Source organism: Python bivittatus, unplaced genomic scaffold, assembly GCF_059951505.1.
Source record: "Python bivittatus isolate LINGU-HERP-01145 unplaced genomic scaffold, Pbiv_v1 ctg000000_np1212, whole genome shotgun sequence".
Taxonomy (NCBI): Eukaryota; Metazoa; Chordata; class Lepidosauria; order Squamata; family Pythonidae; genus Python; species Python bivittatus.
The window spans coordinates 5,386,603-5,860,732 of record NW_028277028.1 but is presented as its reverse complement, the minus strand read 5'-3'; the positions used below and the strand labels follow the sequence as shown (position 1 = coordinate 5,860,732).

General features: G+C 38.3%; 13 protein-coding genes, 1 long non-coding RNA gene and 1 other non-coding gene across 37 annotated transcripts; 8 read left to right on the top strand and 7 right to left on the bottom strand.

Moving 5' to 3' along the window:
* Nucleotides 1-1,717: 1,717 nt before the first annotated feature.
* DCAF7 (DDB1 and CUL4 associated factor 7) lies at nucleotides 1,718-27,458 on the top strand. The gene is made up of 7 exons (XM_007424440.4): nucleotides 1,718-1,992; nucleotides 4,181-4,339; nucleotides 17,359-17,470; nucleotides 18,721-18,839; nucleotides 19,247-19,456; nucleotides 20,099-20,216; nucleotides 25,141-27,458. Exons 1-7 carry the CDS (start codon nucleotides 1,855-1,857, stop codon nucleotides 25,311-25,313), a joined length of 1,029 nt encoding a protein of 342 aa, XP_007424502.1. The 5' UTR covers nucleotides 1,718-1,854; the 3' UTR covers nucleotides 25,314-27,458.
* Nucleotides 27,459-30,158: 2,700 nt separating this feature from the next.
* On the top strand, nucleotides 30,159-77,907 carry MAP3K3 (mitogen-activated protein kinase kinase kinase 3). 2 transcript variants are annotated; one of them, XR_015796133.1, is made up of 18 exons: nucleotides 30,159-30,445; nucleotides 50,498-50,619; nucleotides 53,103-53,192; nucleotides 55,144-55,184; nucleotides 56,899-56,998; nucleotides 58,066-58,179; nucleotides 59,699-59,819; nucleotides 61,340-61,473; nucleotides 63,211-63,284; nucleotides 63,694-63,761; nucleotides 64,189-64,281; nucleotides 64,968-65,159; nucleotides 66,898-67,046; nucleotides 68,337-68,468; nucleotides 68,836-68,965; nucleotides 70,238-70,415; nucleotides 70,698-74,130; nucleotides 77,223-77,357. XR_015796133.1 is itself a non-coding variant. In XM_007424438.4 (17 exons), exons 1-17 carry the CDS (start codon nucleotides 30,442-30,444, stop codon nucleotides 77,449-77,451), a joined length of 1,971 nt encoding a protein of 656 aa, XP_007424500.1. In that variant the 5' UTR covers nucleotides 30,161-30,441; the 3' UTR covers nucleotides 77,452-77,907. The 2 variants fall into 2 exon arrangements, 1 of the variants encoding a protein (XP_007424500.1); XM_007424438.4 differs by lacking the exon at nucleotides 70,698-74,130 and having other exon boundaries at nucleotides 30,161-30,445; nucleotides 77,223-77,907.
* Nucleotides 77,908-82,802: 4,895 nt separating this feature from the next.
* LIMD2 (LIM domain containing 2) lies at nucleotides 82,803-98,210 on the bottom strand. Of its 4 annotated transcripts, none has more exons than XM_007424436.4 (5): nucleotides 97,778-98,210; nucleotides 88,212-88,349; nucleotides 86,534-86,578; nucleotides 85,054-85,193; nucleotides 82,803-84,060 (listed from the first exon to the last, which is right to left on the bottom strand). In XM_007424436.4, the coding sequence occupies exons 2-5, from the start codon at nucleotides 88,251-88,253 to the stop codon at nucleotides 83,901-83,903; spliced, it is 387 nt and encodes a 128-aa protein (XP_007424498.1). In that variant the 5' UTR covers nucleotides 88,254-88,349; nucleotides 97,778-98,210; the 3' UTR covers nucleotides 82,803-83,900. The 4 variants fall into 4 exon arrangements, with proteins under 4 accessions (XP_007424498.1, XP_087997108.1, XP_025019997.1 ...); XM_088140982.1 differs by lacking the exon at nucleotides 97,778-98,210 and adding an exon at nucleotides 90,671-90,915; XM_025164229.2 differs by lacking the exon at nucleotides 97,778-98,210 and adding an exon at nucleotides 89,010-90,057.
* Nucleotides 98,211-113,885: 15,675 nt separating this feature from the next.
* Nucleotides 113,886-121,324, top strand: RNF113A (ring finger protein 113A). 4 transcript variants are annotated; one of them, XM_007424434.4, is made up of 10 exons: nucleotides 113,886-114,100; nucleotides 115,089-115,165; nucleotides 115,266-115,370; nucleotides 115,805-115,912; nucleotides 116,463-116,572; nucleotides 117,297-117,403; nucleotides 117,514-117,603; nucleotides 118,472-118,565; nucleotides 118,902-119,008; nucleotides 121,058-121,324. In XM_007424434.4, exons 1-10 carry the CDS (start codon nucleotides 114,001-114,003, stop codon nucleotides 121,126-121,128), a joined length of 969 nt encoding a protein of 322 aa, XP_007424496.1. In that variant the 5' UTR covers nucleotides 113,886-114,000; the 3' UTR covers nucleotides 121,129-121,324. The 4 variants fall into 4 exon arrangements, with proteins under 4 accessions (XP_007424496.1, XP_015742921.1, XP_025019995.1 ...); XM_015887435.2 differs by having other exon boundaries at nucleotides 114,036-114,100; nucleotides 115,789-115,912; XM_025164227.2 differs by lacking the exon at nucleotides 113,886-114,100 and adding an exon at nucleotides 114,117-114,233.
* Nucleotides 121,325-122,433: 1,109 nt separating this feature from the next.
* On the bottom strand, nucleotides 122,434-146,104 carry STRADA (STE20 related adaptor alpha). Its single transcript, XM_088140494.1, has 13 exons — nucleotides 145,893-146,104; nucleotides 144,197-144,284; nucleotides 141,124-141,181; nucleotides 136,661-136,689; nucleotides 133,910-134,012; nucleotides 132,373-132,494; nucleotides 131,869-131,977; nucleotides 129,153-129,276; nucleotides 128,444-128,615; nucleotides 127,961-128,065; nucleotides 127,579-127,820; nucleotides 123,987-124,029; nucleotides 122,434-122,724 (listed from the first exon to the last, which is right to left on the bottom strand). The coding sequence occupies exons 2-13, from the start codon at nucleotides 144,230-144,232 to the stop codon at nucleotides 122,572-122,574; spliced, it is 1,296 nt and encodes a 431-aa protein (XP_087996620.1). The 5' UTR covers nucleotides 144,233-144,284; nucleotides 145,893-146,104; the 3' UTR covers nucleotides 122,434-122,571.
* A 2,835-nt stretch (nucleotides 146,105-148,939) lies between these two features.
* On the bottom strand, nucleotides 148,940-195,718 carry POLR1A (RNA polymerase I subunit A). Of its 2 annotated transcripts, XM_088140244.1 has the most exons (34): nucleotides 195,530-195,718; nucleotides 194,072-194,276; nucleotides 193,706-193,855; nucleotides 193,530-193,637; nucleotides 192,305-192,390; nucleotides 192,078-192,187; nucleotides 189,566-189,652; nucleotides 188,149-188,251; nucleotides 187,882-188,044; nucleotides 186,000-186,173; nucleotides 182,005-182,127; nucleotides 181,069-181,296; nucleotides 177,692-177,946; nucleotides 176,637-176,828; nucleotides 175,291-175,440; nucleotides 174,614-174,797; nucleotides 172,955-173,037; nucleotides 172,693-172,851; nucleotides 171,453-171,551; nucleotides 171,113-171,265; nucleotides 170,832-170,914; nucleotides 170,513-170,678; nucleotides 169,292-169,513; nucleotides 167,094-167,308; nucleotides 165,901-166,068; nucleotides 164,671-164,806; nucleotides 163,645-163,802; nucleotides 162,340-162,475; nucleotides 159,064-159,171; nucleotides 156,356-156,616; nucleotides 154,474-154,674; nucleotides 153,224-153,341; nucleotides 152,337-152,501; nucleotides 148,940-149,096 (listed from the first exon to the last, which is right to left on the bottom strand). In XM_088140244.1, the coding sequence occupies exons 1-34, from the start codon at nucleotides 195,601-195,603 to the stop codon at nucleotides 148,996-148,998; spliced, it is 5,124 nt and encodes a 1,707-aa protein (XP_087996370.1). In that variant the 5' UTR covers nucleotides 195,604-195,718; the 3' UTR covers nucleotides 148,940-148,995. The 2 variants fall into 2 exon arrangements, with proteins under 2 accessions (XP_087996370.1, XP_087996424.1); XM_088140298.1 differs by lacking the exon at nucleotides 182,005-182,127.
* Nucleotides 195,719-195,720: 2 nt separating this feature from the next.
* On the top strand, nucleotides 195,721-225,047 carry PTCD3 (pentatricopeptide repeat domain 3). Its single transcript, XM_007439251.3, has 24 exons — nucleotides 195,721-195,878; nucleotides 197,185-197,234; nucleotides 197,548-197,581; nucleotides 198,758-198,803; nucleotides 199,236-199,304; nucleotides 199,766-199,870; nucleotides 201,966-202,089; nucleotides 204,025-204,128; nucleotides 204,435-204,499; nucleotides 205,388-205,475; nucleotides 205,563-205,623; nucleotides 209,893-209,975; nucleotides 211,430-211,574; nucleotides 212,160-212,210; nucleotides 213,051-213,140; nucleotides 214,568-214,596; nucleotides 215,205-215,311; nucleotides 217,645-217,723; nucleotides 217,822-217,912; nucleotides 218,462-218,547; nucleotides 221,581-221,726; nucleotides 222,818-222,859; nucleotides 224,057-224,215; nucleotides 224,675-225,047. Exons 1-24 carry the CDS (start codon nucleotides 195,772-195,774, stop codon nucleotides 224,718-224,720), a joined length of 2,007 nt encoding a protein of 668 aa, XP_007439313.3. The 5' UTR covers nucleotides 195,721-195,771; the 3' UTR covers nucleotides 224,721-225,047.
* LOC112542043 (small nucleolar RNA SNORD94) lies at nucleotides 209,663-209,807 on the top strand. The gene has a single exon (XR_003085934.1). It is a non-coding gene; the product is annotated as a small nucleolar RNA SNORD94 (small nucleolar RNA).
* A 15,235-nt stretch (nucleotides 225,048-240,282) lies between the features above and the next one.
* On the bottom strand, nucleotides 240,283-283,114 carry IMMT (inner membrane mitochondrial protein). Of its 4 annotated transcripts, XM_007440725.4 has the most exons (15): nucleotides 282,959-283,114; nucleotides 272,244-272,317; nucleotides 270,292-270,478; nucleotides 269,680-269,803; nucleotides 267,624-267,758; nucleotides 265,316-265,420; nucleotides 264,592-264,728; nucleotides 258,145-258,248; nucleotides 256,422-256,557; nucleotides 254,817-254,946; nucleotides 251,218-251,232; nucleotides 249,490-249,713; nucleotides 244,837-244,968; nucleotides 242,880-243,009; nucleotides 240,283-241,257 (listed from the first exon to the last, which is right to left on the bottom strand). In XM_007440725.4, the coding sequence occupies exons 1-15, from the start codon at nucleotides 282,998-283,000 to the stop codon at nucleotides 240,650-240,652; spliced, it is 2,283 nt and encodes a 760-aa protein (XP_007440787.1). In that variant the 5' UTR covers nucleotides 283,001-283,114; the 3' UTR covers nucleotides 240,283-240,649. The 4 variants fall into 4 exon arrangements, with proteins under 4 accessions (XP_007440787.1, XP_007440788.1, XP_007440789.1 ...); XM_007440726.4 differs by lacking the exon at nucleotides 251,218-251,232; XM_007440727.4 differs by lacking the exon at nucleotides 267,624-267,758.
* Nucleotides 283,115-287,784: 4,670 nt separating this feature from the next.
* Nucleotides 287,785-291,541, top strand: MRPL35 (mitochondrial ribosomal protein L35). The gene is made up of 4 exons (XM_007440724.3): nucleotides 287,785-287,874; nucleotides 289,442-289,625; nucleotides 290,869-291,013; nucleotides 291,223-291,541. The coding sequence occupies exons 1-4, from the start codon at nucleotides 287,841-287,843 to the stop codon at nucleotides 291,409-291,411; spliced, it is 552 nt and encodes a 183-aa protein (XP_007440786.1). The 5' UTR covers nucleotides 287,785-287,840; the 3' UTR covers nucleotides 291,412-291,541.
* A 3,992-nt stretch (nucleotides 291,542-295,533) lies between these two features.
* On the bottom strand, nucleotides 295,534-344,826 carry REEP1 (receptor accessory protein 1). Of its 8 annotated transcripts, XR_015795956.1 has the most exons (12): nucleotides 344,673-344,826; nucleotides 327,590-327,662; nucleotides 327,453-327,479; nucleotides 326,158-326,234; nucleotides 325,072-325,192; nucleotides 323,161-323,274; nucleotides 321,878-321,928; nucleotides 314,457-314,640; nucleotides 305,446-305,481; nucleotides 298,536-298,687; nucleotides 297,508-297,629; nucleotides 295,534-297,049 (listed from the first exon to the last, which is right to left on the bottom strand). XR_015795956.1 is itself a non-coding variant. In XM_088139517.1 (11 exons), the coding sequence occupies exons 1-11, from the start codon at nucleotides 344,702-344,704 to the stop codon at nucleotides 296,972-296,974; spliced, it is 945 nt and encodes a 314-aa protein (XP_087995643.1). In that variant the 5' UTR covers nucleotides 344,705-344,826; the 3' UTR covers nucleotides 295,534-296,971. The 8 variants fall into 8 exon arrangements, 7 of the variants coding, with proteins under 7 accessions (XP_087995643.1, XP_087995774.1, XP_087995842.1 ...); XM_088139517.1 differs by lacking the exon at nucleotides 297,508-297,629; XM_088139648.1 differs by lacking the exons at nucleotides 297,508-297,629; nucleotides 305,446-305,481.
* Nucleotides 344,827-356,650: 11,824 nt separating this feature from the next.
* LOC103048383 (charged multivesicular body protein 3) lies at nucleotides 356,651-400,894 on the bottom strand. Of its 4 annotated transcripts, XM_088139354.1 has the most exons (9): nucleotides 400,682-400,867; nucleotides 399,836-400,108; nucleotides 386,578-386,717; nucleotides 365,794-365,854; nucleotides 364,722-364,901; nucleotides 362,128-362,249; nucleotides 361,686-361,800; nucleotides 358,257-358,441; nucleotides 356,651-358,144 (listed from the first exon to the last, which is right to left on the bottom strand). In XM_088139354.1, the coding sequence occupies exons 2-8, from the start codon at nucleotides 400,059-400,061 to the stop codon at nucleotides 358,302-358,304; spliced, it is 984 nt and encodes a 327-aa protein (XP_087995480.1). In that variant the 5' UTR covers nucleotides 400,062-400,108; nucleotides 400,682-400,867; the 3' UTR covers nucleotides 356,651-358,144; nucleotides 358,257-358,301. The 4 variants fall into 4 exon arrangements, with proteins under 4 accessions (XP_087995480.1, XP_087995404.1, XP_025022072.1 ...); XM_088139278.1 differs by lacking the exons at nucleotides 386,578-386,717; nucleotides 399,836-400,108; nucleotides 400,682-400,867 and adding an exon at nucleotides 366,922-367,061; XM_025166304.2 differs by lacking the exons at nucleotides 356,651-358,144; nucleotides 386,578-386,717; nucleotides 399,836-400,108; nucleotides 400,682-400,867 and adding an exon at nucleotides 366,922-367,061 and having other exon boundaries at nucleotides 358,209-358,441.
* On the top strand, nucleotides 367,135-378,530 carry LOC148217209 (uncharacterized). Its single transcript, XR_015795915.1, has 3 exons — nucleotides 367,135-367,190; nucleotides 369,837-369,897; nucleotides 378,430-378,530. It is a non-coding gene; the product is annotated as an uncharacterized LOC148217209 (long non-coding RNA).
* A 3,383-nt stretch (nucleotides 400,895-404,277) lies between the features above and the next one.
* On the top strand, nucleotides 404,278-442,164 carry RMND5A (required for meiotic nuclear division 5 homolog A). Of its 2 annotated transcripts, none has more exons than XM_007427616.3 (9): nucleotides 404,278-405,414; nucleotides 407,941-408,083; nucleotides 419,654-419,788; nucleotides 419,910-420,010; nucleotides 423,565-423,731; nucleotides 424,969-425,134; nucleotides 427,123-427,225; nucleotides 436,115-436,269; nucleotides 439,017-442,164. In XM_007427616.3, the coding sequence occupies exons 2-9, from the start codon at nucleotides 407,979-407,981 to the stop codon at nucleotides 439,078-439,080; spliced, it is 996 nt and encodes a 331-aa protein (XP_007427678.1). In that variant the 5' UTR covers nucleotides 404,278-405,414; nucleotides 407,941-407,978; the 3' UTR covers nucleotides 439,081-442,164. The 2 variants fall into 2 exon arrangements, with proteins under 2 accessions (XP_007427678.1, XP_007427676.1); XM_007427614.4 differs by having other exon boundaries at nucleotides 404,279-405,455.
* Nucleotides 442,165-454,379: 12,215 nt separating this feature from the next.
* On the bottom strand, nucleotides 454,380-465,006 carry CD8A (CD8 subunit alpha). Its single transcript, XM_015887962.3, has 6 exons — nucleotides 464,900-465,006; nucleotides 459,491-459,835; nucleotides 458,759-458,863; nucleotides 457,472-457,579; nucleotides 456,915-456,951; nucleotides 454,380-456,404 (listed from the first exon to the last, which is right to left on the bottom strand). Exons 1-6 carry the CDS (start codon nucleotides 464,943-464,945, stop codon nucleotides 456,350-456,352), a joined length of 696 nt encoding a protein of 231 aa, XP_015743448.1. The 5' UTR covers nucleotides 464,946-465,006; the 3' UTR covers nucleotides 454,380-456,349.
* Between the last annotated feature and the right edge of the window lie 9,124 nt (nucleotides 465,007-474,130).

The following is a 474,130-nucleotide window of genomic DNA, read 5'->3' as shown; positions in this document are numbered from 1 at the left end:
GAATGAGATAGTATAGAAGAAGTGATTGTATCACTCAGAGACCCAAGAATGAATGCAAATACTGGCTCTTTTGTGAGCATCTGTTTACAAAAAAGTCCGTTTCAAATATGTGGTTTAAGTACAAATCTATTTATACATTCCATGGAAAAGGAATGGATCAAAAAGCATGATGATTTAAAAATAAAAAGAGAATGCATGAAGTAGTATTGTAGAGATTCTATGGGCATAATAATGATGTGTCAAAAAGGGAAACTGAAACAAATACTACAAATGTTAGTGTCCAAGAACAAAAAATTATGAAAAGAAAATAATACATATTATTCAAATGTTGAAAAGTAGAAAGCCTGAAGACATATCGGGTAATTAGAGAAATATTAATGTGTGTGAAAACTGTATCAGGCTTGACAATTGAAAGAATGCCACTAATATTCCTCATACAAAGGGAAAGATAGCAAGAGTGAATGAAAAAAATGCAGAGGGATTAATTTGTTTGGCAGAATTCTGTTCTGAAGCATACAAAAAGTGACAATGAGAAAAAATTGGGAATTGCAAATTTTTTGCTCTTCACCAGATAACTGAGTAGGGTATGAATGAGAAATGAAGAAAATGATAAAATGAATAGCCTGGAGCTGAAGGTTGGTTTCTGAATGTGGTAAAAGTAATATGCAACAGAAGTGGAAAATGGGATGTTTAGTAGATGACTCAATACTGAGTAGGGAGTAAGACAAGGATGGTGTGATGTGCTCTTTAATGTATTCATGCATAAAGTTACAAACACTTATGAGGTGTTAGAGGTATTTTGATAGGGGTACCTTCTTATGCATTTTCTTTGCTTTGTCTAACAGTGCTTATCCCCAAAAGGGAACAACCATGATGGCTTTGTACGTATGAACTGCTGCCTCCTTTTCTTTGGATGTGTGCGCTTTAGAAATCCAATACAACTACAAGACCACGTGACGGACACATAACACCGTTGAAACAGTTAGTTAGGAGCCAGTGAAGACCATGGGGCACAGAAATTAGCCAGTGATGGATACCAGGCCTCGGATCAGAACCTGGACCAACATGAGCATAATAGGGCCAATCCGGAATAATAGCGATTACTACATTGTGCCTTCTTCAAATACATAGTCAATACAATTGTTTGGATATGTTTATAGATACCTGATAATCATAGTCATTTATCCTTTACAACAAAAAAAGGACGATACACATGCAGATTAAAACAAAAGAAGGATAACAGCATCAAGCACAAGAAATTACACTTGAATTAAAAACACCACTTAACTGCTATCGTTACTGCTCTTTTTCTTTCTAAAGAATACGCTGCTACCCGTTACTACAACTGCCAACCTTGCACACCTTTCTGACTCTCTGTGAAACTTCCTAGGTCGCCTTGAACGACCCGGAAGAAACCAAAATGACGCTCAGGGGATCCAGGAATTCATATTCCTAGCTATTCGAATGCGGTTCTACATTTCTATCTCTATGTCCCAAGCGTCTTTTTTTTTTTATGGGCGACTAACTAAATCATACTTCATACGCTCAAATGTGATGGGAGAGGCGGGCTTTATCCAAGAACGACAACTTTCACCGCTAATGGACATTTTCATGATGGCCAATATGTAAATCTCCTTCGGAGGTTGAGCGAGGTGGACGTATCGGAAAACCAATGAGAAAGCTAGGGGTTGAGGAATGGCGTGGTCGAGGGCCAATGAGAAATCAGAGTTTGAACAGAGTGAATGGAGGAGTGGGGTTTGCCATCGTCGTTGTGTGAGGTGAAGAAAGACTGTCGGGAGCGATATCACGGGAGGACGTCGTGAGAGGCTGACGGAGTAAGCCTTCCCGCCCGCCATGTCTTTGCACGGGAAGCGCAAGGAGATCTACAAGTACGAGGCGCCATGGACCGTCTACGCCATGAACTGGAGTGTCAGGCCCGACAAGCGTTTTCGGCTTGCCCTGGGCAGCTTCGTAGAAGAGTACAATAATAAGGTGGGCCACCTGGCAGGTCAGTGGGCGGGAAGGGGTCACTGGAGAGGCCGGTGTGGTGTCGAGTGCTGGGGTCCGCTGAACCGCCGAGCGAGTTCCGCACTGCAGCTTTGGGCTTCGTTCAGCGCCTCCCAGTCGGTCCCCTCCGGCGGCGGCGGCGGCCCAGTTAAGCGCAGCGAGGTCCGAAAGGGAGGATGGGGACTGGAGCGCCAGAGGCCAAGCTGCTTCGGGACGTTTGGTCAGGTTTGACCCTCGGAGCGGCTCTGCTTCTTCCAGAGAGTGGTCAGACTGCTGCGTGACAAGCAGGAGCCATTGGGATATTCGGGTTGTTTTTTTTTTTTTTGTTGGCGATGAAAAGAGAAAAACTGCACCTGCGCACTTTCTGCTGCTCTAGGAAGTGGGAGGAAATGTAGTCACTTTCTATCTTCATAGCTTTAGAAGTTGTGTTATTAAATTTACTCTTGGGAAACCCATGGTAGCTACACGTTGTAAAGTTTGCTTGAGACATGCCTACCATATGTTCCTTCAATATTACAGTTACGTTGATAACGTAAGAAGAGCTCTGCTGAATTTAGCCCAGCACAGGGGCCAAATGGATTCATTTCGGAAGCTCACATGCCTGAACTGGAGGACTATAACCCCTTCCCTTACAGTTTTCTTGCAAGGAGCATGTATTTATAATTTAAATTTACAAGGCTACTCAACTCATGGCCCCTGTTTCAGGAAATAGTAATAAACAGTCATCAGTATTACAGTAGTAGCTGGTGTTAGTGTGATCCTCCATGGAACTATCCAGTCGCCTTTTCCACACCATCCAAATTTGCTGCCATTACCACAATTGTGGCAGTGAATTCTTGGGTATGTGTAACAAAAAAGTATTTCCTTCCGTTGGCCCTCAATCTTTCTGCATTTAATTTTCAGTAGATAATCACACACTAAAAGGAGAAAAACTTATCCATTTCCTTGATATTTATGCTGGGTATTATACTTCTGTTGTGTCTCCCCTTGCCCTCCTTTGTTCCAAGGTAGACCCCTGATAACTGTAATCCTTCCTCATACAGAAGCTACTCCAGCCTCCCTATTCTTTTTAGTAGCCCTTTTTTGCACCTTTTCTAATTTTATATAGTAATATCCTTTTTAAAGTGTTGTGTCCAAAACAGTAGCCAAGGTGTGGTCTTACCACAGATTTATATAAAGGGAATATTATACTGACAATTCTGTTTTTAGTTCTCTTCCAAATGACTCCAAGATGGAATTTAAAATTTTTATAGAAGTGCAAACTGGATTGATATCTTCATTGAGCCATCTGCTCTGACTCCAAGATACCCGTTCTAATCAGTGACTACTGGGTCCATGTGTGAAGGTTGGAATTTTTGTGCCAACATGCACCCTACATTTATTTACAGTGAACTGCGTTTACCATTCTGAAGTCAATTCATCCAGTGTGGAAGGTTGCTTTTGTAGCTCATCACAATTACTTTTTGATTTTACTACCCTGAACAGTTTGGTATATAACAGTTTGATGTGTTCAAACTGATCACATCAGTCACTTCACTGATCAGTCCAAATAGGTTTTATACAAGTTAAAAGCACCACCTCATTTTGCAAATCGTGCAAGTATGAGAATTGTTCATTTATTCCTATTCTCTGTTGATTTTTTTTTTAAAGTTGCCTATCCGTAAGAGCATCTGTTATTCCAAGGCAGCCTAGTTTGCTCAGGAGCCTTTGGTAAAGGACCTGGTCAAAGGCTTTCTGAAAGTCCAAGTGTAGAATATCTGTTGGGTCACCCTTCTCCACGTCCTTTTTGACACCTTCAAAAAAGCTGGAAAATTACCGAGACAATAGTTCTGTTTGGTTCCTTTTCAGCAAGACTAGTTCTTCTATCCTTCTCTGTGTTATTTTCTGTTAAAGTTTTTTCAATTTTTTGCCCTGGAATAAATTAACAGGCCTATAACTACCTTTGTTGCCCCTGAATCTCCTTAGAAAATTGGGGTCACATTAGTTATTTTCCAGTCCTTAATAACAGATGGCACCGTTTAAAAGAATTGTATTTTTTTTTGTGAAAAGATGGCAATTTCATATTTAAGTGCTTCAAGAGTTCTTGGTGGGCACCATCTGGACCTTGGGATGGGTGGGTGGGTGGATCTATATATATACATATACATGCACACAAACATTTTTTTCCTCATAGGTTCAGCTTGTTGGGTTGGATGAAGAAAGCTCTGAATTCATTTGCAGAAATACTTTTGACCACCCATATCCCACTACCAAGCTCATGTGGATCCCAGATACCAAAGGGGTTTATCCAGACCTTTTGGCAACCAGTGGTGACTACCTGCGTGTGTGGAGAGTAAGTAGACCATTTAGAAGGTAATTCTTCTATGCTTTGATTTGAAAAACCGACAGCAGCAAACCAGCTATTATGAATTACAGAGAAGCATTACACTCAGCTTACCAAAGTACAGTGGTACCTCAGGATACGAACGCCTCTACTAGCGAACTTTTCGGGTTACGACCAGCTCCAGCCGCAAAAATTTACCTCAATATGCGAACTCCGCCTTGGGGTACGGTCATTTTTCCGCCCTGACACGTGGTCCGTGGCCATTTTTCCGCCCCTGACATGTGGTCCGCGGCCGTTTTCCCGCCGCGCCGTATGGCGCCCGGCCTTTTTCCCGCCGCCCCGCGCCTGGCCGTTCTCCCACCCCTGACGCGTGGTCCGCGGACGCCAGAACGGATTAACGGTAATTACATTGAACCTTATGGGAAAATTTGCTTCGGGGTGCGACCAAATTCGGAGGGTGGAACGGATTAACCGGATTTACATTGAACCCTATGGGGAAATTTGCGTCGGGTTACGACCAACTCGGGATACGCCCAGATTCACGGAACGTATTAAGTTCATATCCCGAGGTACCACTTTATAAAAGGAATGGCTTTTGAGGCATGTAACTTGCCCTCTTTCATAGGTTTCTCAGAATATTCCCACAGTGCATTGGAATATTGGTGAGACCACAGCAGTACCTCAAATATAGCACTGTATTCATCAGACTGGAGAGCCAGAGATAGTTTTGTAAACAGTCATTTCACCTGTAAGCTCCTCAGTTATCAGTGAAAAGAATTAACTCTTCACCAGTTCACAAGAAATATGTTACAAAGAACCTGAGAAACTGCCTGCCCTAATGTAATCGGAGATGAATAGGTTCTTAGTTGGAAATCATTCAGTGCAGAAATGCTTGGAACCCTGGGGCTTCAGCTCCAATTGTGGATGAGAGGGCAGACTTGGCTTGATTACCAAATCCTGGGTGGGGTGGAGAAAGGGGGAGTTCATCTCTCAGAGATCTGCCCCCCCCCGGTTTCCAGTTTGTCCCAGTATGGAGGGGAGTGGTAGCTATTGTCATCCCTGAAACTCAAGAGATGCTATTCTGGATAAACAGGTGTGAGAATTTGTTAAGTGTGATTAGACTTGAAGGGGCAGTTGGGCTTGCTGCTGGTATATCATTCCCCCTGCTGTGCAGCAGGATCCCTAGCATGGCTGCCAAATTGGTGGTGTTGGGGAGCTTCAACCTGCCTTTCCTGGGTGAAGGGTTTGGAGCAGCTCAGGAGGTCATGGCTGCCTTGACAATCATGCACCTGGCCCAACTTACTAAAGACCCAACACGCATAAAAGGTTACATGCTGGATCTGGTTTTTGTTTTGGGGCAGACATGATCTGAAAATGTTGGGGGCTTAGCACCTTGTTGTGGATAGATCACTGTGATGGCTGTGGAGTTTCACAGTGCAACCACCCCCACCCCCAGTGGGGAAGGACCTATTAGATTGGTCCACTCCAGGCACCAAATGGACCCAGTGGGTTTTAGAGGGCCATTGGGCAAGGTTCCCAAGGATCTGGTGAGCAGTTCAGTCAAGACCCTGGTTGCCCAGCGGAACAAAGGGATAACTAGGGTGCTTGACCAGATTGCACTGGGGCCATCTTTCCCCAATCCACTGCAGTTCCTTGGTTTATGAGTAGCTCAGACAGATGGAGTAGCAGTGGAAGTGCCTAGAATGTCACTGGAGGAAGACCCATTTTGAATCTGGCTAGAGATTGATAAGAGTGCATGTCCAAGCCTATACAGTAGCAGTTCAAGCAGTAAATACATTACTACTCTTGCATCTGCTGAATGCCACCTAGCAGCTCTTTTTAAATTGACTTGTTCCCTTTTAAGGAAAGATAATCACTAAGAACATCTGAAGGGCTGAAATGGCAGATAAAACCACTCAGATTTTAATAGAGTTGGATTCTAGTTGGATGGTGCTAATGGAGGTGATTGCAACTTTGTCCTGTAAATTGCTCTGGGATCAGTTTGAATCTGTGAGTCCTGAGGAAACGAATAGGCCTCTCTCTGTAGTGTCAGCTCTGTCACTTCTCAGTTGGATCCCTGTCCCTTATGCTTGATTGAGAAGCATTGATTAATGTTTGAAGTTCAGTCTTCAGCCACTTCATGAGAGTGGCTGAAGACTGAGCTTCAAACATTAATCAATGCTTGTTTGAGTGAGGGTGTGTTCCATTACCTCTGTAAGAGGATAATAGTGCACCCCCTGCTCAAGAAGCCTTTGCTCAACCCAATTATTGTGGATTATTTAGATTTTGTGGAGTACCTCAGGGCTTTCTACTCTCTCCACTTCTTTTTGACATTGATGAAACCAATCATGGGGGTCATCTGTCAGAATGGGGTCTGGTGTCGTGGGTATGCTGATGCTGACGCAGCATACTGACGCAGCTACACATCTTGGCATTGGACTAAACTAGTGATATAGTAGAAGTGCTGATCCAGTCCATGGAGGCTGCCAGGCTCTGGATGGGGAGGAACAGATTCAGATTAAACCCCTCCAAGACACAGTGGCTTTGATTTTGTGTACCAGATGATTCCAGAGAAATAACCATCTTTGAGTCTGAATGGAGTTGTATTCCCTTGTTAAGAGATGGTTTGCATTTGGGGGGCCTCCTGGACTCACAGCTTCTACTCAATCAGTAGCAGCTATGGACAGGAGGACTTTGTACAGTTATGTTTTGGGCACTATTTACATCCATTCCTGGATCAAGAGGCCCTCCTCATAGTCACTCATACCTTAGTCACCTAGTACTTGGATTACCATAATGCTGTATACAGGACTGCCCTTGGAAAGCATCTGGAAGCTACATCTGGTACAAAATATGGCAGCCTGGGCAATGTTGGATATATCCTGATATACTTCAGTGACTCCACTTCTTCAGGAGCTGCACTGGTTGCCAGTTGGCTTCCAGAAGAGATTCAAGGTTGTTTAAGGTCCTACATGGCTTCACATAGGGTTATCTGAGGGACCGCCTTTTTCCATATTCATTTGTCCATGCAATCAGATCTAATAGGGTCAACCTCCTCCAAGTCCTGTCTGTGCAAAATTATCATCTATCAAGACCTTGAAAACAGGCATTTTTCTGTTTAAAAGTTTTAATAAAAATAATATATTAAAATGTTTAAGAGCTTTAATAAAAATTATATACAGTGGTACCTCTACTTACGAACTTAATCCGTTCCATGACTCTGATCGCAAGTCGAGTTGGTCGCAAGTCGAAGTAAATTTTCCCATAAGGTTCAATGTAATTACCGTTAATCCGTTCCGGCGTCCGCGGACCACGTGTCGGGCGGAAAAATGGCCGCGGACCACGTGTCAGGGGCGGAAAAATGGCCGCGGACCACATGGAATGGGCGGAAAATGGCAGCGGACCACGTGGAACGGGCGGAAAATGGCCGCGGATCCGGTTCGTAAGTCGAGGCGAGTTCGTAAGTAGAGGTAAATTTTGGGGGCCAGAGCTGATCGTATCTCGAAAAATTCGTAAGTAGGGGCGTTCGTGAGTAGAGGTACCACTGTATATATAAAAAAGACAGGATAGATTATAGAAAGAAGAGTAATATTAGAGTTAGAGAGAAAGGTTAAAATATATTTGTACTTATAATTGCTGTGAAGAATATTGGAAGCCACTACTTTATATCTTTTTTCTTTCTTTTTTTTCTTTTCTGTTTTTCCTCATCTTTTCTTGCACTTTTTGCTTTTTTTTTTATTTTTCTTTTACCTTTTTCTTCCTTACTTTATATTAGTTTGTGTTAATTTTTATCTTCTTGTTTTAATAAAAATTATATACAAAAAAAACCCAGGCATTTTTATTTCTATCCCATATTTTAAAATTCCCTCCTCACACCTTCCCTCCTGTATTTTAGAAGAGCATTTAAGACCTACCTGGTTGTTCCATCTAACACAGGAGGAGGGTACGTTGTGGGTGAAAGTTGGAATCTGGCAGACCCATGACTTTATGTATTTTTGGTTTATTATTTTGGCATTGCCAAATTTGTTTATAATATAGGTGGGTTTGTTTATTTTTTTAAGAGGGGTGCTTTTTATTTTACGCTGATTTTGATTGTTAACCACCCAAAGTATTTGGGAATGGGTGGTATAAAGTGAATAAATAAATACTTGTAACCCTATCCCTTTCATTTCAATAAATTGTGTTCAGGAAGATTCTGTAAGAATCTTACTTGGAAAAATTACTATCAGTTTTGTCAGCTGCCAAGAATTTGACAGGAATAAGAGAAATATGTTGAAGTTTAGGTTTTTTTTATGCAATTAAAACCAATTAATACATTATTATAATTGAAATAAATTGTATTTAATTATCAGAATGTTAACTTTCCTAGCTAGGGTTCGGTTTCACTGCTATTTTGCATTTACATGAAAATAAAATGAAAACAATGTTCTTCAAAGCAATAGTCTAGTAGTGTGTTCTTTATTGTAGTTCTGCAATAAGTATTCTTATGTCCATAGGATTGCTTACTACATTTTTAGTAGCTATACTGGCATCTTTTTGCATATTGATATTTCTTCTGTACCTTCCTACAATAAATATCTCTATATGCTTAGAAACTTCTTAGATGGCTCTTGGTACCATGATAAAATAATTTTTGACATTACAAACTTATTGAAACATTTATTTTCCAAAGCAACCATTGAATTGGAAAAGGTAGAAATACTCTGTTTGGGTTCACATATCACATTAAACCATGATGGAGTCTTGTTTGGTTTTGCCTTTGCATGTTACATAAATCCACCCATTATGGTTTTAAACCATGATTTATAGTTTAGTGGAGTGATTGAACTCAGTTGTGGTTTATTCAATAAATTAAATAAACCATAGCTCAGTGCAATACCTGAACTTCATCACTGTCTGATTTTTTCTAACATTTAAATTCTATTTTTTTATTCACACAATTTTGCTCTAGTCCAGAAATGGATTTAAAAAATGAAGATAAAGGCCCCATTCTTGTAAGCAAGATAATCAGAGGCAACTGTAGTAGCCACTAAATGCCTTTCCTAGGCAAATACAGCACTGAACTTCCCAATACAGGTAGTCCTCATTTAGCAACCATAATTGAGCCTGGCAACTCAGTCGTTAAGCAAAGTGATTGCTAAGTGAAACTGAGTGTGCTTATGATCTTACTTTGGCTTTCCTTTTCTTTACCTTCCTGCGAAGGTCATAAATGCAAGGATTGGTTATAAAGTTACTTTTTCATCACCATTATAACTGCGAATGGTTGCTAAATGAGGCAGTCATTAAACAAGAACTACCTGTAGTCCTGTAGATTAGCAGTAGCCCAGTCCAGTAGAGAACATATTTTTGTTGCTATTCCATAAGCTGCCTCTCCCATTTCTGGTATATTTTTTCACAGGTTTGGAGGGTTCACACTTGCAGTAAATTATGATTTGCTTAACCATAGTTTCATTAAATTGATTGGTTTCATCCAACATGCCATAGCATAAAGCAGGGTTTTCAAATGGTTTACAAATAAACATTTGAATCCACCGTTAATTTGATTTATACTAGAGAAATGGATTCCTTGAGTTACTGTTATCATTTGATAACAGATGACTTTATATGTATGTATGTATGTATGTGTATACACACACACACACACACACCCATACATATTTTCTCCATTTTCCCTTGGGTTCCCTTTTCTAGGCATCAAATATATGCAATTAATAATTCTATTTATCTTGATTTGCTTAATATTTATTTGCTTTATTGTGCTGTATTATATGATGTATTGTTGGTTATCCTTACATGTTGTTAATGTGAGGTATTTGTTTTATTTATTTAATTAAATTGATGTGGTCACCCAAATTGACATAGCAACTCTGAGTGGCTAATAACAGGTTTAAAAAACTATAAAAAAATAACAGCCAAAACCAACTAATATATAAAATCTATAAAGACCACCGAGGTGAAAACAGATCTAATAAATTAAGAACACCACATGGGCTCCAGCTAACCTCCTGCCCCCATGCCTGGGAACACATCCAGGTCTTTAAGACATTTTGGAAAGCCAGCAGGGTCAAGACCAATCTAATCCCAAGGGGTATGGTGTTCCAAAGAGGACATGATGCCACAGAAGAGGCCTGCTTTCTGGATCCTGCAAGATGACATTCTTTAATTGATGGAATCCACTGCATGCCTCTCCTGCTGTAGAAAAATCAGGGGGAGATGGTCCTACAAATAAGGGCTTTATAAATGACAAAGCCCCACAAAGGGCTTTATAAATGACAAACTTCTGGAAATGCACCCAGAAGCATACTGAGAGCTAATGCATCTTGCAGAATAGAAATGTAACATAACTGTCCACACTGTCACATTCTAGACCAGCTGAAGTTTCCAGATGATGTTCAAGGGCAGCCCCATATAGAGTGCGTTGCAATAATCCACTTGGGAGATGACTAAAGCGTGAGTGACGGTGAGCAGTGCCTCTTGGTTCAATAAAGGATATAACTGGAGCACAAGACAAGATTGTGCAAAGGCCCTCTTAGCCATGGCTGCCATGTGTTCCTCAAATAGCCATGAGCCCAGGAGAACCTTCAACTTGTGCACCAGTTCAGTTTGGGATAGTATAATCCCATCCAGAACTAAAGATGGAAAATCAGTGGAGCCAGGAGGTCATAAAAGCCATTTCAGTCTTGCTAGGGTTAAGCTGAAGCCTGTTCTCCCCCATCCAGGCCTCCAGACACAGAGACAAGACCGCCAAAGTATTTCTTGCTTGGCCTGGAGCAGAGATGTAGAGTTGGGAATCATCAGTTTACTGATGATACTTCGCTCCCTGCTGTCAGATGACCTCTCCCAGAGGCTTCATGTAGATGTTGAGCAGGAATGGAGAGAGTCAAAACCTAAGGTCAGAACTCTCTCCTGTACCAACACTGACTGGAATCAGCCTTGGAGGAAGGAGGAGAACCAGCACAAGGTTGTACCCCCGCTCCCAACCCCTGGAGCCAGTCTAGAAGAATACTATGACCAATGGTATTGAAAGTCGCTGAGAGATCAAGGAGAGCCAGAATGGACACACTAACCTTTCCTACTCTTGCCAAAAGTCATCCACAAGCACAAGCAGTGCTGTTTCAATTCTATATCCAGGTCTGAAACCTCACTAAAAGGGGTCCAAATAATCTGGTTCCTTCAGGATTTTCTGAAGCTAGTGTGACCACCTTCTCAACACTCTTCCCCAAAAGTGAAGTTTGGACACAGGAAGAAGTCCAGTTTGGTTGGTTCCAATGAAGGCTTCTTGAGGTGCGGGGGGTAAACCATCACCTCTTTCAACATTGGCAGGACTTCCCCCTCCTTCAGTGATGAATTCATCACCACCACCAGGACCCAACTGCACATGATTTCCCAGAAAGCCTTAGCTAAGCAGGAGGGACATGGGTCTAATACACAGGTGGCCAAGCTTACCATTCCAAGAACCCTGTCCACTTCATCAGGACTAACAGGATCAAACCCATCCCAGATAGCAGAGCCAGACTAAGTCTCAGTTACCTCTGTGGGATCTGCCTCCAGGCCGGAGTCTGGCTTGGAGTGAATTCAAATGCCTTTATCTGAAGATGCCTAGCATTTTCTTTACAGCAGCTCTGGAAGGGAACCTCCAGTTCCCCAGGAGGGACCATGTCATTCTAAAAGAGGACAGCTATCCACAGACTATTTCATCTCCTTTACCTCCATGACATAGGTCTTAATAGTGGCTGTAGTTCATGCTTGATCGGGTTTGCCCCCTCGTTGTCCTCCAGCGCTGCTCTAGGTGTCTCTTCTCACATTTTCACCTCCCTTACCTCCTCTGTAAACCAAGGGGAGGCCTGGAATACACAAGAGGAGAGAAGCCACATAGGCATGCCATGATCTGATCCCAGTCTACAGCTGCCTCTTATTCCAGGCAGTGACTGAGGCTTCAGTCAGACCGTGCACTGGCCCTTCAGGAATAACCTACAAGCTCCCTCTGGAACTGAATAGGGTCCATCGGTGCCTGGGGTGGACCATTCAAATAGGCCCAGCCTCCCTGCAGCAGGGAACAGCAACAGAGCACTCCATGGCAATCAGAAAGTGATCTGACCATTGATGGGGAGTGATGGTAATCTCCACTCCAGGGAGAGCAATTTGTCAGCTACTGTCCTGACAAGAAAATCAGATCTTGCGTATGACCACCATTATGTGTTAAACCCTTGACAACCTGGGTCAGATCCAAGACTGTCCTAGTGACCATGAACTCCCAAGCCATCTCAGACTCTGCCCCCAGAGAAGGCAGTTTGAAGTTCCCCAAGACCATAAGCTTGGGGAACTTCATGACCAGTTAGGCCATGGAGTCAAGGAGCTCAGGCAGACAGGTTGCTACACAGCAGGGATCTGTTACAGTAGCAGTAATTCCAACTGATCCCTAGAGCCCAACAAACAGGATCTCATATCCATTATGTATGAGGGTGCATCTCTGAACACCACCAGAGTATCTCACATGACATTTGCTACTCTGCCACCTCTGCTCTAGGCTCTTGGCTGACCCCACATTCAAAGTCCAGGCAGGTATATTTCCAAGTGGGGAACACTCCCCACCATGCCCCAGGTCTTCAGAATACACACCTGGTCAGCCATCTTATCCATAAGGTCATGGATGAGGGCCTTCTTCTATCATAAGTTTTTTACAGGCTAACCAGGTATTCAGCAGTGGCAGCCAAAAGCTGGGACTTTTGAAGGTCCGATGACTGGGAAATAAGGTTGAGTGTAGGAGGCTGGAACATGGCACCTGGACTGAGTTCCCTGAGTGTGGCCTACCCAAAAATTTCTCCCTCCTCAGCCCAATATTGGACCATCTCCAGGTCACAGAGTCCCCTCCACATCTCAACTGGTCTGTCAAATTCACCAGGGGAGCCATATGGGTCACTGGTATGCTTGTACACCAGCAGTCAGAACCGCCACCCATACCCCATCCAGCCATATAAGAGCACCCCAATTTCTACCTGCTCTTATGAGGGGTGCCCAATCTCTCTCCTCATCCAATAAAAAGGTGTCAGCCTGCTACTCCCCATCCCCCCCCCCAAGCAGTATCCCCACTGGAAAAGAAAATCACTCTTCATTGTCCAGTCCCAACTCCTCGTTGAAAAGTTCCAGCTGCACAAACCACAACCCCTACCCACCAAGGGAAGATAAAAATCCATGGAGGGAACCTGACAGTTCCACACCACAATGGCTGAGAAACCAGGTGGCGGTGCAAGATGGCTACCAAACCAGAGCAGGGGTTGAATGTAGTCCCAGGACCCAGCCCAGCCACAAGAGCCCTCTCTTGCTCCCATTGCTGCCAGATCACATTATTGTTGGTCACACAGTCAGCCAGATGTTTAGACTGGATTTGGCATTTTTATCCACCTATCAAGTCCTTCCCATGGACCTGGGATAGGCAGATGTTGTTTGATGGTGTTAAAGGTATTATCACAGGATATAAGCTGTTCCAAGTAAAGCAGCCTTTTGCAATTGACTGATGGTCATTTTGTCAATGCTGATGGTCTTTAAGTGGTGCTTCAGATGTTTTGGGATTGCACCAAGGTACCTATTACTATACTACTAAAGTACTAAATTACTATATTACTAAAGTACTATCTTTGCTTTCTTTTGCCATAGTCGTTCTACTTCTTTTTGCAGGTCTTTATATTTTGTGGTTTTCTCCAGTTCTTTCTCTTCTATTCTGCTGTCTCCAGGTATTGTAGTGTCCACTATCCAGATTTTTTTTGTCTTTCTTATCAACAGTTGTTAAATCTAGGGTGTTGTGTGGCAGGTGCTTGTCTGTTTGAATTCTAAAGTCCCAGAGCACTTTAGCTTCTTCATTTTCTATTCCTTTGTCTGTTTTGTGGTTCCACCAGTTCTTGCTTGCAGGCAGATGGTATTTCTTGCAGATATTCCAGTGCACCATTGTTGCTACTTTGTCATGTTGTTTGTAGTCAGTTTGTGCAGTCTTCTTGCAGCAGTTAACTAGGTGGTCCACTGTTTCTTCAGCTTCTTTGCAGAGGTGACATTTGCTGTCTATTGCTGTCTTCTCAATTCTGGCTTTGTATGCATTGGACTTGTGCAGCCAGAATAAGCCCTTCTGTCTCTTTCTTCAATTTTCCTGCTCTTAGCCGTTGCCAGGTCTTGTTGTTATCTCCTTTGCCTGCTAGTTTGTGTGTGTGTGTGTGTGTGTGTTTGTACTGGCCATGTAATACTTTGTCTTGCCATGTCTCTTTTCTGTTCTTCATTTGGCCTTTCTTATAGGCCAATTTGGTTTTTTTGGTATTCAGTAAGCCTTTATGGTGTACTAGCTTCAGTGCATCTTCTTCACTGTCCTTCAGATATTCTTCCAATGCCCTTTTTTCTTCCAGCTGTCTGGTGGACTTGTAACATTCTACAGCCACCTGTGCTCCTTGGTAGGTAGAGTCAGTCAACATCGCTGCATGGATGAAGGGCATGATTCATTGTCATTATTTTTCTGGTCTTCCTATCCAGGGCTTTTAGTTCAGCTTGAGTCCAGTCCACTATTCCATTTGTATATCTAATGACTGGAATTGCCCAGGTGTTAATAGCCTTGATGGTATTTCCTCCACAGAGTTTGGACTTTAAGATATTCTTCACTTTTCTGATGTATTCACTACTAACCTTCTTCTTGACTTCAGTGTGCTTGACGTTGTCAGCTTGAAGGATGCCCAGGTATTTGCAGTGATCTTCTTCATCCAGAGTCTTGATGTTATTTCGATAGGGCATCTTGATTCCTTCAGTTTTCACTATTTTTCCCCTATCGTTGTTGTTATTATTAATTATTTTGTACCTTTGAGTCAGTGTTGATTCCTGGCAACTGCCTGGACTAGTCCCTGCAATTTTCTCAGCAAGGTTTTTTCTTGGCAAGGTTTTTTCAGAAGTGGGTTGCCATTGCCTGCTTTCTAGGGCTGAGAGAGAGAGTGACTGGCCCAAGGTCACCCAGCTGGCTTTTTGTCTAAAGTGGGACTACAACTCATGGTCTCCCGGTTTCTAGCCTGATGCCTTAACTACTACAGCAAACTGGCTCTCAAATGATTATATTAGGTGCATATTTGAAGCCTATAATAGAAAAATTGAAGTTCCTAAAGAAGGTGACAGGGTAGGCTCCAGATAGCATTGATTAATTCATTATGGGGCAGAATTTCATAATATTAGTATGATGCAAATTTTATATTTCTTCCTAAATAATGAATAAAGATTTCCTTTGAGGAAGGCAAGACTGATTCACAATTGGAATTGTCATACTGGGAACTACTTAGGGGTCTTAAAGTTTTTGTCAGGTATTGATTTTGATTTTTTAATATCAGTTTCTTCATATTATTTGCTGTAGCTTATTACCAACTCTAATTTAGTATATTTTGAGTACCTTTTGTATCTAGATCTGTATTCTAGTAAAATTATACAAATGTGGAGAAAGCAGATTAAGATTTTAGATGACTTTGACAAGAGTATTTTAGGCTTAGTATTTTAACAATAAAAAATCCTTAGACCATTTCATGTAAATTAGGTTTCAAACTAATTTAGATTTTGAAAATGAATATTTTAAATTTGAAAATAATAATGTAATTTTTTGTGTGAAAGCATTGTGCATTAGTTGTGCTACTGGAAATATTTTTTATATACTTTTGGTTGGTAGACTTTGATGATCTGTTTAAAAAAACTACATATGACAACTGCAGTGAGATTACTGTATGCTCAAAAGTGGAAAGGCTCGACACTACCCACAATGGAGGAATGGTTGATGAAGATGATGGAATTTGCAGAGATGGCTAAATTGACCTCCTTGATTAGAGAAAAGACAACATCTACATTTATGGCTGACTGGAAACCCCTTAAAGACTTTTTGCATGAAACAGAAAAAATGCACTTATGACTTTTGGTTTTGATGATTAGAAAAAAATTAGACACTGTAGTAGAAAAAAGTGAGGTTTTTTTTTTGTAACCATAGAGTAAGAGATAACTTTGTAATCTTACTTGTATTTGCTGCAAAGAAAATTGGAAGCTTCTATTTCTTTTTTCTTTTCTTTCTGCACCTTTGTCCTTTTCTTTTTCTCTTTCTTTTTCTTTGTTTTCTTTACTCTGTATTAGTTTTTGTTAGCTTCTATTTTCGCTTTAAAACTTTTAATAAACATTTATATATATAAAAAAGATGATACCTTAAAAAAAATAGGGTAGACCCTTGAAGTCTGATCTTTGTCCATATTTCATGAATGGACAGCGAAAATAACAATATAACCCATATCTGTGCATTTGAGATTATATTCTTTGTATCTATGGTATGTAAAACCACAAAAAATGTACTGTAAGATATTGAAATTTAAGTCTCTTGCAAGATTTATGAGAGGATTGCTTACAGAGCATACTTTATAAATCAATGGTAATTCCTCCTAAAAAAAGAAACATTGAATTTATTATAATCACAATGAATACTGAGATGAGTATAGTTCGGAACAAAATTAAAAAAAGAAATCAGTTTTGGGTTAAATTATAGCCAAGAAGATCTGACAATGCAAATACCACCCCTTTTGTATGTGCAGAGTGCAACACTGTCCTTGTCATTTGCTCCCATTCATCACCTCCTGCAGACACCTCTAGCTAAATCCAAAATTACGTGAGTTGAAGTAATTTATTCATGCAATTTTCTTCTGTGCCCCTTCAAAAACTATTAGAGCAGATTTTAAGAGTTCAAGGTAGAAGTACAATTCTGCTGCTGGAAGGAATTCCCTCTAACTTAACTAAACACCTCCCTTGAATTCTATATTTTAATATAATGAAGAATCCAATAATTGTAATGGGAAAACTATATATCATCTCTGATTTTTGCTCTTTGGATGGAATGAAATGTTATGGAGAAGCATGAGACTGTGGAGGACAGCACAAAAAATGGCCTTTTCCCTAAATCTTCTATATATTGACTGTTCATATTCTTTTAAATAAGTACACTGACTCAATGTGATGACAAGCATATATTGATATTTTTCGTTCAGGTGGGTGAAACAGAGACCAGGCTAGAATGTCTGCTGAACAACAATAAGAATTCTGATTTTTGTGCTCCACTGACCTCCTTTGATTGGAATGAAGTGGATCCTTATCTATTAGGTAAGGGCCAAATACTAATCTAGCAGAATGATGACGGTAACAGAATTAAAACAACTAAGAGTTCTATTATAAATTTAGCTAAGAAAATTGTTGGTGAATATCTGTTTGAGAAACTAGCCAATGATAGGCTTCATATTATCTTCTAGATGAGAAGTAGACAATCTTTTGGTGGCCAGTGGCCTTAACAGATTGGGGGCAGTGGAGAGCCGCGAACGGATGAGCTACATCATGCATTTAAGTGAGAGGGGGATTTAGAGGAGTTTCTTTGTTTTAATTCTGACTGGGCTTATACTATAATTTTCGTCTGTTCTCAAAATTCCGAGAAACTATACTATTAATTTTCTGGAATCATGGCCAGAGGAGACTCTAAAAGGCACAGAATATGATTCTATTTATCAAGAGAATTAAACCAGACTTGGAAGAGCTTCCTCTAGTCATTGAATATGACTTTTTTGTTCAACAGTAAAAACTTCATGAAGTTGAAAGATTGTTCTTGACTTAGTAATGACATATACTGGAGAGGTTCTTTTATGTACTTGACTTGGTTATCACAGATTGGTTGAATCAACATGGAGCTGCCTGGATATTATGCAGATATTCAGCAGAAAAATGATTTGTGATTTTGGTGTTTTTCTAATTGCATCATGACTTCATTTAATAGCTAAGGAAGTAGGAGCTTCTTGGTCTTTTATCTTTTTCTCCCATTTTAATGTTTATTTGAATTCTCACTAAGGCTTTAAAATTAAAGTTTATACTAGCAAATTGTATCTATGCTTAAAATGTATATACTTATTTTCATTCTGTTATAAATTATAGTTGATTAAAACTTACTTTTATTGATGTACATTAGTTCTGTAACAGATATTCTTTATTGGAAGTGATAATACTGTTCTTTATTACATTAGTCAAGTCAAATATATTTTGAACATATGGGTAGTCATACTACCATGGCATTAAATAGAATATTGATTAACAACAGTGTAGAAAAATATGTCTTAATTTTTGTTTTAAAGCTGATAGTTTGACTTAAATGTTTTGACTGCCATAGGGGATCTGAGGATTGCAGCTCTGTTTTAAAAAAAGAAGAATGAACAGACACATTGAGGTTGTTTCCATAAATCAAGAAGGGGGTGGAGGTTTACTTTCCTGAGGTCTAGAATTAGACATTTTATATAATGACCTATATACTGTATGTATTGCTTTTAAGGAAAAACAATATATGTATTTTCTTCCCTCTCAAACTGTGGCAGGTACTTCTAGCATTGACACAACTTGTACTATTTGGGGTTTGGAAACTGGCCAGGTCTTGGGAAGAGTGAATTTAGTGTCTGGCCACGTCAAGACTCAGTTGATTGCCCATGATAAAGAGGTGATGGTGTACTTTTTTCTCTTTTTCAGTCATTATGTGCAATTACTAAAAGTTTTTTTTTTTAATCCAATCTGTAAATTGGAAATAGTGATCTAGGAGCCAAGGTGGGTTCTGTTGCTGCTATTAGTAATGCATTTATTTTCCTTTTAGTAATTCATTGATAATGGGGAATCAATACAACAAAGTAAAATATTTTACAAAAGAAACATTCTGCTCAGAAGGAGAGAGTGTTATGCCTAAAGTCCTATTTTTTGGTAAGCATTGTCCTTTTTTAGGCTAAAGCAAATAATTTGTTGGACATACCTTCTGTACTCCTGCCTTTGCATGAAGAATTACAGTGGGGACAGAAATCCTTAGTATGGGAAGCATCATATTTTATCACTTTTTTGCCATTGGTATCTGAACAGGTATATGATATTGCATTCAGCCGTGCAGGAGGTGGGAGAGACATGTTCGCTTCTGTTGGTGCTGATGGCTCAGTGAGGATGTTTGACTTAAGGCACTTGGAGCATAGCACTATTATCTATGAGGATCCTCAACACCATCCTTTGCTCCGCCTTTGCTGGAATAAACAGGATCCTAATTACCTTGCAACAATGGCAATGGATGGTATGGAGGTGAGACACTGTTCTGTGAGAATGCCTAGTACATTTTGCTTCTGATAATATAGTGAGCTTGATAAACTATGCTTTCCAACTGTGTGCTGAAAGCAAGGGGACTACAGTTTTTGCTACATGGATTACTTACAATTATCTTATTTGCACACAGTTCCATGAAGTAAAATAATCAGGTAGATGTACATGCTGATTAGAGGATACTAGTATATTATGAAGAAATGGACAGTTAGTAATCGTTATAGTGGCTTGGTGAGATGAGCTAGCCTGCCTTTGGTTGCTGTAGTATCTCTACCAGCAGAACCCATTTTTAGAAATAATAAACTACTCTTGTGTTAATTTCTCAGTTTTAAGAAATAAATTGTACTGATAGATAGCCTAATATGTGAATTGTACTAATGAGCAGTGATAGCATTTTACATTGTGATTTGTCATCTAGGCTTCTTTGCAAAAAGTGTCTATAGTCAGGAGATACTATCGTATTTTTATATTCATTATTAGAACAAATATATTTTTCAGTTACTTGGAATAAATATGCTGACTTGATAGCTCTGAGCACTTAAGAGACTATGTAATGAAACTATAAAAATAAAGTCTAAGATAACTTCTTCAGAATTAACGTTTAGAATTATTTTTCCCTCTAAGGTTGTGATTCTAGATGTCAGAGTACCTTGTACACCAGTTGCCAGGCTGAATAATCACCGAGCATGTGTGAACGGTATTGCTTGGGCACCACATTCTTCTTGCCATATCTGCACAGCAGGTAAAGATGGATTATTTGTATTCCTCCCCTCTTTTATTTGGGCATTTAAGAGGTGATTGGGATTTACTATCATTTCCAAATAGGTGAACATAGGATTGTAGTCTAAGTTCTCTATATATAGTTTGAAGGCTAATAAAAATAACCCAAAGAAATCAAAGGCATGAGATAAGAAAAAAAGGAAAGAAAATATAGCTAAATGTAATTTCACCAACACCATTCACTATACTTCTCTATTCTTGCAAAAACCCTTGCTTCTTCCACATACATACTCCTGTAATATATTGTCTTTTCTTAAATCTCTCAACTCTCTGTTTTTGAGAATCATTAACTCCATTCAGCCACAGCTTTCTTCACCTTCATTTTGACCTATTTACTCTTCCTTTAGATACTGTTTTGTAATTTGGTCCTTGTTCGTTCTCTCCATATGACCAAATCACTTTAACATATTTCTTTTGTACCCACTTTTGTAATCAACCTACATTCATTCAGCATTCATTCATTCTTTATCCTCTCTCTTCTTGTTTTACCATACATACTTCTTAAGTACTCCATTCCCATTACATTCAACTTACCCTTATGTTTCTTCTGATATACCCAGGGTTTACTTCTATGGAACAGTGGGAGTCAAAGCATGCTTTTATATACAAGCATTTTTATTCTTTCAACAAACATTCATCCCTTACAAGAGACCGCATACTATTTATTACTTTTCTGCTACCATTTGCATATCTTAACATTTCTCTATATTCCTTTCTTTAGTAAACATTGTACCAAGATATATACATTATCTATTAACTCTTGTTTGCATCATTCATACATAACTTGCAATTCTCCATTTTATTTTACCTTGTCAAACACAGTGTAGTCTTTGATTCCTTGATTTTCAGTACCATAATTCTCATTGCATCTTACTATCTAACCTACATTTGCTGCAAATAATTTGGGTTCTCAGCCAATCAGCAGTTGTTGATCGGTCCTGCACATCAGCTTGGAGGAATCTTAGCCTTTTCCTCCTTACAGAACAGCTTCAACTCAGAGATGTTGGTGGGCTTGTACACATGAACTGCCCTCTTCAGGTCCTTCCACAACATTTCTATAGGATTAAGGTCAGGACTTTGAGTTGGCCATTCCAAAACATTAACCTTCTTCTGCTTTAACCATTCTTTGGTTGTATAACTTGTGTGTTTTGGGTCATTGTCTTGCTGCAGGACCCACTTTCCCTTGAGCTTTAGTTCATGGACAGATACCCTGACATTTTTCTGTAGAATTTGCTGGTACAATTTAGAATTCATATTTTCATCAACCATCCTGGTCCAGAGGCACCAAAGCGGGCCCAAACCATGATAGTGCCACCACCATGTTTCACAGATGCAATAAGGTTCTTATGCTGGAATGCAGTGTTTGCCTTTTGCCAAACATAATGCTTTTCATTCAAGCCCCAAATTTCTATTTTGGTCTCATCTGTTCCCAGAACATTCTTCTAGTAGCCTTCCAGCTTATCCACGTGGTCTTTCGCAAACTACAGACAGGCAGCAATGTTCTTTTTGGAGAGTAGTGGCTTTCTCCTTGCAATCCTGCCATGCACACCATTGATGTTCAGTGTTCTCCTGATGGTGGTCTCATGAACACTGACATTCACCAACATAAGAGAGGCCTTTGGTTTCTTAGACATTACCCTGGGGTTCTTTGAGACCCCCCGGAGTATTACATGCCGTGATCTTGGTTGGTCGACCACTCCTGGGGAGGGTAATATTGGTGTTGAATTGCTTACATTTGCACACAATCTGCCTGACTATGGGCTGGTAGATTCCAAACTCTGGAAATAGTTTTGTAACTTTTTCCAGCCTGGTGAGCATGAGCAACTATTTTTTAGAGGTCCTCAGAAATCTCCTTTGTTCAAGCCATGATGCACTTCCACATATCTGTGTTGTAAAGATCAGACTTTGATATGAATACCCAGAATTCTGTTATTTAAATAAGGTAGGACCTCCCACACTCACACCTGATTATCATCCCATTGATTGAAACACCTGACTCTAATTTCCCCTTCAAATGAACTGATAATCGTAGAGGTTCACATACTTTTGCCACATAAATATGTAACTGATTCATTTTTCTCAATAAATAAATGAACAAGTATAATGTTTTTGACTCATTTGTTTAATTGGGTTCTCTTTATCTAGTTTTAGGATTTGTATGGAGAACAGATTTTATGTCATATTTATGCAGAAATATTGAAAATTCAAGAGTTCACAAGCTTTTAAGCACCATTGTACATGCAGACATATATGTTCATTCACATCCCTATATACCTCCAACATCAACACAAGGACTCCTTATAGATTTATCAATATATACAGTAAACACTAAGGATAAATCACATATCTTGTCTTACTCCCTGTAGAATAGGAACCATTTACTAAGCATTCCATTTATTCTCATATATGCATTTCTGCTATAATATACAATTCTTCATTCAGTAATCAGCTTTCATATTTGTGCAAAGATATTGCATAATTTAAGGCAATTCATTTTATCATACAGTTTCTCTAAATCAACAAACGTACAATACACTTTCTTTCTCACATTCATGCACTACTCAGTGACCTGCTGAAGAGCAAAGATCTAGTCTGCATAGCCTGTGTCCAGCATAATGCCTGCATCTGTACTTCCCAATTTTTGGTTATTATGATCTCTTGTACCTTTACAATCAGAATTTAGTCAACACCTTCCTGGCCACACTCAACAAATTAATTCCTTTGTGGTTTTTGCATTCACGCTTGCCACCATTTCCTTTACCGAGAGAAACAATAACGACATTCTTCCAATAGTCAGGCCCAGAAGCAGTCTTCACGTACACGTTAAACAAAACATACAGCTACACCATAAGCTATATCCATATTGTAATATATCCCACTGACACCATCTACAGTTGCAGTCTCAACATTTTTCAACATTCTCACAGCTTTGACTTAACTTCATTTTCATCATCTTTTCATATTTATAACATTCATTTCAATTCCCTTCTTTGACATATCACTATCATTCCCATAAACATCTCTAAATACGCCTTCCAGCATTCTTTTACTTTAGTTTTGTCCTAATCATTTCATAATCTTTTTTAAAATTGTCACTCTGCTTTAGGCTTCTTGTTTAGTCTTTTTCATTGATATCCAAAACATTTTTTTATTTTTTATCAAAATCACTCTGCATTTTTCTTGCTGTTTCTTGCTCCCTTTGACTACAATCTTTACAACAATCTCCCTCCTCCCTCCCTCCCCCCCATATATATATGTTATACAGTATCTTTCTTCCATCCTTATTTTTTGCAGTGGTCATTCTATTAAGTGAATGTTTTTAATCAACAGGTTTTTTTCATTGTATCATTTCACCAAGCATCATACTTTCCATTAGCATAACTCCACACACTGTTGTGGCACACTATAAAATAATTCTTCTCATTTTGCCAGAAGCAACTTCCATATCCTCTTTCCTTACATTCACTTTTTATTCTTTCTGGTAGCAGATTAATCTGTTCTCTAATCATTGCTCATGCAGAATTCATAATTTTTCTCTTCCTGCAGTCATTCCGTTTTCATTCTAGTTTTTATTTCTTATTTCTGTGATATCTATTTCTTTCCAAGATCCACCCTTGACATTAATGATCTGTTCCATATTCAGAACTTCTTGTCATCCTTATTTCTTTCAATAATACTCTCAGTCCATCATAATCAATCAAATCAATCATGCTTTCTGATTCATTACTTTTCCATATGTACATGTGAGAAGATTTATACTTTATACTTTAAACTATATATTTGAACCAACAGAGCTTTTCCTAAGCAGATACTCACCAGGCCCTGTTCTCATTAATCATGGGTCTCTGAATTGTCCATTTACTTTTTCAGTACTCTTTTGTCTCATTCCTGCTTGTTCATTTTATATCACCTAACAGAATAATTTCCCCCTTGGATAACATTTATTCAGAGTGTTGCAGTTTTTCCCAAATCTCCTCCTTGGTGTTCCATTATCAGTGTTCAGTAGAGCATAGCATGGAACTATCACCAACCAATGGATTCCTACTTTATACACTCCCACAACAACATAGATGACATTAGTTAGTACTTTTTGACATACATCATAGTCCTTTCATTCATGCTTAAGCCTATAGTTTCACTTCCCTCCTTGTATTCATCAACTCTCCTTCTTTCAGATCTCTTACATCATTCCCCTTTTGCTAAGTTTCATAGACATACAACATATTTTTCTTTATTTCACTTATGCTCTTTACCATTTATTCATTTATATTCTAGTTTGCAGTCTTCCATATACCATCATCATCATCAAATGTGCCCATATATATTGACCTTCACTGCCCATGATGGCTTTGGGAATCAGAGCTTCCATATAATGCATTATAGTGTAGGTGTAGATTAGCTTACCAGCCTTATGCAACATGGAACATTCCCTGCTAACAGTGAGGAAAATTCTGATCAGTTTTGACATATTTTGGCCAGAATGCCAGGAGTCCAGCCAAAGCCCAATTTTACCTCAAGCATGCTCATGCTATTCTGTGCAAGCTAGTGTCTCTAATCAGGGACTGCCTTGTAAACCAGCATACTGTGTAAACCAACAATAAGATATATGCACTGTACCAATACATACTTAGGATGCTTATGTTTTACTGTTCTAAAATAAAAATAAAATGTTACAATGTAATTTAATTAACATGATTTTACCTGGGAGAAATACTTAAATTTCTACCCACCAACAAAAAATACTTTCAGGACTAGCCAGATATTGTCAGTATACACATATATGATAGTAATGTCACCAATGACTACTCAAGACTTTTCCCCTCTTTTTGGATGAATAAATTATCTGCAGAGAAAACGTAACTAAATCTGTATTTCACCTTTGACAGCGGATGACCATCAAGCTCTCATTTGGGATATACAGCAAATGCCTCGTGCCATTGAGGACCCAATCTTGGCTTACACAGCAGAAGGGGAAATTAACAATGTACAGTGGGCATCAACTCAGCCGGACTGGATAGCTATCTGTTACAACAACTGTCTGGAAATCCTGAGAGTGTAAAAATAACTAGGTTATGGGAAATAATGAAGCAGGATGATAGTCTTTCAGTCTTCTAAAGTTAAGAACAAAGCTGCATTGAAACAGTGTCACTAGCTCTTATTAACTTCTTCTAGGAAGACTTACAACTGGAGTTAATGAGTATATATGATGAACTTCTACCCACCTTTTCTCTCTCCTCTCCTTCCCACTCCATGCCAATGACTTAAAAATGCAGGGATATCCTTGGTGTTTCAGATCTCAGATTTTATTAACATGTTCAATTAAAGTTATGTATATATTATGGCCATTTGTGTTGAGCATTTTTATTACAATGGCACTGACTGCCAATTTACACTCTACCTGAAATAATTTGTTATAGTTGCCTAAAAGCTATTCAAAGTTATAGAGCTATAAAACTAACTTCTATTAAATATTTTATTCTTTTCCTCTCTTTCCCTGCTCCCAGGCAATTTCTTTGATATCAATTATGAGTTTGCAAGGGCTTTCTGTGTAACTAAGTTCTGTTGTTGTTAAAATTGTTCTTTGCCTATAAGCAAGGACTTGTCCTTTGCAGGAGCTGTTGCAGAATATATTTTGCTCTTGCAAAAATAACTTGGATTGAAGCTTTAATTTGATATGCTACATTAGATAATCATCTACATGTTGCTGTCCCTTCTCTACAACTAAAGAGTCTTGAAAAGTAATAGCAGTGTATAAAACTGTGGGTATTTGGGTACATACCTAGTATCTGATTACAAAAATACATCTAGTTTTAAATTGTGTGTATGTATTGCCCTCCCTCACAACATTACATTTTTTAGTAAAATGTAGGAAATACTTCAACAACTGGTGGTTTTTACTGTTCTAATAGACGAGCATTTTCCTGAGAAGTTTTGCTTTAAACTTTCAATAGCAGTTTTTATATCATTTATCTCAGCAGTGATGCAATTATGCAAAAATAAACAAACAAACAAACCAAACAAAAATCTTTCCATAAGGCAGCATAGGATATACACATACTATAAATCCTGAGAATTATATATGTTGTTTATATGGGATGGTGCTTTTTCTGAAAACATGAAAATGATCAGATACATAAAATTTATAGTACTTCAAAATGTGCAAGCATCTCTACTATAGGTATATTAATATGCTGTCTCTTATTCCCATATCAAGCTGCTTCAATAGTGTCACCTGTATGTGTATGATAGCTCTTCTCTGATACATTAAAATGAGTGTATTTATGATTGATTCCTCCTCCTCCTCAGAAGAATGGCTTATTTAGATTTCAGAGAAGATGCCATAGTTTTATGTCAGAGAACATTTTTCCACAATAACTTGAGGGGGGGTGATCAGAAGGTCTTTTCAGATGTAACCACCAGTCATGTATATAGTGAGATCAACTGTGACAAGCCTATTGATTATTTGTCTCATAGTATGTGAGTATAGTACAGTTATGGGAAAATATAATTGATATATACATACCTGTACTGGTCTAAGGTGCATAGACCATGGGCATAAAATATATCTAGTAAAGGAGCCAAAACATGCAGATCTAACATGCAAACAGTGTTGGATTGTCAAGTGATGAATATGGATTTGTGGTACCTGTTTTAAAAGGAACAATGTTCTTAGTGTACAGGATATTGATTAATATGAACTTTTTTTTACTAACCAATTCTGAACTGTAAGATGTTATCTTATGTTGTGTACTCCCAGTGTGATGATTTCTTAAAGGTGTGAAATTTGTAGCATGACTGTATAAAGTTCCAAACTCCTTGTTCTTTCAATAAGCAATAGCACTGATTTATGTTCCTTTCCCCCTGCTCCCAGGTGTTGCATATATTTTCTAAGCCAATATCGTTGGGCAAAGTTGTTATTAATCTTATCTTTATGTGGCGGACAATGGTTAACACTGCAATATTTTGATTTTTATGGAAAAATATATGAAATGGATTTTATCTTGATTTGGGACACCCGATTTCTGAATTGTATTGACATGCTGTAAAAATTTTAACAAGTTTTTTAAAGAGTTTGAAGTAGAATGCTGGAATTTTTAAATTGTTAATCTTGCTTCCTCTGCATATTTTGGTTTGTTCCATTCCTACTTCCTTGTGTGAATTCTGCCTTTCTTACGTTTTAATAAAATGGAACATTTCTAAATTATTCATGATGGTATAAAATGGAAAAAAAAAGACATTAAAATATACAGAGTCATTTCATTTGCTGAAAATTCAGTTCTGGAAAAAAAAAGCAGTATAGAACACAGTATACATTAAAATACAGCTGTTTAGAAATAGGCCAAAATGCAAAATTCAAATTTACATTGAATATAGCTATATAAATAAAAGTTGGAGTAAAGCTTTTCTTTTACATTAAAAATAGAAATATTCCTGACAACCTAGTCCCATGTTAGGATTCAGAGTGAATTTGATAATTAACCTAACAAATGTGGGTCCTTGCCTGCAATGGAGACTAACCCAGTTTCAATTTGTATGACTGCAGTAAGAGATGTAGCAATCCACTTGAAATAAAATTTAGATTGGATGATGGGTTATTTCATCTCAACCAGAAAATCCAGCTGTAAAATAATTTATGTCACTATGGTTTTTTGAGACAATTTTTATTAGTGTGATGCGGCAGGGCTAAATGAAATTTTTAAAAAGGTCCTGAAGACCTAAAGTACCCAAAAGATCAGGGAGCCTTTGTGGGTTGGGGATTAACATACAGTTGTTTAATCTGGAAAAGTTCTGTGACCTTAATTGCTTAGGTTGTTGCGGAGCTTTCTCTGGCTCTGGGATTTTCAAACATCTGCAAGCTGCGGAACCTGTCAGGTACAAAAACAACTCCTGGAACCCCTGCTCTACAAACTAGAGGCTGTGGCATTTTTTTTTTTTTTTTACTGCATCTATAGATGCCCCTGACTGCATTGAGTGAAGGGATTTCTTCCCCTTAATCTCTCATGGAATCCCATCAAGTTCTGCGGAACTACAGTTTGAAAAACCCTGTTGTAGCTCATTTGGTTGCTTTAGCCTCAGTGGTACTATGGAGGAAGTATAATAACTCAGCTATTACCTATATAATACTTATGTATTAATACCTATATGAAAGTCAGCAAACAGAGTCTCTAGGCTGTGCTTGCCCTTTCTATAGGATTCCATGCTCAAGCAAATCTCCTGGTCCATTTGTTTGGCAGTTTCTGAAAGTAACTCAACTAGAAGCAGTTGGGAATGTTCCAGGGTTGGTCTGACCCCCAAAGAGGTCTGTTTGGTCCAGAAGGTAGCTTTGAACACTTGAGTTTAGAAGGTTTATTTCAGGAAAGCAGCCTCAGAACAGCATGGATTGAGAAGTTTGGCATAGTTGGAAGGGGACCAGAACATTCCAGAATGTTATGTGCCTGGGCCAAATTTTGCACATCCATATAATTAATAAAGAGGGTTATATCTACCTTCTAATGGACCCTTAGTTTATGAAGGCAGTTGCAAAATTCCTATCACCATTGTATTGCATCACAACCTATAATTAGAACAAGCCTTTTGTATGCTATTGTTTACTGGTGGATGATGCTCTTCCTCCTGCCTTTGATGATTTTCTATTTTATTGATTTTTCTGTAGGTTTTGGATTTCTTCATGCATCTTACAACCATTTGGACAGCTCCATTCCCAACAAGCAGGCAGAAAAAGGTTTCCAATGTAACTGATGTCTTAGTGATCGCTGCACACTTCTGACTTACTTCTGAAAAATAAATACAAGTGTAGATTGGGAAGGGAGGACTTTCCTAATACCTGTATATCCAAGGGAGCAAGGGTGGGGTAGAAATCTAAAAAAAAACAAATAGTGCTAAAGTGGGTTAAGGTGCTGCCTTAGTAAAGTCATAGAAGATTCTACATTGCTTTTCCTGCCAGGGATGGTAAACTCTAGATACTAGAGAGAAAGTTGACTGGGTAGCTTTACTTAAAGTGCTCTTCTGCCAAGCAGTGTGTGTCCCTTATGTAGTTTCAGTGCAATCATGCAGTCCTGAATCTACCAATCTTGTCTAATCTGAAATGTTTATGCAGGTTGAGGGCTTGCTACTGTTTTTTTTTTCAGTTTTGCAGCTTGGATTTTTTATTTCATTTTATTTTAACAGATATTTGAAAGCACAGCCAAGAAAAGAGAGAAGGAAGAAACAGAAATAGAAAATAATCACAAGCTATATAAAACTGAGTAAAACTTTGGTAACATTAGATTAATACTGCTATAAAAGTGATCCTGTATCAATTTAGCACTTGAAAACCATTATTAAAATCAATATTCAGCAATTAGCAAGACAGCCACTATGATAATCATCAATCAGAATAAATAATTAATAGTCTGTCCTTATCACGAATCAGGCAAGATCTTACATTTTAACCCTTAGGTTAAGAGAAACCCTTAGGTTCAAGAGAAACTTGAAAACCATCTGCGAAGTTATAGTCCATAAAAGATATCCAGGTCAGACTTGGATAGAAGACCATAAGGGAGCCCCAAAACTGTAAGCTAGACTGGGGAGTCGAACAAAATCCCGCAAAGCATTAACAAACTTTTGCCAGCATAACTACATGGCAGCCACCAGGATCAGAATTCTAGTCCATGGAGAGTTTGCATTTAAGCACTGTTCTAAGTGTTTATAATGACAAGATCCTCCTCTAGGCGCAGTTGCCCACAGGCCTAGACTACGATCCACAGAAGTCCACGATCAACTGAAAGATCCCTCCCACTACCCGCTGCTCGTACAGTAATTAGCAGCTGAGAATTTTAGTAAGCACCGCCTGTTTTTGAGAGTGCGCACGCGTGCATTTCCGCTGAGGGAATCTTTAGTTTCCACCAGAGGAACTGCGCCTGCGTGAGCGCAAGAGGCTTGTGTAGAATTTCCGCGCATTTGTGTCGCTGAAGGAAGAAGTAGGATACATCGACGGAAGGCGAGTGGAGGAGGAGCCACTTGTTTCAGGCCTTAGGAAGGAGGTGGCTGAAGCGGGCACCTGGGCCAAAGCTTTGGTATGAGGCGGCGACGGCGGCGGAGGTGGCTGCTGTGAGGGCGGAAGGAAGAGGAGCGGAGCGAGAGGAGAAGGGGGGACGGCTGAGTGACGGGTGCGCATCTCTCAACCCGCCGCCCCCCCCATTGCCAAAATGGGTAAGCGAGATGGGGAAGCTCAGCTCCGGCCTTGGCGGAGAGTCGGAGCGCCTGGTCAGCCCCGCGAGGAGCTGAGTGTCGACGTCGAAAGAGAAGGAAACGCTGCGGCGGCGGCTTGGCCCGGTTGCTGGATGTGCGGGCGCGCGTTTTTCTCTGCGGGAGAAAGTTGATATAATAGGAGCAGCTTCGTGCATAGGAGCGGTGACGGAAGCGGTATGCTGCCGGGGAGAGATCTGAATGTATAGATCTGCCTTGGGTTAGCTCCGCCTGAAGCAGTGGTAAACCACGGGAGGATCACAGATCGCTGCTGCATACTAATGATTTCTCAGTCAATCTCCAGTTTTTACTAACAATTTGAGTTGTACGTGGATGGAAGGTTTGTGGGGTTTTGCTGAATATTTTGCTTAAGTTTCAGTATATTCAGTCAAGGCTGTCTTATAGGCTTAAATATTCGTCTTAGAAAATCTTTGGAAAGCTGCAGTGGGCAGATGGGAGTTTGTGCTAGCATCCCAAAACCCATTAACAAGAAACAGGTGCAAAATTATGTAATCAGCATTAAATACTGTATGGTGCCTTTAACCTAGGGAATTGTTCTCAGAATCAGAATAGAATCAAGTTCATAATCCTTTCATCCCAAAATACATGCCAGGTCTCTCTCTTCTGAAGTCTAATTTTGGTGAAGTATTTTCCCCCTTTCTACTGTTGTTATTAAAAAGTTGAGAATATTGAAATAACCCAGAGATCTACTGGTATATTGTAGGCTGTCTTCTGCTCTATTCCACTCTGTAGATGTGCACTGTGGATATGGATGCATCAGTGTGCAAAAGAGCAGTTGTGTTTGTTTTCACATATTCTGTGGTAAAAAAATCAGTTTGTAACTTTTCCTTTATGTGGACCTGTTTTATTATTGACATGTGCAATGACCACATAAAGTCAGACATTATCAGTAGTTGCTAAGGCACTCATGGCCCACTCATAATAGCATTTACAAATTCCCCAAATTAAATAGGAATAAATTGGATGAAATCTCATAACGTAATCACATTTCATGAGATTATGATGTGTTGATCTACAATCTTGCCAGATTTTGGGGAGTACAATGAAAATCTTACAAGATTTGGTAGTCTCTTGATATTTTGTCTGTCTCTTATTTTTAAGCCCATACCATCTGTAGTACTTTCACTGACCCCCAGTGGTACCCAGACATAGATTGGAAACTTGTACTAAAAACTATAATTCATTTTATATCTGTGTTCCTTTTTAAACATTGTAACTAGAGGTATATTTTGTTCCTTAATAGATACAATGGGATACTTAGCATACAAATTTCCTTACCAGTTAGTATAATGTAGTTTAACATGGCTTGTCTGTATTTAAATACCTGTAGTATAAAAATGTGAGAAATCTGAACTGATCTGAGCTTTGGGGTTGGTATGCATTGCTTATATGCTTTTGTTTTTTGGAGTGGGGGTAGGGTAAGCCTTCCTAAATTGCTAATGGACTCTGTAAAGGGGACAGCTCTTACCTTCCATTACTAGCTAATAAATACACTGATATCTGTGGATCTTGTTTAAACATTTATGTGAAGTGATATAATCACTGGAAAACTGTTTATATCAGCGCTCAGAAAATATATTTTAGAGGATATTGAAGGCAGAATTGTATCTGCAGTGTTAGCTTAAATGAAAACTGAAAATTTCTTATAGGAATGTAAGTCTTATATGCAAAATTCTGCCCATCTTTAGAGGGTTGGTGACACAGCAGGAATAACAGCATTCTCATCTAGCTTATGATATTTATAGCTGCACCTAACTGACATTGCCAAAGTAAGGTCAGATGTTTAATGCTTGGAAGGGAGATCACCAAGAAGACCCATGCTGTAGGCTAGATTGGGAAGCTGAAAAAAATGTCCTGGAAGAAGACATTGGTGAACAACTTCCATATTATTGCCAAGAAAATTAGATGGGCAAAGGCATGTAGTCATCAGAAGTCAAGTCGAACTGAAGTTTTTATCTTTTTATATAGTATGGTGATGTTTGAATATGAACACTGCTACTTCAGTGTTGGATTTATCTCCCTCTTTGCCCGAGGGATGACATGTTTGAGTGGTGATGAATACCTCCTTGGGAGCGGGGGTGGTAGTCCATCCCGTCCTCAAGGAGCCATCCTTAGATCTGACCATTTTAGACAACTTTCACCCTGTCTCCAACCTCCCCTCTTTAGGGAAGGTTGTTGAGAAGATGGTTGCCTTGCAGGTTCAGAGGGCCCTAGATGGTGGATTATCTGGACCCCTTTCATTCAGCTTTCAGGCTGGGGTATGGGACTGAAATGGCATTGGTAACACTTTTGGATGAGGGTACTGCGTCCATCCTTGCTGTCCTTGATCTATCAGTGATTTTCGATAGTATTGACCATGGTATCCTTTTGGATTGGCTCCAGAAGTTGGGGGCACAGTATTATACTTATTCTCCTCCTTCCTCCATGGTCAGTTCCAGTCAGAGTTGATTGCAGGGGAGAGGTCTGCCCCACAGTCATTATGTGAGGTGCCTCAGAGCTTAACTCTCTCCCCACTCCTGTTTAACATCTACATGAAGCTGCTGGGTGAAGTCACATGATGACTAGGGTGAAGTGTCAATATGCTGTTGACAGTCAACTGTATATCTTCACCCCTGGCCAGCCAAGTGATGCTGTGGAAGTTTTGTCTCAATGTCTGGAGGCTGCAGGGGTCTGGATGGGGATGAACAGGCTTCAGTTCAACTCTAGCAAGACACAGGCTCAGCTCAACCCTAGCAAGGATTTGGGCCTCCTGGATCTGGTTATTTCCCATCCATAGTTCTGGATGGATTTGCACTATCCCAGACAGAACTGGTTTGCAATTTGGGGACCCTGGACTCACAGCTCCTGTTTGCTTCTGGGTGTAATTCAAGGTTCTGGTTATTACCTATAAAGCACTTATGAAGGTATTTGAGGGACTACCTTACTCCCATTGTTTCTATCTGTCCCATTAGGTCGGGTGGAAGGGGCATGCTTCACATCTCATGTACAGTATTAGAGATTGTCACCTAGCAGGACCCAGGAAGCATGCCTTTTTATAGCCACTCCTTCCCTCTGGAACATCATACTGCCTGATGGTCCTGACTCTGCTCAACTTGAAAACCTGGCTGTTTTCACAGGGATAGAGGCCCAGAGAGTAATTGAGTCCACGCTATTGGTGAATGGTGTGTTTGGGAGCTACTTGGTGTTAGTTGGCTGTGAACAGGGTGTTTTTTTTAATGTACATTGTACTTACCTTGTATTTTATTTCCTGTTAGCTGTGGAGAGGCCCATTGATGAGATGGGCAGCAATATACATCTATATAAATACACATTTAAGAGGATAACTATGTAGTTATGTGTAGAAACTGCTGGTTAAAGACAATGATTGTCAGTTTAGTTCAACAAGTGTTTGACCTTCAGATGCTAAACCTTTCTCTTCATCTTACAGGAAAGAAATATATAAATCTTAAAATCCATGTAATTTAGCATCATTCTTACAATAGAGAGTGATACTTTAATTGCTATATGAAATTCCAAATTAATACAGCAGCAATGTCTTGCAATACTGTAGTCCCAACTAGCAAAGAAGTTAAAAGATCAATACCAGCATCTTGAATTGTGCACAGATATACCTCAGAAGTTAATAGGAACGCTGAGACATGCTCCCACCTTTCAGTGCTTGTTAACAATTTGCAGCTGCATTGTGACTTTAACTGAAGTGTCTGGAGAATCTTCAAAGGCAGCACCAATGCAGATTTTGCAGTGTATGCTCTGGAGGTTATACAGCATGGCTAGTTATGCCCAGTTTCTGTCTAGAAAGGATTACAATTGGTATATCAGCTACACATATTGTAAGGTGTTGCAAACCACAAAACTCTTTTGAATCTTCAGTGGGAGACCTGGGATATAGATTTGTCCTACTTTCTTCACATCCTGGCTAATTTTATATTACTCCCCACACCAACTATCTTTTCTAAATTAAAAAAAAAGGGGGATGATTTAGCTTATACAGAAGCGACTTCAGACCCAGAATGATTTTGGCTGTCCTTTCTACATCTTCTCTAAATCCTCATCTTCCTACATAGTGATCTCTAATAGCCAGAACTGAATACATATTTCAAAGCTAACCACAGCATTTATGTGTATACAAATGATGTAATGTTCACTTCTTACAATCAGTTTGTCTTTTTAGTATTGAATTAATATTTTCTTAAAGCTAGCTGCTGTGAATCCATTTATTTCATAATCAGTGCCAATACACATTCCATTTGTGAAGATATAGTGAATTTTGTTCTAGTTTGCATCACTTAATCTTATTAATCCACTTTAGAGAAATAATCGTGGAATTCTTCATGGTTTGTTAGTATCACGGCCTGTGATTGCTTAATTTTTTTTTTCAGCCAAGCCATTTCAGTAGCACAAACTCATAGTGTCCCTGCTGTTTTTGCTTAGATTGGATGAGGTGATGTGGGTGAGGGCAGAAAGCGTTGGAGCAAAGTAGTGTTTAATAAGCATATAGCTCAGGGCTGAAGACCCATTGTGGACTCTGCTGCTTTTTCTGGGCAAACAGAGCACTGCTTCCAACTACCTGCCTGCTTGCCTACTTAGTATGTATCATATTTTTCCGACTATAAGACAATACTTTTTTCTAAAATCCTTACCCTAAAAATTGAAGGGCGTCTTATTCAAGGAAGTCAGCCGAGAATCGCGCGGTTGCAAAACTGCCCATACTTTGTTTCTGCAGAGAGGCTTCCTCCTATTGCTAGCCTCCAATCATGAGTGAAATAGCTTGTCTCCCAAACAGACTTCCTCCAATCACGAGCCTGATGTAACTGATGTCAGCTGATGCTGAACAAACCAATTAGAGGAAGGCTGTTTGCAGAGAGAAGCTATTGGCAGTTTCACTCGTGCTTGAATGTAATCAGTTATGCAGAAGAGCCTGGAAATAGAGCTGCAGAGAGACGGTTTGGACCTCCTGCCACCGAGTGTATCAGGTAAATGTTAACTAATTACTAAATAAAAATGTGTTCTGCACTATCTTTAAAATACTGATTTCTTAATTTTGGGTTGGAAAAGTGAGGGTCGTCTTGTACATGGGGGCGTCTTATTGTCGGAAAAATACGATAAGTTACTCTTGGTTTTAAAATTATTTGCTATGGAAAATGTAGAGTCCACATGATTGAGTTACATATGTGCATCTTCTTTTGCAGCAGGTAGGGATTTTTTTTAAATCTTCCCAGTCATTTTTTCTATAAATTAGATGGCAAGTAGTGGTAAACACGTAGCACTATTCTATCTACATTTGTAGCCTTGAAGTAAAAACAAGAGACCAAGAGATTTAGCATAATTCCTATTGTTTTTTATGCCCAGAGCACTTTAAACATTTTCAGTTTTGTCCTATGGAAGCATAGCCAACTCTGACTATTCTGAGAAATATTGTAATGGGACTATTTGTTCTAGGCTCAAAATAAAATGTTCCATATATTCTTTCATTTAATCAGTTATTTACTCATACTGAATTTACTTAGGAACCTTTGATGAAGGATTTAGTTAAAGGTTTTTATAAGTCAAATTGCAATAGTGTCTGCCAGATCGCTTTTTTCTTCATAGTAGTTGACATATTCAAAGAGAAGTTTAATAAGTTGGGACTTTTTTGTGGAAAGTGTGCTTACTTTTCTTCAGCAAGACTTTTCTTCTGTGGTGTGATCTTTCTGTCTTTAATCATGTTTTCCATGTTAGGTACTATTTTGTGTAAAATGATTCTGCTCATCTTGTTAGACCATCTGGAGAGGAAAGAATGCTTAAGATTCTGCCCCATGCGAAGTGCAGAGTGCATGGGATAAAAGGCAGGCCCTGTCAGTTGAGGCTTCTACACTGTAGAATATATTGCTGCTGGAGGGCTCCCTTGCTTCTGACTTTTAGATGTTTCAGATTCTTTGATAACTGATCAGAGTCACTTGACTGGGATGGTATATAAATTTTAATAAATTTATTAAATAAAAAATAAAAATGGTATAAAAATGCTGTAAGTAAATGTAAATAATAAACTTGCCACAGACAGTAAAGTTAGTTGGCCTGTAATATCATTTTTAAATATGCAGTCCTTTCAAAAAATGCTACACATGTTCCTTAATTGCAAATGTTAGCTGCTGATGAGTGCGGCTAATACACTGAGATATTCCACCTGTAGTTTCTTCATTGCTGTATGTAAAATGGGAACTCTAGTTTATTTCTCTCCAAACAAGATAATCACCCATGGTTTGTTCTGTCTGTTTACTAGTCTGTGTGTGTGTGTGTGCATGATTTCTGAAGTGTTTAATACTGGATACACAAATCTGTATATAGACAAGGTGCTCATCACATCCTATATTTATGTTCCTCGTTATCCGTTTATAATAGCTTCATATCCCTGGAGTTCTACCCCATGTTAAGAGGATGGTAGGTCATTTTTGAAGGAAGTAATCATTTGAAGATTTGTTTTCTGATTTTTCACAATGATTTGCTGTTGTCTGAAGATCGTTGTTTGCTGTGATAGCAAAAGAGCTATTCATTTTGGAGAAGGTGTCATCTGCGTAAGTCATCAGAGTTCATCAAGGTAGCCACCTGAGCTGACCTCAGAGAGAGCAAACTGAAAGCCAGGTATTAATCTGCACAGAAGAAACATGCAAGACTTATGCCCCGTGCACAGAGAGCTGTACACTTGCATGCCCAGGAATGTGGCCTTATGGCTTTCTGGCTTCACAGCTGATTTTGTCTTCAAAGCTGCTTTTTTGTTTTTTGTTTTTTTGTTGTTTTTTTAAGAATTGAGAACCTTGTTTGCAACTTGCTCAGGGGAAGAGAATATACTGCCTTTGTCACCTCATCCTGTTGCTCAGTTTTCATAAATTCTTAATTCACTTGATTGCTCTCAGTGATATGATTTGATACTTTGTCAGTTAAGCTCCTTTTAGGTTACCCTGAAATATGTGCCACTGGCTAATCAATTTCAGTTGCAGCCATTTAGGTTTGGAGGACCAAGGCACAACAAGAGTGTACGACTTAGTTACTATGGATTGCACAATTCCACAATTAAGTATTTTATTATATTTCCTTTAAGTGATATTTTAATTGTTTATCATATTGCTGCTTTACTTATCATTTGTTTTAATTAAATGATAATTCATTTATTATTTCAAATACTACCAAGTTTCTGAAGAAAATCCATACCCAAAATGATGATAGTTTGATTTACTAAGTGTTAGTGAAAAATCATATTCAGATTTTGCATTAAAATTGCAAGTTTGGGTTGGGTGTTGGGGAAAATCTCTAACTTTTCATTGTTTTCATAACTTCTATTTTAAGGCTGATAAATATGTTTCTAAGAGGCATTCTTAGTTTCCCAAATCAGGAAATCTTCCATTCTTATATTGTTATAAATCTTGATACATTGTATTGTTTCAATACAGTGATGTTTATACTGAATGATATGATTAGAAATTATTAACATTCTATTATTTAGATAGTTTAAAGTATTGAAAATAGAGAAAAGAAAATTCTATCAATATTAATTACAATTTAGGAAATCAATATTACAAGCATAAAATTATTTGGCTTTTTCATCCAAAGTTAAATATAACATTAAAAAAAGAACTGCTGCAACTCACATCAGAGTATTGGTTATATGACACTCTGGGTTCTCTTCAGATTGTGTAAATCTTTTGCCTTTTCCATTCTTATTGCCTTGCTCCTTGAATGATTATTATTTTAGTTGCAGCCCACTTACAGTACATGACAATGCTTTGCTTCTGTCCTCTCCAGTGCTTGATATTGTAACAACCAAGACAATGGCACATATTTTGATGACTCTCTATCATTTGGTTATACTTTTTTTAATAAAGCACTTAATTGTCTGTCACATTCTCAGTTAGTTTGTTTAACCTAATAACATTAAAAGAGTGTTGACTATTGTATTCATTTATTTAATAGAGTTTGTACCTTTCCTCAATTCTCAGGACTCTGTCATATGTAACAGTACAAGAAACAAACATTACAAAAATAATAAAACAAACTTTTTAAACAAAGATTAACAAATAGGATTAACTATTGATACTTCACTGTTTATTGCCTTTATAATCTATATAATATCCTTATAATTATGCTATGACTTCTTACAGTTATTCCAACAATTTTCCCTTATACAGGTAATCCTCACTTAACATTGGGACTGGAATTTCCGTTTTTAAGCAACACGGTTGTAAAGCATGATGTCACATGACCATGCCACTTAGTGACAGAAATTCTGGCACCTACAGTTTCCCCATTGACTTTGCTTGTAAGAAGCCGGCAAAGAAGCAATCACATGACTGCGGGGAAGTTGGGAGCATCATAAATATGAGGATCAGTCCTAAGTACCACATGTTCAGTGTCATCATAAGTTTGAACAGTCACTGAATGATTGGTTGTTAAACGAGAACCATCTGTAATTTAAGATTTACCCTGCAATTCTAAACATAGTTATATAGAAGTAGTTTCTTGAAATTTGGGTAGGATTACTTCTGAATTGATTTATATTTACGCTGTCAGATGTGTGTCTTTCAATCTGGCCTTTTACTATAGCCATGAGAATTCTGCTGATAAATGTGCAGTTTATGTTTGTAATAGCAGAAAATGTAAATATAGGAAGGTGTTCATATGCCAGGCATTGGGATCAGGACATTAGCAGAGGAGCTCTGGCATACATGTATGTGTCTAGTGGTTTTGTGTTTTTATTGAGGCTCATTGCAGTTGCAGTTGGTATCCCTTCCTACAAGTAAACCTAGTTGACACTTTGAAACTATCTAACCAATGTCACTCTCACTATTACAAATAAAAAGTAGCAGGATCTTCCCTTCTACTCCAAAAGTACTATCTGCTTTTAGATATGTCTGATTTCCCTCTTTTTAACAATAACTTTGTGTGATAATTTGGGCTGAGAGAGTGTCTGGCCCAAAATCACCCAGTGAGCTTCTGTGGCTAAGGGTGGACTTCAACCTGTGTCCTCCTGCTCTTATTCTAACATGTGAACCACTACACCACAGTGGCTCTCAATTTCGGAGCATCAATACTCACTCTTTTTTTCTCTTAAGTATCTTGAGGAAAAGAGAGCGTAAAGTGATCTGGCTGTGCTGATCAGGAGCACCTCACCACCTATGATTCCTATATGACTCACTCTGCTTTTTTTTTAAAACTGCCCATATTTTTTTTTCATCAGGTTTTGTTTTCATAGCAACAAGTCAATATAAAAGAGGTTTATAGGATTTGTTCCCTGTTTGCTATCTAGGTTTTTTTTTTCTTTTTTCTTTACTAAATAAAGTTAATAAAGCAAAGAAATACAAAAAGCAAAGAAAAAGAATACACAAAATGATAAAAGAAGAAAAAAAAGAAAGCTAAAAACATAAAAAGGAACATACAGGTCATTTTTTTTTTTTTTATCTGCGCTCAGTCGTTACCGACTCTGCAGTGACTGCTTGGACAAGTCCTTGCAGTTTTCAAGGCAATTGTTTCGGAAGTGGTTTGCCAGAGCCTCCTTCCTAGAGCAGAGCCCAGCTGGCGAGCTCAGGAGGCGGGGTTTCCGTTGCTTCGCGCCCTTTTTGGGCGCGTGCGGTTTTTCGCGCTTACCGGCAACTGCTCCCGACTCCTTTTTGCAAGGCACCGCCAGCATTTTTCCTTCCACCGGAGTGAGAGTACCCATTTATCTACTCACGTGAGTTTTCGAACTGTTGGGTTTACAGGAACTGGGGAGGAAACAGGAGTTCACCCTGCTAACGTGAAGGCTGGGCTCGAACCGCTGAAGCGTCGACCATTTCTGGCCGGCAACTTTCAGCGTCACATAAATACATATATAAAGTTGTACAATAAATATTTCAATAAATGGAATCCATAATTTGTTATAGTCATCCATAGCTAATCTTCATTAATCAAAACTATCTCTGCTTTTTAATTCAGCATGCAAACTGCTTGTTGACTTATTTGTCTCCAACTCTCAAATAATCCTTCCTATCATATTCTGCAGCAGAGTCCAGTTCTGGATGGCGGTGGAGCAGCAGCTTCCCTGCTGATCTCCTTATGATATTTTATTTGTTTTATCTGTTTTTACAAATAGCCTATTCACACATCTTAGTTTTTTATCTTGTTTCATTTAATAAACACATTCTCTATGAGAGAGATTTGAAATCTAAACACCAAGTCCCTAAAACATCATTAAGCTTTCAGATATGATACATCAACACCAAAGGAGTGGGGAAGAACAAGAAATGCAACAGGACAGATCCAGGCTTACAGATTCTACCTAAACCAACAAAGCAGCCAAAAACTGATGGCTACATGATAGACAAGAAAACTGAGAGTAAAAGTAATAACAAAATAAATCCTTTCCACTCCATTCCCTACCTCTAACAGTTATGATATATTGAACTCAGATTTGGAAGCAGAAATTGAAAAACAACTGCTATTAGAGCTCTCCTCTACTTTGCATGAGGAATCAAACCATCTGATTGAAAAGATTCTCCAATCTTTTTATGGATAAGCTAAGGAAACAAAATTGCTCAGGAGAACAAATTAAAATTTGAAATGACAACCAAATATAGGCAGAGGTTACAGCCTCACTTTACACCAAACAGATAAACCCAAACAAGTACAACCATACACTTCAAACAAATCAAATTGCTTAAGGGTTGCACTCAGTAGAACTAACATTGAACACTGGTCTCCCAGAAGAGCCTTCATTCTATCACTTAGCTCTTCTCTTCAATGCCAGTGTCATATGATCAGTCTGTCGAATGGCTTCCTAGCATGACAGGACACAAACAGATTTTACTGTTTTTTAATCATTCCACCATCCCCTACATGCTACTTAAAATGAAACCTTTTCTTGCTGCTTTTCAAATATACCCACTGCACATTTTCCAAGATGGAAAAAGGACTGCCCTCTTTGGTTTAACACCTCAAACAGAGACTCTCCTGCCTTGTACTATGGGCAGCATGCCAAATGATAAAAACCAGAGCAACCCAACACCTTTGGCATACCTGACAAGACACTGCTCAATAATCATACTGAGATGATGCAAGAAAAAATAGGCACTGATGAAGTTCTAGAAATAGGATTAATTTTGAATTAATTTAAATTAATCTTTTGAAGCCTTACCAAATTGCATACAAGAAGAAATATTGAGAAGACTGGATGAATTGAAACAAATGCTGCTGTTTACCCAAGTAGCAACAAAACCTTTAATTGACTGATATCTTTGGACCTCTCATCTGACACCAACTCTGCAGAAAATCATTGCAAACTCCCTAAATCTGTTGCAAGTTGTTTGCAATCAAACAATTCCACCAAAGAAGGAAAACAACTTGCACTCCAGCAAGTCCACATGTCCTTCTACTCTGAAACAGCACAAACTGATTCCATCTTGATTAGCTTCAGATAATGACAGTCTGCTCCATTCTATTCTATCTGAGGGCTTAGATCAGAAAAGAGGACAAAAGGAAGTTGCTGTATCAAGCATATATACTAACCAAGGTATCCAGCTTACAAGTCCGGCCAGGTTCAGAGATAGCAAATTAATTGAAACTAGTACAAAGTTGCTGTATGCCAGTGATTCTCATTCTGATGAGAATATAACATTATCAATATGTCTTCTTGCACTTAAGCAAGAACACAATGTTTTGAATGCCACTAATTGACTCATTCCTAAGGCTATGGCTTACACAAAAGCCACTCCTTGGAATACAGGTGGTCCCCAGTTTAAGAACAAGTTCCGTTTCCAAATCTGTCCTTAAGTCGAATTTGTATGTAAGCCAGAACAGTATTATTGTATAATACTGTATAAGTAGTATTGTGTAATTAACTCAAACCATTGCATATTTAACTTGAATCGTTGTGTATTTAACTCAAATTTTGCTACAGTAGGCTCCATTCTTAACACCGTCTGTAACCCAGTCATTCTTAACCCGGGGACTACCTATATTGCTGGGTGGCACAATAAATTGGTAGATATCTGTTTTGAACAGTACTTGTCAGAATTTGACATCATTTTATTACAGGAGACATAGTACCTGAATATTTCCTCTTCTTCCCTCCCAGGATTCTGCTCATATACCATTCCTGCTACTAAATTGGGTTTATATGGAAGAGCAAGTGGTAGGTTATCAATTTTGATTTCAGCTGATATGAAAGGAACTATACAGCAATGGGACTGGATAGACAGTGATTACATCCAGGCAGCCCAGGTAGCAAATAATGTGGGTTGATTCTTTGTATTTTCCAAAAGGACAGAACCCAAAACTACTTCATAGGGAAGATCTTTGGCTTCCCCCAGGGCACTTCCACTGCTTATTTAAGGATGGAGGTAGGGTCGCTGTTAGGATACATCTTGCATTGTTGGGGCACTATAAGGAACTAGAAAGCCTTCAAGAATCCCACCTTGCCAAACTCTGTTTTCTCCATTACACAGTTGGGAATCAGTGGATGAAATTTTTGTCACCCATCCTACAAATGTATTCCCTACCACTTTTGGGAGAATTTAGCTCTTGGAACAGAAGAAATATTAAAGATCAGATTTTTGAAAGACACTAATAAAGACGCCACTGCAGTACAGTCTTCCAAATGTTCATCTTGGTACCATGACTATAAAAACACAGAAGCCTCTCCAGTGCCTGGTTAATATTACCAGCACCTCACTGAGAAGGGCTTTTACATCCCTTCACCTGCAAACCATGCCCTCAGCATGTCTTGAAAGGAGATTTTGCAAGGTCCCTGTCAGACAATGTCTCTGTCCTTGTTATGTTGGTCAAGTGGAAGACATTATTCATTATGTCCTCCACTGCCCCATTTTCAATGAGATCAGGGCCAAATTATTGATGGTGTGTGAACCAGTATGAGGGCTCAGACCTCAAACAATTTAACTGTCTTCTTGCAGATGTGTTTCGAACTGTTAGCAACCAGGTTGATATTTTTGCTCTGCTATCATTTAAACTTAGAAAGAAATACAGTACTTAAGTTCATAAGGCTTTGGCTTTATCTTGTTTTGACCTACTTATATCTAATATTCTTTTCATTATTTCATTTTACAGTCTTACTATCCTACAAGTTATTTTATTGTGCTTTATGGTATGTTACAGTATATATTATGACCTGTGATTACGACAATAAACTTACTTACTAGTCCAGTTCTCTATGTTTCCAGTTTCAAATTTTTGATGAAAACAGTTATTGTTCCACTATGTGAAGAGGAGAAGCCTATATAACTATAATCTGAGATTGAGCCTTATGAATAAAATGGGAGCAATCTAAGTAAATATGTATTGAATTGTTCATGAACAATTCAGTCTTTTACAATTCTAATGATAAAAATGTGTTAAATTACAATAATTTCCCAGGTGCATTTAAATAAATCTAGATTTTATTTCTAAGAATAAATGAATTTGTTCATTTTTTTTCTTGTACTAATATATTGGCTTCATACTTTCTCTTCATCCAGTTCTACAAGTAGCATTTGTTAAATCTAGTTAACACTTTTATAAAACAAATAATATCTCTTGCCGCCAAGAGTCACTTGTTGAAATGGGCAGCTATAGAAATCAAATAAATAAATAAATAAATAAATAAATAAATAAATAAATAAATAACTGGTTTGTAAATGTTAACCAGAATAATAACTTGATACTATACAATAACTTTCTCGTAAGTACTAATTCCTTTTTCCTCAATGATATAAAATGGAGTGTGGCTTTTAAAACATGAAAAGCATTTCCTGGACAACAACATTCCAGCAGAAAGCAGAAATATTTCCCTAGATCTACTGAACACTTTACAAAAAAGCTGCCTCTCTGCATTGTTCAGTGGTTGCCAAGCCTTAATTTGTAGTCATTTCTTCATTAACTTTCCAAAGTCATAAAGATTTACTCTAGAAGCTGAATTAGATCATGATATTTCATGAGTCATATTCAATATATCTTCCAATTGACCTGCATAAGGAAATATTTTTTCAAAGGTATATTTTATTATGCAAATGTTAATTTCAGTTTTATATGAATCAGAAGTCAGCCAGAGCAGCTTTTCAACTAGCATCAACATCAGCACTTTCTAAAAGCATGAAATTGCATTTATATTCATAGTTGTTTAATACAATGCCAGTTAGAAAATATTTTCCTACAATTATCGTCATATCCCCTTAAAAAATATTTCATATTGCCTTGTGTTCCCTGTTTCTCACAATACGTTTTTAAAAGGTTCCGCTTCACAAATTCAAAGTCCACAGTCAAAAGATACATGATAAGTAAACTTTCCATTTAAATTAACCAAATATTAGTTAGTTACAACTCTTTTACATTTTTCAATAGGCTATATATGCCAGTTTCTCTGGATTTAGAGAAAATATTTGATCTTAACTTTCACTTTTTGCACTTGATAAATGAACTTTGCATATATCTAATATCCCATCCATTCATTCATTCATTCATTCATTCATTCATTCATTCATTCATTCATTCATTCAATTTATATGGCTGCCCACCTCAAAATCATGATTCTAAGTGGTTAACAACAAAGCTCTTGGGTTTTTTAGACTTCTTGGTGATGTTTGATACCATCTATCATGGTATCTTTCCCAGACAAGGATTAGATGTCAAGGACACTGTTTAATTAACTCCTACCTGGACAGGCAGTTCCAGTCAGTGATCCTGGGAGAGATGTGCTTGTGTCCATGGGAGTTCCAGTGTAGGGTCCTGCAAGGCTTTCCCCCATGTTGTTCAACATCTACATGAAACCACTGGGAACAGTGTTCTGTCTGTTTGGGATGAGGTATTGCCAATAGGCTGATGATGTTCAAATATACATCACTCTGGACCAAGCGAGTAGTGCCATGGAAGTCTCTCTTTTTTGCCTTTATTTAAATAAACAAAACAAAAAAGAAAAATAAAACTGGTGAAAGAAAAAAAGCAATAAAGAACAACAATTACATGTGTAAATGTTTCTCATAATTATGTATATAAAATTTTACACATTTCAATAAAGGAGGACCACATTTCTTTGCAATTGTCAACATATAATCTACATCTATAACTTGTTCATAAATTGCAGGCAATATAATGTCTTCTACCCAATCTTTACTTATCTTCCCAATGTTGAACTAATCTCTTAGTAATAAGGGCACAGTGATGTCCAGCTGTCAACTTCCATGTAATAGGTATATAGTTAAAAAGAATATGGAGATCCAAAAATATTAAATTGTCTCAGAATTAAATATATTTACTTCTTTCAGAACATAACTTTAAGACATCAAAAATACATTATATATAATGATTTTAATTATATTTCTAACAGCACAATGATTTACTCATTCTTTTCCTATAAAAATGTAATGGGGATCAACAAGTTCAAAATATTGGAAATGGAAACCTTGAACTGGTGTCTGGAGGTTGTAAGGATCTGGATTCGATAATACAAGCTCAGATTTAGTTCTGCCAAGACAGAACTGCTAGTGGTCAGTAAATATCTGGGCATTCTAATAGCACCAACCCCAGTAGTTACTTTGGATGGGGTTGTGCTCCCTCCACCTCACAAACCTGGTGATTTGGAACTTGTGACTTCTGTTTAAACAGTAGGTGGAAGTTGTGGTTAGTTGAGCCTTTGTACAGCTTTGGTTGATGCACCAGTTGAAGCTTGCCTGGCCAGGACACCCTCAGTTCTTGAACTCATGGTTTGATCACCACTCAGTTGGAAATGGACCTGGAAGCTGCTTTTGCAAAATGCTGCATTGGTTGCTGGTGGCTTTTGGGCCCGATTCATAGAGCTAGTCATTACCTTTAAAGCCCTAAATGGTGTAGCACCAAGATACTTCAGGCAGTGTCTTGCAAGAATTGAGCCTGCATGTCATTAAAAGAGATCTGATGAAAGTTTCTCCTCATGAGGTTCATGAAATGGGGGTAAGATGGCAGAATTTCTCCTTAATAGCCCCACCTTATGAAACATTCTCTAGACAAGTTATTTCAGTGTGCCTTTGGCCTCAGCTGACTGATCATAGGCACCTATTATGGATTTTATCCTTTTTTTCTCTTTTTTTAATACTGATTTGAATATAGCTATTTTAAAATTTTCCTTTCTGTTTGATGTGGTATATCATCCAGACTCTTTTGGGATTGGGGCAGATTGTAAGTATTATAAATTAAAATAAATAAATTTGACATTCTTGTAAGCAAGAAATGACTTGCTTTCTCTGTTCCTAAATTTGTGTGGGTGGAAGCAGGCATTGTTAACTAACTTATGGCTTAATTTGTCATTGAACTGAAGGGTGTGTGCAGCTTCCACCTCTGGTTTGGTGGCTACCCAACATAGCCAGAGGTTGTGGTCTGTTTATTTAGATCTGTGTGCTGTGATTAGGTGACAGAAGTAGTACGTATCATCAGTTTACATAAGAGCATTAAAACCTAAATGAAATAGCAGTGGGTGTTTCCTTGTTGCTAGTTGTGAGTGGACATTTTCCACCCTAAGATAGTAGCTTTTTTTAGCATGATTTTTTTTATCTTACAATATTGGATTCTTCCCATAGAATCTCTCTTAACTTTCTGGATACACAAGTGCCCCTTTCTAAGGCCCTTGTAGATTGTTTGAATATACACTAACTGGCTGTGTTGATAAATAAAAGCAGACAACAAGCTCTGAAGCGTAAGTGATTGAGGTAGCAATACTATACCATGGTAAAATTATTCATTTTATGTACAACTTAAATGTATTTTTTAAAAATCAGCTTATGTATTATTTTGTTATGTAACGTATGTGTGGAAACAAATGTCAAAGAAAGTAGCAGTACAAATAAACATACATAGTTAAGTATCCTTACAATAATTTTTATTACAAAACATAAAATAACACTCCAAATACATTTTAAATATAATTTTATTAAACATTGAAAACATTGCAATTAATATTCTTTTAAAACCATTGGCCTAAGGGGGTTGGGCCCAGAGAAGGGGGTTCTGCCTTTGGAAATGTCCCTACCCAGCTTTCAGATTCTCCACCAGCTGAGAGCCCAAGGGAGGAGAGGAGGGCTGGCTGTTGTCATCCGTGAGTCGTTACAGGCTTTCAGGGGTTCCACTCTGCAAATAACCATCTATGAAGTGCTCTAGTTGAATTTAGGCTTAAGGGAACAGTTGGGAGTGCTGCTGGTGTACTGCCCTCCCTGCTGCTCAGCAGCATCCGTGCCTGAGCTGCTGGATTCCATTGCTGGGTTGGCAGTAGAGTCCCCAAGGCTGTTGGTGCCTGCGGATTTCAACTTGCCATGTGGTGAGGTTGAAGCTGGGGTGGCTCAGGAGCTCATGGCCTCCATGGCAACCATGACCTGTCTCAAGTCATCAACAGCCCAACACTTACCAGAGGCCACACATTAGATTGCTTTTTGCTTCAGGGCAGTTGAGATGTGATCTGGCAATGGAGGACATTAACATCAGTCTCTTGCCATGGACAGATCATTGCCTGGCTGCCTTTCGACTCACTTGGGTCACCCCTCCCTGCAGAGAGACAGGGCCCATTCAACCGTCCCACCCCTGTCAATTGACGGGCCCAGTGAGGTTCCAAGAGAGAGCTTGGGGTTTTTCCTTAGGATCTGGTTGGTGATTTGGCCAAGTCCCTAGGTGCTGCCTGGAATGGGTGGATGGCTGGGGCCTTGAATTGTATCACTCCTGTGAGCCTTGTTCCTGTGCGCCAATTCCGGAGTGCACCTTGGTTTACTGAGGGGCTCTGGGAAATAAAGAAGAGATGCCTGGAACACTGCTGGAGGAAGACTCAAAGTGAGTCTCACTAAACGTAAGTAAAAGCCAATACAGGAAATCCTCACTTAACAACAGTAATTGGGACCAGAATTTCCATTGTCAAGCAATGCGGTCATAAAGCATGTTGTCATGTGATCACACTGCTTGACAATGGAAATTCCAGCATTTCTGGTTGCTGTTAAGTGAATCACCACAGGTCGTTAAGCGAGGACATCACATAGTTGCCATTTGTGACCTCCTGCCAGCTTCCCCATTGACTTTCCTTGTAGGAAGCTGGCAAAGAAGGTTGGAAATGGAGACCACGGGATGCTGCAACATCATAATTGCAAGCCAGGTGCCCAGATCACGATCACATGATCACAGGGACACTGTGACCAATGTAAGTATGAGGATTGGTCGTAATTACCACTTGTTCAGCACCCTTGTAAGTTCAAAATGAACAAGTGGTCATTAAGCGAAGACACCTGTATTAGGGATTACCTTGTGGCAATAAGAGTGGCAAAACATCAATATTTCTCTGCCCTTATTGTATCTGCTGATAGCCATCCAGTGGTTCTGTTTAGGGTAGCCCAGTCCCTATTAGTAGGGAGGGCCCCTTGGAACTTCTCTTGGGACCCTGTGAGGATTATTCAGGCTATCTGTCAGATAAAATTGCTCAGATTTGGTCTGAGGTGGACTGGGCAGAGCAGGTTGAGGTGCCTGGGGGATGGTCTGGAGGAGTGATCTGGCATGAGTCTGAGCTTGAGATTCTCAAGGAAATGGACAGGGTTCTCTGTACTGTCAGCTCAGCTACCTGTTTACTGGATCTGTCCGTATTATAAAAGCGGCCAGGGAAGTGACCTATGATTGGGTCCAGGCAGTGGTGTCAACCTCTCGGAAGGGGAGGATGGCACCTCCTGCTTTGAAAGAGGTGGTGTTGCACCGCTTCCTGAAGAAGCTGTTCTTGGACCCAACTTCCCACCAGTCTCCATCCTTCCCTTTTTGGGGAAGGTTGTTGAGACAGTGGTTGGTCTGCAGCTGAGGAGAACCCTTTATCTAGACACATTAGTCGATGTGGGTATTTGAGCCATCCACATCTGGAGATATTCCATCTTTGACATTGGATGGGGTAGGACTTTCCCCTTCAAGGTTAGTACACAGTTTGGTGGTTTTCCTGGACTCACAGCTCCTGCTTGAAGAGCTACTCTGCTGTTGTTTAGAAGACCTGTGACCTTCACTCAGGCTTTTGGCAAGCGATACAAGTTTAATGTTGTTGTTGTTATTATTTTGCAAAGTTGTAGTTCTACTAAATGGCAATATAATTATGTCACCATTGTATAAAATATTATATACTTTAAAAAAAGAAACCTAACCTATTATATAAAATAGCTATTTAGTGAGTGGAGAAAAAACCCTATACAAAAAGTACCCAGGGAAGAAAAAAAGGAAAACAAAAACTCTATAAAATTAAAAAAAAAAACACATAAAAAACAAAAACTAAACTACACACAACTCAGAGACAAAAAATGTGTACCTAAATTATATCTAATTCTAAATATATATTTTTAAAAAATTAAGAAAATATTTCAGGCTATTAAAATTGCATAAGCAGTGAATTAAACCTCGGTCATATAGAATCATATTGATTCTCTTTTCCTTCTTAATTCTTTTTCAGTACAAAGCTAATTCAAAGGCTGAGAGATGACTAATTTAAGCCTACTTTTAGTATTCTTCTATGAGTACATAGTAATGTTTTTCTTATCGCTCCAAGTTGTGAAGTTCTTCACAGATTGTAAGATTCCAAATTTTTGGATGTTGTATTAATATTAGAAAGCATATGTGCTGGGCCTTTGCTTCCATACCAGACCTAGATAAAATCTTCTCCAGGAGATTTTAAAGGACAGATCTTAATAGCACTGAAAAGGAAGAAGCAGTATAATTTAGTAATAGCTAGACACAATGCGAGCAGTAGAAGGGAGAGAAGTTAAAAATGGTCTTAGCTAATCTGGGGAGAGATTGGGTCACTGTAGCTCATTGGACATGTAGATATTAGAAATGTCCTTTAAGAGGGTTTTTGTTAAAATAATATTGTTTATGTTGCTTGTCAGCTGTTTTGGGAGGAATGTTATACTCTAAAGTCAGAGTATATATAATTGTAATAAATAATATGCAAAACAAAGGGAGGAAGGGGGAGCAATCTTTTCCCTCCAAAAATTGGCCACTCATTGGAAATACTTGCTTTTTTTGTTTCAGATGAACAGGAGGCTTTGAATTCTATCATGAAGGACTTGGTTGCCCTCCAAATGAGCCGACGTCCCAGATTGTCTGGTTTTGATAGCATGAAGAACAAAGATTCTCCACATTCCAATAGACAGGTAATACCCTCCTGATAACTGTAACCTTGTTTATCCTACATATGTTTGGCTGGTAGAAACATTGCTCAGGAGCTATCTCCATTCATATTACCTTTCTGCAGTTAGACTCAAGAGTTCTTAGCAATCTCAGCAACATATTTTACTCTCCCTTGGATGCTTTGGAGAACCCAAAGATTCTATCAGTACTTCCTTCCAAATGGAGGGCATTATCAAAGGTAATTCAAGAGAGAGAGATAATACTACTCTCATGTATTATGATCAAGTAATAGCTATGCCATTTCTGTTCAAGGTTATAACAGCAATTATGTTGTCCTAGCCTCCTACATTCTATAAATCTCAAGAAATTGGGAAGAGTAGATGAGTTCATAGTGGACTTATTCAAAAATTTCTGTAATTCTAGAGCAAGGATGAGCAACATTTGATAGCCAGAAGCCACACTTAATACTTAAGAAGTATGATTGAAGGCTTCAGTGGACAAGTGACTGTGTCAAGGGGTGAGGTCTTATCACATGACCCTGCTGGATTGTTTGTGGCATTTCCACCCTTCATCACAACATTGAATTCATTAGACATTGACAATACAGTTTTTTGTTGGTTTCAGTCTTATATTTCCCATCACACATTTCCAGTTAGGTAGAAGGGTTTTTGCTCTCAGACTTTATATTTATCGGTGGCTGTTTCTCAGGATATTGGGAGCCTGTTTGGTCTAATGGTTAAGATGCTGGAGTAGGCGTGAGGAAGCCCACATTCTACTTCTACCTTAGCCATCTGTGTGACTTTGGCCCAGTCACTCTTTGTCAGCTCTAAGAAGGAGGCAATGGCAATCTGCTTCCAAAACCAAGCTTACTGGTTTTAATCCTGATTATCCTCCTCTTCGCCTCTTGCTTCATTTACTTTCAGGTCTATAAGCTGTAGATGTAGTACAAGATTTGGAAGTTCTTATTGATAAGAAACTTTATTTAAAGCCTGTCATTGACAAAATTACAATAACATGTTAATTTCATCTTTTGACTATACAGAGAATCTGTTCATTTCTTACTATTCAAATAGCTAAGCAGTTAGTTCATGCATTGATGGCATCTCACCTGGACTGCAGTATTGCAGTAATTTGTTGGTTTCTGTCCTCTGATTCAGATCTAGAATAGCATAGTCTGCGTTGTCATTGACCTTTCCTGATTCATCCCTATGTCTTCTTTTCATCAATCTTGGCTTGGTTTCTGGTCAGCAATACCAGTTTAAATTACTTGTGCTGACTTTCTGGGCCATGCATATAGAAACACCACTTGAATAACTTGATTACAACTGATATAGTAAGTAAGTAAATAAGTTTATTGTTATAACCACAGGTCATAACATGTATACAATTGATATTCCTGTGCACTCAGCTCATTCATGCAACTAGGTTGCTTATTTTACCCTTGCATCAGAATGGTCATCTCTGTTTCAGATCTTTTTCCCATCTAGTTTTTACTCTTTGGGATTGACTGTCTCTTAAACTACAATTGGAGTCAGATCTCCTGAGGTTTAAAAAGGCCCTTTAAAAACTTCTTTTTGAGGACCTTTATTTAGGTGAAAAAATGTTATTTGCAGTGACAGTATTTTGATATTGATTTAGATTTTGGTAGTGCTGCAATTAAAATGTTTTAAATTGATTATTATATTTGTAATACTATATACTGTTGTATATAGTATTACATCGTATAGTATTACACTGCAGTATTTATAATACTATATACTATACTGCCTCCTATTTTCCCCTCAGCAACAACCCTGTGAGGTGGGTTGGGCTGAGAGAGAGTAACAGGCCCATAGTCACCCAACTGCTTTCATGCCTAAGGGGAGCCTACAACTTGCAGTCTCCCAGTTTCTAGCCCAACACCTTAACCAGACTATATCAGACTATTTCCACTATGTTGATTGCATTTACCTAATTTAATTTAATTGGGTTTAAACTAAATCACGTTCTGTTTTTATTGTGCCCTCAATCCCCAGTGCCCTACTCAAAGATGAAATGTGGCTCCTGCCTTGAGAAAAGTTATATACCTTACTGTAACTATTCACAGATTAGCTCTTCTTTGACTGCTGAGCCCTTTGCCTCAAGATCTAGTCAAAGAGACAAGCAGTTAAGAGAAAATGCCAACCACTTCTTGTACATGGATTGTTTTTTGTTTGGAGACAACTCAGCTTGTCTATTCTGAAACTGAGCTTCTGCTCAAGTTTTTCTGTCATGATGGGACAGTATTCCAGATATTGATTGCTCCATTCTGTCCACAAATACCTCCACAGAAATGTCCATACCCTCCATCCCGCTCTCTCTCTCCTTACTCAGATACTTCCTACCAATATACCTTTATGTCTTTTCATAAACATACCCATCCATTCTACACCCTCACACTTCTGATCCACATATCATACAACTTTGTTTTTTTCTCTTTTAAATAGATAATTGAGATATTTTTCCCCTCTCTCTCTCTGTCTTTAAGAAAAAACACAGTGCTAGCAACCCAGCTCTCCTAAGCAACCTTATGATAACAAAACAAAGTACCCATGCAGTAGAGGAAAAAAAGGCACAGGTAAATAAATTTGTTTTCTCTTCTAGTGCTGATAGTTAAATATTTATTCAAAGTCAGCTAAAAAGTCAATGCAATAGTTTACTGCTCAGTCACTGGTGTAGCAGTTACAGTATGCAAGTAGCTTTAATTTGAAAGAACTAAAATGAACAGCATTTTTCTGGATTTCTCCAAATAGAAAAGTATACCTCAGGTTCAGACCTTGTGTTATATCCAGGAGCAAATATATGAGATACTTCAAAAGAAAATTCAGTGCTCTGTCTTAATAGAACTAATTATTAAAAGAAAAATGCAGGGTTTTATTCATTCATTCAATTTATGTGGCTGCCCGTCTCACTGTAGTGACTGGGCAGCTAACATAATTAAAAACGTAATATTATAACATCAAACATTAATGACAGCCAAGGCACAAAACCAATTTACTACATATTATGCAACAACAGGCTCCAACTAACAATCTGACTCTGATCCTTGGGAACACATCCAATGGCTTCGGGGTTTTCTGAAAAGCCAGTAGGGTCAGAACCAACCTAATCTTGGGGGGAACAGTGTTTCAAACAGCAGGCCTGCTTCCTGAGTCTCGCAAGGTGACATTCTTTAATTGACAAGACCCATAGCATGCCTCTCCTCCTGGATCTACAGGATGGGTAGAAATCATTGGTGATCCCACACATAACCTGGTCTCAGGCCATGAAGGGCTTTATAAGTGACAGCCAGCTCCTTGAATTGCATCTAGAAGCACATTGGAAGCCAATGCAGCTCATGGAGCAAAAGTGTAATATGACTGCACCAAAGTGTACTTATAATTGCCAGCACTGCCACATTCTGAATCAGCTACAGCTTCTGGATGCTCTTCAAGAACTGCCCCATGCACATTGCAGTAAACTACTTGGATTTTACAAGGAATGTAAAGCTAGGGGAGCATTTTTGGAGACAATTGTTGATAGTAGTGGTGTCTTTTGCTCATCTGGCCAAGAAGGTATCAAACACTTTTCAGAGCTGTGGATTAGGTTGATGATAGTTAATCGAATCATAAATCAAAGAGCAGGTGGCAGCTGCGGCCAGGAGGGCCTTTGCAGAGGTTCATCTTGTGTGCCAGTTATGCCCTTTCCTTGATTAGAGGCCCTTCAGACAGTTACTCATGCCCTAGTCACCTCATGACTGGATTATTGCAGTGTGCTCTACATGGGGCTGCTCATCCATCTAGAAGCTGCTGCTGGTTCAAATGCAGTGGTGCAAGCAATAACGGATGCTTTTTGGTATGCCCATATGCCACTGCTGCTACGCAACCTGCGTTGGTTGCCAGTTGACTTCCAAGTGCAATTCAGAGTGCTGGTTATTAGCTATAAAGCCCTGCATGACTTAGGCCCTGAATATTTGAGGGTCTGTTTGTCTCCAATTGTCTCTGCCCATCTGGTACATTTTGGAAGAGCGGGTCTGCTTGACATCCCCTCTATTAAACATTGTCATCTTGGGGGCCCAAGGAAGTATGCCTTCTCTATCTTGGCCCCTGCCCTCTGAAACAGACACACACATGCACACAAACATCCCTGAGTTACAGACAGCATCCTCTCTTCTGGGGTTCTGGAAAGCTCTTAAAACCTGGCTTTGGTCCCAGACCTGGGGTTAATGTATTTTTGGGGCCCTGTTGTGGTTTCTTGTTGCTGTAAAAATTGTTTTAGCCTGGGCTGTCTGTATGATTTTAGGTTTTAATTGCTTTTATTAGTTTTTGGTTCTATATGCCCAGAGTTGGGCGACTAACAAATTTAAATAATAAAATAAATAAAGAATAAAGAATAATATCTTTCGACAGAGACGGGAGAGATGAGGTCTACAGTCAGTTGCCTTTAAATAAACATGTATTCTTGGAAATCCTCTTTGATAATTTTATTATAAAGTGAGCAAACATTATCAAAACGTTCTACAGATAATATGAATAATTTTTCTTTGGCAGAGTGACATCAGGATAAAGTTTGAACATAATGGGGAAAGGCGGTAAGTCTTTGGCTTTTTCTTTTTACATACCTTCTTACTGCATTTCAGATATACTTCTGTTACATTGTTTAAGCTGAATCTGATCTTTAATGAAATTCTTGTTTTTACTTTTACGATTAAAGAATTAAAAATTACATAAATAACTGAATCCAAGGTGGAGTCCCCTAAATTTCTGAAGTGATTCTGTAAAGAAACCAAGTAGAATGTGAGCTTGCTTGCTTGCTTTTTGGTTAAACTTCAAAAACACTACAATTAATATTTCTAAAAAAAAAACTTGGTAGTATTATATATACCTAAATGGAAATATGGGTATATTGCTATTATATTAACTATATAATTTTAAAAAAGAAACACAACCTGTTATACAAAAAAAGTTATATGGTGAGGGAAAAAAGTAGCCAAAATATAGTAAACTATGAAAGAAGATCTAGGAAATGGGAAAAAGGGGAAAAACCTAAAAGCAACTAAGAAAACTCTCTCACTAAAATTATATTTATATATGTATAAAAGCCCATTTAAAGAAATATCTAAATATGTCACACTATTAAAATTATTTAACTTTCTTCCATTTTTCTAACATTCTTTGTTAAAACAATGAAAAACTTAGTTCATATGGAATAGTATTGTTTGATCTCACCTCTCATTTGGTACAAAGCTGATTAAAAGGTTGAGCATTGACAAATGTTGTTACATTTAGACTCTGGGAAATAAACATTTTTCCATTATCTCATGGATCTTGAGATTTCTATTGTGATAACTCAGTGGTAGCTCATGGTAGTAAGAAATAATTTGTTTATGTTCTTTCAAGCCGCCTTCCACCTTTTTTCTGAAATTTCACATGGAGAGAAAATATTAGTGATAGGACATGTAATTCCAAGACTCCCTAGTTTCCTTTTAAATGACTTGATGAGTATGAGTCGTTTACTGCTTCTGAAAGGAATTGCTATCATTTAAATAACCAGTTGCTAGTTATCTTTGCTGAGTAGGCATAGTTAATTGTATATCTGATATAAAGGATGATCTCTCAAAACTGCCTTTTCCAGGGGACTGCCTCCGTCCAGTCTGGATTTGCTTTATAGAGACAATGTGTGAAGTATTTGTTAAGGAATAAACTGTCACTATACAGGTAGTCCTCACTTAACAACCACTTGTTCAGCAACTGTTCGAAGTTACGATGGTGCTGAACGAGTAGTAGTTACGACTGGTCCTTGAAGTTTTGGCTGTTGCAGTGTCCCCACAGTCATGTGATCTCAATCCAGGCACTCAGCAACCAGCTCACAATTATGACATTGCAGTGATCACCATTTGTGACCTTCACTGCTTGCTTCCGACAAGCAAAGTCAATGGGGAAGCCAACTGGAGGTCACAAATGGCAACCACATGACATCGCGCTTAACGACGTTGCAGAATTCTCTTAACAATAGCAACCAGAAGTGCCAGAACTGCCATCGCTAAGTGGCGCGGTCACGTGACGTCACACTTTACGACCATATCACTTAGCGATGGAAATTCTGGTCCCAATTACCGTCAATAACCGGGGACTACTTGTACAAATAATGTAGACAGAATTTATGAATATCAGCAAAGATTGGTTACATTAACAATTTAGGAGAAAGGAGAAAAAATGTTTGATACACTGTCCAAACTGTTTTGTTGCATGAACTGCGTAGAGCCCATTTTGCTGCCATAATCAGTATTTTGGTGTCCCTTCCAGAATTATCCCCTTTACTCGGCCTGTCCGCTATGAAGATGTCCAGCAGAAAGTGAAAACAGCTTTTGGTCAGCCGCTGGATCTCTACTACATGAATAATGAGGTAATAACTTGCACCAAATATTGTCTTTCTTATTCCTTTCTAAAAGGGTTAGGCTTAGTTCCAACAAAAAAATAAAGTGAAAACAATAGGCTGTGGAAACCACTCAGAAGTAAATGGTTTCATTTCAGGAGCAATCACAATATAAGTATCTTCTGTACATATAAGTATTTGCTCAGACAATGTGAGAATGTAGCCCCAAAAACCACCCCTCCATATACTATGCACAACTCTAGAAAATGGTTTGTATAGCTCCAGCTTTCTGGGAAAAAATGAACTGACCTTGACATAGTCTGAAATAACTGCACTTCCTGGTTTGCAAACAGATAACTTACTATATTTAAGGTATCTGTCAAAAACAAGGTACTGTCATTTAAGGGAACTTTACCAAAAAGAATAATTAATTTACAAATAAATAGAACAATTGAAAGGATCAATACCTTAATGATTCCTTTTCAAGAAGTAGAGGAGATTGGAATCATACGATCTACATTATGAGTCAGTTTGCAGCTGCCTTTCTGAACTGGATGTCCTCCGAATGTGTTGGGAATTCATCTGCCAGATTCCCTTCTAGCATGTGTAGCCCAGCCAGTACAGAGGGTGTCAGGTTGGAGAAGTCTGCTTCACTTGTTGAAAGAATTATAATTGGATAATACATGGAAACCAGCTTGAAAATTTGAAATTGCTAAACTGATGTTAAGTATTAAAATTAACTCCATCTCTCTTCCACATTCTTTTTAAAATAAATTCAGAAGAATAGAAGGTTTTCTGGAGATCAGTTGGGGAAATGCATGTAGAAGTAGTTTATGTTCAAAAGGTAATAATAGGATTATTTCCTACATGCAAAATAAATACAGTCTGAAATATATTTGAAGGAGTAATATAGCCTCATTTGTAGCTTATATATGCTTTCCTTACATAAATTCTGGTTAATCCAAATGCATATACAGCTTAAAGCAGTTTAAGAGTCAGTTTTGTCTTGCTCTCTCAATATTGATTCCTTTGTGCTATATAGGATTTAAAATGGAATTAATCTTTACTAATTGAGTGTCGCTGTTCATTCTTTGCAGTTATCTATTCCCTTGAAAAGTCAAGATGACCTTGATAAGGCAGTAGATCTTTTAGACCGAAGCTCAAATGTGAAAAGCCTTAGAATATTACTGCTGTCTCAGGACAAAAACCATGTGAGTAAAAGCAATGTAATCTACTTCAGTCTCACATTTATTATAACCTAGTATTAGTCATTAACTAATATCCACTGTAAGATTTTTGCCTGCTCTGCTCAAAGCAGAAACAAATATGATCACAAGAATAAGTTCCTGTGCTTCCATCCTATTTCTACTCACTGACTGTTCATCTTGAAGCTATTTGTAAATATATTTCAGGTTGCAATAAAAGAAACCCCAAGATACTGGCACTGTATGAAATCCCAGCTAGAAAGCAAGGAAAATATTTTCTACTTCAAGTATTGCTTTGATTGTTTATGTGATTGAGTGATTGACTGATTTTCAGTCCTCCTTCCCTGTTCTCCCATCATCTTCAGGGTGCATTGCGATGTTTAGTTCATACAAGCATATATATTTAAAGCCTTATTAAGTTTTGAATTTTTTTTAGATCTTTTTATCCCGCCTTTATTATTTTTATAAATAAATCAAGGCGGCGAACTTACCTAATACTTCTTCTTCCTCCTAGTTTACCCACAACAACAACCCTGTGAGGTGAGTTGGGCTGAGAGAGTGTGACTGGCCCAAAGTCACCCAGCTGGCTTTCATGCCTAAGGAGGGACTAGAACTTACAATCTCCTGGTTTCTAGCCTGGTGTCTCTTAATAATTTAATAATTTAACTGTTAATTCTATATGATGGAATGCATTGATTTGATTTCATTCATTTTTTTAAAGTGTGCTAATAACATTGATTAAGTTTGGGGCTTATGGGAGTTGTAATCCAAAATATCTGAAGGGTACCAGGTTAATTCCTCCTGTCATAGTGGAAATAATTTATAAATGCTAAAATATTTTCAGATTTAGCATTTGATTACATATCTTTCACTATTTAAAAAGGTAGTTTTTCCTTGCTATTGAAAAAATGCAATTTTTTAAATTGTAAGGGCTACAGTCAGTTTGCCAATTGCCCCTACTAGTGCTTTCCAAATTCAGATAAATTTAGAGCCTGAGCTTTGTATAGACTCTAAAGTACTGAGAATTCTGTTTCAAAGTCCTTTTGAAGTTCACTTTGAGTTGATCTAGATACCATTATATTTAGTAGAATAAAAGATACAAAGATCATGGGATCTTTGCTAAGAATATATCCCTCTTTAATTTTAATTAATATTACAGTGATGAATCCTTAGTAAATGCCAGGTTCTGCACTCAGAATGCACATGCCCCGTTGTAAAAATTTTGAGCCATTGTCTCAGCAGGTACTTGACAAGCTGTTGTAGGCTGTAACTCAGTTCAAGACTTCCATAGTACTCAAACTATAGTTCCTATTCAGTATTTGTCTAGCCCAAAATTAATATTTTGAATTTACCACCACATTATATAATTTAACCCCCTGGCACAGGTAGGAATAACCATTTTGACTTAGTTAACAGATTGATAATGCTCTCCTCTTTTCCATTGCCATTGTTTTTAAACTAAAACATTAGAACCTTCAAACCCCAAGTTGCTTAAATCTTACTGGTCTCACTTTGTTTTCAACAGATCAGTTTCTCATCCCATTCAGGGATGCCAAAGCAAGTCAGAATCAAAACTTCCCAATCCACGGGAGATGTAAATACTGCCTACCAGCCACTTGAAACCCGAAGCAGACACCTGTCCATCAGTGAGTAGTACTAGTCCACCACTGAATTAGTGACCATAAATAATACCGAGCTCTGCCAACATTTTTGATTTGTGGCTTACAATCTCTAAATTGTCCCTTGCTCTGAAATTCCTTTTCAAAAGCTATATATCAATTACTGGAGATTAAAGAATGGGGAAACCTGTTGTCTTCATATCCTGCTATTGGCTGCCCAAATGTATCTAGCTTCTGAACAATTCTATGTATATAATCCTTTTCTTACACTTTTATCCAGATATCCTGCTTCCTCCCTTGTGTGATAAATTCTGCATTTCTTTTTTCATTCTGTTTTCACATAATCAAAAACAGAGAAGTAGTAGAAATGAAATACATTAATCAATAGGGTACCGATTGCTGTGGAAGAACATTAAACAGCCAAAAGATGTGGCTTATTTTATTTTTATATTGCCCCATAAGTGGACTTTGTTAGATGCCACACATAAAATGTTGAAATACAGTGCTAACAGTAAAGATGTGATTAAATTATCTATAAGTCCTTTATCTGATAAAATATTAAGTCATTACTATTTAAATATATAATAGATGTTATTATGTCATGAGGAAACTATATTACATATTGAGCTGATTATGCCTCTTTTTGCTTCCCTCCTTGTTATAGTTGTTCAGGAGCTTAGTTCAACAATCTGTTCTATACAGTGCTGTGCTTGACAAGTGTGTCCTTCTCTCCAGAAGGCCTGTTGCAGGTTTTCTCCCCTTTCCGTTCACCCCTATTTGGAGCAGCAGAATTTCCCCTTAAATGAGGTCAAATATCAGACAGATCAGGATCCTTAGTGATACAAGGGAGGCCACATGTAGCTTTCTTTTAGCCAGGAGAGATTTGAAATGCTGTTGCTACAAATGTTTTTCTCTTTCCTTTGAATTTATAGCTGAATGGGAGAATGTTTTTTCCTCCCTACCCCAAAAAATCATATGGTATTTACAAGAAGACATTGCCGTGTTTTGTTATTCCTCACATTTTGGTCATTGAGCCCTTGAGTATTTAACAAACATTCATTCTCTATTTGATGCATCATGCTTTTTGTTTGATAAAGAAATCTAGTTAATTTACTATGCTTGGTAACATAATGTGAAAAGAAGATAGTTCATTAAGAAGTTAAATAAATACTTCAGGTCGTTTTTCATAATGGTAGGCAGAGGGTGCTTTCAGACTTTGATTCTTGTATTTTTTATTTGCGTATTTCCTCTTTTTCCATTTACAAAGTCGTGTCCCTCTGCATTGTCAAAATGTTTGCTTATGATACCATCAGATGGATCACACATACAGTATCTTTCAAATGCCTTTCTCTTATTGTAAAATCCATTATGGACCTTATTCGGGCCACATTCCTAATGTTGGTCCAAATGCCATCGGCCTTGCATCTTTTGATACTAGCAATGGTGCTTGTGTTTTGTTTGAAGTGCTTCAGCAAAGAACTAATGTATTTCTTTTCAGATGTCCTTTATCTTGTGCAGCCATTTAATAAGCATTATTAAATCTTCAGGCTCTCAGAATACAGGCCGAAGTTCACCTCCACCAGGATATGTCCCAGAGAGACAGCAGCGAATAGCTCGCCAGGGGTCCTATACCAGCATAAATAGTGAAGGAGAATTTATACCAGAGACCAATGAACAAAGTGTAAGTTTAAAATACAAGGAACTTATCAGCATAAAAATATTTATACAATATACACTTATCAATATACAAAAGTCAGATAAAAATATTCTTTAAAAAAATACAGCCAGCAGTGTCCATTAATTTCCTCAGCTGAGCTTTTTGTATGCTACATAGCAAGTTGCCTTACATCCAAACAGCTCAAGACAAACTAATAATCTATCTAGCTTCATATTGTATAGCCACTTATACCAACTGGCAGCAGCTCACTCTATATCAGTTGTACCTCTTTCTTTACACCAGTGGCTGCATTTGGCATTTGGGTAGTGTGTTGGGAGTCACATTCACTCCAGAAAGTGGATGGAGTTTGTACTAAAACTAAATTGGATTTAGTTTCATTTAAATTACTTAAATACAATTAAGATGAGTGCTTCCTGCATATTTACTATTTCCCCATTCTGTTACATTAAAAATTATAATTCAGTGTCAACTTTGGGAAGTGTCTGGAGGCCACAATCAAGTCTTTAGGAAGCCACATGAGGCCCTTGGCTTCAGAGTGAACACCGCCTTATATGGTGATGCCAGACATCAAGCATGGGACCTTCTGCATGTCACATAATTGTCTTACCAGTGAGCTACAGGCCATACCCAACATGTTTAATGTTTTCGTGCATGGTTGTATATTTGCAAATACCCTTGGGTCTATGTGTGTGTGTATAAAAGCTGTGTTTTAGAGTATTAACTTTACTGAACATCATGCTTTAACCTTAGCTTCAGGAATTGATTCTCTGCCTCCTCATAGAAGTGTTGACATGCTGGGGACCATTTGTATATTGCAATTGGGGGATGTTGGCTACATCACAACTAGGAAATCCATATGTCATTAGCTTCAGAAAAGGGAGGTCCTGCCAAGCTCTAGGTTTCTTCCATTTTCTCCATAAGCCAGCTGATCAATATTATCAATTAGAGGTAAGAATCAAAACAGCTTCCACAATTACCTATAATGGGAAAATTTAACTCTATAATAGACAGCAATATTGAAGACTCCCTTCATCCCTCTGGATGTCATGCCAAAAATGGCTGGATTCCCATATTAGGAATTCAATGATCTGCTGTTTTGCTTTTATATGTCTCCTAGTGATCCTGGTCAGTATGGTTGGAAGGGGTGGGCTCCCTCCAGCAATCTTGGACTGTATTGCTATCAGGAAGAAGCCTCTAGGTTTCTGAAGTCCACTGTCATTCAGAACCTAACACTCTGCTGGGAGAAAACGTTTCCCTCCTGTTGCTAGGAGAGATATTACTTCAAGGTTGTTGAGAGACAAGGTAAACCACCAGTCTTCTTCCCGCCCACTCAGTACTTCCGTGCAGGATGCTGGGAGGGAAGAAGAAGTCCTCCTCCTCCTCTCTCTCTCTTAGCAACATTGACTGGAAGAATGTGTGTATGTAGGAGAAATGGATGGAAAGTGGACGTGCATAAGTGAGCCCCACAGCCCTCAAACAACTGGTGAAGAAACACTTGGCTCTGGTATCAAAATGGTTGCTACCTACAGGCTATGTTTTTCTTACTTGTGATATTTCCACTAATACAATGGATGGAAATGCTATCAATTGAGCACTGATTTTGAAAAGTCCCACCTAATTACTCTTTGTCAGTTCTAATTAAATGAGCTTAAAATCTGTTTTCTCAACTCAATTTTTTAAATTGTGTCTTTTCAACAGTAGACTAACTTTAACATAACTTTCTGTAATCTTCTGTTCTAGATGTTGGATCCCTTAAGCAGTGCTGAAAACTCCATATCTGGTAGTTGTCAGTCCTTGAGCCAGTCAGGAGAAAGGTATTGACAGCAGGCAGTTTCGAGAGTATTTCTGTTTAAAGTCAGAGTTGTACAAAGATTTTCCTCTTTGATAGAAACTCTGCAGTATGTTTCAACTTCCCTCCATTAACTTTAAAATACTAAGCTATTAATATTTAAGCTTTTTGCCTATATAGCTAGACTAAAAACACAGAGGGGGGGAAATACGAGGAACAGATATGTCATAAGCAGATTTTTGAGTTCTTGTGTTTTTTTTTCTCGTACATAATAGTATAATAGTTTTATACTTTTTTTAATCTTGTAAAAAATGTAAAATGTAACAAAAACATTACACACACACACACACACACACACACGGTAAAAGTGCTTTGGAAGGCATGCCCTTGTAAGTTGTAACATTATATTCTCCTATCCCACTTTTTCCAAACAGCCTTTCTTTCCGAAAATCTTGCATGTCCAGAGCCCAGAGCTTTCCAGATAATAGGCAAGATTTCTCAGGTGAGTTGGGTATCTGCTCTGATAGTTGTTGGCAACTGGAGGGAACTAGAGAACCTTCTTATTTCATTTGTATATTTACTGCATTTATTTTTTTGCTAAAGAAAAATGTGCAGTAAATGTGCAGTCAGTATGTTTCCATCAGTTGTTAGCAGTCACCTGTCTTTTGAGCAGTAGGGTAGTAGAAATTGGTGAGGAACTAAATCACATCTGTACTTCTGATTCATTCGTCACTGTCACAGTTTGTATAGACAGATGAGTTAACCTTGAATTCCCCCATGCCAAGCCTCCCACCTCCCACCCACCTCCCATGGTGAGGTTAGTGATTTCTTTTTTTCTCTTCAGACCTCCTATGGCAAAATGTATTTGCCTGAAAGGGGCTTTTTGTATGCATGTTTGATAATGTAACTTTTTTGCCTCTTTATCCTAGATCGTGAGAATCAAATCTTTGACAAAGCTGAGAAGGGTGGGACATACCCTCGGCGTTACCATGTCTCTATGCAGTACAAAGATTACAATGATGGTGGGTGTGTACCCCCTTTTTAATCTTAATAATAGGATTACCACTTCACAATACTCTCTATAGAAGCTGTCTGCTTCACTAGTTGCCAACCCCTTTTCTCCCCTTCATCCTTCTTTAAATAGCTTGAACTAGGAGGAGGCGGCAGGGAAAAATTGTACTAATAAAACAACTTTATCTCCTTGTTTTACTGCAGTGAATTTACTCAAAAAAAAATAAAAAGGAAAGAGAGTTAGGAAAGTGGGACTATGTTAATTCCAATTGTGAGCTCCTGACTGTTCTGGGGTTATAAGAGGATGAAAGTGATACCTTAAGAGCAAATATTGCTACCTCTAAAACAGTGCTTATATTCAGAATTTATTGGGCAATTAAATTGATTCATGGATGATTCTGTGAAGAAACACATTTTTTTACCAGCAAAAAGATTTTGTTTCTTCCCTTCCCTCCCCTACACCTGCCAATACATATGACGCACAGTTAATGCAAGATTGGTCTGTACACTCTAAGGTAGAATTGCTCAGTGTGTGTTCACTTTTACTCTTCCTTTGCATAGCAAACAATTACATTTGATTTCATCTATCCTGAATATTTCATATTTCAAAATTTTAGTCCCATCCCTGTTTCGTTGTATCAAGTCTGTTGACTGGGATATTTAAGTTTCGTTTTCATGGTACTTGTTACCTATTCAGGCCGGAGGACATTTCCCCGCATTCGACGCCAACAGGGCAACCTCTTCACACTAGTACCATCAAGCCGCTCCTTAAGCACCAATGGGGAGAACCTTGGCCTGACAGTACAGTATCTTGACACCTGTGGACGTATGTGGAGTGCTGATAGTGAGAATACCCTCACTGTGCAGGAGAGAAACATCCCAACCAAATGTAAGTTGATACTCCCAGATACAGGAATATTTACTAATGATTACTGCAGGATGCTCTGTTGCTTGTATTAATAGACTGACTTTTTAACAGATGGAATAAAATTCATAGCAATAGCTCTAGAGATACAAGGATTGAGAAAAATATGCAATTTTGCTTTTTTTGAACAAACTTTTACGTGGAAATTTTGCATGGTTATGGAAAAGCAACATTTATATGAGGTGTTTTCTCTTTTGGAATAATAGATGGAAAGCTTGTTATGGAAAGGCTCTGTTCATTAAAATTTTGTTTTTGTTTTCACTGCTGTATGTTCCATAGGCTAAGAATGGGGAGTCTATTTCAGACTGAAGACCGTATTCCAGTGGGGGAAGGGGTTTTCAGTGGGAAGCATTATAGAGGTTAGGATAAAAAATGCAAGGACATTAGCTAAATAGAATAGAACATTTACCAAAATCCACTTATGTTGTGCTTACAATAAAATCTTACTCCTCTCTACTCAAAATAAGACCCTCTGGGTAACTTACTCTCAGGTAAATATGTAAAGGATTGCATAAAAATAATTCAGGCAAGCAAACCAGAAAAAATAGTAAATGCAAATCCCTAGGCCAGCCAGTGCACCAATGCAGAAACTGTTAGATAAAATTAAATTAAAGTTCAGTACAGTATTCTTTAAATTCTGTGCAACAGGAATACAAAAACAAAAAAATATTGCTGAATGTGATAATTCACTGATAATTCTGAAGTGTAGTTTGCCATAATGTGGTAACCTTGGATCGTACTTAGTGATACTCATTCAGCATCCTATATCTATCCCTCCTTTGCTTATACAGGGTGAGGCTGCAGGCCTACAAACACATAAGGGTGATTGAACATTACGTTAATGAGCAGATGTACTCCACAAAACATTTGAGAATTGCATTCCTATACAAGCTTAGCTGGGAGTAAGTTTCATGAATTACATTAGATAGGACAATTTTGTCATTGTAAACAATTATTTATAACTTATAAAATAATTTAACCTCCTCAACCTAACACCTTCTAGATGTGGTAGATTATAATTCTCATTTTTGCAGTCAGCTGGCAGGGGACAGTGAGGGTTGTTGTTCTATGTATCTGGAATTCAGTTGTGTTTGTAGTTCAGTGTACCAGGTTTCAATAAGGTTAAATAAATTGTACAGTTAATTATGTGAGCATTATAAAATAGATTTAAATTTGATAAAGAAATGCTGTACATATTTCAGTATTTCTCAAACTTTCAATTATTTCCAGGGGGAAACTCTGGAAATTTTACATCTATGGGTTAGTTTGTCTCTGACTTTTTTGCTGATAATTAAGAACAGATTGTGCCTCTTTTTTCTAGGGCAAAGCAATTGAGAATGCCAGCTTAGCCTGCTTAGAAGCTTCTTTAGGGCTTCTGGTTGTCATTAGCAAGAATGCTGAGATAGATGCTCTTGATATGGCATAGCTGTTCTTTGAGGAATATTGGGATAGAAAATTTGTGAAATGCTGATGTGACTGTCCTGGGAATTAGCAAGAATCAATTAACTGCAGCATTATTTTAAGTTACATATTTACATGTCACACTTTTCAGCTCTGAGATACTGGACTGTTGTAACTTAGATATGGGAAGCATCTCTGTCTTTCTCGCTGTTTTAGCAGTTAAATAAGCTGAAATAAATCAGTACTATTGATGTCAGTCTCAGGATGGAAGTATAAATGGAAAATGACTTGTGTTTGACAGCTCCAAGTGCTCCAGTCAACTGGCTACGAGGGAAGCTCCTCGGACAAGGTGCCTTTGGTCGGGTGTACTTGTGCTACGATGTAGATACAGGCAGAGAACTTGCAGCTAAACAGGTCCAGTTTGACCCAGACAGTCCTGAAACAAGCAAGGTACTTTAGTGGCTAAACATTGTTACTAAAATGCCTCTGTATCACCCTTTCAACAGTTCACAGTTCACACTTTCAACTTCCCTGATCTATAATAGCAAACTCTGCAACCAGATCTTTGATATTCACTCATGGCCCAATTGAGCCATTTATTTAGCATTTCTTGGGTTGTATTTCTTGTTGCAATTGTTCTCCTGTTTTTCTCACCTAGCAGTGGCATTTGGTTCTGTTTCTTCCTCTTCCTTTCCTTATACTAACTGCTGCATTGAGAGTAGGATAAAAACAGTGCTACAGTGAAATGTTTGTGAACCCTTTTTGAATTTTCAGTATTTCTGCATAAATATGAGGTAAAACGTGATCTGTTCTCCTCACAAGTCCTAAAATTAGATAAAGAGAAACCAATTAAACAAATGAGTCAAAAACATTATACTTCTTCATTTATTTATTGAGGAAAATGATCCAAAGCTACATATTTGTGTGTGGGGTTCAAAATTCAAAAGGGTTCACTAACTTTTAAGCACCACTGTATGTTGATGTGCATCTAGTTATTAAAGATGGTTTTGAGTGGATGAGGAGGGCAGCATGTGAGGCTCTCCTGTGGTTGGAGACAGAGATGACATTGATAGGGACAAGATCCCAAATTGCAATTTGCAGTTACAATGTAAACACATTTGTTGTAGGCTTTTAATCCATCCTTTGATAGTGACTTTGCAGTTTCCACAAAAATAATTACATAATGTCTTTATCTCTTGCAGGTCTGTTTTCTTTGCTTGGCTTTATTCAAAGCAACCTTGCTGTGGGGCTGAATAGTATAGCTGTAGAGAGGGTGATAGCTATGAGATAAGCATAGAAAAGAGCATATTGCCTACAAGACAGATTTGGAGAAAAAAACAGAGTGAGGCGCCAGAGTTGTTTTGTTTTCAAAATGTTCTTCACTCACATATTTGTAGTTAGGACGTTATGCCATACACAAATTAGAACGCAAAGTTGAATGTTTTGGCAACTACCTAAAAGTGACCATTTTTGCAGTTATGTTATAGACTATCCTCATTATGGATCAGTTTATAAATAGTGCTTACGTTTCCATATCAGACATGTCAGCATATTGTCCTTTAAGAAATAGTAATATTTAATTTCAGATGCATAGGAGGTGAGAGAGAAAAAGAAGTCTAATAACCCGTAATTTATTAGCCTTAGATTGCCTAAATTTTACTTCCACTAGAAAGTGGGATTTATGCAGAAGTCAATGTCCTATGGCTTTCCCAAGGTAATCTGCAGTTTTTATGCCTGCAGGAAGTGAGCGCATTGGAATGTGAGATTCAGCTACTGAAGAACCTTCAGCACGAGCGGATTGTTCAGTATTATGGGTGCTTGAGGGACCGAGCAGAAAAGACCCTGAGCATTTTCATGGAGTACATGCCAGGGGTAAGGGTTGTATGGATTCTTTAGAAAGTGGTTGTAAGCCACCTCAGACTTCAGTAGGATGCAGAGTTATTTACTTTTTAATTCCCTTCAATTTCTTTAAAAAGCCAGTTTCGTGTAGTGGTTAAAGGTATCTGACTAGAAACCTGGAAACAGTAAGTTCTAAGTCCTGCCTTAAGCACAAAGCCAGCTGGATGACTTTGGGCCACTCTCTCTTAGCCTTGGAAAAAAGTCAGTGGCAAACCACTTCCGAAAATCTTGCCAAGAGCACTGCGTGGATTTATCCAGGCAGTCCCCAGGAGTCAAGACTGATTTGAAGGCACAAATATAAAAAATATAAATATATATCTTTCCTGCTTTTTCTGTGAAGGGTTCTGTCAAAGATCAGCTAAAAGCCTATGGTGCACTGACAGAAAATGTGACTCGAAAATACACTCGGCAGATTCTTGAAGGAGTCTGTTACCTTCACAGCAACATGATTGTACACAGAGATATAAAAGGTAAGAGATCCACACAAACCCATATGGGTTCCTTTTTTCTACATACACTATTATGCTCATTTATGCCCCAAATGACAGGAAATAAATGTTGGCTATGTTTTTACAGGATACCATTAGTATCATTAACCTAATACTGTTCACTTCTTTTCTTAAAAATATTGTTAATTATCTTGTTATTGAATTCATGTGCAGACAATCCCCCTAAAAATCTATTTGCTGGTATGCTAGAAAAGTCATGAACTGGTATTACAAAATAACTTGGTTTTACTTATGGGAAAAAATAGCAACTATATATTCTGCAGTATAATAATCACATTGAGAAATGACAAATGGAAGACCTCTTGACTAGTTCAAGAAATAGCGCGAGAGTGGTGAGAAGATCTGGAAGTTATATTATGGATACAATAAGGGAGGGAGTTTATCCTTTCCTCTTGTTCCTTTATTAGTCAAAATCCTCCACCCTCCACCCAGTTACTGTCATTTGTTTCCAAAGGTATAGTTTGCAATGAATAGTATCTATAAAGCAAATAACAGCATAACAGATGGTTTTCACTGGGAAAACTGCATGATATGTTTGCATTGTTTTCCATGCTATAGTCTCTAATTAGATTGGGAACATAAGAAAAAATGGTCAGCTTTTAAGTGTAACAAGTAATTCCCTTGGTACATGCCTCATCTGACATTTTAATTTTTTTTAAAGAGTGGGGTCCATAGTTACTGTTGGAAAATAAAAATGGTGGACAGTTGCAACCTGGAAAAAAGGACAGAATCAAGCTGGAGATTGGCAAGGAGCATGGAGGGGAGAGGGATCTAAAGAATATGGCAGAGAACATCTCATCACCTTTTAAATTGGTGTTTTGTGACTGGCTACGTTAGTCACTGCAGCTATTTTATGAATAAGCAGGTTCAACCCTATGAGAGTCATTTTGTTAAAGCAAACACAACTTTCAAGGATCAGATGTCTCCACTAACCTAAAAAGGTTGGTGACTCTGTAGTTTTGACTATCTTATGCAATGTGGTATGCTGTGGGTCATAATGTACAGTAGTAAACCGAGAAAATGGTGGCTTGGATGCATCTCTAAAAAGAACCCTCTTCATCTTTGGAACTGAATATTGCAAGGTGGATCTGGTGACAGAGAATCTGTATGGAACTCAAGTCATTGTAAACTAGGTGCTAGCTGTGAAGGTTATAAATCTACACTTTGAGTTGTATACTTGAGCAGCTTCTATTTCTTTTCTTTTTCTCCATCTCTACTCTCACTTCATCTCAGGAGCCAACATTCTCCGAGATTCTGCTGGCAATGTGAAGCTTGGAGACTTTGGGGCTAGCAAGCGACTGCAGACAATCTGCATGTCTGGGACTGGCATCCGCTCTGTCACTGGCACCCCTTATTGGATGAGCCCAGAGGTGATCAGTGGAGAGGGCTATGGAAGAAAAGCTGATATCTGGTGAGAAATAGCTCTGTATAGCTTGCTTAATATAAAGGGTTGCTTTCTAGAAAAGGAAATTTTCTGCTGCAATATTCTGAGCCAATATTCTGACACTATTAATCATTTTCTGTAAATGGGCTCAACAGGCTAATTTATTTTCCCCTCTCCCCTCCCCCCCTTCTTTTCCCACTGATGCTCAGTGCTCTATGTTCCCAGTCTGTTTCTTTGGTTTTCTGCACAGTTTTGCTTGCTTTTGTAACAGCTCAGAAGTCATCCAAGCATGCTGATATCTCCTCTTAGTTTTGCAGTGGCTCCATTCTGCCAGCAGTCAACCCACTTATTATTTGAAGAGGAGGAGAAGCTGATGAGAGTTGCCGTAATCTTCTGTGTAATTGCCAAACTTAAACTTGACCTTTTTTGTCACTAAAGCATATTGTCTAATCTAAAAATAGATTTCTCTTTGTCATTAGTTTCTGCTTATCAAAGCTGCTTTTGGATGGTTGTTTTTGAAACTAAAATGTTCTAAATCCCTATCAGATATACAGGAAAAGTCTCAAAACAAAACAGCAGCAGCAACAACTCTTGCTTAGGCTTCTCTCCCAGTACTTTACAAAATCTCTGAATAAATGTGTTGTGCAGTTGCAGGGGTGGACATATCAAATATTTGCTTCTTGTTTGCTCAGTTTCCAAAACAAAACAAAAGATCCCACATTAAAGAAGTGGAACAGCCATCTTTTAATAAATCAGCCTTTAGGTGGTGATGTGATAATGGCATGGGATGGGTAAGCCATAATATTTTGCCTATTTCAGGGAATCAGATTGGTGGTACTAAGTAAAATTGGTTTATTAAATGTAACATATTTAAGAAGCAAAGCAAAGTAAGTATCTTAGTTTAGTTTTAAAACACTCAGAAATGTGCAATGTCATCAGTAAGGGCAGCCAAAAAGAAGCAGGGCCACATGCAACTCACAGGTTGCCCACCCTGATCTAAACAGTCTTTCATTCAGAAAGCCTGCAAGCTTTCTGACTGTTCACGTTTTCTCTGTTGGTTTTCAATAGATTGGGGAAAGCTCCTTTAAAATACTTTTATACAGTCTGCTAAATTGCAGATGTGTTGAACTACAGTTTCTATAATCACTGACCACATAGGACACAAGCTTTAAAAAATATCCATTTAAATTTCTCATAAGCATTTGCAACTGTGGGATAACAAAGAACCTCTAATTAACTTTTTTTATGAACTGTTTTTTTATGATCATGGTATTTAAACCAGTGTTTCAAAACAGTTCCTTTTCAGTTAGGGATTAGGACACAATGGTCCATATATTTTTAAAGACGAGATGAAGAAATTAATTCTTGCAAGTTGGTTTGACTTTAGTAAAAGTATGTATTAAGACGTATTTTTCTTGGATAGTAGTTTTTTTCATGGTTTGGAGAAGTTCTTTTGACAAAGAATAAATTTAAAAAACAGCATTATAGCATAATGTGCATTCATGTATGTATTTGTACTATTGAGTAGCATTTGTTTATAGCTCCTTTATAAACTTATTTTTTGGGATAAAGTAATTTAAAAGATAGGCCACTTTCCTTGCTCTGTGTTAGAATGCTTTTACTTTCATAACATTTCACCTTGAAGAAGGCTTGCATAATTGACTTGTGTTCATACTTTTCTAGAAACAAGACGCCATAGGAAGGCAGAGTTTCTAGGAAATAGGCTACCATAGGCTGTGTATGTGTCTATATTTAAGGTAATAGCTTAAGGAAAGTCCTGTTAGTCAATCATCCAGGGATAATCCATGCGCCTCACTCTTTTTTCTTCACAATCTCTATGCATCGCATGTATAGGCTTGCCAAAAAAAGTTCCCTGATATGTAATTGCAAAGTCTTTGGTATGGACAGTTACAATTCAGTGTCATCGTGACCAGTACCTGTGATCCTTCTGATACTGTTTAATCTGCTTCTGTAACAAACATCATTCTGGTGCTTCCTTTGGTTTTACCGACTGTGGTCTTAACTTTACATCAAGATCTTTTTCTTCCTCCACTATTCCTTACCTCCAACATTTCATTTAGTTACAATCATGGATCTTCAGGTTCCCCAAAGATGCATCCATATATCTTTATTTATGATTAAAGATCAAACACAAATTTGTAAAACATGGTTAAACTCCATGAGAGTCTGTCCCATCTAAGGCATCATATTAAACAGTCTGTTATGTTTTCAAAGCGGCCACACAGAAGTTAGCTATCCTGAGAATTATGTGATACTTCACATCTGAAAGGAGCAGAATAATATTCCTCCAATCTGCCTCGGTAATTCAGCAGTACAGGGCTAATGTATTTTAAATGCAAGTCCTTATAGGAAAGGCAGTATAATAAAATGAGGTTTATTATTTCAATTTCCCCCAATTCTCATGGGCAGGCTTTCTCGTCAAGGGGAATTTTAAACTCTTTATCTTTTAAAAATGCAAGTGGAAGAATGTTATATCTAGCCATAAAGAATTCTCCTTATAGCTCTGGAAAGGTGAGTGTTACTTAAGTAGGGTACTTAGTTTGTTGGTTCCAGGTGGAATTTTTAAACAAAGCTTGTTGTTCTGTGATATCCTGTTCACTTCATTTTAGTGTTCCATATCTTAGACTCTTTGCAGGAGAAACTGATTAGCCAAGTCATACCCTAGAGAGGTAAGCAACTCTGCCAAAAGCCCACATGATAGCAGCTTCTTACCATCTTTGGCTTTCCACTTTGAGAAATGTTTATCTGCCAAAACTAACAGGACTAAACCTGAAGGGGGAAAAAGAAGGAACTTGAGCCAAGACTTCACTGCTCTTCTGGGGATACCATTCTCTAGTCTAGCTGCACAGGATATACATCTAGGAGCAGAAAGAACACCTTTTAGTTGCACTGTGTCGATTTCCTTTCTATTCATGTAAACCCCATAAAGGAATAGGGCTAGCTATTTTGCCTGAAAGAGTTTTCAAAATGCTGGGATCAGTTTTCTTCCTTTAGAGAAGTTCTTTTAATAGCCATTGAGGATCCAAGTGTTCTTTGCTTAACATACTTGATCAAGGCCTTCCACATCTTTGTATGGTGAAAAATTATTCCCAGTATTTGAAGTTCTAGACCTACTTGATTTTATTCTTCTCAATTACCCATCTCTTTGGTTTTATCATACCATAATTTTTGGTTTTTTAAATCCTTCAATATTGGACTATAGCTTTTATGGCTCTCTTAAGGCTAGCTGGAATATATGAAATAATTACTTCACCATCAGCATATAGCAAGATCGGAGTGTTGAGGCCTGCAAGTTGTAGATAATGAAAATCTGGCTTATCTAAGGCTTCAGCCATAGAGTTAATGTAGAAGTTTAATAGTTGCCATTGTGCATCCCTGCTTTCTGGGTAGGTATTCATTTTCAAATATTATGGGTATTCTTTATGGGTTACATCTCACTCTTAGGGAAGTGTTAGCATGGAGTTTCTGAATGAGCAAAAGTACCTATCGATGAATTCTTAAGTTTGTCCCATAAAATTGCTTTTGAAATAGAGTCAAAAGTAAATTTAAAGTCTTTATTTACTTTAATGTTATATTAATATTAAGAAATAAATAAATTTTAATTAAATTTAAAAGCTAAATTTAAATTTAAAGATTTGGTTTATGAGTATATTTTTCTCTTAAACTAAAATATGGTCAGATATTGAACGTTCAGATCTGAAGCCTGCTGATTCATCCCCAGGTATGCTTTCAAAATTCAGCCAGTATTGTACCTTTTGATTTAGGTGTTTAGTGTAAGCTTACTGACTACACTCAGCAAGTTGACAGGGTGGTAGTTAACTGGATTATTGTTGTTATCTTTTTTTTATAATAAATTGGAACAATTACTGCTATGACCCAGTCTTTGGGGATACTGGCAGTACAGTTTAGATGTATAGACATAGACACATAAGATCCAATCTAGATTCCTTTTAATTAGCTCAGTGAGCACTGGTGCTTTTCTTGTTTTCAGAGAATCAATCAATTCGGTAACTTCTGATATGGTTACTGCTGTCCAAAGGAGGAGAAGGAATCATTGTCCAGTTCCTTAGTAGATGCCTCAGGGTTGGAGAGTGTATACAAAGTTCAAAAGTGCTCCTCCCACCTATACATTGGAACAGTGCTGATGCAAACAAATTACCCAAAAATCAGTTCAGCACTTCCCAACATAATGTAGATTGTGCTGCCAAGTCCCTGGCTGGAAGTAAAGTATTGAGGTCTTATTCTTGCTTATGATCCTCCAAGATCATAGCAGAAGCTCAGGCGCTTATTGAAGACTTTCACTTTACAATTCACTTTTTATTTAGTAGTAAGGTAAATAACATGTTAAATCACTCCACAATTTAGAACAAAGGTGGTGCTTTATATCCATTTTTAATCTTCAAGATCTGAACTTAACAGTTTGCATCACCATTCCAAAACATTGAATGACTTCATTTCTATTCAAGTTGGAGGCTATTTTGCAGCACTCAAACTAAAGGATGCCAATTTTAGCTGTTAGAAAGAACATCTGCTCCTTTCTTCAGTTCCAAATAGATCTGTAGTCCCAGGAGAATTAATCAGTGGCGTAGCAGTGGTAATTGCTCGTCTCAGAACACTCGGCATTAAGATACTCTTTCATACAGATGATTGGCTTCAGGTTGAATCAGCTTTTACAAACAATATTTCACATGTCTACACTTCTTTTTCTTTCAGAGAAACCCTTGATTTCTCTGCAAATTGAGCAAGTCCAACTTCTCTTCCATGTAATGGATCATTTTATAAGAGCGTTCTTGGATTTATTATCTTGCCAGACATTCCCATCCAAGGATTGAATAAAGACCATTGTAGCCGTACCCTTTGCATGCTGCTGCTAATTCTGAGCAAATTAAATGAAATGTCTTCTGAATCTCATGGCCTTGACCACTACCCTGGTTGCTTTCATATATCTTTATATGCGATTCCTCCAGTGTTGATTTGTCAGGGTCTTCGTCATCACTTGAATCTGATCAAATATCACTTCTTGTTGTCTGCCTTCTATGATGGATGTACCCAAATAATTTAAATGGCAGCCTGCCATTCATCATGTTACAGCCTTCCTGGACTCATTTCCAAGATGGGATAAGGAGCACACTGAAGAGTCTAACAATTTCTGGTCATTGGACTTGGCAAAAAGGCTAACTGCATTTAAACATATTGGAACTACCTGCAGTGATGAAAGTCTTTCATGAATTTCAGTGGTTTTTTGAAGCATGTCACACAAGTAATATCTGAAAACACTTGAGCATTTGAAAAACATAAATTAGGAAGAAACATTCTGGGATTCTGCTCTGTCTTAACACTGCATTCACCACCACATTTTTCTACTGGAAGATGGACTCATTTGTGTAGAAGCTGTGAACCACAGTTGGATGATGCTTTCTCAACTACTCTCTAGTGTATTCAACTATGACACATCTCAGGTAGTTGTATATACAGATGTTCACAACTGTCAATGTTGAACACTGAAGTTGGTTGATAAGGGATCACAATTTCACTGAAGGGTGCATTCTAGTATAAAATAATAGAGACTCTGTATTATGCATTTCTCCATCTTCCTTTGCTACCAGGCTTCTTGTCAAGCTTTATTATGACGTGACTTTGTATTACTCAACATTGTAATGTCCAAGGCAGCCATCCTTCCTGAACCTACTATTGTTGACCTGTCACCAGTTTCAGAGTCTCTTGCAGTATGAGGAACCTCCTCTCTTGATGTCAGGGCTTTTGCTTAATGGCCTTGCTATTCAGAATCTCAACTCCTATGTTTAATGGCCCGATTCATTATTAAGTCCTCAAGAAAGCTTTAAAATGTATGTTCTTACAGGGCCAAGTAGGCAGCTTTCTGGCAATTTGCAGATTCAACCAGAGTTGAATGGCTGATTCTTCCCTGCTTGATATGGTTTTAGAGGTTCTTTGTCATTAGTTTTGTTGTTGTTAATTTCAGCCTCCCACCACTGGATTAATTTTTTCCCCATCTCTTGGTCTGCAGATCCTGGATTTTCCTCTAATATTCAACTGGCCTCCAAGTCTTTGAACATTTAGCTACCACCTCACTTCAAGATGGTCAATTCCTTCTACATTTGTAAATCAATGCCATCTCGATATTCAGTTAAAGCAGCTGCTGTACTGTTTCATCTGTTTTCTCAAAATAGCAAATGTCCCATCTCCTCATAATTTCCACACATGTGATGTGGTGAAAAATAATGGTTATTTATCTGTGGCTTTTCAATGATCATGGTGCATTTATACTCTTCCACATTCCCTGCTACAGGTGCCCTTGTTTTATTAAGAGCAAAATGGTAGTATGGGAGCTGAGCAGGGTGATATGATTAGGCTATCTAGATGGAGGGCTTTCCATCATAAAGCTCAGCTGGAACATATTCCAGAATTTTGCTTGGCATACTTGTACACCCATGTATCTGAACGCACAAAATACTCAGAAGTATTTATAGCTACAGATAAGTAACCTGCTAATTTATGGAGATACCAAAATTACTCTGGAACTGTGGAGAGCAGATTTTGACCACCACCTGTGTGCCATTTCATGAATGCTGTTAAATCCCCATCTCAGTCTTTTTAAGACTAAATTTCCTTTAATCTCTCTTCTACATGCTACAGTAATGGGTCAGATGCCGTTATGAGAAAATAAATAAGACAGCTAGTTAGTCCCCTCTGTTTTCAATATCTTTTCATATCACAGTAATGATTATAGTGAGTTACAAAGGGACTTGTCACTGTGTGACTTTGAGCTCTCTTCTGTGTGTTTTCTTCTCCCAGGAGCCTTGCCTGTACTGTTGTGGAAATGTTAACAGAGAAACCACCCTGGGCAGAATATGAAGCTATGGCAGCCATTTTCAAGATTGCCACACAGCCCACTAACCCCCAGCTTCCTTCTCATATATCAGAACCTTGTCGGGACTTCTTAAGGCAGATCTTTGTGGAAGCCAGGAAGAGACCTTCAGCTGAAGAGTTGCTCCAGCATCATTTTGCCCAGCTCTCCTACTGAATTACCATCTCTGAAACAGCATTCCATTTTTAGGTGATACTGTTCTCTGAAGTGTTGTGGCCTGTATAAGAAAATCCACTCCAAAATGTTGGCACACAGATATTCTGTTTGCCTAGAAAAGTAGTATGTGAGGGCATTGCAGAAATCAGCCACTTTCATTTTGGTATCTTCATTCTGTGATTGATGCTTTACATTCTGTAATTACCTATGTGCTGACATGGTATTACAGCATGCTGTTGGCATGGGAACAATCTAAAAATCTCCTTCATTTGAATATAAATCTATCTCTGAAACTGGTGAAAATGAAAAGGGAGGAAATGGACTCTGAGAACTGTTAAAAGCTATAAAAATGTGTGTTGAGATCATGCTATCACTCTGTTTTACAGCTTTCCAGGACTGTATCAAGCCAATTGCTACCAGAGAACATGCACTCTATTTTATATATATATATATATATATATATATATATATATATATATATAAATATATATATATAATAATTATTATTATATATTTTTCTTAAGTATTCAGCATCTGAAAGTGTTCAGAAAATATTGATTTAAAAAAATATGTGAATACTATTTTACAATGATAAGCCAAGGAGCTGGAGGCAGGGTGTTCTTTCTCCTTCTCTTTAGCCCTCTCCTATATCCATGTTCCTGGATGATGAGAGAGTGGGGGTTCCCATGGAACAAAAGCACAATGGAATCTAGACAATAAAGGCTCCCTGAATGAAATGAGGAAATCAAGCTCCATTTTGGCAGGGTTGTCTAAAGGTGCAATGCAGGACTATATGTTCTGTGTCTATGCAGTAATCACGGGCTAACACAGAATTTTTATCTAGCAAAAAAATCAGTATTGTGGGGCTCAATACCTTTCTATTTTTTTAAAGCAACTTCTAGTCTTTATGGCTTCAGAGAAACTAAGAATTCATAGGGGAGATGCTCAAGCATTTTTAGAAATCAGAGGGGGTTGAACAGGGCACAGTGCTCCTAAGAATAGCAAAAGCCAATAAAAAATCAAAATGAGGAATGTATATGGAATTTTACATTATTTGCATAATTTATTCAGATTGTAGAATGTGCCATTTTATGGATTGTGTTGCACAGGATATCATGCAATAGATAGTGGTGACAAGTATTGTGAGAAATGCATGGTATAAGTGTGCTGCCTTTAGATGGTCATTAGTTGCGGCTGATAAAAAGTTCCCTTCAGTAGGGTTACACACAGCTAAGTTATTATGCCACACTTGTAATCGACATGTGAAACTATCCCAATTTGTATCACTGTGAGCCATTCAGTCTTGTATGCCTCCATTAGATAGCTTCTTCCATCCAAATCTCCCTTTTGCAGAACAACCATTTAAACATTTTGCCCAGACTTCCAACCAAAGATTATTTCAGTGCTGCCAAGATCAGTCTTCAAGGGGAGGCAAAGTATTGCTGCTGATCCTAGATAGGATAGTTCATACTGAACAGAGGTATCTTTTTCAGGTGCTTGTAATGGAGAACTTGGGGCAAGGCGAGGTGGTATCGCTCATTTGCAGTTATTCATTCTGGGTTTTCCATATGCTCTTCTAACCTTGAAGTTTCTAAAGTTTCTAAAGCTCTAATTGAGACCATTTTTTCCTACAGTTCTGCAGTCCTGCCATTTATTAATCTCAAATTCTGAACTGTTTTCTAAGAAACTTTGGATTTTTTAAGAAGCACTTCTGTCAAATTTAACTGGGGACAATCTGAGAGGTAACCTCTTGATCTCTCAAATGTTTGGTTGCCAAGGACATGCTTTTATTTTATGAAATGTTGGATTAGAACCAGATTCGCTCAGACAGGACCTCTATGAGATATATCTCTGTTACTCATTATGTAGCAAATTCATGTACACTCCAGGAGTATTAGGACAGGTGAAGGATGTGACCAACGTTCTGCACTGCAAACAGCATTCTGCCAATTGTGACACTTCAGTTTGCTGTTAACCTTTCAAAGATATATTAATCTACCCTTGCTCTAGCCAACAACTTAGGAAATTGTCAAGTGTTTGCTTCTCTGCAAAACTGAGATTCACTCCCATCTGTCATTTTATACAAAGTTGCAAATGGTTGCTTGTATTGCAAGATGGCAACCCACCAGCCTGACATGTTGGTGAAAGCGGGGTGGGGGAGCAATGCTTTCAGTTAATCACAAGTACTACTTTTAAAGTAGAATGCAATTGATATGTGGTCAAAAGAGAGCAGTTCTTTCCTCCTGTCTCCACCCTTGTAGCTGTGGCAAAGTATAGAGCAAGTATCTAGAGCTGCTTAAGTTTTCCATCATATTTCTTTAAGAATGTATATAGCTTTAGGACAAATAAAAGCCAAAGTGTCAGGGCAGATCTAAAACTGCTACAGTGATTTCCTTTTTTACCTCATTCACCAACATGTCTGTAGGTCTTGGTTTGCTGTCCTAAAACATGCACATTCTTTCTCAAGACAACAATGTTGAGTTATGGCGTTTCCTTTGATTTTAGCAAATATCCAGTAGCAGAGTTGCTCCCTCACCTGCCTTTGAGAATGTGACGTGTTGCCTTGGCTCCTCACTGGGTGGATCTGATTCGGCATAAGAAACAAGCCAAAGCATTACTCACATGGTCAGCGGTGCACTTTTACAAATGTATTTATATCACTCTCTTACTAAGCATTTTACTTCATGTAAAGAAATTGTGATGTCTCATTCTTTTTATTTATATCATATTTGTTCGTGTTTATATATATATATATGTATAGCAACTGTTATGGAATGGGGAGGGGAGAAATTGACACCTTTGTGAATTTTAAAAAGGGGAAAGAAGCAGCTGGTTTTGCAAAGATTTTGATTATGTTTATAACAAGATGTGTCAGGTCAAAATGCCTCTTTGTTTCCTTGCTGGTCTTTTTGGGAGAAAGGAAGAAGCAAAATAGAATAGCAATTTAGAAATGGCAGTTTAGAATGATAGAATGCCAGGAATGAATAGGGGCATTAGAGACCATCAGTCCCATCCTGTTACTGTTGATATTCAGTATCAACATGCAATCCTGATTGAGCTTATTGCCAGTTCTTTACAAAACAACAGCAATCTGCACAGTCCCGGTGTAACCTCATTTTAAGATAAATTTCACATATTGGTCTCACAACTTTTGTATGTCTGCATTTCTGTGGCACTTCAACCTGTATTTTTAAACAAACAAGAAATGGTTTGTTACATGCCTTATTTACGATGCCATAGTATATATAAATTGTGTGAATAGCATACAGATAATCTGAAAAAGAAGGCCATGATGTGGGAAACAGTCTTTGTAATATCTGGATTGCAGACATTGTTATATTGCTACTTGGTGTAATAAATTTGTCCCTGAAATTACATCTAGATAATTTTCACTGGAGTCCTACAATATCAAATCAAAAGCCCCCTTGAGTTCAGGGGTGCTTACTTCCAGGTAAATGCATAAAGGATTATAGCCTTAAAAATGCCGCCTTTCTGTTGTAGTTTATCTCCCATGCCAAGTACTTCCAGACTGTCATTATTTTTGCCTTATAAAACCCCTTATTCTAGGCAATTTCTCTCACAAAATTCAGTTTTGGAATTCGACTTGCAGATTTGCTTTTGGTAAAAGTTTCTGCTCCTTATCAGTGCAAATGAGACAGTGAAAGAACAAAGGATATTTTGCAAATTCTCTCACAGAACTATAACTATAAGCAAGGAAACAAAGTTGTGTTTAGGCTTGGTACGACGATTCTGTATACTCCAGCTTCACCTGCCGGCCTTCTGCTAAACAGGGTATATTTAAAGGAACTTTTTGTATAGTAGCTATCATCATGAGACAACATGTATCTCATTATCTTCCCAAATTGCCTCATATATGTAGGCTAATTTAACATATGATTTGGAAGTTTGAGAGATTGCAAAAAATATAGATTGTCTTGTTTGGTGGCATATTTCTGCAAGATTTCAGAACTAATCTGAGATCCTCTTCACATCAAATTGTTGAATTAGTATTTTTGAATCTGGTAGTATGTCTGACTCCAGTTTGCCAAAGAAATTACGGAGATTGGGTAATTAAGCCTGCAGCCTGCTGTACAGACAGTCCTCGCTTAAAGACAGTTTGAAGTTACGATAGCCTTGGAAAAAGTACTTTACAACCTGTACTTGCACTTATGACCATCGCAAACCATCGCACCACCTCCCCCGCGATCCCGATTGCAATTTGCGACCTTTTTTACAATGGTCATTAAGTGAATCACATGGTTGTTAAGTGAATTTCGGCAAAAAAAGTCCATTGGGGAAGCTGGATTCATTTAATGACCACATGATTCCCTTAACAACTGTTGTAAAAATGGTGGTAAAATTGGATCCAGTCACATGGTGACTCACTTAATGACCACCCTGTTTAATGACCAATTTTCTGGTCCCTATTGTGGTCGTTAAGTGAGGACTACCTGTATATTTACACTGCCTGTGCTTGAGCAGAAGTTTAATTCATTGAAACTCAAAAAGGGAGCTTTGTAGAATTTAACAAATCAATAGTTTGTGCCACATTTGTTATTGGATGCATTGTGTAATTTATCATCTGGACCTGGAGTGTACAGAAGACCTTGAAGTACTTGTTTCTTTCTAATTTTTATGAATTTCTATACTGACCGAGGCTTGCGGTGCAAAGCCAGGCCAATGTGTAACTTTTATTTACAATAAAATATAATTTTCAGCTAGTTGTGTATGCCATTATCTCTTGTATTGTCAGAGGCTGCTTGAGGAAGCTACAATAGCTCCATTTTGCAAGAACCTACTATGAATTCTCAACACAACCATCCTTTTCCTTTTTGGTATAGTGAAAATTGTCTCAATTGTACATTTTTTTTACCTTAAGTAATTCTTCAGAGTAACAAATTATTTCATCAGATGTTCTTTTTAAAACCCACAACCAGATGAATGAACTATACCTACGTGGCTTTGAATTGTGGGATTTGTTTAAATGTGGGAAAGGCAGTTTAACAGATGCTCATCCTCTCTCACAGCCTGATATACTGAGCACTTTTTTCTGCATATTCTGGAATGTAGGCACTAAACACTGTATCTTTTATTAAGGAAGGCATGTTTTAAAGCTGCTGAACTCATCTGGTGAGTCAGATCTATATTGTGTTGTATTATAAACCATAGTTTTTCTTATAGCAGGTAATATTAAACTGCTGGTTTTTTAATGCATAAAATTATGGCTGGATTGTTCTCCCATGCAGAATTCTTACCATTGTTTCTTGTGAGCAAGAAATCTTGGATACTGAAGCAGAAGTTGTACATTTCATCTCTCTACTCAGAACTTTCATAAAACAACATCAAAGAAGAAAGGCTCAGAAAACTTATATTACAAAAATAAGACAGCGCAACTCTGGACACAAACACCACGAGTGTGCTTCAGCTTATCACATACCACTGAAAAAGGCAGATATAAAAGATAGATACTGAATTCTTCCCCAGAGTTTAAGGCTGAATGGATAGAACAGAGCTGATGAGAACTAGGGTGCAAGGTCTGCAATCTCCTTTCAGAGCCAAGTTCCCCATGACTTTGGACTAATACATGCTTCTGAAACTGTTACACCAATCCTACCCCCACCCCTCTTAGTGTTCAGGAGTGTTTTTATATGCTTGCTTGAAAAATCCAAGAATTGTATTTTCTATTTCAACGTTGTTTAGAATTTCTAAAGCTGAATACATGCATATTCACTCCTAGACATCATGTGTATAGTCTCTGCAGCAGAAGTGCGTGGCCTCCTCATAAGAAAGGAGATTCAGGCTATATTTAGGATTCTAAGTAAATTCATTGTCAGAATTCAATGTGTTGCTGCCTATTAGCACAATTTGTTTATCCAGTTGGCCAGATATTTGGAATAGATAGTGCTCCATCTCCTTCAAAATTGGATGTAAAGAAAGAAAATGTAAGAATTGCCTAAAGCCTGCTGGAAAAGTTTCTTTGACTTGAGATACAAGAGTAAGGAAAGCAACATCCAAGTTAATCTGTTAGGATGCTGGTTGACTTGCTAAAGGGGAGACTGGTTTTATTTAACATGCTATATGGAATAATGTGTAGTCACCATAGGCTCCTCCTGGCCAAGGAGATGTACAGATGTGAAATATCACATTTACAGCTTGTCTAATCAAACTGTTTAGCTACAATCCTGATTGTAATTGCATTACTAGTATGATCCTATCCTCTTTGTAGCATTAGTGTTCCTGCTTTTGCATGAGTAGAGCAAAATGTCCCACTTTCAATATGGTCTGTGTAGTTTTTTGGGTACTTAGTTCTTTCCACAGTCCATTAAAACTATAGTTTGTTCTTGCTTAGCCTTTCCTGCTCCTAGCCATCTTGCAATTACCACTGCTCTCCATCAGCTCAGTTCATCCCCATATCAAGGGTCTCAAAGTGGGGAACTATAGGCTGTGGGTCATGCTGTATCAGTACCATTCTCCACCTCTTTCTGCAACCAGAGTTGCTTGTGCTGCTTGCGCCCAAAACCTTCATCATAGTTGCCTTTGCTCTTGAACAGCTGCTGGTAATGTGGCTTGCAGTAGAATTCCCCATGGAGAGCTGCATAACTACCCAAGCTGAATAGAAATAAAAGGAACATGTTAGGGCTTACTAGAAAAGGGCTGAAAAATGCACAATCTTAACAATGGGGAAAAAAGCTAGTATACTGGCAGTTATGCTATGAAAAAGGACGTTACAAGTTTGCTGTTATACAGGCCCTTCCTGTGAATTTGCAACATAGCACCTTTTAGATTCAGCCATCACATATATTTGTAATATGAGCATAATACCTACCCCACAGTGGAAGTGTAATTATTGTATGTACCAGGCAAGACTGTTGTGAAATCATTTGAATGTTCAAATGCTATAAACATCCATGTTTTCTTTCCATGTCAGAATGCAGAAAGAAGCCTAATTTAGTCCTGTTTTTGACAATTCCTGTGCCATGACTAAGCTTGGTCGAGTCAAGTCTTATCTGATGCAAGCTCAACATCCAGGTGATTTTCTTGGCAACAGTACAGAAGTAGTTTGCCATTACTTTTTTCTGAGATAATTTTCAGCTTCATCTATTCAGGTGCAAAGCATGTTCAATTCTGCTTAACTTTTTCTAGATCAGCCGAGATCAGCTAGGTGGTACTGCTATCTACAAATGGATATTAAGCTTTTTCTTTCTTACAGTGAAATCTCCTATTTCTTTAATTTGTTTTAACAACCTCAGCAGGCTGAGAAAGGATTAATATCCTCTTGCCCTTTGCTTTAAATATTAACAATTGTCTAAAGTGGAATCTTAAAGAACTTTGATAATGGTTGCCCTCAAAGAAAAAGGAAAATACTCCTCTGACTCAAGCCAATATATTTGGCACACTCTGGTAACATTCAGTGCATGGTACAGAAGCTGAAAAATACAAGAAGTCATATAAAAACAGTTTTGTTAGAGCTGAACCTATTCTCAGTTCCTAATTAAGCTGCTGAATTACAATTAATGTCGGGTATTGGGAATGATACAGAATCAACAACCAGGAGATTCAGCCCCTACCCACGTGTTCCCTTTACCTTGCTTCCTCTCTTACCTTAGTTTGGTGTGGCAATGCTTACAGCAAAAGCAGGAGTTATGGAAGACAAATTTATCAGCCACCAGGCGTTCCATAGGATAGACAGTTTTCTGGCAGGCGCTGCACGTCTCCTTCACCTGGGCCTTCAGGCTGAATGACTGGATGACAGAGTAAAAGATGATGTGGGTGAAATTAAGTTCCACAAAAGGAGGTGGCAAGGGAAAAGGACAATGTACAATTATCAGTGATTTAATTGTGAAGATACAGTTTCAAAGCTGTTTGAATGTAGCATGCATTGACTCATATGCCAGGCTTCCTAACTTCAGATATGTTTGACTGGTAGTAAATAAATGCAATCTTGAGAGGCATCCTGTTTTTTTTAAGTGCTTTAATAGCTGAAGTAAGCTATTGTAGCAGTAGCTTATGAAGAATGTCCCAAATCTAAGAAGTGCAGGACACTGGAATTCAGAGTGCAATATTTAGAGCAGTGTTTCTAAACCATGGCAACTTTAAGACGTGTGGACTTTAACTCCCAGAATTCATGCTGGCTGGGGAATCCTGGGAGTTGAAGTCTGCACATCTGAAAGTTGCCAAAGTTGAGAGACACTGATTTAGAGAATAGCAAAAAAAAAAAAAAAATGCTGTTGAAAATCATTGTAAAGGACTTATCACTAACCCACCTCCTCTACCATGGCTGTTCTAGCTATCCTGAGCTATAATTTCTCTTGCTTTAGCCAACATAATTACTACAAGTTAGAGATAATGGTTTGAAGAAGCCACTGGGTGGAGGAATGTTGCAATAACCTATAATTGCATATACGCTAAGAGACAAAAGACAGAAAAAAAGAATATGAAGAATAGGCTCTTTCTACTTTACTTAACAATTGATCTAATTTTTCAGATGGATGTGAACTCAAATTCTATTTTATTAGACTCTGATTATTTGTTTTTCTGCTATTTGTTTTTTAACCCCAGTGCATACTATGCCAATGAAAGCTTCACTCCTGATCAAATTAACAGTTTATAGGAAGTGGGAAGTGATTTTCACTGGGACTGAGACTGAATCTCAATCTGTAGCACAATCCTCAATCTTAATCTTCACACATTGTGGCTATTTAAAATTTTAAAACCACACATGGAAACTCATGTACTTAGTTCAACTGGCGTTCAGCTCCACCATCTGCCAGGGAGGTAACAGGAGGCTGAGCCAGGGTGGTGGTGAATGCACCAGTGAGCGAATGGTTGGTACTGTCTGCCTTATCATCCAGACAAGCTCAACCTGGCAAATCTCCAACTTCCCCTTTCGGGTTAGGTTTGCTAAGCAAGTGACTGACTAATTGTGTAGTTGAGCGATAAATAAGCCACCTAGTTCTGACCAATTGAGTGATCAAAGACAGGAATGATTCAACATGCAGCCTTAAACAGGTTATTAATTCAACAGTCACAACCTTTTGAAGTAATATTCATGCCAGAAAGAAGAAAAAGGAGTGATAACTACCTTGGATCTCTGCACAATGGATGTCCCTGTGTTGCTCTTTGCTTCCTAAAAAAAAGAGGGAGAGGGAAATGAAAATTAATGCTCATTCGTGCATGGCAAATTATATTTATAGATTTGAAAACAAACTACAATCGATCAACTGACTTATATTATAACTACTTATGAAAAATTAGCAAGCTAGTACTTTTCTTGGACTCTTTCTTTAGTTGTTTGATTATTGTTAACAATTAGCCAAGAGCAATATTAATGAAAAAAAATAATAAACCCTCAGAAACGTCAGAGAGACATGATATTGCTTTATAGAATGTGTAAAAAGAAAAAAGAAAAGAAATGGAGAAAAAAGACTACTAAATCCACAAGTTACACTGCGGAAGAACATATTCAGGTAAATCTGTATGATCACATCTTCGAATGAATTGTTTGAAATATCTGGGCAACATATATGGAATGAAATAGATACAATCCCTTCTGATATAATCTGTAACTGTTTTCCGGTAAATATATTTACTTACATAAAACTACCATTTATTTATTAGATTTATTAGAATAGAGGATGATGTCACATTTGTCCTAAGAAACAATGAGAAGCTGATAGAGATCAAAATACACGAAACAAGTCTTGAGTTTTGCTAAGCCTGTTCTGTTTTAGAACTTTATTCTTAGCTCCCTACTTTGACTGCACGTCACCTCTCAGCCAATAATGAATGGATAATGCCAAGAGTTGAGATGTGTACAGTATGTGAATCCTGTTCAACTAACATTCGAATTCATAGGATTTTTTTAGGGTTTAAATTATTATTTATTTCCAGCTCATTCACAGATATTTCTATGAATGAATTTACAGATTCATTGAATGAGAGCCAAGGAGGGATACATTCACATACACATATCAAAAGGTAAGGGCAAGAAGAATTGAAAACACAAAGGGCCCAATGGTTCTGAAATGCAAAATGTCAAGAAAAATTAAAGCTTAAAAGTATACAAAATATTTCATATTTCATATTAGATAGAGTAATAATTAGAGCGCAATCTACCTAGCATATTAAATTACAGGAGTGAGAAAGAAAGTAATGTCTCTATGTAGTTCCAAATGGACAGAAATTATTGAATTTGACATTTGAACTTCAAATTTGAACCACAGATTCCTGTCCTACTACAGGTTTTTATTACACCAATAATGCTGGGATAATACTGATAACACAAATTACTGTTGTTTTAATAAGTAATTATTATTTTCTATACATTTATGCTTTAGTTGAATAGCACTTGCCATTCATGACCATTTGGCTCCAGTTTTTCCTTTATACCCATATTCCTGCCAATGAGAAAATTATTCTTTTTAAATAGACTCCATTCCATTAAAAATCATGCCATAATAATCTTCTTGTTATTTAAGGTACCACAAGAAGCGTGTTATTTGCACAATTGATATGGTCACCCATCTAGAAGTAACATAATTTTGCTTGGTTCACACATAATGCTAAGTCAAAAGCACATCAATTGCATTATAACTTATCACTATATGTGATCCCAGCCATTACTTTAATAACCATGTGTGAAAAAAATGGTTAAAGCAAACCATGACTTAGTGCAATGTATGAACAATATTACTTCCCAATTTACTCTCTATGAAGTAGCAGTAACTCTTTAATTTAAAGGCACTGATTTCTGTACATACATTAGAAGAGGCTGTACTGGATGGTCCCTTAGCTTGGAACATAGCGCTATATTCTCAACCACACAGGTTTGTATCTTCACTTGTTTGGCTGGCTAATTCTTCAGTGTGGATATGGCTTATGGTGGACCCTCCTGATACCTGAAGAGAGAAGGGAAAAATTAACTCTTCTATACTAGAATATTTCTTCTCATCCTGAAATGTAAATTCCGGATGACTATCACTCTGATAGTCTTTTAAAAACTCTGAACAAATACAGTTAGCATACACATCCATTACTTTATTGAACTTTATTTCCTTTTCAGACTAATTGCAGTTCAAGAGATAAAAAAGATTTTGAATGCAATCTCATACATTAATGAACTTACTTCTTAGTAGAAATGTATTAAGATTGCATTATTTTTAGTATAATTGCAAACATATGAACATGAACATATTTACATCAGTATGTAACTAATTTTAATAAAGTCGCTAATAAACATATTTTACAAAAAGCAATTCTTAAAATAGTAGCTATCAATATAGTTTAACATACAAATCAATGTCCCTAAGTTCCTTAAGTCTTTAATAATTTTATTCCTAATCCATACGCACACACACACATACACACACGGATTAGGAGTAGGGAGACTCACGTTCTATTCCTCCCTTAGGCACAGGGTGACTTTGGCTATCCTAAACTGGGAAGACAATAAACATCTGTCTACCAACCTGCACTGGGCCAGCATGGAAGATTATGGTCCCTAACCTTCAGTGAAGAGGTCTTCATATCAAGAATATATTTGCACTTCAGTGACATACCCCAAATTGTAATTTCTACACCTTCTGCCATGCAGATAGAATAAAAACTTGCTTCCTGCAATTTGTCTAGCCAGTTTCCTTCTTTCTGTCCAGAAAAACAAAACCGTTGGATCCTCCTACCCAGTTTCAGTTTGCTTGCATCTTCGCGGCCATTTGAATCTCTCCTGTTCACGTACTCTTACACTTGCTAGAACACTCTGGCTTCTCTGTTCTGCAAAGCATGCATGCTACTTAAGAAATGGCCCTGATTCATTTCCGTTCCCCTCTGTGGTTGGCTTGTTATTTCCTGCTCTCTCCACTTAAGGATATGCCTCAAGTATCACATAGGTACCCATAAGTGGGTTAAAGTATTCAGGTTAGATACTAGAATAGGACAAGCAAAGGGCAAAAAGTCCTCTCCAATTTGACACGCCAGAATTCATACCAAGACAGCCACTGCAAGTTATCTGACCACTGACACTGCCATCAAAGCTATTTTGAATACTGGCAGTGGGTCAGGAATTATGCTTTCTAAAATAGAGCCAAGTGATAATTTTGCGATAAACAGTCACGTTGAGGTCTGCTATAGAGTAAACTGGGAGATTTGAAATGCTGTGATACTACTTTGTCCTTGTTTTGAGTCCTGATGTCAATTTTGTCTCCATTAGTTCTTTTCTGCAAAGCTTGTCCCAGTACAATGTAGAACTAAGTTTGTCCTACATAGAATCCAGAAAGGCACTGCTGACAAATGACTTATATAACATTGGACAAAAAGCATGTAAAGGCACCTCTAATCTTGTGTGTGTATTTGTTGAGGTATGTGATGGTGCTGTTGGTGTAGATGTGGGGGCAAAACAAAGACACAGTAGTATCAGAGCATTTCAATCTCCCAGGACACTCTATAGCAGACCTCAACATGATTGTTTTGGAAAAACTAGACTTTATCTCCACCTTTGAACAAAAGGTTGCTGAACTCAAATATACCAAAAGGTTTCAGGCAATCTCAGGTCTCAGCAAACACGATCAGTTTTTAACACATTATAATTGTTGATTGATAAGGGCTTTGTAATCTGTCTCTTGCATAACCAACTTGTCTTTCTCTCCTTTCCCTCCCCCCATCTCACCCCAGTTTAAATCCTACATCAGTTTAGCCACTTTATTCATCTGATGAAGTAGGCTGCAGCTCACAAAAGCTTATGCCTTTTAATAAAATATGTTAGTTTAAAAAGGTGCTGCCAGATTCCTTCTGACATCAGGAAGCTGTATGGCAATGCATCATCAAAAAACAAACAAACAAACAAACAAACCCCACCTTCAGACATAGTAGAGAGGCAAGGAAAACTGAGAGAATAGTGGGGAAGGATGCACAGAACTATTAATGAATATAGCAAACAAGCACTCATTCTGAATCCATTTCTCTATTGCTTTATTACATTAAAATATACATTTGTGCTGACAAACCACCAGTATTATGTATTTTATAATGCAAGGACTTTTTTCACTAAATCCAACTAAATACTACTTTCATTAAAACTAATGAAGATGGAAAGATAAAGAAGTATTGGTCAAAATCTAGGCCTGGCTAAACTGATAACACAACAGATATTAATGGATGAATATAATTTGGTTTTACACATATGGGAAAAGGGGATTCAATAAAAATCAAATATATAATGAGTTACGGTATTTCTGTTTGTCCTTGTTGTTGTTGTTTAGTCGTTAAGTCGTGTCCGACTCTTCGTGACCCCATGAACCATATTGCGCCAGGCCTTCCTGTCCTTCACTGCCTCCCTGAGTTTGCTCAGTTTCATGCTCATTGCTTCAGTGATGCTATCTAACCATCTCATCCTCTGCCGTCCTCTTCTCCTTTTGCCTTCAATCTTTCCCAGCATCAGGGTCTTCTCCAAAGAGATCTCTCTTCGCACTGTTTGTCCTAAGCTGTTATAAAACCAGCTTTCTGTAAATACAGGTGTAGTAATTTTACAAGAATGCTGGTAACGTTTATCACTTTTCCATTTAAAAACACACCAATCTTGTTATACCTGTACAGTTCTCCCTTGCATACCCCCTCCCCACACCTCCATAGGTTACTGTTTTTGCCTCATCTCTCAAACATTTCTATCAACACTCCTATCATACTGTCTCAGTGGAGCAATGAGGGCCACCCCATAGGATTCTGGGCCAATTTCTCATTGCCCTGTGAAATGGGTGATTGGGAAGCCTAAGGATAATAGTGGTGGGCAGGGTGATGCTAGTGATAACACAGAAAGCACCACTGTTCCCAACTTCCTTTCCAGGACACCACCCACCAAGGTGAAATGAATTGGATTGAGTTGCCACAGAGGGGAGCGAGCATTTTTCTTCACCTGGAGTTATAGCAGGTGATGATAGCAGCTGTGTCTGAATATCTCTGGAGTGGCTGAATTGTATATACCCATTTTAGGTAGTAAGAGATTCTCAACCAATGATGAAAACACAGAACTTGAGGTTAATGTAGAGGAGTACAGAGATAGCCTTAAAGAATGTATTGAACAGTCCTTAAGTAAATGACAATTTAACCCTGAAAGGGAGGAAGGAGTGAAAAAGAAACTCAAGATTGCCCTACCTTGATTCTTTTTTGGGAATCTTTGTCAGGGTTTCAAGATGGTACTGTTATAGCCTATAACAATAACATAGAGTTCTAGTAGTTGTTGTGGAGTCTGTTTCCTGACCTGGCCTACCTCTGAAGACTAACAGTTAAGCTGAAGCCCTCTTTTTGTTCTTTGGTTTCATTTGGGTACTCCTGGCCTCTGTGTATTTGTAAGCAGGCTTGAATTATCCAGGGTAAAATATCTAGGCTCTGGTAAGGGCACAGTGGGTGTTCTTTGCATTCTCCCTTCAGATAAAATCATATTGGTTAGCTCCTAGGTACAATTCAAGGCATTGGTTGTGAATTTTAGAGTCCTAAATGGCTTGGGACCAAGGTATCTAACAGACCACCTGCTCCCATGTAGATTTTTTCTGATCTGCAAGAACAACTCCATCGGGTCTCTATTACCCCATTCACTGAAGCATCCTAGTATCTACATGGAAACACGTATTTTAAGTGGCTACTCTCGTTTTATGGAATTCCTTACTATTTGAAACTTGTCCAGCTCTACTTTCTGAATGATAACAATGCAGGAGTGTCCATAGTGACAGTCACTGATGTCAAAATGATGGGCACAACCAGGCAATGTCCCATTCCTCTTTAACATGCATTGCATAGTTCATATTGACTTAAAAAGGGCCAGGGTTGGATCACCTGATTGCATCTGCCATTGACTGGTGCTGTGGACTTACCATGAATGTGAGTCCTAATTATTAGGAACTAGAAGACATTTACGTTGTTCAGTTATGTACATAGCTTGCATTCACATAGCTTGCATTTTTTAAATCTTTATTGTAATTAGTAAAAGCTTTTAGTTTAATTGCTCTTTTCCAGGTTATAGATTTTTTCTACTAATAATTCAAGACTACTAAAATTTACAGTAACTGGCAGCAATTTCACATATGTAATAGTATGTGGACAAATGGTCGTCTTTCCCTGATCTGCTCCTGAGTGCAATTTTTCCCAAGTCAGGTTCCACCGAGAATTTTGGGCAAAGAAAAGTGGGTAGAGGAAATTGGTAGCAAATTGTGTGTGTGTGCATGTGCAGGGTGATACTTCACTTTCATTTGATACTCTTGAATTCCAAACTAGACCCTCCAATTTATACAATTAGGGCAAGTCTAAATGAGGTTTGGATTGAAAGAAGTGTCTGTTCACTGTCATATGTAGTGTTCACTGTCATATGTAGTTTGGACTCCAATTATGGAGGCATTGGATTTTGATAAGTGGTTGAAGGTTTTCCTCTTTATAAGAAAATCATTCATTTTCTGTTCAGCTCTTTGAAATCCTAGCTTTTGTTCTAAAATTAAAGTACCAAAATCAAAATCTAGATTTTATTCTTAAAAGCAATATACAGGTAGTCCTTGTTTAGTGACTGCCTCCTACAGTGACCATTTACAGTTACAATGGTGATGAAAAAATAACTTTGCAACCAATCCTCGTATTTACCACCTTTGCAGGCCTGTAAAGCAAAGGAAAGTTGAAGTAAGTTCATAAGCACAGTCACTGTTTCACTTAGCAACTGCTTTGTTTAATGACCAAATTGCCAGTCCCAACTGTTGTCACTAAATGAGGACTACCTGTATGTGAGTGTGTTACTATCAGCCTCTTCTATTTTCTCTTTTCCTTCATAAGTTCAGCAAGGGGAGACAACATGACCTCTACCACAGTCCTTCTGGAACTCGAGGCACAATTTCCTGCTATAACTACTGAAGACAGTTACCCGATAACCCAAGGAATTCCTGTTCCTCACTACCAGAGAATTTCTTTATGCTAACTGTAGTACTGCAAAGATTTCACTTTTATCACGTACTTCTATGAAGCAGTAACTGAAAAAGTTTAAATCCAAATTGTGTTTCTAAGGACAAGACTTATACTAGCTGAATTCCCTGATCTAGCACCCTCTACATGTGTAGGTTTACAACTCCCTCAGTTCCCAGCCAAAAGCTTGGGAAAGCTCTTGTGGAAAGCTCCAGTATAGTCTCTGAACAAATTTGAATTCAAATCCAGTCTTGATTGATTAATACAACAATACTGTATATACTCACGGATAAGCCAAAATTTTTAAGTTCCAAAATACACCTCCAAAATTGGATTCAGCTTACCTGTGGACCAGAGTTCAGATTTTTTAAAGCCCATCACAGCCTTAAAATTTTGTGGTTTTATAAATGATGTAATAGTTTGTAGTTTCCCGCCTGGCGCTCTGGTTAAAAATTTGAGGTTCAGCTTATCCATGGTGACACATTTTTCATGGTATTTTGGTTGAAGTTTTGAGGGCCAGCTTATCTGCAGATGAGTTTATCTGCGATTATATATGGTAACTACTTTATATCAATTACTTGAACATTCTTCAGGAAACTTAGTAGACTGGGCTGGCCACATAGTACCCATGGATACTACTGCAGACTCACGCAGAATAGATTACAATGCCCAGCAAACAATTCCCCCCTGTGCGCATTCATGAAGTGGTGTCTCCAGTCACTTGAGACTTTCCAGGTCAAAAATTGGCTGGAGTGGAAGCCAGCCTTCCACTAAGGACCCTATTATCCCCAGAATCTTGGCAGGGGATTTGTTTTAATTGCTTTTCTAGTCAATTTTTGGCAGAGGAGCATTCTTCCCTCAATGAAAGGCTAAAGAGCAAGTGACAGTTTAGCTGTTATATGATAACTAGCCCAAAAGCTATTACGTTGACTCTCTAGCCATTGAATACAGTGGCTTGCCTAAAAAAGATAAAAATATTTACAAGTAAAGGATTACAGCTCCAAATAAATGGTACAAGATAAATAATTCAGAAGCAATGAAAGGCTGGACTATTTGCTACACCAAGAGAAGAGAAGAAATATCTCACTATCAAAGGGGATAAAGGTGCTGCTACACATTCTTCTAACAGAAGAAAGAGTTACTGGAAAGAACTATCATGCAGAGAGACTCAGAAAGTGAAGGCTTTGCTGTTTCCTCTATTTTTACCCTTTTATTATCAACAGATAATTTGAATTCTTTCCTTCATAAGAACTGTTTTGCATATGCTGAATCTCTAGACAAGCAGCCTATTCTTAACAAAAGCCAGCCAAATGCATCTGAAATAGGCATATCTCACCTAGGCAAAGTTCACAAACTAACAAACCTGATGCTTGTTTGCACTAAGCATTCAGGCCATTTGGTTATAATAATTAAATCAAAATTATTATCTCTTCCCTGCTAAGAGAGCAATAGCTACTAATAAACCAAAGCTCCTTCATTGGCTTCACCAGTGATATTACCCATAGCAAATGCACCAAATTATGATGATGTTCAAATGACAATTGTCATAAATGTTGTGATTATGTACTTGCATCCTGATATTTGATGTCATGGCACTTGCATCATGACATATTACATCATCTGTTCACACTTCCCCTTCCATGGATGTCCATGATGTTGCAAGGCACCCAAATGGAGCCAGCAAACAGTGCAGCATTTCAGCATTTCATTGGAATTAAAGCACACCAATGCTGAATTCCAAAACCCCATTCACAGCCTCAGAAAGGAGAGCCTTTCATTCTGCAATTTTCTATGCTATTATGTCATCGAGAAAAAATATAGTACTGCTAAGCATCAACACTGTCATTTAACTACAGCTGTGCTATCACATGATTTCTCCCAATTTCCTTCAATATTTTTGGAAAACCATTTACTGTAAGATAGATCAACATACACCACAGCATGTATCTAGAATCCCTCCTTGATTATTAATTAGAACAGCTCTCAGAACAGAAGTGACTTCCAAGATTTTTTTGCAGCTGAATCTTTCTAGGATCCTGTAACATCCTCTCTCTGTAAGTTATTTTCCTATAGAACCACTTTTATAGTTACAATATTTCTCTGCTTATTTATCAAAAATTAAAGTTATTACAGGCAGGATAATTTTTTAATGCTAAGTATTGAAAACTGTCAACAGATTTCTTTCATCTGCTTTCCTCTACATTCAGTTATTTCTTGTCCTTCTTGTCAGATTAATCCTATTATGGAGTCCTTGGTGCTTTCTGAGTTTGGTTGTTTGCTTGCAGACATTTCATTACCTGACTAGGTAACATCATCAGTGCTAGTAAGTGTGGGGTTTGCTCCCACACTCACTAGGGAGCTAGGGAGCTCACTAGGGAACTTGCTAGGGAGCAAACCCCACACTCATCTCAGCCTACATGTGACAGAATGATGGAAGGTGCAGTCCAAAACATTGAAGTGATACAAGCTTAAATAAACATATATTGATGCATTTTATTTATAATTTTGATTTCTATGGCTGCCCTCATACACAAATGTAAGATGGAAGTTGTTAATTCTTTTTCTTGTTGCCCCGAGAACTCACTGCAGCAAGATGGGGGCTACAAGCATTCATATTCAACTATCCATTCATCCATCCTCCACATTTGCAAACATACATTTATCCATCTCTTTCCATATTCAGTCAGGTAAGGGGCTTTTAAAAACCACCCAGCTCTTCAAAAGAGGGAGAAGTTGACTACATACAAATTGCAGCAGAGTATAAGTTTAATAGATACATAAATATGCAAAAACTTGTACACCCAAATTTTGTGAACTATCTTCTTCTTCTTCTTCTTCTTCTTCTTCTTCTTCTTCTTCTTCTTCTTCTTCTTCTTCTTCTTCTTCTTCTTCTTCTTCTTCTTCTTCTTCTTCTTCTTCTTCTTCTTCTTCTTCTTCTTTCAAATTGGTATGAGATCCATGTACCACTAGCTGATTCACGCAAAATGATATAGAGGTTAATTTCCAGATGGGGGGGGGGGGAAACATGAGAAACTTAATGTATGTGTGATCTTACAGAGTACCCACTGTGATCCAAGTTTAAGTATTGCTTTATAACCATTCACATATTGTTTTACGAGTTCTCCTCCCCTTCCACTTGCATTCTCAATACACGTATCAATTACTGTCAGTAAAAAAAAAAATCTTATAGACTTAGGAAGCTATGGGAGAAGTATAGATTGGAACCTTTCTATTTACTTGAAACTTTACATATGCCAGGAAACTATTCTGCATGGAAATATTCCACATATGAACCGTCAAAGACTGAACTTTAATTTATCCTCTTGTAAACTAAGATAAATCAAGACCTAGTCTTAAACCAAGACTAGAATTAGGGATTCCATTCCTACACAGCTTCTAGGAGTAATGGAGAGTAATAGGGAGCAGGGACGAAGAATTTTAAGTGGAATTTTTTAAAAAAGCCTGTGTCTTGGCTGAGTTCTTAGATTCCATTATTTGATTTGCCTTGTGTACCTGTGCCTTTAAAAATGCACAGATAGGACAAACCTACAAATACTCACTGAATCATAAGTCAACCAAGTGGGAGAAATGGTTCGACACACCAGGCTAAAATGTGGCTGGCCAGTTTGCACTTCAATGTATTGTACAACCACAACCACAGTACACCTTGCTCCTTACAGCCAAATCTCCGGCTCTGGGCTCGAATTAGGAAGCAGGCATTCCAGTTCAGAGCCAATGACTGGCTCTCAAGGCAAGTCTGAACATCCAGCACCTCTCTTTCCGAATCACCCACCGCTATAGCAAAATACCCACGGAGTTCTTTCTTCAATAAGGCGAAAACAGAAACATCACGAGATCAAGCTGCAGAAAGGCCAACTCCATCCCAAAGGAGCTCAAGAAGCTACTCTTCATGTCGTTGCAGTCTCCTACCCACGCCGTAGCTCCTCATTATCAACCCTGCCATTTCTCTGACTTAGACGGTTCACTTCCCGGGACAAGGACTTGAGGTCTCGGGGTGGACGCGGGTTTCTGTACAGCACCCAGCACTTTGCAGGCATTCAAGAAGCGCAGGGCGCAGCAGCCGGGGTGCCGCCATCTCTTTGCTTTGAAAGCACAAATGCAACAGTTATTCTTAGCCTAGCACCTCTCCCATCCTGCTCCTGCTCCTGCTCCACAGCGCACCAACAGGCACACCCCTCTGCGCCAGAGCACCCAAGCAGGCACGCGAAGCCAGAGTTGCCGGTCCGTTCTCCTTTTCCGGAGCCTGGAGCCCACCTGGCAAGCCTTTTGCCCCACCAGCCCCAAGCAAGGCCTCTTTTGCATCTTGCCCTCTGCATCCGCCGCGCCCGCGCGCCCGCCCAGAGCATCTCGCCGCTGCAATCGGATGCTCGCCGCTTACCAAAGGGCGCCGCTCCGCGCCGAGACCCCAACTGTCCCAACGAGGCCGACCTCTCGGCGCACCTCTCCTCGCTGCTGCTTTCCGAGGAAGGTGGGAGACGCCGGCGCTTCGCCCCCTCAGCACACAAAGCGCGGCACTGCCCGTTTCCTCCTCCGTCTCCTTTGTGTGCGAGTGCGCGCGCAGCAACCTCTCAGCCCCTCGAGCTTCCCATCCTACTTCGCTCTTTCTCTCCCACCTCTGTCGCTCCCCCTCCGGCTCCCCTGAATCCCCGCTACTTATTGCCTCCCTCTTCCTCCATCGAGGCAAGGGCGCGGAGCTGCAAAGGGAACGGGACCGGCGGTTATGTGTGAATGAGTGAGTGTGCGTGAGAGTGAGAGTGAGGGACCGCCGGGATAAGCAGTCAGCCGCCTGGGTGTCTGCTGGGGTCATGAAGACCAAATGTCCTTCTGAGAAACGGCGGTGGCGGTCACAAGTTCTTGAAGCCCAGCCCTGAATCTGGCCAATCAGATGCCCTCCCCTGGAGAAGGTCCCCAACAAGGGTTTCGGAATGGGGGGGGGGGCGGTTTGGGGATCAGAAATCGCCTGCCTCGGTCCCTCTGAACATGACGTTTCAGAGAATTTATCTGTTGACTACGACATCCAGTGGCCACTCATGTCAAGGATCCCATTAAAACGTGCGTCCGTTGGGAGTCCCGAAGCTGCTCTTAATCCTGAAGGAGGCTGGTTGAATTCTCACTACTGGAAAGAGATGGGAAAAACGTGGGGGATCAAAGCACTGAAACAGCACACTTCAAGCTTCTGGACATGATAGGGCTTTTAATCACTGCTCTGTAACTTTTTGCGTTGATTTATTTTGTTAGACTTATATTCCCACCAATTTTTTCAGGTGCTCAAGGGAGCATATGTAGTTAGCACACCTTCATGCAATTTTTCACCACAGCAACAACCCCGGGAGGAAGGTCGGGCTTGGGGAAAGTGGCTGGCCCAACCCAGTCAACTTCCATGACTGAGGGTGGGCTCAAATCTGCATCTCCCTGGTCCTAGTCTAACCCCTTTACCACTACACCACATTGGCTCTCAATGTTTTTAAAACCCAATGTTACTGTCCACAAATGTCCCCTTACTTCTAAATGAAGTCACTTACCAGCAAAAGTGAGAAGGCACAGGAGGAAAGTACAAGTCTTTCCAACATCTCTGCAATGCAAAAGAAAAACAAGAATGAAGTTCTACGTAATTTCTCCAGTATTACACCATTAGCATTGCATCAACTATGTAAGAATGTAAAATGTATTCCTGGCTCAAGAAGCTTACAGTCTAAAATTCTACATAGGAAAAAATAAGTGTAGAGGAACAGGAGAGAAAGGGAAGCAGGAGTAAATAAGTAAATGTTATACAGTTGTTTCAGTTGCATAAACTGGAGTTTATTTACAGGTTGAATTAAAATAGATTAAAATTAAAATCACCACCACCACGCCACCTAAGCTAGCACACTCCAGATCTGTTGGATTTTACTGTAATTACAACCACCTCAAATGAGCATGGTTATTGAGTGAGATATTGGCAGTTCAACAGATCTGGGAGTATGAAAAACATAAGAGGGACAAGGCAAAACTACTCAGTTGTTTTGCTATGCTGATTGAATGTGATATTCCATGAATAGGCAACTGTACCAATAAACACTTTGATTAAACACAGCAGCCCTTGCATCTCTCTGGTCCTTTCTGATCAGGTATTTGATTTAGATTGTCCTCTAGTGTGCTAGTGATTTACATGTCTTAATTTATCTTAATTGCAACCTTAATTTATATAATTGATTTGGGCTATAATTTTGCCATATCTGGCACATGCAAGATCTTCTTCCCCTTCAAAGACACGGAAACAGAATTGCAAATGTCTCTTCCCAAACCTCACAATCTCTGAAAATGTTTGTTCTGTAGTAGCAGTGCCCATTACACACACAGACACAGGTGTTTGATTCTCTTTCTGAGAGGATATCTTTAGCTAGGTGCTAGGTTTTGCCCATCCCTATACTGTATTTCCTGTAAATAAATCATCTGTCTACTATAAAACTTGCATTGCTCAGATCAAATTCCCACTTTTAGGAATGCTCACATAGAATGCCTCAACCTCTAATCTCCCCTTTTTTTATTTTAGGTTATACTTAATTGATTCATCCCTGGAAGCCAAGATGGAACTGTGACACAGACATTTTAAAATAATTTTCTTTCCCTTAAAAGAGGGAAAATTTGTTTTCCATCCAAAGTGAATAAAAGTCTAGGTTTATTAAACATACAGTTATCTTGTATGTTGGCTGGTATTCACAACAGCAATGTACTTATAAACTGTCCAGATTTGTACTGTACTTAAATTCGGTTAACACACCAATTATCAGTGAGTGAAATCCTAATATGGACATAAAGACAGTGCTTCCTAATCATGCTGAGGAAGGAAGTAGCTATACAGCTGCTATGCTGGTATCTTAGCAATCATAGCTACTAGGAAAAGAACACAACCAGGAAAAGGTACAAAAAAGATAAGATGCCTTTCTCCGATGGAACTTATAGGTCCTTACCACCAGCAAATAAATCAACACTCCCTGAAAAGGAATAGCTGCTGGTAGAATATGGGCACATCTGCTCAGTAGAGGGAACCTCCACCCTGGTATGCACAAAAGGAGAAGTGGAAGAAGGTCCAGTGGAAGAGCATCTTGGGGACAATAAGAGGAGATCCAGATGGAATATAAACTCAGCAGCTGGAGTATGTAGACACTGAATCTGGATTCCCAGTAGGAGTTAGGGAGTGAAAGAGAGAGAAAACGAGTTTAGGCAAGACAAGTACAAGTGTTCACAAATAGCAAAGGAGTGGGAGGGAGACAGTTACAACTGCTACATTCAGCAAGAGCTCTGTTCTCTTATCTGTTATTTTACCTAGGTGGGGGGCTCAGTCTGACATCTCAAGTTCTGGGGCTACCACAGTACCTGAAAGAAATATAACTCTGAATTTACAACCATCTTGCCACCTGTAAAGTAAAAGTAGAGACCGAAAATTTTATAAACAGAAAAAAAATCCTGCGCAATGCCCAACTCTACAATTTAGGTTGCTAATTCCAGCTGAAGCCAGTCACTGAGATTTTCTCCATCCAGTAAATGTGTTAACACTTAACAGTTGTACATCATATATGTATGTTTATATTATATATATCTGCAGAAACTATATTCCAGAAAAGGACAGGGCCAGAGGGGTTAAAATGAATAACTGATTAAAATGAAGTGCCTGTAGAAAAAAAGTACCCCTTTATAAAATTAATTGATCTCCTTCTGCTGACCATTCTCTCTCAAACATGCAAACTACTCTTACAAACAGAAATATGTACAAATTCTCTTTCTTCTATCAGAAAAAGGAAAAAATAAGGAAAACAAAACAGAATTGAGATGGTGTATGGAGAAGGAACAACTGCACTGGGAAGGAAAAGGGGACCCAACTGGATGCAGATAAGATGAGGCTCCTGATCAGGGGAGAAGTCCTGCTTAGGTGTTACAAAATACATTAAAATTCGTTAGGCAAAGTGCCCCACCCACCCAAGAGCTAATCTTCAGGGTAACCTTCAAAGCATCCAACCTTTTCAGCAGATTAGTCTATAATTAATTGCAGCTCTTACAGATTCCTTTGTATCCAACATTCCTTTATTTCAGTATTGTTTCTACCTGTGCTGTTATATCTGGAGTCTCAGGGTGAGATACCTTGGACTTCCAGGAACAGAGAAATATCATTTATAGATTCACATTCTTTGAAGTGTTCTGGTAACAGCTGATGCCCACAAAGTGTTCCATCTTTTGTTAAGGTGCTGTTTTAAGATTGAGTTTCATGATTAGCCAGCTAGATCAGGAAAAAAAATTGAGCCCAGCAAATCTTCAGCACTATCTGGGGTGAAAAATTCCTTTTGATCTCCAGTGTTCTGATCTTAATAATTTTTATCAAGAGATTCTGGATAAAGATACCTCGATTTTAATATAATTCAAGGATGAAACACCTGTAGAACTTCTTATTCATTCTTTCTATATGACCAAACCACCTCATCATAATTCTTTCATACTAGTCAGTCACTTTTGGATTCAATCCATATTTACTTAGCACCTGTTGGTTCTTGACACCATCTCTTCATATTTTAACATACATGTTTCTTAAGTACCCCATTCCCACTTCAAACAACTCACTCTCACAGTAACCATATATTGAAATAATCTTCCATGCCTTTTTTCTAATTGTTTATCCATTAATCCTAAAAGAAAAAGTTCTGGCTTCAATTGAATATTAATCTTGAAAATCCTCTGTATGAAAGTATGTATTTGAATCCAATTTTTTTTAGCTTTTTTACACGTCCACCAAGCGTGATAAAATATCCCTTTATGTTGTTCACATTTCCAACATACATTTGAAGTGCCTTTATACATTCTAAATAATTTCTCTGGTGTCATATACCAATGATACATCATTTTATAAAAATTCTCTTTAAGATCATAACATAATGTAAATTTCACCCCTTTTAACCACGTATTTTCCCACTGATCCATCTGTATATTATAACCAAAATCCTTAGCTCACTTTATCATACATTCTTTAACCTGCTCTTCCTCTGTTTCAAATTTCAACAAAAATTAATACATTTTAGCAATTATGTGTTCATCATCAGTGCACAATTGTACTTCAAATTCTGTCTTATTTTGCTACATACCATAAGTCTTTTTGTCCATTTTTAATCTTTCTGATAACTGTAAACGGGAAAACCATTGACAATTATATCCTTCTGCTACTAATTGCTCTCTTGATTTAATATTAAATTCCCCTTGATGGTTTTCCAATAGTTCCCGGTACATCAACCATTTGTCTTTGTCTGCTACTTCTCTTCTATGATGTGTTTCTTGAGCTGAGATTCATAAAGGTGTTTACCCCACCGTGTTCCTCCATTGTGATTGTCCCACCACGTTGCTCCATTGTGATATATGCCATCATCTGCCAGCAATGCTCCTCTGGATTCTATATAAGATAAACGAGATAAACTTTGTGCAAGTTTGACAACAGTACTCAAAACAAGGACAAAGTAATATCAGAGCATTTCAGCCTCCCAGGACACTCCATGGCAGACCTCAAAGTGACTATTTTGGAAAGGTAGGACTTTAACAGCAACCATCAAGGGAGAAATTGTTGAATTCTCATACATCAAAAGGTTTTAGATGATCTCAGAGGGTCTCAACAAATACATTTTTTTGAAACACAGCACAATATATAAAGTATTTTTAATCTGTTTTACATTTAACCTGCATCTGCATAACCAATCTACTTCCCCACCCTTCCCCCCATCTTTCCCTCCATCTCACCCCAATTTAAATCCTATACCAGTCGAGCCACTCTGCGCATCTAATGAAGTGAGCTGTAGCTCACAAAAGCATATGCCCTTTTTTTTTTTTAAATGTTAGTTAGAAAAGGTGCTACCAGATTCCTTCTGATTTCTTGACACAAGAGTTAGGGAATGGATGGTAGTTGAGAGTGACCCTTCTTCCTTTGGAAGACAGGTGGTAGCAGCAGGAGGAACTACCAAGTTGCTACTCTGAAGCAGGAGGTGGGAGTAAGGTATGGAGAACCAAAGGGCTTCTGGGAGTGGAAGAACCTCTAGCCTTCCAACCTACAGGCTTAGCTGTCTATAACTGATTAGGTGCCATCAAGTCACTGTTGATTCTTAGTGACCACATAGATAGATTACCTGACATTTGTTGCAAATCATTCAGGTTTCAGCTAACTTGGCATCATCTGCATGTATACACACATGTGTTCACACATTCAACCAACATACCTCTGACATCACTAGCAGTATTCCTTGTACATTTATCCATAAATACATTAAACAACTAAGTGAACATCACACATCCTTGCTTTACTCCCTGCTCAGTGCTGAAAGATACCATTTGTTCTCATGCATGTTTTATTTCCAACATACATCTCCCCTTCTGCATTAAGCAACCAATGTTCAACTCCATACTCACTTTATCCATGCTTTCTTTAAATCCCCAAACATGATAAATTGTTTCTCACATTCAAACATTTCTTAATGATCTGCTGAAGAGCAAAAATCTGCTCTGCCTGCCTGAAACTTAAATTTATTATCCCATGCCTCTACTCTAGGACAAGAAAGAACAGGTCTTGATCTTCTTCTGAGTTACAGTCCTTACAGGTATTTGAAGAATGCTATAACAATCCCCCTTAATCCTTTCTATCCTATGAAAAAAGATTCCTTCATAGAACTTAATGTTCAATCTCCTGATCATCATGTTGCCTTTCTCCAAACCTGTCATTTTATCTGAACCTTTCTGAAAATGTAACAGCCTGAACTAGACACAGTACTTGAGGTGACATCCAACCAGTGCAGAATAAAGTAGAACTATTGCTTTCCAAAGTTTGAAAAATCTATTTTTGTCAATGCAGCCTGAAATTGCATTTCCCTTTTTTGCAGCCGCATTGAACTACTGACTCATATTCCCTTTGCAATCAACAACTGTTCTTTTTCACAAATAGAATTACCACATCAAGTATCCTCCCTCGTCTACACCCATGTATTTGATTTCTATTTTCTAAGTGAAGAACTTTGCATTTGTTTCTGCTAAATTTCACTCTGTTATTTTCAGCTCATTTCTCTAATGTAGCAAGATCCTTCTGAATTTTATTTCTGTCTTCCAGAATATTTGCTTCCCCCAATTTTGTGTCACCTGAAAATCTGATAAGAATTCCTTTATAAGCTCCTACTCTAACATATTAATACAATGTTGTAAACTACAGGGCCCAGGACTGAACCTTGTGGCTCTGCACTCAGTGATACATTCCTGTTTGATTAGGAACCACGGATTAACATCCTGGGGGTGATTTTTCAGCCAGCTGTGTGGACTTCAACTCCTTTCTCATGCCAATAAGCCCACACTTAACTATTTTGGTAATTAGAATTTTACTCCTAGACTAAGCTAGCTCTGGACTAGCTTTCCTGACACCATTTCTACAATGATGGGTTACATGTACATTCTCTTCCTTGGTGACCTAATCTCCTAATATGTTAGATCATCCAGAGAGAACAGCCTGCTTAGGATTCTGCCTCCATGTGAAGTGTGGGGGACATGGATAAGAAGGCAGGCCTTTTCAGTTGGGGCCCCTATGCTAGAAAAAATCCTTCATCTTTTAAAACTAAGTAGAATCAAGACTGGGAAAAGCAGCCTCAGAATTATCTGACACAAATCCTAATGGACCACCTGAAAGAAGGACCCAGGAATAGCTGGGGCAGAGGGAAATCTGTTTCAGCAACAATTACCTCAGGAAGAATAAGTAAAATTGTGTAGCTAGCTATATTATATACTGTAAGATTAATTTTCATTTCTTTTTCTGTTGATGTTCAATCTACTGTAATTTTATGAAATGCCCTCTTTCTGGAGGTACAGATGGCCCCGATCCTGCTGGCATTTTGTAAACAAGCTCAGTCTGTTTTGTTCTAGCCCATAGATTAGATTAATTTAGTTTTAAGGGCATCTATTATTGGCTTTTGATGCTATTACTTTGATTGTTTACACTGAATGTTTACTTTTCTTTTTGTCTATTGCACTTTACTTTGTTATATATCCCACTCAGGGTCCACTTAGAATGAATGAATGAATGAATGAATGAATGAATGAATGAATGAATCTCAGTTACTGTATGTGAAATGGACTTCTCAGAGCCTAGGAAAGAGAATGACAGTTTGCAAAATATTATACGTCCATAATATCTGTACATTCCTCCCAGATGAGGAAAGCAAATAGTAACCTTCACACTGCTTCAAGAGTTGTTAATAAGAAAATCAAAGAATCTTCACCCTAACAAATTTACTGATAAATGGGGTGCTAAGGTACACACATGCAGTTTTCCAGATTCTCTAACCTAACCTGTTTTCTCCTTTCAGTAGATCTGGTTAATAAAACTGTAAGAATCTAGGCTCAAAAGCTGTAAATTACTACTAGGGGCTTGACAATATGTGATGGTTCTTAAGATCTCTGAGCAGCAGATTCAACCCTTGTGATCTGTCCCAAACTAATATTTCTCCTCCATAGCTTTGTATGGGAGATTCTTTTAAGGTGCTATCTGTAATTTTAGTGGCAACTAGACAACCCATGACCCGTAAGGTCATCATTTCAGAGATATTTCCTTATCTAAACAGAAAAACAGAATGACCAAGGGCAAAAAAGCAGTGAGAGTAGGAGTGACTTGTGACTTGCTGCTAGCTTCCCCATTGACTTTGCTTGTGGGAAGCTGGCAGTGTCAGAAATCCTTCCTTCCTTCCTTCCTTCCTTCCTTCCTTCCTTCCTTCCTTCCTTCCTTCCTTCCTTCCTTCCTTCCTTCCTTCCTTCCTTCCTTCCCACATACAATATAGGCTTGAACCATTTGCCCTTCCCTCATGGCCCTCAGGGAAACCCTGGTGAAGACTCCTCCTTCTCTTCCTCCTCCTCCTCAGCTGACCAGCAGAACTGCCTGCCACTTTGCCAGAGGGGAGGTGGAACAAAGGGAGCCATGGACTGTGAAGAAAACTGCATCCCCACTCCCTATTCCATGTGTCCCCAAGGGCCTCCTCCCTTGAGGGAGGAAGAGGGCTCACCTGTCAACCGCCGGCACCCCACAGCCAGCCTTACCTCACCAGCAGGCATCCAAGTCACTCTCTCGTTCTTTCCTCAACACCCACAGCCGTTGAGAGATTTCAGATTTCTGCCTCATTTCCAAAGCAGCCAATCACCACTCATCCATCAGGCCTTGCTGCAAGCTGATTGGGTGCAGGGAACAGAGGAAGGTGGGACCTGGGCTGACCATGGTGGCGCAGCTTCACAGCAGTGCTGAAGCAGCCACAGGTTCCCCAAATTTCAATCCCACGGGAGTAACAGGTCCTGGATTTTGAATGCATTCTGTAAGTTAGCCCATTTGAGGTACCTTGGTTCAACAATTGTTGCCCTATGACGGACTGTTTTGCCCAGTTAAGGTTACAGACACGAGAGTTTTAGTAGTATATAGAGAATTTTTATTCCATCCACCATTGATTATTTTTATATTTTTACACCTAAAGTCAAACATGATTTTTTTTACATGAACTCTTTTTTCCTTTTCCTAATAAAATTGATTTGAAATTATACTCTGTGATATTTTCCTGCCTTCCAAAGGATGGGGAGGGTTGACACATGTTTGAAAGCTACAAGGACCAGGAGATGATGCTATAGAAATTATTTCAGTTTTATTCACTTTTTTCCTTCTATTTGCCAGCAAGGCACATAGGTTTTGGAGGTCCTGTCTCACACACCAGGATTAGGGAGCAGGATGTCAACATAAAGGCATTCCTCTGGAAGATAGATGGTAGTAGCAATAACAAGCACACACCTACACTAAGGCAGGAATGCAAATCATAGTGTGTAAACACAAAGAAGAGGAAGTTTAAGACCTCCAACTTTTCAGCCTACAGTCTGACACCTGCACTACAATTGTGTTCATTTTATAAAGTACCATTAATTTGTTAGCCACTCAGATATTAAATGTAATAGTAAAGAATTCCGCCATTTGCAGACATGACCAGAATGTTAATGCATATTGTTTGATTGCAGGAGATGCTAGCTGCAAATGGGTGCAGCTAACCTATCCAGATAGTTCCACTTGTAATTTGTTTATGTCTATAAATAAAATGGAAACTCTAGTTTGTTTCTTTTCAAACAAGATAGTGATGTTTTGTTCTATCTACATACATGATGTCTGGGGTGTTTAATACTAGATAGACAAATCTGTATACTGTATAGTCCATGTATTGCACAAGGCTATTTTCAGTGTGCTAATCAAAACCTTTTAATGTCTCTGATGTTTAGTTTATCTGTGCAAAGTCTATAATTGAATGTTGTTATGCAACTTGGAACCTCTTCAAACAGAGTTTCCTCTAAAATTAAAACAAGATCTTTCCCATCCTGTGTTCTACTCCAAGCTTATATTGTCCTGGGTAGCTTTCCATGGGAAATTTATTGAAGACATTGCTTGTGATGTTAGCAGCACTGTAAGTTTAATTCCTCCAATATTGATTGTTTGACTACTTAAAGCAACAAAAGATAGGTTTAGTTATCTTTTTTTCCTTTTTTTAATAAATCGATTTTATTTAGTATTTATGAGAAGATTGAGCTATCCCTAAAGGAGAGGGGGCTGATTTCCCCAGTCATACATCTCACACTACTGGCCTAGGAAGTGATGCTATAGAAATTATTTCATATCTTTTTTAAAAAAAAAGAAAAAAAACCCTTGTATTTCACTGACATGCATCTGATATGCCTATCCACTGGAGTTGGGTGGCCAATACATTCAAATGAATGAATGAATACAGACACACACACACACACACACAGTACTGTGTAAAAGTTTTAGGCAGGTGTGAAAAAATGCTGTAAAGTAAGAATGTTTTCAAAAATATATATTGTAATTGTTTATGTTTATCAATTTACAAAATGCAAAGTGAGTGAACAGAAGAGAAATCTAAATCAAATCAGTATTTGCTGTGACCACCCTTTGCCTTCAAAACAGCATCAATTCTTCTAGGTACACTTACACACAGTTTTTGAAGGAACTCGGCAGGTAGGTTGTTCCAAACATCTTGGAGAACTAACCACAGATCTCTGGTGGATGTAGGCTGCCTCAATCCTTCTGTCTCTTCATGTAATCCCAGACAGACTTGATGATGTTGAGATCAGGGCTCTGTGGGGGCCAAACCATCACTTCCAGGACTCCTTGTTCCTCTGTACGCTGAAGATAGTTCTTAATGACCTTGGCTGTATTTTGGGGTCATTGTCCTGCTGCAGAATAAATTTGGGGCCAATCACATGCCTCCCTGATGGTATGGCACGATGGAGAAGTATCTGCCTGTATTTCTCAGCATTGAGGACACCATTGATCCTGACCAAATCCCCAACTCCATTTGCAGAAATGCAGCTCCAAACTTGCAAGGAACCTCCACCATGCTTCACTGTTGCCTGCAGACACTCATTATTGTACCGTTCTCCAGACCTTTGGCGAACACACTGCCTCCTACTACAGCCAAATATTTCCAATTTTGACTCATCAGTCCAGAGCACCTGCTGCCATTTTTCTGCACCCCAGTTCCTATGTTTTCATGCATAGTTGAGTCGCTTAGCCTTGTTTCCACGTCAGAGGTATGACTTTTTGGCCGCAATTCTTCCATGAAGACCACTTCTGGCCAGACTTCTCCGGACAGTAGATGGGTGTACCTGCATCCCACTGGTTTCCGCCAGTTCTGTGCTGATGGCACTGCTGGACATCTTTCAGTGTCGAAGGGAAGTAAGCATGATGTGTCTGTCATCTGCTGCATTAAGTTTCCTTGGCCGACCACTGCATCTATGGTCCTCAACATTGCCCATTTCTTTGTGCTTCTTCAAAAGAGCTTGAACAGCACATCTTGAAACCCGAGTCTGCTTTGACATTTTTGCCTGGGAGAGACTTTGCTGATGCAGTAGAACTACCTTGTGTCTTGTTGCTGTGCTCAGTCTTGCCATGGTGTATGACCCATGACATGAAACTGTCTTCCACAACCTCACCTTAGTAGCAGAGTTTGGCTGTTCCTCAGCCAGTTTTAAGCCTCCTACACAGCTGTTTCTGTTTCAGTTAATGACTGTGTTTCAACCTACATATGAAATTGATTATCATTAGCACCTGCTTGGTATAATTGGTTAATCATACACCTGACTCTAATCCTACAAGATCCCTGACTTTGTGCAAGTGTACAAAGTTTGCAAGTGTACGAATTGATGCTGGTTTGAAGCCAAAGGGTAGTCACACCAAATATTGATTTGATTTAGATTTCTCTTCTGTTCGCTCACTTTGCATTTTGTAAATTGATAAACATAAACAATTACAATATATATTTTTGAAAGCATTCTTACTTTGCAGCATTTTTTCACACTTGCCTAGAACTTTTGCACAGTACTGTACATACTGTATAAAATCTAGCCCACACACTGGGGTTAAGGGGAGGACACCAGGGAAGATAGGTGGTGGTAGCAATAACTATCAAGCAGTCTATATCAAGGGAGGAATTCTGGCCAGAGTGTGTAAACACAGGGGGCTTCTATAAGAAGTTTGGGACCTCCAGGTTTTCACCCTTTGGGCTCAGCTGTGCTGCTACAGCAGGCTTTCAGTGATTTTAATGCTTATTTATTGTTTTCTTGTATGTTTATTGTACAATAGTTATAATCCTGGTGGACTCTGGGTGGGATACAATGAAGTCAGAAACAAAAGTGAAAAACAAATGTACTTAAAACAATATCTGCACAAATTATCCAAACCATCGTCATGAAGATAGAAGGCAATTTGATTTTATGTGGGTTGTAGCATTATATATTGTTTTTGGGGGAAGATTGCCATCTGAGAGTCTCTGTTCACCACCCAGATTCACTTAAGTAGAGCAGTGTACAAATGCTGTTAAGAAATAAATACTAACCAATGAAATAAATTTGTCCTTTTTTATTTTCTGATCTTCATTAAGCTTTTCATTCAGCTACACTGGCTCCTTCTGCTGTCCAGGGGCATTCATAGCAATTTTCCTAAGGTACATGGAAAGAGTGAAAACAATGGCCATGATCTTTACCTAGGAAAATGTGCCTTTCTCCCAGCAAAGTAGCCACAGCCACCATTTTGCGCATGTCTGCCCTGCCATCTGCAGAGTCATCCTGCCCCAGCCTGCCTCCCTCCCTCCCTCCCTTGAGCAAGGTCAAGTGGAAGGTTGCCAGTGGAGAGTAGACTGGGAGGCATGTGGGCAGCAATTCCTAATCAGCACTTTTGTTACAGATAGGCTATAATTAGCGGCAATTAGTACAAGTTTTGCTTTATAGACAAGTTTCTATCACTATTGCTTTGCTGCTTGAACGGAAGTTCCGGGAATTTTTTTTTAAACTAACAGATTCCGGGGCCTGAAAAAGCTGAAACCCCTGATCTAGACAATGGGCTGCTAAGACACTATGGCTTTCTCCTTCCAAGGTTTAATTATCCTGACCCTGCCAAACATGATCTTTCCAGGAATTTCTTAACTTTTGAAGATAAGAATTGTCTCCTTCACAATAGAGGAAAACCTCTAACCCTAACCAACAGGAAATACTTAATTGAGAAAATGGAAGTACCTGAACATTGGAAGAAAATGACCCATAATGCTAGGGTTCTTGATTTTAAGGAAAACTAAATTTGACTATAATCAAACACACACTTTGGACTTCAAATAAGCAAACATTCATGTTCATGAACACAAAGCAATGACAAGTAGGATTCCATAAGGAGAGTTGCTAATGGGAAAGTAGCTCAAATAGGTGGGAGTTGTTCATAAAAATGGAGATACTGTAAGCAATTCCAATCAGACCAAAAAAAAAAAAAAGGAAGAGTGCGCTTGTGAAAGCCTCAGTTGACTAAAACCATGATAGATGGTAGAGGTCTATCTGTGAAGCTAAGAGAAAGGGAAGGATATAATGGCTCTGAATGAAGATTGTCTGATTTGTGGAGTGGAGTTCTTGAAGCTGCTTTGAACAGTGTGAGACGTATACAAGAGAATGTCACAAAAGGGTGTGGAGCTACACTAATGAACGTATGAAAAAAAGATGCTTAATGGAATAATGAAGTAAAACAGGCTGTGGATGAGAAAAGAATGCTGCAAAAAATGTAAAAGAATGCTGCAAAAATAAGAAGGCTATTATATAATGTACATAGAGAGAAAATTAAACTTGCAAAGAATGTAGTTAAAAACTGCAAGGAGCTGTCAAGATTAAAAGAGACTGAAAAAATGCAGTATGCTTTTACTGGAAATGAAAGATCATTTTGGAAGTTAATGAAAGGGGCTTATGTGAAGGAATGGGACTGAAATGAATGCTATACAGGCTAATGTCAAAAAAAAAAAAACTGATGAAAACCAAGTCATATGTGATTGAGAAAGTTGAAAAATGGTAAGGCTGCTAGTATAAATAATGTTCTTCAGACCTTGGGTGACTTTGCTGGATGTGGCTCTGTATGTTTTCTACTGAGTGAAGAGATCCCATCTTGTTTAGCTACTTTGTACTGTATTTTTATCTTTTTTTCCCCTATATTGTGAGCTGCCCAGAATCACTTTGCATTGGCCAGTGCCTAAATCAGATAAATGAAATCAATAAATAAGGATGTGGTTTGCTTCTGGAGTTGCTGCGCAACTTGTTATGTGTGAAGACTACATCTGTGTCTGACAGTTGGAACAATGCAGTTATTGTTCCCATATGCAAAGGAAAAAGTAGAAGAGTGTATGCAGAACTACAGGGGAATTAGTTGACCGAGTGTGGTAAAATTGTGATTGAAAGGCTATAAAAAGTAAGTATATGGAAAGTGCAGTTTAGCTTTTTACCATGTAGGGAGTATGCAGACAAGATGTTTGCTCATCAGCAGACCACTGAAAATGTATAAATGAGATTATAAATGAGTATGAATAATGATTTATAAATATCTATAAATGAGGGGAATAAACATTGCTTTGTTATAGAAAATTATATATTTTAAAGTAAAAATAATATTAGCATCTGCAATTATTTACATTACATATTGCATACCTTCATTTATAAACCATTTTAAAAAATAAGAAAAAATAAAGGAGGTTTATTGAACCTTTGTAGATTTAGCAAAAATACATGAGAAAGTAAATAGGCTTGAGTTATAGAATGTATGCACCAATGCAGAGGTAAAAGTTGGTTGCTGAATATGATAACATATGATGACAGTAAAGAAGGTATGAAAATAAATGGAATGCTTAACAGATGGTTCAGCATTTAGCAGAGTAAGATAAGGCCAGATAAAGATAAACTGGTTGTTTAACATGCTTACAGATAACTATATAAGTGTTTTTGGTAAACACTAAAGGACTGTTGCCTGGGGAAGTGAACGTACATGTATTTTTAATATCATGTTATTAGCTGAGAAACTGAATGGTTTGAAATGAATGGTTGGTCAATTATATGGTTAATTGAGGAGTATGAATCTGAACACTAAGATATCAAGGGCCAGGGTAATTGCATTCGACAGGGAAAAATGAAACAAATAATTGCAAGTTATACAGCAATGGCAAAAAAGTAGATGAATTTGTGTGCCTTTTTAACTGTTTACAAATGATGGAAAATGGAGACTTTTAAGGCATACAAATATTGGCAAAATGTAAGAAAAAGGTGAAAAGATTAAGAATGAAAAGCAATGTATAAAGTGGTGGAAACAAGGGTGGTTTGCAAGGATAAAACATTTGTCAAGGTTTAGGTGAAATATGTAGTGTAAACTAGTTTTTGTTATACTTCCTTTTCCTGTCTCGTACCTTGAATTTCTTTGGCATACTACTTCTTACTCCTTTTCTATGCTCTGCATAAAGGTCCTTACCCCAAAAGGCAGTAGCATAATCAGTATGTATGCATGCAATATTTTAAATTCATTTAATAATAGCATTATGATTATTACAGTAATAAAGGAGTTTACATCTCATGCCCTTTTGCTTAAACACATTTACTTGGGAATAAACATTGCTTTGTTGTAGAATATTACATATTAGGGAATAGGAACCAAGAAATTAGGGAACCAGGGAAGCCTGGGAGTTGTCCACACATCTTAAAGCTGCTGAGGTTCAGAAACATTGTTCTAGGGCACCCATGGCTGTTTGCGCTTGTAAAATTCTCAGATAAACAAATAACAAAATAAAATTATTTCCGATTGAGCCTCTTCTGACTGAGTTCTTTATCTTGGGGCTTCTCCTGAGTCTGTAACTCAAACCAAAAACTTTTCAGGTCCGGACAGAAAACAATCGGACATCCAGTCAATTGCAGAAAAAAAGAGGCCTTGCTTCTCTTTGCTGTCATCTAGAGATCACATATTTCCTACTTGGAACAGCAGAAACTTTAAAGAGAAGAACACGCCGTTGTCCAAGGCAATGAAGGAAAGCGGAGGAATCAGGCCCCCAAGTGAACTCGGAAGCACTCAAGGTGTGTTACTCTAATGGTAAATGTCTATAAGGCATTACACGATAGAGACATCGAAGGATAGAGCGTCGCATGTCCGGGCGGAAGAGCGGCACGTAGTCGCTTGAAGGAGGAAGGGTCGGATTGAGCGCGCTTCGGGGTCCTCCTTCCGCGGAGGCTTTGATTACCATGGCGGACGCTCAGCCTGTTTGCAGCTTCCTCTTCAAGAAGCGTCGCTCAGCGCCTGGGAGGGGTCAACGGAAGAGGCCGAGCAGCGACCAGGAGCCCGGTAAGAAGCGCAGCCCATCGCTGCCTTTCGGGCTCGAAATGTATTTGCGGCGGGATGGGGAGACGGCGGGTGGGCCGCGGAGAGCCTGTGCCCTGAAATCTCTTTCGAAAGCCCCTGATCCTGAACACACGGGGTAAGAGTTTATGTCGCTTGGGGGATAAGGGTCACCGTGAGCCCCGCGTTACCTCGCTTTTCCATGACAACTCGGAGTGCGGGTCTCTTTCACGGAAAAGAAAGTGTGAAGAAGAAGCTTTTCCGGTGGATCAGGGCAAAGGTGTAGCTAGTCCCGCAACGTGTAAGCATGTAGTTTTCTTTCACCTGTGCCGTTGCGCTCTTATCGCTTGGTACTTAGGACGTGTTACAGTAGATTCCGAGTGTCGGAGGGGAATATTGTCAAGATTGGAAATCCCAAGCCTTATCAGTTACCTCGCTCCCTTTTAAAACTGGGTAAATTAGTAGCAGACGCCACAGTTTTAACTACACTATGCTCCATATGGAAAAATACATTTTATTGTTCTCAGTTGTCTTAAATTGCTCTAAAGAAAGTGAACAGCTGTTACTTGAAAGGGAGGTAGCCTTGGTTGTCTTGTGGGCAAAAGTATTGAAAAAACTTGCTTGGCTTTGTATTGTCGAAGGCTTTCACGGCCGGCATACAATGACTGGTGTGGGTCTTCCGGGCTGGTGTGGGTCTTCCGGGGCACAGAGAGAACTGCTCCTGTCTGTGCTCCTGCACTCTGAAGATGCCGGTCACAGATGCTGGCGAAACGTTAGGAAACAAAACTTCCAGAACACGGCCACACAGCCCGGAAGACCCACACCAGTCATTGCTTGGCTTTGTTCATGTGAATTTGGACTTACTGTAACTGAGTATAAGGATCTTTTGCCTAATAAAGAGTTTGGGCTCTAGAGAGGCAGCTGCAATCTGCCAGTGTTCCCCTGTTTTAATGTGTTATTTTGCAATGCTGTGTGATTCCCTGTCTGCTTAAAGGTAGCAGCAGTGATGAAGGTAGCACTGTGGTCAGGAAGGAGCGAAGAAAGGAAGTTTCCAACCCCATGATTCAAAAGGTGATGTATACTGCGTATCAATTCTCCCAAGTACGTATGGATTGCCTCTTGAATATTTATCAGTCTAATAGTTAATCTCCATGACTCTCCCATATTCCAGACGAAAAGAAGCATGAAGACAAACACCTCCTATGGGTCAAGCAGTAGTGATGATGATAACAAACCTGAAGGAATTGGAATTGCGTATAAATCAACGCGATCTGCGGTATGAGTATTCTTAAAACAGAGTCCACAGTAGTATATGACATGACTTCTGATAGATTGACAAGAGCTTTGTTTCCCAACAGTTAAACAGTTGCAAGAAAAACTGGGGTTAGTGTTAATGGTTTTGACAAGTTCTTTGCCAAGGTCTGGTAGCCATTTTAAAAATTTTGTAATGTAACTCGGATGATGCATACTTATGCAAAGTGAGATTGCCATTTGTTCCATCCCCTGAACCAAAGACATCTCATTTTACTCTTCCTACCTGCTGTTTGGATTCTCTTTAAAAAAGAGGTAGATTATGTAATCCTGAAGTTTAGCCATTCATCTGCTAATGTGCAGCTTTTTGGTAATAAATCTAATAATGTGAATAAAGGCCTTACAGTAGCTGAGGTTTATTTTCCTTTCTGCCCTACCAATAGAGTTTTCACATTTCAGAAACCTGTGGGTCCGGAGGACATGGGAGCAACAGCTGTATATGAACTGGACACAGAGAAGGACAAAGATGCCCAAGCCATTTTTGAACGTAGCCAACAAATCCAGAAGGTAGATACCCAGTCAGTTATCTTCCATTTTTTCTTTGCTTGAAGTCTTTCTGTGTCTCCAAGCAAGCAATGGGTAGAGATGTCTTACTGGTTGTCTGTGTTGGTGTTTATTATTTCTTCCTTATGTCTGCTTAGAAGTCTACTACCAGGATTTTCAAATGAACTGTATCATGTCCAGCATCTCCTTAATCTTCTACATACTTTTATTTTTGTTTCCATTTCTCACTATGTTTCTGCTGCTGTACCATTCTTAAATGGTACCTGTTTTCAGTCTTGTGTAGAAGCCTGAAAAAGTTGGTCTCCTTTAACGAGCAGCATAGCAAAGAGATGCTGGGCTTGCAAGAGATACAGTGCTGCTTCTTTAATCATTTTGAAGCATACACAGACTTAGTTCATTTATTTATAGTTGATATGATTGGATTGATTTGATTTGATTTGTATGGCTGCCCATCTCACCTAAGTGACTCTGGGTGGCTGACAACAGTTAGTAAATGATCACATGAGAGCAAGAATTACCTTGCAACTGAATTTTCTTCTTTTTCTTGGTTCAGGAACTTCAAGGAAAGGAAGATGATAAGATTTATCGAGGGATTAATAATTATCAAAAGTATGTAAAGCCAAAAGATACTTCCATGGGAAATGCTTCTTCAGGTATGGTAAGGTAAGGGAGAAAATGCAGTGTTCATTCCAAGAAAAAACATGTGCAGTTACGTACCTAAGGATGCATTTTATGCTATGGGAAAGTTTGCCAGTTTAATCCGTTTTTCTATCTGCTTATCATATCTGTTCTCATTTTGAAATGGACCATGGTGTCTCAAGATGTCTTTTGTTAACTTGTTAGTTTATTCTTAAGAGTCTTGTAATATTTTATGACAATGAGCCAATGTGCACATCTCTTTGTATCTCAACATATTTTCTACATTCTAAGAAGAAACTAGATATCTCCACAATTTTAAACATGTGAATGTAAATCTCATTTGGTAAAGATGAAACCAAAGAGATTTCCTGAAAATGTTACAGAACAGAAGGGGCAACTTACATGGTTTTCGAGATGATCTAATGTGTTAAACCATGTTGTAAGATGAGAGTACACAATCTCTGGCCCCCAAGAGCCCCCTCTAAAACTTGTGTTGATTTCTAATATTACATAATATGTAAATTATAATATGTGTGTATGTAAAATAATTAATGTATTTCATTTAGTTAAATTTGCTTTTTGTCCTGTTCTCACCATTTTTTGTGATGATCTTGCTTTATCAAAAACCAGTGTATCCCTTGGCCTGAAAAAAGTGAATGCCTATTGTAAGGCCATTTTTTCCCCCATCAAACCACTGTTTATCCTCTACTGCCATCTCATCATTTCTCAAGTTTGTTTCTTATTTCAGGAAGGGACCAATCCGAGCCCCAGAACATCTCAGGGCCACTGTGAGGTGGGATTACCAGCCTGATATATGTAAAGACTACAAGGAAACTGGGTTTTGTGGCTTTGGAGGTAAATGAGTTGTTCATATACTTTCTGATTGTTTATTGATTTGGAGTAGTTGATGGCAGAAGGGAAATTGTTAACACCATTGTTAACTGTCCTTTTTTTCCCCCTTACAGATAGCTGTAAATTTCTGCATGACCGATCAGATTATAAGCATGGGTGGCAAATTGAGCGGGAACTGGATGAGGGACGCTATGGACTTAATGGTATGGGCAATCCCCTTTATTGTGCATGTAGTTCTTCCAATGTTCAGCAAATGTAACTGGTTATGATGAAAATGTTTTTCAAATCCATATATGACACGACAAATAATAGATGGCAAGGTTTTGATATTTGGTTGATTGGAAATAGGAATGATCACCTTCCCTGAGGAAAAAAAATGTTTCCTCCTGCTGAAGATTAGTGTCTCTGTGGGTATGCAGTTGTAGAGTTTGTGTTTGTGTACTGTATGTATGTGCAGCAGGGACTGGAGATTATATGCACACATTCATATTTACAGGAATCAAAAATGAAAACATTTGGAACTGTCCATGTAGGGCAGGGATAGATAATTTTCTCTTTATTTAATAGGGACTTTAATTAAGATTTCAGGTTTTTAAACTGATGATTAAACATGCATATTGTAGCACAACTACATAGCCATGTTAGTATTCTCTGTCCATCTTGTTGGATTCTATGATGTTTTCAGAGCATTAATTTTCAGAAAACTTCATCAAGAGCTAGGGCCAGTAGTGAATTGTTTTTCTTTGAGTGTGTGGGCTGCCTTGTCTTTGAAGAGATGGCTTATGTGTGTAATTTATCTCAACTATTTTGATAGCCTGTGATGGCAATAAGAACTAGGTATCTTCTCAGCAAAGTAAAGGACAAATATGTGCCTCCTTTCTTCATCTGAGAATGGTGGGAAGGAGTAGAAGCAACTGTCTTGAGTGGTTATTTTAGTAAACTTATTTTCATCCAACTTGATGATGTTACCTCTTTTGGCAAGAACAGCTTCCTACATGGAGTGGGCAGAAGATAAAGCCTACCCCATTGTAGTTAGAAGCACAATTTAGCAAATGCTTTTTTTTTATACAGATGATGAAAATTATGAAGTAAGTAGTGATGAGGATGAACTGCCTTTCAAGTGTTTTATTTGCCGAAGCTCCTTCAAGAACCCTGTGGTAACCAAGTAAGATGACTGGAGGAATCAGATTCTCTTTTTGTTAATGTTGAGGTTTCTAAACTGAGTTATGAGGATTTCATTTTTTAGGATACAAAATAATGCATTTTTGAGATCCGGACAGGTTGCCACACTTCTGTACAATTACATGGAAAAAACACCCTGGTACTATCCTAAAAATATTGATGGTCCTAACTGATCAAGAGATGGTAATGCTGCTCTTAAGAAATGAATGTTTGAAGTGTCCAAAGTGTAGGATTTCTTGAAAATGGAGTAATTCCCCCCCCAATAAAAATACTACTCTGCTAGAAATGTACTGGAATTAATTGTCTTATGTTATCTTAGGTGTAAACATTACTTTTGTGAAAGCTGTGCCCTGCAACATTATCGCAAGTCTCAGCGATGTTATGTATGTGACAAACAGACTAATGGTGTCTTCAATCCAGCCAAAGGTATTTGGCCCATATTTCATTTTTAATTGGAGTGGGTGGAAGAGGAGTGGGTGGGAGGGGAGCAATGAATGTGTAGAAATGCAAATTATATAAATTATAGGTTCCTTGTCTCTGATGTGGTTATACCTTCTTAAGGATAACATGCCAAAAAACCTCTACAGTAAATGTGTAATGGTTTGATCTGAAATGTGATTTTTTTATGCAGTGACATGTATATTTTTACTAAAATAATACATGAATTTTAACACTAAAATTATGCCTAGGAATAATGGATTAGAGTTTTCACCAATATTGGAAATGCATGTTGGTATTGTATGGTGGTGGCTATGTATATAGTTAATAAGTGTAATAGGCGAATGTTATATTTGACTAAATTGCAATCCCACTTGTTAGGTGGAGTTCTCAGTAAATAGATACAGAATTTTTGGCAAACTTACTGTGTGAATAAAAATATCAGAAATACAGAAGTTGTGCTGGAGAGAGATTGATACCAGCAAAATATGAAAATATTGTTCTCTAATGATGATAGCCAGCTTATATTTTTGTATGTTACAAAAATGCAGCTTTTAAAAACATGTACGTATCCGTGTGTGTTAAATGTACGTAAAAAAATTATCTCTGGAAAAATGCTTTAGATGTATTTCTCAAAATGTTTGTCCTTAATCATGACCTAGAAATGAGTTTAGGGACAGAAGGTCTGCATGTAACTCCAGGAGCACAAAGGATAAAACAGCAGGAGAGAGCATCTCCAGATTCCCTAAATGCTACAGTAACTTACAGATCTTTTTAACCATTGGGAACAGTACAGATCATCTTTTCTTGCTGTAGCTCTTATTATGGAAAACTGTGTTTCTAAGTTTTATCCATCACTCAAAGTGATGGATAAAACATTAATGACTGGTTTCTTCATAACCAGTGGCAAAAATCCTCTTGAGCTGGTGATCAACAGGCTTTCTGCATCTGTTATCTTTGCTAGTATTGCTATAGCCATTACCTATTACCTGAGAAGGGCTGTAGGCTCCCTTTTCAAGAGGCAGATACCTGAGGGGAGGTGGTGTTTTTTGTTTTGTCCAGTTTGCTGTAATGACCAGGCATCTTCTGTTTCCTCACTTTGTAGGGGCTATTTCTTATGCTGCAGTTACTACATCAGACAAAAACAGGGGTGTTCATTGGGAGTGGGGATGGGTGCAATGCATTTGCAGTAAAGAGGCCATCTGTGCTGATGCTGTCCCAAAGACTCCCATGATAGATACCAGGCAGTTACTCTAGAACAGAACTGGAGAACCAGTGGCCCTCCAGATGTTAAAGAACCACAGCTCTCAGCAGATCATTGGTGATACTGGGCATTGCAGTACAGGAACAACTGGACAGCCAGATTCAGAGAGAATAGCACTCCGTAATTGGTGTGACACAACTGCAAAATGGCCATATTGCATATCTCACTGAAGTACATCTGGTCATTGACTGTAATAAAGGATTTACCTCCGTCAAGACATATATTAAAGACCTTTGACAGGTTACAGTGTACAGATAACAAAGATATGCTGTTTTCCACACTGAAGTGCAAGACAGAAAATAGTGAAATTAATTTTGAGTCTAAGTGAATCTTGAGTAGCATAGCTAGATACTGTTCTAAATAATTGTTAAGTTCAGGCTGGCTAATGTAGGCAAATTCATATTTGATAATATAGTTTTGTTCTAGAAGAAATGTTTGCTTGAAAAGATCCCTCTTCAGCGGGAAGAGCAGTCCCCACTGATTAATAGTAAATCAACCTCTTTGAAAAAGGGGATGAGGAAATAGAAAAACTAGTCTTCCTTATACGAAAGGAAAAGATTAAAGTCACATTTCCAAACCTATGGAAAGTTTGCCTGACCTGTTCAGTCATTTTTTTCGGGGTAGGGAGTTGTGCCACATACACAGAATTTAATTTTGTCTCTCATCCTGTGCTAGGAACTATGCTTCCTGTGAATATAGAGGAAAGGGGTTGGATAATTTGTATGTATTGTTCTACGAAGTATCACTTTTTTGTCTCGGTTTTTGTTTTACAGAACTGGTAACAAAACTGGAAAAATGTAAGGCTGAAGAAGGTCCCCCTGAAGATGCTGGAGAACCAGAGTAGCATTTTTTTTTACCATTCTCATGTCTTACATCCTTCAGAAAAACAATTTGATTGCAGAATAAATAATTTATAGAAAAATTAGTTGATCAATCATGCTTTGTGCTTCAACATAAATTGTGAACAACTTTATAGACCAGGATATATTTATGTTATATGTAGATAGTAAGGAATATTATTAAAACAAAACAATTCATTATTTTTATTGCTTTAATATACTGGAAAGGGGAAAAAAGGACGCAAAAGATTAACAAGGAAAACCAAAAAATTATGTGTATAAAAACAGCAACTCAAAAACTCTTTGTATTTTTGAAAGTTAAAGAAAATAGTTCTTCCTTTGCCCCAATAACTAAAGGTAATAACTAGCAAAAATTAAGTCAGCTGAACATCTCCTGTGTTGCTTCTCACAACTTCTGCAATAGAGCCTTTGGTCTCCTATACCATGCCAGCAATGTATGAGGAGTTCAAGACATTTAGACAGTCCAAAGTAGTTATCTTGTGATTTTTAGTTTTTGTTTAAATCTGATTTTTATTTACTGGGCACTGTACCCATTCCAAACCAAGACCCTGTAATGAATAATTTTTACTATGTTACCTGTATTTGTTTTAATAAGAAAATGTTATCCTTCATGTTGCAGTAGTGAAGATACCAATTGAGCTTAATAGCCCTTTTCAGATGTAATTTAGAGGCTGTATTTTTTTAGTTACAGGGAATTCATAAAGGGCAGCATTTATTGCAGAACATTGTGAAAATGCAGAAATCTTTTATTGGCAAGAAAACTAGATTATCAAATACAGCTTAAGACATGAGCACACACAATCTGCAACTGCTACAGCTAGCCAGAAAAGATTTGGCTCAATGTTTGATTGAACAACAATGATTAAGAAAGAAAATTAAAGAAGAAGAATGGAAAGATGTCTTACTACACAATTTGGGACAATTCATTACAGAAAGGAGTGCCAAAGAAAATACTTTTGTTAATGATACAGATTCAAGGTGTCTTCATATTCTAACCCTATGTCAATAGGATTTCTTGCTGCTATTAAGCAATTTTAAATAGGCTCTTTACTGGGATTTTTTAAAGAGTGCATGGCACTCAGTTCCTTGGATCCACTGGCAGACCAAAAATAAGACTAAAGAGATTTTGGTTTGGTTAAAAAACTGAGCCATGCTCTTTGACTAAGAGCTGTTGGCATCTTTTAGCAGCATACACTCTGAATATTACTTTATCATGTCTTGGAACTGGAATTCAACATTAATTCCCCCCCCACACACACAATAGCCTATTTCCAGGCTTCGTTCTAATGCAAATGTCAGCTAGATCAACTTCCCAAGGAAGACAAACTGCAGCGTAATGAACAGATTGCTTTGTGACACAGGAAGGGGCTTTAAATAAATTAACCAGGTCTGTAGAAAATATTTCACAATGTTCTCCTATTGGTAACCTAGAATTCCCAATCATCCATCTCAAGCTGCTCCAGATTGGAAGCCAATCCAAATATATGACTAGGATCTTGTGTCTGCATCCCTTCAAAACTGGTAATTGGCATGACAGGGTACAGCAGTTCAGGAAGTGCTTCAGATGCACGACGTTTGATCTGGAACATGGGGAAGTAAAAAACGTATTAAAACACTAGAATTAAAAGCCTAGAAGAAATGTGGTTAGTTACAATTTGACTCAGTCCAAGCTCAGGTACAACTCCGCTGCACAGTGTCATTTTTTAAATATCTGGATATGCTTTCTGCATATATGAATAAGAGATAATGACAGCATCCTAATTATGCTGATAATCATTGAATAAATCAGAATTTTATCCTTCATTCTTTTCATACCTACTGAAAAAAATAGAGGAGGATTCTTGCCATCATCTCATTTTGATGACTTCTTTGGGTAGCATCCTCTTGCTGAGAACGCTGGATTATATTAGAGGTGTGTGCTAAACAAAAAATAGGTTGTTGAACCCCAAACAAACACTTTGGTTCTTGGAAATTCTGCCAAACTCTTCTGGATTGCTGCAATTTGACAAAACCAAACCTTTTTGTTTGTTGGGAGTTTGGGCTAAAACAATCTGGGAGGGCCTTTGGGGATGGGTGGCAAGGATGGTGTGCTGCTCTGCTGTTCTGCAGAGCCTGCCACTCTTCCTAGTGCTTTCCTTTCCTTACCTCCCCTTATGAAGTCAAGGACTTCACTGGTGGTGGCTAAAGGGAAATAAGGTGAGGAATGCCCTGGAAAGAGCAGGGAAAAGTGGGCCAATTGGATATGCTATACCTGAAACCAAGGACAGGAGTAATAGTGGCTATCCAACCAGCCTGCCCTCCTAGCACCTTCTTCCTGTTAGCTGTTCTCTCTTTCTGTCCCCCAAACTACTTCTGAGAGGAACAGGCATGACTGGTCCTTGTGTCAACTGGAATATAAATGTTTCAATCCAGATACAGATCACCAGGAACTAGCTGTTCTGCATCCGAATGGAAAATTTTGTGAGGACCAAAGATTACACTTAGCTCCTATCTCCATCCTCTACAGTAACTCAGCAGACAATAAGAAACCGAGGATGGAATCTCCAAAGTTCTCATTCACAAATGCCCAAAAGGCACTGTGCTACGAGAGCAAAATTCCTGATTTTAAAATTATATAGGCCTTGCTGCCCTCTGCTCCAAATCAGCAAAAGTTGACTTGCAAAAAAATTATGCAAATTAAGTTCAAAATTTCAAAACAGAGCTTCAGAAAAGGCCCCTTTTGTTCACATACTTACAAAAATGGTTCCAACAGCAGCAGTGCATGTTTGCTCTCTCCTACCCACTCTCCACTAAAGCACGGGCGAGAAAAGGATAAAATATGTCAAGGCTGAAACCAGCTTACCTGTTTGAAAAAAGAATGGTTCAGCAATGCACTTGCACTTGGCCTGTGTATGAAAAAAACAAGAGGTTGTACACCAGCATGTAAAAGATGCAGAAATTGGAGAAGAGCAGGAAGCATCGCCCTTCAGAATATTTAAGATTCAAATCTAGCAAAGCATGATTGAGAAAGAGAAGGATGTAATGAAGAATTTGAGCAGAAATACAGAGTCATTCTCTGTGCTCTCCTCTCAACCCTTCATACCAAAAATTGTTTTCCATCTGATTTCATACAGTGAAAGACTGAGGACATCTACTTTAGAAAATCCATATTCAGGTTATTTTTTAAAAAATGTAGGTAGCAGGAAGTTCCAACCATGGGCAATTTCTGTTCCATATGCATTCCATATGCATCCTTATACTCAGGACAAAATGGTTTTGAGTATAGCTGTTTTGGGTGCTCAATGTTTGGAACTTTATAAATGTTTCAAATGTTTTGATTCAAGCATGGAACAAAAACTCCTGCTTTCAGTGCCACTATTTTGATCATTCCCTGCTGTTCTGATATGATTGGAGTGCCTCTTGCAACTGAAATAGTAGTTTCAATCATGGCTTCAGGCATGGACAGTGAAGCCAACATTCAAAAGACAACTTAAATCAGATGCACTGTCTTGAAACTGTAACACTCTGTGCTGGATTGAGCTCTGTCTGCCCTGACACCTGATGTCCTCAAGCTCTGAAATTTCGCCTACCTCCTGTTTGAGCAGCTGCTTGAGGAGTAAGTGGCCATGAATGAGTCCGCTTGCAGCTGAGCTTTTTCTACCCTCCAGCCATTCTTCACTAGGACAAACCTCTTAAGTCTAGAGTTAGCCGTGTTGAGCTACTTTCTGTCATTGGTTTCTCTCTTAGGAAAGGTTTTGGATAAACACCATCTGAAGTGCTTGTTATCCAACAAACGTTTGTGTTTGCTGTCCTGTGTACCTAAGAATGAAGAGGATTGTCTCCCGATAGAGAAAATCTCTCGTTGTGGAAGCAGCTCAGGCAAAGGAAAGAAGACCAAATCCAGGAGAAGGGTTGAGACTGATGTTCCACCATCAGCATCAGAAGCCCGTACACTGGTTCTGCAATGGGATTTTCCTTGGTAGGCATGCCAATTTTTTTTGCATGAATGTGCCTGGAACTTTTCCAGGAAGAAAAGAAGTCTGTCTTGTTGGCTCAGGGAGCAGCAGTGAACTATTCTGCTCTGAACTCTCTGAGCAAGCCAGAGGAAAGCAAAGTAAGAGACTTCTTTCAGTTTTGGAAAGCCAACATTAAGCTCTACCAACTGTTGCCTGGCAGTATATTATCTGCCCTCAATCAGCATAATGAATAAAAGGGTATTCTCTAAGGCAGGTGATATTGTGAGAGCCCTTCATTCAGGCCCAGATGCTGATTTGATAAGCAACTTGTCTTCCTAAACATAAAGTCAGTGCTTGCTAGACATTCTTGTCCTGACACTGGAGGAAGAGTAAGGTTTAGCCTGCTGGTAGCAACCTGACCAATGTTTACCATGCATGTAAGACTGACAGTAAGGAATGAGTACTATCCCTAATTCGCCTAGCCAGTCACGGCCTCACATTAGCAAGTCATACTGATGTAAGTCCCTAGATCACATAAGCTAAGAGATGCATGTTGAGTGCAAATAAACAAGTAGCTCAGCTCTGAGCTTATCTAGTTACCAAACTACCTGATTTGTAGAGGGATTCATCTGAAAATTCTACAATCAGTGGGACAAAATGATATGCACAGAGTGCACATGCACACCTAACTTCAGCAAGCCAGTAACAGTGGATTTTTTTTTTCCCTGAAAAAATATTCTCTGTGCTGGTTGGGTTGACACTGGCTCTTGGAGCTTTGAGTTAATTTCAGGAAACAAAACATTACTATGTTATTTGGTTCTTTTTTGATATACTGGTATTTATTGCACTCTTTGGAGTCTTTTGTGAATGTTATTTGTGAAGACATCGGACTGCACTGGCATAGGGTGTGGATATCTGAGGGACCACCTATCTTCAACTGCTTCTGCCTGCCTGGTACATTCCATCAGGGTGGGTGTGCTCCAGGTCCCCTCTACTAAACATTATCATCTTGCAGGACCGAGGAAGCCTGCCTTCTCTGTTGCAATCCCCACCATCTGGAATGGCATCCCCCCAGAAATGCAGCCAGTGCCCTCCCTTGTGGCATTCTGAAAAGCCCTAAAGACCTGTCTTGGGTCTATGGTTAATGTGTTTGTGGGGCCCTTGTTGTTTTCTGTATTTGTTATGGTTAATTTAGCCCAGGCTGCCTGAGTTGTATGTTTTTAACTGTTTTTATTGTTCTTGGATTTTGTAAGCCACCCAGACTACTGGGGTGGGCAGCTATAACACACACACACACACACACACACAAAAATAAATAAATAAATAAGATTATTATTATAATAAAACCTCTGTTCATGCTGATTTGACTGCTTTGGTGTATGCATGCACATTGTTAATGCTGTTGTACACCACTTATGCAATTCATAATACTCTGCTGCAAAATCTACAAACCTGTTGGTTTGACAATTTACTGCAATTCTTCTGTTCCCTTGCTGCTTAAAATGTAAAAGGGATCCTTTTTTTATTATTATTCATGGTGATTGGGGGGGGGTTTGTTGTTGTTGTTGAGTGTTACTGAGTTTTTAAAGCTGTAAAAGCAGGCAGTCTGGACTTTTATGTTTTGTTTTTTGCTAATGCTCTCATTCCAACAAGATTTTTGGTGGGGAGGGAGGTGGGCCTAGCCATTGATTGCCTAAGAAACCTACTTTAAAAAGGGGGAAAGTTATTTTTAAAATACTTTTGAAGTAATTTCTAACTGTATGAACTGCTGAGTTCATTTTCTGCCTGGCTATGAGACAGCCAGCCTTAGAGAAAACTGAAAGAAATGTGGGAAATTAACATATGCTTTTAAAAAGAATATAAAGCCTAATTCCTCCTCTTAGTTTTTTCAATAAGCATACCCCCAGGGAAATGATGCTTGAACGTCCATGGACGTAACAATAAACTGCACCATATTTTCTAAAGGGAATATGTTAAAGTTATAAGTTTTAAAAACTTTGGTTGATTTTTCTGCAAGTTGGTTGGCTGGTAGCAGCATGGACTGCAACCCCATAGGGTGAAAAACAAGGAACCAAAGTGCTTTGTTTGCATTTCCATTATCTCCTAATGCTGAAACAATCAGAAACAAAGTGTTTTCCTCTGCATACCACTAATCTGAACCTACTCTCCTTTTCATCATTCAAGTCATTCTTTAGCTGACAAACTAGTTTTAGGTTTTATCTGCATCAGTGATTCTGACAGCAACCAATTCCACAATCATATAACAATCTTCATGTTTTACTCCACCCCAAACCATTCAAAGCCTGCTCATTTGGCATGGAGAAACTGATTTAAGCAGGGAGATAATTTTTAAGTCTTTTGTAACACTTCGCACCACAGCCACAGCTATGCTTCCAAGTATCCACTGAATGCTCTCAAATGTTTTAGCTCTGACTTCCCCACCAACACTTCAACAATAACGTACCACATCCCCTAAGCCTCATTCTTTTTTCACTATACCTCAAGTCTGGGTTCCTTTGCAGGCACTGCTCTACAAAGTTGTGAAAATAGGATGAGAAGGTACGATGGTAAGGATGCGGTGCTGCTTCACCATTAGAGGCTCTGGCACTGCTGGCTGCCATGCCTTCCCCAAGACTACTGCTAGCCCCAGAGCGTGATGGCTTCATAGTCAGCTCCTCTGGAGGAATAGTAGTTGTGTCTAGTAGACAAGGGACAGTTCCATTGAGTTTCTCCAAAAGCATCTGAAGCATGGGAACAAAATAATGTTTGGTGAAAAAAATCACATTACTATAGAGCAGTTAGTGTTATAATAATTCTAGTGTCTTTGCTGTCATATGTGCAGTCAGGGACTGAAGTGAAAGGGAAACAGAAAATCCTCTACCTGAGTTGCAGGCATATCTTTGAAGGGAACATGGCCATTTGCTAGCTCACAGGCTGTTATTCCTACACTGTAGATATCAGATTTTGCATCATAGCCTTGAAGATTCTAAAATCAGAAAATCAAAACAGTGTTCTATTTAAAATCTTATTAAATTTAAATTGAAAAATAGAGAAGATAAGCTTATCACAATTACCACCAAATCAATCCATCCATCAAACAATATTTATAAATGCTTTTATTGATGCACCCATGTCAGAGAAAAATTTTTTTCTCAAGAATGAGGAAAAGAAAGATATTGAAACATCTAGAGTCAGAACACCAAGTGGCTTTAAAAAGACACTATCTGAAGCTGTTCAGAAATCAATATAAAATAGACAAGATGGGAGTGCCATACAATTCATTATATTAAAGGGACAGATTGTTTAACAAATGGACATGCACACTTAAAAGTTGAAGAACATGATACCAAGAAAACAAACATACCTGCTGCAAGACTTCTGGACTAAGCCATGGTAGGACTTTGATGCTGTATTTGGGGAAATCATGAACTACTTTGAGACGCTGGCCATGACTGATCATGCTGAGGTTACTGCGCAAGCCAGAGAGATATACTTTTCCATCTGCAGAAATCAGGATATGACTGGCCTTCACACTCCTGCATGCAAAAAGGACAGAGAGAAAACAGCCACAAACCCCCCACCCATCCAAACCATTTTATACCTAGAAACAAAAACTCTGGGATTTGAGACAGAAGGCATCATTGACAAACTCAGCAAATATTTCAGCTGTGGCAATACTAATGTGAGCAAAGAGCATATAGGCAAGTTCAGACATTTTGCTTATACCTGGGTAAAAGACTGAAACCTTATCGCTTATTCATTCTCTCTAACTCTAGAAAAATCTGCTAAGAAGCTTAGGATAATAGTTGCTTGGGTCCAGCTGCTTGTTAATATTGTGTAATATCATGGAAATATGGCAGCATGGTTTGCATATATATACTAGTGTAACCTGCGATATAAGCTAATGCACAGTGGCTGCAAAGAACTACTGTTGTAATTGTGTGTATGTGTGTGTGTGTAAATACAATTTCTAATAAGATATTATGATGACTACAGTTTCCCAATGTCTTGTGGGAAGACAAAGCTGAAAATGACTTTTTTTACTAGTTACAATTTGCAATGATCTTTCTTACCTATGCACATAACCCATATGGTGTATATAATCAAGAGCCTTCAATACCCCTTGGAGGATGTAAGCCATAGCTAGTTCACACATACCATCCATAAAATGTGTACGTATTAAATCTTTAGCAGAACCTTCAAAAAGAAAGAATGAATACAAATATTATGATTTTATACAGTCCAGAAAATCTTAATACCTGTACCTTCCATTATCTGTAAAAGGCACAAAGATGAAAAGTCATTAAATGTGAAGTTGTGACTCTACCTCACAAAAGACTGAGGTTTCTCCTTCTTTATGAGGGCTATTTTCTACATCAGCAATGGTCGTGAGGACAGAAACTAGAGGCTTTCATAAGGAATGAGAGCCAGTGTGACATAAAAACTACAGCTGGACTGCTGAACTAAGATCAGGAAGAATTAGGTTCAAATTACTATTTAACTATGAAGCTAACCTCTGTGGATCTGGAAAAGTCACTATTAGCCTAATATTACCGTTCAGAATAATTGTTCAAATCAAATAGGAGAAGGGAAGAACCATGTACATTCATATGAGGTCCTTAGAAGAATAAATATAAATATACCAAATACATTTAATCATTTGACGTGGTAGTTCGAATATATTTTTCCTAGAAAGGTCACGTGCAGAATTCTCCCAAGTACAGAAGAAAATGGAGAAGCTGTAGTTTGTTAAGGGCATCACAAGTGAACAGAGGCCCCTTGTAGAGTATTGGACCACGGCTCAGGACCAGCTCCAAGTTGGAGAGGGTATGCTTTCCCAACAATAGTTCCACTCCACTTTCTGGACTCCTATGGCTACTCCTGTGGCTCCATTTAATTGGAGTGTAGAATCTTCACAAAATGTAAGAAAACAGCTAATAACTCCAAACCATTGGCACTCAGTTCTTGGTTACAATTATTCAAGTACAAATGTATCAATATTTATTTAGAAATAAATCCCACTGTCCTTAATGGATCTTCTTTCTCCATAGTGACAACAGAAGAATAACTCTTCTGGTTTCCCTCAATCTAATCTCTTCACCACTCTCTTATTGTCAGCATGATTCACAACCAGGAGCTTATTATTTGGATTCCCAAAATGTGACTTGGCATCTCATGTATTATAGGGCATTCTGCTTTTGCTTGCACTGCTTTAGAAATATCTGTATTTTAAAATATTTGGTTTTTCCAAAGTTTTATCTGCTAAATATGTATATTAAATTTGAATTTACTTGGTTAATAACTGCTATTTCAATAATAAATTGTAACACATGAGTTAACATAAAACTCAGTATGATTATGTTTAGACAGTTAAAGCAAAATCTAATACAGTGGTGCCTCGGGTCACGAACTTAATTCGTTCCACAACTCTGGTCGCGACCCGAATTGGTCACGACCCGAATCAAATTTTCCCATAAGTTTCAATGTAAATACAGTTAATCCGTTCTGAACCATATGTATTTTTTTTAAACCACAAAAATATGAAACAAAGTACAGTACAGTACAGTATGAAGAGAGATAATGCTAACCTTGCTTGAGGCGACTTCTGGCGTGGAGGACAGGAAGGTGGGTGGGGAGGCGGTTATTGTTTGGCAGGAGAGTCCCCCTCCAAAAGGACATCAGGGAGATCTCCTTCAGGGGTTTCCTCTCTTCTTTGCCTCTTAGCTGCAGGCTGAGTTTTGGCGAAAAATCTGTCTAATGTCACTTGTTTTTTCCTGCGCTGCATAACCCTCCAGAAGAGCCCTGTTTCATCGCAGTTGAACACTTGCTGAGCTACGTATCCTTCCGCCTTCATGAATTCCGCAAATTCTTTCTTGTAGGTTTCTGCAGCAGCCTTGTCAGAACTGGAAGCCTCACCATGTCTTGTCACACTGTGGATGCCACTTCTCTTGCGGAATTTATCAAACCAGCCTCTGCTGGCTTTAAATTCTTCACTTGCTGCACTTGTAGAGGGGTTTTTTTTGCAGTAAATCACTGTGCAATTTCCTGGCTTTTTCACAGATCATAGCTTCACTAATGCTATCACCTGCCAGCTGTTTCTCATGCAACCACACTAACAAAAGTTTTTCCACCTCTTCCAGCACTTGTGTCCTCTGCTTGGTTAATGTCATTACTCCTTTTGCCACATCAGCTCCTTTGATGGCATCTTTATTCTTCAAAATAGTCGAGATTGTCGACTTCGCCATCTTGTACTCCGAACCCAGATCAGTCACACGAATACCACACTCGTGCTTTTCTACAATTTCCTTCTTCAATTCAATGGTTATTTTCTTCAAAACCTTATTCTTACTATGCTTGCTCTGCACTTTCTTTTTACCACCATGCTTGCTCTGTGCTTTCTTTGGAGCCATGCTAAAAAGCACACCAAAAAGCTTCACAGCCAGTGTCTGTCTGCAACCGCGATCTTGCCTACAGGAAGCCATGACCACGTGTCACGGCAGGGAAAATGGCCACGGATCCTGTTCATCACCCGATGCGGAGTTCGCGAACGGAAGCAAGATTTTGCGAACGGTGCTGGTCACGAACCGAATTGTTCGTGAACAGAAGTGTTCGTGACTTGAGGTACCACTGTATATGAAACAGAAATGTAACTTGGGCCTTTAATATTCTTATTTCCACCTCATTTTTAATGCTGCCACTACTTACTATCAGTGCCTGTATATGCTTTTATTATATCACAGAAACAATCCTATCTGAAAGAGCAGGAAGACCCTTCCAACTCATACTTACCATATGCCATGAATGATGTAACAACCCACAATTCATTGTCAGCTATGAAGGCTGCTTTATATGGCACTAGGTTAGGGTGGCTGAAGAATTTTGAGACATGAAGCTCACCCTGAAATCCAAAATGCAACAAGATATTCTTGGCAAATCAGTACAGTAGACTTCATAAGATATGGAAATCCAGAGTGGATTAAAAAAAAAGAATTAGCTATAAAATATAGTACTGTATTTTGTTAGTAATGTAATTTAGTCATTCAGATTTTTAACTAGCAATTCACAATTCATGGACATTTTTAGTGACTATCAATAGAGGTAGGAGGCTGCTAGTGAAATGAATAAAATACTATTATATTTTTTCCCGGTAATATCTAACTGGCCTCTGTGGGAACAGAATGCTAGACTAAATGAGCTTGATTCACAGTGACTTCATACAGTAAATCAGGCAAACTAAGAACACCTCTAGGAGGGACAAACCAAACTAATTTGGCACATGATTGCTAACTTTACCTGCAAAAATGCTACCATCTCATTGGTGCAGGCCTCTAAGTTGACTCTCCGGACAGTGACAAATTCCCCACTTGGTTTATATTGAGCCAGATTCACAGTCATTAATTCCTCAAAACCTTTTCCTGAAAAAATATGTAGCATTGTTACAATACTATTTCAACCAAAATGAGACATACAACATTTCAAACATTTTCTTGCCTCTATCCATTTTGGGAATTTTAATTATGGCAGAATTCAGGGAAGTCATCTCCTTAATCTAGATTCTCAAGATGCATTTCTTCATCCACTGTTTTTGCTAATAAATTAAGGCATTCATTTATATATTATTTACCAGTTTTATTTTTTCTATTGTAGTTAATAATATAAGAGAAGTAGTACTTGGAGAATAAAAGAAAGTATCAATACTCTCCAAGTTGTCCACATTTTCCCCCCTATTCATTATGCTTAAATCTGCAATGAATTTTCAAGCCACCAAAAGACAAATGCCAGTGGAATATACCATGACATGATCTGACAAAAACCTTTTAGCATTTTTTTTAAAAAACAGTAAATAGTGTTTTGAAAAAGAATCTATCATGCCTCATGCACAGTAATTATTATTATTAAAGTCTCAAACTGCGCTATAAATTGACCTCAGATTAAAAAATAACATAAATAATATTATACAAAATTACAAAATGAAATGGTAAAATTATGAGATTTTAAATTCTGTAACCCAGGAAGACATTTTCCTGCTTAGTGATAATATGTACATGTTTACACAAATGAATTATATTTTGTAAAATCAGCTGCAGAATTTTTAATAAGCGTGCAGCAGGTTTTGAACACAGCAGTTGAAAGCATAATGATGAGAAAGAAGAGTCACAAGTTAGTATTTGACAGAAGGCCAGATTTTAGGAGCGGAGATAATAAAGGAAGGCATTAAAATTCCATAAACAAATATATCCACAAATATAATTGAAATTTGTACTCTGTAAATAACCAACACAAAAATGTAGGATAGCCATTATGGAGGGAATTGAGAGAATATAGAGAAGTGCAGAGATGAAAACAGCAGCTAATTTTGCAGTAAAACTTTAGGAATCCAAGAATGACAGACGGCAGTTAATTAGAATTAACTATGCAGGTATGAGGGGACTATATTTCTTCTCTGCCTTTCCCCCCCTAGATCAGAATAGGCTCATTTCCACCATGGCTTGATCTGAAACAGCATGGGACAAATGAGAATACTCAAAGGAAGGCGATCAGGTATGCTAGTATTCAAGCTAAGAGATGCAATAATGATGATGGGGCACTTGGTAACTCATCACCCCACCAGAGTTTCCATTTTTTTTTCTTTTTCCTTGTCAACTTAATGCAGGGATGGGCAACATGGTACTATCTTGATATTCTGGATTACAATTCCTACACAATTTCATGTTACTGACCATGCAAACTAGGTTAGTGGGATTAATTCAAAGTATCTAAGGAAAAACCAGGTTACCTAACCTTGTCTTCAGATTTAAAGCATGTTTGGGAATACAATGGCCAACATTACCTATTATGGTCAGTAACTCATAGCAGCTGATGTCAGGCAGGTAACTGCTCATGGTGTCCCTCTTTGGGGAAGATGTTATTGACTCTGAACTTGCCTCATTGGTCTGGAAGATAAAACATAAGATATAGAAAGATATTACAAAAATCTGTAAAATAATATTGCATATACTTGGCACCATTTATTTTAGTAAAGTGAGATAGAAAACATACCCTTTGCTGGAGGTGGTATCACCTCTAAAATATAATTTTTGGAAAGGACTATCCAATAGCTGTAAAATGCCATCCCAGTCTTTATACAATGTTTGGCTGTATTTCTCACTGAATCTGTCACAAGCAGCACTTGCTTCTCTATAAAATTATCTGTTACTTCTAAATAGACATACACAGCTTTATTATTGCTCAAAATATGAAATTCAACATTTCTAGGTATATATTTGCAACCTATAGCTTTCACATCTGGTAAGAGGGTTTTTTTCTGCTCAGTTCTGCAGAATATTTCAAGTTCAAACTTTAGCATCTCCAGATAAAATTATTAGGAAGCCAGGCTATAAAAGATTCCTGGTATAATAGGGGGGCCACTACACTCAAAGTTGACAACTCTTAGCCAGATGGATCAAAGATTATGAGTTCCTACTGTTATTTCCAAAATGTTATATCCATTATATTTTCTTTGCAATACAATTGAAAAAAAACTAATTGTCTTCTCTTCTCTTCCTTTAATATCTCTCCCTCGTTTGAAAAGCATAACACACACTGAGTGCACTTGAGAAACTATAGTAAAGAATGTATTTAAAAAAGGAAGTCAGAAAGGAAAAGTTGCCAGCAGAAGAAGTCAGGTTTTGGAGAACAGCCATTGTCTAAAAGTTCAATGTTAGTAAGTTTACTCAAAGTTTACTGAGTCCAATAGGGCTTACTCTGGCAAGTATATGTTCAATTACATGCTAAAACTCTTTAAGATGCAGGTATTCACACTAAACAAGTATGATTAAACTTTGTGCTGCACAGAATAAAAATAGCATGTTGTTATTTACAGAGGAATATAGTTTCCAGCAAATCCGTTATTTCCCTCTTAGAAAACATCATAAACTATTTTCTAAATTGCCACGCAGAAACAATAACTGCTTGAAAAATTCTATTCATGCAGAAGAATTCTACTGAAGCTTGATGTTTTACAAACATGTTAAAAAGTTTGAAATTAAAATTTTACTTGTGATATAGCTCCTTCAAGTAAATCAAATTACAGCCGCTCCCCAAGGATTTCAACACTGGATGATTTTTGGTGTAAAATGGCAAATTAATTTCTCATTTCAAATTGTTTTTAAAAAGCCAGCTTTTTATAGCATAAATTTGGTTGGATTTATGTTTTGACAAAACTTGTTTGGAAAAAAAGATGCAGTACTGTATTACTAATGCAGCTGGAAATACCAGAACAAAAGCTGGGGGGAAATGATATACTAAATGCTACTTCAGCATCATCTCTCAGTTCTCTTTTTTCCCCTAACCCTCTCATTCTCTTCCTATCATTATCTTATAATTCCCTCACCTAGATTTTCTACCAGTTCCATTATTTCTTACACTAAGATCCTTAGTCCTGACACAATAAAATGCTCTTCAGATACCTATTCCATCTTACTGTAGCCAGCATGATTTTTGTCTCATTAAACTTCTCTGTTGTTGCCACCAGCCCTGAACAATTCTGTTATTTTCTTCTGTCCTTGATCAGCATATCATATCTTCTACAGTATTGCTAGACTCTATGAAATGCATCCCTTCTTTCTTACTGACTTTCTTGCTTGAGGTTCCTGTTAATGGGCTTTATTTTTCTCACATTTAGGCTTCTTCTACTCATTGCCCTACATCACAATCTATTGCTTACTTTGCTTTTTCTTCAGCTACTGGCTTCATGATCATAATTCTGTTGTTTTCTGGGTCTTCTTCACAGCCGTCTTTATTCAAACAATTCCAACTGTTCTTACTGTACTATGGAAGGCTACTCTTGAAAAACATAATGTCTCTCAGAACCTGAAGAGTTTATCAAGATTGAAACTGAACACTTTGAAGTTTTACTGATGACATTTTTACAGCTCATCAATGATGAGTAGATAATGATGACTGAAAATAAGGCAGATAATGGGTTTATAATAAACACATCTATTCACAATTAAGTCACACTGAATTCAGTGTTGATTTCTCCCATGCAATTCTGTATCACTTATTTGGGAACAAATCTACCTGAATTCAATGGAACTTCTGAGAAGACAAGTCTGAAGTTGCACCATAATCTCTTAAATATTCCATATATAAATGGATAAGCACTATTCCTATCAGCAAAATGGAGTTTTTCCCAATCTGGCCAGAATTATGAAAAGTTACAGGGATGTTAAATTTGTTTAGTCATGACTGCCTTGGATTTCAATTTGAGTTTTTATTATTTTTCAATAGCAGATCAACTACTTCACTTTTACATTTTATTTTTTAAACAGGCATTATACCAATTACAAAAATAAAGGAGACCTGGTCAGATTAATTGCTTGAGGGTCCAAGGTTCTTGACCAAAATAAAATACCTATGAACAATTGTGCCAAACACCACAACCTTCTTTCCAGGGTGAAATCTTGTGCCCACACAAATAAAGCTAAAACATTTGATGTATAAATAAGACAAAATGAAAACAAAGTTAAAATGTCCACAAGGAATAGAATAAATTTCCATGCAATAGGCCACAACATCACAGCCTATAAAGGACACTTACTTTTCTCCGAGAATCGCCCGGAGGCTGCTCTGGAGTAAAGAAATTCATAATTCAACTTTGTTTTTAAAACAGATACCCATTAAAAATAAACCTGAATCAGTTCATTAACAAGAAAAAATAACCTCAAAAAATCTGGTTCCATATTAAGATCTGTGATTGGACAAAAACAGTAATTTCTTGAAAAATCTATAACTGTTATTTTGTTCTGCTTAAGACATAGATATACACACACATACATACACACACTCACTTTGGACTAAAAATATATAAATACAGATATACAGGTAGTCCTTGCTTAACAACCCCAACTGGTAGTGGCAACTCTGCCACTAAGAAAAGCAGTCGCTAAGTAGGAAATCATGTAACTGCAACTGTGCTTTCCAGCTGGAAAAAGACAAGACCACTCAATTTCACACTATTGGCTTTTGTTTGCTTCCTAACCACTCCCCCGCCCTTTGGAATACTTGAGTGCCTGCTTACTGTCTTGTACACATCAAAAGCAATGCGATCACACCGCAGCCTGGGCTGGTAGCCGCAGGAACACTACGCAAACAGCTTACTCTCTTGAAATCTCTTTGTCTCCAATCTCTCTACTCTGCGGAGTGAGGGGGAGAGAAGAATCAGGCAAAGGAGAGAATGCCTACAGAAATCGCTTGCTTTTTTTCTCTCCCCCTATCGCAAAGCGGAGATATTGAAGAGAAAGAGCTTTCAAGAGAGTAAGTTGTTTGCTCTTCTACGCATTGAGAGCAATGCAATCTCACTAGCAGTGAGAAAGGGTCAGGTAAGGAAATACTGCCTACAGAAATTGCTTGCTTTTTTTTCTCCCCCCACCCTCTCACAGAGTAGAGAGATTGGAGAGAAAGAGATTTCAAGAGAGTAAGCTGTAAGCTGTTTGCATAGTACACCCAGCCGCAGGCTGCCAGCACAACTGCATTTATTTCGATGTGCAGAAGAGCAAACATCTTATGGTACCCTTTTGAAATCTCTTTCTCTCCAATCTCTCTGCTCTGTGTGTGTGGGGAGCGGGGGGGGGGGGGGAGGGAAGGATCAGGCAAAGGAGAGATTGCCTACAGAAATCACTTGCTTTTCTTCACCCTCCCCTCCCAGAGCAGAGAGATTGGAGAGAAAGAGATTTCAAGAGAGTACTGTAAGTTGTTTGTGTAGCATGCCCACAGCTCCTAGCCCTGGGCGGCAGTGTGATCACATTGCTTTTGATGTGTAGAAGAGCAAACAGCTGACTTTCTTGCAATCCCTTTTTTCCCCAATCTCTCTGCTCTTCAAGGGAGGAAAAAAAGAAAAAAACACAGGTCAGGTACAGGACAACACGTACTGACTGTAATGGTGATCACATGACTGCGGAACACTGCAAAAATCATAGATGGTCATAAATGGGCCATACAGTTATTTTTTTCAGCACCATCATAATTTGAACAGTCACTGAACGAATGGTCAGTAAGTGAGGACTACCTATATACAGATACACACTCCTCACATTTTATCGCCCTTTCATCAAGGCTTGCAAATTTTCAAAGTTACATTATTTCTTTGAGGGAGAAAATAGTTTGAGGCTTCTGCTTGCAGACTTCAAACATCAAAAAGTAATCCTCATTCTTAACTGAGGAAGAAAGAAAGCTGCAGACAGTAAAACATAATAAGAATCCCAAGTTTCTGTCACTGACTTATTAGATTTTTACAAGCATGTCTGTTATCTATTTTTTGTACATACATGACTTTAGCTAGGTAGTTGGGAGGAAGCTACACTGCATCATAAAACTAATGAGGAAAAGACAGTTAGGAAGTTTGGCCAGTTCCTCAAACAACAACAAAATTATATAGGTTGAGAACTCCAAAAATTATTACATGAAAGAACCACCTCCCCACAACTAATTCTAGCTTGGTGTTAACCTGTGAAAAAACAAAAACAAGGTTAAAAAAGAAAAAGCACCAGTTGTTCCTCAGCACTTATGTTCAGTGTTATTATCTCCGAACGTAGAGATTCAACACTGCTGTTACAGTAGCCACTGATGGATTTATCCTTCAGAAATATTGATCTCATTAAGAAAATACAAATTAGTGACTTTCTATACATTTGTGGCAGTGAAATCCATAATTAATGTATACAATGAACTTGGAAACTGCTTTATGGAAGTTATTTATTCCTGTTTGTTCATCTGATTGTTTTCATCCCTGCCACTCAAGCAGTTATTTTCATTCCCTTCAGACAGAAAATGTCAGGAAGCATGCCCTTCTTCTATATAGAGAAAGTGATGCCCTTGTGGTGGAGTTTAGTTGGGATGGGCTTTTCCTTTCCAAACCCATGCTCAATGAAATCACTGAACTCATGGTGGGAGGAATTGTGCAGAACAACCTGACTCTTGCACCAAAGCTAGCAACAAATGGCAAATTATCAGAACTAAAGATATACTAGTGTAATGTTCTAGTTTTCAGCTGATGCTGGTATTTAGAGATATTTAGAGAAGGAATACAATACAGGCATGGGCAGATTTACATCCTAGAATATTAGCTGAGAGGAGGGAATTTAAGGAAATTATTAAATAATGATTATTTTAAAAAGAGATTATCCCAATAGAGATTCTTGGGGCCAATATTCTTATCATCTTTCTTTGATAGTGAGAAATATCAATTTATTCCTATTCTCTTCTATATTTTAACCAAGTATTATTTATTATTTTTTTGATTGATTTATATAGCCGCCCATCTCAGTACATGACTCTGGGTGGCTCACAACATTCAAACAAAGATATATACTAATACAAAATTAATTAATTAATCCATCCCAGGACTTATTCTCTTTTCTCATATTTGTTAAAACTACTCATAAACCTTTGTTGTCAGAGCTTATTAATAGCTTTCAAACTATATCCAAAACAGATCACCATTATCATTTTTAGAACTCTAAAAGATTAATGAGGCAGGACATCTTTTTATAGGAGTGATACTGATTTTCAGGCAGCTATTCTGTGACCTGCTTGGTAATTTCATTTTTAATTACGTTTTAAGAACACCGTCTTAAGTTTGTATAAAGACTTATTTATAGATATGATCATTTTGACAAAGTTTGACATATAAACTTAATATGAATGATAAACCAACACAGATAACAAGATAGTATAAGATACAACCTTTGATCCAATAGTTAGAGGGAATAATACATAATCCCCGAGGTGGTGGAATAGGATAAACTTGGAGCCTGAGGATTGTATGGGTTGATGGACTAGAGGTGGTGGGACAGGGAGCTGGTTTTCTTGGTTTTGATTTCATTAACGTTGTGAGCTGCCCAGAGTTGCCTTTTACAAGATGGACAGCCATATAAATCTTTTATCTAAATTACATAAATAAAGCCTAAAAAGGACTTAAGTAAGTTTTCTGATCTTCAACAGCTTCAAGTGCTCATGATTAATTATTTGCCTTTTCACAATAAACCCAGCTCAGAAAAGACTGCTAGGGGAATTTCTTACTTTAATGCAGGGGTCCCCAACCCCCAGGCCACAGACCAGTACTGGTCCATGGCCTGTTAGGAACCGGACCGCACAGCAGGAGGTGAGTGGCAGGTGAGCGAAGCTTCATCTGTACTTACAGCCGCTCCCCATCGCTCGCATTACCGCCTGAGCTCCGCCTCCTGTCAGATCAGCGGCGGCATTAGATTCTCATAGGAGCACGAACCCTACTATGAACTGCGCATGTGAGGGATCTAGGTTGCGCACTCCTTATGAGAATCTAATGCCTGAAGATCTGAGGTAGAGCTGAGGTGGTGATGCTAGCGCTGGGGAGCGGCTGCAAATACAGATTATCATTAGCAGAGAGGTTTGACTGCACAGAGACCATAATAAATCAATTGCTTGCAGACTCATATCAAAACCCTATCATGTAATGCACTTGAATCATCCTGAAACCATCCTCCCCCAGTCTGTGGAAAAATTATCTTCCACGAAACCGGACCCTGGTGCCAAAAAGCTTGGGGACCACTGCTTTAATGAGTACCACTCTTCCCTGTACTCATGTTGACCTTGTTTTAAATGACTATTTTTTCTTAAATATTAGACTACAAGTATAGATTACAGCTTCAGTATTTTCCTTACACATCCTTTTGATGACCAATCCAACACTCTACCATCTTGCAAAAATCTAACATTCAAGGAACAATATCACTGGAAATTCTTTTACAGAAATTCATTAGAAATCAATTGGCAAGCATATGACAACTAATTGAGGGATTTCTAGTGCACGCTGCAATTCATAAGTGGTATATTGATGGGAGAAACTTTGAATTACACCTACAGATTCTTTAAAACAGATACTCAAATGAGGCCAATCCAATTTTGTGTTACCTACAGAAAAAGAATTCAGGGTGGCACCTTTTCTGTTGCCATTTACCTAATTTATTTTCATTATACTGGAAAACATGAAGCAAGAAAAAAATTGAATATAGTTTAAGCACTTACCTCCAAATAGTTCCAATTCCCTTAAACCCTCAAAAATAAATTTTTCCGACATCCACCGCTGTGAAAGAAAAAAACCCAGAAAGTAATATGACATAATTATCATAATTCTACTTAATCAAAGGAAAAAAACAGCACAATCCTTTGACTTAAAATATAACAGCAGAGAAATGTTTAGAGACAATGCAAGCCATAATTTGTTATTATATGAATATGCAGTAAAGAATTTCATTCTTTCATTTGTTACCATTCTTTTCTGTTATAGTGATTCCCTTTTTCCTTTTTAATAATTTTTATTGAAGAAATTTTTAACAAAGTAAAAAAACATAACAGAAAATAGATAATAAAGAAGAATAGTAAATAGTGAAAAGAGGGAAAAAAGGAAAAGAAAGATTAAAAAGAAGTGGCTTCCAATCTTCTTGACAGCAATTATAGATACATTTTACTTTGCCCTTTTTCTCTAAGGTTACATCATAATTTCCTTCTTTCCATAAGCTACCCTTTCTAATCTTCAACCCCATAAATCACAAGTTCATTTTTCTCTTTTTTCAGCAAAAAGTCCATAAAGGGTTTCCAGTCACTAATAAATGTAGTTGTTGATCTTTCTCTAATCAAACAGGTTAATTTTGCCATTTCTACTAGTTCTGTCACATTCACCAACCATTCCTCCATTGTGGGTATTTCAGAGTATTTCCATTTTTGTGCATATAATAGTCTTGTAGCAGTAACTATATATAACAATAAACTTCCATGGCCCTTTTCTAATTGACTGTCCATTAATCCCAGCAAGAAGAATTCTGGTTTCAGTTGAATGTTAATCTTTAACATTCTTTGTATCATTATATATATTTGAACCCAGAAGTTTCTGGCTTTTTTACAGGTCCACCAGGTATGATAAAATGACCCTTCGTGTTGTCCACATTTCCAACATAAATCTGAAGTACTTTTATACATTCTAGACAATTCTTCAGGAGTCATGTACCAATCATTTTATAAACATTCTCTTTAAAATTATAACATATTATAAATTTCAATCCTTTTAACCACATATTTTCCCACTGCTCCATCAGTATATTGTGTCCAGAGTTCTTAGCCCATTTTGTCAGTCTTTCACTTGTTCTTCCATTTCAAATTTCAATGAAATTTTATACATTTTAGCAATTACATGTTCATCATTTATACATAGGTCAAGTTCAAATTCTGTCATCTGCTGCTCAATTCCAAATGTCCTATTATCTTCCTTAAATCTTTATCTTAACTGTGCATATGGAAACCACTGAAAACTAAATACCTCTGCAGCCAGTTGCTCTCTTGATTTCATCTTATATTCTCTATGTTCCTGTTCTAACAACTCTCAGTAAGTTAACCATTTTTTCTTTACCCACTGTTTCTTTCCTGTAAAATGCTTGTTGTGCTGAGACCCATAAAGGCATTTTCAGGCATAGTCTGGGTTTATATCTGTTCCATATTCTCAATATGGCACTTCTAATATAATGATTCTTAAAATCTACATTAAGCTTAACTTTATCATACCATAGAAAATCATGCCATCTGAACCTCAGATCGTGCCCTTCTAATTTTAAAATTCTCTGTTTCTCAGCAGCACCCATTCTCTCACCCAGACTAAGCAGCAGGCTGCAAAATACAATTTCAAATCAAGCAGTCCCAATCCTCCTCGTTCCTTTGCATCTTGAAGTATTTTATATTTAACTTTTGGTTTTTTCCCTTGCCATACAAACTTAGATATATCTTTTTGCCATTGTTTAAATGGTATTATCAGTAGTCATAATGGGTATTGTTTGAAACAAAAACATCATTCTTGACAAAACATTCATTTTTATCACAGAAATTCTGCCCAACAATTGTAATTTCTTCCATCTTAATATGTCCTTCTTGATTTCATTCCATGTCTTAACACAATTATTCTGTATAACTACAATCCATGTTAGTCATAGCCAAGTATTTCACTTTTTTCTCAATCTTAAAACCAGTTGTTTCCATCAATTGGGTTTGTTGTTTCATTTTCATATTCTTTGTTAACATCTTCATCTTTGTTAATTTTAAAAACAGCTAACACCCAAAAATCCTTTAGTTTTTCCATTAATATTTCTATTCCTTCCAGAATAGAAATTCTTCCAAAATTATCACCAGTCATCAGCAAGCATCTATAATTTATATATTTCTCTTTTAATCTTCACTCCAGCAATTCTTTCATCTTGTCTTATATCTCTATTCAATACTTCCAAAGATAAAATAAATGGCTATGGTGACAAGGGGCATCCTTGTCTAGTCCCTTTCTGTATCTCACAGCATTTTGTTAATTCCCCATTCACAATTATCTGTGCCTTTTGCGATTGATTTTACCCATTTAATAAAATTCCCACCAAATTCTACAGCAAATCCCTTTTTCCAATTATGGTTTAAGACAAGCCATTATTTGTTGATTTATAGCAGAAGCAGAAACTGAGGTTTGCTAGTTCAGTCATAATAGTAAAGTACATTTTGCTTCAAACACAGAAAATATTAATCAAAGCTTAACTATCTTCCAAAGCAGAAGATCCTTAGATAGAATTTGTAAACCAACCCTCCTAAACTGGCAAATTTACCACTCAGTGTTGTAAGTACCAAACAAAACTCTCCTGAAAATCTCCATAGAAAAATGTATCTAGGCATGAAATGAATGTAGACAAATAACTTTAAAAACTCTAATTGTTTAAGCTATATGACAGCACACTTACAGAAACGGGCCTTCTACAAAGTAGTCACAGTTTTGTCTAATTTGTCCACTTAAATATATATATGTATGTATGTATGTTCTACATCCAAATAATAAATGTCAATTTATTAACTCCAGAATTATTCTAGATATGTTTGCTCAAAGTAATACATTTACACCGTATTAACTGTATGTTGAGACAGTAGCCTAGTCCTAACTAATCATTACCGTTAACAGACTGGAATATATCCACAGAAAGAAATATAAATAACCAGAGTTATATTCTGTCTGCCATCCCTGAAAAGGAAAAACATGCAGGAAAACACTTGTTAAATTGTTTTGAAAGTGTTTGACACTCACCCTAATTCGTTCTGGTTTACTTACAAGGAAAGACATGGAATCCACACTTGATAATGCTACTCCACAGGCATGAAATTTTTAAAGTGACCTAATAGAAAAAGCAAGAAAGGTTATCTCAAAAAGCTGAAAACAAATAAACATTTCTACCAAAGTTCTCACCAGCTTGCTTCATTTAGCTAAGTAAATTAGCTGTATCAGGTGAACAGGATAGTTTGTACACCAAAAAAAACCAAAAAACAAAGCAAAACAAAAAGCAAAACACCAAGTAGAGCGCAATTATGGAAAGATACATTCTCCTCAATTGTAAAGTTCACCGAACACCTTAGAGGAGTTAAAAAACAACAACAACACAAACATGGTGACTTTCATTACATTTGTATTATTTACATTATTGCCCGTAATGGGAGAAGAGGGCCACAGGTGCATTCTCCCTAAGCCAACCTATTGAGAGAAAGGTTGTAGACTTAAAATCTATTCAAATTGCAAACCCATGGCCTATAAATAATGGCTGAAGAGAGTTAAAGATTATGATGGAAGCCTTTATTATGCCAGGATAGCTCAAGATATACTGGTGCACTATCAGCCATCTGTTGGCCTATCATCATTATTGATTCAACTCCACCAGAACTGGATTTAACACAGACTGGAGTGAAATTCTTTCTTTTCTCAAATATTGCTCTCACCCTCAGTGTAACATTAAACTAACTTGAGAAGCAGTTTAAAATCAAACTTCTTTCCAACAGAATTCGTAGTAAATCAGTACCTAACTGCAGCATATCCACAACGGCCTGAAAGAGAACTCACAGCTTAGGCAACAGGAACTGCAGTGCTGCTGGTTTCTGCTGCTTCGTATTGTCCAAAAGAATAAACAACCCAGTCTCTGAACATATATACAGGAACATTTTAACAATAGTTGATTCTTTTAGAATCCTGTGAATAGCAACTGTCATGACATTCTTTCACTGGAGATTTTTTAAAAAAGGACAACAGAGGTAAACAAAAATAATTTCAAAAGACTTATCAATTATTTTGCATGTTTCTTCAGTGACCAAGCTGAAAACAGTGCTAAAGGCTAAGACTGACATGCTTAACCAGATCAGGGTTATTTTGTGTATCTCAGCATGTGAACACAGTCCATTTGACTAATTTATGGTTCAATGAATTGTGCAAACTTTAAAAAACTCAGTAATTAGGTTAAATGTGTTGTGTGAACTCAGCCATTACATTTAGGTTTTTTTTCCAATAAATCATCAAGAAACAAACACGATAGAAATGTAAAGCATAAAGAAAAAAAAGCTAATCCCAGATTGCAGGATTGTTCCTATAATCTGGAAAGGGTTGTTTTGTTTTGAAGGGGAATAACAAAGTAACATTTGCGGCGGCCTCAGACGTTTTTAGAATAGACCAATTCGTGGAGGGCGATCCGCTGACAGCTAACAGCTATAACGACAAATAAAAGAAGTCCCACAGTCGGAAGGAAAAAACGGTCTCTGCCACCCCGGCCACCAACGCCGCGTCTCAAGGTGGTCATTGTTGTGATCCGAGACTCAGGGAGCCCAGTTGCCCCAGCCAGGCAATGGATGTATTCTCCGTTCAGCAGCGGCCACGGAGATGCTTTTAATGCCAACGCTGTTTTATGCCTCCGGACAAGCACACAGACATGTAAGCTCTATTAGTGTAATATGAGATATCTCACTCAGACAGGCGGCCTCCTCTAAAGAGCTCCGGAATACCGCGTCCAGAGAGAAGCAACGCGGAACAGGGACAGATATACGTTTGAAAAGAAAATTGCGCGAGACTGGGAAGATCGCGAGGCCTCCCCTCTCTTAGCCCAACCTCCGCAATGCACACGAAGCCCGACCCCCCTCGGCTCCGAGAGATTGCCCCGGCAACCTGGAGAGACGCGGGTCGCCTGCGCGCGCACCTGCTTGTGGAAAGGAGCAAGTCGTTGTTCTTCGAGGTCAACTCCGCCTCCAGGAGCCCTTCCTCCCCTCAGGCCAATCCTCGCAGCCCAGGCTTGAAGGCGGGAAGAGAATCGGAACCTCGACAAGCTCTGAGGCGGGGCGGCCAGAGAGGGAGAGTCCGAGCCAACATCCAATTGCTTGAAGGTGGGACGTCCCGGTTCTGGAAAATCTTCAGAAAACAGCAAGATACATCTTAGCTTCTAACCTAGGTTTCTTTCAGGCGAGAGAAGGTAGCAAGAAAGATAAGATTTCGTCTTTGTTTCTTACGGGAAACATTTTCAACTCATTCTTGCATATTTTGAGCAATTGATCTGTCCTGTGCTGATATATTCTGCGTGAAAAACACGGATATATTCAGCTCTTCACCAGGCAAGTTAATAAACAAGAGTAGGAAGAAGTGAACTTTGTAAAACAAGGCGAAGATTAAGCGACATCGTCTGCGCAGCGCCTGTCTAAAATGGAGTTTTGGACTATGTGAAAAGTCACTGTTAGATGTTGCTGATATCAGGGCTCTTCTCTACCTGGTAATATGCTTTCGTTCTGTCCAAAGCAAAGTGGAAAACTGCTGCTTCCACAGAGATCTATTTGCTGCACCTCGAAAACGAGTCCTGCACAGTTGTTGCTCTTACATGAAGGCGGGGGGAGAGGGCCTGCCGCTGCTGGGGAATGTGCGGGGAAGGGGGTTCCTCTTTCCTTCCCTTTCTCTTCCACCCTCCCCAAATGCTAATCCCTGCCCTTACCGTGCTTGCTGTGATGGAAAGAAGTGGAGGTAAATGAGAGCAACGTCGACTTTGGAATACTTTCCAGGGGGTCAGTATTCCTAGTGGAGTCAAATTAAGAAAAAAACTTGGCTTCTCTCCATTAGCCAAAGGACAAATGGCACTGGAGGGGGAGTTCCTGCAAGCCTGCTGCACCTCTGCAGGTTCCCAGCCACTTTCCTTCTCATGTTGGCTTATACAGAAGCTTGTTTTGTTTTCCATTGAAAAACACTACTTTCCCCTCTGGTCTTTTATCTGGCCTCAGCAGTAGGCTGGCCCCAAGGAGGAGGCTCCAGTGTCTTTAGTGACCAATAAAAAGACCAACTTGGATCCAGGGTAAGGGCGCAGTGTGGATGACCCCTTAATCTTCAGGGGCACAACAACTGTTTGCTGCTTCCACCTATGTCTGAGAATATAAAGACCAAGGTCTCCCATTTTAACCTGCACAGCAGGAAATAGAAACAAATATTAGTTTTACAAAAACTGACAATTTTGGCTGGTGCGTTAGATATGTGAATAAGCCAAATTGGGTAGAATTCCTTAGCAGTTGGAAGGAATTGGCTCCTCAAAATAAAAAACAGAAATGTAATGTAAAATAATAGAAACTTTGAAAGTCTGCTTAAAGTATATCATTTGTACAAATCACTACATTTGGCTGTAACATTTCAGCTATTTTAATACAATATACAACCGATACAACCGATTCTTCATGTACATTTTGTTCTGTTTTAGAATACTCAAACACACATTTGCAGTTCTCATGAAGTCAATATGAGTGATATAAACTTCATTCACATAATTGACTAGCATATGAACTCTTGCCTGGTCAAGCTAACATCTTCTCACCATTTCCTGTTTTTCCTGCAAAAGCTGTTCCCTGCCTCTGCATTGAGAGGCTCAGGAGATACTGTAAAGAGCATGCAAGGTTTTCCTTTAACAAGGTAACGAGCCTTTCCGCTCTTGGTAACCACAAACCGGTTTCCCATGTTCTGCTTGAGAAATGGAAATCACCCCTTGTTCCCACATGACTATCCCTATCCCAGCACATCTGTTTTGACTGACACAAGTAACAGTAACTAATTACTGTATCCAGTGCCCCTTCCCCGTATTGGATGGGGCTACAAACTACATGCTTTTTAAAAGATCCTCAAGCACCAGACTTAAGCCATGGCACATGACTTACCTCTCCCACCAATGTCTGTCACAGCAGATCAAGAGAGGATCTCCCCTACATGAGTATACCAGATTTATCAATAAAACTCTGTATACTGCATTCATTCTGCCAACTGTTACTCATTCTTCAGGATCCTGCCTGAGGCCATAGCCAGCAACAAAGAGGCATGCCTGAATACAATTTGAGTAATGGAGAGCAAATCTTTTTCCTATACCTCTAATTTACAGGGAGCAGACCAAAAAAAAAAAAAAAGCAAGAACTTGTCAAGAACTCTTATCTAATTTTCCTTTAAACTTTTGGGAATCAGCAATAGTTTTGGGACATTTAGGTACAATGGGGCAAAAAAGTATTTAGTCAGCCACCAATTGTGCAAGTTCTCCCAATTGATTTGCAAATAAATTCTTTAAAAATCAGACAATGTGATTTTCTGGATTTTTTCCCCCATTTTGTCTCTCATAGTTGAGGTATACCTATGATGAAAATTACAGGCCTCTCTCATCTTTTTAAGTGGGAGAACTTGCACAATGGGTGGCTGACTAAATACTTTTTTGCCCCACTGTACATATTCTGTTTATGTTGTCAGTTCATTTAAGATTTGATGAGCATATTAAGAGACACTGCCACCATGAAGATGCTTTTATGCCAGGTGATCCAGGAAAGTATTTCAAAACTGAACTATATAGACTGTTCAATGAATTCACTTGCCAAATTTAAAGGATGAACATAGCATGACATTTATTATTAAATATAATCCCTGAAGATTCAAAGGTGCAGGTAATTATTAAATTAAAATGGTTAATTGATGGTATTTCCAGTCAGCAAACACTAAAAAAATAAAATATAAAACTCATAGCAGCAGATTTATTCTTTGCAATAAAATAAAGGTCTTTTGTAAAAACACATCTATTTTAGAGGTTGCTTAAGATCAAACAAGCCAGTTCCTCCCTTGACGACTTTTCCTACCACTAGGCAAGCAGAAGGAGACTGAAGTTCATCATGGGAGCCTAGAACAAAAGAAATCAGAATTATATTTTGGGATATAAAATCTCTCATTTTTGCAAAGAGCATATTTTGAAAGAGGGTTATAGTCATACCTACTTCAAGGGTATTTTGGAATGTACAGGTGAGCACAATTTCACATCAGTCTTACAGAAGGATGAAAAGTTTTATCTTGATATCCCCACCACCAAACAATTCTTAAAAGGTGACTTGAAGAATATTTTCAGATGTTTAGCTGTCCCTATGAACCCTAGTTCCATTATGACCACAGCTGCCTACATGAAGCTTTTGACTATACAGAACTTTGTCTTTTCTTGTGAAACCAACTATTATCCCATCTTGAACAAGGATTTGATGCTTGGAACTACAGTGGTACCTCTAGTTACGAACTTAATCTGTTCCGTGATTCTGGTTGCAACTCGAGCTGGTCTCAAGTCGAGGTAAAGTTTCCCATAAGGTTCAATGTAAATACAGTTAATCCATTCCGCCCTCCGAATTTGGTCGCACCACGAGGCAAATTTCCCCATAAGGTTCAATGTAAATATGGCTAATCCGCCCTTCGAATTTGGTCGCACCCCGAGGTAAATTTCCCCCATAAGGTTCAATGTAAATACGGCTAAACAGTTCTGAAACATATGCATTTTATTTTTAAACCTCAAAAACCTTCCAAACGCCACAAAAACCTTCCAAATGCCACAAAACACATCACAAGCCTCACCGAACGTCTCCTTGCTACCGCGATCTCGCCCACAGGAAGCCGCGACCGCGTGGCAGCAGGGAAAATGGCCGCGGATCCGGTTCGTAAGTAGAGGCGGAGTTTGCATGTCGAGGTAAATTTTTGGGGCCGGAGCTGGTCATATCTTGAAAAATTCGTAAGGAGGGGCGTTCGTAACTAGAGGTACCACTGTACTTTCTTTTTTATCCATCTTTCTTTTTAGTGAATTCAAGACACACTTAATGCTTCCCCCTCCTGTTTTTCCCACAACCACAACCCTGTGAAGTCAAGTTGGGCTAAGACCGACTGGCCCAAAGTCACCCAACTGGTTTTCATGCCTAAGGGAGGCCTGGTCTCCTGGTTTCTATTACAGAACTCATGGTCTCCTGGTTTCTATTAACCTTAGCCACTACACCAGTCTGGCTCTCAATAAATAAATTTATTGCTGAGACTTGAATAATACTTCACCACAATCCACTAGCCATGGGAATTCATGCTGTCATGGTGTATGTTATGTGGGCCTTGGCATCAGTCCTCATTAACACATAATACCCCTGCATCCAACTGTCATACAGATAGTCCTTGACTTACAACCACAACTGGGACCAGAATTTCCATCACTAAGCAATGCGGTCATAATGTGCAATGTCATATGACTGCATTGCTTAGCGACAGCAATCCCAGCATTCCCCATTGCCGCTGTTAAGCGAATTCCACCAGTTGTTAGCCAAAGACCCACCCCAATCCAAGCCATTCTGGGTTTGGTGCCTCCCAGCCCTGAGCCTCGTTTCTTGCAAGGTAAGGGACTGCCTCCCCTTCAACTCCCCCAACTGCCTATTCCCACCCTGTCTCTGTCCTTTTGGCCGCCCTGCACCCTGCCTTGTGGGGTGGCAAGCAGTCCCAGAACCATGTGGCTCTGGGGGTGCTTGCCATGTTGCAGCTCAGGGGCTTCTTGGCATGCTGCAGCTCTGCAAGAAGCCCCTGAGCCACAGCGCATGAAGCCCTTCACAGTATAAAGCCCAGTCCCAGCCACCCCAGTCCAGTCCCAGCTTCAGTCGCTCTCGCCACCCTGCACTCAAAGGCCACTGCCACCCTGCACTCTGCCACCCAAGCTGACCTTCACCACCTTCTTGCTCCTGCTGCTGACGAGGCATGCCTGGCCTGGCCCTTCGCAAGGCAGTTACTGGCCATGTGAGGCCATCTTCCCCATGTCTCGCAAGGAAATCACCATGCATGACCTGGGGAAGAAAGCCTCATGCAGCCAGTAGCTGCCTTGCAAAGGGCCAGGCCAGGCATGCTTGGTGAAGGTCAGCTAGGACATCAGGGGCTGCAAAGTGCAGGGGGCCAAAAGGGCATAGATGGGGGGAAGATAGGTGGGTAGGTGGAGATAAAGCAACCCTGCAGTCATAAGTGCAGGCAGGCTGCCAAGTGCCCAAATTTTGATCATGTATCTACAGGGATACTGCAACAGCTGTAACTTTGGGGGCCGGTTGCAAGTCCCTTCATTCAGCACCGTTGTAACTTTGAACAGTTGCTGAACAAATGGTCGTAAGTTGAGGACTACCTGTAGTAGATGGCAGCATTTAGCAATAACTTTAACATGAGTGATGCTGTGTATCACTAGCTATTATACAGAATGACAGGCCACTCTGGCAGTGGTGTAGAGTGGAGCCCACCCTCTGCCATGATTTCTGAATCTGAAGAACATATGACTTAACATGCAGACTCTCTCCCTTCCGAAGACTCTGTTTGCATACCAACGTATGTATGTATGTATGTATTTATTAAATTTCTCCCCCGCCCATCTCCCCCTAATGGGGGAACTCTGGGTGACTCACACAGAACATTAAAAACATAAATATATATAAATACATAGATGTTGGCAGGTATGCCCCTCTTCAAGAAAAAAGACTACAGGGAGTCCTCACTTAATGATGGTAATTGGGACTGGGAACTCTGTCACTAAGCAACACAGTCATAAAACATGACATCATGTGACCATGCCAACTTACAATGGCAGTTCTGGCTGTGGTTGTTAGGCATGATGTCACAAGATTGCTGTTTGCAACCTCCTGTCAGCTTCTCCATTGACTCTGCTTGTTGAAATCCAGCAATGAAGGTTGCAAATGGTGATCACGTCACCACAGGATGCTGCAACATCATAATTGTGAACCGGTTGCCAAGCGCCCGAATCACAATCATGTGACCACAAGGACACTGCAACAGCCGCAACTACGAGGACCAGCCATAAGTCTCCTTGTTCATCGCTGTTGTAACTTCAAATGGTCGCTGAATGGTCGTTAACCAAAGACTACCTGTACATGAAACTTTCATCACTATTTCATTTGAAGAACTACCCAATGTGCATACATTGTTAATTTATGCAACTGTGGCTGCCTGGACCTGGATGCTTTTAGTTTCAGACAAACAAAGCAAAAATATGGGTATGGAAAAATAAACTTCCATCAGTACTAATAATTAAAGTCTACTATATAAACTACAATTTTCATAATAACTGGAAGGTATTTACCCAACATAGTTGCTTCCTTCAAAAACTTGTAGCTTGTCTCAAAAGTCATTTGTTGTAAAGGGGATGAATTGGACTGCATTCCATACCGATTCAAAGGTTTGTAAACACCTTCAAAGCACATGTAGTCTGACACCAAGGAGAGATGCCGAGGATCAACCACAATTCCTGTCAATAGAAAAGTAATATCAATGTCTCCTAAAAGGGCTTTATAAAGATATATACAAGATACCTCAATAAACCCATCTTCCATATCTTCCTTGAAGCCACTCTAATAAATACCAACGTTGTAAGGTTCCCACTGCTGACTCGATGACATAAACCTGAAAGGGTTTAATGGGTTCATCTGTCCTAAGGGGCAATGTTATGAATGTTCAGTCCTTGTAAGACAAGCGAATGAAGGTTACACTGCTAAGCTCTATTTGGGTCATCTGTTCTGTACAACATTCTAAATATCAGGTGGGGGGGCAGGGACAGACACAGACAATTGAGAGGTTTCTAGATTCTCTGTAATGCACTTTTTAATCAGTATAAGATATTTTATAATAAGTATAATGTCACTATACTGAATATTACTGAAAAATATAACTATATGGCAGAAAATTGTAGCTTCATCACCTGTGCTATAAAAACGTTATCTGTATAGCAAAATATATGAGAAGATTGGTATAGACCAGTGGTTCCCAATCTATGGTCTGTGAAGTTACTACAAAAGATTTTTGGATTGAGCATCAAAATGTGGCAATCCTCAAACCTTTTGATATGCCCAAATTAAAAAAAAAATAAAGAACTGCTAGTATAGGCAGAATGAGTTGCTTTCAAGCCTACAATAGTAGGCAATGTTTTATATATGCCATTAGATTCAACTAATATTATATAAATTGATGTACCATATGCAGCAAACACGTCTTTGATTTCTCTTTCAAGAATTTTGAAAGCAGCTTCAATCCCATAGGTGTTGGCCATTGCATGAATGTCATTGCAATAAAGCTTATTCATATCAAAAATCTAAAAGAAACAAATATGACAAGTGTAGGAGTGAAGCAAACTGTAGATCATCCACCCTAAGGAACTATGTTTATGAACAGCTAAGGAAAGACAGAACTGAACATTAGCAAATAAAAATATAGCTGAAGGAGCATAATATGGAACTAGACAAAGAGAACTTTTCTGTAACTAAGCCTGCAAGGTTCTAGAACAGACTCCTAAAAACCACATACATATTATTCTTGTTCACTTGCTCCTAACTGCACACACATATCTCTCTGTCAGCAACTTTAATTCAATTACTCAATGAAAAAAGTGAAAATGAAGCGAAGATTTCATAACATCCCTCAATTACACAGTCCATTCCCAGAAACCTGTGCAAACTATTTGCTTCAATTCACCCTTTTCTTTAATAAACTTTAATTGTGCATAGCAAGAATAAATGGAAAGTAATTGTAAGAATTAGATAGAATAAAACAGAAAATTACAGAGACCAATATCTCCTATTTGTGACCAGTTTACAGTTCTGAAATCAAATATCAAAATATACAGGCAGTTTTATACCAGTTACAGCTCCATTCAAATCCAAAAGCAAAACCTTTAGCAAAGTTTAAGATACAAGTAGTCCCCAGTTTAAAAACGAGTTCCATTCCCAAGGTCTGTCCTTAAGTTGAATTTGTATGTAATCTGGAACAATATTATTGTATAATACTGTATAAGTAGTAGTATTGTGTAATTAACTGGAACCACTGTGTATTTAACTCGAATCATTGTATATTTAACTTGAATTTTGCTACAATAGGCTCCGTTCTTAACTATGGGTTGTCCATAAACCAGGTGTTCTTAACCCAGGGACTACCTGTACGTGGCACTTATCCATAATTTCTATTATATTGATATTGATAGCAATATTGATTGATTTCACTGAATAAGTTCTTTTTCAGTGAAATCAGTCAAAATTGCTATCAATATAACAGAAATTATGGATAAATGCCAAGTATCTTCAACTTTGCCAAAGTATCTTAAATATGTGAACAAAACACTGCATGGCAGAAATTCAGAACAGCAATAATTCTCATGCATGGTGGGTTTCCCCACTATTTTTCCTCTCTGTGACACTATGGAAAACACAGAACGCTTCCTCATTACATACATCAGAATAGCGGAAGAGCTCAGGAAGATTTATCCCTTCTGTTTGTAAAGTGAGCACCACCTCTCCGTTCTTATTGCTGGTTTCATTTAAGAGACACCGTGTTATTCCCTTTGTCTCCTGGATGACAGTGCTGTTTGCCAGAGATGTCACAAGTGATGCAAGATCAAAGTACTCCTTTGTCAGAGAAAGCTTTAGTGAGACCTACAAGACAATTTAATACTGTACTGATTAATGAAAAGCCTTCCATCCATTGTTAAAAAGCAGTTCAATCACCTAAAACCATGACAACACCCCCTTCTTAAAGTGATTTGAAAAACCCTAGCATATAATGAGCAATTCCTTTGGCACACAAGTCGTCTGCTTTTTCTCCTTTGGATCAAATTTACTAAAATAAACATTTGTTGACATATAAGGACATTTCACCAATATTTTGCCCCATAGTCAAGTGATAGTACTTGATATGCAGGTGTGGTATTGCACAAAGCAAGTAGAATTGCAAACTGGTAATGTTTGTAGCATCAGGAAAAAGGCATGATACATACACATGAAAACCAGGGCTGAGCTCCTTAGATCAAAGATTGAAATAGTGAAATCCCTGTACTTGAGATACAATCTATGTTCCCTCTAAGGTGTCCTTGCACATACTACTCATCAGACCTGCACACATGGTAAAAAGTTGAATGCACACAAAATTAAGTTACCCCAAAATAATACTAATACATTTAGGCACCATAAAACTTCAGGCTCGCAACTCATGAGAAGTCTTGCACTGTATCATTTTTACTGTATTGTCCAAAACTATTTTCATCAGATGGACATCCCAGCTTGCATTTCTGACATGCTGAATACCAAAGTGCTAAACACCAAGAGTCATATTAGGATGTTCAGCATGTCCTACAGACAGCCTGGTCTGGAAAGTCAGCAGATCAAATTTAATGCTGCACTGATTTTACGGTATTACCTGGTATAGGTACAATGCAATCTAATAAATATCTACTCAGGGGGAAAAAACAGTTACAGTCAAATTGACATGTTCCTAGGTGAATAAGTATAGGACTTAAGTGTTCATTTCAATGTACTGCTTGATATTATATTATATTACATTACATTTATTGTAAGATTATTATTATTGCTTGATATTATATTATATATTAGAGAGCCAATTTGGTGCAGTGGTTAAGGCACCAGGCTAGAAACCGGGAGACCGTGAGTTCTAGTCCCATCATAGGCACGAAGCCAGCTGGGTGACCTTGGGCCAGTCACTCTCTCTCAGCCTTAGGAAGGAGGCAACGGCAAACCACTTCTGAAATCTTGCCAGGAAAACTGCAGGGACTTGTCCAGGCAGTCACTAGGAGTCAAAACTGACTCGAAGGCACAAAAAAAAATTGTTTGCTATTGTTTCACAATGACTTGTTTGCTGACATGTTATGTACGTATATTTTATTGGCTAGGTTTCTCTCTTCGTGCTTTTCCATGTTGTCATTCTGTTCTTTTTTAAAAACAGTACATTTTAAAAAAGATATTCCTATTCTAATTTTCATCCAAGGAGTTCAAGACAGTGTATTCTTCTCAACCACCAACACAATGTTATTTTTACAACAACCCTGTAGAGATTACACTGAGAGAAGGGTCACTGGCCCAAAGGCAGGTGAATGGGGATTTAAGTCAGATCTTTATGGTCCTAATCCAACACCCTAACCACTAAAATGCATGGCTCTCATATATAGTTTTATGATTACAGGTAATATCTGGTCTTGGTGATAACAAGAGTTAAAATATTAAACGAGCTGCCTATAGCAAATTCTAAGCTATGCTCTGATAATTTAGACACACTAGTTCTGGAACCCAACACTCTTCCTCCTCTCTATTTCAGTAACTTTACCTCACACCACAGTTCATTATCAATGTCATATGCATATTTTTCTATAGCATCATGGCCTTCCAGTACAGCATTAATTCTATGCTGTGCCATTTCATTCCACTCCTTTCTCTTGCTTCGAGCGCTTTGACTAGAGGAAGAAGCAGAAAGCTCATCCTGAGTTTCCAGTGCCTCAGGATTTTTTTCATCTGGTGCAGCCTCTTCCTGATCTGGAATGTCGTCATCATCACCCATTTCATTATCATCCTCACTCTCGTAATCAACCTGCAGAGAAACATACTTGAATCAGATTCAGTTTCACTAATGCAAAAGCACACAGTATCATTAGTGCTTATAAATCCATTCAGGGCCTTCTGCTAGGTGACTCTTTTTGCTTAAATCCTCCCCTTCACCTCCGAATTGCAATAATGCCTAATACAAAAAAAAGGGGGGGGGTTTAATGTCACAAATTTTACAAAAAAGGGGATTTTCTTAAGAATATACAAAGAAAAAAATCCAGATGTTTTGCTTTCACCTCTCTTTTGTTTAAAACCACAAGAAATATATTTTAAAATATATTTAGTGTGTTTTATATATATTTAAACAGAGAGAAAAAGAGAGATTATGCTAGAGTGACATTACCTGGGAAAATCATTATATTCCAGGAAATATGACTGAATTAGAAATCACCTAATTAGACTGACTACTACTACAGTGAGCAAGTTTTGCACTGCCAAAATAGGCAAGATTGTCAAACTCTGCAACACCTCTAAAGGAGAAGCCATATTTTCCATGGCTATTAGTCACTGCTTATTGCTAATTTGGTTGCCATTTAAAGATATAATATTAAATATTTATGGACAGACTATTATGCTTTGTCACAACAATATTATCAATAAAATTATAGATCCTGAGGAATCTGGCCTCCTACGTTTCTACTAATTTTAACCAAGCTGGTGCCCTCCAACAAGATTTGTAGATACTTGGATACTCTTTTAGTCAATACTTTGTACCACTTTCTTTGGCAGAAATAACAGTTCCAAACATCTCCTATAGCCACCTACAGAGTCTTTCTACGGTTTGCTTTTGGATTTTTTCCCACTTTCCTTTGCAAAACTTTTCTAGTTCAGAAATAGTTGTAGGTCTCCTCATACATTGCATGTTTAATATCTTCCCACAGATTTTCACTCATTCTCAACTCTGGGAACTATGAAGGGCATTTCAAAATCTTTATCTTTCTTTCCTGTAAGTATTTCCATTAATTTACTATCTGTGGAATATTAGCTTCTAGACTATGCTGGTGTTTAGTTGAATCTATTTTTTCTGTCACCTACACAATGCTTCTTGTGCCACGGGTTGCCACACAAACACAAAGCACAATAAAGCCACAGTTACAAGGTGTTCTTTTCTTCAAATGCTTCACCCTTATCAGGTTTCTGTCTGACAACTCTCCCATACAGATTACTATTGTGTAAGTAATGCTATATTGTGGACCGCTATGCCAGTGTGAGCTGAACTTTTCAGCCGGTAATTTGCAGTGATCTGTGGCTTTTAAGATTTCTAGATCTTGCCCTGACTTCAGTGTTACTATGTAAATTGCTAGCTGGAAATGTTTCAAGATTTCTTTATAATGTTCTCTTGATTTCTAAGAGTGACTTATCTTCCTTTTCAAATACTCAGACAGCTGCCTTAGAGGAGCTCATCATTGAAAGTCAACAAAATAACAATCACAATCTATAAGGAGAGTCAGAATATTAGTTTTTACCTAGCTAAAGTACATTAGACCTAACAAGTTAATAACCCTTTGGGGCCTTATCAACAACTGTACATTTAAAAAAAAAATAGCAATGAATGAACTGAAAAGTTGTTCAAACTTCTGCCTCTGGTATATTCACTTTTTTCTCATTCTGAATCTGTAAGCAATTGCACATAAATAGTTAAGTATTCATCCAAATTTGCAGAAATGTGTAGTCTTTAACTCTGTACCAATGTAGAAGCTGTGTCAACTTCTGTTCAATTTGATCAAGGGTGCCTAAATTTTTGCATTCAACTGTATTTAACAGAGATATTAGGCTTAACTTTCTGTAGCTTAAATCCACCATAAATCCTCACCTGGCTTATTCAAATCCCCTTTCCAAGTCTGTATTACCTTATACATATCAGTCTTAAAAAATAATGACAAATATGAAGTCTCTAATCAGGCTTCATAGAACATGCATAGAGAAGTCTATCAAATACACTTAACTTTCTATAACTTCTGATATCCACAAATTCTTTCTGAATAAGGTTTGTTCTTCAAGTCATGGAAAAATATACAAGATTAACATTTCTATTCAATATGGAGATAATTTCTGACCTTTCTTTTGTATGAACAGCCTGCCTACTATTTTTCACTTACTCAACTACTTAATTACATTTATATCCCATGTTTTCCCCAGGAGCATATGTTCAGTTTAAATAGCACACCCTCTCCGTTTTTTTCCACAATAAGGACACTATGAAATAGGTTGGGCTCAGAGTGAGTTTTCACAGTTGAGGGTAGATTTGAACCAGGATCTCACCAATCCTAGTCCAATACTTCCATCATTATATCATACCAGTTATTTATTAAAATCAAGTGTTGATTATTTGATATTGTTTCACTCTAAATTTAATATACATTAATTCCAAGTTCCTGTGATGGACAGATTTTCTAATGGCATCTTACTAAAACAAGGGGAATCCACCATTACCTCTTCTTCTTGATTTTCTTTTCTTTTTGTATCTGTAGCATCAGCATCACCTTCAACCATTTCACTAACAGGAACTCTGTCTTCTTCAGCTTCAGCTTCATTGTCATCCTATGTCAATAGAAATAGCAAACTTTTGACTACATAATATATTTTGGTCCCTTTTCTAACAGATTTAAAAGTAATCCTAGTTAATTGAAATGCCACAGATCATCTTTAATCTTCATCTCTTAAGAATCCAACTTCCTCAGCATGCATGGAATTCCCCCTCATCCTGTATTAGCTACTACAGAAGCATAGCGGGCAATAGGACCCTAACCCTGGTTTGAACTGTTTGATAATTTACCAAATTAACATAGTTAAGGTGAGCATGTAATACCTGACACAAACCCTATTTTCTAGAACAGTACAACTCTGCCCCTATAAAGCATCTGATTGACCTCATTTGAGAGGCCTGAATAGATAAAATTCATCTTTTATTTCCTGAAAAAAACTATCCAAGATTTTCCTTTTTATACAGTAGCTTAATTGGTGAAAATTAGTGCCTTTATCATTCAGGTTAGGAAGCTAGGAAGGAGAGTTCAGCCACTGCTGAATTTTCTGATTTGCTGGTTTCGCCCAATATCAGAGATGGAGTCTTTTGCCTGAAAGAGCAACACAATTATCCATATCTAAAAAGAGGCTTTCACTTCTCCACTTTTTATAAAATTGAGGAATTAGGAGACAGAAGAAGAGCTTACCTAATAACATCCAAACAGGAGGCCCTGATGAATACTTTCCATATTCTATACATTATATTTGCTGAAAGCTAAGATCTTGTGCAAGCAGGTAATGTGTGATTCGTTTAGTCAAACTAAGTATATTCATCTGTATTTGGAATTGTGTTGTGTGAAATTATTGCCTTATTTGTTTTCATGTATTCCCTTTTCCCAATGAATCTGTTTCTCATTTAAGTCTTGCCTATGTGTAAATCTGCATGGTCACACAACTGACAAAAGTTTTGCCGGGTTCAATATTGCCAGACTTTGGGCTTGAAAATTCAAAGCACTTTTAATTTTTTTCCCTAGAGCTAAGCTGAAAACAGAAATATTTAATGGAAGAATTAAGAAATCCCCAGGTAGAGAGATTACAAAATCTCACAAGGTTCAGCCAGACTAGTAGCTCCTCCTATCTGTAACAATACCACAGATCATTTAATAGCTTTAAACAATATTGTGTTATTTGACAAATTGCAATATATATTATTTGCTAATAAGTGCCAGTTTGGTGTAGTGGTTAAGGCTAGAAACCGGGAGATTGTGAGTTCTAGTCCCGCCTAGGTATGAAGCCAGCTGGGTGACCTTGGGCCAGTCACTCTCTCTCAGCCCTAGGAAGGAGGCAATGGCAAACCATTTCTGAAAAACCTTGCCAAGAAAACTGCATGGCTGGTCCAGGCAGTCTCCGAGAATCAGACACAATTGAACGGATTAAAAAAAAAAAGTGCTTAAGTGGTACAGTGTCACATCTTCTGACACATATATATGGGGTAGCAACTCTATGTGCTTCAGAACTTCTACACAACAGGATTTAACTGATTTTTTTTAAAAAAGAAAAAGAAAAAGTCTATAATAACTATTCATAAATAGTTGTTAAAATACACAAAATGAGATGTTCAAGGATAGAGGGAGGCATGGCATAAATAAAATATCATGAACACATGAACATCTATGGAAGACCATTTTGGCATTAGTATGTCAAGTTTCTATAGATTTAAAACTATGGTTAATTCAACAAAAAGTATTATTTCATTTCTATGGTATAAGTATGCATCTTTTAAAATAGAAACGGAGGGGTTCAGCTAATGCAGCTTTCAGTACTATAGTGTCATATTAGTTCATATGATCTGGTCACGTTCTCTAATGGGTCTCTTTTGGACAAAAGTTACCGTATTTTTCCATCTATAAGACAATACTTTTTTCTAAAATCGTTACATTAAAAATTGAAGGGCGTCTTATGCAAGGAAGTAAGCTGAGGAGAGAACCGCGTGGTTGCAAAACTGCCCATACTTTGTCTCTGCAAACAGGCTTCCTCCAGTCACGAGCCTTATGTAACTGATGTCAGCTGATGCTGAACAAACCAATTGGAGGAAATCTGTTTGCAGAGACAAGCTATCGGCAGTTTCACTCGTGACTGAATGTAATCAGTTATGCAAAAGAGCATGGAAATAGGCTGCAGAGAGATGGTTTGGACCTCCTCCCACCGAGTGTATCAGGTAAATGTTACCTAATTACTAAATAAAAATGTGTTCTGCTTTATCTTTAAAATAATGATTTCTTAATTTTGGGTTGGAAAAGTGGGGGCCATCTTATACATGGGGGCGTCTTATTGATGAAAAAATACGGTATTTCACAAATTAATTTTGCTCAGAAAAACTTACACATTCTTTTTTTCAATGGGTAGAATTTCAGTATTTTACTCTTAAAATATTAGGTTCTACTTTTAATATCCTGCTATCCATATATTTACTGTACTGTAGTAAATGTCATATACACTCCTGTTGATATTTTAGCAATGTTTTAGATTTTAAGGTACTTTTATTGTTCTTTCTAGATAATGCTTATGCTTTATTCTCTATGACATGGTTTCCTGTTCTTTGTTTTTTATTGTTTTTATGAAGTCAGCTGTTTAATTTGTTAGTCAGTGATAATAATATGGTTATCTATCTAATTCTTTTCAAGCTATACTAATAATGTGGAAGCTAAGAGGGTCACATCAGAAATAATATGGCATATTTTTATGATTACAAAAGAACAACAAAACAAGAAAACTGAAAAGACACATTTTCTATATTAATTATACAATGGTCTGAAGAACTCCCTTCTCTTTCTATATTTGAAGAAGAATGTAATTGTTGAAAGTCCCACCTGGAGGACTAGAAATCTGGACTACATATATCAGTTTATATGCTTGGTTAACATTCATATAAAATATAGAAAGTAATGTAATTTTGTAGCATGACATGAAACATTTTCAAAAAAAGGCAACTGAAAAATGAGCTTGGTCTTTAAAAAACAGTAAAAGGCGAAAGAGTTATATGATCTGAAGAGAAACCAGAGAAAGTACTCTTGAAGAATGCATACATGTAAGTATTCTTATATATTTAATACAGCCCTATAGAACACATAGAATGAAGCCAGCAAAGATATATTTTAAACATGCAAATATATCAACATGTAATTTTTTCATTCAGCTTATTAAAGCTTTGTAATGCTAGTTCAGTTAAGGGGTCTACATCTTTACCTGGTCTTCTTGTGAAGCACCAATGTCTCCCTCACCTTCTAAGTCTTTCTGAACTGCTTTTCGAGTGCTGACAGTGTTATAAGATGCCAACTTTGAACTCTTCCTTTTAATTGTTTCCAGCAAGATTTTAAAGAATCTGGGCAGGATGGATAAGAGAAACAGAGTACAGTCTCTGAATTCCAGATTATGCAATGTTACAATTTACCTTCCTGGATTCATCAGTTCAGATGACAAATATAAAGGGAAATTTCCAATCTTTTTGTAACAACATTATTCATTTCTGAAACAGAATTATGTATTTTTCTCCTGACTCTGAATTCTCCATTTTTTTCCTGTACCCCAAGAGAAAATCATTTTAGTAATACTGAAGAAAAATTATTTCAGTAATATTGATATCATTTTAAAAAGTTAGTGTTATGACAGCAAAAATGCACTTAATGTGGAAATCAAGAGGTAGCCTCGAATCCTATATACAGTGGTGGAGGGTGGGGGAGTGCAGACCTAATTATTCATTCTCTCAGAGCAAAGACAGATCGTAAGGTTGCCACTTAAACCCACAAACATACTGATGAGTTTCAAATTCTCTTTCAGCAACACAATGGTGGGTAACCCTTTTGGTGGGGCAGTATGAGGGCCACATTTAGTTTTCTGTAGTACCCAAATAAGGCCATGTGCATGGAGTGAAAAGGGGGAAGTTGATAATGGTAAGAATAAAAAGTAAGGGTAGGAACGTTCTTCCTGTGGTCTGGACTTCTGTTCTCTTTGCGTCTGAGCACACTCTGAAAGTCCTGTGCATTTGGCTTCCATATACATCAAGTACTGAAAAGATTGACAAAGTTTTGCTATTATTATTAAAATTACTTAGGACAGGGGTTCTCAAAGTTTGTCATGCCATGACTCTGCAAATTAACACATTCATTTGTGTGGAACTCCCCTCCCCAAAATGAATAATGATATTGACGATGGAGGACTGGAAGCCACCGAGAGAGCATGCCTAGGATGCCAGTGGTTACCCAAGATGATGAGCTCAGTGCCATATTCTCTTCCTGGCTCCAAGAAGGTGCTCTTACCCAGACCTGCACCTCTCCCCTTCATCAGCCACGCACCATATATGGCTCCTTCCCTCCTGACCTAGGAGTGAGAGGTCAGCAAACTCTGCACTTCTGCCTGCCTGCCAGCCCCTCAATGCTTCTGGCCTCCCAGGAATGTGTGAGGCCCCTCATGACCCCCCAGTTTCCTCCTCATTAACTGGTATATTTCCAATCTTCTTTAACAACTGGAAACTTGTCATGAGAGGATACTGACCTTGTCTCCATAAAATGTAAGATGTCCCTTGGCTTCACACATTTTTCTTCTTGGTAGCATTCATAAGGCAAAAAACTAAATCTGATGGCATAGATGCGGTGCTTGCTTAATGTCCCTTCCAAACACAAAGATTCCTCAATATCAACTTTGTGTAACACCTGAAACAATAAAAACATCTGAATGTCTATGAATGCTAAGAATTCATAATGGCATATTTTCTCACTCTCCAAAATCATCTGCCCACATCACAAAGCAATACTGGAGGAGGAATATGGACCATTTAAAAAAAAATAATAAACCTATCCTCCCACAGAATATTTACAATAATTTAACAATGATGAAACAAAAAAGACACTATGGGTTTCACACTCTCCAGCAATCTTCCTGCCCATGAACCAAATATTCAGATTCAATTGGATAGCAAAACTCATATCCCGGTGCTTTACAGCATAGCAAGAATGGAGTTTATTAGTTTCTCTTCCCCCATTTGCTTCAATCAATTAATTCCTTATTTACTGAAATGCACTCTTAAGTAGTTTAAAAAGCAAACTTTTAAAAGTATCCACTAACTATGCCTCCTTTGCACTGAGTAACTATGCTCAGTTTCAATGCTAGAAGCTTCTAAATCAGTGTTTCTCAACCTTGGCAACTTGAAGGAGTGTGGACGTCAACTCCCACAATTCCCCTTGCTGGCTGGGCAACACTGTTCTAAATAATCAGCCTCCTCCATGTTTTGCCTGACAGATGAGATGCTAAAACAAAGCTAGAACACTACCTCAGAGATGTGCACATGTAATAGGGAAGTGAGAACCAGTCCATTCCCAGACCAGTTAAGACCTGTTACTCCAAATCCCAAACAATAAGAGAAAAGCTGCCTGACACATTTTGAGAAACTGCAGTCATTCTACAAAAAGTAATATGAAGCCTATCCTATTCTTTCCTTAAACATTTTTTTAAAGATCTCAGGTAGAGCTGGTGTGATGATTCTTCCATCCATACAAGCAAGTTCTATGGAGCAGGACTTACCTCACCTAAGCACACTCTGCCAAGCTTCTTCTTGAGCCTCTTCACCCTTTTGTGAGCTTTCTTGGTATTAAGGACAGGTATGCTCATCATGGGAGTTTTGATATTAGCAGTAGCTACCATCAGAATCTCTCGCAACCTTTAACAAAGAAGTATTGCATATTTAGTAGCAAGGATACTTAATGCTCAAGAGGATATTTGACTAGGTTCTTACCTGGTCAGCTTCATTCTCTTTATAACTAGGAGAAACATTCAAAGTCTGACTCTGTGCTGCCTTCAGGATCAGGAAAACAGGGCTAAAAACAATCTCCCCAGAAGATAGGAACCCATTATATCTAAGCAAGAGAACTATCAAAATCTGAAGTAGCAAAATAATAGCAGCAGCAGATACTGGGGATATCCTACTTTTCCACTAAATAAACTCGAAGCAACATACAGTGGTAATAAACATGAAACAAATAGCCTTTTTAATGAAGTTCCTGTATACCCTCCTATGCCAACTGTAATCAACCAAATTAAGTGACTTAATTGACTGTAATATGCAATTAAATTTTTTATCCCACTGTGCTGAGTGTTTTTGGGTAGCTTCGGTAAGTTCCAGCCAGCTAAAAAAGGGAGCTTAACACCATTACTGCAAGACCCCTCATTTCATTCCATCTGGTCTGTCATGCTTGCCATCATTTATCTTTTATTGAATTTATTGTTAGTTCTTTGTTTGATTGTTGTAAGCCGCCCAGAGTCATTGGGAGTCGGGCAGCATACAGGTTTCATAAATTATTATTGTTGTTGTTGAAAGTTTGAGGTAAGAGATACTTTCCTCAGTTAATTCAGGATTGAACAATATATGTACCTCTGGATATTGCTGGACTGCAACTCCTCACCATTAGCCATACCAGCTAGGAGTCATAGAAGCTGCAATTTACCAATATCTAGAGGGCCACGTGTTGCACATTCTAGCACTAGTCTGTAACTAAACAAGGAATAGCATGATATCATGGTAAATAATGGTGAAACTCACTTATATGTGGGACAGCTGTTAAAAAGGACAGTTCAGGATAAATGGACTCCTGAGTCTTAGGTCTTCTGCCTCTCCCCCCATGTTCAGTCATTTAATCGTGTCCGACTCTTCGTGACTCTCCCCACATACTAAGTTGCTAATATAGCATGGGGAGAGAACAGGATATATGCACTCTGAATCAGTAACAGCTTTAAAATAGTAAGGCAAGATCTTACCTTGGGATACCAAGGGTAACATTCATTTCACCTCTTCCTGCAAAGTGAAAGGTATTCAGGGTCATCTGTGTGGAGGGTTCCCCAATACTCTGAGCAGCAAGAAGTCCCACAGCTTCTCCAGGATCACAGAGTGATTGTTGCCATTTTAAATACAGCAATTCCTGTAATCTAAAGACACCAAGACAGGATATGGTAGTTTATTAATTTAGATTCTGCTTTTCTGTAAAAAATATACAGAAAGCACTTTATTGTAAATGGGATAAACTCAACAATACTGCATAATCAAAACAACATCACAATGAAAAAAAAAAGACTAAATAATATTTCAAGAAACAATAATTCTACAAAACTCACTAGAATAAATACTGTGTTCATCTGTTTCTGTGGGACATGTTCATGACCTGGGGCTGCAATTTTGCTTTCTAATATAGAGTCTAAATGGCATCCCACCCACATGGGACAAGACCGTAATGTTTTGTTTCATCATTTATACATCAATTCATGCTGCATCTAATTAGCTTGTTTGTTTCAAATGCCTCAATCTGTTTCTCATGCCTCAAGTGACACTTATCTAAGAGTAAGCCTCACTGAATTTGGCATGGCTTACATCCAAAAGGATCTGCATGTTAGAGCTATGTAATTAACACTTTTGTTCTCTTGCTTTCTTTCAAAAACGTATGTTTGTGCAAACACACACTTCATCTTTATGTTTTTTTCTCAAGATTGAATGCTAAAGTATTACAAAATCTCTTTTTAACTTTTAATCTAGAAAAGTGACTTACAATCAGAGCCTCTTCATTACAACAGTAATGAATAAGGATAACAGTAATTTCTTGAAGGATAAAAGCTAGTTGTATAGAGAGAACCAAAGATCCCAGTTCATCGCTTAATTTTTGATTAGCAAAATTTCAGCAAAAAAAGTACTTAGTTCCTAGAAATGCCTACACCCTTAATCTTGTAGATCTGATCCATCTGTTTAGAGGCCAAAAGAATTTCCTACCAAATGAGGAAGCTGCTATAGCTTATAAATGGATTGTCACAAATTGAAAACCTAGAGTCAATGAAGTTTTGTGGTACTATTCTGTGATAGAAACCCAGTGTTACTGAGAAGAAAAATAAACTATAGGTGTGGCATGCTAGACTACAAGCAAGAAGCATTATCGTTAACAGACCAATGTGAATGAAATTACTACCTCTGGGAAGAAAGTTCAGATATGCTGTAGTTAAGCTTGTTCTGAGCATCCCACTCTCCAAGGAAATTCTCAACTTCATTTTCAAATGTTTCAGACACTGATGCAAAATAAATATCTGGCCGCCAGACTGAAAGGCTAGGATCAGGACATCTTGCTGCCTTCTTCTGATACTTCCTCCGGCTTTTCTCACTCAGTTCATACCACATATTTAACAACTATAATGGATGCCAGAATTCAAAAGTGAACATTTGAGACAGGTGAATTATTTCTCTGAATATTACAAAATAGTTCAATTAGTAGATGAAAATTTGGTAACCCATCCATTTAAGAAATATCAATTCTGTATTTGTACTGAATCCATTAAATATTTAGGTATGTGTAAAAGATATAACTCAGTAAGATGTAATATAAATAAAATATATAAAGAGGTTTCTTCAGGTATGGATAGATGGGAGTCATTAATCCTCACCCTTTGGGAAAAGGTGAATGCTCTCAAAATGGATATTATTCCCAGGTTAATTTATATTCTGAGAGGAATTCCTGTTCAAATATCTGGAAAATATTTTCAGAAAATAAAATCTTTGTTTAGAAAAATTTTATGGGGTTCTTTATTCCGAGAATATCTTTACAGAAAATGCAATTACCAATTAATGAGGGAGGATTCGGTTTTCTGAATCTGGAGCTGTATCATCAAGCTTACCTACTGTCAAGTATTAAATACTGGAAACCAACAAGTGGTGGTTCATTTTCCAATTTGGGCAACATTGGAATATACATATATAGCACCTTTGGGTGAATGAACAGTATTAGGATCTAAATACAATAGAACTCTAGTATCTCTGGAAACAATTATGTCAGTTAGAAAGCTATGGAATGTAATGTCTAACAAAAAAAAGATTCGACCCCTTGTCCCATGCTAAATTGACTTTATGGGGAAACCCAACATTAAAAACTGGCAAAAAGATGGTGATATGGAAAAAATTGGATGGAAGTGGGGATATTGACTTTGGATCAATTGATAGATGATGAAAATGAATTTTTAACATAATCTGTGTTAAGAGATAAATATCATCTACCAGATGTAAACCAACTGCAATATTTACAGCTGCAACATTTGTTAACCACATTGTTTACACCAGGAGCATTTTCAGCTTCTGAGACACCTGAGATACTAGAACAACTTGTTAAATACTTTAAAACTAAAAAAAAAAAAAAAAACTACTATTAGCTTTTATAGATATTTATTATCAATAAATAAATTTGACATGCAGAAGTTAAGAGCTGAGTGGATTAAAGAATTAGAGGTTTCTATATTGCCTAGACAACAGGAGAGTGTCTTAACTTCTTTAGCAAGAATGTCAATGGACCTTAAATTATGACTTATACAACAAAAATAATATTTAGAATTTATTGGACTCTAGTACATTTGTATAGAAAAGGACTGTCTAAGACAGCATTTTGTTGGAGATGTAACAAAGATAATGCTTCTTTAAAACATATGTTTTTACAATGTCCTATACTTACTAAGTTTTGCGAGAAAGTAGTGGACCATATAAACGTGATTGGGCAACAAAAGCTAACATTTTCAGAGGATAATATTCTCTTGAATTGCATACCTAGTACATGGAATCTGACAACAGACAATGTAAATAGATTCTTCGTGCCCTTGCTATAGCCAAAACCCTGATATTGCATCATTGGAAAGGTAAATGCATGGCCCCTTTCACTCAATGGATTGAACACCTGATTGCACTTGCCACCTATGAGCAGATTGCCACCTATAGATGTAGACTTTGTAAGGACAAATATAATGAAATATGGAACTCATTTATGCAAAATACAGTAGGTTAGGAAAAAGCATGATAGTTATATAATTGTATTAGAAATATATTTATATATATATGCATACTATTTGTATTAGATAAATATATATAGAATTGTAACTGTTTATTGTTGTAATGACATATTATACTTCATATATATTTTTTAAAAAATTCTGTTTGTATTTTTTCCATTTATTTTTAAGCACTTGTTAGGTAATTGTTTTTTTATTTTGCTAATGTATGTATCTTTGTGTTTTGTTCCTTTTCGTTTTTCTCTTTTTTAGTTTTTATTATAAAATAAAGGAAATAAATTAATAAACAAACCAAAATAATTCAATGAGTAATAAAATATATATTCATGAATTATGGAATAACCTGAAGAGTTGCAGGATCCCGGCCATTTACAAGTTCTCCTGTAGGGATCTGTGCTCTTACACCAGCTAACTTTTTCTGGGAAAACAGCAAAAAGCCTCCTTTCCTTCTCAAAGACTGTTGATGCTTCACTTGCCATCTCTTGACTGATCGAAACTGTCTAGATGCTTGCTGAGGATTCATTTTTGGCAGAACTTCATCTAAATGCTTAGATTTCTGTATCACCTATAACAAATAGACAAAATCAATTTTTTGAAGGTTGAGTTTTCTCCATCCTTCAAAGTGTAAGTTATGTTCCCCACCAGTATCAACTGAAACCGTTCAGCCAAAAAGCCATGCTGATGACCCAAAAGTACTCACTGAAAATCATATGGCACCTTAAGTGGACAGTCATAACCAGTCCCTCTCCCCAACAAAGCTCAGTGGTGCTAATTAGCCTCATGATGACCAGAAAGTGATCTGACCATAACATGGAAATCATGGTCATGATCTCCACCTTGAGATCACATTCCAACTGCTTTGAAGTAAAGAACAGATCTCATGGACTTGGGATAAGCCCATGGTTGTCATAGAGGCCATGAAATTCCAAGTCAACTCCAACTGCATCCCTAAGAAATAGAAATTGAAATCCCAAAGCACCAGAAGCTGAGCAAAATTAACCACTAGCCCAGCAGTGAAGTCCAACAGCTCAGGCAGCAGGGGGGGCAGTACACCAACAGCATCCCCTACTTATTCCTGGTACTAAACTACATAGGCAGGGCATCAGATACAGCCACCTCTAGAGGAGGGTGCCTGATCACAATCAAGTTCTCCCAGAGAATCATTGCCACCTCACCTCCTCAGAGTCAAGGCTGGTGAAGCACTTAAAACCCAGTTAGGCACATCTTGGACAAAGTAACAGCTCTGTCCTTGCCCAACCAGGTCTCAGTAATACAAGCCAGGTTAAGAAATTTCAGCTTGCAGCTGAACAATCCAGCATCTAGGATTCCAGGATGAGGCTGATGGGCCAGAAGGGAAAACTGGCTTATAAGTACTATTGTGACAGGATTAATGGCAGAAATGAAGCAGCTAGAAAAAACAGTATATCCTACCTTCCTTCCATTTCTTCCATTATCCCATAAAGAAAAATTCTGATTCTTTTATGAGAAGGTCCAAAACAGTCTTATATTTCTCATTTTCATAACAAACCAACATAGTACACTTTCTTAGTAGATCCAAACCTACCTTGTGATTATCTGCAATGAAAGGAAATTGCTTGGGTTGCAGGAACTGTGTCTTAGGGATATCCAGCCCATCTTCTCCATAGAGAAACTGAACCACACTGCCATCGCTGTCTCGCACAGTCATGTCATAATGAACAATCAGCCCTTCTAAATGTTTTATGATACACCTGTATGAAAATAGCCACATAAGAAGGAAGACCCATTTAGGATTATACAACTTTATACAACCGTACTTCTAACTTGTTCATTCTTTGTCCTAAAGTGCTTAAAGTAGGCAGCAACTACATAAAAATCTGAAGGATTTAAAAAGACATTCTTACCTTTGAAGGTATCCTGATCGGCTGGTTTTGACTGCTGTATCCACTAGACCTTCCCTACCAGCCATACAATGGAAGAAGAATTCCTAGAAAACATACAGAACCTCCATGAGTAAAAGATACTTTCCCCATATGAGCAGACAACAGACATTCTGGTTCAATTTTAACTGGCCCTTTAAAAAACCAAGGAAACCAAAATTTTGATTTTGAATATTGCATCTTCTTTGATACATACACTGTGTAACAGAAACAAAGAGAAGAGGAATCAATACATGTAAACTTACTGAAGGCTTGATGCCAGTAAGAAATCGACTGGCTACAAAGCCCCCTGATTTGGGGGAAAAGTCGTAAGGCTGGAAACATGGCAATGATTTTCCAGATGGCATCAATGGAGGCCTTCGACCTTCTAATTCAATCTGGCCCAGCAAGCAAGAAATCTTTAAGAAGGCAAGAGAAATAAGAAGACATAAATGTCAGTGTAAAAACACCACAGCTACAATTAGCTTACCTCTTCTGGACACAATAAATGAGATTTATTCTCTAATACAACAACAGCAGATAATTAGAAACTGGCCCATAAACACAGTTTTACTGGCTTATACCCTCTGATAAATAAATACATACCTGCATAGTATTCACAGTAGAGCCTTTGGCTCCTGATTGCACCATCAGCTGCAAATTATTATCTGGGAAACTCCGATGAAGCCCAAGAGGCATGCATACCTACAATTTTTAGGAAAAATAAAAAATTCTAAGCCATGGCAGATCTACCCAGAGATCATGGGAGAGCAGAGACAGAAGCTCTATTTAGGTATCATGGAAACAGAGACAGTCAAAGAGCAGTAATTATCTGTATATCTGAACTGGATCCAGAAATATTTCAAATTTTGGTTTTTTAAATAGAATTTATTGGAAGTTTTAAAAACAAGAGTAAAAATGAATACAAACTAAAATAAAATCAGAAGGAAAAACGGAAAAGAAATAAAAGAGAAAGCTAAAGCGCAAAAAGAAAAATAGAAATGAAAGAAAAAAGACATAAAGAAGTGGTTTCCAGTCACTTATAAGTACAATTGTAGACTTACCTCTTTCTCTACAATTACATCATGACTCTCTTTTTTCTATAATCTATCCTATCTAATCATCAAAACCATAGATCATAAGTTCATTTTTTTTCTGTTTTATGCAAAAAGTCCATAAGGGGTTTCCAGTCAGCAATAAACGTAAATGTGTCTTTTCTCTAATCAAACAGGTCAATTTGGCCATCTAAGCAAGTTCTATCATCGTCACCAACCATTCCTCCATTGTAGGTATTGCTAAATCTTTCTATCTTTGTGCGTACGATAATCTCGCTGCAGTTATCATATATAAAAACAAAGTGCCATGACTTTTTTCCAACTGTTTATCCATCAGTCCCAAGAGGAAAAGTTCTAGTTTCAGTTGTATATTGATCTTTAAAATCCTTTGAAGCAGTATATGCATTTGAACCCAAAATCTTCTAACCTTTTTGCACAGTAAGCATGTGCAAAAGCATGGTAAAATGACCCTTCTTGTTGTTCACATTTCCAATATAGATTTGAAATACCTTTCTACATTCTAGATAATTTTTCTACTGTCGTATACCACAGAAATATTTCAAATTTTGTCATAGCCCAATGACACTTTATCACCCCAAGAACTGTTAAGATAATAACATAGGAAAGATTTTATGTTACTGTCCAAGTCCCCTATAGGGTATATAGTTCACAGAAGTATACATATTTTCCACAGAGACATAAGCACACATAGTTTCTATTAAAAAAAATTCCAAGGCCTGAATTCATGTTAAAAATAAAGTGTGAGATTTCCCAAACTTCTAAAAACAAACCTTGTTGATCTCATTGCTGCAACAGTTGACTTCTTCTTTGAACTTTAAATCAATCATGTTAAAATCTCTCTGATCTTTATGAAGATGGGCATCCTGCCATTTGCTTTGAAGTTCCTCACAGGACGAAGTTTGGGATAAGTTAAATGCAGCTCTAATGGCCTGAGAAGTTCAAAATATTTTTAGATGTCAAGAGTATATAACAGCACAGCTTTCTTAATGAAGACAGATCATTCACCCACCTTACTCCAAAGCATGAGCTTACCTTTGTACCACAGTTGGTACTTTCCTTAATGATCCTGCACCTCTTCTTGTCTGCCTGACATTTGACCAAAATATCCTCAACTCCTAGAATAGAAAGATAAAGAATGTTCCCATTTGAGGTTTTAGAAATGTAATTTATTCTGTTTTTATTAATGTTAATGTTGTATCTAAGCCACCTTGATACAATCTGCATCACACAAGGAGGAATACAATTATTTCCAATAATTGATGCTATGTTGATAGGCACATGCATGTAATAATGCCTCTCAGAACCAATCTGGAATAGGGCAGCACAAAATCTTAGTAATAACTAAAAATAAATGAATATTAGGACATACTCTCAGATTTCTTTTTATATATTTTATTGCATAAGCTTTGACAAATAATTTAAACAGAAACCACACATTTTTTGTGTTTTGTTGTTTGTCTCTTACTGTATTATTTTACAATTTAAAAATATGTTCTCTGTAATAATGCTTCTGATGTATTACATAGACAGGTTTCCTTCAATCTCACAAAGCATTAACATAATTGATGAAAGTAGCTGCAAGAGCTTCAAGCCAAGTAATACTGCACCACTGGCTTGTAGTTCCTCAGTGTGGAAGACTGCAATTATTCCCATCTATCAGAGTTGCCTCCCCACTTGTACAACATGTGGATTGAATAAGCTTAGTATCTCCTAAAATTTATCAAGGCTGAAGAATTCTGGGAGAGAAGATCAGTGCAACATCTTGCAGTGTTTGGCATCAGGATGCAGTCACCTATTGGCTCTATACTTGTCACAAATGTTCAGAATCACATACATACATTAGACACACAAACAAATGAATGGATAAATACATACAGAATGCCTGCAGTGACATCAGAGCTCTGTTGGCCTGGAATGTGCATGTACTTTTACATGTAGTTAATGCTGGATGAGAACCTGAATGTTTTGCACTAAAGGTCAGATAGACTGCATGATTCAACTAATACAGACCTGAAAATTAACATACCAAAGACCAAGAGAAGGTGGCCGGCATAGTGTGGTGCAAGGGAGCTGGGGGTGGCTGCTGCTGGGTAAGGGAGACTTACCTGAGCAACTTGCCACCTTCCCTGCTGGCTTCCCCATTGACTTTGCTTGTGGGAAGCCAGCAGAGAAGGTCGCAAATGACAATCATGTGACCATGGGACGCTGCAACCATCATAAGTGTGAGCTTGTTGCCAAGTGCCCAGATTATGATCATGTGAACGCGGGGTGCTGGGACAACTGGAACTTCAAGAACTGATTCTAAGTACCACTTGTTCAGCGCTATCATAACTTTGAATGGTTGCTAAATGAGTGGTCATTAACCGAGGACTACTGTATATGGTCCTGGTTTCTTAGTCTGATCTACCTTATAGGGCTGACAATATATGATAAAACAAGGAGAAACAGGGCCAAGGAGAAACAGATGCTGAAACTGTGGGCTGAATTCAAAAAAGTATTTTGTAGTTTGGTCATATGGAGAGAATGAATGAAGTCAAATTGCAAAACAAACACAAGAGGAAATATATAGATATCCTTTTTTCATCCTATTTCTGCCTCCTGTTTCTTTTGCCTAATATTTCTTACTCTTTTCTCTTTTGCATAATGTTGCTTACCCCAGTTTAAGGAATGAGAAGTGTTGGTTTTACTCACCCATTGTAAAACCCCTGTAGAACTGCAAGTAGGCAGTGAAGATCCGAGCCAGAGCTGTTAGCAACTTTCCACTAGTCTCACCCCCATAAACCTCATGGCAGCAGTGGACTAAGCCATAGGCAGAGCTCCCATACTGAGCTTTATCCAAGACCCCACAGAGCAACTCTCCATTTCTAATAAGAACCTGGCAGATGCAAAAGAAGTTAACATTAAATCTTGCCTATATCCAGACTGAAGCTCCTCAGAGTCATTCATGCACATCTGTATACCTATTTCTATTTTGCCAAAACAACAGAAGTTTCAACTTAAAAAAAGAGGTTGAAGAACTAAACACATAGCTGCAAAATAATGATTAATGAAACAGTTACATTTTTCTCATGCAACAGTTTTTCCACCCAGCTGGCTGGTAAGCAGAGTCCTTCAAATTCTAGAATATAATGTTAAACAAAGTAGGACAGCCTATCTAATTTCTTATTATTATACTGTTCAAAATGCCTCCTAAATGTAACATAACTTCCTGGCCTTATGATGATGCTTTCCTCCAAATTCCATTGAAGTTCTGTGTTATGGCAGATAAGATCCAAAACACCCTCAGGACAGATCACAATAGCCACAAAGTCCATCTGGCTAGCACCAGGAGCCATAGCTTAAGAACCTTTTCCATATTTGACCCATACCTGAGATTCGCACATAGAGTCAAGATCCGATCTATACATTCTACAGGCAGATGTTGTCGTCCAGGCTCTTCCGCTGATCTTAGCTTTCCCAGATAAATTCAGTGGAATGTGACCTTCTGGAATTACATTTATTAACAATGTAGAAACAACCTAGGACAGAACATAGGACAGGAATATAAACATACAAGACATACATCTATTCTTATTTGCATATTTATTCTTCTCTGAAAAAACAGCACAGCAAAGCACTTATCAGAGTAATAAATAATAAATCATACAAAGGCAATAGTGCTATTTCAACATGAAAAATCATTACAAAATATCTAATATGGAATGAATACCGTACAAAACCAGAAAATGTGGAAATCTACTCAAAAGGCCACAACTGAAAGAAAAATAAGAAAAAGATGAAACAAACATGATGGGGAACAGGAGAAGAGAAAAGCAGGAAAATATGTGAATAAAAGGATGTCACTATCAGTAAAAAATGAAAGAACAGATAGCATGAGAGTTATTCAGAAGTTAGAGGAACCTGGTTCAAGATGACGAATTGTAGATTTAACTTTAAAAAGAGAAGCAAGTGGAGCAAACATGAAAAGGGGAAGGGGAAGGGGAAGGGGAAGGGGAAGGGGAAGGGGAAGGGAAGGGAAGGGAAGGGGAAGGGGAAGGGGAAGGGGAAGGGGAAGGGGAAGGGGAAGGGGAAGGGGAAGGGAAGGACCCAGTGAAATGAAAGTCCAAATCAAATAAAAAAAATAAACAAAATTAGTTTACAAAATAATTGCAGGCTTTTGATTTTTCAAGCACAATCAAGCAAGTTTTTAAGAAATCAAAAAGAAATGGGGGAGGGGGAGGAGAAAGTCATATTGTGGCTGATTTGAACCACATCTGGAGCAGATTTCACTGTTAGGAGGAATGATCTCCAGACTGCTATCCACCTCTTATTAAATTCATAGATGATGTTAGATTACACCAGGAAACTCTCCCAAAGTCTTTTTCTGAACTTTTTATCCAAGAAAATTTGCAACTACTTGGTAATCTTTCAAGTGGCCTAATTTTGTTTTTCAGCTAATCAACATTGCTGTTACATCTTTAATAAAATTAAGTTAGAACAATCTAAGAGATATATCCAAGAGATGTACCCAAAGGTCAAGACTGAGTGTAATAACACCAGTACAAAACATATACATAACGAAAAAGCAAGCATCATTATACCCAATCAAGTGGGGACTCTCTTGTACTTCCAAATAAGAAGAGTTCACTAAATACTGGGTTTCAATGACTGGGTAAGCAGCATTCTACTCTAAACTTTGTATTTTAAATAAAACACCAAGGTATTTTTAACCTACCTGCTTTCCTGTCCATAAGCATCGTGGCTTTATAATGGCTGGAGATAGCAGTTTTACTTTTCCTTTTTTGTCCATCAACCCTTGATACACCAGCTCAACATACTGCTCTCGAGTGAAGAAACAGCCTCGTGTGGTCATGCTAGTACCAGACACCATATGATCTTGAATCAATCCTGCCAATGGTTTCCCATCCTGAGGAATCAAGTAGTACGTTAGTAGGTTCAGTAGGAAAACCTGCAAGTTCTTCAATGGTTCAACAGATAGTTGACACAGATTAAGGTAATACAAGCAGCTATGTAAGCAAATTAATAAAAAGTCAGCTTCTATATTTTTATGTAAGTTTTTTCTCTTCACTATTAACTAAATGCAGAAAATTATTCATATTTGTCTACCTTAAAAGCATTTAAGTGCCACATATCTACCACCATGTAGTAAAGGTAGAACTAAACTATTCTGGGGCTACACATCAGGAATTTTGTTAATTCTGCCTGCCAATCCTCTAGCCCTGTCTTGTTCCTCCATACAATCCATATTTACTTTCTCTTTTTCTGGGCGGATGAATGCATTTCCAAATGCAAGTAATGCATGTATTTACATAAGGACAGGAGTGCTGTTTACTTCTAGCTTGCCAAATCCACTTTATTACTCTTTCCCTCTTCTCATGCATCATTCCCAAGCCCATGTTATGTTACCACCTCCTCTCTTTTTCATATGGGATTACTGGAGGTAGTTAGACATAAAACCACCAATACAGGCATGCTAAACATGTCAGTATTAGGAAGGAAGGAAGTATCAGGGACCATTCTTTTTTTTTTCCTGTGTTCAACTGCAACTTACCAGCTCCAAGGTTAGAAGAAATAAAAGTTGTCATGATGTAACTGCTAGAGGCGATAAATCACTTCTTTGCCAAGATCTAATGCATCCTGACACACTGACAAACTGTCAAAATTCTTTACCACCATTGACTAAATTCAAAATCACTAAGTGACTGAAAAGCAAAAATGGGAAATGGCATGCAACAGCAATGACAGTTTACACCGTGTTTAGCTATTTACCTTAGGAACCAGATACTGTTCATCTGTACAGGCCAATACGTAGGCTTCGGCTCGGCCCAGCTCATTCTGAGGAAAATGCGCATTCATCTCATCACCATCAAAATCAGCATTGTAGGCTTTGCAGTTGGCATAGTGAAGTCTCAGAACTTTCTCTCCAGGCAGGATCCTGGCTCGATGGGCTTGGATGGAGGGTCTATGAAGAGTGGGTTGTCGGTTCAGCAAAAGGATGTCACCATTCTTAATATGGCGGCACACCTGGCAAAAACACAAGTTCAATTATATAAACATTTCCTTTCCTAAAGAATTAAAAATTGCAGTGGACTGAAGGGAAAACCACAATATGGAAAAAGGAACAAAGATAAACAGACTATTAGACAAGCAGCCTCCCAGATACACTGGTACTACAAATCCCAGAATTCCCAGGCAGCATGGGGAAATCTGGGAGTCATAGACCTAACATATGGGAGCACATCAGACTGGGGAAGACTGAAACAGACAAACTGAACTGTTAATAGTAAGCCAAGGTACTATTACTATCTATGCATCCTTACTCCAAGGTCTGACAAAAATCTTTGGGGCCTTCTCATTATTCCAGCATAAAAGCCAGATCAAAACCCTGTAGTACAAGATCATTTAGGTGAAATCTCAGTTATATAAAATCTCTTTTCTAGGATATAGAGTGCCTGCTCATCCAGTTGATTATGACATTTTTCATGCTGGGGAAGTACAGGACTCTTATCAACAGGGCTTCTTTCTCCTCATTCTGCTCTTTGAAAGAATAGCCTGATCGCCTTGTGGATGGCTGATCACCTGATTCCCCTAATCCTGCTTCAATGCTTAGAAACCAAGGGCTAGTGTGAAGCTGAATACAAACCACTTTAGCACTGGTTTTTCTTCAGCCTGTCCTGAGAACAATGAAAAGCCTTGTCTGTTATGGACTGAACAGGCTATGGAGAGCTAATCAAAGCCTGTAGGAAAATATTGAGGGAGATACTGCTTTTAGGGGACACATGGGAAAGATTTCCTAGGCTGATTTTGCCTTTCCTCTAAAAAGAATCTCCTTCCTTATAAACCATCCCAAAATCAAAACACTGATGGTGGCATGCAAGAAAAAAGAAACAGGTATTATTAAAAATGGATTTGAGGAGGACAGAAAATGTAGAAGTGACTAAATACAACCCAGTTACAATTCAGCAAGATAATGCTATAAGTCCTCAAAGTGTCGGAGAAAACTTATTACTGATCCAGTGTGTTCTGAATTTATTCTTGAACTGGTTGAAAGCTGAGAACAAGTGAGCTACAACAGAGAACACACAAGATTTTCAGTGTTTCTCTCACATGCAATCATGGGAATTTCAATGGAAGAAAAATGCTAAATTTACGGTGAAAATCACACTTATTGGTATACAATATTCTATCGATGATATATTGCTCCAATATTTATTACTTACTTATAATTTGTTTTCTTAAAACTACTGAAAATGTAACAATCAGATTGTATTATTATTCCATATTTGGTGCCAATGTTGGAAAGCTTAACAATTATGGCAAATTATTTATAATAGAATGAAACAGATTCTAAAAGTTGAATTCTCTTTCTAAATTGCCAATTTCTATTCAATATTATTAACTCTTATATTCCTATAAAGTACATTAAACTAGCTTTGTATATGCTAACAATTGCTAGAATATTCTATAGTTCTCATGGAAAATGGTATACGGTTGCTTCTTAGGTGCATTGCACAATGTCTAAAGTAAGCTCAATTTAACATGGAAACCATTTTTTCTTTTTACTACAATTCCAGTCATAGCCTTGCACCACATTGAAAAAGTGTGCTTCTCTTAATATAAAATTTTAACATTTAAGCCTTGGATGATTGGACTTATTGACTAGATAGAATTTATTGTAATTTTTTACTTTGATTTATGATTCATATTGTGTGATTACTATGGTTGAAACTTGCAGATCAATTAGATGTTAGCAATGATATATATATTTTAAGATGACATAAGTAGATGTAAATCAATATTACTCTGAACATCTGTACTCATTTATTCTATTTTACTCAATTTTATGATGCATGTAAATCTTGTATGTAAAAAATTTTGTGCTTTTCTTACTTTTTTGTTTTGTTACTTTTCTGATTCTGTCTCTTTTTATGTTTAAAAAAAGTTTAATAACAATAATTTAAAAATAAACAATTTTCAATGCTTCTTCATCAAGGATTTTTATCTGAAATGTGCAAGGCCATCAGTTAATTTTTTGCAGGCACTTCAAGAACTATCTTTTTTTTGGTCTGTATTTAATTATGACTGTCCTTTGGATTGGGTCTGAAAATAATGTTATGCCAAGAGTTTAACCATGGTTTGTTAAACTAGCTACAATCACCTGATATACATTATGTCTTAAGCTGACTCAAATTCTGGGCTGAAAGAAGGCAGTCAGCATTCTCAAGATTCTTATGTCTTGGGAACTCCACTGCCAACTCAGCTACAGCATCAAACAGCTCGGCTATGTAGCAGGGAGGCTGGTACAACAGCAGCAACACCAACCAACCCCTAAGGCCTAACTTTAGAAACAGGCTCTCACATCCAGAAATGGGGTAGTGGCCCTGGTAGCCACCAGAGCTCCCTGGATGAGAACAGCAACTCAATTACCCTGCCCCAGCATCATGGATGGTACTCTACACGAAAACCAGGTGGGCACATTTCTCTGAGGGAACTCCCCCTTCATACTCAAACAAACTTTGGTTATATGTATTAGGTTGCCCCTCTCAATAAGTTAATGGACAAGGCAAGCCTTAAAATATTGAAAAGATACTTAGCCTATCTTCTTGCTATAAGGTGGGTTTATGAATCTACCAGTCCATGAAGCATTATCCAGGCTGCAATGCACCAGTAGCTGGGATTTGGGAATTCAAAACCTCTCTTGAACATAAACATTTTGTATGGCTTCACAGAAATGTTGTCCTTTAGGGGGGTGTAAATAAAGCTCTGTGGCTCCCCAGATGCCCCACCCTCATGGTTAGAGAGTACCAAGTCCACAGATATGCTAACCCTATCCTACCCTACACAATCAGGTTTGCTGAACGTATAGCACAATGAGCAAGGAGCAAGGGAGAACCCAAGGAACCTCAAGGTGCCTGCCTCTCCTGCTTTTATATCACTAGGTGCTATAACACAGCCTGAATCAGTGACACCTCCAAATTAAGCAGTTAGAAACTGTGATACTAAGTACAGTAATCAAAATGTCTGAAGCAAACAGCTAAGAGAATATAATCTCAATAGAGGATTGGGATGTTAGCATCTCTACCATACACATGCCATATATACCTTGATATAAAAAATATAGTAGACTAGAGTTGGACACCACTCACAATTTTTATCCCTGGTTTTGGTGCTCCAGTGGAAGGGGTTAAGAGTTGCTTGGCTATGGCTTCCCTCTGAGTCTGGCTAGTTGTACTCAATATTGTGCGAGACCCATCTTCATTGATAATCATGGAAGCCCCAGGGTGCTCATTTGGACCATTTATGACTGCTTGCCTCAATTCCTGGACATTCCAGGGAGTTACAGGTTGAGGATAGGTCAGTCTGGTAGCAAACACCTGCAAGGGAAAAAACAGAGGAAAAAACCCTAAGTATTGTGTATACTTCCATTGCTGTAAGAAAAAAATATATTCATTTTTTTCCTCTTTTATCACTAAGGAACGACTTCCATTGTGTAGATACCATACTACTAGCAGGGAAAATATTATTCACTCTCATAAACGTCTGATTCTCATGCACAACTGAAACAACATCTAAATATGATAACTGCACTCAGTTCTATTCATTTCCAGTTGTGGCTACCCATCTTCTTCCCATAGTCCCTCCTTTGTCTGCCTTTCTCTCAACATTTTGATTGCCAATTTTTTTATATTCCTGGCAACATGCTGTAAAATGGGGGAGACAAACTTTTAGGGACGAGGAATAGACAGCCTTAAGATAAGATAATAGCAACAGAAAACATTTTCCTCCAAGCAAAAGAAACCATCACATTTAAGGAGAGCCAAGCCAAGGCTTCAATGCCTCCTGTTATCTTCTCCACTTGAGTTCTTCATAAAGCAGAAGTGTCAAACATTTTGTGAAAAAGTACATTCCAATCTACTGCATTATATATGCATTTATCTTCCTAAAGATTTTCTGTAGCAGGTCAATATACCTGCTTGTCAAACTTCAGATCTACCAAAGTATGTACAACTAACAAATCAGTTAACCCCCAAACTTTCAATCCGATAAAATGACCATCTGTAGCAAAGAATCTTTTTTCTTACCATAGGAATGCCAATTTCATTGGTCTGAATGTACATGTCAGGGCAAATGACTGACCGTGCAGCATAATCCACTCTCTTTCCCATCATATGCTTACGAAACAGACCATTCTTTTTTTCAAGAATCTTTCATCATAAATTTAATAGCAAAGTCAGCAAGAAAGATACAAACATAAATAGATTCATGTCAGTTTGAAGATTCTGAAAAATGTTCAAGATCCACAGAAATGCTTTTCAACTTTACTTTCAAGTACATGGAACTGCAGGAGGAGATTATCAGGGATTTGAGGATAAAATAAAAATCAGTTACCAATGTCATTCACCTCTGCTTTGTGGAAATTCTGAGAGACAGGACTGGTGAAAGCTAACACAATTCTGATAAGTCAGAAATTCTGTGGCTGTTCAGCCTGCTCTACTTGGAATGTCATTTCATGAGAAAATGCATATGTTCTTTGGACACCAAAAACGTGACTTCTGGAGCTCAAGGACAAATATCCCACTTTTCCCCTTAATCAATTGAAAGTCAGAAATAATTTGTTGGGTTTCCCTTGCAAGAAACCAGTAATCTCACTTTGATCAGTTTACTTACAGGAAAAATATACCTGTCTTTCCCATTAGCCAGCTAATCAGGAATCAGGTCACTAGAGGGGAGGGATGTTTCCTTACTTTCCCCTCCCTGCATAGATCCTGCTCAGAATATCTCAGGGATAGGGAGACGGCTGAGAAAATCTGTATATATGCTCTGTACATGTGTGAGAGAATGCAGCATGTGTCTCCTGGTAAGAGTGGCATGTGTAGATGCATTGTGCCTAACCAACAAATGTGACCCTTGGACCAAAAGGTTCATCCATTCTTTCTCTAAACTCCAATCTTAGCACCAGAAACCCTGATGTGGGCCATCTGCCATAGGTTGCCTTATGTCATATTAGGGTGGTGTGGTAACAGTGGTTCTTCCCAGTTAGAAATAGCTTGGCAATAGGAACCCATATTCTGGAAGCATCCCAAATCAACTACTATAATGCATTGCATATGGAAGTACTTTTGAAGAATGCCTGTAACTCACAGTGAGTTCAGAATATAGCTGCTAGTCCATTAACTGGGGTTAGATACTGGAACTACATCATGCCATTTCTTAGCTTTAGATTCAATTTCTAAATTCAAAGCACTTGATCATTAAATACCTTCATGGCTTGGGATCTGGATATCTGAAAGAAAGCTAGATCCCAGATCAATCTACTCAGCCGAGGTCAGTACAAGGGGCAATTCTTCAGATGCCTTTATATGAATATGACTAGAGAGACCACAAGAATGTGGTTGATTATGATTACTAAGAGAACCTTTTCAGTGTTACCCTACCTATGAGAACTCTGTAGGTTACAGATAGCATTTGTCACCAGAAAGATTATCAAAAATGTATAAAGGGGTTTCAAATATATGTTGGAAATGTGAACGAGAAGGGACTTTTTATGATCTTTGGTGGACGTGTAATAAAGCTGAAAAATTCTGGACTCAAATACATATATTAATCCAGAAGATTTTAAAGGTTAATATACAGTCAAAACCAGAGACTTTCCTTTTGGGACTGATGGGTAAACAATTGGAAAAAGCTCAGGGGCCTTTGTTTTTATATATGATAACTGCAGCTAGACTTTTATATGCTCAAAGGTGAAAGGATTCAACATTACCTACAATGGAAGGATGGATGGTGAAGTTGATGGAGTTAGCCGAGATGGCGAAATTGACAGCTTTACTTAGAGAAAAAACACTGATTAATGCCAACTGGAAGTCCCTTTTGGACTTTTTGCAGGAAACAGAAAAAAACAAAACAAAATTATGATATATGGATTTAATGATTAAATTAATAATTATACAAAATACAGTGAAACTCGAAAAATTAGAATATCGTGCAAATGTTCATTTATGTCAGTATGGCAACTCAAAAGGTGAAACCAATATATGAGATAGACGCATTACATGCAAAGCGAGATACGTCAAGCCTTACTTTGGTATAATTGTGATGATTATGGCGTACAGCTTATGAAAACCCCAAATTCACAATCTCAGAAAATTAGAATATTACATGACATCAATAACACAAGGATTGGAAATAGAACAATATCGGACCTCTGCAAAGTATAAGTATGCATATGTACTCAGTACTTGGTTTGGGCCCCTTTTGCAGCAATGACTGCCGCAATGCGGTGTGGCATGGATGCTATCAGCCTGTGGCACTGCTGAGGTGTTATGGAAGACCAGGATGCTTCAATACCGGCCTTCAGCTCCGCTGCATTGTTCGGTCTCATGTCCCTCATCTTTCTCTTGGCAGTGCCCCATAGATTCTCTATGGGGTTCAGGTCAGGCAAGTTTGCTGGCCAATCAAGCACAGTAATCCCATGGTCACTGAACCAGGTTTTGGTACTTTTGGCAGTGTGGGCAGGTGCCAAGTCCTGCTGGAAAATGAAGTCAGCATCCCCATAAAGCTCGTCTGCGGAAGGAAGCATGAAGTGCTCCAAAATCTCCTGGTAGACGGCTGCGTTGACCCTGGACTTAATGAAGCACAGTGGACCAACACCACCAGATGACATGGCTCCCCAAATCAACACAGACTGTGGAAACTTCACACTGGACTTCAAGCATCGTGCATCGTGTCTCCATTCTTCCTCCAGACTGTGGGTCCTTGGTTCCCAAATGAGATGCAAAAGTTGCTCTCATCAGAAAAGAGGACTTTGGACCACTGGGCAACAGACCAGTTCTTTTTTTCTGTAGCCCAGGTAAGACACTTCTGACATTGTTTGTTGTTCAGGAGCGGCTTGACAAGAGGAATACGACATTTGAAGCCCATGTCCAGGATCCGTCTGTGTGTGGTGGCTCTTGATGCACTAACTCCAGCCTCAGTCCACTCCTTGTGAAAGTCCCCAATACTTTTGAATGGCCTTTTCCTGACAATCCTCTCCAGGCTGCAGTCATCCCTGCTGCTTGTGCACCTTTTTCTACCACACTTTTCCCTTCCACATAGCCTTCTATTGATGTGCTTTGATACAGCACTTTGGGAACATCCAACTTCTTTTGCAATTACCTTTTGCGGCTTTCCCTCCTTATGGAGGGTGTCAATGATGGTTTTCTGCACAACTGTCAGGTCAGCAGTCTTTCCCATGATTGTGATTCCTCCTGAACCAGCCTGAGACACCATTTAAAGGCTCAGAAACCCTTTGCAGGTGTTATGAATTCATTAGCTGATTAGAGTGGGACACTTTGAGCCTAGAATATTGAACCTTTTCACACTAATTTTCTGAGATTGTGAATTTGGGGTTTTCATAAGCTGTACGCCATAATCATCACAATTATACCAAAGTAAGGCTTGACGTATCTCGCTTTGCATGTAATGCGTCTATCTCATATATTGGTTTCACCTTTTGAGTTGCCATACTGACATAAATGAACATTTGCACGATATTCTAATTTTTCGAGTTACACCTGTATGTACGTTAAGATGTAGTTTTAGAGTAGCAGGCTATTATATGATTCATTTATATCTGCTGTATAAGAAGTTGAAGTTATTCTTTCTGTATTTCTTTTCTCCTTTTCTTTTCTCCTTTTCACTTTTCTTTATTTCTAACTTTCTTGTTCTCTACTCTTCTTCTTGATTATTAGTTCTTGTTAGCTTTTAACTCTTTGCTTTTCAAAACTTAATAAAGTTTATAAAAAAAACCTCTGTAGGTTGTCTCCTCTGATAAGTTTTCAATTCCACATCTTTCTCACTTTTTAAAAGTTCTATCTCTTAATTTAACTGCTACTTGATTTTTAGTTTCCTAACATAACTTATTTGTTTTGTTGCATTGTATATTTAATTTATTTCTATACCTATACGACCAACCTTGGAAGTATTTCTCTTAAGGATAGTATGCAAATACAAATAGTATACTGTACATGAGTATTTCAAAATACATTAGTTTCTTCCTGCAGTTCTCAAGAATTTTAAATGTCTTCAGAACTCTCACCTGACGTACACCAGGGTATTTTTCAGATATTAACTTATCCATGTCACTGTCGAACAAAATATTCACATGGCTCTGAAGACGAATCCAACTGTTATAAAGCTTATCTGCAGTAGTCTGCCCAGGAATTGTTGCCAAGACAGAATGGTCCAGAGGCTCCAAGGGGTGGTCTATCATCTGTAGAACAAAAAATTAAAATTTCAGCAAGAAGAATCCAGTTCAGAAATAATGTTTTGATTCAATTAAAAAAAAAAAAACTAGTAAAAAAAAGTGGGGGGGGTTCAAGTGCTTGATAGCCTTGGTTTTAACAAAGAGCAAAGGAGAAAGGTGGGGCAGAGAGTTGCTGAAGGATTTGATGCTCCCAAGCTCTTTTTGCTGAAAAATGGAAAATGAAACCAGAAAATGAAACCTTGTCATCAGTGTTTGGAGTAACAACTTTACTTTTCCAAACAAACAAGAATACAATCTTATACATTTCATTCAAAATTATACACAAAAAAAGACTGGATTCTTTCCTGAAATGTATTGTTCTAAAAATATGTAAATAATGACACTGTATATATATTCCTTCATGGATTGTTATCTTGTGGAGGTGAAAGGACCTGTGCATCCCAATGGCACCATGATGGATTCTGTTAGGGATGGACATTCCATTCTCAGAAGGGAAACTCATGATGGGCAGCTCATACACAAGGTAGCAGACTAAATATAACCCACTGGAAAAGTACATGGCAAGTTCCTCCAGCGTTCTTCAAAACAAATAAAATAGATATTCACAACCAGGACAATGTCAACACAATATCAGAAAATAAGCATTCCGAGGTCAGAAGTTACCTAACAAGTTACCAAAATAAACACAGAATAAGTTTGAATACACTGTATAATTCCTAAAGTATTGAGTACAGCCATCTGAAGTGCAAAGGTCCATGAGTTCAGTTCCCAGTGGAGGGTTAGAACCCTACAGAATAACATCTGGCCACCTGTGTCTGAAGATTCACAATAAGGATGAAATTGGTAATGTGGTGCCTCCTGATGGTCAGTGTAATCAATTACTTTAGAGACAATGTAAACAAAACAATTGTCCATTTCATTCAAAGTCTAGTGAATGGAGGTGCTGAGTTTTACTATATTCAAAAATAATGGAAGCGGGGACATTGCCCTCTATGTTCATTCACAAATAACACATCAAATGAAATTATGCTAATCTTGAAATGCTTGTTGTTCGTTGAAAGGAGAAAACAATGTATGCTTAAGCCCTACCTTCTTAGTATTAATTTGGTTTTGTTTTTTCATTTAACAAATAGCTCTTTTGACTGCTTGCTTGAGTAGGAAGGTAGGACAGATATAAATAAAGAAGCAGGTAACTGCTGAAAAGTTGTTTCAGAGCCAGAATATATTTTTCTGTAAAATAAAAGTACACACTAGCATTCATTATGCTAGCAGCCCCCTCCAAATGGTCTAACATGGGGGGGCTAACACCGGGTGGTGGTAAACAAGCCATAGAACCTGTTAATCAAACCCCTGATCAAGAGGCAAAGCTTGACTGATAGAACACTGGCTGTGTTTGAGCGAACTAGGTTTTTTGCCCTTAGACTCTCAGGGAACCTTAGGGTTCCACAAAATCCAGTTTGAAAAACCCTGCTGTATCATACTAGCAAGCTGAGAAGTACAGCAGGGGACTTAGAAATCTGACTGTTCTCTCTTCCCATTACTGCAAAAGATGCAGATATTTTAAAAAAACAGGCACAAACCTCCTAGTAATTATTTAAATTATCTAACAGAGCATCAGGAATACTCAGAAGGTTGGTTAGTATTATCTAAAAACTTCACTGGATTATAACTAAACAGTTTTCTTTCTCATTTTGAAGCCCTGAAGCAATCTTACCGTCTTAAGGTCCCCCTCTTCTGTCTGTAACGACTGGCTTTGTTCTTGAGCAATGAAAGCCAGAAGCTTTCGAATGAGCTGGGCATCCTTCATCACAGCTTGTAAATTCACTGTTTGACCATTAGCAAACATCTGATCTCCAATGCAATTCACAGGGCGATATCTATACATCAGATTACACTGATTATGCTTAGAAAACTTTCTTACTGTTAATTGGACATCATAAATACAATAAAACTACTATAAAATGCAAAATAATAACATTACCTGGAAGGTGGTACAACAAGTTTATTCAGGAAAAACATCTCAGGATTGAAACTTGAATCACCAGTGACTGGCATACCAGAGAAAAGCTTGCAGAGGAAAAACCCTAAACAGAACAGAGAAGAACTGGAATATCTGCTGCAATAACCAAGATGCAGATATCATTACTGTATCGCTCTAGAGACTATTTCATTTGGTTTGCATGTCTGAAACCAAATGTTGCTGTACATGCTTGTTTGTGTCTATCTATTTTGACTCTCTTCTCTTCTTTTATGTCTGTTTTATTTGCTGGCTAAAGGCTGTAATAAATTTAAAAAACTAAAATGGAAGTCAAATTGTACTGAAAACACAAGCAAAATATTTCAGGATGCAGCTTCCTAAATACTCATGTGTAATTCACTGCATGCAAAGCTAAGATCTTATGCACAAACCAATACAAATTATCTCCCTCCCTCCTTGATCTTTCAGTAAGACTCCTAAATATGATTCTGCTATGAGCCAGAGAAAAGGGCTATCTCAAGCGGTAGAAATCAAGCTCTGTTGAAAGTTTTAAAATGAGAAATAAACAGTTGTAACAACTTGGCACAATTTAGTGTGTTCTTGGAGGAAAATATATTGCGACTTTGCAAGAGCTGTACTCAGCATGTTTGCCTAGCTCCCATTCATTTCAATGATCCTTGCCGAGGAAAACTTTCTCTAGACTGTAGTCATGGTAATTAATTACAGTTCAGTTTTGTATTTTGAGCATTAATATGCACCACTAATATCCACAGATTTGCACAGATCCATCTATGAATTACATAGATGTACTCTGCTTCTAGGGCAACTCAGTGCAGGTTGTTACCTATAAACACTTCATGGCTCAGGATCTAGATATCTGTGGGACTGCCTTCTCTCAGCAGTATCCATCCATCTACTGAGATCAGGAAGGGCAGGACCTCTCTGGGTCCTGTCCCTTAAGAAACGCCACTTGCAGGGATTCCAGGTCACTACTTCTCAGTAACTACTCCTCTTCTCTAAAACAGCATTACACCAATATCATACAAGTCTTGGCCCTGTTAGCTTTTCACCAAGCCATTAAGACCTGGCTATTTCAGCGGGCCTTTAGGGCTGAAGGAGTCATTTTACCCTATCCTGCTGTTGATGCTGTTATGATTGTTCCTCAGTGTATGGGATATTGCTGGTTACAAACCTATTTTACTATATTGTTATTTTATGCTTATACTTTTACATTTTAGTTTTAATTTAATTACTATTTGGAGAGATCTGTAAGCCATTCAGAATCATGCACAGTTGCTACTAAAATAAAATAGGTCAGCCACAACATAGACTTCAACATAGGTGCTGAATCAGCAATTTCTTTTTACATTGAGAGGAGGCATTAATTCTTAAAAGATAGCAAGCAGTTTTATTCACTTACCCTCATTCTTCCACAAAACTTCAATGTGTTGTTTGGCAGTAAAAGGTGTCATGTAGCCTCGTTTTCCCAGCTGAGTTTCATCTATAGCTAAGAAGTTAGAAGTATTGTATGTTTTGACATCTATCACAAGCTACTTGAAACATTTTCTGCGTTTGCTTTTGTCCAAGTATTTTAATTGTCCCCATCTTATAATATCTAAACTCGGCAGTCAGTAGACAATCCACCATCTTACAGTCGTGTGAAAAATAAAGTACACCCTCTTTGAGTTCTAAGGTTTTACGTATCAGGATATAATAAAAATCATCTGGTCCTTAGAAGTTCTCAAAAGTAGGTAAATACAACCTCAGATGACATATTACACATGACATATTACACCATGTCATCATTTATTTTACAAAAATAAAGCCAAAATGGAGAAGCCATGTGTGAAAAACTAAGTACACCTTATAATTCAATAGCTTGTAGGACCACCTTTAGCAGCAATAACCTGAAGTAATCATTTTCTGTATGACTTTATCAGTCTCTCACATCATTGTGGAGGAATTCTGGCCCACTCTTCTTCACAACATTGCTTCAGTTCACTGAGGTTTGTGGGCGTTTATGCACAGCTCTCTTGAGGTCCCGCCACAGCATTTCAATCGGGTTGAGGTCTGGACTTTGACTGGGCCATTGCAACACCTTCTTTTCTTTTTCAGCCGTTCTGCTGTAGATTTCCTCGTGTGCTTCAGATCATTGTCCTGTTGCATGACCCAATGTCGGCCAAGCTTTAGCTGTCAGACACATGGCCTCACATTTGACTCTAGAATACTTTGGTATACAGAGGAGTTCATGGGCGACTCAATGACTGCAAGGTGCCCAGGCCCTGTGGCTGCAAAACAAGCCTAAATCATCACCCCTCCACCACCGTGCTTGACAGTTGGTAGAGATGTTTGTGCTGATATGCTGTGCTTGGTTTTTGCCAAACATGGCACTGTGCATTATGGCCAAACATCTCCATTTTGGTCTCATCTGTCCAAAGGAGTGTCCCAGAAGTCTTGTGATTTGTTCAGATGCAACTTTGCAAACCTAAGCCGTGCTGCCATGTTCTTTTTAGAGAGAAGAGGCTTTCTCCTGGCAACCCTTCCAAACAAACCATACTTGTCCAGTCTTTTTCTAATTGTACTGTCATGAACTTTAACATTTCACATGCTAACTGAGGCCTGTAGAGTCTGAATGTAACTCTTGGATTTTTTGCAATTTCTCTGAGCATTGCATGGTCTGACCTTGGGGTGAATTTGCTGGGATGTCCACTCCTGGGAAGATTGGCAACTGTCTTGAATGTTTTCCACTTGTGAATAATCTTCCTCACTGTAGAATGATGGACTTTAAATTGTTTGGAAATGGCCTTATAACCCTTCCCAGATTGATGGGCAACAACACTTGCTTCTCTAAGATCATTGCTGATGTCTTTACTCTTTGGCATTGTGTTAACACACACCTCAATGCTCGAGACCAGCAAACTCCTAAAACTTCGGCTTTTATAGAGGTAGTCACACTTGCTGATGATCAGTTGTTCAAGGGCATTTGATTAGCAGCACCTGGCTGCTACTTAGCCTCTTCATACCTATGAAAGCAGTAAGGGTGTACTTAGTTTTTCACACATGGCTTCCCCATTTTGGCTTTCTTTTTGTAAAATAAATGATGACATGGTGTAATATGTCATGTGTTGTTGTTCATCTGAGGTTGTATTTACCTACTTTTGAGAACTGCTAAGGACCAGATGATTTTTATTATGTCCTGATACATAAAACCACAGAACTCAAAGAGGGTGTATTTTTTCACATGACTGTATATTAAGCCACATTTTCAATTTATTGTGGCTAATTTATTTATTGTGAATATGTGACAGTTGTCTGGATTTGAGCATCATGATAATCCAAAGAATATGGTTCATATGCTATGTCAAACAAAACCAGATAATTCATGTTATGGGTTAGCATGATGTGCAAACATAGGCAGTTAAATGTACTTTCCTTACATGGAGAAGCTTCTAAATTCATGAATAACTGTTGGATGAATTAAGATTTGGCTGTCTTCAGACAATTTGCTGCTTAGTGTGCTTGCTTTGGCTTACTGTGACATGTGACCTCAGCCACTGTGGTTTGTAAAACATGGCTTATGTGTGAGTCAAACCACTTAGTTAGCTTTAATTAAGAGTAAACTGACGGCAAATCTATGGGATTTAGGACTAGTTTTAATTCCACTGAGGTCTGTGTGTTCACTCTTAAATTTGAGAAAGCCCAGACACAGTTGTGTCTGGAAATAGTTTACAAAGCCATTTTTTATTAAAGTGTCTGTAAATTTCAATCAATTAATTTTTAACCCAGACACACAAAGCAGATTTGAAATGTTTGAAGGCTGTATCTAGATCCACATGGCATATTCTATAACAATTTGTTCTAGTGTAACAAAATATTTCTCAGTATCAAGTTTTGCACCTGTGTGTGTGTAATATTCAACAGAATACACATACTTGCTATTTCCTCCACTACAGTCTGTTTGCCTGACTTCTGAATTACGGCAGTGGGATAAGTCACAGTGAGCTTGCTATTATGTTCTTTTCGAACAAGTGATCTTCCTGCTCTTGAAGATGGAGGGGGAAAAAAGAGAAACATTAACCAATGAGAAGAGAGATCCTAGTAGTTTTTAATCTTGGGATGAAGGGAGGAGGAATAAAAATGCCCAGGAAAAAAAACTTACTTGCAGTTCGGACATCTCTTTGAAGTCATGTGTAATTTCCAAAATTGAGAGATAAGTTTACTTCGACACTCACATACATTTTTTACCTGTATCAAGAGAATGAAAAGCAAAGTTCTAGAAATTATATTTGTATGATATTTATACAAATTATATTTGTATAAATTTGAAACACAAATTTAAGTATGGTCAGTTGTGGACACTACCAAGAGCAAACTTCATTTAAAATTTCACTCTGCAGTGATTTAATTTTAGACATCTCCAATGTCACAAGTATTTGTTACATATTTATCCATTTATACATTAAAGGGAGCAGCAAACATTCATTGTTTACTCCCTATTCAGCGTTGAACTATTCACAAAGCTTTCCATTTAGTCTCACATATGATTTATCTCCATGATATATTACCTTTACTTCCACGTATCTGTCCTTCAGCTCCACTTGACAAGATCAGACCACCTTCATTCAAATTTATCACATCTTTCCACTTCCTCTTAGTGTTATAGATGTACAATGTATCTAATTTTCCTTCAGTTATCTCATTTGTTATTTCATTTTTTTTTTACTATTTATTTCTTTTACATTCCAGGTTGCAATCGTCCATATGCTACGGTCATCACCAGATACCAATAGATATGAATCTCCACCACCAATCCAGACTTTCATGTAACACTTTTTAATATGTTAGAGAGGATATAAACTAGGTTGCCAGGCTCAGATATACCCTTGCTAACAGTAAGGCCAGTTTTGACATTTGAGCCAAAATGCTCAAATATATACCAGTATAACCAATGTTCAGTTTTATCCCAAGCATACTTACACTTCTATACAAGCTAGGATTTCTAGTCTAAACACTATCTAGCAAACCAACATATCCTGCCTACACCCCACTAACTAGGAAGTACACACAGTGACCCTCACAAATGATACATCGTTAAAGAGCTAACAGGAAGAATGAATCCAGGATTTGCTAGCTGCAGATAAAAAAAACCCATTTTCTTTTTAATGAGCAGCCTGTAATTATATTGCATTTCTTTTGTGACAGAGGAAGTTAGATAATAACAGTTTTAGCTCAGAATATTAAAGAAAAATGCCATATAGTAAGCCCAGAACAAATGACATTTTCATAAAGAACCACAGATTTCACAAATTAATGAGAAGTGAGAGGAAGCTGTTCATTAAAAGCAATGTAAACAACCACATAAAATATTGATTCTTCTTACTTACATGTGCACTGTAGTCTCTGAGCTGATTATTTTGGAGCATATCCTGTGTGTGCAAACTTAATACTTCTTCAACATCAACACCAGTTACGTCTGAGCTTTCCTCTAAAAACTGAAAGAATAATTATATTACAAACCTATGGAATACTGTCAAAACAAATTAAGCAAAGTAAAACTTACCCTACTCAAGACTGCTTCAAGATCATGGACCTCTTGAATCAATCCTACTTCCAACAGTTTTAGCTGATTTAGTAATAAATGAACTGCAGCACGTGGACATGTTAGATGGCAACAGTTCAAACAGGAACCTCGCATCAGAAGGAATAATTTCTGAAAATAAGAACAGTCACTTTATTATCCTGCTAATTCACATGTGTTTAATACTGTGCCAACATTATTTTGTTATAATCATTACAACAGACTGAAAAGGTCACTCTAGATTATTACTAACTATTAATACTTCTATTTATAAATTCTGAACACAGTGATTAATTCATTGCTATTAATTCATTCCATGCTATAGAAACTATGGCTTAACATACTTACATCAAAGAAGAGAGGATTATAAACAGTGAGGGGTAGTTCTATGTGGCCCAGATGACCAGGACAGTTGTGGAAGTCTTGCACACAAGTAACACACACTTCCTTGTTGTCAAGTGGACCCAAAGCCAAATCATATAGTCCATTTGGGGATGGAGTACCCGCATTATCAAGAAAAAGAGGATTGGTTATAGGTTTTACACTCAATTTCCTAAATGTGAAAGCAAAGGGGGAAAAAAGCAAAGAAAGTGTCACAGAAATCCTTGAAATTAATAATTACATTTTACAATATAAAGAGTTCAACGTTCATTAATTTCCCAGAAGTTTTACAGCTTTCACTATAAACTCAGAAACTCTTTATCCAGAATAGCAACTGTCAGAGAACTCGCATCCATGCTCTTTTTTGACTACTTAAAGAAAAGCAAATATTATATGTTGCAAACTTTTACATCTGAATGTTTACAGCGGATTTGTTGCTTAGAACTATCCTACAGCTGGGTATATAACTATCGACTCAAAGCTTGTATCAAGAAAAAAAAAGCTTCTGTACTGAAATACAGAAAACAAGAGTCAAATTCAATAGTTTCAAGAACTGAGCTTTAGATCGCTAGAAAATATACATTTTAACATTCACTGTACACATTTTCACCAGAATTGGCTAATACTATGTGTAAATTGACCCTGTCTCTGTTCACAATTTTGCAGACACAGGCATTCCTAACTATGATGCCATCTGAATATTATGAGCCAGTCTGAAACCAGATTGAAAAGTGTTTAGATAATCCATATCCTCCAGGACCCTCTGAAGCTGTAACCCAATCACCTTCTCAACAACCTTCCCTTAGAAGGAGAAGGTCTGAGACTGAATTAAAATTGTCCAGAACAGCTGAGTCCAGTGAAGGTTTCTTGAGGAGGGGGTATATCACCACCTCTTTTAAGGCAGGAGGCACTACACTCTCCCTCAAAGAAGCATATACTACCACATGGAACAAAATGCATGTCACCTCCCAGATGGCCTTTACCACCCAGGACAGGGATAGATCTAATACAGAGGTGGCCAGAGTCATCAGTGTAATCCTATTTTTACCAAGAAAACCACAAGGATAGACAATGTAGAGCAACTGATGATACAGTGCCACATTTTGGGCTTCTTAGATCAGCTGGCCCTCAACATGCTACTGAAGAAGAGCATAATGTGGGGCACCATGCTGAAGAAGGCTCTCTAGAACACTGAAATTGAAATTAGGAACACTGGAAACTTCAAGGCAAAAACTTTGCGAATCGGATAGCAGCAGAGTTCGCCGTTAGAAAAGCAACAAACATCTTGATACTCAGAGGCCGAAAGATGTAAAGCGCGGCCTCATTAACTAAGTCCCCCAGAGCTCAATGTGGGCGGACTCCCGGGGAAGCGAACGCCTGATCGCTGCCTCAAGCAATGTATCCTTCGTGCCCTTCCCAGTTTACCGTATCTCCGCATCCGTATACATTCCAAACGACAGCCCCGTCAGGCGCCGCCACGGCACCTCCTTCGCCGCCATGACCCCGACCAAAAGACCTCAGCAATGCTGGCCAGGTTACCACTGACCCGACGGAGACTAGCAACCAAGGAGCCAGCGCGTGTGCACGGCGTGCGCGCGGCGATGTTCCTGATTACGGCTTCCGCTTCCGGTCTCTTCCCGTCTTCTGCGGCGGACGGCCGTTCCGTTATGGCGGCACGGTGGCTGCGTCTGAGCTCGTTTCCCACCCGAGATCTGTTCCAGAGAAGACTCGGCGGTTCGGGGGCGTCTGGCTCCTTTAGGGAAGGGGGTGAGAGGTACGTTGGGTGGGGATGTGAGAGCAGGACTCCCACGAATGACTTGGAAATGTGAGGCGGGAAAATGGGCAGTTTGAAGGTACTGTACAAGGTTGCAGCAGTAATCTGATGAATCGGATTGCAACCGTTTGATCATCTTGAAATGCCCGAACTAGGTTGGGATGGCAAATCATTCTTAATACTGCTTTTTCCTTGTAAATATAATCATATTGTATGCACCCTACTATATTAGTTTAAGGGTAGGTAATCTGAAGTTTTCTGGGCGTTTTGAATTTCAGCGGCTTGCAAACCTTGGCCGGCCTGACCCAACAGAAGAGAGTCAGAAAGTTGTACTGTAAGATTTATCTAACCTTGCTCGAAAGCAAATGTGTTTCTTTTTTTGGGGCATACTACAGTGCTTTTTAAAAATTGGGGTACGTAGGAGAAAAAATTGTGTGGGGGTAGATAAATTTATAATTAAACTAAGTACAATTATTACTACCCCTGATCTGAATAAGTCTCCCCTCTTCTGTCACATTAAAAATTAAAACTGGAAGAGCTCTTAAAAACTACAGCCAATGGTTCTTGGGCGTGCATAAAGCCTTATAACATATTATGCCACCTATTGTAAATAATTTTGGCCGTATGTTAGGAAATGCTGTCCCACAATAAAAACCAATTATCCAGAGAAGTGGTGGGTCCCCACTGCTCAGTGTATCCAAGCACAGGATAAACAGCTTCCTATCTGAGATGCTTTAATCTTGATTCCTGCACTTAGCAGAGGATTATATAATTTGGCTTAAATTGCACTTTCCAACACTGGAGGGTGACTGAGAGTAGCTGGTACACATCTCACCTGAGAAAGTTCTTTCTGTGTCTCTTGATTTTCTAATAATTATTGTCTATTGACGGATACTAGGTGAAATCATTTTTGCTAGAAGCACTTTCAATAAATTATAAACACCTACCTCAAGAAAGCCAACATTTTGCTTGCTTTCTATTTGAGATATAGTTTTTTTTTTCAGAAATAGATTGGATTCATACATTACAGCCATAAGATGATTTGATTTTAACTTAACATGACTTTCGGCCAATCATTCTCTCCCAGCTCAATCTACCTCACGGTGTTATTGGTGTAGGAAAAATAGGGAGCATTTTGCATGCCACCTTAAATTCTAAAAAATAAAGGTGAAATATAAATCTAATAAATATGCTTTGTTTTGTGTTATATAATGTCTCATAATGCTATGTATTCAAGAGAATGCTGTTAAATTATGTATGCAATATATATGTATACATTTATCCATATAATTTTTGATTTTCTTAGGCACTATTCAGAAAATGCAACCCTTCAGGAAAAATCCCCCATCCTGGAAGGTATATTTTGTTGTGTTTATGCTTGTACTCTTAAAATGCATATTTGCAAATAATAAATTTATCATTCTTAATATATGTTATCCATTGTATAATTATGTAAAAATAAATTCCACTTGAAGAAACTGGGCTTGTTTCTGGATAAAGTGAGCCTGGATAGAACAGCTTCTTTATCTGCAAAATTTGCTTCTGATACAGTCAAGCTTAGTGACTATTTTAATTCCATGCATAATTAAATTTTTAATAGTTGAATGTTTTCCGGATGTATATAGTTTAATAATTTGGTTATAGTTGTTTTTGTTTTTCATAATTTCAGAAGAAAGTATTTTCCTTCCAAGAAAAAAAAACTGGTGAGTTTTTTCAGTTCATTTTTTTTTTCAGGAGATGTATTACTACCCTTCCATGGCAACTTATAATAAATTTAAAATAGCCATAATCCCATAAACATAAATAATGGTATAAAACTTTAAAAATAGAGACTGAACCTTTGTGAAATTACTCTGAAATTTTCACATAAGCTATCAGGGCATCTGTTAGTACATTCTGGATCAGCTGAAGTTATAAACATTTTTTGGGAAACAGGCTTGTCGCATCGTCCATTGCTTCAGGATATATGTGTTTACTACAGGAAGAATATTCCTAGATGCCACCCCAAATGCTTAAAGTGTACATTTGCAAACAATGTGTAAATATTTGGTTGTGAGATTACCATGTTCCAAAGTAGCATGATAGCTTCTTGCAGTTTTTCCCCTCTTTTTAAAGTACTACCGCTCAAAAAAGAATGTGAGCCCGTGCCTAACCATAAGCCATGCTTCCCTATCCAAATGCGGTCTTGTGTATTACCATAGCCAGGCCTTCTCCAGCATTTCTGCTGTGGATGCAGGTGTCATTTCTCTGGCATAGTATGTACAACTATGACCTGAGTACTCTCTGAACATAAGTGTAGCTTTTTAAGTAAAAATCTGTACTATTTTTAATTAATTAAGATATTTTTAATTAATTAAGAAACTTCCTCTTATCTGAATAAAGATTCATTTTGTTAACAGTCAACCCCTTCTTATTGCATCAAAACATTAATTCAGAACTTCATCAGTTTCTAGAATTAGGAGAAAGGAAAAGGAACAAGTGAGATACCACCTGCAGACACTCCACTGCTTGGACATGTTTCCCCAGTAGTTTAGGTAGTTGTAGAAAAATATAGTGGACAATTAAGATCTCAAAGCACATTAAGTCCACAGCTGACAAATTAGGAAGTACTAGAACAGCTGTAAAACTGATTCCAAAACTCTTTTCCATCCCAAATAATCCGTTTGGAAAGACGCTATAATGTATTGTTATAGAATAAACACTCTCATGTTATAAGCTTGTTTTTTGCCAGTTGAATTGAATGTGTAGGGTTCTGAAGCATTCTTTTAGATCTTTGTATCTATTTTTACATTTTTGTTCAGTAAACTGCACCATCGTTTTTGTTGCAAATTAAAAATAATATTGCAAATTTAAACTTAACACATTTTGCTTAAAACTAGGGATAAATCAGCAGTTCTTCAGACACTTGCATCAACTGTTAACAGGGTAAGTACAAACCTTCATTACATTACTAGTCCTCTTTTGATGTAAAATGCCCTATAGAGTGCAAAATATATTTTTATCTGTGTTGTATGTTGCCTTTAATGTTAACTTTTGTTTTTTGTTTTGAAATTAACTTTATTAGATTTTCCTTTGGATGCGAAAATCCAATTCTGTTAAGTATGCTCATGACTGGTATAATGGTTTAGCAATTCCCCAAAGTACTTCATGTAATTATATGAAGAGAAAAAAGTATGATATATCTGCTAAATAAGTTTCAAATTTCAAACATGACTTCTTAAATAAAAGAGCTTTCGAGTATTAACTAAATTATTTTGATAGTCTTAATCTCAGTACTACAGAAAGATGAATCTTTTGTGCATTTGAACAGAATCTGTACATAAAGCATTTAATGTACAGATTTCCTCTTCCTTGCAGGATATTACAGCTGTTCACTACAGGTTTCAAGATGATCCTTATCTTATCCCCAGAAATTCTTTAGAGCATGTAAGTAACTCTTCCAAAACTGTATTTGCCAGAAACAAACAAAACAGTAGTTTGATTTGCAATCATTACTGTTTGTATGCATGGAAGAGCACAGACTAATTCCATTATTTCTAGTGTTCTTTTGGAATTGTAATTTCCTTTATTTTTGCACACTGATAAACTAATAATTGAGGCTGAGCTGGAAAGGGAAAAGCTACATCCAACTTCCCCATTGTGTGTCATATGCAGAGTTGCTTACTAAACTTCACATATTATAAACCAAGAAAAATAATCATTAAAAAATTGGATGCTTAATAGAAGATCTTATTTAAAGTTAGTAAGAACAATTTATTTGTTTATAGGGTTTACTTATTTACTGCCTTAATTGAAAGGACTTCTGGCAGTATACAAGTGATAGTATGATGTAAGAAAGCGTTACATATGATTACTTTCTATAAAATAAAGGTATATTCTTTTCACAGCATTTCTTTTCCATGTCAAAAGCATCAGGACAAAATGCAGCCAAACATATCATTAACACACATCCTGAGTTTTTTGAGAAAGACTATGCTGAACCTCACATTCAGGTAAATGTTACACTGTTTATCTCATACATAATGCACATTTATTAGCATACAAGGATAGATTTCATACGCATTGAATAACATTACTTGTTCAATTAATCCACTGCTTGAATACAGTCAAAAGAACTTGAATCAGTTACATTCATGCTTGCTGTGCTCAGGCACAATTCCCTGTTTTGTACTAGAGTAAGGGTATTTAAGCTCATCCTTGTCTTCTGCCTGCTCTCTTTGCTCAATACACAGTATTGTGTAACTTGGCATAACATTGAGTTATCTGTACTGTGCTGCTTACATACAATTAGGTTCAAGAATATGGATAAAACTGGCATTATTGCCAGAGCTTCATTCAGGGCACGGCAATGTCTCCCTAGAAATTCAACAAATAATCAAGAGTCACTAGTGGAAGAGTCAAGAACAAGATTTGAATAGACAGGTCACTTTTACTGTAGATACAAGAAACCCTAATAATGAAGAAGATCATCTGCTGTGGAATCTAGCAATTCAGCCCACTATACATAGCAACCCCAGGGTTTAAATCTTCAGTCTCTTTCTCCTGTCTTTAAATGGTTATGAACTTGCTGGATCTAGCTGCTACAGTTAGGGACTTGCTGCACATTTCTTATCCTTTAGTGTGGAGGGCCTGCAACAATACTGGTTCTGTCTGGTCTCAGGGTTAGGGTTGGAGTGAGGATTGGATGCAGCAAGATCAGAAGCAAACAGTTCTGTTACAGTAACTGTCCGGGTGGTATGTGCTTCTCCTGCCCGAAAACATACTCTTAGCCTGTTGTGCCGTGCAAGCAGGAGAAAAAGTCACAAGAATGAACCAATGCTTCTAATATATATAGGATAGCAAGAGAGATAGGCCTGCTTCACTGCTCTTATTGCCAGAGTGTAGGTCCAAATGTGGATCTGTACTTGAGTTTGGTCATACTCAGTCTTCTGTCATTGCCACTCTAGGTGTCATTTCATTTCCTGGAATTCCTTAGTGGTGGAGAACATTAGGATTGGTAACTGGGAAGGGACCACTCAAGAGTAAAGTAGTTTAATATCAAATTTTAATTTATTTTTTTTCCTTGATGTATTCTTATTAGCTATGTTAAAAAAGTAACATACAATTTAATTTTCATCCTGACTCGGCGTATTTTTTTAAGTTAGGGGCCCAGCATTCCATTCACAGGGGAAAAGCACATGTAAACTCAAACCACTGTGTAGATAGAAAGACATTTTTGTGGCTAAGACTTTTGAAAATCTGCTCTTATAGGAATAGTTATTCCATGCCAAATCAACAAAAATATGTTAGTTCATCCAACGAATGTTGTAGTATTAAATAAATGCAGTTTTGGAGCTCTATGAAACATACAAAAATCCATGTCCTCTGTTATTTGTATTTGATGAGATGTTCCAGTTCTGTTAAATATGCTCATAACTAGTATAATGGTTTAGCAATTCCATTGCTTCATGTAATTCTGATCTACTATATTTTTTAGTTTTAAAATGAGATCTTAGTGGCTTTGTAGAATGTTTAAATCTCATTTACTGACAAAAGTCATGGGATTACAATGAACAAAGTGTTTTTATTTAATAGATCCAACGAAGCAAATACTTGAAAGCTAAGATACTCAAACCAAGTTACAAGAGTCCTAGATCTACATACAAGAGCAATCAATCAGCAAACAAATAGAGGAATAAGGAACGTGAACAAAAGGGAAATTACACAACTGAGCAAGCAGTAATAGTGAAAAAACTCTGACACTTCTGCTTATAATGTACTTCTCTTGCCAGCTACACCTTACTGTTTCCAGTTATCCTGGTAGTTTTGGGCAGAGAGGCTACGTCCCACGGCCAGTCAAGAAGTCTATCCCTATAATCCTTGCTATTTTCAAGACGTGCATCCATCAAAATTGAGAAAGAAGAAACTTCTTGCTGCTGCTCCCAGTCTGAATCCTATCCTCCTTTTCACTGGAAAAAGACAGTAGATTTTAGAATTATAAAATACTTAGAGTTACCAGCCTCCCTCCACACTGCTAAATGCACAACACTGTCTTTGTAGAACATTTGAACATAATTGTGTTTTGTTATTTTGTTCCCTTTACTTTAGTGTCTCATGCCAGAAAAGTTGATGTTGCAACTTGAAGAAGTGAGCGAGGTTGCACTAAATAATCTAATTCAGCTAAGAAAAGTAAAAGCATCTGTGAATATGTATGATCAGCTTCTGCAAGCAGGTATTAGCCTGAAGCAACAGTTGTACTAAACAGATTTGGGTGGGTATAAGCTGTTTTAAATTTAACAGGACTTGCTTCTGAGTAAATGCCTATGAGATTGCACTATAAGGGTAGGTACTATCTAGTCAAAACCAATTTGAAATCTTTATTCAGTTTTTAGAATAAATAAGAGAACTAAACTCTGTCATAGCTTTTGGAAGATTTATACTGAAGTACTTTAAAGACCAGCAAGTTTTATTGGACGGTATGCAGTCAGCAGCCTGATTCATCACATTTGTGGAAGATACAAAATATTTATGCTGAAAGAATGGACAAGGCAAGGCAAACTCAGCTGGCAGTCTTATATCATATAGTAAACAACATATGAATTGATTAAATAAAATAACTTGAAACATTTAGTGTACATTTACATCTACATCATCATATATCCCATGTTTTGAAAATTCAGGGTGGCTTACAACAAAAATCAAAACAGTCAAACCCCAGAATCTTTCCCTCAACTTAAATATAGATATAAAATCTACAATAAAACAGGAGAAACTGTAAGTTATATCAACTGTAAACCATAAATTCATGGCTGAGTAAGTGCTGGTCAGACAGACATTACATGCCTTCAACATTCATCTTAATAAGTAAATACAAGGGGGAAATCAACTTACTTTTTCCTGTTTAGGAAAATGTATGTGCTTCATACAGCTAATGCTTGATAATAAGATACATTTATTTTCTTCTGACATCCTACTACTGTTATGAAAATGTTCACAATTTCTGGGATTTCTGGACTTCCAATTCCTGGTATCTTCATTTTTGGGTCATCAGGTGCATCATAAAACAATGTTAATTGCACTCCCTTCTGTGCACCAGTTTCAGGCCCATCTGATTTGGCCTTTACTTGCACCTACAGTGTTATCCATTTCCGCAGCAGAATGATTCGCCTTTCTAAGATAACTGTGTTATGGCGTTAATAGATGGCTAGATTGTAAGACAGAACATAGGCCTCTTCCTTATCCATGGGCTCATTGTATTGTGATTCACAAAGCTTACGACAAACGCTTGAGATAGTGACTTAACTTCATTTTATTTTGAAAGTATTTCAGCTATCCTTTGATTTATACTTCCTTGCACCTTCAGGTGGTTTTGCTTTTTTGTTCATTGCAGTAGATAGTGGGGATTTTTTTTTCCAAAATAGCATAACATAGCAGCCTTTTACACTAATCCAAGATACACTTAGTACACTGGAAGTATCTGAGGATAAAATTTTGCTAGTATGCTATGGAGCATTTATAAGCTGTTCAAAGTAGCCGCCTTGGCAATGTTACTAGTTTGATTATGGGCATACTACATGGCAGTGCAACCACAAAATCATCTTTTTATCCATGAAGTATAAGTTGGTTGACTGATTAGACAAGAATACATTTTTATATATATATACACTCAGAGACACATGCACACATATATACTCTCTATAACGTGTGTGTGTGTGTGTATGTAAACGTAGCATAACTGGCTGACCATTGATTTTGTTTTATGATCATGGCTGTTTAAAATATTACAGATTTGCTTCTTTTTTTATTTTGGTCTGTATTTCCTTGTTCATCATCTTGTGAGTCAGGCAGCCTACAAAAATGGTTAAATAAATAAAGCCTTTTAAGCATGTTGTTACTTTGCTTGCTAGGCTTTCTTTTATTTTTACCTGATCTTTTGAAAAAATCTATACCTGCATGCTATGAAGGATGTTTCACTTGCATATTCTCTGGATGAAAAGGTAACTTGCATAGCTTACTTATTCCACTGTCACAAAGCTTTTTCTGTTACCTGATTGTTTGTTGTGACATTTCACATTCAATAATCTATTAAGATGTTTCATTTTGATGATATGATTATATACATAAGCTAACTGCTATGATTTACAATTTGTGGTTTTCGCATTTGCAGGAACTTGCATATCTCTGGAGACATCAAACAGTCTTCTGGATCTCCTATGTTTTTATGGAGATAGAGAACCGGATCAGGAGAAAGATAGTGAGCTGGAAAAACAAGTAAATAAGGATGGGTGGATTTTGAATAAGGCTGTATCTGCTATATACTGTATATATAAACACAAACAGTACTTTGGTAAGTTAGAACTGTTTCAGATTTCCGATTCCTGTGAAAGGGAGGTAAGAGCCAGCCACCTTGTCCTAGTTTTTCATGTCGAGACAAGAGAGATAGAAATAGCTAGTTGTATGGTGGGACCTTGACCTCTGTCTGTATAAAGATATTCCAGACAGCCTAGTTTAAGACAGAATTCTGTTATGCATAAGTATGCACATGCTAGAAGGCTGACACTTGAAATTTTTATGCAGGAGGAAATTCTACCAAGAAGGCAGTTTGCAAGGAATACTTCTAAATACCAACAAATTACATGGAGGTATGAAATATGCTAGCAGCAATGCCTTGGGGTATATTTGCATGAATTTTAGTTGGAAATCCAAGATATTTCTTATGTACTAAGTAGCCTATTTAAAAAAATATTGAAGAAGGAAAGGCGTCTTCAGGCTATATAATGAAAGTAGCTTAATGTAACCGTAGCATGCTGTTTAATATTTATTGTAAATCCTAGATATTAACTTTCTGGATTGATTTCCAAATAGTCAGATTGATTGCAATAGATAAAACTTGTGAAACCTTAGGCAAATTAACATCTAAAACAGTCTGAACTGCTTTAACAGTATACGTTTGACACAATAAGACAAGTTTTTTAAGTGTGGAAGAGTGGCTTACAGATAGTCACAAAAATGTGTGTACTGAATGTCCAGTGGTGTAGCAGGCTCACTTTCTATTTCTGAACAATTTCTGTTCATATTTCATAGGTACTACATATATGCCATGTCTCAGTGTGTGAGCAAATGCAAATTTTTAGACAAGTTATCTAAAAGGTTTAATCTATGTTTATGTTAAACCTCAGAAGAAAAGTGAGATATAAATGTAGTAACAAAAATTTTTTTTACATGCTAATGTGTATGAAAAGACAGGTTTTATATATACAGATACAGATATCTGTATCTATGTACACACATACCAACTTACATATTGTATATGTTACTTGTGAAGTACATCAAAGATGCTATGATATGTGGTGCAGTGCATGTTCATCCACAAGGATTTTATATCTTAAGAAATAATACTGTATATTTCAAACCAGTCTGCACAGAAATGTGCTATGCTTAAATATATGCCAACTATGTAGTAGCCAGATAGGCATGAAAAGACCATAGTTTATTTCCTCAATTGGTATGTCATATTTTCTAAATTCCAGGGAAAACAACAATGCTGAGAGAATATTTAACCTAATGCCAGAAAAAAATGCATATTCCTATTGTACGATGATCAGGGGAATGGTGAAGGTACAGTTGTAATCTTTCTAACAACTTTGCTTCTCTTTTTTCTCCAGGTCAGTATATTAATGTTTTATACTTTCCTTGTCATTTCAGCATGGAGCATGCCAAAAAGCGTTCAGCATGTACACTGATTTGTTGAATAAAAAGCTTAAGGGTAAGTTTTGGACATTATTGCACAAGAGGAAATGTGCCAATGAGAAAAGCTAGAAGTAGGGAATAGGCCGTGCATGCAGAATTAGTCCTTCTTCTGTTACTGACCACACCCTTAAACTTTGCAAGTTTGTGGTTCTGGTTTGTAGCTGCTACATGAAAATGGTAACACAGAGATTGTTGTTTGGTAGTACAGGTAGTCCTCGCTTAATGACCATTCGTTCAGCAACCGAAGTTTGCTGAAGATGGCGCTGAACAAATGGTACTTCCAGTCTTCAAAGTTACGGCCGTTGGGCTTCCGGTTCTGTTTATGGCTGCTCGTACATCTCCATAAGGACTGCTCCTCAGGTGGAGACGACATTCCAGCCCCCAACGTTTACCATTATATTGGTGAAGCGAACTAAACCCCTCCAGATCAAAGGGGGGGATGTAGAACTTCCCTCTGGAGCCCTACACGACCACTCCTTGCAAGTAAAGCATGGACAAATGCTGTGACAAGCCTGTGGGTTGAGTGGCCGGGGGAGGAGGATTGATGTCTGTTCCAGGCTGGGATGCAGCCTTATGGTCACTAGAGCTGTCAACTGACGTTTCTTAATCACTTTGGAATTATAAAAGTGTTAAGCTTTCTTATGCAAAGGATGGAAGCTGCCCCTTGTGTTAATCTGCTTTCCCAGAGGATTGCAACTGATCCTAAACTAAATAAAAATGGACTTCTTTTTGGATAAAAGCAAAAATAAGACAAATAAATCTAAGATCAGAATTTTAATAGTGTAGAAGAAAAAAAAGAAAAGAGAAAAGATTCAATAACTTTCCAGGGAATTATAAATATATTCAAATTTACTTTTTGAGGAAATTTCAGTTTTCAATTTCCAAATAGTTTGAGTCATTTCGTTTGCTGATATAGTGATTCTGGATGAGAATGAAAATACATCTTGAATAGTGGATAGTGACTTTGTTGAAGACGTTTGCTGACACCTAGTGGTGGTAGTTGGTAAATAACGAGATATATTACACAGTATTTTTTATAATGGCCACACGGAAAACCCGAATAGAGATGAGACAGCCTTCCATGGAACAACCACTAAAGAGGGAGAAAGAAGAAACCTCAGTCCCTCCCACAATGATTAAAGCCATGTTTGAGTACTTAGGAACTAAACTAACCCAAACATTTACAATTAGATATTAAATTTCAGATGCTTGAAAAACGGATGGAAAAGAAATTTGACAAGATAGATAAATTTGTAAAACAAGTGAATGAAGATGTTAAACAAACCTTGGGAGAAATAAAGCAAACCAATGATAAGTCTAAACTAAAGTCATCAGATCATGGTTTGCGACATCGCCTAGTTGCATCTTTGCAACGTCAAGTGGCAATGCTTTGCTTCTTGGGGGACTCAGTGGGATGGATCAGCTACTCCAGGGACAGATGGCGGCATGACACAATGCTTCACATGGCCTTTGGATTAAGAGGCTACACAAGACTGCAAAGGACTCAGATGACTGCCCAGTTCCCCCTTGTGGAGGAACTGGAGGGTTATGATCGGTTGAGCTGGTAGGGACAGCAACAGCGGAGGGCAGATGCCTTAGGGCTGTCATGGATCTCCCTTGCAAAAGCCATTTTGTTTCTGGGTTCCAGGCTGAGGCCTGAAGGGTGGGGGGTGTTTCATAGTTGAGGTAAGTTGCCCTCCTTTGGGTGAGAGCTAGGAGGGGGGTTGGGGTGTATGGGGTGTATGGAATGGGACAACCCCTGGCCAGCCTAGTGACAGCTGTTGGTGGGGGAGACTAGTGTTGGTAGTTTGTGTAAAGAGAGGGTTTGTTTGAGTCTCCCCATGGTGCTGAAAGCTCTAACTGAAGTGCCTGGAGGACTCAGCTTCCTGCTCTTTTAGAATAAATAAGTATAAAGGAATGATATGGGATCCCCTGTTTTGGGAGCTGGAGGGTACAGGGTGAAGTGTTTGGGAGTCTCAGGATTGGAAGTGGGGTAGAACATCATGGTAGGGGAAGGTATGGCAGGGGACCAGGGGCAGGCTGCTCTCAGGAAACAAGAGCCTGGTATCTCATACCAGTTCCTTATTCCGGCCCTCAGATCTCAATCCCAGTTCCTGGTCAGCAGGCCTTCAGAGGCCCTGGACTTTGGCTGTTGCTACCAAATGCCAGGTCAGTCTGTAATAAGGCCGCCATCATTTGCGACTTAATCACAGATGAGAGGGCTGACCTGGCATGTCATGGTCAGTACTGGTCAATACAGTCTGTATTATTGAAACCTGGCTGGGTCTGGAGGGGGGATGTTCCCCTCTCAGAAATGTGCCCAGTTGGGTTTTGGGTATAACATCAGCCGAGATTCCAGGGCAGGGATGGGGGTGTCATCTGGGAGTTTCTTATGGCTTTCAGGGGCACTGCTCCAAAGGTTGCCAGATGTGAGACTGGTCCTTAAGTTGGGGTATACAGATCAGTTGGAACTGGTGCTACTGTACCAGCCTCCCTGCTCTGTAGCAACCTCCCTGCCTGAGCTCCTTGACTCCATCTTGGGGTTGGCAGTAGAATTCCCCAAGCTTATGGTCCTGGGGTATTTCAATCTGCCTTTCTTGGGAGAGGGGTCTGATGTGGCTCAGGAGTTCATGGCCTCTGTGACAGCCATCAGCCTATCCCAGGTCATAGTGGTCACACACCTGATCTGGTTTTCTTGTTGGAGCAGTGGCAAAGTGATCTGAAATTGGAGGAACTTGCTGTGACTCCCTTGTCATGGTCAGATCACGCCCTGGTAACCATGAGATTCTTTACTGCTGCCCCTGCTGCAGGGAGGCAGGACCAATTAGATCAGTCCATCTGTGGTGACTGATGGACCCGCAAGGGTTCCAGAGGGAGCTGGGGGTTGTTCCTGAGGATCTGCTGCACGGTCCAATAGAGGCCTTAATCAGCTCTGGCCTTTGATTGGATTGTGCCCATGCAACCTCTCCCTTCCCATGAATCCCATTGCTCTCTGTGGTTTACGGAGGAGTTGAGGGAAATGAAACAGGAGAAGAGACATCTAGAGCACCACTGGAGGTCAACAAAGGATGAACTTGACCAAACACAAATGATGATGGTAAGATGCTGCTATCCATTCAATTGTGTCCAATTCTTGGCAGTTCTATCCGCCACAGGTAAACACAGGTAAGAGCCTGTTTAGGCCTACCTTGTGGTGGTAAGGACAGCAAAACAACAATACTTTTCTGCCCTTATTACGTCCACAGATTGCCATTCAGCAGCCTTGTTTCAGGTGAATTATAATGCACTCTACATGGGGCTTGCCCTTGAATCCAACAGCTTCAGCTGGTGCAAAATGCAGTGGTATGGGCAGTTTTGTATCCCCCTAAGTGGACACATGTTACACCTCTACTTCATGAACTGCACTGATAACCAGTTTACTTCTGGGTCCAATTCAAGGTGCTGGTTTTGACCTTTAAAGCCCTACATGGCATGGGGCCAGGTTATCTGAGGGACTGCCTTTTCCCCGTTACATTTACCCATCCCATCAGGTCTGGTAGAAGAGGTATGCTGCAGGTCCCATCTGCAAAAAAGTTCCATCTGACGGGACCTAGGAGGCGAGCCTTTTCTGCCGTGGCAGCTGCCCTCTGGAACATCCTCCCTCCTGACGTAAAGTTAGCCCCAACACTCACGGCCTTCCGGAAAGCCCTTAAAACGTGTTTTTTCCAGCAAGCCTGGGGAATCCCCTGGTAATAGGGAGCCCGCATGTTGCCTGCATTATGTGCAGTATTCTTCCACTTGTGGTCTTGTTTTTATCTGTATTCATTGTTTTCATTGTTTTTCAGTGGTTTGGTATGTTTTAATAGGAAGTTTTATTGTATGCCGCCCAGAGTCATTTTGTTTGAGATGGGTGGCTCTATAAATTTGACAAATAAATAAATGACCATACTTTTAGTGAGTAGAGAGATGTAGCTGATAACATGGCAATGTTGCTTGTGGTCTTAATATGTGTCTTCCCCCTTTATAGACAGTACTGGGTCTGTCATTTGAATTTCTGACCATTGGAGTATTTGTTTGCAGCAATGATGAATGGCGCAGGGGTACGGACCTCAGCTGGATCATGGGGGCTGAGTGTGAGTTATCTGTGTCCCACCATTGCTGGCAAGTGGCTGGCTTTCTGGGGCCTGGCTCACATGAGAATTTCGCCTTACCCTGAGCTGCTGTAGATATACTGATTGCTTCAGCCATGTTACAAATAATGTCTATGCTATTGCTTATGGGATAATTGGCTTTCTGTTTGTTACAGCTGATGTGAACACCTTCAATACACTTATTGTAGCAGCTATAGAGGTTAAGGAAAGATACATTGAGAAATGGGCGTGCATTGAAGTAAGGAGAAATTTTTGATTCAAATTTTTCTATAGTAAATATTTAGGTACAGTTAAATCCTGTCCTTTTATTGTAATTTATTTATTAATGCACATTTATAGTTAGGTATCATCTATATTTGCTCATTTTCTAATATTCTATGGTGATTTCTATTTACATAAATTCTTTGTAATCAGTTCTAATGTTTTAATTAGTCTTCATCAGTGAGACAGTAACTTCTATAAAATGATCAGTACACATAATTACAATACAAAGATATATTACACTTTGAGATTCCAATATGTGTCATATGCATGCAATGCATGTGAGAAGGGGAGGGGCTTCACTTGTGTATCCATGACTTTTTTTACCTCCCCATGACACGCCCCCATCTTATATTATGATTAGTTATATAAACAAAGAAGCAAATAAATTCTGTGGCCTGAGACTACAGAATAAATACATCATGTCAAACCCTGCATCAGAATCTCTGATGAGATAATTGTCATTGCATTTATTTTTGTATAAATCAAATTTATAGATCACCCAACTTATAAATGACTCTTGGCAGTGTACAAGTTAAATTACCTTGCTATGTATTAGAATAGATTGAGAGGAATTACTTTTCAATTCAGTTTGAGACTGCAGAAGAGGGCTATGGGTTGGGTGACAGATGTCAAGGATGTTTAAACAGATAAGCTGTTGCAAAAGTCTCAATGTTACTGTACTTAACCTTGATAAAGCACTTTCGTGTTCAAATATTTTACTATATTTTTACTAATTAGCAGCCCTTAATGGGTGCTTTTTTTCTGGAAAAAAATAGTGATAATAGCAGATCTTGATTATCTAAGTTGGTCCTAAGACAGAAGAAATGTGTTCTATAATTACTAAGTATAGTAAACCTAGAATTGCCACAAAGTCTGGAAATATTGTTCAAAACTACACCTTGAAAAAAGCTTATTTAAAGCAATACCCATTGGTTCAGTGAAATTTGATTTCCATGTAGTTTTTTCCAAATGACACAAGGGGACTAGTTACAAGAAAAAGGGCCTTTCCTACCTCTGTGGAGCAGTTCCTCAGGCTTGACTGGTACCTACATTATTTTTCTTTCAGCTATAGGCAAACACCTTTTTTGGGGAGTAGTATTTTTGGAAACTCGCTATTTAAATGATAATCTTAGGACTGTGATTTTCATGTTTTATTTACTATTTTGTGGGGGGGGGGGTCTGCTTATTTTTTCCGTTCTACTTTATGTGCCAGTTTTATTTTTTATCTTTCTAATAATATATTTTAAATGATGCAAATACAGAAGGGTACAGTTGATAGTATTCTGGAATGGCATTAATTAAATAAATATATGCGCAAATGTTAAGGAATTGTGTAGGGGGAAAAGGATACAAATGTACAATCTGAAGGAATGGGAATATTGTTTTTACATAAAAGTTAAATCAAATTCTTGATATTTTGGTTAATAGGACTTGCTGAGGCAGATGGTTGAACAGGATATACAACCAAATCTGCTAACTTTTAATTCTGTACTGAAGGCACTGAAGCAATGTGGTAAGGTACCCCGGGCTAAGGCTAGACTGACCTTGAATGAGATGAGAACACTAAATATAGGTAAGAATTTTCTGCAATCTGTAAGATTAATCCAATGTTCATTTTCTGTAGTTTTACCTTAGTAGTAATATTAACACAGTCCTAATTGAGATATTTTTTTAAAGATATTTTTTTAAACCCTAACTCCTGTGAGTAGATTATATTTAGATAGTTATTCACCCATTTTAACCTATAAAGTCATTTTTAAACATTAGGTAGTAATAATAAACTTCAATAAAATCCTTAAAAATATATATTTAAAGTAATACAGTAGCTTAAAAACAGTATTACATGACAGTAAGAACAGAAAATACAGCAGCACAAATTTAACCTAATATAGATCATGAGCGTATAACCTGAGACCACATGTCTGCCTTCTGCCAAAGTCTTCAGTGTAGTCCTCCAGGACCTCTCAAAAGTTGCCTCCGTTATATCTTTAAGGGAGAAGGGGAAAACTGCTAAGTATGTGGAGAATAGTCATATTTACTTTTTAATTACATCAAGTGTTGCCACTGGCATGAAATAAGTTGCATGCATCTGCTACAGTTTAATACATTTTTGTACATCAGTTATGTTAAATGTTGATTTGATCTATATTTATTTCAGAACCTAGCCTTGCAACATATTACCATTTGCTATGCATGTCACATAAAATTGGTACGTAGTATCTGTTTTTATGTCTTGTGAATTTGGGTAAAATGTGGTTCTGTTGTAATAATCTCTCTTTTGGCTTTTGCTGCATAGAAGTTGCTTCACGTTTTGCTCTGAATGTGTGGATCTCTCTCTGTTTCACCTGAATTTGGATCTTTTTTTATAGACCAAACTCTAAAATAAAATGTTGCAATATTGAGACTCTTTAATTATATTATATTGAGCAGAATTTTATGGTGCATGATTCTGAAAGTCTTTGAGAGATTCAGAGACAATTGACCAGGATCACATTTTGTCTGCCTAGTAAAAGTTATTTATCTGGGCACACATATTAGTGATTTTTTAAGTTGGACTGAATTGGAACCAAAATTCAACATCATGCAGTGCCAGCAACAACTTTATGTTGCCCTTCATGAAATATAAATTAAATAGGACATGGACCATATTTGCTAGAGTGTCCTAACTAGCCTTTACCATAGAGAGGAGTATTCCCATTCTCTCTTTCTCTTCTACCATACTCCTGCTACCTGTCCATTTGCACTTCCATGCCTGGTTTAATGTACTGGTTTGTAGTTTTAAAGTCTCAGTACCTTGAGTCATAATAAGTACAGTCAGAATTTGCAGTGATAGGCAGCTCAACCAGTCTCCTCAATTATGAGCAACAATCATAAGCAAAATCATTATGAAAACTATTTCTAACAATCTGTTTATAATTTGCTACTTAATTTATCTGTTCCACCTGACTTCATAGTCCAATCTCATTTTCACAGAAACATATTTTACCTGCCGTTTAAATAAAACATAGTTCAATGAAAACTTGATTCTGGATGTTTTTTTGTTGTATAGCCAGAGTTGCTGATTCCCAGTCCCATGTGCTATATGCTATCATAAATGAAATTGAAGGAAAAGCTTTTTATCCTCAGGATCCGGATGATAGTATGTATTTCTTGTTTTATTCCATGGCAGTTTCGCATTGTGCATGACCAATGTATAACAAAAGTAATTTTTGAAACTGAATATGAGAGGTCAGCTGATGGATAGCAGTGTTCCTTGGCATTTGTTTGTGTCCATTAAAGTAATCAGTTAATATGTAAATCATTTGTGTGGGTAATGTGCAAGAATATTTGTTGTTTATGCCTCCTGCAAATTTTTGGAAAAGAGACTAGGATGTTAAACAATGAATTATCCACTTGTTATGAAGAGGTATTGAATAATGAGTTAATTCTTGATGTGGACCATATAGTCTAACCTTTTTGTTCCTAGGCTGGTGGTATAACACCAGTTCTTTTTTCCTGCTTACACCCATGGTGAAGCACTATGATTCAACTCTTTTCCTCAAATTTCATTCTTAAATGCTTTCTCCTCACCCATATCTTTTTCAAAATTGAAAAAAAAAAAGGCCCTCTTCCTCTGATCATGACCTTGAAAGGAAAATGAATTATTTTCAAAGGCAGAAGACAAAATTTCAGGTCTCTGTTTTGAATCGGAAAAGAATGCCAATTCAGATTGCTCCTACAGTGAAAACATCCACGGTGTGCTTATTCATATGGATCAAAACCATACTGAAATATCTCCAGAAATTTTCCCAGAAATCCCAGGCCTCTCCTCATCTCCTCAGTGTCATCACTGCAGCCTTCAGCCATCCAAATTCAACTCCTAGCTGCTGAAAGGTTACCCATCCTTTCCCTAATCAGACTGTGGCTAGTTCTTATCAGAACCATAAGTGTGCTGGCATTTTCTTCTCCATGTTCCAACTTGTGCTAGCTCGCTTTTGTTCTACCCTGTGGGCTTCAGTGGTTCAGCCCTAGACTGGAATTTGGATGGGATCTAGCAGCACATCATCCCTGGCTTCCTGGCCAATAGGAGGATAACACCTGTTGCTGGATGCTGAGTTTACACAACATGCTTAGCCATAAAGTGGCTTGTTTGATTTAAGGTTAGCCTGTTTGGGGAATTCAAACATTGTATTTTATGATTATTATAGTTTACAGCTTATCTTAACCAGTCTTAACATGTGATACAAACCTAGTCAGTTGTAGTTAATACAATAAGCTATGGTTTAGTCAAACAGAGTAATGCAATATGTGAGCATAGTTTTAGTGTCCAGTGTTCTCTCCTCAGCACCTGACTAGGTTACAGTTACTTGTATTCGCTGCTCAAAGCGTTAAATATTTAAATGTTATGTTATTATGGCTTTAGGTGGCATCTTGGTTTGAGAAGCAGCCTGCTAGAGTTCTTTGGCTTGATACACAAGGCGAATTGTTATTGAGCCCTTTGGATTTTTTTCAGTAACCCTAAGAAACCTCTCTTTTGGATTGCTAGAGAATGTCCAAAATTAACAATGGCTACTTCTTCCTTTCCAGTCCACTTCTTTCTAAGTGCGATGAAAACAGTAAGTGGATTTGATTGTTGAAATGTAAATGTATATTTCAGTAGCTTTCTGACTACCTATGTATTAACTAGACTAAAAAGCACCTTGTGTAGTTTGTACTGTTGTTCCATTAGGAACTGGTTCCTTCCTTGCTATAATCCATTATTTTTTGTGCTTGCGGGAGCCAAATATCTAAATGGACAAACATGTGTTGAAACTTTCAGCCTGAGATGAATAAGTGTGTGTGTGTGTGTGTGTGTGTGTGTGTGTGTATTGTTTTAAAGCAAATATTTTTTTTAAAGAGTATGTCCTCTATGTAGTAGAATCTTACAGCAACAGAGAAGATTTGTGGAATTATTTGCAGAACTTGGAATCTGATGTGAGACTCCAAACTTTTGCTGCTTTGCTGATCCAGAAAATGAGATGTCAATCTCATCTAAATCTTTTAATCTCACCTGCCACCTATCCTTGATCATAAAGATATCTTGTTAACTTCTAACCTTTTATAAAACCATGCATTAGGAATTCATGCTTGTTGTTAAAATTGAAAAGCGTTTATGATGCCTTGTGTAGCAGAATAACTGTTACTTCTTGGATTCAAGGATTAATGCTTTGTGTCTTTATTGCAGTGCCTGGAACTGAAGGATGTTCAACTTGCTTATCGGCTAAATAGAGTGGTGGAGACAGCAGAGAACAGGCTAATGTTGGGAGATATGACACACAAGAACTTTTACTAGTAATTGTTATTTAGTATTCATAATTACAGAATTGGATTTTCAACAGCTTCAGTTGGGCTGGAGGATTAGAAAGGAAATAGATTTATTCTTAACTTCTGGATGTTATTGAAATTATTGATTGATTGACTGATTGATTGATTGATTGCATTTATATCTCACTATTAAGGACCCTTGGCAGTTCACAGATAGACATACACAAAATATCCAGAATAAAACACAGTAGAATAACAATGAATAGTATCAATCCCCAACTGTTCAGTGAAAGAGCACTGTTTGCAGAAGACACTTTGGGAGGGAGCATATCTAATTTCAACCAGGGAGCCATTCCAAAATGCCAGAGCTGCCACCAAGAAGCAGCACCTCTGGTCTTAGCCCCCCTCACTTCCCCAAAGTGGGGAACCACAGGCTGCTTTTCCTGGAACAATTGTGTAGGGCAGGCAGATTTAGCTGGAAAATATGGTTCTGAAGGTAACCTGGTGTCAAGCCATACAGGGCCTTATAAGTTAAAACCAGACCTTTAAATTGCATCCAGAAGTTTATTGGTAACCAGTAAAGGGCCGTAACACAGATATAACATGCTCCCAATGTTAGCAAGTGCACAAATCGCTGCATTCTAGACCATCTGCAGCTTCCAAGGCCCAAGGACAGCATGTTGTAGTAGTCCACAGAAGTGATGAGAGCATGACTAACTGTAGAAGGTCCTCCCACCCCAGGTAAGGCCCACAACTGATGCCCTGGCCATGGCCTTCATCTGTTCAAGTGGAGCCATGAGTCCAGGAGGACCCCAAAGTTGCAGACCTTGTCTCCCCATCAGGAGATAACACTGGAACAGACAGAAAGCCCTACAAGGTAGACCAGATCAAGAAACAGACAGACACTGCTTAGGCCTAAAACTTTTATTAGAATGGCTATAGCAACAAAAACTTGGGAGTCTGAATGTGCTTCCCCTTCTTCCTCTTTTATCTTCATGTGAATAGGGGGGCTCCTGTTTTGGGCATTTTTGTAAATATCTGTAATGGTGTGTAGGAAAGACCTTGGGAGATGGGGGGAAGAGATGCTGCCTAAGGAACGGTTAGATAAGAGATAGCATAGCCTGCAGCTGCATAGTGGGTGGAGCAAGAGGCTCAAAAGGCACCCTCCCTAAGTTCTTGAGCTGTAAAGGTGAAGGCAGGAGAACTGTACTTTCAGACTTGCAAGATTCTGTTAATGTAGCTTTACGATAAAGCAGAATTGGTCATATTTTCTGCCTGGTCTACCTGCCTGGTCTTAATGTGGCTTAAGCCCATAAGAAGTAAGGCTGACAATACCTTACTTCTTATGGGCTTAAGCCACATTTATCTGTTAATTGCCTTGATAATGGATCTTCCCTCTGTCCATTGAGGCCATCCTCTATACTCTGGGATGGGCAAACTGTAGCTCTGCCTTGCTTCAAATCCCCAACTCATGTAGACAGTCCAGGAGCATACCTTGGTTAATAGTATCAAAAACCACTAAAAGATTTAAGAGAGCCAGGATAAGTGCATTCCCTCTCCATCCAGGTCCTGACATCCAGGTCCTAACAAAGATCCACTAGAGTGACCAGTGCAGATAATCTTTTCCTCTAGGGTGCTTTGTAGTTCGTCCTCCATCACCATTTCAGCAGTCCTCCTTAAAAAAGGAAGATTGGACACTGGGCAGTAGTTGTCTTAACACCTCTGAGTCCAAGAAAGGCCTCTTAACACTTTGGCCCCTTTTGAGGCTCCTGGCAGTGCCCTTTCCCCCAGTGAAGCATTGATTACCTCTCAAATCTAGGTGACCCGCAGCTGCTTGCAGAAGCCTGGAAGGACAAGGATAGGCCCACAAGTAGCAGAGGACATCCTAGAAAGCACCCTATCCATTTCCTCAAGCAAGCATCGACCATTTGAAATGGCCACTTTCAACAAAGTATTTGCTTGTCTTTAAAAAATGGGGGAGGGACCTTATTCTGAATTTCACCTATGGATAAGAAAGGAAGGGACTGTAAAGGGAAGGAAGAAGAAATGATGTAAGGCCCTTTCTCTTCAATATTTTTTATTGAGAGCCTGTTTCTAGAAAGAAGCAAACAGTGATCTGATTCCAAATTTGTAAGTCAAGTTTTACCAGCAGGTGATTTTAATTTTGATAGATGAAAACTCAGTAATTCATATTACAGTATCTTGCATTTTCTTTGAGGTTCAAAGCATTAAGATTTTATTCTAAGTTATTTGCAGCTTTTTGAGAAGTCAAAACAGAAATTTAATAAGACTACACGGTAAGCTTTTCCATCTTCAAGTTGATGGGTTTTGATAACCTGTTATTTCTCCCTTTGCTACAGTGTATCGTTTTTTGAATTGTTGGCTATGATGGAAAACCTTGATGCTTTACTGAACTGGTATAAAAAATTGGTTCCATCAGTAAGTATTATTTTTTATTCAACAATGTGAATGTTGAAAGTTTAAACATTAGTAACTTGAAACCGTGGTTATCCAAACATGTGTATCTTTTTCTTCAGGTGTTTTACCCCAATATTAGAACGATGCTGTATCTTCTTCAGGCATTGGACTCTGGCGATTGTTTGGAATTGATTCCCCAAATCTGGAAAGGTTAATTACACTTTGCTTTTTCTTATTTCCAATGTGATAATTGAGGTACCTTCCCAATTCACTGAGAAGAGCTGGTATTTGACAGATTTACCTCTTTGAGCATCAGTAAAATTTGGATATGCATTTCGATCAAAGCCACAATTTGGTGTCACTAGTTTGATTCAGGAAAGCTATCACCATGATGCCTCATCCTGTGAGAGTGAAGATTTATTGCTCAAATTACAGGCTTGCTAATGCAGTTGGTGAAATTTCTAAACTTCATTGCTTATCCCCAGTGACATCCCATTGTAGGAAAAAAGATCTAGTTAGAGTGGATGTTTAATAATGCCACTGTCCATCAAAACAACATATTTGTTACTCTCCCTTTATATTAACTTCCCTACAGTATATACATTTTCCTGCATTTGTGACCACACAATAATGGTTAATTAGGCTTAGTTAAATTTAAGGATCAAGCATCCACATATCAGCTGTAGTAAAGTCACTGATTTCATTGAGCAGAAACTACTTGCAATGGCTTTATTTCTGATAACTTTCTTTCCTGCTTAGATATTAAGCAATTTGGATTTAGCCTCAAAGATCCTCTTGTACAGGAAGTTCTGGCTCTTATGGCAAGGGACATGCAGTCTCCAGAGGTGAGTCTTCATGGGACTTGGATGTGGAAAATATCAACACTTATACAAATTTGAAAATAAATAAATAAATAAAATAAAATAAATAAAATTGCAGAGGCCAATGGCACAAATTAGCTAGTGCTTGAATTGAATCCAGGAAACCTGCCCTTACTATTTCTTATTTGAACAAAACATAGAAAAATGATGCAGGATTAAGTTTCAATTGATGGAACTGCAGTAATCATGTTCGCAATAAAACAGTACACAATTAGGGAGCCAGGCCAGGCGCACCTCGTCAGCAGTGGAGCAAGAAGATGGCGAAGAACAGCTAGGGGTGGTGGAATGTCGGAGGGCAAGGCGGCCAAAAGGGCAGAAATGGGGACAAGATAGGTTGGTGGAGAGTTGACGTGTACTCTGTGGTTGTAAATGCAGGCGAGCTGCCAAGTGCCCAAATTTTGATCACATGACCATAAGGCACTGCAACAGTCATAACTTTGAGGACCAGTTGTAAATACCATTCATTCAGTGTTGTTGTAACTTCAAACAATCGCTGAATGCATGGTTGTTAAGCGAGGACTACCTGTACATCAATTGTGCAATTGCGTTGGTCTGAAAGAGCTTAACTGTGGCAGGGACAAATTTACCTCCTTGCATCCTGTAAAATCTTAAGTTGGCCTTGGTGCTCTTCTGTGCTTTTGAAAACATAGCTAGCTTGGGCTGTAATTTTCCTGTTATTTTGAAAGACAAAACATAGATATTTATACTGGTTAACTTGTTTGATTGTGTTATTATTAACTGAGCATTTGTATTTCTGTCTGCTATTTGAGAAAACTAAAATGTTGGTTTTATCATAATTAACAGTTAAATACTCATCTTTACAATAGCTTGCTAGAGTTCAGTGCATGCCTCATGCCACCTTGTGTTTGGGAGAGTACTATTGCATCATCTTCATACTTCACAGTTGGGATTCTTCTATCAGCTAGTTTAGGGACATGAATATCTGTTGAATGAAGTACTTTAATTAAGGAATTCATGTAAATATTTAATAGCAGTGAGGCTAATATACAGCCCTGCTTCACACCTCTGGATATTTTAATGTAATTAGAAAGCTCCCCTTCCTGATTGCATCTTACTCTTGGGCCTGTCTTTTCATATAGCCTATAGATAAAGAGCAGAAGATGTTTATCTATGGAGGAATTAATTATGACTGGTTCATAATTAACTTTGCCTCCAGAAGTAAATGGGAAAGAGAAATAGTGTTAAGTATCAATAAGATACTAATGACAACATACTACAATTCTGAAGACATCCACCCCCTCTTAGTATGATCCACTTTGAAGGCAGTGACCGTTCAGTTAGTCATTTTGGTTTAAATTTTTTGAGAGAATTGGAAAATTTCATAGCAACCTTCATTAATTCATTCTAGGCCACTCACTCAAGTGACTTTGTGGCTTTTTTTATTAGCCATCATATGATAACCATCGTAAAACTAAAGTGTTCTTTTGATTAAAAGTACAAATAGTCCTTGGTTAACAACCACTCTATCAGCAACCATTCTAAGTTACGATGGCGTTGAACAAGTGGTACTTATGACCAGTTTTTGAAGTCCTGGCTGTCTCCCACACTTGGCAACCAGCTTGCACCAACAATGGTTACAGAGTCCTGCACTCACGTGATTGCCATTTTTGACCTCCCCTGGTGGCTTCCCACAAGCAAAGTCAATGGGGAAGCTGTCAGAGAAGGTTGCAAGTCGCTCCGGTGAGTTGGTCCTGCTCCTGACACTTTTTCTCCCGAGGGGCCCAGCTACAGAGTACAAAATCCCAGGAGTCTTGTACTCCATAGCACACATCCACCCGCACTCCATAGTGCATGCTTGTGCGGCAGCCACCTGTGCACCCTCCCACACTCAGCAGCAGCCACCCCCAGCCTGGCCACACTCACACCATAGTAGCCACTTACCTACGGCCAGCCTGCTTGTGAACCATCTGGGACTTGTGACTTCCTGCCGGCTTTCCCATTTTACTTGTTGGAAATCAGCAGGAAGATGTGAGGAGGTGCTCACTTAATGACCTGCAATCCTCACTTAATGACAGCAATGGGGACTTCCAGGATTGCCATTGCTAAGCGATGTGGTCACGAGACATCATGCTTTGTGACTGCATCACTTAGCAATGGAAATTCCTGTCCCAATTACCATCATTAAGTGAGGACTACCTCTATAGGTATATAGCGATCACAATTGAGACCAGCAACTCTGTTACTAAGCCCCGCAGACGCTAAGCAGAAAATCATGTGACCACAACTGGCTTACGATGTCACTTCCCATTCAGTCATTAAGTGAATCACCCCAGTTGTTAAGATATCATGTGACTGTGTCTTGCAATTTTACTTCCGTAATCTCTATTAACTTTGCTTGTCAGAAGCCAGTTGTGAAACACCTGAATGGTGATCACATGATCATGGGATGCTGCAAGAATCGTAAATGCAAAGACTGGTTGCAAAGCTTTTTTTTTTTTTTTTTACTCCTTTGTAATTTTGAACGGTCACTAAACCATTCAAAAGGCAGTCAGTAAGCAAGAATTACCTGTATAGAAAACAACATTGATTGAAAATTAACAAAAAAGTAAAATGTCTTGGTCCTGGTTGTTTTATTCACATTTAGTTTCCATGTTTATTTATATTAACAACAATATACACAAATGCCTTTTGAGATAACAAAAATAAATAAGGGTATTCAATTTTAAAAGTTTTACCAGGGGGTGTATGAATGAGTATACTTACAAATGATGTGCTGTTTTTGTTTTTGTCTTAGACCTGTTTTTTTGGGGGGGGGGGCGTTGTGTCATAATTATTTTTAGTAGATGCTTTGGAGTGGGTATGGGCGTGCGTGGTGGCCACGGTTGGTAGTACCTCCTTCTTCAAGGAAGGTACTGACTGGTACAGCAGATGTACTTACCCCTGCCATAGCACCACTTTAGCTTCAGATCCTAAGTGATGCTCATTCCTAGATTACTCTGTTGACTGCAGATGCTTTGGTATGTCAATGTTTTTCAGACTCAAGCTGCATTTGCTGACTGTGCTGAAAATATAAAATCTCTCCATGAGTTAAAGAGCAGGAACACACAACTCTTGTGGAAAGACACTTCTCTTAATAATACCACAATTCTTTTTGCCAGGGCTGGCAGAACACAGGACGCTTGGTAAGAAAAAAAGGGTTACGTCTAACAACTTGTATTTCATTCTGGAGGTAAATCTTGAAACAAACCAACTTATCCCAGGTTCCTGAACCAGATAAGTCAAGTCTCTACTAGCTCAATTATAGTTACAACCTTTGACTTCAACTCCCTTCTTCAGAGTAGGAGTAGAGGACACATTTTCCCTAAAGGGCCCTTAACTGAAAACTCAAACCCCAAAGTACATTGAGGGGGGGAGGGGCAGAGAGAGAGAATATAATGAAATCTAGATCCTTAGCTATCTTTAGGTTTTCTCTTTCCCTCAAACTGCTCCTGGAGGAGGGATACAACTAAAGGCATGGAACCTGTTGTACCAAAGAGTCGAGTAACACCTTAACAGCTACTGACTGGCTGTCTCACTTATTTTGCCTCACTTTTAGACTAGAGGCAGGTGTACGTAGCATCCGGGGAAAAGAAAATCCTTTGTAACTGGCAATCTTTTACCAGGATAATAGAGGCATTGTGGGAAGTAAAATAGTGGGGTGTATGAGTTAAAAGCCTTTTTTTCTGCTGCCGGAAAATGTCATCATCTTCAAGGGGGAGATGTGAGTGATGCTGCTGCCACACCTACCAGCCGGTTTCATCTTTACTGCCGCAGAAGAAGTGGTTGCAGATGTTTCCAAAGGCAGCGCCAATCTTTATCTCAACCCTAATGAGAAACTAACTTTTACAGTCCTCCCTTGTTCCACTGTATATGGACTGTTGTTGCTAAAACTATTTAATTTGCATATTCTGTGAACATTTTTTTCTTTTCCTATATAGAATTCTATTTGATTCAATAAGTTTTCATTTTGGGTTTTTAAAAAACTAAACAAATGTCCCATCTGCACAGTTAGAAAAAAATAAAATTCATTTCCTGGCGGGATTTTGGATTTCCTTGGAGAATTGGTTGTAGTTCTTTTTTCATTGATTGCATAACATATATACAGCAGGAGTGCACTTGTCAAAAGACCAGATTTGGGATTACATATAAGTCAAGCCTCTTGAAGGACTTTGGCTCATACTTTTTTCATCTCTGTGCTCAAATGGTGATTTTTATTTCTTTCATCTCCAAATAGGAACATGCTAACGCTTTTTAAAAAATACTCTCAAGTTCCCAGGTAAGTTTGCCTTTTGTTCGGAAGACCCAGTAATAAATATGTCAGTCTTTACTTTTCTCTTTGATTTGATTTGCCCAGTAGCATTCAGTCTCATTTGACCCTTGATTAGAATGTTGCTTTCTGCCATGCAGTGTCCTGTGCCAGGCACAGTTCCGTCACCAAATGTCAGCTTCTCATTTCCTCAAAGGCACTGTTGGTTTTGTTAGTAAGAGTAAGCAGAGATATCAAAGGAACTGCTGCAGTTTGGGGGGCAATAAGGTCTAGTGCCATGAAGTCTCTGTAAGAATCGATCTCTGTAGACCAGTTTGTTCTTGGTGTCAGATTTGAAGATGACAAGCAACAGTGAATGCATCTTAAAATGCAAGGTGTTTACATTGCATGTAAGCACTCTAAACACTCTGTGGAAATTCAAGTCCACTACTTGAATGCTGAGACTTTAATTAATGCCTTTGAAGACTTCTGTATTTTGGTGATTGCAGAGAAGTAATGTATAGATAGGGAGAGTATATTTAATTAGCTTTTACTGTCAGTACTTGAGAAAAGATCCATTTCTTGGTCTACTGTTCAGTGTAGAAAAGAACAGAGTGATGGTGTCTTCTGTAAAGGGAAGGCTGAGGTTCATTGCACTGAAAATTTAAGTGGAATCTACAACAGTCCTTTTCTTTCAAAACTCTTTCCTAACAGTATTGTTAATTTCTGAGCTGCGCTATCACTTGCTTGGATCAACAGTTTGAAACCTTGAATTTGTTCTTATATAGGATGAATTAAACAGCAACCATTATATACCCAGAGATTCAAGAATCAGAAGGTGGTAGCACACAGCTATTTTAGCAGTTTTCCAGAACAGAAAAATAGAATGATTCAAGTTAAACTTTCCTGTCAGCAGATGTGTCCTTTTCATCAAATCTGTACATAAGATTCCATACTTTAGCTTTTTTAGGAAAGCAGTGTTTTGTTTTAAAAAGGCTGGACAGGTTCATCCCTGCTCATAGAACTCACCTAATTACTTTGGGGTACAAAGAAGAGGTGCCTTTAGTATTATTTGCAATAGGTATTGGGCTATTGGGTTTCAGAAAGAGCTGTGAAATTTCTCACCTCTCAGTAGTTACTGTCATAACTTGGCAGATGGAATGTTTTTCAGTCAAACTATATTCTAGATGCCATTGGGTTATCCACATCCCTCTTTCTCTTCTGCAGTGATTTGACAGTGAAAGAGGTGTTCAACTGCATTAAGCAAAGCAACCAAGCAGATAAAGCACTTGAGCTAGTAAAGCTGACTGCTGACTACGGTATACAGTCAACTTCAGTGCTTGCCAAGAGAACTCTAGAAGAATTTGAACTCTCTGAAGGGCAAAGGTAAGTGTCAGCAAGTAGGTAACTGTGATGGCCACTGCTCAGAGCACCTGGAATACATCACTGAAATTGACTGTTTTAGCTGGAGTAGTCTTCTCTGCCTACTTTCTTTTATTTATTTGAATTCATACCTGCTTTTCTCCAGGAATTTGAGGTAGAATACATCATCTTTCTCCTTTTGCCCTTCCCACTTTAATCTGGCAGCAACCCTGCAAACTAGATTAAGCAGAGATACAGAGACTAGCCCAAGTTGCCAAGTGAGCTTCATCCCTGGGTTCAGCTTCTCAGTCCTAGCTGAGATATTTTGATCACTATACCGTACTCTCTCTTATGCAAGCCCTGCCTTGTCCCTTTTGAAGCAGACATTTTTTTGCCAGTAACAAGTTGTAGTTGTGCCAGCAGTTTGACATCAGGCCAGTTCACTGTGCAATTGTGCCCATGTGTTTTTTTCTTTTCTTTCAGGAGGACTCTGGTTGATATCATAGAAGGAGGCTGTGGTTATAAATAGGTGCCAGAAGGGAAACCACTTCCTCTTTTCTGAAGGAAAAAGCAGCTTACCTGATTTCTATGTGGCTGTTAAGGAGTGGCCCTGAAAAGCTCAATGAGTTTTGTACATATCTGTATTATATCAGTATTATTATCATCTGGATTCTCATCTGATGACAGCTGGTCAGAAGTTCTGGTTTCACCTGTTTTGGAGTGCTCATTCTCTTTCTCCAGAACCTCAATTTTGAAAACCAAAATTGCCTGCCTGGATCATAGAATTATTTTCTTACTGTATTGCATCTAAATTTTCCTCAGACATGCTTACAGAAATAAACAGTAGTCTACTTGCCTCGTTTCTACAAGTTTTTTTTTTTAATTTCAACTCAATCTTTTGAAAGAGCTGTAGAATACAAAAGAGGGATGCTTCAGACTTCTAAAGGTTTTGCATTTTTTTTCTTTTTTGTACAGTGAAACTTTAAACTTCAAACAGAAAGCCCAGAATAGAAATATGATCACCGTTGTTCGAATAACATGTATTTGTATCAAGATCAGCATGTAGTTTTGCAGATTTGATAAGCATTTTTTATAGCAGTGTAGTGTGGAAAATCTTTTTTCCCCCTTAATAAGTACACATTTGCTTCAATGATGGCTTTGCATGTTTATTTTGGCTTGTTTGTTAAAAAAATGTTTTGAAAAACAGGCCGATTTTGAGAATAGAAGACTGGCCTTACTGTGAAGACTCAGGAGAGGGCATCCTGTGATCCTCTTCTCCCTTGCCCCAGTAGGCAGAATCAAGATTTTAACTCTCAGTGAGGAAGGAGTACCCACTGCTGAGTTCACTAATGACAAGTGAAGAGAATTCCAGCCAAAAGAATGAAAAAATAAATCACGTTATCCCAATTATTCAGTATTGATAAGGGAGAGTCAGGTGCCTTCTATCCACTATAGAAGGTGAGCTTTCACTGTACGTTCAGGAGACTTTTTTCCAACAGTGGAGGAGGGCTTCTTACAGTGGGACATACCAGAGTAGCTCCTAAAGGCAGGTAGCTGGGGAAGAGGGGGTGAAATCTACCATTAAGAGGAAGAAACCACCTGTTGGGGAACCCATCCACCAAACGAAGCCTCAGCTGAGGTATAGACATCAATAATAGAATCACTTGTTGAGATGGGTGGCTATAGAAGTCATATAAATAAATAATATTACAAAGCCTAAGAAAGATGATGAAGAACTAAAAGTATTCCTGATGTGATGCTAGATAGAACCACAAAGGGGTGAGACTACTCCAGTCTGATCCTTCTGGAAACAATAGCCACTGCAGAAGGTAGCTTGCTGAAAATGTATAAACAAAAACATCTCTTACTTGGAATTCCTGATGTCACAGGTAGATTTGATCACTCTACTATATACTTGTCTAATTTATGTCATTCCTTTACTAATGCTATCTTGGGTTTTGGACAGTATGAAAGCAGGGATAGCTCCTGATTCCTGTGGAATTAAAAGTTAATTTTGGAATGAAAGTAGGATCAATATGCAGAATTATGAAACTCTTCATCATGACAGTCTCTTCTGGAAGAGAAAAAATGCCTTCTACTTGAAGGTAATGGCCACCAAGAAGGGAGATGTATTAAAACCTTCAAAACCAAATTCAGATCGCACAGTGGCAACTTGTGTGCTATGGAGGAACACCTCAGAGAAGCTGTGGGATAGAATAGCGGAAAGAGTAAAACCTTGCCTGTTAAAAATATTGGGTCATAGGCCCCTGTCAAGACCAAACTGGAAAAGCATCTGTGCCCAAGGACAAAAAAATGTTACAAAGAAAACTTAGTGCTCATACCAACAGCATAAGGGCAAGATAGTTCGTAAACATACCTTGTGGACCCATTGAAAGATGAAAAAATAGTGGTGTTCTAATCTAGGTCACATAGTTGCACGATATCCAGGTGTTAAGTTGTAACTGTGGAGTCCTTGGTGCTGTCTAAGCTTGGTTGTTGTTTTTTGCCAATGTTTCATTACCCAACTAGATAACCTCATCAGTGTGAGTGTGGGGCTTGCTCCCTATTTGTTTACAGTCCTTGCCCTGCCAGTTTTGGTGGGGGTATGGATTTCTCCTTGGTAGTTCCTTGATTGTTGTTGTTGTTTAGTCGTTAAGTCATGTCCGACTCTTCGTGACCCCATGAACCATATTGCGCCAGGCCTTCCTGTCCTTCACTGCCTCCCTGAGTTTGCTCAGTTTCGTACTCATTGCTTCAGTGATGTTATCTAACCATCTCATCCTCTGCCGTCCTCTTCTCCTTTTACCTTCAATCTTTCCCAGCATCAGGGTCTTCTCCAAAGAGATCTCTCTTCGCATTAGGTGACCAAAGTATCTGAGCTTGAGCTTCATTATCAGTCCTTCCAATGAGCAATCAGGGTTGATTTCCTTTAAGATTGACTGGTTTGACCTCCTAGCAGTCCAGGGGACTCTCAAGAGTCTTCTCCAGCACCACAGTTCAAAGGCATCAATTCTTCGGCGCTCAGCCTTTTTTATGGTCCAGCTCTCACAGCCATACATTACTACTGGAAAAACCATAGCTTTGACTATGCGGATCTTTGTCGGCAAGGTGATGTCTCTGCTTTTTAATATGCTATCTAGGCTTGCCATAGCTTTCCTCCCAAGGAGCAAGCGTCTTTTAATTTCATGGCTGCAGTCTCCGTCTGCGGTGATCTTGGAGCCCAAATAAATGAAGTCTGTTACTGCTTCCATTTCTACCCCTTCTATTTGCCAGGAATTGATGAGTCCAGATGCCATGATCTTAGTTTTTTTAATGTTGAGTTTCAAGCCAGCTTTTGCACTCTCCTCTTTCACCCTCATCAAGAGGCTCTTTAGTTCTTCTTCACTTTCTGCAATTAGGGTGGTATCGTCTGCATATTTGAGGTTATTGATGATTCTCCCTGCAATCTTAATTCCAGCTTGTGATTCTTCCAACCTGGCATTTCTCATGATGTACTCTGCATATAGGTTAAATAAGCAGGGTGACAGTATACAGCCTTGTCGTATACCTTTCCCTATTTTGAACCAATCGGTTGTTCCATGACCGGTTCTAACTGTTGCTTCTTGGCCCGCATACAGATTTCTCAGGAGACAGGTAAGGTGGTCTGGTACTCCCATCTCTTTAAGAATTTGCCACAGTTTGTTGTGATCCACACAATCAAAGGCTTTTGCATAGTCAATGAAGCAGAAGTAAATATTTTTCTGGAACTCTCGTGCTTTCTCCATGATCCAGCGAATGTTGGCGATTTGATCTCTAGTTCCTCTGCCTCTTCGAAACCCAGCTTGTACATCCGGTAGTTCTCGGTTCACGTACTGCTGAAGCCTAGCTTGTAGGATTTTGAGCATAACCTTGCTAGCATGTGAAATGAGTGCAATTGTGCGATAGTTTGAGCATTCTTTGGCATTGCCCTTCTTTGGAATTGGAACGTAAACTGACCTTTTCCAATCCCGTGGCCACTGTTGCGTTTTCCAAACTTGCTGGCATATTGAATGCAGCACTTTAACACCATCGTCTTTTAGTATTTTAAATAACTCAGCTGGAATACTGTCATCTCCACTAGCTTTGTTGTTAGCAATGCTTCCTAAGGCTCACTTGACTTCACTCTCTAGGATGTCTGGCTCAAGGTCAGTGATCACACCAGCATGGACATCAGGGACATTAAGATCTTTCTTGTATAGTTCTTCTGTGTATTCTTGCCACCTCTTCTTAATCTCTTCTGCTTCTGTTAGGTCCCTGCCTTTTTTGTCCTTTATCATGCCCATCTTTGTACTAAACGTTCCTTTGATATCTCCAATTTTCTTGTAGAGATCTCTAGTCTTCCCCATTCTATTGTTTTCCTCGATTTCTTTGCATTGTTCATTTAAGAAGGCCTTCTTATCTCTCCTTGCTATTCTCTGGAAATCTGCATTCAGTTGCTTATATCTTTCCCTTTCACCCTTGCTTTTCGCATTCGTTCTTTCCACAGCTATTTGTAAAGCCTCATCAGACAGCCATTTTGCTTTCTTGCATTTCTTTTTCTTTGGGATGGTTTTAGTTGCTGCCTCCTGTACAATGTTACGGGCCTCCATCCATAGTTCTTCCGGCACTCTGTCTACCAAATCTAATCCTCTAAATCTATTCATCACCTTCACTGTGTACTCACAAGGAATATGATCTAAGTCATACCTGAGTGGTCTAGTGGTTTTCCCTACATTCTTCAATTTAAGCCTAAATTTTGCAGTAAGAAGCTCATGATTTGAGCCACAGTCAGCTCCTGGTCTTGTTTTTGCTGTTTGTATACAGCTTCTCCATCTTTGGCTGCAAAGTATATAATCAATCTGGTTTCGGTATTGACCATCTGGTGATGTCCATGTGTAGAGTCGTCTCTTGTGTTGTTGGAAAAGAGTGTTTGCTATGACTAGCTTGTTCTCTTGACAGAACTCTATTAGCCTTTGCCCTGCTTCATTTTGTTCTCCAAGGCCAAACTTGCCTGTTATTCCGATAACTCCTTGACTTCCTACTTTAGCATTCCAATCCCCTATGATGAAAAGGACATCTTTTTTTGGTGCTAGTTCTAGAAGGTGTTGTAGGTCTTTATAGAAGCGGTCAACTTCAGCTTCTTCGGCATCAGTGGTTGGGGCATAGACTTGGATTACTGTGATATTGAATGGTTTGCCTTGGATACGCACTGAGATCATTCTGTTGTTTTTGAGGTTGTACCCCATTACTGCCTTTCCCACTCTCTTATTGACTATGAGTGCAACTCCATTCCTTCTAAGGGTTTCTTGCCCACAGTAGTAGATATAATGGTCACCCGAATTAAATTCACCCATTCCCGTCCATTTCAATTCGCTGATTCCCAAGATGTCGATGTTCAATCTTGTCATCTCGTGTTTGACCACATCCAGCTTGCCTTGGTTCATAGATCTTACATTCCAGGTACCTATACAATATTGTTCTTTACAGCATCGGACCTTCTTTTCGCTTCCAGATACATCCACAGCTGAACGTCCTTTCGGCTTTGGCCTAGCCGCTTCACTCTTTCTGGAGCTACTTGGAATTGCCCTCCGCTCTTCCCCAGTAGCATATTGGACACCTTCCGACCTGAGGGGCTCATCTTCCGGCGTCATATCTTTTAGCCTTTTAACATTATCCATGAGGTTTTCTTGGCAAGGATACTGGAGTGGGTTGCCATTTCCTTCTCCAGTGGACCACATTTTGTCAGAACTCTCTGTCATGACCTGTCTGTCTTGGGTGGCCCTCCACGGTATAGCTCATGGCTTCACTGAGTTACGCAAGCCCCTTCGCCATGACAAGGCAGTGATCCATGAAGGGGAGTTCCTTGATTAGGATATTGTTTTCTGCCTGATTGGTGTCTCTGCTTATCTGGATGTTGGCTTCTGATGTGTTCTGGTGTTTTTGTTTCCTTCTTAGCTTTTTTTATTGTCTCTTTTGAATGGTGTGTAAATGTGGTTTATCTTTATGTGTCTATTGATGGCTAATCTGTTTGAATGCCAAGCTTCCAGGAATTCCCTAGGATTTTTTATTTGGCTTGTCTAGGGTGCTCACAGTTTCCCAGTTGAAACTGTGGTTGAGTCTGTCCATGTGTTGTGAGATTAAGGAGTTTTCATCATGTCTTCTGACTGCTAGCTGGCGTTCATGGATGTGCTCTGCTAGCTGCAACACATTTCTAACATTGTCCTTTGTCTTTTAGGTAAAAACCCAAATTGATCCTCATGAATAAATTATTGTAAAATTATTTTTGGTCTATCTGCCAAAATCATTGTAAACAACTTGTGGCCATTATTCAATAATGATATTGGCCTATAGTTTCTTGTTAAAGTCAAATCTAGTCTCTCTTTAGGTATTAGTGCTATATTGGCCTCTTTCCAACTCTCTGGCATCTTTCCTCCCTATAGGATAGAGTTCATCGTGTTTTGTAAAGGTTGTAAAAGTTCCTCAAAACATTTATAATAAGAACCTGATAATCCATCTGGTCCAGGCACCTTTCCTTGTTTGATTTTTTTATAGCTTCAGAAACTTCCCATATTGTTATAGGTCCATTCATAATCTGTTTCTGTTCCTCTATAATCCTATAGTTTTTTTTCTTTAGGTGTTTATCTATTTTCTGCAGAGAGATGTCACTTGCTTTATGCAGATTAGGATAATATTGATTAAATGCTTTTTGCACGGCCACGCTATCTGTTAATATAGTGTCTCCCTCTTGTAGTTTCAATATCATTTTCTTTTCTTTTTCTTTTCATAATTTATATGCTAACCATTTCCCTGGTTTGTTTGCAAAAGTTTTTTTGCTTTATTTTTGCTTCCATTTCTCTTACTGTTAACATAGATAACTGTTGTTGCAAAAGCTTAGTTTGTTAAAAAATACTTATCTTCTCTAGAAATTTCTTTAATTCTTCTTTTCTCATCCAAAATAGCTTGTGTTTTCTCTTGCCCCTTTTATTTTTAGTTCACTATTATGTTGTATGAAATAACTTCTGATAAAAGCTTTACTTGCGTCCCAAACCATTCTTAAATTAGTAGCTTCTTAAAATTATTTTCAAAAAATTCTTTTAATTTCTTTTTACAATCCTCACTATTGCTTCTTTCTGTAACAACATTTAATTTAGTCTCCATCTAAAAGAACTGGATTTCCTTTTATAAACTAAACTCACAGGATTATGATCCAAAAAGGACTTTGGTAATATCTCTACTTTAGAAACCTTAATAGCCAAATTCTTGAAAGTTGATATCTATTCTTGAAAAGGATCTATGTCTTTCAGAAAAATGGGCAAATTCTCTTGAATTGCCATTTTTCTGACTCCATACGTCTACAAGCCCTAAACTGTTCATCAAATCGAACAAAACTTTTGGTGATTTGCTTTGAGTGATGTTAATATTTTTCTCAGAAGTTCTATCCAGTTGTGGGGAGATCGCTCCATTCCAATCCCCCATCAAATACCAATTTTCATAAGAGAAAACTATTAGTCTCTCCATAAGTCCTTTATAGAACAGTACTTTATCCTCACTTGGGGCATAAATAATAAAGGCGGGATAAAAATTAAATAAATAAATAAATTCCAAATGTCAGAGTCTTAGTCACATGCAAATTAACTTCCGCCCAACAAATCTACCATATTGATCAGCCAATACAAGTTCTGGTTTTATTTGGGGATTTTTATACAAAACAACTCCATTTCTTTTTTTAGCTTCTGCTGAAATAAATTCTTCACCCAAATTTTTGTAAATCAAATATTTTATGTCCTTTTTCTAATATGTGTCTCTTGTAGACAAATTTTCCCTTCTTTTAATTTTTTCAAATACCATATTTTTCTGTCAATAAGACGCCCCCATGTACAAGACCCCCACTTTTCCAACCCAAAATTAAGAAATCAATATTTTAAAGATAGTGCAGAACACATTTTTATTTAGTAATTAGTTAACATTTACCTGATACACTCGGTGGGAGGAGGTCCAAACCGTCTCTCTGCAGCTCTATTTCCATGCTCTTTTGCATAACTGATTACATTCAATCACGAGTGAAACTGCCGATAGCTTGTCTCTGCAAACAGACTTCCTCCAATTGGTTTGTTCAGCATCAGCTGACGTCAGTTACCTAAGGCTCGTGATTGGAGGAAGTCTGTTTGCAGACTCAAGCTATTTCACTCGTGATTGGAGGCTAGCATAGGAGGAAACCTCTTTGCAGAGACAAAGTATGGGCAGTTTTGCAACCGCGCGGTTCTCTCCTCGGGTGACTTCCTTGAATAAGACACCCTTCAATTTTTAGCGTAAGGATTTTAGAAAAAGGTATCGTCTTATAGTCGGAAAAATACGGTAATTGTTTTTTGTCTTTTGAGGAGCATTTGCTACATTTATATTCCATGTTAAGCATTTGTAATCCATGATCAAGCCAAAAATTTAGAAGAATCAATACCTGTAGCGCCTAGTTCAGTATCATCCCTTTCAGTTTCCTGTTGCATCTGCTGAAGTTTTTGTGTAGTCTCATCTGACACCTCCATTTGAAACTCCTCCAGTTCCTCTAAATTCCTACATTTCTAAAAATTCCCTCACCTTCTGGATAGAATTCAGTCAAAACCTCTGCTGTTTAAAAGTAAAAATCACACCTTCAATTTATCCCATTGAAATGGAATCTTTTTCTGTTTTAATCTATCAGTCAAAAAAGAATACTCTTTTCTCTTATGCAAGATTCTAATAGGAGTTTCTTTAAGAAGAATTACATCTGTATTATCAAACTGCAGTCTTGTATTAAAATGCTGCTGCAAAATCTGATCTCTTGTCTTCTTCCTGACAAAGTGCACCAAGGCATCCCTTGGAACATTTCTTATTCTCACAAATATTATATTTCTTCTATATACTTTATCCATTTCTGCCTCTGTATCCTCCTCATCCCAATTCAAAAAAATTTGCTAAAGCTTTAATAAACCTTTCTCTAATATCTTCACCAGAATCCTATGGAATTGCTCTAAATCTCAAACAAAATTCCTTCTCTCTTATTTCTAGTAGTGCCAAATTATGTAGCTCTCTTTCCAGCTCTCTGCCCATAACTTCGATCTTACTCTCAGAATTTCTACTTTGTCATTAATTTGTTTTACATCTCCAGACACTTGTTTACAGAGCTTTCCATCTTCTTGACTTCTTTCATCTCCTCTTTCATCTTTACAAGTCTTTGATCCATTCTTTCTTCAAAAGCTGTCAATTTAATATCAAGTGATTCAGCTAACTTTGCCCAATTCCTCAAACATTTTCTGAAGTAAATCTGGTGTAATTCCTCTCTCTGCAGGTTGCTCTAGTGATTCTCTTTTCCCCTCTGCTATTTTTGCTGTTTTTCTCATGGTTGCTATTGTAATATTGAAATCCAAAAGTTAAAGTGTTGCAATTACAAGGGAAAGAGTAAAAGGCAAACTTTCCCCTTTTTTCTGTTTTGTCTTCCTGTGCCCTTAATACTTTCGTCTCAAGTGGCACTCCATAGATACAGTCAGCATCACAGTCAATATCTCCATAGTTACAGTCAGCATCACAGTCTGGCTCATATTATCTTTATCTTTTGCTTTGTAAAATCCACCAATTGTCTGTACTCTTTAATAGTAAACACAAAACATTCCCACGAAGGTCTGGTCTGTTTGTCTAGTTTAATTCCAATTTGTTCAAAAGCACTTTCACCAAAAAGTAATCTTTCAAAATTACTGCTCACTTTATCTGTTTTGCATTTTCTTACATCCACTCTTTGGTAAGCTTTTTGCCAAAAGTTTTTAAATCTTTACAACCTTTTTTTCCTTTACAGTCCAAAAAGAATGTTGACTTACCAAGTGGAATTATCTTATCCCGCAGCTCCGAAAATCTCTTTAGCTATAAATTAATTACTTCCAAAAGTATTTAAGAATGTGAGGCATGTGCGAACCTTGTGTCCATATAGGCTGTATCAAGGCTGTGAGCTTGATTGAAATCCCTCAACTCCTGGCTGCTCAACTCATGAGTCAACCGCCAAAACTTCAGTTCCTGCAGCCTACTCACAAAGAGCAGCTGTCCAGAGTGCAAGTGGGTTATCTCATGATCTCTCCTTTATCTGGAAAAGCAGCGCTGGCCAGAATTCGCCATCTGGCCGCCGATCGCTGCCACAATGCTATCCCCGCTCCTTCAGGGACATCTACTCTACCATAAATCCTCACCTGGAAGTGAGCAGCAGGGAACTATCAGTTTCTTTTGTTGTCTGCAGGTGTACTAGTTACTAATACTGGGAATCAGTGGAAAAGCCACCTGTAGTTAGTGCATCATCTACTTCTGCATCTTAATGAAGGAAACCTTGGCAGAAACTGCCAGGATTTTCTTTCTCATGGGAAAGGATTCATCCCGTTATCTTTACAACAATAACAAATAATATTTTGACTACAGAGATCATGTGAAAAACACCTGTTATTATGTGTTGTGTATTGTGCTATTTACTGCCACCTTTTGGCGTGTGTATGCTAGTTACCCAGTGGGGGGTGGCATAGAGCTATAATACAAGGGGAGGAAAATGTTCAGTCTCTCTGAGTAGTTGTTAGTTGTTTTAGTGTTAGCCACTATGTAGGTTTTATGGGCTACGTAGTTGTAACAAAGTACCAAGTAGTGTACCTCTTCTCTAAGAGTTTGTAGCTAGAGATTTTGTTAAGCTTGTGTTGCTAATAAGTCTTGGATGCTACATTAAATGAGAAGATGTGTTTTTCTTTATATTTTGTATGCATTTTATGGAATTTTGCATTTTTATCAATAAACACCAGTTAGTATATACTTTCTGACTGGATTTCTTTGGGAAACAAGAAATGGACATTGCATTGTGTTTGCTGTCATGGCTAATATTTTCCTGGAGTTTTTGCTGCGCTCTGCACAAACAGGAGTGTTTGTGATTATCACTCTGCCCGACAGAAACTGGCCCAACTTGCATATTATTGGTGAAAGAAACAGGCCTACAATCAGTGTACCAAACTGAAATGTTTAAGATTTTAAGAGTCAGTCTCCACTCCTCCGTGCTGAATCAGTCTGCCACAGAGTTAAATGCACCACAAATCTGTTATTCTGTGAGATGACCGGACATTTTTTCCTTGAAAATATTTTGAATGTCTTCTGAGAGACAGCTGGACTGGATCTCTTTTCACACCTACCATGTATTTTTGTAGTCATGGAATCAGTAAAGAAAGCTACGGTGGTGACAAATGGGATGAAAATGTTACAGTGCTAAGTGGGCCACCCTCAGTTCCAAGAAACCAATGCTGTGTCTTTTGGTTGACCATCTGCTCTAGGCTACCCTGCCTTGGCAGTTCATTTCCTGCTCCCAAAGACTGGCATCTTTAGGGAGGGGGACAGCCACTAGACTAGGGACTGTGTCACAACAAACAAAATAAGAAAAGACTTTAGATTTTCTGGCAATTTGGGGCTAAAGAAGCAGGAAGAAGACACTATAGGAGCTAAGAATGAGCTTTTGCCCATGGCACTAAGTCTGTGCAAGCCATCATGGAGCCTTGCTAGAGTTGTATCTGCTCTTGAAAAAGACATTAGAACTAATCTAACCCAGTTAAATGGCTTCAGTCCTTTCTGCAAAATATGCTTTTTTCCCCTAGAACTGACACAAGCAGTAGATGACACTTCCCCCAGATTAAAGTTGCTTTATTCAGCTCAGAAATTCAGCTGGTTGAGTGAAGTCCCACATTCTAGCCCCCAGTATCAATCCCTGATGTCAGGTAACTGGACTGTGTGTGTGTGTGCACATGGGCGTGCCTTCAAGTCAGTGTTGACTCCTGGCGACTGCCTGGAGACGTCCCTGCAGTTTTCTTGGCAAGAAGTGGTTTGCCAGTGCCTGCTTCCTAGGGCTGAGAGAGTGACTGGCCCAAGGTCACCCAGCTGGCTTTGTGCCTAAGGTGGGACTAGAACTCACAGTCTCCCACTTTCTAACCTGTTGCATTAACCACTACACCAAACTGGTTCTCCATCTGGACTCTAGCTGCTGCTACTGAACACAAGGCCAATATGTAATAAATTTATTCTCATCCACGATTTTACTGTTGATGAGGTAACCAGTGTAACAGATATCACTGGGGGCCTGGAGGGAGGAATTTCCCCCTTGGAGATGTGTCCACCTTGGTTTCATGTTTGGCATCACCTGCCGAAACAAGGGGTTGTCATCTGAAAGACCCTGATGGCTTTCAGAGACACTGCCCCCAGATAACAGGATGTGAAACCCTTTGGTTGAAGTTGGACTCCAGGGAGCAACTGGGTTTGTTGCTGCTGTGCCAGTCTATCTAATGCACAGTAACATCCATCCCTGGGCTGGACCTGACTCAAGGTCACACTTTATTTTTTGTCTCAGAGCAGTTGCAGTGTGATCTGGTATTGGAAGACATTACTGTGAAACTTTTGCCACAGTCAGATCACTCTCTGATTGCTTTTTGGTTTGCTGATGTAGACCTATTAGATTGGTTGACCCCAGGCAACTAATGGACCCAGAGGGTGCTTGGGATTTTTCCTGAGGATTTGGTGGCAGTTGAATTTAGGGCCCAGTTGCAGCCTGGAACGGGCTTGTGATGAGGGCCTTAACTGGATTGCTCCTGTGCAATGTCTTTTGTTCTCTGAAGAGCTCTGGGAGATGAAGTATCAGTGGAAATGCCTAGAGCACCATTGGAAAAGGATTAAGAGCAGAAAGCACAAGTAGAAATCCATGTTAGGGATTGCATTGAGGTGACAAGAGGGACAAAACATAGTTAAGTTTCCATGTTTATTCCAATTGCAACTAGCCATTCAGCACCTCTATTTAAGGTAATTCTGTCAGGATCTGCGCAAGCTAGCAATCAAGGCAGAGATAAATAGTAGAATAGTGATGCATAGTTCACAGGGTTAAATGTTAGAGTTGTTAATTCTATGCCCGCTTGCTTGTTCCTGCCATAAAAGTCAGGAGAGGAGAGGAATGAAAACATCCAGAGCCAGGTGCGACTGTTATCTTGGTTAGAGGCACCAACAAAGTCAAGCAGTCGTGAGACCAGGAGAAAGGCGCGAAGAATTTCAAGCGGGAAACTAGAGTAGAAGGAAGGGGGAAAAGGGGTTAAAAGGAAAGCTTTAGGCTGGGGAAAATTAGACTCAATCTATAGAAGCTGTATGCTGCTTCTTAATAAAGAAATCTTTGATGGAATCAAATAGAGTCCAGAGGATTTACTGAACTTGGGAAATGAGTGTGCAGACTCTGCCAAATTCAGTCCATGCTGGGGAGGGACGAACAACAGGATCATTTGCAGAAGAATACTCTAGCTATCTGGCTGATAAAATCACTTGGATTTGCTTGGAGCTGGATTCTTTCTAGTTGGTCAAGTTCCAGCTTCAGAGGACCCTGGAGGAAATATATTACCTAGGCCCTTTTTAGTCAGGATTCAGACAAGGGCAGATATGGAGACAGCTTTGTTTGCTTAGCCAGGATGGGAGTGGTGCAACCATCCTGACTCTCCTTGATCTCTCACGGTTTTTCATATAAATCATGGGATATCCTTCTAGACTACCACCTCTGTGGGCAGTTTCAGTTGGTATTGGCAGTGGGTGGGGTGGGGTATAGATCTTGCCTGAAGATTCTGATGTGGGATTCTACAGGGTTTGATGCTCTTACCCATTCTGATTTACATCTACATGAGGCAAGTAGGAGAGGACATCTGTTTTGGGGTCAGGTATTATCTATCTTAGGTCAACTAATCAATGTTGCCAATATCCTGTCCTAGTGCCTAGAGGCGGTGAGGGTTGGATAGAGAGTAACAGGTTCAGGCTCACCCCTACCAAGACCAAATTGCTTTGAGTATTTTGGCTACCCAATCCTAGACAATTTCTATATTTAGACCTGGAAGGAATAGCACTTTCCCATTTAGGACAAATGCAGAGACTAGGGATTTTCCTGACTTGCAGCTCCTGCTTGAAGAGCATGTGGCAGCTATGGCTAGGAAGGCCTTTGCACAGGTTATCTCATGTACCAGTTGCACTTATTCCTGGACTAGGAGGCCCTTTGGTCACTTATGTGCTGTTCACCTCATGTAAGGATTTGTAATGGGTTGTGAGAATAACCTTGGGAGACTGGAGGAAGAGCCACAGCCTAGACAATGGTCTGATAAATGAAATCTGCATCCCAAGAAGGGATGGGGATGAGTATGGAGAAAGTTCTCTGGAAAGTAAAGGCAGGGAAGTAACTTTCAGACTTGCAAGATTCTGTTACTGTAACTTAACAATAAAGGTAGTATTAGTACTCATGGTTTTTGATTCCTGTCTGGACTACCTTGAAGGGCTGACAGATTATTGCAATGTACTCTACATGGGGCTGCCCTTGAACCACTTGGAAGCTTCAACTGGCCAATATGCAGCAACATGGGGATTAATGGGTGTATCATGGCATGCCATGTTAATACTCTGCTTTATGAGCTGCGCTAGTTGCCATTTAGCTTCTGAGTGTAATTCAAGGTGCTGGTTACCCCCTATAAATCCCTGCATGGCATAGGGCCTGGCTCTCTGAGGGATCATTTCTCTCCAGTAGTTTCTCTTGTTTAGAGTTGGCTTACTCTATCCCATTGATCAAACATGGTAATCTGATGAAACCCAGGAAGCAGGCCATTTCTGTTGGTTCACCTTCCCTCTGGAACAACATCCCCTGAGATTCATATGGCTCTTATTTTACCTAAATTAAAAAATTGTTAAAAAACATGGCTCTTCCAGCCCTTGGTTAGGTTGGCGAGCATCTCCTAAAATTGAGTTGGTTTTTCTCTTTCAGATAATTTTTGTCTGCTTTCTGCTTTATAGTTTTGCATTGTTTTTGTTATTAGCCACCCAGACGCATCATGTAGTCAGGTAGCATTATAAATCTTATGTAACTAAACAGAATTGGCTATTGAAGATTTATAGGGTTGTTGCTTTTCTGTGCCTTTCAGTCAGTCTTGATTCCTGACAACTGCCTGGACAAGTCCCCGCAGTTTTCTTGGCAAGGTTTTGTCTGCTTCCTATGACTGAGAGTGACTGGCCCAAGGTCACCCAGCTGGCTTTGTGCCTAAGGAAAAACTAGAACTCAGGGTCTCCCAGTTTCTAGCTTGACACCTTGCCTACTTTAGTCAAGAGCAATATTGGCTGGTGATCCTGAGAAGGGCTGGGTGGTGCTACACTGATGTAGAATTGTTAGTTCAAGGGGAGTTACTCTTGAAGTGTTTGGGAGCAAGTCCAAAGAAGATTGCCAGCGTTGCTGATTAAAGTATGGCTGAAGACCGCAAAGAAGCGCCACTACAGAAACTTTCCTACCCTTCACTTATCTTCTCAGAAGCTAAAGATAGATGGAAGATAAGAGGTCTGGCAGCATAGAATAGAAATCAGATAATTATACAGACTCCCTACTTCTCTTCCAAGCACTTCTTTACATATTCTGAAATTTGCACAATCCTTTTTCTTACCATTAGACACTGGAAGCCACACTACACATGCATATACAGTAGCGCTTCTTCAGAGCCATTAGATTCTCATAGACATGGCTTCAACTTATTTCCAGACAATTCATCCCGCCTGAAGAGTAGAGTAGACCCACACAGCTGGTGACACCATTTGCTCTCAATAGGGTGATTTTTTTTGGGGGGGGGGGGAGGCCAATATAGAAATAAATTGAAAAACTTTCTCAATCGATTCTGAATAAAAATATTGGGAAAAATCCTAGCAGTATTTCTTTGCTTCCTTAGGCAAGAAACGGCTATTGTAAACAAGGCTTTGGGCTTTTTAATGTCTATCATGCAGTTTTCTTGGGAGAAATCATTTTTGGGTCAAAGTTCCCATAAAGAAAAATGTGTGAAATGTACCATTGCTAAAAACAGCACAGTATCTGAAAATATAAAATCTGTCAATAATGCCCTATCTGTTCAATACCAAACAAGAAATATTTATATTTCTGCTCTGGAAACAGATACATTGTTTCCACATAATGTTGTTTATGCATTTTTTTTCATTTCTTCTGCTTCTTTTGCAATTTGACTGGGTTTTCTTTGGAAATCTTCTATTTGATTTGAGCAGGATTGAAAAACAAGCCTTTTAAATATCATTTATTTAATTGAGCCAAATGGCAAATCAGTAAGAGGTTATAAACATTATTTTGGTGGGTTCACAAGCCCAATCAGTAATACCTGGAAACTTGTGTTATGAAATTAAAACAAAAACAAAAACACATTCCAGACATGATAAATGGCTGAGGGGAAAAAATGCAAATGCAACAGGTGCTAAGATTTAGAAGAGTACCAGGAGATGGAACTTCATTCACTTCTTTCCCAATGACACTAAGTTTCTTGTATGGTTGGAACCAATTGAGGTCTCCCACCAATTTTCCCAGTACTATTGCAAATCTTGTACTTTATTTGACTAATGTTAAAGATACAGTAGTCCTGCATAGCTGGCTTATTAGTCCACCTGAGTTGTTCCCAAGCCCACAGCACTAGCATAGGTAGTCAGTATATCCACAACTTGTTTTGTCTCCAGGGTCATCCGAGCTTCATTCAGCCAGTCCTGTGCCACTCTCCTGGATTCTCCTTTCAGCTGATTGACAAATTTAGCTGCCAATTCCAAGTCTCCATGTTCAATGCAGTAGGATGCGTAAGAGAGCAACTTAAATGTGTCCAGGTCTTCAGGGCCAAGCTCAGGTGGTGGCTTCAGCTGCTGAGGGTAAAACAAGAGAAGGGACTGCAGATAAGACAGGAAGTACTGATATAAGCTGTTTCTCGTTTCATCTATCAATGCCACCCTCTTAGCCAGCTTTTGGACTGTGTGAAAGCGTGCCCTTAGTGCCTCTTCGGTGTATACCCCACGACTGAGTGATTCTTGGGGAAGGGTAGCAGTTAAGGCCTGGGTGAATGCGTCGTCAGGACAGCTGACTTGGATAGACTGTACCGCATCCTCCAAAGGCTCTGTGGGTCTATCCCCAGCAGCAGTTCCCATGCTTTGCTTTAAAGCTTCAACTGAAAGCCACAACTGATGGGCTTTCCTGGCTTCTTCTGCAGCAACCGCATGGCCTGTAATATAAAATCCCACACATTTAATGGAAGGAAAGTAAACTCTAGAATGCATTAAAAAATTCACTTATAGCTTGAACACAAGTTCTAAATCAATAGAAAGATACAGCCCAAATTTATAATGCATGTAGTTCATCAGCTCATAGCACTTTTTTTTTTACCCCACCTTTATCATTTTTTATCAATAACTCAAGGTGGCGAACATACCTAATACTCCTTCCTCCTGTTATTTTCCCCACAACATCCCTGTGAGGTGAGTTGGGCTGAGAGAGTGTGACTGGCCCAAAGTCACCCAGCCGGCTTTTGTGCCTAAGGTGGGACCAGAACTTGCAGTCTCCTGCTTTCTAGCCTGGTGCCTGAACCACTAGACCAAACTGGCTTCAAACCTTACACTGAAGCTATGCCACTGACATGAAGAATGACACAATTAACTTATTTTCTTTCACTATTCTAAAACACATTTAACTGTGTATTTTTTGTAATAAGCTACAGTAATTATGTATTTGATTTGTTCAATAGACCTGACTGTGGTAAGACAAACAAGATACTGACAGAAACAGGAAGCTGCTCTTTATCAGGTCAGAACAACCCAGTCAAGCTCAGTACCACCAATGGGTGTGTAGGTAGCTTTCTTCAGCCCTACCTGCAGAGACTAAGACCTGAAGCTAAAAGAAAAAAAGAAGAAAAAAGAATAATGATACAGTGTGTATATAATACAAAAAAGGTACTGCAGCTTTTATAGGATTTTTTTTGGGTAATTTTATGGATGAAATAAACTACATAAAAATAATACAAATAGACTAAAATAATAAAAGCAACATGCCCACACTTGAAGAAAGCTGTACAGAAGTTATTGAGCCAATGGAAGTTGTATACCCTTGGCTGAATGTGTTATGCAAATGAAACCAACTGTAACTTATTGCAAAAGAATTCAAAAGTTACATTTTAGAATAATGAGCAAATCCAGTCAAAATACTTGCTGCTCATCCATTGCAATATAGCTCTTCCCCTAAAACAACTTACAAAGTATTACATCACACTATGGACAAATTATTTTTCCCACCACTTTTGCAACTAAGTTTAAAATGTTGGAAAAAGAAACACATCCCTATTTAGCACCCCTAAGCAAAACAGATACAATCTGACAGTCGACTGTACTAAATAAAAGATCTATCCGTTCTCTTTTTTCTTTAACAAAAATTGGAGCCTGACCTTACATGTGGCAAGATATTCCTTTTTCTAACAAAACTGGGAAACTAATCTACAGGCACACAAGCATTCTTTCATTAGTTAACTAAAGGGTGAATAGAGGACAGTATTACATCCGTTACACATGAAGGGAAACAACTGCATTAGGCACTACTGATTTAGCATACAATTTAACTCATCTCTTCCACAGAGGAGTCTGAAAGTTTTCCATCAGCAATGAAAGAACAATCCAGCAATCCAGTCTGTTTATAATCGTTTTACCTATTCCAATTTGGGTAAACGTCCTGGAACAGAACAGATTGCTAGAATGGAATTACCAACTCAGCAAAACAAGCAAATAAATTAAAAAAGTAGCCACCCAGATTTTACTAAAGATAGCACATTCCTGTTACAATTTTCCATACGGTACTCACTTTCAACTGCCTGTTCAATTCCCCTCAGTCTGGCATAGGCTGTGTTGATATCCAGAGTGAAGTTGTCTATCTGCTCCTGATGAAGACGTTTATGCTGAAGTTCTTGTTCACTGAGTTTTTCAGACAAGTTCTGAAACAAAAAACTTGGTGAAAAAGTTTCACGTTCTCAGTACATTATGTCCATGTTTGCAAAACATCCCTGCATCTTTAACCTTCATGCACTGGTTGGACAGTCTTAAGGGAGAGCCTTCTCACATTCAGCTGAATACATTTTGTATTCTCCACATGATCAAGAGCATTAAGAAACTTAATGGCATGGAGGATATCCTCCATAGGTTCAACTTCAATTCCTATAATTACCAGCCAGTAGGCACTTGTCATGTGGAGATAAGAACAGATCAGAATGACAACAGGCGGAGATTTTCGTTTGAAAATTGTCCTGTTAGACCCTCTTCCCAATGCTCAAAGTTCTGAGGGTGCAAAAACGTGAATGCAGAGGGCAAGGCTATTGCACCAAGATCACACAGAGATGAATGCCCCAATTTCCTTATTGCAACAAGGAATAACTAAGTATAGCAATATTAATCTCAAAGAACCATTCCCCAAAGGAAAAAAAAATCAGTTAAATTTACTATTAAATATCTCTGGGAATGTTTAAAAGCAATTATGAAAGATCCTGTCCTACTCAAAGAGGAAAAGTCTACTTTAAAAAGATTATCTGTCATTTTTCATGTCTTCCTTGTTTATGACATCTACCATGCAGAAATAAGCCTTATCCTGGGTATTTGGAATTTCATCATGAGCTTGATAAAGGAAATTCCAAGAAATCCACCAATGAATGCACACCTGAGTAGAGGAGTGCATGAATCAGGAAATGTATTTTGTTTCAATCCCCAAACAAGCACACTGGAGCTCAGAAATTCAGCTGAACTATTCTAGGGAGGGCACAGGACAGCCAAACCAAAACCTGGAACACTTTGGTTGTTCGCAGTTTCACCCAAGACAAACTTTGGAAAAATATTACAGAATAAATAGGGTAAGGTCTGTCTTGCCCCTTTCTCCCCATCACCTCTGCATGGCCTGTACGCCACATAACCCACTGATTCTCCCAATGCTTTCCTTTCCTTTTAATGTCCTCTTACCTACCATGCTAAGCATGACAGACCCAGCCTATCTGCTTCTCCCCACCAATCTTCCCAGTTTTTTTCCCCCTTATCTCCCTTTAGCCACTGCCACTGTAGAATTCAAGCCTAGTAGAACCAAACTTTCTCACAGCTTCCCAACATCCTCCTCTCCCTTACGCCTATTTTGCTGCTGCTGTCAGCTGCCTTCCCATTTTCCCTACCCCTCGTAACATCCCTACCCAGATATATGCATTTAAGGTCCATGCCCAGACCAAGCATGCTTCAGATCCTTGACAAGGGAAAGCATGTTTCTTTCATTATGGACATGCATCATTCAAAACTTGTTCTTCCACACACAGAATGAACTGTGCACAGAACGTTTTGCAGTTCAAGGGACATTGTTGGAGTTTACTTGGATTATACAAAGCATTAAAAAGTGGTGCTTCACAACAGGTTAGAATGCATCTGAGGATTCTGGGAAAAGCTGCTTTTACATTTTTTTCTGTAAAAATAAATGGGGAGAATGATGGAGAAAAAAATAGCTGTATCTTTCGAAGTCTCAGTACAGTTACTTCAGGGGCTTTCTGTTCTGCAAATTGGTATTTCAGGATATCTCCTGGAATTGCTGTTAAAGCAAAGCAGAGAAAGCTCTGAAGGAAGCCATCCTGACTCGCAAAGTATGCAAATGTTTTGTATGCAAAACAAGTATGCAAAGTATTAAAATGTTTTGTGCAGCCTTAGTATTTTCTTATTCCATACTGAGGAAAATCTCTGAGGATGAAGTAAAGCACTGCACTTAAAAGATCTTTCACTATAATAATGCAAACTCCCACCTGGTCAAATTGTTGCTTCAGTTCTTGTTCCTGGATTCTGAGAACATCTCTTAGGTGATCAGCATGTGCAGCAGCTTGTCGGCGTAGCTGAGTTCGCATTTCACCTTCCATAACTGCTTGAGCTTCTTCAACCTGTCAGAAAAGTTACTGGTGTTTACATCTTTAAACTGATCTGTAATGAGCTTATACACTCAAGACACATAGTTTAATAACATTTTTATTAGGATAAACCAAAAGGGTACAAAAAATGTGCAAGCTTTTCTGTTTTCCAGAATTCATCAAGGAAGACATTGCAAAAAACGGGATGGAGAAGCAAAAACCCTCTAAAAACTAGACATGGAGTTTCAGCCATGAGGTCTGAAATCATGATGTAAAAGCAGTCTCAATGTTGAGGACTGAATACATGGTTCAAACATGTACAGTTGCAAGAAAAAGTATATGAACCTGTTGGAATTTTATGGTGTTCTGCATTAATTTGTCATAAAATGTGATCTGACCGTCATCTAAGTCAACAGTATTGACAAATATAATGTGCCTAAAATAATAACACAAAAACAATTCTTATCCCTCATGTCTTTATTGAGAACAACCATAAAAACCTCATAGTGCTACTGGAAAAAGTATGTGAACCCTTGAGTTGACCTCAAAAAAGCTAACTGGAGTCAGGTGTTAGCATACCTGCCTGGAGTCTTGTTAAGAAAATGAGTTTGGAGGTGTGGACTAGAGCTATGTTGACTGATAAAAACCACTCAAACTTTTTGAGTTTGCTCTGCACAAGAAGAATATGCTTATGTGAGCCATGCCTCACCAAAAAGAGCTTTCAGAGGATCTACGATCAAGAATTGTTGATTTACATAAAGCTGGAAAGGGTTACAAAGTGATTTCAAAGACCTCAGAAATTCACCAGTCTACAGTTAAGCAAATGATCTACACATGGAGACACTTTGGGACTGTGGCTATTCTACCAAGAAGTGGGCACCCAGTCAAAATGACCCCAAGAGGACAATGAAGACTCATCAATGAGGTAAAGAAACAACCCCGAGTGACAGCCAAAGATTTGAAGGCATCATTGGAACTGGCTAACATCTGTGTTCATGAGTCTACAGTACATAAAACATTGAACAAGCAGGGTGTCTATGGCAGGACACCACAAAGGAAGCCACTGCTTACTACAAAGAACATTGCTGCATGCCTGAAGTTTGTGAAAGAGCACACTGACACTCCACAGCGGTATTGGCAAAATGTTTTGTGGACTGATGAAACAAAGATTGAACTATTTGGAAAGAATACGCAGCACTACATCTGGCGTAAAAAGGGCACTGCATATCATCATGAAAACATCATCCCAACTGTAAAGTATGGTGGAGGAAACATCATGATTTGGGCCTGCTTTGCTGCATCAGGGCCTGGCCAGCTTGCAGTCATTGAGGGGAAGATGAATTTCCAAGTGTATCAAAAAATTCTTCAGGATAATGTGAGAATGTCTGTATGTCAGCTGAAACTCTGTAGAAGTTGGGTGATGCAACAGGACAATGACCCAAAACGGCAGAGCAAATCCACAACAGAATGGCTTTTGGAGTGGCCAAGTCAGAGCCCAGACCTCAACCCAACAGAGATGCAATGGAATGACTTGAAAAGAGCCATACACATGAGACGTTCAAAGAATATGAAAGAGCTAAAGCAGTTCTGCCTGGAAGAATGGGCTAAAATCCCTCCTGAACAATGTGCAGGTCTGTTCCACAGCTACAGGAAGCGCCTGGTTGAGGTTATTGCTGCCAAGGGGGGGGGGGGGGGGGTCAACCAATTATTGATTCCAACGGTTCACTTACTTTTTCCACTAGCATTTTGAATGTTGAATGAGTGTGTTCAATAAAGACATGAAAGATCAGAATTATTTTTGTGTTATTATTTTAGGCACATTATATTTGTCAATACTCTTAGATGACGGTCAGATCACATTTTATGACAAATTAATGCAGAACACCATGAAATTCCAACAGGTTCACACACTTTTTCTTGCAACTGTATATTTTTCACTGTGACAAGTGCTACAACAACCTTTGAACAACAGTTTGGGGGTGCACTGCAAAAGGTCATGGTTAAACCTACAATTGAGACAAATCTGCTTCCTCCATTCACACCCAGCTCTGAAAGCACATTACTCTCCTATCTAAAACACAAAGGATACAAAATATTTCTTTTCTTACTTCTGTGGTTCTGAGTTAGTTTTCAGACTAACTCTGGACACAGACTTTCATTCTTATCTTTAAAGAGACTATTATTATTATTGATCACAGTCAGCCAGAAGTTTAGACTGGATTTGGCATTTTTATCCACCTATTGAGTCCTTCCTAAGGATCTGGGATAGGTAGATGTTGTTGTTTGCTTGTGTTGTGTTAAAGGTATCGTGCAGGATATAAGCTGTTCCAAGTAAAGCTGCCTTTTGCAATTGACTGATGACGATTTTGTCAATGCCTATGGTCTTCAAGTAGTGCTCCAGATGTTTTGGGATTGCACCTATGGCGCCTATCACTATTGGTACTATCTTTGCTTTCTTTTGCCCTTGTCATTCTACTTCTATTTCCAGGTCTTTATATTTTGTGATTTTCTCCAGTTCTTTCTTTTCTATTCTGGTGTCTCTAGGTATTGCAATATCCACTATCCAGACTTTTTTGTCTTTCTTACCAACAATTGTTAAGCCTCAGGTGTTGTGTGGCAGGTGCTTGTCCGTTTGAATTCTAAAGTCCCAGAGCACTTTAGCTTCTTAACTTTCTATTACTTTGTTTTGTGGTCCCACCAGTTCTTGCTTGCAGGCAGATGGTATTTCTTGCAGATATTTCAATGCACCATTGTTGCTAATTTGTCTTGTTGTTATCTGCTTTGCCTGCTAGTTTTTTTGTGTACTGGCCATTTAATCTTTGCCTTGCCATGTCTCTTTTCTATTCATCATTTGGTCTTTCTGATTTGGCCAGTCTGATCTCTTCAGTATTCAGTAAGCTTCATGGTGTACTAGCTTCAGTGCAACGTCTGCACTGTCCTTCAAATATTCTTCCAATGCCTTTTTTTCTTCTTCAGCTGTCTGGTGTATTTGTAACATTCCACACCCACCTATGCTCCTTGGTAAGTAGAGTCTGTCCATGTTGCTGTGTGGATGAAGGGCACGATTTATTCTCATTATTTTTCTAGTATTATTATCTCTTCATGAAAATGTGTGAGGTCATTTAATGATGCCTTCTGCTTGAAAAATGATCTATGTAAGAAGCTAAGAGGGTTTTTGAAAACAAAATGAATACTTGAAATATAAAACAAGGTTTTTAACCACAGATCCAACCAAACTCTTCACATGCATTTAGGAAGACAAGGCATTGTGTTAAAAGCAGAACAAATTCTAGGAGGAAATTAATTTTCTTGTTTCTGTCAGTCTTGGCTTCAGGGAGGAATTTCTCCAACATCTCCCAATTCTAGAAGGCCAAATATTATGTACAGGAAACTTTCATGGCTGCTGTCCATCTGCTTTTGAATGCTTTTTGACAAGATCTGCAACTAACTTTTTTTACTCTTGAGAAATGATCTAACTCTCTTCTTTCAAACAGTTGCATCTTCCTATCTATATATTAATCTTGAAACCTGCTAAGGCACCAAATTATTTTAATTCATTTATTAAACATTCAATTCCCTTTAAGGGGTCTGCCAAAACTAAAACCAGGTCATCTGCAAAAGCTTTTAACTTACATGACCCTTTTTTAACTTTATGCCCACAATTATCTTGTCTTGCCTTATATCTCAATTCAATATTTCAAGAAATAAAATAAACAAGAGAGGAGACAATGGGCAACCTTGTCTTGTTCCTTTTTGTATCTCACATGATTTAGTAAATCTCCATTAATAATTATTCGTGCCATCTGTGAAATGTAAATTGATTCCACCCATTTTGTAAGATTCTCTCCAAAATTCATATCTTCCAAAACCTTAAACAAGAAAGTCCAGTTCAAATTGTCAAAAGCTCTCTCTGCATCTAAAAAGATCAATGCGGCTTGTTTTTCATTATGTTGTTCCAAATATTCCAAAATATCCAACACAGTTCTAACATTGTCTTTCAACTGTCTTTTAGGCAAAAACCCACACTGGTCTTCATGAATATATTCTTGTAAAATTATTTTCAGCCTTTCAGCTAAAATAATTGTAAACAACTTATTGTCATTATTGAACAAGGTAATTCCTTGCTAAAGTTAAATCTTGTCCTTCTTTAGGTATTAATGTTATATTAGCCTCTTCCCAAGTCTGTGGCATTTTTCCACCCTGTAAAATAGAGTTCACTGTATTTTGTAAGGGTTGTAAAATGTCAGGTTTGTCAGACATTGCTCCAGCTAACTCCACTGCAGCTAACTCCACTGGTGCACTGATTTGGCAATACATGCTAGAAGCTGGACATTGTGTCAAAGATAGATTCCAGACAGCACAAACACTGTAGTCTAATTGAAAGTTTATACTCTAAGCTGCCATAACCAAATCCCCATTATCTAAAGCTCTACTTTAGTGCAATCTTATTAAGCAAATGAGCACTAAATAGGAATTATTGCCCCAGTGACCAGAAGACACCGTGCACAAAGACAACTCAAAAGTGTGCTAGAAAATTAAAAATGCATTAGTTACCTTCTTCTCCTGTTCAGTTTGGATTTCATTCTTATGACGTTCCAGTGCCTTTGCTACTGCTGACTCAAAAGCTTTTTTGTCTTCCAGTTTCTGCTTTTCCAGAGCTGTTTTAATGTGTTGTTGTTCTCGGACTCTCATATCTACCAGCTCCTTATTCAGTTGGTCTATACGTCGGTGAGCATGAGCAATGAGAGAGTTCAAGTCATCTGTTGTCAGCCGGTCAGCTGGAGAAGACAGATGTAAAGACAGATAAAAATGGATAAATCTTCACATATCACTTATCTGCATAAGCAGAGTGAGATTGTTTTAAGTTTTCTCAACCTAATACCTCCAGATAGTCTAAGCTTCAGTTCCCAATCCTTCCCAGCCAACATGGCCAACATGTAAGTGAGACTTGAAGTCCAACATTACTAGGAAGAAGCAAGAAAAGGCTGATTCAAAATACCGTATACTTCTTTCATTTATCAGAACTGTATGTTGTAAACTACTTTGGGATTTATTTATTTTTTTGGTAGCAAGAAGCAGTATAGATATACAAAACAACACAAAATAATGGGTGTATGTTCCCATGTATTCTGGAAACAAAAGCATCAATAACAAATTATTCATTCAAAAAAAGACTTCAAGGTCTAAAGAGCAAGAGGGGTGTGGTGCTTTTGCAGCAGTAAAGAAAGTGTTTATTAAATGAAGCTTCTCTCATTTGAGTGGTCTGATTAGAGGTAGGAAGAGGAATTCATTTATGCCATTTCTTAAACATTCAGAAACTTGAGAGCCTACACATGATATGAAATAAAAAGGAAAACACCCACTGACTAAATGGACTCAAATTCTTTTACACAGAGATCTCTACATCAGGAATAACCCAATAAATACAGCATCATAAAGAAAACAACATGGCAAAATAAATACATTAATACTTTAAAATATATTTTAATGACGTAAGTCAGGGTCTTTGAATAATCTTACTGAGTAACTAACCATCAAGACAAAGCTTTGGAGAGTTGTTAAAAATAATTATCTTTGAATATTCAACATTTGAATACTGATAAAAAATACTAATAGCTTCTTGTAGCATACTATATTTATATCAGTTGTTCAAGGAAGTTCTGTCTGTGTCCAGCTAAATAAAGGAACCACTAGAACAAACCTATTTTTAAATTTCAATGCAGCTTACTATCAAGGAATTATATTTTTAAAAGTTATTTAGCCAGAAATCATTTGATGAGTTGCTTTTTAAATTTTTTTATTTAACATTCTTTTACTCTAATTAAAACTTTTATTAAGATATATAAAAAGTACAGTTAAAATACAAATCAAAAATTTTATTTAACATTCTTAAGATACACAATTCACAAAACAATCTTTTAACTTAAAGAAAAAAATTAATAGAAACCAAAACAAAAGGATTAGTTTCTTACAAATCCATACAAATTACTTATATGTAAATAAAAATACACACCCATACCTTATAAAATAATAATTTGTAAATAGCTCAAAAAAACAACTATGTTGGACCACAAAGTCACATGCGGCTGGTTTATGCTCACAACGGTGATTTGCAAAACAGAACATTAGCACAAATTTTTTAAAATGATTATGTAAGATGTAAGAAAGTTTTTTTTAAAATGCAAAGCAAGTGCATATGTATGCTTGCCACTTTATTCTCATGTTAAAATAAACAAGAGACACATGATGTTTATACAAAGCACAACTGTGTTAAGAACTCACCTATATCAGTTATTTCTGCAAGAGAAAATGAAGGTTTAAAGAAGTTAAACCAGATTCACAGTAGCAGATCAATGAGTTGTTACAAGTATTCAGAAGCCAAGAATATAGATACAAGTATATAGCTTGAAAATTAATAAAGAAGATAGTTAAAAATGCAAGACTGATATAGCATGCGTGTATAGCTGGGCTTCACCCTCTCAAATGTGTGTATGTATGAGGAAATTCTCTGCCATACCAGAATGCTGGGTGCAATCCAGTGCCAGCAATGTTTACCAATTAATTCTTCCAACTAACTCAGCTAACTCCTGCCCTTTTTTAAAAAAAAAACCTTTCTGCTTCTTCCCCCAGACCTAATTTTTGGATACTGCAGCAAGATGAAGAAAAGGCATGCAGAGTCTCCTTGTCACTTTGGTTGCCAAATTATGTTTTGTTCCTTCTATGGACTATATGTTTATATTTATTTGCCTAATACATTCACCTACTCAAGAAAGGAGGAAAATAGTACACACTACAGTAGAGAATGTATTACTGTACAACTGTTCTCTTAGAACCCTAGTTTAAAGACATGACTTTTAAAGTAATTATTTGATTATGTTTTCTCAGTATCTGTCAGTATCTAGCATGTACTTCCTAGTTGGTGGGATCACTTAGAAGGCAGCCTCTCATTTATTAGAGATCGTAGCTTGCACAGAATAGTGTGAGCTACAATTGTCTTAGTTGTGCTTGAGTCATACAGGCTAAAATGTTCTGAAAATGACCAATGTTATGTGCTTATCATGAACAGGGAACGCTGCATATGACATAGGTACTACTAAGGCTGGTAACTGAGTACACTCCTCTCTGTCTTATGCGAAAACCTCAATGGACCAAAACCATACTCAACGGTCAACATTTATGGGCCCTTCTTGGGATGAATATTATATATGAAAAATTGCAATTTGTAATATAAGAGGAGTAAATGATAAAGGAGAGCTAGTTTGGTGTAGTGATTTAAGGCATCAGGCTAGAAACTGAGAGATCATGATTTCAAAGGCACGCATGTGCAGACACAAACACACACAAATGATAAAGAGCATGAACTAATAAAAAGAATGAAAAAAATAGTATGTTGCTTGTTTGAATCTAAAAGGAACGGGAAGAAGTAATGGATCTGAATGAAGATGGTCTGCTCTTGTGGAAGATCAGAGATGAGATTGGGGGGAAACTGTGCAAGATTGCATTAATGCAATTCAGGGGGAAAGTTACAGATGGATGGGACAAGAGAACGAAGAAAAAGTGACTGTGCCAAGAATAAATTAAAATGGTTACCATCTGAAGAACATCTGCTTAGAAAAACATCTGTTTCAAATCATGATTTAAGCATAAGTTGTATACATACATTGCAAACAAATGAATCTAAAATAATAACAGATTTTCTATGATGAAAGATTGAATTAGTGATGGTTCTAAATGTAGGACAGATACTTTTTTGGTGAGAAGACTGAGTCTTGGGGACAAATAGATATTGAAAAAATGGAAAGAAGTGAAAGAAACTAGTGAAAGTGAAAGTAGAATGACTACAGGAAGAGAATGTATGACTCCTGTATGTGAAAACATAGAACACAGATTAGTCCCTCCAAAAAATGAATGCAAGTAAATATAAAGAAAGATGTGTTAACAGGTGGGAAGACAGTAAAATAATTACGTTACAAAGTACCACAGAAGTGTGTGGAAATACGCTAATATGACATATGAAAAAGGACCCTTAATGAAGTGAAAGAAAAAAAGAAGTAGAAAAGAAAAAATACATTTAAGAGAATGACTGCTGCAAAAAGTAAGGACGGCAAAAGATATTATACAATATGCATGGAGCAAAAAAGATGGCCACCAAAAATGCAGTTAAATGAGAACAAGGAACAATGAATATTAAAAGAGATAATGTCACATGGCTTTAATGGAAATTAAAAAAAAACAAACTGATTTGGAAGTGAATGAGAAGGCCTAAACAAGGAGTCTCCAAGAAAGTGAATGGAATTAAGAAAAATGATTTGGTTGAAACTGAGAGAATGCAGGAAGGGGTACTTTCAAGATTTGTATCAGAATTATGGTGATATGTTGAAGAGTAGAATTGAAACAAATGCTATAATGAAAACATGGAAGTAATAAATGCTGTGAGAATGTGGAAAAATGGTACCTGTGGCTGTGGCAGGGAGATGACCTTGAAGAAAATAGGCAAGAACTGTTACATAAGCAAAGGGGGCTGAAACATTCCTTAAGTCCTGGGAAGCAAGATAGTATTCAGAAGAGACACAGGCAGACTCATTCATGATTCACTGAGGTATAAGAGGGAGGGGAGGTAAAGGCCAATCAGGCTTGTAAGATTCTGTTACTATAGCCTACTTCGGTAAAGTATATAGTTCTAATTCTCCTGTGGAGTCAGTTTCCTGATCTGGTCTGCCTTGTAGTGCTGACAATGGCTGATAACTGGAATACAGTTCTTTTATACAAAGGGGAAAGTAACATTAACTGCATAAACTGTAAATGGATGAGCCTGTTAAATGTGACTAGGAAGGTATTTTGGAGAAATCTGATTGAAAGTATATGAGAGGTACAATGAACAAGATTTGAGACCTGCAATGTGGCTTTATGCTGGCAGGGAAGGTGTAGACAAGGATTTTGCTCTTCTGCAAGTTTCTGAGAAATTTATGGAAAAAGTTGATTTAGAGAAGGATATTATAAAGTGAATATGCTTGAATTATGGAATATTTTGTGTGAATATGGAGTTGAAGGCTGGGTGCCGAATGCAATAATAATGGTATATGAAGAAAATAAAGCATGCATCAGAAGAATGAAACTTTTACCAAATAGTCTGATACTGAACAAGGAGTAAGAGAAAGATATGCATCAATGTATTCATGGACAAATGTACAAGGAATTCTCGTGGGACATTAGAAGTATGTTACTTGGGGTCCTGAATGAGTGCATACAGTACTTTTGTATGCAGGCAGTATGGGTGGCTGGCTGAGAACCCAAATGATGTGCAACAAATGTCAAATATATTGCATGATGCAACGAGGAGAATGACCTGAAAAATTAATGCACTGAAAACCAAGGTAGCTGTGTCCATCAAGGAACTGGAGTGAATGATTTCAGGTTATTTGTAATTGGCAAAACAGGAAGCAAGTAGGCAAATGTGTGCAGCTAAGTAGAAGGCTTAGTAAAGATAGGAAAAGACTGGAGAAATTTTAAATGTGCAAATACTGATAGAATAAGAATAGGATGTGGTTTGTTACAAAAAATGAGTATTTGTTGAGAGAACTGAAAATGCTTCTGCTCGTTATATGGAACTGATAAAGAGAGGCATCTCAGTAAGAATATTCTGGTCCATATTGTGGTTGGATAGCGAGGACTACCTGTATCAAGCCAAAAAGACAAGCAACCCAAAAAGCAGGCAAAGAAAGTACCCAAGATTAAGAGCCCACAGAATTAAATAGGTCTCAATTTAAGGAGTTAAAAAGGGAAAAGCGTCAATCAAGCTAAATCAGTCCTAAAAATCAAGCATGCAAATGGAGATGTTTGCCATGACGTCAGCTATTTATATATTTTATCATCTTACTTACTTAACCCCTTCCAACCATGCTGAATGTCAGGAGTAACACTATCCAACTCTCTCTGAAATTCTTCTCTCGCTTTGGTTACAAGCTCATGGTACTGTGTTACTATTTTAGCCTCTGACTGCGCTGCTTGTACCTACAGAACAAAAAGAAAAAGGCTTAAAATCTCAAGCACGGGTTCTACCAACTGCAGCAGTCACAGTCAAGCCTGTTCACTATTGCGATTTGCCCAATCCACATACCTCAGCCAATTATCAAAAAAACATCATATGGGCAAATGGTCCATTTCTGAAGGTGAGGTAGAGGATTCATTGATTTATTTATTTAGTGTATGGCATACAATGCCAGGGAGTCTACAATGTTTTTTACACACAGTAGATGCTCTGGTGCCAGCAATTGCTAGTTCATTTATTGCACTGGTGCACCACAAGAGGGCAAGCTAGCTTTGCACCAGCTGGCCAGCAGCCTTCCTAGGGAGGTCAGCTCATCTGGGAATTTTTTCTTTCTCCACTGATCCTTTCACTGATCGCATCCAGGCAGGTCCTGTGCCGATTCCTATTCCCCATGCTGCCAGTGTTTCCCCCCACCGAAATGGGGGTACCTACTTATCTACTCATAGATGGTATACTTTCGAACTGCTAGGTGGGCAGGAGCTAGGGCAATATGACGGGAGCTCACTTCCGTCACGCGGAGCTGGGCTCAAACTGTTGGAGAGTCGACCATTTTTGGCTAGCAAACTCCAGCGTCATTAAGCCGCTGCACCACGGCGTCCCCAAGGATTCATTGAGCTCTCCTATTCTCATTTGTCCAAATAGGACCTCTGCACCTACCTGGGGCATGGTAGCCTAGTTGCTCGTTCCAGGACTATAGAGAGACTGTGAGGAAAAAAGACAGGCTGGCTATGTGGTTCTTAGAAGAGTAATGAATGTTACCCACATAACCTGCCTTTTTTCCCCACAGCTGGTATATTTTAGCTTCTAACTGATGGAATTGAATGGAAGAGCATCTGCTCTAAAGGACGAATGTGAAAAAGATCAAATCCCTGTCCAGGGAAAAGACGTGAATGTCCATTCTTTAACTGTAGTTCTATGGACTTCTGAGAAGCTCTGTGTGCAGGTATACAAGACCACTATGTGTCCACACAGGTAATCATTCAAATAGCACCAGTTATAATTAAGGAATTTGATTTTTTTGCTTTAGAAGAAGCAGCAATCTTTCACATGTTCCCAGCTCTTGTCCTAGGTTCTCACTGCCGAACCTCTGATTTTGTTAAAAGTACAATTTTTAAAAATCCTTAGTTAGAAATACATAAGAACAATAGAGATGAGACACTGTTCAGGACAGAAAAATGCAAAAGCAACAGTAATTACCCAATAATTCACAAAAATGAAATAAAGTCTTTTGAAACAAGAAAACTGAAATTAGCTCCTATCTCATCTATTTCTCAGCAAAATATTATTTTATTTATTTAATCATACTGTAATTCATTATGGGAAAATATATCAACTTATTTCTTAGATATCAAAAATGAATTTTTAATATTAAAGTTCAGTATTAAAGTATTCATAACATCAGTGAAAATCTATAAAACCCAATTTTGGCTGAGTTTACCTTTTTGACGACACTGTCCAGGTCAGTGATCATACGATGAAGGTTCTCTTCTGCAGCCTGTATGTGAGGCTTGACCCCAGATATGTGAGACTTCTTGACACCATCAATCACTCCTTTCATTTTCTCTAATTCTTCTCTAAATGAAACCAGAAGCCATCAATTATACCAGCATTCACTGTTTGTTCAAGCAAAAAAATGATGAAAATTAAATCTGTCACTGCTATAAAGCAGGGGTCATTAATTTTTTTAGGCAACAGGCATCACTGCACAATTTCATACAGTGTCATGGGTGCCAAGATATAAAAACATATTTATATACATCATTCTCTCTGAGGTGAGGTTAGCCCCACCAGAAAGTCCTTAAAACATGTTTTTTCCAGGAATTTTGGGGATCCCATAGGAACAGGGAGCCTGCGAGATGGTTGTATTGTGTTTAGAATGTTGTCCATTCTCCTTTAATCTTGGTTTTTATTTATGTCTAATTGCTTTTTATAGTTGTTTATATTTGTTTTTAACTGTTTTTGTTGTACACTGCCCGGAGACACATTTGTGAGATGGGCGGCTATATAAATTTGTTTAAATAAATAAATATTTTTAAACTGGACAAAATCTCTATTCTCACATGGGAACCCAAATTGGGTAGTATGAACTTTTAAAAATTAAATAATTAATTTGTTTTTAATTAGGTCATTGAGCATTATCTACAGGTAGACCTCGGTTAACAACCACTCGTTCAGCAACCAAAGTTATGACAACGCTGAATGAGTGGTACTTATGACTGGTCCTCAAAGTTCTGGCCCGCCCAGCACTCCTGTGGTCACGTGATTGCAATCTGGGCAGTTGGCAACCGGCTTGCACTTACAACAGTTACAGCATCCCAGTCACATGATCGCCATTTGTGACCATCTCTTCTGGCTTCCCACAAGCAAAGTCAATGGGGAAGCTGGCAAGGAAGGTCACAAGTTGCTCCAGTAAATCTCTCTAACTCGGCAGCAGCCACCCCCACCCAGCCACACTCACACCATGCCTCACCGGCCACCCATGCACCCTCCCCAACCTGGCAACAGCCACCCTGGCCTGGCTGAATTCACATGGCGCTTCACTGGCCACCCACACACCTGACCTGGCAGCAGCCACTTACCTCCCCACCGGCTTATTTGTGAGCCGCCTGGGACTTGCAACTTCCAGGTGGCTTCCCCACTGACTTTGCTTGTTGGAAGCCGGCAAGAAGTTGCAAGGAGGTCCTCACTTAACGACCTGTGAGGGTCACAATGATAGCAACGGGGACTGCTGGGATTGCCATTGCTAAGCAATGTGGTCATGTGACATCGCGCTTTACAATCACATTACTTAGCAACAGAAATTCCGGTCCCAATTACCATCGTTAAGCAGTACAATGCTTCTATAATTATATTTGAACTGTGTAATTTAAATGGAAAAAGTTTAAACTATTGATCCCAGTCACTAACAGAGTTCACACATAATATCAAGCCAGTTTGCTTAACCTTATTTGTTGAGGAAGCCAAAATTGACTGGGATTATACTTTACTTTAAACTGCAAATAGTTCAGAAACCATAACAGCTGGGAGAACAACACACTAACCCCAATCCATATAAATTACAGTTTAGTTCAACTAAAATCTAACACAAAACTCTACAATTGTTATTATTTTAATAGTTCAAATTTAGTCAGAGTAGACTAAATTTAGACTAGAATACTCACTTGGCCTTTAATAGGATATCTGCAGCTTCATCCACAGCTTTTCTACGATCCTTCAATGCTTCCTCCAAAGTTCGCCACTGAGCTGTCTTTTTCTCACTTGGAGCCTAGCAAGATATGCAAGATATCCAATCATTTTAATTATTTCAGATTATCACATTTGTGGCACAGATTATCCAAACCCTTTTAGGTGTTCCTCCTATTTTTCAGAGGATTTGTATATTCAGAGGATATACAAATTTGCTAGCTCACTCTGAAAAAATAGCTTTCATTCAACAATGCAAGGTGTATGTTTACAAAATCAAAAAATATGTTGCCTTCTTTCAGAGCAGGCAGTCCCCAGTCAACAGATTTGCACTGTCTTGGTTCAGAAATACAGTCAGGTCCAGAAATATTGGGACATCGACACAATTCTAACATCTTTGGCTCTATACACCACCACAATGGATTTGGAATGAAACAAACACAATGTGCGTTAACTGCAGACTGTCAGCTTTAATTTGAGGGTATGTACATCCAACTCAGGTGAACGGTGTAGGAATTACAACAGTTTGCATATGTGCTTCCCACTTGTTAAGGGACCAAAAGTAACGGGACAGAATAATAATCATAAATCAAACTTTCCCTTTTTAATACTTGGTTGCAAATCCGTTGCAGTCAATCACAGCCTGAAGCCTGGAACGCATAGACATCACCAGACGCTGGGTTTCATCCCTGGTGATGCTCTGCCAGGCCTCTACTGCAACTGTCTTCAGTTCCTGCTTGTTCTTGGGGCATTTCCCCTTCAGTTTTGTCTTCAGCAAGTGAAATGCATGCTCAATGGGATTCAGGTCAGGTGATTGACTTGGCCATTGCATAACATTCCACTTCTGTCCCTTCAAAAACTCTTTGGTTGCTTTTGCAGTATGCTTTGGGTCATTGTCCATCTGTACTGTGAAGCGCCGTCCAATGAGTTCTGCAGCATTTGGCGGAATGTGAGCAGATAATATTGCCCGAAACACTGCAGAATTCATCCTGCTGCTTTTGTCAGCAGTCACATCATCAATAAATACAAGAGAACCAGTTCTATTGGCAGCCATACATGCCCACATCATGACACTACCACCACCATGCTTCACTGATGAGGTGGTATGCTTAGGATCATGAGCAGTTCCTTTCCTTCTCCATACTCTTCTCTTCCCATCACTCTGGTACAAGTTGATCTTGGTCTCATCTGTCCATAGGATGTTGTTCCAGAACTGTGAAGGCTTTTTTAGATGTCGTTTGGCAAACTCTAATCTGGCCTTCCTGTTTTTGAGGCTCACCAATGGTTTACATCTTGTGGTGAACCCTCTGTATTCACTCTCGTGAAGTCTTCTTTTGATTGTTGACTATGACACACATACACCTACCTCCTGGAGAGTGTTCTTGATCTGGCCAACTGTTGTGGAGGGTGTTTTCTTCACCAGGGAAAGGATTCTTCGGTCATCCACCACAGTTGTTTTCTGTTGTCTCCCGAGTCTTTTGGTGTTGCTGAGCTCACCGGTGCGTTCCTTCTTTTTGAGAATGTTCCAAACAGTTGTTTTGGCCACGCCTAATGTTCTTGCTATCTCTCTGATGGGTTTGTTTTGTTTCTTCAGCCTAATGATGGCTTGCTTCACTGATAGTGACAGCTCTTTGGATCTCATCTTGAGAGTTGACAGCAACAGATTCCAAATGCACATAGCACACTTGAAATGAACTCTGGGCCTTTTATCTGCACATTGTAATTGGGGTACTGAGGGGATATCACACACCTGGCCATGGAACAGCTGAGAAGCCAATTGTCCCATTACTTTTGGTCCCTTAACAAGTGGGAGGCACATATGCAAACTGTTGTAATTCCTACACCGTTCACCTGAGTTGGATGTACATACCCTCAAATTAAAGCTGACAGTCTGCAGTTAAGGCACATTGTGTTTGTTTCATTCCAAATCCACTGTGGTGGTGTATAGAGCCAAAGATGTTAGAATTGTGTCGATGTCCCAATATTTCTGGACCTGACTGTATATCTGTTATTACAGCATACTACTGACAAAAGATATATTAGAAAACTTTGATATTGAGCATCCAGTCATGCTGAATGGAAAAAGTCCATCAATATATTGCTCTTCTCAGGCACTTTTTCCAGGAAGATCAGTCCCTAACCCAGCCCTTCAGGTTCCCCAGTGGTGCATTCACTGCCACAAGTCTAGCCATCTTGCTGCTGGTTGGCCTCTTTTTCTCTTTCCTTCCACCATTCTCAGCATTACAGATTTCTCAAGACTGCTAGGTCTTTACATAATGTGTCAAAATATGATAATTTGAGCCTGGTCACTTGTGCTTCAAGTGAGAACTCTTAGAGTGATTTATTCTTTGATCCATTTGTTTGTTTCCATGGCATTCTCAGGAGTCCTCTCCAGCACTAAAGTTCAAAAGCTTCTTTCTATCCTGATTCTTCGAAGTCCAATTTTTGCTTTCATAGAACGTCACAGGAAGAACCACTGGCTGTACAATTCTGATCTTTGAAGGTATATACACATCCTGGCATCTGAGTATCTTTTCCAAGACCTTCACTGCTACTCTACCAAGTGCTAGTTTGCAATGTATTTCTTGGCTGCTGGTTCCTTTATTGTTGATAGTTAATCCTAAAAGGCACAAACTATCCACCACTTCAATATCTTCATTGTCAATTCTAAGGCTGGTTGCTATATCTGTTGTTATTAATTTGGCCTTAGATTTAGTCGTAACTCCATTTCTTTTCACTCGACTCCTTGAGTTTTATTACTAGAGCTTCCAGATCATTTGCATTTTTAACTAACAGAGTCATCAAGATAATGCAGATTATTGATGCTTCTTCTTCCAATCTAACCTCCCTCAGGATATACTCAGAATGTAAGTTAAATAAATATGGAGGCAGCATACAGCCTCATCTCACCCCTTTGCCATGTTCTGTCTGGTCTTCCTGTTCAGGACAATGAGATTGAATTCCCTTTTTCCTAAGTACATTTCACAAACTGACAAGATCAACATAATCAAAGGCACTTCTATAATCAACATAATTGATTATATTTGTGTAGAGAATATGGAAGATGACCTTGATGGAAATATGTAAGAAACGCTACCTAAGCAAAGGGGGCTGAAACATTTTTTAAGCCCTGAGAAACAGGATAATCTTTGGAAGCAGCTCAGGCAGACACCTCCCTGATTCACTGGGATATAAGATGGCGGGGGGGAGGAAGTACAGCATAATCAGATTTGCAAGACTCTGTTACTATAGCTAATCTCAATAAAGGTAGTTCTAGTTTTCCTGTGGTGTTGATTTCCTGGTCTGATCTACCTAGTGGGGTTGACAAGTTGGTATAATTCTTTTTGGCATTCTTTGGACTTCTCAATTATCCAGCATGCATTAGCAGAAATAACTTGTTCCTCGGCCTTTTTTAAAACCACCTTGAACATCTGACATCTCTCTTTCTCTGTAGGGCTCTAATCTTTGTTGGATGATCCCAAGCATTATTTTCCTACCATGTGAAATTTAGAATAGTGTAGATAAGATAAAAAAAGCATACAGCCAAAATATCTGCTTTGTGTAACCATTCTAGCAATATTCTTACAGGCATGGTCAGCAACATGGTAAGAATTAATTTAGTGGTTAGACAAGTGATCTTCCTTAGCATGGAAGACAGGTTTCTCACCTTCAGGAAGATTATTAAAAAATGATTGCAGGGGGAATATTAGTCCTAAAATTGGAGAAGAAAGGCCATAGGTTTCACAATAACAAAGAAATGCTACTGAAAAGAGAAATACTAAACTATTAATTATATGTATAGACAGACAGATGGAAAGAATTAAAAATGAAAACGGTGATGGAAAAATACAAACTGAAGGCAGACATATTATATGGGCAGTTGGGGTTTTGGGCTCCTGCCAATTCATCTCAGGTAAAGAATATTCTGGAACACTGATGTAAAAGAGGCACTAACCTACCGATGTGATGCATAGAAGGTGAGATGAGGAAGGTTCCCTCCACCAGATGACAAAAACCTGCTTCTTAGTTGGAAGAGGTTTAGTTAACTCTTTCCTGCCAGCTCTATTTTCAAGTGCCTAAGAACAGACTAAAACCTCCAACAGACTATGGAGAATAATGTATCCTGTGACAGAATGTCCTCCTATGCTGACAGATTCACTACGAGATCTGGAGCAGTGGCCAGTACTAATATAAAGCTGCTAATATAAAGCTGTTCTCTGGGACCAGTATTACTGGAGCTTTCCCAATGGCTCAAGGAACTTGGATCTAGACTACAAAGCAGATCTCTGTGACCAATATTATTACAACTTTCAATGGCTCAAGAGCAGCAGAATCTAGAGTCAAATCTATTTACTTGACTATTCTTTCCATTTATGAAATTATCATTTAAATCCTGCTCAATACTTCTTTTCACAAAGAGCAGAATCCCTTTTTTTTTTCCTGAAAAAGAATATAATTGACAACTCAGAGTCATGCCCTCCCCTCAGCTGTCCTTGAAGGCCAACACAGAACGATTCCTTACCCGGAGAGACAATGCCCCTGTGACTCTGGACACACAGAAACAACAGAGCATGTGCTTCTCCAGTGCCTGTATTACAGAGACATTCGTACTAGCTTCATCTCACCATCACTGCATAAATACCCAGGGCACAAAGGACAATTCTACACCTCCTTGCTGCTTTCAGATACCAACCCTGCTACAACATATGTTGCCAGGTTCTGCACAGCAGCAATTAAAATTCATCAAATGATGACCTGTGCCATAAACTAGTTTTAATGAGGTTCCAGTTCGTCATACTAGAGTACTCTGTAATTTGATAGATATATAGTCTGCCACATACTAACCTTTATGCCCCCCCATACCCATCTAATGCTCCTACCCCTCCTTTTAGATGCCTTTTTCAAAAATGTACTAAGAATATCAGTTGTGTTTGTGATGAGTCATAGCGGTTATTAACTTTTCTTATCTCTCTAATAGAGAAACACCCTTTCTGAATAGGAACATTACACTGTCAGTTAAGTATATACAAAATCAACTGTTACAGGAATGGAACATTCTAGAGATTCCCAGACCACGCTGATCTGATTCTTCCTGGGGTGGTCCAAGTTAATTTTCTCAACCAGAAGCAGTTTGTGATATTTTACTCTAAACACCCCCTGCCCCCAAAGCAAGAAAATTACATAATCTTATTTAGATACACAATTTGCATTGCAGTGAGCAGTTATGCAATGCCACTGAATACATTTTATCTATCATCCTCTTAGTCTTTTGCAATCTTCCCACAGTAATGTCATGTGTTCCAACAGAAAACTGTAACAGCATCTCAGGTTTAATAAGTGAACAGTATTACAGGTACAGTGGTACCTTGGGATATGAACTTAATCCGTTCCGTGACTCTGGGCGTATCCCGAGTTGGTCGTAACCCGACGCAAATTTCCCCATAGGGTTCAATGTAAATCCGGTTAATCCATTCCGCCCTCTGAATTTGGTCACACCCCGAAGCAAATTTTCCCATAAGGTTCAATGTAATTACTGTTAATCCGTTCTGGCGTCCGCGGACCACGCGTCAGGGGCGGGAAAACAGCCGGGCGCCGCGTGGCGGGAAAACGACCAGGTGCGGCGTGGCGGGAAAACGGCCAGGTGCGGCGTGGCGGGAAAACAGCCGGGCGTGGCGCAGCGGGAAAACGGCCGCAGACCACTTGTCAGAGGCGGGAAAATGGCCGCGGACCACGTGTCAGGGCGGAAAAATGGCCATACCCCGAGGCGGAGTTCGCACATCGAGGTAAATTTTTGCGGCCGGAGCTGGTCGTAACCCGAAAAGTTCGTTAGTAGAGGCGTTCGTATCCCGAGGTAGCACTGTAGTCCTCGTTTAATGTCCACTCATTCAGCCACCCATGAATGAGGGGTTCTTATGACGGGTCCTCATAGTTGCAGCTGTTGCAGCATCCCTGAGGTCACATGATCGTGATTTGGGTGCTTGGCAACCGGCTCACAATTATGATAGTTGCAAGGTCCCAGTCACATGATCACCATTGCGATCTTCACTGCTGGCTTCTGACAAGCAATGTCAATGGGGAAGCTGGCAGGAGGTCACAAATGGTGATCATGTGACCGCAGGACATTGAGACCATGCAGGATTCACCTAATGATGGCAACTGGAACTTCCAGACTGCTGTTGTAAGTCAGTGCACTCATGTGACGTTGTGCCTTATGACTGCGTCACTTAGTGATGGAGTTCCCGGTCCCAATTACTTTAGGTAAGTGAGGACTGCCTATACTGTTGAATAACGTTACATCCCACCATCTGCATCCATTTTTGTCTATAGAGATGCATGCCATATTTAGTAGCCTTTCCTTAGCTATTAAAAATAAAGAAACAAAACTTACAAAAATGTAAATATAATAAAAATAAAAACATGCACACCTCAGAATTATCCATAGCTTCTTTCAGTTTCTGAGCATGCAGATTGACTGCCTGGACAGCAGCTTCCTGGAGAGTAATTGCTTGCAAAGTGATACGAGAGGTGCTATTCAAAGCCCTTTCCAAGGATGCTGCAAGTGCTGGGAAGGGAAAGATAAAAAACTATGATTAATTTTACAGATCATTCACCTCACATAGTTTAATTTAGTCTTCCAGTTTAGTTTTAATATCTTTTTTCATGGTTCCCTTCAAATTAGAACAAACAAGGATCTGGCATTTGACTATAATTTTTCATGAAATGCAGACCTGGAGGTATGTTTAGACAAGTCAAGACCAGAAGCCAGATTTAAATGTTTAAAGTTGACTGTCCATTCTGACTTATCTGCAAGCACTTAAAAGTTCCAGATTCACTCATCACGGCTTTGCATTTATGGGGTACTTTTTCTAGACACTGGTCCATGACCCTAAATTGTATTTTGGTGCACAACTTTGCAACCTCATGGGAAGCAATAAGGATTAAACTAAACAGAAGGCATACTAAAACAGCCCATGAATCTACTTTTAATCAGAATATCTTTAAATGCTATAAAATGAATATGAACCACATAAATTAATTACCTTTTCAATGGGTGAAATCAAAAATTCCATTAAGGTTTTGTAGAACTACTGGAATCAAAATCATGTTTTTGGAATTGGGTAGAAGTAGCTACACTATCTGCTCACGTACCCTTAATTCTATCTTGTTCTTCTTTCTCTTGTTGTGCTAGACGAGCTGCAACCTCTTCGGGTGGTCTTTCTTTTACAACAGCATCACCACGATGGTGTTCTTTGCCTAAATATAAATGTTTTTAAATACAACACTGAAAGGAAAACCAAGACTAAGCAAAGCTTATTCGTAAGTAAGTGATTTCCTTGTTAGATTTCAATAATGGCCTGTGTGCTGGAAGTGCATTTTGCAGGTATTAGATGTCCTCCTAATACCTGGTTATAAACCAATTAGCAATAAGAGTTTAATAACTATGGAATTATGCCTTCAGTCATTCTGATGGCATTAATTCATGCATTAGACAGAAATCTTGAAATTATAGTGTAAACAACAGGGACTCACATTTCTGCTCACCCTGAAAATAGCATGAAGAGAAGCTGAAGCCTTAACCCTCCCCTGGATCTGGGGAGACAGCGGCAAAACCTATGCACTGACACTGAGCTCTGTAGAACTTAGTACAAGCATGGGAAAACTTCCAACTACTTTTAACTCCAGAGTAGAGAAAGAGACAGGAGTTGCTCTTTTTGATGATGGATTTTCCTCTGGATCTTAAAATAAAATTTGGGCCTGTGTTTTGGTAGTGGAAACTGAAGTATCTTGGAGCAATTTGATCAGCTAGTGCCAAAATGAAATTCTGTTTGCACCTCAACTCCAAAATTGAGAACACAGAGGCACCATTTAAAATTGGGGATGGTGGCTGCCTGGGGGGGAAAGCCTTACAAAACATAATATTCATCCAAGAAAACATATTAAAAACTAGTAACAGAGAAAGCAAAATCCTGATAACCACAAATTTTGGTTTATTACCAATCAATAGCAGTGGACCACAATAACCTTTATGGACACTACCATAACCTGCAAACATATTCCTTTTCGTTCTCCTGGACTTTGATTTAAAATCTGGTAAGGCCAGAAGAAATCAATGAAATTGCTTCAAGGTAAGATCCTACCTACATACCATCCTCAATTGACCAATTCTTTATCTAGATAAAAGAGTAAACAGCATTCTTTGTTATCTGTACTGAAACTGATGCTCTTATTATCATCTAATTTCAAAGAGAAATTGAAACACATTCATTCAGTTAAGAAAGTACCCATCTCGGAAGGAGGGAGAGAAGTACATAAAGATTTAACTCTTAAATCTCTATTTCCTTATGGCATCTAAGTACTATGACAAAGAAGTTTTTTCTCAATAAGATTTCATTAAAGAGAGATTTAAAAATAGTTACACAAGCAGTTAAGTACAGTGAAATTATAATATATTCATGTTAAGTGGTTCTAAAGGAGAAAATAAAGAGGTTGAGGCAAGCATTATCAAGAAAGACAGTCTCTTGGAAATAAAAAAAAAAGAATAACAACAAAGCTTTCTAAGAACAGTATTTATATTTTATACTTTGTCAACTCTGCATTATACCACTAAAGCTTTCCAAAAAATCTTCAAGGGTTATTTTATTGAGAAAGGTATTTTTTCACACTCAAATTTTAAACTGAACAACAATAAACAAGTTGCCTCACCCCAATAATATATTAAGAATCTAAAATAGTACATGCCTATATTTTTCATTAATGTTTCTTAAAATCAAAGATTAATACTGTAGAAATATGTAATATTATTTAATATAATTTAATATAATATTAAAATAATAATAGAAATATGTAATAGCAATAATGGAACTAGGAACTATAGAACTGAAGAGAGATGTTAACTTTTTGTTAACAAAACTTAATTGTTTTGTTCTACGTTGGTCTTTGACTGAAATAAACTTTGACTTGACCTGAAGAGGGATGTTCACTTCATAATCAAAATACAGTTTTGTCACTTCCTACACAAAACTAACAATAATTTTATGACTTTTTTCCCCCTTACATTGTACCTGCATATGTAAATCAACTGTTTTTGGGTGATTACTAAAAGCAGATGCTAGAAGCTGCTGTAAAGAAATTCTGAATTGTCATCAAATGACAATTCCAGAGTCATAAAAATTAATCACCTTAAATCAATTGATGCATCTTAGATATGGGACATAATTATCAACTCTCGATATCACTAAACGTCTCAAGGAAGTAAGCACAATAAATAACAAAATATTAAAAGTGGTTATACACAAGTTGCAGAATAAAATACTAAACAAGACATTTGTCAAACAATGGAGGAATTCTTGCCTCAAAGAGATGGCAGGAATCTTGACAGCATCCACACATAATGGGTCTAGCTCTGAATTTCCATAATTGTTTTTGTTTCAGAATTTTGCAGATAAACAGACAATACCTAAGTCAGGAGGTTTTTGCTTTCCTTCAAAATGAACGTGACTTTTGTTGCATTCCTCCTCCTCCTGCATTCCTGGAGCTGGAACTGATAATGCTTCACCTGTTGCTGAGATTATGTGAGCGACTTCTGAGCCTGCTGTAAATATTGATGATAAATAGACTTAAGGGGTTGGATGCTAAATGACTGAACTATTTCTTGTGGATGTGATTCCAAAAGTTAACAGTCAGGTCATTATCTTTGCCAAGATTTCTTTTAAACTTAGGTAGTATTGATTCCATCTTAACTTAATTCTCTTATATGCTTTTTTGATTGTTTTTTCTTTTTCTTACTGTTTTTACTAATTGCATTCCTTCTTTATGCTATGTCATGTACCTACGACCTATGGTCACAACGAACTGACTGACCTGTAAACATATACAAAGACCCCCATCCATAATTATTACATGCCACTGCTACTACCACTCCTTCTTTGCTTCAAGCAGGACTCTGGAGCCTCCTCCAAAGTCCTACTTGAGACAGAGAAGGAGCTAGCTTCTGACACTGTGAAAAGCTTGCAACAAATTATTCAAATCCAAAGGCAGTCTTTTTAAAAAAAATATTCCAACTGCTATCATAAATGGCATCCTAATAGAACAAACCAAGTGCTTTAAATATCAAGGTATCATCTTTCATTCCTTTTCCATATGGAAGCAACGAATAGGCAAAGCCTTATCTTGTGCATAGAGAATTCAAATGTAATAACCAGATAGGTTAGTTGTAAAGGCAACACATTTTTTCCAATGGCAATTAAACTTTTTAGAGCTAAGGTAATCTAATTTTTACTCCATGGTGTGCAATTCTGCCTTTATTAATATATAATGTCCCATGCTTCTTGATTCATCTCTAATGTTTTATTGCAACTTTAAACTAGGAGCTCCTTCTAAAAGCTGTTTGCATGTGAAGTTGCCACCTGAGATACTGATTGAAATTACATTTTGGGAGCAACTCTTTAGACCAACTTGTTCCTGGAGAAAAATTCAACTCCTCCTGTAAAAAGCCATAGAAAATTATCTTTCCTGTTGTGGCCTATCAGTCCAATTACCAATAGCAACTGGTTTGGAGCAAGCTATTTCTGAAATAAAGCAACATCTTTTAGATCTTGATTTACAAACTGGCAGATCCAATGTTCCAAATTATAACTGACAGAATTTATATCTCAATCTTTTTGCTATCCCTAACTATTTTAAGAAACCTTCCCCCTCATGCTGAAAAGTATTCAAATTAGCGAGATTTAATGCCCTGCCACCAAACTTGTGGAAGGGCAGTTTAAAATATTTCCCAATGAGATCATAACTGCATATGCTCAGAAATAGCTGAATCAATAACTCATGTTCTGTTGTACTGTCCCTTACATCAAGATTGGCTATTGATTCTGATATACCCCCTTTGTTGGTGAGTATAAGGGTTAGTCTGAGTGTCAAGACTGTACACTTTTTATTAGCAGGTTTCTCCACTGATATTTCTAAATTTTCTTCTATTGTAGCTGCTATGAGAAGACAATGGGTTTACTTTGTTTAGGCCTGGAGTGCCTGGATGTTTGGGGATCTAAAAAGATATCCAATGCTATTTATTCTCTTACTGCTGCTGTTTATATATACATATAAAATACTTTATTTAATTTAATCTATTTAATCTATTATATATTATTTTTCCTTGTCTTAATTTATTCAATTAATCCCACAAATATCTCTTTTCTTTTTTCCTTTTAATTTCTTCTTTGACCATAAATACATAAATAAATAAAATAATTTTCTGAAGATTCCTGGTTCTTGTATTTACTATATAATACTTTTAACCTTTTAACCATTTCATACATAAAATATTTTTTGAAGTAATATTTTGACAGCAGAAGTTATCAGCAAGCACTGAATATAAAAGAATAGGCAGGTGTTAATACTCTCAAAATAAAAATAGATTTTCAAAATAACAATTAGTTTCAATATCTAAAAATGTTACATCTTTTATAAATAGGATGGTCCTGCCCAGTTGGTTTTTTATGGCAATAGTCTGTTGTTACCTTCTTTTTCTTCACTAGTGGCTGAAGGAATATCTGTTTTGCTCTTTGGAGATCTGGCAGCTGGTTGTTTAGATTCTTTCATTACTTCTGCTACAGAAGAGATCTTTAATGGAGCTGACTGTATCTGTGGGAGTAAACATTTAGTTCCATTAGTTAGTAGGTTTTCTGGTTGTAATTTTAATCTTTCCATTTGTGCTTTGCCATCATGGAGACTGGTAAGATGTTCCCACCTCACAGAAAAAAAAATTTCCTTTTGCCTTCCCAGTACCTCATGACATAACTTTACCATGAATTTCATCTCAGCTGTGAAATAAACAAAGTTCACTAGGAAAGAATTTCATTTTCAAGGGCAAAAACTAAATCCTAAAGTTAAAACAAGCTAAAAGCTAACAAGCTAAGAAAATTATCAGAAGCCAGAAAAGCCTTTAACCAATGCTTCATTAAGGGGATTCTTAAAAACACAAAATCTTTTTGAGGTAATTCTAGAAAAAAATGGTATTCTGAATAGTTAGGGGGTTTGAATTACATATTAATAATGCATTCAAAATTCTAAGCATAATTTAAAATTGGGGAAACAAAGCATATGCTACTTCAGGAAAAGGAGAAACTTACTGGTTTCTTTGGTGTTGAATTATAAGGAAGAGGACCCAATACCATATCAAACAAGTTGCTGGAATAAGGGATTGTCTTCTCTACATTTTCTCGGAAGCGTGGGTCATAATTTGCATATAAAATAGTTCCACCTATTCCTCCACCAACAAACAAAACACTGGCACCAATTATTTTCCCTGCAGAGACACTGTTTAAACAAGAAAATAAACACGAATGTTTTTATGTATGTAATTTAAAAAAAACCCAAAGAAAGAAGAATATCAGATCTGTGTTAGAAAGTTTTACTCTCCTCCAAATGTCTTCCTAGGTTAACTTGTTAACAAGCAAAAATTCTTAACTGTCTACATGGGATTATCAACATCATATATCTTTGCATGTATATGAGAGAAATGTCAAACTCCTATAAACCATGACATAAACATAATTCCCAATAATGTATAAAATATAACCCAGTATATTATAACTAAGGCTGGACTTGAAGGCAAAAAAGAGCTTGGGAGCAAGCAGGACACCAATGTAGCAACTATCAGTAATTCCTCAAAGCAGCTGCTCTCTGCAACATCAGTACAATGCAAGGAAAAGCTGCTTTTTCCCCTTCTTTCTCAACTTAATATACACATAACAAGCAATCTGTGAATGGAGTTTCCCCAAACACAATTTATGAGTAGTCACAGGAAAGGATTGGCTGTTCTACAAAAGCAGTAAGAAATGTAATTGTTGCCCCTAACAGAGCTTTTGCATTTCCCTGGTTCTTCTAAAATAGGTTCTTCTAACATTTCTATCAGAAGTTCTTTTGCGTTCCTTTGCAGAAGTTCCTTAAAGGGCATCAGCATGACAGTAAATATAAATTGCCTTCTATAAAAACAATGCAATTTTCATATTTCAATACTGTAAATCAAGAGATTAGATAAGATTTGGAAAAATATATTTCCAAGAAGACATTATTACTGTCCCTAACATGTTTAAAAAGCATATTTCTCCTTTAAGTGAAAATATTCAATAAATGGAAAAATAAGAATGTCATTACAAAAAACATTTACTAGTTTCTAATCTTATTTCTTCTAAATTAAATTACAATATTCCACAAAGTAACCTGAAGGTAACTTTAAATAGACCTTTATGAAAATTCAGAGTATCAAGAACAGAATTATGCTATTAAGATATAAATAAATATTATGGGATCACACGTTTGTTCTATCATTAGCTATAACCTTATCATAAAAGTTCTGTATATATATTATCTGTATATATATCTGTATATTATACACACATATACACATACACATACACTACACACACACAACATATATATGTGTGTGTGTGTGTGTATGTATATGTATATGTATGTGTATTACTATACAATATCTGGTTATACTTTCAATGAAGGACAATTTAACACCTCCCCCATAATCTCATCCATTATTTTCAAATTGATATTCCCAAGAGAGGTATTATCAAAACGTTAAAAAAACCCAATAAAATTAAAAATCAAGACTTCAGCTGGTGTTGAAATCTAAAGTGAAGGAGAAAAAAAAAAAATCCCAGAGCAGGGAATCCCATTATCTAGCTAGAAATCAAATTGTATATGAAATGTGAAGGCTAGCTTTCCCAAGAGATATATAATAATGTTGGAAGGATGATTACAATTAGTTTTAGTTAGTCATGCATATCATTTGTTTTGTAATTTTGTTTCTTTTTCTTGTATTCAACAAAAGAGGACACACAAAAATGTGTTTTTAAGCTCCAATGTGCTGTTCCGTCAAGAAAAGGAATACCCTAAATCAGTGTTGTCCAAACTTGGCCACTTTAAGATGAGTGGACTTCAATTCCCAGAATTCCCCAGCCAACACTGCCCTAAATCTCCCAACAATTGTACGGGATGCTCAGAGGAAGGTTCCCCATATCATCTCTAGTGAGAACTAACTGAAAAAGCCTGTTATGGATCTACGTACCCAGGTTCTCCAGATGTAGCATATCCACGAGACAGACGTGAAGAACGGAGTGAACTTTTACTACACAGACAATTCTAAAAAAAATGCAGCATGTTATGAATAATGACTCAATTCAAATTCATTTCATGTAACTTGTGCTTATCGATCTTTAACATTCTGTTTGCTATTACAGCAGCCTTGCAAATAAGTAGTTGTTTATTGCCTTCTGGCCACCTTTACTTCAACTTCTATGAAGTTTATGTATGACATTTTGGTAGCATAAAACCAGAAATAATTTAAAATTATTTTCTGCGACCTGGAAACATTTTTTACTTGCTAGAGGTAGCTATGAAAACAAGAACTTAATCTGATTAAGACATATATGAAGCTTTCCAGATTTCATACCAAGTATTCTAAATAATTTCCATCTCAGATTCAGAAATGTCTCTTTGGCAGTTGTTATTATTGTTAATTTATACCCCTTTTTAAACGCCTTTACATTCAATTGAACTACTACAACACAATCTATATTAGGCTATCCTAATTTTCCCAAGCTTCAAACGGTGCAAAATACAGCATCTAGACTGTCAAACATTACCATGATTATAACACTACCATATTAAAAGATCAAACTAGTTCTCAATTTTTCAGTATCAGTTAAAAGCAGGGTTATATAATTTAAATAACTAGGACCATTTTTTTAACCTTCAAATTTAAACACCTATTTTTAAAAATGAAAACAAGAAAGTTGTTTTTCTGTTGTTTTGTATCACAGAGAAACTTTACGTCAGGAGCAAAAGAAAACAGCCGTATCTTTATTTCTACATCTCATTGAACTGTTGGATAAAAAAGTATGCCCAACCTATTTGTTTTTTCTTCTATAAATGTAGAAAGTAATAATGTTCAATGCAGGAGATAGCAAGTATACAGCTAAACTATAGCTATCAGTTTGGAACCTTCAAATTGTATGATGCCAACACACTTTTCATTGAAGAACACAGAGACTTTTAATTTTTTTTAAGAATATAATTTTTTTTCTTACTTAGAAAAAAAAAATCTATGGGCTGATATGCATATTCTGGATGTTTGCATTCCAAATGGTATTTCAGTTTTGCTGGTTTCATGCACTCATTGGATGGATCTGCATGACAACTTACACAGGATTACCCTGTGGCAAATGATTATGCTACCTGAAACCAAACTACAAATACTCATTGCAATACCTGCAATCCAGTAAGTTTTTAATCTTCTATTCTCACCTGTTCTATCCAGCACATCATTTGAGCTAACTGAATTTAGCTGTGTTTCCAGTAACATTTTTCAACTGTTATTCCATATTCAAGATGAAAATGAGAGTGTAAAAACAAAAAAATCATTTGTTTAACCAAAAGGACATACAAGTAGCTCCTGTGACCAGCAGTTTGGGTCTCTTCTTTCTTTTGGGTGGAGCGGGGGTTACTTTATATATACACAAAACGGTAGACAAGCTGTCATGCACATGCAAAGTAACTTTTTAAAGCCTTAGTTTCAAATGTTTTTATCAGAGGCTTCAGAAAAAAACTCCTTTTCTCTCTGGTCAGAGGGTTTTTTTCCTTTTTTTCTTTTTTACAAGGTAGGCTGTTGACCACACTTAGGGAAATTCTGACTTAAAGTACTGGTTTTATCTATAAAGCACCAAACATCTTATAGTCTGTTTATCTGAGGAATCATCTGCCTCAGTGTATCTGGTGGGGACTCTCACTCCGGTGGGAGGAAAAATGCTGGCGGTGCCTTGCAAAAAAGGAGTCGGGAGCAGTTGCCGGTAAGTGCGAAAAACCACGCGCGCCCGAAAAGGGCGCGAAGCAACGGAAACCCCGCCTCCTGCGCTCACCAGCTGGGCTCTGCTCTAGGAAGGAGGCTCTGGCAAACCACTTCCAAAACAATTGCCTTGAAAACTGCAAGGACTCGTCCAAGCAGTCACTGCAGAGTCGGTAACGACTGAGCGCAGATTTAAAAAAAAAAAATTCTGTTAGCTGCCTAAATATTACTTTGGACGGAAGGGGAAATATGCATCCAATAAATAATTTGCCAATTATATGAGCATGCCACATAATCCTAAATCTACAAAGTGAGATACATCATGCATATAATAAATCCAAGCAATGGCACTGAAACTGTCAACTCTGTTCTTTGTTCAATCAAACTCACCTGTTTGCACTAGTAAGCCCTGGCAAAAGTGAGAAGATTGTTCCCACCCATTTCAAATTACTGAGCCCCCAGTTCACCCTGTGTGTTTAGCCTGGGATCATAGCAGAAGAAGGGTGTTTTATTCTTTCTTGCTGCACTTGCCTTTTGGAATATAATTCCTCCAGCATTTCTCCAAATTTCCAGATGACTGCAACCCTGTTGACCTTTCACAAGGCATTAAAGATCAGGGTTTCTCAACCAGGGTTCCGTGGAATCTAAGGTTCCCTGAGAGGTCACTAGGGGTTCCCTGGGAGATTATGATTTATTTGAAAAATTAATTCAAATTTGGGCAACACACTCTCAGTGATGAGCAGACACTGAACAAAAATCTAGTTAAAACTCTTCCTGAGCTCTCTGGTAGTGCACTGTAGGACTATGTTTATTTGGTTGAATCCATTCTTAATTTTTGATGCAAGATAGGAGAGAACATTGGTAACAGGTGAATGCTATAATGCAGGAAGGGAAGAATATATTGAAGGGGAGGGAGAAGTGCATTTTTCAAGAAATTAAGGGACTTGTCCAACTTAGTCTATGATGTCAGTCTCTCCCTCTCACATCTTTTTCCTGCAGTCTTCCTGTAGTGATTTATCCTGTTATTTTAAATAAATTTCGTACATGTTTAGTCATGTCTGAGGGTCCAATGTGGCGATTTTTGAAGAGGAAGTGTGAGAAAGAGGAGGATTCTAGAACGGACAAAACCGGTAAGTTTAATGATAATGAAGAATTTAAATCTTCTCAGGCATTTCCCTGCACTGGTATATCAACAGACTCCAAAAAAAAAGTCTGTCTTTACAATGAAAGCTATTTATCAATGGATTTTACATGAACTGGTAATCCAACTTGTCCTATTCCATTGTGCTTCATCTGTGGCAAACAACTTACAAATGCAGCAATGGCTCCAGCAAAATTAAAAAGACACTTAACTACAAATCACAGCCATATGACAAGTAAAAGTTCTGATTATTTTAAATGGCTATTGGAATCACAGAACAGAGTAAAGTTTTTGTTAATAAAATGAGAGTCAGTAAAAAAGTCCAAGAAGCAAGTTATTTAGTAGCAGAACTTATTACACAGCAAAGGAAAAGTCACACTTTGGGTGAGAAAGTAATCATGTCAGCATGTAAAATAATAATGGGAAAAAATGCTAGGACCAGATGCAGTACAAGAAATTGAAAAGGTTCCGCTGTCAAACAGTACAATAAGTCAGTGTACTGATGACCTCACATGATGCTGAAGATGTTTTGTGTGATAAACTGAAGAACAGCAGCTATTCCATCCAAGTTGGTGATACCTTCTATCCAAGAATAAATGTCATGTTATGGCATTTGTAAGATTTGTAAATGATGGTGAAATTAAAACTTTTTCTGTGCATGAAATGTGCAAAGGCCAAGATGTATTTAATGATTTGTCTTTATATCTGGAAACAAAAAGTCTGTCTTGGAGGAACTGTGTTGGCATCGGTACTGATGCTGCTCCATCAATGGTTGGCTCCATGAGAGGTTTCATTTCTCTTGTAAGAAAAGAAAATCCTGATGTTGTCACAACACACTGCTTTTTTCACAGAGAGGTGTTGGTGGATGATGCTACAAAAATGGTTAACTTTATTGAACAAAGATCAGTTCACTCAGAATTTAAAAAACTGTGAAAAACTGGACATCTTTCATCACATGAACCAGCTGAACAAGTCTCTGCAAGGTACTGGAGAAAATGTTTTGACTTCAAGTGACAAGATTCTTGGATTTAAAAGAAAATTGAATGTTTGGAAAAATCATGTTGCAAAAGGAAATATTGAAATATTTCCATTGCTGCTTGGGCTTGAGAGTGAGGAAGAATACCAAAAAGTCCCAAATCTGATTGAAAACCACCAGGAAATACTGCAGAACAAAATTGATCAGTACTTTCCCTCCCTTTCAACACAAATATATGACTGGGTAAAGGATCCTTTCCCTGCATCTTCTGCTCAGCTTCAGAACTTCACTTTGAAGGAAGAGGAAGAACTTTGTGTGTTGCAGTCTTATTGTACACTCAAGATGAGATTCACTGATCTTCCCATGGACAAGTTCTGGATTTCTGTGAAGAGTATCCTGCCATTCATAGGAAGGCATTGAACATTTTGCTAGAGTTTTCAATTTCTTACATGTGTGAGCAAGTTTTTTTTAATTTAACAAGCACCATAAGCAAAGACAGAAATCGTCTTATTTCAGTTGAAGATGAAATCAGTGTGTGCTTATCTCAACTTTAGCCCAGAATTGAGTATTTGTGCAGCAAAAAACAAGCACAGATTTCACATTAAAAAGATAAGTTTTATTCTTTATTTTTAGTTTAAGAACACTGTTAATCAACATATACAGGCCTACACATGAAACAAATATAATAAATTTGTAACTTCTGGCCTATGTTTGAGCCTGAATGTGCAGGGGTTCCCCAAGGCCTGAAAAATATTTCAAGGGTCAAAAGGTTGAGAAAGGCTGACAAAGATGTTCCCACACACATTCAGACTGGGAGGTTGAGAGAACACTGTTAATTGGTTGTTTACTTTCTGTTTTAGTCATGAAGTGAATTTTTTTAACCCCTGGCATGTGTTATATTTTGTGTTTTTTTGTATACTGTTTTATAAACTGTTATTATCCTTTTGATTTTAACCTTTGAATGCTACCTAGAATCTCCTGGGTGAGATGATTGGCTAAATAAATCTATCCACAAACTTGAACACATTTAGGAAAAAAAATCTATTACAAAGGCTCAATATAAAGTACAGTGGTACCTGTACTTACGAACTTAATCCGTTCCATGACTCTGATCGCAAGTCGAATTGGTCGCAAGTCGAGGTAAATTTTTCCCTAAGGTTCAATGTAAATACGGTTAATCCGTTCCGCCCTCCGAATGTGGTCGCACCCCGAAGCAAATTTTCCCATAAGGTTCAATGTAATTACCGTTAATCCGTTCTGGCGTCCACGGACCACGCATCAGGGGCGGCAAAGCGCCCCTGCACCGTGCGGTGGCAAAACGCCCGCGCGCTGCGCATCAGGGGCAGAAAAGCGCCCATGTGCCACACGGCGGGGCGGCAAAACGCCCATGCACCGTGCGTCAGGGGCGGAAAAGTGCCTGCGCGCCGGACGGCGGGGCGGTAAAACGCCCGCGTGCCACGTGCCAGGGGCAGAAAAGCGCCCGCGCGCTGCGCAGTGGGGCACAGCGGGGCAGCAAAACGCCCGTGCGCTGCGGGGCAAAAAAAAGCCCACAGACCACGTGTCAGGGGCGGAAAAATGGCCGCAGACCACGTGTCAGGATGGAAAAATGGCCGCGGACCACGTGTCAGGGTGGAAAAATGGCCGTACCTCGAGGCAGAGTTCACACATCGAGGTAAATTTTTGGGGCCGGAGCTGGTCGTATCTCGAAAATTTCGTAAGTAGGGGCGTTCGTAAGTAGAGGTACCACTGTACTATAAGTAATTATAATGAAAGAGAATAGACCCTGCTGAAAAGCTTACTATCTAAAATGCATGAAAAAAAAACCCCTCCATGATGGTGCTGTAGCTGCATCAGCTGTTCTTGGAGATTGGACATACAATACGAGATATATTTTCAAATTTCATTTAAGCAAAAGTGTGGACAGAGAAGTATGGGGTTCTGGAGGCTATGAATGCAAGAAAAAAGGATAAAAGAATGAAACAGAAGATACTACTGGAGGAAAGAAGAGACTAGGAACTGAATTAAAATAGGAAAAGGTACAATAAAAATAACAAGGAATCAGCTCAGACAAAGGACTTCTGGGGAAGAAATGGTGGATTGAAAATGGCTCTGTGAAAAGTGGAGCCAGTGACCATGATGGAATGAAGAGCTGATGAGTGAAGCTCTTCGATAATTCCTCTCTGGACAAGGAGAGGACCTGAGATTGCCCACATGCGCTCCATACAACTGCTCCTTGCGAGGAGACCACAAGATAGCAGTCTCCATTGGGTTTAGAGCTCTGGGAGACAAGGGAATAGCCAACTTGCTCAAACTGTGGCTGGCGCCTTTGAAAGGACACTAAGTTTGCATACTTCCTTTTCTAATCACTTTCAGAAATCGCTTGTTAACTGATTTTCAACTATTAGGAACCTTTGGATTGACAGGTTTTACAGCACTGGGTGAGTTTCCTTCAATACTTAGCGAAAGAAGTTTTAAATACAAGTTTATAGACATAATTTTGTGTGTGTGTGAATAGCAAAAAGGTGATTAAAACTTTGATTTTAGAAAATTATAAATGGTCTAAGGGTCCAGATAAATTTGAAATAAGATTTTGGAATTAATTATAAAGAATACTTCCTGTGGGAAAATGCTTTCGTTTTGAATTCTTTAAAAAAATTAATAAAACTTTAAAAATTTGACAGTAGAGGGAACTAGTGTTTCCCTCTAGGAACTAAAGGGAAATTTGAACTACAAGGAACTATAGATTACAATTAAAGAAGAACACTCAAGCTCAACTTACAAATACAGAATGAAGCAAAATATTTTAACAATGGACATAGTGAAGGATATTTTTGAACAATGGACCCAGAAGTTAATTTTAAGACTGTGTTTAAAAGATGTTATGGAAGAGGAAAGACGAGACTGATTTGAAAGTGGATTTAAAAATGACAGGCTACAAGAATGACAGGAAAAAGATGTTTTACTGGACATTCAAAAGAAACTTGCTGATGTCTTAATAATTAAAAGGGATATGCAAATAACAAACCAAAAGAATGACCTGGGTAATTTTCCTATATTGGATTTATAAGAGGCTTGTTAAAGCTTTGAACAATTTTGTGAGAAGGGACAAAGAAAAAATGAAAAGAAATAAAGTTCTAGGACATTATTTAAAGGGACTAAAGATCAAGATTGTTAGAAGTAAAAGGAAGGAATATAAAGATTATTTATTTGATCAAGGTTAAAATAGATATACTGTTATCTCTGGTAGGCCTTAATGACTTTTGCTGACATCAGGACTGAAATGCCGAGGCTTTATGGATTTATTTATAGATAAGAGATAGGATGGGGAAGAGATCATTTGCTGTATTTTAAGACAAGGTGATAGATTACTAAAATTGTTTATACTTGTTGTGATAAAGGGGGAAGTCATTTCTTTACATATTTCTTTTCTTTTTCTTGGCTATATTCTTATTTTTTCTTTCTTTTTTATTTTTCTTTCTCTTTTTTCTTTTCTGCACCTTCTATTTTTTCTTTTTATTCTTTTTTAAAGTTTGTATTAGTTTTTATTGCTGTAATTGTAATTTTAATAAAATTACTATTAAAAAAAAGGAATTGGCTCAGCAAATAATTTGCTTAGCAAAAGATGTGAAAATCAAAGAAGAGGCACAATTATTTTTCATAACCATTTTTCTCTGACAGAGAAAAGGACTTATTTTTTTAAGGCAATAAAGCTTTGTAAAACAGAGTTTTAAAATATTTGTGTTAAGAACAGAATGCTATTCATCAATCACTTTGGATTTGTTAATGTTGCTGCTGCTACCACTTTCTTGAGTAAATAATTGGAAATGGAGAGTCAACAAGAGACTGGAGACTTCAGCTGCCAGCAGTACTTCTCCTTCAAGTCACACAAGAATCATAGTCATCTGCAGCCCCCATGGCTTTGTGCTTTGGGCTTGGAGGTGGGACAGATCATACTGCCCCCTCCCCCACGATCTACTGCAGGCACTGGAAATGCTCATCCTGCAGGGCCTGATGACACTATTCAGTGACCTCCATATGGTGTGCTGTTGCTCAATCCAATGTGGGTGTTGTACAACACAACTATTGCAATTCTTCAGTGAAGCAGTGCAGTGCTCAACAAATAGTACTAAAGCAATTTAATAGTTATCCCATGTTTCCAGTGTTGCCTTGGAATTTAAATGGGAAATTTTGTGTAGGAACAGAAAAACTGTCATTGCAGTAAAGCAATAAAATGCTTCAAGCTGTTTTGCCACTCTTCTACAGGATCAATTACCCTACTCAGATTATTGCAGCAATGGTACCTGTTGATTCATGTCAAAAAAGACCTGCATAGCCCTATATACACAACAATGGTAGAGAATGACCAGCCATGTAAAGTTTAACTATTTTTACAAACATATGTGGCATACCTACAAGTTGTTTGCAGAACATGGTATTCCATGAAACATAAGTTAAGAAGTACTGTAGTTAACTGTAGTTACTAAAATTAGAACTGAAAGCCCTCATGGTTTATTATAAAACTAAGAATTGGAAAGCACTTAAATAAAGAGCTCATGTATATAATAACAAAAAGCCATGAACAAATAGAAGAGAAAATATTCTTCTAAGCAGTTTTCTTCTTAAATAATATTGACACACTTAATATAAGGCAGATACAGAAGCTCAGATGCACAAGTTACTACATCTTAGCCCTGTGGTAGAAAAATTGAAACAGGGAGTAATATCTCTTAAGCTTGAAGAATGGAAGGATATGGGCTTATAATGAATAATAAACCAATATTAAAATTCAGGGAGTAGAGGGCTGAGGGCAATAGTGGGCAGGAAAATGATGTAAAATGGATATGGCTACACCGACTATGGTTTTAAAACTGTTAAGCTATAATAACTATAGTTGTATTCTCTGCCTCAAACTGAGTAGAAACCATGCTGCCAAATTTCAGCAGCAGAGTTAGAGAAGGCTTCAGAGGTTAAAGAAATAAAAATCAGAGACCAGATGCATCAGAGTTGCCTGCCTGTGATGCAAGATTTCTAACTGAATAATTCTTTTTATATTGGATTCAGGATATTTTGTTTTTTGTACATTTCTGATGTTCAAGATTTTTAAAATTTGAAAGCTACAAACCATGTTAATATAGAAGCATGATGTGTATCATATTATAAAGATCCTATAACACCTATACTGTGTAGAATCCATCTTAATTTTAGGTGATTTTTAAAATCTTCAAGCTCTAAAAAGTCTCTCTCAAGGGCCACCCTATTCAAGTCTGCAAGCACTAAATTTTATGTTAGAGATTTCACAACACTATAGATATAGTGGGTGGATAATAGAGACTTAAAAGTTGACATACAGTAATGCTGAAATAAATGATATTGTGGTTATGATTAATAAATACCATTATTTAAAAATAATAACTAAATATAGTATAAATAGATTTAGATGCAAACCAGGTTTTTTTCTGTTATAATGTCCAAAGTCTTTTATTTGGCCTCACTGCTATCTACTTTGAGGAGGCAGCTCAGGTTTCATTTCAGACAACTTTCTTCATGTTGCTTCTTAAATGATAAATACAATCTGATAACTTTTTCTAAAATGTACTAGATATTTGATATTTTTAACAGATTACTGTGAGCCAACCTGAACAGCAGCATCTATAAGCCATGATGATGTCAAAATGACCATACATGCATGATTATGTGATGACATGTGTTACATCATTTGCATGATGACAACTTGTGCATCATGACATTTCCCACCTGCCCCTCATGAACTAAAAAACAGGGTATAATTGCTAACAATTAAACTCCAAAAGGAAAGCAAGCTGGTGTAACATTACATGTTCCAAAGATACAACTGATTAGAATTCTAAGATATTCTAAATGAGCAAAGAATGGAATAAAGTAATGCCGTAAAGGCTTACTTTGCAACTAAACTCACACACTGGATGTTTTTTCAGTACTAGGAGCAGGTTGTGGAATATGCTAAATCGAACTGTGGCTTCAAAAGTATGTGCTGAATGCATTCAAATCACCTCTACCTGTTTCACACCCTTTACATGAAGGAGCAGGTCTTCCAGATTATATGGCTTACTGCACTCTCTCTCTTCCTAAAAAGCAAACACTGAGAGCAATATGTAATTTAAAAAAAAAAATTTCAAACAAGGTCATGTCCTTCTATGTTATTGGAAGGACTGTGCCTATAAACCTCTGACTGGCATGGTGGCTGGATGCTACTCAACTGCCTCTCACGACAATACAGTAGAGGAAGTCCGGGAATACCGAGAGCTTCCTGGAGTTACAGGCCATGCTCCGAATTAGAGGTGACCCAAGGAGCCTACCAGCCCCAGCAGCCTTCTTCCAGTGACCGTGCCCACCACCTAGCAGACAACTGAGAGTGACAATATCCGGCCGGCGCCTGACCGTGCGTTCTCACAAGCATTTCCAGGCTCTGATCATTCTTACTACGCCTGTCACAGAAGTAGTAACTGCAAGCCGAAGCAGCAGAGAAGTTCAGAGCCGCCTCCCTAGGAAAAAGTGCACCAGCCCGCACTGCCTGATGGGAAGCGTGGGCTTAATTTAAACGCGCACCACGCGAACTGGCCGTATCCCACCGGCGTTTCTCCGCTCGCCCTCTTCCTGCAACTTGCAGGCAACCGAGTAATTCCCACGTACTGTTTTTCCCTCACGGCCGCGGCTAAGCCATGCTGGAGCTATGGGGCCTCTCCCGTTTCCCCTGCCAATTTGTTACGAGAAGTAGGCGCCGTGACGAAAAGCTGCAACTGGGATCGGAGCAGGGCCTGAGGCTTCAGCTCTCGTGTTGCTCACCTGAGCCGCTGTGCTCCCCACGCGCTGACAGACCCGCAACATGATGCCAAGGACGGACCGCAGAAGCTAAGATAGGGTTGCGAGCCGCCGCCTGTCTGCCCCCTCAGCGGCAAACGCGCAGGGGCCCGTCAGAGAGGGAGGAGGAGCTTGTATTTACCAATCAAAATAGACCAAACGGCGAATATGCAAATATCCTCCCCTTTCTTACAGAGACTATCATGGCGGCCAATTGGACTATAAGCGTCATCAGCCACGCGCACTAAAAAACTCAGAATGAGTCGCTCTTGGTCCTGAAGAGAAGGAACGGTTTTGGCGCCATGTCTGGGATCTGCTATCTGGGTGGGAACCCTAGAAACTGCACGAAGATGTGTGCATGTTCTTTCAAATTAAAGAAAGAATAATATGAATAATGCAATTTTAATTTTTCACTATTTAAATTGTTGCTCTAATGAAAATATGACCTGTCGATTTCAATAGCCTTGCAAAGTCTGCTGTTGTATGGGAGGGGAGCAAGAAATAAAACGCGAAACAATGCTATATTGGAATAATTATTATTCCAGCATAGCGTTTTCATGGAAGTTATAACAAAAATCAAATAATTAAAATGAATATAGTAGATAAGCTCAACATCACAAAACATAAGAGCAGTACAGTGTCAACCAGTTAATACTGTTAAAGATATAAAAAGTATGCCAGCTTGCATGGTTCAGTCAGGGACATAGTTTGTTCAATTTAGGTTGTCTGAACCCCATAAAATGTTATTGCTCTTCCCCTGCTCCTTTTTTATATTCTATGCCTTAAAAAAATAAGTATCTGGCACTGGGATAACAATCTTCCTCTAACCCCAAGTCAAATATGTCTAAATAATGTTATTATTATTGTTCCCTATTTGTTGACACAGCTGCTAGCACATCAACTGCCTCTTCTGCAATTTTTAATTGTTCAATAGGTATAGCATCTGAACCTGGTACTTTCCTATTTGATCTATTTTGTCTCTTGGACTTCTCTTTCCAGCAGAGCTGATTCCTGGATATAAATGTTTCTGTCATTCTATAATCCCATTGTAAAGGTTTTCAGTATAACACTTTGATCTTTTTGTTCATTTGCTTCTATTAGATCTCTTCCATTGTTACTCTTTTAGATCTCCCATGATTACTACCTTAGCTGTAGATTTTCCTATGATATCTTTGATCTTTTAAAAAAATACATTTCATTTTTCTGTTTATTTTCTTCTGGTGGGTAAAATTTATAATTGTGATATCTTTTTTTATCCCTTCTAGCTGAATGTTGAAATTCTGTGTCCCTTGTTGCCCAAGACTTATCTCTTTTTTCCTGGCTGTAATGAAAGCTACTTCGATCTTTTCTTCTTTGAAATTCTGGGATTTTATTTTCTGTTTTTGTTTTCATAACATATGTTCCCATAGCTCCTCAGGTTCTCTTTTGTTAAGTTGTAATGAATGTATTCCTTACAGTGATCTTATATTCTGCATATATGTCATCCAGGTCAAATCTCTGGTCTAAATTTAAGTAATTTTAAATGTCTAATTTAAATGGAATTCATTATCTGTTTAACACTTTGCACTTAACAGTGTTCTGACTGGATTGTACTTGCTACTATGCAGCCAACCTGACTCCAGTATTTACTGTATTTGGATATAGAGTCTGTGTTGCTTGGAGCAGAAGCCCACTTGCTTAACAAGAGTTCCCACTCCCATTGGTATGATTGTCAGGGTCACTATGGAATCCTCCTACCACATCAAGGTGGTAATCTGGGCAGGCTGTAAGGTTTACTATAATGTACATATCCAGAAGGTAAGTTGAAACTTGTAAATTGAGGCACTTCAAAACTGAGAGGTACTGTAAAGAACTCATTTTTGTCTGAATTTCCATCTGTACTCAGTAAAAAAAAAAATTTTTTTTTCAATTATCACATTGTTATAATAATTTTTGGGAAGCACTTAATTCTCTCTTTTCCAATGCACTGCATAAGGTTTTGTGTTTTTTTTCATTTATCTGCATGCTTATGTTTTAGCTATTTCACTATCTGGAAATATTCTGTCTATAATTTTTCTGTAGCACAAAAAAAACAAAAAACAAAACGTTATGTGTTCACTCCTCTAATTATTAAATTATATAGATAGCTCATAATCGCTTGAGAGGATTTTAAATAATTTTGACTTTCTCCTTTTGTTCTATGCTTGACAATATGGGCAGACCTGGGGTCCCACTGGGCACTCACTTACTGGCCACTGCTTGCCCCACACCTTCAACATACCTGATTGCCAGGGTAGGGCTACTATATCTGGGCTTCAACTAGATGTCAGAAAAAATGTACAATGTTCAGTATCTCTTTGCTGTCATGTCTAAATTTTTGCAGCTGAGTTCATGATAGTCCAAATGGGATCCCAATAGAAGCCATAGTAAAGAGTGACATAGAAAGAAAGCAAAGGTGAGTGTTGGAAGAGCAGGTGCTGCTACTGGTTCTTCTTTTGCTGCTACTTGTGAGTCAACCATTGTGGCAGAGCAGGAACTGAAAGCAGAGAATTTGAAAGTCCTTGAGGCTTCCTTGGCAATTGCTGCTAGGTGGTCTCTTCTCACTCTCCTCTGTATGGATAAATACATAAGGAATACATATGATATTACAGTTGGTGATGGGAATTTATGTGTATTATTTATGCAAATGATACTGTTTTGTAATGAGAACCTGAATGATCTACAGTAAATGTTAGACTGAATGATGCAAAGAGATACATGAAAATATTTCATTAATATGAAAATTAATGTCTGAAAGACCAAGGTAGTTGTTTTTGACAGAGAAAATGGAGTGAATGATTGCAAGTTATACATAAACAATGAAAAATTAGAGCAAATAGATACATAGACGAGTATGAGTATGGTGTAGTGGCTAGGATGCTGGACTAGGGTCAGAGAGACCCAGATTTTAGCCTACCCTCAGCCACAGAATTTCGCCATGCAACCCTGGTTTGGTCATCCTCTTAGCCCAACTACCTTACGTGGTTGTTATGCCAAAAAATAGAAGGAAAGAACACTATGTATGCTGCCTTGAGTTCCTAAAGATGGAAAAACTGATGGAGAAATTTTAAATTGTGAAAATGTTAGTAGAAATGAATAGTAGTGGTGAGTTGAATGTGGTCAGTTGTGAGGGATGAACATTTTTTGAAAGAAATGAAAATGCCTGTGTATAAGAGGCATCTTCTGCCCACATTGTTGTATGAAAATGAAAGTTGGATATCTCAGAAAAAACAAAAGTAAGCTGAATTCAGTGGGAATGGAATATTTAAGAAGTGTGCATTTAAAACAAGAAAAGACAGAATAAATTGAATAAGTGCTAAGGGTGTCCTAGATCTGAAAAGTACATTGAGGTGGTCTGGTTATATACAGAGAATGAATGAGGATCAAGTTACAAAACAAATACTTGAGGAAATACATGAGTGTCCAGCACAAACAATGATGATGTGAAAAGATTAAAACATGCATTGTGATTTTAGGACACAAAACCCAGCTTTTTGTACTTGACTGCAGATATCATGCACAAGCATAATTGATGTACTTTCATGATTTCCTCTCCTTGTCCCTTGTGCAGACACCTATGTGAAGGAAAGGTCAGTGGGTCAATGGGAAAGGGAAAACTGAGAAGTCATGTGTGGTTGGGTGGAGTTGAGGACAGCCTAAAAAAGAGAGCTGAGAAATCTAAAGAATGAAAAGCAATTCTATAGTTGTTGTGGAAGCAAGGACAGTTTGCTAGGATAGAAAGGCATGGGGAGGTACAGTGAATGGCTTGGTGTAAACTATATTTAGTGGTGGTTCCCTTTTTCTTAATCTCATACCTTTAATTTCTTTGCATTCCTATTTCTTACTCCTTTTCTGCACTCTGCATAAAGTTGCTTATCCCAAAAGGGAATTGCATGAGGGATTTGAATGTATGTACAGGTGGCTGATATTTCAGGTTCATATAATATGATAAGCCTGACCTGGATTAAGAACTTTGTGTCATAGAGTAGATAGCAGGGCATAAGAACTCATTAAATGAGACTTTTGGTTTAGCATTTCATGTGAACCAATAACTGAATGGTCTAGCAACACTTTTTAAAAAAATCAAATGCCTGGGATTTCATTCCATTTCATATTGGGAAGACAGTGAGATAAAGCATACTAAGGTTGCATCAGATCTAGATAAGCCACAACAATTTTGAATGGAAAGGGAGAAGGTCATATAGAAACAGTAAAAAATGGTAATAATTGCTCACACCATTTATTAAATCATGCTTTGCTTAACTATGATTTACTGAATAAGCCACAGTTAACAGCATTCATACAACACACTCAGAATAAAAAAAAATTGTATTAGAGACTAGCATGATGTCCTGATCAGATAAACTGACAAGTGAGTTTAGTTTCCAAAAGAAGTTTCTTGGCATTCTGTTGTAGGAAAAACAACTGTCTTATGACACCTTATGGATTAACAAATTTATTTTCAAATAGCCTTTTGTGGATCATGTCAAATGGATGGAGTAAAGTCCTGTAAGGGATTTTATATTTAATAAAGTTACAGCAGAATGTAAGAGTTGCTATGAGAATTAGCAGACAGGCTAAGCCATGGTCATAAATGCACTGGAGAAAATGTTGTGTTACCTCAACAGGCAGTAAACCTACAATCATATGAATTTTCAGTCTTAGATATTATACATATTATTGCATTGGATGACTATTTTACAATATAATGTGACAAGAATCACCCCCTTGATTTTTACAAGCGATGGGATGAAGAGATCCAGAACGTTGCTTAGATTCGCTTTCGCTTTTGCTTAGAATTGACTCCCTACAGTTGCCGTAACGGGCAAAGCGGAGGGCAGGAAAGAAGATGGCTGCGTTTGCTGCGGCGCGGCGATTTTCAGGTCAGTGAGCGAGACGAGAATCCAGACGGAGGTTTCTTGGGTCCAGTGGTTCGGGACGAGCAGAGGAGCTAAAAAGGACTGCTTATTGCTGCGAGATCTTTGGGATGCGTCTATAAACTGCGTAACCATACACGGACGGTGTATACACGGACGGATTCTGTACAACTTCCCATATTTAAAGCTGTAGTTTAATTGGGCTCTTCGTAGCAAGACGAGGATTTGAAGTGTAGTTTTAAGCAAGAAGCAGTATCCTCTTTCCTTTTACGGCTGGACGTGCGGGTCAGAATAGCTGAGATGAAGTGATTGGTGCACATACTGCAGGCGACAGAGAATAGTATCAGTGAGAGATTGTAGTTGGACGGTGATGCAGATGCAGTATACATATACAATTTCTGACTCGCCTTGCTGTCAAAATCGTGGTCGGCGAGTTGTTTCCCATCCTAGTTACTGTATTTTGCGCAACAGAAAGAGAGGCGAAAATGAACCTCATAAATTGAGGTCCGGTGAGGAATGGAGATTTGCTGGTTTGCACACTTCCTGGCAAGCTACAGTTTTATTAGTTCAGCTTCATATCGGGACTGCTTCATATTATTAAGATAACACTATTGATTCATCTTATTAGCACTGCTATTCTACACATCTTAATGATTTGACCTACTCTTAAAACCGACTGCATCGCTTACTTCTTCATATAGATCTTTTACTTATGGGTCAAAAAAGCATGCAAGGGGGAGATGGGAAAATGAAATTATTGAACATGGAGGAGGAGAGAGGAAATCCAAGGATCTGTATGTGTGGCCTACTCCCAACCCATTAATATGTCTGAAGCAGATGAGAAGCAATGTATGTATGAAGAAACAATTTTGTTGAAGTATAAACTTACAGGTGGCTTCACACATTGTACTGGGACATAATTTGGTTTGTTTGTTTTATGGCATATGAACCCAGCCAAAATTAAGTAAATTATTTCTCAATGTAATGTGAAAACCTGAATTCTTTAAAATATTGCTTTTTAAACTAGCCAAAAATTTTTGTTTAGTGTCACTGGGTGGTTCCAAATGGCATGTATTCTGATAAAATCCTGTGAAATTGAAACTGTATGTGTATTTTAAATCATGATGTGAACCAGCTATGGTAGTACTGTAGGTGTTTTGTTTTGTTTTTTTTGTTCCATGGATGATTTTGCTATCCATGAATATTGAAATTGCTATCTGCATAATTTGACTATTTAAATAGGAAATAACCATTTTCCCCATCAATCTTCTTGATTAATACAAAATGAAATATTCTTATCCTGAAGGCTGGGTGTGTTTTATCACTACCATACATCTAGTTGGTCCCTCTTGCAAATCCACTCTTCATTCAGATCTGCACCTTTGTCATTAATAATTGCCCCCTCTGAATCCCATTCTGATTCTTAATGGAGATAGAATAATTTTTTCATGTCACTTCATAATTCCTAAATGGGCAATCATTGTGAGTGATAATCCAGGAAGAAGTTTCTGCAGCTTGTGCTGAGTTGTGTTATCAAGTTGCTCATCTTCTATTTTGGTTTTTATTTTTGTAGGGGCTTTACGATCTTTTTGCTCTTTGGTCCCTTCAGCCTACATTGGCTCATGCACTGTAAGCCCTGTTTATCGACTGTCTTCACTTCACATCACTCAGAGGCAGACATCCACAGGCTGTATCAAAAAACCTCTTCTATCTTTTGGCAATACTTCACCTGGGCTTTCCTTCTCTATAACAAATAGGTAAGTGTTATTTAACAAATTTGAAATTCCATAAATATGGATTTAATTTCTTCCTTTGTGATTGATTGATTGATTTAAAAGATTTATAAGGCTGCCCATCTTGTGAAACACAACTCTGGACAGCTAACAGCAATAATAAAAATATAACAATAAAACAGTCCCCCACCCAACCCCTGAGCTTCAACCTTGTTATCCCAGTGCCTGGGGGAAAGCTCTTTACATTTTGGGAAAGCTAAGAGGATGGGACCTGTCAGATCTCAAGGGGGAGGGTATTCCATAATGTCAAAGGGTATGCAATCTTACATGTTCAATCCTTTTTTTTCCTTCTCACTATTTTCCCAGTCTGATTTGTAAGATATTTTTACCAGGAGATAGTGGTTAATCTATGGTTTAGCTACAAAATATCTATTTTAACTCCACATGAGTAGACTTATAATAATACTTAGTCATAATGTCTCGTTTGGTTTTAACTTGTATGTTAAGCAAATCCAGTCAATTGTGGCTTATTCCATAAACCACAGTTAGACAAAACATGGCTAGTACAATGTGTGAATCAGTCTAATTGTCTGATAAAGCCATCTGCAGTATTTCTCACAAATAAAGAAATATAGGGGTAGTTCTTGTTCTCCAAAATTAAAAAAAATCTTATATTCTATTAAATATTTCATTATTTATCTGCTCCATACAGTATTTAAGGATTGAAAATAGTTGTCCTTGGCAAAATACCAAGAATTCCTTTTAGATGGTTAAAATAAATATCCTTATAGAACATAATAATCTCTAGGCATATTAGCCCTTTATAGTGATGGAAGGCCTGCGTGAACTTTCTATTTCTGAGAGCCATTAATTCCATTCATCAGGAAGCACTGTAGAAAGAATTTGAGGCATGCAGTCAAGTTCGATCACAGAGATGATTCCCATTGTGGAGAATTAGAGTAAGAATCAGTAAAAGCAAAGACAACTGTGTGGTACGAATGAGATGCAAATGGGGGTGGGGGGGAATTCAGTTTTTCTGGAAGGCAAGTATATGTTTTGTCCACCATAGACTAGATTGTTTTTCAATACTGTATGACAAAGCTAATTTTATAAAGACATTTGAGAATACAAGATTGATGTTCTGAAAAACTGATGGAATTGTTGATGTACATTTTCTGTGCTATTCAAGCAGGAATTAATAATTAATAATTTTATGTTATAGATAGTGAATTGTTTTTATATTTTCTTGATTTGACATAAATATCAGAGTGGCACCTCTGCTTCAAAATATTCTTCATCAGCAAGTAAGGACACTCATCAGTTGCAGCTTGCGAAAAGGAAAAAGAAAAACTGTGAAAGCTGTGGTTAAGCGATTTCTCCGACTGCACTGTGGCCTGTGGCTAAGAAGAAGGGTAATAATGTTTTCTTCACTAAATGTGGGAATGTCTTGTGCACATAAGTTACCTTTTTCTTATTTATAAAGAAATAGAAAATGTTCAAGATGAAGAATATGCCTGCCTCTGTGGAGGTCTTCCTATTTGGTAATGTCACACACACACACACACACACACACACACACACCTGTGTTTTGAGACTTAAATCTTTTGTTCTTTGGTGATAGGCTGGTTACAAGAAAAAGGTGTGGAAAAAGAAGCCTAACCGGCTGAGGCGCTTGCGGGAACATGTATTCTGCAACAAAACACAGAGTAAGATGCTTGATAAAATGACTACTTCTTTCTGGAAAAGAAGAACATGGTACGTCAATGATCCCTATCAGAAATACCATGATCGTACAAACTTTCACTTGTGACTTGTCAAATGCATATCATTTATGATATCTATATGCCAATATAAAAATTAATCATTTTGTCTTATTTTTGTAGCAACCATGTATGAAGCTACCATTAAACTACACATGCGCAATAAACAGATTAAACATTTATTGGTGTGTTTTATCTGCATAAGCTGATGGATATGGTTTGTATGAATTACCAGGGTCAGAGCATCACAATCTAAATGGTATGAGTCTGAATGGTTAATATTAATGACTGTCTTTAAATACTGCCTCTATAAATAAGGACTCCAGCTTTGCTCACACTTACTTACTTATTTATTTAATTGATTCACGTAGCTGCCCATCTCAAATGAATGACTTTGGGCTGTTTTCCTGCTTCTGACTAAGCATGCACAATTCAAATGGGTACTCTGCTCTGTGGAAAACAATGTAACTATTTAAAGAGTTATGCCTTTGATATTTTTTAATTATAAATATTAAATACAACAGATATATTTGTCAAGGTAAAAATCTATTGGTAAATTTAACTTGCTCTCTTATTTAAAAAAAATAAGGCACACCAATGTCACTATTTCCTCAATTATTTATTAGAGCTCAGAAGGATATACTTGGTAATCGTCTCCAAAAACAAACTGATGGGGATAGTTTTGAGTGAGAGAATAACTGATACAAGGTCACTAACTCAAGTTCAAAGCTGATGTGAAACTTGAACTTAACTTTCCATGGTCCTGGTTTGAAACTAATCAGAATGCCACACTGACTCTCCAAGTAATGCTTTAATATATATATCTCTGGAGATGCCATTCTCAGTGACAGTACAAAAGGTATTGTGGAGATAAGACATTCACAAGAAATAGACCACCACAAAAAGCATACAATTAAGCATAATATCATTGATCAGAACAGCCATTTCTTTCATAAAAGAAAAGTTTAAGACTTTATTTTCAGTGTTTATCAAGCATAACAAAACATTGACCTTTGGAATACTGTTGTAGTGTCTGATCACACAGTGCATTCTTTAGTGCTCTATGCATTTGCTGTGAATCACTGGGGAAAAAACGTCTTAGTTGCACAGATTAATCTCAGATATTAGGCATTTGTTTAACTTTCCAAATACATTTAGTGTGCTAAGTATAAAATATATTACTACAAAAAAAAGAGAAATTACTTATGAAGCATTTAGGCACAAGTACACTTTTGTACATTTTAATACATTTGTCTTGCAGAGCACAGCTTGAAAGTAGTAGACCATGTGCAAATGGCTAAGGACCATCCAATACTATATTCAGGATTTGTTTTCTTTTGTTAAATAATGTCTTCTTTAATAAGAACTTTATTTCCTCTTTCCACATACTTCATAGATATTCTCTTTTTGTTTAGTCTTCATTTGCAGTTTTTGGCTTAACGTGGAGTAATTCTACTTAAATGCATAGGAAGTTGCCTTTGAGCAGGTAAAACTATTTCTCCATCTTGCCCTCTTTTAAGTTTTCTGATTTACAGCAGCAGTTCAAGATCTCTGGAAGTCTTTTGCATGATCTGAATCTTTTAACTGGAGATACCAATGTTTGAACAAGGGGTCTTCTGCAGGCAAAGCACGTGCTCTCTCACTGAACACTGGTCCCTCAACAGTCTCAACAGTCAGGGTTGAGAGACTATGGCAAATATATCACTCTTGAAATTGTACCTTTAGGACCTAAGCCACAGATAATGACCCAGTTATTATCAAAAAAAATTATGATCTTTTCAAAGAGACTTCCTACATATAAATATACATGGCATATTAATGGGAATGTTATTGAATAGGTTCAATCTTTTAAATATATCAGGACTGTTGTCTATGCTACAGGCACTTGAAGGCCCAAATTCAGTTTTTAAAAGAGAAGGTTAAAAAGGAGTCGGCAGCCATCTTAAGGCTTTTCTATATGAACGGAGGTAATCATATATTAGGCAGACTAAAAGCGTTTGAGACCAAAGCAATAGCACAGCTATTTCATAGCTTTTAAATACATGCCTAGAACACAGAACCATTCAATCAGCCTTTCTAAGAGACGTATTTTGGGTTCCATGATGCACTCCAAATGTAGTCATTTGAGGCTGGAATGAGGTCAAGTAGCATGTGTTAGTTGTTGGCTTAATTTTCAACCCAAGTATTTTGGCTATTCTGAGTCTTCAAGATAATTTCCAGTCTTCTTGGTGGAAATCATTGTATTCCACCCTTTAGTTCCCTATTGTGAACTTTCCCTTAATGCATTGATCTTAATACATTTTGAACAGGCCAATTCTTTAAGCAACATGCCAGAAAATATTCCAAAATGGTTTCAGCCAGGGTCCACTTTATTTTGTACCAGTGAATCCATTAAAAAAGTGTTGTACCTGCCTATTATTTGTTTAATATTGCATCCAAAAATACCAGAAGAGGTTTTACACTGGCTTTCTGCAATTCCCTTCCATCTGCTCTTTTGAAGGGCAGATTTTGTAACTTGGTGATGGGGGATCAAAATTATGGGCCATGTACTCCAGCACTGCCTCTTTTACAAAGTCATTTGGACTATATATATTTCCCCAATTACAACATGATATTTAAACAAGACTCAAGATGATTATGTCAACCTCTTATTAGCTAATTAAGAGGCAGAGATCTCAAGCAACATAGCCAGATTCAGTATACTGGCTATAACAGAACATACATGACTGCTTCAAAAAAGGGTGAGTCCAAGTATATATCATTTTTAGGTGTACTGTATTTTGATACTGAAGTATTTATTACCATTTTATTTTTAAGTTACTCTAGTCTACAAACATAATAATAAACTAATTACAGATTATAGACCTAAGCTACAGGCCTATTTCCTCATGAAAAAGGATCTGGATTGGATATTTTAGTAAGTGTGAGATATTGTAGTACTGTGCTAGGGTTGCATTTACAGCTGGTGGCAGCAGTTACCAGCTTTAGCTGCTAAGCAGCTAAAAAACCTTAGACTGAGAAGCTGGAAAAACAGTTTGGCATGAAGGCAAAGACATACCACTTCCATTATGTCACTGAGAAAACTACAGGGCCATGACCACATAGGCCCCTGGAATCAAGCTCAGTGCAAAGGAACCTTGCTCCTTTATGTATGGGAATCTTCTCTATAGTCTCAGTTCAGTTTATAGTACTAAAACTGCTGCAGCAGGACGTCCCTGGTGTGATCCATTGCTGCCTCCACATCTGCAGTATGGTTCAGTCATTTCAGGCTGGGTAATGTGGAAATTGCGGTTGGCTTGGATGCACTTTTGACTTCCAATATTGGTCCAAAAAACCCCCTAAAGAACTGAAACAACTATTCATTAAATGTCTACAGTAAAGAAGCACATTATTATATGGAAGTGTGTTACTGAAAATAAAATAGATAGTCCCAGTAATTTGGTAGAAAGTATGTGCCTTGGGTTTTCTGATGGGTTTTGCTACATATATCTAATAATTAATGATAGCAGCTAGGACCAATTTGTTTCCACAATATAGCAGATTAAGAATCCACCAGAATATATTCTTATGTACCCATTCATGATTCTCACTGAGCTATACAAAGACATACATATCAGCTGCAATTAGTACATTTGCTAGATACAAATAATTTTACAATGAATTCGTTTGAGAAATAAGGCAATTTCAACAATTTCACTTCAGCATTTACAAAACAAAGTCCAGAACAGTCATATTTTTAGTAAACAGCTGATCAGAAAGACATTGATTAGCTTTAACTAGAATAAATTGTCCTAGAATATGAGAACTTATTTTTTTTTGGCATAAAGGAATATAAATTTACCAAACTTTTAAAAAAAATATTCCATTACATGTAACACAATGGCAAAACTATAAGTATTTGTATGTCTGCTATTGTTTCATACAGTAATGAAGTAGGTATATGTGTATGAGAAAGACAGAATGTGCCTATAGAATATACATCTTAATAAATATGCAAGCTGACTCATTAAAGATTTTGAGATACCTGTGCTATGACTTAATATTTTCTAGCTGCCATTTAAATTCTTCATTTACTGACTGAAATGGCAACAGGTCCAAATCTGGCATAAATGGGAGACAATTGTTTATTATTTTTTCACATAGTGCTAATCCTACTGATGCATTGCTGATGCAAAAAAAAAAAAAAAAATCCCATCATTGTATTTCAAAAGCTTTAGGAGGTTCCAAACTAATACTGAAGCACATTAGGAAAAAATCCCATAAATGATATACTTCATATATCCACTTCATAATGTTGACACTGGAGCCTGAAATACAGCCATTTAAGTACCTCACCTGAAGGAGATTAGATTAGTGCTGTCATACACAATCTACCTATCCACAATGTCAACATGTTTATGTTCTACAGTACTTTTTTCTAGTTAACTAGATAGCTACAAAGGCAAACACAAATGCTTATAGAATAAACTTCAAGATTTCACATGCTTCACACATACAGGAGACATCAATCCAAAGCAAAAATACACCAATCCTAGTATGTTTTCCTTTTTTTGAACTTTCCTATAATTACAAATGTACCATCTAAATACATACTGTTGTAATCTATACCAGAAGCTATATTACTGCTGAAATCTGTGAACTTCTCTAAATTAAATGCTAATGTGTGAGCTGGGAAAATTACAGGATTAAAATCATATGGGCAGAGGATTGATTTGTACCCAAAACTGATTGTGACTTGCACCCTAGCATTCATTATTATGACCATAAATATGCCCTAGACATGTTGCACAATTGCCCATTAAAATGGTCAACATTTAAGATAATACTGTATGAACTTCTTTTTATACAAAGTGAATTTCTCAACAGCACAGTTCTAGCTCTATTAATGTGAATGCAGTGTCTACCTGATTTCATAGTTAGCTGAACATAATGACATCAGTCTTAATAATGTTCTGTCATCAAACCAAAGATTCATTAGTGCTGTAGTTCTGTAAATATGTTTCTCATCTCTAAATTTCTAAGACTCCAGTGACTCCATTTTTATGCAGATTTAGTGACAGAATATACGTAACTGACCCCCTAAATGAAGTGCACAGAAGAAATAGTAATGTACTTTAGATTTGTTCTTACATTTTCACTACTTGTACAGTCAAAATAATTAATGACTTACTACATTATTCACAGTCTGAAAAATCTGTGGCCCCTGCCAGTCCACATTATACTTATTATGAAACCCCAAATAAATATGATTTAAAAACTGATGAAGAATTCATTGTCCAGGTTCATTAACAGAGCTGAAACTGAGGTGATGTAACTAATGGTTACAAATATAGAGCCCCATTACTGTAGCTGAAAAAACTGCTATATTGCAAAGAAATCCAAGGGGTAGCAAAAACATTGCTTCTGCCAGTGGAAATTACAATGCAACACAAATGATCAGAGTATAGGCAGCATAAGAAAAGGGGAGCAAGAAAGTTCATATCTAAAATGCTACAATATCACAAACACATCCATCTCACCACTGTTCCCCTCCCCCCACAAACAATTATTAATGTAGATCTTTTAAGGCAGAAGAGAGGCAATCTGTAGATCTTGGTGCTAAATGGCTCATCACACTCGCATGGTTTCAGTGGTAGAAGATGAGGTACTTTTTTTCCTGAAACGAGGTCTAAGGCTCCTAGGCGGTGCCTGTCAAAAGCGTAACACAAATATTGATTTTTCCATGCATGTAATTAGAACAAAGCAACGTATGCAAGTATTTAACAAGTATGAATAATCAACTCTAAAATGGATCCTAAAACAACCTTGATTTTCAGGACAATAGGCTGGGCAAAAGTTATTCTTGGTATAAACATAATCCTCTGCTCTGATACAATGCAAGATTATACTGCCACCATTCCAGCCAACATGGACATTGGAAGTTGCAGTTCTATATGGTTGGAGAAAGCTGATATAAGATATTAACCTTCAACATTAATGTTGCAATTTTTCAATTTACTGTATGTTTTAGCTGTGTATTTGTTGATATGCATTTCTATCCTACTTTTTTTCCAGGAGTTCAAGGTGACTTACATTCATTTTTATTCCCAGAGCAGCAACCCTGTGAGATAGGTTGGGTTGAGAGTGGGTGACTGGCCCGAACTTACCCCATGAGTTCCCATGGCTGACTTGAACCTGGATCTCCCCAGGATTAGGCTTGTGCCTTATCCACTATTCCACACTCTTCCCACTGCAATGCCAATTTGGACTTTCAGTGATGACACTTGGGCTTGAAACAGTTTGGGATGAAGCACATAGTTCAAACTTAATAGGCTGGCAGTTTATAACTACACAATGAAACATTTCAGTGGAAACAATTCAGCATGGTTAATAGTTATGATACATCATGGTACCAAACTGGACCTTGCCTCTGCCCAAATATTGGAGAGCATTCTTTAAGGCCTGAACCAATTTCCTTCCATCTGCTCTGCTAGAGGACACATTCAATTGTAAGCCATGTAATGAACATGCCTGTCGCTATGGATCTGGGACAGTCAAAACCGCGGAACATGTCTTTTTATATGGATCTTCATACGGAACTTATTCTACCTCCACAACTACATCCTTCTGGAACTCAGAAGCTTGTTATGTTTCACTCATTATATCAGGGTGATTACCGTCTCACCAAAGGGAAAACATTATCCATCACTGCTTTCTACTGTTTAACATTATATTTTATTGTAGCACTGTACTCTGCAGCTTAACTATTGAAAAGGCTGGGTTGTCAGAGTTAAAAATCTGGAATTTACAAAAATAAGCTGACAAGTGTAGTACTTTCATAATGTCTGAATAGTACCTTTGCTCATTTTAATTTTAAGCAGCCTTAATAATAATTTCATGATTTAATGGGCAAGTTTAAATTTGAAATAACACCCTTCCCCTTAAAATGATAGTTTTCCAATTATACAGGTTTCGTTACACACACACACACACACTCACCTACTTTCTAAATCTTTCTCTTCCCTATTTAAATATGAGGATATGCTACTTCCATAACCAAAGAGAGACATTCTAGCTGTGGAGAGATGTAACTGCAATTACCCAAAGATAAGAAACAAACCGCAAAGGTCCTACAAAAGGAACGTGTATTTAAAAGTAAGTGTGGCTTTAAAGCCTCTTTCCAATATGGAAGTACCTCAATTATTGGGTCCTTTGGGGGGGGACTTTTAGTCTTGGATGTGCAATCCAATGAGCCATTCCCTTCATCCTCTGACAACACAACTTCAGTTGGTTCAGAGTTTGCTTCAGGTGACTTTTCATCCTTTAGCTCACCCTCTAGTTCAACCACTTAGAGCAGCCATTTAACATCTAAATAATGAAGAGAAACAGGACATGGAAGGTCACAGAAGGTGGTCAGCAAACTGGCTTTTAGCAGCTGCTGTCCAGGCCATGCTTTCTCCAGAAGTTAATAATAATATAAATGGAGTCAAATCACTGTAATTTGTCAATCGTTTAAGCTGTCTGTTTTTTCAGCTGTTAGTTGTTTTAGTTGTTAAAAGGATTTAGCTTTCCCCAGTTTCATGTTAAACTCCAACTCCCATAATCTCCAGCAAAAAGAACTCCAACTCATACTGAATACCAGGAGCCAGTTGGCACACTTGAAAATGTAATGAAATATCATGGGCACTCAAAGAGATCGACTGCCACAATAAATGTTGCCAATCACAAAATATCCATTTAACAGAAAGCAAATAGGTAAGAATGTTCCCTGCTACCCCCTCTAGCCCTCCAGGTTATCCTGTCTTTTTTTCCTGAAGCAGTGTGCACATTTAAAAACAAAAAGTGGTTGCAACCATGAACCATTTCCAGACAATTTGTAGCAGCATTGGTTTCTCCCTCCCTCCCTTCCTCTGCCACAGATCTTATTGGGTTCCTACCCAAGTTAACTACGTTGGTTGAAGGCACGAGGCTGGAGAAAGCCTGCAGGCCCAAAGGACCACCACTCTTCCCTCACTATTTGTACACTTCCCCAGGAACACACTGGAACACAATTCCAGGAACATAATGTCATCTTAAAGCAATTTTTTATGTTTTATGTCACCTTGCAACATAAACTCATGATAAAGCAAAGTTATAAAGAACTATGAACAACTTACAAAATATTATAAAGAACACTGCTGTCTTTGTAGCTATGCAAAGCAAAGCCAAGTAAAAAGTCTCATATGTTTTGTTATTTAGTTAGAATTACAATACATCTAGGCAGATTTGGTACATTTCAGTAAGTCAATAATATGCATTAGATGTTGTGAATCCTTTAGTGCATGTCTTATAGAAACAGCATTATAGACATCCTGATCAGAAGAAAAACTAAATAAGTTACGTATCTACAGTCGTTCTGTTGCTAATCAAACAAGACAACAAAAGTTGTTTACACCACACACAACAGTTGCATACAGTATCTTAGTGAAGGGAGTAAGGAGGTTCAATTGTTATTTTTAAAAAAATCTGGAAAACCAACGATTTGGCTAGCATTCCTGTATACACCAGCACAGAAACATGCATCCTATATATTATTAAACAGTTAAGAGTAAGCATTTCTTAGTTATAAAATGCTATTCATTCCTATTTGGAAGTTACTCGTGCAATCAGTAGCACTTACATCAGAGTCCCAAAATACGTACATAGGGAAGGAAAGAAAAAAACAACAATAAACAAGAAAGCATTTGGCAAGATATATAGCCATATTCCTTGGCTCAAAAATGTTTTTCAGAATTCATTAGTGTTTCAATAGTGACTAAACTATTTAAACATTAAATTCAGTTTATTAATATAGCTACCAAAAATACGTAGTGTGATAATTTTCTTAAATAAGTCATATAATTTTAAATAATATAAAATGCGGAAGGTTTAAGAAACACCTAAATATTCAGTGCAAGAATCATAAGGATGTACAAAAGCATTACTTAAAAATAATTCTAAATTGTAAGCCAAAAACAAAATTAAAGCCACCCTAAATATTCTAGGGTGATAGATAACAAATACAAATACAGAGACACATAGTTTAATTTGTCTTTATCAGACAAAACAAGCAAATGCTGAAATGTTAAAGCAAAAGAAACTGTAAGATAACAATATATTCATGTTTGCTTTCCTACCTGTTTTTTTTTCTTCCTAGTGTTTTTCCCGCATGTACAGGGTCCACTCCCCCTCCCCCCCCCAGATCAACCGAATGTTAATCCATTGGTTGCAACAGGAATTGACCAACCAGCTTGTCATCCGAGCCTGATGTCGGGGACTGAGAGAGGGTGACTGGCCCAAAGTTGCCCAGCTGGCTTTCATGCCTAAGGTAGAACTAGAACTCAGTCTAGTTCTGGTTTCTAGCCTGGAGCCTCAACCACTAGACCAAACGGGTTCTCATTTGCTTTCCTACCTACAACGTTCCCAAAGTCCCCAAATATAAAAGTATGAATAACAATACAGATGCATTTAAAAAAAATTTTTTTTAATCTGCGCTCAGTCGTTACCGACTCTGCAGTGACTGCTTGGACGAGTCCTTGCAGTTTTCAAGGCAATTGTTTCGGAAGTGGTTTGCCAGAGCCTCCTTCCTAGAGCAGAGCCCAGCTGGCAAGCACAGGAGGCAGGGTTTCCGTTGCTTCACGCCCTTTTCAGGCGCGTGCGGTTTTTCGCGCTTACCGGCAACTGCTCCCAACTCCTTTTTTGCAAGGCACCGCCAGCATTTTTCCTCCCACCGGAGTGAGAGTACCCATTTATCTACTCACGTGAGTTTTCGAACTGTTGGGTTTACAGGAACTGGGGAGGAAACAGGAGCTCACCCTGCTAACGCGAAGGCTGGACTCAAACCGCTGAAGTGTCGACCATTTCTGGCCGGCAACTTTCAGCGTCATTAAGCCGCTGCGCCACCGCGTCCCCCTTACAGATGCATTACAAACATAAAAGATAATAGATTTATTCTAAATTCTAAAAAAAGGAATATTCTTTTCCCTCTTCAGTTGATTCCACAGCACAAGATAACTTGTAAACCGGGGATGAGGAATCTGTGCCCCTCCAGATGTTACTGGAAATCTCCGAGCACCTAAAGTAGAGTGACTGATGGTGAGGGATGCTAAGAGCTATAATTCAAAAACATGTGGAGGGCTGCAAGTCCTCTATCTCTACCTTTAAGCCAGGAGTGGACAGCCCACAACTCATTTGTGGCCCTCAGGGCCCCCATATTATAGGACCTGGTGTCTACATAGGGGGCTAAGGATAAAAGTCTCACAGAGACTTACGACTCACTACACTCCTTACAAAACCCAACCACACCAAACTGGGTTGATCTTCTCCCAGGGGAGGTTGAAGAGCAAAATGGAAGCCTTAAATCTCAAGGCTTCAGGCATCTACTCTGATAATTAAAGTACCCCTCCCTAATTTCCTGTCCCTTTCCATACTGGACTAAAATGATATGTCTTGCTCTTTTTACTGCTGACAAACATGGAGCTTAGAAGCTTTTATTCCAAAGGACAATCAATGAGTTCATGGCACAAAACTTGAAACTTTTACAAAGAAAGTCATTAAAAAAACCCAAGCCAAACAAAACAAAACAGCAAGAGATGTAAGCAATGGAATATGAACCCCATGCAAAGCAGAATACCCCATGAAATGAACTAAGATAACCATTTTATAAAATGCATAATTTCAAGCAAATTATACAGCAAATTATATTTATTATAAAAATAGAATAAATGTATTATTTTGCAATATATGCATGTATGCGTATATATGACAAAATGTATTATTATAGAAGAAACAAATTCAAGGAACTAAACTTTCAGATAGGTGAATACAGACACAAATACACTCACGCATATCTGTCTCACATACGACTCAAAATATGTGCCCCTATTCATCTAACAGCCAGGTGAGGTTATCCATTACAACATTTCTTCCAGTTTGGTACTCTGCTCCCCAGGCATTGACCCAGATGGCTGGGGTTGTTCTCCCATGCACGTGGAGAAGGGATCAAATAGGAGACAGATGTATTAGTATATGGTGAAGCACCAGCATTAGTATATTTTATGACCAGAGAGATTTCATCTTTTTCCTCACTGAGTAATTCTTCCAGTCTTGAATGTCAGCTAAAAAATAGCTGTTGCCTAGCAATAACTTTGGATGTTTAGTTTCACACAGTGATTAAAAGGGGATGCTCTTCCTTCATTGGAGATCCCAGGAACCAGTGACATCCCGATGGGTTCATCTCACTTTGATCATGTTCAGTTTGGGGCTGACATCATTGCCCCCTCATTATTCTCATCTGGGAAAGGCAAAGAAAGAGCTAACTGATTCAAGTGCTAGCTCACTGGAAATACAAAAAGAGGTTTTGGGAGAGGGATTCATAGGGTGTTATTCTGGGTTCCATTGGCTGGCCCAATTTAACCTGTAAGCCAGCCAAGAGTTCCCCACTGCTGTCCAAAATCATCTTTCCTTAATATTAGATCCTCAGTGTGCTATTTCAGCAATGGCAGCAGCTGGCTAACGCTGTCTGACTTGATAAACTAAGTGGGGTCAAGTCAGAACAGGAGATCATCAGGGAATACCGGAACTGTTGGGAAACTGAAGAGATTTTCTGGAAAAAAGCAACACTAATTCCTGCTGTATAGTTGCCAAGAAAACTATATGGAGATACCTCAGGAACCAACTTCAGGAACCAACCTCGACTTAAGGGAGACTTTTCATTAGTCACTGACAGTGTATTCTCCCCAAATTTATCTAATTTCCCTTTAAAGTAATCCAACTTGGTGACCATTGCTAATAGGAAATTCCAGAGTTCATGCACTGTGTGGAAAAAGCAATATATCCTAAATCTCCCACTATTCATTTTCACTGAATACAAAATCTAATATTATGAGACAGAGAGAAAACTTTCTCCCCAGTGTGCATAAATTTATATCCTTCTATTGTGCTGCCCTTCCTTGACACATTTCCTTAATTAAAAAAAAGGTGTATAACTTTTCTTCAGAGAAGAGTTGTTGTAGGACAGTGTTTTTTAAGCTTGGCAAAATGAGTGGACTTCAACTCCAAGAATTCCCCAGCCAACATGGGAGTTGAAGTCCACACATTGAAAGTTGCCAAGTTTGAAAAACACTGTTCTAGGAGATCATGCTTATGGTCCTTTACTTCATTTTCCACCTTTGAAACACCAATGTTCATCTGCAGTTAGCATAATTTATACAATATTCCATCAATAAATTATGTGCTATTAGCAATTCTTTTTTTTTTCCTTAATCTCCAGTATGGAATTTGTCTTTTTCAATACAGTTGTACAATGGGTCAAACTTTTCTTTGAACTATTTGTTACACTACCAGGAGCCCATCAGTCAAAGCCAGTTCACATCCCCAGTATCATAAACATTACGAGGATGTTTTTCTCAAAGTGTATGCAATTAATTATATTATTAATAATTAATAATTGGTAATAACTATTTTATATTTATAAAGCACAAAGCTGTTCTAGAAAATGATACAGTTCCTGGTAAATTTACAACCTTATGGTCTTCAAATAGCAGGAAATGAAATGGGGGGAAGAGGAAAAATGAATCCAAGCACTAATTCTTTATAAGTAGTTCTTGGTAAAGAAATAGCAGTGATCAGGCAGCAGGCTCTTTAGACAAATCTGAAGAAGAAACTAACTAGTTTTATATAGTTCAAAGTACAGTTGTAAAATTCATACAAATGCAACATGCCTTGTTGTACTGTCCATTTTATGCCGACATTTGCTGTGAGCTGCTGATTCTACACCTAATTAAATATCCTGGTCACTCTGATCAGTTCTATTTAAACCTTTTACTCTCAGATTCAAATGACTCTATTTCCTTAAGTGTGGCCAAATTATGTAATATATAAAATGCACAGCAATTTGGCAAATCTGTTTACTTAACTAGCTAATCAATATCAATTTTATGTATCCAAGTGTTTTATGGATTGATCATTTACCACTATAAAGATTCATTGTTCGTACAGAGTCCATTGGAAGCAAATGTGGTCATGGATATTCTGTTCCCATCAAGGCTTTTGAGCGTGAGCACTAATATCAAATTAAGTCCCGTTAGCATTTATCTTTCCTGCCTCAAAAATCTGCAAAACAATAAAATGTCTGACAAGATGTGTTACTGAAAGTTGTGTCAAAGAGCTTTAAAGTATTCAATATTAATATTACATGAGGGAATGTGTGTTTTTTTTAAAAAGCCTGCTTCACTGATATTTGCATATCAGAGAACACAAGTGAGGTTATTTGAATTTGGGGGCAACTTACATTGACAGTTAAGTAATATAGGAGAAGATAGAAACAATGGCTCCCTATGTTGTGGATGTAAACAGTTAAGATCTTTTCTGCAAATATTTTTAATCCACTAGACTAAAATATTGCCTTACTAAAACAGCAAAAAGGGCACAATTTTGACTAATTTGTGTATCTCTAGCCTATACTGAAAATGCAAAACCTTTGCATACAAAGGTTTAATGGCCTTTGGCTCATTCAGTATCAAGGGACAGCCTAGCAAGTCCTGATTTTGGATCTCTCTGAAAAATGTGCTAGCAGAGGTTATACTTGTTAACCAAAGTTATCCTTTCTTATTCAGTGAGAATCAATAGAGGTGAATATGTGTAGCTCAGAGTTGAACTGTGGAGTCCTTGGGGTTCTCTGAGCTTGGTTGTTTTCTTGCAAACGTTTCATTACCCAGCTAGGTAACATCTTTAGTGAAGATGTTACCTAGCTGGGTAATGAAACGTTTGCAAGAAAACAACCAAGCTCAGAGAACCCCAAGGACTCCTCAGTGAGAATCACATCAAAGCAAATCCTACATTTCAATTTTAAATGTCTGAAGAAGCTAACCATTTGTGTTATTCAAAACTCATGCAAGAAGAACATTTCTCAGCTAACACTGCAGACTGGTAATGTACCTCACAGACAGCTGTCTAAACCACGCACCATAATGCAGCATCCGTTTAAGGCTCAATTGTTAATATTAGGAAAGAGGTACAAACTTAAGCCACAGGAACTAATGCTTATAAAAGACATACAGATTTCAGAGGAATAATTCACCACTCACCTTGCACAATTCGGCAAACTGAACAACATGTATATTCTGAAAAAAGAGCCACATATTAAAAGAAAATGCTTTTTCCATTTGTGGAATCCTTGGTGCTCTCTTAGCTTGGTTGTTTACTTGCAGACACTTCATTACCCAACTAGGTAACACCATCAGTGCATTTGAGTGTGGGGCTATTTATTTACAGTCCTTGCCCTGCCAGTTTTGGTGGGGGTGTGGTTTTCTCCTTGGTAGTTTTTTGATTAGGGTATTGTTTTCTGCTTGATGTTTGACTGGTGCTGATCGCTGCTTATCTGGGTATTGGCTGCTGGAGAGGATGTGTTCTGGTCTTTTTGTTCCCTTCTTAGCTTTTTATTGTCTCTTTTGAATGATGTGTAAATATGTGTAATGGTATGTGGGAAGCCCTGGGAGACAGGGCAACGAGACACAGCCAAGGGAATGGTCAGATAAAAGGCAGCTTAGCCTGTAGCAGGAATGTGGGTGGGGCAAGAGGCTCAGAAGAGATCTTCTCTAGTTTTTTGGGCTGTAAAGGGGACCGGGAGAGAGAAGTACTTTCAGGCTTGCAAGATTCTGTTAATGTAACTTTACAATAAAGTAGAATTAACTCATCTGGTCATGTTTCCTGTCTGGTCTATCTAGTAAGGCTGATATCAGTCTTGCAAGTCTCATACTCTCTTCCAAAGAGAGGAATATTAGGAATGGCCTCCAATCCCCAGGGGACTTCACTATCTGCTGAGACAATATCCCATCCTCTGGAATATTTGGATGTCAATGTCAAAAAAGGGTTCATTTGCCCTTCCAACTCACCAGCATTGGCACCGTTTTTTGTGCCCAGAAAACAAGAAGGAGAGGCAGCAGCCACTCTGGAGGGAAAAGAGAGAGCCCCCATGTGTACTGTTCATGAGTACAAAGACTTGAACAGAGTGACATTAGAGACCATTATCCACTCCCACTTATCTCAGATCTACTAGACTGACTACAGAAGGCATGCATCTTTACAAAACTAGACTTTAGAAGTGCTTTCAACTAATCAGAATTGAAAGAAGGACACAAATATTTGACAGCCTTCAAAATAAGATACAGCAAGTTCAAATACACAAGGATGCTTTCAGCCTGGTTAACTGTGGAGCTGTTTTTTCTAAATTAATGAACAAAATATTTTCAGATGTTTTAGACAAATACATGGTAGCGTACTTAAATGACATCTTGGTTTATTCCAATGATCCCTCCTTGCATGTCAACCATGTCAGAATGGTTGCATGCAATGTATTGCAAAAACTACAGGACAATAACTCTTTGCCAAGCTAGAAAATTGTACATTTGCCTGCCTCAGTTAAACTATTTGGGGTACAGAATCTCAACAGAAGGCATACAGATGGATCCAGCAAAGGTACAGTCTATTCTATCATCACACACACACACACACACACACACACACACGTAATATGAAAGACGTGAAATGTTTTTTGGGCTTTGCTAACTTTTACCGGAAATTCATCCCTAATTTTGCCAACTGTGTTGAACTGTTGTCTCAGCTCTTAAGAAAGAGTTGGCAATTCTCCTGGTCGACTCAAGAGCAAGTGGCATTTCAAGAGTTAAAGGAACTGTTTGCTTCTCAGCCCCTCTGTCACCACCCCTTTGTGGTGCAGACAGATGCTTCAGATGTGGCAGTAGGAGCACTCCTACTGCAAGTGGAAAAGGAAGGGGCAGATCTGTGTGTTTTTTACTCTAGAGGAACTATGATATTTTCAATAAGGAGTTGCTGGTGGTAAAAACCACCTTTCAGCAATGGAGACACCTGCTGGAAGGAACTGCCCACTTTATACAAATCCATGCAGACGATAAGAATTTAGAGATTCTGTAGAATACACAATCTCTCACCTCTTGGCAAATCAGGTGGGCACAATTTTTCTCCTACTTTGATTCTTACATCTCCTACATTCCAGGCTCCCAAAACAAACTTCCAGATGGCCTCTCACATAAGCGAAAGTATGATATGCCACAGTCATCCTCCCCCACAATGATGCTCCAGCCATGCAACTTTGAGTTGCACTGTAAATCAGACCAACCTGAAAAGCTGGGAGCAGGGAAATAGACTGTTGATCTAGAAGATTGGATTAGGGCACAGCAACAGCAGGATGCATATGCCGGGGCCTGGATGGATGACCTCCAGGGACCCAACAAGGTAATTTTGTGTCTTTCACAGTGGAAGGGGGGCAGCTGTTGCACAATGGACGTTTATATGTTCCTCTTCCCCTAAGGGAAGTAATATGTTTATATTACTCCCTTGAAGTTTATATGTTCCTCTTCCCCTAAGGGAAGAGGAATTATTATTATTATTTATTTATTTATTTATTTATTTGACTTGTCCCTGCCCATCTCCCCACTATAACTGTGCCACAACAACAAAACAGCAGGACACAGGGAGGGGCATTTAAAACCCAATATAGAACTCTTAGAGAGTTCTGGCGGTCTCGACTCCACGCAGCCATTAAGGATTATGTCTCCTCTTGTCATATCCGTCGTAGAGCAAAACCAGCTCCTGGTAAACCAGCTGGATTACTGCAGCCACGAGAGACCCCGTCACAGCCCTGGGACGCTGGTTCTCTAGTTTTTATCACCAATCTTCCCCCAGTGTGGGGATATACAAGCATACTGGTAGTAGTGGATTTATTTACCAAACTGGCTCATTTTATCCCTTGCAAGGGCCTCCCAATGGCCCAGGAAACAGTTCAGCTCTTTTTGGACCACATCTTTAGATAAAGAAGATTGGTCAATCATGTGATTTCAGACAAGTCAGTTCACTTCCAAATTTTGGAAGGACCTCTAGCTCTTATCTATACACAACTAAAACTCTCGTGTCTGTAATCTTCAACTGGGTGAAATGGTGCATCATAGGACAACAATTTTTGAACCAAGGTACCTCAAATGGGCTAACTTACAGATGTGTCTAAAATCCAGGACCCGTTACTCCCGTGGAATTGAAATTTGGGAAATTTGTGGCTGCTTCATCACTGTTGTGCTGCTGCACTGCCACAGTCAGCCCTGGTCACGTGATCATCATGGGTGTATCCCCGACCTCTTTCCCGCCTCCCTCTGTCCCCTGTGCCCAATCGGCTGATGGCAAGGCCCGACGGGTGACTGGCAATTGGCTGCTTTGGAAACAAGGCAGAAATTTGAAATCTCTTAATGGCTGTGGGCGTTGAGGGAAGGATGAGGGAGTGATCTGGATGCCTGCTGGCAAGGTAGGGCTGGCGGGGGGAGGTGCTGTTGGTCAAAGGATGAGCCCTGTTCCTCCCTTCAGGGAGGGGGCCCTTGGGGACACACCGGAATAGGGAGCAGGAGTGCAGTTTTCCTCATGATCCATGGCTCCCTTTGTTTCACCTCCCCCCAGCAAAGTGGGAGGTAGTTCTGCAAGTCAGCTGAGGAGGAGGAGGAGGAGGAGGAGGAGGCGGCGGTGGCGGCAGCTTCACTGGGGCTCTCCTGAGGGTCATAAGGGGAGGGAAAACAGCATAACCCTGTATTATAGGTAGGTAGGTAGGTAGGTAGGTAGGTAGGTAGGTAGGTAGGTAGGTGGGTGGGTGGGTGGGAGGGAAGGAAGGAAGGAAGGAAGGAAGGAAGATTTCTGATGCACTCTGCCAGCTTCCCACAAAGAAAGTCAAAGGGGAAGCTGGCAGCAAGTCGTAAGCCGCTCACATTCCCACTGCTTTTTTGCCCTTGGTCATTCTGTTTCTCTATTTAGGCAAGGAAATATCTCTGAAACGATGACCTACCGCATCATGGATTGACTAGTTAAATATTAAAATTCGTTTGTCTTCCTCACATTATCTGGCCTCCAATGGAGCATCTGAGAAGGTTAACCAACTGTTGCAGCAATATTTAAGATGCAATATTTCAAATCAGCCAGACAACTGGACTGACCTCATACCTCTTGCTGAATTTGCTTACAACAATGCAGCACACTCCTTTATTGGTATGTCCCTGTCCCAGGTAACTTATGGATTCCACCCTGGGTCTTGCCAACAACCAGGCAAGAAAGCGCCATTCCTCATGCCGCACATTTCCTGCATGAGAGGCAAGTGCTCAGAGTCTCTTAAAGGAACAGCTAGAACTAGCAAAGGCCACATACAAAAAAGCAGCAGATGCACAGACAAGAGAGAGCTAGAATTGCAGATGGGAATTCGGTATGGCTTTTGACAAAATTTTTGATTTCTGCGAGGCCTTCCAAGAAACTGGACTCAAAATTTATTGGCCCCTTCCGAGTGATTAAGCAAATAAACCCAGCGACATTCAAGTTGCAATTGCCAGTATCAATGAAGGTTCACCCTGTATTCCATCGGACTTTGCTAGTGAAAGAGGCACCCCCTGCACTCTGTGTTCACAGGCAGCACCCCCCATAATGATAAATGGGGAGGAAGAATACGAGGTGGAGGCAACGCTAGACTCTAGATGCAGAGGGAAGTGGGTGGAATACCTGATCCACTGGAAATCCGCTCTCCCATAGTTGGAGGATACTGCAATTGGTGCACCACTTTAACAACCAATACCCTGACAAACCCTGTCCTTGGCAACTACCGACCTTGCAGGAGTTTGGCGCTGACCAAGATGGACAAGAGGTGTTCTTCTTGGGGTGGAGGGCACCTCGGGGATAACAAGAGACCAAGTAGGGGGCAGGGAAAATGACACAGCTCCTTCCACATCAGGCATACAGGACATGAGCAGCGGGCAACAGCTTCCTAGTCGGGAGGGTGGCAGTCACCTCTACAAGTCCAGCTGGGTTGCAGGATGCCTCGCGTAATCTTGGGGAGTTACCGGCAAAAGAGAGAAGCAGCTGCACTTCATTCTCAGAGCCCACAATCAGTTTCCCTGTGAACTCAGGGGTGGGGAGCTGAGTCTGTTTTTATCTCTGTTTGCCACCTCTGTTTGCCATCTCCTTTAGTAGATGGGCAGCTCTATAAATTTGCTTAATAAATCAATAAAAATACAAATATCTTTCTTTTTTCCCTTTTGTTCATTAATTTATGCTTTTTACCATGTACTCCTCTTACATTCTATCTTTAAATTTGAACGCTGATGGCTTTTGTTGGATCACAGTTAGCTTTATATAGTGCATGGAAAAAGTACTTTTTGAGTCTAGCACTTTTATGAAAGTAAAAATTCGCTTTATTTAAGAAAATAATAGGAAAACCTAAGTTTATCTACAGCTAAGAGCCTGTGGAGTGTTCTCCTCCAGCCTGAACTGCACAGGTCACAAGAGAAAGAGAACTGAATCGAGACAGAAAATGATAGCCCTGAAATTATCAGTCTACCCAACAGATCACGTTACAGAAACATGAAAAGTAGGTCTTTTACACAAGGTAAAGAGAAAAAACTGCAGAACCTTCCTCTGCTAAGTATCTCTGCAGCTACTGCCCTTAACAATCAATAGATTTATAGGTACAGAAACCTATCCCATGCAAAGTTGAATTCCAATAGATTAACATATAATGTGACATTTTCATGCAGTTTTGTTCAATATATGTAACATCTCTGCTCCATTTATTTCTAAAGAAAGGGGTATCAAATTGGATTACCATATTGTCCAATACCTTGCAACTGGAATTTCTCTAATTAAATTTTCCTAAACACAAACTATAAAGTAATGTCTGAAGTGAATGTATGTATGTATGTATATGTATGTGTATGTCTGTGTATATATACATACACCCCACCCACACACACATATATGTATTTGTGTGTGTATGAAAAAAAACCCTCTCACCCCTATGGGTGGCATGTGTCTTCCTCAATTTTGGGTCCTCTACCAGAGGCCTGGGAGTTTGAGGGTTCTATGCAGTATCTTAGCTGTCCCTAGCACTGCACTCTTCTGTACAGAGAGCTCTGATGTTGTTCCTGGGATCTGTTGGAGCCAGCTTAGGAGTCACAGCCCCGAGTGCTCCTACCACCACTGGGACCGCTTGGCTTTTACTTTCCATATACAGTGGGGCAAAGAAGTATTTAGTCAGCCACCAATTGTGCAAGTTCTCCCACTTAAAAAGATGAGAGAGGCCTGTAATTTTCATCATAGGTATACCTCAACTATGAGAGACAAAATGGGAAAGAAAATCCAGAAAATCACATTGTCTGATTTTTAAAGAATTTATTTGCAAATCATGGTGGAAAATAAGTATTTGGTCAATATCAAAAGTTCATCTCAATACTTTGTTATATATCCTTTGTTGGCAATGACAGAGGTCAAACGTTTTCTGTAAGTCTTCACAAGGTTTTCACACACTGTTGCTGGTATTTTGGCCCATTCCTCCATGCAGATCTCCTCTAGAGCAGTGATGTTTTGGGGCTGTCGCTGGGCAACACGGACTTTCAACTCCCTCCAAAGGTTTTCCATGGGGTTGAGATCTGGAGACTGGCTAGGCCACTCCAGGACCTTGAAATGCTTCTTACGAAGCCACTCCTTCGTTGCCCGGGCAGTGTGTTTGGGATCATTGTCATGCTGAAAGACCCAGCCATGTTTCATCTTCAATGCCCTTGCTGATGGAAGGAGGTGTTCACTCAAAATCTCACGATACATGGCCCCATTCATTCTTTCCTTTACACGGATCAGTCGTCCTGGTCCCTTTGCAGAAAAACAGCCCCAAAGCATGATGTTTCCACCCCCATGTTTCACAGTAGGTATGGTGTTCTTTGGATGCAACTCAGCATTCTCTCTCCTCCAAACACGACGAGTTGAGTTTAGACCAAAACGTTCTACTTTGGTTTCATCTGACCATATGACATTCTCCCAATCCTCTTCTGGATCATCCAAATGCTCTCTAGCAAACTTCAGACGGGCCCAGACATGTACTGGCTTAAGCAGGGAGACACGTCTGGCACTGCAGGATTTGAGTCCCTGGCAGCATAGTGTGTTACTGATGGTAGCCTTTGTTACTTTGGTCCCAGCTCTCTGCAGGTCATTCACTAGGTCCCCCCGTGTGGTTCTGGGATTTTTGCTCACCATTCTTGTGATCATTTTGACCCCACAGGGTGAGATCTTACATGGAGCCCCAGATTGAGGGAGATTATCAGTGGTCTCATATGTCTTCCATTGTCTAATTATTGCTCCCACAGTTGATGTCTTCACACCAAGCTGCTTGCCTATTGCAGATTCAGTCTTCCCAGCCTGGTGCAGGTCTACAATTTTGTTTCTGGTGTCCTTCAACAACTCTTTGGTCTTGGCCATAGTGGAGTTTGGAGTGTGAATGTTTGAGGTTGTGGACAGGTGTCTTTTATACTGATAACAAGGTCAAACAGGTGCCATTACTACAGGTAACGAGTGGAGGACAGAGGAGCCTCTTAAAGAAGTAGTTACAGGTCTGTGAGAGCCAGAGATTTTGCTTGTTTGTAGGTGACCAAATACTTATTTTCAACCATGATTTGCAAATAAATTCTTTAAAAATCAGACAATGTGATTTTCTGGATTTTTTTTCTCATTTTGTCTCTCATAGTTGAGGTATACCTATGATGAAAATTACAGGCCTCTCTCATCTTTTTAAGTGGGAGAACCTGCACAATTGGTGGCTGACTAAATACTTTTTTGCTCCACTGTATATACACACGCACACACGCACATGCACGCGCATGTATGTATATGTATATATACAGGTATGTACTGTATGTATGTATGTATGTATATATAATTTTTCAGGTTTAAGTGTTTGCTTATAGCTTTGGGCTCTTTGATACTTTTCAAATATAAGTTGAAAGGATAGGATTCAAAATTATAAATCAGGTTCAAACTTAGGCTGATGATTATATGTTTGAAAAGTAAAGTATGCCATCACTCTACCTGTTCTTACTTTCCACATCTGAAAAAAGAGAGGGTAAGACTAAGGTGTGAGTGGAACTCATACAATCTATTTCATTCAGAAAGCCAGTCAGGATTTTAAAAATCAATGTATAGGTATAGGAATGATTTTTACAACAGTTTAATCCCTTGGAAAGGATTAAAATTAGAATTAAGATTAATTTAATTTTAATTAGAATTAAAATTATTAGAAGAGGTAGAAATGGAAGCAGTAACAGACTTCATTTATTTGGGCTCCAAGATCACCACAGACGGAGACTGCAGCCATGAAATTAAAAGACGCTTGCTCCTTGGAAGGAAAGCTATGGCAAACCTAGACAGCATATTAAAAAGCAGAGACATCACCTTGCTGACAAAGATCTACATAATCAAAGCTATAGTTTTTCCAGTAGTAATGTATGGCTGTGAAAGAAGGCTGAGCACCGAAGAATTGATGCCTTTGAACTGTGGTGCTGGAGAAGACTCTTAAGAGTCCCTTGGACTGCTAGGAGGTCAAACCAGTCAATCTTAAAGGAAATCAACCCTGACTGCTCATTGGAAGGATTGATAATGAAGTTCAAGCTCAGATACTTTGGTCACCTAATGCGAAGAGAGGACTCTTTGGAAAAGACCCTGATACTGGGAAAGATTGAAGGCAAAAGAAGAAGGGGAGGGCAGAGGATGAGATGGTTTGATGGCATCACTGAAGCAATGAGCATGAAACTGAGCGAACTCAGGGAGGCAGTGAAGGACAGGAAGGCCTGGCATGATATGGTTCATGGGGTCACGAAGAGTCAGACACGACTTAACGACTGAACAACAACCACCACCACCACCCCTTGGACAAAATATATGTAACTGAGTTAAAACCAAGTCCTTAACTGGATTTTTGTTTCCTGATAAGGAAAGTGGAAAATAATTTGAAAAAATGTATTGGGGTTGATGTTGATTACACCTTGGGAGGGCACTTCAGTAATGTAGCATTTTAAATGGCCCTGGAGCCTCTCCCAGGTTTTTAGAAATCTTTTTCTAAAAATGTCCTTTTAAAGGGTGCTTGAAATTGGAAGTATGTGGACTTTTGGAGAGTATAGAATTCCATGTCATCCTGTCTTCTAAGTTCTCATGTTCATTTTTAATAACTGATGATAAGAGGAAAAGTTATTACTTAAGTCTGCAGGCAACTCCCACTAACCTGAACGTCCAATACTGTCTGATGCAGTTTTGGGAGCTTTGGGCTGACTCTGCTTGCTACTTGCCCGTGCAGAAACTGATGGGGCAGGAGAAGGTGGAACTGCAGTGCTGCTGCTCTCTCCTCTAATTGTGGTAAGGTCTTGCATGCTAAAACTCCGGAGCCTCTCTGATAGCGCTCCTTGACCCTGTGAAAATCAATAAAGAGACACAGAATGGCTTTTTGATTTATAGTCATTTAGACATCTTCAAAATAATAGGATATTCACCTAATTTTTTTAAAAAAGGAATGTATACCGAGCAAGCCATTAGTTTGGGTGACAAATTGGACATATCCCATCTCCCTGTTTTCTATAAAACCTTACTATAAAACAGTTCATTTTTTAATTGTCATGTTTTTATGCATATTAGCATGTACACACATTTTATTCATCTACATACTTATATACAACTGTTTCTAAAATCCCTTTTGGGGGTAAATTGCATTGTGACATTTTGAGAAATTTATAAACGTGAATGAATACTCCCAGAAGACTGGTCAGAATGGTATGTTTTTCTTGATAGAGTAACAAGCATTCTGTTCCAGAATTTCAACTCCCCCATTCTGCAGCCACCAAGAATTCAAAGACTGGACTCTACTTTCAGGGCAAAAATGACCTTTCTGGGATTCATCTTTCCTTGCTGGCATTCATAAGGAGTGCATACATAAAAATGCCACAGCATCTTTACTCCCTTCTGATATATTATGACCCATAAATTAGTTGAGGAAGGAATCAAAAAAGCTCATTAGATCATGGGTTCATTTAGTTCAAACTGTCTACATCGCATTGACTGGTGACTGATCTTCAGAATTTCAGACGGGGATCTTCCTCAACCCCTTCTGGAGATGCTAGGGACTGATGTGCAAATAGTGTACTCCACTACTGAATGATGGCTTTTCCATTTAAATGGATATAGAATGGTGGTTGCATTTAATATAGTGGGTTAATCTTTGCTTTGGTCTGTCTTAAGGCACAAGAGTGTGTCCAGTACTTCATTTCTGAACCAACAGCCTTAATTATGCCTTTGTGAACTTTGTAAAAATATTTTTTCTACATTAGATTGAAGTACTGAATATTTAACATTGTAACTCCTACTTAAACCAATTTAACAATGATTATCTTAGGTTCAATTTTACTCTTGATGTTCCCAGTAATTGCTGTCCTTCAAGCATCCACTCACAGAACACTTGGTTCTTACTATCATTCTGCCCCCATAAATTCTTGGGCTTAGTTGTAGATTTTAACTACAGAAACTTATTATCCACAGTTGAAATTTCTTAAGTCTAGTCATATCATAATTACAATATATAGTTCTCTTTCCATATAAAGAACACTGTCCAGTTTTCCCAAGATATTTTTGGAGTATTATATCATAATAGAAAAACAAAAACAAAAAAAATCTTATTTTTCAAAGTGTAACATTGGGCTCATAGATGATAACCAAATTTGGTATTATCTATTTAATAGTCTTGGAAATGTTTTATCCAAAAGGTATCTGAAACTTTTCTCCAATTTTTTGCAGTCCCTTTTCCATTAAAAAATATTTTTCTTATTAATTGCTGGAATCTTCTGCCTTCATATGCTATTGTCAATATTTCTTTTTCTACTGTTCTATTGAATAGTGGTTGTGATCTGAAAATAGATATTACAAGTGTGTCTTTCAGCAGTAATACAACATCTCTTGCTGTAGAATGGACATATAGACACAATGGTTCTTTCATACTGTATACAAACGATTCTAGATAACTTATTTCATCACCAGTATAGTGTTTCAAAGACCAGCTTTCATTAAAACTCAGTGAGTTAATAGTATTTTTTAAAAAGAAACATAATGAAATCAACTGGATTTAAATTAATCATTATTAATTTTGATTTCTATTCATTTCAGTGAGCCTACTCTAACTAAATCTAAAGCATAATTCTAGCTTTTTCTAAACTAGAAATCATACTGACTCCATTTAGCTAATTCCTTCTTCAACCCATACTTTAGAAAAGTCAATACACTACAAATGTACTTTCAGATGTGCAAGACTAATGTCAGCCTTGCGAGGTAGTCCAGACAGGAAACACCCCAAGATGAACTAATTCTACTTTATTGTAAGGCTACATTAACAGAATCTTGCAAGTTTGAAAGTACAGTTCTTCCCCATTGCCTTTACAGCCCCAGAAACTAGGGAGGGTCCCTGCTGAGGCATTGGCCACACCCACATTTCTGCTGCAGGCCAAACTGCCCTGGCTGTGGCTCTTCCCTGTCTCACAAGGTCATTCCCACATGCCATTACAGTGTATGAGAGACAGACAGGGCTCCCAGATCGTGTTACTTTCTAGCAATTTAAAAGGAACAAGAACGAGATGAAAATTAAAATAAATTCCATAGTGCCAACTCCTGGTCCCACAGTGTTGAGGCATATAACTTGCGAAATCTGCTTCTCTTTCCCTTCCTTCTTTGTGTGGAGGTAAACAATCTCACAAGAATTATCTTGAATTAAATTTTATTTAAAAAGGAAAAAAGGAAAAATGCATAAGTTCCTTTTTAGCAAAGGAGTTAAACACTGACAGAATTTGAAAACAACCTATAATGGAAAAATATACAAGAAAATGCCCCTTATGGACTTTTTGCTGAAAACAGGAAAAAAAAATGAACTTGTGATTTATGGGTTTGATGATTAGAAAGGGTAGAATATGGAAGTAAGAGAGCCATGATATAACCTTAGAGAGAGACGAAAAAATATAAATGCATTTATAATTGCTGTAAAGAAGATCAGAAGCCATTCCTTTATATCTTTTTTCTTTTTTCTTTCATTTCTCTTATTTACTTATCACTTTTATTTTACTTTCATTTTTCTTTAGAGCTGTATTGTTTTACTTTGCAAAAAAGTATTTAATACAATTAATTAAAAAAAGAAAAATAAATAAAACATTGAAAGACTCTGAGCAGATCACAAAATGCTATTGATCAGCTACTAATACAGAAGTAACTCTGATGTAAAGAGGTGCCAATTTACAAAACACATACAAAGACTGAGTTTCAATAAAGATAGTAATAATTGAAGGCAATACATCTGATGTAAACTTATGGTCACATTCTTCTAGCTAACTGGTTTTGACTTTTCCTCCCAAGGATTTTTTTCTCCCTGTCTCAGTTCTCTCTGAGCTTCAATCTCTGAGGATTCCAGTCAGTTAAATTTGGAGGTTGCTTGGGAGATGGCAGATACCTTGGTTCTCTTCTTAGCCTCCATTCCCAACTTCTGCTTTAGTTTTCAAAACAAACAAACCATTTTTCTCTAGCAGAAAGGGAAGAGTTTGAGTAATCTGATTTTGTAGATGACCCAAGGCATGCAACTTTTACAGATGTAAATTAATTGTCTGAGATGAATGAGTGTGGATTGAAATAAATGTGTCCACTGTCAGTGGATGTGGTGTGAGAACTGGCTGACTCATTCACCACATGTATCCCTTTTAAAAGAAGATTATGGAGTCCAAATTAGCTAAAGACTGCTCTGTCTTCTAGGATACCCATGAAATAGACAGACATGCAAAGAACTGATTCTTAACACAACCTATACAGAACATGCAATTAGTGTAACATAGTATATGTGTGTGGCTGTGTGAAATATTTATCACTGGTAATTTCTATGCTATTCTAGTCCAAAATGGCTCCACTGACAATATCCCTCCATTATTAGATCCACTTCCTGGAGTGCTCTATGATCAGTGATCTCCTGAAAGAGATCTCTGAACAACACATCTGCCATTGTGTTTGTCTTCCCTTAAAGGTATTCTTTCTTAAAGCCATATTCCTGTAGGGTGAGACTGCAGGACACAGACTTGTCCTGGGCTTCTCAGAGCCATTCAGTGTTTCATAGTCAGTTTTGAGTTTGAACTGACACCCCTACAGATAGCAATGTAATTTCTCAAGGGTGCATACAATAGCATAACACTTTATCTTTGAAGTAGAAGAATAGGATTCTCTCTCCAACAGTTTCTCAGGAACACCACTGGATGAAGAGCTTGGTCTGCATCCACTTGTGTTAACACTGCTCCAATGCCCCGCTCTGAGGATCTGTGGTTAATGTGAACAGTTTTTCAAAGTCTAGAGCTTATAAGACAAGATTACGACTAATTGCTGCTTTCAGCTGCTAAAACTCAACCTGGCAGTTTTCAGTCCACACATTTCTTTCTTTCTTCATTAAATCTGACAAAAAGCCTGTATGTTGACTGTACTTGGGCACAACTTCAGGTAGTAATTGGCTAGTTCCAAGGACAACTGGACATATTTTTTATCAGTTGAAAGGATAAACCTTGGCTTCCAGAGGTGACATATTCCCGTGGCCCATCTAGTATCTGAGGAAGGCTAATGATTCAGGCCAATTGGGCAGGGACTCCAGACTTGCTGATGCATTGAAACACCACCTCAGATATTACAGATGCTACTCCCAGGAGGTTATATTTCCTTTGCAGCTTGCTTGGCAAGGAATTCCTTTCCCTGTGACTGCTGCTCTCAAGATCCATGGCTCCTCACTTGTAATGTTCTTAAGACAGCATGTAGGTTCCACACCAATACCTACAGTTAACTTCCTTTTTCAAAATCGAGCTTTTCAACACTTGTCTAGTGGGTGCATGAATCCAAAAGACCACTAGGTGTCAAGCAAGAGATAGAAAAGCTCTAATCAAGTGATTGTTAGGCTGAACAGTCAACCAGCTGACCCACCATTTCAAGAGTTTTTTTTTAGAAGTTCAATGGGCTGATGGTAAGGAATAGAAAAAAGGAAAAAATGTAATACATGGAGTAACCAAAGCATTGTGCTTGCCAATTGGAGGAGGCTTTTATTTTCTTACTTATTTGACAGGTCAGGAGATCAAGACAGCATGCATAGCATAACACAGACTTCTAATATGGTGAATGATGTTAGATGGGAATAGAATTTCAATCAAGTGAACCACAATCACAGCCCATAAAATGATGCCTATAAAACCTGTACAAATACCAACGTAGACCTATTTCAGGTACACAGGTACACAGTAAGGGCATGTGGAGGGGGCAGCAAGTTTTAGGACAGCATTATTTTCTGCCAGCTCCAGGATAGGAAGGGAGCATGGCAGCTGCATGGATGTGGCCAAAGATAATATCTGGAATTAGCAAACAATGAAAAGAAATGGAGCAGTTATGTTGACTAAGAATCAGTGAGGTAAGTTGTAACCAGTTGGCTATGGTGAAAAGTCATGCAAATGACTTCATTTTGTACTAGCTGAAGCTTTTGAACCGTCTCCCATCATGGCAGCCATGGACATAATGCACTGCAGCTCAGTCCACAGGTTACCAACAGAGGGATAACCATGGTCTGGCTAATTGAATCTCAAAATTATCCTTTGCTCTTGTTCATTTTTACATCTTGAAACAAAAATGTATGTATCTTTTGCATTCTGTGTTTCTTATTCAAAATAACTCACTACAAAAACTGTCTCAATTAACTATGGAACAAAGAATATGCAAATGCACAAAAACATTATGGATGGAATTAGTAAAAGCTATCATCAGTGTGATTTTTAATAAGAAGCTCCCAATATCTGCAACTATACTCATACTCAAAGTAATGATGCTAGATAATATATGAAATCCTTATGTTTTGATCCTATGCTTATCTGGGAATAATCCTGGTTGAATGCAGTGGGACTTGCTTTTCAGTAAACATGCATAGGATTGTCATTTAAGTTGTTAAATATTACTTGGGGAAAAAACCCTATATTTTCATTTAAACCATACACCAAATTGTTAGTTAATACTGTATTAGAAATAACTTTCAGAAAAATGTACCAAAAGTATATTTTACATGAAATCTACTTTGTCTTATTCTACAGATATTTAATTAAATGAAAACCTGAAGTATCTCAAAATGTATTTATATGAGTCTGTATAATTTTTTGATATAATTTTGGATTCCTTGTTTTTCATCATCTTTTATAAATTTTGCACTAATGCCCTCTTTTTAGACATTACAAAGATGATTATATCAAAAAGTTTTTAAACCCTCTTTAAAATATACAGCGCACATATTTTAGAAGCCAACATTATTGATTTTTACAGTGGAAGATTATCTTTAAAATTAGATTTCTATTTAAAAAAATAATATGAAGGATACATATACATAAAAATATCAAACAGTGTGTAAAAAATAAAATCTAAAAGCATAACATCTGAATTCACAGACTAAGCTTTAATATTTAGTGTCATTTGAGCTCACCAATTGTTTTTTTATAAGACACGGTTTATAGGTTAGTGAAAAAATGCACAACTCACAGCATAGATACAGTCTTCCAAACTACATTTTTGTAGTCCCTGAAGTTTTTCAAGATTACACTACCAATGCTTAATGGCTGAATAGCAATTTTTGGTGATGTAATTTCCCCCTTTTTAAAAATAATATAGAAACAAGTGTTTTTAGCTTCTTCTACACCTAATGCACATATTTTGCATTGAGCACTTCCCCAGAACACTAAAAAGCTCCCCAAAATGGGTTGAACAATGCAATCCTGTCAGTCCCTACTGCCTGAAGTTCTTCTGAAAACTATGCCTCTGGCCACAAAAAGGTGGCCTCACTGGTTTAATGTATTGGCCAAGCCTAAACAGCTGTGATATCTTTAGAAAACCCTAGCTAAATAAATTATAGCTTACTGCAGTATGAAATAAAAGATTTGGCTTAGGTTTCTATGCTTTTGATCATAGTCTTTACATAGAATAGTCTCTGGTGATGTAGCTAAAATACTGTTTCAGCTGATTTTTTCAGTTGATCACTAGTTGAGTCACTAGTTAAGAGGGCTGTGCAGCACAAGGCAAAAAGATGTTTCAGAGTGCAGGGAGGCACGAATATAGCGCCTATCCACTACTCCATAAAACCAGATGTATCTTTTCCTGGGAGGGCATGGCAGCTGCGGAGGATGACATGATCCTGAGAAAAAATATAGCAGTTTTAAGGAGTTGCAAAGAGGTGCCTCATTTGCATCCACATGTACTCCAAAGTATCTTCTTTGAAGCTCTGCAAAGCCCTGTGAGTTAATATCTACAAAAGTGAAAGCCACTGTATGACTAAAATAATCCTGTCATAGCTAAGGGTGAACTGACATATTACCAGATGTAACAGTGACATCTGTGTAGACTACTGCTATATTAAATGGCACCCCTGCATTTTTATATTTGTTATTACTGATAAAGTCAGAGTAGACCTTAAAGTTCAATGGACCAAAGGTAACAGAATAGTATCAATATTCCACAATTTACTCCTATAGTGCTTGTTTTAGTACAAAAGACCACATTGGCAAGCATGCTAGTCTTGCTAGATAATATGTAGATTAGTTTAGAAGTTAATAGAAACCTTCACGAGGTTACCTGCCCATCTTTCAGATCCAAATACAAGAGAAAATGAAGGAACTGGGAGATCTAGCAGGTAAAAAAGAAATCCCATTGTGGTAATATATAAAACAAACTTTAAGAATGTTCTACAAGTGTGAAGATACAGGTGAACCTTGTTGCTGAAAAGCTGAGTATACCATATACTGTATCACCTGTACAAGGTCTTGCTATTGTCACTGTAGAGTGCTATGTTTACATATTGTATACTGACCTTAGCTATAGGATTTTTGTAGGATAATTAAGGGCCAATTTCTCTATATGAGGAGTAATTATGTAACACAATGTATTGCAGATTCCACCACTTCTCCTTATAATATAAGGGCCTTCAAGCACTAAATAGCATACTTGCTATGTGTGAAATATTCTTATCTTCATAATAATAAGAAAACAAAAAGAGTTTAAACAAAATCCTAAGTGGTAACTTAGTTTTATATTTCACACCAATCTTTTTTATCCTCTAATTTCAATTAATACTTTTCTCACAGCTGTTTCTACAACTAACTTATTAGGCAATTAAACCTCCTCTCCCTTTGAAAGCACAGTATAGCAAACATGTCCCTTTTGTCCAATATTTAATTATCAGGATCACATGACATATAATTGTTATAAGCTACTAAATCAATGCAAGAAATCAACTGAAATAAAAAATGAATACTGTCGTATCAGTTCATTCTCCATTATGATGCAGAAATTGCGAAATTTTTATTTATTTATATATATATATATATATATAATTATTTCAGCCTCTAAAAAAACCTCATTCTCAGCACTAAAGTATTTTGTTCAGTTTTGTATATCATTTCAGGGACATTTTGTAAAAAATCGGTTTAGAGTTTCTTTAATGTAATTCAACAAAAAATAAACAGGTTAAGTGAAGATTACATTTTCTTGAAATGGAAAGCCCTGAAAAAGAAAATGAAATGGTTCTGAGAACTCTGAGGTAGTATCTCAGGCCACTACATTTGTGGGTACATATTGTTATTAGTCATTCTCTGTGGAAGTAGCTACAAGTTCTCCTAAGTATAACGCTAAATTCTGCTGTCAGTCCTCTTGGAAAGAATGTGATTCTTGGGGCCTTGTGTCTGCACAATGTGTTTGTGCATACTGAGACATTTATGGTCTTCCACTATTAACGGCAAATGGCTTCAGAGCTTCCGATACTAAGCACTGCTCATGAGCCATCGTTTGAATGTTCTCACAGCCAGTGACAACTGTGATATTAAAGTAACTCTCATACCCTGAATTGTCCTACTCGTTACCTTGGAAGCTGCCATTACAGCAGCTGTGGCTGCAACATTTAGCCCCCGTTTCCCAAAATGCACCAGGGCATCATAGCTGCGATCTTTTGCTTGGACTAGGCAATCATCTATTTCCTGTCAAAAAAGAGAAAAAAAAATCCACAATCAAACTCAAGAGAGTTCAAATAAGCCTCTCTCTTTCGGCTTACCATTTATGAAAGAGAAAATATTTCCATACCCTCCCTAAATACTTTTTTGTTCCCAGTCTTCAAACAGGCCACAATGACTGGGTCAAAACAGTTTAAACAGGGTATGGTTTATGTAATCATCTATCTTCCTCACTGATATAATATTAATCAGAGAGGGGCTGTCAGAGCTTTATAGCAAAAGAGACATGCAAAGTTGGGGAGTTGAAGTTTCTTCCATTCCACTATCAGCATGACCTAAGTCATAATATAATTTGTTTGGTTTGGGCTTAACATGTTACATGAACCTAACCACTGTAGTTCGGAGATTGTGTTTTACAGCTTAACACAATGTAAGAATCTACTTGGAGAAGTAAAATGAGGAAGTATTCAGCTCTGTCTATTCATGCATTCCTTTTGGTGGAAAAATAGGGATATAAACTTACAGTGTACGTCCTAATTAGGGTGATAACATGTAATGATATGTGGGAAAGACCTTGGGAGACTGGGCCCAGTAATGCTCCCTAGGGAACAGTCAGATAAGAGACACCATAGCCTGCAGCTGGATAGTGGGCAGGGCAAGGGGCTCAGAAGAGACCCTCCCTAATTTCTCAGGGTGTAAAGGAGACAGGGGGAGAATTGTACTTTCAGACTTGCAAGATTCTGTTAATACAGCCTTACAATAAAGTAGAATTAGCTCATCTGGTTTTATTTCCTATCTGGTCCACCTGGTAAGGCTGACATAAATGAGTAAAAAATATCATATCTAGTTAAGATCCTTAGGGAGCACCTGGGTCCAATACAGATTCTCAGGAGTTTGCTTAAGGCCCAGGCTGAGGAAGAGCAATCCACAGATTGTATTCCAAAGGCCAAGCATGATGTAGGATTGCTGCTAGCTAAATTACTTTCCAAAAGGATTAGAAACTGGGTATACAGATCATGCCAAGGCACTGCTTGTTTAACCATTGTCTGATAACTAAATTTAATTAGCTGGATTCACACAATACACTAAGCCAAAACAAAAGCAACTAGATTACTCTTTGGCACAATAGGTGAGCCTACCTTGATTCCAGTGGTCTAGGTCTATCAGCAGTTGCTAACTTTTGCAACCTTTATTTGGTGGTGACAAATAGGGGGAGACTATCATTATTCTGTTAATGTGCTTCCATCAGCCAGCTGGTTGCTGGGTTGAAATGAATGAAAGAGAACAAAGGGGTACACGAGCCTTTAATTGTCTTGTCTTTCATTTGTTGGACTTTAACTTTCATAATTCCCATGTGGATAGGAATGAAAGAAGCTGTAGTCCAATATATCTGAAGGATACCAGGTTGGAGAAGGTTGCATTACAAATCTATTTCTCATATGAGCTGTTCTTCAAGATTTCTACTGACTGCTCCAACTGCCTTTGAAACCCTTGAAATTCTTTTCTATAGAGCCAATAGTTTAGACCATTTATTAAGTTGACAATCATCTCAGTGGGAGGTGGTTTTTTTTTAGCACTGACTTGTAAAAACAAGTCAACCAAGAAAAAAAAAGGATAACATACTGAAATGAAACTCTTCTTCCTGAAATGAATGAATGCAAAAAGTGTAAGTAATATTGTGCAATCAATAGCGCAATCCTATAACTTATTCAGTAGTTGCTGTCGCTCAGTTTGATGAAGTTCACTGCCGGTTAATGGAGTTACAGCCTTAAAACATTCTTCCTCATAACCTTATCTAAATTTATGAGAAATAATGCCACTGACCTTTTCTTTTGAAGATAAAGTTGGATGTACAAATTTCCTATATAAAAGACTGGAGCCTTTTGTGTATGGAGACAATAACCAAGCTACAAAGGCTATTTTGAGTTCATAATAAAATGGGAACCTACAGAAAAAGAAAAGAATATATTTACTTCGGTGTCCTTTTAAAATAAATTTGGAAATTTTTAAAATTTAATCAAGGATGCAAATTTATAAATGGTATGTATGTGTGCATTTGTAGAAAGCCACACACATATATAAATCACAGGTATAATGTAACCATTTGGAAATATGAATAGGAAAACCTGGAGGATTTACCAATGCTTTTTGTCAATCCTGAGAGATTATATTGCATTCTGGGGCTATGATTTTTCTTCTACAACAAGACTTTTAGAGATTCCTATAATGCTCCCTTTTTCATGTGGGTAGTTGCTTTATGATGTCAGCATCCAAAAGTTTTTCCCCTTGCATTTTGGCCTTTGCTAGTGTCTTTAAGTGCATCTTCATGCATAACAGAGCCAGGAGTCATGCTCACAAACTCATGTCCAATCCCTCCACCAGTAAGATGAAGAAGACCATAACAGGTAATCTATTCTTCTCCCTTCCATTTCAGAATGCCATGTGGAGTTGGACATTCATTCCTAAATACAGTAGAATAAGTTCCTATCACAGGTTGTTTCCATTCTGGTTGTCCCTTGACAACTTGCACAAATGCACACAGCCTGTTTCAAGATGATAACAATACGGGTAGTCCTCAATTTATGACTATTTGTTCAGCAATTGTTCGAAGTTACAAACATGCTGAAAAAAGTGACTTACGACCAGTGCCAGAAGTTACAGCCGTTGCAGTACCCCTGTGATCAGGTGATCAAGATTTGGTTGCTTGGCAGCCTGCCCACACTTACAGCCACAGGGGCACTTCAACTCCCCCAACTCGCTTATCTCTCCCACATGCCCTCTTGGCCTCCTGCCACCCTACCTAGTATCAATGAGTGCCTAATAATAATGTCTACAGTGTGTGCATGTATGTGTCTGTATACTCTGTTTTAGCTTTCTTGTGAAGAAGAAAACATTTCAAAGGATACCAACCAGCAAAGAAAAATGTCTGTGAATGTCTCTGCTGTTGTGAAGAGTGCAAATATGATCCAATACATCATCCATTTCACCTGGAAAGAAAGTATAATTAAATGTTTATCTCATACTTCCTAACTTATAGGTGCTATTTCTTTCCTTCCTAGTAAAAAGGCCAGGCCTACTATTAGACAAGGTGAGATAGCACTACTTCAAGTAACAGATTTATATTCAATAGTAAAAGCAGAACCACATTTATGTATTTATTAATTTACCAGCCAACATTTGTGTGGGAGACAAAAATGATTTGGAACATTTTCTATTCAAGAAACTAATGATTTGTTTAAGGATCATGTAGCATAAGTAATTCTGATATGGCATGAAAGCAGTTATAATAGTAATTCTGAATCTATTTTCAAACTGCACTGAATATAGTTTTTAAGTTTATACAATAATATATTTTATTACATTAGCAACTAAATTTATTTCATTCTGTAGGTTATTCAATTTCAATTCTTTTTCACATATATAAAAAATTCTAATATATTGAACATAAGCAGTTCATACTGTTCAAAATTAGATTTTTCATTATGAGCAATCTACTTATTTCATAAAAAACTAGAGGTGTTATCAGGTTTGAGAAAATCCCAAATTACTTCGGCCTGTTTCTCTGGCTTCATGGTGACAAGTAGGGTCATTTTGAAATGACTCAGACTGAATAAGGATATCCAAACAACTTAGCAGATCTGAGTGTTGCAGAAACATTTTGCACTGCATTTGCAAAAACCACACAACAATATTTGCACACACAAACACACATTTTGGTATGCAGTTAAGTATAATTGGGAAGTACGTGCTCATAAATATTATTATTAATATTAAAAGGCAACTACTTTTTATTAACCCTGACCTGATCAAGAGGATTGAAAGGCACTGTAGTAAACAAAAACTGGAATACTATTACAAAATAGATACAGATACAGCTACAGATATGGATGGAGATTTGCACAACTGTATATAAAATGGTGACCCACTCTGTGCCCAAGGCATAATTGTATATCTCCTATCTGTGCTTCAATGGCCAAGCACTTAATTAATCACCAGAGGAATGCATAATTTAATTATCCAAGAGGTGTATTTAAGAAGCAGGAAATATCATCCAAATATCAATCTTACTTCTCCTGATTTTTTAGCTAAAGTGGGAGGTGGGTTAAATCATCTGCACATTAGCTAAAAATTGACATTACTAATTAAAAATGAGGGGGGGATATAGTGATGATTTGGCACACTGTAAGCATGCAGAAAAATCACACCTGAAGCATGTAGGTTCGTCCTTCTTTCTAAAGAGTGGAGTAACAATTGTTAAAAGGCATTTTACAAACAGAAACCCGGGTTTACCTTAATGATCCTATGGCTGCTGCCACAGGATACTCCCAGAAATGCTACTTACATATTCTTTAATATCCTTTGATTTTACAGCTTTGTAAGAGTAATAGGCAGGATAAAGAGTGCCAAATATTAACCTGAAAGAAAAGAAATGGAAAAAAATGTCACAGGAAGTACCCAGGGCTGGAGCCAGAATTGATTCCTACTGAAATCAGTAGCCCAAGTTATGATAACAAATTTGTTCTCTTGATTTTAATGAGATCTAATTTCAACTATCTTTGAATGTTTTCTTCACTGATTTGTTTAATGTTTCTTTATGTACTAAATTTTTCAGTTGCTCCCACAGACAAAAATACAATAGAAATAATAGCACATTTAAAATCTGCCTTCCCAGTTAAAATACAGACTTAAAACAAGATCATGCCTTCCATCTGTCTGAACCATCAGCGCACCTTACTTTTTTTTCTCATTTTTTTGTTTTATTTTTACAAATTTTATTTTTATTTATTTTTTATCTTAAGTTTTACCAAAAAAATACAAAAAATACAAAATGCAAAAAAACAACAAAACCCTAGAAAAAGAAATATATGAAAAACTACAAAAATGCAGCTACCCAACTTAACAAAACAAAAAAGAACAACAACAGAAGTGATTGGACAACTGAAATGAGTTCTCTGCATCATTCTTATTGCTAAGGGATTAGTCCTTCACAACTGGAAAGATAAATTAGAGGCCTCAGTTATTCAGTGAATTGAAGACCTGATGTTATATGCAACTTATAAAAGAGTTGCTTATAGATATAGATCATATATGGATGATTACAGTGAACTATGGTAATCCTTTATATGCAAATCTTTATAGGCATATATACACATGTGAGAAGAATATATATTACTGTTGTTTTGCTCTCCTTTTTCTTTTATTTCTTTTCTATGGTTTTATTCTTTTTTATTTGTTTTGTTTAAACAAACAGATAAAGCCAATTTTAAAAGAAATAATGGAGTAAAAGATTGAAGTTAATTCTGAAGCCAATCAAAGAACAACCTAAGCAATATAAAAATCCTGGCTGGACAGCTCATTATTCCAGTGACAGGATACATGGAATGAATAATTCTCTCTCTGCTTTCAAATTATGCAACATTCTAATGAGAGAAAAAGTAACCATGTACAATAAAACAACACATTGCACGCATAACCTAATCAAATACGTATAAGAACAGACAGATTACACTTGTACAAATGCACTCTAAGCACCTTACTACAGGACAGTTGAGCAAGATGCAAAGCATGGTACTTCAGATGTTATGGTATGTACTGTGTATGTGTGTGTGTGTCCATCCGTCTGTCCGTCCATCCATCCATCCATCCATCCATCTATCTAGACTTGAAAAACTAGCAGGAAACTATCAACTGCTATAACCACTATTTCCATCTACAGGTCTGGTAAACCTACAATTCCAGATGGGATATAACTTTAATCAGCAGAGGAACTGGCCAAAGAAGGCACTCTTACTGGACTCAGACCATCCATTTTTTAAAATACAGGGGGCAAGGGGACACACTAGAGAATCTAAAATTTAAATCTAAAAATATATAATTCCCTTAGTAGACTAAGGAATATCAAAGCTTCATGCTTAGATTGGATATCTAAGCAAACATATTTTCTCATCCTTGACAATGATAGATCCAACTCTTCTAACAACTTCTATATATTCTCACACTGAATGCCCAGCAAAGTGTCTTAGATCTCAGTTCCATCTTGAAAGTAACCCGCATTAGTGGTCACTCTAGGGAGACATTTATTGGTCTGATGGGCAGAGCAATAGTTGACAAAATTAAACTTCCACCTTGCTTCTTCAAGTCAGCCTAAATTTCTGACATTCAGAATTAACTTCAATCTTTTACTCCATTATTAGGCCAGGTCAGGATCTTCAATTCATTGGCCAGCCAAGAACACTTTCAGAAAGGCTAAACAGTCTTTTAACTATGAGGACTCAGACTTTGTATCTACAGTGGCTTTTAAGAAATAACACTTCATGTCAGAGAAACATTTCTTATCAGGTCAATAGGACTCTCTTCTTCATAGCTATAGTGGGAGAAAAAATTCAGCTCTCACCTTGCATTTCCCAGCCAGTCTGCCTTCTCAGGTTTTTTTCCCCTAAAGGTATTCTTTTTCCCTTAAGGGCACATGTTCAAAATTATTTAAGGCAAATTAATTATCTGTTATGATACTTCTAAGGTATCCCTATTCTACAATCAATGTGGTACAAGTATAGAAAAAAGATGGCAATATAGTTATGCTACTTATTGAGAGGACAAACCACAGATTGTAATAAATATAAAACAAAAGAGAATGTTTTTTGAGAGTATTGAGGTGTCCAAAGCGATACAGAGGATTTATGGTATGGCAGAGAAACTATTCAAACCACTGAGTCCCAATTAAACTGGAAAATCAATTTAAAACATTTATTTACAATAACATACTTCCAAAATAGCCAACATGGTCTCTAAGAATCTGACTCCTTTTCTACCAATGAGGCATTTTTTCTCTCCCCCCTCCAATTTATTTATAATTTGACTTTCTCTAGCTCATTTTTCTCCTTCATGAACTTGCTATCTTGTCCTTGTTTCCTGCAAAATAGACTCCACTATCGGACATTAAGATCTGTTTGTTTTTTTTCATTTATCCCAACAGCAAAAACTAGTTTAGTTTTAGGAGACAGCTGAATTTACAGGTTATGGAAGATATGGTTATGTATGGGAACGCCTTGGATTGTTTCACACCAGAGAAGCAGGAGGAACATTTTCAAGTTGTGTGTGCCAGACCTTTAGTGTCTCATGCATACATATAGACTATTATTGCATGGGGGAAGTACCCCAACTCTATTTTGCACCGTCATAAACTATAAAGCCAGACAAACTGCTACAGCATCTCACAGAAGAAAATGCTCTCTTGAAGATGTGCATATAACATGAATATGGTGAATATGGTCCAAATTTAGCTAAGGTGCCTAAAAGTTTTTTATTTCTATCATTTGAGGTCATTACCTCAGCCATACTTTACTGCATAAGAGGATAAGGTTTGATTGGAGAGGATGAGCATTTTTATGCATCTCATTTATAGAAAAAAAGATTATTAATAATTCAAAGTTTACATTATATGCAGGTAAACATAGACATAAAATCTAATGTCTTTCATATGTAACTGACTATACCATCCATCACTATCAGCCAGCTTGGAGATGAGGGCACTGCAACCAAAGATACACCAAGATGACCTGAATGAGAAAGTCTGAGATATTTGATGGAAAGAGCAGTTCATACACAGAAACAGAGTATATGACCCATCCAAAATAGGAAAAATGGACCAGAGAACAAAGGTAATCACAGAAAAGTCATTCAGGACCATGGACAGATCACAATAAGACAAATGGAATAATACCTATCTGTAACTGATCTAACCACGCAATACAGTCCCTGTGAAAAACAGATCTGTCCCTGGTCTGTCTTTCTTTCTTTCTTTCTTTCTTTCTTTCTTTCTTTCTTTCTTTCTTTCTTTCTTTCTTTCTTTCTTTCTTTCTTTCTTTCTTTCTTTCTTTCTTTCTTTCTTTCTTTCTTTCTTAGGAATGAAACACCTGAAGGATATACAGTAATCTAATGGCATGGAATTTAAGTAGACTTCCTAGAGTTAAGCTAAGCTATACATGAAGAAAATGTAGCTGAAGTTTCGAAGTCAGTTGTGCTGAATCAATTTGATAATACATAATACAGTACATAAATCAGTCCACTGGATTTCAGAAGCTTTACTATGATCCCTCCCCATGATCTATGATGATCTCAATCCGTATATTCTCCTTCACACATAAAGGGAAATAATGAACAAATGTATGTTTCCTATTATGAAAATTATATATACACAAAAGTTACTTCTTTCACTCCTACTGGAACATATACATAGAATTTCAGCAGTATCCAACATGATTTTTCACTGAAGCCTAACACAAAGGCTATTGCTCTTGTCAATAATGGTGACAAAGGAGGGAAAGATGGCTTACCCTATTGGAAACTCCAAAAACAGTGCCATAATAGGATGTCCATGCTTTTAATTTAGGCCTACATAGCTACAGTACTGTATTAAAAGTATAAACTGATTTGTTAATTTGAATAAAGGAATTTTAAAGAACTATGTAAAGTTACATAAACCCCAAACCATCTGAGCTCCAGTCCTATGATTATTACAGGTTAGGGTTAAAGTTAATTATTTTGTACTTCAGCATCTGAATACTTCCACATCTGAGAAGTACAAAATCATAGAACTATTAGTATTACTAAGAACCTCTTACTGGAAAAAAAATAAGAACACTGCAGCAGAATCAATATGGAAAACCATGATTAGAATTCTTTCATTAAACAAGTAGAAATACTCCTAGATTTTTAACCTGTTAGTTTATGTTCTGGCAAACATATTCTGCAGCCAAGTTATCCTACCATATTTCCCATTATTACCATATTATTGTGCATTTTCTCTTTGTATTATAAATACAGCTTGCATTCTGGAAGCGTAGCCCACCAAGAAAAAATAGCTTATCAAATCCTTATCCAACTCAACCATTTTTTTAATGGTTGCAAACACCTTTTTTCATTGCACATACATGCTTCTTGCTGCTGCCAAATTAAACCCATACTCTCACCTCTCTTTACTAATTAGTTTGGGATCTGTAACTATTCTGTACTAATCAAATGTTAATTTTCTTGTTATCAGGGAGGTATTCCAACAATTTAGATAACTGTGCAGCAAGGGTGATTTGCAATATCTACTTGAAAGCAGCATGCAAACGTGGAACTCAAGAAAATGTATTTAGATTTTTTGTATCAAAACTGCCCACAAGTCCTTTCATACATAATTAGGATGGAAGAAAACATTCCTGCTTATCTTTCTTTTTTAAATTATTTGGCATTTCAAAACTTGGCTAACTTGCTGAATGTCACTTCAAATTATATCAGCAGATCTTGATCTACACTCTCACCATCTCTACTGTATCATTTTTTCCACAAAATTAGCACATAACTCAAATAGAGTTTGTTTTTTGGGTTGGGAGAAACTCTTGTTTCTTCCAGATGTGGTAATGTTTTTATTCGTTTTATTCAGCAAGTTTAATGTTTACCTTTTGGGACTCTTAAAAAAATACACAAATACAAAAAAAGTAAACACAAAAATACAAAAAAATAAGCACAAAAATAAACAAAACAGAAAAATGTGTTGGTGATGTGATCTTGAGGGCTCTGGTGGCTTCAAAAATGAAACTAGAGGATAATGGCCATCAAAAAGAGCTATGTTGACATTAAGGTTACAAGTGGAAGTTACTAATATAAAGGGGATACATGGGAAGAAGAGAGAGGGAGAACTGTAATACCCAGAAAGCAAAGTTTATAAAGTAATGTGTCTGTAGCAGCATGGCTGCCCCTGTAAGGTAGAAGGTTAGAAGTCTCAACTCTCTTCTCCCAGAAGCCCTCAGAGTCTACACACTTCGGCCCTGCCTTTTTGTCTTGGTGTAGCTGCTTGGTAGTTACTGCTGCCCCCATCTGTCTTCCAGATGTCTTCACCAGAAGTCTCCCCTCTAACTCTGATTTGTAAAAGAGACATGGCCTAAGCACCTTAAACTTAATACAAATTATGAATTTGAATTATATTCTATAGTACCACCTCCTGGTCCCGCCAGTGAGATATGTACTTAGGAAAATCAGCTCCCTCTTCTTTGGGAGCTAATAAAATTAACTTCATTTTAAAAAAAATAAAGGTAAAGAGAAAAATTAAAAATTCATATGCAAACCAGTCAGTGGTGAAAGACATAAAAATAGAGTTGTGAGAATCACACACAGCACCTCAAGAAAATTTCTAATGAGAAAAATACACAAGAGTTAAGACTATGAATAGATGATATTAGTCTGTTAACTGGGGAGTCCCTTGGTGCTCTCTGAGCTTGGTTGTTTGCTTGCAGATGTTTCATTACCTGACTAGGTAACACCAGTGCTGTTGAGTGTGGGGTCTGAAGAGCATCTGTCTTCCAGCAAGCAAACCCCACAATCACCAGCACTGATCATGTTACCTAGCTGGATAATGAAATGTCTGCAAGCAAACAACCAAGCTCAAAGAGCCCCAAGGACTCCACAGTTCAACCCTGAGCTACAGATATTCTCTTCTGTTGGATTAGTCTGTTACTCAGGATTGTCAAAGACAATAAATATCAGAGACCATAGAGCTTAAATAGCAAGATACATTGCAGAACAATCTTACACAGCATTCCTAGCTCAAATTATTACTAATCCTTTAGAGATAAATAGATCACTGCAGCAAACATTTCCTCTTCCTTCCCTGCATCTTTTCAGATTTTAGCAGATTCCAAGTGGAATCTCATTGCTCAGCAACAATGTTCCTTAGATCCATTTTATAGTCTGATATGTAGCTTCTCTCCCAGACTTTTAAAAGGCAAAAACCTTTTCCTCTACAGAAGGGAGAAGCTGAGGGAAATCTCTTTTTGCTCATGCTAATCTTTTTTGCTCATCCATATTCAAGAGGATTCTGCTTGAGACAAATTGTGAAAATCTGCAGTCTGTGTGGCACACAGCTACCAGTCTGTAGTAGCATGAAGGCAGGATGACTTCACAATAGCATCATTTTCATTTTCAATTGTGATTTGGAAGGCATAGTGCAAGAGCCAAAAACACTAAGACTCCAAAATAAGCTTTTAAAATGTAATGAACTGCTTAAATTTGCATATTTTCCATGTTAATTAAATATGTCAAATAACTATTCTTAAAACATTAATTGGATTGTAGACTAGTAAAAAGATAAAACAATCTAATATAAACACTTCTAAAGTTATATACGGTAGTATAATTTTGTTGCCAGCTGCATCTTAAAAATTATAGTTTATAGCATCTTAAAAATATAGCATCTTAAAAATCATAGTTTTCAAGGTAGTCACAACTAAAAAAAATCTGAAAATAGGTAAGAGAATGGGAAAAAACAAATGAGAAGCAAAATGTCAATTCATTGCAAATAAACTGATATCTCAAAGCAGTTATTCTGTGTAAGATATCAGTGTCACTGTAATGTTACAAATCATTCAAGAAACTGCCATTCATTTCCACTGGCAACACAAAGTGTGTTGATCTGAATGTGTTAAAACCAACCCTCTTGGCAGTACAGACTGAAAGAGTTCAGAGAAACCTGTTTCTAATTTAAGCAGACCTGACCCAATTAAGTCAAGATCAAGAAGATGCCAGTTGTTAGACCCCACTTGTGGGAAAATGGAGAACAGGTGAAAGGATTGGCCATTGGGAGGTGATAGTGAAGTGACCTTAGGTTACCTTGTCTTCTTGGGACATTTGAGAACCAGGGTCTCATCTTAACATGTACACCGTTCCTCATTTCTATGCTAACCAAAGAGTTGAATTACACTTACCAAAATTCATACCTAATTAAAATTGAGCTGATGAAGATTGTTTTTGACATTTTGTAAACTGAGTTCTGAGCATTGCATACAAAAACAACTGATAAGTTTGAAGACTGTACAAAGATAAGATAAATATTTGAGAAACGTACTGTCAAAACAAAATGTGTATGACGATATATGTGGACTTTCCTTTTTGCTTTTTAAAATGCAGAATGTTTGTCAGAACTGAATAAATAAATTAATATGGTATAGACTAGAATTATATTAATCCATGTGTCCTAATGAGAGATTTGGAAGAATTATCACTAACATGACACAGTTCATGCTGGACTTACATTGATCCTGCTAGTAGCTGTAGCTACTACAATTAGTAGACTAATTGTTAAGTAGTCAAGGCTTTCGATGCTTTAATTTCAGGAATGGAGTGGGGCCCTTTGGAGCCAGATTCTCAAATGGAGTGACCTATAACTAACTTTAATTTGCAGGATGATAATTAAAAACCACCTTAAATCTAATTAACATAGTTTTCTCTTTCACTATAGCACCTTATAGCCAGAGGCCACATCTGCTCAGATCAAAAGACTGTAAATGAAGTCTCTCCTTTCAGTTTCAGTTCCTGACAAACTGTAACATACTCATTACATATGGCCAATGGTGATGTGTGCATCCCATTCTGAGAACTTTTTATAAAGATGATATTTATCATGTTTCATTTTCAGGAGGCTGACTATTCTCACTGTATCATTAAGTGGCAGTTGTCAAATATCTAAAGTGTGAAGGAGGAAAATCCTGATGAATAGCAGAAAATCATTCTCTTTTTACATGAATTTAATGGCACAGCATAACAACCTGCCATCTGCGTTTTTGCTTGTCAAAAATCCCTTTACTTAAATGGATTTGTCCACTCAGTTCAGGAGAAATCAAAACCATCACTCATGTACTGTGTACTGTAATTTTTATAGGGATCTAAGGGATTCATTTATTTCATCTATCTTGGAACAACATCCCGGATAGACAGATCTTTGGTATGCAAAGTTTGCACTTTGATTCAACTTCACCAATACTGGGGCCAAATACTCCATAGCAGCAATCAAGACACTATACCAAACACTTTATCTCTGATTACTGTATATTTATTTATTTTTATATGCTTTTATATCTTAATGTGCATGGATCATTGATCACAATAAAGATTGTATGTACATGAACTGAAAAAAAAATAACCCTACAGAATTAGAATGCATACTTTTCCAATGCTTTCCTAGGAGCTGAGCCAAACATTTGGACAATTATAGACAACTTATTTTTCTCAGTGTAATTTGTAATGCTCTTACAGAAGCAGGAATGCTAAGATGAAATCATAATTCAGTTCAGGCATTTTTACATACATATTCTATTCCTTAAACTTGCTGCAGCAAAAATCAGATATATTTAATTGCTTTGAAAGAGAAAAAAAGTAAATTTAAAAAGTAAAATTATATGATCTTATTTTTATCCTATTTCAGTGGCAAACTGGTGCTTGGGAAAATAAAAGCTAATGTACATAAGATTCCATGGGGGTGGGGGGTGGGGAGAAGATGAATGCAATGCCTTGGAAGAACCCTAATATTCCTCTAGATTCTGGTTCTTGGTTGGCACAGATGGTCACTTGCAAAAGTGGTTCAAAGAAAGATGGGAAGATTACAGATATTGAAGTATCCCAACTAATGCCCACACTGTGGAATTTGTTGGCTACTAAGCATATGCTTCTCAAGTTTATACAGTGAGCAAGGCCATTAGGCGGACAGAGAGGGAGGGCATGGCATGGCATCCACAAACAAGCAAACTGGAGTAAAGAACTGGAGGACACACCTTAGCTTCTCAGTTTGCCTAAAGCCCTCAGATATATGAGAAGATGCTGCCTTATCACACTCTGGGTTAAAGGATGACTGAACTGCCAGTCCAGCCAATTGGTACCGTCTTGTCTTTTGTCTTGTCTTGAGGTAACTTCTGTTCTGAGTATTTAATTTGCAACAATATGAATTGAAGCAATTTCTCACCTATTCACTTTTCTGAACTGGCTGAGTCAGTTCTGCTAATTGACCCTTCTTCTCTTACACAAATGCTACTGGGCTTTTTCTCCTATGATCTAATCTGTGGCCTTCTCAGAACACTGACATCATCACTGAGCATGACAGTCACCCCATACAAAATGATGCCTTGTTTTGGAAGCCACACTTTAAATGAAACTGGTGAGATTGTCAGTGTTTGGGTTAGACTGAGCAAGTGAACTTCAACTTACATAGGGGAAATTCTATTTAAAAGGAAGCAGAGGGACAGATGCCCTTATTCTCCCTGTGGGGAGCTTCTTAAGAGTCTTAAAAGAAAGGAAAATGTTCTTATAAAGCAGCCTGAGGAAGACTCTGGGACAGTGGCCTATCAAAGACAGTGGCCTATCAAATGCCTCTGGAGGGTTTACAAGCCAGGATTAAGGTAATGCTTCACATAAGAATCAGTATTGTGGTAAATGCAAAGAGGATAAAATGCCATAATGAAATGATTCTATTCATCTATTTACAAGGAGTGGAATCCATATTGAACCTAGCTGTTTTTCAACAGACACCATTGATAAAATTGGTAACAGCATTTGACTGAAGTCTTACTATGAGCCTCCTTGAAATGAGACATATCTGCCTGGAGGACACCTGAAAAGGAAGAGAGAGAAGTCACATTTTGGTTTTGTTTGGAAGAAGCAGACTTTGGGAAACTTCTGGCTGATGTACGGCGAACTGAAGATGGCTCTGCAAAAGCAGAGCAAACAACTGCAGCAAAGACCAAGGAACAGGTGAGTAGACCGGTCCCTTGGAACCTCTCCTGATAAGGAGAGAATGGGAGATTGCTACAGGTGCTCCAGATGGCTGCTCCTCATGAGGAGACCACAGGACAGTGGTTTTCCACAGGTTTGAGCACCGGGAGACGACAGGATCACCCATCTTGCTTGTAATTTCAGCAGACTTTTAAAGGACACTAAGTTCACAAACCTCACTTTCTAATCACTTTCAGAAATTGCATATTAAAATGACAAGTTTGAAAAGTCTTCATTGGGTAAGTTTATCCTCAACTCTGAACAAAAGAAAAATTAATTACAAGCTTAAGAACTTAAAGAATTTGAAATAAACTGCAAGAAGCTGAATAAGATTTTGATCTAAGAAAGTCATAAATGGATTAAGGGCCCAGTTAAATTTGGAATATTGACTTTTACTATAAGATTTTGGAATTAACTATAAAAAATAAACAACTTCTCGTGGGAATCAGACTTATTTTTGTTATCCTGGCAATTGCAAGTCATAACAAAAGATAAGTGATGATTTTAGAAACTGGACACTAAAGATTTTAAGCCAAAGAAAAAAAATACAAGCCTGATGTCAGTTAATACTGGGACTTACAAAATGATATAAACATTATAACATGGGAAATATTAAAGGAGATATTTGAAGAATGGAGCCAGCAGTTGGTAACTACTTTATCAACAGTGTCAGTTAATGATGTCTGCTTCTATGGATAGACTGTGTCTAAAAGATGTTAATGAAGGAATGACAGATGTGGAGCAAATTTTATCTGATAAGACAGAGAAAGTACAGAATGTGGAACTACAAGTGACAGGCCAAGAGAATGATGTGGAAAAGAACGCTTTACTGGATATACAAAAGAAATTGGCTGAAGTTTTGAAAATTAAAAGGGAAACACAAACGATCAATCAAGAGTATGATCTGGAATATGTTTTCTTATTGGAGCTACAAAAGAGGCTTGTTAAAGCCTTGGAGAAATCTGTGTGATGGGATAAAGAAGAATTGAAGATAAATCAAATCCTATGACAATATTTTATTGAATTAAAGATTAAGACTATTAGAAGTAAAAGGAAGGTATATAAAATTGATTTATTTTAACAAGGTTAAAATAAGACATTATTTTTACAGTATACTGGCAATCCTTTATGCACTTTTTGCTGACACCAGTATTGAAAAGTTGATGTTTTATGGATTTGCTTATAGATAAGGGATGGCATATGGGATGAAGAGATATCTGTTTAACCTTACACGGGGTGAAGGGTTGTTAAATTTGTTTATACTTGTGATGAAAGTTGGAAGTAACTTCTTTATATTTCTTTTCTTTTTCTTTATTATATTCACTCTCTTTTTCTTTTTTCTTTCTTTTTCTTTTTTCCTGCACTTTTTATTCTTCCTTTCCATTCTCTTCTCTTTCTCTAAGTGTAGTTCGTATTAATTTTTACTATTGTAATTAAAATTCTTAATAAAAATTATATTAAAAAAAATAAGAGTATTTGGCAACATTGCTGCTGTTTGCATAAAAACAAGGGCTTATGAATTTTATCAACTTCTAACTACCTCAAATTGCATAAAAAATTACCTGTATTTTTCTTATTAGTCTTAAAGCACATAGATTTATGTGAACTTTCCTTAATTTTTTTTTCTAGCAATTCCCCTAATAACATATTTCCTCTGATTTTCCCCTTCCTTTTTATATTGCTTATTGCATCTCAAAATTGGGAAAAGGAAATGAAAAATGTGAAATAAAATGTAGATTTCCTAAGTGGTGAATATATAGTAAATTCAGCAAAACTCACCGTAGAACACATTTCTCATCCATGTCTGCTTGGAATCACCAAGAACAGAGCCTGGGAGTTTTTGCATGCAAAGCTGGGACACTATTAATGAAGCTATTGTCCCTTCCCCAAATATAATATAAAGTTTATTTGAGGGAAGGTAACTGTCAGAAACATATTATTTTTATTTTTCCCACTCCCTTCTGTAGTCTAGCTCTGAGAAATAGGAGGTACACTGCACATTCAATGCTTCAATCAGATGTTGTTGTTGTTCAGTCGTTAAGTCGTGTCTGACTCTTCGTGACCCCATGAACCATATCACGCCAGGCCTTCCTGTCCTTCACTGCCTCCCTGAGTTTGCTCAGTTTCATGCTCATTGCTTCAGTGATGCTATCTAACCATCTCACCCTCTGCCCTCCCCTTCTCCTTTTGCCTTCAATCTTTCCCAGCATCAGGGTCTTTTCCAAAAAGTCCTCTCTTCGCATTAGGTGATCTGAGCTTGAGCTTCATTATCAATCCTTCCAATGAGCAGTCAGGGTTGATTTCCTATAAGATTGACTGGTTTGACCTCCTAGCAGCCCAAGGGACTCTTAAGAGTCTTCTCCAGCACCACAGTTCAAAGGCATCAATTCTTCGGTGCTCAGCCTTCCTTATGGTCCAGCTCTCACAGCCATACATTACTACTGGAAAAACCATAGCTTTGATTATGTGGATCTTTGTCAGCAAGGTGATGTCTCTGCTTTTTAATATGCTGTCTAGGTTTGCCATAGCTTTCCTTCCAAGGAGCAAGCATCTTTTAATTTCATGGCTGCAGTCTCCATCTGCGGTGATCTTGGAGCCCAAATAAATGAAGTCTGTTACTGCTTCCATTTCTACCCCTTCTATTTGCCAGGAATTAATGGGTTCATATGCCACGATCTTAGTTTTTTTAATGTTGAGTTTCAAGCCAGCTTTTGCACTCTCCTCTTTCACCCTCATCAAGAGGGTCTTTAGTTCTTCAATCAGATAGTATATTTGAAATGGCCCCTCCCAGTTCTGATGTTGGGAGGACAACTATTTCAAAACAAAGTAATACCCCCCTCCCATCTCCCTCCCCCCTCCATGTCTGGAGCTACTGGTTGGGAGAGAAATATTTCCATCAGGTTTTGAATGCAAAAGAAAGCCTCAACCCGCCCCTTTCTCTTCCCACCATTTTAACCTCCTATCCATCACTGAATGTGCTGCAAGCATCTATGACCCTAAAATGCTTGCCTAACAAATGCATAACAAAAAGGAGAACATTCCCAGAAAAGAACATAAAATGGCATGTTACTTTTCTAAATGTGAAAATATTCTCTAAATTAATGGGTCCATAAACCATATGTATATCCATTTCCAGAATCATTGCCTCAATAAACTTTTGATTGAGGAAGTAAGTATTTTTATAAAGTGTATTGTGGCAGTAATAGATCAATGAGCACTTAAAACAATGCAAGTGAGACTGCCTCCTAATTCTCACTAAATTTTGTACATTATGGGATACTGTGGATACTTTATCTCAGTGCCTGGAGGCTATGAGGGTCTGGATGGGGAACAACAGGCTTCAGATGAACCCTGGCAAGACTGAGTGGCTTTGGGTTTTGGGACTTACTGGTTTGGTTCTAGGACTATACCATCTTTGGTGCTGGATGGAGTGGCACTGCTCCAGATAGACCTGGTGTGCAATCTGGGGGTCTTCCTAGACTCACAATTCCTGCTCAAAGAACAGATGGCAGTTGTGGCTAGGGGGGGCTTTTGCAGAGTTTCATGTTGTATGCCAGTTGCACCCATTCCTAGATCAGGAGGCTCTTCTCATAGTCACTCATGCCCTGGTCACCTCCCAATTGGACCACTGTAATGCGCTGTACATGAGGCTGCCCTTGAAGAGAATCCAGAAGCTTCAACTGGTGCAGAATGCAGTGGTGCAGGCAGTTATTTGTGCCCCCAGAACAGCACATGTCACATCTGTGCTCCATGAGCTGCAATGGTTGCGAGTTTGTTTCTGGGTCCAATTCAAGGTGTTGGTTTTGACCTTTAAAGCCCTTCATGACATGGGACTGGGTTATCTGAGGGACCACCTCTCCCCAATTACATCAGCCTGTCCCATTAGATCCAGCATAGAGGGCATGCTACTCATTCCATTTGTGAGGGACTACATTTGATGGGTCCCAGGAGGTGGGCCTTCTCTGCCATGGTGTCCGCCTTATGGAACATTCTTCCACCTTAAGTTAGGTTAGCTCCATCCTTGTTAATGTTCAGTAAGTTCCTCAAGACCTTGTTATGTCACCAGGCTTGGGGTCCCAGGGAACTGGCATCATTTTAAGGTGGCTCCCTTGTTGTGGATAATATGTGGTGGCTTACTTCTCTCTCTGTGGTTTGCATATTTTAATTTTTAATGATTTTTAGAATTTTTAATAATGATTGTCTATATTTTTATGATTGTTTTATAATGATTATTTTTAGATTGTGGCTTTATTTGATTGCTGTATGCCACCCAGAGTCACTTCTGGTGAGATGGGTGGCTATATAAATTTGATTAAATAAATAAATAAATAAATAAATAAGCAACATAAATGTCATTAAATATCAGCATAATGATATTGAAACTAGTAAAAATTAGACAGAGTTGCAGGGGAAGAAAGGTCTGCTGTATATATTATATAGCCTTTATTTTTGTTAAGGTAGACTTTCAGGGTTCCATCAGAAGTCCTAAATGCTTCCCAGTAAATATGAATAATGCTTCCCAAACCTGTTAAAAAATGGATTGGATTATAGTTCTAATTGTGATGCACCATGCTGGATAAGAATCCCAGGAGTTATACATAATTTGTTGTTGTTGTCTGCTGAGCTTTTTAAAGATCCTCTCAAGTAGCTTTCCCCAACTTGGCCACTCTCCAGATGTGTGGACTTCAGTTCCCAGAATGCCCCAACCAGCACAAACATTAAATTCCGAGAGTTGACATCCACACATCTGGAAGATACCCAGGATGAGGAAAGCAAGTTTATGCAGACCCACATTTGGGCAAATGCTACATGCTCATCCACATTTGCAGGAACCTGACAGAAGACCTTTGAAGTCAAAAAGAACAGATCTAGATTGGGCTACGTTGTTCTTAGATATGCAAGCTATTTTACATAATCAAGAGAATGCCTCACATTTTTACTCTTTTGTGTCCTGATTCCACATCTCGACACAAGCATATACTTCCCTTCATTAGATTGTACATAACAAGGAATTATCATGTACATATATTGCTCTTTCTTCCCTACCCATACAGTTTGCAGGGATGACCTCATGATTACAATCATTCTTTGGTTTGCCTTTGTTTCTCAGAACACCATTATCAACTCACATGATTTCAAAGAGCCTTCTTGAGAGCAGAAAAATGCCCATTAATGTACATCTCACAGATGTTTTAAAATGGGCCTGAGTTTAAAAAATCAAACCAGAAAGTATATTAAACTGTGAAAAAGATACAGAAGTAGAATTGTATCTTTAAATAGCAATGTTAACCATGTAAAATTTGGAGGGGGGGGGAAGCAGGGAGAAAAGAGCTTTGCAGGAACAAAAACTGAAATGTCATCTCATTGTTTAAATCAAAGATCAGCAAAACACTCCCATTGTTTGAAACATACACACACACACACACACAGAGAGAAAGAGAGAGAGAGAGAATATGGTTCTTTCTAATAAAATGCACATTCAGCCACAGAAAATAGCAACTGCAGATTTATCAATAGAATTTGCCAGTTTCTTTCCTGCAACCCTTGGAATGCTTTGTCACTTTGTCATACTTTGTCATGTATGATCTGTCATTGAAAGGCTCTTGACTGTTAGAGAGTAAGTCAAAAATCAATCTCACCATCATCCTGTCTTTGAAACTGCTGGGCAGAGACTTAAGTCCAGTGAAGACAGCTTATTCCACCAATCTTCCCCAGGCCCTCCAGGTGAGTTGGACTGCAACTCCCATCACCCCAGCTAGCATTTATGGCCCAGACACATTGGAAGGACACCAGGTCGAGGGAGGTGCTCAGTCAATCAATCCAACCCAGACAAAGGCAGCCATGGGACCTCCAACATCAAAGGGTCCTCCAAATTTCAGTTAAACGCTAGGAAGCCTTCCATTCAAAAAGAAACATCTACAGGACAAATTGACTGCCGGTTTTCCTTCACGTTTTAGGAGCACAGGTCCTTTTCCTTTGTGGCTGGTCCGTTTCTTTCTGCTGTCTTTCTCTCCTAAGGTCGCCTTAGATTTAGACGGTGAGTTCTATTGTTTGTTTCCCAGAGAGAACGTCCAAGGAATTCCTGCACCCAGCAGGTCTCCCTCCTTCCATGAGATGGCAATTAATACTGCCAGCGCCAAGGTCGACGCCCCTCCAATTTCCCCTCCTAGGCTTAGGCGTGCTCGAGATCGGATCTTTTTGGTTAAGAGGGGGAAAGCCCCTGCCTTATGTAAGGTGAGCACCAATTAACAATAATTAACAGTAATTAACAAATTAAGAGAGTTTTGCCCATTCCCATGGCTCGTGGGATGGTTCCAGATAGCGCCCTCTGGCAGGTCGGATAGAAATAGTTATTGCTAATAACAAAGCGGCGACTTCGCCTGCCCTTTGCCGAGGCTCGTTTTTTGCCTCTTTTTCCCGTCCCCAGACCCGGTTGCATTTGCCAAACGGACTACTGAAAAGCCGCCTTCTTCTGTGGCAGCCTTCAAACGGATCCCCACCTCTTTTTGCGTATATGGTGCCGCGAAGGCAAGAACAGCCAGGCGCTATTCCAACCCAGTACAGTACACATTTCGTTAGCCGAATAAAAAAACGCTTTAAGTCGCACGCTGGTCTCGGCTGCTGCTCAATGCGAGAAAACCTGGCACGGGCGACGGCGCGTGAACTGCTAAATTTAGATGGCCGGGGGGCCTGATCAGATATTATTAGCCGTCGCATTCGGGGGAAGCTACATGCGCACCACATACGGGCAGACCCCATAAGCACCACCAAAGCGGCTTTCACTCTGCAACGACGGCTCTTCGGGGGGAACCGCAGGGCGACGCCCACCCAAAGTAAGTACTTACACCACTAGCCTGGAGATGATCCAGGAAACCATGGCGCTGCAGGACTCCGGTGACAGCAAGGCGGGGATCGGATTTTCCCCGGGCTCGAGTCGGTCCGCCCGCAGTCGCTAGAATGAGCAGAGCAGGCGCCTCAGCCATTCGGCATCCAGCGCGCAGCCTCACTAGGGAGCGGCCGGAAACAGCAGCAGGCGCTCGCTCAGACGTGGGATCCTGACCTCGCCCGCGAGGCTGGGATTGCTTTGGCACCTGTTCTCGGGATCTCTGTCTGTCCCCCTGCTATGCCTCTTCCTCGGAGGAAGGGCGAGTCGCTCAAGTGGCCGGTCCTCAGGTTACCATCCTGTGCCCGAATTGGAGATGGGCGACGAAGACAAGCGGACCCTTTGCTTTCAAGACTGCAGCGGGTGGCCATTCCGAAGCAACTGATACGCCTGGCTAAGACAGTCGTCACGCATCACACGAAGCCATACCTTGTTTTAACCGTGTGTCGTTGAACGAACTACTGTGTACGGCCTAGATTTCAGCTACAGATGGAAGTTGCTATTGCACACTTCTCAGAAGTAACCCCAGTATTGCAACCTCTAAGGGCACACACCAGCTGGGTTTTTCACGCTAGGCCATGGTTTATCAAGCCATTGTAAAGGTACAGGGTTTACCAAGAAATTGTAAAGTGTAAAGATGCACTTATAGATCACTTTCAAAGCTGGTGAAGAATATTAATTTGTAACGTCCTTAATTCTAAGGCAGTTATAAGTAATTTTCTATTACATAAGGCTCTCAAGTCCCATTCTTTTTGGGACCATAAACAGAATGGAGAATAGAACAGAGGATCTGTGCCAGGAGTTGTTCTGTTGCCTCAGTTTCCTGAAGGTGGCCTGTCGCTTCCATCAGCCTCTGATGATCCTCTGAGTTCAAGATGGGTGATGGTAAGAACTTGTCCTTTGGCACTGATCTGAATACTCCTGCGTATCCTCATCAAATAATTTCTAGCACCCATTTGTCTCTGCAAGTCTATTCCCAGGTGGGCCCAAATCTTTTAAGCTGTCCACTCACCCACAGCATCAGATAGTGGCTTTTTCCCTCTAAGATTTTCCCTTTCCTGTTGCATCCATCTTTTGATGATGAGAATAATACTTCATAGTCACTGTACTGTTCTTGTTGAATTTATTCAGCACTATCCCAAAAACTATTATGTGCATGCAACCTCATTACTTCTGAAGCTCTGCATATTCTGTGCATATCTGTCTGTTAAAGAAAGATAAAGCAGGTTCATGGTACAGCCCTACTAGCATTTCAGGAAGGAAAAAAAACCACATGGTGAAGTAGATAGGAATACAAACATGGGAGTGGCATCAAGCATTTTATTTAAAAAATGAAGATTATATGCAATGACAGGGAGCAAGCTCATCATTTTGCCTTCTAGTAACTGAGTATATTGTGACTGCACATACTCTCTCTGGTAACTGCTTGAAAATTGGAAAACATTCACACACAAACACACACACACACACACACACACATATGTACACATGCCCAGGGCTATGCAATAGCCATTTTCTGAGAGCACTTATAACATGATCTCAAAACTCCAAAGAGGAAATTTGAACAAAAAAGGAAAGAAATGCTCCTTTAATTATCTCGGTCTTCAGGATGCCAGCTAAACTTCCCTAGGCCTCTTGGGTCTCTCCCACATTATTTCTTCAGGCCCTGGGCAATCTGTCCCCTTTTACTACAGGCTTCCAACCCACAAGTCTTGCTTGTGCAATCCTCAGGAGACAGGTGCCATCATCCGCTGTGCAAAAGGCCTTAAGGATGGGTCTTTCCAGTTGTAAATCTGATTAGAGAAGTCAGATGGCAGAGCCCTAGGTTGCAAATATTGTATAGGACGATATACTGTATTTAAAAGTGTTATTTTTATTGTGATTGTAACTGTATCATAATGTATATTGATTGTATAGTGTTTGTTAATGTTTACTTTTGTTTTAGCTTAAGGGTTAATTTTGATTGTGGTTGGACCACGCCTTGGTGGGGATCATGCTATTAAAAAATATCTGAGGTTTCCTTTTGAGCCTCTGAAGCCTTCCTTGTTCCACTTCAGGGAGGGGGCTGTTCTAATGGGCCTGGCCAGGCCTTCCAACACGCCTTCTCACCACACTCACACCTGCTTTTGCCACAACCGACGGAGGTTATATAGTTGGAGAAATCTGGATCCCAAGAGATGTCCCTTCCAATCTGGGCCCGTCTTCCAGGCAGTTTTGGCGGAGCAGCCGTCTTTCGTGGCCTCTGCCATGGCGAACGCCTCCTCCACGGGATGCCTCCTGCTGCTGCTGCTGCTGCTGCTTCTAATGGTGCTTGTGCGGACCTTAAGGGCCCCTTTCTTTGACCCTGGCTGCTCTCCCGGTCTCTCAAGGAAGAGCCCCTGCAACAGCAGCCCGCTTTTGCACCGCTGCCTGAGACTGCCGTTGGCGCTCTTCCTCGCACCCGGCAAGTCTCCCTCTTCAGTCGGGCGGCTACGAAAAGCACCGCGGCAGGGATAAGCCATCCCCCGCCTGGTCCGCGGGGGCGGTCGCCGGGTCGTCCTGTTTCTTTTCCAATTCCTGCCGCGCCGCCGTATCCCCGTGGAAGTACCCGGCGGCGGCGTCCGGGACACGAAAGCAAAAGCCGTCGAGCATTCCGCGTGTTCCGAAGACGCGCGTCCCAGTGCAGGCTTTGGGAGGACGCTTTCCCGGGCTGTCTCCGCCACGTCGCTTTGCCGGTCTTCCCCCAGGTCTCCCGTCTGCTCTTGCACGGCAACGGCTTGAGAAGTGAGACGCAGCCTTTGCGCTCGGGGAGGAACGGCAGAGCAGGCAGCGATAGCCCCCGTCCTGCAGCCGATGCCACGCCAGCGCTGTCGGCTGGGCGGGGACAAGACAGCCCCGGCCGCCGCTTATATGGCAGTCCGTCGATTAGTAGCGTTTCTCAACCTCAGCAAATTTTAAGGTGTGTGTACTTCAGCTCCTAAAATTCTCCAGCCAGTTTGCTGCTTGCTGGCTGGGGAATTCTGGGAGTTGAAGTCGGTACATCTTAAAGTTGCTGAGGTGGAGAAACACTGGGTTAGGGGTCACAAACTGTCCTGTCGTGGGCATATGGAGGCATTTGGCTGGGCAAGAGGCAGGCTGGGAGGGCTGTGGCAGACCTTGTTTCGCCAAATCAAATTCCAATTTATTCCTTTACTTTTACTAATTTCTTTTTTAGCACACGCACTTTTATTAATGGAGACATCAGTTATATAATTATAGCATTTTCGCATTAGCATTGTTTGTGTTCAGTGATTTAATTAATTGCTTATTAGGTGTCTTTCTTCCTTAATAAACCTTTAATAGTCTAGGCAGAGTGGTTTTTTCTGGTTTGCAGATTTCATGGGCAACCTGAAAGGTGGGTTCTGACCTGCCACTATTGAGCCCCTCCCATCTGCTTGGACCACCCCTCCCAGAATTTATAAACAACTGTTACCCCCAAATCCAGAACTGCCTCCAATTATGCTATTTTTGCCAGCCGGCTAAAGCCCTCAAACTGCCAGGTCAAGACTATCTAGGCTGACTTGGTGAGGGGGTGCATGGAAATAATAATTTCCAAATATTTGTTCTTCACCCAGCAGCTGTCCCAGTTTACCAGACCATGGTAGGAAAACAACTGTACTTATTTTGCAACTGCAAATCGTAAACATTTAATCGAGTGTGGTGCCTCCCTAGCAAACAGGTTGAGTGAAGGATCTCCACAGTAGAAAGCAACCTAAACCCTAACGCCGAAGAATATGCAAATAGAATAGCTAAGGGTTTCCATGGTGAAATCAGGCTATCGCAAGAAGTAACAGTTTCTGCTACTGACTTTTAGGTTTCAAGGCTCCCCCGGTCATGATCTTGCTTTTACATTTTGCAGAACTTGCTTAATCTCCCATTTAGAGTTAGCCTAACTAACCCCATCCTTAAATTCCATAATAGGGAGACCGCATGCTGCTTTAAAAGGTTTGCAATAATGGAATAAAACAAAAAGTTTGTACAAAGGAAGGTTCCAAACTTGAAACCTGTGTCTTTAGGAACTTTTCTTAAATAAATCTAAAAAATACAGAGGTTGGTGGCCATACGAGAACTTGCATGGAGGTACTAAGGGTACACCACTGCATATAAAAAGGAGTTCTGAAGTACAGATTTTGCCTGGCTGTCTACCCTGTTTTCTTCCATTCAATGCTTCCTCACAACCATGGTGACATTTTTTGGTAGGATTGTGTGCAGCTTTTAAAACCACATATTATCAGTACAGAAGGAGGCGGGAGGAAATGGTTATAATTCAGTAATGAGTGAATCAACAGCTCTGTGGACGCTTGCTTCAATATAAACTCTTATGAAGATCAGAGGTAAATCCATCTTTTGGCAGACTAAACTGATTTCAGGCCCCTTATAGCTGGAGGCTCACTAGATAGAAAATTTTCTGTATTTCTGCTATCATCCAACGGTCATCTGATCTGGATCTGGTTGCTCTACCAATTACTGTACAGTATACCAAATACCATTTACACAGAAATCAGCACACTTCATGGGACCTAATGCTTCTCTCTCTCTTTCTTTGTTTTAATTTGTGGGATTCTATTCTTAAACATTCATTTAGGCATGTTATATTTAAATATATCTACTTGTATTTACACATTATATATTCCTTTATCTATAGTTTTATTATCTAAAAGTTTAGAATGGTATAAATACACATCTATTTTAAATCCAGTTTTGCTAGTTGCTAAAACTTAGAATACTGAGTTGGAATGTCAAAGTTATGCAGAATACAGGTAGTCCTCACTTAACAATAGTAATTGGGACTAGAATTTCCATCACTAAGAAATGTGGTCGTAAAGTGCGATGTCATGTGACCGCATCGCTTAGCGACAGCAATCCCAGCAGTCTCTCGTTCTGTCATTAAGCGAGGATCACAGGTCATTAAGTGAGGACCTCCTCAAAACTTCTTGCCAGCTTCCAACAAGCAAAGTCAATGGGGAAGCCAGCAGGAAGTTGCAAATCCCAGGTGGCTTGCAAGCAGGCCAGCAGGCGGGTAAGTGGGTGCTGCAGTGCGGTGCAAGTGCAGCCGAGCCATGGGTAGCTGCTGCCAGGTGGGGGAGGGTGTGCAGGGGGCTGCTGTGTGCAGGGAGTGCTGCAGGTGTGTGTGCTACAGAGTACGAGATCCCCGGGATCTCATATTCCGTAGCCAGGCTTCTTGGGACAAAAAGCCATGGGAGTGCAAGCAACTTGCAGAAGTGTCTTGCAACCTTCCCTGCTGTCTTCCCCATTGACTTTGCTTGTAGGAAGCTGGCAGTAAGGTCACAAATGGCTATCATGTGACCGTGGGATGCTGCAATCATCGTAAGTGCGAACTGGCTGTCAAGTGCCTGGATCATGATCACGTGACCATGGGGTGCTAGGACAGCAGAACTTCAAGGACCAGTCATAAGTACTACTTGTTCAGCACCATCGTAACTTTGAATAGTCGCTGAATGAGTGGTTGTTAACTGAGAACTACCTGTATTGTTAAGCATAGAAAATTATTTGAAGTGATAAGTAGATACAACATTGATGTTACATATTTTCTTTATATATATAAGGACTGTTTTACGCAAAAAGTCCATAAGCGGTTTCCAGTCAGCAATAAACATAGATATTGTCTTTTCTCTGATCAAAGAAGTCAATTTAGCCCTCTCAGCAAGTTCCATCATCTTCACCAACCATTCCTCCACTGTGGGTATTGCTGAATCATTCCATCTTTGTGCATACCATAATCTCGCTACAAAAACAAAGTTCTATGATTTTTTTCCAGCTGCTTGTCCATCAATCCCAAAAGAAAAACCCCTGGTCTCAATTGTATATTAATCTTTAAAATCTTCTGAATCAGTGTGTGTATCTGAATCCAGAATTTTCTAACTTTTTTACACATCCATCAAACATGATAAAATGTCCCTTCTTGTTGTTCACATATCCAACATAAATTTGAAGTGCCTTTATACATTCTAGACAATTTCTCTGGTGACATATACCAACAGTACATCATTTTATAAAAATTCTCTTTAAAATTATATTGTAAATTTCAATCCTTTCAACCACATATTTTCCCATTGTTCCATCTGTATATTATAACCAAAAATTTTAGCCCACTTTATCATACATTCTTTCACTTGCCCTTCTTCTGTTTCAAATTTCAATAAAAGTGTATACATTTAGCAATTACATGTTCATCATTTGTACACAATTCTGTTTCAAACTTAGTCTTACAATGTTGAAAACCATAAATTCTTTTGTCTACTTTAAATCTTTCTAATAATTGCAAAGAAGAGAACCACTGACAACTGTATTCCTCTGCCACAAGTTTTTCTCTTGATTTTATTTTACATTTCCCTTGACAAAATTCTAGGATCTCACGATAAGTTATCCAGTTGTGTTTGCCTATTATTTCTCGTCTATAAAATACTTCTTGTGCTGAGAGCTACAAAGGTGTTTTGGGCAGAACCTGGGTTTATATCTATTCCATATTCTTAATATGGCACATCTACCGTAATGATTTTTAAAATCCACATTAACTTTAACTTTATCGTACCATAAATATCTATACCACCCAAATCTCAGGTCGCGTCCTTCTAACTCCAAAAGCCTCCTATTTCTCAGCAGCACCCATTCTTTTATCAAAACCAAACAACAAGCTGCAAAATACAAGTTCAAATCAGGTAAACCCAATTCTCCTCTTTCCCTTGCATCTTGTAACACCTTATATTTAACTCGTGGTTTTTTTCCCGCCAAACAAATTTAGATATACCCTTCTGTCACTGTTTAAATGATACATCAGTTGTCAAAACAGTTATTGTCTGAAACAAAAATGTCATTCTAGGCAAGACATTCATTTTTATCACAGAAATTCTCCCCAGCAATTACAGTTGTAGATTCTCCTATCTTCACATGTCTTTTTAAACTTCATTCCATGTCTTAACATAATTATTTTGAAATAACATACAGCTCATATTTGTCATAGTGATACCCAGATATTTTACCTTCTTCTCAATCTTAAAACCCATTTTATTCATCAATTCTGTTTGATCTCCTATTTTCATAGTTTTGTTAACATCTTTATCTTCTGTTTATTAATCTTGAAACCTGCTAATGCACCACATTATTTTAATTTACCCATTGATATTCAAGTCCTTTTAAAGGATCTTCCAAAACCAACACCAAGTCATCTGCAAAAGACCTTAACTTACAAGTTTGCTTTTAAATCTTTACTCCCACAATCCTCTCATCTTGTCTTATATCTCTATTCAGTATTTCAAGAACCAAAATAAACAAGAGAAGAGACAGTGGGCATCCCTGTCTTGTTCTTTTTTCATCTTTTTTGTTAGATCTCCATTAACAATTATTTGTGCTTTCTGTGAAGTATAAATTGATCTTAACCTTTTTATAGAGTTCTCTCCATAATTTGTATCTTCTAAAACCTTGAACAAGGAAGCCCAATTCAAATCGTCAAAGGTCTTCTCTGCATCTAAGAAAATCAACACGGTTTGTTTTTCATTATCTTGCTCCAAATATTCCAAAATGTTCAACACATTTCTAATGTCTTTTAACAGTCTTTTAGGTAAAAACTCACATTGATCCTCATGAATAAATTTTTGCAAAATTATTTTTAGTCTATCAGCTAGAATCATTGTGAACAACTTATAGTCATTATTCAATAATTCCATTGGCTTATAGTTTCTTGTCAGTCAAATCTTGTCCCTCTTTAGGTATTAATGCTATATTGGCCTCTTTCCAACTCTCTGGCATCTTTCCTCCCTGTAGGATAGAGTTCGTCGTGTTTTATAAAGGTTGTAAAAGTTCATCCTCAAAACATTTATAATAAGAACCTGATAATCCATCTGGTCCAGGCACCTTTCCTAGTTTAATCTTTTTTATAGCTTCAGAAACTTCCCTTATTGGTATAGATCCCTTCATAATCTGTCTCTGTTCCTCTGTAATCCTCTGTAAATTTTGTTTCTTTTGATATTCATCTATTTTCTCTTGAGAGATGTCTCTTCCTTTATACAAGTTGGACTAATATTGATGAAATGCTTTTTGTATGACTGTGTTGTCCATTAATACAGTATCTCCCTCTTGTAATTTCAGTTTCAATTTCAATGTCAGTATTGTTTTATTTTTTTCTTTTCGTAATTTATACGCCACCCACTTCCCTGGTTTATTTGCAAATGCAAACATTTTTTGCTTTACACAATTCATTTTTTATTTCCATTTCTCTTAATATTAACATGGATAATTGTCATTGTAAAATCTTAATTTGTTGAAAAATACTTATCTTCTCCAGAAATTTCTTTAATTTTTCTTCAATATTGCATGTTTTCAAGAAATTCATATGAACAACCTTTTTTTGTCAGAAATTGGTTGGAAGATTCATCTTATATTACTGGTAATACTACTAAGTAAGCTAGTGTTATGATTCTAATGAACGAAACTGCTAAGATCAAAGTAATTCAAGAATATCTGGATATTGAAGGATATTTTATTATTGTTAAAGTCACAGTATATGATTTTTATTTGGTAATGGTTAATTTTTATGGTCCTATAAAGAATATTTCAGTTATACCATAGATATTTCAGTTTTATTTTCAGAATTCAGTATGATTTCATAATTTTTGGTGGAATTTAATTTGGTGGATATTTGGTGGAAACTTCACCCCACCATCATGGACTATATGTTTACTTCCTACGGCCATAAAACTTATTCTGGACTAGATTATTTTTAAATTTCCTCTTCTCTAGTCGATCATGTTTTAGATTCCAGATTAATTCTATAGATAGATCATGCCCTGATCACATGATCTATTAGTTTAAAAATGTCATGTTAGTCAATGATAGAAGGCATTTTAATATTTGTTACATGTTGATAATTTTCTTACCTATGTTAAACAACAAATTTACAGTTTTTTAAAGTCAGTCATAATTCAGCTTGTGTTCAGATAGTTTGGATGCTTACAAGGCCAATGTAAAGGGCTGGATTGTTGCTTATGCAGCTAGGAGAAGGAAACTTACAAATCTTTGTTATCAGCAGATAGATATCATAATTAATGAAATTTTTTTGGTCTGTGCAAAAACCCATACAGAACAAACTTATAATGTTTTATGTTAGCTAAGGTAAAGCTGGCTGATATTTATGCTGAACAAATGGAATTTTCTTTGACGAGACTGAAGTAACTCTGAACCCATTAACTTATTTTTTTCACTGTTATAAATCATTGGAGGTTAAGGTTAATCTATTTTTAAGTCAAAGTAATATTCAACTATTATCCCAGGATAATATTGATATTTTGAGACAGGGATGGAGCCAACCGCACTTTGAGGGGGGGAGGGGAATGACGTTCCATAAGATGAGCAACACTGCAGAAGAGGCCTGCCTCCTGAGTCCTGCCAAGTGTAGCTCCCTGGCAGGCACAACCCGCAGATAACCTCTTCTGCCGAACTTGGCAGGACTGGCAGATGTAATTGGGGAGAAGCAGTCCTTCAAATAACCCGGCCCTGTGCCATGAAGGGCTTTAAAGGTCAAAACCAGCACCTTGAATTGGATCTGGATGCAAACTGGCAACCAATGCAGCTTGCAGAGCAGAGGCACACATAACTGTCTGCACTGCTGCATTTTTCATCAGCTGAAACTTCCGGATACTCTTCAAGGGCAGCCCCATGTACAGCACATTATAGTAGTCCAATCGGGAGGTGACCAGAGCATGAATGACCATGAGCAGAGCCTCCTGATCTAGGAATGGGTGCAACTGGTATACAGCATGAAACTGTGCAAAGGCCCTCCTAGCCACAAACATCAGAGTTTTTCTGTGGGAGATGTAAGAAAATTTGAGGGGTCATTGACTCATATGAATCACTGACATCCCACTGACATTCTTTGGGATTCAACAAAGATAGAGAAAACTGATTTTTGTAGACTGCTAAAGACAAGGAAGATTTTTGAAAATGTACTAAAGGAAAATGTCTCTACTGAGTTCCTTAGGAATGAAGAGCAACCACACTCTTCATTCAAAGCACAAATGATTTATTATGGTTCAGGAGACAGCAAAAGCAAACCTAAAAGTGGGCAAGGCAACCCCTCTCTATTGTCTTATGCAAATTAAAATGTACACAAGATTGGATATAGCAGTAAATACTGTATTTGATTGTGTACAGCAACATAGTGTGTATTTAGTAAACTAATGATGGTGAGGCATTATCTTGGCATAAACATTTCTAGACGTCTTTTTCTAACTGGTGAACTTGAATGTTCCGTTTGACACAGATGAAAGAAAATATAGGCAGGTGGTCTACAATTCCCTTGAATATCTGGGATAAAATAAATACAATTAATGTAATGCCAAGGTTGATTTATATTTTGAGAGGTCTTCTCATATTTATTCCATCACATTTAAAAAAACAAATTTGTAAGATATTGAATACATTCTTTGGGCAAGGACACTTCACAAGATTTTCATTGTGTGAATTACAATTATCTGTTAAGTGTAAAGGTAACATCTCACGGTTTCAGACTAAATATGGGGAATTTATCCTAGTTTTGGTTACTGTCTGGAATAAGGAATTTCAAAATGTAGCTCCTCTTTGTGTTCAATTTGAAAGCTATTATCTGACACCCCCTCCCCGAATCCTGATAAATTTTGGGGTTCTTGTTTGAGTAACAGTGTTTCAAAATGCACAATGCTGTAAGACTTCTCTGGAAATTATTGAATTCCAGATAAAACTTTTGCTTGTTTATCCATGAAAAGCCTACATTATGGGATAACATCAGTTTAAAAATAGTGCCTAAATCTGTTTCCTAGGCAATGTAGGCCTCTCATAGCACTTAGATCAACTGAGGTCTGAGAAAATTTGTTAAAAAGCTTTTGAAGAATCAAAAAACAAGTCAGAGTTACTGAGGCATGCTTTTTGGCAATATATTCAACTTGTAATTTATTTTGTCCAGATGCTATTGTAGCTTCTGAAGCTCCACATTGTTCAGAAGTTGTGGAGGATTTATCTGTGGCTTCTAAACCAGAATTTATAGGAAGCAGAAGGGCAAAATCAATGATGAAGTTGATATTATTTATGTGACTTTTGGAATAACAAGCTGAATGTCACATTCTGATAAATCAATGCAGGATGACATTGGTCAACTGAAATTGGATTTCTATATTAAATGAAGTTAATAACATGAAAAACTTATTTTGGACACTGGATGTTAGAGAATAATTCACAGGGGTTGGTTACCCTGCTGTTGAGGAGCTGAAACGTTAACCTTTGGTGTTCTATTATTGTTTCACTTGGGGCTGGTATCAATAGGATTGTTAATAGACTGTCTGGATCAGTTGTGCCTATGTTCTTCTTGGCTATATCCCCAGCATTGGGAATCTATCCAAATATCAAAAGTTGTGGATCTTTTTGAACATTGGTGTTGGCTAAAAGAATTATTATGCAACCCTGGAAGGAGGAACCTATACCTGATTTGTCAGACTGAAGTGTTGTATGTCACCATTTGAATTAGTCTTCTTTTTGAAAAAGGGGAGAGGAAGATTTTTGAGCAATACAGTAAACATATTTTAAAGCTGTACCATTTAAGTTAAAGGCCCCCCTCCCCCCTTTTTTCAACTGCTTATACCTATTAACTTTGTGGCTATGTAGACTCTTTAATGCTGTTGCATGCATTTATATTTTTTTATTAGTTTGCATAATAAAATTATTTTGAAAGTTAAAAGGAACTTTGAGTAAGGAGGACCTCTGAATTCCTTCAGCATATTGCTTTCAGATGTTATGTATGTGGAAAATCTACCACTCTTCCCTGTCAGAGAGCTGCAGCCTGGACTTTGTGCTTTTCACACTCCTGTATTTCCGAATATATCTCCTTTGGCCCTGGTACACCTGCAATCTGAGACAGACTGGATTCATACAACACGATGCTTGTTTAACCATGGTTTATTATAGCCCCATTTTTATAGCCTCTGAAGCTAAGATCACATTACCACCTTTTTGAAAGTACAATTTTTGCTTTTTATGGGAATAAAACTAAGTGTGTTTAATTCATGTTATGCTTAATACACTTATTTTCCACTGCATACTCTTCCTGGAACCATTCAATATTATAGGGCCAAAAAAGTTGCCCCTGCCAATTAATAACATTGCTGCCCCACTGACTACTCCCCTGTATCTCAAAGGCCATTTTTAAAACTGAACGGCAGCTTCTGGCTACAAAATAGGCCCTTCCCTACTTACTAAATTCATATAATATGCACAATTAAACCTAAACAAATACAACATGGCATAAGGCAATATGTTAACCCAGTCCCCAAGCCCAGGACCAAGTTTTGGTTACTGGTGGGAACTGAGAACATGGTGTCACTGCTCTTGCAAAATGGCTGCCTTGGAGTGCACAACCAGTTACCTGCATCTGTTAGTTCTTCTAGACCAGGGTTCTCCAAAGTGGTCAAGGGTCAATGGGACTATCTAAGGGGTTGTTGTTGTTCTTCTTCTTCATAGTACTATTAGTTAAAGTAGCATGTATTGAATTATTTTCATATAATGAATGTTTGGGAGTTGATGAATAATCTGAAACTTCATGAAGGGGTGGATGAACTAGTTTGGTAACCCTGGTTCTAGACCCTCCTTGTGCAAAACCCTCCTGACAACCACCATTTTTGTTTAGTAGTAAATATGGTCAATGACCAGCAAGGGCAGCTACATATCATTTTTATTTCTAAGAAAGTTTAAGGATCCACAGATATGCTTGGAAATACAGATAATGCTTAAAGTCTGGATTCTGCACTGTGACAGCCTACATTTTAAAAGTAAAATAAAAACATTAAATGATTCCATTCTGATGGCTTGATATAAAAATGTAAAATGTTATTTGGGCTAAGGACTCTGGCAGCTGCAAAGAAAAGTATCTGTGGGCATATTGTTGCTCCTGGGTACCATGTTGGGGACTGCAAGCCTAGGCAGTTCCTTCTTTTTAGTTCTTTTTAGAAAAGTATTTCTTCCCTAGAAATGCAACTTTTGTATTGTTTGTTTGTAATGAACTATTACCATACTTTTAGTATTCTCACCAGAGACCATAGTAAAGCGTTAAAAGCTGTTTATTAAAATCCAGTTAGTGTTTCAAAAATCTATATAATGCTACTGTGGTACATGCAGCCCAGAAAAGTGCTTTTGAGGAAACCATATGTAAATTGTACATTTTCAAATATTTTATTTTGTTTGACAATATACTATGTCCTCTCTATTGTGCCAGAGATGTTTTGACCTGACATACATTGATATGGCAACAAAGGGTTAAAAATATTTCTGAAGGCAAGCCCACAAAAAAAAATATAAGAATATATACAGGAAAGACTTCTGTATGAAGATTTACATTATAAAGGCATAACAGAACTGCCTATGGCAGTGTTGTCCAAACTTGGCCACTTTAAGATGAGTGGACTTCAACTCCCAGAATTCCCTAGCCGGCTGGCTGGGGAATTCTGGGAGTTGAAGTCCACTCATCTTAAAGTGGCCAAGTTTGGACAACACTGGCCTATGGCAAAATGAACCCAGCTGTGCAGCTGCTCTCCTTTTAGCTACGAAGAGTAGCTAACCTTGACTGCATGGCTTCAATATCTTCCTCTTCATCATCTACAACAGCTGCTGTGGCCCCTTCAGGCTCCTGCTCTGGAAGGGCATCTGTAACTTTACTAGGTGCTTTGCCCAAGGCTCCTGCAGAGGTAAATCAAAGCAAGCAGCTGAGCAACAAAAACAAACACTGAAATATACAAGAGTCAACTTACAACTCCTCCAGTATTTTATTTATTTATTTTTCAAATTTATATATGCCACCCATCTCACTATACAAGGGACTCTAGGTGGCATTACAGATAAAAAACTATAAAATCCTAGAAAAAATATATGTTAAAAACTACAAAAGGTTAGAATTAAGCTAAAAAGTTAAAACTACAATGCAAACTAAAAAGGTGGAGAGAGCATCCCCAGGCTACCAGCTATCTCCAGTGCTGTGAACCCCCGTTGGGTCCTCATGCAAGCTGGCAGAGCCAGGTCTTAACGCTCTTTCAGAAGGCCAACAGAGTGGGGGCCAATCTCACCTCTGGGGGCAAGATATTCCAGAGGACAGGAGCCATGGGAGAAAAGGCTCTCCTCCTGGACCCCACCAGTTGAAACTGTCTAGGTGAACAGATCTGTAACATACCCTTCCTGCCGGACTGGGTGGGACAGGTCAATGTAATGGGGATAAGATGGTTCCTCAGGCCCATGCCATGAAGGGCTTTAAAGGTCATAACCAACACCTTGAATTGGACCCGGAAGCAGACTGGCACCCAATGCAGCTCACGCAGTAGAGGTGTTAGAAGCACAGTCCTAGAGGCACCATAACTGAGAGCATCAAGCCCTATGGCACCCCACAAAACAAGGGCCACAGGTTGGACCTCTCACTGTCAGGCCCAGCCCAAGAACAACGATGAAATGGTCCAGTCAAATATAGTTCCTTTATTTGCTTACATCTCAAAGACAGAATCTTGCCAAACTAAATCTATACTAAAGCAACTAGTGGATATACTCTGGGAGATTCTAGGGAGTGGCTACCCTGAACCTCTTACTCTTCCCATGCTCCTCCTGTGGGCTGTATTGTCTTTTGTCTTCTTTCCCCTGCTGGAATGCAGCCCCTCCTTCCTGATAGCCTTGATCTCCCACATCACTCTCCTCCTCATAGATATATTCCATCACATTTGCTCCCTGTCAACATCAATTGGGACCGGCCTTGGAGGAAGGAAGTGAACCAGCACAGAACTGTGTCCCCCAACTCCCGCAGCCGACCCAAAAGGATACCATGGTCAATGGTATCAAAAGCCGCTGAGGTCAAGAAGAGCCAGGATGGATGCACTACCTCCATCCTGGTCCCACCAGAGGCCATCTAAAAGTGTGACCAATACAGTTTCTGTCCCACATCCAGGCCTGAAACCCAACTGGAAGGGGTCCAGATAATACATTTCATCCAGGATCCTCTGGAGCTGCAGCATCACCACCTTCTCTACCACCTTCCCCAAAAGGGGGAGGTGAGAGACTAGACAAAAATTGTCCAGAATGGTGGGGTTGAGCAATGACTTCTTGAGGAGAGGGCGAACCAGCACCTCTTTACAGTGGAGGTTTTCAATCTAGCATTGTATATTACCAAAATTCTTCATGGGCAGAATCAGACTCATCCTGTTAATGGGCCGGTTTCAATGAAAGTGTTGCTCTCCACTGCAGAAGGTACATTTGGGGAGGTACCAACAACGTGAAGAAAGTAGAGCCCTTATATGTCTAGGCAAAACAACCTAGGGAACTAGGTTTTAGCCACAATAGCTAAAATCATGCATGCAAGGTTTTTAAAAATCTGCCTGAACTTAATGCAAACCTCACAACCAACAGGCTGTTAGAACTCTTTTACTGAAAGTGGCCATTTCCCCCCTTATTATATTAACACAATTTGTTTCTGAGTACAACTCAATTTATCAGTTTTTAATCTTTAGAACTACAGCCTGCCATTAAGCAGCAACTCTTTCCACATGACATAGTCTTGGAAATTGAGAATGATACTGGCACTTGAGAGGCATGTTTTCAAATTAATTAACCCTAAAAACACTGCCTATCACTCTCCAAAATTAAATTTTAAATATATCTTGGGATGAGCCCAGCAGTCCAAATAACCAAATGGTGCAAAGACGACACATGCATTTAAGCAAACAAGCTCAGAAAAATTAAATAGTAGGAAAAAAAGCAGTAGGCCACTGGTTCCCTAAAGAGGCCCCTTATATCCCAACAAATAGTCTTATGTGAGAACCAACCATTATTAAGATAAAGAAAATTATGAAGACAGAAAAGAAGAACACGTGAAAACCACAGCAGAGCTAGACTGAGAATGTAAGCAAGTAGGAAACAAAGAAGTTTCACAAGGAGAATGCTTCATTGCCAAGAAAATCTAGAAAAATAACTTTGCTTGCTTAAAAATATTTAGCAACATTAAAAGTCATATGATTCATGCAGCTCAGGCTATCAAGATGAAATGAGTTATTTTCCATGTATTTTGCTTGTATAGGATATTGTATACAAGTTCCATGTTTGAAATTGTAAAAATACTTCTCTTCAGAACACCTCATTTAGAGAAGCCTCTAGATTAGCGCTTCTCAACTTTGGCAACTTTAAGATGTGTGGAGATCAACTCCCAGAACTCCCCAGACAGCATAGGAGCTGAAGTCCACACAACTTAAAAGTTGCCAAGGTTGAGAAATATTGATCTAGGTAATGTGTGATTCTCATTGTAATGGCTCAATTAACTTAAGCTGCTGTTTTTGCCTGTTTTTATTTGTTGTATTGCTTTAATAAAAATGTGTTCTTTGGAATATATTTTCCTGCTCTTTATTTTTTATTACTGAATTTACTACAGCCTATCAATAAAGAGTATGCAATTTCTGCTGAGGATAAATTCATACTAGAACATAATCTTAGGCCAAAACAAAATTGGAGCTGGATATTTACTTTAAAGGAATGCAGTCTGTTTCTAATTTTAAAAGGCTAAAATCTCAATTTTATGAAATTTTGGCAATCTCACCACCAGACTGCCAAAGTTCATGTGAAATTTCACCACATTTTGGTTTTCCCACATGAGATTAGAGAAAACTCAGCATGAGAGCAAAGAAGCCTGGTGAGATTTCAAGAGATTTTAAAGGGGGGGGGGGTAGCTGGGCACCTATGGCCTGAAAAGATTACTGCCCCCACTATAGATAATTGGCAGTCAGTGAACAGTAATGCCCAGCCCTTTCCCTCACAAAACATTTCTGGCATCCACACAATCAAAAATGAGTTTTTAAATGAATCAAAGAATCAGCATGGCAAAGAAAAAAGACCTATATAGCCATTAATAAAATATGATTCATAGTAAGGCTATATGGACATATACACCCCCACTTACCAGCTGTAATTTCAAACAAAATTTTGTCAATCTCCATCTCTGCTTCCTCTTCCATTTCCTCTTGGTCTTCCATACTTTCAAAAGTGTCCTCTAGCATGTCTTCTATGATACCTGCCTAAAAGATGTGCAGAAATTAGATTATGTTATTTATATGTACACAGTAATATAATTACAAACAAGTCCTCCCAATTACACCTTAAAAAGATCTACCCAATTACATGAAGTTAACTTCACCAACTCAATGGACTGGAATATATGGCAAGGATTTGCTCTGAACTGATCTTAAATCTACAAAGGAAAAGGGCAGGTGAGACCAGGAAATCAGGAGACACAGAAACAGAGAACCCATAATCTAAATCCATTTGCATCTCTCACATAGTATGTTACATTTTAAATGTCTAAATAATACACCAATTATATCTTAATGAACTTTTAATCTTACCTTCATCATTTCTTTGGACAGCTCTCTCATTGTAGCCTGAATTTCAGGGATTTTTACTAAGTTTTGCATGGCTTTCATGACTTCTGTGCTCTTTTGCAGGGAGCCAGCTACTCTCAGGACAGCTGCCAAGAGAAGGCATGGAAGGCTTTTAAATCAAGCTGAGATCAGTGGAAGACCATCTTTGGCACTGAGGTTGTTCCTGGCCACCAGTTAAAGCTTCCTATTTAATTCAGAGGGAAGTGAGGATACTCAAGATTACAAGATGCTCATCTTTTTCCTCACAGTTTAACTTGATAAAAGCCCATAAGAATGAATATAAACATAATGTCTCTAGAGTTCCAGCTTTTTTCCAATTGTTCTATCACATTTTAAATTATAAAATCACGGTAAAATAATTACAACCCATAAAGACAATAATGCACAACAACTGTAAAGTGCTAAAGTTGGTTTATTATTTTGCCCTTTCAGTAATGTTCAAACCAATGTCATTCACAACTAATATAATCAACCATCAATAACCATCATTTGTTTGGGAAAGGACATGCTGAAAGAGGCCTGATGGTCCGGCGGAGTTTTTGACTGCCTCCAATTTTGGATCTCAGGCTATCAGTTGCTCCTTTCTTGTTTGTACCCATACCGCCACTTTGAATGTAAAGGTAAGAGAGAACTCACTTCTTGGGGAATTCCTGGCAAATCTTATGTTTGTCTGGAAAACTGGGAGACAATTAGGTTTATAGGTTGTGGAACTTGCTGTACCCGGAGACAAAACAGTCGGGTGTTTCCCACAGGGGAACTGGCATTATAGGGGTCTGATCAACCCCATGGTAAGTATAGTGGTTGGTGTCTAGGGTTTTAGGGTTATTTCTTGGATATATGACACCCTGTTTTTGATTTACTGAAATGGATTGGTTTGCTTTGCTCCTAATTAGTTTGTCCTGTTCTTCCGTCTTGTTTGCATTGTTTGGTCTCTGTTTTCTTAGTTTGTGTCTAATTGTTAAGTGTCTACCCTGTCTTGACTAAAACACTAAATGGTGTACAACCCTGCTTTGCTGGGTCAGTTTGTTTACTACTAAGGGACTCCCACCTTTCTCGTACATAAGGGTCGGCAGGATTGCCGAGGTGTAGGGTTCCTTGCCACTGCTGGCTTGCACACTGGGGAACGGCCCTTTTCCATAGATAAGGATTGTCTTGTTGACAAGGGTCAATTTCCCCGATTCCCCGGAGTTGTGCCCAGGAACAAAATAAATAAATAAATAACCTGGCTGATTGAGGTGTGTGTTGGTCCTTCAATAAACTCCCTCTGTGGACCAGGGCTGAGCGAGAAATCAATTGCAGCCGTACCCAGCCCCCTGCAAGGCCAGTGGTCGATGACCAGGGGTGTCTGTAAGGCTAGGGCAGTTGATGGAACTGTTGTGCCTTCACAGATTGGGTGAAAGAGAGTGTGTTTAAAAATTTCATGAATTTGGAGTCTGTCCCTCTTCCGGATGTGTTGGTTTTGTGATTGCCAGTGTTGGTGTGAGTGCTGTGGTTGTGTTCACTGTGTGGATTGTTGTTGTTTCCATTCAGGTTGCAAGGAAGAGTGTGATATTGTGATAACTGAAGATCTGGAACCAAATTACAATGGGATTAAAGAAAGAGAAGGAATGAAAAAGTAAATGTTCCCTTTTTGACGGTTGTGTATGTTTGAGATGCATCTAAGGTACGAAGTGAGTGCGGAGTCCCAATCTGCGGTTCCGTTCTTCCATGAGGAAAACGGCCAGAGACGGACGAAGCGATTGTTGGGAGAAGTGATTGATAAAAAGGGAAGTGTCAAAGTAACCACAAGCATTTGTACCTGACTAGGAGAATTCATTTCCAGTCTGTCTGTTTGTCCTAATATAACTTGTGTTGTCTTGACTTTTGATTTGGGCATTTTGTAATTGTCACTGTTTGTCATGGGGAATTCAAAGTCTAAAATGGCTGCTCCAGACAGTGTACCCCTCCATTAAAACACTTTTGGAAAAACATTTTTTAAAAGGAAAACATGAATAACTTGCAAATGGAGAAATTCTTCACTCTATAACTTTTTATTTTTTAAACAAATGCTATTCAACTTCCTTCCTGCCCAACAGAAAGAAAAATTAGCGCTCTGAATTTATTAGTTTTTACAGTCTGCCAAATTATTTTTATTCTTTTCATATTGTAATCCATGATCTTTATTCTTTGCTGCTTAAACGAGGTCAAAGGCTTCTTCCAGAAGCATTATTTCATTTGATCATATTAGAGAGAAGAGAGATAGCACTGCAGCACCACAACACTGTATTTCAGCATAGGTAACCTGAGACTGAATAGTACACTTTAAGTGTGCCTGCCCCCTTTCAGAAATCCAGTTAATAATGCAGAAGCAGTATATACCAAGTGGGATCTTAAGATGCAGGACAGCACATGTGTACAGAGATTAGTAGGAAGACTTCTCATTCAAAACACTGTATTATTGGGTTTTGTGAGTGTGTGTATTAAGCTCCCTATTACATTTTAATTAATGTATTTTATTAATAATTCTGTTAGTGTCTATTATGAGAGGGTCTAGTTATTGACCTCAACGATAACCTTACCTAGTTGGTTCTTCATGCCCATGAGGACTGAATTCATGTGGGCTTTGGAAGCATACAGTTTACTCACAGCCTTCCGTGAACGGATCATTTCCTTGGCCAGGACAACACACACATCTTTTTGCCCCTTTTTTGCAGCATCTTTAATTGATCTTTTTACCTTTTCCTCTTCTCTCTGAATATCTGAATTTGAGAAAAAAATATAAACAGGATTTAAAAGCAATGAGTTTATCTCAGGATTTTTAAGAGGAATATTTCCTGACATCACATTAACCTGGGAAAAACAAGTGAGATTTTCTTGTCACCAAGATCTACTCCAGCAGCAAGATCTGCCGTTAACATTGAGCATTCTTCTTTACATGTGCTCTTCCCCTTCCCCAACTGTCCCCTTCAATCTTTCCAAGCATATGAAGTGGGATTTTAGCAGCAATGCTTGTTGGCTTGTTAGAGATATATTCTGTCTTTTCTCCAGGAGCTCAAAATAGCTTACATGGGGATTTCTCTTTATTTTATCCTCATAATAATGAACCTCTGAAGTACTTGGGCTGAACTAGAAAGACTTTATATGGCTAAAGGTAGGCTTGAAACTGAATCTCCCAAGTCCTAGTCCAATCTTAACCACCATCCCTGACTCTTAGGTCTTAATGTCCAGTGTGAAGTCTAATCCTGAACTTTTCAAGAAATATTTTCCAAGAATACGTTGACACATATTTCAACTTATTTTGGAAGGACTTAATGGCCACTAGTATCTAATATATGTCTTGAAGAATCTAATAAGAGGTACAGTCAGGGCTACTTAGGAATTTACCTGGATCAAATGAATGCAGGTTGTGCATAGCTTGGTTCCAGGCTGCACTGGAATCAGGGAAGCATATGAAAAAATGCAGCTGTGAGAAATAATTTAATTGCTCTAGGACCCAAATGTGTGGAAGTTGAACTCACAACAGATAACCTAAAGTTAGCTACTTATGACAGAATTGTAAGCAAAAATTTTATAACACTAATCAAATTAGAAATAGTTATTTAACATGTTACAACTTTCATTCTTTCAGAGAAAAAGTGTTAGAATACAGACCTCTAATTTGCCTATCGATCACCCTCATTTCTTTCCGTATTTTCAATGACCACTCATTGACCTGAAGATGATATAAATATTAGAAATAAATTCAAGAGATTGAACTCAAAATTAATGAAACTTGTCATTTAGGGGATCTTTTCCAGTCAGGCAACCTTCTCCAACTTTGGTCCTTCCCAATGTTTTATTTCAATCATTCCAGGGATGATGGGAATTATAGACCAGAAGTCTGGAGGGAGATGACTTTAGAGAAGGCAGCAATAAAGCTTTTCTCCTCAGGCAAGACTACTATGATGAAATCCAGCAAGAGTCTCTGTGGGATCTACTTTTGGCTCTGAGGTCACAAATACTGAAAGGCTTTTGTGTGAGACATCTACATCCTGTTTTGCTACGACAAGTTCTTTCAGACAGAATAAGGAAGGGATGCATATTCACATAAATAACCATACAACTTTGAAATGGAGCTCTCTCTCAGTGTAGCTTAATCATTTGCATCTGCTTATCAAATCAGAAGGATTATGCTTTACACATATACTCCAAGAATATATGTGAGGTAATAATCATTTGGGCCCTCACATAACACTAAGTCAAAATTTGCTGGATTCCATAAACCACAATAAATCAAAATCAACTATATTAAAGCATAGTGTTGCATGAGCCAAGCCAATTGCTTGCTCTGCACATAATCACTAGTCTGAACCACCTTACCAAATAGGGGATATGAATCATAACTTATGCTCCCGACCTGCGGAAGCACACGGAAGTGAGAAATTTCTTTTCAGTAAATTATGTAAACAATCCCGCTTCCAAGTTGTCCTTTAATAAGCGCACAAGAGCTACGCTGTGGGAAGATGTACACGGACAGCCGCCCTTCCTGTCCAACTTCACTAAGGCTGACACGGGGAAATGACTCGACCGCCCTCATTCAGAAGAGCGCCGCTCTCTGCTCCGCGCAATTTAAACAGGCGATGCGTTTGTCTTGAATCGCCCGGCAGCGGCGATCACAACCAGACAGATCCCCTCGCCTGGTCTGGTGCCTGCCCTCCAGCCCTCCCGATGCTCACCCTCCTCTTCCGGCCCATCCAGTCCCGCCCTTGGTCCCTTGAGTTCTCTCCCAACGACCATTACCAGTTCTTTGGGCGGCTTTTCTGGGGTCTTCCCAAACAACCCCATCTTCGTCCAACGGTCCCTAACTCGACGCTTCCGGCTTCCGGTCCCGGCAGCGCTTTCTCCGGGGGAACCAGGAAGTGGGGTAAACCATAGAGAAAAGAAATTTTAGAGCGATGGTCCTCGATAGCGACGTTTCGCTCCTCAAATATAGATAGAAAACTAGGGAGAAAGGCGGGTTGTAATTTTAGCAATAGCAGCATAGCCCCCTTCTGACAAAAAAAGCAGAGGTAAGAGAACTGTTTTACTCAGGGAAAACGCTTATTTGCTTGTGTTAGTCTTCGAAACTGCGAAAATTGCCGTGAATATTGAAATTTATACTGTATCCACATTGCTGCATGGGGTGAGCGCGTGAAAGTGTATCGAGCTCATTTTGGATAGCTTTTCAGTGGCATTGTGCTCATGATCTACTTACCCGCAATAACCACGGCTACTCAATTCAGTTAACCCCGTTTTTGGGTACAGATGGCACACTGAATCATAAACTACACGGACAATATGCCAAGCTATATTGGTTGGCCAGGCGGTGGTTCAAGGTGTTGTAAGAACACGGCCAATGAGCTGAGCTGATTAGGAGTAATGGCGAGGCTAGCTGAGGTTTCAATTCCTAGGAAATCCTAATCACAGCGGCCGGTAGACGGCAGCAAAAAAGCTCTTCCGTAGCTCATTGTTGCCATCGGTTGATCACTTGGATTTTTGCAACCCAGGTCTGATAACGCTGATACAGCACTGCTCAGCGTGCAGATAGTCATGAATGAGTTCACTGAACATAGTGAGGCTGCTCCTCATGGTATTCACGAACCCTTGAGCTTGCAGAAAACTAAAATTGGGTAAAATTGGTTGCCACACAATGGTGCCAAATGGTGGTGTCATGTATGCTTATATGAAACTCTTCTTTGACAAACAAATGAATACACCCCTCTCCTCCTGCCAAATGAGTCAGTTTGTATCCATGGCCAAAAATGTGTCAGGATAAGAAAGAAAAAACACTTAACATAAGGTTATGTCATATGGGCTGGGGACTAGTTGAAGGTAGCGCTATGGCTTAGCATCCAATGTGAGCCAGTGGATTATGATTCTTTTCAGTAAACCACAAAAAAAGTATGTTATGTGAACATACTGTATATAACGGTATCCAAGCTCACTCAGTACAAATCCAGCATTCAGTCTTGTAGCCTTGTGCTCCCTCTCCTATATGGAAACTTAAAAAAAAAAATTAAAAACCCAAATATACTTACAAGAAATAAGGTCTGAATGGGCAATGTAAAAACAATCATTTTAAAATAAAATTGATGCCAAAAACAATAGGATATGTTAGATACCCTACAACTATATTGAAGAATGGTCTTTTTATTAATTCTTTTTTTCCAAAGCAATTTTATTAAAGATTATAATAGTAAAAACTAATACAAACTAAAATAGATAGGAAAATACAGAGAAGAAAAAGGTGCAAAGGGAAAAGAAAAAAAGGAAACAAAGAATAGAAAGAAAAAAAGAAAAGAAAGAAAAATAAGAATACAGTACAGAAAAAGAAAATAAATATATAAAGAAGTGACTCCCAACCTTCATCACAAGTATAAACAATTTTAGTAACTTTTTACTTACTCTTAAATTACAACAAATGATCTCTTCTTCCCATATCTTATCTATAAACAAATCCATAAAGCATTATCATTTCAGTCCTGGTGCCAGTAAAAGTCCATTAAGGGTTACCAGAAATAACAACATATCTATTTTAATCTTGATCAGATAAACCAACTTTATATTCCTTCCTTTTACTTTTAACAATCTTTAGTCCATTTATATAACTTGATTTCTTTTCATTTCTTCTTTGTCGCTTCTCACAAGATTCTTCAAAGCTTTAACAAGTCTCTTTTGTAAATCCAATGTATAAAAATTAGTCACTCTCTTGGTTTATTGTTTGAATGTCCCTTTTAATTACTAAAACATCAGCCAGTTTCTTTTGTATGTCCAGTGTAACATTTTTCCATGTCATTCTTGTATCCTGTCATTTGTATATCTACTTTCAACTCAGTCTCTGCCTTGTCAGGTACAACCTGTTCCTTTTCCATAATATCTTTTAGGCACAGTCTATCCATAGAGGCAGATATCACTGTTGACATTATTAATACAAATTTCTGATTCCATTTTTCAAAAGTATCCTTCAGTATTTTCAGTGTTAGAATATATTGTGCCATTCTGTAACTGTTAGTCAAGTTTATGTGTTCTTCTCCTTTAACTGAAATCTTTAGTTCCCTCTAGTGTCTAATTTTTAAAATCTTGGTTTTTTTTTTAAATTCAAAACAAAAACATTTTCTCATGGGAAGGAGTCTTTATAATTAATTCTAAAATTTTATTTCAAATTTACCTGGACCCTTAGCCCATTTGCAGCTTTCTAAAATCAAAGTTTTAATCAACCCTTTGCTGTTTCTTTCCAAAAAAAAGTTTTTTTTTAAAGTTCTTAAGGTTGTAGTTAAAATTTTCTTTCATTGAGGATTGAAGGCAGACTTACCCGGTGTTTTCAGACTTGTTGCTCCAAAGGTTTCTAATAGCTGAAAAGTAGTTAATAAGCAATTTCCAAATGTGATTAGAATGTGAATTTAGTACACTTTTAAAGACTCCGACTGCAGTTTGAACAAGATGGTTATTCCCTTATCTCCCAGTGCTCAAAACCTGCCAGAGACCACTGTCTTGCAATCTCCTTGCGAGGAGCAACTGTCTGGAGCACTTGTGAGCAATCTCTGGTCCTCTCTTTTATCTGGAGAGGTTTGGGGAGCCAGTCTACTCACCAACTTTTTGTTCTTTGCTGCAGTTGTCTTCAGTCCACCATTTCTTCCTCTAGAGGTCTGTATTTTTATTAATTCTTTACCACCCAGATGCCATATGGAACAGGGCAGAACTGTCTGGACCACCAAATTCCCATCCAATCAAGGAAAGGTGGGTTGTTGGCTTTGCAGCTCCTTCTCATAGCAACAACTAACAATCAGATACATTAACTAAGAACATGGATTTGGACGCAAGGCACTAACAATTTGTTTTCTTTCCTTTTTGTTATGGGACAGAAATGAGATATTTTTGTTCTTCCATGTCCAGGATAGCTCAGAACATGATCATGACTGAATGACATTTTTTTTGCACTCTCCTTCAGCAGTTCAGGATCAATGAAAGTAAAGGTTACCGTAGGCTAGTTTCAAGCCACTTTTCAGGGGTTGAAGAGTGGAAAGAGTGGCAGGATGGAAGTCCTTTTCATCAAAGACAAAATAACAATGCATCAGTAGGCGAGTGAATAGAGCAAGCAGGGCTCTTTCAGGTGGCTGCATTAAAGGACTATCCACCAATCCTTGAGTAAATAGAAAAGTATGCTGGCATAAATGGTGCAGTCCCCATTGCCAATCCTGCCACAGTAAAAAGGTACTGTCCTTATAGATTTGATGGTTTTGTTTCCCCTCCTATCAAATGTCACCTGCCAATGGGAAAAACTACTACCACTCTCAATGTGGGATAGGATGGGGTTTGACAACAGTAGGCAGGTGCTAGGAATGGTGTGCTTAGCAATTTGTAAGTTGCTGAACTAACAGATGGTAGGTACTAAGTGGGGGATGTGAGGTGAAGCAGGAGACTACTCTTGATGTTTGTGCTTGGTGCAGCCCGTGACCTGTTAGTCAGGCAATTTCTGAACACACATTTAACACTCTTCCAAAAGAACACTAAATCTGTGTTCAAAAACAGCCTGATAGATCATTGGCACAGAGGAGGGACATGGGGTGAAATGGGAGGGATTTCTCCTAATGCTTGGAAGAACTCCTCTGCATCAATGACTTGTAAGGTGAGCAGTTTCTAAATATGAATCTAGTGCTCTTATGAAAGAAGAGTGGAGTGAAGTGGGAGGGAGGGAACAATTTAGAACAAGCATACTCCATCCTTGATGGAGGCGAAGGAAATGTTGGGGCTGGCAGCAAGTGACCTAGGAGTCCCAGGCTGATCTCAATGCAACAGCATCCTGAAGTAACCAGTGGGTGGTTGTAGAGAACACACTTTTGATTGACTCATGTGTAATAGCAACAGTTATCACCATTTTAGCTATCTGACTTCACTCATCAGACAGGATTGGAACCTATTGGACAAGCTCACAAGAAATCCAAGAACTTCTTATATGTAATCTTTGTTGATGAAGATTTGAAAGCTGTAACAAAAGAAAATGAGCAACCACTGTCTTTCAGGAACAAGCCCTATATAGAGAAATGATATTTAAATTATCTCGCATCTCTTTCTCTTCCATCCCAAGTCTTTAATGGGCTCCATGGCTGTTCTTTTGCACAGGATGGCCTGTTTTCATCCTCACAGTGAGAACTAGCTTTCACAGTACCTAATGCTGTCTAAGCCAGAATACAGTAGGCAAAATGGTGTCATTCCCCTAAACATATGTACCAATGATAGAAAGAGTAATAGAAACTACAGCTGCATGAAACTGGTGCTGGAAATAAAATGATCAATTAGGGTGTCAATGTGGTACAGTACTGAGAGTCCTCAGAAATAATAAAAGTTGTGAAAATAGTGAAAAATCTAGCCATAGAAAACCTGTTGTCAGCAGAAGCAGCAGGTCATCAACTGGTGACAAACTACAGTAGCAAGTTACACTTAGCAAGATTCTCTTTCCTGGTTGAAATCAACTGGCAGCACCAGACTCTTTTTTTGAGAGTGCTAATTTACCTGTATTTAAAAGGAATCAGCCTAAGACTTGACAAACACTATGAAAAGAATGGGTCAGGCATCCCTAGGTAGCTTTCTCTGCAGAAGCCAGGTGTCCATTCTAAATGGCCATGGAACATGGTCCTGAGCTACCAGAGGGTAGCAGTCTGAAATGGTCAATAAGAGCTAGGTAGATCCCAGCCCCTGACTACAGCATCAGCTGCATCATTTTGAAGCAATTGTATGACAGAAATTAGGCTAGGAGAAGGAAAACACTGCTATAAAACTGGAACAGCTAAGGATATCTTTAAGCTGCCTCATCTGGGGGTGCAGGTGAAAGTAAGGCAACATCTAGCAAAAGAAAGTGGTTCCTAGTGCCTGTTCATGTGGAAGTTAAGGGGAAGTGAGAAAAAACTTGCAGACTGCATGCAACTGAGCAGAGGTTTTGAACTGAGAAATAACCATTTTACTAAACTGAGCTTTGCTGACATCTGAAGTGTGTTGTAAGTTCACAAAGCACGCAGTAGTAGATGTAATAGTGGGAAATGGAAGGAAGGGGAAGTAGCAATCATTGGGAAGTATTCAGTGGGGAAATAGCAGCTAAGATCCCTAGAAACTGGGAAAACATGAGACTCAGTAATATTTCTCCCTATAAAAGGAAGGGGGAAGCAAACAAACAGATGGAGACTAGTAAAATTCCTTTCATTTAAAAAAAAAAGTCAGTACTGTATACAACTTCTATTTGTTCTATAGAAATGTTTACTTCTGCAACTATATAGCTTCTCTGACCTTGCTAATACAGTATATCCCCCCCCCTTTTTTTGCTACTGTATTGTGACATTTTAGCTATCAAAATGTCAATATTCATGCCTGAACATTAAACCAGAAAGAATGACACAAATGCATGGATAATTGCTTTTCTTTGTTTGTCAAGGAGAATTCAGTTTTTTATTGACCCTCATCCAGCCCATTAATGCTTCCAAGAATTTTCACTGCTTTATTAGAATATAGTGAAAACTAGAACTGGATGTTTCTAGCATCTCGCCTCTACAGAGCAGCAAAAATTCTAAAAGATCTTTTGAAAATATGGGTTCTTTTACTGCCAAAAACATTTCAATGAGGTACATTTCAATATTTGTGAGGTAGTTATCAAAAATAATTTTCTAACTAGTTTAACTTTGTGTAAAGTCATTTTTGCTTAATCATGGTTTACTGAAATGACCACATTGGCTGGATTTGCACCATTTGCAATGTTATGAACTACAGTACAGCTTTGGATTCAAAGGGAAGAGGGTGCTTCAGAGTATCTGTCGGTAGACAGCCACATGATCCCAGCATTGACACAGCTGCTTTAAGGAGTTGCCAGCAGGGGTTATATAAGCCCCAAAACACCTCTTTGTTGCACAGTACTATTATAAGCCATAGTTTACTAATAAAAATGGCTAGATTTACACAATCCTCAAACAAGATAAAACTAAACATATCACATAATGCCGTAGTGCAGTCCGTGAACCAGGACCCTGTATCAATACAAGTTTTCCAGAATGTGAGTCACATCTTTGGATTTAATGCAAATAGGGCTGTAGAGCAAATGTTAACTATGATAGACATAGTTAAGAATTAACTATGATAGGCATTCCTAACAAATATTGCCTGACATTTTAGTTAAATACCTTACTTGCAAATAATGCCTCATCCTACCAACTATGACAAAAAAAAGAAAAGAAAAATGCAGTGTCAATTCAATTGCTTGCACTAAGATTTTGCAACATTCAAACTAACCTTTTGGCCATTCTGGATAGAAATTATGACACTTCTTTTATAGTCCCAGTACATCTGAAGGACAACAGAATGGGGAATACTGTTTTTAGTCATGCAGCATGGAACAAACGTATTCTCTTACTTGAAACAATTGGCCTTCCAGGGCAGACTATATAAGGATATAGTGGCTCAATATTTATTTTGCATAGCTGCAGCTACAGTTCTGCTCTGCCCAGAAGAATGAAAAAAACAAAACAAACCCTATAACAAGGCTTTGGGGAAGCAGAAGAAAGATCCAGAATGCTATTCACAAAATTCAGAAATAGAAAATGGCTATTCATAAGTCATAACATAGTTTGTTTTAGTTTAACACAGTGATGTATAATTTTGGGGGGCTGGGGCAATACACAGTCTTTGACAGACACTCTAGAAAAGTATAGGGTAGTACAAATTTGGTAACAATTTTTAGAGATTCGGGGCAGCTGGTTCTAATAGTTTTGTAGGCCACAAACAGCTGTGCAGTTTTAATTAGTATACCTGTAGCTTAGCATGTGAACCCAATCAACTGTGATTTATTCTGTAAAGATTGTATTAAAAGAATATTGATTTATTCAACAAAGCATGCTTAAGCAAACTATGGCTTCAGTCTGTGAACACACTATTTCTTTTCATGATAAAGAAGCTTCTTGTGATCAGTCTCTATATTTAAATTTAAAGCAATTTTAAAGTCATGTTTTGTTGATTTTCAACTATAATAGAGTAGAAAAAGAATAAAACAAGCCAGCTATGAACAGTAAAACACAAACATAAAATACAAATGTCAGCATAGGGATAAAACTTTCATCTGGCAGGCAACATGTGTCAAGTTTGATGCTGGGTGAGCCTGCTGGGGAAAAAATGCCAGAAATGAGACATCAGAAACAGGTGAATTCTGAACAACCATTTAATTTTTATCAATTATGGCAACAGATTTGCTTATCTGACTCATTTTTCAGGAGTTAAGGTAAAAAAATGGTTGAATAAGCTTTATTTGGTATACATAAAGTACCATAAGATGAACATGACACTTTAAAGAATAATTTAAGGAAAAGAGACAGATTTGGAAATGGCTAGTAAACTAAAGGTTTTGTCTGAGAAGTGGAGTTTCATTTTTTATTTTTGCTTTGCAGAAAGGATAGCATATAAACATAGCAATTTTTCAAATGGAGATAGAAAAAAATACAGGCACAAAAATGTTAAAATGATTAATATTACAAATTATTACTCTTTTAAAATAATTTATTTTCATGAATTTGTTTTTAAATGTATACTCACAAATAATATATTATTCAACAGAGGTGTGCTGAACAAACTCTAAAAGAAACATATAAATAAAACAATTATTTTTGTTAAAATTTCCATGTTCACCCAAATCCTATTATGTTAAACATTTGCAGAAATATACTTTTGTTGACAAACACCTGATTTTTGTGCTTGCACAGAATGCAAACAAAAAACAAATATTAATTTAAATTTCCAAATGTTGTAAAGGAAAGCTGTAATTGTACAAACACATATTCATTATTTCAACATACAAGGCAACCAAATGATTCTGTCATCAACATTAGCATCATGTTTATTTTACTTCACTGCACTAACATTTAAACTAAAACTTCAAACCACACAGTCTGTTTGTGACTAACATTTAAATGGCAAGCAGTAAATATGTAAGAAGATTACAAAGGACATTATTAGTATACAGTTAAGACAGGCTGTGATTTGATAAAAGCTGATGATGTACATATGGCTTCTTTTTCTTGTAAGATGCCCATCTACACACAGGGCAGCAATGTCGCCCCCCTACTAGCCACATCACAATGCAATTCTGGTGAAAGACATGGCCACACGGTAAGCCCATTAACAGACACCCATTTATGAAATTCTCTAGACATACAACACATTCGGTACAGTGCAACATCCCAGCAGGCCAAGCTGACCAATCAGGCTCCAAATCTTCTTTAGTACTGTATGATCCATATGACTTGGCTTTGGCACACAAGCAGGTCTCAGCACTGCAAAAAACTTCTCCTTCACAGTGATTTAGAAGGGTTCTTTGCTCACCCTCAAATAACTCTTTACCATTATTTGGAACATCTTTGCATTCACTATCTGAGTCATTTTCACTTTGGGAGAGTTCCATCATTTCCTCTTCTGAATGTCCATCAAAACATTTAAATCGCCACATAGGTAAGTTTTTGATATAATCAGTTGGTATCAGAGGGTGAAGCCACAAATCAGGGAAAGCTAAGCGATCAAGAAAGAGATCTGGGTCTTCATCCCAATCAGATTCAAAGGGGAAATGCTGAAAAGATGTGATTGGATGGAATAGATAACTAGTGTACCAGTCCCAAAGGCTTGACAGCCACTCTAAGTTATTGGCATTTACTTCATCACTGTTATTATGTCGTCTTTTTTTCTCAAAATAATCAATTAATAAACCATGTCCCAGATAAGTGCTGAGGAACAAGGCAGGGTGTGATGAGTAGAACATCCAGTCAGCTCTTACCCATGAAGCGAGAGTCGTTGTATTAGAATAACGGAACAGTTTTAAACTATATTCGTAGAAACTATCTAAATAAGGTAACTGCAAAAACCCCAGAACTGGTAGCCAAGAAATGATTAAAAGAGAATTATATGTCCCTAAAGTGCTTATAAGAACTACAAAGCGCTTTATAGTTGCACCTTGGGTGATAAATAAGTCCATCCAAGCCATCAAATTAACTAAAACTAAACTTAAAACAAATAAATCATTAACCTCAGGTTGTAAAGAACGCAAGAAGGAGTCCATAGCATGAAGGGATATAAATTCACCAGTGTTATTTCCATACCTATAAATACCTTCAGGAGTTCTAAGAATGTAAGATGGTGTCTTATAGATGCCCATTTCTGCGATGTGACTCTTGTTGTCCCAGTTTTCTACATTCACAAAAATAAACTCAACTCTGCCAGTAAATTTTACACTTAGTGCAGAGAAGAAAGCTGGAGGCTGGTCTAATTTAGCAAACAAGTATATTTTCACCCTATACTGGTAATCTTTATTCCATTCTTCTTTCAAGTGTTCTGATTTGAAGATTGTTTTGATTCGAGAAGCAGCATGGGCTGTTATCCATTTGAAAATATGCTCTGTTTCAATTTTACGTCCACTATATTCTTTAAGCATCACTTTCCCTTTGGACGTACTTGTTTGTGGAACTGACATAATTAACGTGGACCTTACCCAACCTCTTCTTCTGCAGTATCTACAAAGAAAACATTCAGTTAAACTAAATAGTACTTTAAAAAATACTGCCACATTCCTTATAGACTAATGGTAGTGTATATTCTATATTAATCTGTAGATTTAACATTTCTAATATAAGCAGCACCCCATTAATAGCCATTTCAGCAGAATTAGAGAAAACCCCACAAAAATTCTGATCTCAGAATTTCTGAATTCACTTGATTTGAGTAGTGAGTAGTTCTGCTATGAAATGGGAAGGAGCAGAACTGTAGTCCATGGCAGCTTGGCAAATGCCTATTTTCAAAAACAAAGTTATTAGAAGTGCTTTAAAAAATCAAATATGTCACAAGTTCAGAAACCAAATTCTGGTTCTGAAAACAGGTTCCTGCCAGCTATTTCATATTAATTTTTAAGGCATGAAAGAACAACGTGGGCTGTACTTTGGGGCATGACCTATGGCAGAGTGATGGAGTTGGAGCAAAGTCTAGGTAGCTTTGGAGGATGACAATGAAAGAAACTGGAGGATTACCAGGGATGGATGATTGGTTAAACTATGGTTTAAAATATTATTGAGAATAGCACGGTTGAATACAGTAAAGCAAATCTGAAAGTAGCTCAGAGGAAAAAAAAGTGCGATGAGAAATAACAGTAGAAGAGATGGCAACAAAGATTCAGAAGAGGATAGCATTAAGAAAATATTACAGGGAGTTCACAAAGACAACAGGAAGGGAAGATGAGAGAAGAGGAAAGGGAAGGTGCACGGCAAGAGATAGGGAGCCGAGAAGAGATGGTTTCAGTATAGTACCATTTAAGAATGTAATGAGGCGACTAATGGAGGAAAGGAAGGCAGCAGAAGGCGTCAGAACCAAGAGATATATTTTTGAATTAAAAAAGGATACTTTGGTATGTAGATTCCTGAAAAGAAACTGAAGGTGAATATAATCAATCAACTCCAGAGATACTCAGTTGTAGAACAGTATGAATAGAGACACTGAAGGAATGGTATGAGCCATGACTGGGATGAAAACAGCTTTTTGGAAGAGCACAGAAAATATGTGTTGGAAGAAGCATGAATTAGAGGTGAAACTGTTGTACGCGCAACCGTTTTTAGGGGAAAATGCATTAGAGAAAATGGACCAACTGAGCAAAGAAAAAGGCCGAATGTGGGAATGATGGTCTATGAGCAGTGATGAAGTAGTGTTTATTTTCTGGTAAGAGCTGATTAAAGCTGAACTGAATTAGTGGCAAACTGACAGATGAACTCTGCTTTTTGCAATTCAGAACTGGCATAGATAATATAAAATATTCCCCCCCAACTGAAAAATAACTCTTTCCCTCTCTGAAACTATTCCAAAATCTAGAAACTCTGCATGTTTCACCAATAGCATAAAGAAATAGCAAGGATCCCTGTCATCCATTTCTGCTATTTTGGATTTCTTCCACAGTCTCTTGGAAGGTCCTAGCCTGAATCCTGGCACATCTTCATGATTTCTGGAATCCATAGATGACAATATGCCAGGGACAACCCTTACTGAGTATTTTGCTGTGGAAAAATTCATGACCAGAATCCTTGTTGATAGCCAAGTTGCTCAGTCAATATTTTGAACCACAGAATAGTTTCAAAGATAAATAGCACTTTGCTTGATTCAAAATGCAAATGAGTGAAATTTATTTTCCAAAATTTTACAACTGTAAATGTGAAGTGTGGATGCCTATTACTTATTGCTAAACAATCTTTTCCCCACTAATTTTTCTTCTAGCTGGGCTACGATATTTCAGAGAACATACCTGGGGTCACTGGAGCAATTAAAAGTGCCTGTACGTATACCAAATCTTGATACTTTCTTCACCATTTTCTCCCAGTGGACTTTTCCCATTAAAGGGCTCCTGTCATTTGCTATGACCTGTTTAAAAAAAGAAAAGAAAATTTACATATATAACTGGTCAATGATTCTGCATACTTTGTAATAATCTGGCTTAAATAAGATCTTTGTTATGCATTTTTGTTCAATTCAATTCCACTTTTCAACAAAACTGTTTACCAAAATAAAGTTCATATTGATCAGAAACCTGAATTTTATCAGTTTTCTTCGTCACATATACATATATAGTTAAAATATATGTCTGAATTTTGGGGGTGAATGGAATTTTTTTTTAAATTATAAAATAGTCAAATACAAAAAAAAAAGTCTACATCACTAAGGAAGGATGAAGAATTATACTCTGAAGAAAAAAAAAGTAATTATAGTGATTAAGATAAACAAAACACAGAAACCCCCCAATTAACAGTAAAAAAATCCATGTAACTATAAATAATTATATAAAATAACTTCAATCATTACATTTGTCATTAAATCTAGACCATATAACAACATACTGTGTTGTCTTCTCATATTTAGAACACAAGAGACTTTTAAAAAATTGATAACAAACTCATATCCTGGATACATTCCTAAAAATTAAGAGAGTAACTTTCTTTCCAATTATGTAAAATTATCCTCTTTGTCATACTCCAGCCTTGACAGAGTCAGAGCTCTTCATGAGATGAAAAATTCCATCTTTTTAGGAATATAATTCAACAACACACTATGATATTCCTTCCTAAAATTATAACAACATATAGAGTGATCTGAAGCCAAACCAGAAAAGGACCACATATTGGGAGTTAAAGAATTTTTAAATTTCTTACATCACCCACATTAAAAAAATCTAAAGTCCATCAATTTTTAAACATACTTTTAAAGATCCAATAAAATATTTTTCTGATGAATTTATTTCAAGTTTAAATCATAAAAAGTATATATCACTTTTTTTAACCTGGACCCATTATTTCTTCAAAATTGAATATTACAATTCTTCATTCCACAGTTTGAATATATAACTAATACTTCCATTTCACATTTTAATAGTTTATAGAATTTAATTGTTGATTTTTGTTAAATTGCTGCATCTCTTTAAGAAGCTAAGATAGCAGGTACCTCAGAGATTGCTAAAGCATCCAGGCCTCACTATGTTTCAACTGTATATGCTGTCAAGTGGTAAGTGAAACTCAAAATGGAATCTCTCAAAATCTTTAAAACAACCCTTAGAAATCAACTGATTTAAAGGATGAATCCCTTGTTTAGCCAAGCATTCTGACAGAGTATCTTCTCTGCAAATTTCAAATTTGAATTATCTCATGAGAACAACTTTGCATTTGATTCAGGATCAAAACCAAATTGCTTACCTATTAATAATCAAGTATGCCTAGCAGCTTTCAAAACAGGAAATGAAGATTCCTTTATTTATTTATTTATTTATTTATTGAGGAGAGGAGAGGAATACATAGAAATTATGAAATATAAATAATCAAAGAATAATTTAAGATACAATTAAAAGAATGTAGACACTATTTCATCTCACCTTCATGCTTATATATCAAATTGGATTAAAGCAAATATAAATATGCCAAAACTGATATATTTGATTATTATTAAAATCAAATTTTAGATCAGTTGAGATAACTATATAATAAAAATAATCACAATTAAAGAGTTTAGAACCCTTATTTTAAGAGAACCCAAACCTCAAATGTGGAAGCAAGCCATGCACAAACTTGTATTCCATAAACAGTTTTCAAGTTGAAACTAACAGACTGTTTTTCATGCATGAGGTTATTTTAGATATTGGTATGTACTATCATATTTAACCTGTCATTCCTGTAATGAAGGAATTTAATCTGATTTCCAATTTAATGTATAAAGTGTGCTGGTAGCAGATCATATATAAGGCCAGGTCAATATATTTGGGAGGTATATAAGACTTAGTAATACTTAATGAAAAATATCTCGATTTAGCATATCTGGACCCTAAAATTTGCCAAGATATCAAAGACTTTACACACTTTTAATTTTTCAAAAAAATTTGTACATACCCAATTAACAAAACAATCTTTAAACTTAAAAAATCTCCCCACAGCCACAATCTCTCTTCTCCCAGCACTTCTATTCCCCAGGCATCCTGGGAAGATGTGGCTTATCTTCTTCTTGCCCAGTACAAAATGAAGAGAGCTGCTGCTAGTGGAGGACCAAATTATTGGTTGGGGTTGTATGTGTCTGAGAGAGAATGCTATTTGTGGGTTAGAAAAGAGGGGGAGGGAAGGAGAAAAATGGCATGCACATGAGAGAAAAGAAAACAATGTGTGTGAACAACTTGCAAGCAAGGACAGATGAAAACATAAGGGAGAAGTTGGCCAAACAAAAATGAAGAATACACTGTATATCACAATAGGACACAACCAAAGAGATGGTCAAAAACTGCAACATTCAAGGGCTATAGAACAAACATGTCTTTGGAAGAGAGAGATGCATGACTTCTAGGAGCATATTACATAATTTGTTTTATAAAAAGAAACAATAAATATTGTCTTTTTCTGCCTCTGTTCTAAGGGATACCTAGGGTGCCAATTGACAGTATAACTGACTGTCATTATCTGAATGAAGCACAGCACTTCACTTTGACCATTTGCACTGAGTGAAGTTTTCTAAGAGAAACCCTTTATTTCTAAGTAGCAAAATCACTTTGCTATTTTAAACCATGAGCTATTTGTACACAATTTTTTTTGGTGTTGCTATAACTGGCTACAACATTCTTGTTACACAATGTTAAAATGTGAAGCTTTTCTGGGTTTTCACCCAAATTACTTGAAGCTTAAAGATTTAAAAAAGATTATTGCCTTTAAGATGTTGATAACTTGGATGTCAGTAATAGTTTAATTTCTAAATTATTCTGATGACAAAGAGTTACATATTGAAAAAACTTACATGAATTATAAGCTGTTAGCCACTTGAGCAGACCAATTTCCTTTCTCCTTTTTTTCTTTTTGGTAGAGGAAATTGCCATAATTTCAGATCTACTCCCAGCTAAATCCTCTTCTATCCTCTCTAAGCTCAACTGGCATCAACACTTAGTAAGTCTTGTAATTTTTGGCTGGTGTGGGTCTTCCGGGCTGGGTGGCCGTGTTCTGGAAGTTTTGTTTCCTAACTTGTAATTTTTCCTTTTAATTACTGAATTACCACCAGCTATATTTACACACTCTTATACTGATCTGATCACGTTTTAAAACTGTCTAAATTGGTGCCCACAACTGTATAGCTAACTATATGCCATATAAAATACTTCCTTTTGTCTGTGGTGAATCTTCCACAACTCTTCTTCATTGGACGACTCAGGTTCTGGCCTTATAAGATAGTCTAAACAGTTTTCTACTATATTTTTATAAAGCTCGATATTCCCTCTTTTTCATTATTTTCCACAATTAAAACACCTCTGATGTTCTAACCTTTTCCATAGGAGGTTTAATCAGCCTCTAATCATTCTGGTCACTCTTGTCTGTACTTTTTTAAGCTCTACAATAAATTTTTTAAGATATAGTTACTGGAACCACACAAGTATTTTGGTTGTGACTTATATTTTTCCTGAGCCACCATCACAACCCCAAGATCCTCTTTTCTTGGTTTTTCTAGGCAAAACATGCTATGAACCCTATAGGACTTGCTTTTTTATTCTATTTGAAATATCAAATTACCTTTAATATCAATATTATTATTTTAAAATTTAACTATCAATATCACTCTGGTATAGTTTGTACAAAAGCAGGATTATATGAATGACCAGACAAGACTAGTTATAGTCCCCACGAAGGGATGTCATCTGATGAGGCCCAGGAGGGAGCCTTTTATGTTTTGGCACCCACCCTTTGGAACATCATTCCCCTTGAGGTCAGATTGGCCCCATCCTTGCTGGCCTTCCAGAAGGGCCTGAAAACATAGCTTTGCCATCTAGCCTGGGGATCTGGTAGTGGTGGTGTGGAGCCTGGAAAATGGTTGTACTGTTAGTGAGACTGATTGTGCTCTCCTGCAGATTATTAGTTTTTATTGTTTTAATGATTTTTAATGATTCTTGTGATTATCTTTTGGTTATTTTGTTATACTGTTTTGTTTTTTTGATTTTGTATGCCACTCGGAGTCACATATGTGAGATGGGTGGCTATATAAATTTACCAAATAAATAAATAAATAAATTTTTTATGTATATACTTCTATGCACTAAAAGAACTGTATTGCCATATTGTAAAGAGCAAGGAAGATGGCTTTGACAGAGATATGCAAGCTCTGTTACCAAAGCAACAAGGGTAAAACCTGACTTAGTCCACAACAGACAGATAATATTTGGAAGACAGACACCTCCCTAATTCATAGGAGTATAAGAATGGGGAGGGGGGTATAGCACAATTAGATTTGTACGGTTCTGTATTATAGCCATTCACAATAAAAGTAGTTTTAGCCTTCCTGTGGAGTTAATTCCCAGGTCTGGTCTACCTAGCAGGGCAAACACATATGTACAAGCATAAAATAAATATTCTTCTTTTCACTAAAGAATAAGTGAAATAGTTTGAAAAAGCAGTCATAAGAGGACTTTAATAGTAAACTACTTTCACAGCAAAAAAAGGAACTAATTTCCTTTTCATATTTGATAATAATTTGCTAGGAATGTGCATCTGAGAGGATCTTTCCTGCCATAATGGGGCACCGCCAGGATTAGGGAAAATAGCCTGTAAAATAAAGGACAAAAGGTTAATTCTCATCTTTGCTGTGCTGAAGGAACTTTGGTACCTATATTATAGGTATGCCCATTTGTAATTCCTTATTGGTTACACATTATTACTGTAATGAACCAGGTTCTTCAAAGGCAGTTAAGAGTTAAAATTGTTAATTCTTTGTTAAATTATTTGGAATTTTTCAATCTATGAAGAATTTTGGATGCTTGTGAAAAAGGTGATCAAATAATCATGGGCAAATACTTGTTATCTCAGAGTCTAAATATTATCCTAACAAAATTTGTCAATCCTCAGCCCTTGAAAAATCTTTGTACTGAAAGAGAGGCAAAACTGGACTATGATTTTATGTGGCCTAGTTTTAAAAGCTGAAATACAACATTGGAAAAAACTGAAGAAAGCTACATCATTTTACTAGTCTAAAAAGAAAGACATTATATAATGTGTAGAGTGTCATAGATATGTGTAAAGTTATGCTAATGGAAAATATAAAATATATTGGGGGATTATAGTAAAAGATAATGTAGATGAGGAAAAATGTTTATTGCAAAAAATAAGGAGAGAAAAACACTATATAATGTATATAGACAGAAAAAGATAGTTGCAAAAAATATAATTAAAAAGTTCAGTCAATATTAAAAGAGGCAGAGAAAATGCAAAGCAATTTTGATGGAAATAAAAAATATTCTGGAATATTCTGAGTAGACAGAGCTAAACAAGGAGCTTCAGCTGGTGAATGGAATTAAAAATAAAGGTGATGAAATGATTAGGGATGAAAGTTAAGTGAGAATATTGGAAGTAGAGATCTATATGGGAATGAAAGTGAAATCCGAAGAAAATAATTGGAACTAATACTATAGATAATCATAAATAATGTTCAAGAAAAAAATAATGAAAATGGTAAAACTGCAGGTATAGATTATGTAACTGAGAAATGTTAAAATACGGGTGTGATTTGCTTAGGGAGTGGCTGAATGATTTATTCAATATGTGTCTGACAACTGGAAGAATGCTGTTATTGTTCCTGCATACAAAGAGAATGGAAGCAAGAGTGAATACAAAACTACAGGAAGATGTTTTTATTAAGTATGCCTGGGAAAGTATTTGGCCAAATGCTGAAGAGCAAATGCTTTTAAGCAAAACATGTTTCATGCAAAAAAATGGCTGTGCAGACTAGATTTTGGCTTTGAGAAATGTATGAATGTGAGAAAGTATATTGTACATTTGTTAATTTAGAGAAAGTAGTTGATAAAGTTAATAGGCCTGAATAATAGAATGCATGTATATAGAGTTGAAGATTGGTTGCTGAATGCAATAAAAATGGCACATGATGAAAGTGAAGCATGTATGAGAATAAATGAAATGTTTAGCTAATTCAACATTGTGTAGGTAATAAGACAATGTGTGATGTCCTCTGAGTTGTTTAATGCATCAAAGAATAAATGTATAAAGAATGCTTATGGTGACACTAGGTATGTTGATTAAGAACATGAATGTATATGTGCTTTTGTATGCAGATACAGTATGCTGCATTGCTGGCTGAGAATGAAAGCATCTGTGCAAATGTTAGATAGATTATATTATGCAACAAAAATATAGATCTGGAAATTAATACACTCAAGCTACTTATGTTTGACATGGAAAATGGAATGAAATAAGCAAGCTATACATGTATGATGAAACACTAGAACAAGGAGATTAATTAATATACCTTATTTAACATAGGAAAATCGGTGGACAAATTTTTAGAGGTGCAATTGCTGTTAGAAAGATAGTAGATGTTACATGATTTCTTGCAATGAATGAATATATATCAAAAGAAGTTAAAACAGCCATGTACTGTATAAGACATGCTTCTGAACCCTTTGTTATATGGATGTGAGAACCAAGGTATTTCAGAGTAAGTTTAATGCAATGGGAATCGGGTACTTAAAAAGTGTGTGAGGTAAAATGAGAAGCAATTGGAACAAGAATGAAAGGATGCCAAAGTAATGTAGATTGAATACAAAAGTAAGTGACCAGTATGAAAAAATATATTGTGGTGATTAGGTTATACAGAAAGAATGAATGAGGATTGAATTGCAAAACAAACATATGGAGGAAGAGTGAAGAAGTTGAGAGGAAAGGCAAGAACAAGGATGTCATGGTTGGCTGAAGTTGAGGTAACCTCAAAAGAAAGTAAAAGGATAATAGGTAATTTATGAAGCCTGTTTCCTTTATCTTTTATTATCTCATGTTTTAATTTATTTGGTTTATTATTTCTTACTTCTTTTCTGAATTCTGCTTACTGTTGCTTACTCCAAAACAGAAAATATAATAGGATCTATGTCAAGTCTGTCTTTTTTAGAATGCTACACATTCAGCTAACATGTACATTGGATTATTTATCATTACCCCAAGATCCCCTTCCTTGTCAGTGATACTTAATAGTATTTAAATACCCTATTGCTCAAGTTACTAAGTTAAAAACTATAGGTCCCAATTCAAATATTCTGGGAAAGCTCTTGCTTATTTAAGCAGAATAATCTGGGTGCCAACATAGGGAAGGATGAATGGAAGAGCAGAGGGAAAAAAATTGTGTAATTCTCAGTGGAATCTAAGGAAAGTGAACTTTTTATGAACATCACTGCTTTGTTTCCTCTTTACTGCTTGCAGGTGGAGTATGTTCTTTTCTAAGAATGTTTAACATCAGTTAATGACTGTTAGCACTCTTAAAACCAGATTTCAGGGTCAGCAATTTTTCTGAACAGAACCTGGGCTGTTGCAATGCCCTCTGCACTTACAATTTTCTATTAATCCCTACTTTGCTTTAAAATCAAGCTTAACTCCTGGTGATTAAACGAACATGTCATTGTTACTTCCTTGGCAATAATTCAGAACTGATTTCCCATTGTCTTCTTCTAGGATTTCTTTTTTTTTTCAACTTCCTAGTCTAGCCCTGGGTTTTCCTGGTTTGCCACTGTTTTGTTTTTTTCAACATCAGCCAAGATCAGCTAGGTGCTGCCTGACTCTGTTCTTCAGTTAATTATAAATGTGTAAGAATTATTATTCAGTACCACCATGGAATCTTCAGTTGTATTCATATTTTTCATTCCTTGAATTTTTTAAAAACTTTCAATGTTTGTGTAAACACATATTTTCACAAAAATGATTGAGTTAAGTATGCACCTCACAAAAAGGGAATAATGGGAAACAGCATCTAAACACCTTGGGTCAATACCATTTTACAAACATGAGACATAATCCACCACTTTTAGAGCACTATGACCTTATTCAGAGACTGATTTATTTTCGAAATGAACACATGTAATACCTGTACTAGCCAGATACCATCTTTTGTGTCTTCTACTAACTCATAGAAGTGCATTTCACCACTGAAGTTTGTACTGGAAACAGATTCAGAGGCTTCCTCTTCTTTGAGGGCAGAATAAAGTTCACCTTCCATAAGGTCTCCTGAGAAATGAGACAAAAAGAAACACCAGTAACATAAAACTCTAAACGTCACATTAGACAAAAGGACACAAAAGTAAACCAAGACTATAATTTATATATTAAAAGAGCTGAGGAAAAGCTATAATGTAAACATATATTTTGTACATATCTTATTTGCAAGCATAATGCATCTAGGGACCTACAGATAGCTGGTGACTCTTAATTATTTTATTACCAATCTCGGTAGGTTGCATTTATTTATTTAGCTAATTTATATAGCTGTCCATATGGGTTTGTACTAGCACACTGCACTTCAAAACCACTTTGGCTAGTCAATCTGGTGAAGACATAAAATTGGAGCCACTTTATTTAAAAGTTTCATCCTGGGGAAAGGGATTGTTTTGTTTTGCTCATTCAGGCTGCAGATGAAGAGAGCATACCCCCATTCAAAAACAGGTGGTGTCAACTTAACTGTCTGTTCCAGGTAGAACCTTTTCACCTGGAAGCAGTTATACCTAGACACCCTGGAAGTCAGGTGGAAAGAATGGATATTCCAGGAATGGATCTGGCAGGCTATGGGTTTGTGAGAAACACTTGAAGGAGAAAATAACTAATGAAACAGCTTGGCCTAACAAAATGACTTCAGAGATGCTTCATTGCTTAGCCAAATGCTTGAAAATATAAAAATACAAATACAGTGGGGCAAAAAAGTATTTAGTCAGCCACCAATTGTGCAAGTTCTCCCACTTAAAAAGATGAGAGGCCTGTAATTTTCATCATAGGTATACCTCAACTATGAGAGACAAAATGAGAAAAAAAATCCAGAAAATCACATTGTCTGATTTTTAAAGAATTTATTTGCAAATCATGGTGGAAAATAAGTATTTGGTCACCTACAAACAAGCAAGATGTCTGGCTCTCACAGACCTGTAAATACTTCTTTAAGAGGCTCCTCTGTCCTCCACTCGTTACCTGTAGTAATGGCACCTGTTTGACCTTGTTATCAGTATAAAAGACACCTGTCCACAATCTCAAACAGTCACACTCCAAACTCCACTATGGCCAAGACCAAAGAGCTGTTGAAGGACACCAGAAACAAAATTGTAGACTGTACCAGGCTGGGAAGACTGAATCTGCAATAGGCAAGCAGCTTGGTGTGAAGAAATCAACTGTGGGAGCAATAATTAGAAAGTAGAAGACATCCAAGACCACTGATAATCTCCCTTGATCTGGGGCTCCATGCAAGATCTCACCCTGTGGGGTCAAAATGATCACAAGAACGGTGAGCAAAAATCCCAGAACCACACGGGGGGACCTAGTGAATGACCTGCAGAGAGCTGGGACCAAAGTAACAAAGGCTACCATCAGTAACACACTATGCTGCCAGGGACTCAAATCCTGCAGTGCCAGACATGTCCCCCTGCTTAAGCCAGTACATGTCCGGACCCGTCTGAAGTTTGCTAGAGAGCATTTGGATGATCCAGAAGAAGATTGGGAGAATGTCATATGGTCAGATGAAACCAAAGTAGAATGTTTTGGTCTAAACTCAACTCGTTGTGTTTGGAGGAGAGAGAATGCTGAGTTGCATCCAAAGAACACCATACCTACTGTGAAGCATGGGCTGGAAACATCATGCTTTGGGGCTGTTTTTCTGCAAAGGGACCAGGAGGACTGATCTGTGTAAAGGAAAGAATGAATGGGGCCATGTATCGTGAGATTTTGAGTGAACACCTCCTTCCATCAGCAAGGGCATTGAAGATGAAACGTGGGTGGGTCTTTCCGCATGACAAACACACCGCCTGGGCAATGAATGAGTGGCTTCGTAAGAAGCATTTCAAGGTCCTGGAGTGGCCTAGCCAGTATCCAGATCTCAACCCCATGGAAAACCTTTGGAGGGAGTTGAAAGTCCGTGTTGCTCAGCGACAGCCCCAAAACATCACTGCTCTAGAGGAGATCTGCATGGAGGAATGGGCCAAAATACCAGCAACAGTGTGTGAAAACCTTGTGAAGGCTTACAGAAAATGTTTGACCTCTGTCATTGCCAACAAAGGATATATAACAAAGTATTGAGATGAACTTTTGATATTGACCAAATACTTATTTTCCACCATGATTTGCAAATAAATTCTTTAAAAATCAGACAATGTGATTTTTCTGGATTTTCCCCCCCATTTTGTCTCATAGTTGAGGTATACCTATGATGAAAATTACAGGCCTCTTTCATCTTTTTAAGTGGGAGAACTTGCACAATTGGTGGCTGACTAAATACTTTTTTGCCCCACTGTAGTTTACGAAGGGGCTGAAACTGCAAACTCAGAGGCTAGTTACTGGAAAAGAGAGAGTTGACTTCTGGCTATGCCTCAAGGCTTGCTACCAAAGGCTAAAAATATAAGTTTGCTATGAGTATGGGGTTAGGGTGGGCTCTGTTGCCAAAGGGCATTACTATCTTTTTCTTATAAACAAGATCACTACATAGGCTTTGCCTCACCTTTCTTTCAGTGGGCAGAACTTTGTATTCTGTCCCTTGTGCAGCTCAAAAAACTTGGTTCAAGCAGATTGTGTGGTCTCCACTAATCAATTGGGTCAGGGGATTTTCCCCTTCACACCCTGCTACAATAAGGAAATTCTAGTGAATAAGATTAGTACTTTTCATTATATACTATGTTATCTCTTTTTATAGTAGAAATAAAAGTCACCCAGAAGATAATTACTTCAAACAGTAATAATTTATATTATTTTATAAATTAGAATTTTAGTAAAATAATCCAAAAGTTTATGGGAAATATGGCTAAAATTAGTGTTCTAGAAAATATTAATATTTAGCCCTTCACAGAATAAGAGGTCCATTCTTAGGAATCTCACCTTCTACAATACATGGTTTAGCTTGTACTTCAAGTAGAAACATCCTATCTTGTGCACTTGTCCTTACTGGGGGATGCTTTAGGTTCCCCACATACTGGAGGTGATACGGGTCATGGCCTAGAGCAGTGTTGTCCAACCTTGGCCACTTTAAGATGAGTGGACTTCAACTCCCAGAATTCCCCAGCCAGCCATGCTGGCTGGGGAATCTGGGAGTTGAAGTCCACTCATCTTAAAGTGGCCAAGGTTGGACAACACTGGCCTAGAGGCAGAGATTTCTGTGGTGAACCCCACTGGTACAACCCCAAAGGTCTGACTTTACCTACTTTGGCACCATTCCATATGGCTGCTACCAATGTTTTTACAGTATTACATTTTTAAATTTTTTACTGTATTATGATTTTTGATTTGGTTTTATAAACTACTTGATTGTAAACAGTGCCAAGTTGTTTGGATTTGGCAGTATGCAAGCTAAATAAGTAATAAATGAATAATACTTTATTTTATTTATTTGTAAATAAAATATTATTTATTTAGGATTATTTATTTTCCATGAAACAATCCTAAATCTTGTGAGGTAGCATGGCATAGTAGTAAAATATGTGAGTTCCACATTCAAATGTCAGTCTAGACATGAACTTAGTGAGTGGCTTTAAGCCACCCCCTCTTGGCCCCAGTCCCATCCTCCTCTGTAATACAGTATAAAGATAAAATAAATTTAAATGACAGAAAATATTTTTATTGCTATCTATTGATTTCAACTCAAGGTGGCTTAAAAGGTTCAAAACATACATATAACTGAAATGCTAAAACAACTGTGCCAGGAAAAGACAAAACTTAAAACAGAAATACTCTAGTGGTTTTTAGAATCTTCCTAAAGGACAGCACAAATGACATAGATGATGCGCATTAGGCAACACAGCATATGAATATAAATATTAAGTTTCAAGTAAGAAAAAGCCTCACAGCAGCTCCTGGACCATTAAGATTGTCACACCTTGTCATCCTATTATTTGTTAACTGAACAAATATATAGCAAACGTGTGAGTTACATGATCATCTGAGCCTATGGGTGTTTCCAGATAGAAGGCTTCTAATTTCACCTATCATAAAGCATTATGCAGCTATTCCATCTTTCTCTGAACAAGAAGTTTATAAACAGAGGACAACATCTGGATAAATGATGCCTAGTTTGTGGTCTATGGACTATTGGTGATCCCTGAGAGTACTGCAGATGGTCCATGGCTTGGCAACACAAGTAATGTAGTAACATTATCATCCCTACTGGGAGGCCTACAACAGATAAATGTATTGTGATGAGTAATAAGCATCTATGTGTGAGCAGGTTAAAAATGCAGCTATTTCTACTAATTTAAAGAAATTTTAAATACACATTATCAGACAGGCTATGTTAAAGGTTTTTGCTTACTTGATGGCCACAATGGTGGTGGTGGTGGTGGTGGTAACAGGTTGTGAATTACACATCTTGATCCTTTTTAATTATTCAGAGAAATTTAAAATCAAATAAGGTATGGTAATTTTATAGTAAAGCTCTGATCTAAAACCAGTCTCTATCCTTTCAGTGTGCGCAAAGTAATAAAACTGTTAAATAAGCCTAAGAAGTTCAACATTCTACATCATTCAACCATCTCCAGATTCTACATTTTATATAATTCAACCATCTCCAGCATTCCTGTTACACCATGTGAAAATCCTGTATTAGCTTAAAAGATACATAGATGGAAGGGAGGAAATAAAACAATCTGCATGGAATTTCTTGTGAGTAGTGCAATTTCTCTAAAGCAAGTAAATAGTAAACTGAACTTAAACACTATATAATTCATGAACATGCCTGTCTACAAACATACTTTCCTTCCTCATTTAGATAATTTGTCCACCAAGGCAATAATTACAGTGAAAATGTTATCTGTAATCACCTATATAAGCAACTCACCTTTTAAACATGCCACCTAAATATTTTTGGAAAAGAGCGAAGCTCCCATGTATATCTCAAAAATGTTCAAAGTAAATTACAATATTTAAGGCGATACTGGTGTAAGGGGAATTATACCTTCCTTGTGTGTCACTAAAAGTGATAGGTTGGGCAACATCTGTTTTCTTCTACAATTTAAGATCTTGGACAATTCTTTGCAAAACTAAATAGGAACAAGAGAGATTGGAAACCAAATGTTACAGTGTGAAAAGCAGTGTTCTAGATTCTACCCACTCTGTTCCATTACTCCTTCCTCTCATAGCCAGTTAGCATTCCATGGCCTCTGATAATGCTTAGTGTCCATTGGGTTGTTTTGGGGTTTTCTATAGTGTTTTTTTCAATGCTGTGTTCTTCGGTGGACTTTCTGTTCTGATAACTTCCTCACCTGAGTATAGATTGCTGAGTACACAAGCTACTATACCCACAACCTTAACATCAGAAATAGAGATACTATAATTAAGATTTACAATAAAATGTTGCAATATGGAATTCTCCAATTTGGGATATTTCACTTGAAATATCCTGATGGGGGAGGGCGGAGCTGGCGTCGCGGCGATACGGCGGGCGATCCTGGGCTCCCAGGATGGCAGCCGATATCTCCTCGCCCGGACGGTCCCGATGGACCTAAGCCGTCCCGTAGAGATGGCGAACGCAAAGGGCGCGTCCCGCGGATCTCAGGGACGCCGCAAGTCCCAGATCGATCCGGGGAGAAGCTCTTGAAGCCGGTGGAGGAGAGGCAGCCAAAAATGGCTGCGAAAGCCGGGACAGCTCCAAAGGAAGATGGAAGAGAGGGGTGTCAACTGGGTGAGATGGACTTTTACTATTCAACTATTCTTAGAGAACACCTTAAGTAACTTAAAGAGATTTTTAAAAGTGAAGAAAAGTGGATTAAGCGGCGAGATTGAACCCTATTAAAAAAAAGAAGGGGGAGAAAATTTTTCTTTTCAACTTTCCCTTTTTAGTGGAATTGACAAGATGTTTTTCTTTTAAAAAAAAATATTTTTAACTGGATTGGCTTTCTCTTTTTAATACTCAATAACTTTTTATTTTAAGCCTTTTTTTTTACTAAGATTTTTTTATTGTTATAAGAAATTTATATCTTTTTGACTTTGAAATGGGGAAAGTGGAGTTAAGAGAAAGTAAATGAAAGAAAGTTGCACTGCCATTTAGAGGCGCGAATTAGTGCTTTTTTTTTCATTGTGACGCACGCTCAAAGACCCTGTGCTTTCTAAAAAGATAGTGGGATGTGCATGTTTATACAGGTGCCATCCGTAACTATAAACAAGAAAGTGGAGTTGAAAGCGACTTTGAAAACATTAAGATGGAAAGTTTGAGCCAGTCACAAGAGCCTTGATTAGTGGCAGTAGCTCTTTTTCTGCTAGAAGCTCTGCTTTGCTTTCTATTCCCCCAGATGGATTTTTTTTTTTAAAGAGGCTTAGCCTTTTCCTTCTTTTCCTTTTCCTTTTATTTTTCCTTCTTTTTTTTTTTCTCCTTTTGCTTCTTTTTTTCTCTTATTTTTGGCAAGAACAAAGATAAAGAATCCTTTGACTCAATGAAGGTTTATCAAGATAATAGACTATACGAGAAACACAATGCAGAAAAAGATCTTTAAACTATTGAGGATGACTATAAAAAATTGGAAGAAGAGCTGCAGAAATTCTCAAAAAAAAAAGAAAAAAGATATTAAAGCTAAAATGGACTTAATTAAACATAAAACGGGATCATTGGAAAAGGAAGAAATAGTACAAGAAATCAGAAACATTAAACGGAATTATTGTGAGGCCTATAAACTGAGAATTAAAAGGGTTAATCAACTGATAAATGAAGAGAGACAGATTTGTTCTTGGCACTGAGGGTGAGAAAAAGATTATACAAGATTATAATGGAAAATCGTACTAAGAGAATGTACAAAAAGAAGAAGTAAAACAATATTGAAAGAAACTATTGCAGATGTTTAAAGAGAAAATCAGGGGAATACAACAATGATGGAACTGACAGAAGCTTCCAAAAGCAGAATGTTCAAAAGGACACTTATTATTGCTTTCTCTTATCCAATAATATAGAAAAAAGGAATGAACAGCCAGATATTTTGGGACATTGAATGAAAAGGGTGAACTCAAAATTATGCAAGCGCTGGAATAAAGTATAAATCTGAGATATATAGTTAAAAATTGTATAACATGTAGTGAAATCTGGTTAGAACTGTAACTTGGTTAGAATTGTAATTGATACTGTAACTGATATTGGTTAGAATTGTAACTCTTAAGAATTGGAAAAATTAAAAAGTACTTATGCAGGAGGAAGTTATTCAAAATTATGGAATGTGCAGAGATGAGTTAAATTGAGATTTGAAATTAGAGTAAGAAGATAAGCAATTTTATATGACACGGGATTTGTTTTTATTAATGATTAGATGAGAAAATATAGTAATGTAATAGATTAGGAAATTTTATAATAGAAATTTGATATTAATTATTATATATATACACATATAATAGATAGATGGAGATGTATTACTAATCCTATTGAAAGTTAAAATTTTTTGTAATATATGATTTTATAGATTAGCTATGAATGATTAATAATTGTTAATTGATAAGTATACAAGTATATTTTTGAATAGATGATATGAGAATTTAAGATTATGAAAGGGGCACCAACGAGTTTAACTGGTTGACACACGGTATAAAATGGAAGATGCTTTTTTATGCCTTTTTATGTTTTTGTTTGTTCATGTTTGTTTTGTGTTTGTTGTAAAAATAAAAAAAAACATTATAAAAAAAAAAAAAAAAAAGAAATATCCTGATGGGTTTTTCACCCCTCCTTACCAGTCAGCTCAATATGTATGTGATATCTATTTCAGTGCTTTTAAAAATATGTATTCTACTTATGCATACCTTGAGATTTCCCAAAGACTGGCAAAAACATTCCCTTATGTATCCATGTGCTTACAGAGACTTGAATTCACTATTATTATATATGGCTATACATTTTATTGCAAAACATAGGTGCAAACACAGAACTAAATATATTGTATAAAATTATTCCATGCAGTCCTGTTTATTCCAGCTATTCTATGAGATTTTTAAGAGTAGATAATATTGAAATATGAACTGCAATAGCAGAAAAATGTATGAAATTTGATCAGTTGTCCTGTTGCAACTTGTGGGTTCACTTTTATTTTTGTAACATGGCAAAGTTCAGACTGTACATAAAAATATTAAATTAGGATCCAAAGCAGACATGTATACAGTCAGAGTTCAACGTCACCATAGTAGCCATTTATTTGTTTAAAGGCCAATCTTATTCTTACCTGGAAGTGAGCCATCTACTAGCTTTATTTGCATATAAGGAAATGTATTTCAGGTGCTTAGCACATTGTAACCATATAAGAAGATCTGGTTCTAGGGTCTTTTTGTATCTGCCTTCAAATATTAATGCTAATTCTCTCTCTAGAATACACTTTTTACAACTGAAAGTTATTTCATTTGAAGTATCTATTTTTTTGTGACTGTAGTAACCCACATCTTACGTTAACAATTCCAACAAGGGTGTTTTAATTTTCAAATTATAAACTTGATTTAATTTCAGAATTCCTCTACAGACTTTTATCAGTTTCATCCATTAACTTTAGTATCTTTTCTCATTAATAAGCAGATAAGTACATTACTGTCAGTGCTGCATTCAAAAATCCCATTGAATCCAACAAATCTTACTTTACAGTAAATGTGTTACGAGTTGCAGCCCAATTCTTTGCTAATCTTAGGGTTCCTACATATGAATACACTGTAGGTTAACTCTCTTAAAAGTGTTTTGTCACTGCATGATTAGAGATGAGAATGGAGAGAATGGCGGCAAGGCACTATTTTACAGAAAAGTACAGGTTAGGTGTAAGAGTAGCACATTATTAGGGCCTTTCTCCTCTTGATCCCTCCCCAAGGAGTCTTAACAGGAATCTTTGAGTATTGCTTCTAAATTACAAGCTGCTAAATAGGAAGTCAACTGTCACCTAAAATTTAATCAAAGGTGACCTCACTGTGTATCACAGAAATCTGGGTGAACAAATAAAGTGGGCTTTGTGCAGCAAAGATGTTGGTATGCTATGGTTTATTGTGACTTTATTCCACTTTCCAATAATTCTTCAATTTTGAAGGTATGTATCAGATCTGGCTCCTGAGATAGCAGGGTATATACTGTAATAACACAATAGTCTACGCAAATTTTCTTGCTGATTTGGACATGGGTCTCAGAATACTGTTATCCTAGAAAGAATCTGTGCCAAATTGGTTTTCCCTTTTCATGACAACCACCAATCTCTCAAATGATATCTGGCCTTTCACATTGGATAGTTTATACTATAATTTCTGGATTTTGTGCTGTGCAAGTATATGGTAAGAATGGATGGATGTGGGATTTAGGCTGATTTTATTTTTATGGATAGATAATTATCAGGTGGATTACACTTAGAGAAATCCCAGATTCAGCTTCTCCTTCCAGCAGATTTAGGTGAAACGCTAGACAGAATGAACTGGTACTTGTAATGTGTAATGGACTAGATGGGAGCCAATAAAATGAACTTCACTGTAGATAGGCTGGAGATACTGTTGGTCATCTGACAGGAAAATGGATTCTGACTTGTGATCTAGGGCTGCTTTTTTATCTACTTGTATCTATATCTGGGCTCTGGGATTTTCCTGCTTAAGGATCCCATTTAGCATATTTGCTCTTTACCTTCCTTCCACTGTTAAAGATATTTTTGTTCCAAAAGGTTGGGATGGAAGCAGAACAAATTGAGTAGATGCTACTATTTATTTTCTCTATGGTGGATTTACTTCAAATTTTTCTCTGCTTTCTTACAATTTTTAGTACTAGATTCCCCCATGGAAATTTGATTACTAGGATGTGAACATGAAAGCAACTCAGGCTGTCTTAAAAACCAACAATTGTATTATGACTTAGCATTTTGTGAGCTATAGTCCACATTATTTTTTCTTTCAGCAAATTCAGGTTACTGTCTCAAAAAATTAATACTTTGGTAACTGCCTTGAGAGTTTGTAAAATAGAACAGTGATATGTTAGCTCACATTTTCAAATGTACCTCTTCAGATTTCCACTATACCATCCATGTACCATTACTCTAAATGTCCTTTTATCTGTGCAGTTTTGCCACTGTTTTAGCCCACAAAATCATAGCCATGTAAGATACATTTCCAGAATAAGTAGGCTGATTATAAGGCTTTTCCTTCCTTAATTATATGTATCTAAACTAAACTCCAGTCACAGCTGAAAAGCAGGGTATAAATATAATAAATGAAAATATTCCATGCGTACAATCATATAATCATATTTTACCACTAAGCCAAATAGAGCACTATAAGATATCTGTTTACATAAAGGACTGGTTGTTAATATGAATGTGTGTTCATATTGGTGAATATGGACTATTCAGAAGTAAAGGATAGAATAGGTGTAATCAGAATTAAAATATAAAACGTGGATTGAAAACTTAGCTCAATAAAGTGGTAGAATACATGCAACAAGAGCTCCAAAGTTCAACCATGCATATTTTCAAGTAAGAATCTGAAAGATTGCCTTAAAAAATCAGACAGCTATTGCCAGTTAGCATACTATACACAGGGGCTGGGAAACTGCAGCCCAAGGGTGGCATATGGCCTGTAAACGCCTACTTTGCCAAGGCGCTCTCTGACCATACTGCCAAATTATAACAGCACAAGTGTCAAACTCAGATGGTGTAATTTCCTACCATTTTGAGATGGGAAATATATGAAAACAGTAGAATAAGTTCTAAGACAGCCTTACTAAAGTTAAATAAACAACTCTCACCAAAAAATCCAGCTGACCCCCACTAATTTTACATCAGGGCCCCACCTACTCTGGGTTTTGCCCCCTACAAGACATTAAGAGCAGCCCTGGCATCAAATTATTTTCCATCTCTTCCAGAGATAATAAATAAAATAAGTTGAGCAGCTAGCAGATTACCAACCTCTTTTTTGAACTCTATACAACACTCTAAAATAAGATCACTTGAATTTGGTGGCAAACCAAGAAAAAATAGACGTGTAATTTTATGCTTATTTTAGGCATAAAATCAAGTAACAAAATTGTGTGTGTTGTGTGTTTAATGCACTAAAAAGAGAAATCCCCCCCCCCGGCACGGTGTGATATTATTTCATTACTGTCTACTCACTGTGGCTCTTGGTTATACCCCAAAATGTAATAAAAGTATGGTCTCCCCAGATATGAATACCTGCTCAAACCTGAGCTAGATGGGACCAGTGGCTGTTCCTCATAATTGTGTTTCTATAAACTTTTTTTTTCTAGATATCGAGGAAGTGAATCCTAATCTTGTTCTGCTTCAGTAATAAAGCTAGGGAATGATGCGATCCTCACAGTTTTAATGTGGACAAGTTAAAGCAAGCAACTGAAGGATTCCCCTGACTTTATGTGCTCTCCTATCAAATATCAGGAGCCCACAAGAAAAGTATTCACCAATCATGCTCTTTAACAAAGAGTGAGACTGGGGAGGCAGATGGCTTAGTGGTAGATGGCTAAGTGGCCAACTGTCAAACCTTAGTCTGCTTTTGTAGAAACACAGGTGCATTCACAGGGAACTTTGACTTTTTGTGTTTCTGTCTGTGTGGCAGGTAAAGAGTTGGCTCCCTCCTCTTTTTCCAGATTCTCCATTAAGGGCTAACGTCCAAATAAGTGCTTGCTCAGGAGTAAACTCCTTTGAAACCTATGGAAGGCAAGGTTCAGCAATGGAAACGCACCCCAAACTGCAAGATTGCAACATGGGCAAGAAAGAGATGTAGACACACACACCCTTTTTTTTTTTACACACGTCTATCAATCTTTCAAAAGAACAGTAAACATGTATTTACAAGAAGCCCAAATAATGTCTTTTCAGAATGCATCAGACAAGTATTGCAAGAACAAATGCTACCACAGAAGCCAGGTGTGCAGTCTCTCCCGCAGCCCAAGTCAAAATGGCCATGAAGGACAGTGCTCCATGACCAGAGGGAGAAGATGTGCCTGCTGCAGCCTAAATAGCCAGTGTGAGCTGGGCAGATCCTAGCCCCAATTGTGTCATCTCCAACATCATGAATGAGGTGTTGTAGACTATTTGTACAGGAAGACTTGTGAGAAGAGCAAAAACACTGCTTTAGATCTAGAACAGCTAAAGATGAATTTAGCTGCCTCCACAGCAGACTAGGTATAAAACCAAAACAATTCAGTATTAGGTTTTTCGTATTAGGTATGTTTGTATTAGGTATGTTCGCTGCCTTGAGTTTTTACAAAAATAATAAAGGTGAGATAAAAAATATCTAAATCTAAAATTTCTTGAGGAAATTATCTTTAGCAACAGTTGGGAACACAACTTTGTGCTGCTGTTGGTGGGACATGAAGAGCCTTTATTATAAGACAGCAAGCTTCTAATATTGTTGAATGAAGGATTAAATACTAGACAGCCAAAACTGTAAGCTACGCAACTCTAATTGGGACAGAAAGAGAGATATATGTAACTTCTGTGGAAATATCTCATAGGCTTTCCTGCTGTACTGAAATGGTGTACAAAGGCTGTATTACCTACAAAACATTAATTAATTTATACTATTATATCTACAGCTGCGTGACAAGTTTGAAGTATGAATGAAGGTATTCTTAGAAGACAGTTTAAAAGGTATTTACTTTGAAGCAACTACATCTCAATCACTGCTCAAACATTTCAGGGATACTAATGTATGCATTTTTTAAGATTTGTACTTCATTAATTATATAAGAATACTGTGTTTTTTTGATAATTTTATAATTTAATTAATAGTAGAACTGTTTTTGTAAACGCATTTTATAAGGAGTATAACTGAACTTAATGGACTTAAATTTGAACAAATCAGTTTGCTTGTATTGAGATCCTGAGGACTTATTTCTGAGTAATTATGGATAGTAGCAGTGTTTCTTGACCATTTTCACCTACATTCAGACAGCATTTCTCTGTCCTCTGTGCTGCTGTGCAGTATATGTGTTTTCCCATCCTGCTGCTGCCTTGCACTCCAGAGATAGTCACACTTCAACAATTCCCGTAGAGTGCCAGTGCATTTCAAGCTTGAGGTCACTCCTCATTTTATTGAATGTCTTTTGTTTTCTTAAGGCACTTGTCACATCAGAAAGTGACTACAAATATATTTAATAAAAGAAAAATTATTTGGGAGGGGGAGAAGAGAGAGCAATATTGAAAAATAAACCTTTATGAAGATACTGTTCTTACCTGATTTCTCAACCAGCTCCCTGACATCTTTCTTTTCCAGAAGTCCTGAGTACCCAAGTCCCCTGCACTCCAAAATGGTCTTCAGCTTTTTAAAGCTCAGTGCCACTGGGTCCACCAACTGGGTGGCAAAGAAGCCAGTTTCGTACCACACAATGGCCTCAAAAAACCTGGCCAGGATAAACAAGACCAAAAAATAAAGAAGCAAGAAAAACAGTTTCAGCCACATCTTTCCTTTGTGTGGATTTTCGACTCTTGGAAGAGAGTCCCTCAGTCCTATGAGAGAGAGAGAAAGAGAGGAATGTCCCGATGGAAGAGGCAAAGGGAGCCAGGCATTCTGAACACTCGGGGTCTTCTCCCTAATATCAGGGGCTCTCCTTTTTTATCTCTGGAACAAAATCCGACCCGGCTGGATGGAGAATAGAAGACCTTGTCTGGAAGCACCTAAGAGGAAACACTGGCACTGGGTTGAGGTAGCCAGGGAGCCACCTCTCTTTTCAGACGAGCTGATGATGAGGCAGAAATACAACGGGGGTTGGCGGGGGGTTGGCATGGGGACTTTACCGTGGAAGGGTGCTTGAGGAGCGGCACCCGAAAGAGAGGGGCTGGAGCTCTTCAGGGGAGAGCCTTAAGGGGGAGAATTCTGGTCCAGCGGCGGCAAGGGGGTTGTTTTGCGTTAGAGGTGCCAAGCAGGTTATTGGGGGGGGGGCGCTCAAAAGGAAAGGTGAAGGAGGACCTGTAAGTGGGATGAGACGCGCTCCTCGGTGGGGGTGGGGTGGGGTGGGGTGGGGAGCGGCGCCAAGGAAAAGGGCGGCCGGACGGGGCAGGGCGAGGCGCATCGCTTATTACCCCTTCTCGGGCAGGCGGCGGCCCTACTTCTGCAGGGACCGCTGGCGGTGATGTGGCTGGGCTTCCGTGCGCCCCGTCGTCGTCGTCGCCTCCCCGCGGCGGAGCAGAGCCCGAGCCGGAGGAGACATAACAAGTGACGTCTACAGCCGCGGACGGCCGCAAAGGGAGGGGGAAGGGGAGGGATGTGGATCCAGAGAGCCGGAAAGGCTGGAGAGACTTTGGCCAGCCGAGCGCTTCTTCCTTCCCGGGCGACCAACTACGGCTCCCCTCCCCCCGCGGTGACCAACCTGGGCGTTGCTTCCCACAGGGGTTTGTTTACCTAGAAAGCCTGGCGGTCGGCCGGGTTGGAAGCACTCATCTTCGTCCGTTTAGCTCAGGCCCCAAACTGGCCGCTTGCCTTTTAATCTGCCCGCGGCGATTGCAAGAGACAAGTACTGTAGCTATCTCCTTTCCGCACACGTTTTCTGCCGGCGGAGAAAGCAGCGGGAGCTAAGAGGGGCGACGGAGCAGCCGGCCCTGCGCGTCGCAGTTGCTTCGGTTCTGCAGTCCTGACTCGAAACTCGGTTTAGTCGACAGTTGTACCCTACTAAATGCGTTTAGATTTGGAGCTCTAGTTCATTCTCAAACGAAAATCTGCAAGGCAGTCTCGGGGCTGATGTTCATTAACATTAAAGTCATGTTTCCCAAGAAGAAACAATAGGAGTGTGTATATACCGATCTCTTCCTTCCTCCCCTTGGAAATCTAAAGGGATATTCTTGTAAGTCAATCATGCTATATAACATAAGATCATGGTGTAATACAATGTCTAGCAACAGAAGTGAGCAAGGTATCCAGAACCAGGATCTACATACTACAGTGGCTGAGTTTGTAGTAAGCCACAATCAATGAAGCCACAGTGGTTGACATAACCATACTCTGACAAGAGTTTTCTGCCATGTCTCCACGACATCCACTAAGAGAAAATGTTATTTTAACACAAATTAAGGACAATGTATGTGTTAGCTTGTGGTGTGGAGACAAGATGAAGGCAACATTACAGAGAGCAGAAAAGATATTGCCAGGGCATGGTTATGCTCTGACCAGCTGCAAATAGGGAAAGGCCTTAATGTCTAACTGGGCATTACCCACAGCAGCCTCAGGATACATAAAATCTGTTAGGTTTTGTCACCTATTACCCTGGAGGGAAGTCAGGTGATAAACAATGATTAGAAAGATGAAGGGGTTTCTCTAGGGTTGCATTCACAAAACACACTGAGCTGCAAACTAGCCAATATAACCTAATGTACTATACAAATCCAATTTATGAGGTTGGTTTATGGTTCAATGTGTTATGTGAACTAAGCCAGCAGCATTAATTTAGAAAACTAAAAAGTTAACCATGGCCATCTAGTATGAACATAGCCATTAGTGGTTCATAAGAAGCATATACATCTTGCAAATAAGATGGGATAACAGGAAGTTAACATAATTCTCACTGCTACTGCTTTGGCCACCAATGCAACTGGAAAAAAAAAGCAAGAATTACAAATGAGCCAATTGCTTAAAGTGTCTGTCTTCAAACAACTAGTGTTTCTTGGGCTTCATTTTGAAGCAGACTCACCTTAAAAGTGAATGACAATTCTCCCTGTGACTACTGCAGATCCGGGAAGAGCAGGTGAAGCAACATCATGCAAGGCAGGAATCAGCAGCTTTTTCGAGCAGTGGTCATTGTCATGTAATTTTCCACAATATCATAGGTGCATAATCATAAAAATGGAAAATAAATGAACTTGCAAGTCAGAATGTTAAAACTGATATTTTATGCAAGGACACAGAAAACTTGTGGGATTTCACTATTTTTTTTTTTATTAAATAGTATTTTGTTCAGTCATCACTTCACAAAATACTCCAAGTTTATTCTCTATTAATTTTCTTTCATTATGACCTGGCCCACATAACATAGTGTCATTGCTTGGTTTATTTAACATATTGTATGAACTCTGCTACTACAGTGTATTGGGAAACCAATTAATTCTGGTATAAAGCATCGTTAAACCATGGCAGTAATTAATTACAGATCGTCCTTGGTTAACAACTACTCGTTCAGCAACTGAACTTGCAACGGCGCTGAACAAGTGGTACTATGACTGGTCCTCAGAGTTCTGACTGTTGGGTGCTCAGCAACTGGCCCAGATTTCCAACCATTGCAGCGTCCCATGGTCACATAATTGTGATTCATGACCTTCCCTGCCAGCTTCCCTTAAGCAAAGTCAATGGGGAAGCTGGCAGGAAGTTGGCAGTCCTGGTTACATGAGGTCCTTGCTTAACAACCCACGTGGTCCTTGCTTAATGATGGTAACGGGACTGCCAGAACTGCCATTGCTAAGCAGCGTGGTCACATGACATACTTTATGACTGCATTGCTTAGTGGTGGAAATTCTGGTTTCAGTTGCCATTGTTAAATGAGGACTACTTGTACCTATTTTCATTCATTATTCCAGGAACTTAAACTACAAATTTTGATCCAAGTTAATAGAATTCTAGTAAAAAAATCTGCCTTTTTCAAAGCAAAATCATATTCTGTGTAGATAACTATGTGTTTAACTGTGAATGTAGATACAATAATAGCTCATTTACCAGTGTATTTGGCTATCCTTTATCCTATTTCTAGTAAGTAAATTCTTAAGAATTCAGTGGAATTTACAACTGAGTAGATATTTGGATAAGATCGTACTATGAAGTTGCAATTCTATGGAGTACTTTATGCTGATGTAAATAGGACCTTAGAAAAACATTTTTAGAATTGTAGTCCTAAACTAGTAGCAATAGTCCTAATATCTGCCCAATCACTTCAACCTTGCAGCATTGGTACACTCCAGGTTCCTTTGGGACCCTGGGAGGCCTCATTTCTGTGGCAGCACCTGCCCTCCGGAATGAGGTTCCAGGACTCCTGCTCTGCTATTGTTTAGAAGAGCAGTGAAGTCCTGGCTCTTCACCCAGGCCTTTGACAAGGGAATGTGAGACCCCTTGCTTCATTTGGTCTGTTGTGCTTGCCATCTTTTATTGATTTTATAGTAATATCTTTGACTGTTGTGAGCTGCCCAGAATTGTTGAGAGTTGGGTAGCATACAAGTTTAATAAATTAAACAGCCTAGGATCTCATATTGCAGTAAGGTACACTGCAGTTTGGCTTAGTAGGGTGCATGAACTCAGCCATTATGGTTTGTAAATCATGGTTTACAACTCAGCATGTGAACCTGGCCAGTTGGGGGTTATTTAAAGACATGGTTAAAACAAAGTTTATCTCAATGTGCACTCATCTGGCTTGTGGGTCCCTATGATGAAGGACTCTTATCTTTTGCTCATTTTGTAAAACACCAGAATATGTATGGCCTGCACTAAAGGAGGGGCGAGGAAAAATAAAATTTGACAAAAAGGAATTAACAGCCATTATAAGCATCATTTCTTGGCGGAAAAGTAAAGGTAACAACTAAATACAGTTAGGAAAAGTGTAACAATGAGGATGAGAAGAACATTACTTCGTAAATTTATGCTATGGATCGCTGAAGGAAAAAAAAAGACTCCCAACAATAGCGAAGTAGGAAGTCAGCTGCAAAAACAAAGTTTGACGAATCCCCTATTGAAGGCTCCAGACTCAGCTCAGGAGGAAGGAAAACAAACAAACACAATCCCGCCGTGTGGCCTTGAGGTGATCAACCCGCGACGGAAGTTCAAGGAGAGGAAAAAGACCTCAAAAAATCACTTCCGTTTTCGCCACGGCTTATTAGCGGCATCCCGTAAACAGATCCACCTCCCGTTAGAGCCTCACAGAGGGAAACTTCTCTTCTTGGAGAATTCTCTCACAAACAGCCCGTCAAAACTGCGCTCCTGTAAAAACAGCCGCTTCTTCAAGAGTCTCGGAGTCCTTCAGACGCTCTCAATTCCTGCTTGAGCGAGATCGGTCTTAGGTGTCTAAACTGTTGCCTGGCTTGAATGCGGACCGGGCTTTGTGAAAAATACTCAACTTCGACAGACACACACACCTTCACTACGTTGGAACTTGTTTTTGTCTCCCAAGGATGAAACGTTGTCCATAAAAGAAAGCGGAGAAAACGCTTTTTTAATATTTGAAACTTAATTCGAAACATCACGCTTTCAGTGAAAAAAGGCCCTACTTGAAAAAAAAAAAACCCCGTCATTTTACTGCTACCATGGAACTGGTTTGTCTGAGTTGGTAGCTGCTGTTTACGCAGCAGCATTTCTGTAGGATTCTCCAATTATGTCATGAGCAGATGTCAGCTTGAAAGGGGTGAGCGGGAGACAACGACCATCTAAGGATCCGCAACGGTCATCTTCGATTTCTTGCAAAGGTGTGAGTTGTTCGGATCATTTTCTATTTTTAGCGTTAAGCTCCCAGGTTTCCCTTGAGGACCTCCAGGCTGTTTACAGCACTGCCTGTGACGCATCTCCAGTACTTCGCCGGAGGACCCCAGTTGTCCGCCGCGCTGCCTGCAAAAACAACAACTCGCCAACCTGCCTGGCTTGGCTCCTTCGTTCCTTTTCGTGGAAGTCCTCCGTTGGATGTCCTCTGGCCGAGCCGCACGGTCTTGCTTGGTCGGCGGGCGGACAGGCGGGCGCCACAGGGAAGGACAATGGACCAGTGCGTGACGGTGGAGCGCGAGCTGGAGAAGGTGCTTCAGAAGTTCTCGGGCTACGGGCAGCTGTGCGAGCGGAGTCTGGAGGAGCTGATCCAGTACGTGGCGGGACTGCGCCGCGAGATCCTCCAGAGCGAGAGTATGTGCCCCCTTCCTCCTCATAACAGGCGTTCCGAGCTGCTCTTCCTCTGGGAGTCCCTCCCTGTGCGGGTAGAAATTCAGCAGGTGAAGCTTGCCTCAGAGGGTCGGCTGTTTCACAAACCGCACACCAGCGTATCTAGAATTGCCACTGAGTCTGTGCTCAGCAGGGAGCTGCAACTAATCCCAGCTTTTTTATGAATGTGCCTGTATCATATGTAAGGTTTTGTGGAGGCGGGGGGGGGGGAGGTTGTTGGCTACACTTCGTTAGAGAGACTCTTGGAAAAAGCTTGTCGAGGAAAAAAAACCTTTATCACTATAATGGGCAAGGTTTCATTTCTTAATTTTTCTGTCAGGCTGCTGTTAAAGAAATAGGGTCAGGGCTAATTAGGCAAGATGGCAAAACCCTGTACAGAACCTACTCTGTGGCTGTTTTAATTATCTTGTCCCAGTCGTCTTGTACGTATTGTTGTACTTCCTCATATTCCGAAGCTTTGTGAATGTGTCATCTCTTCCTTTAAATTTGCTTTTAGTCATGTGACCTTTTGTGTATTCAGTGTAACAATTCTGTTCATTTTTTTCCTCATTTGGTTTGATCAGGTTCATTCCCAGAAAATTCTATATGTAGAGATACACCCTCTTTTGCTTTTGTTAGGCTTCTATATAGTTCATTTGGCTTTAATTTTCTATGGGATCCCTCTTTCAAGTCCACTGCAGAAGATAGTCTGCCCTTCCCAACATTTGTCCTTTACTTCTCCATTGGTGTTATAGAATTGACTGAAATATATTGTTTGAAACATTTAGTAGTAAAAGAATAAGGTTATGTGTTTTTTCTCTGTTTCACCCTCCCCACCCCCAAGAAAGAGAAAGAAAACCCCCTCAAAAATACATATGACAGATGATGTAAAATTAATTGGGCAGGATATGATTCATGTATCTTCTGACAAATTCTATATCCGTGGACAAATTTTCCTGAAAGGCTACTTTGAGAATGAGTAAGATGGTAGTGGGGCAGCATTTCTACATTCCTAAAGTTGCTGGTTGTTAGTGGAACTGCTGGTGGAATGATAGTAGACGTTGTTACTATGCATTCCTTTTAATGTTTGTGTGTTGCCTTTAGACTATCAGCTAGAGAGGGTCAGTTGATATTTCTCAGTGGCAGGATTGTTCCCAGGAGCACCTAATTACCAGACCTATTCCATAAATTTATTGATTAGGATAAATTTGAAACAGACCATGAGAACGCTTCTTTCCTTAGGCCACAACTGGTTCCATTTAAAGAGAGGATATGGAGAAAACAAAACCCTAACTTGTATATTTTAGGGGATGCTTTCTTAACTATAATAATAAAGCAATTGATAGTATTGTTCTCGTAAAACAAGAATGAATATATATACATGTATACATATATGAGGGCTTTATTGATTGAATATAACAATTTGCATTTTAAACTAACTTATTTTTCACCATGGATATTATTTTGGAATGGAACATAAAAGTTGGCTCTTAATTTTGAAAAGAAATTAATTTTAAGGTTCAGAAGAAGACATTATTTTGGCATCTGAACTAGGATAATCACAAAGGCAACTATCCTTGACCTGTTTCAATCATGTTCATGACAGGTTACAAAAAATTGTCCTAGTTGTACAAACCCAAATACAATTATTTGATGACACATTCTCATTTTTATGGATCTTCTTACCAAATATGTTAAGTATACTTAATATATCAGTTTAGGATATGAAGCATTGGGGTACAATGTTGAATAGTTTCTTGGAAAAACAAACAAACAGATGCCTTATTTTGTATTTGGGCTTACTGACTTGAACTGACAAGTCAGACCAAAACTGTAGATGGTCAACTCTTACAAAAAATATATCTGCATTGATTCTAAGAATATATAGAGAAAACTAATACAACATGCTTTTTGCCACTGTAACTGCTGTTCTATTAGAACAAAGATGAATAGCTGTTTGCAGGATTGATCCAGAGCATCCCATTCTAGTTAATAACTCTCCTATTCTTCAGGGATTTGAAATGAATTTAGGAAAAATAAGCACGGTCTACTTCAACAGGCCTGTTGTTTCTTAAGACTCAGATGCTGGATAGAGTCTTAACATTGTTGTGTTTTTGCATTAAAAGCTGTTTATATACATGTGACATGGCTATTTTTGAAGAACTGCATTTTCAAGTAAGTAATTTGTAGTATTACTGGCTAATGTACTCAGTATATATTAGATGCAGCATATTTAATCTCAGGTTTTAGGTTTGACCTGATTTCTTATCTGTAATAAGTAATTTTTTCTGTATCTTTCAAAAGCTAGCTACTCCTATAGCAATAAAGTTTTGTATTTATATTCTGTAATCTATTCTATTGCACAGCTCTTTGAAACTGAAATTAAAGTATGAAGCCTGGGTTTTGATTTTAGAAGCTTAAGATTGTGTTCATGATGCACTTAATTTTAATTTTCCTCTCTCCTGTTTAGATCCAGATGAAGATCTATCAGGTACAATATCACTTGTTATGACCCAATGTTGTAAACGAATAAAGGACACAGTTCAGAAATTGGCTTCGGATCATAAGGACATCCACAGTAGTGTTTCTCGTGTTGGGAAAGCAATTGACAAGGTATTAAAAGTATTCATTTTATGCATTGGTATTTGGGTTTTTTCAGTCTATGGGTTGGAGCTAAATTGGGTCATGTGTACTTGATAGACATAAGTTAGACTTTAGATCACCATGACTAGCTCAGTTCCATAGATTTTAAAAAAAATAGCTCTGAAAATAACACAGTCTGCGTCAAAGCCCTAATGTTTAAAATGTATCAAAGTGAGCCATAGTGCTCTAAGAGAAACTGGAGGCACAATAAGAATACAGTCATGTTCAACAATTCCCTTTTAATTTCAGTGGAGCCTACATAGAACATTTCCCTGTAAATCAGGGATAGGCAACATTTTTGTCTGGGGGTTACAGTTCACTACAACAGCCAACTGAAGGTCCAGTGATATCCCCAGAAGGGGTTAGGCTGAAATTTTATGGCCAATTTTTTATGGGGTAGAGAGGGAGTTGTAAGAATGAATGTGATTATCCTCCCAGAGGCCTTGCACTCTCATTCCTGTTTTTATTTGAAAATATTTGACTCTAAAACTATGCTGTTAAAATTCAGCCTTTTATTGCCAAATTTCAGCATGTGACCTATTTTCTGGAGTTTGGGGGTTGGTATTAAGTAGTGTGAATGGGAGTAGTTTATCTCCCAGAAGCCTTGAGTTCCCATTCTTACCCTTATTTTTACAGCAATCTCACAATGCTGACATTTGCCATTTTGCCACTGGGTTCTGGCACCATGATCCTGTAGACCTTTAGGAATCCCATATAGATGATGGGAGGTTCTTGTGTGAACCATGGGTTACCAACCATCTCTGCTGTAGATTATACTTGAAGCTTAAGCTTTTCAAGCTATGTATTATGATGCTGTAAAGTTCACCCATGTACATATTACTTTATTGGCTATATAATGATATCAGCATCATTAACTACCATCTCTTAGTGACAAGTATGTTTGTAATATCTTACTTTAGGATTACTGATTTTCAGAGCTTCATTGCTAATTATTAATTAATAATTATGTAATAATTTTGTAACAATTTTATTTATATGCAGCATTTTAACCTTGCTCAGTGAAATATTTAATATTTTCAGATGTTACTTAATAAGCTGAAGCTTCATAGCGTAAATATAAATATTTCATGAAGTTAAATAATGCCTAAACCATGAATGAGAATGTGTTTTGTGAAAAATGTACTGATTCATTCCCTTGCAGTCTGTCAGGCCAAATAAAGCATTAGTAGATAGGAATTAGTGTTTCTCTAGGATAAAAATAAATAATTAAAATAAATATGCAGGTAATTGGAGCAAGTGTTAGTGGAAGATGATATTTTAATCATGGTTAAGAGAATGGGTAAGTACTTTTGTTTCTTCCTTCTTTCTGGAAGAATTTGTGCTAGAGAGGAGTAGATGAAAGGATGGAAAACACAATCCTGCGTTCTCCACATTTTTTAGCTACAGTAAAGGCAGGTTTGGCAATAGAGTGCCTATGGATTCCAGAATATTCATGATCTCTCTTTAATTTTTGAAGAATTATTTTAGTTTCAACATAAAAATAGCTGACATTTTGCAGTATTTTATGATTTTGGATAAGTGCATGTTGTGTGTGTATCTATATATGTCCAGACTGTTAATTCCTGAATTAAGGGGAGAAGCCTGTTGATAAGCTCAGGAAAAATAGGTAATAATGATTTTATGCATTACAGGATTTGGATAAGTAAGATAACTTAATAATTTTTAAAAGGTTCTAAAACTTTTATATTCAATGTGTACAGAAGTATGAGGACTATTTTGGTGAACGCTCCTTCCCTCCCAGCTTTTCATTTACATTAAAGTAACAAAAGTGTCTACCTAAGATGGCATGGAAGATGGCATAATGTTGTTTGAAATGTATGCAAACTTTCCTGACCTGGTTCACCCACATGTATTGAGACTACATGTGAAATTCTCAACCAGCATTGTCATTTAGAGTGTTGCGATCCTCTCAGGTTTCTTTTTTTTGGTGGTGGTGGGGGAGTTGTGGTCCTATGTAGACAGCCATGGAAATGGCCTTGAAATAACTATTGAGAAACTGTTACGTAAATAAAAAGGTAGGAAAATAGTATTAAGAAGGAACTCAGGCTGGCTTCTCCCTGATTCACTGGGGTATAAGAGAGGGGAGAGGAAAAGCACAACCAGGCTTACAAGATTCTGTTGCTATATGTCAATAAAGTATAGATTTAGTCTTCCTGTGGAATCCTGATCTGGTCTACCTCGTAGGGCTGATATTCTAATATATCTGCAAAGTGCCAAGTTGAGGAAGGCTGTTATTAAAGACACAAGATTTTTTTTTAATAGAGAAGGCTTTGATAACCTTTATTTGGCCTTTTGTTATCTAGTTTTAATAAGATGACATGACTGTTTACTGTATTTTGGTCAATAGGAGAGCTATTAAAATGTGCACCTAAGGTTACAGGATAACTGCCAATAAGTACCTAACTGTAGATGCCATTTGAGTCAGTATGTTAAGGTTAAGGCGTTTCTATAGTTGTGGGGAGACCTGTATTTTGTTTAGTCATTTTGTTTATATGGACATCCAAATTGCATAAGCTATTCTGCAAGTGAACCCAATTAAAAATCAATATAATAATGCAACATAAAAATAAGAATACACTAGAAGAAATGAAACAGTGGTAGCTAAGAATAACCATCAGCAATAACTAACAATATCTCACAGGTTCACTTAACTACCTGACCCCCATTTCTGGGAGAACAACTCCATCTTAGGAGCCTTTCAGAAGGCAAGTGGGGTCGGGCCCAATTTAATCTCAGAGGAAATGGTGTTCCAGGGAGCAGGCAAGTGACAGAAAAGGCATTTTCCTGGGTCCCACTCAGTGACATTCTTTAACAGATGGGACTTGGAGCATACCCCACTTGCCAGATGTGATGATAGGAGTAGAGACAGTCAGAAAAGCCAGTAGTGGTTAAGGTGCTGGCCTAGAAACCAGGAGACTGTGAGTTCTAGGCCTCCCTTAGGAGTGAAAGCTGGCTGGTGACTCCAGGCCAGTCACTCTCTCTCAGCCCAGCCCACCTCAGAGGGTTGGTGTTGTGGGGAAAATAGGCAGGGGTATTAGGTATGTTCACCGCCTTGAGTTGACCAAAATATATATTTTAAAAGGTGGGATAAAATAATAATAATAATTGCCTTAGGTGCAATCCCAAAACATCTGGAGCACCACTCAAACACCACTGGCATTGACAAAATTACCATCAGTCAATTGCAAAAGGCAGCTTTACTTGGAACATCCTGCAATGTTACCTTTAACACCATCAAACAATAACATCTGCCTATCCCAGGTCCTTGGTAGGTGGATAAAAATGCCAAATCCAGTCTAAACATCTGGCTGACAGCGCAACTAACCATAATTCCCTGGTGAGGCATTACCTTGATGATGTTGTGGGGCTTGAGTGCTCCGAGGAGGACGAGAGCTATGCTAGAGGTTCAACCATACTGGACAGGTCTCATCAGAGGAGCCAGACGAGTGTCTCTCCCATAAACAATGTAGTGAGACGTAATATACAGAAACCCATACCAGATCAGTTGTTGCCCAGGTCAACAAGGACCATGCTAGGTATTCTAGTTTCTGGACATCTGGTGACAAGTTGGCTGCAGGACTCAGGACTGTTGGCTGAGCAACCAGAGCCAGCTGCTGCAGAACTACTGGAAGAAAAGTTGTTTATCTGTTGCAAATATACAAAGACTAAAAACAAAAAAATAATCTGCTATTACAAATCAAGTCCAATGATAAGAGGATATCTGAAAAGAATGCGCCAGTTCTGGGGAAAAAAAATCCAGAATCAGAAATAACAGAATAGGCTAGCAGATCAACATGAATTGATAATACAAAGTAAAGTATTCAAAGAAGTAGAATTGGAAGAACTACCCAGGGCAAAGAAATTGAAGCCTTGCCAGAAGTAGCTCAGACAGTAGAGACAATCCAGGGGGAGTCAGTAGCAGTGGAAGCCAACATCACTATTAAATTGTTCTCATTCCCAAATCAGGCACCATCTCTTCTGCCTTCTCCTCAGAAAGAACAAAGCCTTCTAACTAAAAAGGAGATCAGATTGGAAAATAAAATCAGCATGCTAAGATCAGATGCATGCAAGCTAGAACAGATGAAAAAAAAGCTGAAAAACAAGAAGACCAAAGAATACCTGATCAAGAAATATCACCTAGAAACTAGGAAAATCAAAGAAGCACTGGAAATAATAAAGCAGCAAATAACAGCTATAGCCAAGAAGATCAGCAGATATGAAGCTCGAATTGCACACTATAGGCAGAGTCTCCACTTTCAGTCAGATCAGAAACCTTTCCACCAATCCATCAATGAAGCAGTCAATATCTGACAAAGAAGAAACAGTACAGTTCTGGATGCAGCTATGGGACAACCCAAAGAAATACGGCAAGAATGCAGCTTGGATAAAGGAGGTAGATAAGAATAAAAAAGCTGAAATGAAAAAACTTGTAATAACAGCAGAAGAACAAACTCAGGGAGGCAGTGAAGGACAGGAAAGTCTGGCACGATATGGTTCATGGGGTCACGAAGAGTTGAACATGACTTAACGACCGAACAACAACAAAGAATAAAAAAGAAGCTGAAATGAAAAAACTTGTAATAACAGCAGAAATGGTGGAGAAAAGAGCAAGGAAGATCAAGAATTGGTCAGCACCAGCTGAAGATGAACTGCATGGTTTTTGCTTGAAACATCTGACTGGTCTGCACTTACTCATTGCCAAGCAGTTTAACAACATATTGCAAAGATGTGAAATTGAAGATTGCTTAACATTTGGTAAAAACTACCTGATAATGAAAGATCCAGCAAAAGGGGCAGCACCAGGCAACTACAGGCTAACCACCTGCTTGCCAGTAACTTTCAAATTGCTAACTGGTGTGGTAGCTGATGCAGTCCAACAGCATCTAGTTGAAAACAAGTTCTTTCTATCTGAGCAGAAAGGAAACCGCTGAAACAACAGAGGGACAAAAGTTCAGCTCCTAATTAACAAGATGATTTTGGAAAACTGTAAGAGAAGGAAGACCAATTTGAATGTAGCTTGGGATGATGACAAGAAGGCACTCAATTCCCTGCCACATGATTGGATAATCAAATGCCTAGAAATAACAGGAGTCAGTAGAAACATCAGAAGCTTTGTGCAAAGATCAGTGGCAAAATGGAAGACACAGTTGCTGGTCAACAGTGATAGACTGGGAGAGGTTAACATCACGAGAGGAATCTTACAAGAAGACTCACTATCACCACTACTGTTTGTCATCACATTGATTCCTCTATCAACAATACTGAACAAGTCAGGCCATGGCTATCAAACATCAAAAACAACTGCCAGGCTATCCCACCTCCTTTACATGGAGTTGTATGGAAAAACACCATCTGAAATGGAATTGCTGCTCAACACTGTCTGAATATACAGCCAAGATATTGCAATGGAGTTTGGACTGGACAAATGTGCCACTTTTACCATCAGTAGGGGAAAAATAGTGAAAACTGAAGGAATCAAGATGCCTTATGGAAATAACATCAAGAGTCTGGATGAAGAAGATCACTACAAATACCTGGGCATCCTTCAGGTTGACAACATCAAGCACACTGAAGTCAAGAAGAAGGTTAGTAGTGAATACATCATGAGTGTGAAAAAGATTTTAAAGTCCAAACTCAGTGGCAGAAATACCATCAAGGCAATTAACACCTGGCAATTCCAGTCATTTGATATACAGCTGGAATAGTGGACTGGACTCAAGCTGAACTAAAAGCCCTGGATAGGAAGACCAGAAAAATAATTATAATGAATCATGCTCTTCATCCATGCAGCGATATTGACAGACTCTGCTTACCAAGGAGCACAGGTGGGCATGGAATGTTACAAATACACCAGACAGCTGAAGAAGAAGAAAGGGCATTGGAAGAATATCTGAAGGACAGTGAAGAAGTTGCAACTGAAACTAGTACACCATGAAGGCTTACTGAATACTGAAGAGACCAAACTGGCCTACAAGAAAGACCAAATGAAGAATAGAAAAGAGTCATGGCAAGGCAAAGTATTACATGGCCAGTGCACAAGAAAACTTGCAGGCAAAGCAGATAACAACAAGACCTGGCAATGGCTAAGAGCAGAAAAGTTGAAGAAGGAGACAGAGGGGCTAATTCTGGCTCCACAAGACAAAGCCTTAAGAACAGTTGCATACAAAGCCAGAATTTGAGAAGACAGCAACAGACAGCAAATGCCACCTCTGCAAAGAAGCTGAAGAAACAGTGGAGTACCTAGTCAGCTGCTGCAAGATTGCAAGACTGACTACAAACAACAGCATGACAAAGTAGCAGTAATAGTGCATTGGAATATCTGCAAGAAATACCTTTTGCTTGCAAGCAAGAACTGGTGGGACCACAAAATGGACAAAGTAATAGAAAATGAAGACGCTAAAGTGCTCTGGGACTTTAGAATTCAAACAGACAAGCACCTGCCACATAACTTCCCAGACTTAACAATTGTTGATAAGAAAGACAAAAAAGTCTGGATAGTGGACATTGCAATACCTGGAGACAGCAGAATAGAAGAGAAAGAACTGGAGAAAACCACAAAATACAAAGACCTGCAAATAGAAATAGAACAACTGTGGCAAAAGAAAACAAAGATAGTACCAGTAGTAATAGGTGCCTTGGCTGCAATCCCAAAACATCTGGAGTGCCACTATTGGCATTGACAAAATCACCATCAGTCAATTGCAAAAGGCAGCTTTACTTGGAACAGCTTACATCCTGAGTTGATACCTTTAACGCTGTCCAACAACATCTGCCTATCCCAGGTTCTTGGGAAGGACTTGATAGGTTAAAAATCCCAAATCCAGTCTAAACATCTGGCTGACTGTGCAGCCCACAATGATTATCATTATTATTAATGGAGCAAATGGGAAAAAATTTCCCCGGGGTCTGAAAGGATCCACCTCAGGGAGCAATTTTTGTGTAAATGAGGTAAAGCAAGCATCATATGTAGAACACATTACTGGTACAGTGGGGCAAAAAAGTATTTAGTCAGCCACCAATTGTGCAAGTTCTCCCACTTAAAAAGATGAGAGAGGCCTGTAATTTTCATCATAGGTATACCTCAACTATGAGAGACAAAATGGGGGGGAAAATCCAGAAAATCACATTGTCTGATTTTTAAAGAATTTATTTGCAAATCATGGTGGAAAATAAGTATTTGGTCACCTACAAACAAGCAAGATGTCTGGCTCTCACAGACCTGTAACTACTTCTTTAAGAGGCTCCTCTGTCCTCCACTCGTTACCTGTAGTAATGGCACCTGTTTGACCTTGTTACCAGTATAAAAGACCCCTGTCCACAACCTCAAACAGTCACACTCCAAACTCCACTATGGCCAAGACCAAAGAGCTGTCGAAGGACACCAGAAACAAAATTGTAGACCTGCACCAGGCTGGGAAGACTGAATCTGCAATAGGCAAGCAGCTTGGTGTGAAGAAATCAATTGTGGGAGCAATAATTAGAAAATGGAAGACATACAAGACCACTGATAATCTCCCTTGATCTGGGGCTCCACGCAAGATCTCACCCTGTGGGGTCAAAATGATCACAAGAACGGTGAGCAAAAATCCCAGAACCACACGGGGGGACCTAGTGAATGACCTGCAGAGAGCTGGGACCAAAGTAACAAAGGCTACCATCAGTAACACACTACGCTGCCAGGGACTCAAATCCTGCAGTGCCAGACGTGTACCCCTGCTTAAGCCAGTACATGTCTGGGCCCGTCTGAAGTTTGTTAGAGAGCATTTGGATGATCCAGAAGAGGATTGGGAGAATGTCAGATGAAACCAAAGTAGAATGTTTTGGTCTAAACTCAACTCGTTGTGTTTGGAGGAGAGAGAATGCTGAGTTGCATCCAAAGAACACCATACCTACTGTGAAACATGGGGGTGGAAACATCATGCTTTGGGGCTGTTTTTCTGCAAAGGGACCAGGACGACTGATCCGTGTAAAGGAAAGAATGAATGGGGCCATGTATCGTGAGATTTTGAGTGAATATCTCCTTTCATCAGCAAGGGCATTGAAGATGAAATGTAGCTGGGTCTTTCAGCATGACAATGATCCCAAACACACCGCCCGGGCAACGAAGGAGTGGCTTTGTAAGAAGCATTTCAAGGTCCTGGAGTGGCCTAGCCAGTCTCCAGATCTCAACCCCATGGAAAACCTTTGGAGGGAGTTGAAAGTCTATGTTGCCCAGCGAAAGCCCCAAAACATCACTGCTCTAGAGGAGATCTGCATGGAGGAATGGGCCAAAATACCAGCAACAGTGTGTGAAAACCTTGTGAAGACTTACAGAAAACGTTTGACCTCTGTCATTGCCAACAAAGGATATATAACAAAGTATTGAGATGAACTTTTGATATTGACCAAATACTTATTTTCCACCATGATTTGCAAATAAATTCTTTAAAAATCAGACAATGTGATTTTCTGGATTTCCCCCCCCCCCCCCATTTTGTCTCTCATAGTTGAGGTATACCTATGATGAAAATTACAGGCCTCTCTCATCTTTTTAAGTGGGAGAACTTGCACAATTGGTGGCTGACTAAATACTTTTTTGCCCCACTGTAACTTATGTTTAGCTAATACTAGGCAGTGTGATTGGTAGATCCATAGTGCAACATTTGGGATGGGAGAGAAAAAAGCATAAGGATATTTCGTATGTTTTAGAAGAGAAACTGATCTTTGTTACCTTGGATAGTTTCCCTGGAGCTTTATTGGTAATACATAGCTTACGTGAGATCTAACTATTTTTATAAAGATGTTTATGAAAGCAGTTTAATAATAAAGTCCTAAAGAGTAAACACTGTGTTTTAAAGAGGATTATTATTTTTTCTAAAAGTGATTTCTTTATGAAAAACACATTAGCACATTTTTTGGAGATAACTGATCTGTCCAATAACTATTACCAATGCTTGCTGCCTCCATATACTTATAGGTAGTCGTTGGTTAATGATGGCAATTAGGACTGGAATTTCTGTCATTAAGCGACATCATAAAGCACAACATAACATGACTGTATCACTTAGTGACCACAGTTCTGGCACCCCCCAGTTGCCATTGTTAAGCAAATCAGTGCAGGTAATTAAGCGAGGATGTCATGTGGTTGCCATTTGCAACCTCATGCCGGTTTCCCCATTGACTTTGCTTGTAGGAAGCTGGCAAAGAAAGTTGCAAATGGCAGCCACGTGGCCATGGGACACTGAGACAACCGGAACTCCAAGGACCAGTCATTAAGTACCATTCATTTAGCGCTGTTGCAGGTTTGAATGATCCCTGAACAAATGGTTATAATGGAGGACAACCTGTATATACTTACATGCAGTTATTTTATTGTAAATATGATGGTGTTGTAACATAAGTCTTGTAACATAAAAAACCATTGCTTGTAACATAAGTCTTGTAAAACAAAATACTGTAGTAAAGATATTAAATACTTTAAACAATTTTAGTACAGTATAGCCTCTGAGGTGATTTAAAACATGGTTCAATTTGAAATCAACATGTAATGGTTATTAATATACAATTAACATGAATGCTTACAAAGTAATACAGATATTGGTTTTAATAGTATTTGAACTTAGCCACTTTTGGTTATTTAAGTAATTATTAACAAAAACACCTTTTTTACCCCTTGTTATTTAATTGCTTTCTTTCATATGATTTCCAATTTTAATAAGTTTTCCATTTAAGACTCCAGAGTGATATCATTCCAGTTTTGCAGGCATTTATTATATGTTTGTCTTGTGACTTCAATTCTGAACAGAGCGTTTGGAAATGTGTTTACAAAAGTCATTAAGCAATCTGGGAACTTTTAGGCTTGTAAGATATTCCCAAAGCACCTCTGGTTCAGACATAAAGAAAAAAGTATATACATGATTATAAATATGTTCTGCTCACAGAACAAAATCTTTTGTATTATTATGTGAGTTGGTTTAAGCATCTTTATGGGACGATAGAGTGTAAAAAAAAGTTTAAAATAATATTTTGAGCTTTGTATTCATTGCACAGAGAAGAGTGGCACTTACTGAAATCAGATGTCTTTAGTGTGTCTTCAAACCAAAGGCCTTCAGTTATATTATAACCTGGTTGAAACCAATCCTATTAGAGTAGAAATATAACCTGAAACATATAATTTAAATGCTGCTGATTATTACAATAGTTATAAATCAGAATCCTTTTTGTATAATATGATCTGCTCACCTCATAAGATATGTAGTTGAAACCCATACCATATATGAAAATTGTCTGGATTCATAAGTACTTTCTGAAATTACTTGTCTTTATTCTGATAATTTATTTTTTATATTTTAGGGTTTGATTGAAACTAATAAGAATATTAAAAATATCATGCTAGCCACAGCTCACATACCCTCCTCCCCCATTCCAAATGTTCAAATAATAGTTTAGTTTCTGTTTTATTTAATATTGTCAGAATGTAACAAATTTTAACTAATTTCAACTACAAAATTGGGGAGGAGGGGAGATTATGCACAGATCTACTATGATTCACTCTTATCATGGTAAATGATTATTTGGTTTAGCATGATATTTGAACATGGTCGCAGTGGCTAGGCTGGAGCTCTTCATATTGGCTTCCCCTCAAAATGGAATTAGCAACCCTAAACAAGGCCACTGTACAACCACTCACTGATACAGTTAGAGAGAAGTAAAAGCGTTTTGCCTTTTTTACTGCCACTGCCACTCTAAGTGTTACTTCTGTTACTTCACCTTCTGAATTTCCTGACTAAATCAAGGAGTCAACTGGGATTGGTCAACGGGGCCATTTGGGAGTGATTTCATCAAGAGCCCAGCTTGCCTTGCATTGCTGTGGCCAACAAGGATTTTGATGAATTTGCCTACCAAATTTTTGGGAAACTCCTCAAGACATTTCAGAAACTATTGGATCCATAAGATGCTGGGGGAAGACCAGTTGAATAGGTTGTGTCTTGCAAAGGTTGTGGGTGGCTTGTCTAATCTCATATGGACCAGGAAGTGATCTGACCAAGTCAAAGGGGTGGTAGAAATTCCCTCTGTAACCAGATGACAAGACAGGTGCTGTGAGGTAAATAGGATTGATTTATATTTTCTTACAAGATTAAGTAAAAAAAAGAAACAAGAATGTACAATAATCAATGATCCAAAAGGCATTTTTGTATAGAAGAGCAAATGAAAGATATTTGGAAATCTTAGCAAGTGAGTCCAGTCATATCCCTTGATGAAAACTAGTATCCTCTGCCTGCAGTGTTCATCCTCTTCCACAATGCCTTACATAAATTAAATGTGAATATGTCGAGTTCTTCATTTTATTTATGGGGATAGTGGAAAAGAATTTGGAGCCTCTTCTGCCTATCTGCAATTTTAAAATATGGCTGAATGTAGAAGATAATTTAGTAATGGATGCAAGGGTTTGAAAGTGCAGATATTGACATTTATCTAAATAAAATAAAATCAGAAGAATTTGTTTCTTCTAGACTTAATTATCCTTTTTCACTTCACAGAATTTTGACTCTGACATTAGCAGTGTCGGAATAGATGGATGTTGGCAGGCTGATAGCCAGCGGATTCTGAACGAAGTTATGGTTGAACACTTTTTCCGGCAAGGAATGTTAGACGTAGCTGAGGAGCTTTGTCAGGTAATTGCAACTAGAATATTGAGGCAAAATAAATCTTTTATCTAATAATTGTAGAGAGATACTAATGTGAAAAATACTCTGTTAATTAATAGATATGGGCTATGACTTTTTTTTTTTCCAGGAGTCTGGACTTTCTATAGACCAAAGTCAAAAGCAACCATTTGTGGAGCTCAACCGAATATTGGAAGCACTTAAAGTTAGAGTTCTGAGACCTGCATTAGAGTAAGTTATTCAGCTTTTTGGGGAATCTTTAGATAAAATCTAAAAAATACTGAAAGCTTCTCCTTTAATAAATGTGTGTATTCTTGGGTTTAAAGGTAAATAAATGTGTACTAAATCTCACCTATTCTGCCTGAACTGAAATCCAGGGCTCAGGTAACTCTAATATGTAGCAAGAGCTGTCCTTCTTCCATAGGAAATGGCACCTTCTGAGTAAGTAGTCAATACCAGTCAAATAGTAAAGTACACTCATAAAGTGTTAAGCTGAGGCCTGCAGCTGAGAACTAACCCAAAGGTAAAGTGACAGAACGCTCTTCAAGCTTGTGTTCTTTTGGTACTCCAAGCACCATATATTTATTTGTCAAATTTATATAGCCGCCCATCTCACAAAACAAGTGTACAACAATGGAAGATTCTGATGGAGGATTCTGAGATACATTGTATGACAGTTGATTACTAATTACGCAGCTTTGTCCATGTAGAACAGCCAAGAGTTCTAGAAGAATGGCCCATTCTGTTGATTAAATTATGGTTTCTGTATTACCTGGGACTCTGAACTTCTAAGAAAATGATTATGCAGAATGTGGAATCGGTTTCTTGAAAAGTCTGAGCTCCTGACCTGATTCATAGGTGTCAAATCTTCTGTTTCCACTGAGTCATGGACTACTTACTCTTTACAGTAATGTCAGCATCTTGTATAGGCTGAGGTTTTGCCTTGTTTATTTAATTCAATTTAGATACTACCTGATTCCAACTGGCTCTGGGCAGTTTACAAACATTAATAGAAAAACCAGTACAAATAGGTCTAGACCAGTTTTCTCCAGGGTTCTCTGTAACTGCAGACTGACCACTTTTCAAAAACCTTCCCCTGAAAGAGAAGGTTGGAGACAGGATGATACTTGTCTAAAATCACTGGGTCCAAAGCTGGCCTGTTGCAAGGGGCACACCGCTGCCTCCTTCAAGGCCGAAGACACTGGCCCTTCTCTCAACAGGACTGAACCCAACTACAGATCATCTCCCTGGACACTTTAACAACCCAGGGGAGACCTGGGTCCAATAAACAGGTGGCCAAACAGAGCAGATAACCCTGTCAATGTTCCCTGCCGGCTTCCCACAAGCAAAGTCAATGGGGAAGCTGGCAGGGAAGGTCGCAAGTCGCTTCCACCGCTTTTTCTACAGATCCTGGGGAACTCGTACGCTGTAGCGCCCACCTGGACATGCTTGTGTGGGGCTGTGGCAGCCGCCTGCACACCCTCCCATCCCTGGCAGCAGCCACCCCTGGTCTGGCTGTGTTTGTGTAGTGCCACAGCAGCCGCTCGCATGCCCTCTCACCCTCTGGAGCACCTACCCCACACCTGGCTGTGCTCTCACTGCAGCAGCCACTTACCTGCTTGCTGGCCTGCTTGCGAGCTGCCTGGGACTCGCGACTTCCTGCCAGCTTCCCCACTGACTTTGCTTGTTGGAAGCTGGCAGGAAGTCATGAGGATGTCCTTGCTTAACGACCCACGATCGTTGCTTAATGATGCCAATGAGGACTGCCAGGATTGCTGTCGCTAAGTGTTGCAGTCATGTGACATCGTGCTTTACAACTGCATCACTTACCAATGGAAATTCTGGTCCCAATTACTGTCATTAACTGAGGACTAGTTGTATAAAGGAAGGCCCCTAAAAAGTTATCAAGGCTGTTACATCTGTTCTTAAATTTCTAAAAATGTTGGTCCCTTACTACTACCCATGCAAGCCTCCCTTATGCTAGGCTATTCCTTATTCCAAACTATAAATTTTCACACTGCTTTTCTAAGTTATCACTTGTGCCATTCCAAATTACTTTTTATGTAGTTGGGTACAATAAATAGACATATACAGAAAGAAAAGACAACTTTTCTTTCAAGTGTTTTTGCCTCCTTCTGTCTTCCAAATTTTTCTCTGCTTTGGCAGTAAATGCCTTTACCTCACAGATAACTGTACTTTCTAAGAAAACATTCTGACATTTGTTATGATACGGCAGTTATTTAGAATCTCCTTATAGCTGCCATTTCATGTGCCCACAAAGATTTATCCTATTTTCACACAAGTCTTCTCAGTTGGGAACTTCCAAGTATAAGGAGCAACTTTGTATAAAGGCATTTTCTCTCACCTTTCCCAGGAATAAACTTACCTGGGAGAGTCCAGAAAATCACAAATGAGTAAATGTGTGGGAAAACTTGAGATGTATCCAGCTTCCTTCTCTCCTTCCTTTGATATTGTTAGAAATACTGTACATTTGGAGCCCTTTTAGGATTCGTACTTACAGTATTCTGTGCTACTCACAGCTTTTTCCAATATTGCTTAACAAGAAGGCCCCTTAGTAACTTTAAGGATTCCAAAGATTTCTTAAGTTCTACTACAGTACATCAGTTCTTCTGCTTTGGGATGGCAGGAGTCTTGCAACAGTTGCTTTGAAATAAATAGAGTTGGCATGGGGAGAGAAACTCATGTCCCTCTCAGCCTTGGAGAAAGAGTTGTAATAGCCAGTACAATTCTTCCATAGGGTCAAGATGAAATAATTCCCTGCTCTCCAAACCTGTTTTTAATACATTCTCCAGACTTTCCCTGAGAGAGGGTTTGGATGTGACTGTGTGGAAAAGGATCCTAAAGTTTTGATATCCTCAGAACTCCTTCTTGGAAGATAGCCAGTGGAACTTCAGCAACCTCCATTTAACCTGAGATGTATCAAACCGCAACCCATCCTTGTTTTAATTACAGTTTTGGAACTGATGAGTAAGGTTGTTGTGAGATTAGGACGTCAGAGATTAACAGAAACTAGGGTCACTGAAATTGATAATGATTTCCATTCCAGTTCTGTATTGGAACCAGTCCTGCAGCACTCTTGTATTTAAGGATTGCTTCAAATAACAGAGTGTTTCTTGGAAGTTTCTTGGAAGTTTCATGTTTACTTATCATACATATCTGAACCAAGTTACTAATAGTTGGTTATTGGGTAGTATTAATATGGAAAAAAAGTTAACAGCCCTGCAAATAGAATAGCTGTTTATTCAGAAAATATTTTATCAACTCCTTTGCTTATGTGGAGATAATCTAGGCCCATTAAGACCCAGTGGGGAAAATGTCAACTTCTTGGTGTTAATAAAAATATCTCTTATCTGCTTCCCTAGAGACCATTCTTATTTGGCACAGGACTGTAAGTGAATAGTTATTTACAAACCAAAGGCATTTCTCTGGAACTCTGGTCTGGCTCTAACTGGATGGCAGCTATCAGGAACTGTTACGCCACAGTTTCTATGAAATGATTTCTAAATAGCAAGCTGCACTGCAAAATAATAGACATTGATTTTGAAATTTCACTTTGCAGGCTAAATCCAAGATGCCTGTACTGGAGAAAGTAGTGTTATTCTACCTCCGGCGTAGCTTGCTGGTGCTAATATATAAGAAATATAGTAAATAACATTATTTTAGTGCAAATATATTTAGGCAAAGGTCAAATAAGTAAATCATTATCCTAATTAAGGTAAACTTGTTTTTATTTTCTTAAAATTAATTATCCCATTATTTCTTAGGTGGGCTGTTTCGAACAGAGAAATGCTTATGACACAGAATAGTTCCCTAGAATTTAAGCTGCATAGATTATATTTTATTAGTTTATTAATGGGTGGAACTGCAAACCAGAGAGAAGCATTGCAGTATGCAAAAAACTTTCAACCATTTGCTCTCAATCATCAGAAAGGTAAGCAACATCAAATACTATGTGCCAGACACCAAACTGTATTTGAGGTTAAAAGGTGTATGTATTGAATACTCTACTGATATTTTATTGGCCCAAATAGTTTTGTTGCTCTGTTCAGATGTTTGTGCTTACAAATCAATTTATTTACAAATGTTAGTGCTTTTGTCTAGTCCTATAAAAAGAAACATTAGAGATAGAACGTGAAGCCTTTTCTTTAGAAGGCTTTTCCCCAAGGATGTTTTTTTGGTATCTGAATCTGAGAGCTACTTTAACCCAGCCAAGGTCTCAATCAATGGAGGTTTTACTGCCCTGTTCATTTTCCTTTTAGAGAAAACATTTTCTCACTGCCAAATTATAAATCTATTTTTGGATTCCTGTCCATCCTTAGAAGTATTTTGTTTTCCAGCAAAGCAGAGGACTGCTCTTCATGAAATAAATGCAAAAACACACTTATTCTTCACTTAGTTCTATTTAAGAATTAAACATTTGTTTACATATCTCACTAAAGAGAACTGCCTATTCTTAAAGTAACTATTGATTTTTTATGTAACTCTGTAAGCGCCTGTGGCCAGTGCTTTTGAACTATCCAGATCCTGTTTTTTTGAGGAATTTTATCTTTGTTCTGATGTATTTGTTCACTTGCAGATTGTGAATCAGAACATGAGACTGAAAAATAAAGGCATTAAAGAAAATAATAGGGCTTCTTCTTGAAATTTTCTCATTGTCTGCATGGATGTCTGGTATAGGTATAAAAGAAAACAGAGTCAAATAAAATTTTATTTGGGCTACCTAGAGAGTTCTAAAGATACAAATCTTGAGTGTAATTATAACCATAATTAAGCTTCATAGAAGCACATTTCTACTTTTCCTTCTGAAGCACCATGTGGAGGAGATTAAAAAACTTTAACTTTTAAGAACTGTGAATGCAAAAAAACAAAAGAAAGCATCTACAGCTATCTTTGAACTCTTTAGGTGGTCCTTTAGGCCACATATTGAACAGTTTCTAAAATGTCATATATATTAATTGTGGTTGATAATGAATTGAATAATTTCATTATCAATAATTGAATTGAATGAGTTGAATAATAAGATATTACTAGTGAATTTTCATTTTTTATCTGTTCCATATATATTAAAATTATGCTTCTTTTTAGAATAAAGACTCACACTTCAATATAATTGTGTGTGTATGTGTGTGTTATAAAATAATTAAATTATAAATTGTTATCTTTTACAGATATTCAAATTTTGATGGGAAGCCTGGTATACCTGAGGCAAGGAATTGAAAATTCTCCATATGTCCATTTACTAGATGCAAATCAGTGGGCAGACATCTGTGATATCTTTACGAGGGATGCTTGTGCATTATTGGGACTCTCAGTTGAATCACCTCTTAGTGTTAGGTATGGCTTGTTTCATATTACATGCTTTTTCTGGCTGGATTATCTACTTTTTTTAAACAAAATGCTATGATTTTTCATACATTCCAATTTTATTAACAATTCCAAATTTATTAACAAAAATAAAATCCAGCCCTCCAAGTTAAAACCAGGAATCAGCATAAACAACATAAAAGTCTTAAAGAACTGGCTAAAAAATATCTGTTTTGAACCTCTTTCTAAACTGAACAAAAGATGAGATTAGCCTCATCTTCAAGTGCAGGTCATTCCATAATATATATCAGAAAAGATTGAAAGCAATTGCATCCTTGACAGAGCCTGCAAAAAATATCATGTACTATATGGATGCTATGGCAGCCCTGCAAGGATAGGGTTGATTAACCCCATCATTTCAAATTATTTGGAATATGTGGCCTCCTGAGAGTTAATTGCTGGGTTAATCAAAAACAAGTTGTGAAAGAAGTTGATATATGTACTTTTCGATCAATCCTAATCAGGTGGTTGCTTTTCTGCCTGAGCTGCTTCAGAGAACTGTTTATGGTTTGAGATGATTGCAAGCTGTTTATTGAACTGCCTGGAAAAGGCTCGCTTTTGCCTGGATTTGTGAGGTTTCATAAACAGGCTGCGTTTTGTGAAGCTGAAAGAGTCGAAGAGTTGGGTACTGTTGCCATTAACTATGGTGTTGGCAGCCTTCTGTCCCATCCTAGACAAGTGTGGTATGGTGTGCTTTATGCAAGTTTATTAGTGTAAAGAGATTGTTGTGAATTATGTATTAGGCTGCTTCAAATGAGTTTTTGTACCTTGCTATTTTATTTTTAGCTTTGCCTTAATTTTGGCCAATCATGAAAATGAGGTTGTACATTATTTAGGCCAGCTATGTGTATATTTTTCAAAGCTATTTCCATAAGATGCAGTTTGCTTTTGAAGTAAATTTGATTTTGCATTACATTTGAGTATTGTTATTCTACAATGGGAACTTTATATACAAAAGGTAGCATGGTGAATACATGATGTTATTTTGGTTCTATTTTAAATGAGTATCTGAAGAATAGCCATTGTTCTAGTAAGCTTCTTACATTATTTGACCACACTGATAGCATTCTTAATATAATTCAGAATATGTTATCATATTTACTCAAAAAGAAGATTACTACTAATGTAAGACAACCCTTCCACCATAAAAGGAAAAGTAGATAGAAAAAGATAAACAAATACAGATGACTGTGCAGTGCCACCATTTTCCATGTTGTCAACTCAGGGTTGCCAGCTCCACATGAAAGTAATCCTGGAGATTTCTCTTTCCCCAAGCAATAAATATGTCCATATCATACACTTGTCAACACTTCCAAAACAGGGAAGGGCCCGGATAGTGATAATAACAAAAACAACAATAATAGAACTAAAATTATCTGCCTATAAAGTAAGATACTCCATTTATAGAATGCATTGAACCCCACTTTTTTTATACAGTCTCTCACACAGACCAGTTTTACACACTGTACTCACAAGTACATAAGCACACATTCCCTTCCCTCCTTTTATAGAAATAGAAAAGTTTGGAAAAGAGATAAAGAGGAAGGAGTAGTTGCCCTAATAAGAGAGGAAGGAAAAGGAAGGGAGGCAAACTGAATGGAAGTGAGGTAAAGGGAAGAGGTAAGTGAACAGATAAGTAAGAAAAGAGAGAGAAAATACATGTTACAAAATAATTACATTCATCATGCAAACAGTCCCTCTCAAGCAATTGCTGATCCTCAGCTTATCCTCAAACACATTCAAACTAAAGTCTGCATAATTCATTCTTCTATTCATTGGGGTCAGCATCTTCTGTTCTCAGCAAATGTAAGATAATCCCCTCCTACCCCATAACCCAATTCATAGCTAATTATCTGGGGGGGGGGGAATCCTCCTTTTGGGTAAATACAATACTTATTAACTACTACAAGAGAAGTTTTACAGTATTAAACTTGAAGGTGATATTTTGCTTTCTTCAGCTTTTCAGCAGGTTGTGTAGCATTGCCAGCTCTAATTAATATAAAAGCTGTGATAGAACAAAGACAGTGCACTGGTGTTTGGAATCAGAAAGATGAATTACCAGTGAGTAATTTTTTGTATTCCAATAGACAATGATTGTGATAATTGCTTGCCTGGAATAGGAATTATTTCCATAATGTAAATACTTGAATTATAGCCTTGCACAAATCATATTGTAACTTGAATTTTATTTTTCTTATGAATGCCTAAAATGTGAATGTGCTAGCAAAATATATTTTAGAGTAATTAATGTTTTATTTTTTATTATGTAATGTGATCAATTTAATTTACAGGTAAGCAATATCTGGAGTTGTTTGTTTATAGTGATAAGTGGTTCTAACACATTGGTAGAATTGTCCTTATAAGACAACACACATGGGAGAAGATCATAGGTTGAATCTCCAGATTTTAGTAAATTAACAGGAAACCCCATAATGCTGTAATACTTTGTTCAAAAGCCATCTTAATTAGTCATTATTAGATTTATTTGCAAATTACTTACAAAGAAATTCTGTGATTAAGAATTAATGTTTTATAGCCCACAAAATAAACTATTTGATGTTTGTTTTATGTATATTAAAATAAACTAGGGTTTAGTGTTTTGTCTAGATTTTGTTTTATTATTTAGCACCATTAGTATGTCTTGTGAAAGCCAGTTTAGCGTAGTGGTTAAAGGCATCAGGCTAGAACAAGGAGACTGTGAGTTGTAGTACTGCCTTAGGCATGAACCCAGCTGGTTGATTTTGGACCAGTCACTTTTTCTCACCCCTAGGAAGAAGGCAATAGCAAACTACATCCCAAAAATGTTGCCAATAAAAATGCATGCAATTATCCATGTAGTCACCAGGAGTCAAGATTGACTCAAAAATGTACACATATACCCAAAAGTACATCTGGCACCTTGCAGAGTATTGGTTCCATCCTAAATTTTAAGCAGCAGTTCAATTTTTGATGATTTTAAATAATAGAGGAAGGAAGAGAAGAGGAATCCAGGTGTCAGAAAACGACAGACACGGGTTCGGTTGTCCAGTAGACAGAAGTTTTTATTGGGCACGTTTGCAAAGGTGGGTCCCTCCCGCAGCAATGGAGGAACCCCGAAGCAAGGTCTGACAGGTTTTTTATACCCCCTATCTGTCCTCCCCCTCCTACGAGGGCTTGGCTCACAATCTCACCTTTTTTACCGCCCCGGAGCGCCGCTAATTAACCGCAAAACCGCAGACATTCCACTTCCGAATTCAATCAGCGCAATACACATTCCAATCCCCACTTGACCCGACAGCCGCCCCCTGCCGTTTCTCTTCACTCTGGAGCGAACGTGCCTCTTGCCTGCAGTCTTTCCTCCCTCCTGCCGCCCCTCTCCACTCTGGTGCGAGTGTGCCTTTTGCCCATCCTCCCTCCTGCCACCCCCCAGGGCTGCCCCATGGTGCACAGCGCTCTCCCCTAGCAAACATGGTTCGTTTGAGGCCCTCACTTCTCCCTGCCTTCTCACAATCCCCCCTTTTTCTTTTCACGCCTCTGTTGGGCCTCAAACCTGGCTAACAGGATTGCTCCCTCGTCCCGGACCCGGGGCTTCACACACTGGGACAGGTAATTCCCACAAGCAGGGAGACATTGCATTAAGCAACATACTAGGACCAGTAAGGCAATGAAACAAATGGCTAGTACAAAAAGTTGTTTTAACCAAGCAAAGTTAGGTAACCAACTAGTGAGCCACGACCAATTCCATCCCTCTGGATCCTCGGATATGCGAGAGGCTAAGGTCTTCAACTTGGCTAGTTTTGCTTCAACATAATTCTTATTGTTGGTTAGGTTAAAGCAACAAAGACCTCGAAAAGATTCACAGCCTTGTCCTGCCCTTAATAAGAGATAGTCTATAGCTATCCGATTTTGAATGACCGCCCTCCTGATCTCAGTGACTTCTTCAGTGAGGGCTGCAATGAGAGAGGATGTAAGGTTGACACTTTTAGCCAGGAGGCAGGCCACCTTCCTTAGGTCCAGGTAAGCCCTTCCACTTAGTGCAGGAACCCCTACTAAGGAGAGGGCCAGAGCCATGGCTTCTGTTTCAGACAAGAGTGTCACATCACTCTCACAATCAGATGGCAGCTCCCTTTTTCTTTTTTCTTTTGATGGGTGCGCTTGTATTGGAGGCAGGGCATATAGAGAGGTCAGGCGTCCTATGGCACAAGGGCCCCCTGAACTATAGGCTGGAACATAGGTGTAAGCTTCATGTCCACATAACAAAAAGAAACCTTTAGGTAGGTATAGAGGGGTTGAGGCGTAAGGGATATTATAGATCCCTCCACAAGTGAAAACAGGACCTTTTGAGGGCAGTGGGTGGGTACGGTTCTGAGTATTGTTGAAATATACACATTGAGTTGCATTGGTTATCCCCAAGAGATTTAGAGCTATTTGCCTTTGATTAGTCCAGGGTCTTGGAGTGGGAGAAGACCCAAAATGATAGAACATCACCCCCCACAGGGGATCATCCCCAGTGATATCAATATTCGCTATCTGAGTAACATTCTTCAATGCTTCCAAACTGATGGGTATTCCAAAGAAACAGGTGGAAGTGACACCCTTCACAGTCAAGAGTTGCCCCACACAAAAAGTTGTGCTGTTCAAAGCTGTCTGTGCCAATTCTACAAAAAAATTGTTGTTAGAGCTGTGCTGTAGAGCATCTAAGCAGTGACATAATAGAATAACCTGGATGCAAGCCTTCATGTTGTTCATCTCCTCCCTGCCTTAGTTCAGTTCCTTTTAAGTTTTACTTTGAGTCCGTCTCCTGGTTGGGCAGTCCACGGTCGGGGGTCGGGAGCTCGCTTAACCCGATGGTAGTGGGTCCAACCCCCCTGTCGGGTTCGAACCGCTGATTCAGTTGTCAGGAGAACTTGGTATGGTCCCTCCCAAGACGGCTTCAGTTTCTCATCCTTCCACGTCTTTATCAGGACCCAATCCCCTGGCTTGTGGGGGTGTTGGTCTTCCAGCAAGGGGGCCGCTGAGCGAGGAGTCCCTGTTTTCTTAAAGATAAGAGAGATTGTGACAGTACCAGGAGATACTTTCTCAGGAAGGCATCCTTTAGCTCGGGGATAGGCTCTCCCATTGGAGCCAGGAAAGGTCTTCCCATCATCAGCTCGAATGGGGAGACCCCCACATCCTTGCGAGGGGCTGTCCGCATTCGAAGCAGGGCAACCGGAAGTGTCTTTGTCCAAGGTAGCCCTGTTTCCAATCCCAGTTTGGTGAGATGTTGCTTCAATACCCCGTTAGCTCTTTCCACTTTCCCACTGGATTCAGGATGCCAAGGGGTGTGGAGTTCCCATCGAACCCCCAGGCTTTGCATGACCTCCTGCAGCACCTTGTGGGTGAAGTGGGTCCCCCTGTCAGAATCCAGACTCTCTACTATCCCATACCGGGGGACGATCTGTTCCAGGAGAACTTTTGCTACTACCTGTGCAGTCGCCCTCCGGCTGGGCACCGCTTCCACCCAGCCAGTGAGGTGATCTTTGAGTACCAACAGGTACTTCAACCCAGCCACAGGAGGGAGTTCCGTAAAGTCCACCTGGACTCGCTGAAAAGGCCATATTGCCAAGGGCCTTCCTCCCCTCTCCCTTCTCCTCATGGCTTTGCGATTGGTTTTCTGACAAATCAGGCATTTCCAGCACACAGCCTGCGCCTCTGTCCACATCCCCAGGCTCCAGTACCACGGCTTTACAGTATCTATCAAAGCCTGCACCCCCCAGTGAGACCCTTCGTGCAGTTTCTCCAACATCCCCCTCATGTCAGCACGGCTCACTACTGGGGTCCCCTCAGTTGTAACCCAACGACCTGCTTCCTCCCTGCAACCTTCCCTTTCCAGCAGCACCTCATCCAACTTCCCCGGCGTCCAAGCCGGAGGTTCTTCTATCTGGGGGATTGCAATCATGATGGCAATGGGGACACCCTCCGCTGCCTCCTTTGCTACTCGATCAGCAAGTCGGTTCCCTCTTGCCTCCATCGAGTCCCCCTTCTGATGTCCCATTATATGCACCACTGCAATCCTGTCGGGTTCTTGAAGAGCTTCCATCATCCCCTCTATCAGTTGCCGAGCTTTCACCTCCTTCCCAGCAGTTGTGAGTAAACCCCGTTCCAGCCAAATTTTCCCGAAAGTGTGCACTACTCCCCAGGCGTATCGCGAGTCTGTGTAGACGGTGAGGGACACTCCCTTTCCTAACTCTAGTGCCCGTTTCAAAGCGTGCACTTCACACAGCTGAGCCGACCAGTCCGCTGGTAGTGCCCCCTTCTCTATTGTCTCTCCCTCCGCCGTCACTATCGCATATCCTGACTTCCTTTGTCCCTGCTCTACTCGGCTAGACCCATCCACGAACCAGACCTCACCCTCTTCCAGCGGGACCTCCTGCAGGTCCTCCCGGGTCTTTGTTTGCAGCTGCAACAGGGTGGAGCACTCGTGCTCCGCCGGCTCCCATTCTTTCCGCTCCCCCGCAAGAAACTCCGCTGGGTTCAAATTCCTGTCTGTTCCTACCACCACATCAGGACTTATCCGGAGAACTGTCTCATATTTCAACATCCTCCCTTCTGTCATCCAAGCAGCCGCCTGCTGACTAAGCACACTTAAGATCTGATGGGGTGAATGGACAATCACGGGGCTCCCAAAAGTGAGTTTTTTCCCTTCTGTCACTAGCACAGCAGCGGCAGCCACTGCCTGTACACAAGTCGGCCATCCCCTCACCACTGGTTCTAAGGCTTTGCTCAGGAAGGCCACTGGTTGATATTTCCCAGCCCGTCTCTGAGTCAACACTCCAATGGCAGTTCCCCCATGGGCTGTAACGTATAGGTGAAAGGGGAGGGCCAAGTTCGGTAGAGCCAGAGCCGGGGCCGTCACCAGGCTCCTTCGTAATTCCCCCCACTTCTCTGTGTCCCTGTCTGTCCATTCTACCCTGTCAGATGATCCTTTCAACTTCTCATACAGAAACTGAGCCTTGCTCATGTACTCATCTATCCATAGCCTGCAATATCCTACTAAACCCAGAAACCGCCGCACCTCCGTTTTAGTATGAGGGGGCTTCAACTGCATTATCCCCTGTATCCGAGAAGGATCAATCAACTTCTCGCCCTTCCGGAGTACATGTCCTAAATACTTGACCTCCCTTTCCACAAATTGGACCTTCCCTTTTGACACCTTCAATCCTTCTTCAGCCAACCAGTTCAATAAAGCCACTGAATCCTCTCTCACCTTTACTTCCTTCTCTCCAGACACCAACAAATCATCCACATACTGCAGCACCCGAGAACCCCCAGGGGCCCGGAACCCCTGGAGTTTCTCTTCCAATGCCTGTCCAAACAAGAGGGGGCTCTCGGTGTACCCCTGGGGCAGCACCGTCCATCTTAGTTGTTGCTTCCTCCCAGTCTCCGGATCTTCCCACTCAAAAGCGAACAGATCCCTACTTTCTTCTGCCAGAGGGCATGACCAAAAAGCATCCTTCAAGTCTATCACCGTGAACCACCGATCCCCGGGAGGGATCTTCCCCATCAAAGTGTAGGGGTCAGGCACTACCGGGGTCCGGGCCAAGACCAAATCGTTGACCCTCCTCAGATCCTGCACCAGCCTGTAACTATTGTCCTTCTTCTTCACAGCTAAGATAGGGGAGTTGAAGGGGGACATAGCCGGCTCCAACAGCCCTTGCCGCCTCAGCCCATCTATGATGGGCTTCAGCCCACGCCTCCCATCCCGGGACAGCGGGTATTGGGCTTGCCGCAAACCAGTCACCCCGGTTTCAAGGGGATGCTAATTGGGGCAATGCGGAACCGACCCGCCCCCCCCTCTCCTGCCCATACCTCAGGGTTCACAACCTCCACGTCCGCCTCCCGCAACAAACACATCCTTTCTGCCTGTTCCACATTCCACAACTCCACTCCTAGACTACCCATTAGATCCCTTCCCAGCAAGTTCACCCCTGCCTGTGGGATCAGTAACACATCTGCAGTTACCTCCTTCCCATTCCACTCCAGTCTCACTCCCTCCAGTACGTCTGCCTTGACCGGAGAACCTCCCACCCCCATCACCGATACCGACGCGCCCCGGGATTTCGCAATCCCTGGGATCGGTTGGCACAACGATGTTCGAGAAGCTCCGGTATCCACGAGGAACTGCCGTTCCTCGCCGGTGGGACCCACCGTGATGTTTACCAAGGGTTCCCCGTGGGTCCCGGTTGGGGAACCATGACCCCCTAGTTGTACAGGGGGAAACTCCTCTCACCCGTGGGGCGATCCACCTGGCAGTCCCGAGCAAAGTGTCCTACTCGCCCGCAGCGGAAACAACCTTGCCTATCCCCAGTCCACCTCTCCCTTCTGGGGTCGACGCCACCTCTCCGGGGCCAAGGTCCCCGGACCAGATGGGGAGAAGGTCGCGCCTCCCTCAGTCTCTCCCCCTTCGTCTCATTCTTGGCCGCCGCCTGAACGGCTGCCATCATCATTTGAGTTTTCTGCCTGGTCTTCGCCTCCTCCCTCCCCACATAGGTCTGTTGAGCAATCCTTAGGAGTTCCCCTATCCCCTGTTCAGTCCAACCCTCCCGTTTTTGTATCTTCTTCTGAATGTCTGGCCATGCTTTGGTGACGAACTGCATTTTTAACAAGGTCTCAAAGGCTGGGGTGTCCGGAGTCACGCCCGAGAATTTGGTCAGGCCAACTCGGATCCTCTCACAAAAATCTCCGGGCGATTCATCCTTCCCCTGGGTTACCTCAAAAGCCTTGGTCAAATTCCTCCCCTGGGGCACTGCTGTTCGGATGCCCTCCAGAATCATCTCTTTCATGTCTCTCATGTTCTGCCGGTGTGCGGCATTATTGGGATCCCAATTTGGGTCTGCCAGAGGGAATTTAGTATCTGCGGCCGGGGCATTTGGGACATTTGCATTCCTTCGCTCCCAAGCCCCGAGCGCAGCTCGCCGAATCTGGCCCCTCTCTTCTGGCGTATAGAGGTGGGCTAAAATGTAATTCAGTTCCCCCCAGGAGTATTCCACCGGGCCGAGAAAAAGTTCCAATTGTTCGGCGGCGGTATGGGCATTCTCTTGCATACGAGGGAGGGTCTTTTTAATTCCCTCAACTCACTGGGTTTGATGGGAACTGTTACGTAACTGGTGACGGTCACCCCCTGTGCGTTCGTTCCGTTCGGGACTTCCCGGACGGGGAAGGCACTGGCCGACCTTAGACTAAAGGGCAAGTTCTGAATGTCTTGGTTCAGCTGGTCCAGCTCTTTCCGCAGCCCGGGATAGGGTGGGGGCGCCGGAGGGGGAGCGGTAGGAAGAGGAGGAGGGGGAGGAGGTGGCGGCCCCCATTGAGGTCTAGTCAGCCAGAGGTCCTCCTCCTCATCCTCCTGTTCTTTTTGGACAAAAATTTTGGCTAACTTGGGTCGAGGCCCCTCCCAATGAACATGGAACCAGACTTCCACATAGGGTTCCTGTGTTAACATTTTATGCTCCACAATGTAGTTTTTTAGTTGGGTCACCCAGTAATTACTGGGGATTCCAAGAGTATCCCAATGGTAGGGGAATTCGGGGTCCACTAGTGGATATTTTGGCCATTCTTTAGTGCACAAAGTTATCATGGTTGGTTTTTCCAGACCCCTGGTGAATGGACACAACCAGGGTGTCTCCCATTGTTGCAACAATTGTCCTAATGGAGAATCCATGGGGATTCCCCCTACTGCATTTTTCCCACTGGCCCCTGGCCTTACACTCTTACTCTGCGCCTTACCCATCCTTCCTGACTACGTTTCCCACCTTACAGAAGGTCCCGGACTCTTCTGTCCCCTTGCGGCGTCCAACGCCTCGTAACCACGCTAATCTCCCCGAGATTATGGGTAGGCTGTACTCACCAGACCTCCCGGAGGTCTCCTCGTCGGCCGACTTCCTCTTTACTTCTGTCTGACTGGCGATTGGAGTCCCGTCCTGGACCTGACTCCGGGGAAAACGGGAGACACCTCAACGGGGTGTTACGGCCGATTACTCACCGGTTCCCCACAGTCCGGTCCACGTCGAGGACTCCTGCCTGGCTCGCCAATTTTGTCAGAAAACGACAGACACGGGTTCGGTTGTCCAGTAGACAGAAGTTTTTATTGGGCACGTTTGCAAAGGTGGGTCCCTCCCGCAGCAATGGAGGAACCCCGAAGCAAGGTCTGACAGGTTTTTTATACCCCCTATCTGTCCTCCCCCTCCTACGAGGGCTTGGCTCACAATCTCACCTTTTTACCGCCCCGGAGCGCCGCTAATTAACCGCAAAACCGCAGACATTCCACTTCCGAATTCAATCAGCGCAATACACATTCCAATCCCCACTTGACCCGACAGCCGCCCCCTGCCGTTTCTCTTCACTCTGGAGCGAACGTGCCTCTTGCCTGCAGTCTTTCCTCCCTCCTGCCGCCCCTCTCCACTCTGGTGCGAGTGTGCCTTTTGCCCATCCTCCCTCCTGCCACCCCCCAGGGCTGCCCCATGGTGCACAGCGCTCTCCCCTAGCAAACATGGTTCGTTTGAGGCCCTCACTTCTCCCTGCCTTCTCACACAGGTAAACAGAGTAGGCATGTGGAGTTGTTTCAGCTGCTGAGATATAGTACAGCAGGGTAATCCCTGTTTACAACCATTGTCATCTACTGAGGTGTTGGGCTATAGAAGTGAAGTGATGGAAAGTAGAAGAATCTTTCCTTATGTTAATCTCTGGAAGAGACAACCAGTACAGTCATTGCCTCTTTCAAGCGTTCACCCATGTATCCTTGTTCTACATTCCTTGGAGAGAACCAGCGATACTATCCATGAGGTCTTTTAACTTTCCTATGAATTGCCTGCAAAAGCCTGTGGAAAGCAGTTGAGGCAGTGAGACGTATGATCCTTTCCAATCAATATGCCTGGAGGGAGGTGATATAAATCATTGATCTAAAATGGTTAGTGACTGCATCTTTGTTTCATACAGATTGAAGTGGACCTTGGCAAAAAGTGCTGGTATCATTCAATATTTGCTTGCCCCATCCTTCGTCAGCAAACAACAGATAATAACCCACCTATGAAGCTGGTTTGTGGTCATATTATATCAAGAGATGCTCTAAATAAAATGTTTAATGGCAGCAAGTAAGTCAAAATTCAATTCACAGAGAAAATTGAATTAATTTTTACTTTAACATATATTTGGAAATTGGGTGTGAATTTTAACAAATATTGGCAAGAAGACAGAAAGTAAGAGAAATCTCTGGAAATGATCTATTATAGCAGCATGCCAGAAGATTGAGTTGCTACCTGATTTTATAGAAACTTGCATAGTGCTCCATAAACTTCTGATATTTTAAACCAATCTTCCCCAGCCTAGTATTCTCCTTTGTATTGATTACAGCTCTTATCATTTCCACATCTGAAAGATTCCTAATTGGGAAATATGTTCCAAGTGACAGGAAATAGAATGCAAAATATCAGAGTGAATGATGAGTGATTTCTGTCCTTAGATGTAGGGAGGGTTGTTGACATAGGATAAGCCTCAGCTCCCAACCAGAAGTGGAATTGCTTGCGGCAGGTTCTCAGAGTGCAAATTAAACCATTTTTCTGTTACTTCTTGGAGGGATTCATTCATCTAGATACTCTTTATTAAATAGTTGGTTTGGCAGGAGAGATGACAAGGACAGAATAGGAACAATGTAAGCAAAGAAAGAAGTGGAAGTGCTTCTCCTTTGGACTCCTGTTTCTTTTTTAGCCCATTTTCCTGTTCATTTTGCAGATACACAAAAGGTAGCTGAAATGTTCATTTTTTTAAAGTTCAGATTTTTTAAAATGTATATCTCCTTTAAGGAATCAAACCATTTGTCAATTGAGCCCAGCCCTATCTATATTGACTGACAACAACTCTGGAGTGGTTTAGGATAGACTTAAATATAACAGTGAATGTGATGTGTTAAGTTCTTCAGGCAACCCAGTATAAAAATCCCAGCTCCACCCCCTTCTTCCACGTAATGGGTTACATAGGTTTCCCATCACTGCAGCAGGAAATGAGAGCAAAATCTATTTTTTAAATGTACTTTGGGTTTTTTTTGAGAAAACATAATTGTTTTCTCAGAAGACTTGAGAATGATTTAGTCTTTCCTCATTTACAAAAACAGTCGAGATCAGTAGTATCATGAAACTGATCTAAAGGGAGATCAGGTATAAAATCAAAAAAATCAGGAGCCCCAAAGTTTAAAGTTTGCTAGAATAAAGAAATCTTCATGTGGTGGCAAAAAAGTCCTAACCCTAACCATAGTGAGAAGATTCTCCCAACCAAATGTTTCTGTTGTCGCAGTACATAGTGTAGCTTCTCCTACAGATCTTAATGCACAGGTCTGTTCATATGTGAGGAGCTGGTCTTTCATGTACTAAGTTGTTCATGGCTTTAGAGGTGATAACCAACATTTGAAATGGTCCAGGAAATGCATTTGAAGACAGTGAAGCTGTTGTACCAATGGGGCTCACATGACCTGACAGTTGATTCAGATCAAGATTTTAGGGCTGCTTTTGGACCAGCAAATGCTTCTGCACACTTCTCAAAGGATTTGTGTCTTAAGTCTCACTTTGTCATTTTTACAGCAATCCTAAATTCATCTTCCTACCTATCTGGAGGTTGAGTCATGGCAACTGGACTTCTTTTCTTTTGGTTTGATACATTTTGCTGCTTGTCCAAGCAGCTTCTTCAGTCTAGAAAGTTGGTTAGGGGGGACCCCATAAATGTCTTCTAGGGTGGCTGTGTTTCTCACTAACCTAATGGGCTCATTGAAGGGACAATAGGAGATGTGATTAGTAGAGTCTTTGGGATGTGAATGTCTTACTCCTAATCCCTCACTCATCCCCAAGTGGGTTGTTAAGTGCTGCCTCCCTGGTGAACTTGTGAAGTGGTCTTAATCTTCCTGGGGACTGATGAAAGAGCAGCATGAAAAATGGGAGACAAGTTGTGTCTAAGGGTTAGTATTTTTCAAACCCACTAACACACTGAGACAGAGGCTTGTACACCCTGAAGATTGAACACCAAAACATAAGAGCAATGTAGTACATGCAATTCAGTGCAGTGAGGAGTGTTCAGAGCTCTACATTGGAGAAACCAAACAGCCTTTACACAAGAGGATGGCCCAGCACAGGAGGAGCAACAACACAGGACCAGAATCAGCAGTTTACCTTCATCTAAAGGAAAAAGGACACTCATTTGAGGACAATAATATTCACATTTTGGACAGAGAAGATAGGTGGTTTGAGAGAGGAGTGAAGGAATCCATTTATGCCAAAGTGGAAAATCCTTCCCTCAATAGAGGTGGAGGCCTCAGACACAACTTGTCTCCCATTTTTCATGCTGCTCTTTCATCAGTCCCCAGGAAGATTAAGACCACTTCACAAGTTCACCAGGGAGGCAGGGTCCCCCCCAACCAACTTTCTAGACTGAAGAAGCTGCTTGGACAAGCAGCGAAAGGTATCAAACCAAAAGAAAAGAAATCCAGTTGCCATGACTCAGTCTCCAGATAATTCTACCTGGATGACTGAGAACCTTCATCAACATCTTCCTACCTAATTATTAGTTTGGGTACAAGGTTTTCCATCCTGTGGGAGAGATCTACTTAAAATCTCTTATATAGATGTGATGGGACTATATTTGATGCCTCTCTTATTTCTTAATTTTAACCTTGATTTTATACTGTAAATCTTGGTCTCTAGCTATTCTTTGCTTTTTTGTTACAATATTGTTGAATCACAAACCAAATGTTGAAATGAGATGGGAAATGCCAAGTATTAGCTATTTAAATATGTTCAAATGTGTGGCTATTTAAATGCCATTTTGCAGCTAATTTTAATATTTTCTTTATTTTTAGATTAAAATGTCCTTATTGTCCTATGGAGCAGAGTCCTGGAGATGCCAAACAGATATTCTTCTGAGGACACATATTATTATATATGTGTGTGATCTGGAACACTAGAGCAGGCAAATGTTCCATTTTATGCTGTACATATGAAGGAGAAGTCCTGTGTTTTGTATAAGTCTGATGCTCCAGAAAGTTTTGCCAACATTTGTTGCAGACATACAGTTTGGAAAAGCTCCAGAAGTAATATCTGTTATAGGGCTTTTACTTAATCTTGGTCACCATATCTGATCAAGATACTACACCAGCAGATGTCATTCAATGCAGATTTTTGTACTTAATTATATGGTGATCTTGCTTTATAAAGTAGACACCAATCACTATATAATTCTAATATTTGTCCTGCTTTTATCATTCTGATTGATTATTGTCACCATAAAGAATGTGAAGGAAATTTTTTTTATTTCCTTAGCATGTAAATAATGAAGAGAGAACTTCAGGAAAAAAAAAATTTAAAAATTGAATAGTGGATACACTTGTATTTCTGTTATTATTTTCCCAACTCAGAACTCTGACATTTTTAGAGTTTTTTTCCTTGGAACATTTTTTCCAGCTTTTTAATTCCATCTGAATTCCACCTTAATGTGCTTATATATGAATTACATAAATTTACATAAACTTATAACAAATTTCCAATCATTTCTGATTTAGAAAAATAGCAATTGAATAAGGTTTCCTAACACTTGTGAATTCGTTTCAGTTGATTTCATGACCGAGAGCTCTTTGGGTAGCTGAGAGTATCAGTACAGTTGGAGCTCTAGAGTAGAAAGATTTTGCCAGCGAATACTTGTTCTTCAGGTTTTTTAGTTATAATTTAAGGTTTGTATTCAAGATCAGTGTCATGTTGCTGTACAGTTTACTAGACATGATAGTTACATTGTTTATAAAGTTATCAGAACCAAATACACTGTTGCTAATGTTCATTGTTATGAAGGGGAATAGAATATGTTTCACTAGTCTTTACATCCCAGGATTGGACCTCCATCTCAATAGAAACAAATATGTCTTCTGCTGTCAAGAGCATTGTGCCAGTGACCATGTCCCCATTAATATCATGACAATATCAGTTTGTTCTTAAATTTATTATATTGGTGACGAAGCAGATATCTAGATTAGAGACTTGAAACCAGATCTGACCACCATTCTCCCTTCCTGGAGAATCTTGAGTATCATAGTCAGGAAGAAGAAGCATTAGCGGACTCTAATATCCAAAGTGTTGCCAATTTGCAGTGGCCTGGATTCTCTGGGAAAAGCTAGGATAGTTAAAGGATTATGCATTTGTACTATAAATAATATCCAAAGTGAATATATACTTATAAATTTGATGCGCGTTATAGCAAATGTCATGTGTGCATTCATTGCACTGTCCTACAATAAAGCAGAGTAGCTACTTGATATTTATTGCTATCAAGATTCCACCTTTGTATGGCTGGATACTGAAATAATTAAATACACTTGCCCAGCACATTACACAGAAAAATGTTCATAAAGGTTTTATATGTTCTGAGAATTGGTCAGTGTCCCTAAGAATACACCAATGCAATCTGATACTACTGTTTAAATAGGAAAAAAAAGGTAAAACAGTACATCTGTATTCTCTACTTACAGAATGAGTTACTTCCATACTGTGCTTCTAAAGGAATTTAATAAAGCTAATGAGAAATAAGTAAAAATATTTTTTGTGCAGGTTCAGATCTCAGTGAAGTTGCTTTTATTGTAATAAGGGAACTGCACATATGTGAGTCAAATATGTCCTTGTACTCAGAGTGATGTAAGAAAATGTTGAAAATGTAGCAGTGTAATACACAGCTGTATCCAAGGGGAACATTTATAATGTAAAAATATTTGCAGACATATAAATAATTGCATGTATATGGGCCATCAATCTCAATGGGAATTGGGTTGTGTGTAAATGCTTGGGCTCACAAACAGAAAATTCTGTTTTCTTTTTTAATGCAAGAGACTTTGCTAGTTTGCCTATCTTATACGTAAGGATTGACATCTTCATACCAAAATATAAGGACTGATGTCATTTTAGTGGACTCCCAAGTGAGAGTGGGGTTTATTCTTCCTCAGATCACTGGGGAATATATTAGTTCCTAGTCATTTCATTCTGGGAGGGGAGTTCATGGATGGCTGCACTGTTTTTAAATCCAGAGATTGGAGTAGTACACCATCAGTTGTATGATGGAGTGGCATAGTAAATATGAGCGATGATGTTCTACACTTGTTTAGAATTCATGCATATATGTGCATTATTTTTTAGCCTTTTCATTACTCTTATGGTTTGGAAATGCTTTGCTTTTGTTTTTCTTGAAAATGGTTCAGTATAAACAGATCTAGTAATGGTGAAAAAAGCAGAATTTATGTGCACAACAAAAAGCCCAACTACTTTTGAGAGAGAGAATTTGTTTAAATTATGTTTTAATAGATTTTAAATCTTGTAAGGCACTTTGTCCAAATTTAAAATTGTCCTACTTCCAGGTGTACATTTATTTGTCGGTAACTTCTTTCTATAGTCTCAAGAATAGGAGCCATGACCCATAGTTCATTTTAGCAAACATTTCCCCATTACTTTGATACAAAGCAAAGCCATCTTGCCCTTGAGACCCTCACTGTTGCTGACTGATATGCGAGGAAACCAGTGTAGAGATAGGCTCTCTTGAGAGTGACAATGCAAATAATGCATATGGACATGTTTGATGTTTATAACATGTTCAAGTGAGTTGTGTGCTAGATCATTGTTTCTCAACCTCAGCAACTTTTAAGGTGTATGGACTTCAGCTTCCAGGATTCTCCATCCAGCATGCTGTTTAGGGAATTCTGGGAGTTGAAGTCTATACATCTTAAAGTTGTCGAGGTTGAGAAACACTGTGCTAGATTATCATATTGCAAATACATTTATTTTCTTTGCAGTACACAGAGCTGAGGCTCAGTTTTGGTAGGTATAATACCTGCTTATACAAAAAAGATATGATGCACACTTGAATCCATGCATGGGGATGGTCAATAGGTAGAGCTTTACTAAGGCTTATTATACTCACAAATGATGTATTATGTTACACTGTTACTGTAATGAGTAAAATGTTTGCTAAATCTATTTTGCTTCATTTTATTGCCTCAACATAATTTCTGTGAAAACAACAGCAGATGCTGGGAACTGACAGCATCTGATTTGGAAAATCATTACAGTCCTTATATTTTAGGTATCAAACAATTCCATGTGAATTGCTGTAGTTGATTAGCAAAAAGATGAAAATTGTCCTGATGCCTTGCTTCGGTATGTGTTTGCTTTTCAATTCTCGCTAATTCTTTCAGGTAATTGCTTATACAAATATCAGATTCTTTTGTTTTTTACTCTACATGTATTTATTTTCATAGGTTCCTTCCACACTATTTAGTCTGGAACTACCTTGCTTTTTTCACTTTTTAGAGGGTATCACCTAAACCAGTGTTTCTCAACCTTGGTAACTTTAAGATGTATGGACTTCAACTCCCGAAATTCTGCATGCTGACTGGGGAATTCTGGGAGTTGAAGTCTACACATCTTCAAGTTGCCAAGGTTGAGAAACACTGATCTAAACTATATTCTCATCCAATAATTTATTTTCCCTGTAGTTCTGGGTTTTTCTTTGTTTATTTTTGCTTTTTTGATAGATTATAAAAAATTTATCTGTTGGCATAATTGGAAGGGTGGTGGCAGCATGAGCTGTCGTCAGTCAGGCAAGTAAATCTGTAAGAGCTCAGTGCACATTCTGTGAATCCTTGCAGGATTTTTTTTATCCCATTCATTTTTTTAAATTAGTACCACTGTTATTTTTCACTCTATTGTTTATGGAATGACACAGCATTATAATTATCTTAAGATTATTAAAATATATTTCTATAACACCACAATTTCATAATGTTAATTAAAAAGTAGCATTTAGCAACATGTTTTAAAAACTTTTCACTGATGAACAGGTTCTTCTGTTGGTTTCCAAATTAATTTTCCACATTACATGTAGGCATGAATATTCAACAAAAGTTTTTAAACCTTTTATATATGGAACTATTTGCACAAATAGCAGGAATGTTATGTTTCTCCTTCAATTACATTTCCATTCAAGAAAATAATGTTCTGTGGGGCTGTGGAGGAAAATGGGTGCCATACTCAAAAGATAGAAGAGACAAAAAATTATGGTGGGGACCATAAACCACAGCAATCTTCCCCCTCTATGGCTTGGAAATACATGTTATGCTAAAGAAATGGTAGTTTCAAAGCCTACCTATAACAACATTTCTCATCTTGCTGTTGCTGTTGCCAGGGTTGGCAACAGCAACCATAACAACAAAGGAGAGCAAAAGGAGATAAAAAGATGAGTAGTGTCTTCGATTATTGCCATTTCTAAGAAATGCTCCCCTCACTCATATTTGTCGCTTAGCAACAAATGGGATCATTGATCTCAGGTTTATATTGATTTCTTGGATTTATAAAGGACCACATAATTCTGCTAAAAATGTTTCTCCCTTGCCTTCCACTTTAAGTGGTTTAAACTTTTACTGTCAAATTAATTAGAATGTGTTTTCTACCTCTGTAAGATGGCTATGAATCTTTCCAGATGACTCTTAAAAAAAAAAAAAAGTTTGCCATTATAATTTACCAGCTTGACCTGGTAGGGCTCAGCTTCAGTGACCCTGGGAGTGATTTTGGTGGGAATAGGAGCTCCTGATAGGATCACCTTTTCCTGTAAGGGTGAAAGGGCTTTTTTAAATATTGGAAAGTAAATACTTTAATAACTGTATTGCGGTCATTATAGTAATGACTTGGCCCTACTAAGCACCATATGGATGTTTTACATAGGTGATTTGAGTATCTTTTTAGTTTAATTGAGAATCAGATAATTATGCCTAGAAATCAAGTATTAAATCCTGTGTTAGACTGTTACATTTTTCCAGCTAAATTTATCTCTTGTAGAGTCCTACAAGCATATGTGTTGGGGTTTACTTTGGTAGTTATAGGGTGACTTTTAATTGCTTCACAGTAAGAATACACTTTTAAAAATGCACAACAGATTTGTTCCTGATTTATTTTTAGTATCCTGATCCTTATTTAGATAAATAAATGAAATATGTCCTATTGTACTAGGCAATCATGCTCCACTAACACTATCTATTATTATAAGAAAAAGTACTCTTTTTTAAAAAAGATGTTTGACTACATCACTATCAAAAGATTGACTTGTATAAAACAAACAATTTTTTAAAAAATAAACAACATGAACTTAAAGGTAGTCTAACCGCATGTGCTTCATGGAAAAAAAATTAAGAGTTTAAACAACATTTGGAAAATAAAGTTAATATGCAAGACGACCTACACCAGAATTACTTTTTTGTCTGCTAAATTGGAACTTAATTTCCTTTATGCACTTGATACAGAATATTCATTAATTGTACTAAAGAAAGAGGAAAGGCCTGGTAAAGTACTGGCCTCTTATCTGAAACAGCAATAACAAATTAATATTTCTGTTATTAAGAATGCTTACAGCAAAGTATGTAACAGCTCTGATTCAATAAATAACTTTTTTTTTTTACTTTATAATAGTCAAAGTTACTGAGGAAGAAATTATTTAAAAAAAAATATAACTCTTCCAAACATTACTTATGGCTAACCCATTTATTTAGTTGCATCTTTATTTATTCAGGAAATGGTAGGTACTATTAAATCAATGAAAGGAGGAACAGCTCCCAATCTTGATGACTATCCTGAGTGGCATAATGATTTTTTTTTTTTACCTGTTTATGTCTGGAGGTTTCTAGGGATGCTTTTTTGGATAATTTTTTTTTTTGCAACATCCTTTAATTACCATGATATAACTCTGAGTTTGAACCCTGGTAAAAGTTCAGCTGGTTGTGTAAGCTGTTATCTGATTTCTTTGTTAAATGTTGATACTAACATTTTGACAAAGTTCCTGGTTCATGCATTGTAGTTGATACTACCTTTAATTGTCCATCCCGTGCCACTTGTTTTTATAACACAGAACAAAGCCATCCATAAAATTATATTACAAATAGATACTGTAGTTATCCATTCAGAAAACTGGAATTGACAGTGGTGGTTTTGCTGAGTGTGGAAAAGGCTGCTAGTTGATGTAGTTCAAATTTTAGAACAAGTTTTGGCCAGATACCAATTTTTTTTCCCTATTACTTGGATTACAATGTGTTATGTGTTGATTATTGTAGATGGAATTACTTCACCAATCAAGATGTTTTGTGGAACATCAAGGATGCCTTTCATGTCTTACATTTTGTACAATAGGCAATCAGGCATTCTGGCCACAGAAGTGGCTGGTATCAAACTGAAATTGTTATATCCTGATGATATATGTTTTATTGATAATTATGAATGTCCTCTACCAAAATGTATTGATACAGTACAATAGTTTGATAAATTATCAGAATTAATTGGAATAAGTCTGACATACTTCTTGTAGCCTTTAATGTATCTAGGGATAACTGGGGATTTAGTTGGTGTTTGAGGAGGAAAGATGGCAATGAGGAAATATCTCCTATAAGGAGCTCTCTCAGGGAGGTTGCTTCTATTGCCATTTATCCCCCTATTCCTTTCCTTTCCTTTCCTTTCCTTTCCTTTCCTTTCCTTTCCTTTCCTTTCCTTTCCTTTCCTTTCCTTTCCTTTCCTTTCCTTTCCTTTCCTTTCCTTTCCTTTCCTTTCCTTTCCTTTCCTTTCCTTTCCTATCCTATCCTATCCTATCCTATCCTATCCTATCCTATCCTATCCTATCCTATCCATTTTTATTTTGCCCCTACATACTTTAATCTTAAAAACCACCTGTCTGAACCTTCTGATGCATAGAGCAATGAGATTGGAGAAGAGGAACAGGAGGAAGAAAAAGCAGTGCTCGCATTCTGCAACACAGGCTTCATCCAAACCCCTGAAACAGCTGAAAGTTGATAGATACACAGGTGAAACTCGAAAAATTAGAATATCGTGCAAATGTTCATTTATGTCAGTAAGGCAACTCAAAAGGTGAAACCAATATATGAGATAGACGCATTACATGCAGAGCGAGATACGTCAAGCCTTACTTTGGTATAATTGTGATGATTATGGCGTACAGCTTATGAAAACCCCAAATTCACAATCTCAGAAAATTAGTGTGAAAAAGTTCAATATTCTAGGCTCAAAGTGTCCCACTCTAATCAGCTAATGAATCCATAACACCTGCAAAGGGTTCCTGAGCCTTTAAATGGTCTCTCAGGCTGGTTCAGTAGGAATCACAAGCATGGGAAAGACTGCTGACCTGACAGTTGTGCAGAAAACCATCATTGACACCCTCTATAAGGAGGGAAAGCCCCAAAAGGTAATTGCAAAAGAAGTTGGATGTTCCCAAAGTGCTGTATCAAAGCACATCAATAGAAGGTTATGTGGAAGGGAAAAGTGTGGAAGAAAAAGGTGCACAAGCAGCAGGGATGACCGCAGCCTGGAGAGGATTGTCAAGAAAAGGCCATTCAAAAGTGTTGGGGACTTTCACAGGGAGTGGACTGAGGCTGGAGTTAGTGCATCAAGAGCCACCACACACAGACGGATCCTGGACATGGGCTTCAAATGTATTCCTCTTGTCAAGCCACTCCTGAACAACAAACAATGTCAGAAGTGTCTTACCTGGGCTACAGAAAAAAAGAACTGGTCTGTTGCCCAGTGGTCCAAAGTCCTCTTTTCTGATGAGAGCAACTTTTGCATCTCATTTGGGAACCAAGGACCCACAGTCTGGAGGAAGAAGGAGACACGATGCACGATGCTTGAAGTCCAGTGTGAAGTTTCCACAGTCTGTGTTGATTTGGGGAGCCATGTCATTTGGTGGTGTTGGTCCACTGTGCTTCATTAAGTCCAGGGTCAATGCAGCCGTCTACCAGGAGATTTTGGAGCACTTCATGCTTCCTTCCGCAGACGAGCTTTATGGGGATGCTGACTTCATTTTCCAGCAGGACTTGGCACCTGCCCACACTGCCAAAAGTACCAAAACCTGGTTCAATGACCATGGGATTACTGTGCTTGATTGGCCAGCAAACTCGCCTGACCTGAACCCCATAGAAAATCTATGGGGCATTGCCAAGAGAAAGATGAGGGACATGAGACCGAACAATGCAGCGGAGCTGAAGGCCGCTATTGAAGCATCCTGGTCTTCCGTAACACCTCAGCAGTGCCACAGGCTGATAGCATCCATGCCATGCCGCATTGCGGCAGTCATTGCTGCAAAAGGGGCCCAAACCAAGTACTGAGTACATATGCATGCTTATACTTTGCAGAGGTCTGATATTGTTCTATTTCCAGAATGATGTTCTGTTCCTGAGAAATGAATCTGAGAAAGTATTTTGTGGCTGCTTCTGTCCAAATTGTTGGTGTTTGTCCTGGATAGGATTTTATTCCTCAAGAAGGATCAGGGTCACTGTCTAAGAAGGAAACTTCTTGACTGAGTGTACATCTAGAGACCCAGTTCAGTGCTGTCCTCCAATATATCAACATATATTTGCTATCTAGTCAATCTCAACTCTGCCTTGTTAACAAGACTAGTGAATAATACTGCCCTAGCAGTTTACTGTAGTGCAAATTAAGGTGCAAGAATTTATGGATTTCCCTGACAATGGGAAAAACACCCACCAATTGCTAGGATGGAGAGAGGAGGTGAGTTCTGACAAATGGATGGAGTGGTGGGTGTGTCAGGACCTGATCTGGAGGAGATTCACAATAAAGCAAGAGAGGTTCTCCCCACCTGCCTTACCAGGAAGCTTCCACCCATCCTCTGATCATCTGCAAACCAGATCCAGAGGTGTGATTGACAGAGGCTGCAGCTGGGATCAGACACTGGGGTGTTCCCAGTAAAGCAGGAAAGGTTTATTCCTTTTGCTTTATGAGGAATCCACTAAACCATATGACCTACTGACAAGCTGCATCACCTCTCAGATCACCCCATGCCTTGCTGACATATCACTAAGGTCTCCCTTAGGCATGAAAGCCAGTTGGGTGACTTTGGGCCACTCACTCTCTCTCAGTTAGTGTTGGCTGTTGGGGAGAGGTCTAACTGTATACCTTTGTTTTATGGGTTACCTATTAACCACTTCCCACCACAGCTGGCTGGAGGAGAGGAGACTTGCTTGCATCAGCCCAAAACAGTCAACAGGAGCTGAGGAGATCCCACCCCTGTCCCATGATGAGCTCCATTGCAGCCAAGCAACATGCATTCATGAAAATAACCAGGCTTGTGTTGACACTACTTCAACTATGAGTTTAGAAAAAACTGAAATTAGCTGGCCTTGGCTCTGGGCTGAAAATTAGTTCTGAACCTTTGCTCATTTTCCTTCTCTTTCAAAAGGATTTGCAACTTTTTCTTGACAGTAGTTCTACCTTAAAGCAAAAGCTATTGCCATCTCTTCCATCTTTTTAGATATTCAGGGTCCCCAAAAACAGTGAAAGGAGAGAGGTGGAGATTATTTTCTTTATCAGCTAGTTGCACTGTTGGAGCAAGATTCTTAGCTGCTGGTGAACAAATCATAATGGATCATAAAGTTGCAGATGTAGCTGGGTGTCCTCCAATCATTTAACATGGGAAAGACAGCAGGGCCAAAACTAGCCAAACTGGTTTCTGGTGTGTGTGTGTGTGAGTGATAGAGATGATAGAAATGAGCAGTTCTAGATAAAGCTCATTTCTTAGACCTGGGCTATTAAACAGCAGGAAAAATACTTTGGAACTCCTGAATAGCCAATGGGAAATTATTCCTGCCACAGCCACTCCATAACCATTTTCTCTACTAGTTTTCAAATATACTTATAGTCTTAAAACTATAAACTACTGCTTAAAACTTATTGTTTAAGCAGTAAACAATACCCTAATCAAGGATCTACCAGGAAAGAAAAAAAAAAACCCACCCCCACCAACACTGGCAGGGCAAGCCACTGTATATAAACAGAGAGCAAACCCCACTCCATTCTAGCACTGAAGATGTTGCCTAGCTGGGTAATGAAATGTTTGCAAGAAAACAACCAAGCTCAGAGAACCCCAAGGACTCCACAATTCATTCATCTGCCCATCTTTAGCAATCATTCTGCCAAAGTATACACATTCATTTATTTACTCTTTTTTCCCCCCATTTATACCTAACTGGCACCAGTTCATACATTGTCTCTGTAAAACACAACTACTTTGGCTTTTGATACAATCATTTTCAGATCCATACTCCTAACTGCATAATACGTGTATCTGTAAATACATTATACAACTAAGGGAACCTCACACTGTCTTGTCTTACTCCCCGCTCAGTGCTAAGCATTCCATTTGTTAAGCATTCCATTTATTCTCATACATTCATTCATCAACCTATCTTCAGCTCCATATCCACAGAAAAAGGTTCAGTAATTCAGGCCTATTCAATTTATCATACACTATGTCTAAATCAGCAGTCTCAAAGTAACATAAATGCCACTTGAGGGCTCCACACTGAAGCATGTTTATACATGGCCACAAAAATCTTTAGTAAGTAAAAAATGAAGGAAATGATGCATATAACAATACTGTATGCAATTAAATATAACTTTATTAAAATTTAAAAGAACTTTACTAGGAAACAGAACTACTTTTTCACCATTTCACTTTGGCCATTAGCTGGCACAGGTTTTCATCAACCAGAACTTCAATATCATGAGAGAAAACCAGCCTCTGTGCTGCTTGTTCATCAGCCAGCCTTGGCTTCAATAAAGACTTGTAAATTTTCACAGATGAGGAAAAAAATGTTCACATATATATGCGCCCACAAATATTGCTAATATCCTTGTGGAAGCAGTGAATAACTTGCAGAATCTTTCCAAAATAAGAAACTTGTAGAAATCTGGACTTCCAACACCATCTACTTCTGCTTAGAATTGTGTCACACCAAAACTTTGTGAACTCCATTTGTATATCCTCTGTAGTAGTGTCAATTTCCACAGTGAAAAAAAGGAAAAAAGTTGAAATTGTGGCTCAAACACCTTAAAAAAATTAAATCATATATCAAAGTGTTCCTGTGAATTTGAAATGATATTGGTAAACTCTCTGAAACATTTGGGTTCAACTTTACTTAACTGTCAGTTGGGAAATAACCCAAACAGCCAGCAGCCAGCTGTTTCCCCCCACAAAGTAAGCTTCACTTTGAATGATTTAACACTGTTACACATCTGTGTGATCCCATTTTCTTCGCTGAAGTTTCTAGTTAGTGCATTCAAGTGATCGCTTACATCTGTTCGAAAAGCAAGATGACAGATCAAAGTTGAATCACAAGCAGAGGAACCTCATTGTTTTCTATGCTCATGAAAGAAACAATCTCCTTTGTGTACACACACACAATCAAATTCTTTAGGTCATTTCTAGAACTCAGCTATTTAACTTTGGAGTGGCATAGAGGTTTGCCATACTGGTTGTTTATACATGCTAGAAAATAATTGCCTCTGATTCAGCCCTCATGCTCATATAAAAGCAATGGTTTTAACAGCTACATCCACAATTTCCTTAATTTGTAAGTAGTTATTACACAGGGCTTCTTCATTAAAAATGTAAAGCATGTTAGTGATGCTGATTCCTGTTATGGAGATGCTGTGAAGCTTTTCTTCAGCATACCAAGCAAGCAGTATTTTCAGAACACAATGAAAATATACTATCTGCAGCCACAGATATGTTTCTTCCATGGCAAAGCAGCTTATTTGTTCTGGTCTTTGAAATATTGTGGTATCTTTTAGTTTAATTCTTTAATTATTTTCAAATTACAATCCACACCTCAACTGAATGCTGCACGCCGTACCTCAAACATTGATATAAGACAACTGTCTTTTCTTATTGGAATCAACTGTTTCTTTATATTATCTGCTAAATTCTAGAGGCAACTATATTAGCTGATAAGCTTCTGCCTTCAGAAACTTTTTTTTTTTAATCTGTTCAATCATCTCATTCTCAGACCAGGAGATAAACCTCTGTTGGCCTTTATAAGATATTATTTTGTAAAGAGTGATGGTAATTTACCTATGATTTCACTCATCATGGAACTTTTCTTACTGAATCTTCCCTAGACTTGTTAATATTTGGGGTGGTGGGGTGTGTGTGGGTGTGATCTTTGTAGCAAATGCTGTTTTAAGTTGTAGAACATTTTCTTCATAGTCATTTTCTAGTTAGGGCTCATGATACATTGATGCAAGATGTTATACTCCTTGGGAACTGGAACTGCTGAAAAATAAGGCATTGAACTTTACCTTTTATTTCTATGAAAAATGATACATAAATTTTCCCATTTGTCTTGGAAAAACATTTTTTTCCTTCCACAACTCTTCTTTTTTAATACCAAAACCATTGAAACTGCTGGTGCCTTCAAATGTTGTACAATCAATGGTAAGATATCATTGATCCATTGCATAACCATGAATTGCCTGAAGGAGCTTCAAGAATTATTTCATAAATTCTTGTGATATGCATAAAAAAGAATAATGCATAGAATTGTACAACCATACTTTTTTCTATGTTGGTATCCTTTTTCACTGCTATTGCTGGCTAATAAATATTGTTCACAGCTGAATAACGAACTTGGAGGATCACATACAACTATAGGCTGCAAGACTGAGCACCCTGCTCTGGATCAACAAATGTGTAACTTTCTTGCTCTGTATTGTTCAGTGACCTACTGAGGAGCAAAAATATGCTTTGCACATCCTTTGCTGGGCAAAAAAAGAAAAACAACCACAACAATGCTGGAGTTCCCTAATTTTTTTCAGTCTCATACACTTTCAGGGCTTATCTGCTTTGCCCAGTAGACCCATTACTAGAACAGGCAGGCAACCTTTTCTGGGGGGCAGAAGTGGATGATATCACTCTCTGTTAATCCTTCAGAACAACCTCAGAGCCTGAGTTCCTGCTCCACTTCCAAGGGACTCTTTTCCCTGATAGATTGGTGTGAGTGCCCCGGTCCCTTTCAGCTAGAGCACTTCAGTTTGTTGCAGGCTAACTTTAGCAGTTCATTGGCTACTCTGGAGAGGATGAAGCACCCCTTCAACTTAGCTACCACTGACTCTGCACTCTCAACATTTCTATGCCTTCCTTTACTGGTATTGCTGAAATAGCATAGTGATTAAGATCTTCACCTAGTATATAGTAGGATGCTATGTTTTTTTAATTACTGTACATTTTTTCTTTTCCTTGCCAGCTAGTTTTCCCCCTGGGTTTTTCTCTCTTTTTTTGTCCAAAGGTGTGCTTAAATTGGCATGAGCAGAGGACAGGAGCAGCTTAAATGGGAAATGTGGTTATGTCCTCATTCAGAATTATGCCAAACATCTTTCCCAGCCAGCACAGTTAACAAACGAACCTCTCCTGTATTCCCTCTTGTTACCTTTTTGCTTGCAGAACAGAACAACAACGGCATTCTTCCAGTCATCAAGGCACAAAGGCAGTCTTCACACACCCATTAAACAAGCCATACAACTGCCTCATTAGGAAATCCCATCCATATTTTAACATTTCTCCATATAGATAATAGTTATTCAGAGCAATATGTGGTAAGCGCCTGTAAAGCTCTCCTCATCCTGATCTGAGTCATGGTGATCTGTCTGCTAATTTAGGGGATGCAAGTCCATACAGTTTAGGCTTTTAACCATAGAGTAAATGTACAAGTTAATCAGAATTGAATTGCAAAATCAGTATATAAAGGAAGAATGAATGGGTCAAGAAGAAGGGAAGACAAAGAAAATTATGATTGGGTGGAGTTGATGAGATCCTCAAAAAGAAAGAGGTGAGAACTTTAAAGAACAAAAGGCAATGTGTGAATTGGTGTATAGATGTGATAGAAGCAAGGATACAAAGGCTTGGAGGGGACGGAGTGAGTAATATTGGTATAAAGTAGATTAGATTTCCTTTCCTTTTATCTCTTCTCTCCATTTTCCTTTGTATACTTCTTACATTTACACCTCCTCCTTCCACTTTTTCTACACTTTGCCTAATCTTGATTAACATGAAAGAGAGTAGTGTGATAAGTGTGTTTGCATGTCTAAAAAAGCCCTTTCAATGTATTCTTGGTATTCTTCACTAACCTCAACTCATTCTGAGTCTTTGCTTTTCTAAACATAAGCTCTATAGTTCCAGGCTACCTCTCTGTATTCTTCTTTTTAGTAGACATGTGCTTGTGTATATGTACATTCTTGGTAATGTATTTTTGAGGATCATTGCCATTCCCTTGTTTTGAATGGTCTCATAATCAGATTCATGTAATCATCTGATTTTCATCCTGTCTACCTAAGTTCACTAAAACATCTAATTGAGAATGCTTCATTTCTGCTATAACAATTTCAGATTTCTCTTTATTCTTCTTACATTCCATGTTCCCGTTGTATATGTCCTTGTAAAATGAAGAAGTCCTCTTTGAATATTGGAATAATCAGTGACCAGATTTTCATGTGGTTCTGGTCTGGCTGTTATCTTTTCCAGATCTTCTTGTGAAACCTTAGTGCTCTTCCCCAGTAACTACAAGAGGGACTTATGGTCTCAACATATGGCACTGAAATGTGTCTAAATGTTGCAGCCATGTTGTTATGGTTTTCTTGGCATTAAATTGCTATTCCTTTTCTAGATTCATTTCTGGAGTTCTTTTTTTCTAACTGGGTCAACTTTACTCATGACTGTTGAACCCTACCTGCCCTCATCCCTGTTGTGAATTACCCTTACTTTTAACCCATTCTCTATCAACTTTAGAGGCCAGGATGATAATAATAGGAGCTCCTGTTCTGGACAGTACCACATTCTGGGTCACTGACACTATGGCAAGTCAATAATACCCTGGAACTGCTTTTTTTAAAAAATAGAATATACTAATACATTTTAAAAGTAAAAGTAATTAAATGTGAACCAGGCTGGTTATCCTCTAAAAACATAAAATAAAAGTAAGAAAGCAAAGATGCTGAGTTGAGCGGCATCAGATTTGGTGGACTGCAGCTTCTTATGCTAGCCTAGGTGGCAATGTTTTCTACTTTCCCCCATCTCTTGGGGGTCTACTGAGTAACCTCGGTGGTCTGGTCTACTCCTCATGACACCATTGAAGAAAGCAAGGTAATTCTAGAAAATGCAGTGCTAGAAAGCATGCCATGGTAAATACTTTTCTTTAAAAAACTTCAAACAATATTTCACCATTCTCACACCACACATAAAATTATTATTTGTACAATGGAGGAGCTCTGACAAGGCTAATACTATTTTTTCTTTTACTGCCATTATGATTAACTTTTATAATGTAAAAATATCCAAAAAGAGACCATAGGTTAATTTCTTTATTAGGACAATTTAAGATTTTACAGTGTTCAAGGTCAGGTTCTGGAGATCTCAGTAAAAGCACCTATGAGCAGACAGAAAGAACATGCCAAGCCTAAATTTAAATATAATGCACATGCATTTAGTCTGTTACATATGAGAAGTCAGTAATAGACTTTTTTCCATTACCAGCTGTGATATATCTGTAGAGTGAAATACAAGTAAGCTTTCGTTTTTAGCAAGCAAACCATCATGTTGGTAACCTTTTTGCTAGCATTTGCTAGCATTGCGGTAAGTCACTTCATAAAGAAACAAGCAACTGAGATACATTTTATCTTATTTCCCTTTCTTTCTGTGAGCTCTACCATATACTAATTTTAACTGATATGCATCTCTTTGAACACTTGATGTTGTCTTTGAACAAAGAGAGATACATTTCCAAAAGCTCTGCTTCCTTGCTATTCCTGGAAAATCCATTTGTATTAACTTGGCCTCTCTTCAGGAATGGAAGAAACCGGTAACCTCATGAGTTCACTCTATGCTTGCAGAAATCTGTTTTTCCATTGAAGGTACTGCTTGCTATGTCCTAGAACCTAGATGGATTTCATTTAGTTTAGTTTAATAACATCTGCTTCAGTCTTTGCTGTTGGGCATGGAAGATGAAGAGGTGTGTATTCATAGAGCATTGGAAGCTCTGGGGATAGTACACTCAAGTAATTGGCCAGTTTGAAACAGAAAGAGGAAGCACTGAGCGGTTAGCATTATCTCTGCTTAGCTTATTGGATACCTTGGATTGACACAAGGCAAACAATGGTTAGCTGAAGGTATTCTCTACAGCACACAGACAACATCATCCTGAAAGTATTAGAGATCTGTGGGCAGAGAGGACATTGTGGAAAAATGGTGGGTTGGTTTTCAAGTGCAGGCAAGGCAAATAGAAAGACTGATGGCGTAGAAGACATCTATTTCTCTTTCATCTCACTCTAGATAGAATGATTGTGATTTTCTCTATAGCAAATTCAAAAAAGGTTGCTGTATGCTGAGTCAAATCACTATTCTGTCTGGCTTTGAAGTTTCAGCCAAGGTCTTCCCTTGTCCTATCGTGAGATGCTATGAACTAAATTTAGAGAAGGTCTTCTCTAGAAGGTCTTCAGGATCTTCAGGATCTTCAGGATACTCTAATCCTTCTTAAACTGGGATCATTTGTTTTCTGACACTGACTAGTGGTAAAAGATTATCTCTTTTCAGTCCTTCTCTAGGCTATTTCAGAGATTTTGGGATGTAAAATTTTCTTGATATATACATGCTGGCATCCCTTCACCCATCCTCCCAGGTTACTAAACATTAAATCTCCCAGGGTGGAAGGAAAGGAGAGAACTGCAACAAGACTAATACACATATATACCTAAGTGTATATGGAAAGACAAGATGCCAGTATAGTGCTTCCCTTCCCTTCTACCTGGCTACCCAGAGAACAAATGCCATTAAATGTTCCTTGACTTTGTAGTTTTTCTATCATAATTGTAACCACAAACACCATAAGATTACACATTTCTGTTATTTCTATGACACATTTCTAAACTGTTGTTTTAAAACTAAACTATTAGCTTTATTTTCATAACCCATCAGTGTGGTCAGCTGCAGGAGAAAACTCATCTCGTGTCAATTTACAGAGAAACTGTTTGCTGAGTAAATGAATATGTGGAATCATCGCTTTGCCAGATCCCTTAAATCTTGCACAGTGGCTTTTACTCATAAGGAATTGTCAGTTAGGTTAAAACAGCACATACCTGGCAATTCCTCACAAGTGCAACATATAACAGTTGGGGAAGAGATTTCTACAGCATATAATTTCAAAGATCTGATCTAAGACATTCATCCTTGATATATGAATAGAGAACTATTAACAGAGTCTGTCTGTTTGTGATGCTGGATTTATACAACACCCTGAGAATGCATGGAGAAATCCAGTTGCAAGTCCTACTTATTGTTCTGGAATGGTTTAGTATGCGTTCCATTGGTTCCATTTGTTGGTCTAAAAAGAAGAGACAGAGCTTGAAAGACATGCCATGCCAAAGTGGCCAATCTTTTTGGAACAATGGGCACATTTTAATTTTGAAAGTTCTCACAAAAGGGATTATTACTTGGTGGACTGCCTGTTCACTGTGGGTATGGTCAAGCGCAAAACGTGTATTTAATTGGCGTACTGCATCTGGGCTACAAAAATCTGGAGAGCCACTAGATAGCAGCAAACGGGATACAGACAGTTGTAATTCTTTGTGGTCATATGGATTTTTGCAGCCCAGATCTGGTAAGCATATCTGTGCCAGAAAGCCAACTATCCAGTTTGCATCCTGCCAAACTCATAATTTTTTTCTCATACAAGGTCAATCTCTGGGCTGCACATGTCTGTCAAATGTTAACCTAATTCTGTAATTAAACATTGAGCTTTAAAAAACAACATGGAGAACGAGAGCATGTTTCAATCCCATTCTAGTGAGTGGAGCTTAAGCATATGGAATGGGGCACGTAATGGAAAACTCACCGTTTACATTTACATTTTCTTTTGCTTCTCCTTGGACCTTTGGGAGGAAGAAAAATATACATTTTAATAAATAAGGTATTGCACTGTTTTGCTATTCTTTCATCCTTTGTATATTACCCAACTTCATAATGGATCTATATCTATATCTATATCTATATCTATATCTATATCTATATCTATATCTATATCTATATCTATATCTATATCTATCTAGAGAGAGAGAGAGAGAGAGAGAGAGAATATACACACACACATAACAGTAACATTATGAAGTAGGCATCTCTCTCTCTCTCTCTCCTTAGGTAGCCAGCTATGATTTTCTTCTTTCATACAAACATGTGGACTGCAGAGTGGTTTCAAATTTCCACCAGAAATGTTTCACAGTTCCAGAATGGCTATATGCATCATGTGAACCAGTTAATTATGTGAAATGTGAAGTAAGAGGCTATAATGGGCACCATCTTTACATGAGTAGATATATGCCTAATTTTAAGCTAATCTCTTAGTAACTGTCAGCAGTTGAACCATCAAACAGAGTTTAAAGGAAATTTTCTTACCACAGCACACTGATATGATGATTACCAAGATCAGCAGAAGGAGAGAAACACCAGCTAAGGGAACCCAGATATAAAACTCACAGGAGATAATTTTTGGATTTGTCTTTGCTGAAATACAAAGCAAAAGAAGAGCAATGCTTTCACAAATGTAAACCCTCCAGTTCTTGATAATATCTCATTATTTTAAGATATTTATTTGTTCTGCTATGATGAGTTTCACGTTCGCGTTGTATAACTTGCACCAGAAGAGCAACATTGTTGACTGCCAGCCTAGAAACATAGTGGAAAAATATGGCACTTTTTGTAATTTTCAGTATTTCTTTTGTTTGTTTAGGGGGAGATGCTTCTCTTTCCTCCTCAGGTTAATGATCACCAGCTGTCATGTGGGAAGGATCCCTGAAGGGAGAGAGAGGAGGCCAGGGTACAACCATTGCAGAGACCTGCTCTGTTGGACTTCCCCTCCCACCTTCACAAGGGCATTATCAGTATGGCAGAGATCCCTGAATGCTACCCTTTTCCTACTACACTTCATCACCTTTAGTTCCTATATTTAAAAAGAGAGGTTAATCATCTGGCCCTGTTGTGAAGTTGTACCTTCAACTCCTGATCTGTTGAAATGGTATTATGAATTGTGTAGTGTTTTAGCTGAACAGCAGTAGTGGCTGGGATCTTCAAGTAGCCACAGTGCCAAGGACTACTGGGAGCTTTGCACAGCTTATTAATACATTATTTTTTCTCCAGGTTAAAACCTCCACACCCACCTCATGAGCACTGCCTCATCCTCCTGGCTGTTGTTTGCACTGTTAACTGACTTGCCTTATTCCGCTCTGTCTCAAAGAGCTCTTCTCCTCTCATTGTTCACTCCACTGGAGAAGAAGAGATCCACAGGAGAGAGAAAAGCAGAGCAGCAGCATCAGGATGCTTGGGGGATGTTCAGCCATAACCAGAGATGGTTCTCTAATAACTTGGAATGAGTTTTGAACTTCTATTTGGATGGATGTATGAAACACTGATGTAGAAAACATTGCCTCTGGTGTGGAATAATAGGAGGACACTTCGAAGCACCACAGTAAAACTCCTCTGTAATCTATCTCAGGGGTATATTAGATATGCATATTTTTACTTGAGCTGATTTCTCATGACTTCTTCTGATGGAAATCAAAGGTTTGGGTTGTTGGCAGCAGGACATGTTTTTGTATTATACCCAGGGCCTAAAATGATATGGCAATATTTTTGTATATCTTTCAGTTGTGGCCTCTAATTTCTAAGTTGGTTAAGGAAACATACCTATGATTGTAGAATTGGGACATTTCATAGCTTCTTCTCTTATCAGTCCTTTGCTGGTGACTACAATTTGCTGTGGGGTGGTAGGACGCATGGTAGTAGTTTTCACTGTAAACAAGATAGACATAAAAGTGTTTCTCTTCTGTTTTCTTGACTAATGGCTAATGGCTGGAGGGCTGGATGGTTTATAGCAAGGTTCCTCCCCCATAGTCTTCAATGACTCCATAGTTATAATCAGGCAAGAGAAAGGAAAATAATGCATATGAGCCAAGCAATTCTCTCCTGGTTTAATATCTGAGATGAGAAAGGTAATAGTCCATCCTGGACCTTCTCCCACCCCATCCCCAATCTTAATTTTCAGAAGTGTCTAAAGTCCAGAAAAATCAGTCGTACTGGCTTCACTTTTCAACTTCATTCCCCAGAGAAAGTATCACTGCTTGAACACTGATGAATGAAATGGATGCATGAAAAAAGTGAGACGTACTGGCTCCCTCTTTAACTAAGCCTATCTTTTATTGGTGATAGAAGTAGTTTCTGAAATAGGTCCTAAAACAGACTTAATACAGTTAAAAGGAAAAATACTTCCAAAACTTCCCCCTCCCCAATCCTGAGAAAATTAGAAAATCCTACTTTCCCCCTATGTGTGACAAAACCACAACAAAGAAGAGAAGAGTAGAAGCTGATCTGGCAGGGAACATATAGATGAGGAATTTAAAGGCATATGATGAAACCTACCTGGCAGGTAGACTGGGGTGCCCGAACTAAAAAGCAGTTTCTGATTGCGATGGCGCACGCAGTAATAGGTAGCCTCGTGCTTCTCCTGAAAGCTGGCAATAGTTAGCTGGTAATAGTTGCCAGTTTTTGAAGACTTGTAGCCTGTGAGAATTCCCGTTACCTCTTTAGATCTTGATGTAACATGTGAGATGAAGTGGTGTGTACCATCTGATTTCTGAAGAACCCAGAACACTCCGGCATCCATGTAGTTAGACTCACACTTGAATTCCACTTTGGTTCCAAAAGCATGGGGGGGATTGCTGATCATCTTGATGTCTATTGTGTCTGTTTGGGACCTACAGCAGCCTAGAGAGAGGAGACAAGTTCAGTTGCTCACTGGCCGATTGCAGCCCAATAATTTGAACCACATTCTGATTGGCTGGATTGGGCTGAACTCTTTTTGGCTGAAAGGCTATGAACTTAAGGAAAAAGTACTAAACAGGTCTGAGATTAGTGCTGATCTAGGACTGGAGAAACCCAGGTACTAGTCCACCCTCAGCCATGGGAACTGAGTGGGTGGTCTTGGTCAGTCACGGAATGACATCCTCTATCCAGCTCAGCGTACAACAACCTGATTGGGGGGGGGGAATAAAAGGAAGGAATGCAATGTGCTACCTTTTGCTTTTGGAGGAAAGGCAGGATATAAATCTAATTTTAAAAGAAGAAATAAATAGCATGGGCTAAAGCAACAAGGTGCAGAGGTATTAAAACACATTGGGAAGCTTTTTAATTTAGTCTTAGAATCATTAGCGATGCAAATTAGATCAGCTCTTAATATAAGTGGGATAAAGGTTGATTCCAACTAAGTTTATGTCCTGTGACTTAAAGCCTGGGAGTTACATTCATTTTAATTACATTTATTTTACCCACCAAGTCAAAGGTAAAGGTAATTTATTCCAGCACAGTAGACATATTAACTTGGACAAATTTTGAAATTTCTTTAGGAATACAAAGCCCTAAATATTTAATAAAATTGGTAAAGACATCAAAAGATCATTGTTTTGTATCTATTGGACACTATCTAGAATGTTTTGTAAAGGATTGACTAATCATTATTTATGTTGATGTTGCAAGAAATTTGAGGGTGCTTTAACTTATATATTATGGTCATACTCCTCCTTACACCCCTTTTGGAATAATGTTATGCAATACGTTGGCAGAATTATTGAGAAAACTCTGGTTTTTAAGACATGGATATTGTGCTGAATTATATACTGACTACTTGGAATTTAATGTGTTCAGAACAAAGATGGGTTTTTGTGCACTAATAATAGCAAAAAAAATAATCTTTAAGAAATGGAAAAATAGTCTAATTCCAGATATAAAGGATTGGATTTCAGAGATGTGTGACTTAGCAATTTTTGAGAAATTATATATTTGGTTAATCAGAAAATGTCATATTATCTTTCCCTTTGGAAAAAATTCTTGGACAGGCTTGGTCGGCATTGAAAGCTTAGTTGGTTGTTTTTTTTTAAAGACTTACAAGATCAGGTGAACTCAGGATATAGTTGTAATCACAGTTTTTTGTTTGTTCTTTTTACATATTTTCTTATTGTATTATGTTTTTCTTTCCTTTTGTATTTGTGTGTGGTAAATTGTTCATTTTTAGTTTATTTTACATTTTTATGTCTGTTTGAAAATGGATTAATCAAAACCATCTGGTAAAAAAACACAATGGGAAGCTTCACACACTGTGGTGTGGACGGGGTTCAAGTTGGAAAAATAATGTAGTAATCACATTGAATTTTTCAAGCATTTAACAACATTGATATACTTTACTGTTGGTTCAGTGCCTTCTTTCATATTGTTTTTATTGGAGATTACTGCAGCGTGCTGCTCACATGCATCCTCGGGAGAATGAAAGTGTGGGATGTAGTTAACTAAATAAGCAAGTGTAGGATCCCGTCCGGACAGCCGGATCTTATCGATGTACTGCAGCAAGGACATGAACAGTACTTTATCAGTTCAAACAGAATCCAAGGCATCAAAAATGTCTTCCTTGTTGTTTGGGTTGCTCAGAGAATGCGTATTTACAAAAGGCTAAGGTCAGTGTTGTCCAAACTTGGCCACTTTAAGATGAATGGACTTCAACTCCCAGAATTCCCCAGCCAGCTATGCTGGCTGGGGAATTCTGGGAGTTGAAGTCCACTCATCTTAAAGTGGCCAAGTTTGGACAACACTGCCTAAGGTGCTCTGTGCGTGTGTACCTTTGAGTTATTATTGACTCCTGGCAACTGTCTGGACAAGTCCCTGCAGCTTTCTTGGCAAGATTTTGGAAGTGGTTTACCATTGCCTTCTTCCTGGGGTTGTGAGAGAGTGACTGGCCCAAGGTCACCCAGATGGCTTTGTGCCTAAGGCGGGACTAGAACTCACAGTCTCCTGGTTTCTAGCCTGGTGCCTTAACCACTGCACCAAACTGGCTCTACATATCTACAAATATGCCTCCCAAAATCTTAGCCTCAACAAAACAGAGCTTGCGAGTGCCTTGTGTAGCTATGGTTTACCCTCTCTGTACACCCTTCGGAAGGAGGGCTGTGGGAAACAGATGCAGCAGCAGCTGCACTGCAGGTGGCTATCCGTCACCACACCATTCCATTGCAGTTTGAGGGCAGGAGCGGGGCCGATGCCCTTTTTCACACTGCAGAGGAGTACGTGAGCGCTTAGGCGCTCGTGGTCACCGGACACGGGGAGATACTGCTTTAGTTCACATCTGAATGGAAATGGAAAGAACTGGAAGCAAGTTCCTTTGGTAGAAGTATTTCTCTGAAATGTTCAGTATCCTTTGCCAACTGAATGTGTGTGTGTGTGTGTGTGTAGAATGTGTAGAATGTGGAGAGAGAGGCAGTGGGCATGAGAGAGCACACCCATACTAATGTACAGTTCTTGGAAACAGTTCCCTCACATTTAAACAACTAAAAGTATATATTCAGGAAACTTAGGAGAACGTGTTCTCATGAGGCAAAATTGCAAACAAAAAAATGCATATGGGTGGAAAAATGTGCAACAAAGTACATGCAAACTTTAATGCATTTTTTTTACATCTCAAGCTAGTACAGGAATGGAGTGAACTGAACTTAGAAATGAAAAATGAGAAATCATGAGAAAGTGACAGATTCAATGGCCTTTACAAGTCATGCTGGACTTCCTAGAAGCATCGATCAAGTGGTCAAGCAATCAAGGTTTATTTGATTTGTTGTAACAAGGAAAGAATGCTGCTGCTGGATGAGATCTACGGCCTCTCAGTTCAGCAATCTTACTTCCAGAGGAGCTAAGCAGGTGATTCTGGGAAGCCTACAAGTGGGGCATGATGAGAACTCTCCCCCTCATCTTGCTGAGAAACAGACATTTGAAAGCAGGTCATCTCTGATTTCCAGATATATATTGCCATCCACAATAGTAGCCATTGGTTGTGACTAATTATCTCCCGGAATTTGTCTTATTACATCTTAAAGCTATCTCATTTTTGTGGCCAACACCATGTCTTACAGTAGGAAATGCCGTAGTTTAACAATGGGTGGAAAATCTTTCTTTTGCCTGTTCTCATTCGTACCACTTAGCTTCATTTCAGTCAATTTTTCATTACATCCTTTAAACTATTCAACTAAATATTGTAGTACTTCAGCATCTAAAATATTTTTGAATACCCTAATACTCCCCCCTCTTTCTATTAAAGTAAATAGACATATCATTTTAATTTGGAAGAATTACATTGAATTTACTGATCATGATTGTGCACAGAGTTCAGTGTGGTAAAACCTTCCAGTTTTCTTATGCTGAACTCTGTGCTTGCTTGCTTGATTGTGCGCCATCATTTTCAACTCCTAGTGACCACACAGGTAAATTTTCTCTCTGAAAATTCTGTATTACAATGTCAATTTTGTTTGAAGGTTTTTTTAAAAATTAAAATTATGCCAGAACCACGTCTGAATATATTTTTTATCCAGAGAGACGAATCCCTTTAAGCAAAACTCCAGTTTTCCATATATTAATGCTGAAACTCCTTGTGTTGACTATGTTTTGTTACATGCTTCCAAGACATTTAATACCAGTGTTGAAATAGATAAATTTTAAATAATTGCTTAAAAACTCCTGTTTCCTTACTAAACTATTCATGTGGCAAAGATGCAGATATTTGATATCAGATTTTGAATTTTCAGAGTAGTAAACTATAATTATAGCTGCAAAAACAAAAACCAACTCTTTTGGTAGTTTAATGTATTTATGGAAAAACTGGTGAAATTACAGATGTGCTGATTGGGAATGTGAAAGTACATGTACTTTGTATGCAGAGGATTGTAGTAAAAGTTAGCTTGTGTGATGCAATGAGGTATATGGATCAGACAGTTAATAAGTCAAAGATCAAGTAGCTGTATTTGATCATGAGTTTTATATATGTAAATGGCAAAAAATGAGCAAGTAAATTAATTTGTTGCTCTTACAAATATTAATTTGTAGAATGTTTGCATACATGCAAATGTTGGTAGAAAAGTAATGGGTAGTATATGGTCTGTTGGAAGGAATGACTATTTGTTCAAGTAAGAATGAATGAGGACTGAATTGCAAAATAAATATTTGAAGGAAGGGAGGAAGAAACAATGAATACATGTGTTAGAGGAAGGGGAAGACCAAGAAAGGTGGGGTTGGATGGAACTCATGAACTGGAAAAGAAAGAGATGAGAACTCTAAAGAATAACAGGCAATGTATGAAACAGTGCGTGGACATCGTAAAAGCAAAAATGGTCTTCCAGGAACAGATTGGTATGGAGAGGAATAGTAAGTAGTTTTGTGCAAACTATACTTTGCTATGTTTCCTTTCCTTTTAGTTATCTTGTGCTTTTAATTTTTAAACATATTATTTCTATTGTATCTCTCAATATTGCTTATCCTGAAAAGGAATAGTGTGATAGGTATGTGGGAATGCATGCATGTACAGTATTTATTTTTTTCTCATATATTAAATCTGTTTTCTACTTCAATTATCTATCTGTCTTTTTTTCTCAGTGGTAGCCTCCTCACCTTTATCCAACCATCCCACATGGTAATTCTTGTTTAAAAAATCAGACTTGTAGAGATAACAACAACATAACAGTAATAACAAGTTAGATTTGTATCCCGCCTTTGGCTTACCTATGGATTCCCCCTTCATTTCTTTCTCACAACTACAACAGTTTGAGATAGGCTGGACTTATTTTTGTTATACAGCCTTGGATTCTGATTTTTCTGACAAAGAAAAGAAATGTACATGTCTTTAGAGACCGACTGGAGTCTGGTATTATGTTCAAAGTACTTTTTAAAGTTCTTCAGTTCCTGCTGATTTAAAGATCCCTCCTCCCCTCCACCATCCACCCCAAGTAGTAACATCATACTCACATAAAAACTGACCAAGGAGCCATAGGACAGAAAGAATTCTGGCCATTTTCTGTTTTTGCAATCCGTCTTTAGAAAAGGCACAGGAGAATTATAATTACCTTGATGGATGAAATGGGTCTCCGTTAGTGGAAAAGGATGTGATGTCAGCTACTTCCCCTCCCTCTCAGTAGAGTTTTGAGTTTTCCAATGAGCAGAATTGAACAAGAATAACCTGAAGGGGCATCTGGTAGATTTTTATGCAAAATTGAAGGTAATCAGTTAGTTTGCTTATTCAGATCATAAACAAAATGGGAAACAGTTAAAAAGTTATGCAAAATCAATGGTCCATAAATTTAGGTTAGCCTCCTGTGACTGTCCCAGAAACTCCCATGTACCGTTTGATAGCAGCTCTGCATAATGTATGTACATTCAGCTGGAATAATGAGGTTAAATCAACATTAAAATCATCATGAAGTAACACTACCTGACAGCTCTAAAGATGTCCATCTTTGATCTCTATTATCTAACAAAAATACTCCTCAAAATGCACAGGGTCTCCAAATGCTATGCTGTTTGGGTATCTGAACAAATGTTGATTGCTGGAAATGTGAGACATTACAGGCTAATCTCCAATACATTTTCTGAGATGGTAATACTATAACATCTTTTTGGAATGATATGATAATCAGAATCAGTATATATGGCATATTCCTTAGAACTGGTGCATAGATGATGAACAGAGGCTCTGGTTATATAGGGCCAAATTGCATATCGTACTGCAAAGATGGAAGTCCGCCAGTGCCAATCAATGTGTGGTAGCACTCATAGCACAAACAAATACATTACAGAAAAGGAACACATTTCTGTAATTTCAAAATATCTGGTGAAATATTTTGGAGGAGTTAAGATGATCATTTTATCTCTTTGTGCCATCAACCTTGGGCTTTGCTTGCTTACCTTTTTTACACATGAAATAATATTCCAGTATTACTTTTATTTATTTTCTCTATATGCTGTTATTTTAAAGGAGTCCGGATGGGCTTATTGGTTTCTATAATTCTAATTCTAATTGAGATTAAGTTGGGATAACTGGGATGATGATGAAAGTATTCTTTAGCTTTTCAGTGAGCAAACGTTTCATCGTAATAGATTGTTAAATCTCATACTGCTTATGTTTCATTGATCCTAGAAGACTGCTTAGGATGTGATGGGAGAATTGAGAAATACTTTTATTTGGCACTGAAAGCAGCAAGAAAAGTAGCAGACGGGGGGCTCCTACTGTCATGAGCAGAGACACCATTGCTGATAGAACCAAAGAAAGAGCTGAAGTGTAATTAGAAAGGATATTTACACCCAGGGAAAAATAAACTCCTAAAAATGAGGGAATAGTGGTGGATCCAAAGAGAAAATAGTTATGAGTACAGGGTATTAAATGAATCATTTTCCATGCTAAAGAAGTGATATAAATATAGTAGTTAGGGAGATGTTATTGTTTTGAGACTGATAATTTTCTAGAAAATAGTACAGAACTAAAATCACTCTTAGTTCCCTTTGCAAAGCTTTGCAACAATATGGTTTCCCATCCAGGCACTACCCTGAGCTTCAATTTGAGATGGAATTAAGTCAGATATTTTCAGACATTTCTCATGATTCCACTATCATCCAAAATAATCAGTCAGGGATATTTTCACTTCAGTAGTGCCAGTTTGGCATCAACTCTAGTGGAGGCTGCTTTATATAAGCATCGTCTATTATCTTGGTACTTGATAAGGTACTGGGGTGAAGCTCTCCTGGACTATATTGAGCTAGCCTAGACTGTATCTAGGCCAGCAGAAAAGCATTCTGGTTCGACTGTGTAGTATGCAGTACACAGAGGGAACCCCATATTGCATACTTCATCAAAGATACATCTCACAATCTCAGTTTTAGTTCTTGGCATTTTCTACCATTCTCTTTCAAGCCACAATGAAGAAAATGTGCCGCTAGCCACAGAAAATATGCTTCACCATAGCTTTACCTGTTAAGATGTTTAGCAAGTGGTAATAACTAAAATTGTTTTTTTTTTTTCATTTTGTTTTTGTAATGTAGTTCTCCAGTCAGAAAGCACACACAAAAATAATACATTAATTAAAAGCATATTGAAAGGTGTGCCCATAATTGAAAATAATGTAATATTAGAGAAAACATTTGTGAAAATCACTTGGGAAGCATGGATGCAAAGATGTTTACATAAGGAAAACTCTAGCAGTGGTGTTTTAAAATTGCAAACTGATGCAGAAATGGGGTGAAATAAACAGTTCTGGAAAAATGAGAAACCAGACGTCACCAAAATTTCCCCTCTATATCAACGCTAATAATGATAATGAGGCCTAACTCCAAATCAATGGACACCTTCATCAGCACAACTTCTGTTGTATCTGAATGATGTTTCAGTTTGCTCTCTTGAATTAATGACCTTGAACACTAGTGCGGAACTTCCACCCTGCCTCCTAAAGCAAAGATGGAGGGGTAGAGATGGAGCAAAGGCTGAGAATACTAAAAATTCATTCTAAACTTTTGGACCAGCTTAAGTTTAATATCACAAGATATATTACTTGAGAGAAGAATCTTTAATATTTAATCAGGTTTACTGTTGTTTTGGTTTGAAATTATCATGTGAAAGCTGAAGAACATACTTCTTCTGTAATTTACTTTGGAAGGGGAAGGAGTATCTTTTATTTTTCTCATGTTTTGCTATTATGTTTACTTGTGGGCATTTCTTTAACTCTGGCTCTTAATTACACATTTGCTTTTTATATCTATATGACCTTGGCTACTGGGAACAGTTACAAATTTCAGTTTGTTTTACAGCTGGCTCTGTCCTCCTTTTTTTCTTCTCTACTCCTCTTTCTACACCTCCTCCCTGGCTTTTCCTTTTTGGTCTTCCTGTAAATCTGCTTTCATTTAAGTTTAATATATTTTAATAGCTTAATCTGAAGAACTGTCTCCGTTTTCCCTCCCATTGGTTCAGGTAATATCAACAATAATTTGATTAATTGATTAATTGATGTAGGCAAGTGTTGTATAATGTCTGACTAGTGCCAATCTGGATTTACACTTTTTAAAAAATTATCACTATTCTTTTTAAAAATCATTTTATTTTTTCTCATTGTTTTGATTCAGATACAGCATGGATGAATCTGGCATATGCCTTTTTTTCTTGTCACTTTTTAAAAATACCTAATAGCAATTTCCCTTTTATCATGGAATGTTAAAAGAGTTAGGGTCATTTCAGACAAATGTAGCTGAATTAAAAAGCTGGGAACTGAAATTGATTTTTTTTTTTTTTGCAGGAGATTCCTAACCTGCATAAAGATATACAGCTTTTACAGGAAAATGTAAGGTGGTAATTCAAAATGTGCTAGATTTGGTAAACTGTTGAAGAAGAAATATCAGATGGAGAAGGTCACTTTTTAATACCATCACAGGTCATTGATAGCATTTAGTACTCCTGAATTTGTATAGTCAAACTACAGATTCTCCAGCAAAACTACAATTGTTTTCAACACTTGCATACTATGCTGGCATGCCATAGAATAGGGAGATGATCTGAATCAACTTTTGATTCTTTTTAGATTCTACCACCCAAACTGCATTCTCAGATTTGTAATATTTTGTAAGATTACATATCTGAATTTAATTTAGTAGATTTTTGGTATTTCTTAACCCTTCTTAATTGGAATTATATTTTTTTTCTTCCGTAGACAGGAACAGCTTTTGGCTAGAATATTTACCAATATCTCAATCTTTGATCTCTGAAGTTGAAACATGTCAAGGGATATCACAATTTCACATCATGTCCCTGTGAAACAACTTGCTTTTTTCAATAATATTTCAATAAATTTAAATTTAAATACATTTTTAAAATGGTCCTTCAGTGCATATCAGATAAAAGATAAAGATTTTATTAAGCAGATGAAACAGGAGATGGTAGAGCTTTTCACATTAATAGGGACTTGTACAGGATAATATAAAGCATTAATTATCACATACATTTCTCATAAAAAGAAACAAACATTGGCTGAAGTTAATTTTTAGAGGAGAAAGTTAAAGAATTATTAACTATGCATCCATTAATCTCTTGATAAAGATATTTGGTCTCTAAATATGAACTGAATAAGCTTTATGCTTCCAATACAGAGTGTTTATTGCATTGCATCAGGCAATGATATTGGGAAAAGATAGAAAAATTTAGTAAGTTATTGTCTGTTAGCATCAACCAGATTAAGCAAAGTATTGCTGCACCAGGGATTCAGCACAGATTCAAGACCTTTTAATCAATTGTTTTGGTATTATTTTACATTGTATACAGGTGACCCACATTCTTGTTATCTGTGGTTTCAAATAACTGCACTTGGAATATATTCCAAGTGCAATATATATATATATAATATATAATATATTATAATATAATATATATATATTATAATATATATATATTATAATATATAATAATATATTCATATATATATATATATATATATTATAATATAATATATATATATTATAATATATATATATTATAATATATAATAATATATTCATATATATATATATATATATATATATATATATATATTGGAATATATTGAAGAAGCCTTGGTATCCATGTTAAATGGTTCTAGGTATCTGGTTTTGATGATGCATTTTTGTGTAGTTTAAACATGTGCAAAATAAAGGGTGGCCTTCTGCCATGCATAACATGTTTTTCATTGCCTCATTTTCCAGCTGTTTGATTATGCACCATTAAGTTAGAGTCAATTTTTAGTGACCACTTATACCATCTCCATGATGATCTGTCCCCAACCTAGCCCTTCAGGTCTTCCAACTGTGCACCTGTTGCTAATGTAATTGAGACTCTCCACCTTGTTTAACCTCTTCTTCTCTTTTTCCTTCCACCTTTCTCAGCATTATGGGCTTTTCAGTGGAGCAGGGCCTTTGCATAGTATGTCCAAGATATGATAATATGGGCCTAGTCTGTGGTCTGGCAGGAGGGGTATGTTGCAGGTCCTGTTGGTGAAGGAGCTTCGTTTGGTGAGAGCTAGGAGGAGAGCCTTTTCTGTTGTGGCACCCACCTTTTGGAACATCATTCCTCCCGAGGTGAGATTGGCCTCAACCCTACTGGCCTTCTGGAAGGCCCTTAAAACATGGTTCTGCGATCAGGCCTGGAGATCCCATGGAAGTGTGAAGCCCGTTAAATGGTTGTATTTTGTATAAGTTTAGAATGTACTCTTCCCTGACTTTTGTTATTATAGTTTTTAACTGTTTTTAACTGTATTTTAATGGCTCTGTTTTAATTATGTAGATTGTTTGGCTTTCTGTTTTAATTGTGTGTGCCACCCAGATTCAAAAGCACGAGATAGGTGGCTATATAAATTTAATAAATAAAGAAATAATCTTAGTCCCTATGCTCCTTGATTTTTATTACTACAGCTTTCAGATCATTTACATTTTCAGCTATTGGAATAATCAACATAGTACAAGTTATTGATGTTTCTTTCTCCAATTTTAAAATTGTACTTCTTCTTCTAGTCCCACTTTCCTCAATATATATTCAGCATGTAGGCTGAATAAATAAGGAAAGAGTATACAGCCTCATCTCTCTCCTTAGCCAACCTGAAGCCAGTTTGTTTTACTATGTTCTGTCCTTACTATAACTTTTATTGTAATTTTACAATTAAAATGTATTATCAGCATGAATACAACTGTGTGTGAATACACACACATACACACACAGAGTCATAAACATATACACATACTTTGGATGCTGCTGTTGTACTGGGAAATAAACAGTGCTGTAATTCCCTCCCTCTGCTTTTAATTCAAAGCAAGTGCCTTGGTCAGAACTGCCTAAGTAAATAAAAAGTATTTAAAAAAATATTTTAAAAAGTATTAAAAAAAATAATTGAAAACATGTATTTTTCTTAATGTTTATGTCCAGTGGATAAACAATAGAACATCTGCTTTGTACGTGTAGTCAACTGTCAGAAAAGCATAGGAATACGATATAGCTCAGCTGTGGTTATATTGTGGTTACTTTGTGCTTCTGAGAAAAGCAAAGTGGAAGAGGTGAGAAATAACTAGAAAATCTTAAGAACTGAACCAACTAGCATACACTGGATTTGAACACTAAGTCAGCCTCTGCTGTTGGTCTATAACCAGTATAGCTTCCAGCCGGTAGAACAGCTGGTGGGATTATGGCCATTAAAATCCAACATAAATGGAGAGCTTCATGTTGGGGAAGCCTGCTGTCGGTACATAATCAGTCCATTTGGGGTAAAGTGCATTGAAAGGCAGAGTCCTAAAGCATTCAACAATGAATCGTTCCAATATGAATCATCCTGAAAGCTTGAAGAATACTTACAAATGCTATTCATAGGAATGCAGCATGGAAGAACTAACTTTGATGAATCAGATAAGAAAGCATCCAGTTCAGCATTCTGTTTTCTACTAAGATCAACCAGAACCTTGGCACTGTTGGTTTCCAGCACTAGAAATACAGATACCACTTTCACATGATTCCATTTAGTTTCTATAGGCCAGTGTTGTCCAAACTTGGCCACTTTAAGATGAGTGGACTTCAACTCCCAGAATTCCCCAGCCAGCATCTTAAAGTGGCCAAGTTTGCACAACACTGCTATAGGCAGTTGCTTTGATAGGCCATAAATTAGAATTACTGTATTTGGTCTGACCTGGGAATGGGCTACTGTGGGTGTCTCAGTAAAAATTACAATTACAGCAGGATATCATTCTGTAATTCAGTGCTCCCATTTCTGCAGAGACAGAGCCTTTCAGCATAGAGGATTTTGTGATATCTACCCTCTAACAATGCTGATATCAAACTGCAATAGTGTAAAGGCCCCTCACAGTTTGCTATTTGTAAACTGGGCCAGATGTCATGCTGGTTTAAAATGAAATTCACTGTGCCCCAGTTGAGCTCCAAGTGACATCTTGGTATATTCTGTTTGTAATTCTATCTCAAGAAATCTTTGTTTAAGAGCTACCGTTGCCTGATCTTGTCCCAGGTGCATCAGCATCTCACTGGAGAACGCCAATTTATGTAATTTGGAATTTCCAAAAAGAATAATTATCTGACAGGATAAGGTGTACCAGATCTTGGGACAGCAATATGACAACTGTAAACAATGAAATGTTCATACATCTTTGATGTTGCCCTGTTTATGTATCCCTTTTGAAAACATTATTAAAATGATAATTCTGGGGTTTTAAAAATTATTATAGGTGTTTAAAGCAATATGTACTAAGAGCCCATGAATGTTTAATCATTTCCAAGTTAACTCTGAACTCATAACGGGGTGTGCATATACATGTAAGACTTCATAAAAAGCCTTTTGTTCCTACTAATGGAACAATCTTTGATGGGGAAGAATACATGTACCAGTAGAAACAGACAGAATCTGGCAATCTTGTTTGGCAAATCTTATCTGGAAAATCTTCAGCCCACAATCCTTGTAAAGAGACAAAGTTCTGACATCTGAATAAGTCTGCTTGTTATAGTTTTTGCAAAATAGATGATAGACCTGCTCTGTATGTGTTGGAATCCCTGAGGCCAAAGAAACTTCTCATGAATTTTTTATAGAAAATGTGTAAATTGTTGAGTTTGAAAAGTCAAAAGGTTTTAATTTTTGTTTTGAGGTGATATACTATAATGCTAACATGATAAAGATCCTGAAACCTGAAACTGAAGAACTCTGACCTGTAAGAATTGCTATACAATTCTTGGATCTGGTATTACATTTTGGTCCACAGTCCTTTAGTATCTAAACCAATTGGTTTATCAGAAGGCTCTATTTATGCTTTGGAATAGGTGTACTTATGATTTTATTTTTGGAAGAAATGGAACCAATAGAGAGTCTGAAAAATGAGGCAAATGGCCAGCCAAGGATGCCTTTCAGAATTACCTTCATGCAGAAAGGTCTACAAGACTTTAATTAGCAGTTGTTGTTATTGTTGTTAGTAATAGTATTCTTATCAACCTCTCCCCAAAGCTATTGAGGTTATGACTGGGAATGGAATTCTTTTTCAATGTCCCCAAGGCGTTCTTTATAATACTGATGAGAAGAGGCTGTAAAAGAAAGGCAGGACGTTTGCAAAATAACAGGAAACCTCAAGCTTGGTTAGTGGGACTGTAAAACCCCACCAAGGTTGAGAAAGGCAGCAGAGCCCCATCTAACAATACCCAGGTGGTGCTATGCTAGATTTCATGCCTCACCACCGCAAGCTTCGTAAACTGTCAGTGGAAAAAGTCAGCTCTTGTTCTTTGTGCTTGAACAAGAGGACCTACCCTCTTATCTATCCAGTTTGTATATTAAGAAATATTAGGGTCACTACCTTCAAATCCAGGCATGAAGCAATAAGCCAGTTGGCCAGTCAATACAGTGACTTGGTACTTTCTACTACATTGGGAGACAGTAGCAGCAGGAGGCGAAATCATATTTGCTCTGCTCATTTTTTGTTTTAAAAAAGCACTTTGCAGTCTCCACCAGCTGTTGGTTTATGCCATGTCTGATCATTACTACTTCTAATCTGTCAGTCCTCTTGGTGCAGATGATTCTCCTACTCAGAGCACACAGTAGCACAAGTGGGAGGTGCATGTTTCTTTAGTAAAACCATTTTATTATGGGACAGAGTACGTCCTTGGAAACCCTTGGGATCGTCAAAACAAAACTCTTACAGAAATTGATTCTGCAAGCCTTCTCTTCATTTTAAGGATGGAACGATTTTATTTCTTACAATATTTAACTCACCTAATCAACAAGTGACAGATACCCCTGCCAAAACCAGGTTTCTGGTTTCCCCTGCAGCCCAAAATGGCCACAGAGGGTAGTACCCAGTGACCTGATGGGGGGAGTGCATTCCTGCAGCAGCCAGTAGGAGCTCAGCAGATATGAGTCCCTGGCCATATTATCTCCATGATGTATGAAAGGTAATGTGTGTGCTAAGACAAGTTGAGAGAACATGGAAAATGGATTTTAAAACTGGAATAAATAATGACCAATGTAGGCTACCTCCATGATGAGTTGGGACATAACAAAGCCTGAATCATGAAGACGGGCCCTCTCAATCTGGTTCGTGAGCATATCCAAGCTGTACTGGCAATCAATGTAGATTTTTTGTACATGCATCATAGAATCCACATACTTTACACTGGATAATGGTCCAGCTGACACATTTACATGCAACTTCTGCACA

Bases quoted from the DNA above. Each gene is read 5' to 3' on its own strand.
- RMND5A (XM_007427614.4), top strand. From the start codon at position 405,314: ATGGACCAGTGCGTGACGGTGGAGCGCGAGCTGGAGAAGGTGCTTCAG. The intron at 405,456-407,940 runs GTATGTGCCCCC...TCTCCTGTTTAG, and splicing joins CGAGATCCTCCAGAGCGAGA to ATCCAGATGAAGATCTATCA. The intron at 427,226-436,114 runs GTGAGTAATTTT...TGTTTCATACAG, and splicing joins ATCAGAAAGATGAATTACCA to ATTGAAGTGGACCTTGGCAA.
- DCAF7 (XM_007424440.4), top strand. From the start codon at position 1,855: ATGTCTTTGCACGGGAAGCGCAAGGAGATCTACAAGTACGAGGCGCCA. The intron at 18,840-19,246 runs GTGATGGTGTAC...GTATCTGAACAG, and splicing joins TGATTGCCCATGATAAAGAG to GTATATGATATTGCATTCAG. The intron at 19,457-20,098 runs GTGAGACACTGT...TTTCCCTCTAAG, and splicing joins TGGCAATGGATGGTATGGAG to GTTGTGATTCTAGATGTCAG.
- CD8A (XM_015887962.3), bottom strand. From the start codon at position 464,945: ATGGCCAGAATTCTTTCTGTCCTATGGCTCCTTGGTCAGTTTTTAT. The intron at 459,836-464,899 runs GTGAGTATGATG...TCCTCTCTCTAG, and splicing joins GCTCCTTGGTCAGTTTTTAT to GCTGCTGTAGGTCCCAAACA. The intron at 458,864-459,490 runs GTAGGTTTCATC...TCTTGTTTACAG, and splicing joins CACCCCAGTCTACCTGCCAG to TGAAAACTACTACCATGCGT.
- POLR1A (XM_088140244.1), bottom strand. From the start codon at position 195,603: ATGGCGGCGAAGGAGGTGCCGTGGCGGCGCCTGACGGGGCTGTCGTTT. The intron at 164,807-165,900 runs GTAAGATCTTGC...TCTTTGTTAAAG, and splicing joins GTTACCCTTGGTATCCCAAG to GTTGCGAGAGATTCTGATGG. The intron at 156,617-159,063 runs GTAATGGTGGAT...GTTTCTCTGCAG, and splicing joins AAGAAAATCAAGAAGAAGAG to GTTGATTACGAGAGTGAGGA.
- MRPL35 (XM_007440724.3), top strand. From the start codon at position 287,841: ATGGCTGCGTTTGCTGCGGCGCGGCGATTTTCAG. The intron at 289,626-290,868 runs GTAAGTGTTATT...CATAAATATCAG, and splicing joins TCCTTCTCTATAACAAATAG to AGTGGCACCTCTGCTTCAAA. The intron at 291,014-291,222 runs GTAATAATGTTT...CTTTGGTGATAG, and splicing joins GCCTGTGGCTAAGAAGAAGG to GCTGGTTACAAGAAAAAGGT.
- RNF113A (XM_007424434.4), top strand. From the start codon at position 114,001: ATGGCGGACGCTCAGCCTGTTTGCAGCTTCCTCTTCAAGAAGCGTCGC. The intron at 115,166-115,265 runs GTGATGTATACT...CCCATATTCCAG, and splicing joins CCAACCCCATGATTCAAAAG to ACGAAAAGAAGCATGAAGAC. The intron at 117,604-118,471 runs GTATGGGCAATC...TTTTTTATACAG, and splicing joins GGGACGCTATGGACTTAATG to ATGATGAAAATTATGAAGTA.
- PTCD3 (XM_007439251.3), top strand. From the start codon at position 195,772: ATGGCGGCACGGTGGCTGCGTCTGAGCTCGTTTCCCACCCGAGATCTG. The intron at 199,305-199,765 runs GTAAGTAACTCT...TTCTTTTCACAG, and splicing joins CCAGAAATTCTTTAGAGCAT to CATTTCTTTTCCATGTCAAA. The intron at 221,727-222,817 runs GTAAGAAAAAAA...ATCTCCAAATAG, and splicing joins GGCAGAACACAGGACGCTTG to GAACATGCTAACGCTTTTTA.
- IMMT (XM_007440725.4), bottom strand. From the start codon at position 283,000: ATGTTGCGGGTCTGTCAGCGCGTGGGGAGCACAGCGGCTCAG. The intron at 265,421-267,623 runs GTATTGTCTGTT...ATTTATATTTAG, and splicing joins GCAAAAACCTCCTGACTTAG to GCAAAGAACACCATCGTGGT. The intron at 258,249-264,591 runs GTGTGCATGTTT...ATATCTTGCTAG, and splicing joins AAGCTATGGATAATTCTGAG to GCTCCAAGTGAGAAAAAGAC.
- LOC103048383 (XM_088139163.1), bottom strand. From the start codon at position 400,061: ATGTGGCTGAAACTGTTTTTCTTGCTTCTTTATTTTTTGGTCTTGTTT. The intron at 386,718-399,835 runs GTAAGAACAGTA...CTCATTTCTCAG, and splicing joins GGAGCTGGTTGAGAAATCAG to GAGACCTTATGGAAGGTGAA. The intron at 378,574-386,577 runs GTATTACATGTG...TTTTTTAAACAG, and splicing joins ATGGTATCTGGCTAGTACAG to GTCATAGCAAATGACAGGAG.
- STRADA (XM_088140494.1), bottom strand. From the start codon at position 144,232: ATGTCTTTCCTTGTAAGTAAACCAGAACGAATTAGG. The intron at 127,821-127,960 runs GTAGAGGATTTT...CCCATGCTTCAG, and splicing joins AAGATATGCCTGCAACTCAG to ATGCTTTTGGAGAAACTCAA. The intron at 122,725-123,986 runs GTAAGCTGGTTT...CCCATGTTCCAG, and splicing joins ACCATTCTTTTTTCAAACAG to ATCAAACGTCGTGCATCTGA.
- MAP3K3 (XM_007424438.4), top strand. The intron at 63,762-64,188 runs GTGAGTTGGGTA...TCTTTATCCTAG, and splicing joins TAATAGGCAAGATTTCTCAG to ATCGTGAGAATCAAATCTTT. The intron at 70,416-77,222 runs GTGAGAAATAGC...TTCTTCTCCCAG, and splicing joins GGAAGAAAAGCTGATATCTG to GAGCCTTGCCTGTACTGTTG.
- REEP1 (XM_088139517.1), bottom strand. From the start codon at position 344,704: ATGGTTTCCTGGATCATCTCCAGGCTAGTGGT. The intron at 326,235-327,452 runs GTGTGATTTTTC...CTTTCTTTCCAG, and splicing joins GACGAACCTACATGCTTCAG to GTGAAATGGATGATGTATTG. The intron at 314,641-321,877 runs GTAACCTCGTGA...TGATTTTCACAG, and splicing joins TGGATCTGAAAGATGGGCAG to GGTCAAGGAGCGCTATCAGA.
- LIMD2 (XM_007424436.4), bottom strand. From the start codon at position 88,253: ATGTTCCAAGCTAAGGGACCATCCAGTACAGCCTCTTCTAAT. The intron at 85,194-86,533 runs GTAGTTATCACT...TCTGTCATCCAG, and splicing joins CCATTGTGCAGAGATCCAAG to TCATTCAGCCTGAAGGCCCA. The intron at 84,061-85,053 runs GTAAGAGAGGAA...ATTTCTATTCAG, and splicing joins CATTGCCACACCAAACTAAG to CTTGGGTAGTTATGCAGCTC.